The sequence below is a fragment of the Meles meles genome, chromosome 15 (genome assembly GCF_922984935.1).
Source record: "Meles meles chromosome 15, mMelMel3.1 paternal haplotype, whole genome shotgun sequence".
Taxonomy (NCBI): Eukaryota; Metazoa; Chordata; class Mammalia; order Carnivora; family Mustelidae; genus Meles; species Meles meles.
The window spans coordinates 10,922,276-11,498,991 of NC_060080.1; the positions used below are offsets into that span (position 1 = coordinate 10,922,276).

At 44.0% G+C, this 576,716-nt stretch overlaps 2 protein-coding genes across 3 annotated transcripts; one reads left to right on the forward strand and one right to left on the reverse strand.

Annotated features, from left to right (window-relative positions):
* Positions 1–109,021: 109,021 nt before the first annotated feature.
* On the reverse strand, positions 109,022–448,777 carry NBAS (NBAS subunit of NRZ tethering complex). 2 transcript variants are annotated; one of them, XM_045979111.1, is made up of 52 exons: positions 448,634–448,777; positions 446,229–446,283; positions 443,858–443,894; positions 441,024–441,101; positions 440,623–440,670; positions 434,540–434,583; positions 423,323–423,456; positions 419,294–419,427; positions 417,308–417,406; positions 393,918–394,056; positions 386,417–386,485; positions 373,958–374,086; positions 365,137–365,200; positions 364,022–364,215; positions 362,557–362,814; positions 361,659–361,784; positions 358,319–358,470; positions 356,448–356,588; positions 356,111–356,189; positions 350,150–350,254; positions 349,359–349,495; positions 321,433–321,516; positions 314,878–315,031; positions 310,028–310,213; positions 308,177–308,350; positions 299,242–299,375; positions 294,285–294,347; positions 292,074–292,196; positions 287,641–287,743; positions 283,101–283,330; positions 279,678–279,790; positions 273,479–273,592; positions 268,393–268,506; positions 265,932–266,089; positions 265,077–265,166; positions 246,609–246,773; positions 243,023–243,136; positions 242,349–242,472; positions 231,048–231,124; positions 230,534–230,671; positions 218,094–218,323; positions 213,051–213,161; positions 203,607–203,857; positions 202,001–202,335; positions 164,990–165,208; positions 161,697–161,899; positions 159,597–159,686; positions 148,970–149,165; positions 134,284–134,423; positions 128,111–128,255; positions 121,252–121,380; positions 109,022–109,446 (listed from the first exon to the last, which is right to left on the reverse strand). In XM_045979111.1, the coding sequence occupies exons 1-52, from the start codon at positions 448,748–448,750 to the stop codon at positions 109,171–109,173; spliced, it is 7,122 nt and encodes a 2,373-aa protein (XP_045835067.1). In that variant the 5' UTR covers positions 448,751–448,777; the 3' UTR covers positions 109,022–109,170. The 2 variants fall into 2 exon arrangements, with proteins under 2 accessions (XP_045835067.1, XP_045835068.1); XM_045979112.1 differs by lacking the exons at positions 373,958–374,086; positions 386,417–386,485; positions 393,918–394,056; ... (7 more) ...; positions 446,229–446,283; positions 448,634–448,777 and adding an exon at positions 370,346–370,421.
* A 22,838-nt stretch (positions 448,778–471,615) lies between these two features.
* Positions 471,616–512,201, forward strand: DDX1 (DEAD-box helicase 1). The gene is made up of 26 exons (XM_045979342.1): positions 471,616–471,706; positions 473,562–473,613; positions 473,906–473,969; positions 475,130–475,159; positions 475,760–475,856; positions 477,758–477,805; positions 480,216–480,299; positions 480,529–480,612; positions 480,986–481,062; positions 481,940–482,012; positions 483,648–483,724; positions 483,838–483,952; positions 484,678–484,816; positions 489,979–490,039; positions 492,909–493,007; positions 493,852–493,941; positions 494,752–494,940; positions 496,124–496,175; positions 504,372–504,518; positions 508,062–508,153; positions 509,541–509,613; positions 509,766–509,838; positions 509,913–509,955; positions 510,700–510,795; positions 511,083–511,203; positions 511,873–512,201. Exons 1-26 carry the CDS (start codon positions 471,691–471,693, stop codon positions 512,001–512,003), a joined length of 2,223 nt encoding a protein of 740 aa, XP_045835298.1. The 5' UTR covers positions 471,616–471,690; the 3' UTR covers positions 512,004–512,201.
* Positions 512,202–576,716: the final 64,515 nt, after the last annotated feature.

Consider the following 576,716-nt stretch of genomic DNA (forward strand, 5'->3'; position numbering starts at 1 on the left):
TTGACCTCCTGGCCTCTTTCTAGAAATACGCTCTTCCAACCCTCTCTGACTGTTGAAACCCTACCACTCTTTGAAGAGCCGGTTAAAATGAGACATTCCCTAGGAACACTTTCTTTCTTGTCCCCCGCTGTAAATATTCTCATCCCGCTGTGCCTCTATAAGACCCCATCACGGAATCACAGTGCACGTGGACTTCTCTTAGCTCCCTACTAGATTTTTTGAGAGAAGAGAGAGCATACGTGCACAAGCAGGGGTGTGGGGTGGGGGCCATGCAGAGGGAGAGAGAGAGAGGATCTTAAGCAGGCTCCATGCCCAGCTGAGAGCCTGATGCAGGACTCAATCTCACAACCCTGAGATCATGACCTGAGGCAGAAACAAGCATCAGCATCAGCCACTTAACCGACTGAGCTGCCCAGGTGCCCCTCTCATCCCCCTTCTTGACCTGGGGCATCTGGAGGGCGAAGGCCAGGTCTGACTCCTCTTTGTCCCTCTGCCACTCGACACCGAGATTGGCTCTGAAAATGCGCCCAGCAACTGAGCCACCCCATTTTATAAAGCTGTGAGAAGAAACAAGACTGCTAGATCCTGAGCTGGGAAAGCAAACACTAAACACGAAACACATCGTCTCTCTTTTCGGTGGGACACGTATGGACCGAGACTGCGCCCACGTGTTCACCTTGACTGTTGTACCTTCCGAGTGAGGTGCACGGCCTCTGCAGATGCTAGGAACTTCCCCCAAAACCCCTGGGCATGGAGAATGTTGACAGGGTCAACTTCTCAATCCCGGGCTTCTAAATATTCTTTTCTCCGATCCTACCCAAGAGCACAGCTGTGGTAGAGACTGGCCTCAGGGTGCCTCTCATCTCAGGTCCTGGTTCACAGGCACACTTCTCCTGCCATACAAGAGAAGGACACACGTCTACCCACCCCAAATCTTCCCATATTGTCCTGCCTCGGAGAACAGAACGAGGAGGCATGGCAACTATTAGTGTCCAGAGCCTCCTCGGAACATGGCATTAAAACCACTTGCTCTGGGGCGCCTGGGTGGCTCAGTGGGTTAAAGCCTCTGCCTTCGGCTCAGGTCATGATCCCAGGGTCCTGGGATCGAGCCCCATGTCTGGCTCTCTGCTCCGCAGGGAGCCTGCTTCCTCCTCTCTCTCTGCCTGCCTCTCTGCCTAGTTGTGATTTCTGTCAAATAAATAAAATATTAAAAAAAAAACCACTTGCTCCATCTCACGAAGACATAACATCCAAGAAAATTTACTTTTTACATTTACTTAATAAGTAGAAAAATTTGTAATACTTTTAAATTGCCAATTAAAATTATTGTAACAGTACTCCAATGCAGAAAAAAATGTTAACACGTAAGAGCCTTCATAATAAAAGAATTTGCAAATTATATTTCAAATGAGGTACATATTTTTGTTGCAGAGCTGTATGGTAGGTGATTGATAAAAGACCTTTAAGGGTAAAGATATATACGATGTTAATTTAAAACTCTGAAGGGGAAGAGGAATGGAAATACAATGTCAAGGAGAAAAAGGAAGAGTATAAATTTGCAATGGTTAAATAATAGTTTATTCATGGATGGTAGTCTTAAAAATGAATAATAGTGAGTATGGACTCTACTTTTTTTTAATTCCCTTAAATACATTAAAAGAAGAGAGGGACATTTTTATTATAGAATGTCAATAGTTTAGAGGAAACCAGAAATCACATCATTTAGTAGCTCTTTATAAGTATAATTAAAATGTTTAGACATGTACATTGATTTTAAAATTATTTTTAGGGGTATGCCAAGGTTCTCTCATCTGGATGTCTACAGTTTAATAAATAAATCTATTGAAATCTGATAATGGGAAGGCAAAGTAATGAAAATCCTGCTACAGACTATGTCCCCCTCTCCAAATTTCTATGTCAAAACCTAACCCCCGATGTGCTGGTATTTGGGAAGGGGGCCCTTTGGCAGGTGACCAGGTCATGAGGGTGGAGCCCCTATGAATGGGATTAGCACCTCCAGAGAAGAGACTCAGAAAGCTCCCTCACGCCTTCCACCTTCTGCCTCCCTCCGAACTCATCTCCTGCACTGTGGCCCTGAGGACACAGTGAGAAGGGAGCTGTCTGTCTGTGAGCCAGGAAGCAGATCCTTACCAGACACCGATCTGCTGGCACCTTGATCTTAAACTTCCAGCCTCCAGACTGTGAGAAATAAGTATCAGTTGTTCAAGCCCCTCATTCTATAAGATCCGTTTATAGGAGTCTGAGCAGACTCACACAGTCACTATGACACAGAAAGTCAAAGAAGTTCATATGGTGTGCGTAGAGGCATGCCCCAGGTTCTTGCCCTGGCTCTCTCTCCAAGTCACCACATGACCTTGAACAAAGCCTTCCTTTCTCTAAGCCTCGGTTCACCCACAACATGGGAGAAGTGGACAGGAAGTTCCACAAAGCTCTTTGTAGGTTTATAATACTTCATCACCCAATTTTCTGGAAAGCAGACCCAACTCAGAGAGGTAAAATAAATCCTCAGCAGACTTAGTCTGAATTCAACTCCCCAGAAATAACACTCCCCAGCCCAGGGTCCTCTGACAGAGACCTGGTGTCCTTCCTGCTGCATGCCCTGGGACCAGCTCAGGGTCTAATTACCAAGACGATGGAGCCTAAGGTGCACATGATGTCCTCCAAGTCTTCCCAGGCCACACATTTGTCTCAGGACCACCTCAAGAATGAAAGGGGGAGGAGCAGAGAGAGCAGACATCTCTTCTTTCTGAGTCCAACTTCCAACCCAAAGCAACAAATGAGGCTGATTTACTTGTCTCCTCACAATTAAAAAAAAAAAAAAAAAAAAAAAAAAGCCACTGCTGGATGTTGGAGACATTTTGGTGGGTGGGACAGTGAGGTCCCCAAACCAGTCAAGATAATCACAGGGCCATGGAGGTCAACCCCTTAGACGCCGGACTCTTTGGATCAATGCACAATTCCTTTGGAAGCATTCTGCTAGATGTCTGCTGGATTTACAGGTGTGTGGAGGCCTCTGCACTGAGCTCTTTGCATACCTTCTCTTCAGCAGAGCTTGAGGTAGGTATTATGACTCCATTCCACAGGTGAGGAAACGTTTGCTCAGAGAGGTTCTGTCAGATGCCCGAGGGCATCCACTGCTGGGACAGGCCATATTGAGGCCACATCAGCTGGTCTCTGAAACTTGAGCTCAAGTGCAGTTCCACAAATGGGGCACCGGGGTGTCTCAGTCGGTTAAGCATCTGCCTTTGGCTCTGGTCATGATCTCAGGGAGCCTGCTTCTCCCTCTGCCTCTGCCCCTCCCCCTCCGATCTCTCTCCCTCTTTCTGTCTCTTCTCTCTCACTTTCTCTCAAATAATAAAATAAATCTTTAAAAAAAAAAAAAAAGGCAGTTCCGTGATTGTCCAGTGGGGGACGCATGGACGCTCCCAGAGCCCGGTCTCCTGAGAAGGTAGGGAAGGCCGCCATACAGGCCAGCCCCTGAGGGTTGTTCCTACCTGTGAATGAGAGGCTAACACACAGAAAGAAGCTCTTGTCTCATGCCTGCCTTTAGAGTAGTAATTTGCTCCTGTGCATTTCCAGGTAAGGAAACGGAGGCTCAGGGCTCGGAAGTAATTCACACATACATAGCACGGGGTGTGACCTCGGATCCTGCACATCTGTGATGGTATGCGGGCGCCGTGTCTGTCTGAGGGAGCAGATGCCGAGAACCTTCACCATCCGCATTTCTGCATCACTCAGCGTGACAGACCCACACCTCCAACTCTTCTGAGAAGCCTCCAGATGGGTCCAGCTGAGTGTGACCTGCCGAGTGCCTCCTGGATACGCCTTCTGGGGCACCCCTTACACACTTTAAAGCAGCAATTTCCATGCTGTGCTCCACTGAGCCCCAATGTTTGTACAAAAACATGAAAAGAGACTCCAAAAGGAACAACAAAAGAAAACTGGGGGGAGGCCAACGAAATTTGGGACTGGGACTATCACCCGTGGAGATTCAGAGTGTCCATGAAGACGTTCAGGGGCCGGTAGCAGAAGGAGTTGTTTAACCAGATGCAGCTTCTGGCTCTGAGCTGTCACTCACTACATCTGGCCCCCGGTCAATGACACTGGTCCACGGCTGCTTATGTGATCTTGGGGCAAGATCACCAGGAGCACTGGAGCAGGAGAGAAGGAAACGAAGGATGGGTCACAAGCAAGCAGCAATATTCTAGGCGAGAGCAGAGCAAAAGACCCGTCCAAAATTTAAGAACCCACTGGAGGTATGATGGGAGAAATACCAAGAGAGGGGGTAGATGTAGAAGCCAAAAAAAGGAGACTTTCAGGAAAGATGCGTCAGCGGGTTATCTGGCCCTGAAGGATGGAGAGAGTTGGACGGATGGAGAACATTGACGGATGGAGAACACCGTGGCTGAGATGCAACCTCGAGAGCCCTTCCGCTGACTTCTCCTGTTCATCCTCCACTCCTCTCCTCCCCTCTCTGAACAATCCAGTCTTAAAGCCACTGGAGGGAGCTGAGCAAGGTGCTGGTGGGGTGGTGGAGAAGCCACAGTGCCCTGTGAGGGGCAGAGGAGCCAGAGAAGGAGGATGAAGCTTCCATGCACCTCGGACGGGGTGGGGATGGTGAGGGACGCCCTGGGCAGGAAGTCAGAGCCTGAACCTGGGGCTGCAGCACGGCCCAGGGAGCTGGAGCCCGAGCCGGCGGGGAGACAGCAGTGGTGGGAGGCTCCTTACACACGGGGCGGAGATGAAGGAAAGAAACACGCTACCAGGGTGGGAGGCAGATTTCTCACTTTTAGAGAAGGGAGTTACAAATATGGAAAGGAACAAACGGAGAATGAACTTTTTGTCTTCGATTGGAATTATACCCATTACATGAATTTATGGTTTTCAATACCCAGCATGTCCTGAAACGTAGGTACAGTTTTAAGCTTTAATAATGTCACAGTATAATACTGCAAACTCACAGGACACACCACTTGAAAGATTAATTATTTACATTTCTTTTGCATTCAGTGTGTGAATTTTGAACTACAAGGTTTTCATGTTCTCGGTCCTTCTGAAGATGGAAAACGCTGAACAAAAATTTTAAAATATATTCAAAAATTATCAAAATTAAATAAGCGTGATGGAGATTTAAAGAATCCAACTTCCAAGTGATGTTTTTTGTGTGTTTATAGTGTTTATGCTTCTGACATTATTAAATCTTAAAATGCTCCTAAAATCATGGCACCCTGTACGCAAACACCATTGGAGGGTCACCAAGCAAAGAAATGTACGCACGCACCTGCATTTGTGTTTGCATATATATCTGTATACAGGTAAGCATGTATATTACACACATTTGGGGGTTTTTTAAAGATAAATAAAGATATTTATTTATCTGAGACAGAGAAAGAGAGCATGAACAGGGGGTAGGGAGAGGCAGAGGAGAAGCAGGGAGATGGCTGTGGGACTCAGTCCCAGGACCCTGAGATCATGACCTGAACCAAAGGTAGATGCTTAACCAACTAGCCACCCAGGCGTCCCTCTCTCATTTATGGCTATATTTTTTATCTGTAGATATCAGTGTTCTACAGGGGAACAACGAGCCCTGCAAATGCCACCATCTTGGTTTGTAAATACCAGTCTCCAGCAAAAAGAACACTACGTATGCATAAGATGCTTGAAGACGTTGCCTTGGAAGAACACAGCTTCACCTCTGCCATATTCCTGCCAAAGATGAAAAGATTCCTGAACCCAATCACCAGAAAACATGAGACAAACCTCAACAGGGGGACAGTCAACAAGATAACTGACCTGAAATCTTCGAAAAGTGTCATAGTCAACAGTCAAGAAAAAGTGAGGAAGTGTCCCAGCCTGAAGGAGAGACTCAGGCGACAGGACAATAGCTATCAAGAAACTCTAAACAAAAGGCATTTGTTCTAGAAGACCTCCATGGAGCTCCTGGGATCAAAGGTCGGCGACGGGAAACATCCATCCATGTTAATTTCAAGGTTTTGTGGGTTTATTACATTAATGTGGAAGACTGTCCTGGTGTGTAGGAAACACACACTAAAGCAATTGGGTGTGACGGGGCACCTGGTGGGCAACATGCCCTCAGATGGTTCAGGAAAACCGAGGAGTTCTGCATAGCACTTCCAGCTTTTCCCTAAGTTCAAGACCGATCGAAGGACTTTCCCGTTAAAACGAAAAGGAGATGTTGACTCTGAAGAGGCTCCATGTCTTAATCTGCCAAACCAAGTGTTGGTGGCTGTCGAGGCTAATTGAGAGAACCGTGATGCACACACATCTTTCTTTGCTACCTCAGAGAACAGCTGTGGACAGGAGATACTAAGTACAGAATGGCTGGAGGGACAGAGGAGAAGAGCTCAGCCACTGGACAGGTTGGATGAGCCAAGAAGGAAGAAACAGCAACACTGTTCTGGGACAGGGAAGACCGAGTTTGAAGACAAGGGACTAAAGACCCCGCTCTCACTTTCCCTTTTGGCTGACACTTGCCAACATTTACAGCCCAGCAGAGGCTGGCTGGCCCTCGCTGTGAGTGGAAGGCCCCTTGGGCAGCCCCAGAGAAACCATTCACGTTTCTGCCTCTTTCGTTCCCATCAGGTTTCCACATGCAAGGTTTCTGAGTGCTCAGCAATGAGAAGTGTGGCTTTGTCATAAAAACCCAAAAAGTCCAAAAAAAAAAGTCGGGGGGGGGGCAGAGCTGAGTGGTTGGGCAGAAGAGGAAGAGAGATTGTTCTTATAGCCTTTGTTATCTTTTAAATGGAAAATCATGTGAGTAGATCAATGGTTCTCCATGGAGGGGGACGGAGGCCATGCTGCCCCCTATGGAACATTTGGCAAAGTCTGGATTCACTTGGACAGTCACGGCTGCGGAGCAGAAGTGGGGAAGGGAGGACACGGTTGTTACTAGAGTAGAGGTCAGCTGCCAAGCAGTCTGCAATGTAGAGGACAGACTCCCCCTCTCCCCGCCCAGTGAAAAATTATCTGGTCTAGAGTGACAATAGCATGAAGGTTGAGAAACCCCAGAAATAGGAGCGCCTGGGTGGCTCAGTGGGTTAAAGCCTCTGCCTTCGGCTCGGGTCATGATCCCGGGGTCCTGGGATCGAGCCCTGCATCGGGCTCTCTGCTCCGCAGGGAGCCTGCTTCCTCCTCTCTCTCTGCCTGCCTCTCTGCCTAGTTGTGATTTCTCTCTGTCAAATAAATAAAATATTTTTAAAAAAAAGAAACCCCAGAAATAAACACAAATTTTAAAAAATAATAATAAAATCTTTGGCTGTCTCTTTGAATAAAAATAAACAGACCGCAGATCGCTGGGCAGACAGCTGGTGAGATTTCAACGGGCTGAGCTGTGTACAGGACAGAGGGTGGAAGGTCCTAGTCTCAAGGCCACCATGACATGGTAGAGCATTTAGTATAGACTCAGCAGCTTATTCTAACCGAGGCCATGGTGGCTGGGACAGAAGATGAAGTCCCTGAGCCAGCAGTAGCCTGGGGTAAAAGAAAGCAGCTGGGGTTAAGGGGTCGGAATCCAAAACTTCATTTTGGTTCTGTTGATCTCTGTTTTCACTCTAAGCCAGGAACTTCCAACATTCCCCATCTGTGAAAGGTGGTTAATAGGCTCACATCGTCATCCAGGGAACCCTGGACTCTGGACCCACGTGCCCTGCACAGGGGACACATAAAAGCAGGCCCAGAAGGCCAGCGTCTGTGTTAAGCGGCCCCTCAGATCCCTTCGGATTCCTCCGGACCCCGTCACTCCTGCTCTTAACAACTCCCATTCCCAGAGTCCTGGCCTCAAACACCAGGCGACGCGTCTGTTGCCGGCCCGTGTGTGTGAGCCGTGTCCTGTCCTCCCCGCTGGCCCCTGGCCTGTGTCTCAAACGCTCTCTGTTTGGCCATGTTCTGGAGCCTCCCCCTCTCTTTCTGGTCCTTGGCCCTTGCCTGATCTGTCACCAGACGGGGCTGGTGCTGGTTTCACATACACCGTGCTGAGGTTCAAGTGTGACTTTCACATGACAGAGACGGAAATGAAGGTAGACTCGAATGCACCCCACAGCTGTGGGGAAGCCATTCCCATTAAGATGACACCCTACTACGCATCAAACCCTTGCAGCCCACCACCCAACTGGTGCCCCCCTGATGTTCAGCAAACGCGTCCTGTTGCTGAGCTCACGGGAGGAGGAGAGACCTTGAAACCCAAGGCCCATCTCCACAGGGCTTACACACAGTGAGGAAGGAAGACAGAAGCCTCTAGAACCAGCAGAGACCCCCAACTGGAAATGGACCCACATGGGATGGGTGGACATGTCCTCTTCAGAGACTGTCTCCGAGAAGGGGGAAGGGATGCAACACAACTAGCGAGTCCTCTCTGTGCACCAGCCTGCTTAGATCTGCCCTGGGGAACTGGATTTTCACTTCCCTTGATACACACGTTCAGAAGTCATCCAGAAAAGGCCAGCAAGGCTGAGACACACCTGGACTTCTTCCTGGAAGGACAGACTGAAGAAATCAGAGACAGTGGCTCTAGAGAAGAGAGAGATGGGCCGGAACCTTCCACGAAACCCCGGCGCCTGTATGAGGATGACAAGAGGATTTCAGCTCAATGTCAAGACCTTTCCAATAATTAGAGTCTGTGGACAGCAAGAAGGCTGAGCTGCGGGGAAGAGTGTCCTTTTAAACAGGAGTCACAATGACAGGGAAGGATGGTGGGGCAGCTCCACAAGTCTCGCGGAAGGCTGGCCACTTTTTTTTTTTTAAGAATTTATTTATTTATTTGACAGAGACAGAGAGAGAAAGACAGTGAGAGAGGGAACAAAGGCCAGAGGGAGAGAAATAGGGAGAAACAGGCTTCTTGCTCAGCAGGGAGCCCAACAGGGACTGGATCCCAGGCCCTTGGGATCATGGTAAAGACCCAGCCACCCAGGTGCCCCCGGGAGGCTGGTCACTTGACACATCAAAGGAACACCTCATCAAGAGTAAGTCCCCAGACAATGGAGTATTATGCCTCCATCAGAAAGGATGAATACCCAACTTTTGTAGCAACATGGACAGGACTGGAAGAGATTATGCTGAGTGAAATAAGTCAAGCAGAGAGAGTCAAGTATCATATGGTCTCACTTATTTGTGGAGCATAACAAATAACATGGAGGACATGGGGAGATGGAGAGGAGAGGGAGTTGAGGGAAACTGGAAGGGGAGATGAACCATGAGAGACTATGGAGTCTGAAAAACAACCAGAGCGTTTTGAAGGGGCGGGGGGGGGGGGGGGGTGGGAGGTTGAGGAACCAGGTGATAGGTAATAGGGAGGGCACGTACTGCATGGAGCACTGGGTGTGATGCCAAAACAATGAACATTGTTATGCTGTAAATAAATTTAAAAAAAAATTAAAAAAAAAAAAGAGTAAGTCCCCAGGACCCCAGGCTTGCTGCGTGATGCTGAATAAGTTACCTCATCTCCCTAGGGCTCTGTTCCATCATCCGTAAAGGAAGGATAATCATACCTGGGAGCATCAGAGAGAAGGAAGATGTGTAATCTCTCCTTGCAAAAGCGCTGAGTGCGGTGCAAAGGACATGGACGTAGGTTGCACGGCTCCCTCCCCCGTGAGACGTTCTAGGGCACACAGCTCTGCCCCACTGGCGCCCCTGGGTGTCTCGGGCCACCATCTGAGCAGAAGTGAAATTATCTGCCGGGGATATAGCACAGAGAATGCGCCAGATTTAACGAATGCAGTGGAATACTACATCAGGCTGTCCGTAGCAGGATCATATTTTGTTGAAAAAGGGGACAGAGCACAGGGCCACTGAGCCCCCCAGTCTGCTCTGAAGCTGGCATTCACAGGGCAGGCTGCTTCCTTCTGGCTCAGGAGGCCCCGTGGCATCCCAGGTTTCCAGGGCTGGCCAAAGGTGAGCGAGCACACCCAGCCAGATGGGGCAGCGAGAGGGACACACAACACTCCAAGTCAGTGGAGGGGGGTGGGGAGTAGGAGGGCAGGGCTGCTGCTTTCTCCATGGGTGATTTGAGACCAATGGGGGACCCTCTCTGAGCCTCAGTATTTCTTCAGCTGTCACCCTTGGGAGATCACCATAACTCTCTTCTCTGAGGATTCAGGAGGTTGTAAGAGCTAGCGCAGACAGGGAGGCATGTGCCCGCTCCCCCGACTGCCCAGAAAACGGAAAAAGTGTAATTCTGCAACATGGTACGGATGTCTCAAAAGTATAAGGCATGAGCTACATTGTTTATGTCATGTAAATCAGGTTCGATGAGTCATTCAGTTATTATACATGTGCAAAACAAAACAAAACAACAACAACAAAACATAATGTTTTCATCTATCCAGAAAATAAAAACAGAGTAAAACCATGAGTACGTGCTTCTGGGAGAGGCTGAAGTGGAGAGCTAGAGCTCAGGATATGGTGATAAAACTATCCTGGGGGATCTGGAACCAGAAACACAGAACTTGCTTCCCTGGTATAAAACTCCACTTACGAGGGGCATCTGGGTGGCTCAAGTTGCTTAAGCATCTGACTTAGGCTCAGGTTATGATCTTGGGGTCCTGGGATTCAGCCTCCCAGTCCTCCCCCCACCTCACTCCAAGCTCCACGCACAGCAGGGAGTCTGCTTCTGCTGCTCCCCCGGCTCCTTTAAGCCCACCTACAGCTTTCTCTTTCTCTCTTTCTCAAATAAATAAATAAAATCTTAAAAAATAAATAAATAGGTCAAGATGGCAGAGAAGTAGCAGCCTGAGACTCCATCAGGTAGCAGGAGATCAGCTCCATAGCTTATCAAACCATTGCAAACACCTACAAATCCAATGGGAGATTGAAGAGAAGAAGAACAGCAATTCTAGAAACAGAAAATCAACCACTTTCTGAAAGGTAGGACTGGCGGAGAAGTGAATCTAAAACGACAGATAGAAAGATAGACCGCAGGGGGAGGGGCCGGCTCCCGGCAAGCAAAGGAGCAACAGAGCACAATATCAGGACTTTTAAAAGTCTGTTCCACTGAGAGACATTGCTCCAGAGGCTAAACCGGGGTGAAGCCCACGCGGAGTCAGCGTGGCCGCAGGTCCCGCAGGGTCACAGAAGGATCGGGGGTGTCGGAGTGTCACAGAGCTCGCAGGTATTAGAACAGAGAAGCCGGCTACAGAGACAGAGCCAAAGACTGAACTCTCAGCTTGGGGTTACCTTGAACCGGTTGCAGGCTGGGTGAGCTCGGAGCGCGGCCGGAGGCCGGGGATACGGGAGTGATTGGGCTCTTTTTTCTCTGAGGACGAACTGAGGTGTGGGGCCCCGAGCTCTTGGCTCCTCCAAGCCGGAGACTGGGAGGCCGTCATTTTCATTCCAGTCCTCCGGAACTCTATGGAAAGCGTTCAGGGCACAAAAGCTCCCGAGAGCGAATCCGAGAGGATTACTTAGTCGGGCCCGGTAAGGGCGGCGCAATCCCGCCTCAGGCAAAGACACTTGAGAGTCACTACAACAGGCACCTCCCACAGAAGATCAATGAGAAATCAAGCCAAGACCAAGTTCACCTACCAAGGAGAGCAGCAGAATTCCAGAGGAGGAGAAAGCAAAGCACAGAACTCATGGCTTTCTCCCCATGATTTTTTAGTCTTGCGGTTAATTCAATTTTTTGTAATTTTATTTTGTTCTTCTGCTAATTTTTTTAAACTCTTACCATTTTCTTTTTTAACGTTTTTTAACTAGTTTATCTAACATATACATATTTTTTCTTTTTTATATTTTTTCTTTATTTGTTTTCTTTTTTGAATTTTATTTTCTGAACGTCTTTTTATCCCCTGTTTCCCCCCCAAGATTTGGGGTCTCTTCTGATTTGGTTAAAGGGCATTTTCCTGGGGTCTATGTCACCCTTTTAGTATTTTATTTGCTCCTTCAAATACTCTTATCTGGACAAAATGACAAGGCAGAAAAACTCACCACAAAAAAAAGAACAAGAGGCTGTACTGAAGGCTAAGGACCTAATCAATACAGACATTGGTATGTCAGATCTAGAGTTCAGAATGACAATTCTCAAGGTTCTAGCTGGGCTCAAAAAAGGCATGGAAGATATTAGAGAAACCCTCTCTGGAGAGATAAAAGCCCTTTCTGGAGAAATTAAAGAACTAAAATCTAACCAAGTTGAAATCAAAAAAGCTATTAATGAGGTGCAATCAAAAATGGAGGTTTTACTGCTAGGACAAATGAGGCAGAAGAAAGAAATAGTGATATAGAAGACCAAATGACAGAGAATAAAGAAGCTGAGCAAAAGAGGGACAAACAGCTACTGGACCACGAGGGGAGAATTCGAGAGATGACACCTTAAGACGAAACAACATTAGAATAACTGGGATTCCAGAAGAAGAAGAAAGAGAGAGGGAAGCAGAAGGTATATTGGAGAGAATTTCCCTAATATGGCAAAGGGAACAAGCATCAAAATCCAGGAGGTGTAGAGAACCCCCCTCAAAATCAACAAGAATAGGTCCACAATAGTAAAATTTAAAAGTCTTAGTGACAAAGAGAATATCCTGAAAGCAGCCCGGGAAAAGAAGTCTGTAACATACAATTGTAAAAATATTAGATTGGCAGCAGATTTATCCACAGAGACCTGGCAAGCCAGAAAGAACTGGCATGATATATTCAGAGCACTCAATGAGAAAAACATGCAACCAAGAATACTATATCCAGCTAGGCTATCATTGAAAATAGAAGGGGAGATAAAAAGCTTCCAGGACAAACAAAAACTGAAAGAATTTGCAAACACCAAACCAGCTCTACAGGAAATATTGAAAGGGATCCTCTAAGCAAAGAGAGAGCCTAAAAGTAGTAGATCAGAAAGGTACAGAGACAATATACAGTAACAGTCACCTTACAGGCAATACAATGGCACTAAATTCATGTCTCTCAATAGTTACCCTGAATGTTAATGGGCTAAGTGCCCCAGTCAAAAGACACAGGGTATCAGAATGGATAAAAAAACAAAACCCATCAATATGTTGCCTACAAGAAACTCATTTTAGACCCAAAGACACCTCCAGATTTAAAGTGAGGGGGTGGAAATCAATTTACCATGCTAATGGACATCAGAAGAAAGCTGGGGTGGCAATCCTTATATCAGATCAATTAGATTTTAAGCCAAAGACTATAATAAGAGATGAGGAAGGACACTATATCAAACTCAAAGGGTCTGTCCAACAAGAAGATCTAACAAATTAAATATCTATGCCCCTAACATGGGAGCAGCCAACTATATCAACCAATTAATAACAAAATCAAAGAAACACATCAACAATAATACAATAATAGTAGGGGACTTTAACACTCCCCTCACTAAAATGGACAGATCATTCAAGCAAAAGATCAACAAGGAAATAAAGGCCTTAAATGACACACTGGACCAGATGGACATCACAGATATATTCAGAACATTTCATCCCAAAGCAACAGAATACACATTCTTCTCTAGTGCACATGGAACCTTCTCCAGAATACATCACATTCTGGGTCATAAATCAAGTCTCAACTGGTATTAAAAGATTGGGATCATTCCCTGCATATTTTCAGACCACAATGCTCTGAAGCTAAAACTCAATCACAAGAGGAAATTTGGAAAGAACCTAAGTACATGGAGACTAAACAGCATCCTTCTAAAGAATGAATGGGTCAACCAGGAAATTAAAGAAGAATTGAAAAAATTCATGAAACAAATGATAATGAAAACACAACAGTTCAAAATCTCTGGGACACAGCAAAGGCAACCCTAAGAGGGAAATATATAGCAGTACAAGCCTTTCTCAAGAAACAAGAAAGGTCTCAAGTACACAATCTAACCCTACAACTAAAGGAGCTGGAGAAAGAACAAGAAAGAAACCCTAAACACAGTAAAAGAAGAGAAATAATAAAAATCAGAGCAGAAATCACTGAAATAGAAACCAAAACAATAACAACAACAACAACAACAACAAAACAATAGAACAAATCAATGAAACTAGGAGCTAGTTCTTTGAAAGAATTAAAAATATTGATAAACCCCTAGCCAGACTTATCAAAAAGAAAAGAGAAAGGACCCAAATAAATAAAATCATGAATGAAAGAGGAGAGATCACAACTAAAACCCAAGAAATACAGACAATTATAAGAACATACTATGAGCATCTCTACGCCAACAAATTTGACAATCTGGAAGAAATGGATGCATTCCTAGAGACATATAAACTACCACAACTGAACCAGGAAGAAATAGAAAACCTGAACAGGCCCATAACCAGTAAGGAGATTGAAACAGTCATCAAAAATCTCCAAACAAACAAAAGCCCAGGGCCTGACGGCTTCCCAGGGGAATTCTACCAAAATTTTAAAGAAGAAATAATTCCTATTCTCCTGAAACTGTTCCAAAAAATTGAAATGGAAGGAAAATTTCCAAACTCATTTTATGAGGCCAGCATCACCATGATCCCAAAACCAGACAAGGATCCCATCAAAAAAGAGAATTACAGACCAATATCCTTGATGAACACAGATGCAAAAATTCTCACCAAAATACTAGCCAATAGGATTCAACAGTACATTAAAAGGATTATTCACCATGACCAAGTGGGATTTATTCCAGGGCTGCAAGGTTGGTTCAACATCCGCAAATCAATCAATGTGATAGAACACATTAATAAAAGAAAGAACAAGAACCATATGATACTCTCAATAGATGCTGAAAAAGCATTTGACAAAGTACAGCATCCCTTCCTGATCAAAACTCTTCAAAGTGTAGGGATAGAGGGCACATACCTCAATATTATCAAAGCCATCTATGAAAAACCCACCGCAAATATTCTCAATGGAGAAAAACTGACAGCTTTTCCGTTAAGGTCAGAAACATGGCAGGGATGTCCATTATCACCACTGCTATTCAACATAGTACTAGAAGTCCTAGCCTCAGCAATCAGACAACAAAAAGAGATTAAAGGCATCCAAATCGGCAAAGAAGAAGTCAAACTATCACTCTTTGCAGATGATATGATACTATATGTGGAAAACCCAAAAGACTCCACTCCAAAACTGCTAGAACTTGTACAGGAATTCAGTAAAGTGTCAGGATATAAAATCAATGCACAGAAATCAGTAGCATTTCTGTATACCAACAACAAGACTGAAGAAAGAGAAATTAAGAAGTCAATCCCATTTACAGTTGCACCCAAAACTATAAGATACCTAGGAATAAACCTAACCAAAGAGGCTAAGAATCTGTACGCAGAAAACTATAAAGTACTCATGAAAGAAATGGAGGAAGACACAAAGAAATGGAAAAATGTTCCATGCTCCTGGATTGGAAGAATAAATATTGTGAAAATGTCTATGCTACCTAAAGCGATCTACACATTTAATGCAATCCCTATCAAAATCCCACCCATTTTTTCAAAGAAATGGAACAAATAATCCTAAAATTTATATGGAATCAGAAAAGACCTCGAATAGCCAAAGGAATATTGAAAAAGAAAGCTAAAGTGGGTAGCATCACAATTCCAGACTTCAAGCTCTATTACAAAGCTGTCATCATCAAGACAGCATGGTACTGGCACAAAAACAGACACATAGATCAATGGAACAGAATAGAGAGCCCAGAAATAGACCCTCAACTCTATGGTCAACTAATCTTTGACAAAGCAGGAAAGAATGTCCAATGGAAAAAAGACAGCCTCTTCAATAAATGGTGCTGGGAAAATTGGATGGCCACATGCAGAAAAATGAAATTGGACCATTTCCTTACACCACACACAAAAATAGACTCAAAATGGATGAAGGACCTCAATATGAGAAAGGAATCCATCAAAATCCATGAGGAGAACACAGGCAACAACCTCTTTGACCTCAGCCACAGCAACGTCTTACTAGGAACATCGGCAAAGGCAAGGGAATCAAGGGCAAAAATGAACTGCTGGGATTTCATCAAGATCAAAAGCTTTTGCACAGCAAAGGAAATAGTTAACAAAACCAAAAGACAACTGACAGAATGGGAGAAGGTATTTGCAAAAGACATATCAGATAAAGGGCTAGTGTCCAAAATCTATAAAAAACTTAGCAAACTCAACACCCAAAGAACAAATAATCCAATCAAGAAATGGGCAGAAGACATGAAGAGACATTTCTGCAAAGAAGACATCCAAATGGCCAACAGACACATGAAAACGTGCTCCACATCACTCGGCATCAGGGAAATACAAATCAAAACCACAATGAGATATCACCTCACACCAGTCAGAATGGCTAAAATTAACAAGTCAGGAAATGACAGATGCTGGCGAGGATGCAGAGAAAGGGGAACCCTCCTACATTGTTGGTGGGAATGCAAGTTGGTGCAACCACTCTGGAAAACAGCATGGAGGTTCCTCAAAAAGTTGAAAATAGAACTATCCTATGACCCAGCAATTGCACTACTGGGTATTTACCCCAAAGATACAAACGTAGTGATCCAAGGGGGCACATGCACCCGAATGTTTATAGCAGCAATGTCTACAATAGCCAAACTATGGAAAGAACCTAGATGTCCATCAACAGATGAATGGATAAAGAAGAGGTGGTATATATACACAATGGAATACTATGCAGCCATCAAAAGAAATGAAATCTTGCCATTTGCGACAATGTGGATGGAACTAGAGGGTTATCATGCTTAGTGAAATAAGTCAATTGGAGAAAGACAACTATCATATGATCTCCCTGATATGAGGACATGGAGATGCAACATGGGGGGCTTGGGGGTTAGGAGAAGAATAAATGAAACAAGATGGGATTGGGAGGGAGACAAACCATAAGTGACTCTTAATCTCACAAAACAAACTGAGGGTTGCTGGGGGGTTGGGGGGTCGGAAGAGGGGAGTGGGGTTATGGACATTGGGGAGGGTATGTGCTATGGTGAGTGCTGTGAAGTGTGTAAACCTGGCGATTCACATACCTGCACCCCCGGGGATAAAAACACATTATATGTTTATAAATAAATAAATAAAGCATGAACTTGCATACGCATGTGTGCGCACACACTGTCACATACTTGAACCCAGCTGAGTTGAAAATGTTCACTGAGCGACAACCTGGTACAGAGAAAAAGCATAAGCTTTGGAATCCAAACTCTTTGGGATTTTCTTATTATTGGTTTTATGACTTTGGGCAAGCTACTTCCCCAGTCTTCATAATCACTAATTTTCCAAGTTGTGGAGATTAAATTAAATCATATAGGTAGATTGCCCAGCTTACTGTGTGATTCATAAGTATTCTATAAATGGTAGCCCTGTCTTAGTGCATGTCATTGCATGAAAATGTATTATATGTTGACAGAGATGAGGTCCCACTTGGAATGACATCCCCAAGGTCACATGGGGACACAGTGAAGTAAAGACCCAGAGTTCCTTTCCACCATCAGTGTAAGAGGTTTCCCTTTTCTCCACATCATCTCCAACACTTGTTGTTTACTGTCTTGTTGATTATGGCCATTCTAACTGGTGTATGGTGGTATCTCAATGTGGTTTTGATTTGAATCTCCCTGATGGCTAGTGATGATGAACATTTTCTCATGTCTCTGTTAGCCATTTGTATGTCTTCTTTGGAGAAGTGTCTGTTCATGCCTTCTGCCCATTTTTTGACGTGATTATCTGTTTTGTGTGTGTTGAGTTTGAGGAGTTCTTTATCGATCTTGGATATCAGCCCTTTTTCTGTAGTGTCATTTGTGAGTATCTTCTCCCATTCCGTGGGTTGCCTCTTTGTTTTCTTGACTGTTTCCCTTGCTCTGCAGAAGCTTTTGATCTTGATGAAGTCCCCAAAGTTCATTTTCACTTTACTTTTCCCTTGCCTTTGGAGACGTGTCTTGAAAGAAGTTGCTGTGGCTGATATCGAAGAAGTTACTGCCTATGTTCTCCTCTAGGATTCTGAAGGATTCCTGCCTCACATTGAGGTCCTTCATCCATTTAGTTTATTTTTGTGTATGGTGTAAGAGAATGGTTAAGTTCCATTCTTCTGCATGTGGCTGTCCAATTTTCCCAGCACCATTTATTAAAGAGACTGTCTTTTATCCATTGGATATTTCGTCCTGCTTTGTCAAAGATTAGTTGACCATGGAGTTGAGGGCCTATATCTGGACTCTCTACTCTGTTCCACTGGTCTGTCTGTTTTTGTGCCAGTACCATGCTGTCTTGGTGATCACAGCTTTGTAATATAGCTTGAAATCAGGCAACATGATGCCCCCAGCTTTGTTTTTCTTTTTCACCATTTCCTCGACGATTTGGGTCTTTTCTGATTCCATACAAATTTTAGGATTATTTGTTCCAGCAATTTGAAAATTGCCATTGGTATTTTCATCAGGATGGCATTGAAAGTATAGATTGCTCTGGGCAGCATAGATATTTTAACAATGTTTATTCTTCTGATCCAAGAGCATGAAATGTTTTTCCATCTTTTTGTGTCTTCTTCAATTTCTTTCATACATTCTTTCTGTAGTTTCTAGAGTATATATCTTTCACCTTTTTGGTTAGGTTTATTCCAAGGTATCTTATGGTTTTTGGTGCTATTGTAAATGGATTCGATTCCCTAATTTCTCTTTCTACAGTTATGTTGTTAGTGTGTAAGAAAGCAACTGATTTCTGTGCATTGATTTTGTATCCTGCCACATTATGGAATTGCTGTATGAGTTCTAGTAATTTGGGAATGGAGTCTTTTGGGTTTTCTACATAAAGCATCATGTCACCTGTAAAGAGAAAGAGTTTGAATTCTTCTTTGCTGGTTTGAATACCTTGTATTCCTTTTTGTTGTCTGATTGCTGATGCCAGGACTTCTAGTACTATGTTGAATAATAGCGATGAGCGTGGGCATCCTCATGTTCCTGATCTTATGGAATGATATTCACTGTGGGCTTTTCATAGATGACTTTTATGAAATTGAAGAATGGTCCCTCTATCCCTGCACTCTGAAGAGTTTTAATCAGGAAAGGATGCTGTACAGCCACTTTGGACAACAGTATAGATGTTCCTCAAAAAGTTAAAAATAGAGCAACTGTATGACCCAACTACTGCACTACTAGGTATTTACCCCAAAGATATGGATATAGTGAAAAGAAGGGGCACATTCATCCCAATGTTCATAGCAGCAATGTCCACAATAGGCGGACTGTGGAAGGAGCCAAGATGCCCTTCAAAAGATGAATGGATAAAGAAGATGTGGTCCATATATACAATATAATATTACTCAGCCATCAGAAAGGATGAATGCCCAACTTTTACATCAACATGGATGGAACTGGAGATCATGGTGAGTGAAATAAGTCAAGCAGAGAAATTCAATTATCATATGGTTTCACCTATTTGTGGAACATAAGGGATAACATGGAGGACATTAGGAGAAGGAAGGAGAAAATGAAGGGGGAGTGGGAATCGGAGGAGGAGATGAGCCATGAGAGACTATGGACTCCTGGAAACAAACTGAGGGTTTTAGAGGAGAGGGGAGTGGGGGGATGGGTGAGCCCGGTGATGGGTATGAAGGAGGGCATGGATTGCATGGAGCACTGAGTGTTATACGCAAACAATGAATCGTGGAACACTGCATCAAAAACTAATGATGTGCTGTATGGTGACTAAGATGACACACAAAAAATAAATAAATAAATTTGTTACCCACACCTGAAAGAAAAAACAAAACAACAACAACAAAAAGCACATCCTGCTCCACATCCTACGGTCCATTCACCTGCTTGGTGAGTGTGCCGACGCCCACCCCCCACCAGGGAAATTCACCAGGAGAACCCAGCTCCAGCCAGGAGCTCAGTTAGAGTGCTCTGGAAGGCTGTGTTCCAAATCCTTCCCAGTTATGTGTGTGGTGAGGCTCCAGAAGGAAGCTGATCTCAATGTTTGTTTATGGAAACCATTTGTTTGCAAAATTCCTTTTTGTCAACATCACTGAAATTCTTCACTTGTAATTCTCCATCTGTGGCTTCTGACAAGCAAACCTTCAGGAACCTTTAAAGAAAACTGTCACATGATTAAACCTGCAAAAATATACATGGGTCTGGAAGGCCTGGCAGGGAAGAGGAAGAAATCCAGGGGCCCAGCAGGAAGGGAGACCGTGCCCATCAGCCTCCCTATGAGGGACAGTGGAGACCCCAAGAAGCACCCTCCAGACCTTTAGTGAGAGCAAAATGCACCATCTGTTGCTGGGCCCTCCACAATCCTGGTCAACACCACTGTCACCGGTATGGACAGAATGGGTCCTCCTGGGACTCGCTGTAGAATACACCTGGCCCCAGCTTTTGGCACCTTTAGCATTTCTCCAAGACCCAGGCTTCACAATCTCACCTGCCACAGCTTTGGATCAGAAAGGGTGTCTGAGCCATTGAGCCGGAAGCCTACCTCTAAAACCATCAACCATCATCCCATGTTATCACTACACAGAAAATGGGCCCAGTCAAACCACACAGAGCAGTGAGATGCCAGAGCTGCTGGTTGGGCTGTTTATACTGGAGGAAGGATATTTGAAAACCCATCTCAGAATCTAACCCAGCATGATCCTTTTCTATGCAATTATCCCCCAGTTTGGCATGAAATTCAAATAAATGTTTAGAAATGCTCGAACCTCTGGATGAAAGCTATAATTAATGTATCAATGATTTTTTTCTAAAGGGCACGCAATCAAAAAGAGGAGCCAGCATATTAGAGCAATTAATGGAAATTATACAGAGTTGGGAGGACAATGGGTTTGCATTCTGATTTGAAACATGTTCAGGATTTAGACACTGTCAAGTCAAAATTTGTCGTGGCTGGAACCCAAAACTCTGATTAACGTCTGTGGCTTACGGAAGACACAGCACCAGCAAGGTGAACGGTGCAAAGGATAAAATACAAAGGACAAGGTCTTGACACGTGGAACTCAAAATCCAAACAATATGTCAACTAAACAGCAGATGGAAACTCAGTATTCAATCAAAATGGTGTGGACAGGGAATGGAGACGAGGCCTAGGCTCCCTTTCCTGGGGAGCTTCAGGAAAGAGCCAAGGTTATCAGCACAAACAACACCCTGTTGCCAACATGGGTTTCCTGAGCCACACACCTCTATTGTGCCCCCCAGCCAACTTCAGATGGCCGAGCTGTGCTACAGACTTTCCTACCTGGTATATTACTGATGTTCAGATAGCTTGGAAATCACCCTTCTCCTGGCCTACGGCCAGCTCAAGAGCAAATGCCTGTCCTTATATTCCATCCTTCAGCTCAATGCCTGGCAGAGAACAGATGCCCAAGAAATGTTTATGAAGTCAATCAGGTTGAGTGCTCACCTCTTACATCTATTTAATTTTTAGGCAGGATATTCCCTTTGAGTTTCTAGAAATGCATATCCATCTCCGGGCCCCCTGGATATTGCCTCCTCCCAGAAGCTTCCTGAACCACTATAGCCCCCAGTAACCTGACCCTCCTCTGAGCCCCCACTTCACTCATCATCCCTTGATTTCTTTACAGAGCTCTATCCAACCTGTAAGCTCCTGGAGGTTGAAGAAAATGTCTGTTCATCTTTGCATCTTTCACAACTGATTTTTTAGAATATATTAGATGTTATGGACTGAATTTTGTCCCCCCATCCCCAATTCAAATGTGGAAGGGCTAACCCCTGTACATCTCAGAGTGTGTATTGAATGACAGAGTCTTTAAAGAGATAATTAAATGAGGATCTTGGAGTGAGGTCATAAGGGTGGAGCCCAATCTAACATAACTAGGTCCTTAGAAGATGAAGAAGAGAGACAGGAGCGTGTGCACAGAGGAGAGGCCACAGTAGAGATGGCTGTGTGCCAGCCAAGGAGAAGGGCCTCCAAAGAAACCAACCCTACTGACACCTTGATTTTGGACATCCAGCCTCTGAAAGTATGAGAAAATAAACTTTTGTTGCTTAAGGAAAGGAGGTAGGAGGAAGAGGGTAGATTGGCCTTCAAGTTCTGAATTTGATAAGCACATTGATAATTTCTGGAATACTCTTAGAATCAAAGATATGCATAAGTGAACCAATTTAGAATGAGGCAAAATGACCTCATGTTGAGGGACTTTGGAAGGAAGAGCCAGTGGGTTCAAGTGTAGCTCTGCCCTTGATGGACTGTATGTCAGTTCAACTATATGGACCTTTGTTTTCTGATATTTTTCCCTCAGATTTGAAACTTCCACTTGTCTAGTGTTGGCCCAGACTGCTGTGAGTATTACTGCATTAATGTGGAGAGAACGTCTACCATGACTGGCCCATTCCTAGAGACTGTATTAAATGGCATCCACAGTTAGGAGGGCACCCAAGGTGGGAAGGAAACCATAAATTCTGGAGACACAGAGGAAGATAAGTGCTCGATATATCCTTCCTTAGAAGGTTCTGGGCCTGCATCTCTACTGAGGGCCCTCATCCATGTTGGGATGAGAGGCAGAAGTGGGTATTCCTGACAAGGGTTCTCCTTGGCCAAACATTAGCCAGGCTCCCCTAGGCCCTTGAACTACTAAGTCCCATCCTGGGACCTTGTACTCAAGAGCAAGAATCCTGCTACCTCAGTGTAGTCAGACTCTCCTATTCTCATTATCTGGTCACCCTGGATATTTGGCCAAATTCCTTATCTCTCTTTATCCCCCCCAGGGATTTCAGATCACTCTGACCTGCCTTTAGCCAAAATCCTATGTGGTCAGTTTAGCAAGAATCCACCAATCCTCGGGGCACCTGGGTGTTTCAGTCAGTTAAGTGTCTGACTCTTGGTTTTGGCTCAGGTCATGCTCTCAGGGTCCTGGGATCAAGCCCTGTGTTGGGCTTCTTGCTCAGTGCAGAGTCTGCTTGTCCCTCTCCCTCCTCCTCTGCTGCTCCCTCTGCTCACACTCTCTCTTTCTCTTTCTCTCTCAAATAAATAAATAAAATCAATTTTTAAAAAGGGGGGGGTGATGCCTGAGTGGCTCGGTTAAGCAACAGACTCTTGATTTTAGCTCAGGTCATGATCTCAGGGTCATGGGATCAAGCCCTGCGTCAGTCCCCACACTCAGCATGGAGTCCGCTTGAAAGTCTCTCTTTCCCTCTCCCTCTGCCCCTCCCCTTGTTCACACTCTTTAAATTAATTAATTAATTAATTTTTTAAATCTTAAAAAACAAAAACAAAAAGAATCCCCCTGCCCTCTTGGTAATTTTCTATCCACTGAACCCCCAAATCTGCTCCTTGGCTATATAAATCCCTACTTTTCCTTGCATTCAGAGTGGAGTCCATTCTCTCTCCCCTACTGTGAAACCCCATGGCAGCTGCGCTTTATTCACAAATAAAGTCCTGCCTCACTGTCTTTAACAAGTGTCAGAATAATATTTTCCAGCTACCCAAAGCTCACCAAGTGGGCTTGAATAGAGTCTCCTTTTGGGGGCAGAAAGAATGTCCTGTTCATCTTCTGAACCCCAGTATCCATCACATGGCATTTCTGATAAACGATACTCATACCATCATAGCAGCTGGTAGAAGGAGGAAGAAGAGTAATTCCTACTGGGACTTGCTTTGCTAAACGATGTGCTGGATTGCTTTGGCAGCTCCGTCCAGAGACCACACCTGAGGAAGGGTGCCTGTCCCTGACTCCTGTCAATTCTGGACACGTCCCCACATCTCCAAATGAGAAGAGAGCATGAGGACACACATAGTTCACCTCTGTATGTCTGATTTGTCAAAACACTTGCAGCTGGATGCCCAGGCCTCCCTAAAATAGTTCCTGATTGCCGTGCCCAGCAGAGAAGCTGCTGTGGAAATTGTAGGGTTGCCCGGAGAAGAGATTCCATCCGTCACGACAAAAGCCTGTGTTGTCCTCAACACTCCGTCCTGAAATGATTACCTTCAGAGCCTCCTGCATCATGCTAACGAGTTCTCTTTCTGAAAGATCTCCATCTTGCAGACCGCTGAGCTCTGAAGTCATGCTCACTGTGGGGACTACAAATCTTAGCCTGGTTTCGGTCAGGCTCAGACAAAAAGCAGACAGGGAAGAGAGCTAGCCAAGGTGGCAAATGGAACCCTTAAAACTACTTTCCGAATTTCAAAGGATTCTAAAAGCCAGGAGGTTTTTCTCACCACATCCCTGTAAAATCTTCAGTCATGTTATGGGAGAAGAAACATAATCATTTTTCAACACTGTTTTTCCTCTGTGACAGCTCCTACGTGAAACAGGGATCAAAGCACGAAGAGGCTTGACCTTGCTTGTGACCATCCGTAAAAACTGAGAGTAGATAAGCATGATGATAGAGAAGCAGGGGTCCTGCATGGAGAGGGAGTTGGAGTTACTTGATTCTTGGCCCAGACATACTTGGGACCCCTTGTGTGACGTCAGTGATGAATGTCCCAGGTGGGACACCTTTGGTGAAGGTAAGTGGTACTTCACCATGAGGAGGTCAGAACTCTTTAAAAAAATTAACTCACTTTTTAAAGGGGAACCCAATGTGGGATACCTGGGTGGCTCAGTCGGCTAAGCATCCAACTTTTAGGTCATAGTCTCAGGGTCGTGAGATCGAGCCCCGCACCGGACTCCTTGTTCAGCACAGATTCTGCTTGAGAACCTTTCCCGTTCCCTGTCCCAACCCCTCTGCTTCTTCTCCTAGTGGATTCTATAGGTTTGCCATCCTAGGGAAACCAGAGGACGGGGAAGAACGGCTCTACAGCACACCTCACTAGTGCTCATTTCCGGCCCCCAACATGTCCCACTCTTCCCTCTGATGTCTCCTGCTGACGCCCCTAACGGGACCCTGGTTGGATCTTTCTGCGAACCTGGGCTCCATCCTGGCGCCTCTTGTAGCAAGAATAAAAGTCAAACATGCCCAGGTAGGCTGGCGGACTCCACAGCGCTGTCCCTGCTGCTGGCTCCTCACTGCTGTGCCAGGGAAAACCCAAGTAGCCCGGGCACTGTTGGCTCCAAGCCCGCTGCCTGCGTCAGGACGGCTCAGCAATGAAAGCAAACACACTCTATGGCTCCCCCGGGCCTCCCCGTCTTGGCCCATTAGTCTGGACCAGGCCAAAGGCCAATGACATCTCCTGCCCTAGACTAAGGGCTCTTCACTAGAACCACCCATTCCCGGCCGTGGAAGACACCCCCTTCACGGCAGGAAGCCCCTGTCTTCAGGGCCCACACAGTCGTCACAGAATAGGCACCTCAGAGCGCATCTCAATACACCAACTCATCACACCTGTGCTTGACGACACTGTGACAACCCTTCCTGGGAAGACCATAACGTAAGACCGATGAGGTAAGGCTCCTCTGGAGAAAGATGGAGGGTGTCTTCCCAGCCTGCGCCTTTATCTTGCGGCAGCCTATGGAGGGCCTCTGATGAGCACTCTAGAAGCCAACGATTCTAGCTCAAATTCTTCATTTTGGCAGAGGGAGAAAGTAAAACCCAGGAAAGAAAATGCCTGGTACGGGAAGACACAGGGGGTCAGGAGCCCAGTTTCCTGAAGTTGGCCGCTCGGATGGAAACGCCTCCTGCGTGTGCTTCTAATGATATGAGATCAACACTCCCCCGGTGAGAAGGGTTTGCGTTCCCAGCCCAGAGGAGCACGTGACATCCATCCCTAGTAAGACTGACTCTTTAAACCAGCAGACCTTAACCACAGGCAGTTTGCCCCTTCCCCGGGGACAAATGTCTAGAGACATTCTTGTCATGACTATTCTCCACTGGCATTTTGTGGGTAGAGACCTGGGATACTGCTTCCCACCCTGCGAGGGACAAGACAGCCGCCTGCGACAAAGAATCAGCCAACCCCAAAACGTTAACAGTGCTGGGCTTGAGAAGCCCTGCGGCAAACCATCACAGGAAAATGCCAGACAGAAGCAGGAAGGCACAAGGCTCACGCCTTCAAGTCCCGCTAGAGGGAAGACATGGATTCGTCCTGAGTGTCCGAGAGGACAGCACAAGGCTCCACATCTACAAAGTGCCTTTGTGGGCTGCAGGCGAGGAACAGAGCAATGAAGATCTAATGAAAATCTTATCAAGGAAAAAGTGAAAGGTATCGATTAAATCTGTCACCTCGGAGTGCACGGAATAAATAAACATGCAGATAAGGACGGATATCCACCCAAATGAATTTCTGAATTCTTGTGCCTCCTTTATCAGACGGATCTCTAGAAGGGAGCCCTGTTTCTAAGGCCCTGGCAATACCTTCCCATGACTTTCCGAAAGTTGTACCACACGAAAGCCCCACGCTCTGTGTATGAGAGTAGCCGCCTCACAGCCCTTGCCACTATTTTTTTGTCTTATCCTTAGTCTTTGTTTATTCAATAGGTTAAACAGTCCCCCTGTGGTTTTAATTAACTTTGGTAAGGCTAAGCTTGCTTTATTCGTTTATTAGCCATTTGCATTAATTTTCAGTGTATTTTCACTTCATTGTGTTCATTAGAGTTTTAGCATTTTCTTATTGATCAGTATAAATATTTCTATATATTTATATATATTTATATATTTCTATATAAATATATAAATATTTCTAATGGGTGAGTCCTTTACCGTATTACCAGAACTTTTAAAAATAGTTTTCATTTGCCTTTTGAATTGTTTGTGATGTTTTAGTAGTAATGAAGATTCTTAAAAATTTTTATCTGGTGGGGGCTAGATGGTACACTCAATTAAGCATCTGACTCTTGATTTTGGCTCAGGTCATGATCTTGGGGACAAGAAATCTAGCCCTGTGTGGGGCTCTGCATTGGGCACAGAGACTGCTTAAGATTTTCTCTCTCTCTCTCCCCTCTGCTCCCCACCACCCTGGCTGCCAACCAGTCTTTTTGTCTCTCTCAAAAAAAAAATTTTTTGTTGTCTCATCAAACCATTCAATTCTTTATGATCGAATGATCTTTATGATCTAGACAGAGGGAATTCCTCTCTTAACAATCAGGTAAATATTTTCCTATTTAAACCCTGGTGCTGTATTTATAGGTTGATAAACATATAATTATAAATATTTTAAAGTCTCTGTACAAAGCAGTAAGGGAAATGAAAACTTTATTGCCTGAGCAGAAACCACAGAGATCTGAAAATTCAATGTTAACACCTTCTCATCTAAACGGAGGATGTCTTCCCTTCCTATATATGACTTATTGTATGTACTCGGTAGACCTTTTTAATTAAAGAAGAATTATAAGCATCTAAGACATGCACAAATATATACAAAATAATACAACAAACTCTCTTGTATCTTAGGTTTAGGAAATAGAACCATCAGTAGAGAGGCAAAGGCACCTGAGTCTACCCCTTGGGCGGGTTCCCTCCCTGTCCCTACTTAAGAAACCACCATCCTGAACTTGAATTTATCATTTCCATGCATTTCTTTTCACTTTTACTGCATAAACATGTATTTTTAAAAAATATTTTATTTATTTATTTGACAGACAAGACAGTGGCAGAGAGGCAGGCGGGGGGAGGGGGGATGCAGGCTTCCTGCTGAGCAGAGAGCCCGATACAGGGCTCAATCCCAGGACCCTGAGATCATGACCTGAGCCGAAGACAGAGGCTTTAACCCACTGAGCCACCCAGGCGCCCCTGCATAACCGTGTATTGCTAGGCAACATCTACTTCTTTGTGTTATACACACCCATATATACACACAGAGGTAGACACATATATATATTGTTTAATATTGTTTTCCTCCCTGGCTTGCTCTTTTTTACTTAATATCATGCTTGGGTGAGTCATCCATACTGATGCAGATGACACCAGGACATTCTTTTTTATTGATGCATTTTATATGTTTTAATGCATCATCTTGTTCATGGGCGTTCAGGCTTCTAGTTTTTCACCCCTTACCACATTATGCTGCTATTAATATCCTTGCATCTATGTCTCTCAAATAATCTGCAAGCATTCATCAAGATTTCAATGGGATATTTTTAGAATTAGACACAATGATTTTATAGTTCATTGAACATATAACACTTGAAAAATTCAAGGAAATCAGAAAATCTGGAGGAAAATGGGGAAGATTAACATCCGACACTGAAATATTTTATGAAGCTACTGCCACCAAAACAACTTGGTGTTGGTTCAGGAATGGGCAGATCAACAGAACAGTTCAAACAGCTCAGAAATAAATCCAAGTTCCTATGAAAATTTATGCCATGTCAAAGGAGGTATCTTAAACCAGTAATTAAAAATGATGATTTAATCAACAGTGTTAGGACAACTTGCCAGCTATTTGATACATTTAGGCTGGATTCCTATCTCACTCCAATATTAAAATCAATTCCAATTGAATCAATAAGATAAGAAAGAAAGAAAGAAACAGGGGGAGGGAGGAAGGGGTGAATGGGAGGGAGGGATGGAGGGAAGGAAGGAAGAAAGAAAAGAAAGGAAAGAATGAAAATAAAGGAAACAAAGAGAAGAAAGGAAGAGAAAAAGGGAAAGGAAGGGGTGGGGAGAGGAAGGGAAGGAGAGGGAAGGAAAAAGGGAAGGTAAGAAAAAGGAGAGTGAAGGAAAGGAAAGGAAAAAAGAAAGGAAGGGAAAGGAAATGAAAGGGAAGGAAAAAGGAAAGGAAAGGAAAGAGAAAATATAGAGGAGAGAAAAGAATATGCTTATAATCTCAGAATGAAGAAAATCTTTCTAAGATTCATAAAAATCATAAAAAAATAAGAAATCATAAAAAAAACAAATACCAGCAAATTACATTTGGTAGAAATAAATAACTTTAAAATTTCCATGGGTGTGGGACAGCTATAAAGTCAAAGACAAAGATCTGTGGAGGGAAAGGTTTACAACTCCAGTGAGTTTACAACTCAAGTGACAGATACTGGGCAAATTTCCTTAATAAACAAAAAGCTCTTACAAACTAATATGGAACACCTTAAACCCACAACAAAAAACCAAGTAACAGATTTCAGGGAGTGTGCTCACACACATACACACATACACAATCAATGAATATATAAAGATGGTCAGCAGAACTCACAGTGAAAGAAATCCAATATATCTCTTTTTACCTATTACGACAATGGCAAGGATTTCAAGGATGGATGGTGCCCATTGTGAAAGAAGGTGTGCTACCTCTGTTAGACACGGGGGCCCTGGGAGCTTAAAGCCTATCACAGTCTCTCCCCCCCATTCCACACCAACAGCAAAAATTGAGGAGATGAGCATGTTTGCTTTAACTTTTTGTTTTTAAAGATTTTATTTATTATTTATTTGACAGAGAGAGAGAACACAAGCTGGGGGAGCAGCAGGCAGAGGGAGAAGCAGGCTCCCCGCTGAGCAGGAAGCCCAAGGCGGGACTTGATCCCAACACCCTGGGATATGACCCAAGCCAAAGGCAGACGGTTAACCAACTGAGCCACCCGGGCGCCCTTAACTTTTGAGGCTTAGCGTGGAATATGCAGAAGTCTGGTCATGGAACCTCTACAACCTCAAGAAGAGTCCGCTGAGCAAAATAGGGTCTAGATTTTCTTAGAATCAAAGGCGAAAAATACAGACCAACACGCCTTCTCTCTCCTGATGATATGCCATTTTAGCCATGCTCATTTGGAGGAGGCTGAACTTTAGAAAATATAAGAAAGATGAGCTTCTGTAAAATGTTTGTGAAAATGTGTCCCAATGTCAGACGCAGACTGGGACTTTGCAGGAACAAGGGAAAGAAGAGGGTGGGAGATGGGAGACAGTGACAGAGAGACACGTTGCTTTCCAGTAACATCCGAGGCCAATTCTTGGCTGTGCAGTAAGCCCGTCTGATGTCACCTTCACGCCTGAGATCATTTCCACTGCCGTGTGATATCAGGTTCTCAGACACCTCCGTCATTCATGGTCAAGTTCTCAGTTGAGTTGTCTCCAACGGATGCCTTCAAGAGCCGCTCCCCGTGAGGCAGGCTGGCAGAACGTTTCTGGCTGTCCATCAGTCCTGATTGACAGGACCCGTGATGGTGCACACAGTTGTCCATTCGGATGTCCCACGTGGGACTTCATTTCTTCTTAGTCCCCATTTCATGAAGAAACAGAACAAGAGTTCACAACAGCTCAGAGCAGTTTAAGAGGAACTGGTAGGACTATTCCATCATAGTACAACCAAGAGTGAAATCAAATTACAAATTACATGTAGAAATTTCTGTATTTTCCAGTCAAGATGTCTCTCTTTCCTCTGTGTTATTTCAAGGCTTGCACCACAAGGATCCTGATGCTTTTCCAGCACAGTCCAACCACTGAGTCCAACAAACTCCTTCCATGGGACTCCTCCATGCCATTCATTTGCTAGGCCCTGGGAGACAGTGGTGAACAGGACGCCACCCCTTCCCTCGAAGGACTCACAGCCCAGTTGGGACCATGTGCTTCATGCACTAGTGGGAGCATGGACGAGGTGCTGACATGGGACTGAAATGTGTGACACATTCGGGAGGGAAGAGACAGCCAGCTTCAGGGGGGAAGTCTCTGGATCATGACTTTGAAGGTTGTGTACAGGTTTGCAAGGGGTACAAAAAGAGAAGAGGCATTTTGGACAATGGCCAAGTATGTGCAAAGGTCCTGAGATATAGTTGGACCTGCAGAGGCCTAATGCACAGGGTAGAGTGTCAATAGATCATTCGACAGAAACGAATTTTATCCTACAAGCAACAGGGAGCCCTAATAAGTTTCCAGACAGGGGATTAAGAAGGCCAGATGGGCAGTTTCCCTATGGTGACTGCGATGGGAACTGGACTAGCTGGGGTGTCACAGTATTTCTACTATGAACAACAATGGGAATATCGATAATGCGAGCCTAACACGTTCTCTCTCAGGGCACCTTCTTTCTCTGCTAGAAAAAAATAACATTGTGTCCTATTATCGGTTCTTTCTTCTAGGAAGTTCAAAGGAACTTGTTGATTTTGCCTCTTTAATCCAACTTCTCCGAGAGATCGGGTGAAGAAAAGAACACTTCCGTTCAGCACTCCCCAAAGCTTTGGGAGTCCAGTGTGTGTGAAGTTACACACAAGAAGGGCTTGATCTCTGTCTATACCACCCACCCTCCTCTGGGGAAAAGGCCCCAATCTCTGGACTTTGGGGCTGGGGACAGAACTTGAAGACTCTAAGTCTGATTGTAGAGGGCCAGGCTGTACCGAAACTTTTCCAAACCACAGGCTTTTCCTTGTAAAACTCTGGGATCATGCAGAAAAAATAATGATAAACACAGATTGAATAACAATCCGTCATTATTCCATAACCCAGACATGATGACTTTTAACATTTGCATGTATTTCCTTCTGGTCTTCATGGCCACAGAACAAAATCAGAATCAGGGAGAATATATACTATTGTATCCCAATAAATTTCAATCCTATGGACGAGAGAGGGAGACAGGAGAAAATGTGCATCATACCAGCAGTAACAAGGTGAAGATGAGCCAGCTTGGCCAGATGAAAAAGCGCACAGAAGTGAAGGTCTATGTCCACAGTCTTTGCTAATCTTCTCTCAAGTGGGAAAAGCACAGTGAAGTTTTAAGTTACAGTTGGACTGACCAGGTGACCTCCAAAACCGTTCCAAATCCTGGATAATCTGACCAGGAAACCGTGAAATGACAAAGTACCAGATTAATCTCAGAGGCTTTCACCCTTACGAAGTCTGATTCTTTGGAAAAGAGGAACTGAGAAATTCTGACCCAGACTGGGATAAACTCGTCCAGATGCTAACCCATCATGTGGTCTTAATCAAAACACTGAACTTCTCTAAACCTCAGTTTCCTTGTCTGTAAACTGGGGATGCTATTTCCTTCCTCATACATGTTTGGGAATTTAAAAGAAGAGTTAGGCATGCAGTAGGCACTCAATAAAGACCCTCCTCCTCACCGTCACTGTCAGGTCTCAGAGAAATCAAGCAGAAGCCACCCCTGCTTCTGAGGTCTCTGCTAGGGTCTATCAGGATTTACGACCTTTTCCCTCATTTCTACACACATTCCCAAGGACGCAGAACCTTCTTGTGCGCACGGCCAACCTGGTTCTCTCAATGTCACCCCTGCCGCCACCTCTCCAGCAGCAGAGCCTGAATTATGACACGTTCGCTTCATCTGATGTGTCCGCTCCCTTCCTGAGAAGTTCTTGGCAGACGTCGCCATCCTCCCCTTGGCCCAGCCCCCCAGGGGGCCCGCACTGCCTCTGTTGCATTTGTCTTCCTGCTCAGCTCACAGATGACAGTGAGCACTCTGAGGGCAGGCATGAGTCTTGGTCATCTCCGTGGCGCCGTCCCCTGGCTCCACGGGCCAGGCACAGATGGCGTCGCCAATACGCGCTTACAGAAAGAACGACACTGACAATCGTCCCCTCTCTACGGCATGAGTCTCTATCCCTCCTCAGAGCAGCAACTGTATCCTCAGAGCAGCAAATCTCTTCTTTCCAGGTGTGACGTTGGGAGAGAATAGAGGACAGAAGGCCTCAAGCCTACCCTAAAGGCTCATAGAAGGCAAGGAACCAAGAAGTCCAAGCCCGATCCCCGCCCCAGAAGCCAGTCCTGTCACACTGCAGACACCCTGGCATTGCCCCAGGCAGGCAAGCAAACAGGTCTTTCCCGTCGGTACTAGAGGACAAGGGCTCTGAGTGGAGCGGGCTCTGAGTCGGAAGACGACAGCGCATCGCCCTCCAGAAGACCTGCGCCATCATCGTTACTGCCAACTTTTTGAAGCCCAAGGAGCTCACGTACACCTATAGGCATTTTTATTAGGTGTGAGCTGTTGGGAACAAAGATTCAACCTCACGGCCACGCCATCCCTAAGTGCTCTCGTGTCAAGTACACCTCTTACGCCGCCAACCAACACTGCTCTCGTGATTAACACTTGAAGCTCTCCCCAGTTTGGAGCAAAATAAGAGATCTAAAGGATGATTATTCCAGCTATCTATTACTGCATAATGAATTCCTCCAAAACTCGGTGCCTTAAAAAAAAAAAAAAAAAATGCAACGATCGATGACAGCTCATGATTTTATGGGTCAAGAACCTGAGCGCGGCTCAGCTGGGTAAGTCTTCTGCTCCATATGGCATCAGCAGAAACCACTCAGCGGCATCCGCTGGTGGATGGGCTAGTCTGGAGGAGCAGATGGCTTCCCTCCCCGTCGGGTGAGGATGGCTGGAGCGCGGGGCACAGCTGGGGCATCACGTGACCTTTCCAGCACAATGGTCTCAGGGTAGTCACACTTCTACACAGCGGCTCAGAGCTCTTAGAAAGACGATTCAAAGAGCCGGGAAGTATAAGCTTCCAGTTTCTTTAGGTGTGTCATAGCATCCCCTCTGTCCTGCTCTCTTGGTCACAAAGCCCAGTCGGATTCAAAGGGTTGAGGTATAAACCCCACCGGTTGGTGGGAAGGCTGCCAAAGAATTCACAGGCACCTTTAATCCTTCAGATAGAAAAGGACTGTCCTGCAGGGGTGGCTCACTTCTTCCCCCTGAATTGTCCCTGTCTCTCCATGACATTATCACATCTACACCCACAGTCAACTCTGCAGAGCTGGTCCCTAGCTCCGAAGACCAGGCACAAAGTGCACAGCCCATCCACACTTCGGCCCAGCAAGGCAAAATCCATTTTCCTTGTGACCCCAACATCCCCACAGCTCAGTGGCCTGTGAGTGGCCACGAGGTCATGTGAACTTTCATTTAGGATTTTGCCGCGCGTGCCCTCCCTACCTGTCTGGCTGTTCAGTCTTCACCATTCATTCTCCACGAGCTGCTTCTGGGAGTTCCAAGGGGCTTCTCCAAGGGAGGTGCATTCAAGATGGTTTACTCAGAAATAAGTCCTCTCAGGTCATTTGTGGGTCCCTCAATCGTCATGGAGCTCCTCAGCCTAGACAGAGAGAGAGAGAGAGACAGAGAGAGACCTCACATGCCATGTTCGCTTACCTCCTGCAATGTTACAGGGACCAGCCAGTGGACCCCAACAAGGCCACTAACACCACACAGTCAACAGTCACAACACATGAGACATGGAACCCTCAGAAATGTTTCTCTCCTCTCAGCCTTGGTTCCTGTATTGTCAGACAAAGACAGTCGGGATTGCAATCATCAAATAAAACAAGACAATGAAATACGTAATCTGGCTTTTGAAAGAGCTCATAAATGGCAGTGTGATTCTGGGCCACACTAATGCCCCACTCAGCTCCACACGCTCTCCCAGGGCTCTGTGCGCCAGCCTTCAGCCCTCTGCTACCTGTCTACTAACTCAATCACATGACACAGGGATGGGCTGAGAGCACCGTGCTCCGGGCCAGGGATACCGTGGTCACGGGGTCTGTGCCCTAAGAGGCCTCCTAACATCACCCACCTCATTGGTGTTCTGAGCCAGGTGATGGTTGGCCACCTCAAGTGAGAAATATGGCGGCTACCAGGTCACTTCCATACTCCCTGCGCCTCTCAGTCAGCCCCACTCTGATGCCGGCATCCCCAGCTCCTGCCCCAGCGTGGCTCCTGGCACCCCTCCTTGGCCATGCTCTCTCGCACTCGCTCCTCTACCAGCTTTCCTGAGCAGAGACACCACAAATCAAGCCCAGGACTCCAGGGGACTAGGCTTGCATCAGCCCACCCGGCTGGTACCCGGCACCCAACTGCTCCCTTCCCCAAACTTGGAAAGAACTCTAAAAACTCTAAAAACGCTGACAGCTCCTCTTTTTCAAGTTCCTCCTAAGCACTTGACATATGTTCTTTGGTTCACTCCTCCCAAGAGGTACAGTTGACCCTAGAACAACATGGGGGTCAGGGGTGCGGATCCCCCTCAAGTAGAAAATCCGCACGAAACTTTCGACTCCCCCAAACCTTACCAAGAGTCTCCCGTGGACCAGAAGCCTCACTGATGACATAAGCAGTCAATGAACACAAACGTCACGTGATTTGTGTTATACACTGTATTCTTACAACAAAACAAGTTCGAGAAAACCAGAGTTACTAAGAATGTCATAAGGAAGAGAAAGTACCTTAAAAATACCGTGTGCAGTGAAAAAATCCGCATCTCAGTAGACCTGCGTGGTTCACAGCCGCGTTGGAGCAACTGTATTCACCCACGTCAGAAGCCTTTGTCTCCACACTACAGCCACGGGGACAGGCTCGAGGGGTGACAGGCACTTGCCCCACTCAGTCAGGAAGTGGTGGAGGGGGGACTCCCAGCTCGGGCTGGGTTAGATTTCAGGATGCGCCCCTGCATCCTGACTGAAATTACACAGAAAGGTCACGGACAACATTCCCCCCACACTGGAGGAGCTCCTCATCCTCTGAAGTATTTCCGTCACACGCGTCTCCCTGTGGGCATGGCAACCGAGGAATAGGGAGCAGATCTGGGAAGCCTAAGCAGGTGTGAGCTGGGTAGAGTGGCAGGGGGGAGGGGAGGCCACCTGAGGTGCAGGGAACAGCAACTTCCCAGTGCCCACACCTCCCCATGAGCCCCAGGCGAACTGGCCTTGCTTCCCAGCATCCCCAATGTCCCAGAGTCTTGGAATTGGTTTCTGTTTCCTGCCATCCAGCTCCCGCAGGTCGTTGCCCACAAGGTCCGGGCCTGCCTCCTCTCCTCTCCATCTCCCCAGCGTGGGCCCTGGGAGGGCACAGTGTGGGCCCCCAAAGCCGATCCCTGAGTACACAGCAGCAGCCTTTTAACATTTTTTAAATAAAAGCTGCGTTTTTATTCTCGCCCGCCCCCGGTGTGTCTGGAAGGAACAAAATATCCTAGTCTCTTCCACATAAAATATGTACCTCCTTCAGCACCATTTGCAAAAGTGTTCTAAAATTGAAAATTGTTGTGGGCTAAGATTGTCTGCCCTCTCCTGCATTTTTTATTCTGCCTCAGAATAATGCTGTGATGAAGAAAGAACAGATGTCTGAAGCAGGTAGAGGCTGCTTTCCCCAACATAACACACGGAATAATCAAACCATTTTCAGCCATCACAACGAAACGGCGGTCTTTCCAGATTGGTACGGATGCATCCCAGGAGGGGAGCGGCTCCATTCGGGTACTCGAGAATGGCTGATCAGTTTGTAAAAAATCAGCCCGTTCTCACCAAGGTGAGACGACGAAGATGGGAAGATGGGGGCCTCGTCTCTGCACTTAGCAGCTCCGCGGCCCTAAACGAGCGGCCTGCTATGTCTGAGCTTCCTTCAGCGTCTCTAAGACAGGGACAAAGATGCAGACAGTAGGTTTGCTGGTCAGGTTGAACACGAAAACCTAGAACATATCTACCGTCATAAATAGTACCATGGAAAGCACTCACTGACTGCTTTTATTTTTATCCCAGAAGGAATGTTCAATAAATTACAACTATCATGACTTAATGAATCCATCATTCAAGAGGCTTATTCTGTGCAAAAGCAGAATTAGAAAGAGCCCAGTGCCTGACATGAACTCTTCGGTGCTGGCTCCAAATTATCTATCAGAAGTACCCACGTTTCTTTAGTTCTGGTTCCTTAGGGCAAGACAGATTCCAGTGCTCACGAAACTAAAGCAGGGTATCATCTGCCTTCCAACACTGGCCTCAGGAAAAGCTGACTCATTCTGTTTCACACACACACACACACACACACACACACACGGGAGGAATTTCTCATGGAGGGGTTTGTGCCCCTCACCCCCTCACCACTCAACCTTCCCTCCCTTCCTCTCCCCACTTTATAAAGGTCTGAGACATTGGCTCATTCGTGGTAAAGAGAAAATTGCGGAACCCTTAGACAATACAAAACAGAACAAATTGTGCTCAGGTACTACGGACCACTCTGAATTTGTTCACTATATAAAAATCTATTGATTGGTTTATTGGGGAGATTAGTTTTATATGCCAACTTGACTGGGCTACGGGGTGCCCGGATATGTAGTCACGTGTTATTCTGTTTCTGTGAGGGTATTTTTAGACGAGGTTAACATTTACATCAGAAGACTGAGTAAAGTACATCAGCCTCCCTAATGTGGGTGGGCCTCATCGAATCAGTTGAAGGGGGTTCGATAGAACAGCCTCATGGCTTTCAAACTGTGACTTTTTTTTTTCCTGTTGTTGTACTTGAACAGAACTAAAGCTTGGTTCCCCTTAGGTTTCAAGCCTACCAGTCCAGACGGAGATAAACAATTAGCTCTCCTGTTGGTTCTATTTCTCCAAAGAATCCTTCTTTTTTTTAGATTTTATTTATTTATTTGAGAGAGAGAGTGAATGATTGAGAGAATGAGTAAGGGGAAGGGCAGAGGGAGAAGTGGACATGAGGCTTGATCCCAGGACCCTGAGATCATGATCTGAACCGAAGAAAGACGCTTAACCAACTGAGCCACCCAGGAGACCTCTCCAGAGAATTCTAATACATCACTAGGTGTTGATCTTATCTATGCATTAAAAGAGGTATTTGAGTAACTCCTAAGCAATACTGGTCACATGCTAAGAGGTATTTAAAGAAGATAAACTGCAGGTTTTTTGAACATGATGTGTGTAGTCAGGCTTCCTTTTTCCTAAGTCTGCCCTTCATCCCTAACTGGTCAGACTAATGGTGTTTGGCTGAAGTTATTACAGATAAGGAAGACAAAGTGACCAGCTAGCTTTCCTTACAGCAGTGTACCTAGAAGAAGGAAAATAGTTCAAGAGTCCTCAAAGAACTCAGCAGCTGGCCATGAGGCACCCAAAAAAGACAACCTTAAAAATCAGATCCCGGGGCACCTGGGTGGCTAAGTCGGTTAAGCATCTGCCTTCTGCTTGGGTCATGATCCTGTGGTCCTGGGCTCCCTGCTCAGCAGGGAGTCTGCCTCTCCCTCCCTCTGCCCCTCCTCCTGCCCATGCTCTCTCTCAAATAAATTAAAAATCTTGAAGAAAAAAAAAGAAAAGAAAGAAAAGAAAAGAGAGCAGAGGAGAGGAGAGGGGAGGGGAGGGGAGGAAAATCATATCCTTTTCAGCCTGGAAAGGACACTGGCCAGTCCTGCATACCTTGGTCTAAGGACTGCCACCAGCAATGACGGCAAAGGAAAGGAAATGCCAGATGGTGTGACATTGACGAACGCAAGGACAGGAGGCTTATGTCACAGAGCTGGCGCGCACCATCCTGAGTGACCGTGCACCCAGGTTTCCTTCACCAGCTCCCCCCACTCATTCACTCCTTCATGTATCCACACAACAAGGGTTCACAAGGGAGGGGAAATCCTTAAGGACAGGAAGCAGCGTGGGTGAATCAAGCACAGGGTCCAGACAAGACAGAGGATGTGCTCAGGGAAGGCATTGGGAGGGAGGGCCACACCACCCAAGTGGGGTGCTGGGGGGGGTCCTGCATCTGAACTGAAGGAGACGTGGGGTAGGCGGGTCCATCAGGGATAGGATCTCCGGCAGGTGTGAGCAGCCGAAGGCAGCCAGACTCCGGTTCAGAGCCAAAGGGCCAGTCAAAGAATGTGAACTTGATGCATTTTTGAGTGTGTCCTAAGAGTTGTGTTTCTTTAAAAAAAAAAAAAAAAAAATTGACAAGGAACAAATTTTTACCCAACTTCCTATGTTTCCGGACTACTTTTTAAATTATTTCCTTCTGTTTCTTTACAAAGGCCCTGACGCTGAACATGAAAGACCTTTACAAGTGGAGAAAAAAGTGACACAAGGCAGGACTTTCCCCTCCTGGGGTCGTGTATTGGCTCATGTTTCATCTTCCCCACTAGGTGGAAGGTTTCTTGAGACCAGGGGCCAGGGCTGGCACGAGCCCCTGCAGAGCCGATGTGCCCCTCTCCACCCCCGCCCCTGCCAGGAGCTGCAAAGCCCTCGGCAGGGGAGCCTGGCACCTTCTGTGGGTTTTCCCTTGATGTATCCTATGTAAGCACAGGATGAACCCTAGGACCACAGGATGTTAGATCATGAAAACTTTTCCTCTAATCTTGCAGAGGTGGAAACCGAGCGTGGACATAAACAGCGCCCAGCAAAAAGTCCATGACGGGTCCAAGACAAGAAGCTAGACTCGCTAACTTCCCGGGCCAAGAACCTGATCGGGATGCGGGCCGACTGGCAGGCCTGTGAGGCAGACGAGGCTGTAGCGAGCTTTGCTGGGTCTACAACGCTAGCGTCGGACGAGCACAGAGCAAGGGCGTCCACCTCCCCAAACCCCGTCCCCACCACAAAACCACTCTCTTTGTTCTCCCCAGAACATTCTAAACCCTGGAAGGCTTGGTCGCACTACATCAAATTACAAATGGCTTTGCTGTGCTTTGTGAATGTTAGAATTCTTCAAGGTCAAGGAAATAAAATTGCCTTTTAGTATATAGCAAAAATAAGTATTTAAAAATTCCTGATCCCCTCCCTCTGCTTGCGCTTTGCCTACTTGTGCTCTCTCTCTGTCAAATAAATAAATAAACCAAAAAATAAAATAAAATTCCTGACTATCCCAGAGTCACAAAATATGGCGGTTGAGGGAGATTCTGTTCGCTCTCTAATCCAACTCCTTAGTGTACATTTGGGAAAACTAGGGCCTGGGGAGGACAGAAGACTCAAGACCTGCCCGGAGTGGTGGTCCGGGAACTGGCTGAGAGCCACAGCCACGGCTCAGAGACCCACAGACAGGCAGTGGTGGGGTGAGCAGGGGGGGGGTGCGCTACGGAGTGGGAAAGGCTGCAGGGTGCTCGGGGAGTCGCCCTCACTCAGCTCTGGAAACTGATGCTACGGATACCCGCAGGCTCAGTGTCGCTGGAATGCTTTCCCCAAAAAAGCTGAAAATCAGATTTTCCTATGAAATTACTACTATGTAAAAGGTTGTCAATCGAGCGGAACCTGGGTGGCTCAGTCACTTACACATCCGACTCTTGATTTTGGGTCAGGTCATGATCTCAGGGTCCTGGGATGGAACCAAGCAATGGGCTTTGCGCTCAGCTCGGGGTCTGCTTGAGATGCTCTCTCTCCCTTTCCTGCTACCCCTCCCCCAACTGCCCCCCTTTCCCTTTCTGTCTCTAAAAATAATAATAAAAATAAGTAAACAAATAAAATAAAAGATTGTCAATTGAGTCAAGATTTTTAAACAGTCCGCAGGCCAAAAGCATGTGTCTGTGGGCCACGGATGGCCGGCACGTCTGGTGGTCTCAGCTACCTGAGCACAGGTCTTTATAGGCCCAGTTGAGGGGTGATGTCTCATCTTTTCAGTCACTGGGAACGTAGAAGCTGTGAGTTTCTTTCTTTCTTTCTTTCTTTTTTAAAGGTTTTATTTATTTGACACAGAGAGAGCGCACACAAGCCGGGAGGAAGGGAGAAGCAGGCTCCCCGCAGAGCAGGGAGCCAGATGCAGGGCTCGATCCCAGGCCCCCGAGTGGAAGGCAGACACTCCCCTGACTGAGCCACCCAGGCACCCCGAGGCTGCGAGTTTCTAACGTCAACCTTCTCCTCTGAAGCTGATCCCCCACCCCGCAACAACACAGGCAACTCAGACCTCTGTGGGCCAGTCGCTTTGGCTTCAGAAAGTTCTCCCTAGGTCAGCCCGGCTTCCAGCCATGTAAAGTATGAAACGACCTTGACAGAAGACACTTGCCCAGGGACCATGGCAGGATGTGACGGGCTGGTCCCAGCACTGACACTCTGGCGTCGAGGTAGGAGCCAGGTGTTGTCAGGGGAACCGCTGCAGGACTGTCCCTGGGCTGCAGCCAACTCCAAAACCCCAAAGAGACACGGGGAGACCATCCCTGGACACAGACCCCCAAGCCCCACTGTTGAAAATTAACAAGACGGCTTTGAAATTGTGCTCCAAATAGAAAAGGAATTAACACAGGAAAACATGGTCTCCTCTCGTTCTGTTTCCCTCATTGGAGAGGAGCCACCTGAGGCCGTCAAGTCCCTCTCGGGGGGGTAGCAAGCTAACGGGCCTGGTGCCCAGAAGCTGATTCAGGTTGAGTTCATGCTGACAAAAGCCCCAGTCCTTATTTGGAAAAGCCGCGGCAAGCTAGATGGCTTTCCTCTGGGAGCTCTGTAACATGAATAAAAGGCATTTCAGAGGGTTTTCCCCCTGTAGCCCGTAGCCTATACTATACACAGCCTATACTGTGAGCCTATACCCTACCCTATACCCTCCGTAACCTATACTGCGGGGTGTCCTTCTTGACGGTCACATACCATGCAGAGTCCTCGGGCTGACACGGTGTCCAGATGAGTCCTTTAGAAACCCTGAGCTCTGAAAAGATTATGGAACCCTGCTTCCAATCTCTACCTCTACCTGTAATTCAAAACACACACTAAACCCTAACACAAACAAAACTGAAGCTATGATAAAGTCAAAATAGATATCTATAGTTGAAAATTTCTGGGTAAGTCCATGCAATTGGAACTTTCTTCAATTTTTTTTTTCCTGTGTGTGTGTGTATGTGTGTGTGTGTGCCCTGCTCTTTGGTGTCTGAAAAGGTCCGGGCTATCTGTTGAGCCTGTCAAGAAAATGCCCACCCAACCGGTGATTTAGAGACTGCCAGGTAAAGTCTGCTTTCGGTGCTTCCCATGCAGACTCCTGGAATCCACCCTTGAATTGCATAGCTGGTGGCGAGTCAATTTGCATATGTTTCAAAGAAAAAAAAACTTACCTGCTCTGGTTTCAGGAGCCCAGCTTGATAAATTATGTACCCTTGGCAAAGTAAGGAATTGCATGCTCCAATTAATTACGTATGCAAAACACGGTGAGTGTGGGACCTGAAACAAAGGAAGAGAAAGGGAGTTCAGGGGAAAGACTCATAAATATGCTTTGGAAGAGATGAATTCATTGCTTCTGCTTTTTACACCACCACCCCCCACTCCATTTTTGTTCTGCAAACATGTTACAAGTCTTTGTTTTCTTTTTGGCCTTTCATTCTTTGATGTTCCCTGTTCCTTCAGGGATGTACTCCCCTCCCCAGGTTCAGCGCTGCCCAGCTGTGGATGCTCTCGGAACTTCCTCCAGTGTGTCCAATTCATGGATAATTAGTCTGAACTAAACTAAACATAATCTGCTCAGGGTAATTGACTCTATATGAAGTCGGCGTTAAAAAAAAAAAGGAAAAATGTCTACTTTGGGCTTCAAGGATTTGCATATGGCATGATTATTGCCTAAGTCAAATTGAAATCATAGAAGGTCTCATCCCCTTTTAGATCTGCTGGGTCACCGCTGGTAATTCTGATGGAGGAGGAAGAAGCAAGATGCGCCCCATAAGCATGGGACTGTATCTTTACCCAAAGCTCAGAACTCAAGTGGAATTATTCTAAAATGTTCTTGGGGGCTGTAGTTACTCAGGAATGGCCAAGTGTTTATGCCTGGCACCAGACATGGGGAAGGCCCACCATGAGCTGGTCTAGCCCCCTCGACCACCTCAATGACTGAGAGTAATCAGAGAAACGAATTGAAATTAAGAAGGTACTCTTGTATTTCTGCCGAGCAAATGTCTGCAGACACGTTCAAGGGATACTCCGTACGTTCCTCCAGGAAATATAAATGGGTACAAACGTTCTGGAAAGCTAGTTAGCCATATGTTTCAATGCTCTGACCCCCAAGTTCACTTCCAGAGATAACTCTAGGAGAGTAATTGACAATACTGACCAATATTTTCTATAAAGAAGTTTATCACGGTGTTACTTACACATATGAAAACTTGAAAAAATGTAAGTGTCCAACATTAGAGAACTGGGTGAATAAATTATGTGACAATCAATGGTTAAATGTTATGAAGCCTTTTAAAATGGTGTTTACCAGGGGCCGGGAGGCTAAGGAAACGGGGAGGTGTTTGCTAAAGGTATAAAGTTCCAGTTACGCATGATGGGTAGGTCCTGGTGATCTAATGTACCACACAGTGGTGACCGTTAATGATAGTGTTTTGTATATCTGAAATCTGCTAGGAGGAAAGATCTTCAATCTTCTCAACACACACACAGATAGTAAGGATGTGAGGTGCTGGACACATCAATCATTTGTAGTAATCATTTCACTACATATACATATATCCAGATATCACGTTGGATACCTTCAATATATACGATTTTTACTTGTCTGTTATGCCTCCATAAAGCCAGAAAAAAATAAAAGCAAATAAAGTGGTGTTTAAAACAATCATTGAGGGGCACCTGGGTGGTTCAGGGGGTTAAAGCCTCTGCCTTCTGCTCAGGTCCCAGGGTCCTGCTTGGTGGGGAGCCTGCTTCACCCCTCTCTCTGCCTGCCTCTCTGCCTACTTGTGATCTCTCTCTGTCAAATAAATAAATAAAAATTTTTAAAAAATCATTGAAGACACGGAGGAAATGCTTTTCATATGAGTAGTTGAAACTGGCTTTTTTTTAATATAGGGAAAGGCTGTATTTTTCCAATTTATTACAGTGCAAGTGTATTGCTCTTAAAATACAAAATGGTTTTTAAAAATAAAAAAGGATTCCTTACAAACTTTATACTACTTTGTAAATGTAAACTGTCATTTAACTATAATAGATTTTATAAGCAAGCCAGTTTCTAGCTACTAAATTAAGAGACATTAAAAAGTGAGTTTTGTTCATTTTAATAATAGTTCTAGAAAGACAGATAACCTATGGAAACTTCATCCCTAGCCAGACTGGAAAATCAGCTTCACATTTGATGAATCTCATTTTAAAACCTACAAAAGGAAGCTGCTATAAAGTAAAGCCCGTAAAAAGTCATTTGCCTAGACCTCCCATTCCCGTCCAGTCCGGCCCTTGCTAGCTATTAAGGTAACTGTTTGGAAAGAACATATTCCCCTCTCTGGTAATCCAAATGCATCTTTCCCTCCATCTGCCTCATAATGAGAAGTCATAATCTTCTTTTTATGACATCACCATAAAAGACATCAACAGAACAAAAAAAAATACATGGCTCCTGGTAATAATAGTGTTTGTTATGGAAACTGTAAAATGTTCCCATATAGGTGCGATCCACTTTAATTAAGCCTTGTCAAAGAATACATTTCAAAACATCTAAATCAGTTATTACAGAGCCACGAACTTGCTGTCTTGGAAAAAAAAAATGCACCTCAGGGATTAAGCTTGGGGCTGAATCAATTTTCTTATTAAGAGCCTGCATGGCTCAGGACATTTTTAACGGAAGCCAAGCCAAGCCTCTCACTTTCTGCTCAGCCTGGCAGTCAAGAACTGAGAGTCCTTTGAGCTTCCAATCTGGGAACTGACTGTCCCCAAGACTGTGCCAAGCTCCCCTCAGGGGGCTGAAACCTGTGGTGTCCCCCCATCGGCTCCCTAGGCAGTTCACTCCAGAATGAACCCTGATGTAAGCAGAGAGAGGGCATGAGAGCTGAAGGACCCCCACTAGGGACTCCCAGTTTCAGGAAGTTTCCAGAAGAGTGGAATGAGGCAGCGGTGGACCTAGCCATACTCTAAAGAGAAACCATAATTTTCTTTTCATGCTATTTAACCTTTTTATTTCAATTCCTTCTCAAAAACTATAAAAGTGACATGTGTGCCCTATGATTTTAAAATATTACTGAGGCGTGCAGTAAAAACTAATCTTCCCTACAGACTTTGTAGCTCACCTCCTCCCTTCCCCTTAGGTAACCAACGGAGACAGCCCGGAGTGTGGCATTCTACACTCTCGTCCACGTTCATGAAACTTATACAGGAGGTGTTTGCTTTTTCAAATAAGGGCGTCTCATACACATTCTCCTGCAGCTTGTTTTTCTTGCTTAGTCCTCCAGGTCAATAGCTATAGATCTAGGAAAGCAGCATTTTCAACCATTCAGCTCTGATCTGAGCTCGAGCTAACAGGTGGGAAACTGCAGATAGGAACGTGTGTTCCTTCATAGGGGGACAAGCAGACCCATGACCCCAAGAATGACTCAGACGTCAGTGCCAAGGGGGATCCAAGCACCTCCGCCCCAAGAGAAGGGGTGAGGGAAACTCCCCAGACAAAGTAACAATGAGCAGGGTCCAGAAGGATGAACAATCTCATCCAGTGGACGAAGATAGAAAGAACATTCTAGGATGTAGGAACAGCACGTCCGGAATCAGAGCAGCATTAAAAGAAACAGTGAGAAGTCTGGTATGTCTAGGGCTGGAAGTATTGAGGACAGTGATAAGAAATTATAAGAGTGGACGCCTGGGTGGCTCAGTCAGTCGAGCGCTAAGGTCATGATCTCAGGATCATGAGACCGAGCCCTGCATCGGGCTCCACGCACCAGGGTGTCTGCTTCTCTCTCTCTCTCCCTCTGCCTCTACCCCACTCATAAGAGCACATGCACTCGCGCTCTCTCTCTCTAAATATTTAAATAGATTTAAAAAAAAAAAAAGAAATGACAGTGGATATTTAAGCTAGAGTCGGACTAGGAAGGGCTTTTTGTATCAGACCAAGGAATTCAGTTTTCATTCTATAGGTAACGGGGAGCCACTGAAGGTTTAGAGCAAGGAAGGGGCCATTGTCCAGATTAGGGAGTGAGAGACACCTGTGCGAGGGGAGAAGGCAAGAGGAGGGAGGATCCGGGTATCATCCTGCCTCATCTCTGCTTCCTGTCATATATCTGAGTGTGACTCATCGCTGGGTCTCAACGCCCACGTGGCTCTTCTGGACCTGCTCTAGCTCCCGTCCTCCAGTCCCCACTTCTAGATAACTGGTAACTGCCTCTCCCCCCACCCGGTTCACCCAGCCCTGGACCTGGAAGGCGATTCCTGCTGTTGCCAATCTCTGGGTCACCCCCTGGATCTTCTGCTTGGTTTTGGCTTCCCCCTTCTCCCTTCACCCGTGTAACCAATTCCCGGCTAAAAATTCCTTGCATTAAATACTTAGAGTAGTTTCTATTTTCTGCCAGACCCTGACGGATACACATTACTTCCTTTTTGTCAGGATATTATGAGGCCGTTAAATTTGTTTTACAAAGGGTTTTAGTAAAGTGAAAAGGCGTTTATGCTATAATATGAAAAAAAATTGTAAAAGGCAGAACTGTCTACAATATTACTTCAACTATGTTTTTTAAATGAGATTTTTTTTAAAGACCACAAAGGCAATGTTAAAGTGTTTCTAGTTATCTCTGTTTTAGAAAGTAGAGGTATTTTTTCTTCTTTTAACTTTTCCATATGTTCATAATTTTCAACAATGAACACATTTCAAAGATTTTTTTCCATCTCTGGAAAAGTATTTGAGTACTTTCACTCAAGATAAAAGTAGACAGGATATTTTTTTTTCTTTTGTAAACAAATGCCTTAAAGTTAAAACTAAAATTTGTTCCTTATGTTTCTCCAATCATTTTTAGATAGGTTTTTGGAAAAGTTGACCCGGAAACTATCAAATGGCACAAGACCTAGAGAAAGGGATTTAGAAGATTCAGCAAAGGTAAATGAATATTTGCCCTAAAATTTCTTTTTTTAAAAGCTCTCATCTCCTGGCCAGGGTCTGACTGGGTGCCAGGCATGCAGCCTCTGACCACTGGCTTCTCTGGCTATACATGAACAGACTGGAAGGAGCCACGCCCCTGTCCACTCTCTCCCACCGCCTCCCTCCCAACTGCCCCCATTCCCCACTCCATCCTCCACCCCCACCACCTGGAGGCATGGAGGCAGGAGGAACTTCCTTGTGCACATTAATACCCCTCCCTCTCCCCGATGATCATGCCCCAATGTTCAGTCCAAGGCTGTAGTCAACCCCCCAGGCCCCAACATGGAAGCATAAACTTCCCCCAAAAGATGGTACTGCATGCTTGGTGCTTCATCCCACCACCATCCAAGGGCAGAAAGATCACCGTGTCTGGCACTTTGAGACCCCTCAGCAGTCTGTCCTAGGAGAAGAGCGGGGGAGGACTGGCCAGGCTCCCCGGGCCCTGGAGTCATCCTGGCCAAGCACAGGCACATGACCCGTGAGACACGAGGGAGAGCAGCACACGTACCTCCTGCTAGGGGGATCTCTGGTCTGGACTTAAGGTACCTGGGCCAGTTGCCAAGAGGCTTATCAAGACCCAGAACGTGTGGCCGCTTCCGTACGCTTATCAGTTCTGTCCAACCGGCCTCTCCTGAGATGCCTCGTTCCGACACACAACAAGAGCTTGTCTCAGACGTACAATATGAACAGTTGCCCTCAACCCAAAGGATTTCCAAGCCCCACATTCACGACATTGCTTTTCCCAGATCAACAGGCCCTTTAACACAAGATGCAATATGGCTCCCCCATTCGCCAGCTGAGACAAAGACAAATTAGGTCATTATCAGCCCTTCCTGCCTTCCTGCCATGAGTCAAAGCCACAGCTGACATCCAGACCCAGCCTCTTGGGCTCCTGGTGTAATCAGGAGTGGCCCTCATGGAGGTCATTCTGTGGCCACAGAAAAATTCTCTGCAAAACAAATTTAAAAAGGGTGGGGGGGAAGAGGAAGACAGCAGAGGATTAGGAGACCTAAATATCAACGGGTCCCAGGAATTCCGCTAGATGGTTATCAAACCATTCTGAATACCTACAAACTCAAGAGGAGATCGAAGGGAAGAAGAGCAGAAATTCTACGAACAGAAAACTGACCACTTTCTGGAAGGCAGGACATGTGGACAAGTGAATCCGAGGTGGTATTTGGGAAGATAGACTATGGGGGGAGGGGCCAGCTCCCAGCAAGCGGTAGAGCAGTAGAACACAAAAACAGAACTTTTAGTCTTCTCCGCTGAGGGACGTTGCTCCAGAGGCTAAGCAGGACTGGAGCCCTCGAGGGGATGGTGTGGTCTCACAGAAGGACCAGGGGTGACTGAGTGTGACAGAGCTCCCAGGTATTGGAGCCAGGAAGCCAGCTGCAAAGATGGAGCCGAGGTGGGGGCTCTCAAATCAGGGTTACCTTAAACCATGATCCAAGGCACAGTCAGACCACTGCTCTTCCAGCAGGAACCCCACAAGTGGCAGATCCGGAGAGACCCGGGAGGACCAGCACAGGAGCACCCGGCAGGAATCTGTTGGGTTTGGAGACTCCAAAGCAGGCTCTGTGCCAGAGATAGAATTGCTCCGTTGGAGGCTGCATGAGCACAGAGTGCCACCAGAGACCAGGGAGATGGGAGGGATTGACTGCTTCTCTCTGAGGGCACACAGAGAAGGGGGGGGCCAGAGCTCTCAACTCCTTCTGGTGAGAGACTGGGCGGCTGCCATCTTCATTCTCGTCCTCCAAAGCTGATGGAAAGCATTCAGGGAACAAAAACTATGGAAACCAAACCCGTTACTTAGCCTGGTCCCTGGCAAGGGCAGTGTGATTCTGCCTCAGGCAAAGACACTTGAGAATCACTGCAACAGGCCCCTTCCCCAGAAGATCAGCAAGAACATCCACCCAAGACCAAGTTTACCAATCAATGAGAACTGCGGAACTCCAACCCAGTGCTAGGGGAATAGAGCATATAGAATTCATGGCTTTTCCCCATGATTCCTTAGTCTGTCAAAGTTAATTTTTTACATTTTCTTTTTCTATTTTTTTGTATATTTCTTCTTTCCTATTTTAACCAACATCTTATCAATTAATTTTTTAAAATCTTTTTAAATTTTCATTTTTACAGTCATATTCCATCCTTTCATTGTATTTAACTTTATTTTATGTATATATATGTAAGTTTTTCTTACTTTAAAATTTTGGGTTACAGTTTCAAAATATATACTATACACTAAATCTAGTGCATGGCTTTGTTCTAATCTCCCACCTGATCACATTATCTCTTTTTTTTTAATTTTTTTCTTTCTTTTTTAAATCAACTTATCTTTTTCAATTCCTTTTTTAAAACCTTTTTAATTTTCATCTTTACAGTCATAGTCCATCTCTTCATCATGTTTACCCTTATATTTGTATATATATGTTTTTCTTTCTTTATAATTTAGGGAGGCATGGGGCGCCTGGGTGGCTCAGTGGATTAAGCTGCTGCCTTCAGCTCAGGTCATGATCTCAGGGTCCTGAGATCAAGCCCCGCGTCGGGCTCTCTGCTCTGCAGGGAGCCTGCTTCCTCCTCTCTCTCTGCCTGCCTCTCTCCCTACTTGTGATCTCTCTCTCTCTGTCAAATAAATAAAATAAAATAAAAATCTTTAAAAAAATAAAATTTAGGGAGGCAGTTTCCTCTAACAGACCAAAATACACCCAAAATATAATGCATGGCTCTGTTCTATTCACCAGCCTGATCATTTTTTTTTTCTTCACTCTCCCCCAACCCCCATTGCAAGTCTCTTCCAATTTGTGTAATGTATACTTTTCTGGAGTCGTTGTTTCCCTTTTAGCATTTTGTTCTCTCGTTCATCTATTCTTCTCTGGACAAAATAACAAAGTGGAAAAACTCACCTCTAAAGAAAGAAGAGGCATACTGACTGCAAAGGACCTAATCAATACGGACATTAGTAAGATGTTGGAACTAGAGTTCAGAATGATGATTGTAAAGATACTCGCTGGGCTTGAAAAAGTATAGAAGATACTAGGGAATACCTTTCTAGAGAAATAAAAGAACAAAAATCTGACCAGTTTGAAATAAAAAAGGCGATTAATGAGGTGCAATTAAAAATGGAGGCTCTTACTAAGATAAATGAGTGAGAATAGAGAATCAGTGATATAGAAGACCAAATGGTGGAGAATAAAGAAGCTGAGAAAAAGAGAGATAAACAACTATAGGATCAGGAGGGGAGAATTCAAGATATAAGTGATACCATAAGATGAAACAGTATTAGAATAATTGGGATCCCAGAAGAAGAAAGAGGTAGGGGCAGAAGGTGTGTTAGAGCAAATTATAGTGGAGAACTTCACTAATGTGGGGAAGGAAACAGGCATCAAAATCTAGGAGGCATAGAGAATCCCCCTCAAAATCAATAAAAATAGGATAACACCCTGTCATCTAATAGCAAAACTTACAAGTCTCAGAGACAAAGAGAAAATCCTAAAGCAGCTTGGGACAAGAGGTCTGTAACCTACAACAGTAGAAACATTAGATTGGCAGCAGACCTATCTACAGAGACCTGACAGGCCAGAAAGGACTAGCATAATATACTCAGAGCATTATTAAACCAGAAAAGTATGCGGCCAAGAATACTGTATCCAACTAGGTTGTCATTGAAAATAGAAGGAGAAATAAAAAGCTTCCAGGACAAACAAAAACTAAAAGAATTTGCAAACACTAAAACCATCCCTACAGGAAATATTGAAAGGGGTCTTCTAAGCAAAAAGACAGCCTAAAAGTAACATAGACCAGAAAGGAACTGAGACAATATACAATAACGTCACCTTACAGGCAATACAATGGTATTAAATTCATATCTTTCAATAGTTACCTTGAAAGTAAATGGACTAAATGAACCAATCAAAAGACACAGGGTATCAGAATGGATTAAAAAAATTAAAAAACAAGACCCATTGAAATGCTGTCTGTAAGAAACTCATTTTAGACTCAAGTCACGTATGGACTTAAAGTGAGGGGCTGGAAAACCATTTACCATGCTAATGGACACCAAAAGAAGGCTGGGGTGGCAATCCTTATATCATACAAATTAGATTTTAAACCAAAGACTATAATAAGAGATGAGGATGGACACTATATAACACTTAAAGGGTCTGTCCAACAAGAAGATCTAACAATTTTAAATATCTATACCCCTAACATGGGAGCAGCCAACTATATAAGCCAGTTAAGAACAAAATCAAAGAAACACTTTGACAATTATATGATAATAGTAGGGGACTTGAACACTTCCCTCACTGAAATGGACAGATCGTCTAAGCAAAAGATCAACAAGGGAATAAAGGCTTTAAATGACACACTGGACCAGAAGGACATCCCAGATATATAGAGAACATTCTATCCCAAAGAACAGAATACACATACTTCTCTAGTGCACATGGGACATTCTCCAAAATAGATCACATCCTGGGTCACCAATCAGGTCTTAAAAGGTACCAAAAGACTGGGATCATTCCCTGCATATTTTCAGACCACAAGGCTCCAAAGCTAGAACTCAATCACAAGAGGAAATTTGGAAAGAACTCAAATACATGGAGGCTAAAGAGCATCCTACTAAAGAATGAATGGGTCAACCAGGAAATTAAAGAAGAATTGAAAAAATTCATGAAAACGAATGAAAATGAAAATGCAACTGTTCAAAAATCTTGGGATGTAGCAAAGGCTGTCCTGAGAGGAAAATATATAGAAATACGAGTCTTTTTCAAGAAACAAGAAAGGTCTCAAATACACAACCTAACCCTACACCTAAAGGATCTGGAGAAAGAACATCAAATAAAGCCTAAACCCAGCTGGAGAAGAGAAATAATAAAGATCAGAGCAGAAATCAATGAAATAGAAACCAAAAGAACAGTGGAACAGATCAATGAAAGGAACTTGTTCTTTGAAAGAATTAATAAGATCGATAAACCCCTAACCAAACTTATCAAAAATGAAACAGAAAGGACCCAAATAATAAAATCATGAATGAAAGAGGAGAGACCACAACTAACACGAAAGAAATACAATTATAAGAACATATTATGAGCAACTATATGCCAGCAAATTAGATAGTCTGGAAGAAATGGATGCATTCCTAGCAATGTATTAACTACCAAAACTAGGTAAAACCAAGAAGAAATAGAAAATCTGAGCAGACCCACCAGTAAGGAAATTGAAAGAGTCATCAAAAATCTTCCAATAAAGAGCCCAGGGCCAGATGGCTTCCCAGGGAAATTCTACCAAACATTTAAAGAAGAATAAATATCTATTCTCCTGAAACTATTTCAAAAAATAGAAATGGAAGGAAAACTTCCAAATTCATTTTATGAGGCCAGCATTACCTTGATCCCAAAATCAGACAAAGACTCCATCAAAAAAGAGAATTACAGACCAATATCCTTGATGAACATGGATGCAAAATTTCTCACCAAAATACTAGCCAACAGGATCCAACAATACATTAAAAAGATTTCTCACCACAACCAAGTGGAAATTATTCCTGGGCTACAAGGTCAGCTCAACATCTGCAAATTAATTGATGTGATACAATACATTAATAAAAGAAAGAACAAGAAGTATATGATACTCTCAATAGATTCAGAAAAAGCATTTGACAAAGTACATCTTTCTTGATCAAAACTCTTCACAGCGTAGGGATAGAGGGTCCATATATACATCAATATCATAAAAACCATCTATGAAAAACCCACAATGAATTTCATTCTCAATGGGGAAAACCTCTCAGGTTTTCCTGAGAAAACTGAGGAACATGGCAGGGATGTCCACTCACCACTGCTATTCAACACAGTACTAGAAGTCCTGACCTCGGCAATCAGACAACAAAAAGAAAAAAAGGTATCCAAATCAGTGAAGAAGAAGTCAAACTCTCACTCTTTGCAGATGATAGGATTCTTTATGTGGAAAACCCAAAAGACTCCACCCTAAAACTGCTAGAACTCATACAGGAATTCAATAAAATGGCAGGATATAAAACCAATGCACAGAAATCAGTTGCATTTCTATTCTCCAAGTACAAGAAAGAAGAAAGAGAAATTAAGGAGCCAATCTCATTTACAATTGCTCCCAAACTATAAGATACCTAGGCAAAAACCTAGCCAAAGAGGCAAAGACTCTGTACTCAGAAAACTACAGACTACTCATGAAAGAAATTGAGGAAGACACAAAGAAATGGAAAAACGTTCCATGCTCATGGATTAGAAGAACAAATATTGTGAAAATGTCTATGCTACCTAGAGCAATTTATACATTTAATGCAATCCCTATTAAAATACCATCAACTTTTTTCAAAGAAATGGAGCAAAGAATCCTAAAATTTGTGTGAAACCAGAAAAGACCCTGAAAATTCAGAGGAATGTTGAAAAAGAAAAGAAAAGCTGGTGGAATCACAATTCCAGACTTCAAGCTCTATTACAAAGCTGTAATCATCAAGACAGTATGGTATGGGCACAAAAACAGACACATAGATCAATGGAATAGAATAAAGAACCCAGAAGTGGACCCTTACTTTATGGTCAACTAATATTCAACAAAGCAGGAAAGAATGTCCAGTGGAAAAAAGACAGTCTCTTCAACAAATTGTATTGGGAAAATTGGACAGCCACATGCAGAAGAATGAAACTGGACCATTCCTTATACCACACACAAAAATAGACTCAAAATGGATGAAGGACCTCAATGTGAGAAAGGAATCCATCAAAATCCTTGAGGAGAACACAGCAGCAACCTCTTTGACCTCAGCCACAGCAACTTCTTCCTAGGAACTTCACCAAAGGCAAGGGAAGCAAGGGCAAAAGTGAATTATTGGGATTTCATCAAGATCAAAAGCTTTTATACAGCACAGGAAACAGTCAACAAAACCAAAAGACAACCTACAGAATAGGAGAAGATATTTGCAAATGACATACCAGATAAAGAGCTAGTATCCAAAATATATAAAGAATTTATCAAACTCAACACCCAAAGAACAAATAATCCAATCAAGAAATGGGCAGAAGACATGAACAGACATTTCTGCAAAGAAGACTTCCAAATGGCCAACAGAAACATGAAATAGTGCTCAACATCATTCGCCATCAGGAAAATACAAATCAAAACCATAATGAGATATCACCTCACACCAGTCAGAATGGCTAAAATTAACAAGTCAGGAAACGACAGGTTTTGGCGAGGATGCAGAGAAAGGGGAACCTTCCCACACTGTTGGTGGGAATGCAAGCTGGTGCAACCACTCTGGAAAATAGTATGGAGGTTCCTCAAAAAGTTGAAAATAGAGCTACTCTATGACCCAGCAATTGCATTACTGGGTATCCACCGCAAAGATACAAATGTAGTGATCTGAAGGTGCACGTGTACCTGAATGTTTATAGCAGAAAACTATGTAAAGAGCCTAGATATCCATCAACAGATGAATAAAAAAGATGTGGTGTGTGTGTATATATAATGGAATATTACGCAGCCATCAAAAAATGAAATCTTGCCATTTGCAATGAAGTGGATGGAATGAGAGGCTATTATGTTAGGCAAAATAAGTCAGTCAGAGAAAGACAATTATCATATTATCTCCCTGATATGAGTAATTTGAGAAATAAGACAGAAGATCATAGAGGAAGTGAGGGGAAAATGAAACAAGACAAAACAGAGAGGGAAACAGACCGTAAGAGACTCTGAATCTCAGGAAACAAACTGAGGGTTGCTAGAGTGGAGGGTGTAGAAGGGACAGGGTGACTGGTGGTAGATATTGGGGAGGGTACATGCTACGGTGAGTGCTGTGAATTGTGTAAGACTGATGAATCACAGACCTGAAGCCAACAATACATTATATGTTAATTTTTTAAAAAACATAAATGGTAGATGATGATAGATGATAGATAGATAGATGATAGAGATAGATAGATAGATAGATAGATAGATAGATAGATAGATAGATGATAGATAGATAGATAGCCCAGCAAGAGCTTTGGTGTTGCTGGATGGTCAGAAACAGTCCTTCCTCACAGGGACCCTTCCTTTGAGACATCTCCAATTCCCCCTTGTGTGACCCACAGTCTCCAAGACCCAGGACCACGTACTCCCCACAGACAGGAAGATGCCACGCCAGCAAGCACCTGCAACACTCAGGAGCAGTGAGCAGGGAAGGTGCAGAGAGGGGCTGTGTTTGCAGCAGTGGGTCTGTGGCTCAGGCTGAGGGTGTGTCCCCTGGCTTTCTGTCCTGCCTCATGTAGGTCATCAGCCACTTCACCCACCACAAAAACTTGCTGTTTATGACCTTCCTGGAATCTCTTTAGTACCAGGCCAACAATGAGCAAACCAAGAAAATTATCTTCATTGAGGGTGAGCCTGGGAGAATGACGTGGGAGGAAGGAAGGAGGAATGTACTGAAGTGGACCATGAAATGAGGATAAGGATGAGATGTGAATGTGTGGCCATTATTGTGAAGATTTGCCATATACTCTTAACGTACATACATTTGACTTTCAAAGTACAAAACATTCAGAATGTGGAATTTTAAAAAATCTTTCTGCCACAATAACATGGCCAAAATTACACATATGGCAATATGGTGGTAAATTAAATCACATTCTTTGTCAGAGATAGTTTTGGAAGGTAATGTAAATTTTTTTGTGTGTAGGAAAATTGGGGGGAAATGACATTAGAATACATTATGGAGTATCAGTGTCTTTCCAGGCAGTGGAATTAATGTGCAGATGTCCCCACCATGTCCTGTTTTATGGGTTTGGCTTTGAAGTGTTTTATTCCAGGGCCCCATACAGTTGTGCAGGTTGTGCACTGCACAGTCCAGAAGGCATCATGCACACTGTAGTCTCTGTGATGTGTGCCCCTGACATTATGCAGTGCCCATTCTGGGACCCTGATGTAGTGACACGGAATGACACATGTAAAGAACTGCTTTAAGCCATGAGCAGGAAGTCATACTGGAGAAGATAAAATCTCAACAATCAATTCTGTAATAGTAACTGTGTTTTACAGGAACACTCTAGGAATATAACCAGTAGAATTGAAAGAGAATTCCAGAGCGAGGTGACAGAGATAGCACCTCACATGGAATTCACCCACAGCATCATCTGTCAGCAGGCTACCGCAGCAAAGAAATATAAGGGCAAGAGGTACGCATAGTGTCACAGAACACCATTGATGTGATTATGTAAAATGGGGAAAGGATATTTGAATAGTTGAATTTTCACCAATCTTCCTAACGATGAAAGAGAGAACCATGAACTTCTCTGGGACACACCATGTACTTGAACTAGAAGATGGGTTATGCATTTTTCCTTCATCAAGAGACAGCGTTTCAAATTCGGTGACCTTTCCTGGGATGATTAAGTCGCTCTCAGCAGTGTACCACAGGTAGATATCTTTTTAAAAATAAATACATCTAATCTGACCCTTCGAGGTAAAGGGTGAGTGAAGAAGTAGCAGCTTTTCTAAGGAAAGTCAGATGTACAAGAGCATTTTTTTTTTTAAGATTTTATTTATATATTTGGCAGATAGAGATCACAAGTAGGGAGCGAGGCAGGCAGAGAGAGAGAGGAGGAAGCAGGCTCCCTGCCAAGCAGAGAGCCCGATGCGGGGCTCGATCCCAGGACCCTGGGATCATGACCCGAGCGAAAGGCAGAGGCTTTAACCAACTGAGCCACCCAGGCGCCCCGCCTGGGTGGCTCAGTCAGTTAAGTCTGAGTCTTTTTTTTTTTTTTTTTTAAGATACAAGAGCATTTTTTAAAACATTTCCAATCCCATGTAATTTTCTTGCCAATATACTTGATTATCAACTATAATAATATTCACATATGCACACTTAAACAGAAGTCTGTAGCCTGCTTAGAATCTTCCAAATGAAGTTTCAATGGGTTTTGGACACATTTGTTTAAAAATGTAAAAATGAAATATCTTCCAATTAGTTTGCAAGAATAACTGTCTGACATCAGGAAGATGGAAATTTACTAGCCCAATTTCAACAAAAACCTTTGCCTAATTGGGGGATGGCATTGAAAAATGAGAATCATGATTTAGTAAACACAGCCACCAATGCCCTCCTTCCATGTGGACAGATGCCTCTTTGTGAGGAATCTTTTTTGACTCTGACAGCCATTAAAGCCAAGCCTTTTTTTAAAAAAGTGAACTTAGAATTTGGCTCCTTTGCTATATAATCTCATGTTAAAATTTCAAAAATAATGAAGCATTTCCAATATTCATGCTTACTTTGAAATATTACCATTAATTCCAGTGCAGCAAAAGAAAAAAAAGATAGCAGGAAAAATAAGGATTTTGTAAGATGGAATCCTTGTATAGGAACTCACTTCCCCGCAAGATGAGAGGGTGTGGGAGAAGAACCAGGTTTGGGAAGGGGGGACCTCAATCGTCAGTGACTAATCCTAGTACAACATCCATCTCTGAGCGTAGAAATTGTTGGGGCTGCTCTCCTGTCTTCCCAGGGGATGTCTCTGCATGGCTTTGGGGGCCACATCTCACGCTCTTACAAGGTGAAGGGACCTGCTCTTCAAGACCCATCTCAAACATCCCTTCCAAGATGTTTTCTCTAAACCATGAGCTGGTGGTGAGTTCTGCTTCCTTCCACCACCTTGTTCAGCAGCACAAGTATGTCCTGTTAGTTAGAGCACTTCTGAGAGAAGATGATCCTAGGTGTCCTACGGGCAATTACCCATGATGACATGAAATAAAAACTCAAAATCATGAGAGAAGACACAAGTTCAAAATCAAGAAGGCCATGATGAGCATCAGGGTAGTGGGCTGGTCCAGGCAAGTGGTCCAGGACAGTATCCATGAACAAAAGACACTCTCCACACATGCCACTATGTTCCCATCCCTACTACTCAGCATGTGGGGGATGGGGAATCAAGTTGTATCCATACAGCCATTGAACAGTATTTAATGAGTGTTGGGTGCTGGGCCATCCTGGGCACTTTCACCTGAGGATACAGTTATTTCCGCTCTTACCTGAAATCCCCTACAGTGATGTCCCGTACCCAACAGTGAGCTCCTGTAGCCCAGCCCTCTTACTCAGATTTGCAACTCCATGGTGTCTACACTATGGGCTCTCAGAGACTTGATGAAGATGGAGAGGAGCAGTGAGCGCACCGTGAAGCCAAGAGACTTGAAATGGTCTCCCACTGCTCTTACCACAGCTCTCTCCACCAGTCGAGAACAAGTTGGCTTGGTTACGGGTTGCAGCTACCCTATGATAGCTCTCTGCTCCCTCCCTCCACCAAAGCTAATTTTTGTCTTCAACTCAGGCTAATCTGGGATAGCTGGAAAGAGCAAAAGAATAATGCAGTGATGTGCTCCAAAGTGTCTTCCTTGTCTCTACCCTTGTCTGGACCTCTGCTCTAGCCGGATAATCCATAGGTCTTGAACCAAAAGTTGATCAGGCTACTTGGGAAAAGGGTCCTTGTGGAGGGTTTATAATTCTTGGAGAGTTGCCTGTGGAGCACTGAGGAGGAAGGAGGGGGGAAGGAAGGAAGGAAAGAGGAAGGGGCAGGGAGGAGAGGGGAGGGAAATGGAAGGGGGAGGAGGGGGAGGGAAGAGGAGGGAAAAGGAAGGGAAGGCAAAGGAGGGAAGGGGAGGGGAGGGAAGCAGAGGGGAGGGAAAAGGAAGGGAAGGGGAGGGGAGGAAAGGGGAGGGAAGGGAAGGGGAGGTAAAAGGAAGGGAAAGCAAAGGAGGGAAGGAGAGGGGGAGGGGAGGGGGGAAGGGAGGGAAGGGATGAAGGGAAAGGAGGGGAAGGGATGAAGGGAAGGAAGGGGAGGGGAGGGAAAAAAGAGGGGAAGGGAAGGGAAGGGAAAGGGAAAGGGAGGGTAGGGAAGGGAAAGGGAAAGGGAGCAGAGGGGAAGGAAAAGGGAAGGGAGGGGAGAGGAGGGAAAGGAAGGGAAGGAGGGGAGGGAAGAGGAGGGCAGGGAAGGAAAGGAAGAAGGAATAAAGGAAGGAAGAAGGGAAGGAAAGAGAAGGGAAGGGAAAGAAGAGGGAAGGAAAGGAAGAAAGAAGGGAAGGGAGGAGGGAGGAACAGCCTGCCCCCCCCCAGCCCACCTAGCCCCCCAGCCAGCCACAACAGAATCACCCTGATCATGAGTAAGGAGGAAGAATCTCGGTCTCTCACAGCTCTGCTCCCAACAGGGCCGTGCTTTTAAACCTCCCTCTGAACCTCCAGTCCTGCTGTCAGTGTCCCCCCACCCCCTTTCACATGCTGTGATGGTTAATTTTATGTGTCAACCTGACTGGGCCACGGGGTGTCCAGATTAAACAGGATTCCTGGGTGTGTCTGTGAGGTGTTCGCAGATGAGACGAGCACTCGAGTCAGTGGGCTCAGGAAAGCGATGGCCTTCCCCAGTGTGCGTGAGCATCAGTCAGTCCACCGAGGGCCAGAATAGAAATAAAGGCAGAGGGAGGGAGGACGCCTTGCCTTCCCATTTGTTGGCTTGAGCTGGGCCGTTAGTCTTCTCCTGCCCCGGGACTGGGACTTACACCATCAGCTCCCCTGGTTCCCAGGCCTTTGGTCTAGAATTACACTATCGGCTTCCCGGGGTCTCCAGCTCGCTGACAGGAGGTGGTGAGACTTCTCAGCACCCCCCAATTTCATAAGCCAATTCCTAACAATAAACATACGTATGAATATCCTAACAGTTCTGCTTCTTGGGGAGCCCTGACTTACACACATGTCAAGCTTCTTTCTGAAAAACTTGACTGATGCTTCCCTCTTCAAGTAAGGTCTATGTTCAACATCATCATGAGCTCCTGAGGAACATCTTAAAATCCAGATTCCTGAACATACTGACTCCCTGGCAGGGGCTCCTTTATCTCACTCCGTGGTTCTATGACAAGCTCCTTGGGAAGAAGGACCATGTCTTTACATTCCTTGGTGTCACTGGATTGCCTAGCACAGAAAAGCTGCTAAATAAATGTTTTTAGATTAAATGATTCATCAAAATAATGTTTCTATATCTCCAGAGAAGCTGTAGGTTTTGAGAGTTTTCTTTCAAGAGTTTCATTCAGGAAGCCTGGCACGGGTCCCAGAACTGAACGAAGAGGGATCAGTCCCAGTCTGATCAGAGCAGAGCTGTCCCCGCCAGGGTCTACCCGACTTACATACATCACACGCTCAAAAGAAAAAGCAGCCATGTTGAGGACCGTATCAACTTATTATTATTGAACTGATTAGCAACTCGGGAACATAATGGTTTTCTTTCCTGCAGCAGCTATGTGACGCCTTCCTATCTCTCCCATTGTGTGCTTGTGAGAAACTACCTTTGGGATGGAATGTAGAACCTGTAATTACGCATTAAGTCCAAAATCATTTATTGTCCATCTCACCTGCATGCAGCCCTCTCCTACACTCTGACATACAGAAATAAAAGACAGTCTTCACTTTCCAGGAGCAAACGATGTTACAGGACCCTTTATCTGCGACACTTTTTAATTCCACTGAGGATGTGTCAGAATAGCAACATCTTTCTGATACTGTACTGACTCAGCCACTGAGTGTTTTTATGGTTCCTCCCCGCTTTCTATCATGAGAGGTCAGAGGTGTCCTGTATGGCTCCTTTAAAGACATCATCAAAAAACCCGGTCAACAGTTCAGGACCAAGGACAGAATTCTCTGGCCCCTGGAGACAAAAACTCAGACTGGTTTAATGCAAACATTTAATTAGTCTCTACCCAATATCAAAACTTTACAAGGTACTAGCGAGTCAGAGACTAATGAGGTACAACCACAACCGTATACAAAGTCCCCAAATCTGGCTGTGACAGGGACACAGCACATATCCAATGGGACGTGACAATGAGCATCAGCTAGTGCAGATGATATTTCTCCCCTTGTCCTCCCAGATCTTCAGAGATTTGTCTGTCAGGTCCAAGTCATGCACACAGAAAAGGCGAGGACTTGTTTGGAATAGAAGTTAGCAAAATATTTCACGGATTACGATTGCCTTTTGCCTTGGGCTACATCTGTCCAAATTGAATTTACGCGAACAACGGGATAGCTATTACAACGGCAGTCTTTCAGCACTGTAATCTAATGAGATGGCTTTGGATACTATTAAAAGTTAAATCAGTCGATAAATGAAATATTAAAATCACCAGAGAATTGGCCCAATGTACAAAATATTAACACTGCAAGCTCTAAATCAAGCACTGAACATGAATTTAGCCATAGCCATTAAAACAAGACTGTGGACTCTGTCCAGAATTTTGGAGCTGTGCCTGAGGAGAGCTTTTCAAAACCTCAGGTTCTCTTCTTGTTGGAGCCGGAGGGAGTTGGTGAGAGGGAGCACCCCACTGAGGGCTCTTTCAGGATACTTGACACTGGAAAGCTTCTGGAACCCACATCACTTGGGAAACAACACATCAAATCACAGGACAACGTCACAAATGCTTTCTCTATTAATCATCTCATTTCCCCACTAGACCACGATGTCCTTGAGAGTTAGAAGTGGGTCTCACTCACTTCTCTATACCTGGATCTTAGCAACAGGTGCTCAGCAAATGTTAAATGCAATCCCCTTCCTCTGATTCCTTCTCTCCCTTCCTCTCTTCCTCCCTCTCCCTCCTTCCCTTTTCTCTCTGGGTCCCGTGAGAATTCCCTGTGAAAGCTGTATGCACCTTTCAAATCCCAGTTCAAACCCCACGTCTTCCCTATGTGAGAATCACTCTCTCTTCCACAATCCATCCCTCCTCCCATGGCTTGATGTCTGAACATTTCTTGAACCATTTTTTTCTCCGTCTGCACTGAGTCACAGTCCCCTGTACAAACACGTACCACTCTCTGTTTTCAGACTGTCCCAGATTCAGGCCCTGAGATAAGGATTCAAGTATGAATGGTTTACTTGGCAGACAGAGGGAACATTGGGATGGGAGAAGCCCAGGACACAGGAAAGAAGTGTAGTCAGTAATCCAGCCAATTACCAGTAGGTGACTGGTGTGCTATCCCAGGAGAAAACGCAGAGAAATGGTATAAAACGCATGTCTCCAAATTATCCACCCAAGGGGCAAGATAGCTGTGGTATTTATACACCAACTTCCAGAAGTACTTACTTGAGGACTGCTCCCAGAGACTGCTCCCCAGCACATCTAACCTGCCACAATCAGGGAGAGCCTCCTCCTATAATTCCCAGGCACAGGGTAGGCTCTGTGTCCACCCCGCCCCCCACCTCCAAATTCATTGGTTAAAGCCTTAACCCCTGATGTGACTGTACATGGAGAGAATGTATTTAGGAGATAATTAAGGTTAAATGAGGTCATAAGGATGGGATCTTAATCCACTAGGGGTTGGTAACCTCAAAAGGAGAGGAAGAGAGAGCTCGCCAAGTGCATGCAGTAAGGAAAAGACATATGAGGACACAGCAAGAATGCAGCCAGGGGCACTCACCAGAAAATGAACTGGCAGGAACCTTCTAGCCTCCAGAACTGTGAGAAAATAAATCTCCATTGTTTAATGCCCCTAGCCTATGGCATTCTGTTACCATAACCCCAGTAGACTAAGAGTTGTGTACTGAAATGTCAGAGGACCATGGGATGGACGCTGAAAGTATCTCTTCTGTCCCACACAAGGACCGTGGGTCCAAGAGCATGGAGCACACTGTGCTGTCTTCCTTGAGTACAGACCAAAGAGACGAGGGAAGCAACGCTTCTTGACCACTTACTACGTGTCAGGCCTGGGGCTAGATGGTTTTAAAAATCTACTTTGTTAAGGTACCATTTACACACAATAAAATGCACACATTCTAAGTGTATAGTTTGGTGAATTTTAACGAAGGCGTATACCCACTTGACTCCTCCCACAATCAAGATATGGGACCATTTCTCTCACCCAAAGATGCTCTTGCGCTCCTTTCCAGTTCACTCTCACCCACCCCACTCCCCCAGCCCCAAGTTACTGTTGATCTGCTTTCTACCACTATCTATTGAATGTGTCTTCCCTAGAGTTTCATACAGAATCTCACAGAATGCATTCTTTTGTGTCTGGTGCCTTCTATCAGCATAATGGCTTTTGAGAATCACCCATAACATGTCTCAACAGTTCATTCATTTTATTGCTGAGTAGAATTTCACTGTATGAATATATCATAATTTGTTTATTTCTTTGCCCATTGATGGACTTTTGGGTTGCTTCCAGTTGACGCTATTATTAACAAAACTCTTACGATATTTGTGTGTAAGTCTTTGTGCAACACGTGCTTTTATTTCTCTTGAGTAGCTTCCAAGGAGTCAAATTGCTGGGTCATATGGTAAGTGCATGTTTAACTTTATAGGAAATTGTATGCTAGGAATTCCTAATTTATCTCATTTAATTTTTTGATGACTCAGTAGTGAGAGTATAATTATTCTCACTTTTTGAGGACACTGAGTCTCAAAGAAGGTACATGACTTATTTAAGCTCAGATAGTTTGTAAAGATAGATAAGGGATACGCACCCAAGTTTATCCCAAAATCCTGTGTTCTTTTCATGACATCATCCTGCTTTCCTTTATTGACTCAGCAAGGAGGACTTGAAGTTGATCCCAAGATAATGGATAAAGACTTACTTATGTGCTTCTAATCTCTCCAGCTGGTCCAGGAAATGTTGGGTGATCCCATTGGGGTGGGCAAGCTCAGGGAGAGAGAGGAAAAGTGAGACTTACAGAGGCAGGAACCTGGGTGGGCCTGACCTAGGACAAGCAGTAGGATATTACCAGCTTCCCCAGGAGCTACTGAAAGGCAGAAGTCGAGCTTATCCCTACCCGTGTGGAGTTCATAATTTTGAAAGCCATAACCAGTTGCCTGCACCATGTCAGGCTGCAAATACAACCAGTGAACAATGAGCATAAAGAAGGCGAGCACTGCTTTTCAGTCAGCATCTGAGAAAGAGTTTTTGAGTCAATGTCAAGGCAGCAACGTGATTGCTGACCAAAGCAATCTAATCAATTAAAACCTAGTAAACACCCCTCCACACAGGCTTCGGAACTCACTAAAGGGAGAATCCATTCATCGCAACGAGGAAATAAAGGAAACAGTCGGGGTCAAGTTCAGATCTCTAGAATTCTTAAGGGGGGAATTGAGCTGGACGGCAAATCCGTTACTGTTAAAGATGCAGACTTTGGCTAACGCCCAGAAATAGACTATTAAAAATGCATTAGAACAGTCGTGTTTTCATTGTCTGCTCATGTAAAATGGGGTCCCCTCTGTGTATCACAGTCTTTAGTACCAGTTAATACGTGATGACATGCTTGGGTTTCACAGAACGACAGTTGTTAGAGGAGTGCAGAATGTTCCCTGAGAGCATGGCCAGTATACGAGACTCAACATACACTTGACACCACGACAACTGGGGGTCACACGTGTCAGTGCGACCCGGTCCCCCAGCTGCATCCCAGAACTACTGGGGGCCTGAGGCTTGCACCTTGGAACTGAGGGTGACCATCTCTCCAGTACGTACCTCATGGCCTCCTCTAATGAAGAAGTAGGTCTGAAAGGACTTTGGAAATACGAGGTGCCTCGTATTTCAGGTTTTTAGACGCGTAAGCTCTTTAAATATGAAATGCTTCTCTGTTTATGGTCATCGGTGAGATGAATTTCTGGCAGGGGGGGCACAAGTGTTAATCCCTTTCCCCTCAAAGGGTCACTAGAATGACAGTGAAATGATTTTTAAAAGTGTGAATCCACAGAGACAAAGGGACTAGGACAGGAAATCACCGGAAATAAGAGAAGCCAGTTAATTCTGGAAGCTGAAAGAGAAGCTAAAGGAAGCTTCCCAAAAGGACTATCTCTACAGGGGGTCACCTGGGAGCCCAGGACATGGAGTCACCTTCCCCTTAAGGCAGGTGAGTGGCCTAAGGCACAGGACAAGGAAGGAAGTCTGGGAGTCCTACACGAGAGGGCAATTGCCATGCCTCACTCTGGTAATGCTTCCCTTCCAGACACTTATCCTTTGATCAGATGCCCAAGCCCCAGGGAGCGGAATGCAAGATCACTCACTGGGGTATGGGAAGAAAGTATCAGAACCGCTATTTCTAATCGTTCTTAAAGCAGAAATAAAATTAGGCTGTACTAACACTACTACCCCGATTGGGAGTCATGCACGTAAGGCATTCACACAGAAATGCACAAAGATAGGGCCGCCTGGGTGGCTCAGTCGGTTGGACATCTGCCTACAGCTCACGTCATGTTGTCAGGATCCTGGGATCGCTCCCCATGTCTGCTTCTCTCTCTCCTTCCGCTCCTTTCCCTGGTTCATGCTCTTTTTCTTGCTCACGCTCTCTCTCTTCCTCACTCACTCTCTCTCAAATGATTAAATAAAATCTTCAAAAAAAAAAATCAGTACATGCACAAAGATGGCCAGCAAGAACAAAGACCATGTTAGTTCAAGAGAAACCGAACCAGAGGCGTTACTGCCCATTTGTCAGAGAAAGGGAGACAGACCAGATACAGTACCATTTCGTGAGTCTACACACCAGACAGTGGGGCCGGCTGACCCCTCTCTCTGTCCAAGGAAATACTTCCCCTGCAGGAGACTGGAAGGTTCCTTTCTGGGAAATGTGGTCAGCTGGAGGGAAAACCAAATTTTACTGACAATCAGAATATCCCCATGAAAAGGTGAGCTTCCCACAACCCCATCTGTAGATAAACCCTCTCCCTGTCACAAATACACAGAGAAAACTCCATTTCCCTTTCCAGATTACCCTTAAATATGCACAGCCCGGAATAAACAGAAACTTGAGGAAAGCCCCACACATGAAAGACAAGGGCCACAAACAATCAAAAACAAAAAGAAACCACAAAAGAACTTGAAGGAAACGGAAACAAAAACACAATACAGTTCAGAATCCCAGAATCCAGAATAATTTCCGGGGGCAAACAAGCAAAACAAAAATATGCATAGGAAGAGAACTGTGAACATTATATATGACTGGAGCCTAGAAAGAGTAATCAACAGTGTTTGGATTGGGAAGTAATTACAGGGTGGCGGGGGGAGTGGGCACTGGGCTCCAGGAAGCCGAACTCCTACTGGCTGTCACCCAAGTCAACAGGGAATGCCTTAGAATGGCAAACCAGGGGATCTAGCCCAGGATGCTGGGAAGATCCGTGTTTTTCCAGTCTCCCTAAACTGCCCCTTGGGAGTCATCAAGGTTGCAAAAACTAATGCCCAGGTACGACCTCTACAATCTCCATCAACTAGGCGGCAAGAGGCTCCCATGACCTCCCGGGTGATGGGTGGGTGAGAACCGGGCACAGGCCACTGGGAAGCTCGCAGGCTGTCGGCACCTGAGCAGAAGGAAGCGGCGTGGCCCGTGGCAGATGCAACACCTAGACCGTGACCTGCAAAGACTCATGAGAGAGCACGCGCCCAAGCCAAACCACAAGGGGCTTGCACACCCCAGCGGCCAGTGAATTGGGGGGGGCCACTGGTAAGGGGATGGGGCCTGCCCCCCGTGAGTTCCCAGAACCCATCAGCCGGCTTCTTGCAGCGAACACAGCTCAGGGTGAGCAGGCAGTAAAGGGAAAGGTTTAAAAAAAACAAGGTCAGGGCGCCTGGGTGGCTCAGTGGGTAAGCCTCTGCCTTCAGCTCAGGTCATGATCCCAGAGTCCTGGGACAAAGCCCCACATCAGGCTCTCTGCTCAGCAGGGAGCTTGCTTCCCTCTCTTTCTCTGCCTACCTCTCTGCCTACTTGTGATCTCTGTCAAATAAATAAACTCTTAAAAAATTTTTTTCTTGGGGTGCCTGGGTGGCTCAGTGGGTTAAAGCCTCTGCCTTCAGCTCAGGTCATGATCCCAGGATCCTGGGTTCGAGCCCCGCATCGGGCTCTCAGCTTGGCAGGGAGCCTGCTTCCTCCTCTCTCTCTGTCTGCCTCTCTGCCTGCTTGTGATCTCTGTCTGTCAAATAAATAAATAAAATCTTAAAAAAAAAATTTTTTTTTCTTAAAAAAAAAACAAAAACAAAACAAGGTCTAGATAAAACTGGAGGAGTGGACCAGAGCCAGGAAGGCTTAGAAAGTTGTGAGTCTCCTTTCCCAGAAACAGAGGAGGGAACTCTGAAACCACAAAATCAGAAAAACACAAAGATGGAGCGTTGGTGTCTCTGCGGCCTGACTCCTTGGCTGGCAGGTGCCGGTCGATTCTGCCTGTATCTGCGTCCTCGTCTCTTGTAGAAGGACACTGGCTGTACTGGATCAGCACCGCCTCCCCCCGCCCTCCCCGCCATGACTTCATTTCCAGTGAACCCCGGCTTTAAAGAGCCCAGCTCTAAACGCAGCCACCTTCTGAAGCACTGGAGGTTAGGGCTCCCAACATGTGAATTTGAGGGCAGGGGTGGACATAATCCCAAGGCCTACGATTAAAAGAGACTTAAAAATATAGCACCTGTGGGGCACGCGGGGCAGCTCAGTTGCTTAAGCATCCGACTCTTGACTTCAGCTCAGGTCCTGATCCCAGGGTCGTGAGATCGAGCCCGCCTTGCGCTCTATGCTGGGCGTGCTGTCTGCTTACGATTCTCTCTCTCCCTCTGCCCCTCCCTTGCTCATATGTGTTCTCTCCCTCTCTCAAAAAAAAAAAAAAAAAAGAAAAAGAAATGTATATATGGCACCTTCATGAAGTAAACATTTGGGTGATGAAACTATTGAGAAAAATAAAGACGTGAACACCACAATAGTTAGGATAGCAACTAGTTTGGGTGGAAGGCTAGTGACTAGTCTGGCCATGGGCATATGGAGCGCATGGAGGGAGACTTCCTTATCCCCTGATAAGGGAGGTGGTTACAAAGGAGCTCCTCTTCTAGATTTTTCTTTCTTTTTTTTTTAAGTAACCTTCACACCCAGTGGAGGGCTCAACCTTATGACCCCAAGATCAAGAGTTGCATGGTATGCCGACCGAGCCAGCCAGGCGCCCCTGGGGTTCCTCTTCTTAGAGGTCATCATGCCGTATATTTGTACTCTGTAGTTTTCTGTATCTGTGTGATGCTCAACAAAAATAAATGAAAATAAATAAATTTTTAAAAAAAAACAAATATGTGGATCTTTAGAAACAGGATGATAAATACCAGAAGTAGTTGAAAGGGTTGGAGGTTGTTGCCTTTGGGAGAGAAGAGTCAGGAACGGCACGTGTATACTTTAAGGCCTAGAACGTAAGCACCGTCGATGCCAAAGGCTTTCCTCTATCCACAGTATACTGCTATGAGAAGTAAAAAATTATAAATTAAAAAGCGTAGGGGCGCCTGGGTGGCTCAGTGGGTTAATGCCTCTGCCTTCGGCTCAGGTCATGATCCCAGAGTCCTGGGATCGAGCCCCGCATCGGGCTCTCTGCTCAGCAGGGAGCCTGCTTCCTCCTCTCTCTCTGCTTGCCTCTCTGCCTACTTGTAATTTCTGTCTGTCAAATAAATAAATAAAATCTTTAAAAAAAATAAAAAGCGTAGATTCCCGTCTGGGTCTGTCTTGGCAAAGTGGATACTCCCGTGACCAGCCCACTGCCAGGAACTTCGTACACATACCCCATACGTAGGCTTCTCACCCATGGATGCTTGATTTCATTCCAGAATCAGAGGCAACCAGTATCTAAACCCAGTTCTGCCTTGTATACCTTGGAAACTGGTTTTAATCTGTGCCAGGAACAAGGGCACATCCACGTGGGAAGTTAGACACTCAAATATACAGTCGTTGGATCGTTAGATTTGATGATTTAGGCAAATTCACTTCATAAATGGTCTTGTGGGGGAAGATGTGATTGTACTTAGGATACCAAAGTGCCAACACTCTGTCCATCTCATAGCACACGTGCAAAAAGTTTTCAGTAATTATGAGCAGAGCTACCGACCTCGGGCCTCCACGAGCGACCCTAAACATGGCCAACGAACTTCGGCCAAACATATTCTCTCGCTAAGTCCCAATCCACATCTAGACACTTCCGGGCCAACTTCTAATCTTCACTCCTCTGTGATGTTTGAAAAGCAGGTCCACTGACATCTCCTCGCATGTAACATCACGCATCCGGGACACAAAACAAGCTTTCACGACCGGAGCTGAGAGGGTACTGGCCACACACAGTGGCACAGACGGGCTGGTGTGCGATCAGCTCAATTCTGTGGGTCTTTGAGTAAGTCCTAGTCAACCGCCTTTCGGTTTCCAGACCCCACTGGCACGACGGTTAGGCTCTTCATTGACAGGTGCTGCCGGCCCTAGCAAAGGCTCGCAAGGAAATTTTCTACTGAAAGGACGGCAGTCAGCTCAGGCTGCCTCAGCACGATACCACAGATTGCGTGACCACAACAGAAATTCTGTTCCACAGTTTTGGAGGCCAGGAAATCCAAGGTCAAGGTGCGGGCCGATTTGCCTGCTGGTGAGAGCTCTCTTCCTGGCTTGTAGACGGCCACTTTCTCACCACGTCCTCACGTGGCCTTGCTGTGTGTGTGCACGGGGAGAAGGTGATCTCTGGTGTTTCTTCTTCTTCTTATAAGGGCACCAGCCCTCTCAGATTGGGGCTCTTCCCTTACGACACCATTTAACCTTTATCACCTTATCATGGGCCCTGTCGACAAACACAGGCTCACTGGGGAGTGGGCTTCAACAGTGGATTTTGGGAGGACTCAAATTTCAGTCCCTGACAAAGGGCATCAGTGGTAACAAGAGTTTACTGATCACATTCATGTAGTAGCATTTGACAGTTCCAGAACCCTCACACATCTTATTTTCATCTGAACGTCTCAGCAGAAGGTAGGCAGGGAAAGGGTTATTAGATCACATTTGCAAGATAAAAAAAAGTCTTGGTATTTTTTTTTTAAAAGATGCAATTAAACCAGCTACCTTTCAAGAACTTCTTGATTTAATACATATATAGGTTAGGTGTTTTTATAAGAAAAAAATCACATTAAATATGTATGTTAAGCTCATTTTGCCATTCTAGCAGAGAGGACTGGGAAAAGTTGAATAATAATTTTTCCTCTCATGAATTCTCTTACTTTTTTTCCCCCCATCGGATGCTAACAAGACCCAATTTCCAGTGCAATGCACCATAAATTGGACACAATACAGGAAGTCCTGCCTCTCTGCTATATCGCTCAGCCTACACCTGGCAAGCGTGGCCATCGAGAGCCATGCAGGGCCACAATGTGGAGATCTGGGTCGAGATGATGCCCCTCTGCCCAGGATCACACTCACGGGGGCAGCGGAGCCTGTTCGAAATAGCTCTGCACTCCACACCCGGTTGGACACCCCAGCAGGCGGGAAATGAGGTTACGGGCTCTTCCAGCTCAATGTTTGGACCATGCCCCAGCTCCTCCCTGACCCATCCGCTCTAGGACCTGCATTGTACGGACCTTCCTCCTGTCCAGGACCCACTGCCTCCCTTTGCATCTGGTGGCTGCCTCTCCCTGGCTTCCCTGAGGAAGCCCTTGCAGCGTTCGCCCTCAGAAGGCTCCTCTCAAAACTGATCCAGAAGAAGAAAAGAAAGATTTATAAAGAAGTCTGGAAGTACCTGTCTGAGCAGAATTAGACATGCCCCCTCACCACTGGCCGTCCCAGAGCCTTTGCTGTGCCGATGCACTGATCTGCTGTAGGAAAAGCGTCAGAACCTAAGCTTCTCCTGCGTCCAACGTTGGAGATGGCTTTTCGGGGAGAGCGGCACTTCTGCGTGTGCTCGGGGCTGGAGTCACCTGGAGCGCTGTCTGGGGAACACCGTGGATGGGGGAGGCCTTGCCTCCTGGGCTCTTCTTCTCTGGAGCCCCCGCCCTTGGCCAGGCCCAGCTTCGTCCCTGCCCAGCCCATCCTCTCCAAAGACAGGCTGCTCCCGCCCACACAGGCCTCTCACTGGTGGCTGGGTGTCATAATTCTGCAGTGCCCCCAGGGAGCCTTCCAGAAGCCGGGCCTGGGCTGTGCAGGAGGGAGCAGGGGGCCTGAGCTCCGCTGGCACTCTCTTCTAGGTTTATTGGGAACGGGCTTGAGTAACAGGAAAAAAGAAACCGCTTGTTATTGACTGGCCTTCGTCACTTGCTGCCCCTGCCTCTCGCTCGGAGAAAGCCCATCTGGACGCTGACAGTGAGCAGGGGAGGCCTTCCAGGCCTGAGCAGACAAGGCCAGCCCTATCGATCATCCAGTCCTTCGCGACCGCTGGCTCTGGGCCCAGACAGGGTCATTAATCAGGAACTTCGGGACAGCTGGACTAGCACGACTTTATCAATGAAGTGCACGGGGGACTCTCAAGAAAGTTTCCCCGTAGACTGGACGTGGGAATGCGGGCGTGGGCTCAGCCACTGTCGTGTTTAAGGGACACTGAGAGCTGCGGGCCTGTCTCCAGAGGTGACCCAGGAGCCACGGCTCCCCGCGTGCACAGCCTGGTCGCCCCGTCGTGACGGGGATTGAAGGCAGTGGGACAGATGTTGGGCCGGTTCCAGGCTTAAATGTCAGGAAGGCCTGGCAGCTCTGCTCTGATGATGACGGGGGCTGGGGGCCCAGCACCACCACGGGGGAAATCTGCCTGCCTGCCCGAGGGACAGCACGGAGGGTCTGCACAGAGACCACGGAGAGTGACCCTGCGTCCTGCTGCGCCCGGCCACCCAGACTTCTCAGCCAAGGCACCAGATGATCAAAGAAGTGGCCACCAGCATTGTCCTGGCCCCAGCAGACAGCACAGGGGACAGAGCTGAGCCATCCCCATCCTGCCCTATCAAGCTCCTGCCCCACAGACTCCTGAGAAGTTATCAAGGTGATTTCGGCCACCCCACCTGGGCGCAGCTTGTAAAGCAGCAGTAAATGACAAAAACACAGAGGAAGGGGTGCACAGAGTTTGCAGGAGGGTTGCAGAAACAAAGGGACAGCCAGCCGGAGGGGTGGGGTCTGACAGAGAGGAAACCTGAAGACCCTACAGGCGGAGAAAATAACTCATCTCAGAGGGACCCAGACCCCGCCAAGACAAGTGCTCTGGTCTCTGGCCAAGCCTGGGGCCTGCAGCAGGCAGAGCCGGGCTCTGGGGGCTGTTTCCTAAGCTAGAAAATGGGGGATGGCCTTGCCTGCCACAAAGGATTGGGGTGAGGATCTGGGAGAGCCTGTGTGTCCCGGAGCTTTGTGCCGAGACACTGTGTTATGTCTCTGTGGATGGCAGGGACTTTATGCCCGGTGTCCCCGAATCCTTCCCTCAGCCCCCAGAGCAGGGACAACATGGGACATAGGAAAGTGCAGGAGCTGGCAGGAAACCAGCTCCCTGGGGAGCTGGAGTCCTGGGGGCAGGACCTGCGGCCTGTGCACTGTCCCTCCTAGGACAGGAGGTGTGGCCGCCAGGTGTCACTTCTTCCTCTGAACGTGGCAGTGAACCTGTTTCCACCGCGGGGCACTCGGGAGGAAGCGTAACCTTCCCCTTGTGCAAATAGTGGACACATGCAGGCCCCGTGGCTCTGAGTCCCAGCTCAGCCCTGACCCGCCTGGAACCTTGGCCCATGGCCCACTTACCCTGTCTTTCTGGCTCTTTGTTTCCTCCTGAGTCCTTGACGAAGACAATAGTGTTTACCTTATAAGGTGGTTTCAGCAATTAACTGGCTTAATACCTGTGAACTACTCAAGCCCTGGGGCAGAGCAACCTTTCTGTTGTGTATGGGTCACAGAGTCACAGTGGGGAGCTCTCTGGTGGCTGGGATTCTACTTGCCTCCCCTCCAAGTGTGCCCTCTTTTCTCCGGACCCTCCCCCCCCCCACACCTGGGAGCCTTTGCCCCTAACCGGCGAACCCCTACAGGCAGAATATGAAGCCTGCGGCGTGGACCCCTGGGGTGCAGGCTCTACCTGCACCGGGTGCGTGGTGCCCCAAACCCAAGGCAGGGGCTCAGGGGAGAAGGAGCCGCGGGGGGGGGGGGGTCGTGCCCCGTGAGTGAGGCTGTCTCTGGCCTGCTTACTCACAGGGGAGAGGAAGCGCGGGATTCATCGGCCATCCGGAGCAAGGACACAGTTGGCCTCAGTGGCCTGCCCCGTGAAGGAGCTTGGAGAGCCCAGGGCCAGCCTCCAGCCCCACTCTCCGTGGGAGGCGGGGGCAGCCGGAATATATTTTCATGCATTTCCACCACAAAAAGCATGGTGCGCGCTCCCGGATGATCAGCGCGACCGAGCTCACATGTGCTAAGCACTTCCTGTGAGAGCCTGTTTCTGTAGTTCACGTGCGTTATGGCCTTCCTTCTCCACTACAGTCCTGTGGGGTAGAGACGGTTATACCCCAAGTTTGCAGACGAGGGACCTAAACTTCAGCTAAGTAAGCGGCGGGAGCTCTTGAAGCCAGATCAGGGCTGTTACTCAAATCCCGTCTGAAGCTGGCACTCCCAGCCCCTCTGCTCCATTATTATCGGTAATCGGAATGACAATACCAACAGTAGAAACTACTGAGATTTTCGGAAGCCATTTCTACGCGGTTCAGCAGAACGGCTGGTCCTGCTGAACATAAGTGCCTTTGGCTCTGGAGAGGGCTGGGACCCAGGAAACAAAGGGACCTTGACTGAAGACATAGGCAGCCCTTACAAAGGCCCTGTGTGGGGCCGTTAGCTGCAGAACAGATTCCCTACAGCGTCCCGGGCGCTTTATCCCCGACACCATTCGTCCACACACCTCTGCACAGAGAGATCGCCGCCCCTTCCACAGAAGAAGAAAACTAACAACAAGGTCACCGGCAGGAAGTGGTGGGGGTGGGGCAGGAACGCGGGAGGTCTGCACCTCCCCCCACAGACGCCCCCAGCCCAGCCCACTGTCCTCTCTGCTCTGCTAGCTCCCCGTGGGGAGGGAGGCCAGGGCACAACCTTTCTAGGGGTTCTGATGACCAAAAATGTTCAGAACGAAATGTGGGGACAACTTCACGTGGGGAAGCAGAAAGGCAGGGGGTCAACCCACCGACCTCCAACCTGCGCCTTGGAAAATTGGAAAATCGGAAGGTACTGGGTGTCCCCGAGGAGACCAGAGGCGGTAACACAGGCTAACAGAGGACACGTTGCTTCTCTCATTTTAACCAGTGAGTGCCTGTTCCACGCTGGGGGCTGGCTATCATTCTTTGTCACATTTAATCCCCACGACACACCTACAGCGCGGATATTTTTATTCCATTTCACCAAGGAAACCGATGTTTGGAGATGCCAGTGACGCACGTATCCCTGCCCCGCTCCCAAGCCCGCGTTCTCTCTGCTCCAGGTGAGTCAGAGAGCCAGGAGGGGCTGGGCAAAGCGTGCCCACCTGTCTGAAGTAGACAGCTGCTGCGTTCGTACAGCGCAGGTAAGGAAACTGAGGCTCAGTGAGGTCTCGGGCTCGCTGAAAGCCCCTGGGTGTGAAGGGAAGGATTTAGGACCTGACTCTAAAATGGGTCCTTAGCATTCTCCTCCTCAAGGGCAGGGACCCGGGAAGGACCAGGAAGAAGGGGCCCTGGGCAGGAATGTGTGGGACACAGTGAACGAAGTGTGTGAGGCGTCTCACGCAGCCCACAGTCCCCCACCCTAGCACGCAGGGGGCCGCCAAGGCACCTCGAGCTTTGTCTTGCTTCCACAAAAGGTATCTCTGGGACAGAGCCTTTCTTTCCGTCTATAACCTTTCCCCTGATAAGATGCCTTGTGTCCCTCTCCGATGGCCTAGTCTGTGGAGGCCGAGAAAATTAAGGCCATCCCACCTCAAGTTTAGCTGATGTGGGAAACAGAGGCAGAAGAAAATCATTAAAGTTCCTCACCTACTGACAAGCCCTTGAAACAGACAGAGTGGATCTCCTCTGGGGACTTAACTGCCCTCACCTTGAGGTTTTGCTAAGGACAATCCTAGCCTGACCGACGCCCTACCCCAACAGGTCCAACCAGGATCCTTTAAGTCTACTTTAACAATTCCTTTATCTCTAAACCTCCAAGATAGTGTCGAGAATCATTCCCAAGCATATGGCCCACTGATACACATCTAAAGGGTCTCACGAGAAGATTTTTATTATTGGTAATAAATAACCTTTCTCCCAACAATAGCTAGCCCCTCAAGGTCCTGGAGACCTCGCTTCCAAAAGCCCTTGGAGACTAACATCATCCATAATCCCCTTTGTCCTCACCCACTGCCGAGTCCACCCCTACTCTGCCTTTAAAAACTCCGACTGTAATCTGGTTCGGGGTCCAAGTCCCTACTCTGCTGCGTCGGGTATACTTGGGCCCAAGCTTAAGCTTGTCCAATAAACCCTCGTGTGATTGCATCGGTGCTTGGGTCCTTGGTGGTCTCTCGGACGCGAAAACTCGGGCACAACAAGTCACAGCTTCCATCAACCTTTCTTATTCTTTTTTGGCTTCCAGAACATCTATGTTTCACTCGGCCAATAATTTTGCTCAGTATCTAATTCATCTTCTATCTTGATAGAAAGCCAAACGGGGACAAGATACAATTACGCGTCGATTTCCAGCCAGCCCATATGTCTACCGGGGTGAGGGCTGGGTTTTCCTCATGGGCAATCTTTGTTTTTAGCAGAATTGCATTCTGAGACAGTGGCCTGGTTTGACATCCTAAAGGACAGACAGAATCCCTCTCCTATCCCTTGGCGCACTTCAGCCACAACACTGAAATCCTCGCTGTCGCCAGAGTCCGAGCCCCCCGCCCCACCCCCATTGCTGCCGGGACCTCAAGGACAGTCGGGTGCACTTGGGCTCACACGTGAGCCATGGCTCTGCCGCAGAGGCAGAGAGGGGGCTCCTCTCATCACGGCTAGCAAAGCTGGCAGAGACGGGGGAACGTTCCAGGTGCGCTTGAACTCTAGTGCAAACATTTTTAACGGGGATTCGAGAACAGAATACAGACCTGCATGGGGCAGAGAGTAATCACATCTTCATTTTCATTCATCTTTCACTAAAATGGAGTATATCTTCCATCTAGGAAAGCGAGCAACAAATGGGAGTTGTCTAACCCGCGGTGCGACTTTGTCGGCAAGAGACACACACTTTTTTATCTAACTGTGGAGACTGCCCGCAGAGCAACGTCTGGCTTATGCACACAGCTGCCTCAGACTGGTGGAAGGTATCATACCTACCCCAGTCGCGTTACGAAGTTTGTTCATGGAAAGCACGAGTAGTGCTCGGAGCAGATCACAAGTCAAGGATTTAAAAGTGTTTTTTTCCTAATATAGCAGTATAATAAAACATTATTTATGGTTCACTCTTTGTAACCCCAGGTGTTTTATTTTGTGCATTAGGAAAGATTACGCTGAAAAGGGGTCCACAGGTTCATCAGAACACCAGCGGGGCCCATGCACGACAACGGTTGAGATCTGCTCGAAGGGAAGGCTGAGGCTCTTAGACCAACGGGAGGTGGAGGAGAAAAAAGGAGGAGAGAAAAGAGGAGGAGGAAGGGGAGGAGGAAGATGAGGAAGGGGAGGAGGAAGGACAGAAAGAGCAGGAGGAGGAGACAGAGGAGGACGGTTGGAAGGGGAAGAGGGCTGGAAATATTACCAAAGGAACCCAGAGGGCCAAGAAAGAAAGACTGAAAAAAAAAATGGAGTTTTCCAAAACTATTCCAAGAGTATAGCAAATAAGACTCAGTGAACAACGCAGAGTTTTAAAATAAAGAATCTGAAGGCCAATCTTGAAACTCTATGCTCAAATATCTCCTGCAAGGTAGATCCTGAAATGAAGAATGGCCTCTCGCCAAACACCCAGAGGGCCCCGCTCCTGATCCAGGCTCCTACAGAACACCTTCAGCCTGAGCCTGCTGAGGCCAAGGCCAGAAGGAGAGAGGGTCTGTGTTTGTCATGGGGTCCTGCTGTGGAATTACACCACCCAGATGCCCCCTCTCTGGCCGCAAGCAGTAGACAATGCAATCTGGCCAGTGAGACACCTGCTAACCCTGAGCTCAGGGCTCCAGGCAGAAGAGGAGTCCCCTGTGACTTCCCATGGGGATGGCCCAGAGCGGGCGCCCCACTGAGGCGGCTCGGGGTAGGGCAGGGCAGGCCGTAGTCCCAGCCCTGAGGGACCTGGTCAGAGTGACTGTTGGACCAGTACCATGTCCTCTCTGCCTCCCGTTCAGGTCGAGTGTCAGATCAAACACAGCCTGCAAACATGCATGTCACTGAGGGGGCGAGTGGGGCCACACCCCCATTCCTTGCTTTCCAGCATCTTCCCCCATCTTTTATTAAGGAAGGAGATGGTGTGGGACCTTGTCAGAGGCTGCGCTCCCCCAGACATGGACGCTGACATCAGGTGAAGGGTAGTGGGGGGAGAAAGACAACAGACAAGGGCGGTGGACAGACGACTATACCATCAGGCCAGCCCCCTCTGGGGGTGAGTGGTGCTTGATCCTACTGGGGGAATTCTGGGGACCCTTAAAAGACCCACAACTCAGTTGTGTCCCCAAGTAGCTAGGGAGCTGGGGCACCGATGCGCCCCAGTCTTCTGTGCCTGGCGGAGGGATGACAAAGGGTGGGGGGGCGGGAAGTGATTCATTCTCGGGCAGCGGCGTCCAAGTGTCCAAGGTCAACCAACCCGTAAAATACAAAACTGAGAACTGATCACAGGCTTGTCTGGCTGGAATTCAGCTCCTTGATATTTGCACGACTGTAACCCCTCCAAGCATCAGAAGGCCCTGGGGTCCGGCCCGCTTCCAGGATGTGCCAGCCTTGTTCACAGGGCTCTGGGCGCTGTGGGGGTCCCCCACTTGGTTCCCCGCTCTGCAATTTCACCATCTTTCAGACGCACCAACTTCTGAACCAGGGGCCCTGCGTTTTCCTTTTGCATCGACTACAAAAGACTCAGGGTCTTGCCCACCCAAGTTCCAATTTCCCTCAGAAACGCGTCTCCGATGCTCGGCCACTTAAAATCCAAAGGCCCCCACAGAACTAACTGAAAAACCCCCATCACTTGGATAATAATTTTCCTCCCCAAAGTCACACCAAGAATTAACAGGTGATAATGGCCTCACAGTACACTCCCAGCAACAAAGACAGACCAAATTATTTCTCAAAGGATCTGGCTGTTACTTTAGTCTTCTCACTTCTTTGCTGTGTCGGAGCACAGCAGTTAATGACCCGCGATAAATCCGAGAAGCTGTGACTTGCAAGCTAGGAGCTGAGGCCCAGCTGAAACACAGATCTATATTTTCTCAGAGGTGGTATCTAGGTTACCCAGGCCCAGCAAGGATTCCTCGATATTAAGGCTGTTCTTCTTTTTAAGCCCCACCTCAACACGTCTACGGTCTCAGCCAGGGACTTGCGTTTTTTTCTTTGAATCACCCGCTCCTCCCCTTCCCGCTAACCTTTCCAGCCGCCTCGCTCTTCAAAGCGTGGTGGCTGGATGATGGGGCACAGATGACCGTAAGTGTGGCATCAACGGGAACCGTCACAGAGCCTGGAGATGAGGTCCCCCGTGATCAGGTCACATTCTGGGGCGGCAGTGATCGTCCGTGGCACCTGGACACTGGCGTGCACAGTGCTGCGTGACTCCACAGGACTTGCCAAGGCCGAGAAGGCTTCGTGTCCACACTCGTGATTGCCATCCCGCAACCAGCGAAGCCGTCTGCACTTCGACACTGACCGTGTGAGACAAGCCAGGTCTGAATGTCTCCCTCCTGTCTCTTTTCCAGTATCGGAAAAGCTCAGAAAACTGAGTTTTTATCAATTTATTTGATCAAAACCTACGCTGAACGTAACTGAAGCTGATACTGCCTTTAAAGTTCTCTCTATAAGGAACAGCCCTGCTTTACAGCGGAAGTATTGATGGTCGGACTACGCAGGACTGCCCCAGACTCACAGGGCTCTTGCCAGTATAGAAATCAGGCACCATAGAGCTTTCCGAATCTGAGAATTCTAAATTGCACAGCACATTCCCTTCCTGGGGTTTTGGCTAGACCCTCAACGCAACAAGGATAGGGCACTCACAGCTCAGGCCTCCCGTCAGGCGCTCTCTCGTCTAAGGGTGGGGGAGACACATGGCTGGTGTGGAATTCCCTGGTGGAATCCGGGACTGGCCCCAGACTCGGAGGGCCGGAGAGCAGGGACCCCAAGAGCAGGGACTGCCGGGAGAAAGAGGCGGGCCACTCCCCCCCTCCCCATGGGTGGACCGCAGGTGTAACAAGCAAGGAAATTTACATCTGAGGCTTGTCTTGGGTACCAGGACTCTGCCCCCGGCCCCGCCCGCCTGAATCTGACACATGTATGTAGAGGCCTTAACTGGGGGCAGCCGTGTACCAGTCCAGATGGCCCCCGGCTTTCTCAAGGCTGCGTCCTTGAAACAGGTGTGCTGTTGGACTGGTGGACAGAATGTGCAGGGAAGGGAGCAGGAGCCTCCAATGGCCCTGGGGCCATCGTTCAGGTCAAGCCGTGGTCACGTCCTGTCCCCTCGATGACCTCCACCTGCACAGACGCATAAAGAATCATTATACAAAGTAGGACACCGTCATTTCTGGTTGGGAGGAGGACGGAGTAGTGGCCCGGCGCGTGCTGGCTGCTGGAGTCAGGAGGGGCATGCGCTGGAAAGACCACAGAAGGAAAGGGGCCTGGGACACGTGGGGAACCTTGCGAGCCGGACATGTGCGCAGGCGGGGGGGGCGGTCCAGAGCACCCACGGGTGCCCTCGACTCTTCTCGACTCCGACTCACAGCCTGGTGTGACTCTAGGGACAGGGCTCAGCACCATTAGCAAAGCTCTTCCTCACTTGTGTTTCTCTCCTAACTTACCCAGTGAGGCTTAATTATCTAAATCTCAATTAATCTCCGTAAGGGTGCTTGCAGGAGAAGTTCGTTTAATTTCCTCCTCCACATCCCTGCTGCACGTGGCCTTGTTCGACTTATTGGTCCCTCAGCCTCCACGCTTCTCCCGGAGCTGGCGGTGGAGCAGCTCAGAGGAAATCCGTCAGCAGCAAAGCCCAGGAGCGCTGGGCTCCTCCGGGGACTGCCCGGGCCGAACCCCAGTGGGGGATGGGGCTCGGGACAGTCCTCTTTTTTTTTTTTTTTTTTTTTAAGATTTTTATTTATTTACTTGAGAGAGAGCAAGCAAGACAGAGAGAGAGGGAGGGAAGGAGCACAGAAAGAGAGAGAAGCAGACTCACTGCGGAGCTCGATCCCAGGACCCCGAGATTGTGACCTGAGCCGAAGGCAGACACTTAACTGACTGAGCCACGCAGGCGCCCCTTGGGACAGTCATCTTAGGAAAGGAGGCTTTGGAGACAGGACAGGCTGATCTGCAAGCAGCTGGTTAGGAAACAGTATGGCTGTAACCATCCTGGTTTGGGGGGGAAGAAATAGTGCACGCATGCTGACTAAATTCTAAAAATCGGCACATGTAACTTTCACAACCAAGGGTGAAAAAATAAAGTTACTTCCCTTTTGAGGGGGTTTATGTTCCTGTTTGAATGATCGGGCTTTAAGAACACAGCGGACTGGTTGGAAGAGGGAGACCTTCAGACTCGCCCACAAGCTGTGTGTGTGATTTGAGCAAATCTCCCAGGGGATGGTGAGAAAACCACCTCCACACGCTCCCCCTCTACTCTCCTTCTCATGCACACAACATGCACACACTCCTCTCTCTCTCTCTCTCTCTCTCTCTCTCTCTGTGGATTGAATGGTTGAAATCTGAGCCCTCAAAGGCCAGGGTAGTAGGACGTGGGGCCTTTGGGAGGTGATTAGGCCACAAGCCCTCGGGAATGGGGTCAGGGTCCTTTAACACGGGACCCCAAAGAGCTCTTTTGCCTTCTTTCTGCCGCATGACGACGCCACGAAAGGTGGGCAGTCTGCAACCTGTGAGAGGGTTCTCACCGGAACCCAGCCGTGCCGGCACCCAGATCTCCGACTTCCAGCCCCCAGGACTGAGGGAAATAACTTTCTGCTGTTATCAGCGCCCCCGGAGAGGGCTTTATCAGAGCAGCCTGAATAGGAAGAGGACCCTCACTGCCCTCCTCACATGCACACACCACGCACACGTGCACAAATCTCTAAGGCCCAAGGAGAGAACCTTCTAGAAGGTCAATATTGGGACCACCTCAAAAACAAGCAGTGACAGAACGGAAGGATCCTCACGTCGGCCGGAGGCTGACCTCTCGGCGAAGCGGACAGATGGCGACAGCAACAACACGCTGCCTACCGGATTCCATCTGACCCGCGGCTCGGAACGGGGGGCTCTTTACTCTTCCGTTCAAGTTCTCCAGCCCCAAATCACACTGATGATGCTTCTTAAATCATTTGCTTCTTTATGGCTTTTATACCTACCCCTTTTTCTAATAGTCTATTTAAAGCTGGAAAATGAACCTCATTTTTTCTAAATGTAATTTGAGCGAATTTGCATGATACACACAGTAACAAGTGGGTCCTGAATTATGTATGATCCCTGCAATGGGCCAGAGCTTGTTTGGAATGTGTGATCTTATAAACTACTGGGTTTGCTTTTTATGGCAAATTGAACACTACTCCCCCTTCTTGCTTTACATATTCTCCTAATTAGGGAGATAAAATAGATTTTAGACCTGAAAAAGTGATTTCTTTCCAAGAGCCCACATTTGTATGGAAAATTAAGCTCATTTCAGTCAGCTGCACCCTCTAATTTAGAGCTGTTGTCAGCATAAAGGATAATCATAAAAGGTTTCCCCATGAGGAGCTCTTATGCACTCGAGATCCGAAGGTGACACTTTGAAGTTAGGGAGGGGACTGTGAGCTATGCTCCTTCAGGTGGCCTCAGAGAGTCTGGGATGGGACTTGGATTTCACTCAAGAAGGACGATTGATTTAAAGTTGGTCTACAGGGGGCGCCTGGGTGGCTCAGTGGTTTAAGCTGCTGCCTTTGGCTCCGGTCCTCGGATCCAGTCCTGCATCGGGCTCTCTGCTCCGCAGGGAGTCGGCTTCCCTCTCACTCTCTCTGCCTGCCTCTCTGCCTACTTGTGATCTCTCTCTGTCAAATAAATAAATAAAATCTTTAAAAAAAAAAAAATAAAGTTGGTCTACATTTTGCTTGCCGGCTCCTCGGGAAGCAGGGGACGTCTGAAGTTAGTGATAATTGTTCCCCCTTCTCAAACGCTGACGACACGCCAGGTAGACCAGCTAGCCGCCTTTGCGATGCTGTCTTGGGCATGAGGGGGTTCTCTGGTGGCGCATGGTCATTCAGCAGCGACGGAGCACCCATGCCAGGGGGCCCAGGACGGGGGCAGATTGCAGTGGCCTTCCCCACCCTTCTTTTTTTTTTTTAAAGATTTTATTTATTTATTTGACAGAGAGAGATCACAAGTAGGTAGAGAGGCAGGCAGAGAGAGAGGAGGAAGCAGGCTCCCTGCGGAGCAGAGAGCCCGATGCGGGGCTCGATCCCAGGACCCCGAGATCATGACCTGAGCCGAAGGCAGCGGCTTAATCCACTGAGACACCCAGGTGCCCCCCCCCACCCTTCTTTACAAGAGGAGAAGTAGGGCGGGTTAGGGTGGAGGGTGTGGAAAGGTGTGAGCACGGTGGGTGGAGAGAAGTCACTAAGTACCCAGAAAGTCCTGCAGCATCCTGATCCTGGGTAGTGGGGTCACTTCCTTCTCTCACCCCAAACAGGAAGATGCTCTTCTTTCAGAGACTTTGAAATTCCCTCCCCTTTGGGGTGCATGAGTGGGACAGTTGGTTAAGTACTTGACTCTGGTTTTTGGCTCTGGTCTGATCTCAGGGTTGTGAGATCGAGCCCCGCATTGGGCTCTGCACTCAGCTTCGAGTCTGTTTGGGTTTTTCTCTCTCCCTCTGCCTATTCCCTCCCCCTCACACTCACGCCCCTCCCCAATAAATAAATAAATCTTTAAAAAATAAAATTCCCTCCCTTGCTACAGACTATGGAAACACCCTGGAAAGAGACAGCACACATAGGCCGAGTGGGTTCGAGAGAGAAAGCGCCAGAACCAACTTCCGTTTTTAAGGTGAAAGACTAGCAAGTCTGTCCTTTCCAGGGCCTGAGATGGGGGCCCGAAGGGAGAAGCAGCCGGTCTGAAAGCAGTGGGTTAGGGCCCTGAGTGGAGAGGGGAAGAAGACGCCCCCTCTGCTAGCGGGACCTGCTTGTCCTGGCCTCGTTTGCGATCTGGGCCAGCCCTTTCGTTAGGGCAGCTGCCAGCGGGTTGTCTTCTCCTTCAGAAAGGACCCCATAGCCACCCCCAGACGTGATCCCCAACCAGACAGTCAGAGAACACAGTGGGTATTGGCCAGGGGGAGGCAAACTGTCTTCGGAAAGGGCCACAGAGTCAATATCTTTGGCTTTGTAGGCCTTATGGTCTCTGCTGTGTTGCTCAAGTACACCATTGCAGCACAAAGGCAGCCCTAGACCATACGTAAATGACTCGGTGTGGCTGTGTTCCAGTAAAACTTTATTTATAAACGGAGGTGGCCAGCCAGATTTGGTCTACAAAGTCATAATTTGCCAAGCCCTGGGCTCGCCATCCCGCACGTCTTAAGGTAAATAGCATCTACTGAGTACGTCATGATCTAGTCAAGCTGTTCTTGGCCTCTTCCCCAGCAGCAGACGGGGTAATGCCTGCCTGTCTCTCTGTGACCCTTAGTATCTCAGTCTTGATGGCCTGCCAAAAACTGCTGTGAATAAGAACATTCATGTCCCCCAGGTCAACCAAGTCTTGCACCAACATCCATCCCACAATCAAAGCCAAGGAACACCATGAGATATGATGTGAGAAAAATGCCCCAGCTTCTTAAACACAGCTCTAGCTGAAACACACCCTGCCATTTACGATTCCAAGCAGAAGAACTTTTCCAAAGAAAACATCTACATTCAGGTTAATGGCTCGTTCGGTTTTCGCCAAGAGCAAATGGGAGGAGGGTCTTAACTTTACGTTTCTGTAAGGAACAAGCCTCTTGAGCAATTTCTCGTCAGAATAAAAGCACCATCTTTGCCCAGGGCAATTCACTTCTCTAGCCCTGAGAGGGAGACGTGTTCTCACAGTTATTCACCAAGATTCCAAAGTCAGTCTGAACACTCTGTCCGCTGCCACCACCGACACACAACAGACGGGGTCACGAAGTTGTCTGACTGGTGCGGTTACAAGGGACAGACAAGACCCTAGGGCACCAGCCACAGACCCACCCAGATTTGGGGCTGGTGGAAATCACACACCTGAGATGAAGCGAAAGAGGAGGGAAGAAAAGCTTAAGGGACACAGCAGAGGCTGTTTCTCTCCTTAAAGAGAAAAAGGGCCCAGAACCTTCTAGAATTTGGAAGACGTTCACCGAGGCTTGAGGAAGGAACTCAAGGATGGTTCTGGAGAGGTAATTCAGGTTCCGGCGGTGCAGTGAAGGTCAAATTACAATGTTTGGAAGGGGGTCCGCGGAGCATTTTGAGCAGGAGGGTGACGTAATGGAATTTGTCTCTGGAAAGAATAGTGATTAGAATTCATGGCGCTATTCCACTCTGCACAAAGACCTGTGCTCTGCTTTCCGAACACTACCCTGTTTACCCTTGGGAATGGCCTGGCGTAATGACAAGGAACACAGGGTCTAGAAGCACCCGTGTCTGAGGCCACACACCTGCAAATGAACTCTAGGCTCCCGGTTCTCCCCTGAACTCAGACCTCAGAACTGAACCCATAGGACTTCTGTCTTCAAATCAATAATTAATAAATAAATAGGTCCTCCCTCCCCCACAAAAAACCCAAGAGACAACCACTGATAGTCAGACAATACTCATTTCATGGCTAATTTCTTCGGACTCAGAATGTATCGCTTTTGTGCATTTGCTGAAATGGACCCCATCAAATCATAAAGAGAATTTATTCTGCGTGGAAAAAAGACTAGGATAATTAAGGCACATTAGTTAGCTCAGTGTGAAACAAAGAAGTCACTCAAAGAATTCACCTTTCCCTGGAAGGGAAAAGAGAAAGAGAAGGTGATTTTTGTTTTCTCCCCTTTGCCTTTGAGACGTCAGACTCATTTTTCACATCTTAATTTTTCTGCCGATTTCCGGCTTGTTCTTGGAGGGTGGGAGGTGGGCAGTGTTTTTGCTCAAGTGCCCTGGCCTGGAGTCCGGGGTGGGGTGGGGGCAGTGTGAGCTGCGAGATAATGAGGAATGTTCTGCGTTTTTCGGAGCCTTCCACCACAGCAGGACAATGGCCCCAGCTGGGCCTCTCCGATTTACTTTCTTCCTCTGAAATGTCACGAACACAGGCCATGATCATCTTTATAAAAAGTAAGAAGTTTTTAAGACCACTGGAAAGCGGGGGTGGACAGCCGAGTGCAATGCTTGGAAAGACAAGAGGGGAGAGAGAACGGGGTTAGGGGCGGGGAGCCCCCTCCGATCTCACCGGCAGGCCTGGCCCTTCTGCCCTGACGTCCAGAGAGCTCAGAGCTTTTACCCAGTGTTCGAGAGCGGCAAGCATGAATTTAGGACAGTAAGTGTGATTTTAACGTGAGTTGCGGTATTTTATGTTCTGCATGTGTATTTGGTTTCTGATCTTCTGTGATGTGTGGGGGTACGCGTGCATGTGCTCTATGGAAAGCCACCTGCAGTCTTCCGTGGAATTCGCCAGAAAGGAGACATTTTAGCCCAGAAACTCCTGCTGCCTGCTGCAGTACCACTCAGTAGCCCAATTCAGGATGCGGAAGAGGAACCATGCCCTGGACACTGAGCAAGGGTCCTTGGCCCCGCAGGCAGTCCTTGCTCTAAGGATAGCAAGTGTGGGGAAGGCCCCCAGGACAGTGGCTGCCCTCCTCCTCCCAGGGAACTCTTCCAGAGCAGCACCCCCCACCCACCGACGGCAGCAAGTCCGCTGCCCTCAACAAGGGGTCTTAGAGCCTGTGGCCTCCCGTGTTTTATTTTTATTTTTATTTTTTTAAAGATTTAATTTATTTATTTGACAGACAGATCACAAGTAGGCAGAGAGGCAGGCAGAGAGAGAGGAGGAAGCAGGCTCCCTGCGGAGCAGAGAGCCCAATGCAGGGCTCCATCCCAGGACCCTGAGATCATGACCTGAGCCGAAGGCAGCAGCTTAATCCGCTGAGCCACCCAGGCGCCCCCACCCGTGTTTTATAAAGACAGCCTCGGTAACATCCCCCTGGGACTTGGACATGCTTCCCACGGATCGGAGAGCTCTTTCCCCTCCCTGAATCTGGGAGGACTGTGGCTACGGTGGACGGGATGGTTAGGGGACTCCCCGGTCGAGGTCATGACGATGGCAGGACTCAGCTCATGCTGGGACACCCGCCCTTGGAGCCCGGCCACCACGCTGTGCGGAAGCCCAGGGAGCCACATGCTGAGGCCACCTATAGGTGCCCTGACCAACAGCCCTTGCTGGCCTCCTCCATGAGACAAGTGATGAGCTTTCAGATAAATTGACCCACCTGCTGTCACATCACCCCAGCCCTCCAGTCTCCCCAGCTGGGGCCCCAGACAACATGGGACAGAAACAGTCCTTCCTGCTGTGACTTTCCACATTCTGGACCCACAGGATCCCTGGGCGTAACACCCGGGGCTTGTTTGACGACTCTGTTTGGGGTGGCTTGTGACGCAAGAGTAGTGACTGGAACACAGTGGAAGGGGGTGGGGCCCCAGCTTCCTCAGGATTGTGGACCGTTACCACTTGATGACTTTCAACAAGTCATTTAACCTCTGGGGGGCTCAGGGTCCTCATTTGCAAAGGGGAATAACTGTTCAAGGTTATATATACGAAACTTTTTACAGAAAAGCATTTGATAAATAGAAGGAAACCCTACTCGAATAGGAAGAATCATTATTTTCAAATTTCAGAAATGCCTTTGGTGAGTCAGTGGCAAGTTCAGCAGAAATCCCGTATGATTGTAGGGGACAATGCCAGATGGGGTCATCAGGACAGCTGTCCCTGTCCCTGAACTTTTAACTGTGACCTAAAAGACAGTCATGAGAATCCAGGAAAAAAGTGAGAATGTATATGGGAAGCATTTCGTTGTAGAGTCCTACTAACGAGGGTCGTTTTGAACATTGAGTGGTATAATGCATTGTGCTCAGGTTGAAAATAAAAGATTTCTCAGGGAAGCCCCCAAGTTTTCCCTTGCAGCCAGAAGTATAGCCACCCCAGGAAGAGACCGGGGAGTCTTCTCCAGGGCAAATGCACAGGGGCTGGCGTTTCGTAAGAGTTCAATAAATGTGGACCATTACTTCTGGTGCCATTTGAAGTGGTCTTATTTCTGTGCAAAATATTTCTTTTGGAGGAAATCTCTCTCTTGGGGTTTTTCTGGATCCGTTGCTCACTTTCTTTCCCTCTCTCTCTCTCCTTCTCTCTCTCTCTCACTCTCCTCTGTAACTCTCTGGAGCTTTGAGTTGGTACAACCCATCACTGCGAGCCTCTCTCTCTTCAAACTCAGCACCTGTCAGTAGAGTCTTCTCCGAGCTCGGCATATTCCCATGTGCCGGCGCACTGAACCCCGGTGACGAGCGACGTAGTGATGGCTGCTCCCATTTTACAGGTGAGAACGGTGAGGCTCGGAGAGACTCGTGGTCTCATCCAGGATTTGCCATCAGAGCGGCAGAGCTTGGATCGAACCTCAGGCTTCTGACTTCACCGGCTCCTTCCACTCCAGTCCAGGATGAGGGCATGGCCCCCTCCCTTGGCTTCTACCTTCATATTCTATTCTAGAGGCTTGAGATGAAGACATTCTGTTCTGGGTAATTTCAATTAACCCTTCAAACTCAAGTGGGGAAAGTGTCTGCAAGTTGGTTTCATGAAGGCTAGGCTCATTTTGATATAGAACCAAAATATTTTATGTACAATGTTGACTTACTGTTGATTATCAGCAAACCCTGTATTTTTTATTATTATTATTATCTGGGTACTCGGGCCCAGCAGAGAGGCAAAAATTCAAAACCAGCATTCTGTTTACTGCCTCACATTCTTCCCCCCAAAGAAAGGGGCAGTGGGTACAGCAGCAGCGTTCGGGTCCCGCGTGACTGAGCCGGGCATCCCAGAAAACCAGATGTTACTACATCTGTATGTTGTTGTCGTTCTTGTTGTTTTTATCTTCCCGGAAAGAGAAATAACGAGCTCTTGAAATTCCCGTTGACTCTGAAGTCATGAACATATTTAAAAGCAGCGTGAGACTGCGACATTTGCCATCGCTGCACTCACGTCCGAGGATAAACCCGGAATCACGCACAACTAAGGCGTACGGGGTACCCATTCGTCCCCAACCACGTGCTGGGCCGCGGACGCCGCCGCAAGGAGAAGGTTCAGAAAAGGGGCGAGGCACGCGATGCGGAGGCGTCCATCCTCGGCCGCTGCCTCTAGACCATTGCAAAGGGGCTAAAAGCCGGGGAACCCGGGACCAGCACCGCGCAGGGACACAGGTGTGTGGGCCAAGCATGGCAGCAGGAATGTGGCATCCGGGATGGGCACGTGCACTTCTCGGCCGGGAACATCATCCCCATTACACCCACGTGAGGCTCCTGCAGGCGACGGCAGCAGTGCTTAGCTGCCCCTGCCCCGGAGGGACGACTGGCTGAAGAGCTGGAGAGGCTCACACGGCCAGGCTGACAGGCAGACATTGGAGGGACGCTTTGCCAGCCACCTGCCCGTCAGAGAGACGTCTGCCCACTCTGCTGACTGGCATCCGTGTTCCGTCGAGAACTCTGAACACAGGTTCAGTCCTGCGGCTCTGACCCCATTGTCTGGGGGCTGGGAACGCTTCCCGTCCCTCTGCTGTCCAGCTCCGTCCCTCTGTGTCTGCAGAGGATGGGGTGGGAGGAAGAAAACCCCGTTCCCCAGAGCTCTCGAGAGCAAGAGCATCTTTGCTCAACATTTTTGAGCCTACGTCTGGCACTCGGAGGAAAACGAGAATTTGCAACTTTAGAAAGATCATGTCTCCATTTTTTCCAATCAGTTTGATGACTAGAGGCCGAGAAAAGGATACCCAGATACTCATCCTGCCATCCCTCAAAAAAGTAATTTGGGGGCACGAGTTTTGGGGAGGAAACCAGCTGATGGATAGCGTCTCTCTCCACGGCTTCATCGGCACGCGGAACCATGCCCGTGAGAGTTCTCTGCCTTCAGAGCGTGTCTTGTAACCCCAGATAGGTTGGAAGCTTCCGGAAGCCCGCTGTGGTCTACTCCTTTGTGCCCCCCCTGACAGGGCTTGGCCATCTGCTCGGCACCCTTCTGGAATTCCTCATTTTAGGCGACAGCAGCCCTGTGAAGTCAGTTACATAAGAGCCTCATTTTTACAAATAGGAACTCTGAGCTCGGGGAGCCAGTGGTCATGCAGCGAGCGGACCAGTGTGTGTGCGGCTCGGGACCCGGCCCGAGTCTGTGCCCAGACTGTGCACTGTGTTCGTATAGCAGGGCAAGGAGCACACAAGGCTGATTAATGGGGTACATCTTCATGCCAAGACCCTCCTCGCATCATGGGTGAGTCACCTGAACTTTGGGCGGAGGAGGAATATTGGGAGAAGCCCCAGCATGTGAAGACCGGGCATACGTAAGGCTGGGATGAGGCATTAGCTCCGCGCTGCCCCCGGGGCCACGAAGACGGCCTCTGCTCCTCTGTGGCCCTTCAGAGGTTGGCCAGGGCTGCATCTGCCCCTCCAGCCGCCCTCGGCCAGACTGTGTCTCTTTCACAGCCTGGTCCCAGGGCGCCCACGGTTACTTTCCCGCACACAGACACCTGCAATGTCCCCACATGCACTCTGCAAGCCAGGCAGCACAGCTCTGTCCCAGGAGGGCCCCACTGCCCTAGGGGCCCTGATAGAACTCCCTGAGCCCCCTGCACCAAGGAAGTTTCCAGAACTTCTCCCAGGAAAGTAAGCCTATCACAGGCCAAAGTGTCAAAAATGTCACCGCCAATACCCCTAGGCAGTCTCCCAATCTCATTAAAGAAAATGTAAGATTTGTTTACTAAAGGAATGACTTCTACCTTTGACTTGTTTTTGTTACTGACTTGAACAGGATTCCATTCATAAATATTGGACTGAGCAGTGCTCTGCATGGGCCACGACACAGGTGTTGCAGGCAGACGGGAGGCCGGACACAAGCCTGGCCCTCGAGAGCCCCCAGCGGCGCAGAGGATCACCGGGCGGGCCCGCTGTCAGCTACTTTGCACACAACACACCGGACCGGCCCATGGCTGCGGCTTCGCTCGTTGCATATTCATTGTCTGATAAAGGCGTCAAACAGGAGAAAGTAGGGGACGTTGCTGTCAGCCGGCTGTGAGTTCAAATCCAGATTTTGCCAACTCAGAACCAGTCCCATTTTACGACAGAGGAGGTCACGGTGGTTTGCGGGATTTGTTCTTAGCATGAGACTTTTGAAGTGACGCGGGCAAGAGTGTTCACAGAAGGCAATCCAGTCTACGCAGGGCTCCTGGTAATAGCTGACATGGGCAGACTGTAGCTCATAGGCTTCTAGAACAGCTATGCTTTCCATGGAGCTGTGAGTGAAGACCATCCCCTGCCCTAAAACAGCCGGCTAATGAAGAAGGTTACACTGCAAGCGGATTTTTAACTTGGATAAAAAAAAAATGGTCTCGGGAATCCAATCTTACCATTATGGTGGCAAAGAATGAATGGCGTGTGTGGCCTGAAGCCCAGGAAGTCACAGCTAAGTACTCGGCTGGTGTTTTCACCACTAACTCTATGGTTTTGCCAGATTTCTGATCAGTGTCGATTTTGAGTCTGCTTCTGACCCTATTTGCCTACAAGCCTTGTGATTTTTATGATGTAACTTTGAAGACCCCAAGGATTCTGAGAGTCTCATACAGGATGTCACAGCAAAATGCAAGTGTGAGTGTGGGTGTTGGTGGGCGTGCGCCTGTGCCTAGCGTACAGGAGGTGCTCTAGAAGGGGCAGCTTGTGTTACGAATTAATCTCCGCACCACATGCGGCGTTCCAGTGGAGGCAGGATACCGGAAGGAGCCGGGCCAGCTGGAGCCGCTGGTCACACTGTTGGGAGAGACACAGCTGGGGTCTGAGTCCCGGCAGCCGCACCAACTGTCCACCCGTCAGCCACCCTCCCTGCCCCTGCTGAGAAAGGACACGTGACTATACTCTAAGTCCACGCTCCTCAAAATGGGGCCCCGACCAGCAGTACCAGCAGCACCCGGCAATTTTGAGAAATGGCAATTCCCGGGCGCCTGGATGGCTCAGTGGGTTAAGCCTCTGCCTTCGGCTCAGGTCATGATCTCGGGGTCCTGGGATTGAGCCCCGCATCAAGCTCTCTGCTCAGCGGGGAGACTGCTTCCCTTCCTCTCTCTGCCCGCCTCTCTGCCTACTTGTGATCTCTGTCTGTCAAATAAATAAAATCTTAAAAAAGAAAGAAAGAAAGGAAGGAAGGAAGAAAGAAAGAAAAAAGAAATGGCAATTCCCAGTGTTGACCTGCTAAATTGGCAGTTCTGGGGCTGGGACCCTCCGACTCTGAAGCAGCTCCCATGGGGTTCTGACGCATCCTTCAGTTTGAGAACAGCTGATCTCTACACAAAGCGACCCCTTCCTTTGAGAGTCGCCAAGTCTCATTCAGTTGTTCATGACCTCTGCACTCATTCGGCACATTTTTATCCAGCGTCTGTAATGAACTAGATACTTCTGTAACTACTAGGAATGAATTAAACACAGAAACTAACCCGTCTTGGATTGGGAGGAAGCAATGGCTACGAGCCAAACTCAGGAACCAGACTGCCCGGTCTGCATCTCACTAGCCGTGGAAACTGAGCGAAGGACTTGGCACGATAACGGTGCCTGTTTCAGAGTTTGGATGGGGGTTAAATGTGTGTAAAGCCCAGCCTAGAACATAACGAACCAAGAGGTCAAGCTGAGTTAAGTCAGATCGCAGAATGAGATGGGATTCACATCTCCTCTTAGACCTACGTAAGAGAAGGAAGTACGAACGCCCCATCTCCTGTCCAAAGTGGACCGGCGGGAGCGAGCGCTCGGGGCCTGGGAAGCGGCAGTGGGGATGAGAGTTCACGGGGAGCGAGGACCTGCCCTCTCAGTGGGAACACGCTGCTGGGAGAAGGCGCCAGGAACCCATCCCCTGAGCCAGAGACCAGGGTGCGGCGAGAACCCAGGGCGTGGAGGCGAGGGGAGGTCGGGCACCGAGCTCAGAACCCTGTGGCCTGCAGGCTGGCTCTGCAGGCAGCCCCATGGTGTTGGAAGCCCACCGGATGGGGGGCGGGGGTGACACAGGAACACTGTGCCCAGGGTCACAACGGGGCTGTGCACCCAGGGCTGCAGGCCAGCTGTGGAGGGGACGCGGCTCAATGCCTCCTCCTGACCTGTAGTCTAGCTGCCTGTTCGGTCCAGCCAGTGCAGCTCCTCGGAGCCAGAGGGGACATGTCTGTCTCTCTAATCCTGGCTACCAAGGTTGTCAGTACTGTCTCCCGTGGTTGTGTGCATTCAGGAGCTACCTTTGAGCATCTGAAGACCAGGACTCTAATGAGGCCCTGGGTGGCTCAGTCGGTTCAGCGTCCAACTCTTGATCTCCGCTCAGGTCTTGATCTCAGTCGTGAGTTCAAGACCCACACTGGGCTCCATGCTGGGCACAGAGCCTACTTAGAAAATAAAATAAAATAAAGACCAGCACTCTGAGTATAAAGAAACCGGCTACTCTGTGTCACCCTGGAGGTCAGAATGGACAGAACGGAAGTCCCTGGGTGGCAGGTTTGCACTCACAAGAGGACGTGTCCCTGAATGGAGGCTTTGCACCTGCCCCGAGCACAGACACCGTCCTGGGGCTAACTGTGCTGTGTTCCAGAAACCCTCCTGGAAACGGAAGGAAGGCTGGACAGTGAGGAGCCTTCCCCACCCGTGAACACACTGACTGCCCAGTGAAGGCAGCTCTGAGTCCCGCCTCTACCCATCATATCCTGTTTCTGTCACCCCAAAAACACGCGGCGGTCACTGGGATGTTGAGAGACATAATTATCGCATCAAATCGTCAGTGAATTAGGAGCCAGCAATCCATATCCTGGGCCTCCTGTTGAGTTTAAATAGAGGACAGCAGGCTCATGCCAGGAGAAATTTGGCAAATCTTACGTGGGGCCTGAAGCTAGGCTAAACACCAACTTGGAGAGAAAGAAAAAGGCAGAAGGGAAGGTGTGCGACTCCACTCCTAGCGCTGAGGGCAGGAGGGACGGCAAGTCCCCTCAAACACGCTCACTGGGCTCCTGGGGGCCAGACCGAGGTGCAGAGATTAACGTGAGACAGCCAGAAAGCAACCAAACTTCCCCACGCACCCCTGTTCATGACAGTAGCCAGAGACCATGCACCAGGGACTCAGGGGGCACAGACAGCCTCAGGACCCTCAGGGGTCCCTGTGTAGTAGAGGACAGACAGCTGCCAGGGACCACCAGGTCCCTGCGACCAAACAGGCTGGGGGAAGGTGAGGGGCAGGACCCTAAGCCCAGTCTGGGGGTGTCCCAGACAAGCTCCCAGGAGAAGGCAAAGCCTACCTGAATTCTGGAGAGCAAGACAGAGACAAAGAGGAAGACGTTCTGGGTCTGGAGACGCACTCGGGGGAGTGTGGGCTGTAGGGGCTGCGGACATGGGGCCTCACCTGATCCTGGGAAGCTTGACGGGATTAGACCAGGCAGGACACCGCAGCACCAGTGGAAAGACGCCCCTACACCAAGTTGCCTGCTGGAGAGCCGAGCCAAGGCCTGCGGTCCCGTGCGAGGACAGAGGCCGGGGCCTCCTGCATGCCCACCTCCAGCCTCGACAGGACAGAAGGACGACTGAAAGGCTGACCTCATCCCAACTGGCGAGAAAGACACAGAAAGGAAGCAATGAAGAAGAACAGAGCCTAGAGACGGTATTTCCTCATCCAAGACCACGGCAAACAGACAAAACGACCGAGGAAGACTCCTCCGCTGCTCACTCTCCCATTTGAGGAGAGAAATCCGTCTCAGATCCCAGTCTCTGTGGCCCATCAGTGCACCTTCCTGAGTCTGGGTGATGAGCCTGGTTGGTAGCTGGGATTGTTTGCCTGGAGGGTCCCTGGCAAGCAAGTGACATCTAGCCTGCCCCAAACCTCACCTACTCCAGGAAGCCTTCCCAAGCTCCCAAACCGATTGTGCCTTCAGGGCAGACTGTAAGGTCAGACCCACAAACTTCAACCCTAAATTTCCAAGAGGACTCATCAGGCCCTGCTGGAGGCAGGACAGGGGCCCGCCTTTCTCTGAGCAAAGCCCCTGAATTCACTGCACACAACCTCGGGCAGGACTTGCCATAATTGTCCATAAGATGAAGAGGGAATTTACTTTCCTTCCTTCCTTCCTTCCTTCTTTCACCCAAGGGGTGAACTGGGGGGCAGGGGCGGGAAGAGCGGGAGCTCACAGGGCATGTGTGGGGTACACGGGAATGAATAAGAAAAGAAGAATCAGGGAGGTCTGGGTTCAAAGTCCAGCTCTCTAGCTTATAAGCTACTTACCTGGGGGAAGTCAGGTGACCTCTTGGAGCCTCTATTTCCTCTTCCATCAGCTTTCAAAGAACATCCAAACTCTTATCGGAAGATAAAAGCTTGGGGCGCTTGGGTGCCTCAGTCCATGAAGCCTCCGACTCTTGATCTCAGCTCAGGTCTTGATCTCAGGGTCGTGAGTTCAAGCCCCGGGTCGGGCTCCCTGCTGGGCATGGAGCCTACTTAAAACTTTTTTTTTTTTTTAAGTATAATAAAAATAAAAGCTTTGTATTACAGCAAGAAGAGAGTGTCCAAATCTGTCCCAGGATTCTAGAGCAGGACAGGCTCGTGCAGAACTTCATGGAATAAAGGCCCTGGGTGGGCTGGAAGGCTGTGAGCTGCGTTCACAGGACAGGGGACACTCTCAACCGAAGACCCACGCCGGAGAGGAGTCAGCACCGAGGCGCCCGAGACCCTGCTAAGAGAAGTTCCGGGGTACCCAGACAGAGCACGGGCTATAGAGGACACAGCTGACCAGAGTCTTGCTAGGAGAGTCTGAACGGGGAGACGCACCCCCCTTCCTCCCCCACGCTGAGTGAGTGTGTCACACACCACAGCAAGAGCATGCGGCCTGGCCCTGCTCTCCCGGGCTCCACCAGACCGGAGGTTTTGACAGGCCTCTTCCCAAGCAGCCCAGAGCGAGGGGCTGCTCCTTACCACGCCTCTACCCATACCTGGTCGTTATGTTTTGTTAAAAAAGAAAATTCAACTGAGTAACTCCGATGACCTGACTGGCTTTATTCAGTGATTCACGAAGCAGACGGCCTTCCCTCTAGCAAGTACGAATGGAAGGTTTCTATACGAAGGAAGAAGGTAGGGCAAGAAGTTATCAGCAAAAGAAAAGAAAGACTGATCCAGGCCAAGTCACCTTCCCTTAAGGAGGAGGGAAGAGGATCTTACTGGGGAATCACCTCACCTTCCTTTGAGGCTGGGAAAGCCCATGTGACCTCATTGGCGCCAACCAGAACATTCCAGACGGATTGGCTTGGAATTCCAGGCCTGGAGAGGATGACCCCGCAATGAGGTCTTGCTTGGCTGTCCTGGGAGCAAGCGACTCCACGTTGGGGCTGTAGCTTTCTTCCAAAAACCTGTAGCAAGAAGAGATTTCCTCTGGAGCCGGGGCACGTGGGCCACCGAGGGGACTCCCTCCAGCGCCTCCCTGCACATCCAGCCTCGCCCCCCTGAACCGTCTTTATGGCAGCAAAGGTCAGAGAAGAGGAGGTGGGGTTGGGATCCACAGCCGGTGGACAGAGAAAATGTGAAACGCCGTTCAAGGGAGTTTCTAGCACACACACAGGTTATGGACCAAGACCGTGAGGAACCTGTTGGGGTTCTCAGAGCCACTTTGGGCAAAAAATACAGAGAATGTTTTCCAAAGGCGTGGACAGACAGAAATCCAGATGTTTCAGCCCAGTTAGGTCGATGTCTGTTCTTGGCAGAAATCTGTCAACAGGGATCCGCCGGATGCAAGAGTTGGGCCGGGGAGACCGTTGCCCGTCCCACCTCAGAAATGTGCTGTGGGCAGAGTTAAGCTTGTTTCACCCAAACACTTGGTGAGCAAGAAGAGGAAGGAGGAGCTGCACAGTGTGCTTACCAGTAGCCATTCGCCATGTGGAGCCGTCCCTCTCGAAGCCAATTTGTAGGAGAGCAAACCCACGCTAGCTGCTCTCACAGGGAGAGCCACGAGTGGGTTTTACATGGCAGCAACTTTTGCCTCAATGGTCCAACAATCAGAGCTGTTCACCAACACACTGACATCCTCCGAGAGTGAGCTCCCCGTCACAAGGAGTATTCAACTCACACATTAACATCTGCCAGAATTGCTCGAGACATGAGCATAGTGTTGGGGTGTAGAGTGACAAGACCCAAACTCAAGGATTTACTCAGCCAAGTACCACCTGCGTGACCTTGGAAAACTGACCTGAGCTCGTCTAACTCTTGGCCAACTTCTATGTAAAATGAAGGTAATTTTTTTTATAGAGAGGATGCGAGGTGCAGGAGGTTGTAAGTCATAAATTAAATGAGACCATGTCCATAAAAGCATTTTATAAACTAAAAAATGCTGTACTAATGTGTGTTATCATTAAGATTTTAGGAGCTTGGAAATAAAGGACTCTCGAGGCTAGTAGCATTTCGGACAGATGGCAGCATTTGATGCCGGCACTCCCAAGCCCGGCTAGAAATAAAGCGCCGTGAAGCACGTCCCGCCAGCCCCGCACGCCGTGCACTGATGATTACTCACACTCCTCATTCGGTTGTAATGGTTATTTTAAAGCATCAGGGCTAGGCTTGGCTATCAGCTTGCAAGTTGGCATATTTTTATTTTGACCTATTCCAAGTTTGAAAAATGATACATTGGGTGCTCTCTAGGTCCAGACACAGTCCCTGAAATTCCCCCACCTAATTAAAGACGTTGACGGATGGAAATGAGTTTCATGACATTGGATCCCCAGCTCAGTGCCGGGCTTGGAGCAAGGTCGCCGGGCTGTTCCTGGGATCTCGGTGGGGAGAAGGACGCCGAGCTTTCCTCTTTCTTCGTCACTGGGGCTGCACAACTGGCCAGGGTCTGCTTCTTGGCTGTGCCTTTCGGCAACCCGCCTCAGTCCCATAGATAGCACCAGCTGGAAAAGTTGGTTTCTGGCATCTGGGGGTGTGAATTCATTATGGTGCACTTTCTCCTTTCTGGTGTGAGTTAATTCTGCGAGAATTTGTTGAGCAACTACTCTATCAGGGTCTCTAGGGAACAAGACTTGAGCCCAGCCCCGTCCCAACACAGCACACTCTAGCCCTAAAAGCCACCACCAGCCCATCACTGCCGTCCTTTCCTTCCGGTTCTAGCCCTTCATCCGGGCACGCCGTGTGGGAATCAGGCCTGGGAACACAAGTGAATTTTCCCCCAGTGACCCAGTCTGCTGCTCCCTCAAGCCTCAGGGACCCCCACCAAAAAAGGACAGCCGAGTTGAGCGCCTCCTAAGGACGCTGCCAGTGCTCCAAGATATTGCAGATTCGTTGCTGAAGAATTAATTCCTAAAATATCAGACTATATGGCAAAGAAGCTCCATTTGGGGTTCTGTCCCTTAACTCGCTGAATATCCTTGGGCAAGCACTTGGTCTCCCATTTTCCACTGAAAAACAGGGTGAAAATCTTTGCCTCCCAGAATGAATTTAAGTTCTAGAGAAAAATACGTATGTCAGGCCCTTAAAAGCCTGACTTGTGCCTACTAGGGCCTCGATAACCATTTGTTACCTTCTTCCCCCTACATCTCTCCGAAGAGATGGACAATATCTCTTTTTTTCTTTTCTTTAAGAATGGAAGGACTCCTTATCTGGAGGACTGACAGGTGCTGTGACAGGAACGAGGGGAGCCGGACACGAGGTGGCAGAGTGGGGGACACTGTGGCTCCGGGTGCCTCCGCCTGGCGGGGGAGATGCAAGGAGGGTCCCTCCTGCCCCATACTCCGTGTGAGTCCCCAGGGAGCCATTTCCAGTGGCTTCGAGGGGAACCAGAAGCCCCTCTTCTGAGCCCCGGGAGCAGGGGGTGCCCTGCCCGGGCTCCTGACAGTCCGGCCACCCACTCCCAAGCCGGGCTGTGTTCCGGACGCGGCATTTCATGGCGCGACATTCACAAGGCTCGGCGGCTCCGACGCAGTAAATCTTCCTCCGTCTACCCGCAGAAGCAATTGCCGTGCATGCATAAAACTGCCTGTTGGAGAAGTTTTAGCGCCGTTCTCTGCTCCCTTCCCACCGCGCAAGCGTTCCTCCAGATCCCGGCGTGGTTGCCCAGATGGTCTATGAGAAGAAAGCAACAACAACTCATCACCGGGCGTGTCTTGGTGCCAAGACACACAGAAGGTTTATGTTTCACAATGGAAAGGTAAGCATCTCGAACGAGGCAGAACCCAGGGTAATAAAAGCTCCTTTTATCCCATATTCTCTTTCACAGTGGTGGGTTTTATTCTGAATCTCACTAGACGCTTGATGAGCATAAAAAGCAACCATTTCCTGCCTAAAAAATGTTGCCTTCTGAGTTCTTTTTGTTCCCTCAAACAGAGCCAGCCTAGGTGAGAGAAGGCTGCTCCCTACGCTGGCGGGGCGGGGGGGGGGGGGGGGGAGGGGGGGTGTTGCAGGGCTGCCGGGAAGGAAAGACGTTGCCGTTTGAGTAGGGCCCAGACATCCCCAGGAGGTGGGGGGGGGACCTCTCCCCCAGGCAGGTGGCAGGTCCCCAGGCACAGGGTGTGGGCTGGTTTTGCAAAGCTTGTTTCTGTTTTTCTCTGGGCGTCTGCAGGCAAAGCTAGGTGGCCCAGGAGTTCAAGTGCACAGACCACTGCAGCCATCTGTCTCTGCACGGGCTCCACGCTGAGCACAAACTCTCCAGGGAATCCCAGGGGCACCCAGTCTTCAATCGGCCCCTTGTGTCTCCCTCAAAAATGTTCTTACTCAGAGTCTCTTCACCTTTCTGGATTTTTGAGAATCCAGAAAAAGCCATGGGCATCCTTCCTCCTCTCTCTCCCACACACGTGTGCACACACACTGTATAATGCACATGATTTCAGGGATTCCCAGGGCCCCCCTGAAGCCCCTCCATGCCACGCACGGGGTAGTGGATCTCCCGGTTAAGAGCTTGGCTCTGATTTGTGCCCTACCTGGGAAACGCTCAGCTCCGTGTCTCCCACCATCATTAACCCAAGACCAGAGTGATAACGGGAGATGCATTCTGAGTCCAGGTCAGCAGAGACACGAGGCCCCACCTGAAGACCTGCTTCACGCAAAGCTGAGAACAATACTGCCCCTGAGCAGAGGGTTGGACGACCGTGCAGCTTCCACAGAAGTCTCTTTCTCGACCCTGGGAAGCAGACAAGGCCTCACCCACAGATCCAGGGGCCGCACCCCCTGGCTCCAAGCATCTTCCCAGCGTGCCCCCGCCCATGGACCTCTGCTTGCTGGACTGCCTTGTCACCACCCAGAGTGCCCCTCCTCATCGTCTTAATATACCGACCAGGCACCCAGTTGAGCAGACCATGAAACGGGGTGTTTTTTCCATCGGAAGCGAAACATCTAAGTATTCCCCAGAAAGCTTCATCAAGCCCATTTTGTGACCCTAGAGATGACAGCTGGTCTGCAGGTGCCATTTGCAGAAGCTACGCCGGTCATGAGAAGGGCAGGCGGGGCGGGGCCGAGGACTGTATTGGAAACAGCAGGGATCGGGACAGAACTGGGCAGTTTCCTCCCCACCCTTAGGGCTTACGCACGGGGTGACCCTGTCCTCACCTCCGTTTTCTGATCGCGAAGTGAGGACAACAGTGTTTACCTTGCCCTGCTGTTCTGCCGGGCCGAGGCTGGGAATGGTCCTGGGACCTGCACAGGATGACAGGAGGGGCAGGAGTAATGCTTCCTGAGTCCAGAGCGCTGACCTCTCTGTACTCCGGGCAGTCGGACCCGCGCCCACAAACGGCCAAGGGACCTCAGGGACCCTACTGCTCCCCACCTTTGCCAGGTCATCCTGCAAGTTGACTCCGGGGACCCCAATCTCTGAGGACAGAACTAATCTCCAAGCCTCTTCCAGGACCAAGAGTGCTGACCTTCCCCAGCAATTACCCTCTCCTGGGCGGCTCTCCGGGCCCCGCCGATCGCAGCCTCACAGTTGACAGACAGCAGAAGCTAATAAGCCGGGGGGCAGAGAAGAGCAGGGCTGCGGATCCCGTTGCCATGGCAACTCCTGCAGGTGTTCCTGAAAGGAATGACAAGGCCAAGGGGTTCAGGTTGCTTTCCTCTCTCTTTCCAAAAGTCTAAAAGTAAGAAAGGTCACTGGGTGACAGGGGCCTCCTAGTGCTCGCAGCAGACACAAAGGCCCTCGCCTGGGGTTGCACAGCTAGGAAAGGGCACAGGGAGGACGGCTTCCCGAATCCGCTCTTCCCGCTCTGCCGGGCTGCAAACCTCTGGGCTTGGGAAAATCACGTCTCTGCTGCGCAGACCTCCTACCCTCCCTCTCCGGGCCCTCAGATGCCCACTCCCTGTCGCCATCCAAAGGGGATTTCAAATAGGGCCACCACCAGGCCCCAACCCCCAGCCCCCCCACTGCCTCGCTGCTGCTCTGACCCCGCCAGAAACCGTTCCCGGGATCTACCTGCTGGTGGAAGGGGGCACGGAAGTCTCCCCTTCCTCTGGGTGGCCCAGCCATTAAGATGAAGCCCACCCAGGGCTCCAGGTGGGCAGCGAGCCCTACAGTGTGGAAAAGGAGCAAATGGTCCAGCAGGCGGGGAAACTCACGATGGTCGGTAAAGAGTAAGAGGGACTCTTGTTGGTGTCTGAGCTCCTAGATCCAGTGTTCCCAGAGTTCCGCGGCCTCCTGCCCCTTCTGCGGTTGGTTATGGGAGTAAAGAATCGCTCCCAGCCCCACTGGTCTGAGTTGTGCTCTGTTAAGAGCATCCACGTTTCTCCCTCCCCCCATGCCCTCTACGGCAGTGGCGACCTCCAACTTGGAGAGCGGCTGTCACTGTACCCTTTGGCCAGGAGATCCTTTGTCTCCTGCTCTTGGGACCTGAAGGGCTCCCCTGCCCCCAGAAGAGGCTCAGAAGGGGCATCAGGCACAAGGAAGGAGGAAACCAGGCTGGGGGGTGACGTTCCACATCCCACAAACAACACCGGCGACATCACCACATCACAGCCTCTGGAGAAGGAGGAGTTAGATTTAGGCGTAGCAGGTGTACTCACGGCAGGGTGACTCAACCTCCCCGGGCCTCAGTTCCCTCACCTGTAACAACCCCTTCCTCCCAGAGCCGTAGGAACAGAAGATGACGCGTCGAATTCCAGCAAAGGGGAGCTCTGGCAGGCTGTGCGCACTTGCTACAATCAACAAGAGATAACTAATCGGGGAGGATCCTCTCCCCGGACTCAACCCAGGCAAGACCATCCACCTGTCGCAGACGTAGAGGAGCAGCAGCTAGATGCAGAGCAGATGGGACTGGATTGAGGGAACGTAGTAAACACTGACTCTCCATCCCTCATCCTTCAGGAAATCAGGGCGTTCTCCCAGGAGGTGGTGGCAGATGTTAGCAGAACCTCGCTGGCCCTTGAAAAGGGAGACAGGCGCCGAACGCTGGAGGTGAGGAAGCCACTCACAGAGATCGGGAGGCGCTCTCAGACAGTGGGGAAAATGCCAGAAACTAGAAGGGAAGGACAGATGTCTACGGAAGTCACAGACACAACTCCGAAACAACTTTAACGAAACCTGCTGTTACGGGATGTCGGAAATGAGTAGGAATGTGAACGTGATCATTAAAACTTGAAAGATGTGACCTTTCAACCACCCAAAACGCCCTCCCACACTTCAGTTTGCCCAAAGAAGAGGAGGAGGAAGTCCTAACACACGAAATTAGAAATGATCGTAAGCAATAAAAAATACAGGTATGAAGAGGAATTCATTTTATAACTTTATACTATGATCTTTAATCTCAAGAAATGGAGGATTTCTGAGAAAAATACTAATTACCCCCCAACTGAGTCAAGGAGCAGACGACCTGACCAGACAGATTACCAGAAGACAAACCTAAAAATGCCAGAATTAACTCCGTAAATGATACTAAGTCTAAATGGTTTTTCAAACTTTCAAGATATGGTTAATAATTGTGCAGGGTCAGTGATTTTAGAGCATTAAAAGTACTTCTCAGTTTGTTTTTTAAAAGGTTTTATTTTTATTTATTTGTCAGAGAGAGAGCGCACAGGCAGGCAGAGAGGCAGAGGGAGAAGCAGGCTCCCTGCTGTGCAGGGAGCCCGATGTGGGACTAGATCCCATGACACGGGGATCATGACCCGAGCCAAAGGCAGCCACTTAACCAACTGAGCCACCCAGGCGTCCCAGTACCTCTCAGTTTAAAAAGCTAGATTTAGTTCATTTAAAACCTCAGACCTTGACAAAGAGGGTACGTATGTGCACAAACATTACAAGCCAGTCTCATCCATTATGAAAACTAAAGTAAGACTTTCACCTCAAATACTGTGGTTGCACCCAGGCATAGAGCAAACAAATGATTCACAATCATCCCCTAGATCTTACGAGATTAAGGCAAAGAATTTGAAAAGAGGCAAGTAAAAGAAGCTTTTATATTAAGAGAATTATTAATTCAGCTCTTCAATTTGGATCAAAGAAGAGAATTATTAAGATCATTCCATGTTGAAATTGTATATTGTATAAATCCAGTATAAAACCATTTCTGATTTGAAAACAAGACCAAAACCCTTTCATGTTTTAAAAGGATTCTTCTAGGAGCGGTTCTTTCTTACCATGATAGAGGTAGACCCTGGAGTCTAGGTTCCTCGCCCTCCCTGGGAGCCCCCCGCCGCCATCCTCTGCCCCTGCCACTGGGCATGGGTCTGCAGGTCAGAGGCCGCCTTTTCAAGGGAGGCTTTAACCCACATCTGCAACCTGTACGCTTGTGCTCCTGGGATCCCTTTGCGGCGGGGACTCCCCCGCTGAGGCTCTGCCCATGCCCCAGTGAGCTCGCCTCTTGGGGTTTATCCGTGATCGCCTGGGGCGTATGCCAGCCAGAGCCCGGGATGCTTCCCCCTACAGACATGGGCCACAGACGGACCTTACGGTCTAGAATAGAAGAAGATTGTGAACAAGGTGTTAGGACACTGACCACTAACGGCTCAACTCCCCCGCCGCCGTCCCTCGGGCGGCCTCGCTGGGCTCACCGTCCGCACCGACACACAGCAGGAGAAGGCTCGGCCGGAACAAGGAGGGACGTTCTGAAATGTGCTACCACGTGGAGGAGCCTTGAGGATATCGTGCTGAGCGAAGGCAGCCGGTCGCTAAGAGGTAAATCGTGTATGAAGCTGCTCCCACGAAGTTCCTAGAAAATTCCGATCTATGAGACAGAAAAGGGAATGGTGGCTGTCAGCTGGGGACGGAGGAAAGGGGACTTGTTTAATGGAAACGGAATGTCAGTTTTGCAAGAGGAGAACATTCCGGAGATTGGTTGTACAATAACGTGACTAAATTTGACGTTACTGAACTGTACTTGGAGATGGTCAAGACGGTAAACTTTAGGGCACCTGGGTGACTCAGTGGGTTAAGCCTCTGCTTTCGGCTCAGGTCATGATCTCAGGGTCCTGGGATCGAGCCACACGTCGTGCCCTCTGCTCAGCAGGGAGCCTGCTTCCCCTCTCTCTCTGCCTGCCTCTCTGCCTACTTGTGATCTCTCTCTCCCTCTGTCAAATAATTAAATAATTTTTTTTAAAAAAGATGGTAAACTAAAAAAAAAAATGGTACACTTTAGCATATGTGTTTTATTTTTTGTTTTGTTTTTTACCAAAACTAGCCATGAACACTGCTTCTGCTACTCAGGACATGGGGATAAGCAGGAGTCTGCGCCTCACAGAACACCGGGTTCATCTCTGTTCCATCCCCCACCGGCTCTGTGATTTGGGGCTACTGTTTGGGTGTGAGGCTCACTACACGCTCTAGAATGCATTTCAGAATGATAATACCCAGCATCTTTGCTGTGAAGATGACTTGCAGGCACGTTACATAAAAAACAGTCACAATGCAAACACCGAGTAAAAGGCTTTGATGACTGTGCTAAGGAGTTTGGCTTGCGGAGCCTGGGGACTGGAGGCTGAAGACAAGACCCGCTCGCGGCTTTTAGAGAGCGGGCTCTGGTGGTTGTCAGGGGGGCCCTGGAGTAGAGGGAGGGGAGGGCAGGACACTGGGTAGGTTAGCCTGGGGCCCAGGTGGGCAGAGCCCCCGCACCTGCTGCAGCCAAGGGCCATGTAAGGGAGCCCCCAGGCACCTGACCCCCCAATGCGCAGACGAGGATGTGGGAGGCCAACAGGGCTCAGCGGCCCTCCCGCGAGCCTCACCACCAGGGCCCCCGGCCACAGAGATGCCCGGCATCCCTGGGGAACGCAGCAGCGGGCTCAGGAGGCACCCCTGCCCGGGACCAACAGTGGGACTTGCAAACGGCTGCCGCTGCCACTCCCGGGACAAGCTGCTATGTGAGACACCCCGTGGCGGAGCCCGACCACCTGTCAAGGGCCCTGAGCAAGGGGTCTGGGCAGGGGGGCGGCTGGGAGGCAGCACTAAAGGACCCTCCCCCAGGGATCCCTCCCCTCCACAAGGCTGATTTCCTGCTCCCCCACAAAGAAACCAGTCCTATCCCATCTACTCTGAGGTCCTTTCTACCAGCTGTGTGGGGTCCCCCGGAACGAGGCCTTTTCTCTAAATCCTTCTCTCGGGCAGGAGGAGAGAAGCTTCCACTTTGCTAAGAAGTGAACACGAGCGGGCTCAGAGAACTTGCCTGCTGCCCAACGGGTCAGGTCATCCCTTCCACACAAGGAGACCCCCTGGCTGCGGTCGCCTCCCGAATCAGAGCGCGTGGCTGCTGACGCGACCCGCAGGGCCCGGGAAGCCAGAATTCTCAGGCAGTGTGGACGCACACCAGCGCTGGGCTTCGGAATCAGACTGGGGAGAGGGGGGGGTTGCTCCCGAACCTCCCTGACAGGGCGACCCCTGCAAGGCCGTTAACCCCTCCCACCGCGCTTCTCGAACATCCCCGGGGGGCAGCACCTACTTGCTTGGCCGGAGCAGGTCAAGGCTGAGCGCGGAGGCATAGGAGGGACCCCGCACCCACACAGGTGCCCGCTTCATTGTTCCTTGTGCTATTTTATTGCTCGTAGTAGCAAAGAGCAACGCTCCTGTAGCGAGAACAAAGGAGCCCTAAAGAACGGGCTCCAGGCGAGTTCATCAAAGGACCGGAGAGGCCTCGTCCGGCTCGGGGGAAGAAGCCGTGAACCGCGGGGCTCACCCGAGGTGGGAGGCAGGGAAGTGGCACCAGAGGGCGAGCGCCAGGAGCCGCAGGCAGCGCCGCAGACACCGCACTGGACGCCTTCACGGCCCGAAGAGGCAGTCAATCTCTTTCCTAAGACAGAAAGGAGCGGTTTGTGCTGAGCTTCTGCCCCTGCCACAGGGCGGCCTCATCCCTGTGCCTGGGCCACTGGCTGCGGGAGCCTGAGGGGCGACAGATCTGTGTGGCTCAGCCCCAGTCCCGTGCCCCAGATGCCGGGACGCCCCGGTCACGGTCCTGCTTCGTAGACAAAGTGGCCGCCTCGCTCCCCCCAGAATGATAGCATCGCGAGCGTCCTGACAGCTCTGCCTTCAGCCAGCAGGCCTGGTGGGGGTCTGTGACCCTCGAGGTGCCCAAGAGCAGCACAGGAACAGGTCTCAGAGACCCCTCCCTGCCCCCGCCCATGCAGGTGGTCCACTCGGACCCCCAGCCTCCTCCCCCATACCCTACCCATCCTGACATCCCATGGGGAGCCCTCCCCCTGCTGAAGCCGGGCCTTACCACAGCGGGGTGGTGTCATCAGGACACAGAGAGAGCCACCAAAGTGACCTTGCCCAGAGTCACAGAGCAGCCGGGCTGGCCCTCCAACCCAGATTCAGGCCAGCCAGTGCTTCGTCCTCAGCCATGGCGGCTCCACGTGGCTGATGCCTGTGGCTCGTCAGGACCCGAATTCCATCAGGTGACAGAGCTGCCTCTGGCTCAGTGAAAAGGCCAATCCAGGCCCTTCCCGTTGGCAGGTGAGGCCTGCCGCTAGAACCCTTCCTTCCAGGGCCATCTCTGTCACACCTCCTAGCGCTTCCCTTGCTGCCCGACTGCTGTGGATGCCTTGGTCTCTGAGGTCGGCCCCTTGTGCCCTGAGGCGCCCTTCCAGAACTCCCACCGGCGAGGAGAGACTCACTCCAGGCCCTCAGCACCACCATCGGAACCGAGTGTGTGCTGTGCTCTGACCAGTCTGCTGTGCTCCCTGCGGCTCCCGGCCCGAGCGGGCTCCCCACGTCACAGCTCCGGGACTGGCACCGTCAGAGTCAGGCTCCAGCACCATCGGGACCACAGGACACCAATCCCTGCTTCTTGTGTCCTGCCTCAGTGGGGAGAGAGCCCCCAGCATGGCTGCTCATACAGGACGCTCCCTTTCCTTCTTTTCAAGCCCCTGACCCCCAGGAGTCTGTTTTCCTATTTTCTCATGTTCTAAGCCATTTCCAGTTGAAAACGACTTTAAAGTTACTAAGAAGAGAGACGGCGTCCCAGCTGTTGGCGCTCGCTGAGAGCACGGAGCTGCTGCGTTCATAGCGAACCCGAGCAAGGTGCAGCCTCTCCCCAGAGGACAGGGCAGAGCTGCGCTGGACGCTCTCCGGCTGCGTTTACTGTGCTGAGTTTTCTTTCCCAAAATACAACACCCGGTTTGCAAGGGGAAGCCTAGCGTTGCACCTGCAGGGCCCTTCAGACCCAGAGCCCGCTGACTTGGGAGCCACCACGCCAGATCTAAATTTAGCCACAGGTTAAGTAAGGGAGGGGACTTTTCGTTCCTTTGGTAAATCTCTCCCGTTTATAGGCGGCTCCTGCTCACCCGGGCACGTGAGGGCCTGCAGATGGGTAGGCCGTGGCCAGCCCTCCCAGACCAAGAGCTCCAAACCCTCCAGTCCCGGTCCACCCTTCCAGAGCGGGGCTGACAGACAGACAGGCCCGGGTTAGATCCCGTCACATTCCCTGCCTGAAATTTCCCTGAGTGAAAGGCAAGTGGCCAGAGACATGGCCACTGAGAGACAAGGAGCGAGTGACATCAGTCCGGTTCCCCGGCTGGCTGTGGTTTACCTTTACTTCAGCCGTCACCCCTAGATAATTCTCACTGGTCGGGGTTGAGGGATGGGGGGGCGCTCGGCATCAGTAGGTTTTAAATTTTCTTCCCGTGATTCTAATATGCAGCTATGATCATTAACCACAGGTCCTGACGACCTTCCAAATGGATATTAGCACTTCAGGTCCTTGACTCGTCCTCCCTTTAGCAAGCTCGGTATGCTAGCTAGATGCCGTAATCATCTAGAGAGCATTCACGGGGGGGTCAAAGCCATATGCACATTTTGGGAAATGTGGAATGCCAGGGAAGGTTTGAACGAAGGCTCCCAGCTACTGCGCAGGAAGCAGGGGCGTCTGGACATTTCAGTGTCTGAGCTCTTAAACAGGCTGGGACACCAGCGGGCGGCTGGAAAGACTCCAACATTTCAGAGCCCCTATGCCATATTATCGGCTCATGAATGGAAAAGAAAGATGGCAAATAGTGTAGTGCTATTCAGACGCCCGCTAGGGACTTCACCCGGGTCCCTTGGCCCCGGCAGGAGGTGCCACGAGGACAGAAATGCACAGAGCATGCGGCCGGGTTCGGAGTCAGACCGCTTCTCTCTGCCTCGCGGTCCCGTTACCTCCTGCTTTGAGTCGGACGAACTACACCGTCCCGCTGCTCCTCATTTCCTTAGAAGGTTATCAGTGAGGACATGAGTTAATGCATGAGTTAATGCGTGGGGTCTGTGTTTGGGGTGGGGAATTCTCTCCGCTGACGCAGCGCCTAGCACCAAGGAGGGAGAGGAGTCCCGGGGTGGACGGGGATCCGGCAGGACCCAGACGACGCGGGGCAGCAGCGACGCTGCAGCGTGACCTGGCTGAACCGCAAACATCTGGAAGGCGGTCTCGGCCCTCCCTGAGCGCAAGAACACGAGGCTCGAGAGAGAGGAGGTGAGCTGCCGTCAGATCTAAGAGGCGCACCGTGCCCAGCCTCGGGTCCGCTGTCCAGGCAAGCCAAGCTCTGAGGCTGGAGAGCGACGGCTAGGGCAGCCCTTTCTCATTCTGCTTTGTGTTCAAAGAGACAGGTTTGAGATCGTTTTTAGGAGCTTTTTCTGGTAAGAAAGACATCAGATTATCTCATTTCTTTAACATTTATGGTTGACATTCTAAATACCGACACAAAGACCAACTCGATCTCCTCAAGTATTTCTGCATTTCACATGAATCGAGTGTATTCCTTCATTTCCTTTTTTCCTCCACAGAAACTGCTCAAACTTTGCAAATTTGATTTCTGGTGAGGACATGAGTCTGATCAGAGCAATGTAGTTTATATGAAGGACTCTCTTCCATAGACGCATTGCACAGCGGAGACCCACAACCCACCGCTGGCCTTGAGCAAGTCACTTCGACCTTCTGGCCCTCGGTTTATTTACCTAGAGAGTCATGGTGTTATACTGGTGTCTAGGGCCTATAATTCTGCAATTTGGAGAAAACCATTTCTGGATGGGTCCCATCAAAACGGACTACGTTATCTCAGAAGACGCTCGCTCTATGTTTTCGGTCGCCTGAAATGATGGCAGGGAGCTGTAAGGTTAGAGAGGACCCAAGTGACCAGTACGCACGCTTCCTGGTTGGATCAGTGCTCTCTGGTACAGCTGGTGCCCACAGGGTCCCAGGAAGGCCTTTCTGGCCTTGTGGGTCTCTCCGCACAGGTGTTACCTGACTGGGGAGAAAAATATTGACCCCTTTCCTCATTTCCTAAAAACATTTCGGGGGCTTGTGTAAGCCGTTCCTAAATTCTAGGTGCTACCAAAGGTTTGGACAAGGAACTCAGTCCAGGGGTAGACAACTGGTCAGAAGGCAGAGTACCGGGCAATGAAGCCGATAAATCTTGTCCAAAGGCGACGAAAACTTGTTTTTGTTTTTGTGCGGGCACTCTGTACCCCCACAGGAGCAGAAAGGAGGCGAAGCCGGTGATGAAAACGATGGCATGGACCGTGAGGCAAAGCAATGTTATTCGTAGAGGGTGGGCCCGCCAGCTGCTGCCCAGACCGCTGCTGGGCTTGAATCTGGTGAGGCTCTCAGGAGAGCGAAGCCCAGAACTTCCATTCTGAGCCTCCACCTTCAAGCACCCACGTCCGCTGTGGGAGCAACTGCCAGTGAGTCACGCATCGCAGTCCTTCTGCCCCCACGCAGGGGACACTCCTGCCATGTGACACCCCGCCCCCCCCATAGCGTAAGTGCCCACAGCGGCGCCGTTAGCCCCCCCGCCCTGGTTATCCAGATTCCAGATGCGCAACTTTGCCAACCTGAGTATGCGGCGTTGGTAAGCGCGGGGACCCCAATTCAGTAGGCGCCTCAGGTGCTCCCAGGGACCTGGCTGTGGCCTCACAATCACGACTCACGGACTGCCACCCTGGTGAGCGGGGAGGACGTAACACTTCTCGGGCCCGCATGATGCAGCTCACAGAGCCTCACACACACAACCTCACATAACGACTGCGACACAAACAATACATTCTCCACTGACTGACGAAGGTTCAGAGAGCCGGAGTCCGGAGCCAAACTGCGTCCCTAACCCGACGCGGCCTTCCTCCGTCCGAGGACATCTCCGGCCACTGCCCGGTCCACACACTCTCTCCCCTTCAAAGGCAGCCCCGGCCACCGCCACATCCGAAATGTCCTGATTCCCTGGGTTCTACCAGCAAAGGCAGCTCAAAATAAAGAGGAAGGGTCAGGTCTCTCTGAGTCAGTGAGAAAGTAGGCGAGAAAGAACAAGCGAGAAGGCCGCTCGTCGCTTATGTACAGCTTTATTTGCGGTTTGTCGGAACCGCTGAGGACGGTCGCAGGTTCCCACGACGCCTGTGGAACGGCCGTCGGCTCGGGGGCTCCTTCCCCCGGGGCGGCTGAGGAGCCGCGGCCACGCAGGCCGGGGCCAGGCTCACAGCCAGTGCCGGCCCGCTCTCAGCGCCGCGCTGAAGGTCTGCAGGGCCCGGTGCGTCCCCCTCACGGCCAGAAGGAGCGACCCCGCTTCGGCCACGTGGCCGGCGTCCCGCAGGTGTCCGGCCAGCCCCTCCGCGTCCCAGGGCCCTCGCCGCGGGCTGGCCAAGAGGTGCTGGACCATGCGCGGGTAGAAGGGAGTGGAGACGCACTTCGCCAGCAGCCCGGCGTCCAGGAGCAGGGACAGGAGCTCTGGGTCACAGTTCGAGTCATTCACCTTTAGGAAAGGAGACAGGCACAACATGAGTGACGCCTTGCTTCGTCCTCACCAGCCGACTCGTCACGCACGCCCTCCCCCCCGGCTGCCCGCTCCACTCGGCCTGTCCGCCCGCCACCCTCACCCCCTCGGCCCGGGTCACCCGTGCCCGCGCCGCAGAGCGTCTGCCGTCCCCGGTGCAGGCTCACACGCATGGCTCCCCGCGGCCAGGAACCACCGAGAGTGCACCCGCCTCACTCCCCCAACTCCTCCCCACCCAGCCGAGCTGACCCAGGTGAGGGAGGTGAGGGGTGAGGACTGCATGTCCCGTCAGCCAGCACAGGAGCTGCGTGGGGGTCAGTCTTGACTTCAGAGGCTGGGCTCCCCACCGCGGCATGTCCCTGGAGCTTCACCACGGTCCTGGTCGTGGAACCCCAAACCTCCCCAGTCCGTAGATCCACGTGAAAAACCTTCCCTCCAGAACAGGAAAACCTTTCTTCTACTCCACTGAGAAAACACACCCTTCAACACCGCTGATGTAAAGAGGGTAACGGACAAGAGGACTATAGGCTATTCTTGCTTAAGCTTCTAGAAAGCTTGGTACCTAACTTACCTTTTTAAGACTTCTTTTATTTTTATTTATTTTTTTATTTTTTTATTTTTTAAAGATTTTATTTATTTGACAGAGAGAAGATCACAAGTAGGCAGAGAGGCAGGCAGAGAGAGAGGAGGAAGCAGGCTCCCCGCGGAGCAGAGAGCCCGATGCGGGGCTCGATCCCAGGATCCCGAGATCATGACCTGAGCCGAAGGCAGCGGCCCAATCCACTGAGCCACCCAGGCTTGGAGAGAGGCAGAGCGCTCGTGCGCGCAAGCCCACAAACGGGAAGAGGGAGAATCTGCAAGCAGACTCCCCGCTGAGCCTGGCGCCCAGTGTGGGGTTCGATCTCATGACCCCAAGATCACGACCTGAGCTGAAATCAAGAGTTGGAAGCTCAACTGACTGAGCCACCTGGCAGCCCTTTAAGACATTTTTATATCGCTTTGGAGACCAATGTCATGGGGCCTGTTTTCAGCTTGGCTATCCTGTGTTTGCTCCCTCGTTTTACTGCTTGGTCTCTGTATGGTTCTCCGTGACTGTGACACGTAGCTTAGGTGTTTCTATTTAGTATTATTGTCCATATTCTTTGTAAGAAATGAAGTCAACATGAGTCACACTCAAAACTCCGAGCCCCTCATTTACACCACGGTATCACAAAGCAGCTTCACGACGGTTCTCTTAATGTCACGGCAGGCTGTTAGTAGTTGTGGTTGCAGGAACCTCTAATGTGGCATTTCCAAAACAATGACCTAATGTGTACACCAGCTATGTTATACAGTTGAACACAGCGTGGTCTTCCCACGTGTTCCATGACGAGGAGGTCAACTGTGTCCATCGGCTTCAAGAATTAAAACAAAAGCCACTCTGGTTACAGGAATTACTACCAACTATCAGAGAGCATCCATCTTTCCTGAACCTAGTGATCCTTTAAAACCAACAGAAACATCGGCCCCAAGGCCCCCATCCCTTCGGGATGACATTTTCCCTAAGTCTCTCCCCAAACTTCTGACTCCTCCTTTCTCCACACTCCATGGCTCTTGTACCCTCCGTCATCATCCGTACACCTGTCTGCCCCACCAGACTGGGGGCTTCTGGAGGGCACGGAGGTTTGATCCTCCTTCCGGCCCAGCATCCAGTTTAATCAACACGCACTCAATGGCCAAACGAACCTGCATTCGTGAACATGGTCACATTTCTGTAAACTGCGCAAGAACGAGACAAGAACACGATCCCCGCAGAGAATCCGAGTCGAGCTGGATTCTGGAACTGCAGAGTCTCCACCAAGCCTGGGCCTCTCGTTCTGTCAGCCCGAGCTCGTTCTGTGAGCCCGAGCGTCTCAGCCACTTTGGCTCAGGAAGACGCTTCGGCTGAACTCAATTTAGGAGCTCTTATTTGTTTTTGTTTTCAGAAACTGGATGGTAGGAGGAAGGTGGTAGGAAGGACCAGCTTTTCCGCTGCAAGGGATACGGGTGCTTTCAACACTCCCCGCCGGAGGCTGCTGAGGGGTTCTGTGTATCTTCTCGCCTTCCCGCTTCCCTCCTCCTTCTGCTTCACAGCTAGGGGACAAGAATCTTGACCCCATGTGGGCGCTGCCCACACCATCCCCATGTCTACACTGACGGACGGCTGCCCGTGTGCCAGCAAGCACTCGGTCTCAATCTTAAAGCATCCCTTGGAGACATTACCACAGTTGAAGGATGAAAAAATCCATCCGGTGAGGTCAAAGTCATGTGCCGAGTGTCTCGGGGCTGCTAATTGGTGAGCTGGACTAGCAGCCCTCATCCCGGACTTGCCTACTGTTTGCTCGCCTCTGGAATACGGCCTCTTCCAGACCAAAGATCTTTCCTCTGTTTACCCCTGCAACCCCGATGGCCAGAATAGTGCTGGCCACATGCTAGGGGCTCGGCAAGACATGTGGGATGAATCCATGAGTGAATGAATCATTCTACCGTTCTCATCCTTTTCTTTGTTCGCTGTTGCCTCCCCGCACGCGCGCGCGCGCGCGCGCGCGCACGCACACACACGCACACACACACACACAGGGCACCTGAGTGTGCGTCTTATTGTTCAGTTCACCCTTAGCAAGAAAGAATCCCTCCACCTAGCCCTCTAGGAGGGAAGAGAACGCGGGCCAGGATGCTCCCGGCAAATGTTTGATAAAATGTACAGATAAAAGGCTCAGCATCCAAACACCGCAGGGCAGTACCTTCTTTGCCGCCCTGAACAAGTCTTCAAGGCTAGGACACCTTTATTATTCTGTTTACTCACAATCCCTCCCTTTGGGGGCCTGAAAGTCTCCTAGAAAGGGTGTGATGGATTTTTCCAGCTTGAGGAGGAGACAGGGGTCTTCAATGCCAGCTGCTGCGGGCCCTCCCACTCCCGTCTCTGTCCGCTTTCCTCCAATGCAACGGCTTCCTTGAAATCGGTTTCCAGCTGGATGTGCCCCCAGCCTTCCAGAGAGCTGCCGTGTGCTGGCAGGTGGGAGTCCGCCGCAGGGAGGACGTCCACCGTCTAAAAGTTCTCTAGGTACTCCCTTGCCTAACGAAGCCCAAGGCAGAAGTCATGGAAATCAAATACAGAATTGCCCCTTTGGCCTACCCAGAGGTTCCCTCAAGAAAGGTCGAGTCCGAGACTGCTGACCTGTGTGGCCAGGCCAATCCGAGACTGCTGACCTGCGTGGCCAGGCCAAAGTTGAGGGGGGTAGAAATTTTGGCTTAGTGTCTTGTCATCAGGTGCTGAGAAAATGGAAGTAGCTTACCTTATTTCCTTTCTCTGACTTTGTACTTGGTTTCCAGCTCTTTGCAAAAGAATGGCCAGAGTATATTTTGTAATTGTCACATACAAGGAAAACACTTATTCTGTGCATATTTGGGACAAAATAGGGAATGAGAGACTACAGAAAGAAAGATGGCTTTTGTGAAGACTCCTTCCAACAACTGCGTCTTAAAGAAAAGGAGCCTGAGGGTCAGAGAAGAGAAGGATGGCCTGAGGGCACCAAGAGCCAAAACTGCTTTGTGCCAGGCCTCCTGCCTTGGGGGGCCACGGCCAGCTGGGTCTTCAGCCGAGCAGAGTGCCTGGTGCTCCCCAAGCCTTCCTGGGCACTACTGTCCCACTGCGGAGTTGCCACAGTAATTTGTTAAGCCTCAACCTTTCTTCATTCTTGTGTGTGTGTTTTAAGATTTTATTTATTTATTTGACAGACAGAGATCACAAGTAGGCAGAGAGGCAGGCAGAGAGAGAGGAGGAAGCAGGATCCCCGCTGAGCAGAGAGCCCAATGCAGGGCTGGATCCCAGGACCTTGGGATCATGACCTTAGCCAAAGGCAGAGGCTTAACCCACTGAGACACCCAGGTGCCCTTCATTCTTGTTTTTGACCAAAATTTCAACTTAAGGCCCTAAAAGTCTGGTGCTGTCTTACCACCCAAAATTTCCTTTTTGAAATTTAAAAATAAAAAAGTAGAATTAGGGGGCACCTGGGTGGTTCAGTAGGTTAAGCCTCTGCCTTCAGCTCAGGTCATGATCCCGAGATCCTGGGATTGAGCCCCTCATCCGGCTCTGTGCTCAGCGTGGAGCCTGCTTCCTCTTCTCTTTCTTTCTGCCTGACTCTCTGCCTACTTGTGATTTCTGTCTGTCAAATAAATAAATAAAATCTTTTAAATTTTTAAAAAAAGTAGAAATAGTTTAAAAAAACAAATTGTCTATATCTGGACCACCAGAAAATTACTTTTTCCTCCTTTCTTCTCCAGTAATTCTCCATGTGCACAGAGATGTTTTCACAATCATACGATATTTGTAGTCTAGCTTATTAATGATGTTAAAAATTTTTTTATTGTTTTTACATAGTTTTCAGTATTAAAAATGGTAATGGCTACAAAATCGTCTACTGAGTAGAGATAACATTTATTTAACTTCTCCTGCTTGGAATATTTTAACTGGTTTTGAATGTTTGGTATTACTGAAGTACTATCAATGAAATTTTTTCTGTATGTGCTTTCTTGGAATCACTCCCATCGGATAAATTACCAGAGAGGAATAACCGGGGTGTTCCGGGACAAACTGTGCCCCTCCCCCATCGCCATGTTGGGTCCTAACCCCCAGGACCTGAGAACATGACTTCACTTGCAGAAAGAGCCTTTATAGAGGCAATTAGGTTTAATGAGTCATGTGGGCAGATCTAATCCAGTCTGACTGGTGTCCTCATCAAGAGGAAAGGACACACACACACACACCCCCACCTAGGGGCAACCCTGTGAGGACACAGGGAGAAGGTGGCCGTCTGTAAGCCAAGGAGAGAGGCCTCCAGAGAAACCAATCCTGCCGACATCCTGACCTTGGACTCTGGCCTCCACAACTGTGCGACAATAAACTTCTGTGACTTGAGTCGCCCAGTCTGTGGTGCTTTGTTACCGCAGCCCACGCACACTAATACACAGGAAAGAGGACCTGAAACCTTTTTGGCGGGGACATGAATGGGGATACAGCCAACCGTCAGGTTTACACGGGGAGCATCCAAGGAGGAGTGTGTGGGTCTCACTGTAAGCATCTCAGCTTTGGCAGTTATTATCTTGAAAACAAAATTATTTTGCTAATTTGGGAGATGCATAATGATACCTCAAGGATACTTAATTTGAATGTTTATTTGCAAGGACCATTTTCCCCCACACTCTTTCCTATCATTTTTATTTCTTCTTGTGGGAAGCATCAAATCCTTTGCTCCTTTACTAGAGTCGTGACATCTCTCTTTCCCACGTGGGAGGGTTCTTTGTATAATTTAAATATTAACCCTGATTTTAGCTACAATGAACATTCTAAAGTGTTTGCAATTCTGTATGGATTATTTGTTGTTTTATAGAAGTTTTACATTTTTACATTGTCAGGAAAAGAACTGTTCCTTTATGATTTTTTTTCTATTGTTTTAAAGCTTAGAAGTTACAATTCCTCAAAGGATCTGCTATATATACACATTTTTTCTGATTTTTAAAAATATGTAACTTTTTAATTGATCAAGACTTACTTCAGTATCTAGTCTGTGGAAAACCACTCGTCCCTGACATTTGGTTGACTGGTGCTTTCCCAGCTTGAGGAAAAAATATGTTCTGTCATTTCTGGACTCAGTTGGATGTTAGAAATAAATATGAAACAAGTCCAGGAGGATTAGTTGATTTAATTCCTCTGATCGAATAACTTTTGAATTCGAGTGACAGGCAGTCTGGTCTGGGGAAGAGTAGACAGACTTTGGGCTAGAGACCAATTTCCAGTCTTGGTTTCTTTGCTGAACAGCTGTGTGACCTTGTTAAGGACAATCTCTCAGATTCCACATCTGAAAAACAGACAGTGTCTAGGGGATGTGATAACCTATGCTTTTAAGTGCCCAGCACAATGCCTGGTGCAGAGTTCAAGTTCAGTAGAGGGTCGAAGTTACTACAGTCAAACAAACAAGGCATGAAGCATGTTCTAGAAGGGGAAGGCATACACATATCATAAAATGGGTAATGTTTGCCATTTCGGTCACTGATTATTTCTTCTGTAATTAATTTTTGAGAATAAATGAAACTTTGAAGATCTCGGGAAAGAAATCTATTAAAGCACAAAAACAAAGTGCTATCGGCTTCCAAGTCATGAAAATGTTATCTGCTTAATTTCGGTTTCCACAACAGGTAATGAACCTTCTCTGAATTAAAATCTTTCATTTTTATAGATCTATACCAGACACAGAGTAATTACAATAATGAGGTAAGCTGAAATTCCAATAGCATAATGTATGCAGGGCCTCATTCCAATTATTTTAAAGAAGATTATTTAATATTATTTCACTGTTTACTTGAGGACAGGATATTTGTCTCAGTTTTACATATACTGCTACTAATAAAAGTTATGAAACACCAACTACAAGGGCAGAGAAATAAAAGGGCAGCACAATGGTATACTTGGATAAGAAAAGTGCCCACAGGGTTTCTTCTGTCTCTCTGTTTGTCTGAATGATACTTGGACTCCACTTCCGCAGAAGCCCCAGTCCCCCTCCTGGCACGAATTTCCCAGTACACCTCTTCTGAAACCAAAAGGAGGACAAATCACCTAACTCATGCTCTAGCAACGGGAGAGAATCTTGAAATGCCGAGCTTGCTCACCTCTATGACCACAGCAAATGCTGCATGGAGGCTCCTGAATGTGGCCGGTTCCACCTCTGTGCCCACCTCCTTCCTACTTTCATTTCCTGTGCAATTAATTGTTTCACATGTGACTCTCCCCGTAATTCCTTTGAACATAAGATGTTATTTTACTTGATCTTCACAAAAATCCTCACCCCTACACCCAGTCCCCGGCTGTTCACTATCCGTGCAGCCTAGAGATCAAATAGACTCACCTACAGGGAGTGAGCTGCCCGTCCCCAGAGGTACCCAGCTAAGAACCGTGTGAGACGGCCGTTTTGAGGAAGGCCTCCAGAGCGGAAGAGACTCTCACTAAGAAGGAACTGGTTGGAAACCTGTAGAGTTAAAGAGGGGACAAAGAAAGGAGGGCTTCTTGATTCTTATAACACCTTTAATGTAAAGATGCGCTTCTGAGAATCTTGGAGGCTCTCCCTCCAACCCGGACACAGGTGCGCCGTCAGTAATGCTGGCAGGCTCCCGTGCCTTCCGGGCAAGATGAAAGGGGCTGAGACTCCCCCGTACTAAACACGTGAAGAACGGTCCCCGGAAGCAGCTAATTCGGAGCAGCTCCATCGGGCAGGGCTACCGCCAGCGTGTTCAAGACAAAGGTGCGGCTTTCAATGGGCAGGTGCTCTCGTACCACGAGGGTTATCAGAAACTGGTGGGGGCTCCCGACCCCCAGGAGCGCTTGACCTCGGCGTCTGAGTGGGTTTGAAAAAGGAAGCCCTGTGGTGGCCAGGCTGTTAGACCAGCTCCGCCCGAGTCTCTTTCAGAGCTAATATGATGCGAGATGCTTCCAGCAAGTTCATTTCTCTGCAGAGAGAACCCACATCCACCGTAAGACAGCCTGCCCCGTCGCGGCATGGCTGAGGACAGGCTCTGAATGTTGGGTCCAGGGTTTCAATTTCAACGCCGGCTCCTACTAGCCGGATGACCTCTGAGTCTCCGTGTTTTCATCTGCGAAACGAGAACGCGATCTTCTCACAACGTTATTAAGAAGAGAGAGTGAGGCTGTGCCTACTACAATGCCTGGCAAAGAGTTGGTACCAGGACGATGGTGGTTATTAGCTTCAGAGAGAAATGCTTAATTAGGTGTGATTAGGCCGTATACCCTCCCTCTGAAACCCCTGAATGATGCTCGCAGTAGGCATCGTAGTCCAGGACAGATGCCGGGAGGGAGGGTGCGGGCCGAGGCACTGAGCAGTACGAAGGAGAAGGAAGCCGTGAAGAGCGGAAGCCAGCACAAATCTGGAATCGTTTTTCAGTCTACAGAACTGTTACAGATCGACAGCTGCTCCCTCTGATGACACGAGTGATGAGTTTTGCCCTGCGGTAAATCCTCCAGAGCAGAGATCTGAACACGGCAGCAGGAATCTCCTTGGACAGAGTAAGGTTTTGAGGTGAGTTCACATCTCGCCGAGGCTGATGGACAGACAGCCGACTTAACTTCAACTTGTGATTTTTAGACTTTACCAAGGTGCACAAGCAACACACATTCAGAAGGCATCACTGCTTTGGATTTTGGCTCTTTTCCTGGACTAGCGACACGCAGTGCGATCTCTTAGGACGCTGGGCAAAGCCACAGCTGCCCACCAGCCGCGCAACCATGAGGGTGAACATCTGATACGCTGACCACCCTCTTCCGCACCCACACCGTTCTGTTTCTCACCTTCAGCACAGTAGTCAACAAACTACGTGAGACATTCGATACTTTATTATAAGATAGGCTTTTGCATTAGGTGATTTTGCCGTAGGTTAATGGAAACGTTTGGAGCATGCGTGGGGTAGGTGAGGCTAAGCTCCGATGTTCTGTAGGTTAAGTGAATTAAATGCATTTTTGACTTATGATACTCTCGACTTATGATAGATTTATTGGGACATAACCCCATCGTTAGCTGAAGAAGATCTCTAACACACCAGGGTGTTAATTATTCATCAACAACGTAATCTCTAAGACAGACTTTCTATTTCTTCAGGAAAGAGACTGCTAGCCGTTTGTAAGAGGTTACATGCTCAACACTAGAGATCTGCAAATTTCAGAAGAGCTTTGAGAAGGAAGTGAGCGCCGCTATTGGAGGTGAAGCGGGTACAATCTCGGGCACCAGCACTCACGCGTCATCCGTGTAGCTGTAAACACTCACAAAGCTGTCAGCGTCTCACAGCTTACATGTGATCAGCGAGTGGGGAGGGCGACTTTCCATCTCGGTCCCGCAAGTTTGCAGGAGCAATTGCCTATCAGGGTCCCTGTGCTGGACACTTTTTCTTATAATGTCAACAGGAACTAGCGTCCATAATCGTAAGGGGGAAACAGAAGTTACTGGTGAACTCACGCCCTCTCCTAACGGACGGAGTGAATAGCAAAATAAACACAAAAGAAGAAAGCCGAAAAAAAAAAAAAGAAAGCAAATGTATTATATCTTTCACTGCAATACCACATAGGATTTAAAAACAGTGAGGCAAAAAATTGTAATAAAATAACATAACAATGGTGGGTGAGGATTTCTGCCAAAAGGCCCACTGCATCTCTTCCCTTGGAGAAGTGTCACGGGACCTTTGAATGGTGCTGGGATAGAGTGACGAACGACAGCTAGCATTCTTGAGATGACAAAGTGACGGAGGTGGAGAACAGGTGAGTAGCTGCCACAGGCTGCCAGGGTGGGCGGGTGTCACGGGGAGGGGGTGGTGGGGGAAGGTGGCCGAGGCTCTGAAGGGTCGCACGAGGGATCCCTGGGATGGAACCATTCTGTATGTTGACTGGGGTGGGGGTGACACAAATCTCCGAGCAACGATGCCGCACACGGAACCCCGCCCCCCCCCCCCCCCCCCCCCCCGCCCCCGAATGAGGGCGTGTCAAACGACTGGAATCTAAGGCCGCGCTCCCGTCCTGGCTAGACCGCCACACTGCAGCTGCGCAAGACGTCACCGCTGTTGGCAACTGGACGAAGGGTGTCACGGATCTCGCCACAGTGTTTCCCACCGTTGAAGGCAAAGTTAAAATCATCTCGAAATAAAGTTAAAAATACATAAGAACTGGAAAACTCTGCCAAACTTCAGCACCAGGTCTGACGATACTAGGCATTCTTATGAACACGTTCCAGGGTCACAGACGGGTTCCCTGATGGGAACACCCAGCCCTAGCTGGAGAGGTTACCCTGAAGTCTCACGACGCAGTGCCTGCAGGTGAGGCTCCTGGGGGCGGGTAAGTGACTCAGCTCAGCAGCTGACTCCCCTGCTTCGGGCATCCAGAGGCCACAGAGGCGTCGCTGCTGTCATCACAGCCCCAGGCAAACCAGCCTCAGGCCGCGGGCCTGTTTCAAAACCACAGAGTTTTAGCACAAGGCGGCACGTCAGATCAAAGTGGCACAGAGGTAAATCAGCACTTCAGAATGACTTGGGTGCCGCAAGGTTCCCATCTGGTTTCTTATTCTGAAAGTGTATGTGTGCGTGTGTGTGTGTGTGTGTGTGTGTGTGTGTGTGTGTGTGTGTGTAGGGGTGGGGCAGGGTAGAGGGAGTCGGGGGAGGTCTGGAGGGGTGGTGGGAGCCGTTAGGGAGTCCCAGAGCTAGCCGCCGTTCTGTGAGGTGCAGTGGAGATGAACACTCTTTAAAATGAAAACTGATACACTTGCCTATGCAATTTCGAACTGCACTGCGAGCTCTGCGCACGACAAACACAGTAGTGTTTGGCAATGTAGAATCCATCACTGTTTTATTCTCCAAGAGGCCCATGGCAAATGGAGTGGGAAAACTTAAGCAGCGACACTAAGACAGGGTGCGGTGGTGAAGAGGAGGAAAAGCACTGAAAACCTGCAGTCTGTTTTTCCTCCGTTTCTCCCTTCTGCCTGACTTCTTGGATTTACAATTAAAAAAAAAAAACAAGTTAAAGAAAAAAAATCCACTGTAATTCTTAGCTTCTTGTAAATTCCCCATGTAATGCAATGTTTATGTCAGCACAGATGGACGGGTGGGCAACCAGCACACAGGTCCCCTGCTCTCCCTATTTCCGTCTAGTCTCCAGGGAAGCCCTGCCCTGAACAATCTTAAGTGATAATGAAGGCTAGTCGCAAAATCTTTACAGAATTCAGAAATACACCTCAATGAATAAAGGCATTAGGTTTTTCTCATTTTGTTCATTATGACCATTTCCAAATGTAATTATGGTCCATGTTCTGTAACCATATGCCTAACTTTCTGTATCTGTTGTTATTAAATCTCTTCACTGTCTCGTTTGGCAAGTCTGTATCTTCCGCTCTAGAATTCTCCTCCCCTCTCTGGTCCCTGGAAAACATCGCCTTACATTTTTGTGAAAAACTCACTTGCGTGAGCATACCCACACACCTAAAATTGTGTGTGGTGTGTGTACACACTCACAAAACTTCAAATGAAAGAATGGTCTCCCTACAGAAGGGTTTCAGTAAGGATCATACAATACAAATTCATTAAAACACAACCCTGAGCTATCTATTCCCAAAGTGTAAAATTTAAAAGGCAAGAACAAGTTTCTTCCTTAATCACGGTAACAAGACAACCAGCCTTTAGGGAGAAATCTCAGGCCTTGACTTTAGTATGTCATTCCTCAAGCCAAGACACCGCTTCAATGGCACTTTAGTTTGCCAGAGGAAATAAGAGCTTGAGACTTCAGATGGCTCCAATAAACGTAACTTGTAGCCACCGTCTCACCTTTAATTAGTACATAACCAAACACCTACGTCCAGGCACAGAAGCCTGCCCGTCGTGACAAATTCCCTCGATCCAGATTTCAAGTGGCGAGCACAAGTCCACTGGTCCTGGAATGCTTTGACATTTCCCTAAAAGGACTAATAGGCTGCTTCTCTAGAGAAACTGCTTCCTTATTCGGATTTATATTCTCAGCACATAAACATGGAGTCTGGTTCATGCGAGGAGTTCAGTACGTGTTTATAAAATACATATTTACTTCTTAGACAAAACAGAAAGAGCTACTGTGGTCAGAGGACAGTGCAGATAAAATGGTCTGAGATAAATCATGGATATTATTTATGAGAATGACAATGCAAATTCATTTCTTGGCAACACACACGAGAGTCAGTCCCCCTGGAATACCTGGCCGACGGCGGTGACGTGCTCCAGCGCCACGGCGTGAAGGCGCTCATCCCGGCTCTCCAGGAGAAGTTTCAGGGCTGGGAGCAGCAGGGACTGGCTAAGCAGCAATGAGCACAGCTCCTTCACGCCCTGAAACCACAAGTACAATCGGGTGAGCCAGGAGGCAGGAGGCACTCCGTATCCCAGGCAGTACTCTGGTGGGGCCTCTCTCCACACCTTTTCGTAGGAGTGTTGTGTGTCTGTGCGTGTATGGAGCACAGATGGGGCCACGCTGATTTAGCACTTGGTACCTGCTTCCTTCATTTCACAAGAGACAGTAAATATCTTCCTGAGCTCTCAGATATTCACCTGATACTCACCAGACACTGCATTTCACGGCTGCCCAGGGTCCCCCTGGATGGATAGAGGACTGCAGTCAATTTTCTAATCGCTCCAGAGCTCTAGTTTCCTCACCAGCAAAATGGAGGTAATTATATCTTGCATATATATATATATATAAAATATATATATTGCATATATATATGCAAATTATATTTGCAGTTTTGTGTGTGTGTGTGTGTGTGTGTGTGAGTAAGTGTTAATGAATAATAACACGCAATGCTCAGCATCTCCTAGACACTTAACAAATGATAAAAATTATTACCGGTTGTTATTATCAGCAACATCTAGTTGTCCTCTGCAACAAGAAAAGCCAGCAACTTAAACATTTAAAAACCTGTTTATAATTCTAATGTCAAGGTGAACTGAATGTTTCATGAAAACTATCTGTGGTCCAGAAAAATGAAAATGCATTTGGATCTCCACATATGCATTTGAATTTTATCCTCAGCGTTTTATTATCCTAGCTGAACCTGTCATCAGAGAGCAGACTTTTATATAAGATAACAAATGATAATCCTTCACAAAGAAACTATAAGAGAATAGACAATAAATTTGCAAGCTCTTCCTCCCTGCCGAGCTGTGTGCTCCCCGGTGTCCTAACTAGCTGTAACAGAAAGAACAGAACATCTGGACCAAGGACCAGACCATGAGTGCAACTTCATTATACAAAGCAAGGGCTGTTTCTGAAAGAGCCGAGAAATCACTACGCACCACAATGCCACGGGACCGATCTTTCTCTTGCACTCCTCCAAGAGTGGCATATCAGAGAAGAAAAACTCAAATTTATGACATTTTCATAATTTCTTTGCATTATTATAAAGTGTAGATAAAACAAGAAGCTCCTATTTAAAGCCCAGGATAAAGGCCTCTCTGGCATTCCACTCACTGTAGTGTTTTCACCTTTCCCCTTAGCGTGTCTACTGGAAATCAGCTAATTTCAGTTTCAGATTGGAAGGTCCTGCCACATGACCCTGTGTGAAACTGATCAACAGCAGCAGAGTAACAGGTTTGTAAGGTGTGTACTTCAATCGTCATGGATCCTAAGTCAGAAAAGTCCTCTGTGAGCCCTAAAATACACAGTCATACAGTCTCACCGAGTATCCGGGCCAAAGAGAAATGCAGATTTGTAATCTGAGGTGCCAAAACCTGCAGAGAATATTTGGGAGGATGAAACAGAAACTCCCATGCATGACAATTTCACATAGCTGTCACCCACCAACTTGCTTCAGTCTCCCTCCTTCTCTCGGAATGTCCCAGCAATGCTCCCCCAGCAATGCTCCCCCACCTGCACGGTCCTTGGTGCCCAGGAGACCTTCCGGCCACCACGGAATTTTCTGGATCTCTGCTGTCTCACATGGCAGCCAGGAGCCGCATGTTGGCTAGTGAGATCTGCCTAGTGTAATCGAGGCACCGTTTTTAAATTTTTATTCAACTGTCCTTCACTTAAATTCCAGTAACCACACATGGCCGTGGCTACTGTCCTGGAAGTGAAGCAGACACAATGAGCTCCCACATACCTCTGGTCTGTGCACAAGCCTTAACCTCTGCTGCTTCTCTGCCTGAGAGATCCCTACTGGTTCTTAGGGTCTCAGCTAAAAAGGGCACAGAAAAACCCCAAGTCTTACAAAGACACCTCTGATCTCCCAGACCCAGTACTGCTCTGTTCCCACCATACTTCATAAACATTTCCTCTGTTATTGTAATTATTCATCTGTTCATCTGCCTCACTTTCCCTCCTCCGTATTCCAGACTTGCTTGGTATATACTATACCTTAAAAAATCTGTATATAATTCCTTCTCATCTCGTATCTACTTGTTGACTAAGTTATCAGTACTAGGTAAAGAGGAATTTCTCAGCACTTTATGATAACTTAGACTAAGCACAGCACAACAGCTTTGAGGACAACTTTTATCAGAATAACCTGGATACCCTTCGGAGCAGAAAACCTGGACAGATGGTGAGGAACTGTGTTGGCCTAACTGTCTAGGACAGGGTGCTTAAAGGGACTTACCTTTTCCTTCATCCCCGTTTCTTGTCCGCTAAGTTCCCATATTTAGAGGATTTTTTTTTCCTTCATGACTCTTTGAATGCCTTTAGGTCATGCCTGCTGTTGCTCATGGTACTTGCTGAATTATGGTCTTTACGGTTTTGCAGATGGAAAATATTACCTGAAGGATACAATCAAGGACATCTAAGAACAGAGGAGTCCTTTTTGAGCTGTGAGTATTTTCAATCTCTTAGCTCACAGTGATTGGCTAAATACTCCCTATTTAACAACTATACTAGGTTCTCTGCATAGTTTCCCCTCTGTTGCAAGAAGACAGTGTATCGGGAGTTTTATAGAGGGATTTTGGGAGCTCTACGAAAGCTCAAAATAGCAAAGAGAACCAGAAAACACCCCACAGGTACCTTCCCAGCTCAAACCTGTCTAGCCATCAAGATACAGAATAAGAGACCTTGGATGCAGAGGGACAGGTATGTCTGGGTCCAAAGCCAGGCCAGAACGCAGGGGACTGTCATCTATGGTGAGGCCCCGGGGCACGGCTCCTGTGGCTGTTGGGTGTCAGAGAAGCAGGACCAGTCCTCCTGCTCATCCTGGGGTATCCTGCGCCTGAAGACATCGCAGGGCCTGTGGCAGGAGCGTGGGGCAAGGTGTACAAGGATGGGTGTCATCTGATCGGAAAATCGAACTCCAGACATTATCAAGAGTAACTCGACTGCGAGAAGGAACAACCACGTTGAGACTTAGCGGCTGGAGATTAGCTAGGCTCACTCACCAGCTGGCGTCTAACTCCCACCCACCTGACCCAACGCCCCTGTGACTCTTGCTGCTTCTGGCTGTACCTCCATGAAACCGGGGACCTTTGGGGTCGGTCACAAATAGCTGGAACTTGGAATTTTAAATCTGTAAATGCCAAGAGTCTGTTTTGTGCCAATTTCTCATTCTGAATATCTCCCGTTCCTGAGAATGTTTCACATATTGCCATGGATACAAGCTAAGAAGAAGAGTACAGAACTTTCCAGACTGTAGGACACATGACCTATGAGCAACATTGATTTTATCCTTCTGGTAATATTTTCCACTAGCAAAACCAGCATGACCGGAATAAAACAGGTACCAGGAACAACAGCAGGGATCACATAAAGGCGTTCTCAAGAGTCATGAAGAACGAAAAAAATCTCTAAATATGGGAACTTAGTGGGGGGATGGAAAATGCGGACGAAGCAAAAGGTTAAGTCCTTTTAAGTACCCTGTCCCAGACAGGCACATGTACTTTGTAAACCATAGAGTAAGGCAACCAAAGGTACTGGGTTACAAAAAAGTGAGTCATGGATAATTTTCCCACCACGGTGATATTCAACATTATGCAGTTCTGAAATTAGACTGTGCAATTTCCAAATGCTGTAAAATAAACTTAACAAGACATTTCCATTTCTTAATTACAGTGTTCCTTCCTTTGTAACAATTTTAACTCACATTTGAGCACAGTTAACAATCAATAAAAATAGTACATAACCTTGGCAAGATTCCTTTAATCATGGCATCCTACGACAAAAATCTGTACATGTACCCAGTTAAAAGATAGCACCGAGGCTGCATAAGGAAAAACAAACAGAAGAAACCGTGGCAACACAACTCATTTGATGATAATTACCCCTCGTCTCATCAAACTGGAACAGACACGTGATAAGGACCTACGTCAAAATGGGGCTCAATCTGGTACCTTTCTGCCACCCGCAAGAAAACTGCGGACCCATGGAAAAGTCGTGAGTCCTAACAGATAGCCTCAGGTCCGCCTCGAAGGCCTGGAGACCTTGAAGAACACTCAGAACTAGAGTCGCCTCAGAGATGACACAATCTAACCTTATTTCAGAGGCCAGAAAGGGTAGGTCTGGAGCGTCAGGTGTTTTCCTCATGAACACAGGTCATCTCTGGCCCCATGTGGAACAGGACGGCACAATTTCATGCCTCGCCAGGCCTCCGGCTGCTGTAGTGCATCTCCTGTCCCTGGCCTCCAGGTGCTCCCAGAAGAGGAGAGGCACGGAGATCCCTCTCTGTGACGTGTGGGGAGGACTCTAACAGACGCGGGCTTACGGCACTGCGCTATCCATTCTGATTCCCCTAAAACACTCAGGAATCACTGGTCCAGAGATTCTTAGATCAAGCAGGACCACAGCAAATAAAATATTACTCCATTTGTCAAAGTGCCTCAAGCTGGCCATAGGAGCGTGCCGGGGAGGCTGAGTCTTCACAGCTATTTAGTTTCTCATTTAATCACTGACTCCTTTTTTAAAAATAGGAAATACAAAGCATCACTTATGATTCATTAGTCAATAAAAAAGAAAAACGTGGGCGCCTGGGTGGCTCAGTGGGTTAAGCCTCTGCCTTCGGATCAGGTCATGATCTCAGGGTCCTGGGATTGAGCCCCGCATTGGGCTCTCTGCTCAGCAGGGAACCTGCTTCCTCCTCTCTCTCTCTCTGCCTACTGCTCTGCCTACTTGTGATCTGTCTGTCAAATAAATAAATAAAATATTTAAAAAAAAAAAAAGAACAGGCTTTTTCCTCCATGTCCTAGAAGGTCGCCCCCTAAACTTCAAGTACAACGCTAACAGTACTCATTACTGCTTTGGACATTCGGATGTGTTAGTCATCCATCACCAGATGGCTGAACGCTAACACACATAACTGTTGCTAACCTTGATTATGAAGCTAACAGTATGTGGTCAAGGTCAGAGATGCTACGGCCGTGTTCTCAGCTACCAACTGTAGCAAAACCAAACCGAGGAGGGTATTTAAGTAAGCTAACAAGCTTCTCCAGGTAATGATGGAGATCTAAACACCCTTCCACCTAAAATACCAGTAATCCAGGCCTTATAGACTACAGGCCATTCTTGAAGAAGCACCCTAGGAAAGGGGGGAAATAACAGTCAAACTTACAGAACTATATAGAACACATTCAATACGTGAACACCCCAATTGGGGTAAGTGCGGCTCCCGTGGAAGTATTTCTCTCCTCCGCGTTCAAGCAGGGCCTCCATTTGGGGACCAGGTCCGCCATCCGTTGCCCGAGTGACCTGAAACACGACCTTTGCTCTCAGAGCCTCTGTTTCATCTGCTGAAAAATGAAGGTCAAGGAACCTCCTTCCGGTGGTGGCGAAGGTTAAACCAGATGGTGGGAGCAGGAGGCCGAGCGTGCCAGTGGGTGCCAGGCATCACCGTTACCCAGCTTGCGACCCTAAATCCTGTTTCCCCAATCAAGGTTCCGCAGAACTGGCGGGGCCCTTCCGGCATTTGGTCCTGATCTAACAAAGCCTGATCTCAACTGATGTTAAGGTCAAGATGAGCCCTCGTTGTTTACATACTACTCACTCTGGCGGGACGATAAACTGCATGGAGTCCCCAGCTCCACGCAGCAGGCTGAATCCCGCCGCGGGTGAGAGAGGGGTGACGCAGCCGTGGCCGCAACCCTCAGGGGCTCATAAAATAGCCCAACGCAGCACAGGTAAGGAAGTAGCTGATGCAAGCAAACCACATGGCGGGGTATAAAGGGTTCAGTATCTCACAGAAGAATTTTGTCGTTCTGGTCGTTGGAAGACTTCTTTCAAGGGATAAAAGATTTTAAAATTCAATCAGAAAACACTTACCCAGACCCTCATTCAGAAAACAGTTCATTAAATGTACATTCCTAATGAGAATATTTTCCTTGAGTGATTACAGTGAGGATTCAAAGAATCATATTTACAATTTTATTTTATCTCCTATGTGGCAGAAACTTGAAAACCAATTAATCCATTTAGTGCCATTATCCAAATGCTTACATTTAAGACATGTAAAAATTGCTCAAACAATACACTGCTGAGGTCGGGCTCACAGCAGGGAGCCGTAATTAATATGTGCTTATTTGAGAATACACAAATTTCTATATATATTAGGCAAACACCTCAGTGACAGCCAAATTGTGGGATCAAAGAGAATGATGGTCAAAGTGGAGGCGGCTGTGTTTCGCCCACGTTTACAGAGAATACGTATCGTGGTCATGCAATCTCACGACGAGGATGGCAGAAGGCACGTCCCAAGGAGGGTAACTGGCCACCTGCCGAGAGGGGCGCCAGGGCTACCGCTCTGTTACCAGCTGGCCCAGTTCGGGCAGAGAGAGGACACGGGCTAGATCCCAAGACCCCGGGGCACGGGAGCCTAAGTTCGACATAAGAGGGCCTCCAACAGGAACTGAAGGCTGAGTTACACTCTGGGGCTTGTAAAGGGAATAGGCTTCAGAGCCTCCAACAGAGAGCAAACCTCCTCGAAGCACCCTCTCGGCACGGCTGTCATTCGTTTGTCTGTTCCAAATTATGGGCCTTTGCCTCCTGAAAACTTACGCTCAGTGTTCGTCAAGCCCAGTCGCTGACACTGCTTCTACTAAGGACTGGATCAGGGAAGGGCTGCCCCCAGGAAAACCACTGGAATTCTCCACTCACCTCTGCAGGGAGCATCTGCTTGGTGTTGTATAAAGAGCGGCAGATTTTCAAGATCTCATTCCCTAGTCCGTCCTTGTTCTCCACCACGCACCTGGTCAGCATCCCGGTCATCAGCCTCACCCACGGATTGCTGGTTATGCTGGTTCTGAGGGAGAAAAACGCGAGGCATTGGGAATGAATGATCAATGTTGTAACAACTGGGATGCGAAATGTTAAGAAAGTAAAGAACTGCCACCTCGTGAAGTAAAATGCCTTTTGGCAAATGGCAGTCACAATCTAGAGGATGTGTTCCTTCAAGTCCCTCTTGCAGAAAAGAGAAATCTCCCAGAGAGAAAAGAGCTTATTGGGGCATCACCAAGTGCCCAGCAGTGTGGGGGCTGCGGGCAGACCTTCATAGCACAGCGGCCCAGAGGCCGGAGCTCCCGCCGGGCTCACGGGCCAGCTCCCTGGCTTCCCACCTGGGTATCTCAGGGGAGTCACTTCAACACTCTCAGCCCAGACGGTCAGTGCTGGGGAAGCCACTCAGCCTTTCTGAGCCTCAGGTTTCCTCACTCTGAGAAAGCAATTTAATATTTTCCTAAGAAAATCGCTTTATTCAGTGAATGATGTCTACAACTGTGCCTTCTCGACAGCAGGCACATCTGAGTCTTTACTACCTAAATACTGGCTTCCGCTGATCCTAGGATTAGGATGAGGACTTCAGGGCCAGGGCAGGGGTGAGGGACAGTGAGAGGTCAGACTGGGAGCACAGGCAAGCGGAACAGAGATCACACTGTGTCCTTCATGCAGTTTCCTTCTTTCTTTCTTCTCTCTTTCTTTCTTTCTTTTTAAGATTTTATTTATTTGTCAGAGAGAGAGAGAGTGAGCATGAGCAGGGAGGGGGCAGAGGGACAAACAGGCTCCCCACTGAGCGAGGAGCCGGATGCGGGGCTTGATCCCAGGACCCTGAGATCATGACCTCAGCCGAAGGCATTTACTTAATGGACTGAGCCACCCAGGAGTCCCCAGTTTCTTTGTTTCTAAACCATACAAGCATACAAGTTTGTTTTTTGTTTCCCTTCTCTGGATGTCAGTACCCCGTGTTTCATACGAACTTCACAATTTACATTTCCAGAAACATGCTAAAGGTACATTCATTCCATGGCCCCAGGAACAGGTTACCAATTTTGCTAATAGTGTTATTTAAAAGTTTTACTATTTGTAAGTCTGTTGTCTTAGCACAGCTCTAGATTATAGACACTGAACACCTAAGGTGGTTCTTCCCTTCAAAGGACTTCATTCCTTGTCCCCTAAGAAAAATGTCAGGTGTAACAATGACAAAGGGATTCACAATACTAGCCCTTGGCAAAGCCTTTGTATCTCGGCTCAAATGAACACTGTGTGAGGACAAAGAATACCGCTTATTTCAAGGGACGAACAAAGCTCTGAGAGGGTCTGGAGGACTGGGGAGTCTTCTCACACTCAAGGACTTACCCTCTGCTTTTCTCTTGCACAGGCTGAATTCCACTCTCCTGGGTTTTCTCTAACGGGCCGCCTCGCGGCAGCAGAACCAGTAGCTGGCAAAACAGCGCACCCCAATGGGCCATGCGGCGTGGACATGAATTATCAAAATGTATTTTTCACCAGCCCGTTTTGATACAGTGGATGAGAATTATAAATCTCCCACAAGGATGGATCCATTATGCTTTTCATGTATTTTCTCCAGGGGAATACAACCAAAAACCCACTGGCACAAAAACAGACACACGGGTCAATGGAACAGAACACGGAACCCAGAAATGGACACTCAACTCTATGGTAATCTTCAACGAAGCACAAAAGAACGCCCAACGGAAAAAAGACAGTCTCTTCAACAAACGGTGTTGGGAAAATTGGACAGCCATGTGCAGAATGAAACTAGACCATTTCCTTACACCACACACAAAAACTGGCTGAAAGTGGAGGGAAGACCTAAATGTGAGACAGGAATCCATCCAGATCCTTGAGGAGAACACAGGCGGCAACCTCTTCAACCTCAGCCGCAGCAACCTGTTGCTAGATATGTCTCCAAACGCAAGGGAAACAAAGACACAAATGAACTATTGGGACTTCATCAAGATCAGAAGCTTTGGCACAGCAAAGGAAACAGTTGACAAAACTAAAAGACAACTGACAGAATGGGAGAAGACATTTGAGATGTCTTATCAGATAAATGGTTAGTACCCAAAATCTATAAAGAACTCATCAAACTCGATGCCCAAGAACAAATAATCCAATCAATAAATTGGGAGAAGAAATGAAGAGACATTTCTCCAAAGAAGACATACATAATGGCCAACAAAACGAGGCATCAGGGAAATACAAATCAAAACCCCAGTGAGATACCACCTCACACCAGTCAGAATGGCTAAAATTAACAAGTCAGGAAATGACAGATATTGGCGAGGATGTGGAGAAAGGGGAACCCTCCTACATTGCTGGTGGGAATGCAAGCTGGTGTAGCCACTCTGGAAAACAGCATGGAGGTTCCTCATAAAGTTGAAAATAGAACTACCCTATGACCCAGCAATCACATCACTGGGTATTTACCCTAATAAAGAAGATGTGGTGTATATATACAATGGAATATACTTGGCCAGCCAAAAAAAAATTTTTTTTTTTTGCCATTTGAAGTGAAATAAGTCACTCAGAGAAAGAAAATGATCAAATGATCTCAACTCATATGTGGAATTTAAGAAACAAAACGGAGGCTCACGGGGGAAGAGAGGAAAAAATAAAACAAGAAGAAATCAGACAGTGAGACAAAACACAAGAGTTAATCAGAGGAAACAAAGGGTTGCTGGAGGGAGAAGGTGGGGGGATGGGGTAAACGGGTGATGGACATTGAGGGCACGTGATATAAAGAGCACGGGGTGTTATATAAGACGGATGAATCACTGACCTCTACCTCTGCAACTAACAATGCAGTATATGTTAATTAATTGAATTGAAATAAAAAATTTTTAAAAATTGAAACAGAAAATTTTTAAATATTACTTCATTAACAATAAAATGTATGACAGTCACATAACTCACAGGATTAAAATACCTATATTTTACAAAACAAAGCACAAAAAACTAGAACACCCAAGTTGGTTCAGTCAATTAGCAGTCACGTGGATCAAGCAAATTTCGTAGTTTTTAACTTGACTATGTTAACTGGCAACATTCAATCGTTGTCACACTCCACTTCCCTTCTTCCTGCCTTTCCCACTCTTTCTCCCCTCCTCCCTTTATGGGGGTGTTATTCCGAAGTGCTGAAGTCATACACTGGGTTATCCACCAACCAAAAAAAGGTACTCAAAAGTACTCTTAAGGGGGCACCTGGGTGGCTCAGTGGGTTAAGCCTCTGCCTTCGGCTCAGGTCATGGTCCCAGGGTCCTGGGATCGAGCCCCGCATCGGGCTCTCTGCTCGGCGGGGAGCCTGCTTCCCCTTCCCCCTCTGCCTGCCTCTCTGCCTACTTGTGATCTCTCCCCCTCTCTGTCAAATACATTAAAAAAAAAAAAAAGTACTCTTAAGAACAGATTTTGGTGCGCCTGGTGGCTTAGTCGGTTGGGCGTCTGCCTTCAACCAGGGTCGTGATTCCAGGGTGCTGGGATCAAGGACCTTGACCTCCCTCTCCCTCCACTGCTCCCACTGTTTGTTCTCTCTCTCACTGTCAAATGAATAAATACAATCTTTAAAAACAAAAATTTTTTTTGAAAGTGTCCCATCATAGAGTCTCTTGTGATAAAACACCAATTTGGCCCAGGATAAAAGCCAAAACGGATGTTGTTTGACCTACCCTCGGTTCCCCTCTTGGATGGAGATAAGGCTGGTGGAGGGGTAAGAGGACCAGTAATGATTTGATTCTAATAAGTTCATCAAGGAGGTTTTTATTTATTTATTTTTAAAGATTTTCTTTATTTGTCAGAGAGAGAGAGACAGCACAAGCAGGGGGAGTGGCAGGGAGAGGGAGAAGCAGGCTCCCCGCTGAGTAAGGAACCTGAAGTGGGACTCGATCCCAGGACCCTGGGACCATGACTTTAGCCAAAGGCAGACACTTAAATGACTGAGCCACCCACATGTCCCTTAAAGGAGGTTTTTAAAACACAGGTTAGCAATTTACAAATTTCACTTTATACTGGCTATCAAAGAATGTACCTCTAAAAACTAAGATTTTTTAAATCTATAAATGTATTAAATGTTTAAAATGCAATAAATGTCTTAAGTGAAGCTGACTTTACTTCTTGTGGGTAAGTGATTTGAAATGGTCACTGTTCTAAAAGTACAAGAAACCGTAAAACCACAGTAAACAAATAGACTGGGGGAGTGTACTTTGATACTGAGAAGTTCTCTTTAGACCAAGAGATCCATTCTGAGGGCATGAGGAAACCTACACTGCAACCCTAATCATCTGCTAAAAAAGCAAAGCATTACTGACAATCTAATTAGCGGCTCCATATCTACCGCACATGACCGTCACAGAGGAGCTGGTTAGAAACGGATTCCCAGGGGAGAGCTGGACTCAGCAAGCCAAGTGTGGGTGATTTTTTTTTTTTAAGATTTTTTTTATTTATTTGTCAGAGAAAGATGGGGAGAGAGAGAGAGAATGAGATCGAGAGCGTGCACATGCAGGGAAAGCTACAGACAGAAGGAGAAGCAGGCTTCCCGCTGAGCAAGGAGCCCGATGTGGGACTCGATCCCAGGACTGCGGGATCATGATCTTAGCTCAAGGCAGCTGCTTAGCCAACCAAGCCACGCAGGCGTTGCTGGGAAACCACTTTTAACAAGCCCCTGGTGTCCCGGGGCAGCTCTGCCAAGACAGCCAGGACCAAGCAGCAACGCTGCTTCGGTGCAGCCCCCCGTGGGAAACCGAAGGTTTTATGATGGAGAGCCTGTACTGCAGGGTTTCCAGCAGTGAAGGTAAGAACGGCACGTCGAAAGCTGCATATCCGGGTGGCACGCACGCCACAAATGACAGGTCTCAGAAACGTTCTTCCCCCTCTCTACAGACACGTGGCTGGACACAAAACAAAGACGCCACTCTCCCTGGTTTGCTTCGGGTAATCCTAACAGTCTCATCCTAGGGAGAAGGGGAAGAGTCCTTGCCACATGTTCCTGAGGAGTCCTTTAGAAACTGCTCGCAGGTGGATTTATCTCCAGGAATGTCTCTTCCCAGGCCCGGAGCCGTGCTCTGGCGCAGGCAGTGTGGGCTTGCAGAGCACGGGAGGAAAGGACCAGGCGGGGGGCGAGCAGGCGTCTGAAACAGAGCCATGGGGGCTTCTAGTTCTGGCCAGCGAGGAGCCGCAGATCATGACAGAAGCATATGGGCTCAGAGAAAAGCCGGTGCCTCTTCCGAAGGAAGCCTCGGCCGGCAGCTCGGGGCCTGCAGGACCGCTGAGCGCAGCCACCAGCGGCAGCTGTGAGCCCAGCAGGACAGGGAGGGTGGCGGGCCGTGAAGGGGGCCGGGCGTCAGGTAGAGCGCCGCCTCCTCCGCTTACCAGCCACGGGGTGCCCGAAGTCATTTCCCTTCTGCGTCTCCACTGCCTCCTTCTTCTGCCTTGCAGGGAGGCCCACACAGTGAACTGGTAATATATGTAAGTTGCACATAACATTGTGTGTCCTCAATAAATGCGGATTATCAATTTATTCCGTATGGATTCTCAAGTTAGCAGGGCAAGCTGTGTTAAAAGGGACTCAAAACATTTCCTGGTGAAAATACTAGAACACAATTATTTTGTCGCTATATACATCAGATTTTTTTTTTTTTTTTGAAGATTTTTACCAGGAGAGAGAACAAGTGAGGGGGGGGGGGGGAGGTAAGGTAGAGGGAGAGAGAGAGAGAGAGAAAGGCAGACTCCTGGCTGAGCAGGAAGCCCAAGGCAGGGCTTGGTCCCAGGACCTTGAGATCATGACCTGAGCCGAAGTCAGACGCTTAACTGACTGAGCCACCCAGGCGCCCCTAAGTCAGATGTTATTACTAAGCACGGTCTGATATTTTTGAGTAAAATATTTGCATGTAGGGGCAAGAGGAAATGGAAAGAAAGTGCAATATTTCAAATAAACAATTCTCCTTTCTGCTAAAGGCTGATTTTATGTATTTCTTTTGAAGGTACTGAATTTTTAAAACTAAGAGCAGACAAAAGAGATGTAACTTTATGTTACCACTTACTCGGAGTCCTGGCTCATAGGTGGCCAAGCTTGCAAGAGCAAAACCAAGTGCTGAAACTCCGCCTCCTGGTGGCTGGACTCCAGGAGTTCCGTGAAGAGAGCGCGGCGGTTCTCTTCGTTCTCAATGTCAGCTGTGTATACCTGGACGTGGAAATACACACTTGACGTTGGTGGCAGAGGCTACTTCACTGGGTTACAGAGGAATTCACACTTGATGATTCTGATTAAACACTCTTGAAAATGTTCACAATGCGTTGAGAGGTGAGATTCACCCCACCACCCTAACCACCCCTCACCCCCCAAAATCTTCAAAAGCTCTAAACCTTACTCTTACTTTAAACAATTGTTTAGAACAAATTATAGGAAGGTTCTGAACGTTCATTACAAAAATAAATTCAAACAAGTAGAGGACTGGCTTATTGGTATTTAATAAGCGTTATGTTAAAAGACAGAATTATTGTATATGAAATTATAATAGTTCATCATACTTAACATTAGTCAAACTTTTTTCATTTAAATTATCATAAATGCATTTCTATTTCTCATTTCAGCATGATTATTGCTAAGTTTTCTATTTCTCATTTCAGCATGATTATTGCTGAGTTTTCACGTTGTCTAGACAATTTCTCTAATTTGAAATTTAAAGATTTGACTAAAGTGCATTCGTCATAGGATTTTCGTGACACATCAAAATCAAACAAAATATCCTTTTATTCCCATCTCCATTTCTAATGCAGAAGGAGTTCTGACCAAGTCAAGAACACGAATTCGTGTTCCAGTTGCATAACTGAATGATACGACCTTCACATCGAGGCAGTCCTGAAACCAATCGCACCTCCAGCATCTGCCGCTGATGGTTTTGCTATGCTAAGTGAGAAAGCAGTTTTAAATACAAAAGTAAGCCAACAGCTGCTTTTCCTGTTCCTGAGCCTCTCTGAACACAGACTCTCTACATTTGGGTACCTGAGACTCAGATGATGACAGATCCCTTGAAAGGATAACGAGAACGGATGGTTACCTGTACATTTGTTAGGTTGTCTGTACAAATGCATGTTTCCAAAGCACTTAATTTAGTGGTCAAATTTTGGCTCTAATCCAAAATAGCCACCTGAACAGGGCATAGCATGAATTCTGCATTTCCACAAGAGCTGATATGTACTATGAAATGATTGGTAATTACTATGGCAACCGGAGCTCACACGGCAACCCAACAGATCCTTCAAAACCTGCCTGAAGCCTCGCGTCACTCCTCCACGGACTAACCCCAGAGCATTTTATACTTTTTGAAATAATTTCAGAATCCAGGAAGAGTTCACCCTTAAAATGGCTTTGGGTGGAGAAGAGCACAGGTGTTATTAACCTCCCCTTACAGATGAGAAAACCGCCTTCTCTTTCCCGGTAACGTGGCTGGCAAGCGGTAGAGCTGATACGTTAATTATCATCAGATCAGGATGTTCCGGAACTAGAGGACTCAACAAGCCAGACGAGCTCTGAAGTATTTAAATGGGTGGTCTAATTGGGAGTTTGGCAGTATATTCTTGCCTATTTATAAAGAAACGTTTAAAACAAACAAACAAAAAAATCTCAAACTCAAGACGTCTACCTGTTTGGACTCGACCTCCCACCGTCAACTCCTCTCCAGGCTCCGGAGCCCCGTGGCCACCACACATGCTTCCACCTCGGGAACGCTGGTCTGTTTTCTCTGCCTGACACATTCTCTCTGCAGACATCTGTAGGGCTCATTTGCTTATTTCCTTCAAATCTCTCAAACGTCACCTCATCGGAGAAGGTGCTGTGTAACTGCCCCCCTCAGGCTGCATTCCCCTCCACCGTCGGTCTCTCGCACCTCAGTTTATGTCCCTTCTTAGCAGGCACAAGTATGTGACGTGTGACGTATTACGTATCTTTTTGCTTATTGCCTTTCTCCTTCCATCACAGTGGACGCTCCTTGAAATGAGAGACTTTCATTTGTTCACTGGTTTTTCCCTCCTCCTTAACATAATGCCTGACGGACCGTAGATGCCCAGTGTTTACTGAGTGTTTGAACACATGGATAAACCAATGAATAAATGAAGACATTCCATCATTTATAAAATATCCTAGCCCAGAATGGCGATATTAAATATTCACGGAGTGGCCATAACTTCATGAATTTCTGAGCCAAATTCTTGACTCTTTTGTTACTGAAGATGGACGTGAGGCTTATAAAGAAGATGCCACTGAGAAGGAAATCATTAAAAGAGACCCAAGGCAGGGCGGCGGGGGGCAGCGTTTATTGACATTATGTCTTTACCAATAATGCTTTACGGGTAGTTGCGTGATCTCAGCACAGTCCTGCTCTCGGTCTCTTTTCCCTCATCCACTCAACGGACTCCAAGTACCCCCGCAAAGTCTCAGGATTTCTGAGAAGGTGCCTGACGGTCAGCAGCGGGGGAAAGGGCGTGGTAAATGGCTGCTCTTTTCTGAGTTAAAATCCAAGTTTTTACAGTTTATTTGAAGACAAGGTTTGTGTTTTGGAAGTATTTAAAAACAACTGAATGGTATGCCTGTAATGTTGCAAGCAGAGTCGATACTCCACTTGCTACAATGAACTCCTGCAGAATGAAAAATAAGGGGTTTCTCCTTTACACGGACCATGGAGTCTACCACGGGTTGCTCGATGCCCACCAGGAAGCAGAAGAGATCAGAAAAAAGTGATTCTTGTTTTCAGTATCATTTGGGTTTCTTTCTTTTCAAAAACTAACAGCTTGTCGATTTTTAGGACACGAAAGTGTATCCTAAGGGAGAGAAAGATCTTTAAAAAAAAACTATCAATTAAACCTTTATGTGCTTGTTTTTATATCAGCGTGCCAATAATCGTTTCTATTTTTAAAATGTGTTTGGCTAGGAGTTTCTTTGTATAACACCCTCTTCATGTGTACACAGACTTTTGAAAAGTGCGTTTTTGTCAAGAAAAATTTCTTCTGAAAATTCATTAACCGTTTCAATTATTAGTAACTTACTTTTCAGAGCATTGACCTCATGTTTAAAATAGAAATGTGAAAAATATAGCAGTTTACACAATTACCCATTTTGGGTAGGCACACTCGTACACCCCCTCTCACATCATAAAGGGTTTCAAAGGATTATGCTGTTCAGCTCTTAAGAAAGCGATTTTAAATTCTCTACCACTGTAGCTACAAAAGCCTCACCCTCCATGAGAGAAGAAAATGGGCCTGAAAACGGACTTGAGTACGTGTTTTTTAAAGCCTAAGAAAGAATATGCTTTGCTGGATTATCATTACATACTTTGATACACAAGTGCTAATCTAGAATTTGTGTCTATATATTAAAATACCTAAATTTATCTAAATTCACCAAGATAATATGTTTGTCCTGTTCATCATATCCTATAAGGTTTTAAAAATAATTTCAGGTAACCAAAACTGGAAGTGAATTTCGGCATAAAGAAAGACAAACATGGGATGCCTGGGTGGCTCAGGCCATGGGTCCTGGGATTGAGTCCTGCATTGGGCACCTTGCTCAGTGGGGAGGCTGCTTCTCCCTCTGCCTCTGCCTGCTTGTGCTCTCTGACAAATAAATAAAATCTAAAAAAAAAAAAAAAAATCGGTCCAATTTCTTTAAAACAAACAAAAAAGATAAACATAAATAGAGAAACAAAATGGCTCTGACCCTATTTTCATTTATTTATTTATTTATTTATTTATTTTCAACGTAGCAGTATTCATTGTTTTTGCACCACACCCAGTGCTCCATGCAATACGTGCCCTCCTTAGTACCCACCACCTGGCTCCCCGAACCTCCAACCCCCCACCCCTTCAAGACCCTCAGGTTCTTTTTCAGAGTCCATAGTCTCTCATGGTTCACCTGCCCTTCCAATTTCCCTCAACTCCCTTCTCCTCTCCATCTCCCCATGTCCTCCATGTTATTTGTTATGCTCCACAAATAAGTGAGACCATATGATACTTGACTCTCTCTGCTTGACTTATTTCACTCAGCATAATCTCTTCCAGTCCCGTCCATGTTGCTACAAAAGTTGGGTATTCGTCCTTCCTGATGGAGGCATAATAGTCCATAGTGTATATGGACCACATTTTCCTTATCCATTCGTCCGTTGAAGGGCATCTTGGTTCTTTCCACAGTTTGGCGACCACGGCCATTGCTGCAATAAACATTGGGGTACAGATGGCCCTTCTTTTCACTACATCTGTATCTTTGGGGTAAATACCCAGCAGTGCAATGGTAGGGTCATAGGGAAGCTCTATTTTTAATTTCTTGAGGAATCTCCACACTGTTCTCCAAAGTGGCTGCACTAACTTGCATTCCCACCAACAGTGTAAGAGGGTTCCCCTCTCTCCACAACCTCTCCAACACATGTTTCCTGCCTTGCTAATTTTGGCCATTCTAACTGGTGTGAGGTGGTATCTCAATGTGGTTTTAATTTGAATCTCCCTGATGGCTAGTGATGATGAACATTTTTTCATGTGTCTGATAGCCATTTGTATGTCTTCATTGGAGAAGTGTCTGTTCATATCTTCTGCCCATTTTTTGATATGATTATCTGTATTCTGTGTGTTGAGTTTGAGAAGTTCTTTATAGATCCTGGATATCAACCTTTTGTCTGTACTGTCATTTGCAAATATCTTCTCCCATTTCGTGGGTTGCCTCTTTGTTTTGTTGATTGTTTCCTTTGCTGGCAGAAGCTTTTGATCTTGATGAAGTCCCAAGTTCATTTTCGCTTTTGTTTCCTTTGCCTTTGGAGACATATCTTGAAAGAAGTTGCTGTGGCTGATATCGAAGAGGTTACTGCCTATGTTCTCCTATTGGATTCTGATGGATTCCTGTCTCACGTTGAGGTCTTTTATCCATTTCAAGTTTATCTTTGTGTATGGTGTAAGAGAATGGTCGAGTTTCATTCTTCTACATATCGCTGTCCAGTTTTCCCAGCACCATTTATTGAAGAGACTGTCTTTTTTCCACTGTTTATTTTTTCCTGCTTTATCGAAGATTATTTGACCATAGAGTTGAGGGTCCATATCTGGGCTCTCTACTCTGTTCCACTGGTCTATGTGTCTGTTTTTGTGCCAGTACCATGCCGTCTTGGTGATCACAGCTTTGTAGTAAAGCTTAAAATCGGGTAACGTGATGCCGCCAGTTTTATTTTTGTTTTTCAACATTTCCTTTGCAATTTGGAGGGGTCTGACCCTAATTCTCCCTATTCTTCCCCGCTAAGCACAATTATAAACTTTGGAAATAACGAAAAAGACAACCAGAGGACTCCTAAAAGCTAACTAGCCTGGAACCCCAGGACTGGAGGCACAACACAGGCACAGCGTCTGATATCCCCTCATCCAGGGGAAGGAGGATACTTAGACTCGGTATTTTCTGACCCCCAACCAAAAAATATAAGATAGTCCAGGTAAGATCATTTCTCATAAGAGTTTTAGAGAAGAGAGAAAGAAGGTAGAGTTTAAAGTGTGTTTCAAGAAATAACATTTTAAAGCTTCCCAAATTTGGTGGATGATAGTAACATACAGACTCAAGAGCTGAGAAATAAACCCAAAGAAATCTGCACCCAGACACATCATAATTAAACACCTGAAAACTCAAGACAAAGAAAAAAATCTTGAAAGAGGCCAGAAAGAAAACAATACATGCCTATAGAGAGAAGAGTGATTTTAGTAACAGGTTATTGTTTATCTGGAAGTACAGAGGCCAGAAAAAAAGTGGCAGAACATTTTTCACATCTTAAAAGAACTGTCAACTATAAATTTTATATACGGTAAGACTAACTTTTAGGATAAAAAGGGGTAACGAAAGCATTCTCAGGTAAGGAAAACTAAAAGATAATCTGTCACGAACAGCCTTCATCTTAAAGACTGGCTAAAGAAACTTCTTCAAACAGAAAGGACATGGGTTTTGGCCCAATATATTTTCGTATCACAACTAGTAATGTTACTCATTCACAGCTACAAAAATTAATTCTAAATTGAAGAAAATCGGGATGTTATAAATCTGGCAAATTACCTGCAAAGAAATTAAAGAGGGAAGTATTGTTTTGAGTCAATAAAAGTGAAAGCCACGGGTCTCAAAGGCTTACAGAAGATACAGAAGCATCAGATCAATATTAACACCATGGGAATTTAAATTCCTCAAAACATCTGAAAACTAGGAGAAGGCTAAACGCAAACATAGACCGAGGCAAGAATCAGATTTTCTCTTTTCCAGAAAGTATCACAGTTCTTATTAAAATACAGACTGCTAGGACACTCCAAGGCAAGTGTGAGGCGTACAGAGACCCGAGCCATGGGCCTTCACAGCTACAAGAGGAAGTGACCACAGACATAGTTTAGCATCGAGGATAACTGAACGGCAGGTGGCTAGCAAGTGCTTCAACATACCTCCCCAAGGAGACTGTCAAATAATGATAAAGGGCACTTTGATCAAATACGCAGCTTTCAAAACAGTGCTGATAAAGTCAGAGTAACAGGGAAAGACATTATACTATGGAGACATTGCTGGACCTTTCTGAGGCTTAACTGCCTCTTCTGTAAGACGAAGATAACACACATCATACGATGGTTGTGATTATGAAATAAGAGAATGTGGCCCAGGGAACGAGTCTAGTGAGTGGCAGACAGGAGGACGTAAGAAGTGACAGGGATTCTTCATGTGCAGCTACATATAAAAAAAGCAGAGAGCTGGATGTGTGCTGTGGGTTCTTCTAATAAGAATCGGGTTTGTAGATTAGACAGGACAGAAAAAGCATACGAAGAAAGTGGCTGTTTTAGGATAATGAGATCATGGGTTAATGTGCTCTCTTGTGAAAATCTCATTTATTTGTACAAGACGGGATTTGGAATGGCTCCACAGTATGCCTGCTAGAGATGAGTGAAAATAATCAGCCACTTCGCACAAGTTCCTCTTCAAGTTTTGTGATTCTACCCTTTTCTCCCGTGAAAGAGAAATAATCTATGCCGCTGTCTCCCTCCCAGTCCGTGGGGGCGGTGGTGGGAGGGGATCGGTTAGTGATGATCCCATACAGACACTTCTAACTAAACACCATAGGATTTTAAAGGGCAAAATTCAAATGTGACTCAAACATGAAGATATCTCTTTCCCTTCTGTCTCTGGAAGCGATGCTTCTGTCCTCACTGAATTAGGTGACTTTAGCCCTTGCTGTAAGTCCATTTGTCAAGTAGACGCAGCCTCCTCCTTATCGGAGAGTCGCTGTCCTTGAGAAAGTGGACGGAGTCACCTATTCTCCAATGAAAACAGCTTTGCCCTGAAATGTCTCTGTGGCCGCTGAGCGTGAACGTGGCGGCCTTGCTAAACCGAGGCCTCGTCCTGAAATCTGCATCTTCCCAGAGCACCGACACTGTGGCTTGTTTTCCTTCAGGTATTTGTGAATATGAAATAGATATTAATGCACATCAGCACACTCCATGAATGGAAAATAATTACCATCAGGTAGAGGATCATTCTCGATGTAGTAATATTAATCACCATATTCCTACGTTCACGGGAATTGATGAGCGGTTACACTGCCTCTATGATTTATGCAATTTGGGGGGTAAACCTGAAATTCTTTCCAAACAAAAAGTCAAAAGTAAAAAACAGAAGGCATCCCCAGCTGCTTCAGAGCCTCACCACCCTCCAGCGTCCAAACGCTGAAATGTTTCCCGCCTCTTCTCCTGTCATCCTTCGACTTTTCTCGCTGATCCTTAAAAGGAACGCAGAGACGGCGCTGCTCAGGGAGAGGTCAGCACGACTGGCGCAGCTGCTGAGGTTTGCAAGGCCCTGGATGTGATTCTCTTGCTACAGAGAGCCCACGTGGGTCGTGAGCTGACCTGATCCTGGGAGGAGAGCCCTGGGATGGAGCAGTCACCCAGTGACACATACTAAACCCAAGTGTGCGTCCCAGAAAGGGGTCACTGTGGCCTAGGATGTTTATAAGGCTGTGAAGGAAGTCTGCCCAGTGAAGGGGATAAGCAGAGCCTCCTATCTCAGCACACAGACCCTGAGCCCCAGAAGTGTTGTTTAGGTGTAAAACACAGCCCTGAACTTAGTGTCCTTCGCAACAGAACGAGTTTGTCCTCTGCTTTTTCCTAGTACCACTTTGTCCTTAGCAACTTCGGCAAACATCAGAGGGGCCCCAAATGTGTTTCTTGTCCCCGCCACGTCTAAGCAGTCCCCCAGGCCCCTGGCAGTAACCCCTTTAGCTTTCTTTACCCTCTTCTATCTTCACGGCTGGTACCAAGTTCAAGGCCAAATTCAGGCCACTTGACCACTGCCACTGACCGGCACCCCTCCCGCCCACTGTTCATGCAGAGGTCAGAGAGCTTCTCCTAAAGCATATCTGATCACATTGCTTCTCAGGCATCCCTCTCCCGGGGGTGGGGGGGCTTAGCACTGTCAAGGTGAAACCCGTGCAGGACACCGGAAGTAGTCTGGCCTGCTTCTTCCTAGTCTCATCTCTTGCCTTCACGCAAGGCTCACCTCCTGGGAGCAGGCTTTCCTCAGTGCCTCCAGACACAGATGGCTGCGTGCCCTCCCTTGAACCCTATGCACTGTGTAGCCATCTCTGCAGTATCTACAGTCTTCGGAGAATTTGCTTCTTTGCTTCTGTATCTATGTGCTCCACTGGATCGGAGTCCCCACACCAGCAGGGCCCATTTACCTGGACTGAAGCTAGAGATTTACATGCACTATCCCATAGTGACGTCTCCAAGGTCAAGGAGCGAGCAAGTGGTAAGTAACAGTGGGATCTGAATGCCGTTCTGTGGGACGAGCCCAAACACTTCACTGCTAACGGCCTGGTCTCTTTGTCTGGCCCCAGAGTACAGCACGGAGACGGTGCATAATCTATGCTTGGAGACTCCTCCGTGAACAGTTCCCCTACAGCTCTTTCTAGGCATGCCATTCTTCAGAACGTTCTGGGCAGCAGTGAACACACACCGTGCTCTATATGGAGACAGTGAAAAAAGCGAAGAGATGAAGCAGTGCTTTCTGTTTTCTGATTCAAACTCCTCATTTCTCATGCCCAGTCAGAGTCGATCTAGGCAACAGCACAGCAGAGAGAGCAGAAGGTGAGCAGAGCACGCTCTACGTGGTTCAAGGCTACGCAAATGTTAGTGCTGAGTAGCTTTCCCTGGCAGGTGGGAAGGCGTGCGGTATGAGGCCAAGAACATCGTCTTTGGGATCAGATAGGATTTGAACTCCAGTTCTATCGCTCACGGGCTGGGCGACCTCAACAGGTTATGTGACCTCATCTCAACCAGAGAATGGTAATGACTTAGAAAGGCTATTCTAAAGATTACATGTGGTAAACGTGTACTTCATACCCAATCCACGGTCCCCTCTTGCCCCCATGATAACTAGGACAAGAGCGAATATCTTTAAAGGGAAAAAACCCTTATTCCTAAAAGAGGGGCCTTCCAAGCTTTCCGAATATTTGCAGAACCCAGTAACACAGATGCTCTCTCAATTTTAATATATTTTAGGAGAAAAGCATATCAAGCTCTATTAGAACATTTCAGACCTCTTGCTTATGTCTGGACAAACATGCTTGCTTGTGACTCATTTGCTTCCATTTGAGAAGCAACTGGCTGGTCAGAAATCACTGTCAGCAGAGTACAGCAAATTAGTACAAAACAGCAACAACAACCTAAAAGCACCAGGCCACTCTGCAAGGAAAGCTCTTCATTATTCCAAGCAAATCATTTTTGCTTGCATATAAGGAGGAAGCAGCGTGGTCTAATCCTTCCCCACCGTGGCAAGAACAGCAAATTGAAACTCAGGGGTCCTGGCCTTGCCATTTGAAAGGTGACCTTAGATAAATTTTTAAAAAATTTAATATTCATTTATTCAACAACTATTTACTGAGAGTATCTGTATGCTCCCTGTTCTCATGTTATTTACATTCTAATGGAAGAAGAAAGACATCATATAATGGACAGAAGGACAGGCAGGGAGAATTTAGCAGACAGTGACAGTTATAAGAAAGTTAAAGACAGGGGCACCTGGGTGGCTCAGTGGGTTAAGCCACTGCCTTCAGCTCAGGTCATGGTCTCAGGGTCCTGGGATCGAGCCCCGCATCGGGCTCTCTGCTTGGCGGGGAGCCTGCTTCCCCCCCTCTCTCTCTGCCTGCTTCTCTGCCTACTTGTGATCTTTGTCTGTCAAATAAATAAATAAAATCTTAGAAAAAAAAAAAGAAAGAAAGTTAAAGACATTATGATACAGATCGTGACTAGGGACCTACTTTAGGAGACAGCCACTTTAGAAATAGTGACATTTAAGCTAAAATCAGAAGAAGTAACTTCTTTCTGGACATCGTGTCCTCTTCTATAAAATGTGACTATAGAACTGTCAGGCTTTCGAAAGTCTCCTCTGGTTCTAGGAATCAGTTTCAAAGGTTATTAAAGATACATTATGCGTATGGATAATTTCTATGTGTGGGATATACGTGCGTAGGCATATGTATTTTTAACATCAACTATTACCCTCTGCTTGATTAAGCAAATCATTTAGAGCAATGAGTCTTAGCTTTGAAGACATTTAAGGTAACAGTAAATTCTTTGTAAGAAACGAAGTCTAGCTTTGCGTATTGAACCTGTCCTACAGTTCATTTTCTGAGCTCTGATAAAGAAGTGTGTATTTTGTTAATGTTTTGGCAAAGGAAACCAAACTGGCCTCTAATCAGAAGAGTTAAATATGTCCTTGCATGTTTCAAAGTATGCAAAATGCAGGGATTTGTAATAAGATTAGAAGTCTTCTTAAACTAGGGCACCTGTGGTTCAGTCGGTTACTAGTCTGACTCTTGATGTCAGCTCAGGTCTTGATCTCAGGGCTGTGAGTTCAAGCCCTCCTCGTTGGGCACCATGCCCAATGCTTATTTCCATGCTTAAAAATAATGATAGTAAGTCTTCTTAAACTAATTTTTTCTGGTGATCACTTGTAACCACAAATCCAGACGGATTGAAATTTAAAGGGTGCAACTCTAAGCCACACGTCCTATTTTATACAAAAACAGAAAAAAACAATAAGGTGAAAGGGTATGGAATTTTTTGAGGAAACATCAGTATTTTGGCCCATATTTTTCATGCACCAGTTAACTAGAAAATTACAAAACCTGAAAAACTCAGATAAATTGTACCAAGGGAATGAACACCATACGTTCATCCCTTCCCCAACACACATTCTCTCCCTCCCTTCACCCCTGCCCTCCACGCCAGGGCACTTTTCTGGAATGGGGAGGAAGGCCTTTCAAGCAGTTGAAAAATGAGGGCCTCTGAATTTTTAATTCTGTTAACTAATCATTAGAAAACTAGAAAATTGCTGTCTCTCTGCGAACCAGTGAGGGAGCAGGCTCCACAGACTCGGTGTGGAATTTTGCAGGAGCTGGCTGGTTTCCCAGCAACACATTGATTTGTGGGGCTACTACTTTGGGCACCTTGAGGATAATTAAATATTAAGTCCCTCTTTGATGTATGCAAAGTCTGCCTAAGAGGATTACCAGCCACAGCAAAGGTAGCAGTCCTACATTTTCTGGTAATTGAACATTGCAATATCATTATCTATTCTTATCTTTGCTCGGTAAGAATCTGCCTCTACCCTGAATATTACCTTTGAGAATGAAGAAAGGGATAGGGAACAGAAAATATGGGAGCCTGTGCAGTCAACATTTTGGGGTCTCCTAGGTGTCTGGGATAGAGAGGCGAGGAAGAGTGTAGTGTGTGTGTGGACGCAATGACAGCGAGCAAACCATGCTCTCTCTCCTCCAGCCCAAGGTTCCACTTTGCACACCAAGTCGACAAGGCTCACAGTTCTGGAATCTTCTCTAAGACAGTAAGGCAAAAGATGAGGGAGGGTGGCCAAGACCTATACTTACAAAGGATTTGTCCACCAGGCCCTGATCTTTCTACTGCTCTAGTGAAAGGTAAAAACAATAATGGAGATGACCTCCAACGTAAACTCTGGCCACAGTTCTGTAACATTCTAGAAGCTATTTCCACTGGGAAGCCACAAGTTTTCTGCGTTCATTTTCCATGTGGCGAATGGTTATTTACAGCTATAGGCAGAGTTTCCTGACCAAATTCACGTGCCTTCCGAAACAGATTAGGATTGGCCATGCCAGGCTGACACAGAGTACTTCGTTTTTACAGGAGGAGGAGGAGACCCTCATTGACTTCGTGTACTTGGGGAGGAAGACTACAGATGAACGGCGTAATTCAGCCACAAGGGGCGTTTCTGTATTCCCATTACTAAGTACCTGAAGAAACTCAGCTCGTTAGCTTCTGAGAACAGACAAACTGCTCTTCTACAAGGACAAAGGAAAAGGGGGAAACGTAAGAAGAGTAAGGGGGCACGAGGTGAATTTTACTTGAGTCAGAGACGTTGGGAGAGCTGTTTTCTAGGGCCCGAAAAAGCAGTAACACAAGGATCTACACACAGACAGGCAAGGGGAGAAGCCAGGCTGTGCTCAAACAGTCCAGTCAGTTCGGAAAAATGTACGGAAAAGGAATCCTAACAAAGGCTAAGCTCCCTCAGATCCTGTTTTTGGAAAAAGTGTCTCTATAAAGAAATTGAAATCTCAGAAGTCACTGGAATCCTACAAACATTGGAACTTGTTCTTTGGGTAACTGGAAATTGAAGGAAAGCTTAAAGAAGAAATAGTGGTTATGCTCATACTATTTCTGAAGCATTTTGCCCCAAATATCAAAGTGTCTGTTCTACTGTTTCAACATGACAGAGAAGATGGGTGTTTTCCCCTTTCCCTGGCCTCTGCGTTGTTTTGTAATATGGTTGGAATAGAGACTGGTCGTAACATGCAGCGAGGCTCCAACCAGAAAAAACGGCCTCATTTTCCCACCCCCGCTCCAGCCTTCAAGGAAGAGGAAACTGAGCACGGCTGAGAACTTGCAAACTGGCGTTTCTGTCAGAAAAGCACCTGAGGGGTGCCTGGGTGGCTCAGTGGGTTAAAGCCTCTGCCTTTGACTCAGGTCATGATCCCAGGGTCCTGGGATCAAGCCCCGCGTTGGGCTCTGCTCAGCAGGGAGCCTGCTTCCTCCTCTCTCTGCCTACTTGTGATCTCTGTCTGTCAAATAAATAAATAAAATCTTAAAAAAAAAAAAAAAAAAGCACCTGAGAGTAGGAGAGTTCATTTGTTTCAGAAGGAGTCATAATCCAAGGTCCCATGTGGCAAAAATAATATGACCTAATTCTGAGCTTGCTTACTTCAGAGACACTACGTGAACCAGCAAACCTCTAACATTGACCATGCCAGAGACCTGGACTATAGTTCATCGTCTTCCGCATTTGTGTCCCCAGACTGCTCTTTGAGAAGACTGTTAGTGATCTCTTCACGTAATTCAAGGCAAAATGTTGAGACTAAATACACCGGTAAGGTCACGGGGCTTCAGAAAGAGTGTTATTCGGAGACCAGTGACTTCTGTAGGAAGCAATCCATTTCAGCATTTGGCAAGATTACAGAACTTCTGTTAAGTCCATCTTTTCCACATACCCAATTATCTAACTCTAACGACAGAGAATATAGTATTTACCTCTTTCTCTCACATAGGGAAATAAGAATAGATAAGAATAATAATGAGGAAGATGTTCTGAGATGAGTCTCAAGATATTCTCAATATCTGATTCATTGTTAAAAGAAGAAATTCATTGTTCTTTCAATGCAGTAATAAGGACATAAATATTAATTAAAGAGCAAAGCTTTAGAATTAGAAGGTAAATCGAGTTGCAGTCAGACTTCCAGGAAATTCTCACAGAGTAGATTATATGGGAAGTTTTATCGTACTGGTATATGATTTACCCTTCAGGCTAATGCACTCGGCTGAGGTGACTGACTCTTACATCCTATGTCTTTTAGGACGCATCCATTTAGAGTTTGAGCCGAACATCAATGGCCACCCTATTTCTTTGATTTAGGAATCAGCATTCCCATTTCCTCAATCAACAAGTATCTGAGCTCAGTGTATGCGCACAGCATACTTAGGGGAATTCAAAAGACAATAATACAACCTCCAGGGCTTCTGAGTTTCCACAGCAGTGGGGAGAAAAGACTTTAATAGTAATGATAATGACAGTAACAATAATAATACACGATACGTAATTAAAGCTCAAATGTGTGGAATTCAAAGCTAAGTGTGAAGTGGTCAGGGAAGGTTCCGGAGAGAAGATGGACGGAGTGAAGCGTCTTGAAGGATGGGATGGAGAAACTGAGATCTTGTGTGTGTGCGACATTACCACTCGAGATACAGAAGAGAGAGGAGGCCACCTGCCTGCCTGCGCAGAGTATGAAAAAAATGAATGAGCTCAACTGCACACTGCGTTTCCATTTCCATCCGCGTTTCTCCAGGGACAGGGAGAGCTGCGGTAATTAACTCGTCCTGTGAAGAATCCTGACTACATCCTATGAAGAGAAAAATGATCCACACACGGGAGGTGAACGAGACACCACCTCCAGTGTGTACGCCTTTTCAAACCGACGGAAACTCCAAACCAGCTCTGTTGTGCATATTCCACTCCTCAACAGCCGGACTGAGAACACAGGGGACGGGTGGCATCCCGAGCTGATTATTCACTGGCGCATCGTCCAAAGTAATCAAGAAATAACCTCCAATGATTTTTAACAGAGAAAACATCTGATAACCAATCGGACGCTCCCTTACCTGTCTCTGGGGCCAAGTGGCTTTGAGAATAGCTTCCGTTCTAAAGAACACAAGGAGCTTGCCATCCTCCTCCGTCAGGTTAAAGGACTGTCCCAAAATCTGCAGCACCTGAATGCGGGGTCTCACAGGCCAGGCATCATCAGCACAGAAGGGCCGCAGCCACTCCAGCAGGTCCTCGGAGGAAACCAAGTCTTCTCTGAAGGGCAAAATCAAGGGTTAGATAGAAACTCGTTAAGTCTTAAAAAAAAAAAAAAATCCCAGTAACCAAATGCAGCGATTGACCCAAAGCCTTGTTTGTTGGGTGACAGTTTTTTTTTTTCCTATTATTAGGTTTTAAATGGCACAAGGCAACCATATGAGGTATTTTTAAAACTATGTAAGATGAATATAATTTTTATGCAGTAGCATAGTGAGTTACATGAAGCAGATGGAAAATAATCAATATATTCTTAGCGACTCTGTGTCTTAGACAAAGTGTAATAAAAAGTATGGTTTATTTCTGTTACTGATATGCGGAGAGCCAGGCATCATTCTGAGTTTTATATAAACTATTACTAGTTGACAGTAACTATGCAAAGTAGATATTTTAAGTTCTATTTTATTTAAAATTTTTTTCTAGTTGTAGAGATAACTAACACATAACATTGTGTAAGTTTAAGATACATAACTTAATGATCCGATATACTTATATGTTGTGGAATGGTTACTAATAAGTTTAGTTAACATCCATTGCCTGACATCGTTACTTTTTTTCCCTTGAGATTAGAATTTTTAAGCTCTCTTTGTAACCTTCAAATAGATAATATTATTAATATTGTTAGCCCTTATGCTGTACATGTAAATTTCTTTTTATAGATGAGGAAACAGGCTTCAAAGAAGGAATATGGTGGGTCCAGAGATATCTAGAACAGTGCAATACAAGGTCCAAGCCCATGTTCCTTCTACCACTATACTCTGTGATAGGATTTTCATATGCGGTTAGAGCATCAGGCTTCATACTACCCTAAAGATAAAATATGAATGCATGGTTATTAAAAGTACTGTGAAGTCTAAAAGCCTGCAAAGAAAGAAATATTTGTGCAACTTCCTATCCAGCTCTAGAATCTCTTCCCTTGTAATCCCAAATGGGCCATCTCAGGAGAGCAACTGGTTTGATGATGATGTCAATGAATTACTACTGATTACTATTAAGAGGTCTCATATAGATACCTCGCTTGCACAAGGCCCTGGGGAGCAGTGATAAAGCCCTGAATCACATGGGTTTTGCTGTAACCACATCCTTATGAGGCTTCAGGCAATAAATCACCTGCACCAAGTCCCAAATTCCATGCCCGAACACCACCACAGGAAATTCTGAAAGATTCTATAATTACCACTGAGTGTTCCTGTTAGTACGCACATTCTATAATATACTTGTCCATACAGCTTCATGGAAATTCCAATTAAAAAGATAATTCATTATTTGTATTTCAGAATAAAAGAAACGGTTAAACACCATGGCTAACTGGCTCAAGCATTTTCTCAATCCACGATGTCATTTGTTAGCTTTACCTAGTGTCCTTGCTATGGGTCAAAACTGGCAAACGTGGGGTACAAGAAAAGGAGACCAGCACCAGGATTTCCTGGAAATCTATGCGGAAAGTAGGGAGACAATGTCAGGCAGAGGAAAAGCGTTTTGGGGGAATGTGCTGGAACTGTGAACCCTGGCCCCATATAAAAATCATGGACGTCACCATCCCCATTTTATAGGAAAGTAGACAGAGGTCCTGTAAGGGGTCTCTTGGGAGTCTGTGAAACAAAGATAACGTACATGAAGTACTTCACCACAGTGCACAGCGCAGGGGAAGTTCTTAATAAACAGTCACCATCATCTGCACAGGGATTATGATGATTATTATTGGTGTTATCCAAGCACCAGTTTGTGCTTGATATAGGGATGAAAATCATACCATTCCTGCCTTCGAAGAACTGATAACGGGCAGAAAGATTCCTAAAGTGACTAATTACTAATTACTAATTCAAATTACTAATTACGTAAATATGAATGATCATTTTGGAGAAGCAGTGAGTCGAAGAAGGGAAGGCTTCACAGAGGCTGTGGCATTTGCACAGACAGGACCACAACGGACAAGACGGCATGTATGCACATGGAAAGGTGGGGAAAACCATCCCGACAAAGAGGAGAGCAAGAAAAGAACCCCAAGACTTGAAAGGACAGCGTATGTCCAGGGGGGGCGCTTAGAGCACTGTCGTCCAGGTGGTAAACGAGGGACGGGCTGAGGTAGGTAGCAGAGGTCTCCTCGCGTGGGTGGCCCAGAGCACGCGCCAAAGGCTGTGAAAGCAGCTTCACGCTTGGAAAGCTCAGGCTCGGCAGCTGTCAGGCCCAGACTCAGCTCCCAGACTGACCTCTCCCTGACGTTGGTTCTGAGCCCCAGTTCCTCATTTGTAAATTGGAGATGGATACCATTCCCTTACCCATGAAGCTTTTGAGAACGAAACAGACACATAAGTGATCAATTTAAAGCACATAATACATCAAGAGATAACTAAGTGCTTCAATTAGGGGCAACCATTATCATCGAGGACCTTTGGTCTTAACTTTGTCTGGAATGAGAACAATGGGGGATTTCTGAGTACTGAAAAGTCATAATCATGTTAAGTGATCAGAGAAGTGTATAGGCTGGGGCAGGCTCAGGCCCTTTTGGGTGAAGCCTGCAGGAGTCCAATTAGGTATAATTCAGGAGAAGAGGAGCTTAAAGCACATTTTTGGCCTGTAGTCCGAAGCAATTTCACATAATACGAAGCTGATTTTTTTGACCCTGCCACCCTCGTGCCTAATGGGGAGCAGGTAGGATGAGCCACAAGAAGAAGCTGGAGTCACGAAGATTGCAGCTGGAAGTCTGACAATTACCCAAGACCTGACTATGGTGAACAAGAATGAAAACAATGACTATGGAGTTGCAAGGAGCTATGAATTCTACACTTCATCATTACTCTCTTTCAGGCATTCTGTTATCATCTCCAATCTGCGGATGAGGAAACAACCACAGAGAGGTTTAATGTCCAAGGTCACCAAGTAAGGAGTGAGCCAGTATTTGAACTTGAACGATCTTAATGCCTCATCAATTATTACACAGTACTACCAAACCAAACGGGAGCACGTTCCAGAACATGGGGCAGAAGATGACAATTATTCATATACTGACGAGATATAGAAAGATTATTATTATGTTTTCTAAGTCATGATACTGAGTTAGATTTCATTTACATTAGAATTTATTGTGCGGTTGATAATACTTGACATTTTGGGGAAATCTGCTCTAACTTTGGGTTGATCGTTTAAACACATAATAAAATTAGGAAAACTCATTCCTAGAACAGAAGTGCTGTGTTCTGGAAGCACCATGTTCTAGGCAAGCCTCACTGATAGCCGCGTGAATACTGGCGTTCAGTAAAATGACACAGAACTGAAAGGTAGGTCTGTGGGAAAAGTCACCCAAGGACATTACCTAGATACCATCTCCTAAAGATTTTGACTGCAAAATGGCTAAAATTTTCATTTCAGTATGAGTTTTTAAAATCCATAGTCATGGGGCGCCTGGGTGGCTCAGTGGGTTAAAGCCTCTGCCTTCGGCTCAGGTCATGACCCCAGGGTCCTGGGATCGAGCCCCGCATTGGGCTCTCTGCTCAGCGGGAAGCCTGCTTCCCCCCTCTCTCTGCCTGCCTCTCTGCCTCCTTGTGATCTCTGTCTGTCAAATAAATAAATAAAATCTTTTAAAAATAAATAAATAAATAAAATCCATAGTCACTTTCATGACTCATCAAATATACCTGCACACACATATACGGAGACAGAGAAAGAGCAGAAATTTGATAAAATGGCAACAAACTGACAAATCAAGGGGAAGCGTATACAGGTATTCTTTTTTCTATGCTTGCAACTTTCCTGTGGGTTTGCAATTTTTGAAGTAAATAGGTGAGAGATAACCAATTATAACTTTCATAATGTGAAAAAACAGAACAGGAAGAGGGAAAATGATTCCATTTACATAGTATTTTATGAAGGCAAGGAGAAGATTTCATGAGCTTAGGAATAAAAAGAGAACATTATTACTTTATTATAAAAGTTATATAAATGTTTTTAAACAGATAAAGTTACAGAACAGATAAAAGAAAAAAAATCACTCATAGTTTCACTGGAAATAGCCATTTTCCACCTTTTTCTCTATAATGAGGATTTTCTGGGGAGGAAGTTATTATACTGCACAGAGTAATTTAGTACACTGTTTTAAAAGAAATTAACGTCTAAAGGAAACACACATTCACACAATCGGTTTTGGCCCAAAAGATAAGGAGTCCTCTGAAATAGCTCTATTAACAGAAGACCCGCAGCAGCAATAACAACAAAAATACGCTCACTGAATGATTAATTTGAGAAAAGTGGTGTTCTATAGAACAAGAGGATATTCACAAAAGGAATAGAAGAGAAATGTCAGCCAAACAAAAGCACTTACTGAATCAAAGTAAAAAGACAGATTGTGAGAATATTAATAAGCTAATCCTTGGTAAAAGAATTTTCAGATTCTGTGTGGCATATTCCTACAAAGATAACACAACCTTGAACTTACATTGTTAAGGTTCACTAAAAAAGATGGTCAATACAAAAGCACTTTATATAATCATGACACACTACACAAATAAAATTATTATTCTTATTTGGGAATGGGGGAAGGAAAAGACTGCATTCCAACAAAAAAAACACAGACTACTGTGATTTCGTATAAACATAAATGGCATAGAATTTGAATGCCTGAAGGGAACAGAAGGTCACTTAGTCATATCTTCTATATGGAAGTTACAAACTGGCAGGCGAAGTTTTGTGTTGGTTTGTATGGTGCATGCCAATGTTTCAAAATTTAAAATTTTTACAGGAAATCAAGATTTTTCCAGCTCCTCTATTTCCTCCCCCAGTTTTACTGAGATGGAACTGACATATGGCACTGTATAAACTGACAGGGTAGAGCATGATGATTTGACTTACACATACGGTGAAAGGATTCCACAGTAACTTTAGTTAACATCCGTCAGCTCATTTAGATTAAAAAAGAAATGTTTTTCCTTGTGATGAAATCTCTTTGCATCTACTCCCTTCCTTAACCACCAGGTGCCCCTGGAAAGCTGGATGAAAAGGACACACTAGCCACTGACCGCTATTTCCTACGGACAAGGCCCATGTGAACCCTCGTTCCGCTCACCCTCCACCCCCACCTTCTTCTCGGTGTAAGCTCTGCCCACCTCGCTCATTCCCTCCCGTCACCTGCCTGGCCTCCGTGGGAAATACGTGTGCAAATCCTGATGTGTAAAAGGCAAGGCGAGATGAAGAAGGGAGCGAGGAGGGGAAGCAAGTAAACCTAAGTGAGTGAACAGTGAATGACCCCAATATTCGTGTTCTACATAGATCCCACAACTCGGGTCATTGATCCACATGCCACACGCACTTGCCTCACTGCATACGGAGCTGCGTGGAGGAGACCCTCCCCAGTGTAATAGCTTCTATTATTGGCACTCGGCCAGGAATTAGAGAACTGCAAATAAACAAACTCATAACATGCTAATAGCCTTGCGGTAGCGGAAAAAGTGTGACTTCCTACAAATAATTAACATAATCAAATTCTATCAAAAGAAAAATTCCTACAAAGGAAATAATTTTGATATACACACAATTCCAATCTCAAATCTGAACTTTTTGGCAAACACGAATAACCCCCCTTTCGTGGCTATTCCCAAACGTATGCCAACCCAGAATCTCTTTCTGAGGTTCGTTTATCAGTAAGAGCCTGGGCACATCTTGCTAAAATGAGGCAAAAATGAAGTCCTCAGTATGGCCTGAGGTGGCCCTGAGAAATATCGCAGGACAGTGGACCCGCCAACCGCAATGGTGACCGTGGCTGTCAGCGGGGCTCAGGACGCCAGCACACAATGCGCGGCACTGTGGGTACCTAGGCGACGGCTGATGATTTATTTTGCCCCACAGAGCATGAAGACTAAGAAGAAATCAGATTCAATTTGCTTTGGTGGGCTTTCCTTTTTTTTTTTTTTTTTTCCTTTTATTTTCTGAGCTCTAAAAATACTGTGAAATCCCCAGGTAATACCAAAGAACTCAATGAAGTCTGAAAGATCTGACACTGTTCAATATCCAGGAAGCCCTCTGACAGCTGAAGCCGGACTGTGATTAAGTAGCAATTTACACAAACAAACAACAACTTCTAAAATACTCAATAGTTTTGAAGGAAATCTTTCTTCCTTTTTGAATAGTGCACAGAGGAATTCCACATTAATTATCTGTTCTCTGGGTGGATTTCTTTCTGCACATCCTTTTGAGAATCACTAACGTCCTGGTTCACACGGGTTGCTCATGCTTGTTAAAAGCTGCCTAAAGGTAGAGGAGGGCGGGGGGGAGGGGAGGTGGGTGGGTGTAGAAGCGGAAAAGCGGCCCAGGCAGAGGGAAGGAGATGCAAAAGGCGGGAAAAGGGGGGAAGTGATGCCAAGACCTTGCTCCTTCAAGTTCAGTCCGAGGACGAAGCAGCACTTGGGAGCGGGTTACACAGGCAGAATTTCAGGCCCTACCCAGACCTACTGGAGTAAAATCTGTATCTTAAGAAGACCCCTAGGCAATTCCTGTGCACAGTGGTGTCTGAGAAGTCCTGTCCGTTGTGGGCTCTTTAATGTCGGAAGCAGGTGAGATCTGGTGAGAGGAACTTCTGGGCATATCCTTACCTGGGTGAGCCCGGACACACGACTAAACCTGTCTGAGCATCATGTCCTAATCTGAAATGGGGGTAATACCAACACTATAACGGGATTGTTGTGAGGATTAAGTGGGTTCCCAAAAAGCCACTTTGAAGATCTCAGCACTGAGTCATCGACGTTCATTACTTTTTTGTTTTTAAATGTATGATGATCTTTTCTTAGTTCTAGGTTTAACAAATATATTGTTCTAGAAAATCGTTTTAGCTATTCTATGCTTTTAAGCCCCTTTTTCTTAAGCAATCTAACCGACTAATTCTTAACCCAACCAGGAAATTTATATTCTTAAAATATGTTACAGACATACATAAAACATGAGCGAAAGTACACTTATAAAATTCAATGTATGTGCCTGAGCTTCTCAATAATTAATTACCTTAATCTCATCTTTAATTGTAGATGCTACAAAAGATTTTTGACACTATTTCAAATCCTTACAATACTTAGCCCTGATGTCTGGAGGCAAGAATTGGTTCAGCTGGAAAGGAAGTCTGTCTGTCCAGACATGCCCCTGGTGACCTGTCTGGGTGCCACGGCTGCGTGAGGCCGACATTTAGCACAGGCGCAAGAGGAGGGCCACGGGGCTTTGTGAATGAAGCAGAAGCTGTAGTTCAAAGGCGAATCAGACTTGTACGAGTACAGAAGTCAAAGGAGGACATGCTGCCGATGATATAAATTGTCTAAAAATTAGCCACAAAACCAAACACGTGGTGATAGCCATGAACACACACATGCAAATTCTGACTTTTCCGCGCAGTCTACCTGCCAGGAGCGCTGTGGGTTGGTGTGGGCCTGGCCTCGAGCACGTGACTGTGAGAGTGGAGAGCGTACATGAAGAGAGGGGATTCACTCTGCAAACAGATGCCAGGGAGGGCAGTGCATGGTCAAGTTTCAGGGCGAGGACTGAGGGATCCAGGGTATGGCCTGAGGGCGAGGGGGACACACAGGCCTGGCCTGGCCTCCTGGGCATGAGGCAGCCGTAGCAGGCCACGTAATGAGTGCCTGAGAAGGTTACCCTTGGTAACCCTAACTCTCCCTGAGAGGGAGCTACCCGGAAAGGAAAGTGGCTCCCCTATGAGATCTGCCAAGCAGAGTTTTGGGCAGAGAAATCGAAGCCAAGGATTTAGGCTTAACTGTGTGGATTCAAAAAACAGTTGCCAGAAATTAAAGTTATGACTTCACTTTTCTTCCTTCATTTTTTTTTTAAGCCAAAAAAAAAAAAAAAAATGTTCACTGAAGTTTCCTGTTGCGCTGCGTCTCTGGAATGAAAGGTAAGATCTTGCTCTGCTTCTCCATTTCCCCATGGCTTCCTCTTTGGAAATCGAAGCTTAAAAAAAATCAAGGAGTCTGTATGCAAGAAAACCAAGTGGGATTCCCCTATGTTTTCTGGCTGGAAATTCACTAGGAAGAATACTGCCTTCTGATCTTTTAGCCACGTCCCCACTGGAGGGGGCTTACTGCCAGTTCAGATCGTGTCATCCCGCAGCTGGACAGCAGTCACCGGGCGAGGCAGAGGCTGGACCAGAACGGAGATGCCGGACGCGCTGCCGGAGCAGGGCTGAGGGTTTCCCGTGCAATATCTCCGCCTGCTCCCTCCCTGCTGCACGCATAAGGGCACAGGCCACCTCCTCCGCCTGGGGTCCCATTCCCCGGCTCCTGCTCCTCACTGACTCCCATTTCATGGACCAGGACCAATGTCACCGCTTGGGGATCCTACCCTGACTTCCCCAGACGGAATAAACCGCCCCATCCACCTTGCTCCCTGTACAGCACTCAGCCGCGGTCCTATGGCAACTAGAGCTCCAGGAAGGCTCATCTCCCCTTCGAGCCTCTGAGCATCTCAGGGGCGACGCCGTTTCCTCCCCATATCTAACTCCTCGTGACGCAGCACCGGGGTATGACACACAGTGAACACAGAGATCATTTCAAGTAAGAGGTGTAAAACAGCTTCGTTATACTTCGAGACCCCAAAGCCAGGGGGTTTAGAACAACAGAGAAGGCTGAGTGCGTAGAAGGCTGACTGCAATGCTTTCCCAGATTCGCCTGTGCGGCTTATTCTCTTTTCCTCCACTCAAGCCTCAGGCACGAAGCAAAACATGGAAATGCCCTGTACAGGCATCCGAGTGCTAAATTAGGACTCAGAGCCTGGCCAGGATCCTGGTTCCATTCCTCGGGCCTATGACCCGGGGCAAGGCCTCCTGGAAAATGGCAACAACACACGCAACTATCAGAAATAGTCACGAGGAGGGATGCCTGGGTGGCTCAGTGGGTTAGGCCACAGCCGGTGATCTCTCTCTGTCAAATAAATAAATAAAATCTTTAAAAAAAAAAAAAAGAAAGAAAAAGAAATAGTCACGAGGAAATCTACAAAGACAAGTGGGAAGAATTACAGTAGTAAGTAAACAAAAGAAGAATATGAATTTTGGTTGAAACTGTATAAAAACATGTGTACCTGCACCATAACTAAAGGTAATATGCAAATGAAAACAAGTACATTACTTAATGAACTATGAAGTGTTTCCGCAAATATTTCTTCATTATTATTGTATCATATTTCCTATTAAAAAAAGAAAACAGGGGTGCCTGGCGGGCTCAGTTCGTAGAGCAGGTGACTCTTCATCTTGGGTTTATGAGTTCAAGTTCTACATTGGGTGTGGAGATTATTTGAAAAAAATACAGTAAAATAAGAAAATTGGGGTGAGGTCTTACAGGGACGACATGGATATCAGACACATGAAAGATGTCATGAACTCTGGCAAATACGTAACCACAACTTGTGGTTGCTGTTCTTCCTGTCACTATTACTGCACCTGAATGAAAAATTCTTTCTAAAAATGGCCTTAGACCACAACAGCCAAACTATGGAAAGAATCCAGATGTCCATCGACAGATGAATGGATAAAGAAGATGCGGTATAATACATACAATGGAATACTATGCAGCCGTCAAAAACGAACTCTTGCCATTTGCAAAACTGTGGATGGAACTAGAGGGCATCATGTGAAGTGAAATGAGCCAATCAGAGAAAGACAATTATCATATGATCTCAGTGATCTGCAGAATTTAAGAAACTAGGCAGAGGATTATAGGGGAGGAGAGGAAGAAATGAAACAAGACAAAACCAGAGGGAGACAATCCATAAGAGACTCTTAATCTAAGGAAACAAACTGAGGGTTGCTGGGGGGGGGGGGGGTGGTATAGGGTGGCTGGGTGATGGACACTGGGAGGGTATGTGTTGTGGTGAGCACTGGGTATTGTGTTTAAGACTGATGAATCACAGACCTGCACCACTGAAACAAATATGTTATATGTTAATTGAATTTAAGCTTTTCAAAATGGCATTAGAGACACACACCTTTCTAGACTTATAAAGCCTATATAGTCATACTTCTGGGGCAAGGCAGACCTAAGGGATATAAATTTTTCAAAAAAATATAATACACATAGTCCAGAAAGTTTCCTTCATCGGTCCAGCTAACCTCCTAGAGATGTGAATCCCTTCTCTTCCAAGAGGCTCAAAGCAACTCCCCCTCCCAACTGCATGCGGAACGAGGTGGGCGGAGACCATGCTCTCCCCAGCAAACAAGGCTTTGGGGAGAAGGGGATGTCCCGCTGGAGCTGACGGGGTAAGAGGACAGCTGGAGAAACCATGACTCCAGACGCAGACTCCTCAGTTAGGCAGAAAGTCCTCAGCTCTTCCTTCAAAACCACCTAGAAAGGTTGCTTGGTCTTGTCGGTGTCATGAACAGTGGTATTCAAAGCAGTCCTGAGAGTCTGAGGGGTGCCACGAGGTGAGATACACACGAGGAGCTAGGCTTACCCCTTGTCCACACTGGCATGGACGGCTGCCACAACACCTTCCAGGACCTGGAGGGGGTCCCCCGAGCCACCGAAGTCAGCACTGTGTCCACTGTGAAGGGAGAGAGACAGAACCAATTCAGAAAAGGGCTCAGCCTCAGGGAGCAGCGTGGCGCTCACACCCAGAGGCTCCCAGCTGGATTGCGGCAGAGGACGCTGCCGGCTCCTAGCCACGCCGGGTGTATGCGGTCTGCGAGTACTAAAGATGCAGAAATGAAACGTGTTCTGCCCTTGAGGAGCTCCTGGTCTAATACATGCTCCCTTTCCTAGCAAGAAAATAAAATCTACTTGCCTCCCGTCATTTAAAAAACACTCAATGGACATTCAAAGCTATTTTAAAACATTAAATATATCATCATCTAAATTCTCCAGATGGACTTAAGAAAAAAAAAATCCTAGTATTTACGTGGTACTTACCAGGTGCAAGTGCTTTCTATACCTTCTACCAATTAGTGTCCAGCAGGCTACGAGAGAGGTACTATTACCATGCCCAGTTTACAAATGTGGATGTCTAGGACGTCACTGAATTTTGAAAAAGCAATCGAAGAAAAGTTTTGAGTGAATAATTTAAGTGACAGGATTTAAATCAACTGCTGGATTCAGTTTGTTACGTGCCTTTGTTGCTCTAGGCTTACTCAACTGTACCAACTTTCTAGAAGGTAAATGTTACGGATGCCATCAATAGCAATTTCTTTTCCTTTGAAAAGGAGGTGGCTGAAGTCCTGAAGCTCCCTTGGCTCCCACCGCAGAAAGACCTAATTCACATTTATTGAACGTCTTCCGTGTGCTCAGCGTAACATTTATAAGAGAAGCGCTGTCTTTACAAATGGAACTGGGTGCAGGGAAAGAGGGAGAAGTATAATTTATGTCAGGATTTTATGACTGTAAAAATATCATATGATATTTTAATTATTCATGACAATGTAATTTTTTAGGAAATAAACTAAATTCGTCAAAGTACGAAGCTTTCAAAATGTTTGTTTTGGGGAGGCTCATCTCAATCTTGATTTAAGAAACAATCAGAAGATAGCTATGGATCAAAAGATGCAAAATACGGCCGCCCAGTGCTTGTCGTAGCCCCAGGGAGGCGAGCAGGGACCTCTCACAGTCGCCACCACCACCAAAACACAATAAGCTAATAATAGAACAAAGCTTTATTAATTGGACATTTTTTATTTCTTAAAAAATGTTATGATATTTTATTTCTCTGTCTCTCTCTCTTTCTCAAATGACCAGATAGCGCAGATCATTAAGGTGAAAACTGTATGAGGCGAGGGTAATTAAACTGATAAAGGCTCATTTGATTTCAGTTCGGCTGTGGAAAACTGACATGCATTTAATCAAAAAGTTCCTCAAGAGCAATGCAGAATTACAAAGAAGGCTTAAAAGGAGAATACATTAAACACAACCGAATCTTTCAGCCTAATTGCATTATTCACAGAAAGCACTTCATGCCTCATTCTCTTCGGAGTTTAACTTTCCCCTCTTCCCCAGCCCTCCCGGATGCGCTCCCAGGAAGTCACGGGCACACCGACACAGCCAGAGCTCGCAACTGCTGCTCTCATGCCATTAACTGCAGGTAAATAAAACTCGGAGACACTTAGCAGATGTCTAACTCCTTCAGTCTGTGGTGAGCCTTGCCTTGTGTATGTCAAGGGGAGCTTCTGGGAACCATTTTGCAGCCTCTACAGAGCAGGGGAAGTAGAAAAGGCAAGAGGCCAACATCCACCTGGGTTCCCAAGATGGCTTGACATTCAGTACCGCCTGCACAGGCTATGTTGGCCTTTCCCTGTTCCAAGAATTAGCTGGGGCCGGAGGAGAAGTGGGATGAGCTAGAAGTTTGTTTCAGGATGCGTTACACGCAACGCCGGTGGTGAAGCATTTTCATTCTTCTCCATTCTCAAGATCTCTTAAGACCCAAGAGTCTGAGAGATCTCCCGATCATCTCTCACTTTTATAAAGTACTTCATTGTTTATAAAATGCTTCTACACACGTGCAATTCCTTCTTCGTTACCGTGAAACGAGCGCTACCCCTGGCAAACCATCACCTCTGTAGCTTACCTCAACGCGGACACGATCTTCCCTACTGCACTCTGCACCACGTCCTTGGGCGAGATGTCCAGAGGGCCCACGGCCACCTGCAGCAGCTGCTCAATCATTCTGAGGGGCAGACCGTCGAGACACATGGCCACAGCTTGGTCATGAACTTTCCCTCTCTCTGACCGGGACAGGTCATAGAGGTCGCCATACCTGCGCAGTACTTCCTGCAAAGACACGGCATGCGACGCCTGAGAATCAAACAGGAACCCAGTGCGTCTACATCACACAGTAAAAGCACGTTTAGAAGATTCTCCAACCCGCACTGAAGAACAGGCAGTGGCTGGTAAGAGCCTGGGCTCCAGGGACACCAGGCTTGAGGACAGATCCTTGCTTCACCCTGAAGCGTAGTCTGTAGTCTGTGGGCCTTCCGTGGCTGCAGAATGAGGGTGTGGACAGAAATTCTTGTGACTAGGGGTGTCGTGAACATGAAATGAGAGAATACAGAAGTCAGGCCTCCAGCACAACGTCAAGCCCAAAGTAAAGCTCGTGAAGTGTAAGTTTCTCTGTCATTGTGACTGGGCTACAACCACATGACAGCTCAGACCGGCGAGTGTCTGCTCGCAAACCCAGGTGGTACACGGGTGTCACCTGGTTGAACGCTCCTAATAACCCTGTGGGGAATTTTAATTAGCTCCATTTTACTGAAAAGTAAACTGGAAACCTAAGATGTACGGTAACATGCCCAAAGTCACATAGCCAGCGGTTTGGGGAATGGGGATCAGAATCCGAAAGACTCCATCTCCCCGCCCCTGGGCCACACCGCCCCCTCCTCTGATAATGTCTGTAAGAACGAATGTGACAACAAATAATGGGCGAAAACAGGCCACGAGCTACTGGTTTTCATCACACCGAACACCGTCACTCAGTGTTAAGAATGCTTTCCAGGGTGCGTGTAGTTTCTCAAGTTATCCTGAAGACCCTCTCTAGTCTTTCAGACCCACCGTGTAAAAGCTGGATAGCTGGTGGCATTAAAGAATTGCTGTTGGGGCGCCTGGGTGGCTCAGTCGTGAGGCATCTGCCTTCAGCTCAGATCCTGATCCCAGGATCCTGGGATCGAGCCCCGCATTGGGGGGGGGGCGGGGTCCCAGCTCAGCGGGAGGCCTGCTTCTCCCTCTCCCACTTCCCCTGCTTGTGTTCCCTCTCTTGCTGTGTCTCTCTCTGTCAGATAAATAAATAAAATCTTTAAAAAAAAAAAAAAGAATTGCCGTTAATTTTTTTCATCGTGATCATGTTGTCGTGATGTGTTTCCACGTATCCTCTAGAAAGAGATATGCAAGTATTTATGGATAAAGTAAAACAACAAGCGGGATTTTCTTTAGAATAATCTGCGGGGGCGGGGTGAGGTTAGGTGGGAGTATGCAGGAAGAGAGGTCGTGTTCTGATCCCTGGTGAAGCTGGGAGTTGGGCACAGGACATTTCGTTTTACTCTTCTCTCTGCTGTGAAACTTCTAACAGAAGAAGGTGCCCGTGTGTGCAACAGAGCAGCTGCTCGTGTCCATCCTGAGCAGGAGGGACCTGAGCCTGCACGGGATAAAGGCCTCTAGTTAAGACTGCGCTAAACCTAGGGTCCAGGGGAATCTTCTTTCACTGGCGTATAACGAAAGAGGTGAAAATTAAGGCCTGAACGTAAAAGGGACAAATGTATGAGGCCGAAAGTGATCTCCAGTGTTTGCTATGAAAAGCACCTGAATAAAATCACAACAGGTCCACAGGAGTCTGCTGTCTGGGACTATCCGTGGTCTGACTGAACGGCATTTGCAAGCAGCCACTGGTAGCTTTAAATCACAGCCTAGTTGAAACCAACAGCTGTTTCTGTTAATGATCCCCTTGGCCTCGTATCCATTATTCTAGTCACTCAAAGATAATACTTGTTCCAAGAGAGGAATGACAATTCTCCAGATTTGAGCACAGTATATTTAATTAAAAAAATAAGACAAGTATTTGATTTTTTTATACTAATAAGTATAATCACTTTTACTTGAAGAATTCCAATTTTACCACAGTTCTCATAATTACAGATTATAGCACCGTACATGTCAGTAGGATAAAATCCGGGTTGGTAAAGCCAATCTGTTCCCTGCAAAGCCTTTTCTATTGCCTGTACGTCATTTAATGTGATTAGACAGGCTAATAGCACTGAAAAACACAAAATGAAATAAAACTGCTATCAAACTTCTGAATTCTTCCCATCATCTTTTCCATGAGGGCTTTGCATTTATGAGTCTCATACAAATTTTGAAGTCTCCCATTTGTTCATTATCTGAACTGCTCTCCACTGACCCATCGTTCTATCAGGAATAGTTCTTTACATGCCAAGAATACAATTCAATCAACATGTACGGTTTGAGAAGAAGAAAAGGGGAGATTAGTGGCCACTTATGGTTTCATTTACCATCCACATTAAAGGGGCAAATGCAAAATTACTTAGACATCTAAACATTGTTTTCACCTATATGAAACCGCTTACGAATGGATCTGTCAAATTCTCAGTTATGGGAAAGAAGAGCTAAAACTCCCTTGGCTGCGACGGCACAGAGGAAAAGCTACAAAAGCTACAGAGGGTTTCCCTGAGCTGTCCTAACACACTGGGCCTCCCGTCCGCTCCTGGGCAGTGGCTCCCCACTCCCCTGAGAGCATTTTCGGAGACACCATGAGGGTCGCGACTGGAAACCAAGCACCAAGCAGGAAAAACTTCACTAGCCAAAAAAATTCTTATCAATAATAAAATGACATTGAAAGCAAGAAATTAAGAAAAAAAAAGACGAGTGCATATAAACTAAAAGAAACCTGTTGAAGCAGGCATGGATGGCTCTTTCTGAATTTTTCTGAAAATAAGGGAGAAAAAAAAACCTATCATTTTTAGTTGAGAGAGCAAAATGCCTATCAGCTTGTTGGGCTTGCAAACAACTGTCCTGATGGTTTCTCAGCTTTAGTGACTGCTCCCTCCCCCAGGCACCCAACCTGGGTTCAACTCCAAGGACTCCCTCCCCCACCCCTCCCGCCTCACCCCTGCCAGGGACTAATCCCCATAAGTGGTCTCAAATCCTTTCCAAAGAACTGAAAACTGACAGAACAAGACAAAACAAGACAGACCGAAGAAGCTAAAAGACAAAGCCTTGAGGACCATCTTCAAAGACAGCTGCAAGACTGCAAACCCTAGTAAACCCACTAACATGGCCTGCAAGGAGAGATGAAAGCGTGTGCTTGTGTTCTCTGAGCGAGCGAGCACGGGGACCAAGTCTTCACTTCATTACCTGCTCACTAGTCTTCAGAGAAACAAGGAAGCTGTGGGTGAGGGTTTGCAGGTGGGCGAGCGATTTCTCCAGATGATTCAGGGCATCTGTATAGGTCAGTTTAGAGTCACTGGCTTCCTGTGTGTCGTCTTCTGAATTTCTTTTCCGCGGTTTCTCAATAAAATGTCTGACTGTCTGAAGAGCCTTCTCGGTCATCTCCTTCCGTGCTTCCACGGAAAGCTGCGACACAAAAAGGGATTGGACCAGTGAGACAAGCCAGTCCCATGCTATCAGAGACGGCGTATTTCATGAGACAGTAGAGAGAGAACCAAAGTGGAAGGTTAGCAGACGACTTGAACGAACGAACAGGCTTATGTGATATTAGCTTTCCTTCGGTGAGGAAAACAACAACATGAGGGACCATAGGTGCTATTAAATTAGTAAATATAGATTTTGTTTTTAATGCTAAGCTAATATGCAAATGTAGGTGGTGATATGAGGAAACTAGCATTCAGACAGAGAGTACTGGTTACAGTGAAAAAAGGAGCAGTCATTTCTACAACCACAATGACCAGTGCTGATCATTTATTGTGAGGAAATAATTAAAAAGAGGAAAATAGTATAGGCATGAAGATTTTAACTGGAAGACTATAAAATAAAAGCTCAAAAGCAATCTAACTGCCTGATAATAAAAGAAATGGTAACTAACTTATGATAAATTACTAGATACAACACAATGCCATCATTAAAATTAGAACTATGAAACCAGGACAGCAATTTGGAAAGTGCTTATCATAAAATGTTAAAATTAAGGAATCAGAAATCATAAAATGGTGTATGCCATGCTTTATTAAAGTCCAAGCTAACCCTGTGTGTACAGTTGAACACACACACACACACACACACACACACACACACACACCCATTATTGACTTAATGTTAACGTGTTGGGATTATGAGCAATTCTGTTCTCAACTTTCCAAATTTTCTAAAATAATGTCGTACTCATTTCTTTACCTACCAAGTATTTATTGAATTCTGATATGTGACAGTCATTTTGTTATGGGTGCAGGAGTCAAAGGATGTCATGTTAATTCATATAAATAAAATAAAAACAGATAGAGTCCCGGGACAAAATCTTCACTATTATTTCTTAAAAATCAGTTACTGTGTGTCTCTGGCTATTCTGAAAAGTGCCACGGGCATCACAACACGGCGTCAGTGACCGTGCTAGGAGGCCAGCCACTCCTAACCTCGCATTTCCCAGCAGCTCCAAGTCACTCTATCAGCATTCATGTTGTGTAACGCACATGGCTGACATCTTCTTCACCCCATATTCATATGGGTAAAAAGCGACTTGAGGAAAGTACGATTTCCGCTGAACTGTAACTCAGTGTGTGCCCTGCACATACAGCTTCCAGGGAGCCCTGTAGCCAGATCGCTACCTCCAAGCACTCGTGACGTACGACAAAATCAGAAGCCCCCACTGACGGGCAAGCATCCCTCACGTTTTTCTCTTCCCTCGCATACACTGTGAACTCTTTTCTGTGGTGGAGAAATAGAAGATAATAGAACTTGCAGAGTTGGATAGCCCTCCTGACTTTGCCCATCACATGGATGGAAAGACTGAGCCCCAGGGGGGGTTCTGTGATATGCTGGGGTTCCTCGAGTGAGTGACAAGAGTAAAAGCCAGCCCCGGTGCCCTGGTTGCCCCCTCCCCGCACATCACACAGCTCCAACTTCTCCGTGTCCACCTCCTCACAGGCTCTCACAGAGATGATGGGTGCGCGCTGGCTGGACGCTCCACAGGAGCAAAGACAAATGAGACTATGGTGGAATGAACCCTTCCTTTCTAGTCACTCATATATGTCTCCTCAAGAAAGTCGGGTTTGGGGACGATTTGGCTATACCAGCTGCCCAAATGGCTCTTCTCTCCTAGCCAACTGAGGGGTGTGGAAGACTTTCAGCCACGGACAGGCAAGAGAGCAGGGACAGGGCGGGCAATTCACACGTCCAGGGAGCAGCGTCCTGGGAGAAACGGGTGGTCTCTGTGCCCTGGGACAGGTCCAGATGCGATCGTGGCTGTCCAAGGTTTAACGTGCCACTGTCGGCCACCCTGGAGCTGCCGGTAAGGAGGAAGAGCACTCGCCCCTGCTTCCCGTTCACTGCTGGGGGACGAGGCAAGCTGACCGCATGTGTGAAATGTGAAAAATGTCTACCATACAATGTCATTTCCAGAATTTAAATGAGATCATGTGTAGAACAATCAGCAAATGCCTTACCCGCCATAAGCGTCAACAAATTGAAGCTGACTTGTAATGTGACCAACTGATGAGTACACAGGCCACCTTCTACCGGTCAGTCTTGTTTCTATTCCTAATCAATTTGCCATGTAATCCCTTCTGGAAAAAAACCTTTTCATAAGCTTGGAAAATCCCTTGGTATGGTACTTTAGGACTTCCACGAGCTGGCTCCCAGCTACCCCTCTAGTCTCAAATATAATTGTAGCCCCACTCTAAGCTCCATACGCCCCAACTTTTCATCATTTCCTGGTGTCACTAGGTATCTTTCCTCAGCAAAATGCTCTCTCCTCTCTTCTGGGCAAGGCACGTTCCAACTCCTTTTTCAACACTGAGACACATCCAAGTCATCCTGGACTCATCTGTTTCTTCGGACGGGCTCGTCCACCAGCGGGCCATCTGCCCCAACCGCCGAGTGCATCAGCGCCTGCTTCTGTGCACGGAGCCTCCAGCTGCCCAGCAATATTGAGTCTAGGCCTCGCACCGACATCTGTGTTTTCCTGGAACCTGCTACGGGACGGCCAAAGAATGGCCACTAGAGGCAAGTGAATTTCCTGGGAGTTTAAATAATTGGACCTTATCACCAATGTTATCAGAAAAGGTCTCCCCACCCCTTATTTTTAATAATCTTCCAAAGTAACTAAATAACCCAACAGTTACTAAGAATATAGAGTGTAAACAAATGCAACCCTAAATTAATTTTCCTGAGGGAGCTGGGACCTGTACAAGAGGCAGAGTGATGTTATGACAAGGATAGAAGGACTAGGCATTTTGATTCACTGGACACTTAAGCTTTTCGCTCTTTATAAAAACAGGTTTGTCACTGAAAGACTATAGGGTGAGACTAAGAAATATAAGTTCTGGGGCACCTGGATGGCTCAGTTGGTTAGGAAACCAACTCTTGATCTCAGCTCAGGTCTTGATCTCAGGGTCATGAGTTCAAGCCCCGTACTGGCCTCCAGCTGGGTACAGAGCCCACTTAAAAAGAAAAAAAAAAATACAAGTTTCGCAGGGAATAAACCTAATAGACTTATTTTCCTTAAACTCTTCCATGATAGAGAAAACAAGTAGTAAAAGACAAAAAGACTGACAAAATGTACCACCAGGGTGAAAAACCACAATTTCTTCACTGACCCTAGCAGCCACAAAGTACTCTTATTTTTAACCTTCTACTTTGAAGCCCATGGCATTAACATATCATTCATACACATATTTATATAATGAGAAATCAAAGATTTTGTAAAACTATTCCCTGATAGCAACTGGTAACTATTTTTTTAAAAATGTAGATTTTGGGGGCACCTGGGTGGCTCAGCGGGTTGAGCCTCTGCCTTCGGCTCAGGTCATGATCTCAGGGTCCTGGGATCGAGTCCCGCATAGGGCTCTCTGCTCAACAGGGAGCCTGCTTCCTCCTCTCTCTGCCTGCCTCTCTGCCTACTTGTGATCTCGATCTCTCTCTCTCTCTGTCAAATAAATAAATAAAATCTTAAAAAAAATGTAGATTTTGTAAAATAAACTTAAGTGGCTAGATTGTTCTGGTACCCAGTAAGTATGTATTCAGCACCTGTTTTGTAGGCCCTGTGGAAAAATCAGAGAAACCATGAGCCAGGCTCAAAGAAATCCTATTTAGTGTAAGAAATAAGATGGTGGGAAGGGGAGAAATCGAGGAGTTGTCCCTGATCGCTGCAAATCTTACTGGGTCCACCTTGGAAAGACATTCCAACTCTACCCAGTTTCCCCCACGTCCAAGGCCACCCCTCAGGGCTAAGCCACAGCGCCTCTCCTGTTCTGTGCTGGTTCTAACTGGTCTCCCAATAGGGCAGAGAGCACAGTGCTCACCCAGCAGAAGCATCCCACGGGCCCCACCACCGCTGTCAATCCCCTTGCAGCTACCATGAGCCACGTTCCAGCCAAGGAAGTCAAAGCCGAGGAGACACATTTCTCTTCTGAGCCAAGGCAAGATAATAACTCCCACGTGTCATTACCCAGCCTCCGTTCTCTCCCAGCCAGGGCAGTCCGCACGGTGCAGGTCCCAGATGGCACCAACACGAGACGGGAGAGCTTCCATCAGCCTGGACGCTAGCGGCTTTGCGGTAGAGCCCTTTACGGCCTCTCCCTGGGTCAGAAGCAGGAAGGAACACGAACCGTCATTGTGTTAAGCCACTGTGATCCTGGGGCAAACTGCGTATTCCAGCATTACCCAGAAGCAAAGTGATATTTTAAAAAACATTAATCTGACTATGGTATTCCTCTGCTCAAATCTATTTAACAGTTTCCCAATTCACGAAGAGTAAAAACTCAGCCTTCAATGCCCTATGAAGCCCGCTAGGATTTGTTCTTCCGCTCATCCTCCCTGTCTAATCCTTCTTCCTCCCTTTTCTTTGACACTCTTGCTCCACACCAGACAGACAGGCTTCCGTGCAGTCCCTCTGTGCTTGTCCACCCATCGGTCCCTCTGCTTGAGATGCTCCCCAGGTATCCTCACGGTTGTTCCTCAGGACTTCGCTCGAATGCCACCTCACCAGAGAGGCCTCCCCGACCACTCTAGAAAAGCTGGCCCTCCCCGCACCCTTAACCGGTGCCCCTCTCTCTCCCCTTGCCCTGTGTTAGTTTTTCCTCAGAACTGACATGTTATGTTTCCATGTGCTGTCTCTCACTGTTATACTCCGGAACCCCAAAGTCAGAATGGTAGCTCATTCATAACAACTGCCCAATCTGTTGAATGTGGAAGTGAATGAACAGATGAATGACCCCATTTTCAAAAGGAAGAAGAGCAGCAGCAGAGTTGGGGGTGATGAGGGGGGAAGCCCGTGGTATACGATACATGGATAACCACTAGGGGACACTGCAGTTAGAAAGAGTAGAAAATACACTAGCTTGACAGGCCAAATGGTCTGTTACAGTCTTTGGTTGGCTGGTTGGTTGGTTGGTGGGTGGGTTGGTTTTATAATCCTTAAAAAGATAATCCTTGGGAGGAAGAGTCAAGATGGCGGAGAAGTAGCAGCCTGAGACTACATCAGGTAGCAGGAGATCAGCTCGATAGCTTATCTAAACATTGCAAACACCTACAAATCCAACGGGAGAGCGAAGAGAAGAACAGCAACTCTAGAAACAGAAAATCAACCACTTTCTGAAAGGTAGGACTGGCGGAGAAGTGAATCTAAAACGACGGGAAGATAGACCGCGGGGGGAGGGGCCGGCTCCTGGCAAGCGGCGGAGGAACGGAGCACAAAATCAGGACTTTTAAAAGTCTGTTCCACTGAGGGACATTGCTCCAGGGGCTAAACCGGGGTGAAGCCCATGCGGGGCCAGCGTGGCCCCAGGCCCCGCAAGGTCACAGAAGGATCGGGGGTGTCGGAGTGTCGGAGAGCTCGCAGGTATTAGAACGGAGAAGCCGGCTGCAGAGACAGAGCCGAGGACTGAACTCTCAGCTCAGGGTTACCTTGAACTGGTCGCGGGCTGGGTGAGCTCGGAGTGCGGCTAGAGGCTGGGGATACGGGAGTGATTGGGTGCTGTCCTCTGGGGGCGCACTGAGGAGTGGGGCCCCAGGCTCTCGGCTCCTCCGGGCCGGAGACTGGGAGGCCGCCATTTTCATTCCCGTCCTCCGGAACTCTACGGAAAGCGTTCAGGGAACAGAAGCTCCCAAAAGCGAACCCGAGCCGATTACTTAGTCCGGCCGCCGGTAAGGGCGGTGCAATCCCGCCTCGGGCAAAGACACTTGAGAGTCACTACAACAGGCCCCTCCCCCAGAAGATCAACAAAATATCCAGCCAGGACGAAGTTCATCTATCAAGGAGAAAGCAGATTCAATTCCTAAGACAGCAGAGCAATTCCAGAGGAGGAGAAAGCAAAGCATGGAACTCATGGCTTTCTCCCCATGATTCTTTAGTCTTGCGGCTACTTCAATTTTTTTTTTCTTTTTTCAATTTTTTTTTCTTTTTTCAATTTTTTTTTTCTTTTTTCTTCTTCTGCTAAATTTTTTAAAACTTTTACCCTTTTCTTTTTTAACATTTTTTGACTAGTTCATCTAAATATATATATTTTTTCTTTCTTTTTTATATTTTTTTATTTGTTTTATTTTTTAAATTTTTTTCTCTTTTTTTTTTTTTTTTTCAGAACCTGTTTTTATCCCCTTTCTATCCCCCACAATTTGGGGTCTCTTCTGATTTGGTTACAGCGCATTTTTCCGGGGTCTTTGCCACCCTTTTAGTAGTTTATTTGCTCCTTCATATCCTCTTATCTGGACAAAATGACAAGGCGGAAAAAATCACCACAAACAAAAGAACAAGAGACAGTACCGAAGGCTAGGGACCTAATCAACACAGACATGGGTAATATGTCAGATCAAGAGTTCAGAATGACGATTCTGAACATTCTAGCCGGGCTCGAAAAAGGCATGGAAGATATTAGAGAAACCCTCTCTGGAGATATTAAAGCCCTTTCTGGAGAAATTAAAGAACTAAAATCTAACCAAGTTGAAATCAAAAAAGCTATTAATGAGGTGCAATCAAAAATGGAGGCTCTCACTGCTAGGATAAATGAGGCAGAAGAAAGAATTAGTGATATAGAAGACCAAATGACAGAGAATAAGGAAGCCGAGCAAAAGAGGGACAAACAGCTACTGGACCATGAGGGGAGAATTCGAGAGATAAGTGACACCATAAGACGAAACAACATTAGAATAATTGGGATTCCAGAAGAAGAAGAGACAGAGAGGGGAGCAGAAGGTCTATTGGAGAGAATCATTGGAGAGAATTTCCCTAATATGGCAAAGGGAACAAGCATCAAAATCCAGGAGATGCAGAGAACCCCCCTCAAAGTCAACAAGAATAGGTCCACACCCCGTCACCTAATAGTAAAATTTACAAGTCTTAGTGACAAAGAGAAAATCCTGAAAGCAGCCCGAGAAAAGAAGTCTGTAACATACAATGGTAAAAATATTAGATTGGCGGCAGACTTATCCACAGAAACCTGGCAGGCCAGAAAGAGCTGGCATGATATATTCAGAGCACTCAACGAGAAAAACATGCAGCCAAGAATACTCTATCCAGCTAGGCTATCATTGAAAATAGAAGGAGAGATCAAAAGCTTCCAGGACAAACAAAAACTGAAAGAATTTGCAAACACCAAACCAGCTCTACAGGAAATATTGAAAGGGGTTCTCTAAGCAAAGAGAGAGCCTAAAAGTAATAGATCAGAAAGGTACAGAGACAATATACAGTAACAGTCACGTTACAGGCTAATAATGGCACTAAATTCATATCTCTCAATAGTTACCCTGAATGTTAATGGGCTAAATGCCCCAATCAAAAGACACAGGGTATCAGAATGGATAAAAAAACAAAACCCATCAGTATGTTGCCTACAAGAAACTCATTTTAGACGCGAAGACACCTCCAGATTTAAAGTGAGGGGGTGGAAAACAATTTACCATGCTAATGGGCATCAGAAGAAAGCTGGGGTGGCAATCCTTATATCAGATCAATTAGATTTTAAGCCAAAGACTATAATAAGAGATGAGGAAGGACACTATATCCTACTCAAAGGGTCTGTCCAACAAGAAGATCTAACAATTTTAAATATCTATGCCCCTAACGTGGGAGCAGCCAACTATATCAACCAATTAATAACAAAATCAAAGAAACACATCAATAATAATACAATAATAGTAGGGGACTTGAACACTCCCCTCACTGAAATGGACAGATCATCCAAGCCAAAGATCAACAAGGAAATAAAGGCCTTAAATGACACACTGGACCAGATGGACATCACAGATATATTCAGAACATTTCATCCCAAAGCAACAGAATACACATTCTTCTCTAGTGCACATGGAACCTTCTCCAGAATAGATCACATCCTGGGTCACAAATCAGGTCTCAACCGGTATCAAAAGATTAGGATTATTCCCTGCATATTTTCAGACCACAATGCTCTGAAGCTAGAACTCAATCCCAAGAGGAAAGCTGGAAAGAACCCAAATACATGGAGACTAAACAGCATCCTTCTAAAGAATGAATGGGTTAACCAGGAAATTAAAGAAGAATTGAAAAAATTCATGGAAACAAATGATAATGAAAACACAACAGTTCAAAATCTGTGGGACACAGCAAAGGCAGTCCTGAGAGGAAAATATATAGCGGTACAAGCCTTTCTTAAGAAACAAGAAAGGTCTCAAGTACACAACCTAACCCTACGCGTAAAAGAGCTGGAGAAAGAACAAGAAAGAAACCCTAAACCCAGCAGGAGAAGAGAAATCATAAAGATCAGAGCAGAAATCAATGAAATAGAAACCAAAAAAACAATAGAAAAAAATCAATGAAACTAGGAGCTGGTTCTTTGAAAGAATCAATAAGATTGATAAACCCCTGGCCAGACTCATCAAAAAGAAAAGAGAAAGGACCCAAATAAATAAAATCATGAATGAAAGAGGAGAGATCATAACTAACACCAAAGAAATACAGACAATTATAAGAACATATTATGAGCAACTCTACGCCAACAAATTGGACAATCTGGAAGAAATGGATGCATTCCTAGAGACATATAAACTACCACAACTGAACCAGGAAGAAATAGAAAACCTGAACAGGCCCATAACCAGTAAGGAGATTGAAACAGTCATCAAAAATCTCCAAACAAACAAAAGCCCAGGGCCAGATGGCTTCCCAGGGGAATTCTACCAAACATTTAAAGAAGAACTTATTCCTATACCCCTGAAACTGTTCCAAAAAATAGAAATGGAAGGAAAACTTCCAAACTCATTTTATGAGGCCAGCATCACCATGATCCCAAAACCAGACAAGGATCCCACCAAAAAAGAGAACTACAGACCAATATCCTTGATGAACACAGACGCAAAAATTCTCGCCAAAATACTAGCCAATAGGATTCAACAGTACATTAAAAGGATTATTCACCACGATCAAGTGGGATTTATTCCAGGGCTGCAGGGTTGGTTCAACATCCGCAAATCAATGTGATAGAACACATTAATAAAAGAAAGAACAAGAACCATATGATACTCTCAATAGATGCTGAAAAAGCATTTGACAAAGTACAGCATCCCTTCCTGATCAAAACTCTTCAAAGTGTGGGGATAGAGGGCACATACCTCAATATTATCAAAGCCATCTATGAAAAACCCACCGCAAATATCATTCTCAATGGAGAAAAACTGAAAGCTTTTCCGTTAAGGTCAGGAACACGGCAGGGATGTCCATTATCACCACTGCTATTCAACATAGTACTAGAAGTCCTAGCCTCAGCAATCAGACAACAAAAAGAAATTAAAGGCATCCAAATTGGTAAAGAAGAAGTCAAACTATCACTCTTCGCAGATGATATGATACTATATGTGGAAAACCCAAAAGACTCCACTCCAAAACTGCTAGAACTTGTACAGGAATTCAGTAAAGTGTCAGGATATAAAATCAATGCACAGAAATCAGTTGCATTTCTGTACACCAACAACAAGACTGAAGAAAGAGAAATTAAGGAGTCAATCCCATTTACAATTGTACCCAAAACTATAAGATACCTAGGAATAAACCTAACCAAAGAGACTAAGAATCTATACACAGAAAATTATAAAGTACTCATGAAAGAAATTGAGGAAGACACAAAAAAATGGAAAAATGTTCCATGCTCCTGGATTGGAAGAATAAATATTGTGAAAATGTCTATGCTACCTAAAGCAATCTACACATTTAATGCAATCCCTATCAAAATACCATCCATTTTTTGCAAAGAAATGGAACAAATAATCCTAAAATTTATATGGAACCAGAAAAGACCTCGAATAGCCAAAGGAATATTGAAGAACAAAGCCAAAGTTGGTGGCATCACAATTCCGGACTTCAAGCTCTATTACAAAGCTGTCATCATCAAGACAGCATGGTACTGGCACAAAAACAGACACATAGATCAGTGGAACAGAATAGAGAGCCCAGAAATCGACCCTCAACTCTATGGTCAACTAATCTTCGACAAAGCAGGAAAGAATGTCCAATGGAAAAAAAGACAGCCTCTTCAATAAATGGTGCTGGGAAAATTGGACAGCCACATGCAGAAAAATGAAATTGGACCACTTCCTTACACCACACACGAAAATAGACTCCAAATGGATGAAGGACCTCAATGTGAGAAAGGAATCCATCAAAATCCTTGAGGAGAATGCAGGCAGCAACCTCTTCGACCTCAGCCGTAGCAACATCTTCCTAGGAACAACGGCAAAGGCAAGGGAAGCAAGGGCAAAAATGAACTCTTGGGATTTCATCAAGATCAAAAGCTTTTACACAGCAAAGGAAACAGTTAACAAAACCAAAAGACAACTGACAGAATGGGAGAAGATATTTGCAAACAACATATCAGATAAAGGGCTAGTATCCAAAATCTATAAGGAACTTAGCAAACTCAACACCCAAAGAACAAACAATCCAACCAAGAAATGGGCAGAGGACATGAACAGACATTTCTGCAAAGAAGACATCCAGATGGCCAACAGACACATGAAAAAGTGCTCCACGTCACTCGGCATCAGGGAAATACAAATCAAAACCACAATGAGATATCACCTCACACCAGTCAGAATGGCTAAAATTAACAAGTCAGGAAATGACAGATGCTGGAGAGGATGTGGAGAAAGGGGAACCCTCCTCCACTGTTGGTGGGAATGCAAGCTGGTGCAACCACTCTGGAAAACAGCATGGAGGTTCCTCAAAATGTTGAAAATAGAACTACCCTATGACCCAGCAATTGCACTACTGGGTATTTACCCTAAAGATACAAACATAGTGATCCGAAGGGGCACGTGCACCCGAATGTTTATAGCAGCAATGTCTACAATAGCCAAACTATGGAAAGAACCTAGATGTCCATCAACAGATGAATGGATAAAGAAGAGGTGGTATATATACACAATGGAATACTATGCAGCCATCAAAAGAAATGAAATCTTGCCATTTGCGACGACGTGGATGGAACTAGAGCGTATCATGCTTAGTGAAATAAGTCAATCGGAGAAAGACAACTATCATATGATCTCCCTGATATGAGGACATGGAGAAGCAACATGGGGGGGTAGGGGGATAGGAGAAGAATAAATGAAACCAGATGGGATTGGGAGGGAGACAAACCATAAATGACTCTTAATCTCACAAAACAAACTGGGGGTTGCTGGGGGGAGGTGGGATTGGGAGAGGGGGAGCGGGCTATGGACATTGGGGAGGGGAGGCGAACCATAAGAGACTATGGACTCTGAAAAACAACCTGAGGGTTTTGAAGGGTCAGGGGTGGGAGGTTGGGGCAACCTGAGGGTTTTGAAGGGTCAGGGGTGGGAGGTTGGGGGAACAGGTGGTGGGTAATGGGGAGGGCACGTTTTGCTTGGAGCACTGGGTGTTGTGCAAAAAGAATGAATACTGTTACACTGAAAAAATAAATAAAATGGAAAAAAAAAAAAGATAATCCTTGGGGCGCCTGGGTGGCTCAGTGGGTTAAAGCCTCTGCCTTTCGCTCAGGTCATGATCCCAGGGTCCTGGGATTGAGCCCCGCATCGGGCTCTCTGCTCTGCGGGGAGCCTGCTTCCTCCTCTCTCTCTGCCTGCCTCTCTCCCTACTTGTGATTTCTGTCTATCAAATAAATAAATAAAATCTTTAAAAAAAAAAAAGAAAAAGATAATCCTTATAATCCTTAAAAAGATGTAAAAACAGTCCATGAGCATGGAACATTTTTCCATTTCTTTGTATCTTCCTCAATTTCTTTCATGAGTACTTTATAGTTTTCTGAGTACAGATTCTTTGCTTCTTTGGTTAGGTTTATTCCTAGGTATCAGATGCTGGTGAGGATGCGGAGAAAGGGGAACCCTCCTACACTGTTGGTGGGAATGCAAGCTGGTGCAGCCACTCGAAAACAGCATGGAAGTTCCTCAAAATGTTGAAAATAGAACTACCCTATGACCCAGCAATAGCACTACTGGGTATTTACCCCAAAGATACAAACGTAGTGATCCGAAGGGGCACGTGCACCCGGATGTGTATAGCAGCAATGTCTACAATAGCCAAACTATGGAAAGAACCTAGATGTCCATCAACAGATGAATGGATAAAGAAGATGTGGTATATATACACAATGGAATACTATGCAGCCATCAAAAGAAATGAAATCTGGCCATTTGCGACGACGTGGATGGAACTAGAGGGTATCATGCTTAGTGAAATAAGTCAATCGGAGAAAGACAACTATCGTATGATCTCCCTGATATGAGGAAGTTGAGATGGAACATGGGGGTTGAGGGGGGTAGGAGAAGAATAAATGAAACACGATGGGATCGGGAGGGAGACAAACCATAAGTGACTCTTAATCTCACAAAACAAACTGAGGGTTACTGGGGGGAGGGTGGGAGGGAGAGTGGGGGGGGTTATGGACATTGGGGAGGGTATGTGCTATGGTGAGTGCTGTGAAGTGTGTGAACCTGGCAATTCACAGACCTGTACCCCTGGGGCTAATAATACATTATATGTTTATAAAAAAATAAATAAATAAGATGTAAAACAAATCAGAGCTAAGGGCTGTAACAAGAACAGCCAGGGGGCTGAATCTGACCTGTGGGCCAAGGCTGGTTGACCCCCTGATCTACAATATTAAACAGCTCTAGTTGGAAAGGAGAATTGAGAATAAGCCGTAAGTGGCCTTGAGTGCCAGGCTGGTTACGGAATCTGAGGTACAGGAATTAGAAGCCACAGAAGGCAACCCGTATACCGAGGATTGCAATTCTGTAACATTGCCTTATTCAGTTCCTGCTTAAAAACACACTGTCGAAGAATCTTATTTTGAAGAAAAATATGAACCTGTAGGTATCGGAGTAAAAATGTCATTCTTTTTCAAGTCTCCCTTCATCTGTGCCTTCAGAGTCAGTTCTGAGCTCACACGTCTGGACACATCCCTGACATGATCTCTTCCCCAAGGTCATAAACACTCAAGGCGTTCCTAAAGCGCTCTGTGCCTACCTCTATCAAAGAAGAATTACACCACATTCAAATCATCCAGGTACTTGTACGTCTCCCTGACTAAACAAGGAGGTCCTCCAGGCTAGAAACTGTGTGCTTTTTCTCTCTTTTTTTTAAAGATTTTACTTATTTGTCAGACAGAGCATGAAGCAGGAGGAGCAGCAGGCACAGGGAGAAGCAGGCTCCCCGCAGAGCAGGGGGCCCGATGCGGGATGCCATTTGAGGAGTCTGGGATCATGACCTGAGCCAAAGGCAGATGGTAAACCTACTGAGCTACCCAGGCACCCCAGAAACTGTGTTTTTTAAAATCTCTGTTTTCCTGGCACTAAACAATGTCCAGCAATGGCAGACAAACAGAAAATAACTCTTAAATCCCTCAACTCTGATCAACAGAGGAGGGGAACGAGAACCTTGAGAAGCGCCATGAAGTGACATGCTCTCCGGGCATCCCTAGAAACCTGTGGTCCAGACTGGGCCCAGAGACTCCAGTTCGCCACAGGCCTGGCAATGACCTGTTCCTGTGAGAAGGCCTCTGGAGACTAAGATTGCAAGAGGATATTTTAAAGGACCTGAAACAAATGAATGAACAAACTGAGACCCAATATATGCCATCAGCACAGTGCGGCCGCCCAGGAGAGACACAAGGATATTGAACTGGCGATCCCGTGGCACGTACTGCTCTGATTCACACTGGGTGAACGCATGCAGCCTTGGGCTCAGTGCTGGCGACACAGAGTTAGACCAGGTCCCTGCCCCCGGGAAAGGGAAAGGCTAGGCTGAAAGAGAGAGAGGGAAAAGACATGACAAAGCAGCGTGATCCTTACGAAACAGCAACAGGGTGAGGAGGAGGCACGGTAGAGGCCTCAGAAGGGGAGCCTAGGGGCGCCTGGGTGGCTCAGTGGATTAAGCCGCTGCCTTCGGCTCGGGTCAAGATCTCAGGGTCCTGGGATCGAGCCCCGGATCGGGCTCTCTGCTCCGCGGGGAGCATGCTTCCTCCTCTCTCTGCCTGCCTCTCTGCCTACTTGTGATCTCTCTCTCCCTCTCTGTCAAATAAATAAATAAATAAAATCTAAAAAAAAAGAAAAAAGGGGAGCCTGGTCCTGCCTGGAAGTGAGCTGCTGGGAGGCGGGGAGGCGGGGAGATACCTGCCAACAGCGGCCCCTCCTGAGGGGAATGCTCAGCTGTGAGGAGGCATGAGGACGGGAGAAGCATTCTAAGAGCCGTGGGTCGGAGGAGCAAGAGGGGAAGCTGGGAGTCGGCTGGCTGGTTAGAACAGAGTGTGCATGTGAAGGGCTGTCAGGGGATGAGGAGGAACCCAGCAGCAGTGACTACACGGTGCGCCTGTCCGTCAGGCTGATGGGACAAGGCTGCACCACCAGGGCTGGGAAGGCGCCAGCGGAAGGAGCTCAAGCAGAAGTTGACAGGATCAGTACTATCGTTTTCAGGTGACGGCTTGACCCCAAATTCACCGAGACAACTTTCCTCATCTACAGCTTCCTTCAGCTGATCAATTTTGCTCAGCAGATTTTTTTTTAAGAATTTATTTGAGACAGAGAGAGAGAGAGAGAGAGAGAGAACACACTCGCAAGCAGAGGGAAGGGCAGAGGGGGAGGAAGACAGAGAATCTTCCATCTCCCCCTCCTCCTTTTCAAGCAGGGACACTCCCCCACTTACCATATGCTAGCCCTGGCCTTGGTACAGGACATACAAAGGTAATGAAGACCCGACCTCCACTTGGGAAGAACATCCATCATCCTGGGAACGCCAAACCCAAAGATAAGCGCTTATAAAATGCAACAAGTACAAACAAAGGACGTGGGTGCATCAAGAAAAAGAAGTTTGTCTTAGAAAGGCAAGGGAGTCTTTAGAAGGGAGGGAAAAGCTGAACCAGGACTTGAAGACTGAGCATAATTCCTGTGGATGAAGCAGGTGGGGTTGATTTCAGGCAGAGACAGCAGCCCGAGAAGTTTAAAAAGGCTTTTATAAAAGAGAATGTTCTGGGGCACCTGGGTGGCTCAGTGAGTTAAGCCTCTGCCTTCGGCTCATGTCATGATCCCAGGGTCCTGGGATCAAGCCCCATGTTGGGTTCTCTGCTCTGCAGGGAGCCTGCTTCTCCTCTCTCTGCCTGCCTCTCTGCCTACTTGTGATCTCTGTCTGTCAAATAAATAAATAAAATCTTAAAAAAAGGAGAGAAAACGTTCTGTGCCTGTGACTCTACAACAGCTGAGGCACAGAATCCCCTCCCCCAGAGCCAGCAGCTCACTGCCCCAAAGAAAGGGGAGCAGAGGGGTAGGGGCACAGCAGCGGCTAACAGTGTATTCGCGGGGGAAAAGGAAGAAGCGTTTTTGGAAAAACAGCGAACAATCCCAGGAGTTTGATGCCCCGCGGCTCCCCCCCCCCCCCCCCCCCCCCCCCGGCTAAACCACTTGCCACGAAAGGCTAGACGCCTCCTTCTCCAGTCTAACTCCCATGCCAGACCCAGACAGTCACTGTTCTAGGAGCAAGGAGAAGCCTGTGGTGGCAGGAACGGAAACTGCGTGTGCTTGGGCAGAAGATGGTCCTTCGGGGAAGAGACGCAGAAGCAGGCTGGGGCTGGGGTGCCCAGGGTGCCACGGTGAGGAACTTACACGGTCTCCCTTGGGCCAGTGGTCTTCAGCTGGGGTACGTGTGCCAGCAGTACAACACGAAGCTTTCCTGAAGGGTATAGCAGTGCAGATGGCTCTAAGGGAATCCATTTCTAAATCTTCACCTTACCAAATCCTCTGTCCTAAAACTGATCTTGAGAACATTCTGGAGGTCAAGGTGTCAAACCTATTCTCTTTCTCAGCTCGCCTTTCACATAGGTCTCGCTCCCCTTAAATAAGACAGACATGCATCACACTCTTCCTGAATCTGAGTGCCACATCGTCCTGGAGTCTAGAAAGTTCCAGAGCACAAAACAAGGGACAACCGAAAATACTGGTGTGTGACAGGACTCCAGCAACTAGATAATGAATTTCTTATTTCATGTCACAAGGTTTCCAGTTCTTGTACTTTCAACAAAATTTATGAAAGATCTAATAGAATTGTCAGTGGATAAATCATTAAAAATAATTTTTAACCATCGATCATGATGTGATTTTTTGGCTGATAACGGAAGGCAGACACCTGAGTGGCCCTCCTAGGACAAACTCTTTCCCCAACCACTGTGAACAAGGTTTTAAATATTCATACCCATAAAAATATGAAGTGGAAAGAACCGATGTGGAATGCAATTTCAATCTAGCAATAAGTAACTCATCGAAGGGCACAAAAGTTAATTTAAAAAGCAATGTTTAAAGCTCTATGCATCTCATTAAGAGGTATATTTTAAACATAATTTTAATTTTAGGATTCTTGTTTATCAAAAGTTAACATATCTGTGTTGTTCTGATCAAATGCATGACTGAAACAGTAACTCAATACAGAATAAGATCTTACTTTTTCTTACATTCTTATCACCTGGAAGTATCTCTTTGAAATGCAAACATTCAGAGAACTTGCCCTTGCTCTGGATCCTGTGGGAGGGTCGAGCACCCAGCTCCAATGCCCAACACTATCTTCTGTCATAAAGATGCCAGAAGCCGGTTTCTCTTCCAGGTCAGAGTCAATCAGCAAACGTGGATGTCCCAGTCCTACGCACCAACCCCACCCCGCGCAGTCTGGGCCCGTCCTTTGGCACACCCCAGCCCTGAAAGTCTCTTGCCTTTTGTTTGGAGAAGCTGAGCTCCAGGAGCGAGCCCTGTCCTCCCTGCTGCAGTAGTTATCACTAAATAAAATCTGTCTTTATTGCCTTTAACTAGTGCCCAGCTATATTTCTATTTGACAACAGGAAAAGTACAAATCGTTGGAGAGAAAGGAAAGATGCAACTTTTCTAACTGCTGAAGATGTGCTTGTTCTTATACTTTTTAAAGGTTCTTATACTTTTTAAACGGTGGTCGTTATCGAATCGCTGTTATTGTGGATTACCCTGGATACAAAGCTATGTAACAGTTTTGCTTTACTGTCAATGTTTAAAATACAGAGAACTACATTATCCTTTGTACCCATTTAAGATTATGATTTAAAAAAAAATCTTAGATATCAAGGGCCACAATCTGAATGTTTGCATCCCCTCAAAATTCATATGCTGAATCCTACCCCCCCCCCAAGTGATGGCATTAGTAGGCGGGCCCTTTGGGAGTTGGTTCAGTCATGAAGGTAGAGCCCTTGTGAAAGGATTAGTGCCTTCTAAAAGAGACACCAGAGTTCCTTGTCCTTTCACTCTGTGAGGACACAGGGAGCAGGTGCCAAGCATGGACCAGGGAAAGGGCTCTCACCAGAACTCAGCTATGCTGGTGCCTTTATCTTGGACACTGTGGTCGGAAGTGTGATTTTCAGACCACCCGCACTGAAATAACTGAGCACTACTGCAAAAATGAAAATCCCGGAGCCCTTGTTAGACGTAAGACTCTGCATGTGGGGTTAAGGAAGGCACTGGCATCGGCGGGAAACAACCTATCTTTTGCAAAAGCTTCTCTTAGTTAATTCTAAGGGCAATGGAAGCGTGTGACCCGGGACCGCAAGCTCTGGGGACTTGATGCTGCCGAAGGACCCAATCAACTGGCTGACGGTGACCGTGGGCTACGGCTGCAAGTGGCTCCCGGGCCAGCCACTGAGGGGCAGTAAGGAGGTCACTGCAAGAGTCCAGAGAGGTTGGGGGCGGGGAAGGGGGAGATGAAAGAAGGCAGCAGTGCTGAATTTAGATGATACATGTAACACAACTGAAAGACATCGACGTGCTGTCCTGGGCTAGCTGCCCCAGTATGCACTCCCCCCTCCCCAATATATGAAGCCAGATGACCATCGGCAGGCCCAGCAGCTTCCAAACCTTTTTGTCCAAGACCCAGAGTAAGAAGCTCACTGCATGGCAAAACTCAGTATCCGTATCTATATATGAATATAGTAAAAACAAAAGTTTCCTAAACAATACAACCCCCACTGCGGTGAGAGGCCTACCGACAGTTTCTGATGTGAATCTACAGTCTAGTCTTCTTGTTCGTTTGTTGTTTTTTTTTTTTTTTAAATATTTTATTTATTTATTTGACAGAGAGAGATCACAAGCAGGCAGAGAGAGAGGAGGAAGCAGGCTCCCTGCCGAGCAGAGAGCCCGATGTGGCACTCGATCCCAGGACCCTGAGATCACGACCCGAGCTGAAGGCAGCGGCTTAACCCACTGAGCCATCCAGGCGCACAGCACTTAACTACAGGACTCACTCGTGGGTGTGACTCTCTCTGTCAAACACCTGCAAAGCGGCTCCAACAGTAACAGGATGACTTGCGGGGCCAGCAAACATCGAGGCCACAAACGGGTATCAAATTGCCCAAGTTACATTGAATTAACTCCATTAAAGAAGAAATTTTATTATTTTTTTTATTTTTTACCAAAAGCATACTATTAATTTCTACACGGATACTGACTGCCGCATATATGTTTTATTTCTCTGTCTGCTTTCCTTACTAGATTATGGAATCCTTCAGAACAGGACCCATGTCATTCATTTTTTATTCTCACTACTTCGATAACATTTAAGTACTGTTTTTATTTTTTTTTATTAAGATGTATTTATCTGAGAGAGAGAGAGAGAGAGAGAGAAGGGAGGAGGAGAAGGAAAGGGAGAGAGAATCTCAAGCAGACTCCTTGCTAAGCGTAGAGGCCCATGGGTCTTGATCTCCCGGCCCTGAGATCACGACCTGAGCTGAAACCGAGAGTCAGATGCTTAACCAATGGCACCACCCAGGCACGCCTTTAAGCACCGTTTTTAAATTACAAATATAAAATATTACAAAATAGTATCTTAAATATTATGCAACAGAAAATGAAGGTTGAGAAGTCTTGGGGATTCAGCTTCAATACAGTCAACGCGGTATTCAATCACAAAATAAGAATGCATGCTTTGTCGCCTCCAGTTACATACTTAACGGAAAATCAGTGTTATGACTGGGCTTTTTTGCTTTCGCTATCAATTGCTTTTATAATAAAAATGAATGCCACAGGACAGAGACCACTTTATCTCTGCCTTTTGCCTCCTAGAATAACCACGGAAATATTATTATTTTTCATCAAGTGTGAATAGCCCCATCATTTTTACTATTCACTTTTGGCAACGACATCAGCTAATACATTCCTAAGTTTTTCAATAGCTTGAAGGTCACCTTTATCTTAATAGAGAAAGGCATGAAGAATGTTCGAAAAGAGATGAAATATTACTGTGATCGGTAATGAATACTACCATCATTGCTGTTGTGCATATACAGGTTTTAACAAGATCTAAAAGCACTCGTTCACATTTTCCATTTAAAATTCTTTTCCTACCCTATGCATGCATGGGCTACACAATACAAATTGTACTTAAGATCATTTTAAGTAGAGCCACTCAATTTATATCAAAGCCAAATGTGAATCTGAAAATCCAGATCCTAACCCAACAGTGAAAACTACAGAAGGTCATTCAAAACCAAAACCATCTGCTAGAGCTTTGAAGTCGGACTAAAAAAATTTCCAACATTTTTTTGTACCTTGTAAGTAAGAATAAAATAGAAAGAGCAACAAGAAGCAGAAGGGAACTGACCAATCCTGGTGCATCTACCTGCCCTGAGATCTTTATACATGCTACTTTATTTAATCCTCACCACAGTTACTCAGGGTCCAGGTTCCAGATATCACGGGCATCCTCCCGATAGCCACTCAGTACCACGTGGACCAAGAGCTGGCCGTGTATCCGCAGACGACCCACTCAGGGCTGCTCTGGGACCCAGCGGATCTCACTCCTCTCCCCACAGTGATTATTAATCCGGGCAAATTCCGATCAATGCCAATCAGCACCTGGCATACCAGAGCCCCCGGGATGGGTTCAGGGGTGATTTATCAGCAGGAAACTTGGAATTTCTGTCTGGTTCCCGTGGGGGAGCTTTCTCACTCTCTCTGGCTGGATGTCAATTAGAAAGCCCCAATTACTTCCAGCCATCACACTGAAGCAAAGAGCCCTATGATGACATTAACACCGTAAGACGGCAATGAACAGAGATGGAGAGAAACTGGCTCCTTGATGACCACACGCTGCTGGGTCAGCCAACCCTGAAGTCAGCCCCACCTCTCGACCTGTCAGTTCATTAGCCAGTAAGTTTTCTGGTCAATTAAGCCAATTTAATTGGATTTTTTATCTGTGTCTAAAAACATTCTAAAATTAATCTATATTTATATAGTGGTGATGATTGTTCCCCATTATACAGTGAGGAAAACTCAGAAGATAGAGTAATTTTCCCCAGGTCCAGTCAAAAGATCCGACTACATAAACCTGTCTCTTTCTCCATCACCATGCCACCGTTAAAAGAACTTAAGCTGTGTCTAAGATCCATCAATTTATTTCAATTCAACATGCTGAGAAGCTACAAAACTAATGTATGAAACTTCTCATATTTCCCTGGGACAGCAGTGATTTAAAATTGTTTTTCTCTATTATCCTCATGAGAATTTTTTTTAAGATTTATGTATTTATTTATTTGACAGAGAGAGAGAGAGAGAGAGAGAGATCTCAAGTAAGCAGAGAGGAAGGCAGAGGGTGGGGGGGAAGTAGGCTCCCTGCTGAGCAGAGAGCCCGAAGCAGGGCTCCATCCCAGGACCCTGAGACCATGAACTGAGATGAAGGCAGAGGCTTAACCGACTTAGCCACCAAGTGCCCTCCTCATGAGAATTTTTTTTTTAAATATTTTATTTATTTATTTGACAGACAGAGATCACAAGCAGGCAGAGGGGCAGGCAGAGAGAGAGAGGAGGAAGCAGGCTCCCTGCAGAGCAGAGAGCCCAACACGGGGCTCGATCCCAAGACCCTGGGATCATGACCTGAGCCGAAGACAGAGGCTTTAACCCGCTGAGCCACCCAGGCGCCCCCTCATGAGAATTTTTAACATCTGATCATCGTTGGCATCAATGTCTCATAGTCTTTACACATACAGGTAGCATTAAAAATCCCTCATCCGACCAGGTATACTGGACAAAAACTGGTTATACTCTAAGGAACTTTGCTAGGTGATTGGGGGGGGGGGTGATTAAATAGTATGTGGATTTTCCTCAAAAGAGGTTTATAAAAATGCACTATAAAAACAAAAACATACAGAGCACCTGGGTGGCCCAGTCAGTTAAGTGTCTGACTCTGGCTCAGGTCACAATCCCAGAGCCTTGGGATCGAGTCCTGCCTCGGGCTCCCTGCTCAGCAGGGAGTATGCTTGAGATTCTCTCTCTCCCCCAACCTCTGCCCTTCTCCTTATTCATGCTCATGCTCTCTCTCTCTCCCTCTAATAAATAAAATCTTAAAAAAAAAGAAAAAGAAAACAAATACATACAGTACATATGCCTATACTATAATAATTATCACAAATCGAATGACTTTGGTGTTGATGCCATACCCTGGTTCATCATCATCTCCCTGAAGACACTGCAATGACTATCGACAAAGCAAAAGGCAACCTGCTGAATGGGGTAAGATAATGGTATATGATTTATCTGACAAGGGGTTCTTAACCAAAGTATATAAAGAACTCAGTACAATCCAATACCAAAAAACAAATTTAAAAACAGGCAGTGTACCTGAATAGACATTTTTCCAAAGAAGATATATAGATGACCAACAGATACAGGGAAAGACATTTATCACTAATCCTCAGGAAAATGAAAATCAAAACCATAGTGAGATCCCACCACCTTATACCTGTCAGAATGGCTGGTATCAATGACATAAAAAATAACAAGTGTTAAAGAAAATGTGCAGAAAAGGTAACCCTCCTGCACAGTTGGTGGGAATGTAAAGTTGTACAACCACTATGGAAAACAGCATGGAGGTTGCCCAAAAAACTAAAAATAGAAATGCCATATGATCCCACAATTCCATTTACCCAAGAGAAACAAAAACTTTGAAAAGATATATGCACTCCTATGTTTGCGGCAGCATTATTTACAATAGCCAAGATACGGAAGCAACCCAAGTGTCCACTGATGGGTGAACGGACAAAGAGACTGTGGTAGAGACACCCAATGGACTATTACTCTTCCAGAAAAAAAGAATGAGATCTTGCCATTAGCAACAACATGGATGGACCTAGAGGGTATTTTGCTAAGTGTAAAAAAATTAGAGAAAAATAAATACCAAATGGAATCTAAAAAATAAAACAACCGAATAGATGCATGAATACAGAGAGAACTGGTGGTTGCCAGAGGGGGAAGGATGGGGGGATGGGCAAAACAGGTGAAAGGGTTCAAGAGCGTCAAACTTCCAGCTATGAAATAAACAAGTCACGGGGCTGAAACGTACAGCATAGGAAATACAGTCCGTAACAAGACAGGAACTGTACAGTGGCGGGTTGTAACTACACTCAGGGCGGTGAACACCCCGTAATGTACAGAACTGCTGAACCATTATGTTACCTCCTGAAACTAACACAACATGGCATGTTGATTACACTTTAATTTCAAAAAAAAAAGAATAAAAGATGTTGCAATGGTCTTCACATTGGAGTTTCCCCGTCCCCAGACTGGTACCTTCTGCTCCTTCTCCTGTCATCGCCAAAGTGATCTTTCAAAAGTGAAAATCTGACAATGTCAGTACCTGACATTATAAAAATTTATGCCTGGTCCATGCCCTGGATGAAGTCTAGACTCTTCAGCCAGGACACGACAGTTTTCTTACCCGGCCCTGCCTTATCTCCAGAGCCTCCTTCCCATGCTTTCATTATACCATATTTCTTATAGTTCACTGAAGGTACTAGGCTTTTTTTAAATGCTTTTATTAAAACTGTTAAATCTATCTGAAGTGTTCCTCCCCTTCTAAGCTTTCCCTCCACGCTACTCATGACAAATTGTAGGACTCAGCTCAAATATCTCTTCTACTCTGGGGCCTTTCCTGGCTATACCCCAGCCCCACTGACCCAACTATTCACCATGTCTACCTCGCTTTTTCCACATCACCAATCATAGATCAAATCATCAGTTATGAATCCTTCACTAACATATCTGTCGGTCAGCTTCCTCTCTGAAGAGTAACCCCCTGCTGGTAAGTCGGCAAACACAACCAGCATTCTGGGGTGGGGGGGGGGGAGGAGGGCAGTTAGACCGGGGTCTTCCCGCGGGTACCAATGCTCACAAAAGCAGAGGCACCAGCCAAGAGGAGAGGGCACGCCTCTTTCTTCCAAGTTCCTTTGCTGCACAGGCTAGAGAAAGTATTTATAGACTAGCAATTCAGAGGCAGAAGTTAAAAAGGCCCTCAAATGAGATGGAGTGGACGGGATGAACGAAGAATGGAGAAGTAAAGGGAGCCCACATCACTGAACAGTTACAGCTGAACAGTAAGCTCGGAGCTGAGAAATCTGCCAGAGGAGAGCATTTCAGGAGGGTGGTTATTTTCAGACTTCTCTTCCCCGCTGCTTTTTTTCATGTTAAAATACACTTTGGTATTTATTGCACATTATTCTGAGATTGTTTATTTATTCCTCTGTGTTCCTCACGATTTCCACCCGCTGTGGATTTGGAGCCTGCATGCTTCACGGGAAGGCGTGTGCTCTCCTTCTCACACTGATTAAGCAGAAGGCCTGCAAGAGCTGCAGAAGCACACGTGGGCTGGGTGTCCCGGCAGTCCCCTCCTCGGGAGCAGGGGCATCCCCCTTTAGGATCAGACTGGCCAGTATTCAATCTCTGTTACTAATTATTACTTTAGCCAATTTGAAATCATTTTCCAAGCACCCACAGAGAATGAGCTTTCAGTTTGCTGTCAGGCCAATAATCATGATCGCCCCAGAAGGGATTTTGCAGCCAAATTTTTCAGACAGGGTTGCTAACAGAAAGCAAGATCTTGGGAGCAGGCCTCTATGTAAATCCTGACTGCTATCTTTAGCTCACAAGACACTGAAGCTGTTCTTCAACTTCCTGAAGCCTTAATTTTCTTTTCTGTTAATATGGTGATAAAGTATTTACTTCTCAGGGCTACCTGGACGATTAACAGAGCAGCGTTACACCATCATTCTCTCTTGGCCTCTGTTTGGAAGGCTGGATGTGAACAGGTCCATGAAGGCAACTGGTTCACCTCTACTAGTACTCGGGTATGGCCTGGAGGTCAATGGTAGATTCTGGAAGGAAAGATTAGCTCCCCTTATCTTTATGGGGGGACACTGACAGACAGTTAACAGCCAACTCTTAGATTTCTGCATATCCCAATATTCACAATGGATGTCCACAATCTTCCTTTGAGGAAGCAGCCAAAACAGGTCTGTCAAAGATAGGGTATCTGCTTGGCAACAAACTTCTTCATAATCTGACTTCAGCTGTGGGACCACGGATCAGCCCTGCAACCACGGGCAGCCACAGAGTCTGGACGATAACCCGCTGGGTGTCTGAGAGTTCTGTCCCATAAGGCTGCTCGACACTGGATAGTGACACAATCAGAAAGGACCCTGTCTGGGGCAATTTTTTTTTTTTTAGATTAAGAATCTTTTTTTTAAATTGACATATATTATTTGTCCCAGGGGTACAGGTCCATGAACAGGCTTACACATTTTATGGCACTCACCATAGCACATACCCTTCCAATGTCCATCACCCAACCACCCCATCCCTCCTCCCCACCCCCCAGCAACCCGCAGTTTTTTTCGTGAGATTAAGAGTCTTATGTTTGTCTCCCTCCCGATCCCATCTTGTTTCATTTTTTCCCTTCCCTCTCCCCACGACCCCCTCCCTGCCTCTCAAATTCCTCATATCAGAGAGATCATATGATAATTGTCTTTCTCTGGTTGACCTATTTCGCTCAGCATTAACACCCTCTAGTCCCATCCATGTCATTGCAAATGGCAAGAGTTCATTACTTTTGATGGCTGCATAGTATTCCGTTATATATATAGACCACATCTTCTTTATCCATTCACCTGTTAATGGACTCTAGGTTCTTTCCACAGTTTGGCTATTGCGGACATTGCTGCTCTAAACATTCGGGTGCACATGTGGGGCAACTGTAATATGCACGGTGTGTGTCTGTGGGGGGGACGAGTGAGTGGGAGAGTGCAGGGAGGAGGGCGGGAAGTACAAGTGAGCAGGTTCGCACCTCCAGGTCCTGACTTGTGAGTTGTAGACTGAGACAGCTTCCCTTCACTCAATTCTCCGTGCACACAGTATTCTTGTTATTATGCCCCACTAATGGCAGTAATTGGAATGGGGCAGTAGCGGGGTGCCGGCGGTGGGGAGAGCAGGGGTTGCTTCTTACAGCCTGAAAGAAACGAATGATCACAGAATCCTAAAGCACGGAGCACTCTGCACATTGGCCCGAGGAAGGAATTTCCACACGACTGTCCTCCCCGCAGCGTCTGAGCCGGCGGCACCCACCCCAAGCCCAGGCGCCACACACAGCTTCCTTCTGAGCCACGTGCGGGTTTACAGGTGAGATGGATGGGGCGTGAGGAAATCTGAGGCTGATTCCCTCATACCAATTTTTGTTATCAAATGCTTTACACACGGAGCCATTTCTAGGTTGCTGCCCCACAGAGGCACTCCGGGTCTCTAACGACCATCCTCCAGCTGCCCCGCTAGCCTGCAGACATAACGTTATCAGTTTTATGGCAGATTACTGAAAGCAGAGTAACAAGTGAAAATAAATTTGTAAAACAGAGCTAAATTTGTGTATAAACATCATGTTCAGCACAGGGTTTCAGAACACAACAGACTTCAGTTCAGATCCTGGTTCTGTCACCTGAATGCTAGCAGTCGGGGGGGCTTACTATAAAGCCCCCGACTTCTTTGAGCCTGTCTGATCTCTGTGGAACAGGGCAGGCGGCATCAACCCCCCGTGGCGGGTATGGAGCGCTTAGGAGATAGTGTTCGCAGCAGCTCCTGGCACAGCCCAGGCACTCGAATGCTACTTCTCTCTCCTCTCCCCAGACTGTCCTCCAGCCCACGAGCCGTGCACAAGTGTCCACAGGTTTCTTGCTTCTTCTCCACATCACAACCACAAACATTTGTGTACCTTTTGGAGACTCTTCATAACAAAGGCCCACTTAGACCAAACTCTCCAACTTCTTAAAGGTTAAGACAGACCTTTCATGGGCTCATGAACCTACAAAAATACTTAATTATGTCCTGGACTTACTTCTGCTACGGTGACCGAGAGTAGAACTGGTCATGCAATCAACGCCAAATTTGAAACCAGGAGACCTGGGTGTGAAAATAGTTCCTTATTAAAACTTGGGACAATTATCCTTCAGGAATCTGACCTTTGTGCTGGAGAGGATAATGCCTGAACTATTTGGGGGAAACTATGGCACTCAAACTCCGTGATCACTTTCATGCTACCTTGAATTTTAGCTCTGTTTTTATGCACGTTCGCCTTGTGTTCCTAGATTGTAACCTGAGTGAAGGCAGGGATCGAATCTCACAGTTCCTTTGGGTTTCCTCCATAGGACCGGCATAGGGCTCAGTATCAGCAGCGGCAAATCATTAGCAATGACAGCCAACATCAGTTTTAATATGTACTACTGCCCAAGCATGGTTCAAATCACTACACTGGTACTTGGTCATTAGGTAAGAAACCCTAATATTTGTACTTCATCATATAGAAATGGCTGAACTAGAAAAGAGAGAATTCTAATAAGCTTTATGAACATATAAATCTTATTAAGGATAAAAACAGGCATCTGGCAAGTAGAGGGCAAACAGCAGGATCAAGTATAGAGAAAGCCAAGGCACTGGAGAGAAGGCAGGTAGGTTTGTCCAAAACATGCAGATTCTAGGGATGAGAGACTTAACATTTTGAGAGCTCATAAGTGAACACTGGAGACGGACTCAAAATGCTGGAGGTCAGCAGCATCGTGACTATATTTCCCTATTCTCCTCCCTCTCTTAAACGAGTCCTGCTTTGTATCTTCTCCTCACACTCAGCTTTATTTCTTTGTCTCTTTGCTGCTGAGAAAACAGAAACAGGAGAAGCCAATGGCCTCCAACTCCTGCCACCACATCTGCGCCCCTTCAGCTCTGCCTCCCTCCTGCTGCCATTGTGGGAGGCTGACAGGGATCTCCTCCAAGGTCAATCACTCCTCTGGGCTCCAGGGCCCATCCACTCTCACCAGCTACAGCAGAAATTCTCCCCTCTCCTTCCAAAAGCATGTTTTCCATTCATCACTAGGCCTTTGCCATTAATGGATAAAAATACTATTCTATTAAACAGAAATTTTAGAAGTCTGTCAGTCTTTGTTGGCTCTTCCTTAGCCTCAAGTCTTAATGTCGGAGTGCCCTGCGGCTTCATGCTCTGCTTTTCTTCTCCACCTACCTGCTCCCTTGGGAATATTACCCAGCCACCCGGCTTTGACTCCTCTCTGTACACTGACAATTCTGAAACGTGTTTCCGCAGTCCAGACTTCTCTGCTGACCTCCAGATTCATCTACACAACTGCCTGTCAAACAGCCACTTGGATATTTAAAAGTCATATCGATATTTAAAAAAACAAAAATAATTCTTGACTTTGAGATAATTACGGGCGCACAAGACATAGTGCAAAATAGTACAGAGAGATCCCAAGTACCCATGACCCAGCTTCTTCCCCTGGTGATGACATCTTAAAAAGTCACATCAATGCTAATATCACAACAAACTCCTGACTACCCCTCCCAAAAGCTGTTCCTTCCCAATCTTAGAAAATGGCTCCTCCATCTCTGCAGTTGGTCACAACAATCTTGAGATCATCCTGGATTAACTTTTTCTCACATCGAACCTCAAACACATCTGCAAATCACTTTGGTTCTATCTTCTGAGTCAATCTAGAATTTGACCGCTTCTCACCGTTTTTACTGCTACCACCTGGATCCAAACTACTCTCATCTTTTATTTGGAAACTACAACTGCCTTCTAAGCGATATCCTTTCTTTCTACCATTGCACCTACAATAACTTGCTGCCTCCAGCATGCCCCCTGTCAAGACTTTTCACTTCCCCATCCATGTTACCTTTAATAACCAAAGAGCTCATTGCCACCTTACTTCCTTACGGTCTTTGCTTGAATGTTACTTTCTCAGTAAGGTCTTCTTCGACCATTTTATTTTAAATTGTAGCCATCCTGCAACTTGAGTCTTTTCTAGGTTTATTTTTCACTTGTACTGATTGCCATTTCACATGTCTGAACTTACTCATTCTTATTTATTGTCTAGTTTCCACCTATCCCTAATGCATGGCTCCCTATGGTCACAGGAGTCTGTCTATTCTGTTCAGTGCCATATGGCCAGCACTGAGAACAATTCCTGATACGTAGTAGGTACCGACAAAGATTTGTCCATCATTGTATAACAAATGACCCAATTTTAGAAGCTTGAAAGTGTGTTATCTAACAGTCTCTGTAAATCATGAATCTGGTGTGGCTCTGGATCAAGGTCTCTCCTGAGGTTAGAATCCAACGACTGGCCAGGACTGTGGGTGCACATGACGGCCTGGTTGGGTGGCAGGAGGAGATCCACGTCCATGTTGACTCACATGGTTATCAGCAGCCTTGGTCTCTTGCCATATGGAGCTCTTTACCACAGGGCAGCTACACTTCCCAGGAGTAAATCACGCAAGAGAAAGTGAGAAAGAGTACCTAAGAAGGAAGCCACAATCGTTCCGTAACTTAATTTTCTAACTGGCAACCCATCATTTTTGCTGTATTCTGTTCATTAGAGGAAAATCAATAAACCCAGCCCACACTCGAGGAGAGGGGATTACACAGGGGATTAAATACTGGGAGGTAGGGATCATTAAGGGCATCTTACAAGCTGTCTTCCCAGCACTCAATAAATATTTGTTCAGTGAATGAACAAATTAACCAATGATGTATACTTGAAAAAAAAGAATCTCCCAAGCCAAATGGGAAAATCAGATTGACTTCTCTAGGAACTTACGGATTTTTTTACTCTTAATAAATGGAAAAAGGACAGGAAGGACAAATAATCAACTTTGGAAGTAAAAACACCATGTAAAATGTAAACGTTTTACAAAAGGAAAGGAAAACCTTTCCTTTCTTTAGAATCTTGTAAGAGGAGGTCATTTTTCTCAGGATTATCTATATTTTATTTATATACGAGTAAATCATGTTATATTACATCAAGCTTCAAAAACTGTATTCTCTATACTTTAAGTATTCTCTGTTCCCATTTACTCTGTGCCTTTGACAGTCAAAATGGAAAAAAAAATTCCCTTTTTAGGTTTTCTCTTCTACATTTATCTTCTAAGCTCCTAATTTTTTTGCATTTTTGTCAAGATAGGATATGCTTTTCGGACTAAACTTTCACCCTGCGAAACAGAAGAAAATAGTTCCTTAAAAGCAAAAGCATTCAAGAGCAGGAATGGAAGGATAACGTTTATGACTATGATAATATGCACAGGCTAGCTGAAAGTCAGATGAGAGTAGTGTACACTGCACATCCGAAATCCTGAAGTAATCACTGTTGGGTACCGGTATTAACAAATACACAAAACAGAAAGCCTTCAGTCAATGTTGCGTCTTCCTTCCTACACACAGCGCTTACTAAACCCGTAAACAGTAATTTTCATATTAACTTATAATTCATCTGTTACACATGCACACATCTGCGCCAATCAGCCACGAGCTTCTCAAAGGCAAACTTGTCATCTTTTGTTTACAGCACCTAGAACAACGGCTACGAGAAAGTGCTCACATCAATATTTCCTGAGTGTATCTGGCAGGGATAAAACTCATTCGGCTCAGAATCAAAGAAGTCAAATGATGACTAAACTAAAACCAGATTATCAAGGGGAAAAACACCCATAAGATTAAAAAAAGAAGAAGAAGAAGAAGGAAGAGGAGGAGGAAGAGGGGAGGAGAAAGTTAACATTTAGTTATCTTGTAACACTGAGGAAACATTTTATAATACTTTCGTGGTTGAAGCCAGTATGACTAAAACGTAGCATAAACCCCACAAAAATACAGTTAACTGATCTCTGACAAAGGAGTAAAGGAAATACAATGGGGTGACGACAGTCTTTGTGACAAATGGTGCTGGACCAACTGGACGGCCACATGCAAAAAAATGAATCTGGAACCAGACCTTAGACCCTACGCAAAAATTAACTCAAAATGGACCACAGAACCAAATGTAAAACATAGAACTCTAAAACTCCTAAAAGATGACACAAGAAAAAAATCGAGATGACCTTGGATATGGCTGTGAGTTTTTAGATATGGCACCAAAGGCAAAAATCCGTGCGAAAATGGCTTAAATTAAAATTGAAAACTTCTACTTTGCAAAGTTACACAAAATACACAAAGAACCCTTAAAACAATTTTTGTAAAACAGCTGAGCAAAAAGCCCACTGCCCATTCCGCATCTTCCCATGACAGGGAGAAAAGTTCACTCCAACGACAGGCAGGAAACCACAGGAGGAACACCTGTGGCTTCTCTCTCCCTCTCTCCATGGCTAAAGAAGCCACGGGCAGTGTGGCTGCTCCCTGCCTGCAGCCTGCCTGTCCACAGTACGTGCTTATTCTTGACCTCTTCAGAGAATGACCTCGGGGCAGCTCTAATGGGTCAAGTTCCATGTAAACCGGCCCCGCAGACCCAGGCCACACTCTCCAATGCCAGCTGTTCCAACAATAGTTATTAACACGTACTTACTGATATTTTTGCTTTCACCTTTCCGAATTCTAAAAGTGGGTGTTAGTGAAGGAGGAGAGGAACATGACCAAGCATCACCCTCAAACACTATGACAATGAGACCCCAGAAAAATCACCTTTTCTCTGAATCTGATATCCTGGCCTACGAACAGAGTTGAGGGTCCCTTAGGAGATGCCCCCTTACTCCAAGCCCCTTCTCCTTTCTGATACGTCTCTCAGACATCTCCCAGAGAACTCCCTGCTAAGCTTGATTAACAATATAATTAACAATATAACTTTGCTAGCTAAAAAAATTATAAAAACTAAAATTTGAAGAAAGGAAAAAAAATACAGTGCACAGTTCACAAATTCAAAGGGTAGTGTAATGGCATTACCAGGCACACATTCCATCTTGCATTTTCAAATTATTTATAATATTTCCATATCTGGAAAGTTGATGAGAAATTAATCTGCTTTGAGGCACCTGGGTAGCTCAGTCGGTTAAGCATCTAATGCGATTTCTGCTCAGGTCATGACCGCAGGGTTGAGAATGGAGCCTACTGCAAATTCATGCCTACTGCGTTGAGCACGGAGCCTACTGCAAATTCTCTCCCACTCTGTCCCTCTCCCCAACTCTAAGGAAAAAAAGAGAGAGACATTAATCTTTTTTAAGGAACTGAAAATTTAAGGCGATCCTTTATGCACTTATCAGAACATATCTTCATTATTCTTATTTATATTATAAATACTTAGGGAACTCAAATGATCTCTCACATAGGCATCAAAGGTGGTTCTCAGAGCGTGGGCCATAAACCACAAGAGTCCAAGACTCTTTCAAACAGTCTGCTAAGTCAAAATGATTTTGAGGACGCTAAGACTTTGTTTATCTTTTTTCACTACATTGACATTTATAGGTTGGTAAAAAAGCAATGGTGGATAAAACCGTGAGCACTTCGCACAGATCGCCAGACTGGACTAGGAGCCACTGTGTTCTCCCCTGGCAAATTTTCACTTAAGGATATTCCTCATGGAAGAGTAAAAATGATTAACTTTATTAAATCTCAACCACTGAGTGTACTTTTTTTTTTTTTCCAGTTTCTGGGATACACACACAAAGCACTTCACCGTACACCAAAGCGTAATAAGGAGAAAGCATCTGTGTGATGGCTCCAATTATGAGCTGCAGTAGCTTCTTTTTGCATGCATCACCATTTCTGCTTAAAAGAACAACTAATAGGAAACTCTGCTTGTTTAGACTTGGATACTCGGCAGACATTTTCTCCAAAGTGAACAAAATGAGCCTGTCACTTCAAGGAAAACAATTCATAGTATTTACTGCCACTGATAAAATTTGAGCTGTCAAGCAAAAAATTAGAATTTTGGAAAACTTGTATCTACCACTGTGAGACTGACAGCTTCCCAATACTTAAAGACTCATCTGCTGAGATGAGCGCTCATTTTAATGCACGTGACTTTGCTGATATTGTAGAATGCAATTTACCAACATTCGGATGATCTGCATAATTCAGTGGATCACTACTTTCCAAAGCTCTAATGCGTTACATTACAAACCACACATGGGTAAAAGAGCCATTCAAAGTACAATATGGGCCAGTGATTTCAATGGGACAGAGGACCAGGGTTCAATGATGTACTTTTAGATTCCATGTTGCAACTGGCCTCTAAGAATCTACCACTTGGTGAATTTCAGTGCGAACATCCCAAGTTATAGGCAATTAAAGCACCTCTCCCTTTTCTGACCTCACAACTGAGTAAGGCTGGATTTTCTTCATTGACTTCAACCCAAACAAGAAAAATCGAATGCAGAAACAAACACAAGAATCCAGCTGTATTCTATTAAGCAAGACATGTAAATATAAAATAATGTCAGTCTTCTATTAATCTTTTTTCTTTGGAAATAGTTATTTTCCATTCAAATAGGCTATTCATGGCAGCTTGTAGCAGGTCTATCATTAAAGTTTTAAGTGAATTAAATAAATATTTCCAAAATATCTTGGTTTTAACTTCTAATATGATAAATGTCAATAGATAAAACCTTAATAAACCAAAGTTCTTTTGGGTCTTCAATAATTTTTAAGAATGTTAAGGCACCCAGAGATCAAAAGGTTTTACAATCACCAATTTTCATAATAACTGTTTAAACAACACTTGCAGAGTTCCTACTTCATGCCGTGCTAGAAACTGGAGAATTAGATAAAAGGCACCATCCCTTGCCTCAAGGAATTTCTAATTTCATGAAGATTGTAGTTCTCAGTTATAATAATTTTACTGTAAAGAAGAAAAAGCATTTTGTGCACCTGGCTGGTTCAGTTGGTGGAGCATGGGATTCTTGGCCTTGGGGTGGTGAGTCCAAGCCTCGTGTTGGGTGTAGAGCTTAAAAATAAAATCTTTAAAAAAGATTTTTTAAGTTTCTTAGGAATGTCTTTTACATCTGAATGTTGTCAGTGGCAACTAATATCGTATATGGCACACAGCTGATGCCTAAATACTTTGTGATTCAGGCTGAATCTACACAATGCGCACTGGGTTTGTGCATCAGAAAGTCATACATCATGCCATGCAATTAGGTAATATGCATTATCTACACATTTTTACAGTGCCTTCAGACACTGATTGCTCATTATGGTGAAAAATGTGCTTCCATCCTTCATTAAGAGAGAATATTAGCACTATGAAGGCCCTGAAGTTACCGCAATCATGTAGCCTTTGATTGAGACAAACTTAGGAAAACATTTGATTTTTAGGTCTTTTTTTTTTTTAAAGACAAATTTACTCTTCCAGATTTTTATATCAAATATTCTGGATAATAGGATAAGGAAGAAACAGTAGCTTATTTCAACAACAGTAATAATATGAAAAAGCAATTCCCTTATGCTGTTTCCATAGCTCTAGAAACCAGAACCAAAAAGTGGAAACTATAAAAAGCCCAAAGAAAAATCCTTTATAGACACACACACACACACACACACACACACACACACACACACACACACACGGGGTAGTAGCTGGATTATCAATAGATATGATGCTTCAGGGTCCGAGGTCAGACTAGATTAAGAGGTTCCAAATATTCTCCCCACTGTAACCCAACAGAGATAGCATGTTCCCATCAGAAACAATCTGATATCCTGGTGGGATGTGATGGGAGCTGGAACAAAGGGCTCATGTAGGGCGGGCTGAGGACCCATCCAGTTCCAGGTTGAGAAGCACCAGGCAGGAGGCCAGAAGGCCTCTTTTAGTTCTAGGACTCTCTGGAGATTCTGAAGAAGGATCCTAAGCAAACTCCCAGGGAGCATCTCATAGGTGAGAGGAGTGTTTCCCGTGGCCCTGGGTACGGACGCAGCTCTCCCAGCAATCCCAAGCGCGTGGGGACCATAAAAGACTGGGATTAAGATGAAGGCTGGGATCGCCCAGAAGCCCCCCCTTATCGAACCCCATCACATCTGAACCAAGAACAGCGTGTTTCGACCTCAATTTTGCCTTCTTTGACCATTTTCCTGGATTTCTAACCCCCTACGTTGCTGTCTGAGCCTTCTAAAAACTTTCTACGTCCTGAACTGGAAAAGCAATAGAAAAGCAACTCTTACCTGCCTCCACAAAAACGAAACAATTGAGATTTGGACCAAACGCTCCGAACTTTAGACATTCGCATATTCATCACCGCAAGTCTCATGCCAATTCGACCTCTGCCTACACGACATCATATCATGGCGTGAACATCCTCCTCAGAATCTCCACAAATTCTGCTCCACAATGGCAACTGAATGACAATTATCTTGAAGGTAAACGGCCTTCTCTGCTTTATTCTGTCGAGGGAGGGGTACTAAGTGCAGGCTTTGCAGACACTCCGGCCTGAATTCTAGCATCGGAACAAGTGCTGCTCTTGATGCGCACTCTAGAATTAGCTCGCTGGCTCTTTGCGTTAAGTCCGGTTTTGAATTAAATGTGGGTATACATTTGAAAACTGCACACGATACATGAGTAGTATACACTTATTTTACATTTTGAACATCACGTCTGAGCTGTGGGAACATCTGGTGTTTTGCAAATTTGGCCAAATCCAGCTGCACTTCCTTTTCCAACTGTGCCCTCTGCCACGTAAAGGTTGTATTTCAGTTTGAGTTCCTCTCGCTCCCGCTTGCTCTAGCCCCGTACTGTGTGATTCCAAACAAGCCACGGAGCTAAACTTTTTTATTTTTCCTCTCTCAATGGAAAATTAAAAGCTTGCCAATTAATAACATAAGGGAAAACATAAAGCACAAATAAAATGAGGGGAGACATAAAATGAACTTTAAATGCCTCTGCCCCACTTTCCTACAGCTTGCGGGACTCAGCCGCAGACCGCCTCTTGAGACGGTTTACTAGACAAGAGCACCTTGCTAAGCATTCCAGCACCTGAACTAGGAGAAAGCAACGCCGTAATGGCCTCACTCTTTACTGGGCCAGCCGGGCATCTTTTCCTTGGGAAAAATGCACCTTTCCGCACAGACTGTGTCGCACGGTCGCAGGGGTGGGAGCTGGCTGGAGGTCAGAAGTAAGAAACTAAGGCGATGGGAATGTGCTGTAAGTGCCAGCATCGGAGCGAAAACACCATCAATAAAAACCGACACCCTGAGTGGATTCTACAGCCACCTCTTCGGTTGAATCATGAGTCACTGAATGCTGCTAGAAAATCTAGAACCATCTGTCCATTTCCATATTCAGGCTCACAATTAGCATATGGCCTTGCTGGGGAGAGAGTCTTTGTTGCTACCCTCACACAAACTATTGAAAAACTGCTTCAGTTTTAAGGGGAAGGAAAGGGCCTTGGAGTGAAGGCTCCTCTGTCTTCCTGGCTTCCCACTGTGTCTGTTTGCTGGTTCACGGTCCCACTTGCGGAGACTTTTCCCTGGATTTCAGCGCCATAGTTGGTTCATTCCTTTCTCTCAGAACATTCTTCCAGCATTGCTAATACATACCCCATCAGAACTGTGACCCTCCTCTCCTTCTTGGGAGATTCAAAACCCGTGTTTGCTGGACGCCTGTCTTTTCCCACATTTGCCAGTGTTTTCCAGCGCGCCTGGGTGGCTCTGTCAGTTGAGCATCTGCCTTTGGCTCAGGTCATGATCCCAGGGTCCTGGGATCAAGTCCTGCATCGGGCTCCCAGCTCAGTGGGGAATCTGCTTCTCCCTCCTCTCCCTGCTTGTGCTCTCTTTCTCAAATAAAGTCTTAAAAAAAAATTTTAAAAGAACTAGGGATCCCCACAGATGTTTGAACCTCTACCTGTGCCAATCTCTAAATGAATGACTTGAATTCTTTACGGTAAAATTTCAAGATAATATTAGCCACAGTAAATATTCTTGTGATAAGATACTGGGCGGACCTGCCAATCAATTTGCAGAAGGAGAGAGCAGCAGCAAAGACGGGCACCAGCAGATGACAAGGAAGTTCCAAAGGCAACAGAGCCCAGCAGGTGAGAGCAGAGGTACCCACATTATTTACTCTGTGTGAAACGATACATTGTTGGAAGGATCCAGAGCTAGATCTGGAGTCCAGCTAAAGGGGCTCAGACCTAAGCATGAAGCAGACGTTAGAAAATGTCTACATAGACTTCCATGGATAATTCTATCACCAAGCCATATACTATCACGTGGCATTCATGCAAAATTGTTTAAGTGCTCAGTTTAACCCTAGGTAAGTTGTCCGCCTGCCTCTGAATGCAGGCACCGTGGGCCGGGCACTGGAGATGTTTTCCACTTATGAACTGGAAAGAACAGGACGGAATATTTACTATCAAATGACACAGGAGAACTGTAACATGTATAAAATGTACATGTAAGTGAGAACAGTTGGAGTCTAATTTAGACGACTGCGCATTTGTGATAGAGGGAAATGATTTCCCAATTAGAACACCTCATGCTTAGTAAAAAAACTAAAACGTCAAACACGGAAGTATTCTCCATCTCGAGAAAGTAAATAAAAATAAACTACCGCACCTAAGAGCAATTTTCGTTTCTTCTAAAGCAGCCAATGCACTGCAAGCTATCCTTTGGGTTACCTTGGTCACAGCTTTTGGAGAAAACGTGATTGCGTCCACCACAGTGATGAGGTCGCCCGGGTGGAGGCGATCAAAGTACTTCGTGCAGACATCATAGGCGCGGAGCCACTCCGGGGAGGACTCTGGGACTTGTTTAATGAGGTGAGGGTCTCCAGTCCAGAACAACTTCTGTAACCAGATGGTGTACAGAGCACTCGGGGAAAGCATCCGTCCATCCTGGGCAGGGATTTTGGGAACAAGTTTGGAAATAGATAAGATATTTTGACTTGAAAGAACTGGCTCCAGAGCTTCTAGAGGATTCATGTTTTCATCTGTCAGCTTTTTGTAATTAAGACCTAATGGAGAGGAAAGAAAAAAAAGTAGGTTTATTCCAAGAACTTTCGCACACATCTGCAGTCCTCTGTGTGGCTGGCGGGAAAAGCCCACCGGCCGGTTTACAGCAGACAGTGTGTCTGTTACATGAGTCCAAAGACCTGAGCTCCAGTCCCGGCCCACAGGGTTATCAGCCGCGCAGTCCTCCGCGAACCACCTCGACGGGGCACGCCAGACAACCGCGGTCCCCAGGCTGCCGGCCTGCAGGGCACCCACATTTTCTTCCAACAGCGCACTCGGCACTCACCGCACTGCATTCTTTTTTTTCTTTTTTTCTTTTTTTAAGATTTTATTTATTTATTTGACAGAGAGAGAGAACACAAGTAGGCAGAGGCAGGTGGGGGGGTGGGGGGGAAGCAGACTCCCTGCTGAGCAGAGAGCCTGATGCAGGGCTTGATCCCAGGACCCTGAGATCATGACCTGAGCCGAAGGCAGAGGCTTAACCCACTGAGACACCTAGGTGCCCCTCTAGTCACCTGCTGTTCATCTGGCCTCCCGTCCACTGCCCAAGGGCCCAAGGGCCCGAAATGTCTACCAGAGGCCCGAGGGCCCAAGGCCGAAGCCAGGGTTTGGAGCTTACTCCTTTTCCTCTGTGTCTGGTCCAAATTACTAATTTGGTTACTCAGTAAACCGCTGATAAACTGAAGTAAATTCTCACAGCCGCTACAGGTGTCAAAAGCATACACATTTCAAAGTGCCCTGTGAGTTCTAAAGCACAGAGATGGGAGGCGGATTAATGTGCTTGGATTCTTAGTGATGAGCGTAAGGAGGCACAGATGGCATTCTAAAGATTTCCACGAGGTCTCAGAGGGTCAAAGGCACTTATTTTAAGGGTTCCACACACACTTTAAACTGAGAAGCTCCAGTGAAGTGAAATTATGCCAAACTGCCAATTGTAAAGATTCTCGGTCTTGTCCTCCATATAAGGTAAAATATAACCCCGGGGGATAGGGAATAACCCTCTGCAGGATTAGTCAAAAACTCTGGATTTTAGTACCAGGCCTCCTCTAAATTACTGGGCTGCTTCCAACAGATTTCTTATCGTTTCTTTGCTGTTTAATTCCTGCAACAGCGAGTAAAGGAGCTGGAAGGGTAATAACAAAAGTTCATCAGCATCGAATCCTGTGGTTTCAGATCTACGTCGGCCACACGCACAAACATGACTGTGTACCAAAAAATCAATCCCTAGATTGAATTTAAAGAATAAGTTCAAGCAGGGAAATGATCGTCTTACCTGAAGCAACTACCTTAAATTTCTTCAGCAGTCGAATGTGGGTTTCTGGTTTAATGGCATATTTCCCAAAATCCGCACAGTGGCAGCTTTCCAGGAGAGAGAAATAATACAGCAACCTTTCGTGATCAAAGCCACCAATCGTGGGGTAAATATACTTGACCATGTGCTTGTGAAAGCCTTCTGGATCAGTCTTCAAAGTCTCAAAGAGATGAAGAGCTTGGGCTCGATTTTCAATGTCTACTGTAGACAAGCTGAAATTAGGGACAAAGAAATTACGTTAAGATTTGTGCCCTTATTACATGATGTCCTCTTTTTTTTTTTTTCTAATACCTAAGGAGAAAGGTTGCTTCTTACAAAGACACTTCTTCCTGCAAATCAAATTCAGTAAAACACCAGGATGCAGGCGGTTTCCTTAAGGAGAGAGGGGTGTTGTTAGATGCCTACTATTATATAATTCTCATATTATCTCATGTGGGTCACAGCAACCCTGTGAAGTAGGCATGACGCCACGTTCCTTCAGATGGGAAAGTCCCCAGTGCACACCAGCCGGGACAGGAACCCACACTTGTCCACCTCCACGATGCGCTGTTTATCCATGTCACGAGAAGTATTTAAAATCTGAACTTCATTACAGAAACGTAAACCACCTTATCATTTCAGGAATTTAGGAAATGGTGAGGGAAGAAACAGCTCCAACTGTGAGGCATAGAAGTTTTACATCCAAGAGCCTTGAATTGCTGTTCCATAGACCCAAATGTGACACTGTGTCAAACACAATTAAAACCGGAAAGAACGGATACATGTGCTTTCACTTGAATTAATGAGTGTCGTTCGAATAAAATACGTATCTTGTTCTTTTCATCCTGACTTAGATATCTTTATGCTGTAATAAAATATTAAATAAATACATACATACATAGGTCACTTAGGTTTAAACTATTGAAAAAAAATTTTAAGGAGTTTTATTTGGTTGATCAGTGTTTATTTGGGGGGGGGGGGACTTAATTTCAGTCTTGGCTTCACCCTGGACAGAACATAATGCCTCCAGTCCAGTGTAACCCCAATGGCCCATGCAGAGTAAGTTTCAAGCTCTAATTTTCAGAGTCCTTCAGGCAGTCCTCAGCACTCCCAGAAATGCCCCGTCTCCAGAGCTCTGGCGAACAGGATATGTGGGGGCAGCTAGCGAGACTGCTGGCAGATCAAAGTTAGATTACTTACAGTTGAAAAGCAGCTTGTCTGGAATATGGCACCCTATTTACTGGAACTCCCATTTTTAGAAAATGCCAGGACATGATTTTGGTTTATGGAGATAAAGTTAACACAAATTGTTTTTAGGTTTTTATAAGTGTGTGATAATACTGGGGATAACAGCAGCAATCCACAAACTGAAAATACCAAGTCAGTTTTTCCAAAAATGCTCTTTTAACCTGTCACTTCAAGAGAAATCCTGTTCTTCTGCTAAGACGATTTGAACATCTACAAAAATATCCCTATCTATAAAAATGTCCCTGCTCTATAAAAATGTCCGTGGCTGCCTCCTCTAGGCATCCTTCTACTCTGGTACTCATAACATGCTTTAGCTTTTCATATCCTTGTATGTCTCCCCTACTGGACTAGAGATCACTTGATGGCAAAGATGACAGCATCTTCCTTATCTTTAGTTTCTCAGTTCCGAGCACTCGTGTGGGTAAAAAGGAAACATTCAACATGTGTCTTATCAATGCCAAGTAGATGGATGGATGAGCAAAAATTTAAGTGTCCTCTATGGACCAGGCACTGCACTCAGCACTGGGGAGGGCATGAAGGTTCACAACACAGAGCTCTCATCCAGCGGTCTGAAAGTCTAGTTGCGCTATAATACCTAGAGTTTAACAACAATGCAAAATTATGCTATGGGTAGACAGAGACACAAGGGTATCCCCATTAAGAGGAGGATCGCTAACACTGTTAACTTCAGAGGAGGTGGCTGTCAATGGTAACAAAAGGCTTAATGAAGGAAGTACCTGAGCTTGTCACTGTAAAAAGGAATGAAGCGAAAACAGCACCATAGAGGTACGGAGACAAGAAAGCGCGAGTTCTGTGCGACAAACACAGAGTATCAATGAATGGCTCGTAGGAACGTATTCTCGACACTATCACTGTTCAAAGTATGCGCTGTCATCCCTGAAAGATACTGTGCACACAGCGGTATGTGAAAGTGATCCACAGAACTTGTTCTGTCTCTGCATCATCTGCAAAATGAAGTCTGAAAAAGTGATTAAGAAACCACGTAACCCCATTAAGACGGTCTGTACTGACAAAGATTTACAGGCAGAACGGCAGGCCCAATGGAAGGGGGGAGAACGACGTGTGCACTTACGATGCTGATTACTATGCAAGGCAAGCTAAACCTAAGTGATTAGCAACCTACAGAAGAGAAACTGCCATCAGAGAGGTGAAGCAGCTCGCCTAAGACCAAGGGACCACGTCTCTTTGGACCCAGTGTGTGTTCTGCTTACCTTACCACAAAGCGACCATCGACTGACAAAGGTCAAGAGCCTGCCTTACCAAGCATCTAAAAACAGGACTTTCTTCTGTAACACAGACAGCAGTTCTCTCTCCCAGCAGCATTACTCTAAAAGAGTTCTCCTGTCATACTTCATTCCTAACACCCCGATAAAACAGAACACTCAAGACAGTGACTAAACCATCCAAGTTTGAGTTCACGGTGTTTGGCTTCATTTGGAATATAGCATCTCTCAATCGGCATGACCTCTCCTCTTGCCCACCCACTTATTCTTCTATGCCTAAATTCAGTTTGCCCGATGTACAATTTTACCTAATTATCTTGTCAAGACAGACACTCGAACACCTTTACTGACACATGATAAATACCAAAACCTCCCTCTAAAGCAAATTGCAATGTGCTAAGATCTTTTACAGATGCCAGTAATCAATAACCCATTGTAATCGTTTCCATTGAAAAAAGCCGTTATCTTCCCTTTGGAACAAGAAATGACACCTCTGCTTAGAAAACAATTCCAAAGGCTCCATATTCGAGGAGAGTAGGAAGAAATATCATGAAACCACTATGGACTTTTCACTAATCAAATTAATGATTACCCTTAAAAAAGGGTTAAGTGCTTCTTCTGGAGCCAAGTTTAAGCTATAAAGCAGCTTATACAATATAGTGCACATTTAACTTTCAGAGATTAACTACAGGAAGAAACGAGCATTAGTTGTACCCAATGCACAAGGAATAAATTATGAGCACTAATCCCTTGATTAGTGTTCTATAATGGCTTCAAGTTGTCAATCACCCAAAAATGTGATTCAAGTACAGCATGTATTGAAAGAACTTATATTTGTATGGGAAAACAAATTTATTTAAACACCTTTTTCTTTACTCAGTCTGAAAGTGATTGGTAACAGTTCCAGTGCCTGAATGAGAAATACTGAGGAGAGGGAGAGGAGGAAGGACGGACAGTGGGGTAGAAGGAGGGACAGGGAAAGAGAGAGAGAAAGGGATGGGGACAGGGCTGCACAAATCCATACGCACCAACTAACAGGCATCTCTGCCAAAGACATTTGGGTCCAAATTAATCACTACAATCCTGGGTGAACAAGGCTCCCCCAGAGATGCCTGTGGAAAGAGACAATTCTACCCTCTAAGTTTCCCGCCGACCTGAGGGAAACCATCCAAGGTATTCACCACCCAAACACCTCAGAATGAACTCAGTGTAGCTGACCTGATCTGCAGTGCTGCCTGACAGCTGAACAGGGCGATGGAAGAAAGATGAGATCAAAATCATCACGGCGTTTTTCAGCTTTGCCACCATTTTGGCCAAGTGTCTTTGCAAACTGAAAAATGGAATTTAACTTTCCCAGCTCATCTACAGAGTTGATGGCATGACCAATGGTATCTCTGTCTATTTCTTGTCAGACAATTACTTGGTGACATCCTCTGCAGAATATTTTTTTATTTAAGTTTTTTTTTTGTTTTGTATTGTTTTGTTTTAGAGAGGTAGACAGACAGACAGACAGACAAAGAGAGGAGGGGCAGAGAGAGAGGGAGAGCCTCTTCAGCAGGCTCCAGGCCCAGCACTGAGCCTGACACGAGGCTCAATCTCACCACGGAGAGCATGACCTGAGCTGAAGCCAAGAGTCAGACGCTGGACCGACAGAGGCACCCCTCTTTGTGGGATATTTTATATGAGCTGAGTATGGTGGGGCAAGCCATGAGGACAGCCTTCATCTCCGCTAGAGTGACAATCCCAACCCGTCCAGTTCTGACTAGTTTATGTAGTCTCATATTATCACCTAGCAAAAAACTTTTAAAAACACCATGGCACAGAAATAGTCATAGGTACCATGTATGGAGCCCTTGGGCATTAAGGGCTCACAAGCAGCTGCCTTATAATTAATGTCAATGTTGACTTGAGAAACAACCGTTCAACAATCAGATGTGCAAAGTCAGGCTAGCAGTGGTCACAATGGCTTCAGCACATATGGTCTGCTTCCGGAAGTGACAATAGTCGCTAAGTTTTTTTGAGCATCTACTACATGCCAGGTATTTTGTACAAATCTCTTAAATCCCACAGCCGTCTTGCCAAATGGAATGGGAACAGCCATTCTGAAGATGAGGAAACCTAGGCCTGCATACTGCGTACAGGGATGCCTAGCGATGACATGTAAGCAGGAAGTCAAAGGCCAGTGTTTGAAGACAGACGTGCAGGATTCGAAGCCTGAGCACTTTCCACAAGATGGAAACAAGCCAAAATGCATTTTCTGCTTACATTTTATGCCAGCATCGGGAGCTTTTGACTCTGTGGGGGAGAAGTGGCCTTAACGATCTAACTTGGAAGGGGGGTTACAGATGTAAGGAAGGCGTTGCTTCCAATTTGGTAATAGCAGTAATTAGTACTTCCACTTTTAGAAATGGTAGGTTTCTTCTTATGCACAATGCAAATCACAGTCTTGGTCGTGATCTCTTCCCCACCTTAGGCCGAAAGAGAGATCAAAACCAAATTGAACAACTGTATAAAACCCAGGACCTGAATATCTATATTCAACCCTCCTTCTCTAAAACAGATTTTTCCTGGTCCTGAGTTTTTATTTTGTCTTAATTTTCAACATTATGACCTACTTTTAACAAGCTGAGCTGCCTTAAATCCCCACTCCAGACTAAATATTCTCACACTACTCCAGGCTTGCTTAAGGGAGGAGAAGGCCAGAATTCAGCATCCTTTACCATGTGGCTCTCTGGACACATCCCCACTCTCAGCAGCAGCAACCCTGGGACATATGTCCTGCGCATCTTCTGTTTCAATTCATAAAAAAGGCAAACACCTTACAATGTATTCATCTTCCCACAGCTGTAGCTTACCCTTGCTCATCAGGTCTCATCCTGAGACCAAAAGGTACTGTGAAAAACAGCAGTGCACAGATTCCCTGTGACCAGGGGACCCAGCCACGGGCCTTAAGGAGACAGTACTAAACCAACTGACAGAGAAGATAAGATGGTATCATGATCTCCAACACCCAAGAAAATCCCTTGGGAAATTACCTGGGTGACGAGAAGGTGGCTGGCTAGCAGAATGAACTGAACGTGTAGGCTGCATGGCCTTCAGATCTGTTGTTTAATTAGAAGGGGGAAAAGGGGGTGCCTTGGTGGCTCGGTTGGTTGAGCAGCGACTGCCTTTGGCTCAGGTCGTGATCCTGGAATCCCAGGATCGAGTCCCTGCTCAACAGGGAGTCTGCTTCTCCCTCTGACCCTCCCCTTTCTCATGCTCCCTCTCTCTCTCTCTCTCTCTCAAATAAATAAAATATTTAAAGAGAGAGAGAGAGAGAGAGAAGGGGGGAAATGGAGGGTGTTACCAGGGATGATAGAGGAGGTAGTTCTCACCCCCATCTACTTCTCCTGTGCTCAGAGGCACCATATGCTCCAGCCTCAATGGTTTTCCGTAGCTACTGAAAATACCAAGACCTTCCTGGCCCCAGAACCCTCTGCCTAGACTGCTATCTGCTCCTTGTGTATTCCCTTTCTGGTACTTACCATGACTAGCAATTTATGTTTGGGCTATTTTTAAGTGTGTGTGTGGGGGGGGGTTTGGGGTAGTGGGGGTTGGGGTTTGGGGGAGTCTCCCCTATTAGAACATAGGCTCTGTGAGGGTAATGACGTGTCCTACCCAGCACTTAAACCTAAACTTAGACTAGGAAGACACTATAAAAGTAGTAATATTTAAGGAATGAACAAATGCGGTGCTACTCGATCACCCAGCAGTAGCCTCTGGTGTTCCAAAAATGATCTGTGTCCAAAACTGAAAGACGCTCATGGAGTCAGCAGCACGGACAAGAACGGTACCGGAATATTGCCACAGTAGTACAGAGCGGCCCAGCTGCAAACCTGCCACAGACTTCTCTCACCTCTATACCCTTACAAGGTAAGCATGAGGGTCGGGTAACTGAGAAAACAGTGACTCAAGAGGACGAGGAGACTTGCTCACGGCTGCACAGCTGTGATCATGGGCAGTGGACCTGGACCCCGAAGTGTGGCCTGGCCCGAGAAGCCACCGTACACTGGATGTTAGTGATGGTAAAACCCACCGGCGGGTGCCTAACAGCCCAGAAGGGAGGCTGGCTGCTCCGGCTGCGGTAAGGGGTGCAGCAGCCCTGAATGAGGCCCAGGAGAAGAGGAGGCTGAGCGGGCCAGCGGGGCCAGCCGGAGCGGATGCCAGGCACACAGGTCCGCTCGAAGCCATCACAGGCAGTCAGCACCCCCGAGAAGGAAAACACCGGAGGAACAATAAGAGGGCGAAGGAGACCGGACTTCAAGTGTGGGTGTTCACAACCATTATCTCCTTCGTCGGGGAGTGAAATCACAGCAATAACCACCACTCGTGAAGCACCGACTGTGAAAGGAACGCAGGTTTGCTACTTTACCGTGAAGTCGTTTAATTTTTATGACACCTTAGAGTTAAGGAAAATGAGTTTCGGAGAATCGAATGATTTCGCGCAGGGACAACAGCTAGAGCGAGGGGGTGGGCTCTGAGCTAGCTACCTGATTCGGAGGGTCACGCTCTGTCACACAGGGGGCCTCACTCAGCCCCGTCGGGGCGCCTTCCCGGACTGGAGCTGAGCCGGGAACATCTCCAAGTTCAAGCAGCAGGAAAGAGCATGGAAAATACAGGGAAATCCACTTTGCAAAGAGAATGGCTTTTTAAAGGGATAGGAAAACAAAATCTTAAGGAAAAGACCATTATCTTTCTTCTGACTCTGATCCATTACCTTCCCACAGGCACTGACTCAATGAGTGAATGCCGGGCTATTCCTACTGTATTAACCAGGCTCCTTTCAAACCCCTATGTTACCGAGTCTGATTAAATGGTCAGGCAAACCACATCTTTTAAGTGAAGAACGCGAGCACTAAACACCACTTCTGAATCAATATTAGGTGTTTTGTCACTCACAAGTAGTGACGCCAGGAGGTAATGATTTCCTGCTTTTGTAATCGCTGTGCCAGCATAATCACACTGCGATCAGGTGGAACGATATGCTGTGAACAGTCTTGCACGTTCCCAGATTGCCTGATAATTCATAATTATCAGAGACCAACGGAGCATCCTGCTTGTACAGATACGACAGCCTTTTATGTAACATTCAATGAAAGGAAAAAGATATTCAATAAAATGCCAAGGTATTTTTTTAAATGCCAATATGCATAAGAAACATTGACTTGAACATATTATTGCGGTTCAAAAATGGTGAGGTCATGCAATATTTCTCACAGATAACACTATCACCCGTGTAGCGATTTCATAAATACTATTTTCATAAATGTTAGCGTCGATGCTAACATTTTAAAGATTTAATAAAAATTAAAAATGCTGAATTATAAGCAATTCTTGACTGTTCCGCAGGATTTGGCCCCACTCAATACTCCCTCCCTTAAACCCTCTCTTCCCACAGCTTCCCTGGCACAAAGAGGCCCCATCTCTTTCATCCCACCTCTCGCCTGCGCTCTCCTGTCCCTTTTGCTGGGAGCCCTTCATGCGCCATTAAAGGGAGAAGGTCCTCAAGGTGTGTCTCATGTCTCTCTCCTTTCTCATTCCATATTCTTTCCCAACGCATACCCACAACATAACTTATTCATCATCTATGTGCACATGACTCCCAAATTAGTATTTCCGGCTCTTCCTTCTCTTTTGAATTCCAGAGCAGTAAGATCCACTGTCTGCATGATCTTTCCTCTTAGGCATTTCAAGGTGTGTAACTTCCCCCAATTCCTTATCTTTTCTTTACCTCCCCTCAAAATGTCTTGTCAGTAACTATGGCTACCTACCCAGCTCACCAAAGGACGTCACCACCCAGCAGGCAGACCCAGTAAGGTCCTAGAGCTGATCTTGACCCTTCCCCTCTCACTGAATTCGTTCATTGGTCCTCATCAATCAATGCATTTGGTATTAACCGTTTCACCTTCTAGATAACTCTGAAAGCCATTCTCATCTCTCCCTCTAGACTTTCAAAACCCTACTCCAAGTTATGGTCACCTGTCTCAGTGGCTCCCTAACTCGTTTTTATATGCCTGTACCGGTCTTCCTAAAATTTTTTTCTCAACATGGGAGCCAAAGTGATCTTATCAAAATGTAGACCTGATCCTATTACCTCTCTCTTTTACAAAATCCTTCAACAGTTTCCTATGACTCAAGTGATAGGCCTGCAGTCTTGCCCATGGCCTGGCTTCCGGGCTTCTCCACAGGCCCTTTCACACTGTGCTCCTGACTCTCTGGACCTCAGCCACGCTGTCCACCTGTCAGGCCCTCACACGCACCATGCTACTTCCCGTCAAAAGGCTTTAGCACTTAACTGTTTTGTCTCCCTAGAAAAGGGTTTCCATCTCGTTGTAGTGTACACAATTGTGATGCAATATTTAGATCTCAGCTCCGGCATTATTGCTTCACGAAAGTTTTCCTTAACTTCGCCAAATCCCCTGTTTTGGGCTCTCTTCTCTGGCACTTGTCACAGTTGTAATTTCACATTCGTCTGTCATTATTCAATGACAGTCTGTCTCCCGCACTAGACTACAGCTTCCAAGACAGCTGGGACGCCTGCTTTGCTCACTCTTATAACCCAAGTGTCTAACACTGTTCCTCATAGGCAACAGATTCTCAGTAAAAAAAAGCAAAAAAAAACAAAAAAAAACAAAAACAAAACAGAAAACCTACCTCTGCATAAATGCATGGATATTAATGTAACTCGGGACTATTATTACCGAAAGGCAAAAAGTGACAGACTATTTTGGAATACCGAAATGTGCACAGGAAATGTATAAAGACAGAATGTCCAGATATTGGGCTACTATAGCTCAAAAGGAAACGTGACACTGTACTTGACGACTTCAAGATCCTTCTAAAATGGAATCCTAGAAAACAGGGGAATAAACGCACATAGGAATCGCGTGCTTACCCACTGTCAGTGAACAGGAACTCCAAATGGGTCATAAGAACTTCCCAACGGGAGACGCTGTAACGCTGCGCCAGAGAAAGAGCGATGCTGTAGACGTTTTCCTCAAGTGTTCTTCGAGAATGTCCATCAGCCACGGGGAAGGGAGAGAAGAGAAATACATTACCTTAATCAGCCAAGAAAACGTTCATTAGGACTCTCTCCAGCTGCGAGGGGTACAGTCGACACAGTCCTTAATAAGACGTTTCAGAGTAATTCAGGAAAAGTACTTCCAAGGAATTCCAGTGCCCCGTTTTCACCGTGGTGCACCGCCACTGAGGAAGGAACAGCCTAGACCAGTGGTTCACAGCCGAGGATTCTGCGCCCCCAGGACATCTGACAGTGTCTGATTATCACGGCGGGAGCGGAGGGGGCGAGGGCTACCAGCGTCTAGTGGGTGGGGGACAGGGATGCAGCGGATGGCCGAGCCTCCTGCAGTGCCCAGAACGGCTCTCCCCCAAGGCGCTATCCAGTCCAAAGAGTACCGAGCGTGAAAATTTTTGATCTAGACACCGGAGCCTGTAGCCAAAAAACAGTACAAAGGAAACACCTCTCTCCACTGCACTACATTCTGAGAAAGCAGAGGCGGGCACTCCACAAATGTTTATGTTTTCTAGTGCCGGGCACTGTGCTAGCCGCTTAGGACAGAAAGTTGAACCAGGTATTTCTTGAGGAACTCACAGCGTAGCCCTAGTGGACAATGTGAGATGTGAACCAACAAATAAAACAGAGGGGATGTCACCAGCGAGGACTTCAAATCCGGACAGCAGAGATGAGCCAGTGACTGCCAACCTGAGCTCAAGTCTGGAGGACACGCAATCGGAACAGCAGCGAGGCAGTTCCCAGAGAGGAGGCAGAGGGGAGGTCAGCCAAGGGGCCTGCGCCTTATCCTCTAGCAGTGGGGAGCCCATGGAAGGTTTAAACTAGGGGATGGGGCCCTTCAGGTGTATCAGGAATTCTGGGGGCGCCTGGGTGGCTCAGCTGGTTAAGTGAATGCCGTCGGCTCAGGTCATGACCCTGAAGCCTCTGGATCGAATCCCACATCAGGTTCCCTGCTTGGCAGGGAATCTGCTTCTCCCTCTGACTTCTCCCCTCTCACTCTCTCTCTCGAACACAAATAAATAAAATCTTTAAAAAAAAAAAAAAAGGAAGAAGAAGAAGAATTCTGGGCCAGGGTGCCCACATTAAAGCCATTCTAGGAAGACTATTATGGCCCTATATCCCCAAGCAGATAAATTATTGGTTGGAGGATTGGTGGACAAAACCACAGGCAGAGAAATGAAATCTCTGTTCTTTTTAAATGATACTGCTAAGACTGCATACAGCCTAGCAAAGAAAACCAGGACATTTACTTATATGTTTGATTAGCCAGGAGTCGGGAAACATTTTCTGTAAACAGCAAGTTAATAAATCTTTCAGACTTCGCTGCCATACATACGGTCTCTGCAGCAAATGCTTATTATTTTTTTATTCTTGTTTTTCCACAAACCTTTAAAAATGTAAAAACCGTTCTTCGCTCATGGACTACAAAAAGGAGGCCCAGGGATGGAATAAGTCTGTCATGGCAAGAATTACCAGGGCATTGTCAATTAAAAATTTCTTAAAGTACCACGCTGTCTTGGAGAGCCCAGATATGGACCCTCAACTCTATGGTGAAATAATCTTCGACAAAACAGGAAAAAATATTCAATAGACAAAAGACAGTCTCTTCAATAAATGGTGCTGGGAAAAGTGGACAGCGATATGTAGAAGAATGAAACTCGACCATTCTCTTACACCGTACACAAAGATAAACTCGAAATGGATAAAAGACCTCAACGTGAGACAGGAATCTATCAGAATCCTAGAGGAGAACATAGGCAGTAACCTCTTCGATATCAGCCACGGCAACCTCTTCCAAGATATGTCTCCAAAGGCCAAGGAAACAAAAGCAAAAATGAACTTTTGGGACTTCATCAAGATCAAAAGCTTCTGCACAGCAAAGGAAACAGTCAACAAAACAAAAAGGCAACCCACGGAATGGGAGAAGATATTTGCAAATGACAGTACAGACAAAAGGTTGATATCCAGGATCTATAAAGAACTTCTCAAACTCAACACACACAAAACAGATAATCATATCAAAAAATGGGCAGAAGATATGAACAGACACTTCTCCAACGAAGACATACAAATGGCTATCAGACACATGAAAAAAATATTCATCATCACTAGCCATCAGGGAGATTCAAATTAAAACCACATTGCACCTGACACCAGTTAGAATGGCCAAAATTAGCAAGACAGGAAACAACGTGTGTTGGAGAGGATGTGGAGAAAGGGGAACCCTCTTACACTGTTGGTGGGAATGCAAGTTAGTGCAGCCACTTTGGAGAATAGTGTGGAGATTCCTGAAGAAATTAAGAATAGAGCTTCCCTATGACCCTGCAATTGCACTGCTGGGTATTCACCCCAAAGATACAGATGTAGTGAAAAGAAGGGCCATCTGTACCCCAATGTTTATTGCAGCAATGGCTACGGTCGCCAAACTGTGGAAAGAACCAAGATGCCCTTCAACGGATGAATGGATAAGGAAGATGTGGTCCATATACACAATGGAGTATTATGCCTCCATCAGAAAGGATGAATACCCAACTTTTGTAGCAACATGGACGGGACTGGAAGAAATTATGCTGAGCGAAATAAGTCAAGCAGAGAGAGTCAAGTATCATATGGTCTCACTTATTTGTGGAGCATAACAAGTAACATGGAGGACATGGGGAGATGGAGAGGAGAGGGAGTTGAGGGAAACTGGAAGTGGAGATGAACCATGAGAGACTATGGACTCTGAAAAACAACCAGAGGGTTTTGAAGGGGCGGGGGAGGGTGGGAGGTTGAGGAACCAGGTGGTGGGTAATAGGGAGGGCACATACTGCATGGAGCACTGGGTGTGATGCCAAAACAATGAACACTGTTATGCTGTAAATAAACAAATAAAAAAATTTAAAAAAATTAATTAAAAAAAATTGCTTCTCCCTAAAAAAAAAAAATTTCTTAAAGTATTTATTGAGTACCTACACCTCTCCCCACGATGGAATGAGAAATCCTTAAGGATAGCAACCATTAGCAATTCATCCTTTCTGTTAGGGGAGTCCGAATCATTGCCTGACAACACGAACGTTGTACTCACAGTCAACGTTCTCACAGTCAAGTACTCACAGTCTTATCACCTGAGAAGGGGGTAAGCAACCAAGCGATGTTGTGCCCTCTTCAAGGTTACTCTGACGAACCACTACCAAGCGATCATGTAAGAGACACAGGCAATGAAGGACACATACACCGCAGAATGTAGATGCCATGGAAATGGATACGCAATTAGTAAGAATATGAAGAATGGTCACCTTGCGTACAACTAAAGGTAGAGAAGGTAGAACTTCAGAACACGAGGAAGCAGGTGCTTCTTGTATGTGAGATGCCAAACTCCCACCTCTAAATCAGAATTGCTAGCATCAGAATTGCTAAATCAGAATTGCCACGGATGCTCAGACATTTTAAACAAGCCATTCAAACGCTGTTGTGTATTTTCCTAAGGAACAAACTGTGTAGAAGATATTACATGTTTGTCAAAAGCAGGTCTTTGTCCTTTAGGACACTTCAAATAGCATACACTAGCTGGATATTTAAAAAAGAAAATCAAGGACAATAACCCTAGCAAAATGTAATAGACGATGTTAAGATGTGCCTTACCTTATAATCTTTATTCTACATAATCATCCTCTTCTAAGAAACCAAGAGTATGGCACCAAGGACTCTCAAACGCCTGGAGGAAAAGCCCACTGGACTTGGCAATGGGAAGCCAAGGCTCACCACCCTGGCTGTGTGACCCTGAAAAACTCTGTAAAGTTGGTTCTCAGATTCCTCTTCCAAAAGTGAGGAGGTTGGATTAAATGACCTCCTTGGTCACTTTCCAATTAGACATTAAACGACTCTAATGAAATGATTAATCTCCAGGAGAACAGAGGGGCAAAGGAAAAGTGATTCCGTACTTCTCTTAATTACTAAATCCTGGACAGATTGTTCTACCTTTTCTTTGATCACTCTATTCCCTGCCTAGTCTAAAGAGAATTTGGGGTGTCGTCTGGTAGGAAAGAAGCTCAGGCTAAAACAAACTCACTACAGAGTGCCAAGTCTACTTTGCCACTTTCTTAAGGGCCATCTTTGTTATTTTAAAGTACTGTACCAAGAGGGAAGAAAAACCATTAAATATAGGCACAATTTAACCTTAGTTTCAAAAGCTGGAAGGCTCGACTGAACCACATGTAGGTGCCTTCCTGGGAACACAATCAGGCAGTATGGGGAGGCCAGGAGGCACCACGAAGATGGGGATGGCTTTGTTACGTGAGAAGTCAAGGTCAACGTCCCAGTGATGATCTTACCACCCCTGTAAACTTGGGCCAAGTACTCAACACTCTGAAGCCTCATGTTCTTCAGCTATAAAATGCGGATGACATCTAATGTCATAGGGTTACCATGAGAATTGAATAACATTTCAATATAGTTTACAGAGCACCTACCACAGCTCCTTGCAGATGGTAAGCACTCCACAAACTGTGGTTTAAAAACAAAACAAATCTACTTAATAACCACCATTGTGGGCGAACACACTTTCCCACCTTTTTTTTTTTTTTTTAATTTGTGTTTTCTTTTTTTCCCCCCTGCTTTCTCTACCTCCTAACAGGTAAGTAATTCTCACTTGATCTAAACTAAAAAATGGAGACCAGTATTAAAACAAGGGGGCATTCCATAACCACAAAGAAAAATGAGAGACAGAGAGGGAGGTCGGGGAAGGGGAAAGGGAGGGGGAGAGAATCTCAAGCGGACTCCCTGCTGAGTGTGGGAGCCTGTAGCGGGGTTCGATCTCATGACCTGAGCCGAAATTGAGTCAGATGCTTAACCAACTAAGCCACCCAGGCACCCCCCTTTCACATTTTAAATCCATCCCTTCGTTGAGACAAAGGTGTTGCTTACTCTGCTAAACCAAGGATAGTTTCCCTTTTGTACTGGTCGTCTGCGGTAAACCGCTGCACATCCACCCCCTTCCGAAGGCCCTGAAGGACTTGAGCCTGAGTGAAATCCAGGAGACGTTCGTTGTAGTAGTGCAACTGCTTGGTCAGCGAGACCAGGTCCTCCGGCCAGGCTTCATGTCCGTATCGGGTCACATGCCTGGTAACCATCTTGATTAGCTCTTTGGGATCAGCCTGTAACAAAAATAGTGACAACAAAAACAGGACAAAGTAGCAGTAAGAGACCATGTCTACTGGACAGTGTTTGGCTCTTCCCCTGTTGCTGATTCATCAAGGCATTGAGCAATCAATGGCAGACGTGTTACACTTTCAGACCACAAAGTCAAGACACAGAGCTGAGTCTGGAAGGTTTCTGGACTCCTGCTCTGTTCTTCCTTAAAAATCTCCAACTGGTTAAAAAATAATGTCCACTTGCTTTTTTCAACTACCATAATCCTACATTAGACTGATTATTTATAATTTACCCTGGAAGTAATATCTGTCATCACTGCACCTGGATAAAGTTTCTTTGGACCATCTAAGTATGCTCGTAACAAAACAGCAGTTCCACTACCACCATTATAAATGCCTAGAAAACTAAGTAGAAGAGTGTTTTCTGCAGGGATAAGTTAAGGAAAAAATCCACCCCTGCTCCTGAAATCATAAAAACTTTTAGTTGTATAAGGGAGCACCCAACCAATTTTTACTCTGCTCAGTTTGGGGCTCAATGGAATATTGTTCTATAATTCTTAATAGCTTCTCTAACAATAAAATTATTCAAATAGAACAAAACCCAGAATCTAACAGCTGACAGGAAAGAAAAATAAGTGATCAATTGGCCACATTTATTTACACTAAAGTTGGTCTGGGTGTCAACGAAGCAACAGCAGCTCAACCATGAAAAATTTGGGGATATTTAACAGGGAGCCTGATACTCCAAAACAGTATCTCCATCACTCCCAACTCTTGGGAAGACATGGTTTATATTTTAATATAAGCAAATAAGGAAAAAACTCCAGAATCTACCTTTGGTTCTCAGAAACACCTCTAATTATAGTAAGCTGTCAGCATTTCTGATGTGTAAGCCATTATTCTGAGCTACACAGGAGATTTGTCAGTGTCGAGTCTACATTATCAAACCCAGCCTGATATTTCTCTCTTGATCCTATTAGGGAACAGTCTGGGAGTGCCAATAAAAACCAATTAAAGAAATCTTCTTGGGTTCCAGGAGGTGGAGTTGAGGAAAATGTCCATGTTTTTTCCCTACTGCTATGCATACACTCATTTCTATTGGAAAAACCACAGATTAAGGGCATCTCAAGTCAAAAGACTTGGGATTGAAAACCACCTCTCCAAAGTAAGGTATGAGACCATCTTTCATTCGTTCAAATATTTTGTGCCAAGTGATGCACTAAGAAGATGTGACCCTTTCCTCCGAGAATGCAGTCTATCTGGAGACACAGTCAAGCAGTTGGAAAATGGTGTAACACCAGTGAGCACGGGGTGCTGTGGGAATACAGACAAGCTGGGCGTGGCCACGTTTCTGGGACATCTTGGAAGAGTTAATGCTCAGACTAACTGCTCAGGTATCAGCAGTTAAAAAGGCCAACAAAGGGATGCCTGGGTGGCTCAGTTGGTTAAGCGGCTGCCTTCGGCTCGGGTCATGATTCCAGCGTCCTGGGATCGAGTCCCACATCAGGCTCCTTGCTCTGCAAGGAGCCTGCTTCTCCCTCTGCCACTCTGTCTGCCTGTGCTCTCTCTCTCTCTGAAAAATAAATAAATAAAATCTTTAAAAAAAAAAAAAAGGCCAGCAAAAACCAGTGAGACCAATTCCAGTAAAGGGTACAACAGGTGCTAAGGCCTTCATAGCTAAGACCTGACAGAAAAAAGGCATGAAAGAAGCAAATCTATCTGCCATTAGAAGAGATGTGGAAATCCACCGCATATGGATGGTATTTCTGGCCATGGCTTCAGGCAAAGGGGATCCCACGCCTCAGCTCCCAGGGCCACCTCAACTCCCAGGGCCACCTCTACAGCTGACATTCACCCCCACCCCCTTTCTGCTCACTGACTGACCTTGGGCAGCACCCAGAGTCACACACCAAGGGCTCAGCCAGGCCGGAAGTGATGTGGTACAGGGCCACACCACTCCAGGGCTGGCCAGCCCGTCTCCGGGTGCACACCACTGCTGCCTGTTTCCTCATACCTCATCTGGTTAGTACGGTTCTGCCTAGAGGTAGAGAGAGCGAGAGCACATCTGCCATGAGCAGGGCTTCAGGCTGGCAGGAGAGCTCGTCCACAGCCGTCCTTTCACAGAGCACCCTGCGGCCCGGTTCTGCACTCCAGCTGCAAACCCACAGTCACCACCACAAGGACAGCTTTCTCCCATAATCACTCCCACCCTGTGCTTTCAGACCGAAGCCCTCAGTCTACAGTCGCCCCAAGCACTGGGAAGGAGAGGCCAGACCCATGCAGCCTATCTCTGGGTGGGACTCCGAGCCCCTCTCTGCCAGGCTGTTGCTTTCCACCCGTTCATGAAGCTCACCACCTCCATTGTTTCAAGGGTTTCCCACAGGTTTTCCTCACATTCAGGTTTTACCTTTTGTTTTCTGGCATCTCAGGGATTTAGTACCTGTTTGGGGAGAATGACCTACACTCTCTTCACTTGACCTCGATTGTGTAATGCCTTCTCATTTCTATTCTCTTTGCATTCTGATACAATTTATGGAAAAATCCCAAGACCCAGTTGAGGGGAGAGCTCCAAAATGGTAGCACAAAGCAATAATGAGCATAATTACTAACATTTATGTGGGCTTTTCTTCATCCCACAGAAAGTTTCCAGTCTTCACGTACAACCTTCATCTTCATGTACTTGCCAATGAAGAAAATGACACGGCCTAGTGAAATCAGCATGGACCCGCAGAAGGTCCTAGCTGGATGACCTTGTGCTGACTTACTTACCAACCACGAACTCAGCTGTGTCATCTACAAAATGGCAGTAAAACGCAGCCTGCATGGTTGTGTGAAGCCTGAGAGACAATATATATAAAACACACAAACCAAGGCCTGGCATGAAGCAGGTATTCTGAAAATGAATGGGACTGTGGGATTTACTCAAAGCCACTCACTTTAATTGTACCTCCACTACACAATTTATTTTACATTGCTTTTTCTCAGAAATATTAAATTACAGCTTATTAAATTATGGCAGAGACCATGTATACTTCATGAGCTTGTCTCTTCCAGAGCACAGTAGATTCTCTCGCACAAATCAGGTGAGCTAAGAGGGGAGCACAGGGACAGCAGTGGTGGCTTTCAGGTCAGGGGTACTGCACACTCCAGGTCCCTCACTCAGTAGATGCAGTTCGGGGCAATAATTTCCTATCTGTTTCCTACCCATAGGAGTCAATAAGCACAGCCTCCTCATGCTTTGTTATGGGGCACAAGTAAAACAAAGTATTTTAAAGTACTCTTGTGTCCCTCATTCTAAGAAAGCAAATTGGGCCTAGAGCTTGCGCTCAAGGAATTAAAAAGCAGCGACAGACAAACACATACACAGAAACAACCCACAGAAGGCTTCTGATTATAAGCACCATTGCAGGGTCTCAGACCAAGAGTGATGGGAAGTCCACGGAGGGAGCCAAGAGAGGGATCCTTTCTCATGGCTCTCCAGGGGCTCAGTTTCTTCGGATGTAAAACAAAGGAACATCACCGGACGATCCCCCTTTGAAGGCTAAAATGCTATGAATGTATAGGAATTCAACCATGGAAATAAAATAAATCCTTGGAAATTCCTCCAGGTGTGGAATTTTTCTCGTGTGTCCCGCCACTAAATCTTCAGAGCAGATCTCTGCTCCAAGTACAACCACAGACTAATGAATTAAAGCCAGTATATTCTGACACAGCTTAAACAACTTCAATGTCTTTCCCTTTACTAAGTCGAAATTACCCAGCCCCTCTGTATTTTTTATTTCAGATTCTTTATACATCAAATGCATTCACCATACTAAGAACTATTTAAGAACAAACACCTAATAGTCTTCAGTGTGGAGACAGGCATAGTACCAAACACACATGTAGTGAATCTCATCTAATACTAACAATTCTGTGGGACCAGATTCTACTAGTATCATATGTTTTACAGACGCAAAAGGAGACACTTGACCGAGGCCACTGGGTTAAGTAGCAGGGTGGCCTGTGACTCCCAAGCACAATGCCTCCCCGCAAAACCACCCTTTTCTACTTGGTCAACAAGGAAGGTGTAGCTCTTGAGATTATAAGGATCCTTTTAAAAACATTTTTTTTTTAATTTGAGAAAGAAAGACAGTGAGAGAGAGTGAGAGAGAGAGAGAACGAGCGCGCGCACAAGCAGAGGGAGAGACAGATGGAGAGGGAGAAGCAGACACCCCACGGACTCGGGAGCCCACGTGAGGCTTGATCCCAGGACCCTGAGATCATGACCTGAGCCAAAGGCAGATACTTTAGCAACTGAGCCACCCAGGCACCCCCTGAAATTACAAGGATCCTGGAAAGCCCAGTATATGCAGACCTCCCACCAAATGTAATTAAGGTTTGGTATCAGAGTCCTTCTACAAATGATCAACTTTCACTGATGGATTTAATGTTGTCATTGCATATTACATCTAGATTTGCTTTTTAAACACACATGTGCATTCTCCCTCTCATCCCCTTTACACACACATATGCAATACAAACGACCCTAGAGGACACACAATAGTAGGTACCCAACTAAATATTTGATTCAAGATACATCTGCAAGTCTTTCATTTTTTGCTTCTCTAATGACAACAGAGAGAGTTTAGAATACCCTTTTCTGTTCAACCCCTTGACATAAACATGCCTGGTTTTAAAATTCTGTCCTAATAATGGTGGTGACTAGGAGCAGGTAATTAATTCTTTGGTGATAGGTTCCCAAGTGTCTTCAAATTTATGGATCATCGAATACTTGTTAAATGTACAGGAAGGTTTTCAAAACTTCAATTTATTGTGTAAAACACAATACTAATGAGAAGGGACAACTCGCAAAGGCTTCTAAGAAAAAGGAAAATCAGTTACGGGTAAAAACCACAGGAACGGGCATCAGATACCCTGACTACTGGCTCTTCTCACTGAGCTTCGTGTTTTCCATTACTAAAATTGAAGCCATTTTTTTCTTTATAGAATCTTCATAAAGATTAAATGAGGCTAGATGGATTAGCATGTTGTAAGTTCTAGCCCTCTACGCAAATTATCCTCTTACCATTACCATTACCACCTCCAGCTCTTCCTCAAGGAACTTTACTGGTTGTGATTACTTCCAATATTCAAGTTTTAATAAGTTCTTCCCCTGAGCTTATACTTTCTCTCAAAATACTCCAAAGCATCCCCCTACTTACCCCAAAGCTTCATTTCATTCATTCACTCAAGCCCCAAGTGTATGGCACTCAAGTGTCTAAGCACTTTGACGTGAATGTCATTTGTCCCTCATACAACCCAGTGATGTACATTCGAGACTATGGCTCTGGATTCGAGACGCCAGTCTGCCCTCCACGCAGCCTCAGCTACGGTCTGCTAGCGAAGAAGCGAGGCAAACCTCCTGCCTCTCATCTACCGCCCTGTCCACAACATCAGGCCCTTTTTCCCTACGCTCCCAACAGGTTTCCTCAGTGTTCTCCATCCAAACTGACATCTGAAATCGCTGCTTTTGTGTATGTAGGGTATAGTCAAAGCTCTGTCCCTTTTCCCAACGAAGCTCAATGCCATGATACAAGGGTATGAAAGCTTTTGGCTTCTAGGAAGCTTTTGTAGGACTTTACAGGTAGCTTCAAAATCTGCCTTATTCAGTATTCAAAGTGACATTGCAAAACATCACAGGCTGCAAAAACTAACAACATAAAAAGGCATCAAAAACTTGAACAGAAAGTGTGGAGAATTAAATTATTCTAATTCCCCCCCCCAAATTTGGCAATGCAGTTCTTCAGGGGGTGAATAAAATATAATTTCTTCAAAGAATATGGTCAAGTCCCTGTTAAAAAAAAAAAAATTACGCCTAAATATTCATGACTACGGAATGCCCCATGACTTAATCTACTGCTTACTAGTAGAGGTAATAAATCCATTTGGGTTTAATAGTCTCCATTTCTTGGTAATATTGGTTGGGAAGTTTTAAACAGGTGGTGTGTTTCCCCTCTAGGGCTGTTATTTGCTTGAAATAATTTTCTACTTAGTATTTTCAATTAGTGGCTTAAAAAAACCACATTTTAGAAATAGTCTACCATAAAGTTTTGAATTCGATCCCCTGCTGGGTTTGCTTCTCTAGCATATAAAACTAAAGGACATGTTTCCATTTTTAACCGATTTTATCTTCTGAAACTTTTTAAAAAGAATGCTAGGAAAGATCACACTTTGAGATGCATTTACAATAATTATAAAGGTAAGGTATAATTGAAAACAAAATCAGGGTAACAATGTGCCTATTCGCATTTGCATATAAAACTGACATACATATGCATGTTCATAAACTATTTCTGGAAGGAACCAAAAGGGAAACACTGACTTTTTGCTGTCTACCATTCTCATCAACTGGGTTTTATGGCCATGTGTGTATTATTTCTTAAATATAAAAACAAGTCAATCAGGACAAATATGAGGAGAGAAGACTCTTTCCAGCTGACCATCTGCCAATCATTGTCCTCTGTCACTAAGAAAAGTAGAGGCAAGATGGCCTCCTCCAGAGATAAGCTAGGGAAGCTCCAGGGCCTGTGCTGGTTGGCCGGCTGGCTGGCTCCAGGCAGGGTTTCCCATCGGGATGTACAGGTCCTTTGTCAGAAATAACCCCACAGATTCTATCAGTACTTTCATTCAAACCTAGAAATCTACCTAAGTTATCCTCCCGCAGCTCAGAACTCCAGGGGGTGGAAGCAGAGAATGGGAGGGCTGAAAACAGAAACAAGGTAAAGTGACAATTGAGTGAAAGCTAGCTCCGCTGAGTGCTATTATGCGTGGGCAACAAATGGAAACTACTTTTATTTCAATTTCTACGGTGATTCATCGGGAGTTTGTTATATTTAATTCCAAACTCAGCAGAGCTCTTTTATGCAAAGGAAGATGCTGAAAAGACTGGAATCATGAGCCATTAGGTGGTCCATGGACAGCTCCTGTGCACTTACGACATCTGGTTCTGGTGGCCTGTCTAAGTCCCGCCAACCTAAGCAAGCCGGAGGTCCCCAAACCCAAGTGTGAAGCTGCCCCGACCCACAGCAGCTAATGGTTCCAGAAGCTATGCACATGCCAATCAGCAGCCATTGAGGAGCCACAGCGGGTGAGGTCCTGGGGATTCAGAGAAAGATGGGGTCCCTGTCCCCAAATAAGATCGCCACACGGAGAGGAGACAGCCGTGCATCGCTGACAACAGCACAAAGAAGCGCTCACAGGGCGTCCGCACAAGAGCAGTAAGACACGGGAGAGGCCCGGGTCTGCTCAGGAGCAGAGAAGGTTCCACACAGGAGGCTCTCTCGAGCTCAGACTTAGATGCTGAGAGTGGGAAGAAGACGGAGGCACTTAAGCGGGGAAATTACACCTGCAGAGGCACAGCGGTGTGAGAAGGGATGTTAACTTCAGAGAGAAATTCTGAGGAGCTCAAACATAAACTTCGAAAGATCTGGTGTCGGGCTCATGGCCGCTGGGGTGAGGAGGAGCCAGCCCGATCACTGAGGGGTTCCCCTGGTCCACGAGGGAGCGGCGACTTTACCGGCAGCCGCAGTGGAACGTCCGGCTGGACATGACTCATGGGGCCTCCAAGCCAGAGACGCTCGGGTCCAAGCCAAAGCAGGCAGAGCTGGGAAGCAGAAGCGCGAAGTGACAGGCGTCCCTTCCTACCACAGCAACCTGGGGCGAGCCACTGGATTTATCAGAGTCTTACCTTCCGCCAAATGGGGATGCTCAAAGGGTCAAGGGGCAGAACAAATGCGAGGGCCATTGTAAGAGAAACGATGGCTTTTCGGGGTTAGTCTGATCTTCCTCCTGCCCATGGACAATTCCCATAGGCAAGCCCCTAAGTTCACCCTTGCTGTTATCCAACCCCTCCACACACATACACACACACACACACACACACACACACACACACACACTCTTTTCGACACTTCTTAGCCAAACAGAGGAAACCTTACTGGTCACAGTGAAGAGTCTGCTCACAGATGGCATTTCTGTCCTTTTCATCTGGAGTCAGGCAACTCTTCAACACTTTGAGTTTTATAAAGTAAAATTTCAATACCGTCTCAAATACATTGTGAGAAAATCCCACAGTACGTATATGGGCACAGGGACGCTTCGATACTGCCGTAACTGCTGGTCTCTCTGTGTGGAACGCTCTTCCCCTTCCGTCTTCGTGGTGCTGTGCTCATCTCTTTGTCTTTCCTCAAAAGTCACTTTCGCAATTTGAGATCTTCTCTGAATCTGTTTAAATCATACTCTACACACACATACTTCTCATTCTTCTTCTTTGCTTTGTGTTTTCATAGCTCTTATCACCATCTAACAGAGTATATATTTTATTTCCTTATTTTGCTTATGACGTCCTTTCCTCAATGGAATGTAAGTCCAGGAAGAGCAAGGGTTTTCACTACTTTGTTCACTCGTGTTTCCCCAGGATCTAGAACATTGCCTGGCATAAAGTAATCACTTGATAAATACTTTAACAAATACACGCACACTTCAATCATTTCACATGCGCTACAGATTTACTCATTAGTTTTCAATAATCTATCCAGTGAACACTAATTTACTCCCTTTTATTATCCAGGTCCTGCTCTAAGCATTAGGAAAACCAACAAATACAACACAGACACCCTCAAACAGCTCATCATCTCGTGAGACGAGAAGTACTTAAATTCCAAACAAGGGAGTGTTTCAGAGCTATGACTGAGGTAAGTGGAGGGCAGGGCAAAGCCCACGGAAGAGCACCAGACATGGCCTGGGAGCACGGCGGGATAGCGGCAGGCGGCAGGATAGAGGCAGGCGGCGCGAAGCCTGCCCGGTGAGGTAATGCCTGAACCAAGGAGTTAAATAAGCAAAGAAATGTTGCAGGCAGAGTACAGGTTTGAAGACAAGGAAAGAGAATACACAGGACACCTGAGAGATTTAAGTGGTCTGGCATAGCAGGAACAAAGGAAGATGAAGTTGGAGAAACAGGCAGAGGTCAGACTGTGGGGGACGTGCAGACCTTGCCAGGACGACAGGAAATCATGGAGGGATTGGAGGCAGAAGGCAGGATGGCCGGGTCTCCACCTCAGAAAGGCCATTCTGACAGACGTTTGGGAAAAGATACAAACTAACAAAAATGAAGACAGGGTGAGGTTTACCAGGCTGTTACAGTGGTTCGGGTGAAGGAAGCAAGGGGACTGAATTAACTTGAGGACATGGGACAGGTGCTCACACATCTGTTATTCACACATCTGCTAGCTCCCTGTAAACACGTCTGCCTGGAAGAATTTCAGAACGACTTTGTATCTTGATGTTAAATAAAAAGAAAAATAAAAAAATCACGGATACTTTCTAACTCTTCAGATCTCCTTTGAGACTACCAACCAACACAATGCTTTCTAGAGAGTTGCCAAGAAGTCCCTGGAGAAGGAGCTGGTTCCTGAGCCGGTGCTGCCTTAACACTACTGGAGGGCACACCTGTTTCTGTCTGGAGCAGCCAAGAAGTTAGAAATCATGTTGGGAGGCATCACCACTGGGCCACATGGACTTTCCTGGCTTCTGTTCCCACAAGGACCTAATGCTGCTCCAGAAGCAATGACCCCGAACAGCACCTGCCTTCTGCTATGCAGCCCAAAAGGAGAAGGGGAGCAGATGTTAGGAACCATGCCATGGGCTGGCAGGGGGAGGGTAGGTATGAGCTGTCTTAACAACCAAGAATCAGAAGCCCAGGGCTGGGGCAAGACAGGAGAGCTCCAAGGAACATCTTCCAAGGAAAAGATAGTTTGATAGGAAAATGGTGACAAGAACAAGGCCAAGAGTTGAATAGTGGGGTGCCACAAGCTGGAAGGAAGAAACAGAAACTGGAGTTAAGGGTAAAAAGAGGCAGGAACAAGTCTTACTATTCTTACCACGATGCCAAGCTCTAGGTCCTTCACATAAGGCACTCGATATACAAAATACAAGAACTGGAAATAAAATGCTCCCACTTCTACTAAGTGAAAAGAGCTGCTGGGAACACAGAAGAAACCAAGCTGAAAGCACCTTCACTTCTAGCCCTTAGCTTTCAGTGTTCTACTTTGTCTCCTCCCATGCTGCAGGTGTGGACATTTCGAATGGGGTGCCTTATGGAGCGATGGCGGCATCTGAGGAAGGAAATGAGTTTTCAGATATAAAAGTGGGGTGCAACTTAATGGTCTTCTCCTAAGTTACCTCTCTCAGAAACAGTACGTGATTTGGGACTTTTAACTTTTGGGACAAAATAATTTAGAACGGGAAAAATTATGTTGTACTCGAATATTTCTTCAAGGGGACTACTTTAACTAAGGTTGCCAAGAAACTGAAGTGGGGCCACAATGTGGTTCTGCAGAAAGTTCTTTGGCGCTTTAAGGATGGACATGTGGTCTGGGCCGCGTGGGTCTGCAGTGCTCCTTCGGGGAGACCCTCCCACCCCCACATACGCAACTGTCTTCTACGCATTTATAGTAAGTGCTGGGCTTAGGAACCCACAACCGTCTTTTCATGTTAACGCTCAGAGCCCAGGGCACACACAAGGTACCCAGCTGACTGGCCTTTCGATCCTCTGTATCCACGGAAAGTGGAGCACAGTGCTGGGCACACTGCGATCGCAACACAGACGACGGACACAGGAACCAAAGAGATGAATCCCATTGCCACGGTACCCACTCGGAAATCTCAGCCAAGTACATTCTGAAGACGTGACTGACTTATATTTGTAACAAGGCACAATGCTTTTGGTCAAAGTAAAGCTTCGCTGTGTTTCAAACACACTTGGGAGCTTTAGAGAAAATGGTTACTTGGGTCCATGCTCAGCACTAATGAAAGATAGGGTACTTAGAAGCAGACTCCAGCAAACACGCCGTGAACATTCTTTGCCAGCCATCTGATTGAATGTAAGAAAGCCATTAAGTACGCTGTTCCGGAAGGAAACCTGCCACATTTCCACCTATATAATCACTTCTTTCCCTCAATTGATAGCACAGTAGGTCAATTTCTTATTTCACATAAAAACATACCTGAGATATAAAAACAGAACAAAGGAAAGTTACTAGAGCATGGAAGAAAGTAACTGTACAAAGCGGCAGTAGCTATCAAAAACAAAACAAAATAAATCCAGAATCTCCAAAATAAGGAGTATCTTTTATTAACTGGAAAAAGAAGAAAACATTCCTTTCTTGGCCAAATGTCATCGTGCTCAAACTATGCCAGAGGACAGTCCATGTCTAATAACAGCAAGCCTGTGGGAGGTTATCCCCAAGCCTCCCCACTGCCCTTACTCTCTTTAAAGAAAAACTGATGAAGGAAAGCCACAGATTTTTGCCACAAATGGAATGTTTTCATGTGCTTAGCCATGTTTTGGGTGGCTGAGACAGCTAGAACTCTCATTCGCTCTTGGGTTGTGAAATTCCTTCTTGACAGTGTGCTATGAAGTCAGGGGAGAAAGAATCCCGCCTCAGCACAATCGGAACCTTTCACTGGCACACAGACTGGATTTGAAAGTCTGATCTATTTGCTTATATACTCTTAAAGGTGGCAGTTCTCTTAAAATACTCCAGTACAAGAAACAGACAATTTCCCGAGGCTGATATTTAAATCTGGTATACACAGCTAGACCTCGTGGCATCTGTCACACCTCTGTGTCCACAAAAGGTGGCACATGTAATCCGAGGCCACGCTTAGACTCTCTGGCTCAGAAATCAACAATAAAGTTATATCAAAATTGTCTGGAGCTTGGCAGCAGGTTTCAACATTTCATCTGTCCAGCTAGTACTCCCCTATTTCTGGCTTTAAAATAAATCCAAGTATAGCGTTGCTCAAAGAACTACAGTGTCTCCAGTCCTAAGTTGGAGCCATCTTCCTTTCGGGGAGTGGGCTGAAAAGTCAATTCTCCATTTCTCCTCTCCTACTACTTTAACCTGCCCTAAGCACTTTGCAAAATAACATAAACGACAGCAAAGTTGCGGGAAGAATCGGCATTCACAATACACACTGGAAACTGCCTCTTCGTGATGCCTGGAAAAACAACTCTGTCCCACAGAGCAAAGGCAAGGGGTGTCACCCATCGGGGAGAATGTTCTGGATACAAAGCACACCAGTCCCTTCAAAGAGGTAAATGCATGTTTAAACGATTTTAGAGAAGCTTTAACTCTGCTTGTTAATCGAGTGGAAACCACAAGGACTCACCCTGTAGAGGGGATGGCACCTGTCCTTGAAACACGGAGCCAGGCGGGCGTAGATCTGCAGGCTACAGTAATAGGCTGCCAACTGGAGAGACAGAGCAGAGTGGGCCTGCTTTTCAAAGCACTTGTTAGCATCTAACACCTAGAAAGGAACACGACAGAACAAACTCTGCTGAAAGGAAGTTAAGGAAATCATAAACTATTACATTTCTAGTCATCACTGGAGAATTTCGGCTCAAAGTTTCCACCGCATCCTCTCAAGCTCAACTTTAAGAGGACTACGTTCAAATGCAGAAGATACTGTAAAGGCAGGTCCTATGCATGTAAAAGAAGATTTGAAATTACGACGTCAGCTAAAGTGGAGGCATCTGCTCTCAGAATACCGATACCACAGTCCCTTCAGCACATAAGAACAATGAAAAGGAACTGAAACCTCTAATGACCAATTTACTGGGAAAAATCTCCAGCATCGGTTTTTGTTTACTCATGAAGTCCTCTCTTGGTAAGGGGAAACTTACCTGTGGCAAGGCAAGGAGATAAGCAAGACCCAATGTCATGTCATTTGGTAAAGCATCACTTGCCAGCTGCAAGAGAACTGAAGGTAGGGGAAAAAAAAAAAGCATCATTTTACTTGAGGATCTACATGACCTTCATAGTTACTTACTAAGTGCCATGTTTTTAGTCCTGTATGATTTCAACAGATAATTAGCTTCAGAGGACTCTTTAAGACCTTTTACAAATGTCTGTTAACACTACCCAAATACAGATCACAGGAAATTATGTTATTAAATAGTAACCTTGCCTTACTCAAATTGTGCTGTTAATGTTTTTAAACAAGAGAAAGTTCCGTTAATGCAGGTACAAAGTCTAAGTGCAAACAGATCAGTGACAATGGTTTCTTACAGCTGATCTTTTGGTTTTAAAGACCCAGGCCATGCTATAAAATTATGGATATCAAGGACAGCTTAATATGGAAAATAAGCATACGAGCACAGAAGATCAAAGCAACAAAACAGCTGTGAGTGCAAATTTTGGATCAGTCTTTTGATTACTACAATGAAGATGGTTTTGTTCCTTCCAAGAACATCCCTCTTCATTTCACGCCACAAAAAACCCTAGCCTTGATTATATAATATCTTCAAATAGATCCCAATGAGTAACAACTTTCCCACATTTTTTATATAAGCAACAACCTATCAATGTCATGGCTCTAATTCAGGCGAGCACAGTGCTAACAAAATCTGTGTTTATATACAGCTTGCATTAATAAGGAAATATTCCATTCATTTAGGGTCTTAGTGACAAATACCAGGTAGTTGTATATAATCACAATGTAAATCCTTTATTTTTAAAGAACACAGACTCTCATGATCTGCACTAATGAAGGAGAACAATATGTGAATAATCCAAAGTAAATGATATTCGACTTTGGAAATACACCACATAATTTTTTTTCCAGAAAATTTACCTTCCTAATTGTGTCTTACTTGAACTGAAATTTAAGTCATTTATATAATCTGGGCTTAGCTGGCAGTCTGGGCAATGAGATGGTGGTGGGCTAAGCAACCACCAGCAAGTGTCCAAAGTTGACTTAGAACTCAAAATCTCCTGTGGATGACTCCTGGGGGAACAAACTGAGCTTTCTCCACTGTGCCTTACAGAGAGAATGTTGCCTCTTTAAATACTCATATCCTCTGATTTCTCCAACCTTATGAACCAAGTTGGACCACCGGTCAGCCTCAGGACTTCCAAGGAATCATACGATATCAGAGGGTTTCCTACTCAAAAACTACTCGTTTCAAGGCCCATCGGCAAATTCATTCCTTCATTCCGTATCAGTGAGAACCTTCTCTGAACCAGACATTTCACTAATAAGAATCAGATTCCGCCCTTTGGGATAAACACACTGGAACAAAAGAAAGTCTCCAAATAAATAAATACTACAATGCAAAGGGCCTAAACCAAATTTTGTACAAATAGGAGAGCAAAGAAGCGAGTGTGTTCTAGGACACTATCAAAACTAAAGGATGAAGGGGTTAGCTATATATTCTGGACACCAGAAGATAAAGTAAGAAGAAACTTGTAAGTTTAATTTACAGAACACTCTGGAAGGTATGAGAAAGATTTACTTAGTGTGCAGAAATTGCATACTGGGGGCGCCTGGGTGGCTCAGTTGATTAAGCATCTGCCTTACTCAGGTCATGATCTCAGGGTCCTGGGATCAAGTCCGAAATTGGGCTCCCTGCTCAGCGGGGAGTCTGCTTCTCCCTCAGTCCCCTGCTTGTGCATGCTTTCTCTCTCTCTCAAATAAATAAATAAAATCTTAAAAAAAAAAAAGAAAGAAATTGCATACTATACAAACACACACACACACACACAAAATCCCAGGGCTGCCACTTGACTTCTATCTACCATTTGATACCTGCCTCACAGTCCTTCAGGACCCATATTTCGGACGGGAGGAAAAAATTCCAATAGTATCACATACTAATAATTCTTTCCTGTTAATTTCCTTTCTTACGTAGTTTCTTACAAAGTGAGCTACGACTGTAATCTCACCTAGTTTTTTTCCGACCCCCATTTTGTTTTCAGATACTTCCCTTCTTTATGCACAATGGAAGCCAATTTTCAAATAAGTGTATGTGAACCCACTCATCAATATTAGCTCTTTCTCCTCGAGATTCAGAAGCCGTATATTTCAGGTGTGTGGCTTTGCCCTAGTTACCGAAGGTCCACACCTCTTAGAGTTGTGCTTGGGGCCATTCTGAGGCCCACTGTGAACATCAGTCCCATTACTGATTCTCTTCCAGTCAGATCGAGTTTTTTAAAATCATGTAATTGACTTAATCTTTCACGCCATTTAACATGCATTTGTCTGTATCCGAAAACCAAAGCACCCTCAATAGATGAAAATACTCCAGAGGCCATGCCAGTGAATATGCTACAGACTCTGAAGGAAATTCCAAAACAAAAACAACCTAACAACAGACGAAACAAGGAAAAAGAACAGTGATGGCATCATTGAAATAAATGCATAGTCCCCAGGAAATATCTTTCAAGGGGAGGATCTTCATCTGAAATACCTAAATTTCAGTAGGTTTGTTTTTTAAATAGTTATATTATTTCTTAGAAACAACTGACAAGATGATCTCTAGCATTTCTTGAACATATATAATTGCATACAAAGCTTAATGCAGCAGGAAAGATAAAATAGCTAATTTTCAAGATCTCAAAGTATGACAAAAATCACCGTCAGATGTTAGTCGAAAGAATCATCGTTACTTGTACCAAGCAACAAATGTTTGCTCTGAGCGAATAAAATCCACATAGATTTTATTTCATAATTAAAGTGTGTTTATTTATTTATGTATTTAATATAATGCTTTGACATTTTGGGGGGTCTTCATAAACCTGTAAGGACTGCCCTTTGCAAACAAGTTGCTGAGAGCACACCTTTGATATGCAAAGCAACCAATTCAGAGCCAATACTCTGAACCACCTTTTCTCACTGGCTTTTATATTCTTTTACACTTTTCTGCCCTAATCAGCCCAGGGCTAGGTACTGGACAAATTGAGACAGCTCTCTAGCCTGGAGTCTTAACAAAATTATTCACACCATCTATTTTAGGCTTTCTCAAGCTTATCTATGGAAAACAGAATAAAGGTTTTTGTCCCTGCTTTCCCCTCAACCCTCTGCCTGTGACCTGGGCTGACCCAAGTGCTTTCCCCGGGGCCCTGGGGCCTGCCCTGCCTCCTGTTTCTAGTCTGTGAATATAAACTTCTCCCTTCATGACAAACATTTCTACTTCTGGATGTCTGGCCATACCTAAATAAACCCAAAATTCCAGGTACATTTTAGAACAACTTAAACAACATCTATAAACTAATGAGCCAGAATGATATGGCGAGAAGAAAACCATCCTCAGAAAGTTTTGGGATCAAAACAGAGACCCACCATTTCCTGCATGATTTTGTGTCCCAGAATTCAGAATGTTTTGGACTTTCAGGAAGTTATACTGTAAGTATACCACATATTATATGATACCTTCAGCCGGTCTGGAAGCACCCAATGATCAAAGACATTAATATTTCTGCTGTAAAACATTCGAATGCTCATACTAAACGAGATAAAGCAAAGACTTAAATAACCTCGTGTCAGCTTAGTTCAGGTTTTGAAGCCAAGCAAGTTACAAAAAGTCCTTTTGGTTTTCAAAGCGTTTTGGATTTTAGATCAGAGCCTTAATTTTCCTCACATGTAAACTAGGATTCAATGAAGCAAGTGCAGCTCATCTCTTTAGCATATAGAAAGCACCTAGAAAGCTCCTTCCCCCACCCATATGAACTACAGACTTGCGGAAACAAATAATTTTCCTCCTTTCTTCGTTTAGGACACTTTTGACTCCCCCCCCCCCCCAAAATGAGAGATAATCGGTTCTTCCATTAGGAACTGCCATGGCGGTAACAGGGGTGATTACTTCCATTTTACAGAAATCATAGCTATCAACGACTAGCTGCTGCATTTAGGTGTGTAGACTAATTGCACCGGGAGGACAACAGCAGACTCTCACAGTCACTCCCGATCAGCTGCCGCACCTCTGGGACCACCCTTGTCCTTACTCAGCTTCTTCGCAGGGAGCACTCGACACTTATTTCCACTAGTTATTCCTCACAACCTCTCTGTGGAGGAAGGTAGCTGTTTTCCTCAATCAACAAAGGGGATTTAGAATCAGAGAAAGTCCTTTTCAACACGTAAGTAAATCAGACCATTCTCGGGGGGAGAAAATGTTCCCTCGAGAGCTCGCCATTCTAACAAACTCGACAGTCCTCTCCTTTCCACGTTCACTCAGGGCTCACCAAAGTATGAGGCACTGTCACGGGGTTCTTCCTTGGCTTCAGGGTCCCAGGGTTCCCCAGTAGCAATCCTCAAATGACCCTCTTCCGTGTCTGTGTCACGAGACCCTCCCCTCCTCAACCGCTGAATGTGGGAATTCGGTTATTAGATGATTTCACGACTCTCTGCCAATCCTACTTCACAAGATCTTCCCAGCAGAACTCAGCCAATACCTCAGTATATTTCCCCAACCTTTATCTCCAGAGTCCTGACCCACGGGCCACTTCGTAAGACCTACATTACCAAGTGCTTGTTGGGACTCAAACATTCCCCCACATTACTAATTCTTTACCCAGTACCATTCAGATTTCTGACGACGGTGCACTGTTCTCCCCACTAGCAAAACAGAAAATCCCAGAATCATCTTGGACTTTACCCTCTTCTCAGCTCCCAACCATCAGCCGTCCAAGCAAGCTGATTCGTTTCCAAAAAACTCTTTCTCACACTTTATATTTTCAGAACCACACACTCTAGTTTAAAAACTGGACTCTTTAACAACCTTCCAATCTTACTTGATGCCTTCATTTGCCTCCTCCCAATCCATTCTAAAACAGCACTTTCATACTACTTTTCTGTTAATTGTAATCAAGCACTAGTGTAATGTCTCAACTTAAAACACACACATGCACACACACACACACAAACACACTCCCCTCTTCAATGGTTTCCCATTTCATAATACAAATTAAATTGTTTGGTATTTAAGGTCTCTGTAAATATGAACCAACATTAATTTATGGTTTTAACTGATATTTCCATATTCTATACACCAGCCAAATTAGCCTGACACTCAAATGACTTAAGTGGAAACTCTGCACTGGGCTCCTGCCATTGCTTTAGGCAACAACAATAATTATTATAAAGCAAAAATACCTATCATTTTAAAAATATCTGCTCTAGCAAGCCAGATAGGAGAAAAATGTTTTGCAAGAATTAGCTCTAAAGGTCACAAAAACCTATGGCCCTGCAATTGCACTACTGGGTATTTACCCCAAAGACACAGATGTAGTGAAAAAGAAGGGCATCTGTACCCCAATGTTCACAGCAGCAATGGCCATGGTCGCCAAACTGTGGAAAGAACCAAGATGCCCTTCAACAGGTGAATGAGAAGATGTGGTCCATATACACAATGGAGTATTATGCCTCCATCAGAAAGGATGAATACCCAACTTTTGTATCAAAATGGACAGGACTGGAAGAGATTATGCTAAGTGAAATAAGTCAAGCAGAGAGAGCCAAGTATCATATGGTTTCACTTATTTGTGGAGCATAAGGAATAACACGGAGGACATGGGGAGATGGAAAGGAGAAGGGAGTTGAGGGAAATTGGAAGGCAAGATGAACCATGAGAGACTATGGACTCTGAAAAACAATCTGAAGGTTTTGAAGGGGCGGGGCGGGGGCGGTGGGAAGGTGGGTAAGCCTGGTGGTGGGTATTATGGAGAGCACAAATTGCATGGAGCACTGGGTAGTGGTGCATAAACAATGAATTCTGGTACACTGAAAAGAAATTTAAAAAATTTAAAAATTAAAAAAAAAAAAACCCACAAAGGAGGTAGTATTACCTCGTTGCTTTTACACGGCTCGGAAAGCTAATGTAAATCACCAAAGCCAGGAGAGGTGATTCATCTGTCCAGACGGTGTTATGAACTAAATGTCTGTGCTCCCCCAAAATTTATTTGTTGAAGCCCTGATTCCCAGCGTGGTGGATGTGGAGACAGGGCCTCTGGCAGATAATCAGAGTTACATGAGATCATGTCCCCGGGCACCAAAACCTTCTAGGCAGCACAGAGACTTAAGGATTCTTACAAAGTGGAAATCAAGGGGCATCTGGGTGGCTCAGTGGATTAAGCCGCTGCCTTCGGCTCAGGTCATGATCTCAGGGTCCTGGGATCGAGCCCCGCATCGGGCTCTCTGCTCTGCAAGGAGGCTGCTTCCTCCTCTCTCTCTCTGCCTGCCCCTCTGCCTACTTGTGATCTCTCTCTCTGTCAAATAAATAAATAAAATCTTAAAAAAAAAAAAAGTGGAAATCAAACCCCACACATAGGAAGTTTCTCAGTCTTTGAATCTGCAAGCCACTGAGTCAACAGCTGACAAAACTCTCAGGGAGAACGTGAAGTAGACTGATCTCACAGGGTCCCACTGGGATTCACCATATGTCACACTTGCCACAGATGGGAGTCACAGTGATTTTAAATTAACATAAAGGTATATGGGGGGAAAAAAAAGCCTACCCTGCATTCACTTATCAGTGTGTATGAATTTAATTTGCAAAGCTAGTTCTAAAATCTTGAATATAATGCATTTTCTAAACAAGGTATACAGCCAAAATCAGATGAAATCTATGCCCAAGCCTCCGAGCACTAATTCTGTGCAAACTCACCGCCTCTGGAAAGCACTCTATGGTAAATTTAATTCCAGAACTAAATTCACGTAGGAAAGCTGCCCACATTATTGATTTGGAAATCATTAGCCATTAAATCATTCATTTAGCTAAATAAATAATGATCAATTTTCTTCAGCCAGTCTCCATAAAAACCTTTTCATCAACTTTATTAAAAAATTCTGAAAAGTCACATCATGTTGGAAGTTTAATTTGTATCATGACCTACTTGTGAACCAAAGTCAGAAGTCATATTTTTACAATTTTTAATTTGGGTCATTTAACCTGTATCACTCTTTAATTCTGCTGAGTTCCTGACAAATATTGATATTATAAAGTAGCCAAAGATATCTATTTCAGATATATTAGTGCTATCAAGAGATACCTAATATGACAGTATTTACGAACATGCATCATAAATTTTAACCCCAAATGTAAATTAAAGGAAAATTACTAAAATCACTTCTACAATTTAAACAAAAATTCCATTTTTAATATACACAAGGGTTCTGAAAGCTTTTCCCACTAAATTCAACAAAATCGGAAAAAAATTTTTGATGCTTTAATCGAGTTGGATTCTTTCTCTTGGTGGAGTATTAAAATCTGAGGGTCAGAAAAGATACTGTGAAGAAACACCAGGACGGAAAGGAAACACCTGCAGTCCCATAAAATCTCACAGACACACCAAGAAGAGCACACACGCCCCTGGGCCTCGCATCCAGCTTCACCCAGCGCACAGCCTCCCAGGGACTTCGGCCCCGGTGACTGTGATGCGCGCACCACGCCCACTCTCCGTCAGCCGAGGAGGGACACTGCACCCACCCCTCAGAAAACCCGAGCAGCCCTAGAAACATGTTAGAAATAGACAGAACACTCGGGGTCTGCCCTCAAGTGGGAGAGCCCAGACCCAGACATCAAAGGCACAGATGGCTTTTTCCAGACAGTCGGGGGAGAGGCTCAGGAAGCAAGTGTGTCAGTTCGAAGAAAAGACATGATGAGGGGGTTGGGAGGTGGGGAGATGCTGGAAATGTTAAGCGTAAGTTCCAAAGCATCTGAACCACAGCTTAACAACCGAACTGCTTTCAGAACTCTGAAACTCATGGGCCGCACTTCAGAGGTTCTGAAATACAGGGTCCATACCGGATCCCAGGCTTCAGTACTTCTTAAAAATTTCCTGAGGGGTTCTAGTGTGAAACAAGGATGGAGAATGATAGCCGCCGGCCTTGGAAACCAGAGGAATGATAACTGGATCGGCTACCACGAGCGAGGACTCCGAGAACGCTAATGCAGTCTGGGGACCCGTCTACAAAACGGTGCCCACAAGGGCCCATCGTCACCACTGGTGAGCAACAGTCCAGGGACAGAACCTACAAGCTACTGTGCCCATTTTACAGATAATGAGGTAAAGAAAAACTCAATAATACTCTTCTGCTGGAAACCCCTACAGCTTTCCGTGGAGGGTTCATTTAAAACGTTCAACCTAGCACATGAGGCCTTACCTCGCTTCCCAGCCTCATGTTGCCTTGTTTCTTCCCTGGTGGCCCACATTTACTCTCCTTTCCAGGTATCAGAATGACCTTCGAATCCCGGGAAAACTGTGATGTTTCCCATCTTTGCTTCTGTGAATTTTATCTCCTCTTCCACAATACGCCCCTTGTCCCTCTCCCAACCCACCTCTCTCTCAATTCCCGGCCACCCTGCTCTTTTCATCTGCAGTGCCCTGTTCATCCTTCAACTCCCAGGTTGAGGACCACCAGCTCCCGGAAGCCTCTTCAAACCCCCTTTCCACTCTGCTGTCACACGTCTGTAGTCGCAGCGCCTCCTGTGGGGCCGTTACAGCCCTAATCGTACACAAATTAGTCTGTCTCCTCACTCAACAGTAAGCCCTCTCAAGACCGGACCGTGTCTTCCTTAACTTCACATTCCAAGTACGGGGACACTGAAGGACCATTCCTTCCGTGAATACTGAACACGTGGTGAGAAAAGGAACTGGACGGGGATGCCCTGGTTCCTCCTCTCGTATGCTTCCCCTACTCCAAGAGTTCCTGGAAAACACCTATTGGCTCCATGTTTCACGATCCCTCGGGTGCCTCATCACCGAGTTACCAACTGTAGAGAGATGGCCAAGTACCTAAAGACCCTGTGAGAAGGGGAGGCCTAACAACCCAGAAATCTGTGCCTCACAAGGGCCTTTCACTCTCTCTAGGCGAACAGCTCTGGAAAATAGCAGAAGCCTTCATAAGCAATTTGAGAGGGTCTGCGCGGAGAAGGCTTCCTTCTCTTGGACCTTTATAATCTGATGCCTTTATCTTGCCTTTTTGCAAAGCAGGCCTTTGCGTGAGAGGGGCTCACACTCACACATCTGTATGCTGCAGGCTAACTAACAGAAAAACTGTGTGTTGGGGCGCCTGGGTGGCTCAGTGGGTTAAAGCCTCTGCCTTCGGCTCAGGTCATGATCTCAGGGTCCTGGGATCGAGCCCTGCATTGGGCTCTCTGCTCAGCGGGGAGCCTTCTTCTCCTTCTCCCTCTGCCTGCCTGTCTGCCTACTTGTGATCTCTCTCTCTGTCAAATAAATAAATAAAATCTTTAAAAAAACAAAAACAAAACCAAAAACTGTGTGAATCAATATTTCCGAACTTCCTGGCTAGATTTCAGTCGTTGTGATGCCAATCAGTGGGTGACGCCCTTCCACACCCGACGCACTCTTTTCGTAAGGCCTTAGCGTCTATGCCTGCAAACCCTCTCAAGAATCCGACTTTGACCCATAAGCAAATAATTAAAGATCACTTAGCCAGAAGCACGTTTGAGGAACACATGGGTGAAACAGAGGACACCGCCTATTTCTCTGCTACCTGCAGAACTTCCCTGTGAGTATGGAAATGTCACGTGTGGTCAAACGAAAGGGAAGTAAACCATAATTCCACTGTGAGGTATTTTTAACTCTTCGGGACAATTTTATCTCCTCAGCACAAACTCCACTTTGCAAAAATGCTATTGTCAACAGGTTGGCAAGTTTGGAATGGAATATACCAAAAGAACTACACCAGACTAAATAACACCACGGGCATGTTTTTGTTTGTCCCTGTTACTCCCTTTTTTGATTCAGGGTCTAGCACAGGGCCTTGCAGAGACGGCTGAAACGTGGGCAGGACTCCCCACCGCAGTGCTCAGACAGAGCTGGATCTGGATGTTCAACCAACCACTGGCTTTGTAACTCAAACAGCAACAACAAAAACCACAATGGTTTCACGTCTCTGAGACATGGTTCTTTATCTCTAAAATACGACTAATGGTAAGTATCCGGTGGTCTGTTACTAGGTAACATACTGTACTAACAGCATTCGATACTAGAGCTTCTCTTACTGTAAACAAAGTAAATGTTGGCTACAAATGTCTATGGATTTGAAAAAATGCTTAAAAGATAATTAAAGCAAGAAAAGCAAGAAGTAATAAAGAATGATTAAAAGGGTAAACAGCAGTGCAACTCTACTCCTCACGTATATTCAGCATTATTTGTAAGGTGTGCCGTGAATGTAATAATAGCTTTTTGGGTAAGAAAAAAAAAATGTCCTCATCAACTGCGAGATACCCTGATTTCAGAAACAAAGGTAAAAAGCAGGCATCTCAGAATTGAAGGGACATGGTATACTCAGTAAAAACCTCTGGTATTCAAGAGGCCTCCATAGGGGACAGAACAATGGTATTTGCTTCCCCTCTTTCCAACTACATATAAATACTGATTGAAAGAAGGATTATCCAAAAATGAGTGACAGGATCTGGTTTTCCATGAAAACAGCAGTTCTATTCCCCATATACATTTCCCCCCCATTTTATTCCACGCAGCAATGTGCTCAGTTAAGACCACATCACCCAAGTTTACTGGCAGCGAGAGACAGCCAGAAATACCTAAGAGGAAGGTGTGTATAGGGCTATCAAGGAGACTGCTTTGCCCTCCTTCCTCTTTTCTCCTTATTGATGCCTGGGATATAGAGAGATAGCTGGAGCTCCAGCAGCCTTTTTATCATGAGGTATTCACTAAAGATGGCAGAGCAGAGAGAGTGGGAAACTGAAAAAAATAGTCAAGGAAACTATCCTAGAGCCTTAAGGAGGGAGACTAATGAGAAATAAAGATACAAATGGAAAGGTTATCTTTGGTGAACTTACATACATTTAATTCTTTCCAAAATATTCTACACAGAAAGATACGAAGGCATGCAGAAACTTCTTAAGATGAAATATACATCTACATTCTGTGAAGCAAATACATAAGGGTCCTTAATTAACACACAAAATGAGAAAGACCTATAAGAAGCACTTCAATTATATCATACTTATCCTTTTAAATCCTCAATATTAGTAAGTATCCAGAAAACAGAAGGTTCTCAAATAAATGTTTTAAATAAATGCATGTTGGTGTCAAGTTAAACTATTCACAATTAGAAAATTTTATTATTATTTTTCCCCACTCCCATTCACTCGTTTTTCATTTATGGTTTCCCTAATAGGAGTTACACATTTTCAGGGAACTAGAACCTTCTTCCATACCTTCTGTTGTTGGAAATACCTCCTCCCCTTCAGTTTTAGTCTCAGCCAGTTTTCCAGTTCTTAGCAATACCTCTGCAAAGCTTTCCACTGGAACATGCTGGTGGGGGTCATAGGTCACTGTAGACTAGACAGAAGCAGTTATACCTTTTAGTAGGTGACGCTTTTTTTGAAGATATTTTTAGAAGAGAGTCATAGGATTTTATGTCTTTTGATGATTCAAATGATAACTTCTCACTAAAACGTATCATTTTATGTAAAGCTTGAAACAGATTTTAATCTCATAATATGTTATAACATATACAAGTCACATAAAACCAGGTCGCCTAGATGGCTCAGTCAGTTGAGCATCCGACTCCTGATTTCAGCTCAGGTCATGATACCCAGGTTACGAGATCAGGCCCAGTATTCAGCTCTGCACGCAGCAGGAAGTCTGCTTGAGCTTCTCTCTCTCCCTCTCCCCCTCCCCCAACTTGCTCCCTCTCTCTAAAATAAGTAAATAATCTTTTAAAAATATACACATTTAAAAAAAAAAAGTCACATAAAACCAATGAACAACATGAGTAAGAACAAAGCTAAAAAAGTACATTTTCAGGAACATTTTAATTTTTGTGTATACTAAAATGCCCAAAACAGCATGAGAGTTGGCTCTGTGTTCTTAGGCGCACTGTCCTTACCTCTGTGACAAAGGGATCGGAGAGGACAGATTCATAAAAAGGATGACAGCCTTGTTTTTCTAGATCTTCATTGGCTATGGTTCCCATCTGATAAGCACCCCCGAATTCCTGCCCCTAAACAGAACAAAGACAAGAACAGTGGATAAAAGGAAAGAGCGCTGGGGGCAGATGGGAGGGGTGAAGGCAGGTTTATGTGGGGAGAGACGGAGCCACGTCCGCGGTGGGATCCACGGAGAGTGTGTCAGCGTGACACGGCCGCCCAGTGGAGCGGTAAGAACAGCACCCACCGTCTAAACGCAGCACTTCAACCTCAGCCTGCAGTGATTTCCCTGGTCACTCTGACATCAATGCATCAAAAACAGAGAAGCAATCAGCGTTAAACACACGGCAAGTTTTCTAATCTACAGTCAGAGTAACCCGCCCAAAACGTCATTCCGTGCGTATCGCGCCCGTGCTCCACATGCCGTCAGCAGCTCTGAATGAGACCAGCAGGCCACGGTAGCAAGTCTGAACTATGTAGAATAGCATTTAAAGTTCTTCAACGTCAATCAACATTAAGGGACACTTCTTCAACCACGATCTACTGCACGTGTCCTACCAACTTCTAAGCCTTTCTTCCACTCCAAGGGGCTAAGCAAGCTGACTGCCTCGGCAGATGCCACCCTGCTTCCAGGCCCAGCTGGGACCTCACCCGCTGAAACCCCAGCCCCCACCCGCTGGAGGCAAGATGGAAGTGTGCCCCTTGCCTCATCGCCTGCTGTCCTACAACTCCCTTCAAGACCTGTCAGCGGCCGTCCTCACTGGCAAGCGCATTCGGATCCCTAGTAGTTAACTGTCTTCAGGTCGACCTTCCTCAGTTATAAAGCTCCTCACTGGAACGGCCAAGTTAAACACAGTCACCCATTCCTCTGAGTTAGGGTTAGGGTGGGGGTTAGGGTTAGGGTTAGGGCTAGGAGTTCTCACTGGATGCCAACCACAGCCTCGGGAAGTCACGAAGGCACTGCTGGAAATGATGACAAGAACGACAACTGACACTTTACAAAAACGATCTGGTATCAGGCACGGGGTCACACACTTCATCTGAGGCACATACACTCAAAAAGTCCAAGACGCAAGTCATTTAAAAGTAACCACAGTTACCACAATCATACCCAATGTGATACACACAATGAGAAGAGATGTGCGGACCTGCCCCCAAGTCAAGCGTACACCACCTCAGTCTGTGGGAACGACATCTTGGCTATGTCACTCTTGTTTCCCCTCTTCCCTGCGTTTCCCACATCCAGACCATCCGCAGGTCCGCAAGATACATCTCCCACTTCCTTCACGGCTGCCCTGGTCCACACCCCCCACCCCTCACTGAACAACAGACCAGGGACCTCTTTGCCCCTGCTCTGACTCACACCACAGCTCTCCACACGGCACTTCGATGATCTTAGGGAAAGTGACGCTGGATCACACAACCGCATCGCCTACCGTCTCCGGCAGCTTTCCATCTACTCAGAACAAAATCTGTGGTCCTCACCGGTCTACAAGGCTTTAGACATTGGCCTGTTTGCCACTTCCTTGATCTCATCTCCTATCATCTTCCTGCTGTTCTCCCTGTTCATACTATGCAAGCCTCCTTTCTGCTCTACAAAGATGTCAAGCACCTTCCTTCAAGAAGGGCTCTGGGGGCACCTGGGTGGCTCAGTGGATTAAGCCGCTGCCTTCAGCTCAGGTCATGATCTCAGGGTCCTGGGATCGAGCCCCGCATCGGGCTCTCTGCTCCGCAGGGAGCCTGCTTCTCTCCCTCTCTGCCTACCTCTCTACTTGTGATCTCTCTCTCTGTCAAATGAATAAATAAAATCTTTAAAAAAAAAAAAAAAAAAAGAAGGGCTCTGTACTTGTTCTACTTGGCTCAGCCAGGTTTCTGCCCAGGTATCTCCTGAGATACCGACCTTCCGATCTAAATCAGACCATCACTCACCCAGTCAACTCCCCTGACCCTGAAGTTATCCTCACAGCCCTCACTGCCACCTACCATGACAGTATTGCACAAATATTTTATTGCTGGGCTTCTTCGTCTCCCCTACTGAAATATAGGCTCTGCACGTGAAGGGTTTCCCAACTTTGCTCCCAATCACTAGCACAAAGGAAACTCCTGAGGAATATTTGGAGTGTGAGTGGAATGAATGATACACCCAGTGAGTGTCTGGGGTGAATTTACAAACAAGCATGTTTCTTTTTCCTCTAAGCCTTCCAGTAAGACCAAGGACTGCAGTGTGAGAGCGCAGGGAAGACAGCCCGGGAGCAAAAGGTTCACTGGTGACAGAAAGTACACTCGTTCTACTGCTGTCCTGACCTCTGCTTCCAGAATGAGTGAAAGAATCTGGTTACACTGTTCTCTTAACCCAAAAAACCTACTAAAAACTGAATGTTTGCGTCATCTCCTAAAATTCACATGCTGGCATTCTAAGCGCCCAAAACATGATGGTATTAAGAGGTGGGACCTTTGGGTGTATATACAGAGTGGAATATTACTCTGCCATAAAAAGAATGAGATCCTGTCATCTGCGACGACATGGATGGATTTACAGGGTGTTATACTAAATGAAGTAAGTCAAAGACAAACATCATACAATTTCACTTATACGTAGAATCTAAAAAACAAATGAGCAAACAAACAAAAAAGCATAAACAGATGCATAAACAAGAGAACTGATGATTGCCAGAGGGAAAAGGGTAGGGGATGAGCAAAATGAGTGAAGGGGAATGGAAGGTCCAGGCTTCCAGCTAGGGATGAGTAAGTCCGGGGAACATAGTCACAGGTACTGTAACATTGTTATGTCATGACAGATGGTACCTACACCGTCATGAGTACAACATAATGGATACAGTTGTCAAATCACTACATTGTGCACTTGAAACTAACAACATTCCGCGTTGACTACATTTCAATTAAAAGTAAATACTTTTTTTAAAAAAAAATAAGAGTTGGGGCCTTTGGGAGGTGATAGGCTCATGAGGTTGGAGCCCTCAGGAATGGGACTAGTGCCCTTATATAAGAGACTGCCAAGAGCTCCCTCACCCCTCCACCATGTGAGAACACAGCAAGCTGACCCTACCAGGCGCTAAATCTGCCAGAGCGTTCCTCTTGGTCTTCCAGCCCTTAGAACCGTGAGGAAGAAATTGTTTAAGCCCCACAGTAAGTGGTATTATCGTTCCAGCAGCCCCAGTAACCTTAGCCCCCATGCCCTCCTCTGGGGCATTTCCTCTACTACTGGCCCGTAGAAATACAGCAAAATCAAGTAAGCACCAATGAAATCATTTTCCTTTTCATCCCACTAAGTTTTCATTCTGACATCAAACCCAACCCCACCTCAATCTCTATCAGTGTCTTTCGCAAGCACCCTACGGGAGTAGGTTCCATTCTATAAAATAAGTGACTCTTCCCCTATCTGATGGGAGGCCTCGATTTTTTAAGAGATTATTCAATAACCCAGAGAAGAGAAACCTGTTTACAACAGGAAAACAACTGAGAAGCGGTACCAATGCGTTGACAGAAGCCCAGGATGGATTTTAAAAAGACAGAGGCCTTGCTTACATGAAGCGCTCGAAGGTAAGTCAAGGACTTCTTCCACCACTGCTGGTCACTGACCGCCTGCAGCACGGCCTTGGTGGTGGTCGTGGTGCTGGACAGGACCTTCATGGTGGCCGCTGCGCTCCAGTGGAAGAGGTCAGAGTTGCTGCCAGGAACACCGGCCTCGCCCTGGTTAAAATGGAAAATGGCAAAAATGGTTAAAAAGCAAAAAACGCACATTGTTAGCAGAACAGAGAGTGATAATGAGACGACTTGTACTTCTCAGACGTGAAGAGAAATTTAAAACTCCATCTTTGCCAGCAACAAAAAAAAACGTGAAACAAAGCATTACTGGCATATCGTACCTCCTTGGATCATTCACAAAAGAAATTTGGGAAAGGAAAAACCATCATTGTGTATTAGTCCAATAATCCCCTTCAGGAACATTTATGAAGCAAATAGGCTCTTTTTTACCAATCTAATATCCCACCAATGAGAAACTCAGGTTAATTTCTTAGACATTTGAAAATATTTACTATTTAATTATGAAATAAATTATTCATTCGAACAGTGCTACAGTGACCCCTCTGCAAAGGTAGAGGGTGTGGAGGACCCACCTACTAATGTTGGAATGGTTTGATTTTCGGGCACCTGAGTGGCTCAGGGGGTTAAGCCTCTATCTTCAGCTCAGGTCATGGTCTCAGGGTCCGGGGATCGAGCCCTGCATCAGGCTCTCTGCTCAGTGGGGAGGAGCTTCCCTCTCTCTCTGCCTGCCTCTCTGCCTACTTGTAATCTCTCTCTGTGTCAAATAAATAAATAAAATCTTAAAAAAAAAAAAAGGAATGTTTTGTTTTTCATCTAAACAAGTGGATGATTAATAGTGTTTAAAAGGTTTATAACATGAAACCTCCTGCCAATCTTGAAGCAATCAGCTAAAATTCTGACTCTCCATTTACTCATCTGAGAGATTCCATGTGGAGAAAAATGCTAATACATTAACATTATTTTAAACAGAAATGACAACAACCACATCTGCTTTTTTTTTTTTATATTTTATTTATTTATTTGACAGAGAGAGAGATCACAAGCAGACAGAGAGGCAGAGCAGAGAGAGAGGGGAAGCAGGCCCCCTGCTGAGCAGAGAGCCCGATGCAGGACTCGATCCCAGGATCCCGGGATCATGACCTGGGCTGAAGGCAGAGGCTTAACCCACTGAGCCACCCAGGCACCCCCACATCTGCTTTTGATCAAAGAAAAACACTGCTTACTCTACAAAAACAAAGTTCTCGGTTTAGTGTTTATCTACTTCCACTTATTTTTTCTTAACATTCCTGTTGAAATGAAAGCAAAGTTAAGGCCGAGTCCCTCCATTTCAACAGCCTTCCTGATACTGACAGGAGGGATTAGTTTGGCTACTTAGGTCCACATCATATCACTTATTCATTATATTTTATTATGTTATAAAAAACGTGAATCACGTAACCACTCAGTAATTGCCAGGACATCACACATCACAAATACTCAGGATACAAATGAACTGTTGTAGACCCAAATGACAGCTCCCTTATATGGTAAGTAGAATGATGGGCCCCCGAAGATGTCCACGTCCTAATTCCTGGAACCTGGGAATACACCGCATTCCACGGCAAAGGGACTTTGCAGATATGATTAAGGACACACACCTTGAGGTGAAGAGATTATCTAAATTACTGAAGTGGGACTAACTTAGTCACACAAGACTTTAAGTAGAGAACCTTTCCCAGCTAGGGAGAGAGGGTGTCTGGGACATGCCATGGGGCAGAGGTAAGAGAAACCTGGGGCATGAGAGGACTCAACCCATCACTGCCAGCTTTGAAGATGGAGGAAGGAGCCACAAGCCAGGAGATGTGAGTGGCATCTAGAAGCTGAGAACAGCCTCAAGGCAACAGGGACCTCAGTCCTATAACCAAAAGAAATTGAACTTTGTCAATATCACGAATGAGCATGGAAATAGATCCTCCTTTAGAGGCTCCCGAAAAGAGCACAGCCCTGTTGGCACCATGATTTTGTCCATCCGTGACTAAGGAGAGACCCATCCACACCTGCCAGATTTTTATCCCATGGGAATTAAAAGATAATCAATTTGCATTGTTTAAGTGGCTAAATTTGTAGTAATATGTTACAGCAGCAATAGAAAACAAGTATCAACTATGGACTCTGAAAAACAACCTGAGGGTTTTGAAGGGTCGGGGGTGGGAGGTTGGGGGAACCAGGTGGTGGGTAATAGGGAGGGCACATATTGCATGGAGCGATGGATGTTGTGCAAAAACAATGAATACTGTTACGCTGAAAAAAATAAATTAATTTTTAAAAAAAGAAAACAAATATCATCATGTTAGGATATTTAACTTCTAGGAAACTATTGCGAGTTATACTCTTACTTGCAAAAGGAAATGGATTTAAGCTATACTAACCAATGCTTATAATGTGTCATTTGTTTCTCCTAAGATTTTCTAAACTCTGCTTTTAACACACACCAAAAAAATGTATCTCAACAGAAGAAATGATAATTATGTGACATAATAATGGTGTTACCTAAGCTACAATGGCAACCATATTGCAATATAAATATATCAAATCAGGGGCCTCTGGGTGGCTCAGGCAGTTGAGTGTCCCACTCTTGATATCAAGGTCATGAGTTCAAGCCCCGGAGGCTCCCCAAGGGATGTGGAGCCTTCTTTAAAAAAAAAAAAAAAAAAGTATCAACTTGATAAGCTGTATATCTTAAGCTAACACGTTTTATGTCAAATATACCTCAATGAAAAAAAAAGTTTTAAAAAATCATGATTTCTATGGGCTTTTTGGCCATTGGAAAAAGTATAAACTACCCGCCCAATGCAATCATTATAATTTGATTATGAAAACAACATAAAAAATATGGATGTTAATAAGGAAAGAATCACTTTAAGTTGCTCGTATATTGATAAGGGCAACCATGCCAAAAACAGCTGACTGGGGTTTGGCTCATTATCCAATGCTTCTCAAAGGACAGGGTAGGAAGTTCTACGTAGGAAAAAACAGAATTCTCCCTCCACGTGTAATAATGACAACAGCCCGCCATGGGCCAGGACTGCACGAAGTGCTTCACCTGTATCCTGGGCATCAAAACTGGAAGGGAACACCAAAAAACACAAAGAGTTCTCATGGTAGCATTACTACAATTCTTTTCCTTCCTTAATTTCTTCACTGTGTGAGGAGAGAGCAGTGGAGGCTGATTTATTCTCCGCTCTGGTACCACAGACAGCTGGTTCATCAAGTCGGACTTAAGTCAACAGAGAAAAACAAGCTGATACCAGCTCCTGCACTCCAGAGGCCCCTTTTCTCTAAGAAGGCTACAACCCCAGCCAACGTGCTTCTGATGGTACACAGCAGCAACGTTACCCCAGTTCCCATCCTGTGTTTATGGAGGGGGGCCTGCTTCCGCTGGACAACCAGCTCACTGGTCATTGTGCACGTGACCCACCACGTCCAGCCTGAGCTCTCCTCTCTGGGCTACCGAAGGGTCTGGAGATCATGTATACTCGGCTTCCCTCAGCTTCTGAGTTCTCCCCCTAATAACTGTGCACAGAATGGAAACAGCTCCATACGTCCCTCTGTGAATAACACTGCCAAAAATAGTTCTTGGCCAGAAATAAAGCTCAGAAGGAATCTGAAGTATACATTCTCTCTTTTTATAAGATATAGATACATAGATACAGCTCTGTCTGTGTATGTGCGTGTGTGTATATACACACATATATATGAATATGTATAAAATATATAGTAAGCATCTCAATTTATTGGCTATATTTTTGAATTACTTAAAAACCCAGAAACAAATGAGAATTCATTCACTTACTCAGCAGTTGCTGAGTGACTCTTAATTCAGTATCATGCTCGATACCAGGCACTGAGGTGATAAGAACAAGTAAGACACAGTCTGTGCTCTCAAGTTGCTCTGAAACGAGGGAGGGAGGCAGAGAGGCAGACCGGTCACTGCAGGGGAATATCGCCTTCTCCAGCAGAGGTGCACGTGAAGCACTATGGGAACACGAAGAGAGGCTACTCCTCCCCTGCCTGGAGGCACGATCACAGAAGACTGCACCGAGAAGGTAGTATTCCAGCAGGAAAGAAGACAGGGCCTCCAAAGGAGGAATGGCAGAGATCGTTTCGGGCAGGCTTATGCAAACACAAGAGCATGAAATGAAACAACACGGCCAACAGGAGGAATCCTGAGTGAGTCAGAGAAGGTGCGGACGCTGACACACAAGGGCAAGGGGCAGAACACCAGGATGGAAGGAAGGACAGGGGACTGGGGCAAGAGCCCCGCTGAGCAGCCCAGAGCACCTCCGCTGTTGCCCTGAGAGGTGGGAAGCCACTGAAGGACTCGCAACAAAGGAAGTCGCATAATCAGATTTGTGTTTTAAAACTATTACAACCGGCACAAGAATCCAGTTAGGAGGCTGGTGTGTTAGTCCAAGTTTCAACGCATCAGGGACTGAATTAAGATCATAATGCCACGAACATGTGAGGTCACCATGGGGTATTTGCCTACCTGAATGAATACATTAAGTGTCAGTGTTTTTATTTCTAATCCTTCTCAAAGGGAAAAGGGCCTGAGGTAAATCAGATAAGCAGAGAAATCCAACTTTCTAAGAAATAAAGTCCATGGTCACCAGGTGGGTCTTAGTGAAGAGCTGAGAGAAAGAAGACAGGAACAGAAGAAAAGTCGGGAACATAAGCAAATGTTCATGGTCCGCTGAGCAAGGTTAGATGCGGGGTGTGGTGGGGGTAAAAGGAGCAACACAAGTTACTGAGGAAGAATGAACAGAGGACCAGGTCCACAAAGGGGACTAAGAAAGATGTAGACACCTTTTCTCCCAAGAGCAATGTCTAACAGAAGTCCCGGTTACAATATCTAAGAAACATAACGGCTATCATTTACTAAATGCATACTGTGTGTCAGGTACCAGGAAGGGGCTTCCTAGGGTCATTCCTCAGTTTTACAGTAACACTGCAGACTAGGTAAGAGGACACTCTATGATGGGAAAGTAAACTGTAGATCCAGTAAGCGGAATACGCTGCCCACAGGCAACTGGCCTAGGGGTGTCTCTTCTTGACCAGGTCTGGCTATCAAAATGTGTGGTCCATTTGTTCTTCATAGGGTTCTGACATATTATACACACACACACACACACACACACACACACACACACAGGCACACATTTAAGGTCATTTACTCTTCTGTCTTATAAAACTAAAATCTCATTAAAGAAGGCCTGAAAAATTCCAAAGATTAGGAGAAAAAAAGATAGTACTTATTCATAGTTCCATGATACAAAGACAATACTGCCAGTAAACATTCTCCCTTCCTGTCTTTAATCCAGGCTTGGCGACCTTTCAAGGATAAGATATATTTAAAAAATGTGTTCAGTTTGATAAACCATAACACATCAGCACTTAGTAACAGACCACCATCCCAGCATCCATCCCAGAGGCTGCTACTGTGGTCATTTTCAGCCACTCCCAGGGCCACGATAAATGCTATTCACACTTCTGGCAGCATAAATTAGTTTTGTCTATTTTTATACTTTATATGAATGGAATTATGTCCTCTTTGGGGTCTGATCTCTAGCACTCAACATAAATTCATTCATATTCTTGCAAGTAGTCAAAAATTATCCAATTCACTGTTAGTGCAGTGCTATAGAACTTATCCTTTTTTCTGCTGAACATTTGGAATATTCTGCAGTTTGGAGCTAATACCAACAGTGCCACCCTGAACATGCTAATAATTATCTTTTGGTGAACATGTGCACTTTGGGAAATAAGGAATACTTACACATAGAGTACACATCTGTCCAGACTTGGTAAATAATGCCAAACATTTTTCTAAAATGGCTACACCAACTGGTACTCTAACAAGCAATTGCAACAGTTCTGGTCACCCCACATCCATGCCAACACTTGGCATTACATTTCTTTTTTCCTTTTAGCTTTACCAGTGAGTATATAAATAGTTATCTCTCTGTGGTTTTAATTTGTATCTCCTTGGTGACTAATGAAGTTGAGTTATTTCTTTATGTATATATTGGCCGTTTGAGCATCTTCTTTTGTGAAGTGTCTGTTCAAGTGTTTCGCCCGTCCTTCTGTCGATTACTTATATTTCTTATTCAGTTGTACTTCTTTATATATTCTGGATACACATCCCTTATTAGATGTATGAATTGCAAATAATAAAAAGATTATCTTTTTATTGTTTTAATATTATCTTTTGATTAATAGAAGTACTTACATTTTAAATTACTCCAATTCATCAGGTTTTTTTACTTTATGATTAGCATTTTTGGTATATTTAAGAAATCACTGCCTACCACAAGAGCACATGCTCTTTCATATTTTCCTTGACATGTGATATTTCTGCTGTAAGTAAAATCCTGTTACAACAGTGCACTACTCCCTCTCCTATGCACTTGTACCACTAGAAGCAACCTTCTAATGCATTTACCATAATATACTGATACTCTGATTTTGTTGTTATTGTTGTTGTCTGTCTTTCTAATCAGAGAGCAGCTTTTCAAGGTTAGGGACTGTGTTTATTCATCCTCAAAGTATGTGTATCCTCAAAGTATGTGAACCTAACCTGTAGTTTGTATGCATAGATATGTATGAGAAGTCTGGTTTTACTGTCTATCTGTTGGAGGGTACACTTTCTAAAGCCTAATATATTGCACCGATAGTAGCTAAATGTTATTCAAATAAGACTTCATGTCACATTTTCAAATCTTGTTCATCTTCTTAATCAAGAGGGTATACTGAAGGATTTGAATGCCATCAACTAATCAAGTATAGAATTAAAAATACAAACAAGGTAAGAAATATGGCACTTAAACACAATGCCACTTCACTCAGAGGAAAATCAAGTCAGTTGAAAAATATCAAAAAATGCAGACCATACAACAATTATTCCATTTCATAAGATGAACCTCAACTGTACTTCTAGTTCATATGGACAGGCGACCTCAAGACAGGAAATTTCAGATATACAAAACTTAAAAGTTTGTTTCACAAGATCAATGAAATTCACATGCTCAGAAATGTATAAGATAAAAGGATTGTAAGCGAGTCCCCTAATGAGAATTACAAAAGGTAAAGTAAAATCAAAGGCTCATTTGGACCACAGAAGAAGCATCAACCTTGAGGAGAGTTTACCAAGATTATACAGTAACTAGAATAATGAATGAAGAAAAGAGTTTTTTTTCAACTACATGTAATGGGGAGAGAAGAAAGAGGTTAGGCAAAATTTACCCCTCAAATGATTACTGCTGGCACTTTTTATATTCATAGTTGCACACTGCTAATTAATTTAGAATGTGTAACAGCAGAAATAGATTAATCCCCCAAACCAAATCAACAACTCCCAGCATAAAATTTAACATGAAATCTCATTAATGTCAAGTGTGTTACATAGCTCAAAGGTTAACTTACTAAGCATTAATAGTATCTTTCAGATTCTCCAATAGACACTACTACGGCTCAGGTTCATAAGAACAGGAGTAGCTCCCCATGTCAAGCTTGGCTTACAGAAACGATACTTGCTGAACCATTACTGTACTGAATAATCCATTTTGGAGTTGCTTTCTCTGGTGTCGGGTAACACGTGTTAATTTAATGAGAAAAATCTGTTTGCCCACCATAAACTGAGTTGGTGTACACATAAAGCTAGGTAAAGATTAGAAAGAGCTCTCAAACTGAACTCATCCACTATCCCCTCTCCTCCAACAGATCTTTAGATGATCCAAAGCTCGTCCCTGTACCTAACACAGTAAATTTCACCCTGAACTCAAAATATTAAAAATGCAATCTTCATTACTAGCGCTGCTACTTTTAGAAGGATCTGTCAAAAGAAGCAGGAGAAAAATCCCCATGAAATAAATCACTCATTATAAAGTCTGACTCTGCTTTAGTTCATCTGCTAATTAACAGGCCAGGTTACAATTTAGATGTTTTTCACCTTTGCAAGTCATGAATCCCCTATACAATTCTGATGAAAGCTGTAAGTCCTTTCTCCAGAAAAAATGCGCACATGTGTACACATACATGAACAAAGTCACAGCAGACACACACACACACACACACCAAATTTGACACATGATGTCAGAGGTTTTGAGAATCAAACCTTCTTGAATCTCCTAGCATTCCTGGACCAAGACTAAGAGGCATGTAGTTAGGAAAAATAGAGGCATATGAAGTATATTTTTATTTTCTTTCACCATACCCAATTTTTAAATCACTTTTGATAAATGATTTGCAGTACTAAATGTATCCACAAAATAAATCTACTGAACACATACTTCTGGCATGCCTATTATATTTAAGACCCAGTGCTAGGCAACAGAGTTACCATGATGATTAAGACATTGTCCCTGCTCTCAAAGAATTCACAGTACATTAGGAAAGAAAGGCAAATAGGAAATTTGCTTTATTTCACCAATGAACTGAGAACTTATCAAACTGGACCCCATTCAAATATTCCTCTCCTTATAATAACAGAATTTACCCCAACCCGTCATATCTATGTCTTAAACTTCTTCATTTATTTTATTCACACATTCAACAAATATTTTTGACATTAAGTATAACAAGAACAGACACCGTTCTAGATGCTGAAAATAGCAGTGAACAAAACATTGCTCCTGTCACAAAGATCTCCCCTTACATTCCAAGAAGAGATAAACAAAAAATAAATAGCACGCCAGAGAAGTCTATCAGATCAATGATAGGGGAAGAGCTAGGGAGAAAAATACAGTGTGTGGAAGTGTGTATGCAGAAACCAGAGAAGCTCTCACTGAGGAGACTGGAGACATGTGAGCAGAGACCTGGAAGAAGCGAGGACAAGTCATCTGGATATGTGGGAGGAGAACATGGCAGGGCGAACGCAGCAAGTACAAGTACCCAGAGGGAGAACTTGATGGGAATGTTTCAAGAATGGCAAGAAGGTCAAGACCGGAGTATGCTGAGCAAAGCCAAATTTGGGGGAAAGACGGCAGGGGGCAGGAGAGAAGAGATCAAGTCAAACACCCAGTAGGGAAGACAGATTGTGGGTGTTCTTGTAGAAGGGAGATCATAAAAACTTAACTTGTACTCTGAGGAATGTGGCACGATCTGATGTATTTTTGAAGAATCACTCAGGCTGCGTTGTTGAGTACAGACCGCAGCAAGGAAAAGAACTCGAGCAGACGGACAAAGAGACACCACCAACAAACTCTAGGGGAGACACCGGGAGAATTTAGACCAGGGCGGTAGCCGTGGTAAGAGTAAAATATAGCCCAATTCCAAGTCCACTGGGAAAGTGGAGCCGACAGGATTTCCTGACAGACCGCATGTGTTATGTAGGACAGAGAAGGACTGAGGATGACAACAAGGTTTATGACCTAAACAACGAGACAGATGGAGCCGCCATGTCCTGACGCAGGACGCAGCCCAGAAGGAGCACCACGTTGGCCTGGTGGGGCGCACGGGGAGTGAAAATCAGCGGCTCCCGCTGAACACACTGACATGGAAGTCCGCGAGAAAGGTGAGTACAGATGCTGGGTTGGCGGCCACACGTACATGCCTGGAACTCAGAAGACCAGGGCTCGAGCTATACGCAGGGACTCAGCTGCACAAAGTTGATATTTAAAGTGACGATAATGGGTGCGATCATTCCGGAATGAGCATAGCAGAGATTGAAAAGACTGAGACCCAGGGTATGTACCACTTAAGCTGGGCAAATGAGGAAGGAGCAGCAAACACGATGAGACTAAGCGGACAAGGAGGCATAACGAAGACAAACAGGTTGTCCCTGAAACAAGTGAGTATCCAAGGTCAAATAAGATAAAGGCAGAGGTGACCCGTGAATTTAGCGACAAGTGGTCACTGGTGATCCAAACACAAGCTGTTGTGATAAAACAGGGAGGAGGAAAGCTTCGTGGTGAGGAGGGCAAAGTAACAGGAGAAAAAGGAGATGAGGCCACTGCTAGTGTAAAACAGCAGCAGAGGAAAAGTCCCCCAGAAGAGTGCGCATGAGCCCCTGCAGGGCCAAGTGGTCCTGTCCACCAGGCCTCCTCATAAAAGGAAAGGGGGACGCCTGGGTGGCTCAGTTGGTTAGGCAGCTGCCTTCGGCTAAGGTCATGATCCCAGAGCCCTGGAACAAGTCCCACATCAGGCTCCTCGTTCAGCCGGGAGCCTGCTTCTCTTCCTCCCTCTGCCCGCGCTCTCTCTCTCTCTGTCAGATAAATAAATAAAATCTTAAAAAAAAAAAAAAAAAAGGAAAGGAAACTGTTGAATCCCCCGGAATTCACTGAAACTAAAAAAATATTATTTACAGAAAGTTATCTTTTCAAGTGGATTTAAAGGGCAAGATTAAAAAGTAAAAACCGTATTTTCTTTGTTATGAAAAGAGTCAAAGAAACTTAAACAAAACAAATGTGTTAGAAACGCATGAGCCCTATGAGGAAAGGGCGGGACGAAAGAACAAAGCCGGAATGCCATCCGAGGCGTAAAAGGAGGCAGCTGCCCTAAGCCTTTGTGAGGAGCAGAAATCTGTGACAGAGGTTCTCCGAGCCAATCAGAATGACAGGCTGCACACTCCTGACCACCAAGCTAGCGACCGAGCAAACACATAATGCCATGAGCACGACAATGGGCAGTGCACATCCTCCTCTGGTCACCTGTGACCAATACTGACTGACTGACTGACATGCCCAGGTGTTCTGAATCAGGCTGGTGCCGTGTTATCAGCCAGCACGCGGACATCACAGACTACCATAAACTCGGGCTCCCATAGAAAACATTCCTCGGGGGGCGCCTGGGTGGCTCAGTGGGTTAAAGCCTCTGCCTTCAGCTCAGGTCATGACCCCAGGGTCCTGGATCGAGCCCCACAACTGGGAGTCTGCTTCCTCCTCTCTCTGTCTGCCTTTCTGCCTACTTGTGATCTCTACCTGTCAAATAAATAAATAAAATCTTAAAAAAAAAAAAAAAGAAAGAAAAGAAAATATTCCTTGGGCAACATTATCCCCCCCCCAAAAAAAAAAAAAAAATGTAATGAAGACCTAGCTAGTCTGTTCCCGGTGATGTGCTGGCATCACAACACCGGAGAAAGCAGACTCAGCACTTACACAAACTTACTGAGGGCACGCCCCAAGAAAACAGGAAATTCTCTACCTCGAGTCCATTTCTACCACTTTATTCCAGAGCAATGCTAGTGTAACTATGCAAAATGTGTACATAAAAGGCTCAGGGCAGCTCAGTCTAAAATAGAGGAAAATCAAACACAATCTAAATGTTCAAAAACAAAGTAAAAGGTAAATAAATCATTGTCCGTGCATCAAAGGAACACTAACCCACCCTTATAGAAATGGTCTGTATATAATGAGAAAAGCGTATATCCATGACAAATAAGATCACATGAAAAAAATTAGCTTCAAGTTATTATATGCAGTATGACTCCATTTTAGTTTATAAGATAAAATAATAATTCTTCAGGAGACAGACAATAGCTGCACATCTCTTTATACTCAAAAAAAAATCTGGAACTTTTTTTAATAAACTTAAATATGTTTTACCTCTAAGCAGTGAGATTCATGGTATAGGTAGAAAGAACGAAGAAAGAATTTATCATACTAATTTATTTTTGTTTATTATTTCACATTTTTTTATTTTATTAATAAATAAAATAATAATTTTATAAAAAATTTATAAATTTTTATAAATTTTATAATTTTTTATTTTTATATTTATATTTTATTTATATTTATATTTATATTTATATATTATTATATTTATATATTTATATATTATATATATTATATTATATTTATATTATATATAATATATATTATTATATATATATAATATAATATATATATAAATATATTTATATTTATAAATAAAAATTTATTAAAAAATAAATAAAAGTTTATTAATTCACATGTAATTTATTTCACATTTTTTAAAAAGTAGAAAAACCAAAGTTACCACAAATTTCCAATACTTATCAAAAGTTAACAAATGTTAATATTTTATCACAGATGTTTCACATTTCATTTTTTTTTTGCTGTTAGGAATAAAATACACCAAATAATGTCAATTGCCTGAACCATGTCTCCTCTTAAAGGGATTCCTAAAATAAGAGCATATATTAATTTTTGCTATTTAAAAAAACATTATAAATTCCAGTTAAGATGGAGAAATGAACTCATTGAAACATGAGTGTGCTCACTGTGCTCCAAAATACTGAGGATAATTGATGAAAAGGGTGGAAAAGCACTCAAGTTCAATGGAATTCAACATTTGGGGGCTCAGAATTCCAACGCTGGCAGTGGTTGCCAGATGCTCCTTTCTAGAGAATTGTGAACTGAAAGGATCCTCAGTAAGAAGCTCAGACTCACTGCCTGGGACTATGTATTTATGTAAAACTGTAAGTCTAGACAGACAGAGAACTAAGATAGGGCCCAAACCCTTCACTGGCTCCATGCTTTTATTTCTCATAGATCCTCAACATTACAAGAGGGAGTCCCATGTCAAAAGCTACTATAGGACATGGTTCTAGACTGAAGCCACCAAGGGTTTAGATTAAGGAAAACCACAAAACTACAGAATCCTTAGACAGGGTCTAGGGAGCTAAAAAGTAAACTGAACAGGATGTCTCCACAAAGAGCTTAAAAACCAAAATTCTAAAACACCAAGGGAAAAGAGACAGTAAAGTGATAATTGTAACAAAAATCCATTCCAGATGAAACTGTTTCCTTTAAAACTTCAAAATATTAATTTGTCTTTGTGCATACCAAACATGAGACTTAAAATCCTTCAAGAAGGAATAAACTATCATAAAACATAAAACAAAACAAAACAAAAACCATCCCACTGAACTTTTATGTATGGTAAGAAATTCTTTTTTTTTTCCATTTTATTTATTTTTTCAACGTAACAGTATCCATTGTTTTTGCACCACACCCAGTGCTCCATGCAAAACGTGCCCTCCCTATTACCTACCACCTGTTCCCCCAACCTCCCACCCCTGACCCTTCAAAACCCTCAGGTTGTTTTCAGAGTCCATAGTCTCTTATGGTTCACCTCCCCTTCCAATTTTTTTTTTTTTAATAAACATATAATGTATTTTTATCCCCAGGGGTACAGGTCTGTGAATCGCCAGGTTTACTCACTTCACAGCACTCACGATAGCACATACCCTCCCCAATGTCCATAGTCCCTCCCCTATGTATGGTAAGAAATTCTAAATTCATCTTTTTAAATGTAGATATTCCTCAAACGTATGGTTATTTCACACAAAAACTGGTTTATTTTTACTTACTTTTCAATAAATGTAAGAGCTAAAACTATAAAACTCTTAGAAAAAAACACAGGGATAAATTTCTGTAACCTTGAGTTAGGCACCAATTACTTAGCTAAAACACCAAAAGCAGAAGCAATAAAAGAATACTGATAAGCTGGACCTCAGCAACATTAAAAGGTCTTGCACTTCTAAAGCTACCATTAAGAAAATTTTAAAAAATCAAGTCATACATGGAGAGAAAAATATTTTCAAATCATATACCTGAGAAAGGACTTATATCCAGAATTTAAAAAACAAAACACTACAACAAAACTCTTACAGCTCCATAAGCAGCAGCATATAAAAAGATGTTCATTATCTTTAGTTACTTGGGAAAAGCATGCCAGAATGATAATGGGATATCACATACATCTCCGAGAACAGCTTCCGAGAAAAAGCCAGGTAATAAGTGTTCATGAGAATGTGGAGACACAGGAATCTTTTTTTTTTTTTTTAAGATTTTTTATTTATTCACTTGACAGCAGAGATCACAAGTAGGCAAGGGGCAGAGAGAGAGAGAGAGGAGGAAGCAGGTTCCCTGCCGAGCAGAGAGCCCGACGTGGGGCTCAATCCCAGGACTCTGGGATCATGACTTGAGCCGAAGGCAGAGGCTTTAACCCACTGAGTCACCCAGGTGCCCCAGGAATCTTAACTCCTCCTGGTGGGAAAAGAAAATGGTGCAGCCCCTTTGGGAAACAATTTGGCCATTTCTTCAAGTGTTAAACACATATACACACACAATCAGCAGTTCCATGCCTAGCTACGTGCACAAGAAATCAAAGCACATTTCCCTAAAGAGATGTGTGCACCAATGTTCAAAGCAACATTATTCACGATAACCTAAAAGTAGGAACAACCCAAATGTCCATGAACAGGAGAATGGAAAAAGAAAGCGTTGTCTCTGATCCTGAAGGACAGCTGCCATTTTGCTCACTTCTAGATATTTCTAAACAATCCTTTTATAAATCCAAAATCACTATGCTTAGCCTATGCCCCAGTTCTAAACATTAATTAGTCCAATTGTATAAATCTATATAGCCACTTAAAATGTTCATAACAAGTTTCCCCACAGTGAAAATGATTTTTTAATGGGAACCTTATACATAATCCATTTCCAAATCTAATTAGATTTATCTGGGGGAAAACACCATTGGCTAAGTGATATAACAAATACTAGCTAAACAAACGTTAATACACTCTAAATGGTGGAATATTGCTACATCTAAAAAACATAATAACCAACATTAATAAGAAACTGGAAAACTGTAATTTTGGTATGCATTCTGTTCTATGTATAAAGTAATATCTTGTTCACGCGGACAATAGCCAATATCTTCACACTTGTAGGCTCCACTTGAACTAATGCAAATGCTACTGTGGGGCAATTACACCTCTACTTTGCCCGGATACGTAAATAAAAATTAGTATATTCACAACTGAGTAATGAAAGTCTTGAGCATTAAGCAGTTTACACATATCGTCAGCTCTCATTTATGGTTATAATTTAATGCGGTTATTATATCTACTATTAATGTGTAACACGCAGCATCTTACAGCTAAGCACTGCATTTCAATCTAATAATAGTAGCTATAATATTCCAAAATGTGCTTTAAGAATCAAAGCTGTAATATGTTCATTGAGGGTTTGAATTTGCATTTCAGAAGATCTAAATTTCTTACAATTTGCTAAAAAGGACAAACAAAGACAAAAAAAGCTTTTAAGGAGTTACCAAAAAAAAAAAAAAAGGAGAAGGAGAAGGAAAAAAAAAAGAATATTTTGGAAGAATTCTTTTTCTTGCTAAGTCGAATGCGTTAAGGCCGACTGTGGTCTCCTTCATTTACTAAAGAGACTAATGGACAAATACACGTCCACTTGCAGTGACACAGCAGGTCCCTTTCCAAAGAAGCCATTAAAGGGCCAGGTTGACACTTTCTAATTCATTGTAGAAGGAGAAAACAGGAAACCCAAAAGTCACAAAGGCTTTTCCTGGATTTTATAAAGAAGGATGGGGATTCAGAATAAACTTACAGAGCTGAACTCAGCAGAAATACTTTGCAATTCTAAGCTGAAGAGAGAAATGATACAACCCTTACATGGGCCAAAACACAATAGGATCTCAGTAGCTACCACAGCACACATATGTGAATCAATTGGGAAATCCCCTTTATCTTCATGCTAAAATCTATTTTCTAATTAATTTTTACCACAGACTAATCTTCATGCAGTGAAGCTTCCAAGTGAGCATTAGCAAACATTTCCTAGGTGTTCACTATGTAACAACCACTCTACAGAGAGAGTGCAGACATAAACAGCGTCCTGCCAGTTACCACACAAGAGCTGACACAATGACGTGAGAGTACGTGGGAGATAAAGAAGGATGAATAGTTAGAGGACTCAAGGAAAACTTTCCAAAGGAAATGATACTTCAGACAGGATTGGGGGGTAAGAAAGATGACCAGAGCACAAGGCAAGAAGGGCAGCAGAGGGAGAAGAAAACTTGCATTAAATGACACCAAAGGTGTGACGGAGCCAGAGAATGGTGGTGAGTTCGGTAGGACTGGAACCCAGAGCATGTTTGGGAGGCATGAAAGAAGATGAGGCTAAAAAGAGACAGACAGAAGGATGAGAGATGTGGCTGAACCAGTGAAGAGGGACGAAAGGCTCAAAAGACACAAAACTTGGAGGGGCGCCTGGGTGGCTCAGTGGGTTAAAATCCTCCGCCTTCGGCTCAGGTCATGATCCCAGGGTCCTGGTGATCGAGCCCCGCATCGGGCTCTCTGCTCAGCAGGGAGCCTGCTTCCTCCTCTCTCTCTGCCTGCCTCTCTGCCTACTTGTGATCTCTGTCTGTCGAATAAATAAAGAAAATCTTAAAAAAAAAAAAAGACACAAAACTTGGGATAAAGAAGGTGCCATTGAAAATGGGTCTTCAATTGGGCCTTGAAAGGTAGTAAAATTGGCCAACTTTCTTCCTCCAAATATAGCAAACATTTTGGGACTGCTGGCCAATATAAGAACTGCTTTGGATCCCACAGAGAAAACATCAGAGAACTTAATGTGCTTTCATATCCAGTGAAGAAAACAAACCAAGAGTAATCAGTGTGACTACAAGTCACGACATGCCAAAGACAAAACATGTCCACAACACTCCAGGCTCCTAGAAAAATGCTAGGGCTTCCATCCAGAGGGAATGCAACAACACAGCCCACTGTCTGCAGCTGATGGCAGGAGGCAAGGCTCCATTCCGTGTCTGAGCTTCTGCAACTGTGGTAGCCAGCTGGTAGCCAGGAGCCTCACGTGGCTATGTCCATTTCACTTAATTAAGATTAAGTTTAAAAACTGATTCTTGAGGTGCCCTAGCCATATTTCCAGTACTCAACAGCACATGTGACTAGTGGCTGCGATACTGAATAGTGGGGATACAGAAGGTCTCCCTCACTGTGGGAAAACATACTGGTCGGTGCTACCCCGAAGTCACCATCACAGAAGAACAGGAGAAAATTCCTCCCAGACAGAAAAGTCCCATTATAAACCACTCTGAGATCCTCAGATCACTAAGCACTGAAGCAGGGTTTCAGGGGTATGTTCAATACATCTGTTAAAGTGAATTTTAATATAAAAGAAAGAATTGCAGCGTAGTCCACTCTGCACAAAAACTAAGTCACTCCATCAACTAATTCCACAGCTGCTTTGTGTCAGGTTTCCAGAAGTAACTACGTAGTACGCAACCACAAATTAGTTTGGGAAAATGGATACAGCCAATTAAAAAAAAAGATGAGGCACAGCTCACTCATCACAATAGACATCTTCCATTATGAATTACATTTCACATTTTGAAAGCGAAGCTAACCATTTAAAGGAATCCTGTGGAAAACCAATCTATAAAGAGGGTTATCATCTCTTAATTGACCTTATTAGAATATCAAACACTGGGCTACTTTCTTCAACCTAAAAAAGAAAATGCTAATTTTATGTTGTTAGAAATAGTCATGGAGAGGGAAATGTCACAGAGCCAACAATGACCAAAAGGTGTCAAGGGGTGTGTACACCCCCCTTTGTCTCCCAGGATGAACTATCCTGAGACAGGTACATACTTCAGTGGTTCAGACAGACTATTATTCATGAGAATCTCAATGAGGTGAGGGAAAAGGAGAAAAATCGTGTAGAAAATGAGCAAGAGAATATAACAGGTACCTCAAAAAAGAGGATCTCTCCTGAGCTAATTCCATCTCGATAGCAATGGGAAAAATGCAAGTCAAGATCATAAATAAGTACCACTAAATACTTAAGAGAACAGGTAGCATTTTAAAAAAACTAACAATGCCAAAGTGCTAAGTTGGAATAAACGGCAATCCCCAGCGCTGTTGTCGAAAATGCAATCGGTAAAACCACTCTGGAAAATCATCTGGCGTTGCTGAGCGAGGCTGCAACTACGGACAACTGCTAGCCTCCACCTCCAGCATGGGGAAGCAGATGCCGGAGACAAGGCACGACCTGAGCAACAGCGACGTGAAGCGTGTGAGGACGCAGCTGTAGTTTTAGCCGAAACTGAACAGACCCCAGCGCCAGTCCTCAATGGAACGCGCTGGGAGATGCACACACGGCAGTCCTCCACCGCAGCAAGGATAAATGTGTAAGAGTGTGGACGAGTCTCCCGAAGGATATGGGGGGCGGCTACTTCCATCCCGTATAGAAACGGGTGAACGTAAACCACCACATGGGGAGAAGTGTGAAGGGGCATTAAAATTCTTTAGAACAAGACAAAGGCCACAAAGACCTGGTGTCAGGACAGCCGTGATCTCTGGAAGGAGAAAGAAGGGCCAGAAATGAAAATGGGAGACGGTGTGTGGGGACTTGCAGAAGGCTGCTCATACACTGTTTCTCTGGTGGCTTCATGGATGCTGTCTTTGTGCTAATGTATTGAGTTGAACACTTTCGTGTACTTTTTTTTTTTTTAATGTATGAATGCTGCATTTGACAAAACACACAAAAAAGTTTGGAAGATAAATGGTCTCTCCACCCCATCCGCAGGGCCAGGCGATGCCCAGCTCACTCCACTCCCGGCCGGCTTCAATCTCCTCCCCCAGGCACACTAACTCACCTCCTGCTGCACTCTACCAGTGAACGGTGACACAATGATACTCTCCCCGCCTTCTGGATGGATCTGGAAATTCACTTTTTGACAAAGAATCTGGAACGAGAACATGACCGACTATGAAGGAATTGTGTTTTTAAATTCATGGCACTTCACAATGTAGACTGGAAATTTTAAAAGGACTCTTTTGAGGAAAAATCTGCTATTTCATAATGAACAGTTTTTTGGGAACAGGCTTACTTCAGGACTTTCTGAATACCTTCCCAGTTTCAGAACTGGGAACCAGTGGTGGAAAAGCTGGTATACAACGTAGAGAATGACAAGGACATGAAAATGAGAATTCCAGAAACCCTTCCTATAGTCTTATATCCTGTATTGATCTCTTCCTATATTGTTGCAACAAGAGCATTAATCCACCCTCAGGCAGATCTAGTCTGTGAATTTGAGGAAATTTAGCATCTCCCCAACCAAAACTCTTTCCCCTGCCATTCCCAACAGGCCTCTAGAGAATGCTGTCACCACTGTTTTAAGTCCTATGATTTCAAATACATTTTACATGACCATTTCTTATGTTTTGTTCTCAACATTAACTTCCCCCTTTACATTCAATAATTTACTTCTTAATATTACTTCCTGCTTTTCTCATACCTGCCTTGGACCCTTTCTTCCTTACTATAATAAGCCAAAAACACTATTTTATTTCCTAATATCTTCAAATCCCTTTTCACATAAGTGACGAGCTCTTTTTCTTCCATAAATTGAAATTCTACTATTTTAAAAAATGGTCACAAATCTCAGATCCACACACCCAGCAAAATACATTTCATACAGTTCGAGATTTGCTTTATTGGGAACACTTACCTCTCTCTGGAGAGAGCTGCTAGCTGCCAAAAGAGGTTCAATGCTGCTAGGAGGGCAATGAGTCAAAGCAAACGCCATGAGCTCCTGACGAGTGGCCAAGTCCTGGTAACTTTCGGATTGTCCTAACTGGCTACAAACATCCCAACTCTTAGAATAACCTGCAAAATTGGCAAGCAAAAAAAAAACAAACAAACAAAAAAAAACAACTGATTTCCACAAGAGAAGTCTCCAAGCGAGAAATCCAATGGCTTTCTGCTCAGGTCTTGTGTCACCAAAGCACAACTGTGGTCATTAGTGATACGTAACATTTTCATAACCAGAAATACATAAGGAACTAAAATAGGAAAGAAATATTAGACTTGTTTGTTATCCAGAAAGTTCAGCAATATCCCAGACATGTTTTTCTGATAAACTCTGCTTCATTTTAGAATACCTAGCAATGACTATAAATAGTCGACTTAGCTCTGACGCTGAGTAAAAAGCTGGATATCTGACTTCGGAAGACCCGAGCGTATGGCCCAACACTGCTACTTAGCACTTGTGTGAGCTGGAGAGAGTTCCACGTGTCACACTTCTTCTACTGCTACAAAGGGACAATAACAGTGCTTTCCTCCTTGAGTTGTTGAAGGATTAAATAACATTTCTATTTAAAAGCACTCCGTAAACTATGAAGTGTGAGAAAAGAAAAATTACGATAGGCAGCCACACAGAATCATTCACTTTACAGAAGAGAGAGATCCAAGGACAGAACAAAGCATACAGTCAGCCCTGGCTCCCAGCAGAGATCTTTGTCCTACACATTTATACTCCAGATTCGTAAAATATGTTTTTATTTGTAGTTGAAGGAGTTCTAGTTTGAAAGAGTTTTGTTTGTTTTTTTTTAAGTACCAAGTTCTAGTTTGAAAGGGTTTGTTTTTTCTAAGTTCAAAGCCCTTGGTCCAGAATAATTTCTCTAAATATATTAAGTAAAAATCCGGGTATTACACTGATGGGAATAAAATTCTTAGAAAACTCTCTAAATAATTTTAAAGCAATACACTATTTTCTCAAAAACACCATAATTACTCTGAACTTAATGTTACAAACCCAATATTGGTTAATAGTAATACTGGCTTATTAGTTAATATTAAATAACTATAATTTGCTAATATTAATACTAACTAGTTACTATTAACATAGTATTACAGAATGTAGCTCTTTTATGAAACTGATTTTCTAATGCTGAGGTGATAAAGCACTGAGTTTTTCCCCCAGAGTTTTAAACATTTTCACAGATGTACTGACAAAGATTCTCTCCTTGACCAAACATTGGTCAGGCTCCTTTGAAACCTCTTCACAACTAGGCCCACACCTTGGCCCACGCTGACTGAGCCTGCATAGTCCAGCACTGGCGATAATCCTACACCCTTGATAACTATTGCTATCTGATCAAATTCCTCCTCTCTCATCCTTGAATTTGATCATCCAGGCCTGCCTTCCCCAAGAATCCTGTTAGGTCAGATCAGCAAGAATCCTACTGAACTTGATGTCTCATGGAGTTTTACATCCACTGACCCTTCCCTATGCTTCTTGGCTTTAAGTCCCCAGCTGTCTTTTCTGTATTTGGAGTTAAGTCGACCTCTCTCACCTACTGCAATACTTTTAACATCTACTGCAAAAGTCCTAAATAAAGTCTTCTTTACCGTTCTTAAGAAATGTCAGAAGAGTATTTTTCTTTAACAGTACACATATAAAAAGTGCAATGCTCCTAAACGCACAGCTCCGTGACTTATCATGAGGTGAAGCACGACATTTTCAACCGCTCACCATGAAAGCTCATAGACAGTAGGTAAAAAGATTGCTTGGGTTTTCATATACTCAGACACAGCCACAGCCACAGAAAGCAGATCATTTAGTAGAGAGTCTATGATAAGGCACCATCACTTTCAACCCCACTGGGGAATACCTTCTTTCTTAGTGAGATTATGCCACAAAAAAATCTGATCTTCCAGAGAACAGACTTTGAATTTCCATATAGAAAATTTTAGGATCGCATACTACTTCCTATTTTCTCAACATCAGTTTGAAAAGCACTATGCTATCCCTTTAAAAACAAAGGCTAGAGATATTAACTACTCATGAATTATAGATACTTCAGAACATTTAAATTTTCTTTTATAAAACAAATACATGAAAAGGCATTAAAATATTTTACATAAAAGCGTTCTTAAAATTATGAGCATATTTTTATTAGGCAACAGAAAGCAACCAAGATCTCAGCTAAAATGTAACTCCAAGCCCATTAAAGTACTTATATTAATATATAAGCACATGGTATACATACTGATCAGGGCTCATAAAATGTTTCTCATGTCTTTTGAAGAAAATGTAGCTGGCTTCCCAATCAGGCCAATTGATTTCAGAAGAGACCTTTTCCATTATTTGGACCTGAGCCAAGTGTTAAGTAATTTGTCTATTTCACCTGTGGCCATCAGCTCCTGACAATGCACACTGGCTGCTTTGTAGTCATGGAAACGAAGTGCTTGCTCTACTAGAAGGATCAGAACCTGTCCACGCCTTTCTTCTGGGTCTTCACCTATAAACACACACAAATCACTTAAAGATTGTGGCGGCATCAATTGATAAAAGAGCTCATTAACATTGTGTTTCTAATTAATTAAAAAATAAACGGTAGAGCTTAGACTGATTTTTTAAAAGATTATAGGACAAATGTCACAGCAACTTTGACCTTCCAATCTATTTATTAATCCTGGAATTAGCTTTCAGTCTCCTCAGAGATCAATGACAAGTATCAGCCCCAGACCAACCATTCCAACCTAAGTGCGTAGAGAAAAGTTTTCCTCCCAATAAGAACTTGAAGGTTTTTGTTATTTCCTCCTTTATATTATGCCCTTTGAATGTTCTGTTTCTAATTATAATTAATCAATAACAATAACAAGGTGGGGAGACTTACACAGTAAACTGGAGAGAATTTTAGAGTTTTTCTAACAGTACTACCTTTTATTTATCCTCGTAAGCATCTAGGCTCTAAGAACACATAGCAAAATTCAGTTTACGTTAATCCAAATATCTTAATTTTCTCAAGACTCTTGGATGTCAACTTAGATGTTATGTCCTTCTCTGACATCTCTATGTCAGATTTCTTCACAGGAAACGTGTGGTTTAAGTGTCCCTCTTAAATGTTCCTTTACTTTTCACTCTGTGAATACCAATTTATTGAGATTATCATCTTAAAAATCTACATCTTCTATAAGAATTTAAGGTCTCTGAAGACAGAGATTGTATCCTTGTTAAACTCTCAGTAGCTGGCATCAAGTCACACACATAACTGGGGCTCAAAAAAAATATATCCTCAGTGAAACGAGTAGAGATTCTATCCAGAATGTGATTTTCAACTATAAGACAAATAATTCAAAGTTACAACATAAACACAATTTGTATACTTGAGACTAAAAAAAAAGTAAAACATGTTTTATATTTTAATGAGGTAAAGAAACCTTAAAATTATTTTCAATAGTTCCAAAAAAAAAAAAAAAAAGAAAGAAAATACCCAATGGCTCCTGCATTTTTAGGCTACAATGTGGTTTGGAAGAAAAAATATATCACAGAAAGGGCTGAAATCAGTTTAAAAATATGTCACCATTAATCTCCAACCTGTACTGCATAGGTTTAAATGAAATCCACATATTGGCCACAACTAATCGAAAAAGATTTTTTTTTAAATGAAAAAACACTATGATTCATAATACTATTATTAGAATAACAAACCCATGTTCTGTAACACTGGAAATGGAATACGTAAAATGTTTCTCAATAATAAATGCACATATCACACTTAATATAAAACCTATTTCCTAGATAATACTCTTGAAATGTTTTCATATATTCAGAATATCTAAATCAAAAATGAAAAGGGCCAGGGGCGATTCTTTTTTTCATGAGACAACTTGACTAGGTTGCAAAGGTATTTTTGCAGATATAATTAAATCTCCTAATCAGCTAACTCTAAGTAATGGGTCCATTGATTACCACCATCCAACAACCAAAAAACAAACAAACAAACAAAAGAGGAAACAAAGAATAAAAGATTCGGGGCGCCTGGGTGGCTCAGTGGGTTAAGCCTCTGCCTTCGGCTCAGGTCATGGTCTCAGGGTCCTGGGATCAAGCCCTGCATCGGGCTCTCTGCTCAGCAAGGAGCCTGCTTTCTCCTCTCCCTCTGCCTACTTGTGATCTCTCTCTATCAAATAAGTAATTTAAATCTTTAAAAAAAAAATAATAAAAGATTCAAAGTGAGAAAACTCTTAACTATGAAATCTTCAATAAATTAGCTTATTTATTCCTATTTCCTCACATTCTAAATAAGTGTCATAACTCTGCTATAAGGGACATAGTAAGAAGTAACTCAGATAAGTATAAAAGCATAAAACAAGATTATTGTTGTCAATATAAACTTTTATATGAAACTTAGGTATGTATAAAAGCATAAAATGAGAATTACTATTGTTGTTAATATAAACTTTTATAGGAAGATGGGTTAGTCACCCTGAACTCCGAAGTTCAAATATTTAACTGCTTTTAATTCTAGAAAGTTCCAAACCAAACAGGTGAGTAAATGGGAAAACATAACAAAAAAATAATCTAGAAAATGATCTAGAAAAATATTACAAGTGAAACAAAGCAAAACAAATTCTTAACGGTCAAGAATATGGCCTGACAAGACATCTATTAAAGAAAATGATTCAGATATTTAGTCTGAAAAACAGAAGATTAATGGTGGCATAACAAGGCTTTGAGTATATAAAAGATAATTTAAGCTATGTCCATAAATTCTCTGCCACTCCTTTCTAAAGATGGAGCTCGTTGCCCCTCCCCTTGATGGGGGCTTATTAGTGATTTCCTTCTAAGAGAATAAGGTGGACATGATGATGTGTGACTTCCAAGACTGATCATACAGGACATTGCAGCTTCCTCCTCGCTGTCTCATGGATCAACTGTTTAAGGGGCAATTAGGTGTCAGGTCGACAGAACAGTTAAGAAACCCTGTGGAGAGGTCCATGTGGCAAGGAACTGATGCCTCTTCCCACCAGCCAGGAAAAGACACCGAGTCTCCTCCAACCACCCAATGAGTAAGCCAGCTCAGAAGCAGACCATCCAGACCCAGTCAAGTCTTCAGGTAGAGCCCATGCATACTTCCCTTAAACTTGAAAGGGCCCATATGATTGCCTCATGAATAAAACATGATGGCAAAGAAACCACCCAAATTCCAAAGCTGGACCAGAAAACCCCAAGAAGCTTTTGCTGGTTTCTCTCAGAACACGGACTCTGGGAGCCGTCAGTCACCACTTAAGAACCATGGTACTCTGCAGCCACCATATGGAAAGACCACAAGGAGAAACCACACAAAGAGATTCAGCCCTGGCTATTGGATTCCCAGCTATTTTAGTGTTCCCAGACCAGGTGCCAGTCATGGATAAAGCAACTTTGAGATGAGCCAATCCATCCCTAGACACTACCTAGGTACAATTTCATAAAAGATCCTGAATTGCCTGGCTGAGCCCAGTCAACCTCCAAGAACTGAGAGAGGTAAAAATTAAATGATTTTGTTTTAAAGTTATGAAATCTTAGGAGTGGTTTATAAAGCAGCAGTCGATCATCAGAATGCCCTACAAGCCTCAGATAAGTGTCACGAGCACTGGGATCCCCTTCTTAATTACCCTCCTCGCTAGGCAAAATACTAGCATTGCCTTTCTTCCAAGCTCTATGAAATCTGTATGCAGAAGCCAAGCACACACCCCATCCTGTGCTGCAGCGTAATTATCTGCTTTCTCAGCCCTCAAAGATTCTGAATTCCCAGAGGACAGAAGCTGGGTGTACCAGACCCTTATATCCCAACTACTCAGCACAGTGATACTACCTCGCCTGTCTCTGCTTCCATTTCTTCATCAGTAAAATGTAGCTAACAAGAGGCCACTGTACATCATGAAAGAGCCAATATGTAAAAAGAGCAGAGAAGGGGACTGAAAGGTTGTTAATCCCATTAAAAATTCCTACAATTTACCAAGATCACAGATATTCCTGTTTCCATGTCAACATGGCAGAGGATAAAAATGGAAATTGGTCTTTGTAGGTGCATAAAAAATGCTGACAGCATCCCTGAGCTGCTTCCTTAGTTTCGGAGAAATTTCCTTATGAAAGTCTTCTGTGATGATCAGACTGCTTCGAAGTTTACAAGATGCTTTTCTAGCATTGGCTCATTCAGGGGGACTTGGAAACATGGAGGGTGAAGCCAGGGAGTATCACTCCTATTTTCCCAAGACAGAAACTGGAGCTAAAGTCACTCTGCAAGTGTATGGGGCAGTCAGGACCGAAGCAGCCTTCTGACCAAATCCAACCTCTCCTCTGCCATCCCCGATGCTTCACGATGGGTGACGGGGTCCAAAGCTGCCAACAGACCCACGGGTAAAGGTGCTGATTCTCTGCTTCTGGACGAGTGACTCAGGAAAATCGACTACAATGACAGACCTTCAGAATGAGTCCTCTATATTAAGATTTTAAAAACTAATAAATATATGTCCCCTACTACACTAAATATATGTTTCCTTACAGTTCAGAATACAAACAGAAATCCTGTTTGAGCCTACAATATATGGTTTGGATGAGCCCAACTTCAAACCACAGCTTATAAAATATTTGCCCAGCAACTATTTGTTGTTGCTCTCTTTTTTTTTTTTTAAGTTTTATTTATTTGAGACAGAGAGAGAGAGAAGCACCAGCGGGGTGGGCAGAGGGAGAAGCAGACTCCCCACTGAGCAGGAAGCCCAAAACAGGGTTCAATCCCAGGACCCGGAGGTCATGACCTAAGCTGAAGGCAGATGATTAACCGACTGAGCCACCCAGGCGCCCCTGGCCAGCAACTGTTCTTGTAGAGATAACTGTAAGTCAAAAATACAAAAGAAATGATTAAGAGACTCTGCTCAGCAGAACAGTGTGGTTACAGAAGCATGAAAGGCAGAGTCAGACTTTCTTTGGGAGCCGGGGTCTGCTATTTAACCCTGCCGAGCAAGGCTTCTCTGGTCCTGAATTCCCCTTATAAGATGAGAAAAAATACCATCATCCTTACCATTTAATAGATGATGAAGCACGATCACCTATGTGCAAACCCCACCAAATAGTAAATGCACAAGTTCTTCTAAGAAATTGCACAAACTCAAAAATATCATACCAAATTTGGACACTGAAGGTGAGTGGTAGGGCTGGCTTTTCTATATTTAAGCTTTCTGATTACAAATATTAATCCCAGCTTCTACGCCTGACCTCACAACCACCTCCTAGCACCCTGAATAAGCCTGTCCTCGTTTAAAGGACAGAGGGACCAGCAGCTCGGTATGGGGACACATTCCTCTAATACGTCGATCTTTGCAGAAAAGAGAAATCCTTAGTCAAGAGTGGCATTCCGACACCGGCAAGCACATATTCTGGCCTTTGCCCAGGATGATGTCAAGGATGGCATGGAAACCTTCCTCTGCAATTCAGCATTCAAAACTTACCTGCTACCCTCAGCAACTCGGCAAGGCCCAGAAGCTTGGCAGACTGTTTGTAGCACGTGGGGGACTGGCAGATACACTCCTTGATGAGGCTGATCCGATCCGAGCGCAATCGCACTGCAAGAGAAATACTAAAGACTCGTGACCAGGGACATCACTGAGGAGTGTCATGACGGTCCCAGTGTAGGTAAGCAAACACGATGTAAACTCTGAGCCTCCAGCTCAAAAAGAATGAAGAAAGATACAATAATTTTTAAAACATTAAAGTTACTGTTGCTTCTGAATAGATAATGCACAGCTAGGCTCTTTGTCGCCCACCTTCTGAAACAGCAAAGGCACCAGTATCTGGAAGCTAAGAAAACTGTCACCTTTTCAAGTGCAGGTAGGGTCTTAGGGAAAATTTTAAGGAACTCAGTGTGTGTCTTTGAAAACTTCATATACTTGTTCTTATTACCCCAGAGCCCTCATTCACTCTGCGCCCCCAACCCCAAAACCCATTCCATGTTCCAAACATGCCTCTTCCACCTCTCTTCATCACCCCCACATAAAGGGTAAGAATCTTCAAACTGCTCACTGTTCCAATGCACTACCCTTTCCCAAACAGGTTTGATCTTCTCGCTTAAGCCAGATATTAGGAAAATAAAACATGTCTGATCATACCGGTTCAAACTATGAGGTAATTAAGGACACTTAAAGGGAGGGAGGAGAAACTTCAGTAAAGATTATTCTACATATGCTAGGAAGGAATGGTTATGTAAGGGAGAGTTGTCAACATTTAAGAAGCCTGGCACTACCTGGGCAGCTGGACCCCCAGAAATCCAACAGCAGCAACTCTAAGGATAGCGGCTGACATTACACAGTACGACCCACATCCCAGGCACTGTTGTAGGTAATGCACATGTATTAATCCTACAAGACAGAACTTGACAAGGCAGGTGCTATCATCTTCAGGAAAAAAAGTGTGGAAAGGTCACTGAACAAAATGACGGAACCAGAATTCAACCCACGCCCTTAAGTGTTTTTTAAGCCTTCGTTCCGTTGTCCATTCCCAAATCCATGGCTAGCTCCCATACATTCTGCATTCTTCCCAAAATTTCTTAGAGGCAGCAGAGGGCCCAGGGGTTGGGGAGATACAGGAGAGAGGTGGTGGTTTTTCTCCGGAATGGGCTCTTTTAAGTTTTCATTATGATTGAATTTCAAACTTACAGAATGGTTGCCAGATGGTACAAAGAACTCTTTGCCAAGAATAATCAGCTGTTAATAATTTATTCCATTGTATACGTGCACATGTACCACCATACACAGGAGCCCCCCCCATACATATATACAAACACACGTACACATGTACACACATACGCACAGTCTGTTTTTTTCTGAACTATTCAAGAATAAGTTGCATATATCCTATCCTTTAATTCCTCAATACTTCAGTGTGCACTGGGTTCCTTTACGATGGCTATTTCTACATCTGCTAGTACAGTCTGCTTTGTGACCTTTACCATAAAACATAAAGTAGATACAGACCTCAGTTACTTACTTCACCATCACGACAGCCAACGTGTACATCTGAGTCTAACTTCGGTAGATTGTATTATTATTCCCATTATCCACTGTAATTATTTGTACCCAAATACCCACTTGACTAATGTTACGCTTGGCTGTGTGATTTCTTGGGCAATGAAATGTGAGTGGAAGTGACATACGCCGCCTCTGAGCCAATGTTTCCTAAGAGTCACCACGGGATCCCACTACTGATGTTCACCCCTCCCATAAGAATTCCATCTCCCAGGAAATGGTGCAGAAATGCCTGTAAGCAAGAAATCAACTTGCTCTCACGTGTTATTGAGGCTCGTGAGAGTCCTACGAGAGCACAATCTAGCAAAAATTAACTGATACCATACACTTCAAACTTTTCCATTAATTTCCTCAATCAAAAAATTGGGTTTTTACTTTCCCTTCAACATCCGCTACTGTTTGGGGTCTTCTCCTTATATGTAGTTTAAAGAAATGTGTATTACTACTTCAATATTCCAGATTCAATTACTATGAGAAAGGTACTTTCTACATGTTTCTAATTTGGTTTCAAAACAACAGCCATCACAGATCTCACTGTTACTCCACATATGTAAAAAATCTGGGGTTTTCATAGATGCTTTTACAGCTGCATTTGATGAATGCTGGTACTCTTAGAGAAACTGTAGTTTTAATAAATCTAGTAAGTGGATTTCCTTACTGTCACCATTCTTTTTCTAGCTCCATAAAATCAAAGTAGAAAACTAAAACCACACGTAGCAGCAGATCCTCATTTTCTCTGAAGTTCCAAGTTTGGTTCTTTGTCTGATTCTTGCATAACTACTAATACTTCAAATACATTAAGTAAATTTGGAGAGTGGGACTCTAAGAGAATGCAGTTGTCAGTTTCAAATGTCATTTTACTTTATTTATTTATTTACTATTTTTTGAGCCTCTGGACAATCACTATACCAATTCTTTTTACTGCTTATCATAGGACATGCTAAATTATATTTCAAAATGTAAATGTAGGTAAATTCAAGCCTTAGATATTATTATATTTCTATGAAGGAAAGGAGTGTTTGACACCTAACATTCCTTTTCAAATGGATTTAATAATAGGGATAAACACGTATGCATCTTTTGATAGTTGAAGGTCTCTCATTTTCCTGTGGATCTCACAAGTACATATCTAGTGTTTAAAAAAAAAAAACCTACAACTCACAGAGACATATGCACACACATAAATGCATAAAGGAGAATCTACAGATGAGCTACACACATGCCAAACACTCTGATCACCACCTTCTGTGAGACGCAGACAGAGAACCATGCCTAGTAAACCACAGACGCAAAACACCAACTTCATCACTCATGAGTGGCATCAAAGGCACATAGGCAGTTCTGTGTGCCACAGCTGAAGTACAAGTCTGAGCTGTGCAGGTGCAGAAAGTGACGCTACCCAGCAGTCACTTAGATGATGAGTGGGAACACCTGAGTTTCCTTCTCGATTCTTAGTTTCACAACCACTTCGTCAGTAGAGAATGGTCTACTGTTTACAAATACAGGTTTGAATTCTAGCTCCATGTCTGTGTGACCCTAAGCAAGCTATCTAACCCCCGAACTTTGATTTCATCATCTAGAAGCTGAAAACAATAAGAGTCACTACTTCATAAGGTATTTTTGAGAATCAATAAAAACGTATAAATGTATTTAGAACATAAAATCACTCAATCAATGTTAGTTATTACTATTACTACTGCTACTGACCTAGTCACAGAAATGCTTATGAAGTATGGAATCCTCTCAGGCAAAAATGGTCAGTGTTTCAGATACAACTTTCAGGTCCGTCTAGAGAATCTTTTATGATTACCTCCATCTGAGAAAGGCGAAGCTCAAAAACATGACGATGGCCACAGGTCACACAGCTCAAAGTGGCTGAATCAGAATTCAAACTCGTACATGACACCAGTGTGACTCTGTCCTGCCATCAGGGTCAGTCCTTCCAAGTCAAGAATGTACCTTATTCCCTTCATCATTTCGATTTCTGGAATAGGGAAGAAGCTAACTCAGAATGGAAGGAAAGCAAGTGGAAAGAGGAGAACAGAGGAAGAATGAGAAAGCAAGTAAGAGACTCTAATTCTACCACCAGTTAGAAATGAGGACCTCCATGAGAAGTAACAAAAATGACAGTTGATGACTAGAGCTCTTACGAAGTCCCAGGCACTGTGCACATGTGGCCTTAACCCTTCTGAGAAATTCTAGAAGGTGTTTCTTAGTATCCCCATTTTGTAAATGAGGAAACTTACACAGAAAGCAAGGTCAGATACCTGTCCAGTTACGCAGCAGTAAGTGGTTCCAGGCTGGCATTACCCGCAATGCTTGGCGACTAAAAATCGATTGACCCTACTACAGAAAGAGCATGAGCGACAACTGAAATATCTCTAATCTGCTCATGGGAACAGTAAGAATAATTTACACAAAACATAACATCCAAATTATGGGGGAAAACACACACATGCGCACACACACAAATACTTCGTAGGAGACTCAAACGTAAGGACCCATTTTTACATATTTCTGTCCCGGTTTTCTACTAACTCCTCAATTATAATAGAGCCGGTACCACGAGCCCTCCCCTGGTGACAGTAGCAACTCCGGGAGTGTAAGCAAAGGCGGCCTGAAAACAAAGCAAAGTGACAAAAGGAACAACACGTGCTACAAAAATACCCGGACCAGGAATGTTCAAGAATGAAGTTACTTTGTCCAGTATTCCCGAGGAGTACAGAAGCAGCTGACACCTAAAGTATATCTGCGGCATAAACACAGACAGGATACAAAGGCAATATCCCATCTTCCATCTAGAAGGTCTTCTGACATTCATTTTAATAGGAAATCAACAGATCAAGCTGGAAAGCTGTCAAGACACGAGAGCAAATGTCTTTCTTAACACACACTTCAGTCAGGAAATTTCCCAGAAGTAGGCGCATGGAAGCAGGTTGGTTGCAGATTTTCAAACCCACAGATGACGTACGAATACTGCCGGCAAAAATACTGCTAACTGGGCACCCCAGAAAATTAAAGCTCTACTCATGATTTCAAGTCAATTGAACTAAATCTTCAGCATTTGGGGGACTGCAAGAAGAGGCTTTTTTTGTATTACATTAATCCACCTGGAATAAGTAAGTAGCTAACTACACACATATACACAGAGTCAAAGCTATAAGGACTTGGCCTTAGAAGAGATACAAGAAGGGCAAGCTTCATTGTGTTCTGGACTCCCCCGCCACTGAACTCTTGACTGAACATGTGTTTCAGGGGAGACAGTTCATGATGTAACACATTCGAGAACAAAATGAAAATACTTTTAGTAACTCTGATTTATTTCCACAATTTTAAAAGCTTTGGGCTCAAAAGTTACAGGAATGATACTACGAAATAGAATTTTCCAGTAATTTAACAATCTCCATACTTACTTAAGATGCTACAGGATATGTATAATCATGTGGAAATTATTTCTAATGCTATTCAAGGTAACAGAAATACTACCTCGTACAAGTCTAATAAATTTATCTGACAAGCAGAGCTTTAATTTTTAGTAAAACTATAATGGAAACCCACAAGAAAATGTGAGAATGTGTCTAATGACTTATATCTCCTAAGATCCATCTGACTCAGAACCCTCAAAAACACATGACAAAGACACCGAGGAACCTGTAACAGGACCCTATTGTCCAAAGCTACCAGGAGTTAAAAAAAAAAAAAAAAGAAGAAGAAGAAGAAGAAAAGGAAGAAAAAGAGGAGGAGGAAGAAGAGAAGGAGGAGGAGGAGGAAGAGGAAGAAGAGAGACAATTCTCACGAAACTTTATCAAAAACCAGAAACAGAACTTTGCTACACCTCCCCCACTCCCAAGCCCAAACGTTTCCAGGGTTAAGAGTGAAGAAAAGAGATTACATGGAAGGCACCAAGCATACTGCTGATAACCAAGCTACCCGCTTCATTTAGGGCACTGAGGTCCGAAGTTCAAGGCAATAGGAAGTCTACCACCCACTTGTCAGGTAAGGTTCAGGACACTGGGAGACACACACTGTCCTCATAGCACAAAGGAGATAATGACACACGACTGCATATGAGTATGCTTTCTGGGTGGTACTACACACGCATGTGCACTCAGGTAGAAGATGTTGAGCAACGTTAAGATATCGCTAGTAATTAAACTCTAGACAAGAACTTCCTGTCATTCCTTTGAATAAAATAGTATCAACACAATTAAAGAATATTCTGTAAGCATAAAAAATCATCTATGATCATGTAAAGCTACTTCCAAATCTATGCAACTGAAACAAAATACAGAAATAAACTGTACATCAAAACTGATGGAGATCCGAAACTCTAACCCACAACACCCATTTGGTTTTACCCAATAAAATTGACCAGCATTATTGCTTTTAATGATATAACTGAGAACTTACAAAATAAATCTATGATAAAATGTTGGCTTTATTTTTTCTTTGGGTTTCCACTTAAGGTTTCCTTTGAAAAATGGGGCAGAGGGTCAGATCTATTACTAATGGATTAAATGACCAAAAGTACTCCTTAATTCAAACGCTACAAAGGAACTATGCCAGTGAGTCAACGCTAAGTAAGTTAATACTAAGTTAATAATGCAACATTAAATAGAAAACTCACCTTGCAAAGGCAGGATCTTTACCCCAAACTCTTCAAGACACCCGAGGGCTTGGATAAGATCTAACTCCTCCTGAATGGCAGCTGGTCTGTCAGTTACCAGCTGCAAGCAGCACCTAGAGGAAATAAGATCAGATTTAGAAGAAAAAAAAAAGAAGTAACAGATGCTTGGCTAAGTTGCCTTTCTGTATTCAACAATATGAGCTCCAACACATATTTATCAAAAACTTCCTACATTCCAGGTATCCTGCTAGATGCTTGCTGTTATCTTACTTAATCCTCATAGCAAGCCTGTGTGATAGGCAAATAGCATCACCCGCTTCCTAAGGACGCCAAAACCAAAGCTCAGGGAGGAGAAGTGATCTGTGCAGGGCTGTACCGAGGGCAGGGAACGGTATCACGTTACAAAGCAAAATACATTAACTGCCTTCAATGCTCTTTTTACTGCTGACTCCGAAGGTAATAATCATACAGGAAGGGTTTAAAAAGGGAGATAGAACTCAGATAATTTCCAGTTATTCTTCTACGAAAAACAAACATCTTGTTTGGTGACAACTTCAACTCCCTTCAAAGAGTAAGCTGAGACACTGCACAAAGGACATTTTTCTGATCACAAGGAGAGTCCATTTGTAATGCAGTGCTGAGATGAATACAGGAGAAAGGGACTTTGCTAAACCAGGAATCTGTGATACCTGTGGGGTATTTTAAGCACTTTTCTTTAAAAATCCAGACAAAGTGCACTTAAGAAATCTTTTCATTAACAAATGAACTTACTTTCTGAAAGGTGCCTGTGGCGAAGGCTGGGACGCAGGACTAGAAAGAGGCAGAGATCGGCCAGGAAGGCTAATGGGGCTAACGTCATGAATTGTCTGATGAAGATCCCTGGACCCCGGGGTGCATCTGCAGGATCGAGCGATGGATGGAGGCCTACCTTGCTTTGAGAAATTGTAAAACTGAGCCGAGATGAGCACTAACGCATACTGCTGATTCAAGTGGACAAGGGATAAGCCTACGTGCAGCAGCTACGGAAACACTATCGCGCTACCTTCAAACCCACAAATTCCCAGTTCCGGCAATTTCTACCACACACAGGCTCGCACGTGCCCACATGCCCACACATAATTAGGAATGTTCAGTACCAGTGTTTTTACAATACAACAGAATGAATTTTTATCATGAATTAAGTAAACTGTAGAAAAGTCAAACAATGGAATATTCTACAGCCATCAAAAGAACAGATCAAGCTAACATGCCCTCTTGGAAAAAACCGTCAGTATAGATTGTAAGTGAAAATAAGGAGATCCAGAAAGGTACGCACAAGTCATAAGCACTCATTTGTGATTTAAGAAAAAGGAAGGTAACATTGAAGAAAGTATTTTGGAAGGATAGATGGGAAAATGATTTAAAAAGATAGCTGAGGGAGTTAGGGGAACGGGAATGAAAAGAACTATTGTAAATACATACCCTTTTTTGTATTGCTGAATATTTTTATCCTATGGATGTATTATTTCCTCAATTAAAAAAAAACTAGTTCATAATAATTTAATCAGTAGGAATGTATTGGTATTAAATATAACTGTGAACATTTAAATATATCTAGCTCACAGATCATCATCAGCGTGGTGTCACCTTGTATACACATACAACATGTTTTCCAAATTAAGACGTGTTCTTGTGGGAGAAAAAGGGAAATATTGGAAGTGTAGATTTAAAAACGATCCGTGAGAACATCGGCCAAAAAGGTTTAGGTCAAACACAACTCCCAGTTTCAAAAGCTATTCTATTTGATATTTTCATCATCTGAAATAGAAATATAATCCCTTAGGAGAGAAGAAAAAAAATTTACTATTTTTAACAACTCTGTCAAGTTCAATAACATGGTTTGAGAAAACACAGTTCTCTCTGTGCTAAGATATCACTGGGGAAAAAAGTTTCCTTTAAGCTTTTAGCTGCTAGTCATTTGATGGGAAAAAATAAATCTAAGTAGCTAACAATCACTACATCAAAATAAATTCCAAATGGGCTCAAAATTTCAATGTGAAAATATAACTATAACTATCAAAGTAGTAAAAAAAAAAGAAAAATTATTATAATGGTCTTGGAAATTAAAGGTCTCTCAAAGGATAACACACAAGATAGAAACTATAAAAGAAAACATAAAAATCTTTAAAGATTTTGAATAGCAATTTGAAAGATAAATCATATATATAAAAACTTGGGGGTGCCTGGGTGGCTCAGTGGGTTAAGCGTCTGCCTTCAGCTCGGGTCATGATCCCAGGGTTCTGGGATCAAGCCCCACATCGGGCTCTCTGCCCAGCGGGGAGCCTGCTTCCTTTCCTCTCTCTCTGCCTGCCTCTCTGCCTACTTGTGATCTCTATCTGTCAAATAAATAAATAAAATCTTTAAAAAAAAAAAAAAAAAAACTTGACAACATGGTTCAAACATGTGAGAGAGGAAAAGGGCAAATGTCCTCATAAGAATCAACAGTAAAAAGGGGTGCCAGGGTGACTCAGTCAATTGAGCGTCCAACTCTTGGTTTCAGCTCAGGTCACGATCTCAGGGTCATGGAATCAAGCCCCACATCAGGCTCTGTGCTCAGCAGGGAGTCTGCCTGAGGATTCTCTCTCTCTCTTTCTCTCTCTCTCTCCCTTTGCCCATCCCCCCACATGTCCACACCCTCTCTCTCAAATAATAAGTCTTAAGAAAAAAAAAAAAAAGAAGCAATAATAAAAAGATCAACCCTAAATTTCCAGTACAACAGGCCAAAAAGAAACTGAAAACACAGTCCAGAAATTTCCACCAGGAAGGGATTTCAGAGCTTTATCATCCAATCAGGTCCTTCATCCCTAAACAGAGCACAAGTCAGGTAAAGCAGACAGTTACTGCCTCGATGTGCTACAAATTCCCAGAACTTGAATTTGCAGGCTAGCGTATGAATCCTTTCTTTCCTTTTTTTTTTTTCTTAAAAAGATTTTATCTATTTATTTGATAGACAGAGATTACAAGTAGAGAGGCAGGCAGAGAGAGAGGAGGAAGCAGTCTCCCTGCTGAGCAGAGAGCCCAATTCGGGGCTTGATCCCAGGACCCTGAGACTATGACCTGAGCCGAAGGCAGAGGCTTTAACCCACTGAGCCACGCAGGCGCCCCTGAATCCTTTCTAACAGAAGCAAAGTACAATCTTACAGATAATCGGCAAGAAAGACTGGGAAGGCATGCTGGAGAAAAGTGGTCTCGAGAAAGTTGATGAATATTCATAAGGTAATTATCTTTCTGTATGCAAGCAATAAATAACTATGCCTCATACAGTATAGTCAATCTGTACTTGTGGCAATATGTTTTGTAAAGGAAAGAATAAAAACCAACAGTGGAGTTTGGGTATTCTGACTTGTCCCCTCCCTCCCATGGAAGAATACAGAATTACTCCACCTGGCCAGATCCATGCAGCTATCCGTGAGGCTGGTAGAAGAATTAAAGTACTCTCTGCTGGCAGCCAAGACCAAGTCAATACTCCTTTCATAACCGACCCTGTACTGGGTTTTCCCTTTATGGGCTACGCTAGCGGGTGGATTTATGGAACAGGCGCTGCAGTGCATCATCTGCCCAGCTAAGTGGATATTTTCAAGGCGACTGGAACACAAAAGGCTTTCTGTAAATATCTGGGGGAAAGAAGAAACTTTAATTAGTTAAAGAGGGCAGATTCAGTTCTCAACGAAATGAAGGGTCTGACATCCAATGAAATCAATTAAAAATACAACCATCCTAAAAGTAGCAGTTGCACAATACTGTGAATGCACTAAATGACAGTGAAGCACACGCTAAGTGGTTAATTTTATGTTATGTGAATTTCACCTCAGTAACACAAAATCGTCTTTTAGGAAGAAGAAATAACTTAATGGAACAAGCCAACTGGAAGCCTAACACAGTCGATCCTTGAAAGCATGGGCATTAGGGTGCTGAACTCCCATGCAGTCAGAAATCCCCCTATAACTTTTGACTCCCCCAAAACTTAGCTACTAATAGCCCACTGTTGACCAGGAGCCTCACTGATAATATGGACAGCCAATTAACACATTATTTTGTATCTGCTGTATTCTATAGCTGTATTCTTACAATAAGGTAAGCTGGAGAAAATATTAAAATCATAAAGAAGAGAAAATACACTTAATACTGTACTTATCAAAAAAAAACAAACAAACCCACATATAAGTAGACCCATGTGCTTCACACCCATGTTGTTCAAGGATCAATTGTATCTTGATGCATTACAAGGAATGTTTAAATAAAATATCTGGAATTCATAGTCATTAAAAACAGGATTCCTTACTATGCAGGCATCAAAAGAAATGAAAATCTTGCCATTTGCAATGATGTGGATGGAACTAGAGGGTATTATGCTGAGGGAAATAAGTCAATCGGAGAAAGACAATTATCATATGATCTCCCTGATATGAGGAAGTTGAGAGGCAACATGGGGGGTTTGGGGGGTAGGAAAGGAATAAATGAAACAGGATGGGATCAGGAGGGAGACAAACCATAAGAGACTCTTAATCTCACAAAACAAACAGGGTTGGGGGTGGGAGGAGGGGAAGAGGGAAAGGGTGGTTGGGTTATGAACATTGGGGAGGGTATGTGCTATGGTGAGTGCTGTGAAGTGTGTAAACTTGGCGATTCACAGACCTGTACCCCTGAGGATAAAAATACATTATATGTTAATAAAAAATAAAAAATTATTAAAAAAATAGGATTCCTTAGACATATGGTCCTATATTCAATAGGGCCCACTCCACTTAAACTGTAAGAGTTTAATTTTTTTAAAGAAAATCTTTGAATACGACACATATAATTTATAACTGCTTAAAGCATCTGAATTCAGTCTTACAAACTAAACCCTCATGCTATAAATACAACATTGACTTTTTTCCAATCTGCAGACTAAAAACTATTTAAATAAAACAAGAGCCACTGAGGCGCCTGGGTGGCTCAGTGGGTTAAAGTGGGTTAAAGCTTTCAACACAGGTCATGATCCCAGGGTCCTGGGATCAAGCCCAGCATCGGGCTCTCTGCTCAGCAGGGAGCCTGCTTCCCTTCCTCTCTCTCTGCCCACCTCTCTGCCTACTTGTGATCTCTGTCTGTCAAATAAATAAATAAAATTTAAAACAACAACAACAACAACAAGAGCCACTGATGGAAGGTATTCGTGCAAATATCATTGTATTCTACTAGGCAACTAATAGCATCAATTAACATAGAATTTATTGTGTAACTGAGAATATTTACTCATTACCTAGTCCAGAAAAGTCTTAAACAAAGAGATCTACATTAATAATGTCAATATGTAATTAGTATAAGAATTTCTCCAAGAATGTTCACCCCATCATCTGCTAGATGAGGATAGCACAGAAATGGAAGCAAAAGATGAAAAGCAGATTTCATGGAGAATCAAGAATCTTCTTACAATTAAGACTACCCAATTTTCATAGGATCCCCTTATTTTCACTTATTTCTAGGCATCTAGAGAAGGTAGTATTTTTAGACAGGACTTTATTAAAATGACTATCGTAAGGATAAAATTACTAACATCTACAAGGGATCTGCTACAAAATACCTATTGTGACAAAAAGCAAATTACTAATGAGCAGCCCTAATCATTTATATCTGACAGGTGAAAATGGCTTACTCCAAGTGACCCAAATGACTTAGATATAACAATTTCTCTATTCCTTTGGTTGATTCAAGGAAGCCATAAAGAGTTAATGCCTAAGATTGAGAAATGCAATTCACTCACTCTAAAATTTAAGTTTTTGCTAAAATGAACAATATAGATTTCTGCTCTACATGCTGTAATGGAACCTTTAACTTTCTCAAAATTGTGCCATTGAGCTTTCAAATTATTTTCCAAGAAAGCAACCTCTAATATAATAGCCGAAAGTCAGTAAAACAACATAGCATAATTTAAAAGCTACTAAAATAATATTTAAAATGTAATATTTAAAATGTAAGTTCAAAAAAAAATGTAATTTGCCAAGTCCATATTACCTTCCTCTATAACCGTTTCAAGCTGTTATAATGCGCTTCCAAATGCTCTCTCAAAGGAGAGAGGCTAACCACCAGAAATCATTAAAATATCAAAGCCTAATAAAAAGGTGTTAAAATATAACAAAATATAACAAAAACAGGGGCGCCTGAGTGGCTCAGTCAGCTGAGCGTCTGCCTTGGGCTCAGGTCATAATCCCCAAGTCCTGGGATGGAGCCCCCTATCAGGCTCCCTGCTCGGCAGGGAGTCTGTTTCTCCCTCTGCCTGCTGCTCTTGGTGCTTGTGCTCTCTCATTCTATCTCAAGTAAATAAATAAAATCTTAAAAAAATGTATAACAAAAACAATAACAAGTTGTTATGAGCTAGTTCAAGTGTGATATATTTATTGCCAATTTCCAATCAGAATCAGAAACAGGAAAATAGCAAAATAATGCTGTTCCAACTTAAAAACACTACTGCAGACGTATAAATGATGGTTAGGCTCTGGAGCCCAGGTGAATACAGATTTTCTCCTGGAATGGGAATTCAAGTTTCACTTTAGACACCAAAGGGGAAGCTACTGGCAGTTTTATGTACATGGTCTGAGAGTATAATCATCGATGTAAACTTCATACTCATTCAAGAATTTAAAAACCTGATGTTCAAATATAAAACCATTTCTCAACAGTCTATATTAGTACTCTTTTGTTAAAATCACCATGAATAAAAATACCAACCAATTTCACAAAATAGAGACCTATTTGTGTAACTCATTTTATCAAGGGGCCACACTTTATGATGTTAGAGCAGAGCAACACAAGAAAGATCCTAAACGATTTCATGTTTGGCTTATTGAGAAAAACTCAAAAACCTGCTTTTAAATTATATCTCATTAAAAGGGTTAGTTGGATCATTTTTCCACATTTTCCACAAGAACTAGGAGTAATTTGGTGGTAAGATACATACCCTCCAAAAACATTAATTAAAGCCCCCTGGGTTACACTCCTACGTCAATTAGCAGCCATTTCTTAAGCAGCCTTTGTGTTCCAGACAGGACAACAGACCCTGGGGGGATAGGAGGCTGAACATGAATATGATAACGCCTACCTAGGGGCTCCTGACCAAAGGGAAAAAAAACACATGGAAACCAGTTACTGCATTTGAAAGAAAGGCTATAATAGAGAAAAGTTACATGAAAGGACAAAGGCAGGCATCCTGGAGGGCATAATTAGTGAAGTGAGTCCTGAAAATTACCAGCAATTTTCAGATAAAGGAAAGGGGAATAGATCCAGGCTCAGGGGAACAAGGCAGGTAGAGTCATGGGAGGTGAAGCCTCAAGATGGCTGGAGAGTCAGGGCAGGTCTGGGGGCGCAGTGGAGCAGGGGGAACATGGTGTCCCGTCCATGTAGAATGACACGCAGGGAGAGCGGCGTAGGGGAGAGCGGGCACAGAAGCTCAATCTGCCATGGCCTTCTATGCCACACTAGGAAGTATGGCTACTTTCTGATGCGGACATGGAATAAGCAGCCAGTTTTAAGAAGGGGAGTGTCATGAAAAGGTGTTTTAGAAGAATGCCCCGAATCCGTGTAGATTAGGAATATGGAAGCAGGGAGGCAAGTGAGGAGGAACTGCAACTTAGCAGAGATAGGACAGACTGGAAAGGCTTTTCCCAGCTACATCAAACAGGCATTAGTGACCAAGACCATGGACGTGAAAGGGGTCCAGGAGTCCGTTTCCTAGTTGAGGATTAACTCGCCGGATAACCACTGTTGCAGTGATCGCAGACGGAGGGACGAGAGGTAAGATACGTGAGTGCTCAACCGAGAAAGCACGGCTCGATTCACGGCTATGACTCAATGGTATTACTTAGAGTGAGGGTCATGGTCACCACCTCTGTGTCCAGGAAACACACTGTAACAGCCAAACTTCCCAAATTAAAAACAAGGAACTTACCTCATAGCAAGCATTAGAATCCAGGCGGGTATAAACATTCTGCTGCATAGTTAACATGTCTTGCAGCAACATTCTCCAATGAGACTCACTGACAGGAGGCTGCCTGGTTGGGGGCGGGAGGGGGACGGGGAGAAAGAAAAAATAAGATTTCATGAAATCTCTCTTCAATTGACCAAAGGTTTAAAAAAAAAATTGGTTATCACCATTCTATATGCCACACAGCTCCCAAATGACCAATAGGAAAAATCTCATTTGAATTTTCAGGAAAAAACGTCAATCAGAAGGAAAAGTTGGACAGGGCGCCTGGGTGGCTCAGTGGGTTGGGCCGCTGCCTTCAGCTCCGGTCATGGTCTCAGGGTCCTGGGATCGAGTCCCGCATCGGGCTCTCTGCTCAGCGGAGAGCCTGCTTCCCTTCCTCTCTCTCTGCCTGCCTCTCTTGTGATTTCTCTCTGTCAAATAAATAAATAAAATCTTTAAAAAAAAAAAAAAAAAAGAAGGAAAAGTTGGACAGCCCTGTGTCAATGCTAGAGACACTGCCCGAGCCACCTTGGGTCTTCGGCTGCCTAGACACAGAACTAGAACGGCATTAAGTGATAATAGCAAAGGTAAACAAGCTGTGAGTTTCCAAGACAAAATAAAGCACAACAAGGTAGGGCAGCTGAGATCTAGCAGAGAAAGCACTGGGAGACAGGAGAATTGGTTTCAATTCCATCGCTATCAGACTGCAACGCCCACGGGGGATCTCCGTAACTTCAACTATATGTGCAGACCTGGAAGGCCACCAGAGGCCACCCCTGGCATCAGTCAAGAGGCTGGGGACCCCAGTTCATCGGCAGCGCAGCACTAGTGGCTGTCCCAGTGGGAGCCCTTGCAATGATCCACAGGGCGACTGACCAAGCTTATGTACATCCCAGGGGACAGCCCTGGTACAGGAGAATCTTATAATATAGTGGCAAGAGCTGCCCCATCTAACTCAGGAAGCAGTTTCATGGCCCCCAAGAACCCATCTTTCGTAATAATTCCACAGGCACAGTTCTCAGGGTCTCCTCAAGAACAAGCCAGTGACCACACTTAGGAAAGCCCAAAGGACAAAGCCCCTATCAGGTTTTCCAGTCCATTTCCAGTTCCTCGAGGTCAGATGCAATTTACCAACCAAGGATCAGGTTTATACAACCAATGAGGCACACACAGTCTAGCTGATCAGAGAGCATTTTACGTGGGTACCAGGCTCACAGAGTTAGAGAATTCATGGTTCAGATTCTCCTGCAGCAGGGAAAGGGTTTATTAACAAATTCACTAACAGACACATAGTAGCTGCATGATCATGAACACTTAGGGTTCCTGGCTTCCGGTTTCCTCACTTAAAGCCCATCTTGGAGAGTGATAAGAAATGGAGGATATTAATTCTGATAGAGCACAGGCATTGAAGCAAGATGTTCCTAAGTATAAAGACAAGATCCATTATCTGTACGGTTCTGAATATGTCTCTTAATTTCTCTGAGCTAGGTTCCCTTTTTGTACACTGTGAAGATTAACTAAAACTAGAATGTATGAAAAGATACTCCCCCCATTTTTTCTGGTATAAAATAGTATTCAATAAATGTTAATGAATGAATCTGAAAGTTACAAACACATTTCTTTGGTTTCTATGGTTACATACATGATTACTAACATTGTTTAGCAAGAGGGAGAAAGTGTTGTAATTTTCTCTGCTTCCCCCAAAAGCTCACCTTTGTTGACTATATATGAATTTGGAATCATTTTTATTTACCTGCTAATCTTGATGTTCTACATAATCCTGAATATCATTGTTTGAAAGGGCAGATTTTATTTTGTTTTGTGCTTGTCAAATATCATTTGGATGTTTCTTTCCCAAGTCTCTTGCCTTTTTTATTCATTAAAAACAGGGCAAACAGACTATATGCATATAGTAGTATTGCTATGGGAAAAGCATGTATTTGAGATCATTCCTATGAAATTTCTGGTCTTCGTGAAATTTTTCACCAAAACTTTTTAATAAGCATATGCTCCACTTGCTTATAGTATTTTGTATTTATTACACAAAATGAGCACTTACTTCTATAGCCTATGCAAAAAGCATAAGAGAATATTTTTTTTATCTCAGCATACAAACGGAAAAAACAAACTGACATATTTTCACGTCTTCCAGGACAATCCCTGAAGTGTGTCCATTAGTTAGACCTTGATATGTGAACTCTTTGGGGAACTTCGAAGAACTGGAGGGCTCCTTCAGATCTGGCTTGCAGGTAAGTAAGTTGCAAAACGTTTGATGAAGAGACTGTCCATCTTGCACCAGCTGGATAAAATCAAACCTAGGCATTGTCTAGCTGAATTCAAATTCTCATAGCCCAGCTGTTCTTCTGGAAGCCATCAAGACTGGGACAGATGGTATTAATGTTTCCTCACACATGGCTAGCTGTAAGTACAGGTTCTAATTAAAATAAATTATAAGACATTATTTACAATGGCCTTTTCAGAATACATTCAGTAAATAGGAACCAAGAGTAGAACCTGAAGGCACTATCCCAGAAGTTGCAAATTATCAGAGAGATCCCTAAGTATAAATATGATGTATTAGTTACCGCCTTGGAACTGAGGGATATTTTCCAGGGAGAAACAGCGTTGCACTCAAGATGGTAAAACTTGATTTGTGCAGATTCAGTGAAATCTGCTACTGTTTAGAATATGCCTAAGAATATTCCCATAGATGCTGAAGGCCCAGCCATGGTGGCATGTATTAAATAATTAAGATTTCCTTCAAATTAATTAGTTAGAAAAAAGAGGCCATATTCTCCTACATATTGGAGTAGAACAGCATGAGTAGAGATTAACTTCAAAGGTTTCAGAAGTGTTTGAGGAACTCACAGGAAAACACAGGAAGTGAGTGTTCTAGCTGTAACAATGAGGCTTTCTTGAAGAGTGGGTACTAGAGTAGAATCAGCATGATCAGAAATACTGACCATTTGTTTCTAGCTGTAAAAAAAAATCTTAAGACTTGAGTTGCCAAAACCTTTTAAATTATTCATTTAAGAATTTTTGAGAGAGGGCCATTGATACAGATGGTCCCATATTAGATGTATGGGACCTATAACACTTGCCCTTGCCCTAGAGAAGGATCTCCAAAGGAACATAAGGCACATACATCAGTAACTACAGTTCACTGTTGAAAAGGACAGATAGGGAGAGAGACAGATACAAAATGCCAGGGGGTTTCTTAGGAAGGAGAGTTCCCTGAGCAGGCCACTACTGGCTGCATTCCATAAGCAGTTTACTGCTGTTGGCTGAGCTCTGGATTCCTGGAGCCATCTAGGTGGTGCATGTGCAGCTCTCGTAGGGCTTGGGTAGAAGCAGAGCAGTCTCTACTTGCATAGGACATGATACTGTATACAGAAAATCCTACAGAATATCAAAAAAAAAAAAACAAAAACAAACAAAAAAAACCACCACAACCCTACTGGAACTAATACAGATGCCCCACAAGGTTGGGAGACACAAGTTCAATATATCAAAATCAAAAAAAAAAAAAAAAAAAAATGTCAACATTTCTATACACTGGGAGTGAACAATCCAAAAATGAAATTAAGAAAATTCTACTTATAATTAAAAAATTAGGAATATTTTATAGTACACAAATGTCCATAGCTTTAGCTGTAAAAACCAAAACTCAAACCAAAACAACCCAAGAAGTCCATAAACAGGGGCGCCTGGGTGGCTCAGTGGTTAAAAGCCTCTGCCTTTGGCTCAGGTCATGATCCCAGGGTCTTGGGATCGAGCCCTGCCTCGGGCTCTCTGCTCAGCAGGGAGCCTGCTTCCCTTCCCCTCTCTCTGCCTGCCTCTCTGCCTACTTGTGATCTCTGTCAAATAAATAAATAAAATCTTTAAAGAAAAAAAAAGAAGAAGAAGTCCATAAACAGGTGAACAAACAGTTCAACAACGTGTGATAAATCCATAAAATGGAATACTACTCGATAAATAAAATGGAATTATTATTATTGATTCATGATACAACAAGGATGAATGATAAAATGAGTACACTGAGTGGGAGAAGCCAAACAAAAGTGTATACTAGATTCCATTTACATAAAGTTACAGAAAATACAAAATAATATATAGGAATAGACTATACATCAGTAGTAGTCTAGAGAGGGGATAAAGGGGTGATCAAGACAAGCAAAAGGGAGGGGAATACAAAAGGGCAAGAAGAAGCTTCTAAGGGTGACATAGTTATTACCGCAATTGCAAGATGGTTTCACAAGTATCTACATATATCAAAACTTACCAAATTCTACACTTGATACATGGAATTTAGTGTTCATCAATTATAACTCAATGAAGTAAGTTAAAAAAAAAAAAAAGAACAGTATTTATTCTTAATCATATACAAGTGTCAATTAATTTTGTTAATTACTTACTTCCGACCAGTGTGCCTGGTCAGCCTAACCATCAACTTGCGGGCCTCTTCTGAGCTAGACTGAGTGTTCTTAACAAACGAAACCGGTCTCTCAAGTCCATGTTTCTCCAAGAGCTCCGACACGCTAAAAGGGAGAGAGGAATTTTTTAAAGTCTTGCTACCAAACGAAAAAAGTCTGAGAGTCTTGAACATACAAGCAGCAACGTAGGTGTTTAGTACTATAAACAAAAAGTAGTATAGAATGACCCAATTTTACATACTGCATTAATTTTCAGAAAAAAAAAAGCTAACAATCATATATAAAATCTTATTTTCCGTACTTTTACTACAATGTATTTGGAATTAGTAGCCCATTTTTTTAAAAATATGACATATCTTTATCTAAATTTTTTTTATTATTTTCTTCTACTCTAAAAGCATCAAATCAGTAACAAGCAAATCTATCATTTCAATACTCAGTTTTTCCTCTGAACAATCCTGTGAGTAATTTGTTAGAGGCAAGGTCATTAGAAAAGGAATAAACAATTTTAGAGTTGGAGCCAAAGAAACATCACAATGCTCAATCTCCCTCCAGCATCTATTCTATAAAAATAAAAAATGTCATAGATTTTGTCCCAGATGAACCTTCTTGAGATATCTCATTCCCGAATCATCATCATACATATATGATGGTTGACCTCACCAAATCTCACATTTTTAAATTAACTACTACTGGGTTTATAGTGCGTGACTGGCTAGAATTCAGTAGCTCATCGTAAAGAGAGGTTTCATGGGTCATGTCACCTGACATCACATATGCTAAAACATTTTTCACTGATTAGTACCTATGAGGTGGAAGAGGAAAAAATTTCTTATTTTAAAAGGTCAGTAGCTTAAACTAAACAGGGAAAGACATGGGTATCATCCAGAAACTGATCACGTATAACTGTTTCCTTGGGGTAGTAAGAGCATAATGTGATCTCAAGACCACTCATGGTTACACCCAGGAACATACCATGAAATTCCGTGAAATACTGTGAAATACCTGTTTATTTCACCATATCTTTTTGAGATCACTCTTCTCAGTTTCATTACGGAAAAAAAGGTAATCATGCGAATTTGTAAGGAATGAATCTATATTGACTTAATCCACTAAACTTTACTCAAACTATGTTCAACTTCTCAAGGACACCAGAGAAAGGAGAAACACAGCCAAACTAAAATAAGCTAAGGTTGGAAAGAAAGAACGAACTTGATTTATTAAGAATTTCTCAAGAAAAAAAAAAAACTGTATAACTTTCGGGACACAAAGTAACAAGCAGCAAGGTAATAATAAATACAAAAACAGAGGTCCTGAGGAAACTGAATGATTCTTCATTCAACTCCCATACACATATGGCACAAAAACACTGTTTCCGTAAATTCAACTTGAAATATTTGTATACTCAAGTTCCTTAAATTCAATGAATAAAACTTCTAATTAGTAGATTCCAAATTATTATAGTTTTCTATTCATATCACCACTATAAAGTGACAGTATTACCTTATAATTCTATAATTATGTGTTGGAAAAAATTTTGTTAGCCCTAAAATTTGTAATACAGATATTTAAAATTACTCAAGCATCTTCCTATACACATCGAAATGTTAGTAAAATATATTTGACTTCCTAAATGCCAAATTAGGAATTCTAGGCTCCAACATAGAAAGTTTAATGCTTCATTCTGACAGTGAAGAATATTACTGTAGAGTTACTTGAAGGCTCTAGTGCAGTTTGATCTAATCCAGATGTCCTATCAGAGGTAATATGCCCAAAAAACGGAAGTCAAGAGTATAATAAATACTGTTTGCTGACAGACATTAATAACTGTTGCAGGAACTTACATTTCTTGCGTACCTCATGGGTAGGAAGCACTTTAAGTGGTTACTCTAACATGAATCCCATTAGCTCATGGGTTAGATACTATAAGTAAGAAAACCCAGGGTTCAAAGGTCACACAGGTTCTGAGTCACCAGGCCCACATCTGAACACAGGTCCACCAGTCTCCAAAATCCAGGCTTTTAATTACCTTGCCACAGCTAGCGGTACCTTTGTATTAAGAAAATTCACTCCCAAGAGAGTCAAACAAATAGGAAGTTAACTGCAAACGACTACTGAACGTATGAAAAGTGACGTTTCTTAGGCAGACCTCCTGCATCAGCCCAGAGCAGACTGGGCTAACATTTCTCTCACCTGAGAATTTGTTCCAGTTGGTCTGCCATGTCATGAAGCGCATTTGTTACCTCTGTTTTATGACTGAAATATTAAGAGAAAAAAATTAAATTTTAGTAGTAGCTTTTTACATAGAATATAATACTCAAGTGAAAAAAGATACGATGTTTCCCTTATAGTTAATATACAACAATATTACACTGCTGGGCAAAATGTTGGTCTTATTTCTGGACATCTTCAGCTCTGCCTACTTGTGCTCTATGTCTCAAATAAATAAATAAAATCTTAAAAAAAAAAAGAATACAGGGTTTTTCCTTTGTGAATTGACATCCATAAACATAATTACTATAGATTTTTTTTCAGCCAGTGGAATATGTTGCCTACATAAGATGCACAAAAATTAATTAGGTTAAATAAGTGTTCATTTCCTAAGTGATGAAAACAAAAAACAGTTTGCCATTTGGTAAATAACCATGTAACTACTACAAATGAACAACTAACCACAGGCAGAATAAAACTGATGAACTTGGCATGAAGAGAATCACAGAAAATATTTGGAAGCTCTATATTTTAATAATAGGCTAATTTAAAAATGTTACTTAGAAAACGGTAAATATGAAACATAATCATTAAGAAATACATGGAAAACAAGAGAGTATCAATCTATTTTTGTATTTACAAAAAAGTCTGTTAGATCAAAAGAAATCATTAATCTGAAGCCAAGAAAAAGAGGCATTTCTTAGCCTACACACTCTTCAAAAACACATTAATTCTGTAATTACAGTGTCTACATAAAATATGTTCTTTTAATATCATCATTCATTGATACTTCATGGTAGGCAAATTACTGTTTAAAAATTAATATTTATGCTAATGTGATCTTGCTGAAAAACAAGGTCTAATACACTTATTCCTAAAAATTATACGTGTCACTTGGGAGTCAATGAGCTTGACGAGTTGATTCAAGGACAACAAAGGAGAAACAAGGACAACAAAGCTGAAAGACAGACTATCAAGTTTCCCAGCAAGGCCATTCAAGGAAGAGACTCCCCACCACTACTGGCCTCTGTCACAGACATTAAGAGAAGACTGCATCTCTTGTTACCCTCTAGGGAGAGCAACTTTACTACCAACACCCTGATAGACACTGGGTTGAGGTTTCTAAATGATGGGTAATGACACTGTGCTACAAAATCTGTCCATACAATCCCTTTACCAGCCTTTTGCTGCCTACTGACAGCCCATAGTTCTGAGAGAGAGACCTACAGTTCCCAGAGGCCCACCTGCTATTCCTGCCAGTCTTTACTAAGGACGTGAGATAACCTATGGTCATATCTCTGTAAGTCTGGGTGATAAACACGTGCTGAGACACCCTACAGGAAGATTCCCCAACCCTAGATGGAGGAAGGCAAGGACATATTAAGCGCTACCACAATCTCCATTCAGCTTTACCACTGACAAGTCTAACTGCCTGGATTCCTTCTGAGACCCATGATAAGGCAATGAATGATCAGGATGTATAAACTACCCAACATTCCTGTAACATAGGAGAATCTAAGATGAACCTACACAAAAAAAATCAAAGCTTAAACAAGAGGACAAGCTAGGTGCTCACAGACGAGGCGACTTCCCAAGCACTCCTACAATGAAAAGACTTTATCTTGTCACAAGGCTTCCAATCAGTTTCTTAGTGTCTTAGATATAAATTAATGATCAAGAATCACTCAACATGGAGGACAGTCCCTAACAGTAAAGGCAGCTATACAAACAACCAGGTAAGAAAAATGAGAGACCGTGGTGAGAAAGTGTGCCGTGCAGGGAGCAGAGGAAGAGTCTCCTACTCTGAAACAACAGTAGGACACGAGCTTATTTTAAAAGTTCTTAGAATTAAATAAGAAAGTCAAAATGAATCTTAAAATTGAAAAGATGGATGAAAAGATAAAACTGAAGAAACTCCCAGATCATTTAACAAAAGATCAAAAAGTGGGAAAACAAATTAAAAAGTTAAATAAAGAAGTATTAAAAAATAGAGAAAGAAAAAGGAAGGGAGTATAAATAAAATTACCAAGGAAACTTATCAAGGAAAGAATATAAGAAAATTTCCCAAAGCTCTAAAGGGCAGGAGTTTCCAGATTGGAACAGGCTGTCTAAATGAACAACATAACAAATTCAGAGTCACAATAAAACACATCCTTATGATATTTCAGAACATTAGAGATGAAGAGAAGGCAACGAAATATCCAAAAAGGAAGAAAAGCCATCTATAAAGCAGTGATTTACAATGGTATAGGACTAACTGACAATCCTGGGAGGAGAGGACAAGACTGATGCCTTCAAAACTTACAAGGAAAAGATTATAAACCTAGAACTGTATACACAGCCAAGGTTCTACCAAGTTCAGGGGGCAATTCTGGTAACTTTCTGACATGGAACAGTCTCAAAATAAAAATGCCTCCATGTAATCTTTGACAGGAAACTATTAAGATTGTGTTCCATCAAAATGAGAGTAAGTAAAGAAAGGAGAAAAGAAATTTCAGAAATGCAGTATGTAACACGAGAGAGAGGCAAACCCAAGCCTCAGGATGGCAGCTGTACAGAATATGGGACAATTAACCCACATCGAAGCAAGAGAAAAGACAATTCCAAGAAGGATGTTCCAAAAGGTACAGACGGAGAGAAAATGGGGAAAAAGGGAAGGAACTGAGATATGTCTGACCACAGAAAAGAGCTCTCTATTTCCGTCAGAAGAGGGAAGGAGATACATGGAAACAAACAAAACAACAAAAAAGGAAAAGGAAATTTCTAAAAACGAAGGGGGCGGAAGAAAAAAAAAAAACCAGGAAAAACAAAAAGTTGCATACAAAGGAAATATAATCATACCTAGCTCTGTAGAAACAATATTTACATAATATAATGATGAAAACACTACCCTAACTATACTGAAAAAATGGTAGAAGTAGGTATGGGGGATGGGTAGACTTCCATAAAAGGACGTCAATAATCACGTAAAACTGCAGCCACAACATGGTTGTCTTAGAGGAGGCAGGCAAAGACCAGAAGAAACACATTCTTTAAGCTGGTGTTTCCTGTGAGGAGACACGGGGCAGCAAACAGCTGTTGATCAATTACAAGTTTTTCAATTTCTTCACTTTCATTATGTGCATATGTTATTTTATAGTTAAAAATTAGGAGAGGATTATGTCTCTCTGGATTCCTTCATCTTTTTTTTTTTAATTTTTGTTTATTTAAGTCATCTCTACACTCAATGTGGGCTCGAACTCATGACCCTGAGATTAAGAGTCACATGCTCTCCTGATTGAGCCAGCCAGGCACCCTTCAGACTCCTTGATCCTGGATCAGCACCTCCATGACACAAGACTTTTCACAAAAGTGGAAAGACCAGCTGACTTGGAGAGTGTCTCACACTTTGCATTTACTTGACCATTTCCTTCATGGTGTCGTTTAACTTGTTCCCCCTTCTCTGCATCCGCTTGTAATCCTGAAGCTCGGCCCGGAGGACTGACTAGAGTAAGGATGAACACCTTTCTTCAGATTGGCACCTCACAGGAGGCCTGTAACACCAGGCTGATCGTGACAGCACGTCTGGTTAGCTTAATTAAAGGTGACGGCAGTCGGCTTCTATTTTCAAAAGCTAAATTTCCCCTTTGAAATGACAAAAAAAATGAACTTGCTGAGGTCATACTTCGGTCCCACGCAAATATCCTTTACCCATCAAACTCACACCTGATTGCAGTACCGTTGGTGACTGCATGAAACTATCTCACAATGGGGTGCAAACTTGGTGATCTCTATCATTCAGTTCACAGAAAACTAAAATTTCCTTAGAAGGAAAAGAGAGAGGGAGCAGCATTAGTCACAGTAGCCGAGATTGATAAGAAACAACCTAAGGGTCCATCAAAAGATGTATGAATCACAAAAATGTGCCATTTTCATATACACAATGGAATATGAAAGCCATTAAAAAAAAAAAAAGGAAATCCTGCCCTTTCTGACAACATGGATGGAGGGCATTAAGCTAAGGGAAAAAAGTCAGACAAAGAAAGACAAATACTGTATGATGATCTCACTTATATGTGGAATCTTAAAAAAAAAAAAACAAACAAACCGAAACAACAAAAATAACAAACTCACAGAAAAAGATCAGATTTGTGGCTACCAGAGGTGGGACTGGAGGCATGGGAAATGGGTAAAGGCGGTCAAAAGGTATGAACCTCCAGGTCTAAGATAAGTATGTAGGGGGACAATGACATACAATGTACATGTTCCACTCAAGGAACAATTTAGGAAACCAACTGGAAACAACAAAAACACTGTTATATGTTATATTTGAAAGTTGTTATGAAAGTAAAAGATCTCATCACGAGGTAAAAAACTTTTTGTTCCTTTTTTTGTATCTGCGCGCGATGACAGATGTTAACGAAACTGTGGTTGCTTCGCGATGTGTGTCGAGTCATTACGACGAACGCCTCAAACTTATGCAGTGCTCTGTGTTAATTATATTTCAGTAAAACAAAGAAAAACAAAGTAAAATAAAATTATGTATATTCATGCATTACTACTTGAACACAATTATTATAGGCAAGGGCCAAGAACAAATAATTCGCAGAATACCAGGAGCTCATAAATACGAAAAATGCTTAATTAGAAACACAACTTAAAACAGAGATATCAGTGTCTATGCGCTAGATGCAAAGTACTTTTTGTTGTGGTGGTGGTGATATTTTTGTTCTTTGATGGATAATTGATCAAGGCTGGCAAAATTACAGTGATTGCTCAAACACTGCTGGAAAAACAGAAGTTTATCTCTAGGCAACAGGTTTGCAGATGATTCCATTTTCTCCTCTGTATATTTTTTAGATGCCCAAAATTCTGCCTAATGAACCCTCTGGGAAGCAACATTTTCATTTTAGCTGGTAGGATGAAAAGACAATAAGCCTGGCACACTGTAGGTACTTACCCATATCCTCTTTGTGGAAGACATTCTAATATGTCATAGCAAAGAGCCAGCTGGTCATTTCGTTCACAGCTGTAGATGCACTCCAGAGCTACTTCCATCAGTTGGTCCTGATCGGGAATAATTTTTTGCTGCAGCTAGAGAAAATAAAGCATGCTGTACTAAACGTCGGTAGATTTACAGTCAGTTTTTCCATAGCCCACTGCAACTGTCAATAGAATATTAAACAGTGCAATTCATCAGCTGCAAAAACAAATCTTTATTTTTCTTTAGCTTACAGACTTTTGGGGTCTTTAATAATTCTAAATGAAATCACATTTTAATTACAGAATCAGCGAGAAAAGATAATTTGTACCCATAAGCTTCGCATCTGCTAAAAACAGATTCTTCAATTCATGACCCATTCAGGATAAAGTAGATAGAAGAAACATAGTGAATTAAAAAGGCAATTCATTAAAAGCATTTCTAACCCTAAAGCCAAATTTTATGTGTTTCAATTACAAAAATATATAAAATTCCTTAACTAATATTCAGAGATGCTTGAACCTACTATTTTTCAGGATGCATTATATATTTGTCATGTAACCAAACAGCACTGATATTATTCGAAAGAAGTCACATTGCAATGCAGCAATATTCAAATCACAGAACATATTCTGATGCAGAAAGCCAGCCACTGTGGGTCACTCTCTACAGGATACACACTTCCCAGTGCAAACCAGACTTTCTTTCTTATTTTCTGGAATACAAACATACTGTATTTGTGCCTTGTTTTTCTCATCTCTACTTCTCAGCTTACTGGATATTAACATCTTCCTAATATCATTGTTGTGAGAATGAAATTAAGACATGAAGAATGCTTCCATTATTACTGAAGACAGCAAAATGGAAAGTTGAACCTATACTCTTAGAGCCCTATTCAATGACAAAATAAGTTTAAAGCAATTTCCATAATAAAGATCTGGTGGTTTTCAACATTTTGGTAGAAACTCAAGAAAGTGAAAGAGAGAAGCTGCCAAACAAGACATCTTCTCAGCAGAAAAATCACATCAATGGATGCGAAGAAGAAACATTCAGTAACAGGGAAGTGAAGTTTTCCAAAGCAGCAGAGTTAACGGAGTTCTATGCCTTTCTTCAAGGGGTTAAGAAAAAAACATGACGTTAATGTGACATCAACATGTACAGAGTTATCCAAGGTTGCAAAGTGACAGACTGACAGACTGGTGAAACAGAGACAGAACACAATAAAAATAATTACTATTAAAAATTAATTAAAATCACAAACTTTTCCTGATTTCTTATTGTGTGCCAGGTGCTATTTCTCTGTGCTTCCCGAGCATTCATTCTTAATTCCTCAAACCATTTCCCTAAGGGGAGGCTGGGGCACTGACGGGACATGTCACTTGCTCAAGGCGCAAGGCTGGTCATGGCCAGGCTGGGATCCTAATGCAGGCAGCCGGCCCCAGGGCCCACACTAAGAGACACGGTCTCACACTCCTGCAAACTTCACATATAGAAAGAACAGGAGGGAGGGAGGAAAACTACAGTCATAAACAACTCATATAGGAAAAGGAAAAAACTGAAAGCAGTTTCAGTGAAAGGAATATATTGGAAAACCAACTGAAATAGAAGCCTTTGTTTCTCTGTTTCTGTGATGGTTCCCTTGATTTCCCTGCTTTCTATCTTTCCCTCCCTGCAATATTCAAGTATCACTTGGAAGTTAAATGTTCTAGAATCCACAGTTGATCACGTGTGTTCAAAACCTTGTTGGTAATCCTTAGCTGCCCTACAGTGTGAAAGGTAAAGAATAAGCCTTCCATCCAAGTTCCTTCATGGCCTGGTGCCAACTTACCTTTCCTGTCCTATGAACCACTAGGCAAATTTTAATTCATGCAAATTAAATTACTTGCCTTATGTAAACATGATATTAGTCTTTTGTCTCTTTGTCTTATTCTACTCCTGCATGGAACTTCTTCTCAAAAACATTATTTTGTCCTATCTAAAGCCACCCTGAGAATCCCACTTTATCTCTATTTGCCCTGACTTCAGTTGGGCTTTCCCAGATTTCTAGTCTTGTCCATAAGCTCCATAAATGCTCGTCTAATGAACGCATCCTCATACTACTCTCAAATATAGATCCTCCTCCTCTCTGTATTTCTATGGCTTCTTTTTGTTCTCTTCCCAGGCCATTTAGCATATCTTTCTTAAAACAATCTATTGTGCACATGAATCATAATGCTCAAAGTTTTAAGACACTTTCTACTCTTCTTGCTCTGTTCAACTCTACAAGATGTCTAACTTCATAAAGTGTAAGACACACTTCTTCGTATTTCCATCATTCCTGCCCTAATATCTCAGTGATAACTATGAAACCATCATCTGCCTCAGCTCAAGCGGATAGAAGAGAGCTCCTCTCAAACTTTCTAGGAAATCAGTTAAGTTTTCCCCACCATGGGCAGCAGATTATTTTCCATACTGCAGAGCAAGGTAAAATTTAAGAAAACTGTAATTTGGTTTTTAAAAATGGTCTTAAAAGTATGTACTACAGATAAGTAGATAAAGAACAGAGGATAAAATCTGATACCTGAAAAACCCCAGAGAACAAAGCAATACAAAAAATAAGCGAAGTGGCAGAATGCAAACCTAGCATACAAAATTAACAGCTTTCATATACAGAAACAACAAAGAGAGGAGTGAAGGTAAGGAAAAGTCGCTTTAAAATAGAAACAGAAAATTAAATGCTTAGGAATAAATTTAACAAGAAACGTGCATGACCTACATGAGGAACATTTTCAAACACTCCCGAAAGACAGTAAAAAAAAGACATGAACAAGCAGAATGATACCCCCTCTTCTTGAATAGGATGACTTAACATTATAAAGATATTGGTCTTGCCAGTTTATAAATTTAATGTAATCACAGTAAATATACCAACGAGCTATTTTATGGAATTAGCCAAGTTGTTCAAAAGTTCAGATGGAGAAACAAACATGTAAGAATATCTTTTAAAAAGATCAAAAAACAAACAAACAAAAAAAACCTAGGGGAAAAAAACTACAGTGGAATACTACCCTTACCAGATTTTTAAGACCCATTATAAAATCTCTATAATTAAAACAGTGCACTCTAGGGGCACCTGGGTGGCTCGGTTGGTTAAGCATCTTGATTTCAGCTCAGGTCATGATTTCAGGGTCCTGAGATCAAGCCCAACATGGAGGTCTGCACTCAGCACAGAGTCTGCTTGTCCCTCTCCCTCCCCCTCTGTGTCTGGCCCTGCTTGCTTTCTTTCTCTCTTAAATAAATAAATAGATAGATAAATAAATAAAATAAGATACAAAATAAAACAGTGTGTGCCTAGTATACAGACCAACCAATAACAATATAAAAACTCTAGAATGAGACGATTAAACAAATGGAAATTTGGTATATGACAAAGGCGACATCTTAAATCACTCAAGAAAAGACAAAACTTTTTTTTTTTTTAAAGATTTTATTTATTTGACAGATCACAAGCACGCAGAGAGGCAGGCAGAGAGAGAGGAGGAAGCAGGCTCCCTGCTGAGCAGAGAGCCCAATGTGGGACTCGATCCCAGGACCCTGATATCATGACCTGAGCCAAAGGCAGAGGCTTTAACCCACTGAGCCACACAGGCGTCCCAAGAAAAGACAAAACTTTTAATGAATGTGCTGGGACAACTAGGTAGCCATCTGGGGGGAAAAATTAGATCCACATCTCACATACAAAAGAATGAACTCCAAGTAGTTTACTGATCTAAACATAAAAATAAAACCATAAAAGTACTGAATGAAAATGAATGAATTTTTCTTCAACCCTGGAGTAGGAAAAGGCTTTCTCACCATGACTCAAAATACAGAGGCAATAAAAGATTGTTCAATTTGACTACACATAAATAAAAAGATTAAAATTCTGGCCTGACACGAATCACCATAAACAAAGTCCAAAGACACCCTACCAACTGGGAGAAATATACACAATACATACCACAAAAAAAAAGGGCTAATTACACCAATAAATCTGAATTTCTACAAAAGTAAATCACAAAGGAACAAAAGTCCAAGTGAAAAATGGGGGAAAGACACAATGGACAATTCACTAAAAAAGAAATAGCTCCCTCAAATGTGTGAGGAAATGTTCTAATTCACTCATAATTAAAGAAAGGCAAATTAAAACAACACTGAAATATCACTTTTCACCTACCACACTGGCAAAAATTTTAAAATACAGCAACATACTCTGTCCACAATGCTGTAGAGAATAGGGATGCTCCTACATGACTGGTGGGAAAGTCAAGTGGACCAAGCCCTTTGGAGAGAAATCTGGCAATGGCAACATGACCCTGCCTTTAGGCTCAGGAGCCCTCTTCAAGGAATATACCTTGAAGCTATACCAAAGACACAAAAATACGTATGAACAAGGTTATTCACTGTAGCATTGTTTGAAACTACAAAATACTAGAAACAGGTGAGACTGAAGAAATGAGTTTTTTTATTTTGTTATTTAATTTATACAGCCACCCATACTAGAGGCTATCATACTGAATAGCACAGTTCTAGAGGCACTTTTCCATTCCCTAAAGAGTGTGGACCCAAAGCAGGCAAGCAGGAAATCGCAGGCAAGACTTGAAAGTGTTAAGTAGACTCTCCCACTGCCGGCATACAGGCCTAGGGCAGCACCCAAGGCTTCCAAACTCAGGACCCTGGACTACTGCACTGCAGGACGCGGGAGAACTGGGAGCAGGAGAGTCTTTTTGGAACTTGACACAGTTCCATTCCTGATCAGATGAAAGTGACCTTCACCACTATGAGAACTGGAGGAACAGCAAACCAACAGTGGGAATTATTTGTAACACAGATCAAGAGGCTTTCTATCAGAATCACTGGATAAATTGTCAAATGCATATTCCAGGTCCATATCCCCCAAATTCTAATCCATTGTATCTGGGTTGGGCCCAGAAAACTGTATTTTTTTTTTTTTTTAAGCCCATAGTTCCCATACACAAGGCATTAAAAGAAGAAGAAGAAAAAAAAAGAAATGCTAGTACAGAAGACCGAGAACAATATGAGAAGGCAGAATATTTTATTCCCAAATCACCTCCATCCAGACTTGCCTATGTTCCTTTGTAAGTTCCACTTTCCAAAGGGCCACGCAAATAAAGAGCAACAGCTTAACATCACAGGTGAGCCAGATGAGTGCTTAAAATCAGGATGTTATAAAGGAGAGGAAGAGTTTGAAGCACATGTCACAGTTAAAAGGATAAATATGTGTTTGTATTATTGGTCCGAGTGCTCACTCCCTTCTTTTCAAGATAGGATTATGCTTCCCTCCTCGTTAACAACAGGCTTGGCTCAGACTTCCTCTGGTCTGTGAAAGGTGAGAGGATGTAACTTGATGCACTCGGAGCTAAGCTTTAAGAGCCACTGTGTGGTTCTGCTTTGCTCCTCCCATCCTGGGCCACAGCTTAGAAAGGGGCCTGCTCTTTCAGCCAAGTCATAACGAGACATGGAAAAGCAGAAGCCCAACCACAGCCTATACTGTGCCTGTGGGAAATGAATGTCTGCCATTCTAAACTACTCGGATTTGGTGATCATTTGTTAATGCAGCATAATTTAGCCTGAGCTGTCTGATACAGAAATCATTGCTCTTGTTTCCTGCTATGTTCTATAAACACTGTGCTTGACTCATGGCAGATCCAAGGTACATTCTTTCCGTGAAGAGTCAAGTAAAATAAAATAAAAACAGTGCTCCAAGCACAATCCTAATAAAGCAAACAGACATCAGCAAGTGGTCTAGAGCATCATAATGAAACCCAGTTTCAATCCTTCACCCATCATTTGCTTGACTAAATTTACTAAGCACCTACTCTCTGCAAAGCGTTGACTTCCTGGTAATACACAGAAGCCTGAGACATAGAGAACATATGTAGGAAAAAAAGGGAGGGAAAGAGAAACACGTGAACATGAATTACGACACACTGTGATGTGGGTTATTATAGAGGCAAGGACAAGACCTGTCATCGCACAGAGAAGTCACAGGTCTCCTAGCAGAGAAAATCTTGAAGGACAGGCAGGTGTCTGCAAAGGGAAGGAAAGGGAAGCTGACCATCCCAAAGGAAATAGTCTATAAAAGCAAAAAGAGGCATGAAAGGCCAGGCAGACAACATGAAGACGGGTTGAGAAGGCCAGTGTGAGTGGACTAGCACAGTCACTCTCAGAGGGAAATGAGGCTAAAGAGACAGATTGGAAAGAGAAAGTTTGGAAAGAGACCACAAAGAACCTTCTAAGCCACTCCGGAGAGCCCAACATTTACCTTGTAGACACTGGTTTCCCACAGATCATGACATGATCAAATTTCCGCTGGGGAAAGATAATATTGATAAAGATAAAGAGGACAGATCGGAAAGGAGGAGCCCAGCAACCCCACAGTTTTCTGCTTTGATGTTTACATATTTCAACAAAAGCAAATGGCTGCATGTTTTATTCAAAAGGCACATACTTAAATTGCCAACTAAAAACAACGAAAAGCTGACGACACACAAAGGATTTCCAAGGCTCTGTAAGGAAGAAAAATCACAAACAAGATTACTGGAAGGAATTTAAAGTCACTTCTTTCTTGCTCATAAAACATTCATATTCAATCCATCCTCCGCTCGCACAGTACTCCGCTGGCAGAAGCAACCCACCCTCGGCTCACGGCAAACCACCCCAAATTCAAAATCAGAATACTAAGTGGGAACTGCCTATGAGAAGATGGAAAATTTTAAACAGCCAAAGAACAGAGATACCTTTGACAAACAACCCTTTTTCAGAAATGAAGAAAATGTGTGAGGTTAACTAAGCAAGGCTTTCTTTTTTTGATCCTGGTTATATGGTCTGTGGCCATATACGTCAGAGGACTTCAGACTGCTGCACAGGCTAGCTGAAGGAAGTGCACTCACTTAGAATTTAGGATCGGAAGGGGCCTTACACGGCTTCTGCCTGAAACCCAGTCCAAGGCTTTGAATCGGACCACAAAGTCAGGGCCTTACAGTGACGGTGCTATCCTACTTCCTGCTTGAGCCCCTCCAACAGAAAGGGAGCCACTGTCTCTTAAACAACATATTTGATTTACAGCTAAATTAAGAGGTTATTTACTTCGCAAAAATATGCTGCACTTAATAAAATGACTTACGGCCACTGAATCTGAACAACCATTTGAATCCGCAGAAGTACAGACCTATAAATACAGCTGACCCCGACACTGCGAGGGTCCGCTTACTCATAAACAGAATCCAGTACTGGAAATGCATTTTGTCTCCCGTATGACTTTAATAATGCTTTCCTCTTTCTAGCTTACTGTTTTCTAAAACTAATCAACTGTTTATGTTATTGGTAAGGTCGACAGTAGGCTACTGATAAGTTTTCGGCGGGGGAGTCAAAAATTATACGTAGATTTTCGTCTGCATAGGGGGTGGGGGACTAGTGCCCCTAAACACTGCGTTGTTTGAGAGTCAACCATATAGTTCTCTCAAGCAAATATAAAAATTATTAAGAATAATTACAGATCTCCTTATGAGATCCTAACGATTTTCATAAATATTTTGAAGGTCCTAAGGGGCAAGAATCTTTTCCTCTTCTGTTGGTGTTAGGGTAAAGCTTAATAATGAAGAACACAGCTGTGAAATTAGAAGACCCATGTGTGAATCCAGACTCTACTCCTTACTGTGTGACCCTGAGCAACTGCCTGACTGCTCTGTATCACAATTTTTCTCTCCTTCCGATGACTAATAAAAATACCCACCTCATAGGATTGTTATAAGGATTAAATGAGTTAACACTTGTACAGAGCCTGTCTATAATAAGAATTCAGTTATCTATCAAGTATTAGTTTTTCTCGTCTTGATATATATCAATACATATAATCAACAGAAACAGAAAGTCAACAAAACTTTGGAATAAAGAAACATGAACTTCTAAAAAATGGACTGAATTGAAACATGTTTAAAGAATACATGAGAACCTATGATTTTACTCATATGTGGAATTTTTTTTATAATTTTTTTATTTTATTTTATTTTATTTTTTATTTTTTAAAGATTTTATTTATTTATTTGACAGACAGAGATCACAAGCAGGCAGAGAGGCAGGCAGAGAGAGAGAGGAGGAAGCAGGCTCCCTGCTGAGCAGAGAGCCCGATGCGGGGCTCAATCCCAGAACCCTGGGATTGTGACCTGAGCCGAAGGCAGAGGCTTTAACCCACTGAGCCACCCAGGTGCCCCTCATATGTGGAATTTAAGAAATAAAACAGATGAACAAAGGGGAAGGGAAGGGGAAAAAATGTCAGAATGAGAGGGAAGCAAACCATAAAAGACACTGAACTCTAGGGGCGCCTGGGTGGCTCAGATGGCTGGGCATCTGTCTTCAGCTCAGGTTATCAGGTCATGTTCCCAGGGTCCTGGAATCGAGCCCTGCATCGGGCTCTCTGCTCAGCTGGGAGTCTGCTCCTCCCTCCCTCTGCCTGCTGCTCTGCCTACTCATGCTCCACGCGCACTCTCTATCAAATAAATAAATAAAATACTTAAAAGAAAAAGACACTGAGCTCTAGGAAACAAACTGAGGGTTGCTGGAGGTGATGTGGGTAGGGGTATAGCTTAACTGGGGGAAAGGCCATTAAGGAGGGCACATAATAGAATGAGAACTGGGTGTTGTATGCAAATGATGCATCCCTAAACTCCACCTCTGAAACTAATAATAGACTATATGTTAATCAATGTTACATAAAATTTAAATAATAATAAAAGAAAATAATAACATGACAACCATTTCCTTTTGTTTAAAGGGAAATTACTTATAAATCCTATTATAACAAATTGATAAATAAAACCTAATTCTGCAGAGAAAGAAGCACAGAGGTTCTTAAGAAGTTAGAGTTTCTACTTACATCTGGTTTGGAATGCTGAAATATCTTCAGGGGAAATTTTAAGTCCCCTTTAGCTAACGTTACTAAATATTCCTTTAACAGCTCGTTAGCCACACCAGGAGACTGTTTCTCACAACGATGAAGGAAGGGAACCATCCACTGGTACACACTCGTCACGTATTTGTCCTCAGAACACTGAAAACACAATTAACCAAACAAAGACATTCAGTACCTGATGATTCCAGACAACAAGGTCCAAACCTCACATGGGATCAGACTAATGTGAAAGAACAGAAGCCCAGCACTTACTAAAACAGATCCCCCAGCTCACCTCAGAGGTGAGTTGTGAGGGACCCAGCGTGACCGTGGTCCCTCACAGCCTACGCTCCGCTCGGGAAGACCAACATGCTACTACGACAACTCCAACATGAGGTCTCCCAGAGCAGAGAGAGATTCTACCCCAAAAATGTGAGTGTGTGTGTGGGCGGGGGAAGAGAGAGAGAGAGAGAGTGACCATGGACAGGAAGAGTGAAACAGAAAAAAAGCAGAGAGACAGAGACAGGAGCACTGAAGAGCTCTAGAAGGGAACCACTTGAGGACCGTCTTCTGTATAAAATCCCAGAATCTCTCCCTTTTCCTTTCCTGTTTTGTTTTGCTCCTTTACATCCTTCACAAAACTCCAGATGACGCACATGATTTTACTCACTCTCCCTGACGTGACACAATTCCCTCTTTTATTTATTCCAGAAGATACACCTAAATCCTGTAAGAGGAGTCTTACCTATAATACAAACCAATTTTCACTGGGTGGGTTTACTGGGGGTAAAAATTACTTAGCGAAAGGGAAGGGAGGGCCTGAGGGAGGAAGATGACCAGAAGGAAAAGGAAGGAAGATGAAAAAGAAAGTATAGGAGGAAAAAAGAAAAGAAAGGAGAAGAGAAGAGAAGAGAACGGAGGGAGGAAGATACTTAGTCAGGGAGCAAAAAGAGAGCACATAAGGCAGCCATGGCTCCTCCACTCCACTGGCCCACTGGAACCAGGTTGCCCAAAAGCAAAAACCACACGAGGTATCCCTTGACAGATGGCACCCGACAGCGCCATCATCATCGTCTCAGGAGTGTCTCTCTATTCAGTGGGCTCGGCAGAAACCAGGTCCTAATGTGTGGGAGTGCACTTTCTCCCCAGGATGACCCAGGAAGAATCTAAAAGTGCTGGGCAAATTCTCCTAAGCTCATGAGCCCTAAGCCATGACATGACGTCGTCTTCTCACAAGCACCCAGCCCTGTAAAATCCAGTTATGTCTGTGTAAGTGAAATATATAAGTAATTGGGAATTTTAACATAGTGAAGGACTAGAAACATGATTATTAGAATAGCCAGCTAGTTTAGAAATATGCCTAGCTTAAAGAAAAAAAGTTTTATACAGAGGAGTATGAATAAAGGGCAAGCAAGGTACAAAAAACCGCCAAAATAATTTGGGGACACTTTCAGTAATTTATTCAAAAATTAGATTTTTTAAAATTTATTTTTAAGTTTTTTAATTTATTTTTTATTTTTTAATTTTTTAAGATTTTATTTATTTGACAGACCGAGATCACAAGTAGACAGAGAGGCAGGCAGAGAGAGAGGGGTAAGCAGGCTCTCCGCTGAGCAGAGAGCCGATGCAGGGCTTGATCCCAGGACCCTGAGATCATGACCTGAGCCAAAGGCAGAGGCTTAAACCACTGAGCCACCCAGACGACCCTATTTTTATTTATTTTTTAAGACAAGAAACCTTCCTTTATTTACTAAGTGCTTGGGTCTTCAGCTTTGAGACCCACATTAATCAAAGTACATAGGGAATGCTTAAGAAGAAAGTTAAAATAAAACCTACACTATTCATCAGTAGTCTTAGCTTTTCAATGTCTTTCATCTGCTGGAGTTCTTTCAAGGTCAGGGTTAAATCACACCCGGCTTCGTAAACCAAAGCTTCCAGAGTAACCAAATTATCACACAGAGCCAGCAAACCGGGAATGTTCCGCTCCATTCCAAGTCGAACGAGTGACAACGCGCAGTCAACCTGAAACAGAAAAGCGACAGTAAATCTGAGTGTTCTGTGTCTCCCACTTCTTCTCAAGTAAAGGCCTCCAGCACAGAATCTAACTCTGCTAATCACCTTATATAAAATTATATTATCAGCAACGTATATTTGCTTAGTGTAAAAACAGTAGAGTTCTTCATCAAATACATTGTCAAGCTGTTTCGAAACAATTAGCAAGAAATACTAAAGATAATAAAAGAAAGACAACTATCTTAAATTCATAAAGCATGACAGTTTAAGAGCAGTTTTACATATATTTGTCAATTTAATTCCCACAACATTAACAAGCGGGGGGGGGGGGGGGGGCTGGTTAGTGGTAATGCCAAATCAATCCTACTTTCACTCTATCACTCGGCTCCGGAAACAAACATTTTTGCTTTTACATCCCCGTTCAGAACCTACCTATCCTTCCACGGCGCCCCCCAGAGAAAAGGCATTCAAATTTTTTTTTTATTTATTTGTCAGAGAGAAGGAGAGAGAGAGAGAGCACACAGGCAGGCAGAGGTGGAGAGAGAAGCAGGCTCCCTGCCGAGCAAGGAGACCATGCGGGACTCGATCCCAGGACCCTGGGATCATGACCCGAGCCGAAGGCAGCGGCTTAACCCACTGAGCCACCCAGGCGTCCCGAGAAAAGGCATTCAGTAAACACTCGCTGAATGGTGAACTCTGGGAGATACCTTCTCTGTCTCAATGCAAATATTTACGCTTCATTTAGACCACAGCGAGGACTGATCTTCATAGACACGCTCAGGACACAGTAATCTGAGTCCCTAACCCTTGACTGGGTTGATGAAAGGACGTACCTCTGTCTGATGGCAAAAATCAATGACCATAACCTTCACTCCCGGCACCTCGCACTCCTCACTTACTCCTTTCCTCCTAGATGACCGGTTATGTACTGGGGACCTCCTCTGAACCGAGCACGATTCTCAGGGTCAGGAATATGAAACTGAGGAAGAAGAGGTCTCCTCCTGCAGTGATCTCTCCACCTCGTCGGAAAACTGACCTGTCAGTGAAAGGCTGAAGTACAGCGAGGCGACTGGGACCTCAAGGAAGGGCGCGCAGCCCAACCCATCACCAAGCCTCCCGGGGGAGGAAGACTTGAAGTGCATGTCCACAAATCCGTGGACACAGGCAGGTCAAGAAGGAAGGAGAGGAAGGCGGGCAAGAGCACAGCGTGCAAGACAGAGACGCAGGATGTGCTGTGAGAGTGTGGTTAGTTCCCTAAGGCGGAGAAGATGGTCTGAAGCGAAGCCACCAGAAACATGGCTAAGGCAGCTGGGAGGGGCCGCAGAACAGAGAATGCTATTCCCTGAGCTAAGGAAGTTGCCGTTTATCCTGAAATGCAAATATTACCAAAGGATTTTCCACGGGGGCATGTCATAAGTCGGTTTACACACTTGAGAAGGAATATTCAGTATTCACTGAACGACGAACTGGAAAGGAACTGACCAGAAAACAAACAAGCAGTCACTAATACAGTGAGTAGTATTATTAGAAGACCCTGGACTAGTGACAACAGCAGCCCCCTGGGGGACAGCAAAATTCAAGGGACCAGCCAAAGGATGTGAGCCACCCAGACATGAAACGAATGGCTGAGACTAGGACAAGGGGGAAAGCACCAAGACCCCTTAGAAGCCGCGCAGAGGAGACTGCGGGAGAGGAAGCAGTGGTTTCTGAGGATGATGTGTGAAGTAACACAGAAAGGGAATCGGACGTGAAGAAGCAGTTTCCCTGGAGTGGCAGCGGTGGCCAGACCCCAGACAAATGAGGAGGAAAGAATCACTGAGAAATGACAACCGAGAGCACAGGGGACTATTTCGGAGCTCAGCTGTGACAGAGGGAAGACAGCTGCAACCAAAGCCAGGGACATTAGGACTCTCAGTTTTTGCTGTTGTGTTTATAAAACAGGGGCGGTCTGAACTTTATGGCCAAAAAAAAAAAAGGAACAAAGTAGAGAAGGAGGGGTTGAAGACACTGGGGAGAGAGCCAAGAGCCGCAGAACAGCCCTGAGCAGGCCAGGATGTGGAATCCAGAGCACAGGTAAGGAAAGCAGTACCCTGGATGCAAGAGGAGATGTCTTTCTCTGGGAAAAGCTGGAAAGAGTAAGGACTAAGGGAACGGAGTTCTCAGGTTCCCCAGTAAAACATAAAGCAAAAACATCTGCAAATGAGGAGGTGGTGGGCTGGAGGAGCAGAGAAGGGGGGAGGCAGCACATGGAGGGCGAGGAAGGACACGGAGCAATATTAAAGGACTGCCCTTAAAGCCCTTCAAAGCCCCAGGGACTGCCGGTACAGATAAAATGAAAAGAGAAGAAATGCATTTTCATTTAGAAAGAACAGTGCCAGGAAACACAAGGCGGGGAAACTATAGATAGGAAAGGCTTGTGGCAAAACAGGAATGATTTGGTAACACTTCAACAGGTAAGTATTTTTTACCTAATTTCTAGTAATAAAAATACAGTTCACATCTGAAAAAACACATCTACCTGCATACCAATTTAAAAAAATAAAAACTATCACAGGTGAATTTTCAGAAAGCATGAAGAAAGCCTAATGCATGCAACCCAACTTTGTGTTAATAATGGTTTAACACATACAGACATTTGCCATTTATAACACTCTCCAATTTTGGGATCCAGATTTGTTTTCCTCGTATCAACTTTGAAGTTGTTGCTTTCCCAGATACTTACAGAGGTAAAAATGTTTTAAAACCAAATTACTGACACCTTAAATGAAAGCAGGCTCTAATGCAACTTGAATTATGCCACGTACCCCCAGCCCTGACTGGATAAATTTCACTACTCTGCACACTTCCTAATCCAACAAACAGGTTTTGCTAAAAGGCATTTGTAGGCACCAAGGAAAAAGAAGTCCCACATCAATTAAGTCTCTAAAAATGAAAAAGATAAAAACTATGTTAGATATCACTTTGTAGCATAAGCCACATGAAGCATCAATAAATAAAATGAAGCTGGAGAATAATGCTTCTATTAGGAGTGTTTTTATATAAAGGGAAGAGATGAAAGAAAGAAAGGACAGCTAACCAAAGCATCCCCAAATCACTTCTCTTTATAGTTACTCCTAATTCCACACAATGAATTTCAAGATGTCTAGGAATTATTACTAGACTATTAACAAACTTAAATTTCAGAAAGCTCTATAGTTTCCCTCCTGTTTATTCTTCATAGACTTCCCATTTTAGGACAGCGTTGACAGCAAAAATGAAGAAGTCCAGCCACTTCCCCCAGAGCCTCTACCCTCACTTACCCACGACCTCCCACATCATCTACAGCCCACCCCGGAGTGGATCGCTCGTTACAGTCGATAAACCTACACCGACACATCATTATCACTCAAGGTACAAAGCACACTGGGAGTTGGGCCAGAGACCTCCAGAGGTTCTTCTCATCCCAGTATCAGGATTCTAAACATTTTCAAATGTGCTATGGTCCTCGGCCATCTTCAAAGACCTGGAAAGTCAATAAAATACTCTTGGCCCGCCCTCACCAAAAGTCTGCTCATAATATCACCATCAGCTCCAACAAATAACTCCTCTTCAATTCTATGAACAGTAAAAGTGGGAGTCAGATTAAGCAGAAATTCAAGGAGACTATCAAATGGAGACACAGGGCCGCACCAACCACTTAGTAGAAATGTAAACAAAAGGTGCAAATTCCGTCCCACAGTACTGCTGCTCATCAGACCCTTTACAATCACCCTTCCCGTCAAATGAAAAACTGATGGTAGCATAGAAAGCCCAAGGCCAAGACCACAAGTAGAAAGAAAAAGGCGTCCAATGACCAGACCCTGAATGAGATTTCAATGTACCATTCTGCCATTCTTCCCTCTGAACTGCCAACTTCTGTTCTCTAAGATGAAGACAACTATTGCACTCAATTAGCAGAATTTTTAATATTCTCTCCTATGTATTTTCTTTGTTCTCACTGCCCTTGGAATAGGAACCAAGCCCATGAAAAAAATCCACGTGCAAAAACGGTAAGTGGCAGATCCAGAGTCGCAAGGTGCGTTAGCGGAAGAGTTGAGATTAGCACTCAGACCTCCTAAGGTTGAGTACATCCTCATCCCTCTCTTCCATTGTCCCATGTGGTTCTCCTGCAGCTCCATAAAGGCACAGGGAGACCGAGGGGAATTAGGCTTAGACTTGAGGAAAACTAATTAGAGAGAGAGCCTCAAACAAGGATCCTAAAAAGCAAAATGAAAACCAACTGCATTACTGCACTAGGACGGGGAGCTGGTCAAGTATTTCTGGGCTGATACAGTCATTTCCACTAAGATGGTATTAAGCCTATTAAAAATAAATGGAAAATAAAAAATAATAATAAATAAAAAATAAAATAAATAAATGGAAAATCATGGATTGGATGTATCATATTTTGCAACTTACATTTTAGAGAAAGATTTTGAGCAATTTTTCTTCTATATATTTGCTTTTAAAGAATCCCCAGAAAAGCCACAAAAGCTTGTGAGGCAAAGAATGAAAGAACAAAAGTAGTAAGACATATTCACTTCATCTGTGCAAACTAAACCCACGATCTCTGGCTCCCCGGCCAGCTGCCAGGACCCACACGGAGTCCGAAGGCCCCAGTGCGGTACTAGGATCTGCTGTCATCCTCCCCTCACCTGTCGGGCATAATGCTCTATTTCCTCTGCTCTGGTCTGATACCAGTCCACAACCTTGTCCACTGTAAGCTCCGGCGTCCTGTACCTCAGTAACTCGGGCTGGGCGGCATATAAGAATTCGCTCTCATCTTGGAGACTCGGCTCAACCACCATTCTGGAAAACACAAAAGGAACAATTAGTAACTGACTGGAATGCGGGGGAAAATTAGAATTTTGTGAAAGAGAGAGAGAGAGAGAGAGCCAGAACAGAGATGCAGAGGGAGTGGTGACAGAGGCGGGGAGTATGCACGTATGTATGTTGGGGGGTTGTGTGTGTTTTCCCGTATCTGTGGGCACACTTACAAGATAAATGGGACATCTGGGGGATGCTTAATTTATTTTCCTATTAGACTTCCCAATTTAAAAAAATCAGAATGGACAATAAATCAAAAAAGCCATGCCACAAATCAATCAAGTAAGTATTAACAAAATCAAAATCACCCTGGGAGGCTTTTACCAAACGCACACGGCTGGGAGCCTGCCACGGGCGCACTAAATCAAGCCCCCTGCGATGGCCAGCCAGGCCTCGTGTGGGAAAAACACCTCCAGGTAGGTCTAACTCAAATATAAATTCAGAAACCTTGTTTTCCATGTTCATCAAAATCAGAGGAAATACGCCTTATTTGCACCGATAATATACCATTAGTCAGTGTCACAATGTGGCCCCTTGCTGACATTTGCGAAGTACGGGACCGCTCTGTGCTACCCCCCGAGGTAAAGAAGAACCCCGAGAGGAAAGGACCCAAGGACAACAGCCCAGGGGTCACAAATTATGAGGAGTTTTTAAGAGGAGGATCCTGGCCAACTGCCCTCCATAATCAAGGACTAAAAAAAGGACTTGAACCAAGATAGTTCAGAGCGACCTATGGAACACTGCTGTGCGCCGCTAGGGACACCATTCATCCGAGCCAGCCCACGGGAAGGGACAGGTGCTCTCACGGTGACCATTACCAGGCAGCGGCCTCTAGAGTCAGAACCAAAGCACATTCCGCTGCTGAAAGCTCTGAAACTCTGCATTAATTACTGAACTAAGCATAATCTCAGACTCTTTTTTAGTCATATAAAATGGGTAGAATACAATGCCAGAGTATTCAAAATAATATAAATTATATACACAGAGAAGATCGTGTGGCCCGGAGCAGGTGCTTCATTTTTCATTTACAGGTAGGATTCTTTTTTTTTTTTTTTAAGATTTTATTTATTTGACACAGAGAGATCGCAAGTAGGCAGAGAGGCAGGCGGAGAGAGAGGAGGAAGCAGGCTGCCCGCTGAGCAGAGAGCCCAATGCCGGACGATCCCAGCACCCGGGATCATGACCTGAGCTGAAGGCAGAGGTTTTAACCCACTGAGCCACCCAGGCGCCCCTACAGGTAGGATTCTTATTGGAATTATCAGCAGCTGGAATATACGAGCAGACAAAGCCTGTAAAGACTTGGGCATTGTAGTCCCAGGCCTCAGACAACCCGCTGGGCTTGTAACTGGTACCCCTTCGCTCAGCAGGTGTCACAACTCCATTAACAGTCTCACCGGTGGTTTTCCCCCCTCACTGTCATGGGGAAAAAAAAAAGTCACATTTCCCCCTGAAATCTTTAAAGCTGCCCATTTTACCAGAGAAAAAATACCCATGAGCAACTCTGAGGTCCTTTGATACTTTTTTCAGTCCTTAATATTTCCCTCTCACCACGGACAGAATTTCGCTGCTTTCTCCTGCCAGAAACTGGCTTCCCTCACTCTGGTACGTGGGGCTGTCTGCCTTCTCTCATCTTCCTGGCGGCTCCTTCTGGGTTGCCTCCATCGGACTAGCCTCCTCCAACCGACCCCTGCATCCTGGCCCCTCGCCACACCCAGTGCAGCTCTCTCCCAGCTGCACACGCCGGACTCTCCCTTGATCTCGCCTTTGACTACGGCATGAGCTATCGCACACAAAATAACGACACTTTTGACCCCCAAGCCACACTCCACTCAGAAGCCCCCAAATCTCCCTATTTGCTCCTCCATGTTTCACAGTCACTTCCAATGCGACAAGATCAAAACTGAATTCAGGATCTCCTTGGGTAATATAGTTATCTTTATAAGAACAGAAACCTGATTTTATCATCCCCGTGCCTACTTTTACACCCTGTAAATCTGCTGTAAAATATTCTAGCCTCATCTTGGTGCCAATCTCACTTCTGTTCTGGCTCCTTCAACAAGGTAGGTCTTTATTTTTAGTCCTCGAAGGGGACATCGCCTTGAGCGTTCTTCCAACATGCTCTTCTCTCTGCTTGGGACACACACCCCCCTCTCTTTTGCCAAACTTGTCCTCCACGAGGCTAAATGAAATCCTGTTCATTCTTCAAATCTCAGATTTCACAAGATTTTTGCCAGGACGACCTTCCTTGCTCGCCTCCAAGTAGTGATCGCCCTGTGACATGCTCCCCACACCCCCCGGCCTGGGCTTTCCGAGCACCCATCACGTCGGTCATGTACAGCAGGACCATTTTTCCCACCAGAGTATAAACTTCACGAGAGCAGGACCTGCATCTGCTTTGCAGAGGATAGACACCAATTAAGTGAAACAGCAACACGATACGTCCTGTAATCCTGAAAATCTGTACCATCTTCAAAAGCATCTTTTCCTCTGTCAAACTTCTCCTGACTTTTCATTTTCTGTTTTGGGAGTTCTGGCACAGCAAGCTTGCTTACATTTCAGCCTGCTGTAGCTGGTCAGAAAAGAAATGCCCTCATGCCTTTCATCTACTTAGAATCACACAAAAGCGCGGCTGCAGGGAACCAAAAAGCACGGGATGGATGGGTCGCTTCTCTGCCCGCGCTACTCTCTCAAAAGCCCGTCTGGAAATGAGAGAATTCACCTGTCAACAGTCTCTCCACGCCTCTGCCTATCACCCTGCCTGCCGGCACTGACCTCACACCATCATCAGTTTCTCTACCTCTTCAACCTCTCCTTACAGCTGCTAAGTGATGACTTCTAATTCAATACGGCTGCTGAAGACCCCACGTTTAAGTTCCACTGTCCCCCGCAACTCCCCTGAAATGACAGCACAAGATCGTTAAAGGGAGCGGGGAGAAGGATGTCACACGCACGCTCAGGAGGAGCAGGGTACGTGCTCACCATTACCTTCCGTTTTAGGAAGCCCACAGTTAACGGCCAGGACTAAGGAATCAAGTACCAACACAATTGTTATTCCGAGATACGGAGTTAATAGCAAAACTATCATCTGAAAGAATTAAAAGTAATTGCTTCAGGTTTGGGCTTTGCCTTTTTTTTTTTAAACAACAAGCTTTGTAGAAATTTTAGCTCTTTAATCTACTTGCAAATATATACAACTTTGATTAAAAAATGAAAACTAAATTAAAAACTTTGAAGATCTACTTATTTTGGAGAGCGAGCATAAGCAGGAGGGGCAGAGGCAGAGGCATAGTCTCCAGCAGACTCCCTGCTCAGCACAGAGCCCGACAGGGAGTTGTGATCTCCCGACCCCAAGGTCAAAACCTGAGCCGAAACCAAGAGCCAGACTCCCAACTGACTGCGTCTCCCGGGTACCCTTAAAAATAACTTTTAAAAAGCAAACGGCAAAAACACAGCAGGACATTCAACTGCCACTACACTAAAACTTACTGGAGTAAAAAAGGTAAGTAAGAATTACTTACTCCATGATCTCAGGTATCCAAATCACAATAAAATGAAAGGAAACAGCTAACGTTACCAGGAACATTAAGAGAGCTTCCAAATGATTACACTACTGCTTAGGGCTTTTATCATTTATCAGACAGTATAAGAGTTTCAAAAATCCAAAAGCACAAAAAGACCCCTATCAAATGAAAAGCCAGCAGCTCCATGCACAGTCCACACGACCACCATCCTTGCCGCGGGCTATGCCACGTTCATGTCTGTCAGCCATCTGCCTGGATTTTCCTCTACGCATCTGAACGGTACGTACTTGCGCCTGTTTCTGATTGATCTACCCTCTGTGCTATTCAGCTGTCTTAAACCACAACCATCCACTTCCCCTTTTCTTTTCTTCCACTCTTTTCACAATTTCGATTAAACCACTAATTATTTGCATTATTATGACTATGTGATTATGATCCTCGTCTCCTGAGCCAAGCAGTACATTATCACAACGACTGTTCTTTTCTGGAGTTAATAAATGCCAAGTGTCTATGCATCTATTGCTATGTTTCCCAAACTCTCTAAAAGATGTATTAACAGCAAAATATGAAAGAATATAAAGATTCTTCCCAATAGTCAAATATAACAGGTAATATTCCTGTCCCATTTTTAAAATTTTTCCAAGAGAGCAGACTCTTGAAGCCATCCACACCCTTCCAGTCTGTGATGGCTGCTCGCTCACCCGACAAGAACGCAGCTGTCATCCTGGGCCCTCCCGTTGCCACAGCCTATGTTAGAGCCCAGTTCTGAATCTAATGGCTTTCTTTTTTTCCACTGACTCCTTCATTTTAATAAAACACATTTTCTATGGCTTCCTGAAATGAGATGTACACGGGTGGTAAATTTTACAAGACCTTACATGATTAACCTCATACCTGATTGATGATTTTAGCTAGATCTAAGAATACTGATCAAAAAAGATTTTCCACCAGAAGTTTCTCTTCTAACTTCTATTGCTGTTCTGGAGATATCTCAGGTCATTCTAATTCAAACTTCCTTTTATGTAATATGTTTTTCTCTCGGGTAGACTGCAGCCCGGATATTCTGGAAGGTCGTGATGGTATGCTTTGGTGCAGTGGGCACTGCAATCTGAAAACTCCTGGCCTTCGATTCTAAATAATAGGCTTGAAATGTTTCTTATAAATTTCTTCACTTCTATTATGTCATCTCTTTCTAGAATGCCTATAATTTGAAGATTAGGTTTGTTTTTTATCTTTGCTCTCTTATCTAGCTCTATAATATTTTTATTCTACTTTCTGAGGAAGTACTTTGCTTTTATTTTTCAACCCTTCCAGTTTTTAGACACCAACTATCGTATTTTTTCTTTCCTAAAGTTCTCATAGTTCCTTGTTCCTATTTTATAAAATCCTTTTGTTACTTCACAACTGTACTATCTTCTCTTATCTCCTGGGCAGTATTAATTTTTGAAGTTTTCTTTTTCTGTGGTCTCTGACTTTCAGTTCCATTTTCTACATGAGCCACCTGCCGGCGCCTGTCCTCAGACATCTAGGAAGCTCCAGGGCTGTGGCAGGACTTGTCCGTTTGCTGACTTGACAGCAACCTCGTAATGCACAGAGCTTTCGGAACAATATGTAAGTATCTAGAGGCCTTTTCTTTTTTTTTTTTTTTTAAGGTTTTATTTATTTATTTGACAGACAGAGATCACAAGTAGGCAGAGAGGCAGACAGAGAGGTGGAAGCAGGCTCCCTGCTGAGCAGAGAGCCCAGACATCTAGCCGGATTCGAGACTCGATCCCAGGACCCTGGGTTCATAACGTGAGCCTAAGGCAGAGGCCTTAACCCACTGAGCCACCCAGGCGCCCCTAGAGGCCTTTTCTCAGAGGCTACTCCATTTCTCCAGAAAAGAAATCTCCAAACTTCTGCTTGGGGAATATGTCTACACTCCAGAGCTAGGAGGTGGCAGGAAACCAAAGCTTCAACGTTCAGAACATAGGTTCTCACTAAATGCTCCGATGTTCAACTCTAGCACTCCGACCCCATCCTATGCTGTGCCTGGTGCCAGGAATCTGGAGGATTTCTGGATCAATCTGAAGGTTCTTAGCCTCAGTTCATGAATCTGAAAAATTAACCTCTGATTTCATGCAGAGGAAACGTGGAAGGAGAGATGGCAAAGGACCATTTACCTGACTTTTGAGGAATGAGAAAAAAGGAATTCGAACGCTTTCAGCCCCACACCTCATCTCCCGCCCCCTTGTCGGTAGTGGATGACTCCACGTTCTGAGGTTTTCCAAGGTTAAGTCTCACAAAAATAAAAATTCAAACTGAATCAGAAACAAAATTGTGTGCATACCATAAAAACAACCATGAAAATTTTATTTCTATGTGTCAAAGACTGAAAGGGAATACTTTAACAAGAAAAGAGTTGGTATATCAAGATCATTTTTTAGAATACTTTGTATTCTTCCATTAAAAAAACTGCAATGTAGGCACCTAGGTGACTCAGTCAGTTAAGCATCTGCCTCTGGCTCAGGTCATGATCCCAGGGTCCAGGGATCGAGCCCCACACCTGGCTCCCTGCTCAGCCTGCTTCTCCCTTTCCTTGCGGCTCTTGCTCTCTCTCAATATCTCTGTCTCCCTCTGAAATAAATAATAAATAAAATATTTTTTAAAAAGTCATTAAAAAAAAAGAACTGTAATGTAACTGAGTAAAAGTAAGTCAATGTTTAAAACAACTCCACTCAAACTCTGCAAACCAGGGACTATCAAGTGTATGGTCACCTACCGTACACCACCTCGACAGGTGCATCCCGGAGAAATGAGGGTCCCTCACATGCATCATGCATCCCGGAGAAATGAGGGTCCCTCACACAGGATCATCCTTACCTGCACTCCAGCTCCTCGCACCAATCTTTATCTCGGTGTTTGTGTTCATGCCAAGGAATAAGCACCAAGGAGTCACCATTGTAACTTTAAAAAAAAAAAGCATTTAAAATACTACATTAGCTCAATGATTGGTTGCACAAGGAACATGATGCAAAAAGTATTTCTATAACCTTAAATCTCCACTCCTGCTTGTGGTATATTAAGTGGGCCAAGCAACATACTATAGATACCATGTAAATGGAAAATACCAAATTGTTGAATTCTCTCCAATCAGAAAATGGTCCAATTAAAGGATATTATTTCAAAACTAAAAATGTGGCAAGGAACTAAAGGACAGCATGGGTGTGCATTCATTCACACATTCTAAAACATCAAGAGCCTAAGTTTTATGTTCTTATTATCAACATACATGGCCCTTTGCCCTCAAAAATCTTATAGTCTAACTTCCTAGGATCATAGAAATGTTCTATAACTACTCTATCCACTAATAATAACCAGGGGTTATGTGCGTACGTATTAAGCACTTGAAATATGGCTAAGAGAACTTTATTTAATTTTAATTAGTGTTAATCAAAATTTAAATAGCCACATAAAAGTTTAATTTAAATTTAAATAGTGGCTACCACATACGACAGCACAGACCTGGAGGTCAGGTCATTTTTAAGAGGGGAGAAATGATTTTGCAGGTTGAAAATAACACTCAATGATCAAAAGGTACAGATTTCTAGTTAGAAGCAGTACTAGGAATGTAATGTACATGATGACGAGAGCTGACCCTGCCGCACGATACAGGGAAAACTGTTAGGTCAGCAAATCCTGAGAGTCCACATCACAAAGCGGACTTTTTTTTTCTTTTTCTCTTTCTTCCCTTTATATTTTATCTATAGGAGATGACGGGATGTTAGCTGAACATATGCTGCAGTAATCATTTCATGCTGTATGGAAATCAAACCATCATGCTGTGTGCCTTTGGTTACTCAGGGATGTACGTCATTTATTTCTCAGTAAAACTGGAAAGAAAGTGCATCACTAAAAAATGAAGAGGAAAACTAAGAAAGGGGGAAAAAATAAGGCCTGGCAGGATGGAATTAAGAATAAGTTCAGAAAGAACAGTGAGATATGGACAGTGGAGTGTGGTAACAGCGGAGCACCATGCCACACGCATCGGGAGGCACGGAGAACAGAAACCTGGCAGCCTCGCACCTAGCCCTGTAGTCTCCGGCACAGGATTTTCTAGAGCGAAACACTTCCAACATTACCTTGAAGGCCCCTTTCAGCTATCATATTCTATAAGCCCATGACATTTGAAACCTTCTGAATTAAGAAGACAAAAATTTTAAGAACAAATTTCAATTGCCCTACTTTCTAGTTCAATGAAACATTTTCCCTCCTGTTTCTCAGTATTAATAATAGTTGCAATTTTCTAAAATTTAACATAGCCCAGGGAAAGGATTGCACTTTTTTATAAGTTGTATTTCACATTTTCTTCTCTGACAAGGTAACACAACATGCCTTGCCCAAGAAACACTTTGTAAACATTTGAATATAATGTCAGTGAAGCGATTAGTCCCCACGTAGGAGGTAACAGGAGCCCACTGGGTGGTTTCAGGTAGAAGACGGAAGCTGAAAGGTCTGAGAACGGGCAGTGCCGTCCATCAATCAACAGCATCCCTGTCCAATGATTATTATTGGTGCAAATTCTCCAAAGTCAAAGCTCCCCATTAGATACAGACAAGAAGAAATGTGTTACTCCCTATTTTTTTTTTTAAGATTTTATTTATTTGTTTGACAGAGAGAGATCACAAGTAGACAGAGAGGCAGGCAGAAAGAGAGAGAAGGAAGCAGGCTCGCTGCTGAGCAGAAAGCCCGATGCGGGGCTCGAGATCGGGTCATGAGATCATGACCTGAGCCGAAGGCAGCGGCTTAACCCACTGAGCCACCCAGGCACCCCTGTTACTCCCTATTTTATAAACACAGTGTTTTACCCACTTGGCAGCCAGCATGTAATGTCCTCGCAAACTATATCAGAGATACATTTGTGAAGGCAGCTAAGTTTCTGCGTCACATGGATGATTACTCAGCAGAGATGCCAAAATCACATTATTTCAGTTGTCACCAAATAAAAAACTATTTTATTTCCCTCTACGTCAATAACTAATACTTTATCACAGGCTACTGAAATGGAAAGTAAAGAACACAGGATACAATGATGATGATAATGCTTACTCTTCCAACAGAAGAATAAATTAGAGCAGTGAATTGAAGAACAAGGAAGGAAAAAAAAAAGAAATGAACAAACGATTACTGCCTTTTCTAATTAAGGCAGACACGGTTCCATAGCTACACAAAATGCTTTCAAAAAGAATTTTAGAAAAATGTATCCACAAGTCGAGATTTGTACTTTCTATACAAAGTACATATTAGATACAAGGGTTATTACTGAAATGATTAATGGTGGCATGGGATGCTCAGCAAAATAATATTCATTTGGTATTTAAAGACTAGAAAGCTATAAAACTTTGTTAAGCTTCACTGAACAGAAATGGGTACGAAAACATACTTATTTTTATCAAAACATGTAGTAATGACAAGTTCTGCTCAGAAATACACTCTAAAAGGTAGGCCTGAAGAAACCTGAGTTAATAAAAGATTTCTGGAATCGATTCTCTAATTTCCCTTTCTGTATTTTCATTGTTGGTGTATAAGAAAGCCACTGATTTCTGTACATTGACTTTGTATCCTGCCACGTTACTGAATTGCTGTATGAGTTCTAGTAGTTTGGGGGTGGAGTCTTTGGGGTTTTCCATATAAAGAATCATGTCATCTGCGAAGAGAGAGAGTTTGACTTCTTCCTTTTATTTCTCTTTGTTGTTTGATTGCCGTTGCTAGAACTTCTAATATTATGTTGAACAAGAGTGGTAAGAGTGGGCATCCTTGTCGTGTTCCTGATCTCAACGGGAAAGCTGCAAGCTTTTTCCCATTGAAGATGGTATTTGCTGTGGGTCTTTCATAGATAGATTTTATGAAGTTCAGGAATGTTCCCTCTATCCCTATACTTTGAAGCGTTTTCATCAGGCACGGATGCTGGATTTTGTCAAATGCTTTTTCTGCATCAATTGAGAGGACCATGTGGTTCTTCTCTCTTCTCTTATTGATGTGTTCTATCACACTGATTGATTTGCGAATGTTGAACCAACCTTGCAACCCAGGGATGAATCCCACCTGGTCATGGTGGATAATCTTTTTAATGTGCTGCTGGATCCTGTTTGCTAGGATCTTGTTGAGAATCTTTGCATCCATATTCATCAGTGATATTGGTCTGAAATTCTCCTTTTTGGTAGGGTCTTTGCCTGGTTTGGGGATCAGGGTAATGCTGGCTTCATCAAAAGAGTCTGGAAGTTTTCCTTCTGCTTCAATTTTTTGGAACAGCTTCAGGAGAATTGGTGTTATTTCTTCTTTGAAAGTTTGGTAGAATTCCCCAGGGAATCCGTCAGGTCCTGGGCTCTTGTTTTTTGGGAGGTTTTTGATCACTGCTTCAATCTCATTACTAGATATCGGTATCGGTCTATTTAGGTTGTCAATTTCTTCCTGGTTCAATTTTGGGAGTTTGTAGCTTTCCAGGAATGCATCCATTTCATCTAGGTTGCTTAGCTTATTGGCATATAACTGTTGGTAATAATTTCTGACGATTGTTTCTATTTCCTTGGTGTTAGTTGTGATCTCTCCCTTTTCATTCATAATTTTATTAATTTGGGCTTTCTCTCTTTTCTTTTGGATTAGTGTGGCCAATGGTTTATCCATCTTATTGATTCTTTCAAAAAACCAGCTTCTAGTTTCATTGATACGTTCTACTGTATCTCTCGTTTCTACCTCATTGATCTCTGCTCTAATCTTGATTATTTCCCTTCTTGCATGTGGAGTTGGTTTGATTTGTTGTTGATTCTCCAGTTCTTTAAGGTGTAGAGACAGCTGGTGTATTCTGGATTTTTCAATGTTTTTGAGGGAGGCTTGGATGGCTATGTATTTCCCCCTTAGAACAGCCTTTGCTGTATCCCATAGGTTTTGGACCGAGGTGTCTTCATTCTCATTGGTTTCCATGAATTGTTTAAGTTCGTCTTTGATCTCCTGGTTGATCCAAGCATTCTTAAGCAAGGTGGTCTTTAGCTTCCAGGTGTTTGAGTTCCTTCTGAACTTTTCCTTGTGATTGAGCTCCAGTTTCAAAGCATTGTGATCGGAGAATATGCAGGGAATAATGTCAGTCTTTTGGTATCGGTTGAGTCCTGCTTTGTGACCCAGTATGTGGTCTATTCTGGAGAAGGTTCCATGTGCACTTGAGAAGAATGAATATTTTGTTGTTTTAGGGTGGAATGTTCTGTATACATCGATGAGGTCCATCTGGTCCAATGTTTCATTCAATGCTCTTATTTCTTTATTAATTTTCTGCTTCGATGATCTGTCTATTTCTGAGAGAGGCGTATTAAGATCTCCTACTATTATTGTATTCGTATCAATATGACTCTTTATCTTGATTAATAGTTTTCTTATGTAATTAGGTGCTCCCATATTGGGGGCATAGATATTCACAATTGTTAGATCGTCTTGGCACCAAGAACCATAAGATACCTGGGCATAAACCTAACCAAAGAAGTAAAGGACCTGTACTCGAGGAACTACAGAACACTCATGAAAGAAATTGAAGAAGACACAAAAAGATGGAAGACTGTTCCATGCTCTTGGATTGGAAGAATAAACATTGTTAAAATGTCTATACTGCCTAGAGCAATCTATACTTTTAATGCCATTCCGATCAAAATTCCACCGATATTTTTCAAAGAGCTGGAGCAAATAATCCTAAAATTTGTATGGAGCCAGAAGAGACCCCGAATTGCTAAGGAAATGTTGAAAAACAAAAACAAAACTGGCGGCATCACGTTACCCGATTTCAAGCTTTACTACAAAGCTGTGATCACCAAGACAGCGTGGTACTGGCATAAAAACAGACACATAGACCAGTGGAACAGAGTGGAGAGCCCAGATATGGACCCTCAACTCTATGGTCAAATAATCTTCGACAAAACAGGAAAAAATATTCAATGGAAAAAAGACAGTCTCTTCAATAAATGGTGCTGGGAAAACTGGACAGCGATATGTAGAAGAATGAAACTCGACCATTCTCTTACACCGTACACAAAGATAAACTCGAAATGGATAAAAGACCTCAACGTGAGACAGGAATCTATCAGAATCCTAGAGGAGAACATAGGCAGTAACCTCTTCGATATCAGCCACAGCAACTTCTTTCAAGATATGTCTCCAAAGGCCAAGAAACAAAAGCAAAAATGAACTTTTGGGACTTCATCAAGATCAAAAGCTTCTGCACAGCAAAGGAAACAGTCAACAAAACAAAGAGGCAACCCACGGAATGGGAGAAGATATTTGCAAATGACAGTACAGACAAAAGGTTGATATCCAGGATCTATAAAGAACTTCTCAAACTCAACACCCACAAAACAGATAATCATATCAAAAAATGGGCAGAAATATGAACAGACACTTCTCCAATGAAGACATACAAATGGCTATCAGACACATGAAAAAATGTTCATCATCACTAGCCATCAGGGAGATTCAAATTAAAACAACATTGAGATACCACCTGACACCAGTTAGAATGGCCAAAATTAGCAAGACAGGAAACAACGTGTGTTGGAGAGGATGTGGAGAAAGGGGAACCCTCTTACACTGTTGGTGGGAATGCAAGTTAGTGCAGCCACTTTGGAGAATAGTGTGGAGATTCCTGAAGAAATTAAAAATAGAGCTTCCCTATGACCCTGCAATTGCACTGCTGGGTATTTACCCCAAAGATACAGATGTAGTGAAAAGAAGGGCCATTTGTACCCCAATGTTTATTGCAGCAATGGCTACGGTCGCCAAACTGTGGAAAGAACCAAGATGCCCTTCAATGGATGAATGGATAAGGAAGATGTGGTCCATATACACAATGGAGTATTATGCCTCCATCAGAAAGGACGAATACCCAACTTTTGTAGCAACATGGACGGGACTGGAAGAAATTATGCTGAGCGAAATAAGTCAAGCAGAGAGAGTCAAGTATCATATGGTCTCACTTATTTGTGGAGCATAACAAGTAACATGGAGGACATGGGGAGATGGAGAGGAGAGGGAGTTGAGGGAAACTGGAAAGGGAGATGAACCATGAGAGACTATGGACTCTGAAAAACAACCAGAGGGTTATGAAGGGGCGGCAGGGGGGTGGGGGGGGGGGGGTGGGAGGTTGAGGAACCAGGTGGTGGGTAATAGGGAGGGCACGTACTGCATGGAGCACTGGGTGTGATGCCAAAACAATGAACACTGTTATGCTGTAAATAAACAAATAAAAATAAATATAAAAAAATAAAAATAAAAAAAAATAAAAGATTTCTGCTGCATTTTCAAGGCAAAGCATAACTAAATGTTTCTAAATGTGCTGAGCACCACTGACGTAATAATAGTACTACTTGTACTACTATTAGTGTATCTGTGATGATCAGTGACAGTTATCTTTAACATTTACTGATCTCTTACTATGGACCAGACAGGATGAAATGCATTGAACCTACAATACCTCATTTAGTCCTACCAATCTAATGTAGCTGGTGACAGTCTCTTCCTCATATTATAATGGGCAAACTGAGGCCCAAGTAAATGTGCCCATCCTCGTAAAACTATTACATGACAGCGCCAAGATTTCAACACAAGTTAGAATCCACAATTTAGACTTCTAGCTAGTACACCCCTCCAGAAAGGGCACCGGGGCTACAAAATAGCCCCCAACAGCAAATCCATCCATTCTCATTTCTACCATCCCCTTGCTTCATACCTAAGAGCCACAAGGCAAGACGCAGAGGTGGCTGGTAGAGGGTCATTTGAGCCTTCCTGAAATTTAACTCAGACAACCCAATAAAGACCACTTACATGCATATTTAAAGTACAATATAAAAACCAAACTCAATATCATATAGTTTACTAATATGACGAAACTAACCTCTACCAAATATGGTGGAACCTTAGGTCTGATCACCAACACTTACATAAAAGCAAAGGAACAAAAACTTTCTTTCTGCTCTTTTCTTAAAGGATGTTTCTGCAAAGCACACTCTTTTAAAACAAATTTTAGGAGTTTAAAATACTTGCTATAAAAATACGGTAGATTTTTTATCATGCTTCAAATAACTGCATTTCAAAAACACGATCTTCTCCCTACCCAGAATATAAATTCTTTGAGCGTAGAACTTTTGTTTTGTCTGTTGCCCATATCCTCAATACCTAAAATAGTGCCTGGCATTTAGCAGACTCGAAAATAATGTGTTACCTGAATTACTAAATCAAAGCACAAAGATTTTTTTTTAAGTGAATACTGTCAACTATATTTAATTTTTTTTCAAAAAGTGCTCTCAAAAGTATCACAGAAATTCAAAATTGGCATAAAGCAATAAAAGGGGATAATCTGTTCCTAAAAACAGATGTGCCAAGGAAGTACATATATCTATATGGAATCCGCAGATCTGACAGCGAGAGCACTTTTCTAATACAGACCACGCCGCTGCTGAAAGAGTACGCCACACCAGCAGTGTGCACGGTCCATCCAGGCAGTGGGACAGGTCTTGTTCTAGTTCAGGTGGGGAAAATATTTCAGAATACGTATTTCCCTAAATCTCACCATTCTTTACACTTGAAAATAACCAACTGGTTCTATCATTACCTTTTTACAAATGCCCAAATGGTAGCCACTGAATTCTCTCATAAGGTAAGCCGAGTGATAGCACATATAATAAAATTCAGAGAAAACCTTGTTCATTAATTCTGTTCACAATAAACATACTAGTCATGTAGATCAGTCACTGGGCTAGGTGAAACTGTGATTCAAAAAAAAAAAAAAAAGCTAGAAGAAAACATACCTCTTCCTTCTAAAGAAATGTAGGAAATTTGGGGAGTTGCAGAAGTTACACTCTGAATGTAACTTCCACAAACACAAAACATGTACATTCACTTTAGTTCATCTTTGTCTTTTACTGTTTCTACTTGACTTGAGAAGTCTTAAAACTTAATTTTAAGTGCATCATCCCCCACTAAAAAATGGGAAGTACAGAATTAAACTTAAATGATCTCTTTACAGAATAATGGCTACTTAATTTTAAGATTCTATTAGAACCCTGTTCTTTGTTTTATTCCAAACAATAAACTTTGCCGGTTTCATCTGAAGGTAACATTTATGTGTCAGCAGGAAAGGAAAGAATATTACGAGTTCTATTATGTTCGACTATTCTCTCGCCAATTATTTCTCACACTAAATTTAAATGTTTTATTTCAAAGAAATTTTTTCAAGAATAAACTTACAGAAAGTTCTTTTGTTCGTGTTCTATGCTGTGGGAACAAAAGGCAAAACAGACCGAGCGTTACTACTAATTGCCACCTTTTATGCGTTGGTATTAAGATGTGGAGTTCTATTTATTTCTATTATTTAGCATAGAAGAAAATGTTCTGGTAAATAAAGGACCAGAAATAACCCTAAGCTGAGCCCACACGTCGAGCTACACTGTGGTGACGGCTACTGAGCAGATCACACTGGTCTGAAACTCCGCGGGGACCGTCAAAACGCTGTTGTCATTCAGAAGGCCAGGCTGGAAAAGAGCTGTCCAAAGGCGTCACTCGGGAGTTCTCCTCTGGACCAATGGCATTCACTGTCACTAATATAGGACTTAGAGAATACAGTAGATTAAGGAGTTATTTGGAAACTTCATTTGTATCCTCGATGTTAGCGACGTATACGAGAGACCAGAGCGAAAATACCACCTCCGGGACCTGGACTCTCCTCCCGCCTCCACCAGCCACTTCACCTGCTCCCTGGGCCCCAGCTGCTTCGTCTAGGTAGCAAATACTGTAATATCATCTGCCCCAAATGAAGACAAGACTAGACAAATATCTTCTTGAGTTCTAACCCACTGCAATTAAGACAATGCTCTTAGAAGTCTAACCTCTGTGACGGGCACCACCCTACACAGCTGTGTAACCTTGATGGGAGTTATTCAGTCGGCCTGTGCCTCAGTTTCCCCATCAGTAAAACAGAAAGAATAACAGTATTAATCTCATCTGGATTTGTGGTGAATCAAGTTAGCACGTCTAAAGACTTTAGAGCATTACTGATACATGGTAAGTGTTCAGCCGTCATAAAATCATCATTATTCCTAACACCAGCAAGACAGTTTTCATGGGGAGTAAAATACAAGATATATGTAAACTGGGTGACATCCAAGATCTACCTTATGATAAATAGTAACACTGTACAAATAATGCCAATGATTGTGTTTACAAATACCTAACAACTGCAATAAAGTCTGCTGACACCAGCAGGTTGAGTATATCCTGATCAACACGGTAAGCAGTAATGAGAAGTGATGAGCCAATTTATAAGGTAGAAATAAGCAACAATATCTACAAGGCATCATCCCTATCCCAAATGCTTAAAACAGAGTTTGAAAATAAATTTGTTACCACAAGCAAAGGATGATGTGATTATTTCTGAGAACCAGTCGGTGAAATCATTTAAGTTTAAGGGAAAGCCACAAACTTTAAAGGAAAATTCTTCCAGAAAACCTAAGTGAGAAAGGCTACTCTTCACCAAAGTGTTTGCTGTCAACAGAACAAAGGGTAACAGATGACTAGAGAGGTCAGTGATTGAAAGATTGACCAGTAAGCACTTCACCCATTCCTTGGAGAGAGGACCCTAATTCTGAAGACGAGGCATTCAAAGTCCTCAGAACAATGAGGAATACTTGGGTTTGCTGCAGGAAGGTTACTAGAGGGAAAAAAGGCATCCCCAAACCCAACTTCAATGGCATACACTTTAATAAGAATAAGCTAAAATAGACAACATTTTTTTAATCCCCAAAACTTTTATGAAGCAATTTTTACATTTGGCATGTGGTGCTACACACAAATATTTATAAATGTTTCTTATTAAATTTATTTTTGTCATGATTTCCATATTTATAATACTGCACCTATGGGAAATGGGGGTGAATCAAAACTGGTGAATATTAATTTTCATTTATACCATAAACTCAACTATAGTTTCAAAGTTGCCAGTATTTCATTCAGGAAGGGCAAACACATATTTGATGTGACAGTACTGAAAGATTTGAGGTCTGAGAGTCAACTAAGCATCTATGGGGACTATTCCACACGCGGGGGGAGCTCAAAACTACGGTGTGCCAACCACCACCAGGGAAGCAGAGAAATCGAGTTAATTTCACTCCTTGTTCTGTTACTTAGACCGAATAGCAGCAAAACTCTTATTTAATATTACTTAAAGATAACAAGACCCTGACAAATCTTTGCTCTATTAATTAAACCAGTGAAGCCTTCCAGGACAAAGATAAAGGTATTTGACATCTGAATTTATCAACTACAAAACTAATGAAATGTACCAAACTGTTTATGAATTGTATCAATGTACTTTAACAAACCCTGACCCTATGTGAGGTTATCATGCTAAGAGAGTTTGAACCAAAGGATTAGGAGGAAAACAAGAATGTTTTAATCTTCCTTTTACTCATATAACTAAAGGAAACAACAAAATATGCCTATGCAGATCTCAAGACACAGCCAGTGTGACTTCCCCATCATAACCCTTCAAGATCCCGTATATTCCCAACTCTAGACCTGCACTGAATGGGCATTTCACACATAGCACTTCTATGTCTGAGCACAAATACAAAGTTCTAAGCAACATATATCTACATATATAAAGTCAGCACCCTGACAGATAGACATTCTCTTTCTCATTTTACTGGATAGAAGACAGTAGCAGAGGAATGTTTACTAACAATGCAAAGTCACACAACTAAAAAGCTGCACCTGGGATCTGAACCCAGACAGCCTGGTTCCAGAACGTGACTTACTGAGTGAATGAATAAATGATCAGTAGAAACATATCCCCTGATATTCTCTTCATTCTAATATCAGAGCTCTCAAAAACAAATAGTAACAACAACAACATCAAAATACCTTTTAAGAACTGTAAAGATTTAATCAAGATATAAAACTTAGTGAACCGCAGGAGAAATTGTTCAACATCACTAATCATCAAGGAAATGCAAATCAAAACCACAATGAGATATCACCTGACACCTGTCAGAATGGCTAGAAATCAAAAAGACAAGAAATAACAAGTGTTGGCAAGAATGTAGAGAAAAAAGAACCATCGTGTACTGTTGGTGGGAATGTAAATGGGGGCAGTCAATGTGGAAAATAATATGGAGGTTCCTCAAAACCATACAATCCAGTAATTCTGCTACTGGGTATTTACCCAAAGAAAATGTAAACTATGTTTACTGTAGCATTATTCACAATAACCAAGATATGGAAGGAGCCCAAGTGTCCATCAATGGAAGAAAGGATGAAGATGATACAGTGTGCATATATATGATGGAATATTACTCAGCCATAAAAAAGGTTGAGATGTTGCCCTTTGTGACAACATGGATGGACCTAGAAGTTATTATGCTGAGTGAAATAAGTCAGACAGAGAAAGACAAATACCACAGGACTTCACTTACATGTGGAATCGAAAAAATAAATGAGTGAACAAGCAAAAAAGCAGAAACAGAGCTCTTCGTGTTATATGCAACTGATGCATTATTGAACTCTACATCTGAAACTAATGATGGACTGAATGTCGGCTAATTGAAATTAAAAAAAAAAAACCATAAACACAGAGAACTGATGGTGACCAGAGGGCAGGTGAGTGGGGGGATGAGCAAAATGGGTAAAGGGTAGTGGGAGATAGTTATGGAATGAGTAAGTTCCAGGAATAAAAGGCACCGTGTAAGGAATGCAGTCAATGGTGTAATAACGTTGGAAGATGACACATGACAGCTACCCTTGTGGTGAACATGGCATAAGGTATAGACTTGTCGAATCGTTGTGCTGTGAAACTAATTTGATGTTGAAACCAATCTGAAGCGAATGTAACATCGTGTGTTGACTATATTTCAACTTTAAAAAAGAAAAGTATAATCTGAACAATGAGAATATATATGAGAAATATAAAATGTAATGAGAAAATGAGAAACATATGATGAGAAATATAAATGAGAAATATAAAATATATATAAATGAGAAATATAAAAGTCAACTAAGACTACAGAGCTGAGGCTGTGATAGTCTCGCAGCATTTACCTCACTGCTACTGTGGTGTCTGCGTGCAAGTCATTCCGAGCGGGGCCTCTTTACACCTTCAGGAGCTAACTTACAGAAGAGGCCCAGCAAAATGATTCAGTCAAGTAATTCAGCACGCTCCTTTCAAAAACGAAGCTTTGTATGACTCTAACTTTAAAAAAAAAAAACTCTTCAAAAAGAAAAAAAAAGAAAAATTTACACTTCAGAAACTAAGTTGTATATTGGCAATAGGAAGAAAAAAGTGGATTGAGATTATTTAAAAAAATTTTTTAAAAATTATAAATTCAGCATTTAACCTCATCCAAATGGATAGAAAAGAAGTTTGATTCATGGCAGGCATACTTACAATGTTGTCTTTAATTGACTCAGTCAATGTGGTGATTCTTAGAGGAAAAACAACTGAAACCTTCTATCATATTCCCAGATAAAGCTTACCTGACTTTCTTCCACATTACTAAGCTTTGTATGTACTCCCATCACTGCTATCACTGCACAGAATTATGGATGGTTCCCAACTTAGAATGGTTCAGTTTACAATTTTTTTTACTTTACAACAGCATGAAAGGGATATGCATTCAGTAGAAACTGCACTTTCAATTTTGAAGTCGGGTCTTTGCCTGGACTAGTGTTACACAGTATGATATGGTCTCACGATGCTGGACAGCGGCAATGAGCCACGGCTTCTAGTCAACCACGTGACTGAACACTAAGGACAACACCCGGTTTACTTACAACCCTTCTGTCATCATACAACCATTCTATTTTCCACTTTCAGTACAGTATTCAATAAATTACCTAAGATCCTCACCACTTTATCATAAATGGGTTTTGTGCTAAATGATTTTGCCTAATTGTAGGTTAGTATTATGAACAGGTTTAAGGTAGGCTAAGCTAAGCTATGATATTCAGTAGGATAGGTGGATTAAATGAACTTTCAACTTAGTATTTTCAATGATGGATTTATCAAGATATAATCCCATCAAAGTCACGTAAGATAAGTATAATTATTTATTTGTGTCTTGCTCCTTTATTAAACTAGACACTCCTTCAAAGTCTGAGTCATTTTTATATTCTTAGAGCAATACCTGGCATTCATTTAAACCCTGCTAAATACTTACTGGATGGACAGATGGATGGATAGATGGATGAACTGAAGGACTGAAGAAGAAAAAACAAATTAATAAACAAAAACAACCACTAAACCACAGGGTATGTACAGCTCAAGATCAATATGCTTTTTCTATAGCTAAAGATTTAGACAATGTGCTTTAGGGTTTGTCTAAATTTTTCTGATTTAAAGTTTCTGAAATGGACTGTACAATCTCCTACTGTGAACCCGTGCCATCAGCAACACCGCAGATGCCGTATACTGCAGGTGGCTCCGTGCCCGTGTGTGAACACGCATAAGCACAGAGAAATGTGAAAGGTCTGGAGCTTTAGATAAACAAAGAAGCACAAAAGGTGGTTTGCCCTAAGATGCTGCGGTACAAGTCTTTTAACCACCATGAGTTCTTTGGATCTAGGCCAAATTACACTGCAGACAATAGACAATCACAACTAAAGAAACGAAAATCCCAGAAATGAAGACAGAGAGACTCTGATGTCAGTTCCACAGGCTGTGGCTGGGAAGACAATGAATGGTCTAAGTATCTGTGGTGCAAGTAATTCTAACACATCTCTACGGCTCATGAAGTTCAAAGTTAAATTAGAGATTGCAGGAAGAGAAAACAAAGCATTAGAGAATTCGAAGGAAATGGGTCTAATCATGTTGAAGTATAGATTCCTACTACCTAACCAACACTCAGTCACACAATCAGAAACAAGAAGGACAGGAAGGACACAGAAAGAGGAGAAGGATTTGACCCTGGAATAAAAAAACAGGCTCTAGATTGTTCATAAACAAGACACATTCAAATCATTAGCCCTATAACTGCATTGCTGGATCACTTGCTATAGTTTTCGAATCAAGGAAACTCATTACAAATTAATTTTACTCATTATAAATTAAGAAATTCACATAGATCAACTTCACAGAGAAGCCAACCTTATAGGACACACACACACACACACACACACACACACACAATGTGATGAAATAATGCATTATGGGAAAGGACAAAGTAGGTTCCATAACAACAGTGATAGGAGCTCAGCTAGTGAGATGAACAAACCTGCATGCTGGCTTCCAATAAAAAATACAGGTATACAAAAAAGCAGGAAATTATGGCCCATAACCGGGAGAATTATCAATTTCTTAAACCAAACCAAGAAACAACAATAACATGATATAGAAATAGAAAATATTTTAAAAGTCCAAACCTCACTCCTAGGAATGAAAACTCAGCCACTCAGATGAAAACACACCGATGACATTAAGGGCAGAAATGGCAGAAGCAAAGAGTAGTCAAGTTTACAAAGACATAGTAATAGAAACTATCCAAAATGAAAAGCAGAAAATGACTGAAAAAAAATGAATTGCAGTTAGTCAAGAGCAAGTAGCTAGCACACACATAAGTGATGGTCCAGGAAAAAGTGTGTGTATTAAGGTGGGGAGGTGGAGGAGATAAAAAAATATTGGAAGAAATAATTGGCATGAATTTCCGAAATCTGGTGTAGATCCAAAGAAGTCAATAAGCAGCAATGAGAATAAACACGAAGAAAACCACATCAAGGTGCATCGCAATCCAAGAGTTCAAAACTAGTTAAAGAAAATCTTAAAAACAAAGAAAATAAGAGACACGATGTAAAGAGAAACGGTAAGAATGACAACCAGCCTCATGGAGGACAATGGAAGAGGACAGCGGAGTGACACCTCTGAAGAACTGAAAGGATAAAAATGCCAGCTTAGAATCCTATACTCAGCAAAAGTATTTTCCAAAACAAAGGCAAAACAAAGACTTCTTCAGGCATACAAAAGCAGAGAATGCATTGCCAGCAGACTAGTCCTAAAAGAGATGCCAAGAAAGCCTTTCAGACAGAACAAAATTGATACCAGATAAAATCTGGACCTACAAAAGGCAATGAACAGCAGTGGAAATGTGCAAGTACAAAGGACATTTTTAATTTTTTAAAAAGTTACTGATTAAAGCAGAAATGATAAAAATGTATGGTGGAGTTCATAACATACGTAAAAGTTAAGTAGAGACCAAAAATCATTCAAAAACCAGCAGAGAGAAAAAATGGAAAAACACTGGGGTAAGGTTGTTACATTATACATGAAGTTCTACTACATTATTTGAAGGTAGACTATTGTAAGTTAAAGACCTAGGCTGTAAACACTAGGGTAAGCACCAAAAGAAAAAAAAGGGGGGGATAGCTAATAATCCAATAAAGGAGATTAAATGGAATTATAAGAATAACCAATTCAAAAGAAGGCAGCAAAAGAGAAAAAGGCAAACCATGAATAAATTGAACAAATGATAAACAAATACCAAGATGGTCATCTTTGAACGGAACCATACTAAACTATGCACTATATGTAAATCGCCAAAGCATGACAACATAGAGGCAGAGATTACCAGATTAAGTAGCAAGATTCAATTACAGTTAACCCCTGAACAACACTGGGTTGAACTATGTGGGTCCACTTATACACAGATTTCTTTTTCCTATAAATACAATTCAGTACTGCAATTGTTTTCTCTTCCTTATGATCTTTTAATAACATTTTTATTTCCCTAGCCTACTTTACTGTAAGAATATAGTATATAATACATACAACATATGTGTTAATTGATTGTTTATGTTATTGGTAAGTTCCAGTCAATGGTAGGCTATTAGTAGTTAAGCTCTTGGGGAATCAAAAGTTACACGTGGATTTTCGACTGCACAGGGGGTCGGTGCCTGTAACATCCACATTGTTCAAGGACCTATTGTATATTATCTATAAGAAACACACTTTAAATATAAAAAGACAAAATGCCAATGTACATCCAGCATTAGAAAAGTATTTAATTTGAAAGACAACATAAATCCGAGCTCTGCTGAGAGGTAAGAATAGTTAATTAGGCTTTTCCAGAGTTTAGGCAAAATAGCCCACATAGGCCACTCCAATTCTTTCACAGACGAAACCAAGCTGTGGCGTCAGAAGACAGGGTAGTGGTCCTCTTGGAAGAGGTAACTATGACAGGGTATACAGGTCAGAGTATAAGGGACGCTGATAATGTCATTCTCCTTCAACTCCTTCACAAATTCACCAAATTGTACATTCACAGTTTATTCACTTTCCTGTATACAGAATTCAATACGAAGCGAAAATAAAACCTTTAAAATTGCATTTGAAATAAAGTTCACTAAGCAACCCCCTGACTGATCATCCGGAACCACAGGCGCCTGATCCCAGGAAAGGGGTGCTGTCCCAGATGAGCATCACCGCTCTGTCGTCGGGAGGGCTACTCCCTATTCTAATTTTACATTTTGTTCCTTTGTCAGTCTCTTGTAAGTCTCCTTCATGTGCTTGAACTAGAAGACATCTGTGACATGACGCCACGGACACTGGGGCTGCTGCCACGCCCTGCCATACCCTCAGCTACTCTAACCGCTGGCGGACACCGGACGCCACGTCCATGCTCCGAACAGTGGCAGGGGACATCGCTCACGTTACTCGAGCGTCGCGACACTTCCTCAATGTCCCCATCCCACACATGAAGAAACTCAAGTTTAGAGAAGCTAAATGACTTCCCAAATGTAACACATCTGGGAAGGTGTCAGTTAGCTAGCAAAGTATCAGGACCAAGACACACACCCTTGTTTTTGATGAAAAGCCTTTGCTTTCCTAGAGTACCACTGTCCACTTCTCTGCCTCAAATAGATGGCAATACCATGTCACGTGATCCCAACATTTACATAAGTCATGGAGTTTTTTTCCTACAGTTATTACATATAGTATCAAAACTTCTGGGATTAAAATTGGGTACATATGGAAGTCAAAACATTCCTTAAAATAATGCATGGAGGGGCGCCTGGATGGCTCAGTGGTTTAGGCTGCTGCCTTCAGCTCGGGTCATGATCTCAGGGTCCTGGGATCGAGTCCCGCATCGGGCTCTCTGCTCAGCGGGGAGCCTGCTTCCTCCTCTCTCTCTGCCTGCCTCTCTGCCTACTTGTGATCTCTCTCTGTCAAATAAATAAATAAAAATAAAATCTTTAAAAAAAAAAAAAAAATAATGCATGGATTTTGTATATGAAATATGAATTTGATTCTTAATAGAATTTTTCTTATTACAAATACAATATTTAAACAGGCTTGTCTATATCAGAAATTGGGAAAGTGTCTCACAGGGTTATTTATATGTTAATTAAATATAGTGTGATAAAGCGATTCACTGCTGTTACAGACAAGTATTTACATATTAATGAAATCTTGACTAGAAAAGACATTGTGTGATCAAGAAGAATTATAGGGACTATTTCCCTAAGGTAATTCAACAATTCCGAAGATGTTATAATCTACTTAAGGATCACATGTTCAGAATTATTGGGCAGGGTACTTAAAGTTTGGAGGAAAATGAATAAGGAAAGAAAAATCTCATCTCCATGAAAAGAGTATCATTTGTACCACGAGGTAATGCTGAATCTAGTAACAGATTTTTTGGAGAGTTCATTAGTTTAAAAAACAAGTACCCTCTCAAATAGATCTTAATTTCAAGTAAAATCAGAAACTTTGAATCGCATTAAGCCATATTAAAAACATTTGACAGTGTTACATATACACTAAAATGACAGTGCAATTAAAAATTTTTTTTAAGATTTTATTTATTTATTTGACAGACAGAGATCACAAGTAGGCAGAGAGGCAGGCAGAGAGAGTGAGAGGGAAGCAGGCTCCCTGCTGAGCAGAGAGCCCCGATGCGGGACTCAATCCCAGGACCCTGAGATCATGACCTGAGCTGAAGGCAGAGGGCTTAACCCACTGAGCCACCCACGTGTCCTAAAATTATTTTTTAAAATAACTCCCTATTTCAACACATTATTTCTACTAATGCCTCTCAAATTTTTTGCCCTGAAAGCAGGATAACAATCCTTTTCCTATTTATCCCTTAACTATGCTGTGAGAATTACATGTGAAACATAAAATAAAGTTCCAAACTCAAAAGAGGAAATCAACAAATCAGAACATCTTCATTTCTTTAGTACTTCTCAGATACTAAATACATAACAAATATCAGTATCAACATACTTTCCAAAGCCATAAAAAATCCTCGAAATAAAATTCATTTCCACCTTCTTAATCAAAGAAATTACCCTAAATGCATTTTGTTGCTTTATGTAAATAGAAAGACAAGAACTAATTGAGTCAAGATCTAACAGGCCCATAAATGCCAGGAGACAAGCAAACCAATTATCCCAGTGCCGGCTACAGACCCTGCTCCCAGACAGTTGAGGCAATTAGCTTTTCCTTTCTGATCCAAACACCAGGTTAGTCTTGGATTCGGAAACCACCAACATAGCCCGTTTTGGAAAGTACTCTCTATACTCCTCTCCCCACAGAAAGCCAAATACTTATTCCAAGCCTAAAATACAAACCAATTTATTGCTCTTTGTTCACAGCAGTTCAGAAATAAACTGCACATATGGGAATTGAATTTTGATTAGATAACTAATCAACTTTTCAATTTTAAAGGGAAAAGAAACACTTTTATTTTTCTCTTGAGAATCAAACAAGTGAATGCAATGCCCCAATTTTTTCCATAATTACTTCACTATCCAGACTACAGTTTAGGCGATATTTCCATTACAACAACAAAATTACAATGGGAATGACCAATAGAGGCTGCTTTTTAACAATTTCAGAGAAGAAAAAGAAATCTTTATGAACAGGAGTGGGCTACGTAAAAACATAAGGAAAACCAGATTCCTGATTGTTTACTGGAAATCCTGTGCATTAATTCACTGCATTTCAACTAACAAATTCACTGAGAACATCTTTTGTCCAGGTGAAGACTGAGTGGGTAAAACAACTTCATGTTAAATATTCAGACGAGGGCACCTGGGTGGCTCAGTTGTTAGGCATCTACGTTCAGCCCAGGTCATGATCCCAAGTCCTGGGATCCAGCCCCGCATTGGGCTCTCTGCTCAACGGGAAGCCTGCTTCTCCCTCTCCCACTTCCCCTGCTTGTGTTCCCTCTCTCACTGTGTCTCTATCAAAAAAACAAATAAAATCTAAATAAGTAAGTAAGTAGATGACTCTTTCCTCCTCAAACTTCCCAATATCAAAAATCACACTCAACTTTTAACACCTAAAGCAAACTTTCCCTCTTCCAAGAAGGCTTTCCTGATTTATCTCCTTTGTAACAGAAAGTAACCTCTCCCATCTCCAAATCTACCTGTATTCGTCCTATAACATGTATTTTAAAGATAGTTTTATCTAGCCTAACCTGCCTGGTATCTTCCCTACTACATTCTAATTTATCTGATGACAGGAACCACATCTGACTCACATCACACAATCTCAAATGACTCCTCCATCATCTTCAAACTGTTCTTTCTGTGAAAATGAAATAAGATAAAGCAATATAGAAAGGCTTTAATCTTTAAATCAGTTCCAAAGGTACTCATGATTTGTTATAAATTTCACTTAAAAAAGATTAAAATTCAAAAATCAGCATCTGCTTTCAAAGAAAACATTAATATGTTTCTTATGGGGAAGAAACTTCCAGAATATCCTTAGAACTATGAAACTTAGCCACCATGAATTGATTCTGATACGGTCTTCTGTTGCCCTTCAAGGAAAATAAACAATACTTTACAGCTTGGATTTAAAAGCCACTTAGGGTCAACTCTGACTTCAACGAAAACGTAGTTCAAATTATTTCTTAAAAAAAAAAAAAAAGATTACCAACTAATGTAAAATTTCAAGGCATCAACAATTTGAAACTGCAGTGTAGTAAAAAGTAAACCTCTACCTAATCTTTCCATTATGAAGAATAGGAACAGTCTCATCTGATTATCAAAGGATAAATTATTTATTACTGATTAAAGTTACAAGAGATGGGGCACCTGGGTGGCTCAGTGGGTTAAGCCTCTGCCTTCAGCTCAGGTCATGATCTCAGGATCCTGGGATCTCAGCCTCTGCTCAGCAGGGAGCCTGCTTCCCCCTCTCTCTCTGCTGGCTTCTCTACCTACTAGTGATCTCTCTCTCTGTGTCAAATAAATAAATAAAATCTTTAAAAAAAAATAAAATAAAATAAAGTTGTAAGAGAAAATCAATTTGACTGAAATCAAATTCGTCCCACTGGGAATTTTAATAAAATACATATTGATGCTTTGTTATTTTAGGACATAAATTTGACGTTGTTGTAATTATAGAAAAAGTCTCTATATTTGGCTCTCAAATGCAAGATTTAGAAAACAAAGTGTTAGAGGAGATACCAGAAGTTCCATTCAGTTTGTACGCTCTCTTTACCACCAAGAGATGAAGAAAAGGTTTTCCATAGGAAGTTAGGCAATAATGGTAACCTTGCATCTCAAACTAGAATTCATCTTCATCCTTTACTTTATTTGGGAAGTATTTTTGCAGCATCAACAGAAAAATGACCCACAGATGGCAAGCCACTCTAAATTGTATTTAATCATAATATTAATTTCACTGAAAGTGTGTTATACCTTGAGGATATTAGGCTAAGTGAAATAAGAGAGCCACAAAAAGACAAACGCTGCACGATTCCACTTCTCGGAGGCCCCTAGAGTAGACGGCTTCATCCAGACCTGAAGCAGAATGGTGCTGGTCAGGGGCTGGGTGAGGTGGAGAATAGGGAGTTGTTCAATGGGCACAGAGTTTCAGCTTCACAAGATAAAGAGTTCTGGAAATTGGCTGAACAAGGTGAAAGGTTAAAATACCCTTTTACTATTGAACTATATGCTGAAAAATGGTTAAAAATGGTAAATTTAATGTTATGCATTTTTTACAATTAAAATGTTTTCTAAAAACATAAAAAGCTTATAATGGCTACATGGTCTTAACCATCCCTACACTTAACAGAGCCAAAAAAATGCAAAGCCAAAAATAGTACCTACAGATGCACAAAAGACATATTCCTTCTGAATCAAACTGCTAAAGAACACAGTTAGTTTAAACCTTGCTGCATTATCAAGTGGGGCAGAGAGCACCACAAAGGGATTACGGCCTAGGAAACGCAGGAATGATTCGGGGTTAGCAAGGGAATAAAATGTCAGGGACAAACATGCGTTACAGTCTGCGTGGCGCAAAGAGGACCTGGGTCTGCAGGTCATGGGGAGAAATGATTCTGCCTGTCATACAATTTATTGTACTGTTTTGCAGTGTTGTTCTCCATGAACGCAGGTGAAAGAAAGTGCTTTCTGTTTCTGTGCCCTAGAGAAACGGCAGTTCCTAAATAGGCCGGTATGTAGGCTGACATCCCACACGATCTAAACAGTGAATGACTTAACGTCTTTTACCCACCCCTTATGATTTTTAGCCTTAATGGGATGTCACATAAATTACTGTGGAGCTGAAAGCAGAGAATGATTAGAAGTCAACAAATAATTCTCGCAATCCCAAATTCAGAAAAGAAACAAACATCTGCAACACGCTTTTATGGTTCACACAAGTATAATCCATCTGCATGTTATAGCACGCTTCTCAAACTTTCAATCACCAAATAATCTAACTGAACTCCGATATTTACAAGCAAACAAACTGCCAAGTTACTACAGTAACAGCTTGTCTAGGACAAGGGCAAATATCTCCTGGATATTTGACTTCCATCGATCAAGTTTTATCACTTACAACATAAAATATTTTAAATATTGCAATATCCCCAAATACACTAAATAATGCAATCTTTCCTTACTGGTGTGGAAATAATCCAGGAATATAAATATGAGTGTCAATTTTCATTATCTAGCAAATATAGGTGTCAAAGAATTTCCTGACTCACATTTATGTATGGCAGAGGTTATTTCCACATATTAAAAATAAATGAAATCCAAATGCAATGTGGTATCCTAGTCTGGATTCGGAAACAGAAAAAGGGTATTAGCAGAAAAACTAATTATATCCAAATAAATCTGTCATTTAGTTAACAGTATTGTGCAGTCTGTTCCACTATATTATTTTGAGGGTGCAAATTTGTTCAAATGATATATACGAGGGAACAATCTGACCATAACACTAATTTCACATTTGCTGACACCCAATTTCATCCATAACAAATGTTGTGCACACAGAAAACTGAACCCAGCCACGTCGGGTTACGCGTGCAGGGACACCCAAACATCTACCAGCAAGCTGTTTCCAGAATGTGTTAGGAAGCCCCCCCGCCCATCCACATCTGGTGGCACAACTTTTCTCCGAATTTCTTACCACCCCCCCTTCCTCCATTCCCCAAGGACGCACGGGTGCAACTCTTCCCCAACACCCATTTCCACATACAAAGTCTAAGGGCTTTAAGGTAAGGGCCATATTTTAGTATTTGGATGTCTGTTACCCATGTAACACATGTTAAAATATGTGAGGACTTTCATTTAGGTTCCTAACTTTGTTTCACTGAACAAAGCTTTTGAGTGCTGGACCATTAATCCCGCTTTTCCCATCAGTGCCATGGTTTGCACTGCACGGGTCTGCAGAGCCCGTCATCGTTAGGAGTGCCTATGGCTATAGCAGAACTGACGACTCCAGTGACAGTGTCTCAGTTTTGACAAATGTGCTATGATTCTATGGGAAGAAAGGGGAAGCCCAGTGAAGGGTATCCAGAAACACCCTGTATTCTCCACTCCGCTTTTCTACAGTTATAAGATTATTCCAATAAGAAGTTTTAAAACAGCAAGCATAGGAAGTAGAGAAAGCCAAGGCTCAACTACAGGGTTCTGCATTAACGACGACTGCTAACACTTACGTAACATTTACTTGATGCCACGCACTGTTCTCAGTGTTGTATACACACCAACTCATTAGGCATTCTCACAATGCGAAGAGGTAGGTGTTACAATCGTGCCCATCTGACAAGTGAGAGGACTGAGGTACATCTAAGAAAAGGTATCAAAAAACACAAACTAGACACCTTGGTTCTAGAATCAAAGCTCTTACTTTGATTCTGATCCTACTTCAACAGCCAACTATACAAAATACAACTTTTTAAACTAGGTTACTTCCACCATTCTAGAAAGATTCTACAATAGGAAAAGAGGCATAAAATAAAAAAATTAAATAATCTTTCTAAAACATGCCATAAATACCAAAAATCCCAAAAGTTAAAAAAAAAATCCCTTTATAAAAACCTATGAGCAAAAATTGTGGAAGCTAATATAGTAAGAAATGACAATAAGAGTGACAATATCACACACAAAACTGACACATGCCACAGAAGTTTCCCAGCAATCACAATCATCAAATTTGGTTCAAACAAAACTGGTTCATCAAACTTCGGGTAAATGCCAAAGAGAAAGTTCTGCCTACAGGATCTCAACACGGGGCAAAGTAAAAGGCCACTTTGTTGACGTAACTTACTATTACTTCTCAAGATATTACATGGCTTGGACTCTAAAATGCAAAACCCTACCTACCCTTCCATGTACACTCTACACAGTGAACAAGACACAAGTTCCTTTCCTTATGGATCTGCTACTCATTCATTCATTTATTCACTCAACAAGTAGTTACTGAGAACCTACAACGTGCGGGGCGATCTTCTAAATGCGTCAGGGGCTAAGAAAGGGAAGAAAACACAAGTGGGAAGTAAGTAACAAGGTAAGTAAACAGAACTCAAACTACGGTAGGGGTGATAAAATCTAGGAAGAAAATAAGGCGGGAAAAGAGGATTTAAAGGGAGGGTAAAATCATAAATAGGGTGGCCAAGGGAGATGAGACAGAGTGGAGAAGACAAACAACCGTAGGATATGTTAGGTGTGCGTACGGGGAAGAAACACCTGCTCAGGGCGCAAGCAGCGGGAGGGAGCGAGGCTACGAACGAGAGTGGTCAGAGAAGGAGACTGACCTGTGGCAGGAGATGCAGAAGAAGTAAGAGGCCCAGTCACCCGAAGATATGGGAGAAGGGCGCACCAGGCAGGAGGCACAGCCGCCACGAGGCGCCAGGGTAGCAGCGGGCATAGCATGGTCCTGGGCGGAGGGGAGGAAACGCGGGACTGGACATACCATCCTAAGGGCAAGCTGAAGACCGTGCAGAGTTCACAGCCACTCTGCCTCTGGCGGCCATACACTTAGAGGTGGGTACCTGGTTTCAAACCCTCTAACCATCTCACAGATTCCTGAAAAGTCATTTCCTGCAAAATACAAGCGGAGGGGGTGACAGGCCGATAAAGCGGGATGACATGGGCTCAGCCTCTGCGCCGTAGTGCGCTCTGAGAAGATCGATCATGTGTACAGAAAGTTCTACCATCCTTGAAGGCACTAAATGAGGAAGAGAAACTAGTTTTCAAACAATGCAGCTGAAGAGGCTTTAAAAAAAAAAAAAGGCAGAAAAGGCTGCAAATGTATTTAGAGTCTTTTCAATTCTTATTTCTTCTCAGTTTGAAAGCATGATGCTGTACGCAGGAAATTCTCTTGATGCCTCAAACATACCTGATTAATTCCTGCTAAAGAGAAAGTGTGTTTTCCTCACTTCAGAATCCCTCCCACAGCGCCAGGCACTCACAGAGCGCCCAGCTCCCCGTGGGTGGGGATGAGAGCACTGCTGTTCCAACAGAGCAGACGCTTTGTGCTGCTCTGACTTCAAAGTGATTGGAAAATAAATACCAAGTATCCAAAGAAGAATAAATTTCCTCAAAAAGCAAATGATTTCTATAAATAGGTCTTATTGATCCACGCATCCATTAGAATGAAACTTCAAGCTGGGGAAGAGTCAGGCTTTAACTCTCAAACAGCACTGGACTCAGGAATTAAGGCCATCGGAGCCTCAGTGAGACACGTACCAGGGCGCCTCCATTGTTAGAGGTAAGAAGTCTATTCTGTTGTCCTTCCTTTGGGACAGCCTTTGACCTCTCTTATAAAGGGACACAAGAGAGCCCTAATTGACCCAGTGAGCAAACATTTTCAGAGACTCAAATACACAAGAACCACCCTAGGCCATAAGAATCCAAAAATTTGGAGGAGATGGTCTCCACCTTAAAGAGTTATTAGTTTTGGGTTAAGGTTGGATGCTCATTAAAAAAGGAAACAAGGGGGCCTGCATGGCTTAGTGGGTTAAGCCGCTGCCTTCGGCTCGGGTTGTGGCCTCGGGGTCCTGGGATCGAGTCCCACGTCAGGCTCTCTGCTCGGCTGGGGGGCCTGCTTCCCTCTCTCTCTCTCTCTCTCTGCCTGCCTCTCTGCCTACTTGTGATCTGTCAAATAAATAAATAAAATCTTTTTAAAAAACGGAAACAAGAGGGAGAAAAGCTGAACTAAAAATGACTAAAAACACACTGTAAAAGGGTTATAGTACAAGAACAAAGAATGATGAAAATATAGGAAAAGGAATAAGTATACGGAAGACCTCACAGAAGAAGCTACGCCTGAAACGTAACCAGGTTTGCTTAGCAGCCACATAAAATCATAAGGAGGCAGACATTACCGTTATAACCTAGTGTTGTTCCTCATTCTTTCTAATTAGAGCAAAACTATACTCCATGAGACTTTCTTGAGAAACAAAAATCTTTATTTCCTTAATATGTTAAAATGAATATAAAGACTCCTAAAAAACCAGTCTTTTCAAAATTTGGCTAAGCAACATATCCCATCACAACGATTCTGAATAACCTTATCTTCTATTGCCCTCTGCTATAATATGGTATAGTGCAAGTATCTGTCACAATTTAAGTTGGTTACAGCAGCCCCAGTAAAGGAAGCATAGGGCATTCAGAGATAACCCAGCACCCGGCATTGTAAAACTATTTTGCATACCAATTGTGAAATCTCAGAAAATCCTATGCTTATCTAAGCAGTCATCAGGAGACAATAACCACAAATGAACTCAAATCTAAAGACAGATTACCTTTAAAAAAAAAAAAAAAAAAAAAAACTCCAAGAGATGATAGCTCTCCCCTGTGTTTTTTAAGAGAAAGCCCTTCTCTGTACTAACAATTTATAGTGGAAAAAAGTCATTTATATTCAGATTAGATCTATTTTGCAGAGAGCAAGAAAACAATAAAATTATATTCAAAAATACCTATAAATATACATTCACAAAATACATTTTACATATCACTATAAGGATATAAAAGAAATCATATGAAAATGAAAAGAGCGCCTCAAGCTTCTTTTTGTTCACTTTTATCATGACAAAGACTTTTTTTTTTTAGTACCAAGAGTAGTACAAAATGAGGAATGTAGAACTTATTTTTTGAGCTCCCTGATCTACAACTACAAACAGATATAAGTTGCAAATCTTGGCCGTACTTTATACAGAGTTATACTACTAAACCTCTGTAAATCTCAGTTTTCGGTAGTAAGAGGGATAATACCAAAAGTGGAAACCACATATACCTATGTAGGAAATACCTACTGATTACTCTATAAATGTTCATCTTCACCATCAATACGCAAGCCTACAAACAGGATAGTGGGTAGGCGTGACAGGGGAGAAAGAAGGAAACTGAATGATCCCCTAAATTCCAGTAACATCCCTTAAAAGAGTTAAGTTGCCAGTACCTAAAATTTGTAACAGTGATTTCACCTGGAATGGTCCTAATCTCTTAGAGCGTTTTCAGATCACGGGCGGACGTCATAGATCAAGTCACACGTGACTCAACATATGCAACATGAATAAGTAGCACAGGGACTGGCAACTCAAGGTAAAGAGAGGCAAACTCAAAAAAATCCCAAAAGGATATAAATCTTGCAAATCAGTGACTGAGCCACATTTACTAGTAGACGTAGAAGTCTCACATTTACTGACCTAGTTCACTCGTTGGATGCAAAAGGTCACGGTGAATAGTCTTGCCTTTGACCTCAGTGCAGTAACCGACAAGCAGAGTATCCTTCACACCCTGGGCCTCAGGCCTGGAGCTAATGGGCTACCCACCCAGTCTGAGCTAGGCACGGAGGCAAATTCATTCTCTTTTCTTCATTCTCATGAGGAAACATTCTGGCCTCCACAAGCCTACTGGGTGATACAATGAGGCCCATTGAACTTAGAGTCTATGTCCCACATTGTGACCCAATTCTCAAATAGCCTTGAACTGAGATAAAGAGGATCGGTACAATTAATAATTAAAGGGAACTTTGATTTCCCATTTGTCTTTCTCCCACTGGAATTCCAGAGGGAGAAACAGTTATTAAGAGTCCAGATTCAGACATTTCTGAGTCCCCTGGACCTGCCACCTGATATTGTCAGAACTACTTCATTTCTGAAAGATCTAATTCAAAGAGAGTTAGCCTAAAAACTGTTCTTAACCAAAAAAAAAAAAAAAAAAGAAAGAAAAGATACACAAAAAACAAAAACAACTGCTCTTAACCATAAAAACATATGGCGCACACACCAGGAAAATCAGGAGGCCTTCATCAAAAAGATAGAAAGTAAGGCTCATGTTCATTAAGTTAAGGTGGTCCTCCTATGCTAGACACATTTTGGCTTTGAGATCATTTAAAAATAAGTCAGAAATAATTTTATAATCAGAAAAAAAGCTTAAATAGATTAATTTAAAATTAATTTTATTTAATTCAAATTATTTAGCATGAAACAAAAAACTGTTATGATTTAGAAGGAAGGTAAAATTCAGTAAACCCAGTCACATACCAAGCTTCAGGCAGCAAAACAGAATATTCATGTGGAGAAGTGGTCTCTGGGAAGTTAGAGAGAATGGCAAGGCGATGAGGAAGCAGGTCTGATCCATGATAAGTGAACAGAATTTCTAGGGCTTGTACATTACTTTCCTGCACAAAGAGCAAGGGGTAAGTAAGTTTCCATTGTAAAACTTAGAAATAAAGGAATGACTTTGTAGGACAACGTTCAAAAATCTAAAATTAACTTTTTATGCGGTTCTGATTTAAGGTACTTTGAAATATTTCTAATTCTTTGTAGTCTGCATCACATTTTTCAATCTACTGTCATAAAAATCACTTACTTTTAAAATTCAGAATGATGAATAAACACTTTTTAAAATTTTATTTATTTGAGAGAGAGAGAAAAAGAGTATGAGCAAGGCAAGGGGCAGACAGAGAGAGAGAAACAGACTTCCTGAGGACGCAGGGCTCCATCCCAGGACCCTGAGATATGACCTGAGCCAAAGTCAGAATCTGAACCAACGAAGCCACCAGGTGCCCCCGCCTTTTTTTTTTTTTTAAGATTTATTTATTTGCGAGAGAGAGAGAGAGAGAAAGAGAGAGAGAGCGAGCGAGCATGAACGGGGGAGGGGCAGAGGGACAATGAATAAACATTTTTAAAAATATAATTCCATTTTCTCTACATTAATATTAAAACAAAAAAATGAAATGATGGTAAATGCATGCAATAACATTAATTGTGCGGCTCAGAGATTTAGAAAGTGTTAATAACCATAATTATTTTATTTACAAAAAAGAAATTACCCGAGCATAAGTTCTTGCTGAGAGAACAATATTCTGATTTCTGAACTTCTTAAAGAATTCAGCATCATATCTCTGTTCAGATGCATGAGGCACTCCTAGGATTTCCTGAGGGGAAACAGCGACTTAATAATGAAAAGGCTTTTAAATATGGGTGACAAGAAAATATTAAAAACCTTTACAACTCTGCCTCCCTAAATAAATAAGCCTTGAATTAATTAAACTATCAACTGTTAACTGAAGTAGTACATCTGCATTCCTGCCTTCATTTTGAAAATAGCTGTATTTATAAATACTGTTAATTAAAAAAAATTAAGAAGTAAATGAAATGGGCAGTAAAAAATTAATTACAGTAAGACAACCAAAACCCACCACCTGCAGAAAACAAGTAAGCGACCATTATACATGGCAGCGCAGTATGAGCACCCGCATGAACTTCAGGGCTGCTGGTGATCGATGTAAAATGCAGCCCGAACCATGCATTCGTTCAACAAATATTTACTGAGTGTCTACTATGTGCTAGGGGCACTGGGATAGGCAGTAGTGATGTCATGAGCAGGACACGTTTCCTGCCCTCCAAACTGCTTAAAATCTAGTGGGAACAAACAAGCACACAGGAACAGGCGAAGGGAAACGCACAGGAGAGTACTATAAAACTTGTCCTGGGAAGGTGGGGAAGGCTTCCCGGGGGTGCCCCGAAGCTGGGACATAAAACACAAACAAGTTGGCCATGGCAACTGCAAGTAAGGATCTGCCCGCTGCAATGTCTGACATAGGGCTTGTCACATTAAATGCTGAACCCCAGATCCCCAGCAGTCTGCTTTTCACATAAGTAACCAATAACTACTTACTGACTGAATTAATTTACTGAGGTAGGAGAGAGACAAGGAGGAGGTGTGGAGGAGGTGAGAGGGGGAGGGTTGAGAAGGTCACTCGCAAATATGTTGGGCTTGGAACTCTAGCACATCTAGAAGGAGCCACCCAGAAGGCAGGTGGATAGGTCAGAGTTCTGGAGCGAGGTGAGTCACATACATGCCACACTTACTAACACAGAAGTGAGTATGATTTCAAGGGAAATCAAATTGAATGAAAACAGCCTTAAGGAGCAACATCATTTAAAGGTTCAACCAAAAAAAAAAAAAAAACAAACAAACAAAAAAAACGGGGTGTTGGGATGTGCTAGAGGACAAGGGAAGGTCAGGAATAGGCATCTGAAAAGCAAAGCAAATGAAGGAAGAGTTGGAGAAGTAGAGAAGTAAGGGCAGGAGGGGGGTGAGGGGGAAGCTGTTTAAGACATATTCATGGAAACTAAGAAAGAAAACATTTCAAAAATGTTCTCAGTTCCCGGACTCCCCATCTACAACAACCGTTCCCTTTGTTCCATCCCAGTTACGCATCCTATCAGCTCCCTAGATCTTTATCATCGCCCGAAGGACGTCTCAGGGACATCTCCATGTCCAACAATGGATTCTTGAGCAACTGATCTTTCCTCCACCCCCCCAACTCAACCCAACACATGGCATTCCAGCAATTCTTCAACGTCATTGAGACACCCAGCCCAATGACCCAACATTTTTCTCCTGCTCTCTCTCCTCCAAGTCTCTGATCCCTTCCAACCAGCTTAGTCCCTGGTCGATCATTACAGAGATTTCTTTAATCCCTTGTTTCTTTCCCTTCATCATACTCACCTGGCAAAACCTCACCCTTAGTCCAAGGCAACTAAGAACCTTGATTACAAGCTACCAGGAGTCTGAAAAACTATCACAAAATCAAGCTGACAATTCTCATCTCAAGATCTCAGCACGGTTGGGATCCTGATGCAAACGAGCCAGCTGTGAATCCATTTATGAGGTGACTAGGAAACTCTGAACATGAAGTGGATAGGAGATGACATTAAGGAACTGCTACTCATTTTCTTAGAAATAATAATGTTATTGTGGTTATTTTTTAAGACTTTTTTTTTTTATATTTTATTTATCTGACAGAGAGAAATCACAACTAGGCAGGCAGAGAGAGAGGAGGAAGCAGGCTCCCCGCGGAGCAGAGAGCCCGATGTGGGGCTCGATCCCAGGACCCTGGGATCATGACCTGAGCCGAAGGCAGAGGCTTTAACCCACTGAGCCACCCAGGCGCCCCTATTTTTTAAGTCTTTACCAGTTACAGAAACCTAAATATTTATGGGTGAAATGGTAAGACGTCTAGGATTTGCTTTAAAACAACTCGCTGAAAGAAAAGGCAGGAGCGGAGAGTAAAAGATACAAGATTCACAAAATGGATGGACTTGGCAATGAGTACATCCGGGTTCATTATACTCTTCTCTATAAGGAAGTTTGGACATTTTATAAATTCAATTCAAATCTGCCGTCCCTCAATCGTACTATACTTCCCTAACAAGTTTTCTCCTCTGTTCTGTTAGAAACTTTTCCACAGTTCTTTCATTCTTTCCAGACCTCCAACACTTCTCAACTGAAAACCTGCTTCATACACTTTAACTGACACCGTTAGACGGGATATTCGTTTTCCCACCCACTGAAACTGCACAGCTACCTGCATCTCTACCAACAGGATTTCCTTCCTTCAGTTACAACAGAAAAATTATAACCATCTGCTCCCCAAACCCTGCTCATGCTCCAAATCCCATTTCTATAATCATGCCATTATCACTTCTTTCTCCTGTTGGATAAATGCCTCCTCACCCTCTGCTGCTTCCTTCCCACTAGCATACAAACAATACTTCTTCCTTCTATCAAAAAAAAACTCTTAATTTCACATACATTATCTTCTTGGCGCCTTGAAACAAGACTTGCAGAAGGAGCCGCCTACAATCACTGTCTCCACTTACCCACTTCCTCCTCTTCCCTAAACTCACTCCACCTCCGGCAGTTCAAGTCCACTCCTCACATGGCAGGAGAGACCTTTCAAATGTGGCCAGAAACTGTTCTAACCCCCGCTTTTCCCTTCGGTCTGTGCTGTGCTCCCTGGCAGCCCAGCTCCCCCCTCAGGAGCACCCCACCCCCTTTCTTCATACAGCGTGTGTGGATTATCAGCGCAGGCTAATGAATCCAGGAGACCTCGCTGTGAGTTCCTGCTTTCTCCTTAAGCAAATTACTTTCCTTCTCCAAGCCTCAGTTTTCATATCCATAACACTGGAAGGAAAACACTACCTGCCTGAAAGACTGCTGGGAAATAATCCGGATTCAGTACCCAACGGATTCAGTACCCAACGCAGCGGCCAACAATCAACTCAACAAACGTGCTGGTATTTGAGGTAGGCTCTTACTGATCAGTTGCTTCGACAAATATTTGCTGAGCTCCTCAAGAAGCCAGGTACCCGTGTGAGCCTGGGGATACAGCAGTCACCAAGATGAAACCCCTACACCTTTTCGGAGCTTCTGCTCCCATGTCTGCCTTAGAGCACTCCCCGACCCCCTCAATCTGCCTGCCCTTTTTTTTTTTTTTAAGGACTAGTTGGGATGGCACTTCCTATATAGTGTCTTCTCCGACATCCCCAGGAAAAACGGAATGTCCTTCTCCACCACGTTCTTTCCTCAGTTCTGCACACGCCATTGTCACCGTTTAGTGCCTACATAATGTGGCCTCCAGGACACTTCCTTGTTCTCATCTCCACCTCCAGCACCGCCGTGACAGCTGGTCCCTACCAGGTACTTGTGTCACATAGAAATCAATCCACTTTCCTCTAATTTGTCACAGGATTCATAAAATAAGCTTGCCTCAGGATTAAAATGCGATGCCTATCTCTACTACTATCTAGCTGGTGAGCTACCGTGTCTGAACATCTTCATGTTTAAGTTTTAACAGCCAAATTCATCAACTTCACCTACTTTTCAAAAGCCTAATTATTACCCTAATTCTCTAAGAAAGTGGCCTCAACAAATACTTTAAACCAGGCACTAGTGAACGTACTTCCAACTGTCAAATAGGGAAACAGCAATTCGATAACTAAAGGGGAATGAAAGAAAATTAACTGGATAGTCAAACTCTGCATTTCATGGAACTCTTCAAGATCTCAAAATCAATAAAATTTAGTAAAACAAAGGCCAAGACAACATAATAAATCCTATCTGTACTGCCTTCTGCAGCTCATAACATGCTTTTATGTATTACCTCAAAATACAACTCCAATACAATAAAACAATAGGCTTTAAAATAACATGACCATCCAACAATCAAACTAGTTGTACCCATAGATAAAAGTATTAGGAATTTTTGCAACTTGTTTGTATAACTACCATGTTTTCTAGTAACCATAAATAGCCCTTTTATCAGTGGTATTTTGTTTATCAGCAGGTAGGAAATCAAATGCTTTTAGATTTGCCTATAGGCATTAGAAGAACTAAATATCTCCATTATTCTGGGGATAAGCATCATAATATTAGAGGTCACATTTATTGAGCCCCTGCTATGTGCCAGTACCAAGAGCCAAGGGAGGTGTTCCCACAGAAAGGAGGACTAACACAGATGGAGAGAGTAATCTGCAAGTGGAGTCAAACTTTATATGTTAGAAATTTCTATCAATTTCTGACCCTCAGCTGTGAGGGTCATGTGAAAAAGCAGCCTAAACTATGTTTATTCGCTGAAATATCTTTAACAACATTTGAATGTTGGAAACATTCAGTGTTTGTGTTCCTAAAGAAATAAAAATAAAGTATACCTTTTTTAAAGTTCAAGTGTCTCCATGAAAAAATGTTCATCATCATTAGCCATCAGGGAGATTCAAATCAAAACCAAACTGAGGTACCACCTTACACCAGTTAGAATGGCCAAAATCAACAAGACAGTAGACAAGTGTTGGAGAGGATGTGGAGAAAGGGGAACCCTCTTACACTGTTGGTGGGAATGCAAGTTGGTGCAGCCACTTTGGAAAACAGTGTGGAGATTCCTTAAGAAATTAAAAATAGAGCTGCCCTATGACCCGGCAATTGCACTACTGGGTATTTACCCCAAACATACAGATGTAGTGAAAAGAAGGTCCATCTGCACCCGAATGCTCATAGCAGCAATGGCCACAATCACCAAGCTATGGAAAGAACCAAGATGCCCTTCAACAGACGAGTAGATAAGGAAGATGTGGTCCATATATACAATAGAATATTATGCCTCCATCAGAAAGGATGAATACCCAACTTTTGGGTCAACATGGACGAGATTATGGAGGAGATTATGCTGAGTGAAATAAGTCAAGCAGAGAGAGCCAATTATCATATGGTTTTGCTTATTTGTGGAGCATAAGGAGTAACACAGAGGACGTGGGCGAGATGGGGAGGAGAAGGAAGTTGGGGGAAATTGGAGGGGAGACAAACCATGAGAGACTGTGGGCTCTGAGGAACTAACTGAGAGGAGAGGGGTGGGAGGTTGGGTGAGCCTGGTGTTGGGTATTGTGGAGGGCACGTACTGCATGGAGCACTGGCTGTGATGCAAAAACAATGAATTCTGGAACACTGAAAAGAAATTTAAGAAATAAATAAAAATAAAAAATAAAAACAAACAAACAAAAAATAAAGTTCAAGTGTCTCATTTTGGCCATAATTAGGACCAAAGTTCAACCAACTAAATTCAATGCACTAGCAAATCACTAAAATAAAATGAGTCAGAAATATTCCTATTAGGATTATTAAAACCCAGTGTATACCGAAATTCAGTACTGGAGACAGCTATATGCCATAACCTTAAAATCAAATGTAAAATAAAAGTAAACAAAAAGGATCAAATATCTAGAAAACACAGATACACTGAAATGGCTAAAGCATTTCTGCTCCCTAGACTAACACGACTTCCGCCTTCCACAGTCTCTTAATTTTTACCAAAGCAGTTATATGAGAAACTGCTTCTGCACAAAATGAATTTTTCCCAAAACATACATAGTTAGAAAGACCAAGAATGTCAGATATTAGGGCAGCAATATCATTTATAATGATAAATGGTTTGATTAAAACTACTCCTTACCTCATATGTTGCAAGCCGATCTAAGTAGGTTAGTAATTTCCGTCTACAGCGGCAAAGTTCCTTTTGTTCCAGTGTTAACCTGTTGGGAATAGCTGCATTAGGCCACTTATATTAACACAGAAGAGCACTTCTCTATGAGTTAAAATAGAATAAAAATAACAATGTTTCACTGAGCCCCAAACGGACAGAACAGGACACAAAAGCACAAGGGTAAAACAACACCAACTGCGTTTGGTTTGTGTTGCTGGAATAATTCAGAGCAATTAATCCTCGCGAAGAGCACATTTAAGTGACCAGCTACTTTAAAGAAAGTACCAAATTGTCATAAATCATTTACTTTGCAAAGTTCACTAATTTAAGTAGTTCTCGTCTCTTGTTGATCTTTTTCTCCTTTTTATTCCTGGCAGGCTCTTCACTGGGTGGTGACAGCTCCTCATAGGGGATGTTGTCAATGTCCACTTCACCAGGCAATGTAAATCTGGAAGGAAAAAAAACAAACCCAAAGCTATTAGTGAAAGCTGCTTTCCCCCACTCGGGCTGATTTTATCACTAAGCTGCTTTCCACAGAAACAGAAAGAACCACTTATTTGAAAGAAAGATTTTGTATTGCAAGGAAAGTGATTCACTCATTGTATCGGCAGGATGGGCAAAAAGTCATCACTAATCGTCACATACAAAAATTTTAAAATCATGGCAATGAGAACTACTTAGGAAACCATGTGAGGTTTATACTTATCCAATATGAAACAGCCCATCGAGAACATGCTGCCCAGAGTTTACAGTCGGAATCACTTCTATTTAAGGTTTCAAAATGGTTTACTTAAAAGATAAATAAAAAGGGGCTCCTGGATGACTCAGTGGGTTAAACGTCTGTCTTCGGCTCAGGTCATGGTCCCAGGGTCCTGGGATCGAGCCCAGCTCTATGCTCACCAGTGAGTCTGCTTCTCCCTCTCCCTCTGCCCCTCCCCCTCCTCCCTCTTGTGCAAGCTCACTCTCTCTCAAATAAATACAAATCTTAAAAATAAATAAAATAAATGAATAAATAAATAAAAGTAAAATAAATTTGAGGGGTGCCTGGCTAGCTTGGTCCATAGAACATGGGACTCTTGATCTTGGGGTCATGAGTTGAAGCCCCACATTGGGCATGGAGATTACTTAAAATTAACTAATTAAAGTACAAGAAAACAAGGTTTGAAAATGACAATGAACGTCAGTCTCGTTTACAGTACTGATTTGTTAAATATATCATCACACTTATATCTTTAAAAAATTCCAAATGTCGGGCGCCTGGGTGGCTCAGTGGGTTAGGCCGCTGCCTTCAGCTCAGGTCATGATCTCAGGGTCCTGGGATCGAGTCCCGCATCGGGCTCTCTGCTCAGCAGGGAGCCTGCTTCCCTTCCTCTCTCTCTGCCTGCCTCTCTATCTACTTGTGATCTCTGTCAAATAAATAAATAAAATCTTTAAAAAATAAAATAAAATAAAATAAAAAAAAATTCCAAATGTCGGGGCGCCTGGGTGGCTCGGTGGGTTAAGCCTCTGCCTTCGGCTCAGGTCATGATCCCAGCGTCCTGGGGTCCTGGGCTCGAGCCCCGCATCAGGCTCTCTGCTCAGCGGGGAGCCTGCTGCCCCCTCTCTCTCTGCCTGCCTCTCTGCCTACTTGTGATCTCTCTCTCTATGTCAAATAAATAAATAAAATCTTTAAAAAAATTAAAAAAAAAAAATTCCAAATGTCTAACAAGCAATGACTCCTGTCAAATAACTTTACTATTATTATTGACAGACATTTGTGTGGTACTTAAAAGTTTACAAAGTGCTTTCCTAAGACACAGGATTTAATCACTCGAATTCTCTAAAGGAGGTAGGAAGCCAAGACAAACAAAATGAATGAAGCTCGCGCTTGCCAAGTGGGTGCTCCTGACTGGGAAGCACTCCCAGGTAAGTGCCTTTAGCCCACAGCTAGAAACTGCCAGGATCCGATAAAGGTCTGTAGAATCTGCTCTTTTCTTAGCAACAAGCTATCATAGATACACACATTTAACTCAAAGGAAAGAAAGCTGTGACCTCAGATAAGAGAAGCATTGATCGAAGGCAACTATCTCATTATAGGATAACCTAAAATAAAGAAAAGTTTACCCTCTGCCATGTCTCAGCTTTAATATTTTCACAAAGTCACCTTTACACTTGGATCCCGATCTTTCTATGACCCACCTGCCGTCGTCGGCTCCTCTCCCTATGGCCACCAGAGCCTCCAGGTCTGTGCCTTTCAGTCCGTACTGAAGCAGCTCCTTCGCAGCATCCACATTTTCAGGAACTCTTTCCAAACACTCATGAAGAACCCAGGATCGTTTCTTTATTTTGCTCTGCATACATATAAAAGACAGCCGCATTAAAGAACCCACGACATCTGATAGCATAGGACAACTGCCTTCTAGAACCATAAAGCGAGACCTAAGGAAGTAGAGCTACCCAACCCCTTAGCCACAGGTAGCTGCTAGACAAGCTCGACAGGAAAAAGCTAATTCCCTAATGGTGACTGGAATGGGATATAGACAATGAGATTCCTATAGTTTTCTTTTTTTCTTCTACTGAAACACAAAGTTCAGGACTCCTTCAGAAACATAAAAAAAGATCTACCCAAATTTTTATAGCTGCTCATTAGTTTGCATTTGGGCTATCTAATAGAGTAGAAAAGCAAGCAGAAAAGCAAGATAAGATATGGCCTATTGTAACGAGCATTCTGCACTTTGAAACAAAACTGATGAGGCATAGCACATCAAAGTTCTAGATTTACTTGACCATGATATGTAACACAAAGTGTAGATGATAATTTCATCATAAAAGCCATGATATGCTATTCTTTGGAAAGACCAAGGGCTGATTCCTCCCTCCCAACTGCTTCCTCTGACTCCATCCAAAATCCCTGACTTAGCCTCTTCCAAGAAAGGGTCATTGTGGTTATAAGTTTAAAGTAAGATTTGATGCCTACCCTGCATTCCTTTATACATTCCATTCCATCAGTTCTTTCCTCATATGTCTCTTAAGTCATTTTCCCTTCTCCAGGTCTGTGGCCTCCATACCAGTCCATGTCATCACCACATGACACCTATGACATCTCTGCCTTAGTAGGGTTTCCCACCAACCCTCTCCCTCCACGCCAGTTCATCTTCGACACCATCTACTTCTGCACCTTCAGGGTCAAAAATCCACAGCACTTTCCCATTACCCTAAGGATAAAAAGCCTAAGTCATCACAAGCCTTCCACATCCTTCAGAACCCAAGTCACTGTATCTTCTAATCATATTTCCCAAAGTTCACTGCTATTGAGTATCTGATGCGGCAGATGGGTTGACTTACAGAGCTCATAAGGGGGCCGGGTACTAATGTAGACATGAAATGATGATTATGACAAATTCAATCGATGTCACAAGTCATGCTCATACCGTGTGTCCCAGAAGAACAGCCTCCTCTCTTTGAACTCCAGGATGCCTGTTCTGAAGTCTCTCAAATCTACTCAAAGTGTCTTCACTTTAAAGCCTTCCAGAACCACTGGGTCTAAAATGATTGCTACTTTCACTGGGTTCCCACAGCCTTTATCTGCAATCTTCTTTATGGTTATTTATATTTTAGACATGGATCTTATCAGAAAGATTATAAGCTCCCTAAAAGGAAAGGCCAATTTATGCTTCTCCTTTGCTCCTTTCGCCTTCTCTCGCCTAGTACTTTTACTCTTAATTGCCTACTTACGTAGCTGAATTAGGTATTTCTCCCAATAAAAAATGTACTTGCTCTGTCTCTCTTAAAACCTGTCAGCTAAAAAAAAAAAAACAAACAAACAAACAAAAAAACCTGTCAGCTCCTTCAGGGACCAATATTGCCCTTTACTGTGTTCCAGAAAAATCCCTGAATGGGTACACATAAACTCACAACTCACTGTCCTGAGTCACAAAAGAAAGATAATACAGTTTTGGTGTTCTGATCTTCTAAAGAAGTACAAGCATCTTCTTCCTTTATTTCATTACTTCTCATGCTCTCTCTTCTCTGGTGTCTTACTTAATAACAGTTTGTCTTCCGATTTGGTAGAAGCATTAACTTCTTACTTAAAACTTTCTCACATTAAGTTATTTTTAATTACTCACGTACATTAATTTTATGTACAATTTTGTACATAAATGTATATACGATTATGTATAATTTTACAATTATCACGAAATTTTCGCAACATTTCTTAGATCTTCCTAAATGCAAAGGCATTCTTCCTTTTTAAAGGAAAATTTTCCTTTTTAAAACATGCCATAAATCCAACCGTGTCCTCACAAAGGTGCCAAGGGTTCCAATACACAATAACAAATTTAACTCAGGCAGCGGGCAGAAGGAAGAGTCCAGCTGCACGATTTAAACAAAGAAAGAGAATTTGGCAAGCCTGATATGTCAAATATCTAATGCCTCTCAGCTTCAAGAGCTCTCCTCACGGCCAGTCATGGGATGGACAGCATTTCCATTTTGCAACTGACAGAACATCAAGCTTCATCAAGAGAGGGCGCTGGAGGGCCACTGCAGAGGATAGGCTCCGGTTTCTAGCCCTAAGGTGCTCAGGTTCTCAACTTGTCCCTGTGGCTTAGCAGCCAGCAGTGCATGTAGGAGACCCCTGGAATGGGCTGCTTCCGCCCTTATTCCCGCTGAACACAACGTCCAACTGAATGTCAGCTGTTACCCCCACGGGCAGATTCCTCCCCAGTGAATCTCCAAGACGCAGGGGGTTGGGAGTCTTCCTTGATTATGCCCATCTGCAAACTAGAAGCTTTTTTTTTTTTTTTTCAGTCCTGGCCATGGTTCCTTCTCTGAGGTTTTCCAACTCCCCAGCCTCAGCTTACCGGGGCACCCTAGCTATAGGCATCCGCTTGCCAGTCCCACCTCTTCCTACCTGCCAATCTTGACAACCAAGAACCAGCCCTGGCCCGAGGGATCCCAAAGAAGTCTTCTATCCAGTGGGCGCCAGCCATTCCTTCAAAGTCAGTGAGGTCTGAATCCCATTTCAAGGGAGCCGGCCTCCTCTCCAAGTCTGCTTCCTCCCTGGGGATGCTCCTTCAGCCCGAATGTACTCCCTAGGTTTCTCTTTACCCTTTATAGTAAATCTCACTAGAAAATAAGGCTCCATATTAAAACTTTCCCTGTTCAAATTACTAGGTGGCTTCTGGCTCCTGAGGGGACCCTGAATGATGTAGGCAAAGAAATGTAACTGAGGTAGAGGGAAAGAAAGGATTAGGCAGGTAGTTAACTGGTACTTAACTACCAGTAAAACCAGGCAGTTAACTTGTTTATCAGTGACTATCTGTTCACCCATCTTCAGCACAAAGTCCAGCTGCAAGGCCAACACAACGAGATAAAAGATAACTTCTCCACACTGAATAAAACACACTTCAGCTACAGAAATGCCAGCAATACAAAATGCTCCAATATGAAGCCCTAGCATGCCAAAAAAAAAAAAAAAAAAAAAAAAAAAAAGCCATGCATTTGAATTATACCATGTTACCAAAATATTTAAACATACCAAGTAATTCTGGATCGAAGCGATGTTGACCGCGGACTTCCTCCACTGCCTCTGATAGACTAGATCCGTATCCAGGCCGTAGGTCTGAGCCAGACACAAAGCTTCCTCGTACTCTTCACTTTCAATCTTGGGACAAGGAAATGGGAACAGGAAGGTCACATCACTGACTGGTCCACAGTGTCGCCATGATGAGGTCACGGATGAGGATAATCCCCTCACCTCTGCAGCATGTGACCCATCGCTAACTATTCTCATGAGCATGGGGGACACCAGAAGCCCACCGACCTGCTGAGCAGCAGACAGAGCACGAATTTCTCTCCACACTCAACAGAAAGCTGAGAGACAGCTGAAGTGCCCACATGTATAGAGTAAAACGACGGCAGAACCAGGAAAGGAGAGCCAACAGCCTGACTCCTAGTCCAGGGCCCACCCAGGACACTGCAGGAACAACACAGATAACTGGAATGCTGAGCGTTGATTCAGTCTGCTTCCCAAGCAAACCCCTGACTGGAGAGCAAGCCTGCGTTTCTTCCCCCACCAACTGCAGTCGGAGCAGACAGCGGCACTTACCAAGGGTTAGGGTTAGGGTTAGGGTTAGGGTTAGGGTTAGACACCCGGCTAAGCCACAAGTGGACAGTCTAAGTGTATTCAGCCATTCCATGAAAACATGGAAACATCCAGTTTTCATTTCGATTCCTCAGGCACAAAAGCCAGCACTATTTTCAAAGCTCTACCCTACTGATATTTCTAACGCATCAATGTTAGGGCAATCCCTCTTGGAATTTCTGTTTTTAAAAATTGGATTTTTCTCAAAAAAAGAAAAAAAATTAGGTTTTTCTCACTGAAATAAAATCTGGAGGCCTGTGAGAACTTTGATAGTGACAGGATGCTCCCTCACCTTTCTCTGATAGAGCTCCTCTGGGGTCGTGGAGCGCAAACTCACGAGGCGGTAGTTTTTGGTGATGGTTCGCGGGCGTTTCCGCGGAGGTGCGAATCGCTCCATTTCCGTCACCAGATACAGGCCCTGTTTGATGTAGCCAAAGTAGCGAGCCTTGGCAGAAACTTCCTGATCAGAATCAGAGTCCTCTTCCCCTTCATCTTCGTCTCCAGCCCTGGTCTCCAAACGAGATCGTTTGGGGGCAAGTTTAATCTCACACTAAATTGAAAAAGGAAATGTGAAATCAGTAGTGAGGAACTCAAGACAAGCTCTAGAGTCCATGAGAAAAATATTTTTAATTCTACTCCGGTTCGATGAGCCACATGATGAAGACAAAGAACAGACTTCAGAGGAACCCCACAACAAACAGTATACCCATCAACAGTTCCAGAAATATCCATTGCCTTATTGGCTCCACATCTCCAAAACTAAACCCTGTTTTCATAACGGCTCATTAAATATAATCTCCCAAATATAAGTCTGGCAATTATTTTAGGAAAATAAAAAGAATGCTAATTCCTTCACTTTTGATATTTTTGTACCTGCTGCAGAGAAATGGGATTTTTTCACCTATTTAGAAAACGAACATTAAAGTATTTATTTGCTTTACTGAGAATGGCTCTCCTGCCCTCCTTCCCTTTTTAAAAAAAAATGTCTAACAGCTTCACAAACTTCTGAGTCTGAAAGCCTGACTGTTAAAGGTAACTTTCATTCCCAGACTTTAATAGAGCTGCCTTCAATTTTAAGCCATGGTTCTCTTTAAATAACATCTGTAGACTCAGTAACAAACTTTGAGGTAAAAAATACTTGTGAATCTGCACTGATGTGAAAACTGTTAAAGGTCCTTAACCTTGAAAGGCTTAGAATCAGAATCTTTAATGACCAAAACGTAACTTTAAATTAATAGCCTCTACTTTCAAGTCTTTTGACATGAGACAAACAAGCTTACTTGACTAAAAAGAACCAGAATTTTTAAGTTCCCAAACTTCGTGGAAAGAGTTTGTTAAAGACCATATTTAAATAGAAATACCTTTTACATTTTAAGATGTCTAATCTAAGAAAAAGGGGGGAAAAAAAAAAAACACCTATCATGCCAGTGACGAAAAAATGCTTTACAAAGAACAAAATGACTCCATTTTTTTCAGTCTTCTACAATGCAAGATTTTTAATCGATTAAACAATACATCTTTCTTATACTGCACTCAATCTCTGATTCCAAGCACAGGTTTTTGTTTTTAAGGACAAGATTAGATAATGGGATTGCTAAAATTTAAAAATTAAACCTTTAGCCATACTTTAATAAAGATAAATGGACAGCCATCACTAAAAAAAAATTAAATTTACATTATAATCAGGTGTTTAGATTTTTGCTTAAGTGCATGCTTATTTTCCAACACACCAGCTGCTCTAAAAGGGAAAGCATTACCTCCAAACTTAAAAATCCTCCATCATGGGTAGCAGTGACTTGAGGTGATGGTTCGAACCACTCACAGGATTTTCCCAGTAAATTCTTCAAAGTTTTCACTGATGAAACAGTCAAAGCACCAGAGCAACGAGCCAGAGTCACTGCATTGGCTGCCCACCAATTTACATCTACCAGCGGGTAAAAGGACTCTTTATCTAATGGAAGGGGGGAAAAAATCCATACAAGTCCGTCTGTCAATGTGGCTTAAATACAACACATTTAGTCTAAAGATCAATTTAAAAACTGTATTTGGGCCCTAAACATGTTAAGTAAGAAAAAATAAATTGTTAAGTCATCACTCAAATTTTCACAAAATGGTAATTTATTTAATAAACATCTAAGTGCCAACAATTTCCCAAAGTCCAAAATTCTAAGGATGCAAGAGTAAGTGTTCTTAGGTCTTTCCACTTAAAAAATGAAGAATGTAGGGATAATATCAGCATTTTCAACAGAGTAAGCTGAAAGGTTGGTACAAAGTATACATATCATAAGGTATATCAAAGTATACATATCATAAGGTTGATACAAAGTATACATAAGGGTTAAAAATGTTTTAGAAAATGTTCATATATCCTTTTTCAGTCAAACAATATGAGAGAATTACATTCTTAATAAAATTTAAGAAAGACATAATAGTTTTCAAAGCTGATTTCCTCTTAAACTTGTGAAGGAGCTCAGAATCACCACCTCAAAAATATGCCATTTTGACATAAATATTTTAAGAAATTTGAGAAACCCAAAGTTCTTTTTCTTTGCTTTGTCACTTCTCTTAAAAATTTTATTGTTCCTTTGCCAAGATTCTCTATAAATAAGACCAATTTCCAAAGAACCCTTGGAGTTAATTCATTTCTGGGTATTCCCACGTGTAAGCTCAAGGTACATGGTAGAAACATCTGTTTGTTTTTCTCCTGTTAATCTGTCTTGTGTCAATCTAATTTTACAGGGCCTCAGCCAGAGAACCTTGGAGAGTAAAAAGAAAAAGATTTTTTCGTCCCCTACATAAATCATCCGAAGAGTACTTTTACTATACAATTGTAGTCTCTTAAGGTTTTAATTATCATACTTCATCAACTCACCTTTGATTTTTTTTCTCTTCTCAACAGAGAGTCTCCAATCAGGATTAAGGTCATCATACCCTGGCTAAATATGAAAAATATGCATAGGACTTCTTGAGTCAACAATGTAAGAAAATCAAGAGAACATCGAGAACTGTGGATTTTCTGAAGTAACAAAATATGGAAATGGTGCTTTCCTTCAATCTGTTAATGACACCTAGCTGAAATCTATTCCTCTCGATAATCTTGTTCTTAAACTTCAAATGAGCACATGCAACTACTGTGACTCAATTTAATAAAGAAAATAGCATGCACAAGAACAGTAAGATAGCAAGTATGCAATTAATATAAATAAGAGCAAGACACACTAACAGTTCTGCGCTCGCTCTCTCTCTCTCTCTCTCACACACACGCGCGCGCGCATACACGCACACACATTTACATTCTGGGAGGAGAATAATTCTGCTGTCGTAAACAATGTCGGCCTGGATGCAAGTCCTACTCCCACAACTTGTAAGCTGAGCAACCTCTCCAGGCTTCAGGCTCCCCAGCTCTGAGACAGGACTCTGCAACCCCCCATTACCTCCTGTTCTGACTTCCCCGGACTAAAAATTTACTAAGTAAAAAAATATAACCATGCATTCCTCAAACCTGATCTATTCATATTCTAATTTCATGGAACATAATGTCATGCCCACCTTCTAGAATCTCAAATATCATAAAACAATTGAAATTAAGACACTGCTGTACACCCTCTTGGCTCATTCATTATTTCATTTTCAGAATTTTAACAATATGGGAAAAGGCCAGCAAAAAATCATTTTTTTAGGCTTAATATTTTAGATAAATCTTAAGCCTAAACAAAATGCTATATTTCATCAAAATGTGCTTTTTCATCTTATGTAACAGAACAAGCATATATGTCTTATTAATAATTTCTCAGCAGCTAACCCTTTAGAGTATGAAAATTAATACTTCCTTCCACGGCCTAAAAGAACTTCCTAATCTCCACCACTATGATAAATCACTCAGAGCAGCCTGAGAACAGAAGACATAATTCTTTAAGCTTTATCCAAAAAGTTACCATAAAAGCCAAGAAGTAGATTGTCCTGGTTTACTTTATCATAAAAAAGGTAATTAACTTTCCAAGACTTGGAATACCAGAAGGTATATATTAGTGAAAATAACAAACTAACTGAACTCTTATTTGATCATTTATAGTGCACTTCAGCCATTTTTGGTCCCCCTGAAACCCAGATGGCTCCATGCAGATGGCTTAAATAATGGGCGTCTCTCATGCTTTCATTTCTAACCACAGGTAAGATTTGTTTTTCCGCATGCACAGCTTTGTCAGTCGTTCCTCGTATTCCCAGACCCATCATGGTCCTCACCTGTCAGAGTAGCTAAATGCGGAATAAGGGAATGAATTAATCTCTTAAATCCCTACACTGCAATTAGAATGCCTAAGGTACAGGAAAATGAGTTGACGTAGTACTAGTATTCCTACACCCTCCAAGAAGTGTGGTTTCTTTGGCTCCTTAGTCAAAGCAGACGGTGCACTTACACTGTGAGAGAGGGAAAAGAAACCAGGTAGCGTAGGCCCCACAACTCAGGCAGGCAGAGAGCTAAGAAACAGATAAAATTTACTACAACCCAAGTTCAAATTTGATAACTACCCAAAAAGAGGTATAGATGAAAGCACCAAGAGTATCAAAGGATGAAGAGACCATTTTGAATACAGGCCTAAGAGGGAGGGGGTTAAAGAGGTACAAAGAAAGTGCACACTTGGTGCTCTAAGACTGGATAAAATCTGGACACGGAACATGGGTGGAGGAAGACATTCCAGTCAGAGAATACAAGAACAAAAGTACAAAAAAGGTTAAAAACGTACTAAATTTATTCAGGAAAAAGAAAGTAGGTCAGAAGGCGCCTGGGTGTCTCAGTCGGTTAAGCATCTGGTTATTGGTAAGTTCACCGTGTTGTCACTTCCTTTCAGTTTCCAAGCATTTCCATCTACCCAAGATAAAACCACTCACCCAGCACACAGTTATTTCCCACTCCCTCTCCCCTCAGCCACTCCCAATCTGCTTTCTGCCTCAGCTGAATTTACCTTTTCTGGATGTTTCATAGAAATGAATTCATAGACCATGTAACCTCTTGTGTCTGGATTCCTTCAAGTAGCGTAACATTCTCAAGGCACATCCACATTATACCATGTATCAGTACTTCATTCATTTTTATGGTTGAATAACATTAATACTCTGTCATAGGTGTTTACCACAATTGATTTATCCAGCCGTCCGTTCATGGACATTTGGGTTTTTCCCACTTGTGGCTATTGTGAACAGTGCTGCTCAAACACGTATGTCAATGTACTTGTTTGAGCACCTGTTTTAAATTCTGCTGGATATACACCCAACTATCTACATGCCATCATCTTTGCAGTACACCTAGAATTTACTCTAGATATGTGAACTGAATGTTTAACCTCACAGTATGTGCGAGTCTGATGAAATTATCTGCACAGTTTATTTAAGAAAGAAGCTCAAACAAAATTCCAAACTTCACTCTGCTTCAGGCTATGAAAGCCTGAAAGAAAATGAAAGAAAGCAAAGAAAAAAAAGAAAAATACTAATTTGAAGGGATATATAAACCTTAGGTTCACCGAAACATTATTTATAATAGCCAAGATAAGGAAGCCACCCAGTGTCCATTGATAAAGGAAATAAAAAAGACGCGGTATATACATGTAACGGGATATTACTCAGCCATACGAGAGAGTGAGATGTTGCCATTTGTGTGGCTCCATGCATGGACCTTGAGGATAGTATGCTACGTGGAGTCAGTCAGACAGAGAAAGACAAATATTATACGGTTTCATTTATACATGGGATCTAAAACACAAAACAAAAGAAGAAAATATAAACCGACTCGTAAGTACAGAGACTAAATCAGTAGTTGTGGGAGTGAGGGGAGATGGGCAAAAATAGGTAAAGGGGATTAAGAGGTACCTCACTGCCCCCCAAAAAAGCTGATGTGCCCACTGCTTCCCCCATACTATCCAAACTGCACCAGACTTAGCAGCCTTCATCCCTAAAAACTCTGTCTATGAGGGGACCCGGGATCTGGCCGTGCGTTAGGACATCTGATGAACACTCCGTAGGCTGGTGCTTTGAAAGCACAGTCACCAAGAACCCAGGACTTCCGTGAAAGCACGCCAGGGGAACTCACCCCTGGGACCATGTTGACATATGTGGAGAAGTAACCTTCATGTCACTCTGCTTAGTAGGACGTGCCACCTCGTGTCTGAAAACAGCCCGAGGTGCCCCCACTTCCGATACAGCAGCAGCCTAGGGGAGAACGGCCTAAGAGTACACTTACAGATTTTGTACAGAAAGGCTCTCATGGCTACAGCAACATTTTCTTCAGATTTAGGAATTTTATTTGCTGATTCTTTTTAATGGCTGGAAGCTAAACATAACGAAGGCCCTGCCTCCAGGAGCATAAAAGCAACCTGTCAAATGTTTTGGGGGTTTTTATTTCATTTCACAAACACTGATTAGTAATTAATATGGCAAGTTCTATGCTGTTGTTGTTGTTGCTGCTGTTGTTGTTGTTGTTGTTGTTTTCATTCCACAAACACTTATTAGTACTTAATATGCCAAGCTCTGTGCTGGACCCCATGGAAGAAATGTATACTCTGCGTCTATCCTCCAGAAGCTCACAGCTGACTGAAGCTGTGAAAACAGCTGTGGCTTAAATCAAGATTAATCACATTAACTGTCATCTTTCCACTTATTCTTCATTGATTGATCCATCGAACAAAGTTGCTCAATACCGACTAGTGTGTCAAAGAGCAAATAAAATTGTCGGAGAAATGAAACTTATCTCTTCTATTTCATCTAAGAAATACAAATAGAAAAATAATAAAACTTCAGACAAAAATTAAGGCCAAAAATGAGATGGAAATATATAAACATAACACATGGGAAATGTTTGAAATGAAAATCACTTTGGCAATTTTACGATATTCCAGACATGAACAAAACTTAATACTCACAGATTTCTAGCCAGATGGATTTTCATATTGACAATGAAAGCTGAAGTATTTAATCAACTCAAAACTGGATACAAGTAAATCAGAATAGGCACTTCCACAACTATCTTTAATCATTAGATTTTTAAAAGAAAATACTCCAGCACACAAAGCATATTACGAAAAACTAATAAAGTGACAAATTACACGAACCAGCCCCAGATGAGCTGCATTCACAATTCGGTAGAAGAGGCTAAGGCTGTCGAGGCAATATAACTCCAGTTTCTTCTCTGGCGATTTTTAGCCAAAATGATAAGCTGACTACACACTCTATATTACCGTGTAATCGATGTCAAACTCATCGGCTCGGCTATTCATTTCCTAGAAGAGCCACGTGGAGAGGCAGAGCCCTGTCCTACCTGGCTGACCCAAGGTCCCTTGACTATTGCTGGACTGAGAAAGAAGCACTGCTGAAGTCTCTCAGCCAGTGCTGAGTACACAAAATGACCCCAATATATTTGGTAAATGACTTATTTACAGTTTCATGTTTCCGAGGTCTCAGCACAAATGAACGACCCAACTCTGGTGGTGTCATTCACATAAACTGCAAGGACTCGCTCTCTTGTTTTCCATTAATATCATCGCTAGTGTCTAACTGGCCCAGATGAAAGTCGGCCCCGCTCAACATAAGGGCTACAAAAAAGATCTTCTGAAAGAAAGTCGTAACCTCTGAGGTCAGAGAACCCCAGTCCAACCGGAATCTTGATTCTAACGTGCAGTGATACAAGTTTACTTCCTTTAGCACTAGTTCCATCCATTAAAATATGAAAACGCTGGTCACTTAACTAGGACTGTAGTGAAGCACCTGAAACAGGTGACAGTCGCTCAGGGTGGACAGCCAAGCCTTACTATACTGGTCCTTCGCCCCACCCCCGACTCTACCAACTGGATTGCATGTCCTTCCTCTGAGCTTATCTTTTCATAATATTAACATGTTCCTTTATTGATTTGCTTATAATTTCCCTTGCAAGACTGAACTCCTTAAGGGCAAGCACTGGGACTCAACGCATTTTCTACTCTGAAACTTGATAAGGAGTAACTAGTTGAACTCTATTATTTTATGATGATTATTATGAATAAAGTTAAGAGCTCACTCTTTACAGAACTGCTACACACAAGCTTTATAGCACTTACCATAGTACACTAGATTTCAATGACTCCCTTCATATAGCAAAATCCAAATCCAAAACGGTCAATCCAAGGAAGGGCATGAACTCCCAGGATACAGTTGAAAGACTCAAGCAAAGTAGAACGAAGAGTTACCACCCTCACATAACCTCCCAGCACATCCTAAGTACTGTATGTATCTCTTGTGAACTTAAGGGTTTACCAGTAAGAAACTATGTCAGTTATTTACTCTAGCTCTTGGTGGTACACCCCAACCAGGACTCAACAGTTCGACACATAGGAGAAGACTGAAGAAATCTGTGTTACATTCACTGAGAAAAATGATTCATCTCTATTCTTTTAAAGAGCAAATAAATAAAGCCTAATAAAAAAAAAACCTAATAAATATGTTTTTTCTACCTTTTTAAAAATGTATTTACTTCCCCACAGGGTCATGGAAAGAGCATGTGCATCAGAGTCAGAGAGAGATGAATCCAAATCTCAACTCTACTGCTTACTTGCTAAGTAACCCTGGGACAAAATAAGTGCTCGATAAATAATAATTGAGGTTATTATTACAGCAAATTTTGCAACAGCTATAAGAATACTGTCTATATAAACCGCAATCTTATTGAGCTACATAAGCCTGAAATGAGTGTATCAAAAGAAACCAGAGTGTTCTTTCTGTGAAAATGATGAAGCCTCATAGGAGTTTATCACAGAATAAAGGTTCAGAAAGAATAGTAGAAAGGATCGGACAACAGCAGGGAGTAGGGAGAGGAAAGTTCAGGGAGCAAGTGTGAAAGAGCATGATGACCAGATGAGAAGAGATGACAGGTTAAAAAATCAGTCTGCATTTTGACCACAATCTTAGAATTTTAAAGAAAAGATTAGATGAAATTAAGTTTTTGTGTTTTCAATTTTGGACAAAATTTCTTTTCAGACTAAAATGAGCAGGGATCTTGGAGCACAAAATCTATTCTATTCCGCGACAGTCTTTCCATGTGCTGAACTACAGCAAGAAAACAGAGGGGTTGGCAGCCACCAGCCCAGGATGGGATGAAATGTGGAATGAGGTCGTGTGCTTAGCCCCAGTAGAAATAGCAATAAAGGTAGGATTAGGTTCAGGAATTCTCACTAAGCCACTGTTCCCTCAGCAAAGGAATCTACACCTGCAAAATGTCCATGGTAATGGCAACCGGGTCCCTGGTTTTCAGTTTTGTGAGCCCTTAAACCTGTTTTTTTCTCTAGTTTTCTTAGGCATTCAAGGAAATTTATAGTAACCCAATCCGAAAAGACAGATCTATCACCCTAAACACTGGTCAGGTTATAATTACAGATATAATTAGCTTGAGAACCAAATTGCATCAAGAGATGGTCTCTGCAGAATGTTTGGGGGTGCTAAACCAGAGCTAGAAGGGGCAAGACGGAAGCTCACTGCAGGACAACAGAAAGTCCCCTCCACAGCAATTCCTGACAAATCGCCCTTCTAAACTCTCAAGGCAGAGTTCAAAAGAGTCTCCCTGGGACACAGGAGACCAACTTCTGGCACGAACTCATCTCTTCCCACCATAAACCTCTTTCTCCCTTCTTTCCTCTCTTTTTCTCTCTCGCACTCTCTCTCTCATTTAATTGCTTATTTTAGCATGGTCAGGGGGAGCTGAGAGAGAGGGAGAAAGAGTCACAGGCAGACTCTACACTGGCAGAGCCAGATTTGGGGTTCAATCTTATGACCCTGAGATCATGACCTGAGTCGAAATCAAGACTTAGAAGCTTAACTGACTATGCCATCCAGGTGCCCCTCTTGCCCCATTACTTTTCTGGTGGCATTTTCCAAACTACTGAGATATTTACATTTAGTTATTCAAGATTTTTAAACAATTTTTAACTCTTTTAATAGAATCATTATAAAAATCTAATGAATAACATTAATGAACTAAAGAGTAATTAATTATGCTGATATGATTGGCAACTAATGTCAAAATTATGTCTAACCAGTTAAAAAGTTGAATATATGCCAATAAGGACTATAATAAATACACTTTGTCCTTTCAGGTAAGGAAGGATATCCAGAATTTCAGTAAACGAAAGAGGATACTAATGAATTTTGCCTAAACAGACTTTGCACTACACACATAGGCCATTTTGGAATACTAACAAAATGAAATACTAAGTGTGCCTTGAACTTCACCAGTATTTCTATTAAGTAAATGAAATAATTCAAGAAAATTAGTGAATTCAAAAAAAAATTGCCCAGATGTAAAATTTCACACATATAATAGAACAGGGTATTCCCAAATGACAAATCTGTCACCATACATCAGTAACCATGACAAACACAAGGTACTTTTTGGATCAATAATACAGTGTGAGTAGCTGTATTTGTTATACAAATGGTTTTAGAGTTGATCCACGCTACTTCTAGGAGGAAGATATAAATCAAGCTAGCTATTTATTCTGCGTAGAGAGAGAGAATGTTCCTTGAATTGAGCTACTGAGACTGAGGAGCGCCTCTTCTGTTTAGGACAAATCTAGATCCAGTGAGAGAGTGCTGTAGACATGTAGAGACCAAATTAAATTCAAGGTGAGTGGGAACTAGAGGGAAAAAAATCTCCCCAAACTTGAGTATAAAAACAAAAAAAAACTGAAGAAGAGTGAAAACAAATATACGTCTATGAAAAGTGTAAGAAAATGTAGAGACAAGTTTCTCCTTCCCTCTGCTATTCTGGGAATACCAAAACACCCTTTGCTTTTGAAAATTCTTTTAATAGCTCAGTTTAACTGATGAAATGACGTTAAAAAGAACTCTGAAAAAGACATCAATCCATTCAGACCATTTGGGGCATAGGCTCCAGTCCTGGAATCATGAAAACAGCCACCGAAGCTGGTGACAAGATATTCTTACAGAAAAGGGGTATGGGGAAGTATAACCCTTAAGTGCTGAAATGCGAAACAGTCATCAGACGAGTAAAAGATGTAGAACACAAGTTGCACCTGACTGGGAAAGATTTTTTCTTTAAAGCTTCACTCTAACACAATGCGTAGCATTTATGGGCAATCCTTATTCGCCCATCAGGATTTTAGATTATAACAGATATCGAATCTGTTGCGAAATAACTGAACCTGTTCATTCTTAAAATCTGTCACTTCAAGCCACTAAAAAATTAACAGACTATGTCTTCACTATTGACCTTTTGAGTGAAGAGCCAAGCCTTAAGCCTTACATAAGCCCAATATTACAGGAGCATTGCAACATGTGGGAAGAATTGGAACCCTTTTAGAATACTGACCCTCTGAAGCCTTCATATTAGTTGACTATAGCTAAAAAATTAGTATCTCCATTCTGTATTTTTATAATGAGAAAAAGAGAAAAAAAGGAAAGGTTGGTGGACAGATTACACTCCATCTATAAAGTGTATTTCACTACAAATTAAAGTCAGTGCTTTACACACAGCCGCTACTCTATTCTTAATTTATCCTACTGTATTGGTAATATTCTATATAACTAAAGCTTTGGCATGATGAGAATAAATAATAGCTACGTGCTACAGTAAAATGTCAACCAAATGAAATTACCGCTGTCAGTACTCACCCTTAAGCAAGAATCATTCTTAGGATAATAATAATCAGGAGACATACCTGCTCATTTTGATTCCATTCCCCTTGCTGCTTCAGAGACGGGATGGCCCAGATGCTTAGTTTCCCTGAGAAGTGAATGGCAGCAAGGAGAGTCCCATCTGGAGAAAGGCTCATCTTAAAGATCCCATCCTATACAGTAATTATAGGACATTAATGTCAGATCAAGGCACTTGTAGCTGAACAGAAGTAACTTCCAGAATTTAATAACACTCTTCAGGGGGTGCCATGTCATAAATGATCTCTTATAATTAAGGGTTCGAACAACTTCATAACACTATAATGTGCACCAGCATAAAGAAACTCCTTCAGGAGTTTTTCTGTAATCTCTTTTACAATGTTATAATTTACATATAGCTGAAAGCCCAAATATGTGCACAATATACAAATACTCTCTTATATCACACATCAATTACCATGAGTTCTCATTAACTTTTTATGGGTTGATGTTGGCCAGATTGTGAGTTTCCTGAATTGGGGGTCCACATTTTCAAAAGTTTCTGTATGTACACAATGTCTGGACTATTCTATCGCAGAGAGGCACAAATTCATGCTGTGTGGACAAAAGGAAAGGGAAAGGAGGAAGAGAGAGTTGGCAGAAAAGAGGGTCCAATGGTGATGGGAACAGAAGGCAAGGGGAAAATGCATTCCTGAATTTGAGGAACACTAGGAGTGTTTATTTTCCAGATTTCCTGGTAAATCTGAGGAATGTAACTGTTGCTACAGAAAAGAACAACTTTGTAGCGCACAGATTTCACAAGGCTAACCTCAGTGTGCACAGGGTCCTACTCGTGTCCAACAATCTCTAGTCCTTTCCCAATCAGAATACTAGGTTGCTCAGTCACAAGAGAAACCACACAAGCAGAAAGGTCTCCTGCCTATTGCCTAGGCAGAATGAGAAGAACTGAACACTAATTGGACATCTAGTACCCTTCAAGCATTTATTAAAACCAGGGTTTAAGGGAGTTGACCCACAAATAATAAAACAGACCTACAGGGCGCCTGGGTGGCTCAGTGGGTTAAGCCGCTGCCTTTGGCTCAGGTCATGATCTCAGGGTCCTGAGATCGAGTCCCACATCGGGCTCTTTGCTCAGCAGGGAGCCTGCTTCCCCCTCTCTCTCTGCCTGCCTCTCTATCTACTTGTGATCTCTCTCTGTCAAATAAATAAATAAAATCAAAAAAAAAAACAAAAACAGACCTACAACTGTATTTGTCCTTAACATTTTGAAAATCTGACAAAATAAGGCCCACCACCATCAAATGGCAATAATCAGGTAGCTTATGTACACTTAAAGGTCATCAGCTTTCTTTTTTTTAAGATTTTATTTATTTATTTTAGAGAGAGAGAGACATCACAAGCAGGCAGAGAGGCAGGCAGAGAGCAAGAGGAGGAAGCAGGCTCCCCACTGAGCAGAGAGCCTGATGTGGGGCTCTATCCTGGACCCTAGGATCATAACCTGAGCCGAAGGCAGAGGCTTTAACCCACTGAGCCACCCAGGTGTCCCGGTCATAAGCTTTCTAGTTGGCCAAAGCCCCCACCATTCTTGGTTATGGTCCCAAGATTAAGGCCAAGTATCAGCTATAGAAGCAAAAATTATATATGACTATACTAAAAAAAGAGAAAGTATGCCTGGCTCAATTCATTACATTATCTACCTGGTCTCTACAGAGACAAGAGTTTAAGTCCTCAGGTCTACAATGGCTAAGATATATAAAAAACAAATAGAACGACTTCAGAAAGCGAGAAAGTGCGGGATGAGTAGATAGATGAAAAGATTAGCATCCTCTAATCTCCTCACTAAGGACTAAGATCACTTTAACTGGGTGTAAGGGGCGAGTCCAGAATGCCAGAATTAAATAGAAGAAAGACTAAAACACAAAAGCCTGAGAAAGAGAAGGAATAAAAGCTCAAGCACAGACAGCACCATGTTAAACAGACCTCATCCCTGCCTCCGTGATGGAAAGGAGGTCAGGAGCAGAAGGTGAAGGGCCCGGCATTTTCATTCACAACTCTGGTCCACGAACCCCGCGATTTGGTGTGAGGTGAGCCTCACAAGCATTGATTCTCATTAGCTAGAAGAAGTCTCCCTCCATCACTGAGAGTTTATAGAGAAAGAAACTGAAGACCTTAAGGGTTAAGACTTGCTGAAGATCATTCAAGTATAGACCGCAGACCCTGAGCTGAAGCATCTTCAATCCCAACCCGGATCATTTCCACTGCACCATGATCACTGCCCTCCCCTGGGCCGTAGCCCTTCCAGGAGCCACAGGCAGGCTCCTTGGGAGAAGTCATGGTCAAGTACACTTTGCTGTTCTCCTCACCTACATAATCAGTCATGAGTGAGCTGTATGGTCACTCCCAGTGTTATAAATGCTTCATTAACCAACTCCCTAAAAGGGCTCTGAAAGAGGAAGTTTATGAATCTCTTTAACAACAACAACAAATACTGAATAATGTGAAGGATTTAACAATAGCATTGTGACCTAGAAAACACCAAATGAATATGCTAAATTATCCTTTGTTGTACTCATTCTCCCCCGCCCCCTTCCTTCCTTCTTTTCTTTCTTAGACATTAAGTAGTAAATATATTAACTAAAATATTACCACTAGCTTTTAACCTGGTGAGTTCTCAAATCCCCTTAGTTTTATTTGAAACTATGATAGCCACACTGCAAACTTAGCGTTGCTTTTTCTAAGCATTTTGTTGTAGAAATGTGCACTTACACAGACACAGAAGTAGAAATTATAGTATGATGATTACCCATGGGCCCAACAACCAGCTTATAAATAATTATCAACATTCCATACTTGTTTCACGAATTCTTCTTGAATCACTACAATAATCTTGGGAATTTTTTCCCCTAAAGTGTTTTCTTTTTTTTTTTTTTTAAATATTTTGTTTATTTATTTGACACAGAGAGATCACAAGTAGGCAGAGAGGCAGGCAGAGAGAGAGGGAGAAGCAGGCTCCCCGTTAAGAAGGGAGCCCAATGCAGGGCTCAATCCCAGGACCCTGGGACCATGACCTGAGCCGAAGGCAGAAGCTTTAACCCACTGAGCCACCCAGTAGCCCCTCTAAAGTGTTTTCAAGCAGATCCCAGACATGAGATGTATACACATTAAGCACACACCTCTTTTAGTTTTTTTTTTTTTTTAATATTTTATTTATTTGACAGAGAGAAATCACAACTAGGCAGAGAGGCAGGCAGAGAGAGAGGAGGAGGCAGGCTCCCTGTGGAGCAGAGAGCCCGATGTGGGCCTCGATCCCAGGACTCTAGGATCATGACCTGAGCCGAAGGCAGAGGCTTTAACCCACTGAGCCACCCAGGCACCCCGAGCACACACCTCTTTAAAGCCCCAAATCATCTAAGTTTCATACACACGCACAGCGAGAAGAGACGGTTCTCAGTGGCAGCTGAACTACAGTCAGTCAGCAATAGACAAGTCACCTATGTCACTGGAGACACACAGCGTTTTCCTTGTGAAATAAAAACTCCTCTTACATTTGTAGAAACATTTCTGAGTGTCTATAGCATAGAGTATTTCTGGCTCAGGGAATAATTTATTATCCTGACGGTAACCGTTATACAAGATCCAAAGCCACAGCTAGAAAATCCAGGCTAAATTCTGTGAACAGAGTCTGCAGATTTAGAAGTCTGAATGCTCCCTGGTTGGCCAGGGAGAGAATTTCAGAGTGCATGCTCTGGAAATAAGAAGAAATGGCTTTTCAATCAACTGCACATCACAATAAAAATAAACCTCAAACCTTCAAACCATAATTCCTCATATTATATTAAGATTTCTCAGCATAAGTGAATAATAATCTTGGTCTCATCTTCTCTATCTGAATTAGGTAGCTCCAAAAGCAATAAAATTGAGCTGTAATTTTCACTTCACTTAAAATGTGTCTGAATTTCTTTTACATTCCTCAAATATGAATGTCATGTTTATTTTAATCATTACCACAGCTGGAATGTTGGTCAAGAATATGTAACTTGGCAGTGAAAAGCAGAAAGCTTTTTCTCTGAAAGCAGGAACAAGACAAGAACGCTCACGCTTTCTCCACATCCTCCCCAACATTTGTTGTTTCCTTTCTTGAACCCTCTTACACTGTTGGTGGGAATGCAAGTTGGTGCAGCCACTTTGGAAAACAGTGTGGAGATGCCTCAAAAAATTAAAAATAGAGCTACCCTATGACCCTGCAATTGCACTACTGGGTATTTACCCCAAAGATACAGATGTAGTGAAAAGAAGGACCATATGTGCCCCAATGTTCACAGCAGCAATGGCCACAATCGCCGAACTGTGGAAAGAGCCAAGATACCCTTCAACGGACGAATGGATAAAAAAGATGTGGTCCATATATACAATGGAGTATTACTCAGCCATCAAAAAGGATGAATACCCAACATTTGTATCAACATGGATGGGAGATTATGCTGAGTGAAATAAGTCGAGCAGGGAGAGTCAATTATCATATGGTTCCACTTACTTGTGGAGAATAAGGAATAACATGGGGGACATTAGGAGAAGGAAAGGAAAAGTGAATTGGGGGAATTCGAGGGTGGCGATGAACCATGAGAGACTGTGGACTCTGAGAAACAAGCTGAAGGTTTTAGAGGGGAGGGAGGTGGAGGGATGGGTGAGCCTGGTGGTGGAGAGCACATATTGCGTGGAGAACTCAGTGTGATGCATAAACAATGAATCTTGGAACACTGAAAAAATAAAATGAAATTATTTAAAAAAAAAAAAAAGCCCACTCTTGCTAGTTTTATTCAACATAGCACTGAAAATCCTAACCAGAGCAATTAGGCAAGAAAATAAAAAGCACACAAACTGGAAAGGAAGAAGTAAAAGTGTCTCTTTACAAATGACATCGTGTTATATACAGAAAACCCTAAAGACTCCACCAGAAAGCTGTCAGAATAAACAAATTCAGTAAAGCTGCAGGATACAAAAATCAACACACAAAAACCACTTGCATTCCTATACACTAACAGTGAACTATTAGAAAGCAAAATTAAGAAAACAATCCCAGTTATACTAGCATCAAAAAGAATAAAATACTTAGGAATAAATGTAACCAAGGAGGTGAGAGCTCTGTATAAGAAAAGCCATACAGTATTGATCAAAGAAACTGAATACAAATAAATGGAAAGATATTCCATGTTCATGGATTGAAAAAATACTGTTAAAATGTCCATAGTGTCCAAAGTGATCTATAGGTCCAATGCTATCCTTACCAAAATTCAAATGTCATTTTCCACAGAAACATAAAAAATAATCCTAAAATTTGTGTGGTATCATATAAGATCCTAAGTCCCCAAGCAGCCAAAGCAATCTTGAGAAAGAAGAAAAGCTGGGATGCCAGGGTGACTCAGCTGGTTAAGCAGCTACCCTTGGCTCAGGTCCTGATCCCTGGGATGGAATCCCCCATCAAGCTCCCTGCTCAGCAGGGAGTCTGCTTCCCTCCTCAGCCTGCCTCTCCCCCTGCTTGTGCTCTCTGTCTCTGACAAATAAATAAGTAAAATCTTAAAAAAGAAAAAAAAAAAAAAGAAAGCTGTAGGCATCACACCTTCTGATTTCAAACTACTGTTACAAATCTATATTAATCAAAATAATACCGTACTGACATAAAAACAGACACGAAGATCAATGGAACAGAACAGAGAGCCCAGAAATAAGCCCATGCATAGACAGTCAACTAATTTATAATGAAGGAGCCAACAATATAATACACAGTGGGGAAAGGATACTCTTTCAATAAATGGTATTGGAAAAACTGGATAGCCACTGTACCCCTAATGTACATCATATAGTAAAATCTCCTCTAACTGGATGAGTCTTGAGCATAAGACCTAAAACCCTAAAACTCCTAAAGAAAACAGGGGATAAGTTCCTTGACTGGTCTTAGCAATGATTTCTTTGGATTCGACACCAAGAGCAAAGTCAAAAAAACCAAAGATAAACAAACAGGACTACATCAAGTTAAAAACATCTACACAGCAAAGGAAACCATTAATAAAATGAAATGACAACTTCAGCAATAGGAGAAAATATTTATAAACCAAATATCTGATATTACAAACCAAAATACACAAGGCACTCCAACAACTCTAGCAAAAACCCCAAATAACCTAATTTAAAAATGGAAGAAAACATCTGAATAGACATTTTTTCAAAAAGGACACATAAGTGGCCAACAAGTACATGAAAAGGTGTTCAACTAATCATCAGAGAAAGGCAAATCAAAACCACAACAAGATATCACTTCACACATGTTAGGATGGCTATCATCAAAAAGAAATGCTAGGAGAGGGATGCCTGGGTGGCTCAGTTGGTTAAGCCACTGCTTTCAGCTCAGGTCATGATCCCAGGGTCCTGGGATCGAGTCCCACATCGGGCTCCTTGCTCGGCGAGGAGCCTGCTTCTTTCATTGCCTCTGCCTGCCACTCTGCCTGCTTGTGAGTACTCTCTCTCTCATTGACAAATAAATGAATAAATAAAATCTTAAAAAAAAAGAAAGAAAGGCTGGGGAGAATGTGGACCACACACACACACAGTATCATTTGGCCTTCAACAAAGAAGGAAATCCTGTCATTTGTGACAACATGGATGAACGTGGAGGGCATTGTGCTCAGTGAAATACATCAAACACAGAAAGACAAACATTGCATGGCATCACTTATGTATAATCTTAAAAACAAACAAACAAAACCTCCTAGAAACAGACTAGTAGGAAAAAAAAAAAAAACCTCCTAGAAACAGACTAGTAGGAAACTAGTAGGGAACTAGTTGCCTACCAAAGACGGGGGAAGGGAGGAAATATAGAGAGGTTGGGTAAAAGGGTAGAAACTTCAGTTATAAGAAGAAGTTCTGAAAATCTACTGTATAACATGATGGTTACATTTGATAACACTGCATTCTGTAACTGAAACTTGCTGAGAGAGTAGGACTTAAACATCCTTACACACAGAAGAGAAAAGTAAATATGTGAGGTAATGAATGTGTGAATTCGACGGGGGACAATCCATTCATATTGTACACATACACCAAATCATCATGCTGTACAGTTTAAATCTCTTACAATTATACCTCAATAAAGGTGAGGCAAACAAAATGAGAAAGAAAATGACGACTATCACTTACTACCTGCTTCAGTCTACTCTATTCTGTGAGTAGCCACTGGTAGGCAGTCTCACTAAATAATGACTTGGTAAGTTGTTATCAACTTGGGTAGGCAACATGGGACAAAGTAAGCCGGTTGACAAAGACCACTTACACAATAGATGGTCTTCTTCCACCAGAAATTAATCTATGGCCCTTTTATTGACCGTATCATCAATTCTATTTACCTCCCTGTCTCAAGTCTCTTCTCAAAACTTATCAAAAGGTACTTTCCTCTTACCTCATTGACTCTCTTACGTGATAATGGGATACTAATACTACTGAAACTAATACTATGAACAGGATTTTAACTTCCACCTCTATTTCTCATTTATTAAACCACTGGCTCAAATGTCCATTTGATCTTTTGTTAATTAAAAACACTAATTAAAGCCTTCTACTACTGGCAGCAATATTTGGAGTGGAATTGTGCCTGCTCTCAAACACTGCAATAAAACTTTTAACTGTCCTTTCTGAAACAGTAATTCTTTTAAATGTTAAATATCAGATCTTCATACTGAGATCAGTTTAAATTGCCTAACTTTCTTCTACTGCATTTCATCTACTTAGAACAATTAAAAATGAGTGATTTCCTATTTCATTACACCTTTTAAATATACAAGCTATATTAAAATTAAAGTACTGAACTGTAGTGCATACACTGAAAGTGTTCTAAATTACTACGGACCCTTAAAGGTGAATTCATAAGCCCTGCCCTTCCAACATTCAACAATTATTTATTGAATAAACTCAATAATACAATATCCTGTGTCAGGCATCATTTTATACTCTGGGGAGCCAGCAACCAGCAAAACATAAACCTCTGCCCTCAAGAAGTTCAGCAGATATTCTTATAAAGATTTTATTTATTTATTTGACAGACAGAGATCACAAGTAGGCAGAGAGGCAGGCAGAGAGAGAGGAGGAAGCAGGCTCTCTGCCGAGTAGAGAGCTCGATGTGGGCTTGATCCCAGGACCCTGGGACCTTGACTGGAGCCGAAGGCAGAGGCTTTAACCCACTGAGCCATCGGGTGCCCCTCAGCAGATATTCTTGCCCACTGTGGTTTATAAGTCTGACTCCCCCCCCCCAAATCAATCAATCAATCATTCTCAAAACCATGGCTAACAAATCTGGGAGCAGCAGAGGCGGGGGGAACACTGCAAAAGTCCATAGGAAAGAGAAAGTCCTTGGGAAAAAAATTTTCCAAGCCAATATTCTTTATAGAAGAACATATATAGCTTTTATTAATACATTCTTTAAAAGATAATATTATATGCCAGACAACCAGCATCTGGTTATTTGGAAACATATGAAGGCCATCTACAAAAAGCCCACAACTAACATCATAGCCAAAGATGAAAACCTTTTCCTCTAAGACCAGGAACAAGACCAGGATGTCTACCTCGCCACTTATATCCAACACAGTACCGAAAGTCCTAGCCACAGCAATCAGATAAGAAATAAAAGGCATCTAAATTGGTAAGGAAGAAGTAAAAAATTTTTACTATTTGCACGACATGATATTATATATAGAAAATTCAAAAGACTCCACAAAAACTACCAGAACTGATCAATGAATTCAGTAAAGTCACAGGATACAAAATATACAGAAATCTGTTGCATTTCTATACACTAATAATGAAGTAGCAGAAAGAGAAGTTAAGAAAGCAATCCTGAGGCATCTGGGTGGCTCAGATGGTTAAGTTTCTGCCTTCGGGCTCAGGTCATGATCCTAGGGTCAATTCCCATGTTGGGTTCCCAGCTCATTGGGGAGTCTGCTTCTCCCTCTCCCTCTGCCTCTGCCTCTCCTTCTGCCTGTGCTCTCTCTCAAATGAATAAATAAAATCTTAAAAAAGAAAAAGAAAACAATCTAATTTACAACTGCACCAAAACAACAACAATAAAAAAACACCTAGGAATAAACTTAACCAAGGAGGTAAAAGACCTGTACCCTGAAAACTATAAAACACTGGTGAAAAAAATAGGCAATGACACAAACAGATGAAAAGATACCCCATGCTCATGGGTTGGGAAAACCAGTATTATTAAAATGTCCACACTACCCAACCCAAAGCAATCTACAGATTTAATGTAATCCCTATCAAAAAACTAATAGCATTTTTCACAGAACTAGAACAAATAATCCTACAATTTATATGGAACCACAAAAGACCCCAAATAATTAAAGTAACCTGAAAAAGGAAAAAACTGGATGTATCACAATCCCAGAGTTCAAGATATAACACAAAGCTATAGGAATCAAAATAGTATGGTACCGACACGCACACGCACACGCGTGTGCGCGCACGCACACACACACACACACACACAAAACCACATAGATCAATGGAGGAGAATACAGAGCCCAGAAACAAACCCAAGTACAGAAGTTCCTCAAAAAATTAAAAATAGAATTACCATGTGACCCAGTAATTCCACCACTGGGTATTTACCCAAAGAAAATGAAAATACTAATTCAAAGAGATATCCACCCCTATGTCTACTGCAGCATTATTTAAAATAGCCAAGCTAGGGACCCAACCCAAGTGTCCATCCATACATAAATGGATAAAGAAGATGCGGTATATTATAAACGTTGGAATATTGCTCAGCCACAAAAAGAATGAAATCTTGCCATTTGCAACAACATGGATGCATCTAGAGGATATAATGCTGAGTGAAATAAGTCAGAGAAAGGCAAAATACTCTATGATTTCACTTTATGAGATTTAAAAAATAAAACAAAGAAAAAAGAGACAAAAAGAAAAGACTTAAATACAGAGCAAACTGGTGGTTGCCAGAGGGGAGGTGGGGAGGCAGGAAATGTGTGAGACTGGTGAAGAGGATTACTGTGTCCACTGGTGATGAGCACAGAGCACAGAGTAATGGATAACACTGCTGAGTCATTACACTGTACACCTGAAATAACACAACACTGTTAACTATATTTGAATTAAAATAAAACAGGCATCATAATGCCAATAATGCAAGCTTCCTGTGAGATCATGTGAAAGTACATATAAGCTAGAAAGCTTTCACAATAATAGGAAATTATTAGATGCACCATATGAGGCCTTTCAGCTCTACAATTACAGCACAAAAAAAAAAAAAAAAAAAAATCTATCCCCCATTATTATTTCCAGGCTAGGAACCATCAGGTACAAATAAGGTAGCATGTAACATTCAGATATTAACTAAAGGCATTGATTTAAGAATACTATTTCATAACATCTTTTTAAGGATCCTGGTACAATGTGCCATTAAGACAGATCAAAATATAAGGAAATGAGTTGGTTGCGTCTCCTTTGTGCTCAATCACAGAGGGTACTCTGATTAAGGAGAAAGAGCCATGTTCCACACAAGAGAACTCTAGGGTCAAGGCAACGTACAACTGAAGTTCCCAAGTGAAAAGAAGGTTTTTTTTCTTTTTAAATGGTCTTTCTATACTGGTTGAACAGTTACATTTGCTTATTAATATCCCAAATCAACTAATAAACACAGTAACAATTACACAGGATATAATACAAAGGAGAAGCATGAATAGCAATTCCCAAATAATTCCTGTTCTAAACATACTAGAGCTACACTCGTCCAAGTGAAAGAAACACCAAATACAAACAGCGAGCGTCTGTGGGTCCCGCAGCCCAGCCAACCAGAGTCCCAGCGCTGCTCTCTGACCCTTCCAGAACTTGGCACGTGATACTGCCAGCCTGGAAATACCCCGGAGTTCCTCCCTCTGCATGAGGAACTCTTACTTCCCAATCAAGTATCCCCTCCCTCTTCCGCACCTCAGTGGTACTGCATATGATACGACAGAAGGGGTCAGAAAACCTGTGATATTGTGCTGTTTCACCGCTTCTCTAACTGTCTCCCCCACTACACGGAGGGATCTTTGAGGAAATACAATGCCTTTTATTCGCCTATTTACTCTCAGCTCTAACATTATGCCCAGGCTCAAAGGAAGTGTTTGCTGATTGAAAAAAAAAATGAATAAACACTGAAATGACATGTTATTGTTTTATTATAGTCAACAAAATAAAATTAAAACAAAACAAAAACACAGTGAGCCCCTTCAAATTTGTTAAAGATAGTAACTTAGGAGTAGATTCTACTCCTGAAACCAACATTGCACTGCATGTTAACTAACTAGAAGTTAAACTGAAAATACGGGGGAAAAAATATAGTAATTTAAATAGTATTAAGGAGAACGGGAAAGGATGCAGGGAGAAAAAGCAAAGTAACACTCTTGTGCACTAAAATGGTAACAGACCAACAGAGGCAACATAGTAAATTAGAAAGAACCAAGTACAAGGTAGAGGCCAAGTCACTTGATCTTCCATATGTTTCTTCATCTACAAAATGAAAACAAACCCCACGAACTGACAGAATAGTACAAACATACGGCACTCAACAAGAAAGTGACTTTCCAGACATAAACAGTAGTGGTACTGCTTGCTTCTACAGACAGCACACGCCAAACCGATCCAGAATACAGGATTTAGCTGAAGTCAAGAGCAGAGAAATAATTAGAACTCAAAATTTTAAATATATTAAATACAAACAGAGCAACAGAATGCTCATCCTATTTCTTGTGATTTCTGTATTTTCTTATGATTTCCTTTGCGTTAGTAAAAAAATTGAAGAAACAGAAAAATGAGGTTGTCCGGTTCTCCCCAAAACAGGAAGGGAATGATCTGATGCCTCCATATGGGCCAAGACTCTTGCAAGAGCCAGATACGGAGTGAACAGAACCATCCCGCAGAGGCCACTCCTGAGCGTCTCACTCACATCAGGATGAAACTGACAAACATCCTTCCCCCAGAGCCCCGCATCTCTTACTGAGGAAGAAACAATATAACAATGGTACCTGAAGCCCAGAATCAACAGGGCTTGTTTCTTCTGGGAGCTTCAATAATCTCAGATTTTTTTTTTAAATTAATAAAACACACTGAAAAGGATATGTTGTGGACAAGGATACAAAATTCACAAGTATTTGTAAAACAAAAAACTTCTGATAATGTAATGATTCCAGGAGATTTCTTTGGCTTACAGACCCAGATTTAAAAGGACTAGGTTCATTCTTTTTTTTTTTTTTTCTTATTGAGATAATGATATATAGTAAAACCCAGAAATTCCAGCAAACGGTTCCATGAATTTTTACTTATGTATATGCCCACATAGTGTGCAATTAAGAGCACATCCAGATGAAGTATATTCAAGGTCCATTCAATTGTCCTTTAAAGGTACTCTGGGTGAAAATATCTGAGAAGCACAGGTTAAGTTTATGAGTTACCTGTTCTTGTCCTGGGCGACTATAAAACTTGACACTTAACATCCTTAATAATCCCAATGTCTTTGGTACCTACAAAATAAATGCACATCAGACAAAGAAGAATTAATGGAATGTTTTCTTACTGTAAAAATTCCTTTATCATGAAATGTAAACTATAGCAAACCTAGTATTTTAAGAAATAGTTGAGAAAATAGGGGTGCCTGGATGGCTCAGTCGGTTAAGCCTCTGCCTTCAGTTCAGGTCATGATCCCAGGGTCCTGGGATCCTGAGCAGTCTGCTTCCCCCTCTCCCTCTACCCCCCGCCTCCGACAAATAAATAAATAAAATCTAAAAATAAAAAAAGAAATAGCTGAGAAAATCATCAGTACGTGTTCAAGATCTTGGTGAGACTCTATTTTTATTTGGGAAGAAAGAAATCCAAATGGTAAATCTGTCAACATACACCCATACTCAAATGTTTTGTTTTTTTAAACGCACACATAACAAGTCTACTACAATCTATGCAAATTAGAAGCCACTCAAGCTCTTCTCAAATGAGACTCCCCAGGTTATCATTTTTATCCCATTATCATTATGGAAAAGTCAAAATTTCTAGTAGAAATTTCATTCATTAAGGAATTGATTCTATGCTTGAAAAATACCCCCCCAAAAAATCAACACTTAGAAACCAGTATTTGAAATAATATAACACAAGACTAGTTATCTTTAGATTTAAGAGATATACTTATAAAAGCAAGAGGGGGAGAAGGCAATAATTTAAGAAACGGAAAACAAGTTTTGTTGGAGCTGCAGAGAATTTAGTACACTACTGAGGGAACATAAAACAGTACGGCTGCTGGGGAAAAGTTTGATTGTTCCTCAAAAACTTAAACATGAAATTACCATTTGACCCAGTCATTTCATCCTAAGTATATACCCAAAGGAATGAGAAACGGGTATTTAAACAAAAACACTCTACCAAACAAATGTTCACAGCAATACTATTAAGTGGAAACAACTCAAATGACCATTAAAGAAGGAATGAACAAAATGGAGTATATCCCCACAACGGAATACTGTGCAGTCATCGAAAGGAGATGAAGCACTGATGCATGTTCCAAGTTAGATGAACCTCCAAAAGATTACACTAAATGAAAGAAACCAGGAACAAAAGGTCACATATTTCATGATTCCATTTATAAGAAACAGAACAGGTAAATCCACAAAAAGAGACTAGTGGCTGCCGAGAGCTGGAGGGAAAAACAACAGAGATTTTATACCTTAATTATACCTTAATAGGTATAAGGTTTCCTTTTGGGGTGATGAAAATATCCTGGTGATGGTTGCACAACACTGTCAACGTACTCAATGCAAGTGAATTGTATCCTTTAAGATGGTTAAGTGTTGATTTTATTTTATATGAATTTTCCCTTAAGAGAAAAGGGCAAAAAAAGAGTACCGTTTTGTTGAGGTTAAAAATTTTCCTACCAGAACTTCGAAGTAGCTAATGCCATTAGTGATGGCCTAGCTCCGTATCTTCCAATATTTCCTCCAACAAAAAAGAGTAAGAAGAGAAAATATGAAGTGCCTGGCTGACTCAGTCAGTAGAGTGTGCAACTCTTGGTCCCAGGGTCATGAGTTCAAGCCCCATGTTGGGTGCAGAGATTACTTGGATGGATGAATGGATTGATGGATCAAAGGAAGGGAGGGAGGGGAAGAAAGACTTGTTGATCTACAAGAAAACCATGGCCTCAGGGGTGCCTGGGAGGCTCAGTCAGTTGGATATCTGCCTTCGGCTCAGGTTGTAATTCCAGGGTCCTAGGATCAAGCCCCAAATCAGGGAGCCCGCTTCTCCCTCTCTATCTCTCCAATTACTCATGTGCTCTCTTTCTCAAATAAATGGGGGGGAGGGGAATAAAACTTAAAAAAAAGTACCCTCAACTTAACTTGAAGACTGAAGATAACCCAAACTTCAAAATAATTTTAAGTCAAAAAACAAAAATCACCAAGTCCCAGATGTCATCTCTACTGCTCCTACCAACTCCCATGTCCCCATGACACCTACCACAAGGCCTGGAGGTGAGCAAAAGCAGACTGTAAAAATACTGCAGGGCCTGGGAAGGACAGACAAGGGAAAGTAGCCAAGGGATATAACATCTTTCTAAAAACATTGTCAAACTTATCATCTAAGAAAGCTCACCAGAAATAGAAAAGGATACGAATTTATACACTGAAAGAGCCAGCAGGGGTACCTGAGAAAATCAGCCCCCCTCCCAAAAAAAATCAACTCCAAGAAATATCCCAGGAAAGCTATTAAATTTCACACAGAGAAAACGAAAATCCTCAAGGCAATCTAAGCAAAATGGTCAAATAACATTTGTATGTTATTTCTATGTTTCCCTTTGTAGGGAAAATAATTTAATGTAAGTGAGAATTTTCAAATTCCACAAACAAAGTAAAGCAATAATAGAGTAGTGGCTATTTTTAAGTTCAATGAAAGAAATGGTAAGCTAAGGATTTTATATCCAGACATGTTTTCCTTCAAATATTCAGGCTATTAGAAAACAATTTTGAACATCCAAGAACTTAAGGAACCCTTTACCTATGAGACCTTCTTAGAACGTCTACTAAAAGAGAAGCACCTGACTGGCTCAGCCAATAGAGCATGCAGCTCCTGATCTCGGGGTAGTGAGTTCAACCCCCAGGTTGGGTGCAGAGATTATTTAAAAATAAAATCTTAAAAAACAAACCACATCTACTAGAAAATAGTTTCATCCAACCAAGAGATGACTGGGAACATTGCAACAAAAGAAGTAACGGCATTCTGAAAAAGACATGGACATCGAAGACTAAAGAAAGGTGAGGATGAGGGTAGAAACGAATGTGCAAAAATTACAAGTTTTGTCAACGTAGCAATAACACAATTTAAAAAAGCAAGAGAACAGAAAGGGAAAAAGGAAAATAAACTGATTTTTGTAAAAGGAATTAGCAAGGATTAAAGCATACCAACAGGAGTCTCTAGGTGGCTGAGCTGGTTAAGCATCTGCCTTTGGCTCAGCTCATGATCCCAGGGTCCTGGGACGGAGTCCCGCATTGGGCTCCCTGCTCAGCAGAGAGTCTTGCTTCTCTCTCTCCCTAAGTCATGTTTTCTCGAGCTCTCTCTCAAATATATAAATAAAAATCTTTTTTAAAAGGAAGGAAGGAGAGGAGGGAGGGAAGGAGAGGGAGAGGAAAGGAGAGGAAGGGAGAGAATGAGGGAGAGAAGGAGGGAGAGAGAAAGAGAAAGACAAAAGAAGGAGGCCAATAAAACTGATAAACGTAAAATACTGGAGGGCACTGATAACATCACCAAGATAGTTTCTGTGAAATGATGGAGGTAAATTCCCACATAAGTGAATTCAAATTCAAGAGAAAAAAGAAAGAGGAAGTATAAACAAATACAGGCAGCTCTTGAACATGTTGAAGAAAGGGAAATAAATGGGGGTGGTAACAGGATTTAGCGGGGTCTAAATCCCCCAAAACCAAATGAAACAAATGGTTTTTATGATGGAAAAATAAAAGCATGTTGTATGCTAATAAATCCAATCGACAGCAAAATTCATGATGCAGGAAAAATATCAATAAGCAAGAGTGTGAGATCTGGAGGACAAACAGATGGGTTGGCCTTAGTTGGTACAAGGACAGTTTGTCTGTAAAAATGAGAGAAAAGGTACCGTGTACAGACAGAGATGCAGGAAGAGGGTGGGAGCCTGTGAAAATATTTCTATTTTCTGAGGGAAATGGGATTTCTCAGGGAAACAGAATTCCAAAAGGCCTGTATTCTTTCCACAAAAACATCCTTCACCCAAAAAGCAGCAACGGCAGTAACATAAAAATCAGTTCTGTTCATTTTTATATATTTTCTAAAATTCTGGTCTTAAAAATACAAACAGATAATAATAATGAACACTATAGATCATTTTATGGCTTAACAAGGGCCTTCACATATATTAGCCTGTTTGTGTCAAAAGCCTTACTACACACGTGTAAGTGATGAACTAGAATTCCAATCCCAGACTTCTGACTCCCAAGTCTGGGTTCTCTCCTCTCTCCCAGTTACTGAAGCAGAGCAGGCAACTATTACAATGTACTGGCCCTATTTGTGGGTATGGCTACATCCTCCGGTACAGTAAAACCCCTTGAGGGATGCTACCTATTACCAGGGCAGTGATTCAATGTTGAACAAATGAATAAATAAAACTATCTCACATTAATTTGGAAACTTTAGTCAGTGCACATATTGAATCTTACAAAGTCCCTTTTTACAACCTAGCAGCCTTGTGAGAGACTAGAATGTCTATGTCAGCAGCATTTTTTTCATCAATATCCACCCAACACAATAGCAACCTTAAACAAATGAGTTTGATGAGGGCAGTATCTGCCACTGGACAAAAGGAACTAATCCTATAATTCAAATTACTTCAAGGCAGGGGCAGGCTATGCAGAATGACTGTAAGTTTAGCGGCAGGACACATTTAATAGCCACTAACGTAATTAAAATACACTTGCGGCATTTGAAGAAATTAATCATACAGCTGAGCATTCAGTTTGCAATTTAATGCTTTTCCCCACTTATTCTGTCACCGCACAGGCAATTTTCTTCTAAGAGACTGCAATCCCGGAGCTTCAGCTGAAGAGGGAAAGACCATAGCAAAGCAGATTCTAATACTTCAGTAAGAAGCACAGTGAAAACACAAGAGAATCAAGCCAAGGTGAAGGAAGGTTTTCCGGTATGCGACCATACTCCGGGACTCTTCCTTTCCGAGGTCATTCTGTCACAAAAACGCCCCATTATCCTGTACTGAAACAGACTTTCACCATTTGCCTACTTCAGCTCTCCTTGTATTCTCCACACTTACCTACTTTTTTCTTTCTTTTTTTCCCCTCAACCTTTAATTTTGACAAATTTTATAGCTATGGAGAGGCTGAAGCAAATGCACAACAAAACACCAGTTTTGCCTTCCGCTTGGGCTCACCAGTTATGAATGCGTTGCCACACTTGCTTTATCTCTGTGTGCGTACACACATCTTTTAAATTATGGGTCTGACTGGGGTGCCTGGCTGGCTCAGTCACAGAGCGTGCAACTCTTCATTTTGGGGTTATGCATTCGATCCCTGTGTGTTGGGTGTAGAGATTACTTAAATAAAACTTAAAAATTACATTTTTGACTAAACCATTTAAAAAAAAGTTGCAGATATCACACTTTGATTCAAGAGCCAAAACGGTTTCAAACTCCAAGATCTGCCCTGGTGGATATCACAGAAAAAACTACAAGCTGGGTATGGGTTAAAGCAGAGAGAGAAACAGGACTAACCCTGCAAAAGCGAAATAGTATATTTAATATGTATAAACAACTCCTACCTCTTTATGAATTATGGGATAATCATCAGAGATAAATCTGACAGGACCACTGATCTGTATATAATTTCACATGGGGAGTGGGGAAAGGTACTCAACAGCAACTAGAAGATCTGTTCCATCTGTGTTCCCCTATTTTTAGTTCTGGGGTCTTAGGCTCCTTTTCTGTGAAGTGTGGCTACTAACACTCAATCTGGACTCCTCCCTGCACCCTGCAGGAGAAGAGGCAGGATCTAGAATGGTAGAGTGGTAAAGCATTGAAGGAAAAGCACAAAGCACAGTCCTCGATTATAAATTCATGCAGAAATACAAACTGTTATAAGATCTAGTGGTATAGAAACCAGTAAGGTGAGCGAATTAAAAAAAAAAAAAAAAAACTACTTTGTTGCGTTACATTTATAATCACGTACTTCAAAATATGTCAAAAGCTAAAGAAAAAAAAATGAATGAAGCTTTCAATCATTGCTTAAGATTTCTTTTTAAAAGTACTTCTTCAGGGGTGCTTGGGTGGCTCAGTTAGTTAAGCGACTGCCTTCGGCTCAGGTCATGATCCTGGAGTCCCGGGATCAAGTCCCGCATCGAGTGCCGCATCAGGCTCCCTGCTCAGCCGAGTCTGCTTCTCCTGCTGACCCCTCTCCTCTCATGCTCTCTCTCTCTCTCTCAAATAAATAAATAAAATCTTTAAAAAGTACTTCTTCGGGGGTGCCTGGGTGGCTCAGTGGGTTAAAGCCTCTGCCTTCGGCTCAGGTCATGATCCCAGGGTCCTGAGATCGAGCCCCGCATCAGGCTCTCTGCTCAGCAGGGAGCCTGCTTCCTCCTCTCTCTCTCTCTCTGCCTACCTCTCTGCCTACTTGTGATGTCTGTCAAATAAATAAATAAAATCTTTAAAAAAAAAAAAAGTACTTCTTCATTATTTCCTTTTTTATAGCAAACTTTTAAACATTTGTGCTTTTAGAGGATTAATTTAAAATCAGTGCATTTTAAACAAAAATAATAGGACAAGTACATTCAATGCAGGAAAAAACAACATGACACATTCGCTTATGTCATGTTTTCCTTAAGTTCTTGGTTTCTTCCCTCATTTGAGAAGTATCTGAGTGTCCACTACACGTAAGGCAATGTGCTAAGCACAGGATGCCTAATCGTGATTGAGTGCTTGACTTCCAGCAGTTTGCATAGGGAAACAGTATTTTATCTTGCCTTTCTGGACACACAGAAGTACTACTTCCCAGGGCCCTTGAAGGTAGAAAGGACCACGTGAATAGTTAGAACACATGAACTGTAAGCACAGGTAATGTTAGTTCTAGTTTGAAAAGCTCCACCTTTAAACCCTCTCTTTCCCCTCCTATAAACTGAAATACTTGAACCTCAAGAGGTCGCCAGCCTACGTGGATTCTCTAGTCATCACTTGGAACAAACTGTCCAGGGGAGTCATGGCACCAAGGGCAGACTTTGCCACAAATAAGGAATGAATGGTTATATGGTAACCCACAGAAATGCCAGGAGTTTTCATCTGTTCATGGGACGGTTTGATTATCACAGCAGAACCTAGCCTGTACTGACTATTACAGCATACCAGAGTGCTCTGCTACAGAACAAAGGGATGAAAGGCTGGGTGTCACCCAGATGAACGCAGACTGAAGTATTAAGCAAGTGCGCCATGGCGGTAAAGAACCCGGACAGGGGAACTTGTGCCGGAGTTTGTACTCTGACTCTGCCACTTACTAGCTCAGTGACCCAGGGAAGTTACTAAACTACACTCTACTTCCCTCATCAATAGACAGGCTAGTAACAATACCTACCCCAAGAAGTCATGAGAGTTAAGGGAGCTAATACACACTGCAGGAGTCAAGACAGTTGTCAGCCCATAAAAAATGCTAAATAAACATTAATGTCTAAATAAGCCAATGCAAGTAACAGCATTCTTGTTAGGTTCTTTTTCTAATATCTGCCAATGCTATTAATAAAAATGAGAACAAGTGAAACCAAAAACACTTTAAATAACTCTGATACTAGAAAGTAGTACTAAAATTTCACGTGAAGTTACTTTCCTCACTTAAGACAAAGTACTTCGTCCTGTTTCTGCCTGAGGCCTAGTCGCAGAGTGAAACACCCAATACTTACTGCAGTGACCCTGTCTCCACCATTGGTAACCTGCTTATAATACGGCGATCCCGAAAGAACTCTCCAGGCAGACAGGCCATAGCTAGAAGCTTTGGATATGCCCACTTCAGCAGTTTCGCATCCACCAACCAACAGAAGTCTAAAAAAAAAAAATAAAATAAATAAGAAGAACTGATAAATTGTGGTCTGAATAAGGGGACATCAAAACAAGGAGAGCGGAAATATTCACCTTCCCAAAGAAAACTAGAGCAAAAGTACTATATCCTAAAATTACTATATACTATATATATAGAAGTTCAATATTTTAGAAGAAAAAAAAAAAAAGCAAATGGTTTTTCAATTAGAATTTTCACCTTCGCTTATACAGAGGAAGGCTTAAGCATTCAAGTACCTGAAATCCAGACGGGAATTTTACAAAGAGTAAAAATGTTTTGAGGTTAAACACTGAACACTGAAAAAACTGTATCGACACCAGTGAACTTTAACACACAGACCTGTCACCACACCCAGGTATGTATGTTATTTGTTACAGCAGCAGGTTGTATACAGTTACAGGTGTTAGCGAAGGCAGCTGGGAGTGCCTGGCATGGGAGCAACTCTGTGTCTAACTATACTGAAACAAGGCTATTTAACAGTTCAGATATACATTATGATCTATTTACTGTTTATTCTACTTCCTTAGCAGTTAGAGAGGAGGTACCAACAGGGCAAACAGTCTGACATACTAAAAGTTCAAAGGCTCTGTGACACTACACAAACTGATTAATAATAATAAAACAATAATAATGAAACCCATGATTTTTTTTAACTGAGGTGCAGATGATATATAACATTATATTAGTTCAGGTGTACGACACCCTGATTCAAAATTTGTATATATTGTGAAATGATCCCCACCATAAGTCTAGTTAATATCCACCCCATATACAGTTTAAAAACGTTTTTTTTCCTTGTGATGAAAGCTTTTAAGATCCACTCTCTTAGAATGCAACACAGTACTTTTAACCAGTCACCAAAAACAGTCACGATTTTTAAAGTCATGTTAACTAAATCTGGCAGGGAACTATGTTACAGATATTATAATCATCCGCCTAAGAAAAGGAAAAGTTGGGAAGTAAAGTTCTAATCTAATAAAGGAAACACTACAGTTACCAGTGGATTATTTTTGTTCCCAATGACAATGAGGCGATACAGTAAGGGAAGAGACAGGACACAGGTTTCACTGGTCTTGTGCATCTGATGCTCCCCCAACATGAACTACAACTGTTCCAAATGACAGAAAACAACTATCAAGCTCCTTTTAAAGCAAAACACACATAGTACTGTTATCACCATGCTCCAGTTTTATAAGAGGATGCACTCCATCACACAAGTCAGTCTTTCCCTTTTTCTAGACCATGCTCATAGTAAAACCAAACCTTAAAAAAACGTCACGTTCTGTATAGAAGTTGGAAGGTGAAAGAAAACAACACTCCTTCCGGCTCTTCAGTGTTGGCATATCAAAAGGATTTACTCAGAAGTAATCCAGAACAGGTGGGTGGGGGGTGGCTCTCTATCTCATAGATATCTGTGAAACAAGATTGGCCACGAAATGTTTGCTGAAACTGAATGACTGGCACAAAGGAGTCAATATACAATTGTCTGTAAGAACAGACTTCAAATATTCTACAAAGAAATTTTTTTAAGTCAATTTGTTTATACAATAACAACAACAACCCTGGACACATGGTTGGGGCTCAGTTGGTGGTGCAGGCTTGGGACTCTTGATCTCAGAGTCATGAGTTCAAGCCACTGGGCATAGAGATTACTTAAAACACACACACACACACACACACACACACACACACACAAAACAGTCCTCTGAATACATAAAAACGCAACAGGTAATTTTGACTATCTATATTTCTGAATTTAATCTCAATGTTTTTTCAAACAGGAAATATGTGATTCATAAAACATATCTTTAAAAATTAGTAACCTATAATTATAATAAAAATAAAAACACTGTTTGAGAATTCAACAAATCCCCAAAAGGCCAGGATAAAGCAGATCCTGAAAACTAATTTTCCTCGGCTCAAAGTACAATGTATATATTTATATTGAGAATATAATTCTTTTCTCAAGGGACTGGACATCATGATTGAACCTGCACTACGATGTCAGGGAGGGGACCTATCTAATTTTCAGATTTAAAAAGGAGCCGTAGCTTCTGGCCTTTGCGTTGGCAGAAGCAAGGGTGCAGCTGTCTCCAGTCATCCAGAGTCCGGACGCAGCCCCCACCCTGCCACCCGAGTTTGAGCCCAATGAGATCAAAGATAGACCTGAGGTGCACCCGGTAGCAAAGTCAGCACCACGCCCTGGCCCCCCAAATTGGCCCCAGGGTTTATCTCCAACAAAGTTTGGTGATGACAGTACCAAGGCCACTGTTGGTTAGAGGGTCTGAGGATGACAGGGAAACGGACCGTTCAGAACAGACAGGCCCAGACTGAAATGGTACCTTCTGCCTCTGCCCTGATTATCGAAGCCCTCGAGGAACTACCAAGAGAAATAAAGAAGTAGGAAAACGTTAGCAGGGTGGAAGTGCCACTTTTGGGGTTTTTTTTAAGATTTTATTTATTTATTTGACAGAGATCACAAGTAGGCAGAGAGGCAGGCAGAGAGAGAAAGGAGGAAGCAGGCTCCTTACTGAGCAGAGAGCCCGATGCAGGGCTCGATCCTCAGACCCTGAGATCATGACCTGAGTCAAAGGCAAAAGCTTTAACCCACTGAGCCACCCAGGCGCCCCGTGGAAGTGTCATTTTGATGAGAATGTCAACCCTGCCCGACTGATGCAGTACCATTCCTTAGCCAGAGAACTCTCTGGAACCATTAGAGAGATTCTAGAAACTGCCCAATCTGTGGGCTGCAATGTTAATGGTCACCATCCTCGTGACATCACAGAGAACATCAAGAGCGACCACTTCATGACATCACAGATGACATCAGCAGTGAAGCAGTGAACGTCCCACTAGTTAAGAACTACAAAAGAAAATGTGTCAATAAAGGATTATTTGATAACCAAAATATATATATATGATATGTGACAAATATCATATATATATTTATTATATATGTTCATACATATATACATATGTATAGAACTAAGTTGTCTGACTACTGAAGGAGATACAAAGCTAGCTAAAATTTCAGGTTTTTTATCTCTTGGTCTTAACGCTAGAAGACACTTCCTCTCTCTGATTTCTGATAAACACCATAGCCATGCACACATCAAACTGGCTACATGACAAACTCCATTAAGAACAAAAGAGATTCAATATCTGCTTCCAAACAACCTTTTCTCCATTAATGCCCAATGAAGGAGTTAAGTGGAAAAAGCAGCAGAACGATGGCACTAGTCATGTACTGTCCTCACTAGAGGGTAAAATGATGTCATTTGAATGAAAACAGTCAATCAAAAAGAGGGGAGAGAAGTCCAAGAACCAGCACAGCACACAGAACAAACGGTTCCTGAGTGACCAAATTTAAAACTCCGACTTTCTCCTTAAGTAGCGCAGGGAAAGGTGCTATAGCAAATCCACTTCCCCCACCTGTCCCCACGCTTGCTAGGTTTCAGCAGTAAGTATCAGAAGATGAGGCTGGGATAAGGGGAAAGCTTATGGCCACGGGGATGGGGAGAAATGGGGGAAGAGGGTGATTCACTGATAAAGACAGCACTAGATAATGTTAAACTGATAATCTGGTAAAGCAAAGTATTAGAAAAAAAATTTCAAGATAGTGAAAGACAAAGCCATGAATAAAGAGAGAAAATTACCATGCTCTTCGACAAACTCTCAAAACCTTAAAGATGTCAATTCTCCTTAACCTATAAATTGAATGCAATTTCAAATAAAATCCCAACAGAATCTTTCATGGAACTGAAACTGATGAGACAGAACTAAACAAGTCTAAAATTTACAAGGGCGTGTACAGGTCTAAGAAAAGCCCACTCCATTCACACCCATAATCTTTCCCTTTATGACCTGTGCTTTGTGCATCTTGGCCTGCAAATACTTTCCTACCTAGTGTCATTAAGACATTCTCCGTCCAATTTTATCATATTGAAATCTAAAACTTCTATCCATACAAAGATAAATCACACACCAGGAAAGTACATAAGAGTAACAGTATTAGCAAGCAATTTACATACCACAATCAGTCCAAAAGAAAAACAGACAAAGAGTAAATCAAGTCACGAAAGGTGAAATCCAAAAGTCAATAATGTGGATTAAAACAGCAGAGATTTAGGATTTAGGGGAATCTGGCTGGCTCGGTTGGTAAAGCATGTGACTCTTGATCTTGGTGTTGTGAGTTTGAGCCCCATGCTGGGCATGTAGTTTATGTTCACCAAAAAAAAAGAAAAAAAAAATCAGTAAAGCAATACAGAGTATGTTTAAGGACACAGTATCTCTTATAAAGTACTGATGAAATTGTAAACTGGAGCAATCATTTTGGAGAATGATATGACAATACCAAACAAACACTACACCTAACAATCCCACAAACTGTTCTAAGGAAACGCTAGAGAAACTCCTATACAGGTATATTTATCTCAGAATATTTCATGGAGCACTATTTAAATAAAGGAAAATCAGAAGTATTTTAAATGTTTACAAGGCATGGATAAATTCAGTAAGTTGTTCAGGGAAACATGCAATATAACTATAGAAGACAGACGGATGGATAGATAGATAGATAGAGAAGGCTACACAACAAAATCATGAGTAGTGATCTCTAGAAAGGGATAGTGAGACAAAGCAATTAAAGTAGGAAGTTTTGTTAGTATTGCCTTTTATTCACATATGTGTATGTACACATACCCACACACCTTAAGTAAAAAAGAAAATCTTAAATTTGTTAATTTTCAGTAGGTACTTAGGTGTTCATCATATCACTCTCTCTCTTTAGCCTAAGAAGAACATCAAGATAGAGTATCCCCAATTATGTACATAAATTTTTCCAGTTAATGAAGTCCAGGAGAGAAAATTCAGTAAATTGGCTCTAACACAGAACACCAAGCCACAAGTCTAGCCAAATACTGAAAATAAAATTAGCATATCATTTACTCTGTGACATTTTGAGGTTGTTTATATATTAATGGCTACAGCTTAAGCATTCTGTGATTTACTCCTGAAGGGACTGTTAGATTTTCACAGAAAGTAAGTGCTCAAAAAGACAATACTGTAGAAAATAACTTTTTTTTACTTTATTTTTTCAGTGTTCCAAGATTCATTGTTTATGCACCACACCCAGTGCTCCATGCAATATATGCCCTCCTTAGTACCCACCACCGGGCTTGTATCATTAATGTTCTGTTGCAGTAATTTCCTCCATCCAGAATGCTTACATGCAGTGGTAACCATTACCTCCTTAAATATACAAAATAAATATACTGGGCTCTTAGGTGCTTACTTTAAGAATCACATCTTGAAGTAACTGTTTTAAAATTTTTCTATAAAAACATAAACCGGAATGCCTGGGTGGCTCAGTGGGCTAGAGCCTCTGCCTTAGGCTCAGGTCATGATCTCAGGGTCCTAGGATCGAGCCCCACATCGGGCTCTCTGCTCAGCAGGGAGCCTGCTTCCTCCTCTCTCTCTACCTGTCTCTCTGCCTACTTGTGATCTCTGTCAAATAAATAAATAAAATCTTAAAAAAAAAAAAACCAAAATAGATTTTCCAGAGTACAAATTAAGTTCTCTAGACTAAAGCACATGATGTGTGTGAATTAAAACTATACTTATTGAAAAAGAGGGGGGCGCCTGGGTGGCTCAGTGGGTTAAAGCCTCTGCCTTCGGCTCAGGTCATGATCCCAGGGTCCAGGGATCGAGCCCCACATCAGGCTCTCTGCTCCGCGGGGAGCCTGCTTGCTCCTCTCTCTGCCTGCCTGTCTGCCTAGATGTGATTTCTCTCCGTCAAATAAATAAAATATTAAAAAAAAAAAGAAAGAAAGAAAAAGAGGGAAGGAAGGAGGCAGACAGAGAGAGAGAGAGATTAACTTGCCCAATAATCTTTGACCTCAAAATTTTGTGGAAAATAGGAAAATCTTGGGTCTTAGATTCTAATACTTCGGCAACAAAGGTAATCTTAAGACATTAGGACGCCTGGGTGGCTCAGTGGGTTAAAGCCTCTGTCTTTGGCTCAGGTCATGATCCCAGAGTCCTGGGATCGAGCCCTGCATCAGGCTCTCTGCTCAGCAGGGAGCCTGCCTCCCTCTCTCTCTCTGCCTGCTTCTCTGCCTGCTTGTGATCTGTCTGTCAAATAAATAAATAAAATCTTAAAAAAAAAAAAAAGACATACTCTCCATCCCACCAATATTTGCCACATGCAAATTGGGTGCTAAGCAATGAGGACTATGCTAATAAGCAACTGAATAAACCGTTTATAATTCTTCTTGGCTTCCATTTGTGGTGTCTCATTTAGCTTTCCCAGTTGGTCAGGATCATCACAGTGTGGTGCTTAGCGCGTGCTTCCTGTCCCTACCTTCCGTTCCTCCGATGGCCTTGGAGATATACTGACACACAGGAATGCAAACGAGCACAGTCACTCCAGGGGATAGGACAAGTCAACACAAGCCACTATTGCATAGGACCCCATCAATGACCTTGGAGTTCCGTATAAAGACAGTCCAAAGGACAGATAAGTAAGCCGCATGGAGGAAAAGGCCAAGGAAGGCTTCACAGGCTTAACATCAGCAAAAAGTTTCCTCTTCAAACAATTTCCCAGACAGATAAAGGGATCAGGTAAAGAGCATGCTAAGCCAAGGGAACTCGATGTCAAAGAACAGAGTCTAGTTTGTAAAACGGCATGATTGGAGAAAACTGAACGTGGTGCACGCTTCTAGCCTATAAAAGGAAGCAGGGGGATCAAGAGACAAAGTTCCGGGGCGCCTGGGTGGCTCAGTGGGTTAAAGCCTCTGCCTTCGGCTCAGGTCATGATCCCAGGGTCCTGGGATCGGGCCCCACATCGGGCTCTCTGCTCCACGGGGAGCCTGCTTCCTCCTCTCTCTCTGCTTGCCTCTCTGCCTAGTTGTGATTTCTCTCTGTCAAATAAATAAAAAAAAATAAAATAAAATAAAAAAAAAAGAGAGACAAAGTTCCAAGGGGTCCTTAACATTACAAAATAGTCTGTCTTGTTCCCTCCTTGGGCACTTATCACCTTCTCCCTGAATACTGGAACAGTCATTTAAGTCATGCCTCCATTTGTAAACCTGGAGCCACCTGGGCACAGAGATTGTATCTGTATTCTCCACAGCGTTTACCACAATTGCTCCACTCAAGAAACCTCTATCTGCACGCTACGTGCAAAGCACTACAGGGCACAAAGATAAATAAGACACAGTCCTTGTCCTTGGCTTAACCTCCCCAGGCTTCAGCTCTCCCACCTGAGAAATGAAGGGGCTGAGCCAAATGATGGATGAACCTCTCTTCCAGCTCTGACAGGCTGAGAGTCTAAAACTCAGAGCAGGAACACAAGGATCAGACAACAAAAATAAACTGTGACTGATGAAGCCAAAAACACCAGAAGGGGTGAATTCAATGAGCGGGCGTAAAGGCAGAGGCTGGTGCAGAACAAGGGGCAGTGACAAGGGGTGGTCAAGGCCATCCGAAGAAAGGGAGGTAGGGACAGAATGTGTGTCCCTCAGCACCACACCACACGTGATCCTGATGAACTGGGAAAGCTAAATGAGACACTGCAAATTATTTCCAAGAAGGATCACAAATGGTTTATTAAGAAGGGTCTTTAATAATTGTTGGGAAACTCTGCCATCTAGTGGCTCAAAACTTCTTAAAGCCGATGGAAGTCTGACACACAAGCAGACACCTGCACCCGCTCCTCCAGTGACCCCTGGGCTTGCAGCATACAACCCGCAGAAGGGGAAGAAAGAAAAGAAACTGCAGGTCTCAAGCTTAAGAAGTGCCTAAGATCTGTGCCTGTCAAAACAAGGGCTCAAAAATTGTTACCTACTATTTCACAGCTAGAAGTTAGTCCTCTCCTGGGATAATGGAAACTGTTTCCCCATTTTAACTCATTTTTGGTATAGCTTGCACATTCTTTATTTCAAAAATCTTGCCACTTCAAAATTTAGAATTCTGCTTATGTCTATTTATTAGATAAAGGGCTTATAGGAAGAAAACATTCATAATCGTGACTCCTTACATCAGAGGTTCTCAGACACCTGTATGCATCAAAATCAATCACAGTGCTTGTAAAAGCGGAAAGCTGGGCCACTTCCCCAGAGGTCTACATTCAGTAGGCCTAGGATGGAGTCCAAGAGTCCACATGTCTAACAATCTCTCCCAGTGATTCTGATGCTGCCGATACAGAGACCACATGAGAGCACAGCTTTACATCATGCTTGAATCTATAATCTGAGCTCTGGAGGGCACAGTTCACTAGAAAACAAATTATGAAACATGACACTATTCATTCTATCCAACTTAGAAATGATCACAGAAAACTAATTTTCATGAATGGTTAGTTGTTGAAGGCAAAACAATGAGGATTTTTCTTGGATGGGAAAAGAGTGCTTAGTTTAGTAATAAAAGTCATCACATTTTTCTAGCAATTTAATAAATATATATTTAATGTATTTAAAGCTGAGTGGTACCTGGTTAGAAACTCCTTAAAATACAACTTAGAATTTAGAACTGAGGGGTATAATTCCTTATATTTCCATCTATATATGAAGCTCAATACTCCTTATTTTACATCTTCTAAGCAGAACTGAACCCATACCCAGATAGAAGGTTGGCTGGCACAGAGTAGACATCAGCAAACATTTTCTATTAAAAAAAAAAAAAACAGAGAATGGGGCGCCTGGGTGGCTCAGTCAGTTAAGCGTCTGCCTTCAGCTCAGGTCATGATCCCAGAGTCCTGAGATAGAGCCTCACATCAGGCTCCCTGCTCAGCGGAGGCCTGCTTCTCCCTCACCCTCTGTCACTCCCCCCACTCCCCCTGCTTGTGTTCGCTCACTCTCTCTGTCAAATAAATAAAGTCTTTAAAAAAAAAAAAGAAAGAAAGAGACAACACATATTTTAAGATCTGTGGGCCATAATGGTCTCTTTCACAACTATTCTGTCCTAGTACAAAAAGGCATAGATAAAAAATATATATTTTTTAAGTATGACAAGTTGTAATAAAATTATATTTGTGGACACTGAAATTTGAATTTCATATAGTTTTCATGGGCTATAAGATACTCTTCCCCCCCCCCCCAAACATTTAAAAAAAAATGTTAAAATCCAGTTTTGGCTCCCAGACTACACAGAAACACGTCAGATTTGGCCACAGGCCATAATTTTCCAATCCTGGGTACAGAGGAAAGCCTACAGAGCGTGATTATCAGAAGACACGAGCTTACCACGTAACAGTCGCATCATCTTACAGAGTCTCAACCTCTCAGAGCTCGGTTTCATCTACAAGCGCAGTTAGGATACCGTCTTACTGAATGGTGAAGACTGAGAGTAAGTATCTGATAATCAGTAAACGATTCTAAAATGTCTCAGTTATAACCTTAAGAACTTCAGGTTAAGTCGATTCCATGTCCATCTGAGAAGTACCCAAATTTTGCGAGGGACTGTGCAGGCAGGGTAAGAAATGCTGCGTAAGGAAACCAAATTTTCCCTGCCCTGAAGGTACTTAGAGTCCCAGAGGTTAACGAGACTGTAATTTCATCTAAGACAGGTTTGAAGAATAAAACAACCAACCAACCTGGTTCAGGCCTTCCATCAATACAACTCTTCAGCCAATTATAAGAGAATATTATGAGCAATTATACGCCAACAAATTTGGCAATCTGGAAGAAATGGATACATCTCTAGAAACATATGAACTGCCAAAACTGAAAGATGAAGAAAGAAAAAGCCTGAACAGACCCATAAGAGCAAAGAAACTGAAGCAGTAACCAATAATCTTCCAACAAACAAGAGTCCAGGACCAGATGGCTTCCCAGAGGAATTTTACCAAATATTTAAAGAAGAATTATTACCGGGGCACCTGGGTGGCTGTTGTTTAGCGTCTGCCTTCAGCTCAGGTCATGATCTCAGCGTCCTAGGATGGAGCCCCACATCGGGCTCCCTGCTCAGCAGGAAGCCTGCTTTCCCTCTCCTAGTCCCCCTGCTTGTGGCCCCTCTCTCGCTGTGTCCCTCTCTGTCAAATAAATAAATAAAATCTTAGGGGAAAAAAGGGGGGGTATTTTGAGAAATATAAGAACTTATATAGGTCTAGAGTAATCCAGAACGGGGTCGGTAAACTACAGACCTGGGCTCACAGAGCTTCTCGATCCAGTATCCTAGGCAGCCATGAGCTATGGAAAGGCGGTAACACCTCAAATAAAATTTATTCCTATCCTTCATTAAGGCAACTTCAATAGCAAGGATAGGAAAGAGTTTTATTCATTTTACTTCATTTTTCAAAGTCTTAGTAAAAGTGGTGGGGGAATCAGAATCCCCTATAACAAACAGATGCGGGCCACCTGGGTGGCTCAGTGGGTTAAGCCTCTGCCTTCGGCTCAGGTCATGATCTCAGGGTCCTGGGATCGAGCCCCACATCAGGGTCTCTGCTCAGCAGGGAGCCTGCTTCCTCCTCTCTCTCTGCCTGCTTCTCTGCCTACCTGTGATCTCTCTCTCTGTCAAATAAATAAATAAAATGTTTAAAAAATAATAATAACAACATGCTACCAGCCCGTCCTACACCTTACCTGACCAAGCCTCTAACAGCACAGCTCGGTATATGCATATTTAAAACTTGTTTTCCAATAGCTGATTCTGTTGTCCAGACCTTGTTAAGAACTGCTACCCCGGTAAACAGAATGTCCACAGAAATACTAATTAACAAGTTAATAGAGATTTCCCAGAGGTGTTTGACCCTGTGTCCTTCCCTCAACCCACAGCTGATGTCAGTGATCCTCTGAAGACTTCATTCCCTCCCAATCCTCGGGACGGATTTAAGCAACGTGGCTGCAAAAGCCCAGTCTGTTCAGCATCCGCCCATCTGGTCCATTCCATGTCTGCCTTGGATCCTGATTCCAGAACTACCCAGGTTCTGAAACCAAATTCCCCTTCTACTCCAGTATGGGAGCAGTTCAATTACTAAACTCTTTCTCAAACTTTTCTCCCAGGAAAAGAAGTTTGATCTTTTTTTTTTTTTTTTTTTAAATCACAAGAGAGGCAGGCAGAGAGAGAGGAAGGGAAACAGGCTCTCCGCTGAGCAGAGAGCCCGATGTGGGACTCGATCCCAGGACCCTGAGATCATGACCTGAGCTGAAGGCAGCAGCTTAACCCACTGAGCTACCCAGGCGCCCAGAAGTTTGGTCTTTGAACCCTTACTGGGGCCTCCAAGTATCCCTGACAATGAGTCTGTCTCGCATTCGTTCTACTAAACCCCCCACCACAATCTTCCTCTGTTAAATGCTGCCTGTAGTCTGCACCAGACCTCGTAAGTATCCGAGCAGCTTACTAAAACCATGTACTGTCTGTGCCCAGCGCAATGCCAGCACCCGGTTCAGAAAGAACGACTTACCTTGAAATTTCACAGCTAACAAGTAGAATCAAGAACAGAATTCAGATCGCCTGTCCCCTAACCCAGTACACATTCTATTAGGTCAGAAACATAGTGTTTTAATTTTCTATTTGTCCATAAAACATAATTAAACGACACTCCCTCATTCCTATAAAATAAGCTACACATAACTCAGGAGTCTTCTTTCAGCTCTCTACTCCCAAAGCAAATGCGCAACAGCTAGCATCGCTCCAGGAAGAAGGAAAAATTCAATCTGGCCCAAGTTACTTCCTAAAATTGCATTGTCATAAAGCTTTGCAGAGGAACTGTAAAGTAGTCTTTATAACTGGAAGGTGGGGGGTATAAACAAGGTACAAAATATCTTGCCTAAAAAGTTATATCTGCTGGGTAATAGGTAGATTCATTATACCAGTCACTGAATTTCTGTGTATGCTTGAACATTTCCATAATAAAAATTTGTTAAAAGAAAAAATAAAGTTATATCAAATTAAACTATAACCAAAACACTCCAAAAGAAAAATATGAGGCAGGGGAGCGGGAACCAGATGATAGATTTACCAGGTGAAGAGAGTAAAAAATTTATAAAGGTCTTCAAAGTCTATTTCTAAGTAACTGTAACATAAAGGGAATGAGCTCCTCCCATCAAAGACTCTTCAAACATGAAATCTTCGACTTAAAAGCCAGCCAGGTAGAAGCTGCTAAGGCCCAGGACACTTCGGAGTCACACATGACTACCTCTCTGTAACACCTTCTGGATGAAAACAGATCACGGGCTACGGCCAAGACTCCCCACTACCCTGTCTCCCCAAAAGAAATGCCTGTAAAACCAAAAAATTTAGTCTGTGAAGCTCAGATACCCAAGAGCTTTCACCTCCACGAGACCATGCGGCTCTCACCACAGACTACAGCACCCTTCACCTCTCCTCAAAAAACTGACCTGCACTTAGAAAAAGAATTTTCTCATGCTGGAGAAATGAGAAATTGAGAGGCCAAATGAAAAACTCCTTAACAGAAGGTCAACTCAATTACTGACATTCACACTTCTCAGGTACAAGGCTACACATTCATCTCTCAAATGCCAATAGCACCCACATTATCAAAGGCCAAATGCACTCTCTCACTGAGGTGGGAGATAATCGGCAATGATCACAACTACAGGACTCTCTTCCCTTTTCTAGAAGTGATCCTTCATAAAATTATTAATCTTATCTAGTTAGGGTTTATGAAAAATATCTTAACGCCATTTATCCTTAACTGGTCCTCCAGCTGTCAATAGAGCACATCTTTTCACTTAGCAATGCCGTGATTCTCACAGAATACGTACGACCTTAGGAACCAGAAAGATGGGCAATGTTACAGCAATGTAATAGCTGTGAAAAATCCACTGATTGACTTCCAAGTGCATCTCGCAGATCTTAATAGAAGTTCTACCTCATAGTAGGAGAATAAAATACGTTAAGCCTTTGGGTAAACCTTTAAGTTAGGTTTACCCTCTTCACAAGATCAAATTTAAACATCTGAGGCACCCATGTACAACTTCCCTACACGAAAGTGATGTATTAAGAAGAGACTGTGGTCCTTCAGCACCCTTTCTATCTCCAAGACTGTTTTCCTTCCGTTCTGTTGCAGTGGAAGTTATCATCCTGTCACTTGAGAGCTCATTCACACAACAAACATTTTTGATTTCCCACCAAGCGCTAGCTGTTTTATTGGGGCTGCTGCCTCTACCCCGTGAGTAGAAAGGGCACATGTATTTAAAATGGCTACGATTTTGTGTAGGGGAAATCAGAAACCCACAGGAGAGGACCAAGTCAACGTACATAAGGCCCAGCCCATTAACACTGCAGCTGCTAGTGCCTCCTGGTATTCCTCTGTTTCCCCTGAAAATGAAGAGCCTTCTGGAGACCACATCCCAGTCCACCCTGAGCCTCCCTGAGATCAGCAGCGCCTCCAACTGGTGCGTCAACTCCTAACTACTCTTCAACCGGAGACCTTTGTAATCTGATTGTAACCTACTTTAAGGCAACCATAGCTTATTTTTTTTTTAAGATTTTATTTATTTATTCAACAGAGAGAGATCACCAGTAGGCAGAGAGGCAGGCAGAGAGAGAGAGAGAGGGGAAAGCAGGCTCCCTGCTGAGCAGACAGCCTGATGTGGGGCTCGATCCCAGGACCCTGAGACCATGACCTGAGAACCCACCGAGCCACCAAGGCACCCCAACCATAGCTTATTATTCCCTAAAAATGTTGTCTCGAGTTCTTTCTGAATAAACTGTATTTTCCCTGAAACAGTTGATTGAGAGAAAAAAATTTTTTTGCCACCATCCAAATGTTTGGATTCTCCCTTTGCACAACTGTGAAACACATTATTAGTCACAGTTCTTCCCCACACACAGCAGGAGTATCTTTCTTAACATAAAGCTGAGTATTTTTCTTAACATCAAAAATGTTCAAATGAAGGCCTGTGTAGGGTTTTTTTTCTTATTCATTCCTTATTTACTACAGTTACTGATAGAGAGTTTACATCCCATAAAACTCACTGGTGTGAGAGAAAGTTGGGGGTGATGGAAGTACCTGAGGCGAATGGCAGTGCTCAATTGCACAATTATGAACACTTACAGAAACAAATTACTGACTCACACACTTACAATCAGTACCAAAAAGTCATCAAGGGTTCTGGGCATGGGTGGCTTCTCAAAGGGTCAGAGAAAGAAGACATATTCTCTATTGTTTGTCACTGCTGAGATGTAAATCAGCGTCTAAAAGAAGTTACCTTCAAACACTCTTTGTGTAGTTATCAGGGAACTGTTGGACATTTAAAGTTGGGTACAATTTTGCTTGTAGAAATTCACAATGAAATTAAAACCCAAAAAGCTACATTCTGTTGGAAGCAATGTCATTTAAAAATACAGACAAGATAAAGTCTTCTACTTGAACTCAGCTCACACTGTGTGTCCTTCTCTGTGACTAGGAGCCCCAAAATCGCCTGCAGACAGCCAGAGGAAGGCACTACCTGGGAATCCCCACGAGCACACAGTTCTACAGGCTGACTATAGTCCCCTCTAAGAACACCGAGGAGATAAGAAATTCCTTAGTTGTAATCAAGGTGTAATCTAAACCACTATTAACAGAGAATCCGAAGAACAGAAAAGAGAATACCAAGAACAAAAAAGATAAGGCAGGGAGGTTCTGGGGTGAGTCTCAAAGGGGAGCAGGCAGAGGACGGAGTCTGAGGGAGGGGAATAAAATACATTCATTAGGCAGTGAGGGCATGTAAAGAAGGAAATGGTCGAAATCCAGCAAATCCACAGAGTTAACCTGAAGCTGCTCAATTAATTTTTGTTTCCTATTCCCCAATTTACCACCTCGATTTTTCTTCTTCAACAGTGCTTGCAGCATCAGGCAAAACAATGAAATTCATAAAACCTTGAGTTTATACAATACCAATTTATTCCAACCCCACTCTGGCTGATTTATTTCACATTTATAAGATCCTTGTAGATGATATATATCACGGGCTCACATTACTAGAGTAACCAAAAACAAATAAAAATGTGATGAATATTTCAGCTTCTTTCATTTAAAAAAGACTGCATAATGGAAAAAACAAACAACCTAGCAATATTTTTGTCAGGCACAACAGGGCATTTACACATACCCCGTGCTTTATAACAATTTTCATTCCGAAACCTTAATCCAGTCATCCATCTCCAAGTTGACTGCTATCAAAAAGTGTACGTGATTGTAGAACCCAGAACAGGCCTTCTTTCTGTGGTTTGATACACAGTTAAAATTCCAAAATTCTACAGAGACCCCCCTCCAATAAAAACACCTACAATTTGCATAGCTCCTCAGCCATAAAGTGAAAGTTTTAAGAGTAAGAAAGAGAATCTGACTTATGATAAATTGATATCATGTAATAAGCATTTAGTGAATAATAATTTCAAACCTATGGTGCCAGTGAGCCCCACTTACCCTCCTAAAATCCTGCCAGGAAGAAAGAAATCAAATATTGACCTTTGTAATAAATCAAGGCAGGGGAGCAGTCTGTATGAAATAAACTAGGCAAAACAAACAAAACAGGGAAAGATTAAGATATAAAACAGACTTCTTTTAAAAGGGACAAGAAAAATAAAACAGAAATGCGAGGAATGAGGGCACCTGGGTGGCTCAGTTGGTTAAGTGACTGCCTTCAACTCAGGTCATGATCCCAGGGTCCTGAGATAGAGTGCCACATGGGGCTCCCCATGCTCTGCGGGGAGCCTGCTTCTCCTTCTCCCTCTGCCTGCCGTTCCCCCTGTTTATGCTCGCTCCCTCTCTCTCTCTCTGTCAAATAAAATCTTTTTAAAAAAAAGAAAGAAGTGGGAGAAATGAATAAGAATACAAAATAGAAGAAAAAGGGAAGAGAAAAAAATCAAAAGAAACTTAATCTTTCTTTTCCACTCAGGAGATTAAAATTACTTATCCAAGAAACCCACAAAGGGAGAGTTATCAATCAGCAAAACAGAACCTTATACCAGAGGCAAGGGCTTCTAGAAAAATGTGCATTACACATTCTCTGCCTTCAAATATTCAACATTCTACCTGGAGATACAGGATTCAGTTCATCAAAATAGAAAAAAAAAAAAAAAAAGTGTGATCTATACTTAAGTCGTGCCCAAAATGTTTGACACAAACTGACAAGAGCAAATCTATGTAAGAAAACAAATAGGCTCTTGTTGGCTGTGGCCTAAGACGTTATCAGCTAAGAGTCACCCAGCCTCTAGTCTCTCCCAGCTGAATCAACATTCCTTTAAGTATAGACAATCCTATTTTCTCCTCTCAAAAATCTGAATTTCCTAAAGAAGAAGCTGCCACTCAAGGTCCCAATTATCTGACCTCAACTTGCCTTTCCAAGACCCCACCTCCTACCACAACCTCTCTGCCCCGCCACACACCCCCTACAGCGTCAGCCAAACTACACCACCTGCCATTTCCCCATGTAGCTCCCTTCCTCTTGACACTGTTCACACTGTCACCTTGCCTGGAATAGTCATCATGCCATTGTCTGAAGCAATGGCCTGCCATACTTCTCTGATCTTTCAAGGAAGGAAGATCTCCTTCTTCTGGATCCCCATCACCGTACCTGCACCCTCTTAAGATCCTTACATATTTCTAGCCTGCATTCCAGTACACACACACACACAATATAAATACACATACATATTTGTATAAACTTTCATTAGAGAAAATGTATGTCAGACATTAGAAATATATATATATTACACATACATGTGTATGTGTGTGTGTGTGTGTGTGTGTGTGTGTGTGTGTGTATGTATTATTTCTCATTCAAGAATATAAGGCCTTGAGGTGCCTGGGTGGCTCAGTGGGCTAAGCATCTGAATTCAGCTCAGGTCATGGGCCCAGGGTCCTGGGATCAAGCCCCTGGGCCCCCTGCTCAGTGGAGAGCCTGCTTCTCCCTCTGCCCCTTCCCCAGCTCATGCTCTCTCTCTCCCTCTTACTCTCAAAAACAAATAAATAAAATCTTGGGGTGGGGGGAGAATATAAGGCCTTGAGGTCAGGACTTCCAATCCCTCTAACAGAATGAATGCACTTTTTAATGGACAATAGATTAAATTTTTATAAATGTATATATGTGCTAAGAAAGTAAAGTAAAATATAAATTTTTAAAAAGTATCGGGGCGCCTGGGTGGCTCGGTGGGTTAAAGCCTCTGCCTTCTGCTCAGGTCATGATCTCAGGGTCCTGGGATCGAGCCCCGCATCGGGCTCTCTGCTCAGCCGGGAGCCTGCTTCCTCCTCTCTCTCTCTGTCTGCCTCTCTGCCTACTTGTGATCTCTCTCTGTCAAATAAATAAATAAAATCTTTAAAAAAAAAAAAAGTATCTATGTACCAAGAAAGGTATTAATTAATACCTAGGCTTTAAAACAACAAAATCAAGTTGAATAAAACAAACAAAAGGCCTTAAAAGAACAAAGAGCAAAACTGGCTTGAACATAATAAAACACAGTATCAAAGAAGATGCAAACAAAGAAACAAGCCCACCTCACAAATCAAAGCAGCAAGCAGAATGTCATGGGAACAATACATGCACTGTCTGGGCTTGACAAAATTCGCCCCAGAAAACTGAGCAGGGCAAAGCAAAACACACACTACCCCTTTCTAACAGCAAAATTTAAGTTCAAGACTTAATGTGAATCTATACCAGGAAATACGGTATCTGAGCTATAAAAACAAATATTAAGAGACCACACTTCATTTAAGAAGTTGAAAGAATAAAATAAAAACAACACAATTTTCTTATACTTGTAACATGTTTATTTTATAATGAAAAGAAATGTTTAAAGAAAATGGCAGTAATTTGTAGCAAATACAATTAGATTCAATTTTATGAAATCTAAAGACCTCTAACTGTGCATGTGATCACTCAACTGTATCCAAAATAAAACAAAGGTCTATTATTTCAGATTGGAAAACAATATGCAAAATAAAATAAACAATTTTTTTAATTTTTTTTAAAGATTTTCTAAAATTTTTATTTATTTGACAGAGAGAGCTTACAAGTAGAGAGGCAGGCAGAGAGAGAGAGGAGGGAAGCAGGCTCTCTGCTGAGCAGAGAGCCCGACGTGGGGCTCGATCCCAGGACCCTGGGATCATGACCTGAGCCGAGAGCAGAGGCTTTAACCCACTGAGCCACCCAGGCGCCCCTTCAATTTTTTTAATTTTTTAATTAACTAGACTTGCAACTGATTTTCAAATTTCTTTTTTTTAAGATTTTATTTATTTATTTGAGAGAGAGACAATAAGCAGTGGGGAGGGGCAGAAAGAGAGAGAGCGAGAAAGCAGACTCCCCGACGAGCAGGAAACCCCATGCAGGACTCGACCCCAGGACCTGGAGATCATGACCTGAGCCAAAGGCAGATGCTTAACCAACTAAGCCACCCAAGCACCCCGATTTCCAGATTTCTTAAGGATGATACACCAAACTGACTCTTCAAGGCAGGAGTGCAAACAAATCAAAAGGAAAAAATTAATAATTTTACATTTATTCACTACTATCATATCCCAAGTACGTACTGTGTACCTCAAAACAGAGATGCCTGGGTGGCTCAGTCAGTTAAGTGGCTGCTTTCGGCTCAGGTGATGATCCTAGTGTCCTGGGATCAAGTCCCACATTGGGCTCCTTGCTTAGTGGGAAGCCTGCTTCTCCCTCTGCCTGCTCTGCCTGCCACTCCCGGCTTGTTCTCTCTCCTTGACAAATAAATAAATTAAATCTTTAAAAAAAAAAAAAACTAGTAGCTCACTGAATACTCATTTCAATTCTTTCCTTCCCTTAAGAGAGACTCATAAAATAACTACAGAGAACATCTAGAAATGAGAAATAGAATAACTGAAACAAAAAATCACAATGTGGGGCACCTGGGTGGCTCAGGGGGTTAAGCCTCTGCCTTCAGCCCAGGTCATGATTTCAGGGTCCTGGGATCGAGCCCTGCATCGGGCTCTCTGCTTAACAGGGAACCTGCTTCCCTCTCTCTCTCTGCCTGCCTCTCTGCCTACTTGTGATCTCTCTCTCTCTCTGTCAAATAAATAAAATCTTTTTAAAAAATCACAATGCCTAGTTCAAAAAAAGAGCGACGGAAAATTTTTTAAAAAAAGATATATCAGAAAAAAATTAACCAGAATATAGATTTTTCTTTCTAAATTGTATATCTTACATATCACTAATTCATTATATTTATAATGAATCTCAAAAGTGCTTCAAACTACTTTCTTCATTAAGTATATACATTTATATAGTAAGAATAAAAATAATCTTTTACTTCTCTTTTTAAACAAAAATAAAGGGGGGAAAAGAGAATAAGAATAAAGGTAAGTTTAATAAAACTAACATCTAGAGAATAGAAATTCCAGAGAGAAAAAAGAAAACAGAGGGGAAGAAACAATCACAGAAATAATTCAGTAAATTTTCCCAAAAGTGAGTATTCAAGCCGAAGGGCCAACAGTATAGAAATAAACAACTCCAAGACATAACACGACCAAGTTTCAGAACACTGTGGGGAAATGAAAAAGAATCTGAGTTTCCAGAAAAAAGGAGGACAAAAAATAGAGAGAAAAATACGTGCATGAGGGTTCTCAGGGGCAGCACTAGAAGCCAGACCACAATGGAGCAACATCCTCAAAATTCTAAAAGGAAAACCATTTCCAGCCTACAATTCTATCCATGCTAAATTATCATTTAAGCATGAAGATGGAAAAAATGCCATTTTCAGGCAGACAAGGCCTCAAAAACTGTATACTTCCGTGTACTCTTCCTCAGGGAATTACAGAAGTTCACCAAAACAGCAAAATAAACCAAAGAAACACAGGTCCCAGGAAACAGGTGATGCAACAAAAAATATGAAAGCAACCCTCAGGATGGTAAAGTGAATTCTTACAGGAGTTCTTAAGGAAATAGCTATGCGGCAGAGGCAAACCCACATCACAGCAGGTCAGGAAGTTCTGAGAAAGACTCCAAGAAGACGAAACTTAGAGAATATCTAACATATACGGTGTAGGATATACACTCACGGAGTGAGTTCACCATTAAATCTACAATAAGCAGGGCGCCTGGGTGGCTCAGTGGGTTAAGCTGCTGCCTTCGGCTCAGGTCATGATCTCAGGGTCCTGGGATCGAGTCCCGCATCGGGCTCTCTGCTCGGCAGCGAGTCTGCTTCCCTCCCTCTCTCTCTGCCTGCCTCTCTGTCTACTTGTGATCTCTCTGTCAAATAAATAAATAAAATCTTTAAAAAAAAAATCTACAATAAGCATATATAAAAACTTTGCAAACTAAGAAAGGAAGGAAGGAAGGGAGGGAGGGAGGAAGGAAGGAGAGAGAAGGAATTTAACTACAAGAATATATACAGGCAAGAAGTTACCAGATAGACCTTACTCTGGCCAACAAAGCCCCTCCAAGATTTCGCCTGGTTGTATCTCTGTGACATCTATATATTACTCTACTCAGTCAGCTTCAGCCAAAATGGCTTCCTTGCGGTTTCTAGAAAATGGCAGGTCTGCTCCCAACTCATTTTGCTTTCACTATTCTTTCTGCACAGAACACTCTTCCCCCAGATATCCAAGTAACAAATACCCTCACCTCTTGCAAGCCTTTGCACAAATGTTACTCTCCCAGTGAGGGTAACCTGTCTACCCTAGTTAAAATTACAACCCATAGGACGCCTGGGTGGCTCAGTGGGTTTTAACCTCTGCCTTCAGCTCAGGTCATGACCCCGGAGTCCTGGGATCGAGCCCCGCATCGGGCTCTCTGCTCAGCAGGGAGCCTGCTTCCCCCTCTTTTTCTGCCTGCCTCTCTGCCTACTTGTGATCTCTGTCAGATAAATAAATAAAATCTTAAAAAAAAAAAAAATTTACTACTTACTCACCACCCTGCCACTGTCTTCCATCCTCTGTTCATTTTTTCCCCACAGCACTTATCAGTTTCTCACTCTACGTTCTGTGTTTGTTTTCTATCACCCCCTCTAGAAGTTTAGTTCCTTAACGCATCTACCAAGCATCTGGAAGAGCACGTGGCACAGAGCAGGAAATGAATAAATGCTTATTGAATGAATGAATGAATGACTAAGAATGAAGAGGCAATCACGCAATACTACAGAAGGTTCTTGTCTCATCTGTGAAAAGCATCTACATGACCATAATATTTACCCTACAAAATCACAACTGAACAGGAGAACAAGAGAAGGCGAGGTTTGTGTATGTGAGGACAGAGGAAGAAAACAGAACATCTTCCATGAAGAGACATTAAGAAGTAATGTGTAAAACAGAGAAATCAAGAAGTAACAACATAAGCATTTTATTTTTATGTATGAAAACAACAGACGGTATCAAATAAAACAGCCAAACAAAGTAGCTCAAAGTAGTCATCTCTGGAAAGAAATTAGGTGAAAAGTTCAGTTTTTAAGATTATCTAACAGCTGAAACTAAAAACAGATCTAACTCAAAAAGGTAAATTTTTTTAAAAAGTCACATGTTGGAAGAAAATAATACACACAAAATCCAGAATTAACATCCAGATCACATAAAGAATGTCAAGACCATATACCCAGTAAAAATTAAGAAATTATATTTTTTAAAAAAACTCATTTCCTAGATGACAAAACACGAATGGCCAATAATATAAAAAGTTATCCCACCTCAACAGTAATCAGGGAAATGAAAATTAAAACTATGATGAGATCTTCTTTTACATCTAACCAGATCAGCAAATATTTAAAGGTCTGGTATCAAGAGCACTAATAAGAAACCACAGAAACTTCCATGGCTGATGGAACCGCGCACTGACAGAACCACTCTGAAAAACACGTGTGCTACCTCGTAAAGTTGAAGCTGTACTTACTCAATAATTCACCAATTCCACTTCTGCTTCTATATCCTGCAGAAACTCTTACACACGTGTCAGAGGAATGCATAATCATTTTGGCCGCAGAACTATTTCTATAACCAAAAAAAACTGGAAACAAACCAAATTTTCATCTACAGGAGAATGAATAAATACGCTGCAGTATATTTATAAAATGAAATATCCTAATGGTAGTTAAAACTGAATGAAGTAGAAAAACATGCATCAAAAAGCAAGCCTCAAGGCAAGACTTGTGTGTCTTCCGTTTGATTCTATTTATATAAAGTCAAACAGCACAACCACATATGAGTAAGTGGTAAAACTAAAAAGAAAGCAAAAGAATGATAAAAACAAAATTCGGGACAGTGGTTACCTCTAGTAGGGAAGGATCAGGGAAGAGTCAAAGAGGACTCTGGTGGGTGTCAGTTCCTTTGCAATATAAAAATTTCATAATCATAAAATTCTGAACAAAAAGGACAGACCTATGACTGAATAGAACACAAAAATTAAGTGCAAGTACATAGAGGGTCAGAGAGCTTAAGGACTTACAAACAACACAGAGTAAGTCTCAAGATTCAGAATTTAAGTTACATTTGTCTGATTTACAACTTGATAGTCTCCCCATTTAGAGAACCAAGAAGTTAGCTTGATAACTTATAAAATACATGTAAATTTCACCCTCAAAATAACAAAATGAAAGGAGAGAAATCACGAGAGGTAGGAGATGCCCGATTTTCGACTAACCCTCAATGCAGGTGGCAGATACGCAGAGAAGGGGCGTCTATGAAGAGTGGGCCACAGGTGCAGGTATCAGCTGTGCCACGAGGGAAGCAGCCCTAACATGTAGAGAAGGAGAGGAGGAGGGGAGGAGGGAAGCGGGGAGGGATGCGGACGGAGCCCTCCTACGCAAGGGCACTTCAGACACAGCCCTTCGTGAGTTCTCTCAACACGCTAGAACACTAGAAGTTAGGTACATACTCATTTCGCAGATGAGAAAAATAAGACTAAGAAAGTGAAGAGAAGGGGTGCCTAGGTGGCTCAGTGGGTTAAAGCCTCTGCCTTTGGCTCAGGTCATGATCCCAGAGTCCTGGGATCGAGCCCCGATCGTCTCTCTCTCTCTCTGCCTGCCTCTCTGCTTACCTGTGATCTCTCTCTGTCAAATAAATAAATAAAATCTTTAAAAAAAAAAAAAAGAAAGTGAAGAGAAAAACTTCCTCAGTGAATACTCCCACTGCCCATGTGGCTCTGAGCTCAGTCAGCCCGACGATCAGAAATGCTCAGAAGACAACTAGCACCATATCACAGATACTTAAGATAACTATGCACTAGAGGAACAAACAAAGCCAAACTAAGCAGAGTGGACACCGTCTTCTCTCTGACACTGTGCCAAGACATCTCCATCCACCTCACATTCCGCCAAGGAGAAGACACGGTTGCTCACCTGTGACCAGGATGATAAACAGCTGTGTTGATTCCACGAGGATAATAACCACTGAAGCTGAAACAGTGACTCTCTTGATAGCTCTGATTTGTCCCAACACTAAATTTAAGAAGAAAAAACACCAGTAAGACACCGTGAGAGGCCTAAAAATACCCACTACCGTGTCTGTAATTTAGAAGACACCACCAGGGTCGCCTGGGTGGCTCAGTTGGTTGGACGACTGCCTTCGGCTCAGGTCATGATCCCGGAGTCCCGGGATCGAGTCCCGCATCGGGCTCCCAGTTCCATGGGGAGTCTGTTTCTCCCTATGACCTTCTCCTCGCTCATGCTCTCTCTCACTGTCTCTCTCTCTCAAATAAGTAAATAAAATCCTTAAAAAAAAAAAAAGACACCACCAAACACTGCTGAGAATACAAAACAACCAGAACTCTGCCATGTAATTAGTGGGAATATGAATGATATAAAAACTCTGGGAAAAGGTCTGGAAGTTCCTTTTACAAATAAACTGTATCTACCCTATGATTCAGCAGTTCCACTCAAAGACAGTGATGCAAGAAAAATGAAAATACATATCCACAAATACTTGTAAAGCATGGTCCTAACACCTTTATTCACAGTGGCCCCAAACCGGAAATCACAAGTCCATCAAAAGAAGAACGACTCAACAAATCATGAATGTTATGGTCTGAATGTTTGTGACCCCACTATGGATTGAAGGTCTGTGTCCCCACAAAATTCATATGTTAAAACCCTAATGCCAGTGTGATGGTATTTGGAGATGGGGTCTTTGGGAAGTAATTAGGTCATGAGGATGAAGGCCTCATGAAAGAAAATACTGCCCTCAGAAAGGGGGCCAGAGAGCTAGCTAGCTCTCTTTCTACCACGTGAGGGTACAAAGACAAGTCAGCAGTCCACAAAGAACCCAAAGAGGGTTCTCACCAGAACCCAGCCACCCTGGCACCCAGAACACAGACTTCCACCCTCGGGAAGTGTCAGCAGTAAACTTCCGTTGTTGATAAGCGACCCTGTTTTCAGTACTTCATTGTAACACCTCAAACTAAGATACATGAAATATTCATACAGCGAAATACATTATATTATAATAAAATGGAATAAACTACTGATACATGAAAAAATACAAATAAATCTCAAAATATGCTAAGTGAAAGAAGACTCAGACAGGAGAGTACATTCTATGAGTCCATTTATGTGAATTACCAGACCAGGCACAACTTATCTAGGATGGTTAAGCTGGGGCCGGGGGGGGGGGTGGGTAGGTATACATAGATTTACTGGGTTGGGGCATGAGAGAACTTTCTAGCATGACGGTAACGTGCTGTATCTTGATACGGGTTTGAATTGCACAGTATTTGCATTTGCCATAACTCACTGGCTGGCACACTTAAGATTTGTACATTTCGGGGCGCCTGGGTGGCTCAGTGGGTTAAGCCGCTGCCTTCGGCTCAAGTCATGATCTCAGGGTCCTGGGATCGAGTCCCGCATCAGGCTCTCTGCTCAGCAGGGAGCCTGCTTCCCCCTCTCTCTGACTGCCTCTCTGCCTACTTGTGATCTCTCTCTCTCTGGCAAATAAATAAATAAAATCTTTAAAAAAAAAAAAAAAGATTTGTACATTTCACTGCATGCAAATTTTATTTCAAAAGAGAAAACTATAAATAAACCTTAAACTTTAATTAATGACACGCATGCTTAAGTATATAAGGACTAACTCTGAAATTCATTAAAAAATAACATTGACTAATGGCTAGACAGGGGGGTGGGCAGAAATGTGAACAGCAAGTATAGTAAAACGCTAATTATGGAATTTAAGGGAAGGTATAGGAGCATTTGCTATAAAATGGTTTCACCTTCCTGCTATATTTGCAATTTTTCCACACTAAAATGCTGAAGGAACAAAATAAAATCTGATACTAAGCCAGAGAAAAACGTTATTTCACATAGGAGTTCCCAAATAAAATGTATTTTTACCTTACAAGGTAACTTTTAAGTTCTCCTCGGTAATTGATGACCAGAAGTTCTGCAGACCACTGTGCACTGGCTTTATATTCTAAAAATATCAACCCAGCAATGGCATAGCTCAGATCACCTGATAAACTTGATGCCTATAAAAGAGGGTAAATTAAGTTACTAAAAAGACACCAGACAGAAGTTAACACATGCATAGTTGGAAGTCATCCCAGACACTGGCCTTGCCAGGTACACATTGAGACAGTCCCAGAACTGCTAGGTATACTGAAGAATCATGCAAATCAGAGTGCCTAGAACCAGACATCCAACTTTAGACCTGCCCTCCCAACAAAGGTTATAGCCACACAACCTTCTAGATGACAGATTTGCCTAGATACGAGAATTTCTGTTAAGACTGTACTTCTGTTAGGGCAGGGGTGGGGAGGGGTAATGCCACCATTCAGCCTCAAAGAATTCTAAGATACTGAGTTTAGATATAAGCTCCCAAATGTTAACTTTCATTGCCAGCAGTAACCAATGCTTTAAAAAAAAAAAAGCCTTGGGGCACCTGGGAGGCACAGTTGGTTGAGTATCTGACTCTTGATTGCAGCTCAGGTCTGATCCCAGGGTCATGAGATCTAGCCCCAAGTCGGGCTCTGCACTGAGCGTGGAGTCTGCTTGTGTTTCTCTCTCCCTCTGCTCCCCCCACACCCCCTTTCCCTGGGAAGCATGCATCCACGTGCTCTCTGTCAAATAAATAAACCTTACTTTTTTTTTTTAAAGCATCAAGTAGTTCCCATTTGCCCATCAGCAACTAAAAGGAAAAGACACTTAAAACATTCACTCAATGGCAACCTTTTTCCATGAACTAAGTATCAGGCTATATTGCTAAGCACATGAAGGCATGTGCACCTTGGGAAGCACACATACTACAGTTTATCACACCGAATGCCTAGACCTCACTGTCTAGAACCACAAAATAAATACTGTGGCCACATGCGGCTATGGAACACTTGATATAGGACTAGTCCTAATTGAGACAGACTATAACCATAAAAAGAAACAGGACATTTCAAAGACTTGGTACCAAAGAAATATCTCATTAATAATCCTTATATTGCATATTGAAATAATATTTATGATATACTGGATTATTCTTTTTATATATATATTTTTTTTTTATTCGTTTATTTGTTTATTTACAGCATAACAGTGTTCATTGTTTTGGCATCACACCCAGTGCTCCATGCAGTACGTGTCCTCCCTATTACCCACCACCTGGTTCCTCAACCTCCCACCACCCCCCCCACGCCCCTTCAAAACCCTCTGGTTGTTTTTCAGAGTCCATAGTCTCTCATGGTTCATCTCCCTTTCCAGTTACCCTCAACTCCCTCTCCTCTCCATCTCCCCATGTCCTCCATGTTACTTGTTATGCTCCACAAATAAGTGAGACCATATGATACTTGACTCTCTCTGCTTGACTTATTTCGTTCAGCATAATTTCTTCCAGTCCCGTCCATGTTGCTACAAAAGTTGGGTATTCATCCTTTCTGATGGAGGCATAATACTCCATCGTGTATATGGACCACATCTTCCTTAACCATTCATCCGTTGAAGGGCATCTTGGTTCTTTCCACAGTTTGGCGACCGTAGCCATTGCTGCAATAAACATTGGGGTACAGATGGCCCTTCTTTTCACTACATCTGTATCTTTGGGGTAAATACCCAGCAGTGCAATTGCAGGGTCATAGGGAAGCTCTATTCTTAATTTCTTCAGGAGTCTCCACACTGTTCTCCAAAGTGGCTGCACTAACTTGCATTCCCACCAACAGTGGAAGAGGGTTCCCCTTTCTCCACATCCTCTCCAACACACGTTGTTTCCTGTCTTGCTAATTTTGGCCATTCTAACTGGTGTTAGGTGGTATCTCAATGTTGTTTTAATTTGAATCTCCCTGATGGCTAGTGATGATGAACATTTTTTCATGTGTCTGATAGCCATTCGTATGTCTTCGTTGGAGAAGTGTCTGTTCATATCTTCTGCCCATTTTTCAATATGATTATCTGTTTTGTGTGTGTTGAGTTTGAGAAGTTCTGTATAGATCCTGGATATCAACCTTTTGTCTGTACTGTCATTTGCAAATATCTTCTCCCATTCCGTGGGTTGCCTTTTTGTTTTATTGACTGTTTCCTTTGCTGTGCAGAAACTTTTGATCTTGATGAAGTCCCAAAAGTTCATTTTTGCTTTTGTTTCCTTGGCCTTTGGAGACATATCTTGAAAGAAGTTGCTGTGGCTGATATCGAAGAGGTTACTGCCTATGTTCTCCTCTAGGATTCTGATAGATTCCTATCTCACGTTGAGGTCTTTTATCCATTTCGAGTTTATCTTTGTGTACGGTGTAAGAGAACGGTCAAGTTTCATTCTTCTACATATCGCTGTCCAGTTTTCCCAGCACCATTTATTGAAGAGACTGTCTTTTTTCCATTGAATATTTTTTCCTGTTTTGTCGAAGATTATTTCACCATAGAGTTGAGGGTCCATATCTGGGCTCTCCACTCTGTTCCACTGGTCTATGTGTCTGTTTTTATGCCAGTACCACACTGTCTTGGTGATCACAGCTTTGTAGTAAAGCTTGAAATCGGGTAACGTGATGCCGCCAGTTTTGTTTTTGTTTTTCAACATTTCCTTAGCAATTCGGGGTCTCTTCTGATTCCATACAAATTTTAGGATTATTTGCTCCAGCTCTTTGAAAAATACTGGTGGAATTTTGATCGGAATGGCATTAAAAGTATAGATTGCTCTAGGCAGTATAGACATTTTAACAATGTTTATTCTTCCAATCCAAGAGCATGGAACAGTCTTCCATCTTTTTGTGTCTTCTTCATTTTCTTTCATGAGTGTTCTGTAGTTCCTCAAGTACAGGTCCTTTACCTCTTTGGTTATCACCTGTTTAACTCTTAACGGAACTTCTAGAAAATTTAACATTACAACGTGATCATATATATTATTCACATTACTTTTATATGAGACAATGCTAGTCTAGAAAACAGTGATGCAAACTTGTTAGTTTGGTTCCCCTGGACTTCCGTAATATGAGCCTAACACATTTTTTTCAAGTTTTTCCAGTCATTATTTCTGAACAAAAATCATTCTCTATATCACAGGTTCTTATCCCTAGCTTCTCACTAAAAATCAGCTGAAAAATTTGTAAACAATACTAATGCCCAGAGCCCACTCCAATCAATTAAATCAGAATTTCCGTGGGTTGAGCCTAGACAATCAAGTAATTTTTCTGTTGCTTCTCTTTACAAAGCTTCCCAGCTGATCCTAACATGCAGCCAGAGCTACCCCTGTGGTTCTACCTGCTTCTGTACCTTGGTCATTCAAGGAAGAAAGATACAAAGTAAAAAGCACTGGATTCCTGAAAGAAACACTTATTAACTGGATTGCCATGGGAAAAGTCATTCAACTGCCTCTCGATTTCAGTTTTCTAAACTGTAAAACCTGGATAATATCTGGTCAATCTATTCAAAGGGTTGCTATGAATATTAACTAATATTAACTAAGAATATGAATATATATATACATATATATACTTATGTGATAAGTATATATATATACTTATTAATAAAGTATAAAACATTATACAAATACAAGTTATTACCACCATTAATTTTTTCTCCACTCTCCCTTTCAATTCCTATCCCCTTGAGGGTAACAGATCCTAACTCCTCAGAAAGCTTTTCCTATTGTGACAGCCCACTGAACTACTTTCCCTCACTGGAACTTCCTAATATTTTTCTGTACCTCTGTTTGGTATTTACTTACCACCATGCTTCCATACTGATGGATTACCGCTGATTACTGCATTACAAAATACAGAGAAAAAAATGTTTCACGTACAGATATCTACTAGATTCTTAGTATCTTAAGTTCGCAACTTATTCAGATTTACAGGTCAATTTCCCCTCTCCTCACATTTGGTCACTCAAGTACCTTCACATACTTTTTTGAATGTCTTTTATGTAATCGGTCTAAGGTTATGCACATACCGGGGCGATAACGAAGAGTTCACTTCCCATGAGATCAAACACCCTCACTGTTCCTGTGCTTTCAGCATAGGCCAGCAGGGTACAATCATAACTCCATGCCACACGTCTCCACTGGGGTTTCGGGTCTTTTGGAACTAGAATGAAAAGGAAAGAAGTACTTTTAACAATGTGTTATACAGATAGTTTAGTTGCAGTAACTGTAGAAGTTAACCAACTATTCAACTATGTTACATCCTTTCCAAAGGATTTCTAATGTTTCAGTTCAATAGAAAAGAACTCTTTCCAGAAAGCCACTCCAAGTAAGACTGGTAAACATAAACCACAGCAAACTCTGCCCCACTTACTTAAGAAGCAAAGACGACTGACACCAGCGGTCAAATGAACACTGGGCAGGCCCTAGTTGGCAAAAGCTCAGAAGAGCACACCTCAAAATACTTAACGAAATTAATACAGATCAAGAGCATAGAGAGTGTGGGCAGAAAATAATTGCAATTAAATGAGTTCAGCTCCTCTAATAGTAAAAAATGAACATTTCAACCGTTATCTTTCAAATCCATCAAATACAGGTAACTAAGACATACGGCGCAGGGTTATACAAACACAGCACTGGAGAAGTATTTAGCTATACACACATATCATATGTCAACATATGGATTGGGTGAACCAAGTACTATCCCTAATCAGCCCCACAAGTCTAATATTTTAATAATCAACCTTAATAATCCAACACCTTTTTTCTGCTCTGAATTTTTCAGTACAATAATGAAGAGAAAGGCTGTCAGCAGTTAAAGAAAAAAAAGGGGGACTGTGAAACTCTAAACTCTGTTAAATTTGTTAGAGGTTTTTGAGGATTTGCTCGCTTCGGTGTCCCCTCGTTAGAATCCCAGAACTGAGGAGACCAGTAGAACCAGTGCCCTCCTTTTACCAGCAGGGATTCCAGATGATCAGGGGACTGACAAGGGGACTTCCAGAGCTGAGAGTTGAGAGCAAAGAAAGCCCAGAACCCACGGGTCCCGCCTTCCCAAACAGTAAGCATCTCACTACCACATGTTGCCTCTCAGTCTGAGCTTGGACTGAGCCTCAGGCCTGCCCCAGAAGGTTCCTGAGATCCAGTTAATAAGCCACCAACAACACAGCCACCTGGCAAATAAGCAAACCATAATTCTAGGGTCTGTCATTCACCCACATGCTGCCTCTGCCTAGAATGCTCTTCCTCAGTGCTCCGCAAAGCATTCACTTTTGTTACAACCACCTGTGGTAACAAATGGTTCCCTCCTCCTTCCTTGGCTCTCCTCGAAACTGACTGCTCTCCTCTGTGTGCCCAAACAGGCTGTACAAAATTCTTTATCACACCACGTTCTGTTGTTTACCGGACTATTTCCCCTATGAGCCTCTGAGCTCTGTGAAATCCACCGACAGAGTCCTATTCCACACTGCCATGCTAGAACCTGGAACGGAAAGTGACTGGTGTTTGACTAGTGAGTGAAGACTAACACTTTCAGGAAAATCTATGCTAACAGGGCAAGGTAATGGTAAGAGGTTACCATCTCCCAGGGACTACCAATTAAACATGAATTACATAACTGGTCTTCTCCCCACCTAGAAGAGGTACTTTAGAATTCAGACTTCTCTCTTATATCTGTAATACACATAATAAACTTTTTTGTATAGGAGGAAAATATGCCAGACATCAAGGAGTTTCTTTATACCAAATAAATCCAAGTAAATACCAAATCCAAGTGAATACCAAATCCAAGTAAATACCCAAAAAATTCCAAGAGGGGCCCTTGGACACAGTAAGGTCTAGTGGATATATTAAAGACTAACAAAATACTACACGCATTCTAGAAAAACAATGTTTTTAATGGGAATAAAATGAGGGAAAAGATCAGTTCTCCATCTTTATAACGCTTCAAAAAAAAGTCAAACTTGGAAGTAAACGAAGGCACAAAATGATAAACAATACAGGAAAAGAAGAACTGCCTGCCCATAGATGCTACACAAACACCGAGGGGATAATTTAATGCCCTGAAATATATTCATCTGCTAAAGAAACACAGAAACATTTTTCCATTATTACTGTTTTACCTGAGATAACAGGTTTTTTCCCCTTATCTCATTTTGATAGGATAAACAGATTTATGTACCACATTCTTTATCTAAAATAAGTTTCATCTGAAAGGGATTTCTTTGTACTATCACTTCTAGTTATAACCAGGAGCTCCAGAAAAATCAGCATGTGTTTTGACCCAGATAAAGACAGGTTTTTCATTACAAAGTAAGATTTCACATAACAATGTAAAAACACGGTTTTGGAGAGGAATGAACGGTCCAGATTTGTACAAAGCCAGTGTCAATGGGGTCGACTGAAGAGTATTCAGAAAGGCTACTGGCAAACTGAGTCCACATCTGACACCTGCCACGTTCACAGTGAAACCTCTTCTTCTCACTCACGTCTGGCACCGGCTGCGGCCCCTTCAACCCACCCAGACACCAAGTTCTCTCTCACCTTGTGCTTTTATCTGTGCTGTTTTCTCAGCCCGGAGCCCCTTTCCCTTGAGCCCTTTCCTGGCTCCTTTCCATCTCTCAGGTCTCAACTTTTTCAAGATTTTTTCAATTTCTCAAATCTCTCAGTGATACATACCGCTTCCACGGGAGGCATTCTCTGACCATGCCGCCTAAGCAGCCTCAAGACCCCATTATTCTCCACTATCCAATGAGGTCACGTCCTTCACATCTCTTAGCCCACTTACGCATATGTGTGTGTCTACTTTTTATCGTCTATTCATTGAACTATAAATTCCAAAATGCCAGGTGCTGGGCCCATTCCGTTCACACCTGCATCCCCAGTGCCCAGCACTCTAGTGGGAGTCACAGGCACACAAGTGCTAACGGAAGACATTCTACTCCGGTGCTCACCCACCCAGATTGGAAAGGGACATGGAGAAAGATTAAGAAGCAAGGAACACTGGGTTCCATTCTTAGCATGCCATAAAATGAAGGGGTACAACCTTGGGGAAATCACAGAGGTGCAGCCCCTCATTTGCAAAATGAAGGGCTGAGTGAACAATCTGGTCCGGTGAGCGAGAGCCAACGAGCGGAGCCATAAAAGCTTGCTGAGAGGGGCGCCTGGGTGGCTCAGTGGGTTAAAACCTCTGCCTTTGGCTCAGGTCATGATCCCAGCATCCTGGGATCAAGCCCTGCATAGGGCTCTCTGCTCAGCGGGGAGCCTGCTTTCTCCTCTCTCTCTGCCTGCCTCTCTGCCTACTTGTGATCTCTGTCTGTCAAATAAATAAATAAAAATCTTAAAAAAAAAAAAAAAGCTTGCTGAGAGGCTAAATATTTGAACGTTTGAAATAAAAGTTTCAGTAAAGACATGAGAAAAATGGTTACAATCCTGGAATGAGAAAGGTTTAACCACGAAGAGAAACCCTGAAATTATATGGGGGGAAAAAAAGCGACCAATACAGTTAAAAAAACAAACAAAAAAAAATCTATAACAAATTTAAAAGAAAATCAATTGGCTGAAAATATCTGCAACACATATGATACAGAGCTAACATTCATACCGTCACACCAATAAGAAAAAGTCAAGTAATCCAAGAGAAATATAGGCAAAAGGATATGCTCTAACAATTCACTCACAAAAAAAAAAAAAAACATAAAAATAGCCACTTAACAGATGCTCTACCTAATAACTAAAAATATGCAAATTGAAAATGAGATCTTTTCTTCCTTTGCCTGTGAACATAATATTTTTTAAACAGGTAACATATGGTTATGGTGCCGACGGTGGAGAAAAGAAATGGCTTCCATCATTACCTTTTTCATAGCTGTACAAATAGGTGTAACTTTCTGGAAAGAAATGCAGCAGTAGCTATTTTGAATACTATACCTGGAGACAAACAGGATGTCTTTTCCAGTGTTAGGGGAGGAGGATAGGGGCAAAGATGGGTAAGAGAAAGAGGAAGAAGAGAGCCACTTTATAAACAACCTAAACTTCTACCAAGAAGGGAATAAAAAACATGTGGTTCACGTTCTTACAGTGGAATCCTGTGGCTACATTTGAAAGACTGAAATGCCCTTGCACGTACAGACTGGGAAAGACATCAGTACAGTCGGAGGGAGAGCAAGCTGGAGAACGACCTCTACAAGATGATCTTCTTTTGCTAAAGAAAAAAGTAAATCCACATATATATAGGTTTATATAAGTATAGAAAATGTTATATTAAGTTATTAAGTTCCTATGAAAAATTCAAATTGAAAAGAAACTTTATTTTTACTTTTTCTACTTCTGTATTGCTTGAGTTTGTTACACAAATGTACTGCTTTGTCATTTAAAGAAACAACAGCAGGGTAAGTAGTTTCAGATTAGATCTTCCACCATAAAAGAAAAACAGGTCAAAATAACTATTTTCTTGTTATACAACAGGCAGTGCAAGACTGTGATCACTGCAAGAAGCTACTCTCAGCTAGTAGGCACCTTCTGGACCATGGTGCATGAAAAGGGACCTCCAACAGTACGTGCAAATCTCAGTGAACACAGCAGATAAAGGATGGAGTTTAGAGCTACTAAACTAAATACAATCTGCAAGGCAGCATTCCAGAGGGGAGTGAGGCAGAGAAGGAGCTATAAAATCTGCAGAGATGAACCCTGGGTCTTCAGACAAGCACGTGCGCATGCGCACACACACACATACACAGTTTACCCTGGGTCTTCAGACGAGCGAACACACGAGCGAACACACACACACACACACGAGCGAACACACACACACACACACACAGAGCCGGGCCAAGAATAGGAAGACTATTGGGAAAAACAACTGCCCGAGCTTGGAGAGGATTTGGAAATGCTGGAAATCCACCCCATCAGAATGGAGAGATGTCAACAAACACTCAGAGTTCTCATAAGAGATCCCAGAACTTCATCAAGATCAAAAGCTTCTGCACAGCAAAGGAAACAGTCAACAAAACAAAAAGGCAACCCATGGAATGGGAGAAGATATTTGCAAATGACAGTACAGACAAAAGGTTGATATCCAGGATCTATAAAGAACTCCTCAAACTCAACACACAGAATACAGATAATCATATCAAAAAATGGGCAGAAGATATGAACAGACACTTCTCCAATGAGGACATACAAATGGCTATCAGACACATGAAAAAATGTTCATCATCACTAGCCATCAGGGAGATTCAAATTAAAACCACATTGAGATACCACCTCACAACAGTTAGAATGGCCAAAATTAGCAAGATAGGCAACAACGTGTGTTGGAGAGGATGTGGAGAAAGGGGAACCCTCTTACACTGTTGGTGGGAATGCAAGTTGGTGCAGCCACTTTGGAGAACAGTGTGGAGATTCCTCAAGAAACTAAAAATAGAGCTTCCCTATGACCCTGCAATTGCACTGCTGGGTATTTACCCCAAAGATACAGATGTAGTGAAAAGAAGAGTCATCTGGGGGCGCCTGGGTGACTCAGTGGATTAAGCCGCTGCCTTCGGCTCAGGTCATGATCTCAGGGTCCTGGGATTGAGCCCCACATCGGGTTCTCTGCTCCGCAGCGAGCCTGCTTCCTCCTCTCTCTCTGCCTGCCTCTCTGCCTACTTGTGATCTCTCTCTCTCTGTCAAATAAATAAATAAAATCTTTAAAAAAAAAAAAGAGAGTCATCTGTACCCCAATGTTTATTGCAGCAATGGCCACGGTCGCCAAACTGTGGAAAGAACCAAGATGCCCTTCAACGGACGAATGGATAAGGGAGATGTGGTCCATATACACGATGGAGTATTATGCCTCCATTAGAAAGGATGAATACCCAAATTTTGTAGCAACATGGACAGGACTGGAAGAGATCATGCTAAGCGAAATAAGTCAAGCAGAGAGAGTCAAGTATCATATGGTCTCACTTATTTGTGGAGCATGACAAAGAACATGGAGGACATGGGGAGATGGAGAGGAGAGGGAGTTGAGGGAAACTGGAAAGGGAGATGAACCATGAGAGACTATGGACTCTGAAAAACAACCAGAGGGTTTTTAAGGGGCAGGGGGTGGGAGGTTGAGGAACCAGGTGGTGAGTAATAGGGAGGGCACGTACTGCATGGAGCACTGGGTGTGGTGCAAAAACAATGAATACTGTTACACTGAAAATAAAAAAAATAAATAAAAATAAAAGTATTTAAACAGAAAAAATAATTAATTAATTATTAAAAAAAAAAAAAAGAGATCCCAGAAAGACCCCACCTTAAAGGAGGACTAATCTAACCCCAAAGTAAAAGCTATTAACCATACCCACTAACACTTAAAAAGAAGCCTTAAAAGACTAATCTGACCCACAAAAAAAAAAAAAAAAAAAAAGAACCACACCCCAGAACAAAACTCAATACTCTATTATGGAAGATAACAAAACTTAGTAATTCAGCTTCATAATGTTAAGCATATAATTTAAAGTGCTAGAAAAAAAATAAAATAGTAAAAAAAATAAAAAAGGGGTGCCTGGGTGGCTCAGCCAGTTAGGCATCTAAGCCTTGATGTCAGCTCAGATGTTGAACTCAGGGTCATGAGTTCAAGCCCCGTGTTGGTTTCCAGGTATGTATGTATGTAGGTAGGCATGTAGCCTACCTAAAAAAAAAAAAATTTTTTTTTAAATAAAAAATAAGTTAAGAGCACTGAGTGTTATATGCAACTGATGAGTCACTAAATTCTACCCCGGGAACTAATAATATGCTATATGTAAACTAAACTAAATTTAAATAAAGCATTTTTTAAAATATAATAAATTTATCACAAATAAAAATATATAATTAAAAATAAATTAAAAAATAAAGTGTTAGCTATAGGAGGCAGGAAAATATCCATGAACATGGGAAAACTCAACCAACAGAAACATGCCCAGAAATGATACAAATTAATGAATAAGCAGGCAAGGGCTTCAAAACAGCTATGAAAGTACTTGGGAATTCTAAGGAAAACATAAACATAAGGAACATACAGAGAATCTCAACAAAAATACGATGAAAACTACAAAATATCAAGCCAATTTTAGAAATACAAAAATATACAAGATGGTATCTGAGCGTGGGCTGTGATGGGGCCCACCAGGCCACCAGTGGGCTGACGGGATCTCAGCATACTTACAACAGGCAAGCTGCTCCTTAGCACTGGAAGCTCTGGTTTATGGGATCTCAAAATCAGAAATATGGGGAAAATCTCTAAACACAATACAGCTCAAAAAAAAAAAAAAAAAAAAAAACAACTAACTTCTAATTCCATATGCTATTACTTAGGTCCCTATTCAAGGCAGAAAGAGAAGGCTAATATTTATGGCCTGGCAAACAGAGCCAAAACAAGTTGCAACTCCATTTAAAACATTCTCAAATGGCATTAATTTTATAAAGCAATAATTGAAAAATATCAAAGTGGAACTAAATAGTTCCTATTTTGGTTTGCAGACTCTGCAATCCGTAGTTTCAAAAAATGCATTAGCAACAATCTGGCTCCTTCTCTCCAAGCATACACAGGAAACATCATTTGGCATATGAGAGTTATTCCCATAAAGATGAGTCAGATAATAAGCAAATGATCATTACCTCAAATTATATGAAATGGAAAGAAGCCATTAATGCGGCATTAAGGTCATAAATTCACACATTTGGAAGCCAACAAAATAAAACATTAGTTCTCTAAGCATTATCATCCCATCCATGCTGCCACATTAACTGTACACCCTAAAACCTCTAACAAATATATTATAATTTGTGTGAAATACAGAGGGTTAAGTTTCCCATTTTCGTGTTAACTTGCAGATCTCTCAGTTTACACACTGGCTAAGGGTGAGTGTCTAAAGTCACAACTTAAAAGCGCCCTGCACATCTGAATCACTCCAACATTCTCAACATGCTTCTCAACAGCTCACCACAGGCTCCCTGAGCCCTTACCCAACAAAAGCACGGCACTGGGAAAAAGGTAATTAAATACCTATTCCTAAATTATTCTTCTGGGAATTTCTTGATCCTTACACATTATGTAAACTGGGTCTGGTCTACTTTCATAAGCATCGGTGAGGAGGTAATTGAAAGCAAATTCAGAAGATGCTAGAGCTTGTACAGATACTGCTCCCCTAGTATTCTCAACAGAATACTAAGCAAACAGAACCCCTTCTCTATTCTTTGTGGTATGTATACATGTTTGTGTACATAAGGAATAAAAACCTTGAATATCATGACAATTATCCATTTTATATACATATATACAAATTTTTATAAATATATGTACAGTCATAAATTTCTAGAATTAACACACAGGAGTAGGCAAATATACTTTGCTCATACATAAACTCATAAAAATCATTGTAATAGTTCCCAAGTACCATTACCCACTTGACAGCATCAGGAATTGGGTGACTACTCTGTAAGACAGCACACTGGGCATCGAGAACAAAAAAAGTTGAGTAAGATGGGAGCCCTGCCTTCAGAGAATTTTCAGTCTAATGGGCAATCAGACAAGAAAATCAACAATTAAGAGGAAAAAAAAGATTAGCTTGAGTGTGGCGATACATGCACAGACCCGTCCTAGGATAACATTAAGAAGGATGTCCAAATGATGAGGAAGGCAGCAGGAAGGAAAGGTTTCCCAGGAGAGTAGATGCCTGAACTAAAATACGCAAGACTCATTAATTAAATAGAAAAGCAGAGCTTCTAGGCAAAAGGAACCATCTGTACCAAGGCATGAAAAGCACGATGCGGCTAGGAAAGCACGAGCTGCTTTGTACTAGAACACGGGCTGTACGGCAGCAGGATCTGAAGGGACAGACTGGCTGAAAGGTCAGAAAAAATGAGCAGTATTCTACAGTCAGTGGGGAACAACAGAAGATTCTAGGCAGAAGAGGACTAGCAGCGGCAGCGGTAAAGAAAGCTTAAAGTCTCCTACGTACTTAGTACGTGTCAGACATTATCCGAAGAGCTTTACATATATTAGCTCATGTTATTTTTGTCCACAACTCAGTCTGTAACATTGTGCCATTCGTGACAGGTAAATGAGGCTCAGAGAGTAAGGCAGCTTGTCCAGGGTCACATTTCTAGAAAGTAGGAAGCCAGATCCGAAGGGTAACTGGATGGAATTCCCATTTAACAGCAATCAGTTTGGCAAGCGGTGTGAAGTATGGATCAGTGAGAGGCAAACAGAAGAAAACCTGGTCTGGAGACTGCGGGGGGGGGGGGGGGGCAACTTTGTAAAAATGTTAAAAGCCTGAGCTAGGGCTGTGATGGCAGCAGAGGCCGGAGACATCTTCACAGGTTCCGGCGGCCTGAAGTTCTGCCAAGGCGATGCTTCCCCACCGTGTCAGTACAGCCGCAGTGAAGTATTTCTGTCTTCCCTGACAGACTGCAAACCCTTAAGTCAAGGGCGCCTGTAGCTTACTTCTCATTTTATACACAGCACCTAGGAGTGCCTGGCACATGGCAGGAGCTTAATATTTGTCAAAGAAAGAAAAAGGGATAGGAAAAAGAATGAGAAAATGTGTTGACTTTGGCTTGGTAGGGACAATGGTATCACTGACAATCCAGGGCACAGAGCCAAGGAACAGAGTACAAGAGGTCAATTTATATAAATAAATAGGCTGTTTTATGTTTGCTTTTAAGTTGCAATACATACTGTGCGTACAGACAATTCCATAAGAACTATTAGTACCTTATCAAATAGCAGATGCGGAATTACAGAAGCATGGCGATTCTGACATACTAACAGAAGATCACCACTCACAAGAAAACCAAAAACATCTTTCACACGTCTGATCTTTCATTTTCTGAACACATGTGGATGAACAAAAATGAGAAAAATGAGAGGGAAACTTGCCCTGAGCCACTCACTAATGGCATATCCGACAAGGAGCTTAAGACCAGCGTTGCCACAGAGACACTGGGGGAAATCCTCTGTATTACGATCATTTTGTGGATTTCAGAACTATCGATGTCTTCCCTCTCCTTGCTCTTTCACTGACAAGGATTTATCATCTTACCCTTACGCTACCTTGGAGATAAAATACGCATACTACGTTCTTCCAGTTAAGTGACAAAATGCATATAAAGCACAGGGTCTGGCACACAGTAAGGACACTCCAGGTGTTTGTCATCATCACAACAACCACAATTACCAGTATTAGGATTCCTGCAACTAGGACACTGCCAAACTGACCCCAAGTGTTTGTCATCATCACAACAACCACAATTAGGTATTAGGATTCCTGCAACTAGGACACTGCCAAACTGACCCAAGGTCAGACAGATGGAACTGCAGGTCCCTAAGTAAAACACAGAGAATAGTTGCATTTACCTAACAGCACCCTCCTAATTATTTTCTTCCCTTCCTCTGCCTTTTCATACCTGCTCCCGCAGACAGAAACACGCCACCGGCTTCTCCTAACTTCTACTCATCCCTTTCCAAAAGTCACTTGCCAAAGTCACTTTTTCTCAACAATCTCATCTCACAGCCCTGGTTAAGCGCTCACTCTGCTCTGTATTTTTCCTTCATCAGATTTATCAAAGTTAGTAATTATATTCTGAGTGTCTCTATACCTCAAGAGGGAGGGGACCGTGCCTTTTTGCTCACAGTCATATCCCTACAACCTTGCAAAATGGTTCAGATACATAAATGATAGTAATTCGTGCTGAATACATCAGAAGAAAAGAGCAAATCCCAGATTTTTTTTTTACTGGTCTGTACCTAATCAATTCTTAACTTATACATATATATAGATAGATATATGCATATCTATCTATCTATATATATATATATATATATATATTTTTTTTTTTTTTTTGCATTGAATTCAAAATAAAAGTGTAGAGGCACCAGGCTGGCTCAGTCAATAGAGCACGTGACTCTATCTCAGGCTCAGGAGTTTAAGCCCCATACTGGGTGGAGAGATTACATTAAAAAAAAAAAAAAAAAGACTACAGACACAAATAATTTATCCCAAAACTGATGTAGACTTTTATCTTAAAACAGTTTCAATTTCAAATCTCTTCAAAATGTCCAAATGAACAAAGCAAAACATTTAAGGCAGTAAGAGAAATCATAAGAAGTTTTAAAATTATTTTAGTAGAGTGGCAACAATCCTTATCAATATTTAATATCTACTCTGCCTTTTAAGGAATACTGTTAACTGTTGTAAATTTAAATTTTTCATTTTTCCCAATATTCTGGAAACTCTTACCTTGACATTTCCCAATAATAGATGTAAAATCATCTTTTGCAGACCTGTAAAATATGTGCAAAATTAAGCCAACAGTTTCACTCCAACACTATTTTGTCATACTAGGAAACCCCACAAAAATGTCAGACAACTTGTCTGCCCAACACTAAACCAGTCCTTCTCTTAGACATGGATTTGTGCTCGAATAAGACTCTTCCATTGGTGACAACATTTTCTTCCACCCTTGTTTCACCAGAAACAGAGCTACACCTGGAATAATGTATATACGTATATAGTGTATGTACGCATGTACATAAGCATAAGTTAGACAAAGCACGGTCTTTTAATACAATACAGATGCATGACCCACCCACAAAGGCTCTGATTCAGCAAATATGGAATGGGGCCCATGCAACTTTCTTTTTTTTTTTTTTTAGAAAACACCATTTATAGATTAAATTAAAATCTGGGATTTTAATTTAATTTTTATTTAAAATTATTTTAAATTTATTTATAAATTTTTAAATTTATTTATTTGACAGACAGAGATCACAAGTAGGCAGAGACAGAGGGGGAAGTGGGCTCCCTGCTGAGCAGAGAAAGGGATGTGGGGCTCGATCCCAGGACCCTGGGATCATGACCTCAGCTGAAGGCAGAGGCTTTAACCCACTGAGCCACCCAGGCGCCCCAATATTTTTTAAAGCTCCACAGATTGATCTTGGCCAAGAACCATGGTCTGTATCATATTACAAAGTTTAAATCACTTAGGGAAAAAAGTCTTGTTTTAATAATCAAATAGCTTTAACAGGTGACCATAGTTGTTACCAGTGACCCATTTAAAATCTGTGATCTTGAAATACTTGTCAAAGTAATATAATTATTATATGCTTAAAAATAAAAATTGGTAAACCTTCTAGAATATAATTAAGTAACAATTATCAAAAAACCTTAATGCCCACAGTAATTTGATCTAGCAGTTCAACTGCTTTAATACAGTTATCCCTGGGAAATAATTACAGATACACACAAATCTCATGGAAATTCATGCAACCTAATTTATGAAAGAGAAAAATACAGCCAGTAGAAGATTAGATTTTGTTAATGCTCTCAATGAAATATTATGCAATTACTGTACATGATTTGAAAATATAACATCTTCCCATAAGTTATCAAGAAAATAAGTATCAAATAGAATGTACAGAATGTATCGTTGGACTGAAGATCACACCCACACACAGAAAAGGTGAAGGGGCACCTGAGTGGCTCAGTGGGTTAAAGCCTCTGCCTTTGGCTCAGGTCATGATCCCGGGGTCCTGGGATCAAGCCCCACATCAGGTTCTCTGCTCAGCAGGGAGCCTGCTTCCCTCTCTCTCTCTCTACCTGCCTCTCTGCCTACTTGTGATCTCTGTCAAATAAATAAATAAAATCTTTAAAAAAAAAAAAAGGTGCAAAAAACCTACAGCATTTTGGCTGACCTGTAGGTAATTTGTAGTTCTTCTTTCTTAAATACTTAACTCTTTTCTAATATTGGTAAAATGATAAGCATCAGTTTTAAAACAAATTGTAAAAAGTAGTATTTATTAAAATACGACAGACAAAAGCTAATTATAAATACAGTAATAAATTTCTTCAAGAAATTGACTATTCAGCCTCTGAGTAGAATACAGCAGAAAGAACACGGGCTTTTGGGGTGCCTGGGTGGCTCAGATGGTTGAGTGTCTGCCTTTGGCTCAGGTCATGGTCCTGGGGTTTCGGGATCTGGGGATGGAGCCCCATATCAGGCTCCCTACTCGGCAGGAAGCCTGCTTCTCCCTCTCCCACTCCCCCTGCTTGTGTTCCTTCTCTCACTGTCTGTCCAATAAATAAATAAAATCTTTAAAAAAGAAAAGAAAAGAACATGGTCTTTGAAGCGAGGCTGACCTGATTTCAGCTCATCCAGGTAACCTGGACAAAATATTCAAATAGGAGTTTTATTTCCTCTCAATAACATAGAATGGGTAAGAGCAACTTCATAGCTTAGGAAGGATTTAAAAAGACATTACGTATAAATTAGCACAAACTAGACCTACGTCCGTGTTTATTACTTTCATCCTTAATATCATCACAAATAATAGCTGCTCTTCTGCTGAGGAAATGGAAAGAGGGAGACAAATTCGGTTCTGTCAAAGCTTCACAAATATATTCACTTAAGCAAATTTGGGGGAAGGTCCCTTTTTTTTTTTGAGTCCTTATTTAAATGCTTTTTGTTGTGTTCTGAGATGGCTCCTAATTAGTTCCTGTATTTGTAGCAGCCCATAATCGTTAAGAAATTATTACTTCAGGGGCGCCTGGGTGGCTCAGTGGATTAAGCCGCTGCCTTAGGCTCGGGTCATGATCTCAGGGTCCTGGGATCGAGCCCCACATCAGGCTCTCTGCTCCACAGGGAGCCTGTTTCCTCCTCTCTCTCTGCCTGCCTCTCTGCCTACTTGTGATCTCTCTGTCAAATAAATAAAATCTTTAAAAAAAAAAAAAGAAAAGAAATTATTACTTCACTCTTTAGGAAAAGAAGAAACATGTATTATACTTATAATATGTCATTACTGCCAAATTACAAATTAAAGTAGCAATTCACAAGAAGTCAGCTTTTTATCCGCGTGAGCCACACACACAAGCAGGTTAGGTGTGCCGTAACAGTGCGAATGACGGGAGTCATCGGCCACTCACTACAAACATGCTGGGGAACAGCAGCCCTAGTACAGTGTTGCAAAAGGCAGGGCTCTCTCTCAACTAAAACTAATATGTGTTTCAGCTTTTCATTGTTTTCTCCTCAAAAAACACGGCCTATTTATGACTGCTTCCAAGTATGAAATAATGACCTCAGACACTAGAGTGGTCCTTCATATTCGAATACAATCAACAAACCTCCCTGGTTGTCTAGTGGTTAGGATTCGGCGCTCTCTCGAATACAATCAACAAATAGTGACCGAATCCCACATGCCTACTACTAGCTCTACTGAAGCCAATCTAACCTTCTATGTGTCTTCACTGCAGCACAAAAAACAAACGTACAATAGTGAGAACAAAGGTCTTAAACTCAGGCATAGCTATTGTGCATAAGGTTTTACTTTGAGGATCTACCCCACGCTTTTTCTTTCCTAACCATTCCGCATCTTTGCTCAAACACTCTTCCTTTCAGGTTACTACAAAGTGTGTATCAATTCAGCGAGAGGAACTGCCTGCCAGCTCTGAGCAAGTCGGTGGACTAGGCCCTGTAATAATGTCCTTCCAGCATCTGCTTCTTCTACCCCACTCACAAACACCTTACTTGTTCACCAAACATCAACTAGGCGCCTATTACGTCTAAGGAGATAAAAAATACTAGGGAGGGTTGCCTGGCTGGCTGTCCATTAAGCATCTGACTCTTGATTTTGGCTTGGGTCATGACCTCAGGGTTCTGGGATCAAGCCCTGCATTGGGCTCCACGCTCAGCAGGGAGTCTGCTGGAGATTCTCTCTCCCTCTCTCTCTCTCTCTGCCCCGCCCCCTGCTCGTGCACGTTCTTGCACGCATGCGTACACGCGCATGCTCTTTCTCTCTCTCTCCAGCACTATAGGGGAAAAGGGTAGGGGTTGCTTCCAAGGAACAGTGTCACTGGACTTGGAGCCACCAGATCCCACTCACACAGAATTTTTAAAAAATTACAACCTTAGAGTTGCGCAAAGCAGAGGCCCTACTGTACCAGCGGAAACCCAAAAGTAAGCATGCACGCATATACAGCTCAACAACAAGTAGAGATGAGTGGTTCAGAGCAGAAACACTGAAGCTAGAATGGTAGATTTCAAATCCTCAAGCAAGTAATTTAGCCCTATTGTGCCAGCTTCCTCATTTCTAAAATGGAGAAAAATAGCAATACCTACCTCACAGGGCTTCTGCAAAGATTAAATGAATTAGCACATACAACGCACTTATAAGAGTGCCCAACACCATTAGCATTAGCCCACCATTACGTATAACAGAGTCAATTTCAGGAGCTCAGCAGATTAGTACTTAAGCAGTGAGGGGGAGGGATGGATCCATAGGGAGTATGTTCCTGAAAAGCTTCCTGGTGGAATCCATGCCTCACCATGTAAGACTCCTTAGATACACTAATGTTATCAAAACCTTTTGCAAATCATGCATCAGATGAATAAGATCTTGATGAGCATACTTCCATTGCCTAGAAATCCTCCCTCACCACATAGTCTCAAATACATGAGTGAATTCCTAGAGTTGGATATGTTTACAAGTTTTATAAATATTTTACACTCTAACAATCCAGTAGCAAATCCTTTTATAAAAGCATTTTTTTTTCTTCTCATCAAAAATTGTATTAACAAGTTCCATAAATCCTTGGTCAAACTCTTCTTCACTGGCCTATCAATCCCATCCCCATGCACATTCTGATCATAACACCTAAGATCATTCCACTGATGTTCTCATTTCATGGGAGGAAGACGGAAATTTTGAGGATTAACTGCTATATATAAAGTCACACCATAAGCATATTTCTCAAAAAGATAGATTTCACATTCCTGCAACAAACGCAATAGCAAGTACTCGCCCATTCCTACAAACGGAAGTCCAAAAATTGTGCCAACTTGATGCTTACTGAGGCTATAGGAAAAAAAGAGGGACTTGCCTATCAAAGCTATTCCAAATTAAGAAATGTAGTTTTGAAAGGCTGTCATTATTGCCCAACATCTCCCTCCTGATGACTGTAAGAGGGATCAGGAAATAAAGCCTCCACATCTGAAGCTAAGGCCCCAATGGGGGCAAACCTCTGTCTACTCCCCCACAAGTGGAGGGGTCCCGTTCTGTTTGGATAACTGGAAAAAGAAATGACACAAACGGAAAGCTAAAACCAGTGGTAACAAGTGAGTATTCATTATACTATGTTTAGTCAAGAATAATGAAGTATTAGGAAAAAGTCTGGACTGGTATCGAAATTTTGGTCTCATTGGTTTTTGTTTTTTTAAAGATTATTTATTTATTTGATAGAGATCACAAGTAGGCAGAAAGGCAGGCAGAGAGAGAGGGAGAGGCAGACTCCCTGCTAAGGCTGATGAGCAGAGAGCCCAATGCGGGGCTCCATCCCAGGGTCCTGGGATCATGACCTGAGCTGAAGGCAGAGGCCTTAATCCACTGGGCCACCCAGGCACGCCTCTCATTGTTTATTTTTAAATACCAGGAGTTACACTTTGCCTGAAGGAGTAGCCTCTAATTTTGGAAATGCAACATGTTTAGTCTGTGCTATTTGTAATTTCAAAAAAAATTAACTAGTTTTCCCAAATTAGTTGCTATTGTTATTTCTTTCACAATTGATACATGACTTAAAAATAAAGTACGGGGGGGGGGGGGGGGGGGGGGTATGGATGCCTGGGTGGCTCAGTCGGTTGATCATCTGACTTCAGTTCAGTTCAGGTTGCCATCTCAGGGTCCTGGAATCCAGCCTTGCTTAAGGCCCCCTGCTCAGTGGGGAGCCTGCTTCTCCCTTCCCTCTCCTCTCCTCTTAGCTCTCCCTCATCCTGCTCTTGCTCTCTAATTAAAAAAATAAATAAATAAATAATTTAAAAATAAAATTTAAGAAAGAAAGTACACGGAAAGCCCAGCTTAGAGAAGCCTTCTAGATGTGAATATAATAACCATTGAATGTCTCAAGATGACAGACTATCACTGGCCTCAAGTAATACATAGTCTTTGTCTTTTGCAGACTCATATTCCATCCAGAGCTTTATGCCAACAGCACAAAGTGGTCCCTACTTTAATACTTTCTTGATCATCTGCTTTAGCTGACTTAGCAGTAACTAGTCAAACAAGAAAGACTTCTAGAGTTCTGAAGATATGACTGGTCTACTGAAAAAGTAACATTTCTCAGGTAACAGCAGACTGATTTGGGGAGTAGACTCTGCTATTCTGACAAAGTATCTCTCACCCTGTAATTGACATAAGTGATGTTTGAGGCCTCAAAAATTATGTGCGCTAATGGTAAAATCCCTTTAAATTCACCCCTCCAAAACTCTTAGTTCCCATAAATCAAGTAAAATTTTCTCAAGGGAAATTTTAAATAAGAATAACATTAACAATTACCTGATCTCTACACACTGATCTTGAACAGCAGCCAGTAGTTTTCCATTGCTTTCATGGGAGAGAAAGAGAAAAAAAAATCTATATGATTATTTGTAGCAGTCTTCAACAAAGATAGAATAACTTCAAGAAGTTAAAATTAATTTTTAAATGCTTTCACATCTTCCATTACCCAACTTTTAATCTTAAAAGAGTATAAAGGTACCAAAGTGTACACAAAAATGATCCAGTATACTTGAGTTAATACATTTAAAAGATACCAATCATATGTGACAAAGTGAATTCACATACAATAAGAAAATAAATAAAATCAAGACTGCAAGCTAAAAGACCCCAAAATTAATATCCATAATGAAATTTAAGTGCTAATTCCGGTAGAGGAACACAAATTTTTAACACCTTACCTTGCAAGTACCAAATGCCAGTTTATCTGTTTGTTAACCAAACGAACCAGTCCATCAGGGAGCAAAAAAGGCACAGGACTGAAACGACACATTAGCCAACTTAAAATCTAATCATGAAAGACACATATAAATAAATAAATATCATAAACAGCATATAGAGCTATAGGAAGATAAGATTTTTTTCCATTAGAAGATTTGAATATTGGTAAACCCAAAAGAGTTATTAATTAGTTATCTAAAAGTTGACCACATACATATCTCTTTTTCCAGAAAAACATGGTAGTATGTTCAAATACATAAATTTTCTGTCCTTTCCAAGGAAAAGACATCAAAGATACCAGTAACATAGCAGAGTGAGCCTGTAAGGAACCCTTCCTGTTATACACACCTAGAAATCCTGACTCACCTCTAGCAAATTCTAGTATCCAGCTAAACTCATAAGAACAAAAGGAGTCCTCAAGTGTTAGAAATGAAAGGGGAACTTAAAGTTAGAATTGGGTAGAGGTACAAGAACTCAGAAGAGAAAGCAACACCTGGGACAGGAAAGGAGCTGTGAGAGCACAGAAAGAACAGGAGCTGGAAGGGAGGAGCTGGGAGGGCCAGCACCACCCTTGACACAGGACTGCACTCTCAGTGAAAAGAAGACTAGACAAACCCTGACATGGGAGGGGCGGGGAGGGGGGTCACTGTCATGCAGGAATGCCATCTCTGTCTGGAATTTGATCTGTGGGAGGATGGGAATGAAATCCCTAAGAAAAAGAAAAACCCCAGCCTTTACTACATGCAAGATCAGACCCCAATTCCAACTCACTCAAGGGGTGTGAGAATCGCCAAGCATAAGCTCACAATAACATCACTCACAAAAGACAGGAGGAAAGGATTCACTGTCAATGCGTGGGCAGATACAACAAATCCAGAGTAACACAGGAGGAAATCAAGAAAATAGATGGAGGGGCGCCTGGGTGGCTCAGTGCGTTAAAGCCTCTGCCTTCGGCTCCGGTCATGGTCTCAGGGGATCTAGCCCCACATCAGGCTCTCTGCTCCACGGGGAGCCTGCTTCCTCCTCTCTCTCTGCCTGCCTCTCTGCCTACTTGTGATCTCTCTGTCAAATAAATAAATAAATAAATAAAAATCTTTAAAATTTTTTTTAAAAATCTTAAAAAAAAAGAAAATAGATGGAAAAGAAGAATAAAGAAAACAAGCAGGTGAAAAAAAGAGAGAAAAACACTATGGAAATTAGGAAACAAAAAAGTAGGATAAAAGTATCAGTAATAGACATTCAGCATATTTACACTCATGTCTGAAACACAAATATTTTATACCACGGTAGTTACAGAACTGTTATAACAAAGATATAAAACATGCATGGGAATGATACCATCAACTTGAGGATGATAATTTCCTCTGGAGAGGAGGGGGGGGGCAAAGAGTTGTAACATTTTGCATAACAAGAGGGAGAAGGCTATCTGAACCCAACAGCGACAACTGCCTAATTCCCATGCAGATAACACTATAATAAACTTGTTTAGACTTACAGCATCTATAATTCTCAGTCTATTTATAATAATTCACAATTAAAAGAAAAAAAACTTTAAAAGAAAAAAACCACTTGAAGCAAATATTGTCCCCAAAACCTTTAGGTTTCTTTACTATAAACTCAAGAGCAAAAGCTGAACTTTTCTCAGTTAACTTTAGGTTACTTATAAAAGTAACATATCACATAGAAGATTAAATAATCACTTCATGGTGCATTGGGGTATACTGACATTATTTTCTGCCCGCACTTCCCCTTATAAGATGTTCAGGACTAGCAAGCTAGACCACCCAGTGAGCTCAGGAAAAATAGCCCACCTCTCAAATATTCCTCCCCATCCCTGCCCCTCCAGCACCTCTTAACTCTTTACCCTATCATACTGGACACACACCTCCAAAAAAAGATAAAATTCAGTAAGAAATTTAATTTATACACACACACACACACACAGAGCAGAAAAAAAAAAAAAATACATCAGAGCTAATCTAGAAAACCAAAGGTTGCTTTTATAAAACTTTATTATCTCTGGAGCTTTTAAGATTAGATATTCTTAAACAATATGTGTGAAAAAGAACTATGAAACAATTCCTATACACCTGTCTAAAAGCACAACTATATCATTTGTCAAAATGATCATTTCTTCCCTCCTTTGAAGGCTGAACACTTACACCATGCCTAAAAAGACTTAACACTCAAAAGAATGAAAAAGTACCCAAGAACGGAAACACAAAAGACCTTCCCTGATACGCGGTGACTGAATACTGACCACAAGAACTGTTATTACAATAAGAACAAAATTGTTTTTAAAAAGATCCCCAATGGGGCACCTGTGTGGCTCAGTGGGTTAAGCCACTGCCCTCTGCTCAGGTCATGATCTCAAGGTCCTGGGATGGAGCCCAGATCAGGCTCTTTGATCAGCGGGCAGCCTGCTTCTCTCTCTCTCTTTCTGCCTGCCTCTCTGCCTACTTGTGATCTTTCTCTGTCAAATAAATAAATAAAATCTTTTTAAAAAATAAAATAAAAAGATCCCCAAGCTCCAGACCCATCATGTGGGCATTCAAGATAAGGCTGACAACACTCACCAGAGAAACCAGAAGTCCTCCAGAGATATTCTGACTAATCGCTAAACAAAAATTACCCGAAGTCGACTGAGCTATCTTGTCAGTGTATCAACTGTTTGAAAAGGTCTACTTCATTCACCTGAATGTCAGCATCTGTATCACAATCTGGGATTCAATTCTGAAAACTTAAGTCATCAGTAGGATAACACTTGTATTTGACATTCGGAAGAGACACTTACCTGTACCAGATGTATTGGCGTAAAAATAATAGACGATCTGTAATAAAAATAACAAAACCAAATATGAATCAGCTATTGTTTAGGAATCGCTTTCAAATTAGCTTCAATGATAAGTCTAAAATTACTGCAGACTGAGTCATTACAAAATATGGAGAACAAAATTCTTAAAATAAAGGAATATAATCTAATATACACTGTAACTTTTATAAGATCAGACATTTTTGTATATTAAGTCCCAAGTTTGTGTTACTCGAAACTTCCTAACAGTACAAAAAGGAAATGTGGGAAATGTGGTTTGAGATGTTAAATGTCACCAAAGAGGCTTTAATAAAACCAAGGAGTAGAAGTCATAGTAATCACCCTTTAAAACCAAAATATTTGTATAAAAATTAAGGTATTATTTTGCACCTTACAGCAAAGATTAAAAAAAAATAATAATAATAACACTTAAAATGCAAAGTTCAGGGGAAACAAAATCTCTAATACACTGAAAATAAGGGGACACCTCACTTGAGTGGAGTCAGGAGGCTAGAAGGGGGAGCAATACCTCTCAACATTGATTATAGGAAGAAGTGTCAGGCCTCAACAGGAGAATCAAGAGGAAAGTATCATCAGTTACAGGCCCAGGAAGGAAGAGATGTACCTGTACCAATGTACTGTCACACCGCCTGCAAGAAACAGACTCCCCCTGCAACTCGGGCAATAAGAAACCATCATCACCCTGAAAGCTTTTTTCCACTCGACCTTCATTCAAAACAACCCCTCCCAACTTTCTCCTCTTCCAGAAAATAATGTTCTTCTCCTGTTTGTTGGACTTAGCTATAGTTTTACTATAACTTGGTTGTCCTGAATTGCAATTCTGTTATTCCTGAATAAACAGGAATTTTGCTGATAACTGACAGTTAGCTTTTAAGATTAACTACACTATTGACAAATAATGTTTTATATGATTTCATTTAAAATATGTATGGGAATGTGAATATGTAGGTGTTGATCAATGAAAAAAAGAATGAAGGGTAAGAGATTCCCTCCAGGTGGTAAAATGACAAATTATTTATCTGAATTTGTGGTTATCCATAGCCTCTGAATTTCTCTATATGAATTTTATTACTTATGTACATTTTCTTAATTATCAAAATTTTAAAACATTCATCACAATGAAAACTGAATACGCTAGTGCTTATAATAGAAGATAAAATTATAGTGAATTTCAAGTACTTAGCTCCTTTGAAACTGAATCTGCTCTGTGTAAGTAGTTCAAATTCATCAGTTATTACAAGGATGAGCTTTGGAGCCAGAAAGACAATGCAGTCAAATTCCAAACGAGTGACCTTGGACAAGTTTCCTCATCTAAAAACATGAAGTCATAATAGCACCTACCTTGCTGATCTAATAAAGGATTAGATCAATAAATATAAATAAAGTTCTCTTGGCACCAACTTAATGCAGCCAGTGCTCCAGTCTTTCTCAGATACCCTGAGCTCATATGCAAAGTCTGTCAGGAGTTACAGGAATGCTCTGGTTAATCAAAAATTGTTTTAAAATATTTTATTTATTTATTTGACAGAGAGAGAGATCACAAGTAGGCAGAGAGGCAGGCAGAGAGAGAGGGAGAAACAGGCTCCTCACTGAGCAGAGAGCCCGATGCGGGGCTCAATCCCAGGACCCTGAGATCATGACCTGAGCTGAAGGCAGAAGCTTAAACCACTGAGCCATCCAGGCGCCCCTGGTTAATCAAATTTTTAATCTGAATAACTCTAATCAGATGTTGCTGGAACATCATGTAAACCACTTAAAACAGCTTGTCACTTTCAGTGTCCAGACTCTGAGACACATACTGAGTTTGATTTTCTTCAGTTCTTCTAGAACACATCCATAATAGTTAACCTTAAGCCATACTTTAGCTCTAAGCTGGATTAAAAATGTGTGCGTATACATATACATATATACACATATACATCCACACATCATATATAGTCACAATATACACTTGTATATGTATATATATATAATTAAACTCAGGTAACAAGTATGCTATTCACTTTTATCTGGCTTTATAAGTCTAAAAGAACGCTTTAAAATTCCTAAAGTTTTTGGGATACCTGTGTGGCTCAGTTAAGTGTTTGCCTTTGGCTGAGGTCATGATCCCAAGGTCCTGGATATTGTCCCACATCAGGCTCCTTGCTCAGCGAGAAGCCCGTTTCTCCCTCCACCTGCTGCTACCCCCTGCTTGTGTTCTGACAAATAAATAAAAATCTTTTTAAAAGTAAGTTAATAAATAAATAAATTTCCTAAAGTTTCAAAAACAGTAAAGTTATAAATGAAATGAAAAAATTATCTATCATTATATAGAGAAAAAAGCTCTATTTACCTCTAATCGCTTTTGTGATGATAAAGGATGCACCATGTTTCCGGTTGCCTCTAGACTGCAATGGGAAAAAAGAATTTGCATTTGAGAATTTTCTAGGAATACTTACACAATACGTAAAGATACGTTTCTTTGCTAATATTCAGTGCAGGGTACAAGTTACCAATATTTAAAAACTACTATTTAGAAACAAAAGAAGTAAAAGCAGGACTGAAAACCGTGAGAGCAAAAGTAAGCATGGTAGAGTTACAGGCATTTGTCCCAACAAATTTTGAGGGGAGGACAAGGATTGAAGGTGGAAACTCAAACACCAAATATCAAAACACTAGTCCAGAGACAGAAGTGATCAAGGGCAAAGACCATGTTGGTTGTCAGTTCAGCAGTCTCCTTGGGTGGGTTAGAGAAGCCTAAAATAATCTTTGCTTGCAGGAGAAGTGCTCATGTGGATTAATAAACTCGTACCTGCAGGCAAATTTGAGTATTTGTTTTATATCCACAGTGAAAATGCTACCAACACGCACACTGATACACAAGTGGTATACTAAATAGTTCCCAAGTACAGACTAAACACTAAGGTAAATAATAGCAGGCATTACAAATAACGAATACAATGTACTAATGTGCTGTTAAGAGAGGAACATGGACACACAGGAAGTGCAGACAGATATAACTGAAAAGCACAGAAAAGGTATTTCACTCCACTAACATGAATTGATTATCCAGTGATCAGTAATACACAGTTTGGTCCTGGGGAGGGTTATAAAGATGAAACAGATGTAATCGTCCTCCAAGAACTTGAAGTGGGATAGGTGAAATCAATAGAACCAGAACAAAAACAAAACCAAAAAAAAGTGCTATGACATTTCAGTGTAAGTTGATGCTGTGCTTTTTTAAATCGATTTATAATGTGAAGCGTTCTTCAACGTTCCAGTCATGAACCAGTGGGTGCTAAGGAGTGAATATGCAAACTTTTCCCACCAGTAGCAGCAGCAACATATTACATACAACATCCTAAATGCATACACTACAATATTCGCATTGTTCAAGACAAACAGAAACTAAGTAAATACTTGAAAAACAATAGGTACTGCCTCAAAAAACACATTATTCAAGACAAGCAGAAGGGACGCCTGGGTGGCTCAGCTGGTTGAGCGACTGCCTTGGGTTCAGGTCATGATCCCAGACTTCCAGGATCGAGTCCTGCATCGGGCTCCCAGCTCCTTGGGGAGTCTGCTTCTCCCTCTGACCTTCTCCTCTCTTATGCTCTCTCTCACTCATTCTCTCTCAAATAAATAAATGAAATCTTAAAAAAAAAAAGACAAGCAGAAAACTGCAATGAAAAGGAGGTTAAGGAAAAATTACAAATTTTACAGATCAGAGAATGAGCAGTTTCTCCAGTAAAGAAACAGGAAAAGTGTTGTAATAAAGAGTCCATAGGTCAGGACTCCTTGATCTTTAGTAAGTCCTTCTGAATCTTGTTGCACCCTCAGAGTCTAAAACAATGACAGGCACTCAGTAAATACGTTCAATAAATGTGTATTCCTGGTTCCTATTGTTCACCTTATGCTGGGAGTCCCCTCTCTGTGCAACAACTGAAAACCCCAAGGTCCAGTTAAGGTTACCAAGCCCTTGAACCCCTTCTTCAGGTCGGAACCCCACCCCAGGTCAGCAGCTCCTCACTCTTCTCTGTCGCTTTGTTCAAACCACTATCACAGCGCAACACACTAAGTAGCGAAAAGGGCTCACTGGATGGTCTCCCACCCAGACTGTAGACGCTACAAAAGTTATTCACCTTTCCATGCCCACCGCCCGAACAGTATCCGGGACGTGGACGGACACGCACGTAAATTATCTGGGACACGGACGGACACACGAGCACTTGAAATGCCTGTTTACTGAAATGCACAGGAATGGGTGCAATTCAGCACCAAGGAGGCGTAAAGGTTTGACGCCGCACTCCGCGGCGGCCCTCCAGATGCTGAGAGGACTGTAGGGTCACGGAAAGTTCTCCCGCTGCAGAGAGGCTCAGCCCCGGTCAGCTCTTGCCTCGCCACTCGGAAAGGACCCCCCGAGAATCCAGGCAACAGGGGGACCCTGGAGTCCGACGTTGTGCCTCCAAACTCAGGGGGAGCGAAACTGAGATCCCGAATGGGAAGGTTCGTGCCCCAGAGCCCGCGGTTTTGCCCCGACGACCAAATTCGGAACCCAGGGGGGCTCTCGGGTACCTTCCGCTTTAGGGGACCCAGACCCTGACAGCCCGCGGCGCCGTTGCCACGGCGACAGCACAGGCGGCGGAGCCCTGCTCCCCCTCCCACCCGGCTCCACTACCCTACGTGGCTCGGCTACGTGGCTCTCCCCGGACAGCGCCCGCGCCAAGCTGGCCGCGGCTCTGGAGGGGCCTGGTTCACCTGCACTTCTGTCTCCGAGGGCCACTCGGTGTTGACCAACAAGTCATAGAGAATCGTCTCCTCCTCTCCCTCCGCAGCGGCCGGATTCACAGCCGGCGCCGTCTCGGAGGCCGCCATGTTCGCACGGGAGCCGAGCACCCGAAGCGGGGCCACTACGGCATCTCGCAAAGGACAAACCTCCCAGGCCGCTGTCGCTTTTGATTCACGGGAAGGAGGTGTGGTTAACTGGGCTTGGAAAGGAAATACTGGATTAACCCTTTTAAGAGCAGGAAATAGTGACTATTGCTTGTCAGGGATACGACTTAGGTCCGGGTCCCGGGGCACCCCTTGTTTATGAATCTGCGTGAGATGAACATGTCTGATCCCCTCCTATCCAGACAGCTTCTCCAAAACAGAAATGGTACAAGTATCTAAGATGCTAGCATTCATTTGCCTATCTGTGGCCAAATACAAAGAGTGCTAACAGTGGTTTGTTTGTTTTTTTTTTAAGATTTTATTTATTTGACAGACAGAGATCACAAGTAGGCAGAGAGGCAGGCAGAGAGAGAGAAGAGTGGAGGAAGCAGGCTCCCTGCTGAGCAGAGTGATGTGGGGCTCGATCCCAGGACTCTGGGATCATGACCTGAGCTGAAGGCAGAGGCTTTAACCCACTGAGCCACCCAGGTGCCCCGCTAACAGTGGTTTTTTAAATAAGCAGCAAAAATGATGCAACTCAACAGATTAAACCAATGAAAAGTGTCAGAGGAACGATGCTATAGGAGCTCAGAAAAGGCAACAAAGGTCACAGAGTCTGGGCCAGCTTTCTGGAGGAATGGAACTTGTCTTTGGTCTGTAAGTAGAATTTGAATCAAGCTGAGAAGGTTCGGGAGAGCATCTCAAGTAAGGGGAAATTGGGTGAACAAAGACAGGCAGAAAAATGCATAGTTGAGAGAGCAGGCAGCTGAATATAACCCAGATGGGAAAAGGGTATGGTAGCAATAAACTTGAAATAACACAATGAGGACCTACTTGGAGCTAAACTGCCAGCCTCATTTGTTCACTTATTCATTTAACAAGTGCCTCTGTGTAACCCTAATGAATATACAGTGTACAAGAAATTAGCACTGTGTCACATTCAAAAGAAACACAAATACTGAAGATTTCTTGCAGGAATTACATTGCATAATATCCCTTAAGATGCATTCGGCAGTAATGCAATTAAAAACCTCAGCTGGGAAGCCTAGGGATCCTGTTTCTTACAAAGTTAAATGACCTCAAAGCCTGCCCTATATCCCCTGCCCACTTCCCTTACTCTCTCACCTCACTCCTGCTCCTCACCCCTCAACCCACCACCTTCAGCCACACTGACCTTGCTGTTTGGGAACACAGCAAACACACTTCTTTTCAGGGACTTTGCAAGGGTTGGTCCCTCTGTTTGGAAGGTTTTCTGCCAGATATTTGTCTCTCTCTCTCTCATTTCCAAGTTTTTTTTTTCTTTTTTTTTTTAATAAACATATAATGTATTTTTATCCCCAGGGGTATAGGTCTGTGAATCACCATCATTTCCAAGTTTTTGTTCAAATGTCATCTTCTCTCTGGAAGCCTACCCTGACTGCTTGTTTCTAAATTTGTAACCACCTTCCCTGAACTCCAGTTCCCCAACCCTTACCTTCTGGTTTTTTTTTCCCATAACATTTATCACCCAAACACTATATAATGCATGTTTCATTCTATTTTTGTATTGTCTGTCCCCATTCACTAAAATGCAGGCTCCACCAGGACAGAGTGCACTACCGTATACATACCGCTGCTAAAATGGAAAAAAATTAGCTTTTTCCCTGTGTAGGGAAAATCCAGTTCTTCCCTACTACATGTTTTTTTCCTATGAACCTCCTACCTACACCAAACACTTCTTTTTTTTTTTTTTAATATTTTATTTAACAGAGAGAGAGGTCACAAGTAGGCAGAGAGGCAGGCAGCGAGAGAGGGAGAAACAGGCTCCTCACTGAGCAGAGAGCCTGATGTGGGGCTCGATCCTAGGACCCTGAGATCATGACCTGAGCCGAAGGCAGAGGCTTAAACCACTGAGCCACCCAGGCGCCCCCAAACACTTCTTTTTTATTATTATTATTAACATATAGTGTATTATTTGCTTCGGGGCATCAGTCTTACACAATTCACAGCACTCACCATAGCACATACCCTCCCTAGTGTCCATCACCCAGCCACCCCATCCCTCCCGCCTTCCTCCACTCCAGCAACCCTCAGTTTGTTTCCTGAGATTAAGAGTCTCTTATGGTTTGTCTCCCTCCCTGGTCCCATCTTGTTTCATTTTTTTCCCTCCCTTCCCCCACGACCCCCTGCCCTGCCTCTCAAATTCCTCATATCAGAGAGATCATATGATAATTGTCTTTCTCTGGTTGACTTATTTTGCTTAGCATAACACCCTCTAGTTCTATTCACATTCTTGTAAATGGCAAGATTTCAGGGGTTTTTGATGGCTGCCTAGTATTCCGTGGTATGTATATGTGTGTGTGTGTGTGTGTGTGTGTGTGTGTGTGTGTGTGTATATACACCACATCTTCTTTATCCATTCATCTGTTGATGGACATTTAGGTTCTTTCCATAGTTTGGCTATTGTGGGCATTGCTGCTATAAACATTCAGGTGTACATGCCCCTTCCGAATGCAAGCTCGTGCAGCCACTCTGGAAAACAGTATGGAGGTTCCTCAAAAAGTTGAAAATAGAGCTACACTATGACCCAGCAATCACACTACTGGGAATTTGCCCTAAATATACAAATGCAGTGATACACCAAACACTTCTGACAGTTCTGGATACCAAATGTGTGGAGGTTTTCCCCCACACCATCAAGAAATTCTCAGACACCAGCGGAATGTCCCAAGAGTTCGACACTCTCTTCCAGACATGGGATCAGATACCACAGGTTCGGGCTCAGTCTCACAAGACTGCCCCCCCAACACACGCACACTCGCATACACTTCGGATGCCAGTGGAAAGCCCAGGTGCTTGCGTGTAAGTAGTGCGTGCTAACAACGCGTGCCACGGGAGCACCTTATCACCTGTGCCTCTGACCACCAGCTACAGGTCAGATTCCAAAGACCCCTCTTCTCGGGTTCGATTAATTTGCTACAGCAGCTCACAGAACTCAGGAAAACACAGGTTTACCAGGTTATTAAGGAATATGGTAAAGGATACAGATGAACAGCCAGATGAAGAGGTACGTAGGGCAAGGTCTGGGAGGGTTCCAAGTGCAAGAACTTCTGGTCCTGCGCAGCTGGGGAGTGTCACCCCCTAGTGTGGTTGTATTCACCAGCCTGGGACCTCCCCAACCCCTCCCCCCACCCCGACTGTTGAAAACTCTATACAGGCTTCCTCACTCAAGCATGATCAATGATTAATTCCATTTCCAGCTCCTCTCCTCCCTCCAGAGAATGGGGCTGAAAAGTCCAAGCTTCTAATCATGGCTTGGCCTGTCTGGTGACCGGCTGCCATTAAAGAGTCATCTAGAAGCCCACTCAGAGTCACTTTGCTAAAACAAGACGCTCCTAGTGCTCTTATCACTTAGGAGTTTAGGAAGGTTTTAGAAGCCCTGGGTCAGGCATGCGGTCAAAGACAAATATTGGAACAAGAGATACACCTGGTATTATCCCTTAAGGAATACAAGGATGTTAGGGGCTCTGTGCCGGGAACCAGGGGAAAGGACCGATAGCTGTACTTTCCTCCTATCTCACAAATGCCATATACCTCGCAGCTATATCCCCAGAATATATACCAGTATTTGGCACAGAGCACAGGACAAAATATATACGTATTTGTTGACTCAATGAAAAACTTCCCCCAGAACCCTTTTCAAACATTGTTTCCCCCAAAATACTCCTCTTCAGAGCAGTGGTGTCTTTTGTCAGATTCTCAACCGCGGACCCCAGGCGTTTGCACGCAGATGTGGCATGCGGTAGAGCATTAAGAGGTAGGAATGCCATTCAGTGGGAATACACTGGGACGGTGGCCCCTGGAGCTGCAGGTCCTCCTTGGTCCTGCCTTCACCCCGTCCTGAACACCAAGTCTCCTTGGCTCTCCTCTCCTCCCCGGCTCATCCAAGAGTCTGGGACAGAGACTGAGATCGCTCTCGGCTTCCTCCATGCCCTTCACCGCCGTTAGAGGATCAGCGCCCAAACAGCCAGGAGGTAATCCGCCAAGCTGACACAGCTTGGTATGTGAAGGGGACAGGTGCAAACATATCACCAAGAAAATGTTTTTCTTTTAGCATCATCACACTGTAAATTGCTTTATTTGTCCTTACGCAGCCCCACTTGCCATACTCTATACAGCAGAACAGGAGACCTAAGGCCAGGCCTGACTGATCCGTGGGAGCTCCTGGTCTAAAGAAACAGCAAGCATGGGCTGAAACCACACTACGTGACTGCACGTTTAAATTGGAGCAATTTCCGGAAGGAAAATTCTACTCCCAGACATGCTCTGAGCAGGTGGATAAGCAGGTTAGGAAGCCCTCTTCGCCACTCCTTAAACTCTGGAAGAGTTCTTGGAAAAAGAAGAAGGTGAGGACCCCACTAAGAGGGAAGAAGGTGGAAAGAATAGGTAGGTCCTGAGAAGAGCCCAAATCTACAGCAACAGACCTTCCGCAGAGGAGATCTACAGAGAAGAGATCAATTTCAAATCAAAGTTCAGCTGAGTTTCAGGGTCAGGATGATTTAAGACAGATGGGGGTGGGGGGCTCTCGCCAAATTGCTAACTGATCTTATTTTCAGTAACTATATTGTCCAAACTGATTAACTGTCCAAACTGAGACACTTTGAGAATGAAAAGGAATGATTTTAATAATTCAACTAGGAAAACAGGCATGAAACAGGACTATCTTGGGCAAGCTGGCATGATGGGCACGCTAATCTAGAACAGGAGAGTGGTGACACTGTGAAGAAGGCATGGGTACTTTATAAATACAGCAAGACTCTTTTCCTGATTCTGTAAGGGTGACTGACAGAGTGACAGCGACCATCCTTGCCTGCCCAAGCCATTAGCTTTTGGAGAAACTGTTTTCCCTCGCTCTCCCTTCAAACTCTGCCTCCTTGATGCAAACCTCCCCACTCAAGAGAGCCCCACTCCCCTGACCTCTAGCACTGGGCTGAGAATTCTTCCCAGGCATGGACTGATTGACTTTACAATGGAAGTGGAGGAAAAGCATTGTTCCTTTTCAGATCACAGGGTTTAAAAAAGACAAATTGGGAGTTTTAGCAGCCTCTTACTCACTGTGTAAGGAACCTTCTCTGCAGGGAAAGAGTATGAAGCCTGAGAGAATGACAACAAAACAAACAAAAAAGAGGAGAGATAAAGACCTCATTTGGTATTAACAGGCCTGAGATAAGTGACCTCCGTGTCCTTCCTTCCTGACACAGGGAGTTCACCTGGGGCTAATTTGAGTTGAATGTCAATGCATTCAAACCACTCCTCTGTCAACATTCCTACAATAGACTTTGCAAATTTCCCTCATTTAGAATCGTATTTAGGGTGTGGATCTCTGCAATGTTGCTTCTGACATATTAGAATTAGTATTAATAAAACATAAATGGTATTATTACATCAATACATTGATAGTATCCATGGCTTACAAAACTCTTACGTCCTCACGGAAGACTGAAGCTTGGGGCAATGCCAGATCACAACAGAGCCAAAATTCAAACACATTTCCTCAAGTCTTGATCCCTTGATCTTTTCTTCACATCATAGCATGTCAACTGAGAATACAGATGGAGCGCTTAGATGGGTGAAAGTGGAAATGAACTGTTCTGGATACAAGTACCAACACGTGGAGTGGGAGAATTGTCAACGTGTTCTGTCGGGGGTGTGGGGGGGGTAGATATTAAGGATATTATATATGAGAGTTTGGTTGCCACATATTACCGTGGTCATCCAACATATTCTTAATGTAGCTGAGAGTCCGGGCCTGGTTTAAAAATAGTTTAAGTCTGGGCACTTCGGTTAAGCATCTGTCTTCAGCTCAGGTCAAGAACACAAGGGTCCTGGGATCCAGCCCCGCATCTGGCTCCCTGCTCGGAGGGGAGTCTGCTTCTCCCTCACTCTCCGCCTGCAACTCCCCACTTGCTTGTGCTCTCTCTCGCTCTGTCAAATAAATAAAATCTTTTAAAATATATCTATATAATTTAAGTCATGAATAAGTTATTTCTCAAAAGAAAAATTTGTTTTCCACATTACCAACACAAATAGTAACTCTGTGAGTGGCTTAAAGAAATAAGACTGAAATAAAAATTGAGACAATTCCAAAATAGGCATTTTAAAGAGAAGTAATTTGATGTTTTTATAAGCCTTGGATGAGGGGAAGGAAAAAGATAGAAAAAAAAATGTTTCATTTCTTCCTATCCTCACATCATATCATTAAATCTCAAATGAATTAAAATGTAATTCTCCTTCACTTTGCTGATGGCCATAGACGTTTCTACCTTAGAACCAAACAAAATTTACTTAACACTATCTTACATAAAGGAATCATTTTTTCCCTATTAATTCTTCCATGTACAGTCACCATTAACTGATAGGTTCATTCTGTAGGAGCTGTGTGTTTTAGCTTCTATCAGCTGAAAAGCCTATTAATCCTAAAGCCATTAATGATTCAGGATTTAACCCATTATGCTTCTGCATATTAAAGACTTAAAGAGATTAATGCATCATATGAAGTTGCTTCCATTTGTAGTTTGAAATTGCATAATAAAATTGAATTTGGACATTTTTAAAAAAGATTTTATAAATTTATTTGAGAGAGAAAGAAAGCATGCACACACATGGGGGGTGATGGTAGGACAGAGGAAGAGGTAGATTTCCCACGGAGCAGGGAGCCCAATCCCAGGAGGGACTCCATTCCAGGACCCCCGAGATCATGACCTGAGCCAAAGGCAGACACTTAAATAACTGAGCCACCAGGAGCCCCGAATTTGGGCATTTAAATGCTACCTGTTACAAGTGTCATACATTTGTACTTGATTGAATGGTAAACTAGCTCTTTATGAAGAGAATGTTAGTCGTAATGATAAAATAATATTCAGAGCAACTTTCAACATTCTGTTTCCTCCAGAAAGCCTGGAGAACCCAGTAAATTCTATAAATCTCTTGACAGCCAAATAGTCATCATAAAGCTCATGCATGGTATTACCTAAGAAAAAACCTCCAGCCCCTTACTTAAAGCTCCTTTCCTCTAATTTGCTGCACAATTCATACAGCCCACCCCCCCAACCCCCCCCCCAAGTTTCCTCACTCACAAATCATATGGAACAACCAGCTGGGGAATAGGCCTTACCAGACCCACATGCAGCACAGACAGCAAGCGTGAGAGCAAGCAAATAAACTGGTTAAAAAAAAAAGAGAGAGAGAGAGAAAGAAAGAAAAGGAAAAAAAAAGGAAAGGAAAAGCGAATGTATTTAATTTAGATAAATTCATTTACCTTGGTAAATTAGTCAGTATTGACTTACAAGTAACTGGCCATTCTGTTTCATTTGGTTTAAAAACAAAGGTAGATGACTGCAATATGCTTGAAAACCTCAAAAATAAGATGAATTAATGGATGGATTGAGGATGAATACATGGAAAGATGTGATAAAACAAGACTAGAAAATACTAATGACAGAATCTGAGGGCTGGGTGCACGAGTGTTCAGTGTAAAATCCTTTCAGCTGTGCTACCTATGAACACTCTTACCATAAAAGATTGAGAAGCGGCTACATCCGCCACTGTACATAGGGCAAACGAGGGATATGGGGAAAGGGAATCCAATAACTAGTGTGATAAAGTCCTTTGGGAGCAGAATTTGATACTAAATAATGCCAGATTTTGGTAAGAAAACATACTGTTATTATATATTTGGGAGCAGGATTTGATATTAAATAACTCCAGATTTCAATAGGAAAACCTACTGTTATTATATATTTCCTTTGAAAGAAAGAAATAAGACATACATCTTTCAAACCAGAAGATGGAATGGAATAGAGGAAATTTTTAAACTATCAGTTTGAGGCAGGGAAAGAATAAATGCGCAAATACAGACCAACGTAAAGACAAAATCCTGCCACTGGGGTAAGGTGGTACAATAATCATGAAGCAATGGGGCGCCTGGGTGGCTCAGTGGGTTAAAGCCTCTGCCTTCGGCTCGGGTCATGATCCCAGTGTCCTGGGATCGAGCCCCGCATCGAGCCCCGCATGGGGCTCTCTGCTTGGCAGGGAGCCTGCTTCCTCCTCTCTCTCTGCCTGCCTCTCTGCCTACTTCTGATCTCTGTCTGTCAAGTAAAAAAAAAAAAAAAAAATCATGAAGCGAACATCACTCACACACACGCACATACACACATGTGTGTCCTCACATACACAAAGCACATTCAACATACTCCCTGCCTGTCTCACCTTGGTTTATTAAGAGTGGTTTCAGAAGTTTGGGATTTCTTCCCTGCTCCTTTCAATTGTTTGAACCACTTATTGGAAATTCTCAGTCATTACATCTTCAAACGTTGGCTGTGCACCACTGTCCTTAGAGCCAAGAGGGACGTCATAGCCCCTTTTGCCAGAGCCTCCCTCCCACACCCTGCATCTCTTTTTGTTTCTGCTCTACATTCAGGATAATTTCTTCAGTTCTCTCTTCCAGTTCCCTCTGGTTCACTTTTCAGGCTAATCTATGCGTAATTTTCCCATCAGGTTTTTAATATCAATTATTATAGATATTTTACTTCTGGAAGTACCCCCCCTTTTTTTTTAAATCAAGTATGCTGGTCATTTTGTTAGTTTGTTGCTTCTTATGTTCCCATTCCTACTTTTAGAAATACATCAAACATAATTTGTATCCTCTACCTGATATTTCTGATATAAAGTCTTCAAGGGCCTTTCTTAAATTTTGCTGACTCTTGCTCATGGTGACTTGTTTCTTTGTGCTCTCTGTGTGCGCGTGTGCGTACCTGTGAGTTGGAATCCATTCTGGGAGTTTAGAGGCCTGCCTTGGATGGTGCCTTCCCCTGGGAAGACTTGCCTTCACTTTTGCAAGGCACCCCGTGAGACTTGGATCCCCTTTATTTATTTATTTATTAAAGACTTTACCTATTTATTTGACAGACAGAGATCACAAGTCGGCAGAGAGGCAGGCAGAGAGAGAAAGCAGGTCCCCACTGAGCAGAGAGCCAGATGCGGGGCCCGATCTCAGGACCCCGAGATCATGACCTGAGCTGAAGGCAGAGGCCCCAACCTACTGAGCCACCCAGTCGTCCTTTGGATCCCCTTTAAATTAAGACTCTAAATTATTTCAGATGTTACAAATACTGTAAATTCAGGCAGGCCGTGGCCACAAGTTTTCAAAGGAGATTTTTGTAGCCACTCAGATTCCAGGCTGAGCAGACAAGTTTACTTGCTGTCTGGTTCTGTTTTAGGAGATTTTATGTTAATAGGGTCGCTCATCAGGGATCCTAATTTTTTGTAGGTTGATCAGTGCTCCAACTCCCCTCCCCTCGCAAGTCTGAGGCCTTGACCCAGCCTCTCCATCTCACCACACCTCCATCACTGGCCCAGAAGCCCAAACTCATCCCTGAGGCTGCTGGTGACGTCACTGCTTCTTCTGGGAATTCTCCTGGCTGTTGTCAGGACTCAGAGGTTCTTTTCCTTCTCACAAACTCATCCACTTATTTTAAAACTGTGCTTCTGCCTTTATATTCTAGTTAGCACTCTCAGTGTTTGCAAGAGTCTCTCAGGATGTCTTGTCTGACCAATTATCTGAAATGAACCTCCTGAACTTTGCAGAGGAAAACACGGTGGGGGAAGGCATTCTCCCCAGCTTTGCCACAAACAGCCATGCAGCTGGGATGCACAGAGCGCAGACAGCAATGCAACAGTGGCTCCAAAGGGAGGCAACTGGCAGCATCCAAAAGAAACGGTCTTGTTTGCCAACATGTAGAGGACACCTCTGGGGCTGCCCAGAAATATTTGGGAGGGGAGTTTACAAATGGCTTAGGGGCCTTTGTCACTAGCTAGAAGCAAGACCAGTGACATGACAGTGTTTCATGTTACGATGATGACTACCGTTCCTGTCCACAGGCTGGAGACACCTAGGGAGTCTCAAAAAACACCAATAATTCAAGAATTCAAATGGCAACTACAGAACCAAAATACCATAATTTTTTGGTGGACAGGAACAATGGCTTTTTAATCTCCAGAAACCCAGCTTGAAGGTTGGCCCTAAATACATTTTTCTTGACTGCATGAATTATTCATGGTTAGGTTCCCACTGTTGTAGATTAACCCTTTTCTGGTTAAAGGAGAAACTGCAACTTCTAAAAGTCTTCTATTTTCTCCAACAAAATAGTAATTTTCTCAAGAAAAATTTCTCTGGATAGCCCATTTATGAGCTATATTTTTTCCTACAGTTGCATTGAAATTATGATCAAGTCCAGTTTATCCTTGAGTTACTGCTAATGAGAACCTACAGTGGGAATATTAACCAACAGAACAAGGATTCAATGAAGCTGATTAGGAATTAGTAATGTGTTTGGTAGAGCAAAGTACTAACTTTTTAGAAGCTATTACATAGGATCAGACACACTCTCCAAAGCTAAATTAAACACCAAGGATTAAGAACCATGTGAGGCAGAATTATTAAATGTCTTCCAATTTAAATGATGTTACCTCTTCAGTGGAATCTCATGCAGCGAACCATTTCCTGGTGAAGTCCTTATCATTTTAGGTTTCTCTTTAGATAAAAATGTATACTCCGTGTTAAACTCTCAAACTTTTTTAAGTTTAAGTGGTTATATCCTGATACAGACAAGAGATTAATGATTTTAAAAGAAGCTTTCCAACTTAATTAAGTCCTAAAGGGATTAACCAAAAGAAAAATTAGAGGTATTTGAGGCGAGACACAAATCTTTACCAAAGTTAGTTCACTGAGGAAGAAAACAGTATGTTAAAGTCAAATATACTGATATGCTAGCAATTGATCTGGAATTGACATGGAACCTAGGAGATGAAACTCAATAGCTTTGCAGTGATTCCACATGTGTAGAACGGCATCTCTTCTACCCCAGGGGATCTTGACTTGTACAACCTTCCAGTGTCTTCTCTGCCTCTGGCATAGACTCTAGATTCTTTTTCTTTTTTTTAAGGTTTTATTTACTTATTTGAGAGAGAGAGTGAGAGAGAGAATGAGAGGGGAGAAGGTCAGAGGGAGAAGCAGATTCCCCAAGGAGCTGGGAGCCCGATGCGGGACTTGATCCTGGGACTCTGGGATCATGACCTGAGCCAAAGGCAGTTGCTTAACCAACTGAGCCACGCAGGTGGCTCCTAGACTCTAGATTCTGAAAAACTTCCTTTTGAATCACAGCTGTTACTGACTAGTTCTACTATTGGTTTGCACAGATTAATTAATCTATCTGTGTCTTGGTTTCCTCACTAAGTAGGAAGACCTAGAGTAAGGCATTGTTCTGACAAAAACTCTCCTTGACCAAACTCTGGATGTTCTCCCGAGTCTCACTCTCTTCAGACTGAGCCAACCAGGTGCCTCCTCTGAGTCTTCTTCTTGGTCCATTAAGACATGTAGATTCTCAGCACAAATGATTTTGTCCACCCCCCCCCCAACCATTTAAAGGCTTAAACACTAAAAAAATTTTCTAACAGCTCAAGATACCTCCCAGGATGGTCCCAGTGTCCCCCCTTCCCCAAAGTGCCTGTTCAAAAAAGCTACCACTGTTTGTTCTAGCCAACACCTGGCATAGGTCCCTGACCACCCATTCTCATTCCCTAAAATGGCTTTACAATTGTGAATCCTTCCTCTGTCCCTTTGAGATGTATAGGTTATCTCCTGTAACTCAAGAGTGTCTTTTTCAAGGACCTGAAAGCTTCCTTTTGAAATGTAATTCTCAGGAAGGTCAGGGCCTCTGTCTCAGAAGTGTCTGTGTGAGGACAGAGTCCTAACATCCGTGAAGCCAACTAAGTGACACAGACGGCCTGATATGCATTTACACGGACCAGCCCTTTGTAATTTCACTTCCCTGACTTTGCTCAACCTTCCACTGGTTCCCTTCCCCAGCCTCTGATTTTCCTTTTAAAATGGTCAGCCACGTCTGTATAAATCAAAGTTGAGCCTAGTTCGTTCTAGACCTCCTTCTCTAATGCAACAATGTATTACTGATTAAAACCTGGCCTCACCACTTTAACCAGTGTCTGGCTTGTTCTATCTTTGACAATTCAAGAAGTGAGAAAAGGAATTTTTTAAAAATAGAATAAGATATAAAATAAATAAAATAATACAGTAGACATCTAAGAATAAAACCATAAACTCGACATGACCAAGTAGATAAGCTCGAATAAAAAAATCAGTTCTAGAATCATCTACGTATATGGTCCGTGGATGCCCACATACATCAAAATGTGTTTAAATGCACATTTCTGAACTCCACTTCAGATGGCAGCATTCAAAATTCCTCACGTCGAGACAGAGGAATCTGCAGTTGAAAGAGCTCCCCACAGTAATTCTGATCTACTTGGGTTTAAAGATCAGCGAACTCATCGATTAAGTATAAATGTGCACTTGCTTCTAAACAAGCAGTGAGGGTATAGTACGCATTCTTTTAGCCTTAGCATTTATTACGTAAGATTTCTCAAATAAAAATTGGGGGGTGGGGTGGGGAGGGAAAGAAACAAGTATGGAATTCTGCCCATTTTCCATCAGAGCCTATATAAATAGGAGAGGTCGAGGCCAAAGGCCCACAAGTCTTCCAGTCCTTCCGTGGGGGGATATAGTCCCCTGAATGAATGCAGGAAGCCTGTACGTCCTCTGTTTTTTTTTTTTTTTTAAAGATTTTTATTTATTTATTTGTCAGAGAGAGAGAGAGAGAGCGCAAGAGCGAGTACAGGCAGACAGAGTGGCAGGCAGAGACAGAGAGAGAAGCAGGCTCCCTGCAGAGCACGATGTGGGACTCCATCCCAGGATGCTGGGATCATGACCTGAGCCGAAGGCAGCCGCTTAACCAATTGAGCCACCCAGGCGTCCCACGTCCTCTGTTCTTGTATCTGGACTGGGTCTGTACGTGACTGCTCTTACATCCGAGCCTAGACTTTAAGGCTTGGCAGCTTCTGTTTTCTCCCTCTTAAATTCCTGAGCTGCCAAGAAGCCTGGGCTATGCTGCTAGAGAGAGAGAGAGAGATCCAGTGGAAAGGCTCCAAAGGGGGGCAACTGGCAGCATCCCAAAGAATTAGACTTGTTTGCCAACCTGCTGCCCCACCTTTACTCTTTTTTCTCAATTGAAACTAACACCATTCACCCAGTTATCCCCTCCAGAAAGTTGGGAGTAGTACCAATGCCTTTCTTCCTCTCATGTACCCCACTTCCTCTCCCTGCCACCCTGCCCCCAGGCAAACGCTGCCAGTTTAATGATGTTGCCCTTACCTCTCCCTTCCTGTCCGACATTCTTTCATGGTCCTGTGGTTCAAGTCTCAGTTACTTCTTTTGTGTGCTATTGGGATCCCCTGTGCATCTACAAATGCATTCTTCACAAGACCACCAGAAAGAGTTATAGAAAAGGAAAATCTGATCATGTCCCCGCCTTCAATGCTTTAAATCTGCTTCACCCAAAACAGTGGTTCTCAAACTGTGGTCCCCAGACCACCACAACCAGCAGCAGCAGCAGCCGCCGCCGCCCCGGGAACTTGTGAGAGATGCCAATGAGAGATCTACTAACCTCAGACCTACAGAACCTGAAACTCTGGGGAGGAGAGCCCCATGTCTGCATTTTAGCAACCCGGCCAGGTGATTCTGATGCACACTGAGGGTTGGGAACCACTGACTTACCAGATTAAACCAATCTTCTTCATTTGACAGACATAGTCCTCCCTAATCTAGTCCAGATCCAACAGCTGTGGCCTTATTTGTATCCATTTGAGGATTTGACCTTGACAGCTGAAGAATGGAGAAATATTTATGTAGGAGCTCATCTCCAAAAATGCCCTCCAACAATTCCAGCCTCCTTTTATCCAACGCCCTTGTGTAGCTCCCCCACAGAGAAAAGGGCTTGTCCATGTAACCAGTAGGATATTGCCTCAATGATGGCATGAGGTACAGGCAGGGAAATGTGGAGTGGGTAGGGGAAGAAGGTGGTTGTAAATAACAACTATGACTATGTGACCAGCTTTAGAAGTGTGACTGCAATTGTCATGAGCATTTGTTCCCCATTTTGTGATGAATGTGTGTGTGTTTTATACACTCTAAGCAAATATCTTTATTTCCTCCCCTCTATTATCCCTTCATCATGTAACATAAGATGGATTTATTTTATGTCCCAGTATTTAAGTTTTGTTAACTTAACATCATGGTATTCAAATTACAAGATACTAAAAAGAGTGCAAGGACTTTGCATCCTCATCTGGGGAAAGGGTTAGTGAATTTTCAGTTGTGCACAGAATAGTTGTATCATAGTAACTGGGAGTGTAACCTTGTCATGGTCTTTGTTTGGAGATTACATGCAGTTTAAGAAGATACCTATGGGGGCTGAGTTGACAAGGAGTGGATTCATGGTGCTTAATTTTATCATCAAATTGTCTGGGTAAAGTTGGACCTCATTCAGTCAGTGGAAGGCCTTGACAGAACAGAAGGCTGACCTCTGGCAAGGAAGAGGAAGTTTTGCCAGCAGACAGCACTCAGACCTGAACTGCATTATCAGCCGTTCCTGGTTCTCCATTGTGATAACCCATCGTGTAGATTATGAACTTACCAGCTTCTATAATTGCATGAGCTCATTCCTTTTCTTTTTTTTTTAAGATTTTATTTATTTATTTGACAGACAGAGACCACAAGTAGGCAGAGAGAGAGGAGGAAGCAGGCTCCCCACCGAGCAGAGAGCCCAATGTGGGGCTCGATCCCAGGATCCTGGATCATGACCTGAGCAGAAGGCAGAGGCTTTAACCCACTGAGCCACCCAGGCGCCCCTCTTTTTTTTTTTTTTTTTTAAGATTTTATTTATTTATTTATTTGACAGACAGAGAGAGAGATCACAAGTAGGCAGAGAGTCAGGCAGAGAGAGAAGGGGAAGCAGGCTCTCTGCTCAGCAGGGATGCTGAGACAGATGCGGGGCTCGATCCCATGACCCTGAGATCATGACCTGAGCCAAAGGCAGTGGCTTTAATCCACTGAGCTACCCAGGTGCCCCGCATGAGCTCATTTCTTAAGTCTCTCTCTATATAGCTATCTCTATCTATCTGTAGATCTATATCCTTTTGGTTCTGTTCTCTGGAGAACTCTAATACATAGCCACACAAATTTACACCCTGTCCCACGTGCTTTTCTTGTAATGAAATGTTGCCACTATCATTTCAAGGGATAGTATCTAGAATCCCCTTGAACCTGGAGAGATCTTTGTAAATACCTCAATTCATAGACCAGAGAGGAGGGGAGAGGGGATACTACTTGACTTCAGAAGCTTTGTCATTAAAGATCACCTGGTCCTTGTGATGCTGCCTTTGGAATATAACCATTACGTTGTGAGGGAGTCCAAGTCATATGGAGAGGCCACAGTTGGTCAACAGCCCCCGCCAGGGTGTTAAAGACACGAGAGCATCAATTATGTCACGTGAGTGAAGGGACCTTCAAATGATTTCAGTGCCTAGTCCTCGAGTCTTTCGGTTGAAGTGAGAGGTACTGAGGAACGGAGGTAAGTCATTCCTGCTATGCTCTGCACAGGTTTCTCACCCACAAAATCTATGAGCATAATAAATGGGTATTTTATGCCCCCACATTTTGGGGTAATTTGTTATGCAGCCGAAGTACCTGGAACAACACGATTCAGAGCTCTACTTAAGGCAGCCTCCATGAATTCCCAGCCTTATTATAGCAATATCATAGGAACCTATGACCAGGTAGTATAAATTTCCGTATTCGTGATTATTTTCTCCAGGCATTTTGAAGAATTCTTGGCCATCTTTCTTATTGGTCTTAAAAAAAAATAAATAAATACGGCACGTTGTCTTGTTTCAGCCAGCTTTAAATAAAAACCACAGACCTTGTTAATAAGAAAACCTGTGATCGGTTTCACGGACAGGAAGGAGGGGCAGGGAAGCAAGGACACTGGGAGGGAGGCTGAGAAAGCAAGCCTGAAGCCTGTGTGCAGATGTAAAATGGCTCTCTTCCGTGGGTAATGGAATTCAGGGGTCCTGGCGGATCGTGGGCAGCTGGATTCAGAGCATTTTTCTGGTGCACAGTTTGTCCTTAAACACCCACAACCTCCAGGCCATGTTCTCTTGCTCAGGCTCCAAGTGCGGCACCATCTCCCCCAGAGCCATCAGCATCGCTCACAGGGGCTGATGAGCACTCAAGATGGCGGGCATGGGAGAGAGTGGCATTCATGCCTGCCGGCCAGTCAGCACCCAACCATAAATCATGTCCCTGCCTGCCTTGCTTATAATGAGACCGACACAGTTAGTGAGATCCCTTTTTCTGTTTTACAGTCCCTCTGAAACTCATCCGGGTTGTCCTTTGTCTCCCTCTCCCCATATATCTGGAGTGATGGACTTTATGGCTACTTCTTCAGGGGATAGAGAATTATAGATCTTTGGATTTATGTGTGATTGCCAGGCCCCCTCTGGTCCCTGCACCATAAGGTGAATGCTGGGGCAGCGAGAATGATGTTGCATTCTAATAGATCTGGACCAGTTTCTGACAGCTTATTTTGACAAAAGCATAAAATTCAATGATTGTTGCTCAGCTTAGGAGCTGGAGGAAATTCAGAGGGAAAAAAAGAGGATGTTTAAATGTGAGCCTCCCTCTCTCCAAACTCTTTCTGAGTCAGGCAAATGGAGAAAAACAGGATAAGCTAACATCAACAAATTTAATGACAACAATGCCTGGTCTGGAAGGAACCCAATTTGTCCCAGACGATGCCTTATGGATATATTGTTTCCTGATTTTGAGGGGTTACCACCTGCTACTTGAATAGATCGGGGGTCTGTTAGGAAAGCAAGGGGGTGTGGTGGCCAGGCTCTAAGACGGCTGGCCCCCAAATGATCCTTATCTACTGACACTCACACCTGTTTGTGTTTCCACACTGAATACGCCTTTGTGACCAATAAGATACTGCAGAAGCGACGGTGTGATTTTGATGGCTAGCGCATGAAAGATATCCTCACCCTACCTTGTTCTCTAAGACCACTTGCTCCGGAGGCAAGGGAGTGGGTTTCGGCAGGGGACACCAGCAGCCATACCACAAGAACACTGCAAGCAGCCAAGGAAGAGGTCTATGTGGAGAACAGAAGCCTCCTGTTAATGGCCACATGGTCATGAGAGCAAAGCCACCGTTACAAACTGAGCCTCTCTCCCCAGCCTCAGATGATTGCAATTCCCACCAGCAGACTGACAAGAGCAAGAATGACTCCCAGCGGAAGTGCCCAGTCACGCGGCTCCTGAATTTCGGTGCCACAGAAACCGTGAGTAAGAATAAACGGTTACTGTTTTAAGTCACTAGATTGTGGGGCACCTTGTTTTGTAGCAAGAGATACCTAATGGTGCTCCTTATTAGGGACTCAAGCTACTACTCTCTTTGTGTTCTGCCATCCTAAATATATGGCTCTCTTCTCATAGGTCAGAATGGCTGCTCCAGCTCCAGACATCATACCCACAGTCCGGCCAACAAAAAGGAAGAAGAGTAAGAAGAATCTATCACTTCCCTTAAGTTCCCTTTTGTGTATATGCCATTGACCAGAACACAGGCATATGGCCATATATAAGTCCCACAGAGGCTGGGGAGTCCTTATTCTGGGAAGCCATACATCCAGCTAAGAGTCAGAAATATAAGGAAAAAGAGAAATAAATATCAGGGGAAACTAGCTGGAGACTGGCATCAAAAAGGATTTGCCGCTGGGTACTAGCTTAGCTGAATCTCAGTAACAACCAGGAGTTTGCCCTGAAGACAGGTGTGGTTATCCTTTGTATGTCTGCAAACTCTCTACCAAGTGCTGCCTCAAAAGACAGAGCCTATTTCCCCTTTTTATGAATCTGGGCTGGCCACGTGATTTGTATTGATCAACAGAATGTGACCAAAGTGACAGTTACTACTTGCCAGGCTGAGTTAAGAAATATGCAGGGTCTGTTTTCTATCTTTAGAACACATCCTCTCAGAACCGAGCTACCATGTAGGAAGTCTGTCTTCCCAGGACAAATTTTGCTGCGAGAAGGTCCTAGCTGGCCTGCAGAGAGAGGAGACCATGTATGGGGGCGCCGTGGTACCACACACGGCAGTGAAGTCTTCTCAGACCACCCAGCCCAGCCAGAGGCCAGCTGAAGGCAGCTCACAGAATCATGAGCAAAGACATTGGCTGTTGGATTTGTTTTGGAGAGGGTATGACGCAGCAATCGGTAACCGATGCTAAAAAAGAAAGGCTATGCTCACTAGGGGGAGGAGGCAGCAGAAGCGAATACACAGCGGCAGGAGGCAATCTTGTGCAGGTAAGGAATCCTACAGCTTTTAATACGCTGGAGGGTAAAATGACTCCAGGAAGTCAGCTGGCGGTAAGCAGGCAGCTGGACATGGAGGTTCTGGTGTGTGCCATCCTAAGGAGGGCGGATTCAGGAGCCTTACCAACTCTGAGCTATACAAAGGGAAGGGGGTTTCCTAATGGAAGGTTGACCACATCAGGTATACTGAAAGCAGGATTCAGGATCCAGAACCAAGTCCTCTAGAGCCCTCTCTTCTCCTAACCTGTGGGCGGGAGGGCCCCATTTGAGGAGGCAGAAGATTATGGTTTCGTGGCTGGAATGATGGGTAGGTTTGTATCATACGGGGAAGGACTTGGGCTTCATCATGAAGACATCACATTTTCTGAGCAACTTCTTTTACATTAAGACAAATTTTTCTCCCTACTGCTTCCATCTTCTCGGGGGCTGGATCCTTAGGAATTAGGCAGTTTGCTTTATCTTTATCAGGAACCAGATTGAGGTCTGGGGAGGGGGTTGGGTGTCAATCAAAAGGACAAAGTAAACAACCTGATTGGATGTCTATTTCCCGGGCTGGATTCAAGGTCACTTCCTCCACTGTACAGGACACATTTCATTCTTATTTTCGGTTGTGAGGGGATGACCATGTATTCAAGGAGTGTTTTTTTTTTTTTCCATTTTATTTATTTTTTCAGCGTAACAGTATTCATTCTTTTTGCACAACACCCAGTGCTCCATGCAAAACGTGCCCTCCCCATTACCCACCACCTGTTCCCCCCTCAAGGAGTGTTTTTGATGCGCCTTCATGCCCTAGGCCAAATGTCTCCTCCTCCTTAGAGCCACAATTGGTAGCTTATTGCTCTATTCCAGATCACTTGAAAAAGTTTTCTGAATGACGCATCACACCAAATCCATACCGTGAATTTTGCATCTCTGTACTTCTCTGTACCTATTAGCAATGGTTTGGGTTACAAGGAAGAGAGAATTATCAGTGGCTTAAATACATAAGGCATTATCAAACCACAAGAGGTCTAGAAGTAGACAGAGCTGGGCTGGCAACTTGGATTATCATTGTCATCAAGGATCCCATCTCCTCCTATTTTGTTTCAATAGTCATAGCATGAAGCTTTCATCTCCATGTCGCATTGCTACCGTTCCAGGCACCACGTCTCTGTCCCAGAAGCAAGAAGAGCCATGCCAGTTAGGTCTTTCTCTTTCAAGGAGTCCCTACATGGAACTTCCATTTACACCTCTCCAGGCAGAACCGGGGCTCATGGCTATCTCTCTCTACAAGAGGAGTTCTGCAAAAGTGATTGTTTTTTTGTTTTTCTTTTCTTTTTCCCAGTCTGTGTAATAGAGAACAGCAAGGGGGAAGGGGACTGTGTGTGGCTTTTGGGTGGCCAGTCTACAGAGTCCTTCATTAGACTCCTTCTCTTTCCACTGTCCTGGTGTCTGAAGGGCACGTTTCCTAGGCCTGTGTCAGTAGTTGCAAAATCAACCATATGTTCTGCAAGGACTATAACACAGCTTACTTGAAAATATACAGCTTACTTGAAAATATTTCTGGGTACATGGATATGCAGTAAAATTCCACCACAACATGATTAGTGGGGTTCAAAAGACCCAAGTGTATAAGATGTGGGGTTCTATGTGAGGTTCTAGAAATAAATGTCCAGAAGTCCCAGGTGGTAGTTTTAAAACCAGGGCAAACTTCACCAGGCTCAACTGCAGTTTGGCGCCACCTGGTGGTGGTTGTCGTCCCACCCACCAATCTAGGGAGTGGTTGGATTTCTGGGCTTCTAGGACTTTCCCTGATAGGAGGCCTCCATGTTATCAGCTTGTTCTGGGAAGAGTAGATCAGGAGCATACTGGTCTGAAGGCACTCATCCTCCGCCTCTTGGTTTAGCGAAGGAGTTGTCAGCCCCTTCTTTTCTTGGCCTTGTCCTTACTTGCCAAAGTGGGTAGTCAATCACATTTTATCCCAATGCACATTATTTAGGGTATTACCACACCCACACACTGATATTTAGAGCTAAACTTGATAGGGCATAAGCTGAAAACATCATTCATTCCCTTCAAACCTTCTCTATGGGCTATTTCTTTTCCTGACCTAGATAGAGCTACTGGCATCTTCTGAAGCTTTTCTGGTTACTCTCAGATATGAAACTTGTCTGCTTTCTTCCATCCCAATGACAGCCTCATTTCTGTAATGAAATTATCGGGTCCAGTGTCACGATCAAAATTCACAACTTGAACCTTCCGGGGCGCCTGGGTGGCTCAGCGGGTTAAGCCTCTGCCTTCAGCTCAGGTCATGATCTCAGGGTCCTGGGATTGAGCCCCGCATCAGGCTCTCTGCTCAGCAGGAAGCCTGCTTCCCCACTCTCTCTCTGCCTACTTGTGATTTCTCTCTCTGTCAAATAAATAAATAAAATCTTAAAAAAAAAAAAATTGTAGCTTCCTCTCACCCCGGGTTGGCAGTAGGGTGGGGTGTGGGGTCAGGCTCTGCTCTCCCCTCTCCCATTAGCTGTTTTTTCTGGGGTCTGGGGAGAGATAAAGTCATGTGGGGTGGGGGAGATACCTGCCTTCATCTGTCTGCTGCCGTGTGATCTGATTCCGGGGCTCTCTGGTTCAGTCATGTGCAAGGTTGAGTCTCTAAGGGTGTACTTTCTGTGGTTATCTTGCAGATTCTTTTGCTGGTATCCTCCAGGTACAACTCACAGGAGGCAGGTAGGTGATATCTCTCCTCTGCTTAGAAGGTACGAATTCAACTGGGCTCCTTGGGAGCCTGCCTGCCGGGTCACCTAGCTTCTCCAGGCAGCGTTCTGCCACACATTTCCTTTGAAGACTGCTTCAAGTCCGTTCCCACAGGTCCAGTGAGCCCTTGGGAGAAAGGTCACACGGGTTCGCCTACAGGTGTTGGAAATGTGACCTGCTCTGTCAGCAACCTTGTTGTTCCCTTTGTCTCAGCCTGCCACAGCTTCTCACAGCACGTCTAATGCTTCCCAAAGCCCAGAGAGCAAAAATTCTGAGTAGTCCCCTGGAAAACGCTTTCTGTCTTGGGAGAGGAACAATGCCATAGGATGTCAGCAACTCTCTTCAGAGAAATCTGTTTCTTATACCTTCAATCCTTTCCCATGTTTAAGGTGGGAATTGGCTAAAGGCAAATCCTGGGTTATAGGTGATCTGTCTGTCTTTAGAATGTGACATCTAGGGGCACCTGGGTGGCTCAGTGGGTTAAAGCCTCTGCCTTCGGCTCAGGCCATGATTCCAGCAGGGAGCCTGCTTCTTCCTCTCTCTGCCTGCCTCTCTGCCTACTTGTGGTCTCCCTCTGTCAAATAAATAAATAAAATCTTAAAAAAAAAAAAAAAGAAAGAATGTGACATCTACTCAGAATTGCTACATTGCATAACTCTAGGGGATATCTTTTGCAGAGTATATATAAAACGTGTGAGGATATAGAATATAATGTAAATGGTGCCCCCTGGAGGTGTGAAGCTTGGGGCCGAATGTATTGTCCTTGGTTTTTGGAGCTTCAGGCAAATCCTGAACATGTACCATGTATCACTGCGCATGTAACAGTAACACTAACACTTGCCCATCCTTACCATGCACTGAGCTTTACCTGTTCTATGGAATCCTCCCAACAACCCTGTAAGGCAGGCGCTACTCTTCCCGGCTGTTTTACAGGCGAGTGCCCCGAAGCCCAGACGCGCGCAGGTTACACAGGTTGCTCAGGAAGTGGGGGTCCTGCAGGAGCACCTCTAACTCCACCCGCGCGTCCTGCCCGAGGGGTTCACTTTCCTCCGCGCCGTCCCGGGGCAGCCGAACGGTGGTACAGCAGGCACCTCACCCGCCCTTGAGTTCCTGAACCTTCCTGACTCTTCCTGTCCTCCTCTAAAAGCACTAACACGACCCGAGGGAGGTGTGGGGAGCATTAAACCCTCACGCATTCTTCTCGCCCTGCAAAGAGGAAGGAGCCCAAGCCGCAGGGCGGCCAGATAACCCGGGATGCTCGGGCCCACGTGGGTCGCCGGGGCAGGGAGCGTGGGGACCTCCATCGAGGGCACCGAGGGGATGTCTCGGGTGCAGGCACTCCGTAGAGCAGGGTTTCTGGGCAATGAGCTCAGTGCATCCCCTCCATCCTTCACACACCACAAGGCCCCGCTGGTCTTCAGAGGCTGGGGGTGGTGCACCGGGCAGCAGCGAGGGCAGCGCTTTACTATCAGACCACCCTGGGCCACCGGGTGCCCCTCCTCATGTAACGTCTGCTTCCTCACGTGTGTTAAAGTGGTCCTGATGACGCACGGCACGCTCTAAGTAAACGGTAACCATTAGCACGGCTAAGGACGACCACCGGTCCTGGCTACCGGTGGAAGGCGAGGAGGTCCGGCGGAGCTTGGGCCACGCGCTGCGCGCTCCCGGGCGGCCCTTTTCTTCGGCCGGAACCGTTCTCCCGGGACTGGGGTCCTGCCCGGACTCGGAAAGCCGCAGACCGCAGGCCGGAAGCGCGCGCTGCCGCTGCGAAGCGTGTCTGTGCGGAGGGAGGGAGGGAGGGAGAGCGAGCGGAGCCGCGCGCGACCCGGCGAAGATGGCGGCCTTTTCTGGTGCGTCTTGCGAGCGGGGAGGGGCTGGGGCGAGCGGCTCCATCCGCGCTGTGGCGCGGGGGCAGCCGGCCGGGAGCCGTGGGGGCGGACAGGTGCGGCGCGGGCCGGGAGGGAGCTCTCCGCGGCGGTGTCCGCGGTGCGGGGCGACCCGCGGCGGCTCGGGGAGGCCGGGCCGGGGCGCCTCGGGGTTGGCGAGTGCCTCTCTCCGCGGGGCCCGGCCGCGCGTGCCCCGGCTCCCCGTCGCCTTTCTCCGGTGTCGTCGGCCGGCCGGCAGGCCCGGGGACCCGCGGCCGCCGAAACGGGGCGGCGCCGCGCCAGGCCTCCTGCCGGTCTGACGTGGCAGCGGGGCTCGGGGCTCGGCCCGGCCGACCGGCGGCCGCGCGTGGGCAGGCGCCGCGGGCCGGGCCGCCCTGCCTCTGCCCCCGTGGTTCCGGGCACACGTCTGGCATGTTAAAGGCCGAGCCGGCCGCGGTAACGGTCCAGGCCGAAGCAGGTTCGCCCGCAAACGCACTCGCGCCGCGGACGTTTTGCACGTTCACGTGTTGTTTATTGGCTCCGTGACCCCCTCCTTTACGCCCCAGCGTCCTTCACCCCGGAGTGTGACTTCCCCGCTTCTTTGTCATCCTTTTTACATCCGCAGCTTTACGGAGCTGCCACCGGCGTTCTGCGCCGTCCAGGCGGGGAGGTGATGGGCGGTGAACGTATCCAGTGGGGCCTGTGATCTCCAGTGGTCTCCGCCTGTTAGGGCACTTCAGATAGGACACAGGACTGTGCTTTCTCCCCTTTACTCCTGTAAAAACGGGAGGAATTCCACATCTTTAAGTCACTAGAGAGGGTTTCTGGTTTGTGTGTGTTGGGTCTTATGAGAGGAGGCAAAGCGGCATCCACCCAGGGTGGCAGCTGGCTTTCTTCCCCCAGCTCCCCGGGAGCGAGATTTTAGAGCCCGGGTGTGTAGAGCAGTTCCAGGTTGTCATTTTGTAGGTTTGCTTCTTCCGGAGGCATGCACAGATTTCAGGAATGTTAGGGTAAAGGACTAGAAGAGTCTGTGATAGGAAATAAAAACAATCACAGAACATGAGCATTCCTGTTTTCCCCTTAAATATCAAAGTCTTTTTTTTTTAAGATTTTATTTATTTATTTGACAGAGATCACAAGTAGGCAGAGAGGGAGGCAGAGAGAGAGGAGAAAGCAGGCTCCCTGCTGAGCAGAGAGCCCGATCCCAGGACCCTGAGATCATGACCTGAGCCAAAGGCAGAGGCTTAACCCACTGAGCCACCCACGTGCCCCAGTGTTCTATTTTTTTTTTTTAAGATTTTATTTATTTATTTGAGAGAGAGATTATGAGCAGGAGGCAGAAGGAGAGGGGTAAGCAGACTCCCCCTTGAGCAGGGAGCCCAATGTGGGATTCGATCCCAGGACTCTGGGATCATGACCTGAGCTGAAGGCAGAGAAACCTCTCTCCGGCTCTCTCCAGTCATAGGAAGGAAGCTCTCGCTGGCGGCTACTGTGTATCAAGTGACAACTATGTGTCAGATGCATTGCATATCACTATCCATAATCTTCCTGTGGCTCTACAACGTAGATCACATCAGTGTGATTTTGTCCGAAGAAAACAGGTTTACAGCTTCGCAAGCTCTAGAGCTTGCTCAAGGTCACGTTGCTAGAGTGAGTTTGTATTTGAACGCAAGTCTTTCTCCATTAAGTATATACGGTTTTCAGCGGTGCCATACTCTGGAGGTACTAAATAACAGCTATGCTCCAAAGCCTTTTCCCTTTTCTTTGGACAGTAATTTTAAAAGCAATATTATTTACGCTTAGTATGTTCAGTTTTTTTAAAGTGAGTTTTTATTTTCAGAGATGGGTGTTATGCCCGAGATTGCTCAAGCCGTAGAAGAGATGGATTGGCTGTAAGTACATAAAGCTTAAATGCACCTGTGACAACAGTGTTCAGTAATTTAAGCAGTTGTTAGTGATCTTATCAAATATTTTTGAATCTAGTTGAGTAAAATTCAGTTTTTCTTAAGATTCTCTAATAAATTATAGAAAGCTTCCTTTTTTAACTTTGATGTATTTTTAGCTGGAAAAGATTGGTGCTATTTACCAAGTAAAATTCTCTTTTAAGTTTATCGTTTAACCTAACTTATTTAGCATAGGTGATTCTCTTTTTACTAACTAAAATTCTTCAAAATATTCTTTTAGTCTCCCAACTGATATCCAAGCTGAGTCTATCCCATTGATCCTTGGCGGCGGTGATGTACTTATGGTACGTTTGCTTTTGGGGAGGTATTTGGGAGCTGAGGACACACAATCCTGTGGCAGTTTGTGACCCACTTGAAGAGCTCCATAGGCTTAGAAATGGTATTTTCACCAAATTACTTTTATTCACATTGAGAATACATACACTGTATTCAGAGTAATGAGGCAGAAATTGTGGGGAACACAGAGATGAATAAGATGCAGTCTGTACCCTTGAGAAGCTTAAATCCAGTAGCATATTAAGACAGGTACACAGAGAAGTGTCTGTCATACAAGTGGCTCTATTGGGGGGAGGTATGTTTTAGACAAAGGAAAGATGTAAGAGAAAAGCTCCGTAGTAGAGACTATATCAGTAAAAACTGTGAGTAGGAGAATGCAAGATACGATCCCAGAGTAATTCAATCAGGTGTAGCAAAGAATGTGGTGGGAGGGAGGCGTATACCTCGAGATAAGATGGGAAGTATGTAGTGGGTCAGATTATTTGGCTTCTTTCTCAAGTGTCATGTTAAAGAATGGGTATTTGTTGGCGGGGGGGGGGGGGGGGGGGGGGGGATCGTTAGAAATTAAAAAAAAAATAATTTATTCTAGAGAGGGAGAATGCCTGCATGAGCTGTGGGTGGGGGAGGAGCAGAGGGAGAGGAAGAGAGAATCTCAAGCAGACTCCAGCAAGACTGGAGTCCCATGCAGGGCTCCATCCCACAACCCTGAGATCATGATCCGAGCTAAAACAAGGAGTCCAGTGCTTAGCCCGCTTAACCAACTGAGCCCCCCAGGTATCCCGGGGTCACTGGAAATTTTTAAGTGGGGCTGTGTTACATCGTTAGAACTGTGTATTTATGAAGACTGATTTGGTAGCAGTTTATAGTACAGCTCAGAGATTAGATTCTGCTGGGATACTTTTGTAATAATCTAGATTAGAATGATGAGACTTGCATTTGAATGGTAGCACTGGGAAAGAAGAGGGGAGAGCAGATTGTTGAGGGATGGGGGAGAAGTGACAAGATTGGCAGTAGTCACAGTTGACTGAAGAAACCTGAGGAATCTAGAGGCACTGTGAAAATTATAGTAGCCAGTCAAGTCTTTAAGATTTCTCCATACTGTCATGTTAATTTGACTTTTTTAATTGACAGTCTAATTTGTAAACTCAATTATTTTTTTCCCACTTAGGCTGCGGAAACAGGAAGTGGAAAAACTGGTGTAAGTAATAAACTTAAGTTGACTTACTTTGTAAGAGTTGATTTTTAAAGCAAGTTTGAACAGTAGTTTTTACTTTGAATACTTAATAAAACAACCATTTCCAAAATGTGAGGAATTGATTGCTTGCCACTGAGAATGATATTTTAGTTGGCAGCTTCTGAAATAAGATCTGCAGGAGTATAGGCTTAAGACTAGTACAGATGTAAACTGATCTTGGATAAAGAGTTGCAGTATCTTTAGTATTTTTATTTATTTCTGAGTTTTAATGTGATGGCTCTAGTAATAAAGAGGCTGCAAATAGAGGTGGCTCTCTTATTGGCCTGGACCAGGGTTGGTAGACTGGACAGTATTTTTCCTCTTTAGGTTTGTTCTGAAAGTCCCCATTATTTATAGTTTTGGGGTGTCAACTGCCTCCTGTTTCCTTCACTTAATCAACTCTTTTTGTTATCTTGCTGGTATTTTGGACTTGGGCAAATGAAATTAGAGTAGCAGTCTGGAATATGTAATTATTTAATGTGCATGTGTAACTTTTGTAACATTGATTGTTAAATTGTCATTAATATTGAATACTAATGTAGGGAACTATTGCTTCTTTGATAGGCTTTCAGCATTCCTGTTATCCAGATAGTATATGAAACTCTGAAAGACCAACAGGAAGGCAAAAAAGGAAAAACAACAATTAAAACTGGTGCTTCAGGTAAGTTTTGCATATTAATATTTCCCTTCTATTTAAAAATAGTAATTCTCATTCCTGGCATTGACAGATGGGAGGTGCGAATGTGCATTTTTATTGTCAGTGTTTGGGGGATAGGACTGTTGGCATTTGGTGCCCTGGAAATCAGGGATGCTAAATGCCATTTACAGCATAAATTGTGAAAGATTGTCTCTCCTAAAATACTAACAGTGCTTTCTTTGAGAAAACTTTGGCATTTTGGAAATTTAAATTTAGTTATTAGTTATTTTAATTTTTTTTAATGCCTTTTATGTCTAATGTTAAGGATAAATTGGTACAGTATTTTACAAAAGTATTGAGGATTTTATAAAAAATTGATGGAATTAGAGTCCATGATGGTGGGACATATTTCTTCCACAGGGGAAGGAGGCATGCATTGTTTTTCCTTTAAGGAAGGAGTCCAGGAAGTTAAAATGTAAAGTGTAAATTTGAAAGTGCATTATGTTTAGTCCAATTTACATGGAGATCGATCCTTTTACTAGGATTTTCAGTCCCGTCTATGCCCTGGATAATGTTACATCAGTTTCCTCATCTGTAAATTGTGTTGCTTTCATTAAATGGTTCTATTTTGTTATATTTTGACAACATTTTTTCTGTATTTTAAGTCACATTTGTTTCATGGTACAGAACACAATTGTGACAAAATAGCAAGCTTAAGTGGAATGAACTTGCCAGATCAACATTTCTCAGCAATTTGAAAGTAACAGTGTTGCATAGTTCGTAGAATGAACTCATAAATAAATTGTGATCTAATGGATAGTTAGGAGCTAATGGAATAGTTCATTTAGGAAAGGTGGTGGTAAAAGAGAATGCTTCCAGAGGATAGTAGTACCATCCAGAGGAGGTAGGAGTATCAAAAATCATGGCCTGTGAGGAGTAAAGACACTAGAGGTCTAAACATAGAGAAACAGGTACAGAAGAGATAAGATAACTGTAAAATCATTGAAGGGATCTGGAGAGAAAATAGCTGTTTCAGAAAGGACCAGGACTAATTAGAAATAATCAAATGAAGATTTTTGTTTAAGAACTTACTAGTAATTAGAAGGAGCAATGAGAGAGAGAACCTCAAGAGTAAGTTACTTCTCCATCAGAGTGTTTAAGCAGGTGTAGATATTGTTGGGCCACAAGTAATCAAGAAAAGATTTCTGCCTTGGGCAGGAAGTTAGGCCTGAAGTATATATAGAGTTCTCTAGCTAATACAATTCTTCGGTTATGCGTAGACTATTAAGATGTTTTAAAAAAGGAAAATGCTGATTCCATGAAAGTGAGGAGGGAAAAAAATTGTGACTTTCGAATGTGATACTGATTTAAAGGACTTGCTTTCCTTTTAAAAATGACACAGTGATACTTAACTAGATCCTGATAGGTTCGTCGTTTATTTTTTTTTTTTAATTTTTTAAAAGATTTTATTTATTTATTTGACAGAGAGACCACAAGTAGGCAGAGAGGCAGGCAGAGAGCCTGATGTGGGGCTTGATCCCAGGACCCTGAGATGAAGGCAGAGGGTTAACGCAGTGAACCACCAAGGGGCCCAACTTGGTCGTTTCTTTCAACGTATTTAGTTGCCAAAGCTTCATTTTATCCGTGCCTTCATAGTTACGACAGAGATCAGTGCCATCTGCTACCAAGTGCTGTGAAGCAAGTGAGGAGAAAAGGCTTTAGCCCAAGGGCGATAATTACTGCCTTTCACTTTCAATTTTGCCTTTACTAAAAAGAGTAAAATGTTTACTTGTATATTCCAAATAATTTTTAAAATCATATTAAATCTAGATATAAATCAGAATTAAGGTATCACATAAAATATATTTTATTTTTTAAAGAGTTTTTAGTTTCGTATGATTGTGTGTGACTTATTTTAATTGTAGTGCTCAACAAATGGCAGATGAACCCATATGACAGAGGGTCTGCTTTTGGTAAGTAGATGGATTTTAGCAGCTTATTTCTAAGAAATTTGTTTTTATTAATATCTGAGAATACCAAGAAAATTATGAAAAAGAATAGTATTAAATGAAGATATATGATGAAAATGAAAATGAAAAATAGTATTAAATGAAGATTTAATTTACCAGATATTAGAATATAGTTGCTGTGTTTGAGTAGTTGAGTAGTGACGTAGGAATAGTCAAATAAGTCACTGGAATGTAATGGAAATATGTTCTAGTATATGTGATAAGTTGACACGCGGGAAACATATTTCAGTGGGAAAAAGAACGATTGATTCAGTAAGGGTGCTGGCATAATTGATGCTCCGTCTGGAGCAATGTAAAAGTAATTTGTAGTTGGAGACAAATTCTGTATGTACTTGGGATTTAAATAGACATACATGTATTATTTATTTTTAACAAGATTTTATTTATTTGAGAGAGAGAGAATGCAAGAGTGAGAGAGCACAGCAGGGGGAGGGATGAGGGAGAGGGAGAAACAGACTCTCTGCTGAGCAGGGAGCCCACATGGGGCTGGATCCCAGGAGCCTGGGATCATGACCTGAACCAAAGGCAGATGCTTAACTGACTGAGCCGCTCAGGTGCCCATATGTATATAATTTAAATATAGAAAACTACGTGTACAATTTTGAGGTGAGGGAATTTTCCTAATCCAAAGAGGAAACTTGGAAATTGTAAAAGATAAGGTTTATTTCTATACAATTAAAAAAAAAAATGTATGTGGAAAAGAGAGCACAGAAAAAAATACAGAGAGAATACTTGCAATGTTGATGAACCATAAAGAACCTTATGAGCTGGTGAGGGGTTCTTGCATAGGTAGCAGATCAAGGTACTTACTTTGGTAAGGAAGACCAATAGTGAAAGTGGGCAAAGGGTACAAATAGGCTGCTCGCCAAAGAGCAAATCCAAATGGCAATAAACATCCGAAAATAATGTTTACAGATAGTAGGGAAATGGGAATTAACGTTTCAGTGCGATTTTGTTTTATACCCATTTGATTGGTAAGAATTGAATAGAGTGATAACCAACCTAACAAATTACTGCCTTTCTGTAAAGTAATTTGGCATTACCAATTAAAATAAAAATTATGTATTTATTTCTGGAAGGTCTGGCCCATTGGAGTAAACGTGCCAGGATATAAGGCTATACATACAAAGTCGTTTGGTGCAGCATTATTTGTAATGGTAAAAAACGGACAACAAAATGTTGTAAAAAAAAAAAAAAAGTTCTTGCTAAAAGATTGGTTAACACAGATTAGGTTGTATCCGAGGACTACTGTGTAGCCATTACAGAGAATGAGCCAGAACTACAGTGTTGACTTGGAGAAATTTCCACCAGGTATTGGTGAGTAAGAAAAGCAGAATGCAAAGAAATAGAGAGTGGGCAAGAGGAATCATGCCCAAAACAGACAAAAACATCCAAATTGCTGCTCTCTACCATATGATCTCAATTTATTTGACGTGTATATCTGTATACATGTATAAGAATTTTAAATAAAAGAATTTTAAGGATTTGCCATTGCTTGGAGAACTTTTTAAAAAGTTCAGAGTTATAGAATGTAGTACTCATATGAATAAGGATTTATACTTTGAATAAATTAATTTCTGGTGATGTGTGATGAGATGCTTTTCTTGAAAGTTTGCTTTACATTCAGGTGCTGATTATGGGTTACAAGCCTGAATCAGGACAGAAGTTAGAGTTTCTTTCCAGTACAGACAAAAGCCATGTGCTTTCTTTAGAGTCAGTAAGCTCTAATAAGTGTGGTGACTGACCACATTGCCATATTGGACATAAATTTTTAGGGTCCTAATATTAGCAAATAACAACAAAGGTTTATTTATTTGTCTTTGTCCTGTTTTCTCTTAATGGATCTGGATCGATGGATTGGGGAGCAAGCCAGAGATACTTTTTTCCTTTTAGTGTAGTATTCGCTTAAGCTCTAATTTAAGCCTAAAATCAAAGCCACAGGTATTGATGAGTGAGTGCTGCATCCCCTCTGAGGATCCGTTTCTTTAAGACTCTAGAGAATGGTTGTCTAGACACATTTGTGTTGGTAATACAGCTACACTGTCAGTGGGAGTGAGATTAGGTGCTGTGTTGATTCCTTTCCAGACTTGATGCGGTAAAATCTTGTCCTAGTTAGCAGATAATGGTACAGGAACTAGTCTGCTACATGGCCGGCCCTCCAGGAGGTTAATAAGGACAATTACTTTTGGGGAAGCTCTTTTTACTCAGGAATCAGTAAGTCTCAGTGTCTGGAACATGGCAACAAGTCAAGTGAAGCAATTATTTTATTGGTGAGACTGAATGATATTCGTTTCAGGATGCTTAATTTATATACTCTGTGCTGACATGGTTTTTGTGTTTTTCGCAAATCCAGCAATTGGGTCCGATGGTCTTTGTTGTCAGAGCAGAGAAGTGAAGGAGTGGCATGGATGCAGAGCGACTAAGGGGTTGACGAAAGGTATTTTAAATAGCATTTGCACTTGTATCGACTTGTGAAGTAATGTATTAATACATGAACTTCTCCAAGTAGCTTTAAATCAAGGATCTGAAAAGATTTCTAATGTTACAGAAAGATCTATAGTTCTTCATTTGGAACATAACAAATTGTAATTCAAACAGTGGGGAAGGGGCTTAATGGTAAGTGATTCATAGGTGTGTATAAATCTCACAGTATTTTGCCCTTCTAGGGAAGCACTACTATGAAGTGTCCTGTCATGACCAAGGATTATGCAGAGTTGGGTGGTCCTCCATGCAGGCTTCCTTAGACCTAGGTGAGCATTTCTAAAATAAACTGAATTTCCTGGTTTATATTTGTGGATTGTTGACATTTTATGATAGTGGGGAGCAAAATAATCTTAACCACACAAGTTTCTATTTTCAAGACTTGGAAATAATAAATCTTTGTATACCTCACTGTGTTCCAAAAAGATTTGAAGTACTAAAAAATACATACTATTACAGTGTAAAACAGGAGGAAGAAGGTTAAAAATATAAGGGAAGTCAGAGTACAGTTAGTATGCAACAATATGTACCACACAAAACTGCATAGATGCTTCGAGTTTTTGTAGATTTTTAGATTTGTACGGAGCTTTAAGTTTTATCTTTACTCTTAACCACATAAATAAAATACATTTTAAAATCTAGGTACCGACAAGTTTGGATTTGGCTTTGGTGGAACAGGAAAGAAATCCCATAATAAACAGTTTGATAATTATGGAGAGGTAAGTTGTATTATCGATCTAATTGTAGCATTAGTAAGTTTTCTTGTGTACTTATTTGATCACTGTGACGTGTCTAGGAGTATAAAAGGGACTCTGAAATTCAGGTGGATTTTCTGAATATTTTCCACAGAAAGTTCAGATTTGGATTTCAGTGAAGAAATGTTACAAAATGAGCTGCATGTTTTTTTCTTATGCCATTTATTAGTCTCTCCAAAATATATTACTTTGTCTCTGTTTTCACCCATTTTGATTTTGGCTTTGACTTGAATGCATATGTTCTTCTCTTTTCTTATTTTTAATCGTGGTGAATCTAAATACTGTTTTTTGTTAAGTCTTAATCTGAAGTAAGGAGGATGAGCCTGAATATGTGGATTCTAAAACGCCTGTCAAGATGCCTCTGCTGTGATATGCTGTAATAGACAATTTGTTTCGTTTTTATAGACTTTATTTTAAATAATCTCTGCACCCAGTGTGGGGCTTGAACTCAGAACCCTGAGATCAAGAGTTAAGTGCTGCACCAACTGAGTCAGCCAGGTTCCCCAATAGGCTCTTTTTAGCACCTCCATTAGGGCTTCAAGGAACTGTTTTGAAGCACTGACTACTTTTGATGTAGCTGTACTGAACTTTTAGCTTTTTTTTTTTTTTTTTTTTAAGATTTCATTTATTTATTTGACAGACAGAGATCACAAGTAGGCAGAGAGGCAGGCTCCCTGCTAGCAAAGAACCCGATGCAGGGCTCCATCCCAGGATCCTGAGATCATGACCTGAGCTGAAGGCAGAGGCTTGACCCACTGAGCCACCCGAGTGCCCCTGAACTTTTACCTTTATTTTACGATTTTTCTTTCTATTAATAGCACTGCACTTTCTGCTTTTCTAGGAATTCACTATGCATGATACCATTGGATGTTACCTCGATATAGATAAGGGGCATGTCAAATTCTCTAAAAATGGTAAGCTTTCAATGGGTTGTCTTGTTAGGGAAGGTAAGGTACCCAATATTTGTGATTTATAATTCTCTTACCCTCTTCTTCAGTCCTCCCTCCCTCCTGCCCTTCCTTTTGAACCAGTATGTGTTGAGCATTTACTCAATGCCAGGCACACCAGGAGGTGCTCTGTCTAGAACAGAGGATGGAGTAGACAAACATTTCATCTCATGACTTACCTACTGGTGGGGAAAGAGAGATGCAAGGTATGGTAGGTTGCAACAAGGAATATAAGGAGTGTAATCAGGGTAAGGGGATGGAGGGTGCTAACAGTCTAGGGGTATGCTACTTCATACTGGGTGGTCAGAGAAGCCTTCTCTGATAAGGTGCCATTTGAGTAGCAATCTGAATGAGTTGGGTGGTGGGCTGTACAAAAATCTTCAAAGAGTATTTCAAGCAGCGGGAACAGTAAATGCAAGGGCCTTGAGATAAAAGTGTGCTTGAGGTGTCTGAGTGACATTGAGGAGGCCAGTGGGTCTGGAACACACTGAGCATGGAGCAGGGTGGTGGAATGTTAGGTCAGTTGAGGCAGTGAGGCCAGGCCATATAGGGCCTCCTTAGGTCATGGTACAAACTTTCTGAGTGAGATTGGAAGCCATCAGGGTTTTGAGTGGAGAGAATTGATATCCTCTCTCTTCACTTCCACTGTTTCATGGCTTCTGTGTTAAAAACAGAGTGGCATGTGTGGTAGCGGTAGATGGGGGCCAGTGGGATGCTGGGAATTGTATTTGGGGCATATTAAATTTGAGATATTTACTACACATCTAAGTGGTGAAGTCAAGTTAAGTGGTCAGATGTGTAAGGCAGGAGGTCAGGGTTGGTGGTACAGCTTTGGGAGACAGTGGCTTATAGATGATACTTAAAGCTAGAAGGCTGGATTCCATACCTAGGGAATGAGAGTAGATAAAGAATAGGAACGATCTGAGTCCTGGGGTTCTTTTGGTTAGAAGTCAGCAAAGTGAGGAGAATCTTGGCAGAGGTGAAGGAGGAGGAGAATCGAGAGATTGAAGTCCTGTAGTCCACGTAAAGAAAGTATTTGAAGGAGGGAAGAATCATATTGTATCCAGTGCTTCTGATGGCCTAGAAAGGAGGATGAAGATTAACCACTGGGTTTGGCAAGTGCACGTCACTCATGATCTCTGTTTTGGTGAGCTTGATGGGTGAGTTGGGGGAGTGTGACTGGGAGTCACTTCAGTGATGAGAATGGGATGAAATGAAATGACGCAGTGACAATGGAAATCAGGGAGTTTCACTATACATGGGAGAAGAAAATAGAAGATAGAGGAAGATGTGGATTCAAGGAGGTTGTCTGTATTTTAATGTTACAGTATGGTTGTGTGCCATGGGCTGTCTCATCGAAGTGTCTAATGGAAGTGATCCATTATGAAGGGGAAAATGTAGAGTGGGAGAAGGGGCACTTGTAGGAGTAAAGTAAAAAGTGAAGAGTTTGACATTAGGCAGCCCAGTTTAGCCATGGGAGCAGGATGGGAACGCATGAATGTGCGCAGGTTCGTAGATTTGATGATGTGAGCATATGGATGTTTTTTTCTGATCATTTTGTTTTCCTCAGTCTCTTTCTCTCCCTCTCTTTTTTTTTTTAAGGAAAAGACCTTGGTCTGGCCTTTGAAATACCACCACATATGAAGAACCAAGCCCTCTTTCCTGCTTGTGTTTTGAAGGTAATCAGAAAAATGTTGCTATGATTATAAGCTACTTTGATCTGCTTTATTTTGTACTGGTTCATTTGCTGTTAGGTTAAGAATTTTCGTTTTCTCCCTTTCTTCCATGGTAGAATGCTGAACTAAAGTTTAACTTCGGTGAAGAAGAATTTAAGTTTCCACCAAAAGATGGTTTCGTTGCTCTTTCCAAGGCGTCGGATAGTTGTGTTGTCAAATCACAGCACACAGGTATTGCTTCTGAGTGGGTAAGAATTGCAAGAATGGGGTACTGGCAAACACTCCGGTAAGGAGGCTTCTCCTAGTGAGTGAGTTAGACATGCTCCCTGTGCTGGTTTAGTCACACATCTTTACTTAACACGTCAGTAAAATTCAGTTTTAAAACCTGATTCATAAACTCTTAAGTATTTGGTTTTGTTTAGGCATTTTGGGGAGCCTGATCATGGTGATGATATCTAGTATTTATAAAATTGTGCTTACTAAGTGCCACGGCACTGTGTTAAGTTCTTTACGTAGATTATTTAACCTTCACAACCCTATAAGGTAGTACTCTTCCCATTTTACAGACAAAGACCTCGAGGAATAGGGACTTGACGTAACTTGCCCAAGGTCACACAGCAAGTAAGTGGTAGAACTGAATTTACACCCAAGCAGTTGGACTTGAAAGCTCATACTCTTACCATTGTGTTGGCTAATCTATTTCAGTTACTTAAAGTAAATACATTTCATAGCTTGTTTACTTTATCACATATGATCAGTTGCAGTCACTGCAAGTAAATTTTAAAAAGCTGTAGTTGATTTTAGGAATCTTAGCTTTATTTTGTTTTATGACCATGTCCTATAGTTTTTTGACAGTTACTGAAATTTTTGATACTGGAATATTTGTGCTCATCCTTCACGAGTAAAGGTATTGAGATGTGATTTGAACATGTTCCCATCGTTTTCATTTTCTTCAGGTAGTGCGCAGGTGGCACAAACGAAGTTTCTCCCCAACGCTCCAAAAGCGCTCATTGTCGAGCCCTCCCGGGAGTTAGCTGAGCAAACTTTGAACAACGTCAAGCAGTTTAAGAAATATATCGATAATCCTAAATTAAGGTAAGCTTCCTTTAGTGCTCAAATGCCTTATTGTTTTTAGGTTTGAGGTGTTTTGGAAGAAGAGTAAGAAAAAAAAATGAGGTAGAAATTCAGTATGCGGTACATATGCACAGGTGTGAGTGTGTAACTTTAACTCTGATATGTAGTAGCAAGTAGTTTTTATAAAAACTGTTAAGTTTTTGTTTTTTTTAATTTTTGTTTTAGTTTTGTTTTGAAGGAGAGAGAGAGAGCTTGTGTGCTCTCGCACTGGGGTCGGGGGTAGCGGGGGAGGTGGGGTGGGGGAAGGGCAGAGAGACTCTTGGGCTCTCCTCCCAGCCCAGAGCCTGACAGGAGGCTGGATATCACAGCCCTGAGATCATGACCTTAGCTGAGTCAGATGCCTTCCGGGTACCCCTAAAACTCTTGTTTGATAAGTTTCTTCAAAGATAAGTAAATTGAGATTTTTCTCTTACATGAAATGTCATGGTTTGCAAAACAGTATCAGTAATTGTAATTTTTAATTTTGTATTTTTTTTTAAATTTTATTTATTTGACAGAGATCACAAGTAGGCAGAGCAGCACACAGAGGGGGGTAGGGGAAGGAGGCTTCCTGCTGAGCAGAGAGCCCGATGTGGGACTCGATCCCAGGACCCTGAGATCATGACCTGAGCCGAAGGCAGAGGCTTAACTCACTGAGCCACCCAGGCGCCCCCAGAAATTAATTTTTTCAAGAGAACATTTCATTCAGTGTTAGATCCATCACTTCATCTGTGTAGAAAATATCACTGTTTCCCACATGTTGGTAAACAGTTTGGGGAAGCTGAGTCTAGCCTGTCTCACAGGAATGAGAACTTTCCATTCAGGCTTTCCCTGGTCACTGCCTAGTCGGAGGGTTCCTGGTACCCCTGGAGGGAGACCATAAGTGAAGTGATCTTGTGGAGCTCCTTGCTCAGTAGCAATCCCTTTTGTTTTGAGGAAGGCCATGCCTTATAAACTACTGTGTGAGTTGATTGGTTACTTGATTTTTGTTAATTACCTTTTTTATTGAGACATAATTCTCACACCATAAAATCCACCATTTTAAAGTGTACAATTCAGTGGTTTTTGGCACAGTCAAGTTGTGCCAGCATCACCATTGTCTGCTTTCAGAAATTTGGAATTATTGGCATTTTTTTTTTAAAGATTTTATTTATTTGTCTGTCAGATAAAGGGAGAGAGCATGAGAGAGAGCAAGCAGCAGGCAGAAGGAGAAGCAGGCTCCCTGCCTGGCAAGGAGCCAGATGCGGGACTAGATCCCAGGACCCTGGGATCATGACCTGAGCTGAAGGCAGATGCTAAATGACTGAGCCACACAGGCGCCCCAGGACCATCTTTTTAATACTGATCTCTCTTAAAAGTTAAACTTACTCAGGGATAAATTATACTTGATACAGTTTTTTAGGTAAAATAATTCTTAGTTTTGTTTTGAGGATTGGTGCATATGTCACTCATTGGGGAATTACTTGAATATCCTACTATGTGTGGAGTCTTAGGCTCAGGATCAGGGGCATAACAGTGAGACAGTCTTTGCTTTCACAGGATTAAGTGTGGGAGTGTGGGGATTGTGTGAAAGGGAGAGAAACAATGGAATAAATGGGGTAAAATGCCTTGGAGATATGATAGGGAAAGTCACTGTAGGAAAACACAACCAGGGAATCTGCTTCATGTCAGGGACTTGGAATTCTTCATAAGAGAGTGTGTTTTGAAAGAATGTAAAATGCTAATATGAATGGATTTTTGTGCTGTAATTATCTGTAAAGGTTAACATACCTATAGATAGGGACTTGAAGGGAAGATGAATAATCTATTTATTAAGAAGGATGGGGCGCCTGGGTGGCTCAGTGGGTTAAGGCCTCTGCCTTCGACTCAGGTCATGATCCCAGAGTCCTGGGATCGAGCCCCGCATCGGGCTCTCTGCTCAGTAGGGAGCCTGCTTCCCTTCCTCTCTCTGCCTGCCTCTCTGCCTACTTGTGATCTCTGTCTGTCAAATAAATAAATAAAATCTTAAAAAAAAATTAAAAAAAAAAAAGAAGGTAAAATTGTAGGGGTGCCTGGGTGGCTCAGTGGGTTAAAGCCTCTGCCTTCGGCTCAGGTCATGATCTCAGGGTCCTTGGATCGAGTTCTGCATCGGGCTCTCTGCTCAGCAGGGAGCCTGCTTCCCTCTCTCTCTCTGCCTGCCCTCTGCCTACTTGTGATTTCTCTCTCTGTCAAATAAGTAAAATCTTAAAAAAAAAAGGTAAAATTATGTTTTACTTATTTTGGTGTTCTGTATAAATGAGCCTTCCTTGAAAACCCAGCTCAAGTCCTAGTCTGCAAGGCTAGCCTGGCTATACCAGCCCAGTCCTTTCTCCCTCCTTGGATACCACTGACTGTGTGTGCTTCACCTTAATCCTTATACACTGTCGCATGTTAGTGTTCTTGTTTTAAATATGCATAGCGTTGCTCATCCCAACTTAGCTTTATAATCCTTAAGTCAAGGGCTGTTCTTTTATATTCCTCAAGCCTACAGTGCTTTGTACACAAGGATAGATTGGGCTGTGTGAGTATCTTCTAAATTTATAGGGATAGATATAACTGATAAGGAAAGTGGGAAAGAATATTATAGCAGAAGAAATGATAGATTGAAGGATCAGAGTTTCCAAACCTGGGAACTTAGGGACTTTATTTAAAGATACAAATTATTTATTCTTCTCTTAGATATTTAATATTAGATATTCTTCTCTTAGATATTTTGAATCAGAATTTCCAGGGAATAGGGATTAGAATTTTTTTGTTTTCTTTAGGAAGAATGGCAGCTCTTCCAGGGATTCCTACACAGATAACTGGCATCTAATATTACCATATTTAGGAAATGTAATAGCTCTAGAATGGTACGTGGTTAGGGAATATGCCAAGGTAATAGACGTTCATAGGTGAGAAAGCACTTGTATTTTGTATTTCTTCTTTCTAAATTGTTTAAGATGAGGATAGGAAGCCATAAAGCCAACTTTTAAATCAGTTGTAGTGTTACAAGACTCAGTGTTAAGGTCATCTACTTTCTTAGTATGTTCCAGGATTTTTTAAAAGACTGTGGTCATTAAGAATAAAATTAATAAAGGAAGATACATGGTAGATATTTCTGATTGGAAGTTACTGGCTGTATCAGGAGGTAATTTTGCTTGCTTTATAAGGAGGAGACAATCTTTTTGTGAATAGCTTTAGTGGCATCTAATTCACATACCTTACAACCCACTCTTTAAAGTGTTCCAGTTGCTTTTAGTTTTTCTGTTGTATTCACAGAGTTGTACAGCTGTCACCAAAACCGTTTTTAGACTTTCTCCTCCCTCTCAAAGGAAACACTGTACCCGATAACAGCCATTCGGTTTCCTCCTGACCTCACCATGCCGAGGCAGCCACTGATTTATTTTCTGTCTGTAGATTTGCCTGTTTTGGACGTTTTACATAAATGGGATTGTGTGATACGTGTCCTTTTGTGACTGGGCACTTGCACTGAGTATGATGTCAGGGTTCATTCATGACACTGTGGATCAGTGCTTATTTCTTTTTTGTTGGGATGCCAAAAAGCATCCCATTTATATGCACATACCGTGTGTTTGCTTATGCGTCCATTAATTGAGGGTGTTTGGGCTGTTGCCACTTTTTGGCTACTGTGTTAGGAACATTATTAGTGTGCAAGTTTGTGTGTGGACAGCATTTTCATCTCTTCTGGCTGTATACCTAGGAGTGGAATTGCTGGATCATATAGTAGCTTCATGTTCAGTGTTTTCAGGAACCACCCAGCTCTGTTCTAAAGTGACAACACTGTATTACATTCCTACTAGTAATGTGTGAAGGTTCCAGTTTCTCCAAATTCTCAACACTTACCTCTCATTTGATTGTAGCCATCCTAATGGGTGTGAAATCTTATCTTATTATGGTTTTGATTTGTATTTCCCTAGTAGCTAATGATGTTTCTTACGCTTATTGGTCACTTGTAATGTCCAGTTTTTTTGCCCATTTTTCATTTGGGTTGTTGTTTTGTTGAGTTATCAGAGTTCTTTATATATTCTGATACCCATGTGATATTATTTATTAATAGGATTTGTGGATATTTTCACTCTCTTGATAGTGTCTTTGAATTACAAATTTTTTTTTTTTTTAAAGATTTGATTTATTTATTTGACAGACAGAGATCACAGGTAGGCAGAGAGGCAGCTAGAGAGAAAGGAAGGGAAGCAGGCTCCCTGCTGAGCAGAGAGCCCGACGCGGGGCTCGATCCCAGGACCCTGGGATCATGACCTGAGTCAAAGGCAGAGAAGCTTTAACCCACTGAGCCACCCAGGTGCCCCAAAGTACAAAGGTTTTTAATATTGTTGAGGTCCAATTTCTTTTTTTCATTTGTTGCTTTTGTTTTTGGTGTTGTTTATGATGAGACTTTGCCTAGCCCGAAGTCATGAAAATTTACCCCCATGTTTTCGTCTAAGAGTTTTACAGTTCTGTGTCTTGTAATTGTACCTGTAATTTATTTTGAATTAATTTTTGTGTATAGTATAAAGAAGAGGTTTAACCTCATTCTTTCGCGTGTGCATATCCATTTGTCCCAGCACCATTTGTTGAAAAGGCTGTTCTTTCCCTCACATAGAATTGCCTTAGCATAACGTGATCTTTTTTAACCTAAGCATTAAAAAAAAATTTGGAATGAGAAAAATTCACACAATGCGAAAGAATATCCTGTGAAAAATAAGGATTTCACCTAGTCCCCCCGTTTTTAGTTATCCCATCTGGAGGCAACTTTTAACAATTGATACTTATATATTTCAGAGATATTATTTATACACATACAACCACAAGTGTTCAAGAAGGTAGATTGGAAGTGGATTTTGGAGCCCTGGGAAATAGCCTGGTACAGGAGGACACGGAAACGAATGAGAACTGGTGTCTTCTGGGTCTCGAGTGTTCACGTGCTCGTCTGCACGGCCCGTTCTAGCATTTATGCGGCTGCTGCAAGTGAAGCGCTTAAACTCCACCCTTCTCCAGCCTCTGGTTGTAGATTCTTTCTCAGTTACTTAACTCACCCAATTTCCACTGAAAAGAAATGGATACAAGTCAGACAATACAGCCAGCTTGAATGGTTTTCTATGTTATCATTATGGTATTTATTTCAGGGAGCTTCTCATAATTGGAGGTGTTGCGGCACGGGATCAGCTCTCTGTTTTGGATAATGGGGTAAGTTGTACTTTTCATTTTTAAGAGGTTACATTATGAGCTGTCATTTTGACAGTTGTAGTTCTGTTATGTTTCAAGAAGAATCAAGTGAGTCTGAAATTAGAACAAGATCAAAACAAAATTTGTTCAAAAACATGTTGCAAGTCTGTCTTTCTTTTCCCAAGAGTATACAGCACGGTAGTTTCTTCCAAACCCTTCATGCAAAATTCAGCACACTTTTTTTTTTTGGTTTACCTTTTGAGCACTTGAGGATTTTCTTCTTGCTTTCTCATGAATTAAGAATCCTTTCTTTTGGAGATAATGGGAAAAGAAACTGTAGTTAAGAATAGAAATGGAGATCAAGTGGATTGCAGAGAATGTGGACATTTTGGCAGTGACCCAAGGGAAGGATGAAAAGTGATAAACTGGCTTCAGGAGGAGAGAGATGAGTTCAGGTATGGGTCAGGGGAGTCTACAAAGGGTGCGTAGGCATGCAGTTACAAAACACAAAGCTAGGACTGGGATCCTTATTATTAGGTAATATTCTTTTTTTTAAAGATTTTATTTATTTATTTGACAGACAGAAATTACAAGTAGGCAGAGAGGCAGGCAGAGAGAGAGAGGAGGAAGTAGGCTCCCCGCCGAGCAGAGAGCCCGATGCGGGGCTCGATCCCAGGACCCTGGGATCATGACCTGAGCCGAAGGCAGAGGCTTTAACCCACTGAGCCACCCAGGCGCCCCATTAGGTAATATTCTTAACTGGGCTCATCAATCCTGTGGAGCCAGATATAGATAGGACTTCATAAAATATTTTGTAGATATGAAGTAACTTGTCCCTTTTAAATTTCTCTTCCATTTCCTTCCCTAAATATTTTATTATTTAATCTAACCCACCTGATACTGAGTCATGGCAAGGAAATATGTCCACTTCTTTCAGTTCCATTGGTGCCCCTGTCAAGTGAAATTTTATGCTGTATGGTTTAGATTGACCTGGTATGACATATTAAAAGCAAGGAATCCTATTACTGTACTTGTTAATACTATTTTAAGATAGTAATATTGCTTTGATATGTTCTTATTTGCTGTACTATATTTTTTAGTGGTTGTAAGAGATTTAATGTTCATTTCCATTCTTGGCTCCTCAAACCCAAATCCGTTTTCCTCAGAAGTTATTAAGTTTCTTAACTCCTGTTTTCCAGCTGTGGAGCTTTTAGGGAATTCTGTATGCTTCTGTCAGTCATATCTAAAATTTGGTACAGGCTAAATCCAATGGTAGTTTTATTCTGTGGCCTTCTTGACATCTTCAGGTCCATTTTGCTTAGGGAATCTAATACATTCTCTTTCCATTCTTTCCATCTGTAATCAATCTGTCCTCCTGTGATCTCCCATCATCCTCTGGCTCAGCTATAGTCCTGTGTTGTGTCTTGTGCTGAGCTAAAGTCAGCTTTGGAGTGAGAGAGTAGAACTGTGTAATTTTTACAATTTTAAAAAGTTGCACAGTTACGCAGCATGTGCAGTTGAGGCCCAGAGGAGTAATTGGTGCTATTATACAGGTTTTTCCAGCTTACGTTTTTTAAACCTGAGAGACCTGGTATACATATTTCACCTAAATGAGTTTGCATGCTGACTTTAGCTGCTGAAATTGAGGAGAGTGGAAACTCACGTGTGGGTTGAAATCCTATGGTAAAGAGATGTTACAGTAAAGAGTAATGAACCAGAAGGATATTTTGTTCATGGCTACGTATAGGACCTGTCACCGTGCTTGGCACGTAGCTGGTTCTTAATACGCTAAATAGGCCTTATCTTCATATTTTCAGGCAATATTCTCTACATTGAACTGAGACTTGCTTATAGTTACCAGTAGAAATGAAATAGTACTCTCCCTATTTTACAGATTAGGAAGAGGACTTATACTAAATATTAAGTCACTTGCCCAACATCTTACAGTCCCTAGATAGAGCCTACTTTAAAACCCATGTTCCTGATCACTGAACTTGATAAAAGATGCATGGGTGAATGTAAAATATTGTTCATTGTTTGTACTGGTGTGGGGGTTCATTATTCTCTTCCCTTTGAGTATGTTTGAGAATTTTTATAATAAAAAGTTAAAATAAACCTTGTTCCTGAGTTAGACCTTTTCTCATGTTTGTACCAAGTTTGAAATCCCAGTTTGGATACTTATAAGCTGTATCCTTTAAGTTCTTGTGATTTTAGTATTCTAAACTTCAGTTTCCTCATGTAAAAATAGAATATTTAGGGCATCTGGATGGCTTAGTGAAGCATCCGATTCTTGACCTTAGCTCAGGGTTGAACTCAGGGTCATGAGCTGAAGCCCCATTTTGGGCTTCCCACTGGGCATGGAGCCTACTTAAAAAAAAAAAAGAAAAGAAAAAAAGGGAATAATAATAGTAGTGTTTCCTTTAGTGGTCATGAGATGATAACAGTAGTTTTAAAACATTAGCACAGTGTTGCATCAGTTGTCACAGCCGTCTTGCATCGCCAAAGGTGTTGCCCGTTTTTCAAAAAAAGAGAAAGTTGAAAGCAGAAGAGATGAGGTTACACAGCTGGGTGCTGGAGCTGGCACTTGAATCCGGGTTGGATTTCAGAGTTCCCATAAATCAGTCACTCACATAATGCAAATTTTATGTATTAGACTGTACGTAACAGTTAAGGATGTCAAAATTGGTTATCAGAATCTTCACATTAATTCCAAACCAAATACAGGTTTGGTAATAGGGCATTATCTACAGTTTCTGTTCTGAGAATTTCGAGCTGATGATGGCTGCTTCAGTGTGCATGTTTTCACCATAAGTAAACCAGTGCTCGATGCTGTTTTACAGTGATCAGAGTAATGGTGTGGTTTTCATTAGGTGCTTTTGATGTTTTTCAGGTAGATATAGTCGTTGGCACTCCAGGAAGACTAGATGATTTGGTGTCAACTGGAAAGCTGAACTTATCCCAAGTTAGATTCCTGGTCCTGGATGAAGCTGTATGTTGACATATAGTCGTACTTTGAGGAAAACTTTTTGCTTGTGTTTCGGGAGATAAAAATACATAAAATGATGGAAAAAAACAACTATTCAGTCATGCTTCCAATACCTAGAAATAATCATTACTAGTACTTTGGTATATTTTCATTCACTCTTTGTATTTATATAAATACTATTTTACATGGTAAATCAAGTTATGTGAATCTAGGAAAACTTTTTTTTTTCTTAATAAAGTCACATAAGTATTTCATGTCCTTATTTTTAAACAGTTTTTAAAGGCTGTCTAGTGGTCTGTTATATGGATACTTCATGGTTTATGTAACCACTCTTGTGACTAGATATGTAGATTTGTTTTTTACTCCAAATAGCTATCTTTGTTGATACATAGATTATTTTACACATTACAGTTACTTTTTCATGTCATAGTTGCACAATGTGAAGTTTCAAGAACATTAATGTCTTGGAAGCTCTTGAGACATATTTCCAAAGTATTTTCAGTGTAAGTTGAGGTGGTTTTTTAGTACTGAGGATTTTTGTTTTCATTTTTTCATATTAAAACCATATGTTTAAGGATATGTGGTAGAAACCGTTATCTCTAGTATTCATTCTAGAATACTGGAGTATAGTTTTTGATTGTTTATGGCCAGCTTTTTCATATTCTAGTCACATGGAATTAAAGTTGAATTTATAACTTGTCTTTATCTGGTGGGAAATAATCATTTTGAGAATATGGGGATATGTATGCTGATGAATCCATTCCCATTATCTTTCTACATTTGATTTACAAAGGAAAGATTCAGGTATTGATTAAAAAATTTATGCTTTTCTTTGCTTCTCATTCAGGATGGGCTTCTTTCTCAAGGTTACTCTGATTTTATAAATAGGATTCATAACCAGATTCCTCAGATTACCTCTGATGGGAAAAGACTTCAGGTATGAAACGACAGCATGTCTTAAAATACATGTGGACAATTGTTAAGTGTTAATGCTTATTTTGTTTTGTTCTACATTTTGTTTTAGTGTCTTCTGATTAAGTTAACTGCTTTATAAAACATTTTCTTTATTACCTCAGTAAACAGTACACACAAAGAAATGGTCTTGAAAGCTGCTCGTAGAAATGAAGGAGAAGGGAACTTGAGGAAATTAGGGGTCACAGAAGATAAGTAAAAAAATCTTAGTGGTTTTTTTCTACAGAGCATTTAGAGTTTATATTTCCAGACTGAGGACTGCTTCCTGTTTGAGGGGGCAATATCGTGAGCTGTTGAAAACAGCTGTTGTAATTATTTCTTAAAATATTACTCTTATTTTTCTCACCCTTAATTCCTAGGAAGAATTTGAGAGGTAGAAGAGACTTTAAGGGGGAGAGAAGGGAATAAATAGTAACCTCTTCATCTTAGTCTTCATAGGACCTCGTGGAATTGATGGCATGCTTTCTGTAGCAGTGAGGGGACTCACTGTGAGCGAGGGGACGGACTGTGAGCTAGGGGACTCGCTGTGAGCGAGGGGACGGACTGTGAGCGAGGGGACTCGCTGTGAGCGAGGGGACGGACTGTGAGCAAGGGGATTGTAGTTCAGAGAGATTAACCGGCCCAGAGTTATGTCACCAGTTGCTGCTGCAGGGTTTGGTATTAAACTCATCTGTAGATTCCAGGTTAACATACTTTGGGCTGCACATCAGTATTCATATGATAGAATTATTACTGTAAAATACAAGTTGATCTAAACTTTTTTTTCCCCTCTTAGGTGATTGTTTGCTCTGCTACTTTGCATTCTTTTGATGTGAAGAAGCTGTCTGAAAAGATAATGCATTTTCCCACCTGGGTTGATTTAAAAGGAGAAGACTCCGTTCCGGACACTGTACACCATGTGGTTGTCCCGGTGAATCCCAAAACTGACAGACTCTGGGAAAGGCTTGGGAAAAACCACATTAGAGTGAGTACTTTTTACCTGTTAACATTTGTGGGGAATAAAACTTACATAAACTAGCTTAACCTTGGGCTCTTAGTGATGCTTATAGCCAGATATTGTACCTGAGAACCAGTGACCGCAAAAGGTTAGGCCTTGAGAGCACAGAATAAGTGATGGGCTTTTATTTTTTTCTCTGTAAGACTTACTTTTTTTTTTAATTAAGATTTTATTTATTTATTTGACAGAGAGAGATCACAAGTAGGCAGAGAGGCAGGCAGAGAGAGAGGAGAAGCAGGCTCCCTGCTGAGCAGAGAGCCCGATGCTTGACTTGATCCCAGGACCCTGAGATCATGACCTGAGCCGAGGCAGAGGCTTAACCCACTGAGCCACCCAGGCAACCCCTCTATAGGAGTTACTTTTTTTTGGATACTAAAACTTTTATGTTCTTTTATTTTTTTGTAATTGCAAAATAATTGAAATCACATTAAGTACTTCACAATTTTCTTTAGTGATTTCAGTTTTTTAAAATTATTTTTTACATTTGTTATTTCTTTTTTTTTAAATAATTTATTTATTTTTTCAGCATAACAGTATTCATTGTTTTTGCACAACACCCAGTGCTCCATTCAATATGTGCCCTCCCTATTACCCACCACCTGGTTCCCCCAACCTCCCACCCCCGCCCCTTCAAAACCCCCAGGTTGTTTCTCAGAGTCCATAGTCTCTCATGGTTCGCCTGTAGGAGTTACTTTTAATGATCATCTTCCTTGATGTAATTTTGATAAATGAGTAGGATAATGTATATACCTAGATCTAATTTCATATACAGTGATTGGTGTTTTTAATAATATTTTAGTGTCCTCTTGAGGTTCCTTATTTTCCTAAAAATAAATTACATATGTCCACCTATTGTTTTTTTCCTCCACTGTTCTTAGATTTACTTTTATAAAATAAGGATGTGTTGTATAAGTATATAATATTCTAAAAGCCACCTTTGCATTTTTATTACATTTAAAATTGCTTAGTCTTAGATTTGCAGTTAATAAAGGGTTTTCTAAATCTGAAGAATGCTTTTGCTTACATACATACTACGTACCTCTGAAATGCAGTCTAAAGTTAGATACATTTTTCCCTTTAAAAAAACGATACCTGTTTGGAATCCTTACTTAGCCACTTGCTACCCTTTGTTATCCTTTTCTTTTAATAGACTGATGATGTACATGCAAAAGATAACACAAGGCCTGGTGCTAATAGTCCAGGTAAGTTGAATGAGTGATTAAGTGAGTGAGTGAATGAATGGGTGAATGAATTAATGAATGGTTTTGAAAACAAATTGGTTTGTCTTAATTGAACTTATGCCCTGTCTATTCTCATGAAGGATTTGAGGTGACCTATAAAATTAGAACAGGAAATCTGAAGATAAAAGCACCAAAAATAATAAGGAAATGAGGGAAGTGTTGATACCAGTCAGCTAAGAGCAGCATTAATCACTGAATTTCACATGTTAGTCTCCTGACAGCTAGGTCCCACATACTTTGGATTTTGGAATTCTTCTTTATCATAGGATATTGGCAAAATTTTCTGGCAACAGATTTTATATTAGTCCTGATTCCAGGAGAAATGTCACATAGATTCTTCATTGAGGGAATTAAGTAACAAAGGGAAATGTCTTTAGCTCACAGCTTTGTGAAAGATACACAAATTATCTTGAAATAGTTTATCTATTCTTTTTGTAAATGGTAAGGTATATCTAACACAAAATTTCCGTTTTAACCATTCTCAAGTGCATCAAGTTCAGTGGCATGAAGTACATTCCTACTTTGCATCCATGGCCACCATCCATCTCTAGGACGTGTTCAGCCTCCTAAACTGAATATCATTAAATCATTAAATATGTATTGGTTTTTAAAAAGGTGAACAGTTAATTCGGTGAAGATTTTTCTTTGCAGAGCAGAGACCGTTGGTTTCAGGTTCATAATATTTTCAAGATCTATGAGTGTACATTCTTTTTTTTTTTTTTTCCATTTTATTTATTTTTTCAGCGTAACAGTATTCATTCTTTTTGCACAACACCCAGTGCTCCATGCAAAACGTGCCCTCCCCATTACCCACCACCTGTTCCCCCAACCTCCCACCTCTGACCCTTCAAAACCCTCAGGTTGTTTTTCAGAGTCCATAGTCTCTTATGGTTCGCCTCCCCTCCCCAATGTCCATAGCCCGCTCCCCCTCTCCCAATCCCACCTCCCCCCAGCAACCCCCAGTTTGTTTTGTGAGATTAAGAGTCATTTATGGTTTGTCTCCCTCCCAATCCCATCTGGTTTCATTTATTCTTCTCCTATCCCCCTACCCCCCCATGTTGCTTCTCCATGTCCTCATATCAGGGAGATCATATGATAGTTGTCTTTCTCCGATTGACTTATTTCACTAAGCATGATACGCTCTAGTTCCATCCACGTCGTCGCAAATGGCAAGATTTCATTTCTTTTGATGGCTGCATAGTATTCCATTGTGTATATATACCACATCTTCTTTATCCATTCATCTGTTGATGGACATCTAGGTTCTTTCCATAGTCTGGCTATTGTAGACATTGCTGCTATAAACATTCGGGTGCACGTGCCCCTTCGGATCACTATGTTTGTATCTTTAGGGTAAATACCCAGTAGTGCAATTGCTGGGTCATAGGGTAGTTCTATTTTCAACATTTTGAGGAACCTCCATGCTGTTTTCCAGAGTGGTTGGACCAGCTTGCATTCCCACCAACAGTGGAGGAGGGTTCCCCTTTCTCCACATCCTCTCCAGCATCTGTCATTTCCTGACTTGTTAATTTTAGCCATTCTGACTGGTGTGAGGTGATATCATTGTGGTTTTGATTTGTATTTCCCTGATGCCGAGTGACGTGGAGCACTTTTTCATGTGTCTGTTGGCCATCTTGATGTCTTCTTTGCAGAAATGTCTGTTCATGTCCTCTGCCCATTTCTTGATTGGATTGTTTGTTCTTTGGGTGTTGAGTTTGCTAAGTTCCTTATAGATTTTGGATACTAGCCCTTTATCTGATATGTCGTTTGCAAATATCTTCTCCCATTCTGTCAGCTGTCTTTTGGTTTTGTTAACTGTTTCCTTTGCTGTGCAAAAGCTTTTGATCTTGATGAAATCCCAATAGTTCATTTTTGCCCTTGCTTCCCTTGCCTTTGCCGTTGTTCCTAGGAAGATGTTGCTGCGGCTGAGGTCGAAGAGGTTGCTGCCTGCATTCTCCTCAAGGATTTTGATGGATTCCTTTCTCACATTGAGGTCCTTCATCCATTTGGAGTCTATTTTCGTGTGTGGTGTAAGGAAGTGGTCCAATTTCATTTTTCTGCATGTGGCTGTCCAATTTTCCCAGCACCATTTATTGAAGAGGCTGTCTTTTTTCCATTGGACATTCTTTCCTGCTTTGTCGAAGATGAGTTGGCCATAGAGTTGAGGGTCGATTTCTGGGCTCTCTATTCTGTTCCACTGATCTATGTGTCTGTTTTTGTGCCAGTACCATGCTGTCTTGATGATGACAGCTTTGTAATAGAGCTTGAAGTCCGGAATTGTGATGCCACCAACTTTGGCTTTGTTCTTCAATATTCCTTTGGCTATTCGAGGTCTTTTCTGGTTCCATATAAATTTTAGGATTATTTGTTCCATTTCTTTGAAAAAAATGGATGGTATTTTGATAGGGATTGCATTAAATGTGTAGATTGCTTTAGGTAGCATAGACATTTTCACAATATTTATTCTTCCAATCCAGGAGCATGGAACATTTTTCCATTTTTTTGTGTCTTCCTCAATTTCTTTCATGAGTACTTTATAATTTTCTGTGTATAGATTCTTAGTCTCTTTGGTTAGGTTTATTCCTAGGTATCTTATAGTTTTGGGTACAATTGTGAATGGGATTGACTCCTTAATTTCTCTTTCTTCAGTCTTGTTGGTGTACAGAAATGCAACTGATTTCTGTGCATTGATTTTATATCCTGACACTTTACTGAATTCCTGTACAAGTTCTAGCAGTTTTGGAGTGGAGTCTTTTGGGTTTTCCACATATAGTATCATATCATCTGCGAAGAGTGATAGTTTGACTTCTTCTTTACCAATTTGGATGCCTTTAATTTCTTTTTGTTGTCTGATTGCTGAGGCTAGGACTTCTAATACTATGTTGAATAGCAGTGGTGATAATGGACATCCCTGCCGTGTTCCTGACCTTAATGGAAAAGCTTTCAGTTTTTCTCCATTGAGAATGATATTTGCGGTGGGTTTTTCATAGATGGCTTTGATAATATTGAGGTATGTGCCCTCTATCCCTACACTTTGAAGAGTTTTGATCAGGAAGGGATGCTGTACTTTGTCAAATGCTTTTTCAGCATCTATTGAGAGTATCATATGGTTCTTGTTCTTTCTTTTATTAATGTGTTCTATCACATTGATTGATTTGCGGATGTTGAACCAACCCTGCAGCCCTGGAATAAATCCCACTTGATCGTGGTGAATAATCCTTTTAATGTACTGTTGAATCCTATTGGCTAGTATTTTGGCGAGAATTTTTGCGTCTGTGTTCATCAAGGATATTGGTCTGTAGTTCTCTTTTTTGGTGGGATCCTTGTCTGGTTTTGGGATCAAGGTGATGCTGGCCTCATAAAATGAGTTTGGAAGTTTTCCTTCCATTTCTATTTTTTGGAACAGTTTCAGGAGAATAAGAATGAGTTCTTCTTTAAATGTTTGGTAGAATTCCCCTGGGAAGCCATCTGGCCCTGGGCTTTTGTTTGTTTGGAGATTTTTGATGACTGTTTCAATCTCCTTACTGGTTATGGGCCTGTTCAGGTTTTCTATTTCTTCCTGGTTCAGTTGTGGTAGTTTATATGTCTCTAGGAATGCATCCATTTCTTCCAGATTGTCCAATTTGTTGGCGTAGAGTTGCTCATAGTATGTTCTTATAATTGTCTGTATTTCTTTGGTGTTAGTTGTGATCTCTCCTCTTTCATTCATGATTTTATTGATTTGGGTCCTTTCTCTTTTCTTTTTGATGAGTCTGGCCAGGGGTTTATCAATCCTATTGATTCTTTCAAAGAACCAGCTCCTAGTTTCATTGATTTTTTCTATTGTTTTTTTGGTTTCTATTTCATTGATTTCTGCTCTGATCTTTATGATTTCTCTTCTCCTGCTGGGTTTAGGGTTTCTTTCTTGTTCTTTCTCCAGCTCCTTTACGCGTAGGGTTAGGTTGTGTACTTGAGACCTTTCTTGTTTCTTGAGAAAGGCTTGTACCGCTATATATTTTCCTCTCAGGACTGCCTTTGCTGTGTCCCACAGATTTTGAACTGTTGTGTTTTCATTATCATTTGTTTCCATGAATTTTTTCAATTCTTCTTTAATTTCCTGGTTAGCCCATTCATTCTTTAGAAGGATGCTGTTTAGTCTCCATGTATTTGGGTTCTTTCCAGCTTTCCTCTTGTGATTGAGTTCTAGCATCAGAGCATTGTGGTCTGAAAATATGCAGGGAATAATCCTAATCTTTTGATACCGGTTGAGACCTGATTTGTGACCCAGGATGTGATCTATTCTGGAGAAGGTTCCATGTGCACTAGAGAAGAATGTGTATTCTGTTGCTTTGGGATGAAATGTTCTGAATATATCTGTGATGTCCATCTGGTCCAGTGTGTCATTTAAGGCCTTTATTTCCTTGTTGATCTTTTGCTTGGATGATCTGTCCATTTCAGTGAGGGGAGTGTTAAAGTCCCCTACTATTATTGTATTATTATTGATGTGTTTCTTTGATTTTGTTATTAATTGGTTGATATAGTTGGCTGCTCCCACGTTAGGGGCATAGATATTTAAAATGGTTAGATCTTCTTGTTGGACAGACCCTTTGAGTAGGATATAGTGTCCTTCCTCATCTCTTATTATAGTCTTTGGCTTAAAATCTAATTGATCTGATATAAGGATTGCCACCCCAGCTTTCTTCTGATGCCCATTAGCATGGTAAATTGTTTTCCACCCCCTCACTTTAAATCTGGAGGTGTCTTCGCGTCTAAAATGAGTTTCTTGTAGGCAACATACTGATGGGTTTTGTTTTTTTATCCATTCTGATACCCTGTGTCTTTTGATTGGGGCATTTAGCCCATTAACATTCAGGGTAACTATTGAGAGATATGAATTTAGTGCCATTAGTAGCCTGTAAGGTGACTGTTACTGTATATTGTGTCTGTACCTTTCTGATCTACTACTTTTAGGCTCTCTCTTTGCTTAGAGGACCCCTTTCAATATTTCCTGGAGACCTGGTTTGGTGTTTGCAAATTCTTTCAGTTTTTGTTTGTCCTGGAAGCTTTTGATCTCTCCTTCTATTTTCAATGATAGCCTAGCTGGATAGAGTATTCTTGGCTGCATGTTTTTCTCGTTGAGTGCTCTGAATATATCATGCCAGCTCTTCCTGGCCTGCCAGGTCTCTGTGGATAAGTCTGCTGCCAATCTAATATTTTTACCATTGTATGTTACAGACTTCTTTTCTCGGGCTGCTTTCAGGATTTTCTCTTTGTCACTAAGACTTGTAAATTTTACTATTAGGTGACGGGGTGTGGACCTATTCTTGTTGACTTTGAGGGGGGTTCTCTGCATCTCCTGGATTTTGATGCTTGTTCCCTTTGCCATAGTAGGGAAATTCTCTCCAATGATTCTCTCCAATAGACCTTCTGCTCCCCTCTCTGTCTCTTCTTCTTCTGGAATCCCAATTATTCTAATGTTGTTTCGTCTTATGGTGTCACTTATCTCTCGAATTCTCCCCTCATGGTCCAGTAGCTGTTTGTCCCTCTTTTGCTCGGCTTCCTTATTCTCTGTCATTTGGTCTTCTATATCACTAATTCTTTCTTCTGCCTCATTGATCCTAGCAGTGAGAGCCTCCATTTTTGATTGCACCTCATTAATAGCTTTTTTGATTTCAACTTGGTTAGATTTTAGTTCTTTAATTTCTCCAGAAAGGGCTTTAATATCTCCAGAGAGGGTTTCTCTAATATCTTCCATGCCTTTTTCGAGCCCGGCTAGAATGTTCAGAATCGTCATTCTGAACTCTTGATCTGACATAGTACCCATGTCTGTGTTGATTAGGTCCCTAGCCTTCGGTACTGTCTCTTGTTCTTTTGTTTGTGGTGATTTTTTCCGCCTTGTCATTTTGTCCAGATAAGAGGATATGAAGGAGCAAATAAACTACTAATAGGGTGGCAAAGACCCCGGAAAAATGCGCTGTAACCAAATCAGAAGAGACCCCAAATTGTGGGGGGGAGAAAGGGGATAAAAAACAGGTTCTGAAAAAAAAAGAAAAAAAAAAAAAAGAAAAGAAAAAAATTTAAAAAATAAAACAAATAAAAAAATATAAAAAAAGAAAAAATATATATATTTAGATGAACTAGTCAAAAAACGTTAAAAAAGAAAAGGGTAAAAGTTTTAAAAAAATTTAGCAGAAGAAGAAAAAAGAAAAAAGAAAAAAGAAAAAAAAATTGAAAAAAGAAAAAAAAATTGAAGTAGCCGCAAGACTAAAGAATCATGGGGAGAAAGCCATGAGTTCCGTGCTTTGCTTTCTCCTCCTCTGGAATTGCTCTGCTGTCTTAGGAATTGAATCTGCTTTCTCCTTGATAGATGAACTTCGTCCTGGCTGGATATTTTGTTGATCTTCTGGGGGAGGGGCCTGTTGTAGTGATTCTCAAGTGTCTTTGCCCGAGGCGGGATTGCACCGCCCTTACCGGCGGCCGGACTAAGTAATCGGCTCGGGTTCGCTTTTGGGAGCTTCTGTTCCCTGAACGCTTTCCGTAGAGTTCCAGAGGACGGGAATGAAAATGGCGGCCTCCCAGTCTCCGGCCCGGAGGAGCCGAGAGCCTGGGGCCCCACTCCTCAGTGCGCCCCCAGAGGACAGCACCCAATCACTCCCGTATCCCCAGCCTCTAGCCGCGCTCCGAGCTCACCCAGCCCGCGACCAGTTCAAGGTAACCCCGAGCTGAGAGTTCAGTCCTCGGCTCTGTCTTTGCAGCCGGCTTCTCCGTTCTAATACCTGCGAGCTCTCCGACACTCCGACACCCCCGATCCTTCTGTGACCTTGCGGGGCCTGGGGCCACGCTGGCCCCGCGTGGGCTTCACCCCGGTTTAGCCCCTGGAGCAATGTCCCTCAGTGGAACAGACTTTTAAAAGTCCTGATTTTGTGCTCCGTTCCTCCGCCGCTTGCCGGGAGCCGGCCCCTCCCCCCGCGGTCTATCTTCCCGTCGTTTTAGATTCACTTCTCCGCCAGTCCTACCTTTCAGAAAGTGGTTGATTTTCTGTTTCTAGAGTTGCTGTTCTTCTTCTCTTCGCTCTCCCGTTGGATTTGTAGGTGTTTGCAATGTTTAGATAAGCTATCGAGCTGATCTCCTGTTACCTGATGTAGTCTCAGGCTGCTACTTCTCCGCCATCTTGACTCCCACCCTATGAGTGTACATTCTTTTGCAAGGATAGTGCTTGTCAAACGTAGAGTAGATCTCAGACCCATTAGGCTGCATGTTTGATGTCTGATGTCTGATGTGGGTCATTGGAACGGTGAGACCGCATTTGCTTCGCGGTTGGATTCACGGGTAGGTTTATGACAAGTGTCTGAAAGGTGAATTTTCTGAAATCTTGATTAAATAGAGTCCCTTTGAATTGAGTTTTATGTGCAGTTACAAATTTATAAAGTGCATGCTCAAGTAGCCTTATTGTTGGAGAAGAGCAAAGACACTGATGATTCTAAATAATGTATCTTCCCACTGTTTGAGAATACATTTTATAAAATAAAAATTGTTACTTCATATATTTTTTCTTATAAATGTTTTGCTTAGTTTATATAATAGTTAGATATGCCTAGAGAGACTTTAGAAATACGGTGGGTTACAGAATTAAAATTTCGCATTAGATAGTTGGTCACTGTAGCATTAGCTTCCCACTGAAACAGAGATGGGGGGTGATGGCTAAGAAATGACTTAGTTTGACAAGTTTTTATTCCTTAGAAGTATGAACTTTTTGGTGTTAAATTTAAAAAGTACATTGATTATTTTTAAAAGGGGTTAAAATAATTGAGTAAACATTGAGCAGTTAGGGATGTTAATGCAAGGCAGAATATGATTAGTTGTCTATGAGAGATAGGAACAGTTTTGTTGTAGGTATGAAGCTCTGTTTGCTTGTGTTTATATGTCTATTTCTCTCATAAGAGGTATGATTATAGGTGTTGTGGTGCCCGTAAGGGGCACAAACGCACATTAACAGAAGTAGGAATAAATGAGTGAATGGATATTCTCACCATTTCATCCTATCTTAATCTCACTTATTTTTTATTAAAGCAAAGTGTTGTGAGTTAAGCAGTAAGTCTATGACCGTAATTACGTGTGTTTATAACAATTTTAGATTGAAATTCTTTTTCCGTTTTTGTTGTTGTTATGGTATTCAAGAGATGTGGTCTGAAGCTATTAAAATCCTGAAGGGGGAGTATGCTGTCCGGGCGATCAAGGAACACAAGATGGATCAAGCAATTATTTTCTGTAGAACCAAAATTGACTGTGATAACTTGGAGCAATATTTTATGCAACAAGGAGGAGGTAATGTTTCCTCACTTGAAATAAATTGTGTTTATTTCCTCATTTAATAGATTATTAGTCTCACGTTGATGCAGTCTCGAATGCATGCCCAGAATTTAAAGTAGCGATGGTGCATGTAAGTATCTGTGCTTGTCTAGTACTTTTTCATAGGATAGGCCCCAGGCAGACAGTGAGGGCTTTCTGCACATGTGCAGGTTCATTACAGTGTTCTGAGGCCCTGCTGACATTTGAAAGAAGGGTAATGTTATCGATTAATGTTAAAATTTCAAGTATAATCATTAAATAATAGAATGTATATCTTCTAAGCCAATAAATGGAGAAAAAACCATCTTAAAAAGGCTAAGAAAGCAAGAGGAAAAATAATAAGAAATAGCAGAATGGTTAAAAATTACAGAGTAAGATGGCTAGTGGAAAAATCTGAGTAAACACTACATAGGTCTTTGGTTAAAAGGTGTAGATGGTTAGACTGGATAGCATCTAGCTGTGTGCTATTTATAAGAGATATACTTAAAACCTGAGGACATGGAGAGATCGAAAGGGGCTGAAGGAATATATGTATCATCTAAACTACTAGTGAAAAGAAAGTTGGTCTAGCCATATTAACAAGAGATGCAGTAGAATTTAAGACAAAAATATTAACTAGAAATAAAGTCACGATGTAATCAAATATTTAATCTACAATGCATATAGGATGATTCTAGTGTTATGCTCCTTATAACATATAAACCAACATGAAGAGATGCTCAACATCTCAGTCATTAGGGACACGCAAAATCACAGCGTAGTAGCACTGTACGCTCATTATAATGGCTAGGTTAGAAATCCAAGGCCGCTTTCTGGCGGGTTGTGGAGCAGCTAGAGTCTCACACTGTCGCTGTACAGCCATGTCGGTAAAAGGGCTTCCATTTGTATTTGTATTTTTTTATTTTTATTTTTTTTTAAAGATTTTGTTTATTTATTTATTTGCCAGAGACACAGCGAGAGAGGGAACATAAGCAGAGGGAGAGGAAGAGAGAGAAGCAGGTTTCCCGCCAAGTCGGGAGCTGGATGCGGGGCCTGGGATCATGACCTGAGTTAAAGGCACACGCTTAACTGACTGAGCCACCCAGGCGCCCTTGGCCTTACATTTTTAAATAAAATTAACATTGCTATCTTATGGCTTAGTAATTCAACTCCTAAATAGTTACTCAAGATAAATAAAGTTTATCCAAGATTTATTGACAAAAGCTATGAACAAGAATGGTCATAGCAGCTTTATCTATAATAGCCCCAAACTGAAGATACACCAGGTGGCTGTCAGTAAGGAAATGGCCTAAACCAGGTATGAAATATTTAGTCACTGGAATACCGCTCAGGGATACAAAGGAATGGACTGTTGGTGGACTCAGCAGCTGTGGGTGAATCTCAGACATCTTGCAGAATGAAAGTTTCTTTATACAAGCCTGTATTCTGTAAGATTCCATTTGTGTGAAGTTCTGGAAGAGTCAGAATTAATCTGTAAGGGTAAGAAACCCACAGCAGTGGTTTTTCCCCAGCGTAATGGGAATGGGGTACTTTGTGGAGTGACATTCATATTCTCTATCTTGATAGGACTTTGGGCTTGCATAGGTGCATGCATTTGTCAAAATTCAGCAGACATACACTTAAGATTTGTACATTTCCTTGTAAGAAACTTTCACCTTGAAGGAAAATCATAAAACCTAAACAAATAACTGCATGCTAGTTAATGAGATGCATGCTGAACTGTACGGATATTTGCAGTTTACATTGAAATGCATCAGAAATACAAAAATGAATTGATAGGAAAAAGAGCTAGACAGGCAGTGAAGTAAATACAGTAAATGTTAGTGGTACAATCTAGGAGGTGAAAATACATCTATTTACTTTGAGAATCTTTTCATTGTTGCTGTGTTTGAAAATTAATGTTGAAAAATATATAAAGCAAAAATTGACAGATGTACAAGGTAACAGATGAATCCTGCTTTCATAATGGGGAGAACTCGAACACATCTCTTTTTATAATTGAGGTACATCAGGGAGCCAGAAAACTCAAACAGTTTAAAAAGTTTGAACTGATGGTCATATGAGGAACAGGTTATATTGTTCATTACAGTGAATTAGTACCATCCCCTCCCCCCCACCCCCAAGTCATAGCAAACAGCCTTGCTTGGTTGTTTTAGTTATAGTGACTGTTTTGTAATACTTCTTCCTGTCCATGTTGGTTTTGAATGGAGAATTTGATTATTTGGTTAGAAATGCCATTGCTCGGAGTGCCTGGGTGACTCAGTGGGTTAAAGCCTCTGCCTTCGGCCCAGGTCATGATCCTAGGGTCCTGGGATTGAGCCCTGCGTCTGGCTCTCTGCTCAGCAGGGAGCCTGCTTCCCCTTCTCTCTGTCTGCCTCTCTGCCCACTTGTGATTTCTCTGTCAAATAAACAAAATCTTAAAAAAAAAGAAAGGAAGAAAGAAAGAAATGCCATTGCTTAAGGAGTTAAGATTCCTTGCTCTTTTTACCTTTCTTTCCTAAGTATTCTGGGTACCTTTGTCTAAAAACCAAGTTTCCCAAACCATTACTAAAACCAAAGTAACACAATATATACCAGAACTTCCGAGGTTTAACGGAGGAAAATAAAGGATCCCTCCTTTCTCTATATATGGCTCCACTGGGGAGTAGGAGTGTGTTTGTGATACTTCCCTAAACCACTTGAATTCAGAATGCAGTAAGGCCTAAGCTGTTCTGATTAGCTCTTATTTATTCTCTGCATAATTAGTTCTTGTATTCATTTTGGGTGGGTAGCTTTCATGATATGTTTTTCTTGAATTCTGAAGTAATTTTACTGAACTTAAAATTTACTATGGTGAGTAGTTAGTTACAGCCTAATTGTTATTCTGCACTCCTGCTGGAGCCTACAGGTTCTTTTGAGCTCTAGAAGGCTGTTTACCCTTACTCTGATCAGGACTGGATGGCTTCTCTTACTCTATCTACTTGAGTTTCTTTTTTAGAATTGGTTTCCAGTGTATATGCCTCTCCATCCTACCAGTTTGCTGCTCCTAATCTGCTTTGGCCAGGGCACCAGATAACAAAGCTGTTAGGACATCCTGAGGAGGGTAGGCTTGTGGGCGTGGCCTTTAGTAAGGGCCTGAACTTCATCATGCCTATTTTGGTTCTCCCAAGATTGATCTCTCTTGTCTACTTTTTTGGTTCTTAGCTTTCTTTATATAGGATAGAAGAGGTTCCTGGTAACCTCTCCAAACACATAGGTTTTCCTTTTCGTAACACATCTGGTATACTGTCTGTCTACTACACATCAGAAGAGTGACTTAAAAATGTCCTTCAAAGTAAATCAATTATAATGCTCCTGGAGTTTATTTTAATAGCATTTCACTTATGACAGAAATTGTGTTAACTGTGGTTTGTAGCAAATTGGGGTAAAGATTTCTGTGGAGTTATATGGTACCATTGTTGTCGGAATGCTGTTGGCTTTTTGATACAGTCTTTGGTGTATTGTTTTCCAAGGTTAACTGTTTAATGTGCTTTTCACCAGGACCTGATAAAAAAGGACATCAGTTCTCATGTGTTTGTCTTCATGGGGACAGAAAGCCTCATGAAAGGAAGCAAAATTTGGAAAGATTTAAGGTACTGCTATTTAGTTGACTGCATTTCCTTAATAGTTAAGGGGGGAATCGTAGCCAATTTTAACCAGTTCCAGTTAGTATTATTAAAGCCATTCTTGTTCTAGAAATTTCAAAAGATTTTTTGCCCTGTTGGTATATCCTTGATGACAGGGCTTAGTCATCTTTAGCACGCAAAGGTCAATTATACATTCTCCGCGCAATACTGCTCTGGTAAGAATTTTCAATTTAAGTTTTAGTTGAATTCTTTCAGGTAGGTATTTTTAAAAGAAGTGTCATGGGATAGTTAAACCGTGGCTGTGAGTCTTATTATTTTTTTTTTTTAACAGTTCGTAGTAATACCCATAGCGAAGTTAATTTGTAGATTAAGAGAGGTAGCAAGAGTAGGGTTGTGTGGGATTAAAAACACTTGTAACTGTTTGGGCGCGCTGTCCCACTTTCATCCTGGCAGCCCGCGGACAGGTGGGTTAGCTCTCCGTGGAGGTGGGGAGGGTTTAGCCGTCTCGAACACAAGGGCAGGAGCTTCCACCCACAGCATTCTCATTGTTTACCGTGTGTTCACCCCAGTGCAGAGTACAAATAGCATTTTCTCGCAGACCCATCGTATGAATAGAAGGTGGAAAGTACTGAGTTTAGGAACTTTGGATTATGCTTCCAACGTGAGCAGAGTGTGGATATGGGAGCATGTTGTGTGGTCGCATTTCAGTGTGTATGTCTGCCCTTCTCCCCCCGGGCTCTTACGCTGGACCCCAGGTCAGCATTCCTTCCCCACTCTGTCTGTAACTTTGCTGTGCCTTGAGGCACAAATGATGTCCAAAGGCTATCTTGTATTTCCTTGGTGAGAGCACTGGGGCCCACTCTCTGTTCCCTTAGGATTTTGTCTGTTGTCACAAAAAGTGTAACCTCAAGGTGAAATGCCTGGTATTCTGAATTTATTGTAATACAAGGTAAAGATAATGTTTATACTTTAACATTTTTTTCCTATTTTCTCTTTCCATTTTTTAAAAAAAATTAATTAAAAAATTTTTTTTTTAATTTTATAAACTTTATTTTTTTTTTTAATTTTATAAACTTTGTTTGGCATTACCAGTCAGGATTTCTAAAGATAAATCCAAATTATAAGCAGTTTATCTTTGGTGTGAGAAAAAAGAAAATAAAAAATGAATCCAATTATTGATTTATTCACCTTAAATGTCTTGTTTTAGTAGGTCATAACTTAAAAATTTAAGACAGTTTAAGAATTTAAAAATTTAAGACAGTGAATTATGAGTACCTGGACCTCTAATCTGATATAACACATTAGTTAACGGTCTCAGTGGGATGGAGTATTTGTATTTATTTTTTAGCGTATGTCCTGATAAATTCCTTTCTCCCTTCTCTGTTCTCTTTAGAAAGGAGATGTAAGATTCTTGATTTGCACAGATGTAGCCGCCAGAGGAATTGATATTCATGGTGTTCCTTATGGTAAAAAGAAAGTTTTTATAACTGCAGTTTAAATTTTATGAAATTCGAAGTAAACCCTCTAATGTTTTGAAATATTTAGAACATCAAACATCTAATATGGTTGAAAATTTTAGAAAGTAATGGCAATTGGTAATAATTATTTTTGTTTGCAGTCATAAACGTCACCTTGCCTGATGAGAAGCAAAACTACGTACATCGAATTGGCAGAGTAGGAAGAGCTGAAAGGTACTGCTGGTTGGTTTTTTAATGCTTTTATGCTTCGGGGATAAAGTCTAATAAAGACTTCTAAAACTTTTCAGGATGGGTCTGGCCATTTCCCTGGTGGCAACAGAGAAAGAAAAGGTAATCTTCTCAGTGCTGTATTATATTCATTGTTTGTGTTGTCGTTTTAGATGTTGGAAGTAAGAGCAGTTTGATTTTTCCATTTACGTTGAATTCAGTTGCATATGGATATAAGTGAACTTTTTAATGGCCTCTTTTTTCTCTATAGTCATATATGGACCAGCAGTAGAATGTAGTTTAGAAAGGAAAAATGCAAAATATCATTTTCACTAATAGCCTTAGTGTTCTTGATTTCACCAAAAACTATTTAAACCCTTCCTGACATCATGCCACAGAGAACTTTTGTGGTAGAGGGTGGTAACTTATGATTTTGCAATATAATTTGATGCAACTTTACCGAACAGTTGCAAGAATAAGGAGCTCCCATAAGCTCATTGTCCAAAATAGTTGTTCATTTTGCTTTTTGGTATTTATTATAGAAAGCATTTGGATTTTACTTTTTGATATAATTTTGATAGAGTATTCTCCAGTATTTACTTTTTCATCCTTGTTTTTATCTGAGAATTCCTTTCTGTAATTGGCATGTATTTTAGGAAAACTTCAGAATTATTCTCAAAAAGAAGTCTTTTAGAAGACCTAGTTAATGAGCTCCTGAATGGTGGAAGTCATTGGATGACAGACAATACTGCAGTCTGTTTTTCTTGTCCTTGGGGATAGAAAATATTTAAAAAACTAATTGAGCATAAAAATATCTAGCAGGTTGCAGTCTCCATATATGTTAATATTTTTCCGTCTTTCGTGTAGGTTTGGTACCATGTATGTAGCAGCCGTGGAAAAGGGTGTTACAACACAAGACTCAAGGAAGACGGTGGCTGTACTATATGGTACAATGAGATGCAGGTAAGACTCCTAAGAAATGTACTGAAATTGCCAACGATAGACCATAGTTAATTATAAAAGTAATACCTTAGCTTTATCCATTTGTTAGATGTGAGGAAAAGTAGTAATTGATTATAATGTTGGTTATAGTTTGTAAATGGTAACTTGTGAGTTTATCTCTTCAGAAATCTAACTTCCATTTATACTATTATAGTCTTCCTAGTTTTATTGGACATTGTTAAAGTGCAACTCTGTTCAAATGAGATTTTTATCTGAAAATGATTTTTATATTTCCTTTCCCATCTTAGTTGCTGTCTGAGATAGAAGAGCATTTGAATTGCACCATTTCTCAGGTTGAACCAGATATAAAGGTACCAGTGGATGAATTTGACGGGAAAGTCACCTATGGTCAGAAAAGGGCTGCTGGTGGTGAGTTTTGAGTTACTTTTATTTCTATTCTAAATGTGAACGTGTCCTTCTTGGGCATCTGTATGTAGAAGAGAGTAATTTCATCTCATCATGGTTAGTGTCTATTTTTCGTTTATTAATTATTTCCTCCTTATTATTCTCATAGCACTTTATCCATACGTGTCTTGTAGCATTTTTGGGTTGTGTGATTTGTATGGAAGGACAGAAGCATAGCTGTTTCTCTTGAGGTATTAATGTCACAAAGAATAGTTGAACGTTTATAGAGTTATTAGAAAACAAGTATAATGGCGATTTTGAACAAAGAATCGAAAACATTTGATTTAGTTTCAAGTGGTAACCCAGCACACTGTTTCCTTTGCCTGGAATGCCCTTAGCTCATGTCTGAAAATTGTTTTTAAGATTCAGGCTACTGAGCTAGTGGTTTCCAAACCAAAAAAAAGGAGAGGGGGAGGGGTTGCTAGGGGCCTTTGGACACTGTTAGTGAGGCCTGATCCTTCATTTCTATGGATTTAACGTCTTTAGAACTCACCTGTGGAGATGACTGGCCCAGTAGTACATTTTTACTGCTAGAAGCAATGTATGAGCGGATGTAATTGAGCCAAAGTATTGCTGACAAGTCATTTCAAGCATGTCATTTACATTACTTTATAATTTGTGTGTGTGATGCAGGTGGAAACTATAAAGGCCATGTGGATATTTTGGCACCTACGGTTCAAGAGTTGGCTGCCCTTGAAAAGGAGGCGCAGACATCTTTCCTGCATCTTGGCTACCTTCCTAACCAGCTGTTCCGAACCTTCTGATTTTAACATACACTGAATAAGATTTGAATAATAAAAGTCTGTAGTCTTCAAACTCTAGAACAGTTGTACTGCTTCCAAGCAGCAGTATTTATAGTAACAGGAGCTATTAATGCTGACTCTTGCATGTCAAGAAACATTAATCTTAGGAATTCTTCATAAAATGGCAACCTAATGAGAATAATAAATTTGATGACTATATTTTTATGAAGGTTTGTGTCTTATTTTTAAAGTTATTTGATGGTTTTCTTTTTCAAGAAAACTATGGGCTGACGAAGGAAAGTTTCTGGGTATGTGAATTTGGTAGAGGATGTGTGTGGAACCACCAGTGGTTATCTTGGGTAGAATTTATCATAGGAAGCCATCCCAAATGCAGATGTTCTTGAGATGGTTATAGTTGCCTAGGTGTACGCTGAAGCTGGAGGAGACGCGTGACAGGAAAGAAAATTGGATGGTCCTAAGGCAGAAGGACCGCTTGGTTAGTTTTAGGGGGCCTGGAGTTTTTTAGAGAGGTAGGAAAGGTTCCGTGTCTAAGGACTGAGGAGGAGTAGTGTGTGATAGTTACAGCAAGGATGTGTTCTGGAAGGTTTGTCTTCTTTCTAAGAACCTTTCTTTCCAGAGAATAGTTACTATAAAGATAAAACTATTCTGCTGTTCCTCTATGTTTTTTTTTATTTTTTTATTTTTTTAAAGATTTTATTTATTTATTTGACAGAGATCACAAGTAGGCAGAGAGGGGGAAAGCAGGCTCCCCACTGAGCAGAGAGCCCGATGTGGGGCTTGATCCCAGGACCCTGGGATCATGACCTGAGCCGAAGGCAGAGGCTTTAACCTACTGAGCCACCCAGGCGCCCCATTCCTCTATGCTGTAAAATTAAACATAGTCCTTGGAATATGTTTCTTCAGTCCCCTTTGCCTACAATGCCAAAAGGAAAAGAAGAATTAAAACAGATAAAATTGAATTGTTATTTTGTGCCTTTTGACTCTTAGTTAATAAAGTCTTATTCCTGTGCTAGGATTCTTCAGGAACACAGGCGATTATAAATTCTTGTGTGATGGTTTCTAAACCTTTTAGCATGGAAATATTTTCTTTAAACAAAATCTTGAGTGAAACTCAGGGTAGACAGTAACAGTGGGAGAACCATTGCGTTGATTTTGAGTCAGTTTGTGTGAAATGATGAGAATAGCATCCTCTCACATTTAGACACGTTCTTTGGAGATGTCCTAGAGCCGCCCCAGCTGATCTTGGAGCTATGCGATGACAGCGCTCCACAGCGTCCACGCATATTAATCACGGCTTTAGAAAGGGGTTATTTTAACCAATATAACAGCAAGGAAAAGACTGAGATCTGGACCATTTAAATACTGGAGCTGGGGGAGGTCCCTTTATAGAGGCAGAAGCACGGTTTAGGGGAATACATGCCCACGTGGCCTGGTTTGGAGAAGTGGAGCTGGAACTTGGGTTCCCCTGTCTCAGCTTTTACTCTGGTATCCTGTTAGAAGATGATCCTCAGGTCCAAATGGGTAGACCAGGGAGGCATGGAGACTGGAAGTGGGTATTTGGCTTTTCCGATGCAAATTACTGTCCAACTGCAGTGACCTGCATGACGGAGTTTCTAAGGGAAACTGTGTGCCCAGACCAGCAGAGGGGTTGTCGGGAGACTTGGCCGGCCCTTTCTACTCACATCACCAGTAACCCTTCCCTTTACTCTTAGTCCCTGCCTCCGGATACCCATTCCTTCAGGCCTCAGGATTCATGCCAAGAATGTAAAGAACTGTTGAAAGTCTCCTTAAAGAAGTGGTCACTGAGCCCTGAGGGTTCTAGTTGCCCCCCTTCTTCCTTTTAGAAACAGAACCTCCTGTTTTCATCGGTACGATTGCCTAGCTAGGGACTGCCTTCCCCAGGTTCTAGTCAGTGGGGTACGAGTCGAAGTGATGCGACAACTTGGTCATCCTCTGCCTTCCCTTTCCTTGCTCAAGCTGCACCTCGGAGGTGGTGGTAATGAGCCAGTGTCCACGTTAGAAAAGTGTCCTACTTTGGGAATGGCAGAGGGACAAGGAACCTGGAGGACCTTGTAGGGGAGCTGGTACCTTCTCTGGCTGGCCCGCCTGTTCGTATAATGTTATTGTCTCCGAGCCACCGTATGGTTAGACCTCTACCCCGCTAATACAGAACACAAGGGGTGCACGAAAGCCCGGGGTGTATTAAATATTAACCATCACCTGTTCGTCTTTCTGACTCACAGCTTCAGCCTTTACCATGTAAGAGCTTGTAAGCATACTCACATACCTTGTGCCTGGAATTCTCAGTCTCCCCGCTACACAGAAGTACAAAGACTTGCCCCACCTTCCACGTATCCTGCACGGCCTGGGGCCTAGGAGTCTTGCCACATTCCTCCTCATTATCTAGTCTTTCATTCTGTTCTCTTCGAAGCTAGCTTCAGGCCTTGATTTATGGTAGAGTTATACTTTCATAGTGACTGGTTTTGTGTTTGGGGCTTTTTTTTTTCAATTTCAGATATTAATAAACTTAAGTGAGCTGGTCTGTATGGATCCGCGGTGTTAAAGAGAACTGAGTCTCAAGGACTCTCGCCAGTGGCATTAGCTATAGAATTGCCAAAACCTCGCTTACCTCATGAGCACATATTTTCCTATTATAAACAGAAGTGGAAATTTCTGGTTAGAAAAGTGCCCACCCCTCCATCCTTTTGACTTCTGTTCCCACTCTCAGAGGAGATTACTAACATGTTAGTTCATTTTTTGTGCGTGAAATTTTTGGTATACTGTTTAGGTCCTACTGTATACACAATTTTGTATTTTCATTTGACATAGTATTTTCCTTGTAAATACTTTATGGCTCCGTAATCTGTGGAATGTGCTGTTATTTACATGACTGCTGCGTTCTTATTGCTCACGAGCCCCAAGGGGATTGAGGCGGGTGTGAACCCGAGGGGGTGATTCTGGCCCTAACCCATATGAGCCAGATGACAGAAGGCCGGTTCCTTAGCCTCTCTGAGATTTAGTTTTTTTCTTTATAGAAATGGTGAAAGGAATTCTCATCATTCAAGGTTGTGTTAAGCATTCGGTGAGGTCCAGCACATAAGAGGTGCTCGTCCCATATTTTATAGTATTTATACCGTTCACTGCTGTGAACATGTTTGATCTCTTGTGGATTGCTTGCCACTGGATTCGAGAAACGATTGTTGCATTAAAATGCGTGATGCTTATGACCATTTTCCAGGTTCATTAGCAGATCACTTCCTGCAAGGGTTGTACTGGTTGACACGGACACTAACAAGACAGGAAGAATATTCTGCACACTGTGTTTTACAAATGGTACTTGTTGCATTGGAAGTTTGTTTTCATACTTGTTCTTGGTGTGGTGTGTGAGTTGGTGCCAGCGGGCAGAGGTCACCCAAATCTTACATGTGGCTTCCCTGCACGTGACTCCTTGCTCTCACCACATTCGTTCACCACCACTGTCGTTGTTGTACAATGATCCAGCTTGTAAATAAGGTGCAAAACTGCTTTTTTTTTCAAGGTAGAAGTGTTTTTTTTCAAGGTAGATAATAGCCTGGATTAAAAAAAAGGGTTTCCAGCCAGTTCTAAATGGGTAGAACCATTTAGTAACATTTTTTACCTTATTCTTCGGACTTAGGAGGGAACTATGCACATCACTGTAGTCTGCATGAGATAGGTAAGATAGGAGAACTGCGGTAGATAAATATAAAATGCGATCTGGGGTAGGTTCGCTTACCTAGACATTTTATTATTTTCCTATAGATGCTGACACCGACCAGGGATTTTTCCAAGTGACCTTATTTGGGGGAAAAGGAATATTCGTTAGGAGGGAAAGAATGCGGTGGAACAGGAAGGAAAGGGAGGGATATTATTTGGCTCCTCTAAAGTAATTGATAGAGGATTCCTTTGGAGGGAGGAGTGGAAGGGGAATTTTTGCTGTTGTTTTCCGTTCTGTTGCTTCAAATAATTACCTTTCATTTAAAGTCATCTAAAGTTCTGGTTTTCCTGACAGAGATCCCACTCTTACTGGTCAACAGTTTGAGGGGAATTTGAAAGAAGCTGGAGTCGGACAGGCCTGGATCTGACCCTGGCAACAGTCCTCGACTTGTTGTTAGCTAATCACATGCACAGGTCAGTGGGTCTCAGGTGGCACCCGGGAATCGGCATTTTAACGCATTCCTCTGCAGATCGCGGCACAGATGGACCTTGAACCGCAGATCAAGTAGCACCGTTCCAGAAAAATGGCTCTTAGAGCTATAATTCTCACTACAGTCCTTTACCCTAAGATCCAGGCTAGGTAATTCAGAAGGACAGCGGAGAGAGAGGCTTGCTGTACTAGAATCATCTGTGGTTCAGTGCTGGTGGGCTGCCTTTATACTAAAAATGATACCTTGTTTCTTTCTGTAGGCCGGTGGTTCTCAGCCCTGGCTGCACAGTGGGAGCACCTGGGGAGTTCCGGAAGACAATGCAGTGTCTGCACTTCACCCCCAGCAACTCTGATTTTGTTGTTCTGGAGTGGGGCCTGGGTGCCCCAGGTGAGGGTGAGCCGCTGCGAGGCTTAAATGGAACCTGACTCTGGATAGTTCTTGATTCCTTTGCAGATCGGTGTGCCCTCTGCACACACTCAAGCTGAAACATGTTCTAAGATTAAATAGAGTTTAGGTTCAAGCTGGAACCCTGCATATTGTGTTATGCAGTGGAGGTTATTGTAGAGAAAAAAAATACACAAAAATGGTGTCCTATCATTTTTGAGAAACAGATTATTTTAAAAATAAATTTTGTAGCCAGATGTTTCCTTCAAAATAGTGATGTTGACGATTCAGACAAATTTTTTAAGGATGCTTTAATCTTTTCCTTCTGTTTTTGGCATTGCCACTTTGCTTTTACTAAAAACGGAGCTACCTTATAGACTTATTGAAATCTTTGGTTCAACCCATTATTGTACCTCTAATCTTGTTCCCCTGCTTGGTAACTCATCCTGTTCACCAGAAAAGGCTCTGGTTGGCTGTTAGCTGTGTTTCCTTAAATCCCAATCAGAGCATAAATACTAGCTACCGCCAAAGCGGGACTTTGAAGAGGCAGGCAGAGTTTGTCTTTTTGCAGCCGACAGATTGGGTGTTGAGGGCTTCCCAGTTTTTTGTGGTGTGTCAGGGTCTCTGGGAAGAGGGTCCGGCACGGGATATCCTGATCAGAATAGGAATTGCCTGGTTGGAGGTTGGAGTCAGAGAGTGATTGCCGGGAGGAATGGGGTCAGTTCAGTGTGGGAGCAATGGGGTCTGATAATGAGTTTGGGGTTTCCTTTTCTACATGGGGATCCCCTTGAAATCCTCAAAAATTTGCTATCGTTAGCAAGTAGGTACGTCAGTATGAATTGGGTATTAAAGAGAGGGCTCTGTGTTTTGACAAAATGGTGTTGGAGGCTGTGGGATTTGGTTAGGACCCCTAATTGCAGCGGTTAGGGTGGGGGACCAGAAAACCCCTGAGCAGTTGTCTAAACCAAAGCTTAGAAAGAATGGCAGTCCGGCTTGGTGGCAGTCAGGTTTAGCAGGCACTCCCAAGAATTTTTGGACATATTTGGGGCAGAACTGGCTAACCTGTAGTCATATAAGCTGGAAGCTTTGAGGTATTCTGTTTGGCCCTTGAAGGCTAGCAATTTGGAGACACTGGGTTATACTCAACAGCATTAAATTCTGTTCACTTAAAACGTTAGTTCTGTTGGTTGTAGTAACAAACCCCATCATATCCTTCTGTCCATAAACTGTTGTTTACTCTCCCACTGCCAGCTCGCCACCCCGCACCTAAGTAATACTTCTCTACAAAATGATTGTAGGCAGCAGGACCCACTTCTGGAAGCTCTTGTGGTTCTATGGTTTGTCATTTCCCCTGTACGTGCACCAGGTGGCGCTAACGTCACACCGTGAATACCCACAAAGCCCTAAACTCTTGGGCTGGTATATTTTTACCACTTGGGGTCAGTTAAGGATTACCTGACTTCCCTCCCCCCCACCTTCTGCTAGGCAAATCGTAGATTCAAAAGAATTATTTCCCATTACATCTGTCACAGTCTGTGGTCTTTTCTTCTGGATCCTGAAGGCCAGGAAATGTGCATTAGGATTTTCCCCAGGAGTTGGCTGCGCACAGTTTGTGCTCCAGTGGTTTCTTCTGTTACAAAGCACTTATAAGATCACAGCACCCACTTTCTCCCCAACCCAGCATTTGGAGTTCTCTGTACAAAGAACTTCCACTCACGTCAAAATTGCATTAATGCTAATTGCCATTCTCATTACCATCTCTAGAATGCAGAATGCACTTCCTCAGTCACTTGCTTTGATTCTGCCTGTCTCTAAAGGCCCAGATCTGAATGGAGTGAGGTGGGGTAGCGTGTTAGCGCCCACTCATCTTCCTGCCACTTACCCGCTGATCCTAGGAATTACAGCATTGCCCTTTGAGAGCATGGTGGAGATTTGCAGAATGATCCCAGTTGACTTAGCCTGCCCGTGGGTGGGGATGGGTGGGGGTGCAGGCAGGATGTGTGGGCTTAGACAGGCAGCCCAAACAATGAGCCTAGTCACTTCAGAAAGTAGCTCATCGCTGCTTAATTTGAGAAGTCAGGATGATGATCGGACACCCCGAGTGCCAGTCTCCCTGCGGACCAAGTGATGTCTTGGGGTTGCAAATGAGAGACCAGGAAAATGAGCAGACACGTGATCTGTCGTTTGTCTTCTGCTTTTTTCCCCCCCTCCAAAGAATGCCATCTTGGAGGGGTAGAGGCAGGAGGAGACTTGAGTCACTCTTCAAGAATAGTCTTTTCTGGTGTCATGTAAAGCTATGACAGGAACTCGTTTGAGTCTATCATTTTCAGCTTATAATGAATCCATGACAGCCTCCATTCCGGAACCTGCCATGGGCCATTATTGCCTTAATTAAGTCCAGACTACCTTGGGCACTGAGGGTTCTCTAAAATTTGGTACCAGCCTTCCTGATGTCGTCTCTCCATATCCGCCATTCCTCCCAAATCGGGCCTCCCTCCTCACGCCCCTCTGTACGTAGGAAAAATAGCCGACCTTGGTTGACCCTTCACTATGTGCTAGCTATTGTTGTGTGTTTTCTCCTGTTGAAGAATTCTCCTAACCACCCCAGGAGACAGGTTCTGTTAGCGCTTCCATTTTACAGATGAGAACACCGAGGCACGCAGTGCTTAGTGGTTGCCTAGGATTCCCTGGCAAGTGAGCGGCAGGGCCCAAGTTTGCATGCAGGCACTTACCCCTTAGTCCCCTGCGTTCTCAGCTGGGACTGCAGGGCTGCTGTTGCCTGCGGGCAGACCTTCCCACCTCCCCCCTGCCTGTCAGGATGCCACCCATCCTTACGGGGCTGAGTCACTTCTACCTCCTTGGTGGGGGCAAGAGAACACCACGTTTTTGAATGCCTGCCATGAGCCCGATAGTTTATATTCAGCTTCATGTAAGAGCCAACGTTCTTTTTAATTTTTTTGAATTTTTAAATTTTTTTGTGTGTGCAGATAAGAAACCCAAAGCCCAGAGAGGTGAGTCCAAGTCCATTAAGCTGTCTGTCAGGCCCGGCGCCTGTGCCTTTCCCTCCTAAGCTCTGCCCCTAGGAAGCCTTCGGGTCGTCCTTACACTTTAGGTGGCTCTTAATTTTTAAAAACTGTCTTATGACTCTTTTTCTCCCCTGTGTTCAGGTGGCTCAGCAGTTCTTCCAGGGAGGGGTGGGTTTCTGGGCTCCCTTCTCTCTCCCTGCCATGTACCGAGTGGGCATACAACAAGTGTTACTGATTAGCTAAGTTTTAGGCTATGACAAGTGTCCAGCGACTTAGCTGGTGGCAGCCGTTCTTCTGTAGGGGTTGAGACCCTGAACAGACAGGGACCTGAAACCTCCTGCCCTTCAACCCTGAGCAGGAACTGTTCCTCTGTGGTCCCCGTCAGGCCAGGATGGAACACCAGCACCGCTCTCAACAGGAAAATAGAGCTTTTAGCTTCTTCAAGAAAATCTTGACCAAAATATGAGCATGATTTTGAACATATGGGGCCAAAAGCTCCAATTTCCTATGGCTAAGATTTCAGTGTTATGGCGGACCGATACTCGCACAGAAATATGTGAATTCATCATGGTTATTTTTGCAGCATTGATGTTGGCAAACTTCCAAGTCAAGAACTTTCTGCCTTTGCAGCTCTTGGTTATTTGAGGTTGATGACTCACTTTGTGTAACATCCTCTTGTTTTCCTCCTTTTCCTCCCAGGGGCCCTCCTACCTGAGAGGACCGGCGGGGTAGGGAGGGTTATGGGACTCCCGCCGCTGGTGATCTGGTCAGTTTCGTTAGTGTTTGTTGTTTGCTGTCTTGATCTCAACCTCTCTTTCCCACACCAGGCGGGTCGCTTCCCTCTTCTGGGCCCTGCAAACCTTTTGCTCCTTCATGAGGGCAATTTATATGCCTACATTTTATTCACCTGCTTACATATCAGTGTCTTTCCCCAGGTAGGGCAGGCCCTTTACAGCAGGTCTGGTTTCAGTATCCTCCGTCCTCAGGCAGAGTCTGGCCCAGACAAAGTTCACAAACATGTGTTGAGAAGGAAGGATGGATGGATGGATGAATTATCACAAGAAACTCCTATGAAGGAATTTTAGACATTAGCTAATGATGCAAGGTTGGGAAGTTAAGATTGTTTGCTACTCAGTTTTTGTGTTTTGGACAGGAGATCTGCGTATCTTGACTAGAAGGCCACAGAAAAAGGCTGTGAGCCTCATCTTTCTCTTTAAGAGAGCTTATGTTTTTTGGACTGAAGCTGTGCTGGCTTAACCTAGAACCACCTTTGGAGGACATCCTCAGCACCACCGTGCTATACCCTGTCCAGTCGTTCCGTGACACAGCAGCGAGAGCCACTGTGTGGCAGGCTGTGCCACCATGCTTTGCATTCTTGGTCTCTACAGCTCTGCAAGGCAGGAATCATTATTCCTTCAAAGACGAGATATGACAAGTTGACGGTAGTGCTTGGGCACTTCAATACCCCACTTTTAACAATGGATGGAACAACTAGACAAATGATGAATAAGGAAATAGAAGACTTGAACAACACTATAAGCTGACTGGGCCTAACAGACATCTCCAGAACATTCCACCCAACAACAGCGAAACACACATTCTGCTAAAGTGCACGCGGAACACTCCAAGACAGACCATATGCTATGCTAAGCCATAAAGCAAGCCTCAAGCACATTTGAAAAGATCGAAATTACATAAAATATGTTCTTCAATCACATTGGAATGCAACTAGAAATCAGTCACAGGAAGAACTTCGGGAAATTCATGAATATGTGGAAATTAACACACTACTAAACAACCAATGAATCAAAGAAGAAATCAAAGGGGAAGAGGGAAAGTACTTTGAGATGAATGAAAACAAACACAACATAGGAAATCTTATGGGGATGTAGGTAAAGCAGTGCTTGGAGGGAAATTTATAGCTGTGAGTGGCTATATTAAAAAGGAAGAGAGTTTCAAATCAACCTAACCTACTTTAAGGCACTGGGGGAAAAATAACCCAAAGCAAGCAGAAGAAAGGAAATAATAAAGATTAGAAATGAAATTAGTGAAATAGAGAATAAAAAAATCAACAAAACCAAAGTTGGTTTTGAAAAGATCAACAAAGTTGACCAACCTTGGTTAGAAAGAGGTGAGGTAATTTCCCAGTGTGACCCCGATAGTAAATGGTAGAGCCAGGATTCCCAGCCAGGGTTATCTGATGCCAAAGCTGGGGTTGGTCGGGGCAGGGTTGGGGGGACACTGTCTCCTCTTAACTAGACTATGTTTCAAGGCCCAGGAGCTTGCCTGGTCTATGAGCCCCACTGTCTTGCCCTGTGCCTGGCACACGCAGGGGCTCAGGAAATGTTTGCTGAACTAAAATGGAAAGTAAACCTCCTCCTCACCCTTAGTCAACCATCTGTGTGAGATGATAAATTATGCTTCCCATGCAGATCGGGCTGAATTGCACTATTTCTGATGAGAAACGCTGAAAACAGCAAACTGCTTGTCCTTAAAAATAAACCCTCAGCTTCAGGGATTTGGCCCAGAAATGAACCGTGTTACAGCTCAAGCCCCAAGATTGAGTTTATGACCCTGGAGCCAGGGGTGATGGGGCTTCTGACTGGAGCGAGAAACTCGATCACCTTGACCTGGCCCCTGGGTGCGGACTGGCTGCGTGGCGGCCCTCTTCCCTGCCCCGGTTACCAGCCCTGCTGAGGGCTGGCTGGCTCAGAGGGGGCAGCCAGTCCCACAGCACCGGGAGCTGAATCCTGCCCTGTGCTGATGGGTTAGGAACAAGGGTTCAGCAGTCGCACCCCTGCTGAGCCAGACCAGCCTCCACGTGGAGTCTAGCTTTCTGACATTTTATAAGGGGTGAAATGTAAAGAATGTTGACTTTAATTAACCCAAGTGCATGTTGATATGTCCTGAACGGCGGAGGGGGGACTGTGATCCCAGGTAGATTATATGGCAGAACGCTACCACATGTTCAGGCTGGAGTGACAGGGCCACCTGTCCTGGGGGCAGGGGACGAAGCGGGTGCCTTCACTAACAGCACATCTTCTTGGCTGGACAACTGCTACATGATGAAGGCAGGAGGCGGGCAGTTGGCCCATTTTTGAGGACTAGACGAGGCCCCTAGAAGTCGCCCAAGGACTCGCAGTGGGGAGGGCAATGAATCCACCCTGGGGACTCCCGGGTCCCGTGATTCCTGGCACACCCCCGCCTCCTGGGAGCCCGCTCGGGGAGTGCCATTTGTGAGTTTCCCATGAAGAGCGTGTGTGTGGTGCGGAGCGGGAGGGCGGGTGCTGTGCACATTCATGTGTGTGATTCCCCTGGCTAACGTGCAACAGCCCCCTTTTCTCTTTTTTTAATTTAAAGGTGACTCTCCTGGAAGCCCCAAATGTGGAATTGACCCTAAATTGAAAAGAAGATCTTTTTAGGGCAAGAGCTTTGTTCTTGTGAATTTTCTGCCTCACCAACCGTGGGGAATGTGAGCCGGAGGGATAGTGTGATAAAGAAGCTGCTCATTCATTTCAAGCGGCCGAGGAGCTGTTCTCAAGGAGAAAAGTCTCCTCATTCTCTTGGCCTTTTGATCCACCCAGGCTCCGTGGCAGGAAGACGTGGAGGAATTACTCTGATCGCCCAGAGCCCTCCCACCTGCTGTTGATGGGGCGGAAGGGACCAGAATTAAGCATAAGGAAATATAAGCCTTAATTCTGACTTGAGAATTAACAACCTCTCATTTCCATACCATAAAATCAGTAAAATAATACCCTCCCTCTTCCCCCTCTTTTCTCTTTTAGAGAAAGTGATATAATTGTAAAATGTCTCCCTCTCCTCATTCTATGTCCGTGTCTCCCACTGTTTTGCCACCAGAATATTCGGCACACACGCACTATCCAGAATGCTGGACATAGATTTAAAATTTCATTTTATAACTAGAATAAAGTAAATACCCTATGATCAGAATGTTAATGTACAAATTCGGTGACACATCCGGATTAGGTTCATTTACATACAGCGGTATGCTCACAACGGGGTCTTGACCACAGAGGAGGTGTCGCTGTTTGTTTTGGAGGCAGGCAGTCTGAAGCTGACGTAGTTGGTCCTTTATCTTCAAGAGACCCAGCTTCCTTCTGCTCTGCCATACTGAGCTCACAGTTTTCGTCCTCAAAGATGCCTCATGGTCTAAGCTTGCTGCTGGGACTCCAGCCATCGTATGTGCACTAAAAACAGCAGGAAGGGGGGAAATAATGGAGGGGGGCAAAAGGGAACTCCCTGCCTGTCATCCTTTTGAAGAGTCTTCTCCAAGTCTGACCTGACAACTTCTGTTTACATCTCGTCAGCCAGAACTTGAGGCCACATCTCTGCAAGGGAGGCTAGAATATGTAAGTTTTCTCCTTTTTCCACTTCTTTCCTTTCCTCCCACCCCTCCTTTCTTCCTTTCTTAATATCTGGGCGTATTGGGGTCAGGGCCCCCCTGTAAATGAATGGGATGAAGAAAGAAGAAGGTCCCCCAAGAGAAGTTGCTAGAACTGGAAGGAGGAGCCTGGGGCCTGGGTGACATAGACCCCAGACCTACTCCGGATGGGCCCTGGGGGTGTGGACATTCACTGATGAAAATGATTAGGTCCACAGAGGTTAGATAACGTATCCACAGTCCATGGCTGGTGAGTAGCAAGTTGGGATTTGAGCCCTGGAAATCAGGGAAGACATCAGAAGGTGAAACGGGGTTTGTGTCCTGAGGCACCCGTAGCTGTTGGTCCGTTTTCCTTCCACACAACATGGCGGGGAGATGTCCATCCGGGCATGTCCGCCTCTATCTGAACCTTCGAGGTGAAGAGGCAGCTCCCTCAGCAGCTGCTGAGGAAAGTAGTGCCCAGCTGCCCCCGGTCGAGTGTGGCCACCCTCGGGACCTGAGGCGCAGAGTCAGCCTCAGGGAGGGGGTGGTTGGCCAGGACACGGGATTCTTGGGGGATTAGCACGTCGGTTAGGAATAGGCGAAGGCCGTCCCTCTACCCTGAAAACATTACGTGGCAAATGCAGGACCCAGAGGCAATCACACCCCAGCCTGGGGACCGGTCCCGGGCGCTAGTGCTGGTGGGCAGTCAAGAAGGACAGCCCCGCTGCCCTCAGGAGCTGGACGGTACCTCACGGAAGGGTGACTGCTTGTCCTGGCGGGACGGGAATGGCTGAGACCGCAGAGACCTGCGGCCTGGTGGCTTTGCTCTGGGACGCTACTGAGATGGGTCTTAGAACCTAGAGGAAGAAGAAGCTGGCCTGACCAGTGCCTCAGTTTCCCCATTGGCACATTGGACACAGTCCTTTGAATGGTCTGCCCCACTTCCTTAGTGCACTTTTTGTCTTTTATGATCTTGGTCACTTCATGACCTGTGACCAGTGAAGCCACACCCCATATATTCAGGCTCTAAATTCCCTAAACTTAGAGTCAAGAGACCACTGAGTCCTCCCTTAGGAAGGGGCTCCAAAGTGGACAGGCTCCTTGAGGCTGTGCTCAGGCCCCTGTCTGTTCCTCCTGGAGGACAGACACCCCTTTCCCCGCTGGATGTGGAGCCGCCTCCACACAGACCTCTTCAGGGACAGACCCCCAGGCCTCTGAGTTTCCGAGACCGCCTCTGTCCTCGCCTGCTCTGTGGTGACCTTCCCGCTTGTCACGCGGCCTGGCACGTGGCCTGGCACGTGGCAGGAGCCGGGCTGTGTTCAGGGGCAGCATCCAACACACTGGGAAAGGGGTTTTACTAGAGAGTTAGCGCAGGAGACCGAGGGCAGTGCCAGGAAGGCAGATTCTCTGGGGCGGCACTTCCTCCCGCCGTGGGGCGGCCGCTCCCCAGCTTGTTCTCGGGGGCCAGCTCCTGCCCAGTTTCCCAGCCGCTCCAAGCACTGGGATGTCTCTGGTCAGCACCGAGGGCTCTGCCAGGCCTGCACCCCTGAGAGGCTCCAGCGGCCCCAGTGACCATCACAGGATGCCCTGCCAGACGAGAAACAGGATACCAGGCCGGGGAGCCCTGAGAGGGACCAGAGCCAGGAAGTGCTTCGGCCTGCTGCAGGGACAGCTCCGTGACCTGGAAAGGTGTGGGCCGGAATGTTCGTGTTTCCACAGTGACATCACCTCTGCTGTGGACCCGAGGCTTGGCACCTTGGACCTCATGAGCATGTACAGCCCACATGGTTGGAAAGGAGATGGGCAGCTGATGTTTCTGCATCCGGACGGCCACATTTTGCATTGCAACCTGGGGAAGAATTTGTATTTATTTTTATTTTTATTTTTAAAGATTTTATTTATTTATTTGACAGAGAGAGACCACAAGTAGGCAGAGAGGCAGGCAGAGAGAGAGAGAGAGGGAAGCAGGCTCCCTGCTGAGCAGAGAGCCCGAAGCAGGATTCGATCCCAGGACCCTGAGATCATGACCTGAGCCGAAGGCAGCGGCTTAACCCACTGAGACACCCAGGTGCCCCAAGAATTTGTATTTAACCACAGAATCTTATCTCAAAGATGCAGAGAAAGACACAGGGACTCACCCCTACAACCATGCATTTGGTATTTGCACATCCCAGTTGCATGCTCCCAGGGATGGGGAGCTCACTCAGTGCGAGGTCATGAGTTTACTGCTGGACAGTAAACTGTGTTGAAATACGGATTCCTATAATTCCCTCCATTGCTCTTCACTCTTCCACCCCCAAACCAGATAACTCTCTACCCCTTGAGGTCCTTCAGAAATACCTCCCACTGGGCTGCTTTTTTTCCAGACCAAAGAGCCAGCACCCTTTAATTGTGTCTCTTTAATATCACTTCAAGGTCCTCTTTGTCCCGGTCACTTTGCTCTGAATTTTAAAATGACAAGGGATGGGCCCCAGCACTGACACAAAGCTCTAAGTTGGGTCTGGCTAGTGTGGAAAGAAGCAGGGTCCTCACCTCCTCGGAACCGGACATTTGCCCTCTATTCATGTGGCCTACTTGGCCTCCAGTGTTGGCAGCTGTCAACTCTTCCGAGCAGCTCAGCTGTCTTGCCTCCCCGCCCCCTACCCCTCCCAGCCAGTAGACCGTCCTCTTCAAATTGCATCTTGAGCCCAAATCTGTGGCTTGTCCTGGTCCTGGCAGAGATTACCTTGCTGGTCCCAGCACATCAGGGTTCCACGGCTTTGAGTCTGTCATTCCCCGCAAGGTGTTTCGCTTTTTACCTCATACGGGACAATGGTTCCTTCTCCCGGTTTCTGACCATGGAGTCTTTGGTCCCATTTAATCTTGGATGCATCTTTCCGTGCAGCAGCTAACTGACTGAGCCATGGGCCAACTTTGGTGCTGGGCGGTCACTGGCAGCCCCCAGCAGGGAGAGGGGAGACCAGGGCTGCCTGAGGCACTGGGGGCCCCCAACCTCCTTCTTTCCTTCCTGCTCCCCAGCACCCAATGATACCTTCTCGTTGCTTTCCAGGATGTGAAAGGGTTCTCTAATATTCCCTCTTATCGCATGTTAGCTCTGTCTCTCCTAGCTCAGTCCCACAGTTATCCCGTGCCCCATCTCACTCATCAAGCATAGCACCCCGCCAGGGCTCAAAGGCAGGGCTGGGCCTTTCTCTTCCTTTATCGCTTCTAAGGACTGACCACACGGAGGGGACATAGAGACATTAGTGACACGGGAGAGCGCAGGAACCTGAGACAGTCAACGTGGTCAGCAGGGAGTTGGGTCTTGACACAAAGCTGGGCCATGCATGACCCCACAGGGACTGTGGATTGAGGACCCATGTGCACTCGTGTGTTGGGACCCGTGCAGGTGTGCCTGGCCCTGGAGGTGGCAGTGGTGGGGGGCAAGTTCCTCCGGCACTAAGGGGGGCCTTCTTCACTCCGTGGCCTGCAAGTGCCCCACGTGCCCCTCACCCAGTGTGGCGGCCCTGATCTGACCAGTTGCGGTGGCGTCACAGCACCTGCTTTGCCGCTGCTGGTAAGCCTTTGTTTTTCCTCCCTTTTAAAAAAGATGATTCCTTCCAGCTCTCCAGCCTCTTCAAGCTGCCCTGCACATTGCTTAGGTGATGAGCAAGCCCTGAGATGGTTGAGAACTCTCACGGGGCAAGGCCCATGCTGCTGACCGACGAGGTGGGCCTGCCTTCATCTGAAGTCGGAGAAGCATCAGCTAAGGCTGGGCCCCTGCCTGCCCTGGGGCTAGGCTCAGAGGCCCCAGGGGCACCCCAGGCCCAACCAAGGCAGAGGTGGAATCACAAGCCAGCTCTCCAGTCCCAGCTTGGGGTGCCGGGGTGCTCATGAATCTCCCTTTCATTTAACCAGTGCAAACTTGAACTCAGGGCCCACGATCAGGAATCGGGCTGTTGTCCCAGAGCCAGTTTTCTGATTCAATGAGAGCAGTGATGACAGGTACGTTTTATTGAGTGCTTTCCCTAAAGCAGGGGTTCTGGGCTCATTATCTATTTTTACTGCCCCCAGATTTCTTCAGAGGAGGCCATACTGTGCCTCCACTTTACAGATGAGGAAAGGGAAGCTTAAGGAAGTTCTGAGAAATGTCCCCAGAGTGTCACCTGGTGAGTCTGAGCCTGGGGTTGGAACTTCCGTATCTTTGTCTCGGAGCTCCTGTCCCTTCAGTTACCCTGCTCTGCGTCCCCGGAAATAACCCCGAAGAACATCCTTCCCCCTCCCAGCCCTGCCCTGACTGTGGGCCCACCGGGCCTATAAGCCCAGCCCCATCCCTTTGTCTCGCCCTGAGGGGCCAAGGTAGGCCCAGGCTGGTAACGGGAGTCTCTCGGGGTCAGGGCGCCGATGGCCGCACCAATGCACTAAAGCCTCAGGCCAGAGATCAAACAGGCCAGCCTCCAGACAGAGCTCCCGTAAATCAGCCCTCGAAGAGACCCAGTTCCAAACGACCGCGGACTCGACAATTCCCACAGACACCCAACACCGCCATCCCATCCTCCCTGCTGCCCCTCGGGGTGAGCCGTGCCCCTCGCACACCCTGGGAACCCAGACACCGAGCCCTCACAGGCTTCAGCCCCCAGTCTGGGCCTTTTCTGAGGCCGAGCTTCGGATCGGGGTCCCTGTAGGAGCCGGGGCTCGCCCACCGTCAGGAACGGGATAGAGTGACCGAGCCCAGTTTCAAAGCTCGCGGCCCCTTCCTGGCTGCTCGATGGGAGGCGAGTTAAACACTACCTCTTGTAACACAGGCACGCCAAGAAGCAGGGATTGAACGCCCGAAAGCCCGGATGGATGGCTGACACCTAAGTGAGGCTAGTGCCCTTGCCCACGCCAGCCCTGCCCAAGAGGATGTCACCAGCATCAGCTCGAGTCACCTTCACCAGGCCCAGCAGAGCGGGCCTGGCTGTCCCTGCCACCCAAGGAACTAGAGAGGTTCCGTGATTTCACCAAGGTCACTCAGATGCAAAGTGTCAGCCTTGGGACTTGAATTTGGCTCTACCTGACAATTCCCTCTTCTCTTCCTGCTTCTTGGGTTAGCTTGGCTCGAAGAGACTTGTGCTTCAAATTACTCATAAGCTTCTGAATAATCTCCCCGCTAGAGTCATCACACCAGTCGTGGTCCCTAACACTTGAATCCCCGCGTTGTGTTGAGAGACCACAGATGGAAGGGTTTTGCAAACACGCTCCGCAGGGTGTCCTCCAAGGGAACCCGGCTGCATCCCCCACGACCGGCGACCCACTGTGTGTCTCGAAGAGTTCAGGTGCCATTAGGAGACCTTCTCCTGGCCGTTTGGTGACACACCGGGGCTAAGATGTGGCGGCCGGGAGTCGCAGGCTTCCCTGGGTCCCCACGTGGTGGTGACCGCGCAGACGGACCCATTCCATGGCCCTCGCACCTCCGGTCCGGCCCAGGCAGCTCTGAAGCTGCGGCCCCAGGGAAGCCGGGGGTCCCGGCAGACCCCCTTTCACCCCTGGGGCCTGCTTCTCATCTCCCAGCGCCACGGGCAGTAACCCTTTGTCTTGTGAAAGCCGAAGAGGGAGGAATGTCACATGAAAGGTGCCTGGGGAGGCCTGGCCAGCGTCAGGCCACCCAGTGGCAGGTGCCAGGTGGTTAGCATTAATGGAGTCCGAGAGGGTGGGGGCTGGAGTCCGGAGGGTTTCTGGGGAGGGAGCCGGCGCTGTCCCCGACTGCCCCCGTGGCCGTGGTCACCGGCAAAGGCCTGCAGAGTTCCTCGCCTTACCTCTGGCACCCACGTCCTTGCCTGTCCTCTGCCACAATGCTCCCTTCGGTGACCTTCTCATGGACATGGTCCTAAAGGCTCCCTAACTGGGCTCCAGGCCCCGGGCTTGGGGCCTCCACGCTGCCCCCTGCTCTTCCTGAGAAACAGTCTGAGCCTGTTACTCTCTTCCCTGGGGGCCCTGTGTGTCTGCCCGAGGCCTCCAGGCTCGTGGTAAGGCACCAGGGGCTCTGAGTGCCCAGCCCGCCCCCCTCCCTGCCTCGTTCCAGCCCACCGCGGTGCCCACCGCATGCGCACGCCCAGCACCCGTCTCCTCTCGCACTGCACACCTCGCGTGACCAGACAGAAGGACAGTGAGCTCCCGTCCACTACGCTCCCGTCCACTGTGCTGGGCAACCCGTGAGCCCATGCTACTGTGAGGGGTGCTGTTCCCCTCTCTCTTTCTGGGCAGTGATTTCCCAAATTCGGCCGAAGCCCAGAAGACGGTGTGAGTCAGGAGCACGGGGGCCTGTTGGGCAGGTGTGGGGGGTGGGGGGCTGGGCACCGGTGGTTATTACTGAACTATGTCAGTTTGAAACTCCCCTTGTTCCCCCTTGATTGGATAGAACGTTCCAGATTCAGTTAGTCTCCAGATACTTAAGAGGTTTCATTATTCTATTTTCCCTATTTTTGAAACATTTTAGATATTTCCTAAAATACAAGGTAAAACACAAATGGAAAAATAACAACCCCGCATCCCTGCCTCCCCACTGTCTGTGCCCCTCCCTTGAGGTGAAGCAGCTCTTACCCAGACATCTTCCCTAGTCCTACAGAATAAAAGCCAACCTCGACTCCTGGTGTTAATGTCCTTCTTGACTCACGCTGCCTTTACATCCCCACTCACGTCCCACCGTGACCTTGACGTGCCCGACGCTCTGGCCACGTGGACCGTTTGCTTCTGTCAGTCTCCAGTCCCACTGCCCCTTCTCTCCATCTGGGCCCTGGCCGGGGCGGGCAGACGGGTGACAAGAGCCGGCAGGATCTGCAAAGTCTTCACGGAGGTGGTGTGTGGGGGGTGAGCCTTGGAGGGGAAGTAGTAACATCCATGCCTCAAAGGTGGGATGCAGAGGAGAGGCGGCGAGGAGGGCAGGCTGGGGGGCTCTGGGGGCCCCTGGGGGCTGCAGGTGCCTCTGTTCTCCGGCAGCGGGAGCCACGAGGTGGTGCGACCGAGAGAGACGCCTTCAGTTTTGTATTCTGAAGAGCTCCTGCGGACAGTTCCGTGGAGAATGACTTTAGAGAGGGGAGAATCAAGGCTTGAGGAAGGCAAGGTACTTGCCCTAGTCCGGCGTGAGGTGACAAACGAGGGACACTCAGCAGGACTTAGTGATGGGGTGACGGAGAGCGGACAGGGCCCGGGGCAGCCCCTCCGTTCCCGCTGGAGTGAAGGAAGTGATGAGAAAGAGGTACGGATGGAGAGAGGATAACGTTCACTTCGAGAACATTCTTGAATTGACTTTAATAAGAGCCTTCTAAGGGTGCAGTATGAAAACACATACTCTCAGGGCCTGCCACTGACCTATGGCCTCAGGATATTTGAAGAGAAGGGCCCGAAAATCCATGTTTCAAAATGCACCTCGGGTAATTCTTAGGATCCAGTGAGTTTGGGAAACAACGCTCACAGGGGTCAGCACGCTGCCTGGCTTAGGCCGGGCCTCCTCCCTGGGGGGTAAACCCCCACCCAGCCTGTGGTTCTGCCCACAGAGCCCTGCTCAGTGCCTGGCGGGGCCCACGGTCAGTGTCTGTGGGAGGAATGAACCCATCTCCAGCCCAAGACGAATTATTTCCTCTCATAAACTGCAGTGAGTATCAGCCATGTCTTTGACCCCTGGGGTTGGCTGGCCGGTCCTATGGCGTGATTTGTCTGAATTTTAATCAGACTTTCTTATTGGATCCCAGCACCTGCCTGTTGGCTTCGAGGGCTTCCTGTGGGCACAGCAAGTCCTGTATGCTCCATATCTTCCAACCTGAACCACCAGAGACTTCTACCTTTCTGTTAAGTTGAACAATAGTGAAAAATAATTGCTTTTTTTTTTTTTTTTTTTAATAAGAGAGGAAATGTTACCAATGGCAAGGTCTTCAAAAGGCCACTTCGCAAACTCAAAATTTACTTGAAAGCGCACAATCTTTTGCTGGAGGCCAGGCTTGGTATGTTTCTGATTACACCGGTGACCCTCACCCTGAAAAGCCTTTGTAGATGGGCCTTTTTTTCTAGACAACCTACCGATGAGCAAATGATCTAACAGATTTCACACCACATAAATTTCAGCCTAATAAACGGCTTCCAATTCAGAGCTCCTCATTCTGGGTTCAGAGAGGTAGTAGTCTTTTTACAAAAGCAATCATGGAGACAATTAATAAACCCACACACACAGCACCGGGAAAGAGTGAATTCTGTCCCCATCCCCTGATCCCCTGTCCCCAAACTCCAAATGACTAGCTTCCGGAAATGCAGATTTGCCTCGAGCTTCGCGTGGGGGCGGAAAACACGTCTGTGGTAAGGTCCACTTGGCAGCAAACATCTTCTGCCCTGACTAGAACCGTAGCCACGAGCCACATGTGGCTATTTCAATTAACATGTGTATTAATTAAAATTAAAAATCGTGTTCTTCTGTTGCACCGGCCACATTTCAAGTGCTTGAGGTTGAACCATTTTCTTTCCACCAACCACGTGGTTGAACCAACCCCATGTTGCCAGTAGCTACTGAATTATAGCACAGAAGAGAAGATTCCCGGCACCCCAGAAAGTTCTACTGGACCACGCTGGACTGTTCTCCAGGAAAACTGCTCAGGTCCCAAAGTGCTTCTGTTTTGTCTCAATTATAAGTAACTCTTACCCCCGGGCGTGTTTTATTACATTAGCCTAGGTAAGAAAAATGAGAAGAAGTTCATATGAAGAAAAATGTAGATTAAAAAAAAAATCTATTGTTAATCAGAAAGAAGGGAACTTTGTTTCCAATCTGCTGATGAGCTCATTTTCTTTCCATTCTTTACTATTTTGGGTGGCGTATTTACAGCTTTGGGGATGAACAATCTTGATTATTCAGGGCCAGGAAAATAAAATCTGCTTTCTCATCCCAGTAAGATAATTCTTCTGTCTGAATTAACTAGGTAATTGCTCTGGCTGGTTGTCCTTTGGCCGCTGAAGGCAAGCACACGTAGAGCCTGCGAGGGATGGTAAGGGCCTTGGAGAGCCCTGAGGTTCCCAGCCCCATGCAGGGCTGGCCAAGGCAAGAATGGGGGGAACTTATCCAAGGCCACATGGCTAGCTCGTGGCAGAGGGGGTCCTCCTGACTCCTGTTCCCAGCCCAATCTCCCTAGCAAACAACATACAACCTCTCGTTTGACCCTTGCACCTTGGTCTAAGTCGCTATAAATGGAGAAAGACTTGTTCTTACAAGGTAGGAGGAGCTGATTCAAAGCCAAGTCCGATCACGAGCTGGTGGGACCGCAGAGGTCCTGGGAGATGTGGGCCTGGATCTAAACTGTTGTAGGTCAGCCCGAAGCTGGTTTTCTCAGCTTCTACAGGGGCAGGTGGGTTTTGTCTCATAAGACGAGGGATTCCCCAAACATGAGAAGGGGATTCGGTGAGGGACAGACAGCCAAAGGAATGACAAATGTCCCCTAACCTTTATCCTTAGGTGATGATGTCTGCTTACACAATTCTGTCCCAGGCCTCCCTTGTAAACTCCAGACCTCTGTATTTTGCTTCCTGGACTGTTGGGGACTCCCTAAACACCTTTTGGGGAGGAATTTTAAAGACACCTCAACTTTAACATACCCCAAACTGTTGAAAACGCTTCGCAAATTAGAATCTTCCTATGCACCTGGTTAATGAAGAACTCCACCATCATTTGAATTAAACCAGCTGGAGTCCCGGCATCATCCACAAGCCCTTCCTCCTTCCCCTTTCCAGAGCTGATCCATCACCAGACTCCGCACATTTGACTTCCCAAACATCTCATGGGACTGTGTGTGTCTCTCCATATCCTTGGTCATTGCCATGCTGGGCTATTGCTATAGGCCCTCACTGGTAAACCAGTTCCAATGTCCCGCATTGAAGCCGGAGTGTTATCTTTGAAGTGAAATCTAACATGTCATCTCCCTGTTTGCAATCCTTTAAAGACTTCCATTGACCTTAGGAGAAGTCAAAGCTCCTGGGTTAACTTCAAAACCTTATATGACCTGCCCCTTCCTCTCCTCAGATTCACCTTTCCACCCTTCCCTGCTTTTCCCCATTTCAGATACATCCTTTGGCAGGTGCAAGTTCTCACAATCTTGTGCTTCTTTCTCCCATAGAAATGTAGCAGTTCCGTCTTCCTGAAACACTCCTCTCCACCCCCGGGGTCTTGGCCATCGACTCCACTCACATCCTATTTCCATTCAGGCATTACTTCCCTAAGACCATCTTCCATCACCTCCCTGTCAAGGTCAAATCCCTAGTATAGTTCTTTTTTAAAAAACAATATTTTGGGGCGCCTGGGTGGCTCAGTGGGTTAAAGCCTCTGCCTTCGGCTCAGGTCATGATCTCAGGGTCCTGGGATCGAGCCCCGCATCGGGCTCTCTGCTCAGCGGGAAGCCTGCTTCCTCCTCTCTCTCTGCCTGCCTCTCTGCCTGCTTGTGATTTCTGTCTGTCAAATCAATAAAATATTAAAAAAAAAAACAACAACAATATTTTATTTATTTATTTGACAGACAGAGAGAGCATAAGCAGGGGAAGCGGCAGGCAGAGGGAGAGGGAGAAGCAAGCTCCCCGCTGAGCAGACAGCTGGATTCGGGGCTCAATCCCAGGATTGAGATCATGATCTGGGATCATGACCTGAGCCAAAGGCACAGAGATTCTCAATTGACTGAGATTGAGTCACTCTCAATTGACTGAGCCACCCAGGCATCCCTAGGACAGGTTCTCAGAGCACCACAGACCTCTCCTCCAGAGCTCACATTACTGCCACCGTGTCATTTTTAGTTGTGCGGTAACTGGACATTTAGGTTGTAAGCTTCATGCTGGCAGGGATCCTGTCTACGTGCTCACCAAAGAAGCCCTGGTCTGGCCCAGAGCGAGCACTGTGCGATGCGGGATGGATGAGTGCAGGCCGGCATGAAGGAGACACGCCACTAAGTCAGACTTGAGTTTGAGTCTTGATTCCCCTACTTTCTTAGTTGTGATCGTGAACAATCACTTACTCCCTCTGAGACTCAGATACCTAATACACAGAAGATCCTAACATTTGCTTTGTAGGAACTCATGAGGACAAAGGACACGAGTGTGAGAGGGCCCTAAAGTAGTTACTGTGTATGGTACAAGGTAGGCACCCAAGGGATGTTTGTAGACATCATGCAGATGGCCTTCCCCGTGGAAGACTAGGTATCCCAGTCAACAGCCTTGAAAGTCTACGTTTTGGTTCGTACTGGTTTGTGTCTATTTGCAACCAGAAATCTACGTGGGATAAAGCTCTAGTCCAGACTCACAAAGTAAAAGCATTGCCTTCCAAGTTCAAGACACCGCTGCTTCTAACACTAGCTCATTCCATTCCATAAGCATGTCAACCCTGTGGGCTTGTCTTAACAAGGATAATAATGAGGAAATAAGGAGGAAAATGAGACCCAGTCAAGCTAAGTAATTTGTTGAAGATCACACAGCTAACAGGTGTCTGAGCCGGGACTCAAACCCAAGCCGTCCTTGCTCTACACCCTCGCATTCTGCTATTTTATCTATATTTTGGAGAAGTAACTCCAAAGCAATTAAAGGATGAGCTAACAAAATGCTGGAAATACGTTCATAAACCACCCCATCCACCGTCACCACCAAGATCCAAATTACGTAAAAGAAAGAAATGTACACGTGCTCATCCCATGCACTGAAAAAAAGACTGCAAAGGAATATACCAGAACAGCACAGATTTCTGAGCGATAGCATTTTGGATAGTTCACTTTTTTTTTCTTTTGCTTTTCATCAATTTCCTACATTTTCAACACTATAAAAATGTATTATAATTAACATCTAAAAAACCAAACCTTATGTTTCTGAAAAGTGACTTTCCTCTTGGTAAAATAAGAAAAAGAAGGAGAAAGAAAGCAAAAAGCACCACTCCATCCAAATCCAAACAGGAAAGGAAGAGAAGGGAGCTTGACATCATCGGGGTACCTAGAGCTTTGCTGACGAGGCCTGTGACTGCGGACCCGTGCTCTGGGCCTGAGCAACGGCTGAAATTCTCATTTTCCTGCAAAGCTCTGGGAGTTTTCAGTAATAAATAACCTTGGACCACAATTAGCTCACTCAATATCGAGCAATAACAGTAGAGGCTGATCATGAATTCGATGTCTGCAAAAAGCCTTGAGGGGACATCCTGGGCTCTAGCCTGAGCTCGGCTGTCCCTCTCACCACGTGGCTTAGAGAATCGCTAGCCTCTTCTGCCAAATGGGAAACCTGCCAGAAATGGAGCTGTATCTGTTTGGAAATCTGCTGTGGGTGGCAAGACCATCCGTAAGTCCTTGCTGTTGTTTAAGTGTTTGACACGGGTCCATTCCTGTAAACTCCTGGGCCAGCCTGTGGAATTAGGTATTAATACCACCCACTCCTTGTACCAGGAGGGAAAGGAGGCGCAGTGTACTTAAAGGGCCTGTCCAGGATCCCATCATTGGTAAGTACAGAGCTAGACGCAAGCCTAGAGAGTCAGGACTTAGCATGACGGGTCATGGAGAGCTAGGACACAAGAGCAGTCTGGCTGTCTAGTGAATTCCATATGGTTGCGAGCACCGCCTGCGCCAGGGGACATCTTTCAGCCTGCGATACAGAAAAGTGCTTGGAACAGCTCAAAAACATGAACAAAATGCAAGCTGTGAGTTTGGGGCATTTTCAAGGAAACGGCTTCTTGGTTTGGGGCAAGGTTTTTGAATGCTTGGTGATTAGGAAATAGGTATAAACCTAGGAAAAGCTGCCCATAAATAAAACATTTCCACCTCTCGTTGGGAAAGAAAAAGTTTCCACCAAGAGCACAGGAGAGTCCCCAAACAGGAAGAGACACTCCTTACCCAACAAAGTAGTGATTTTGCATTTCTATGTTCTGCCTCGGCCATGAGCCACTCAGACAGCAGATACGTTGCGCAGCCGGGTTTATGAAGACAGCCTGGGCAAAACAAGCATGTGGTTCTCTCCCCTGTCCACACATCTGTCTATCCGTCCACCTGTCTAGCGAGCAGAAATGTGGGTAAATCCATACTCCAGAGGGGAGTTAGTCACCTCTGATAGGAATCAGACAGTGTCCCCCAAGGCGTCTTGGGGGAAAAGACCTACAATGGTCACCTGGTTGCCCCCTTTCCCCTCTTCCCCTCTTCCACCGAAACGACCGCCGATGGACGAGGTGAGGCTCTGTTTGCAAGGACCTCCCGGAAAAAGGACGATCTGGCCTCCCCCTGGGAAGCCCTCATCAGTCCTTAATCAAAATGTGTCGGGCCCGTGGGAGAGCTGCAACAGAGGCCAGCTTATCAAGGTGGGATTTATTTACTTACTGTCCAAATCATTTCACATCAGATTGGCTTGTTGCTCTCTCCACTCACCGGCTGGAGAACAGAGGTGACAGATGACTCCATTGCTTACTTAACCAACCATAAACAGGACTTGAAAGAAGGGGGTTCGCTGCTCATCGCTCATCTTTGGGGAATCTGACGAGCATCAAATTGCGGGCAAACCTCTGCTCATTATCGCAAACGCCTTTTCTGCTTTCGCCTTTTTTCTGTTCCCACAGGCAGGCGTTTACCGTGGCAGCAAACTCAGTAGTTTCACGGTGAAGAGAGTGGGATAGTGTGGATTTAAGCTGGAAAGTTGTGTCCAGACTAAATGGCCTGGGGTTGATGAAAGTTTTCTTTCCTGGTAGCTGACAGAATTTTGTGGAAACTTCAGCTTATTTAGTTTTCCCCAAACCCCTGAAATTCGGATTATCTGTAATTTAGATTACTGTAAGATTGAGTTATAATGAAGTTATAGTATCTGAATAATAGTGGGGATCTCAACGACATACACGCAGAGTAACACGTTCCACAGTCCATGCAATAATTTCAATGGATGCGGTTCCTTTCCTCATCACCCTTCCCCCAACACCGCTTCGCTTCCTGCGCCAGAACAAGAGAGAAGATGGGATGCTGACTACATGGGCTAAACCAAGCGCTGTGCCAGCTGTTGGGCTTCTAGAAATGTGACTTAATGAAATTAGCCGAACAAGCCGGCATGAGTTACGTCATCACCACAGGTGAGACAGTGGAGGCAAAGACCGGTGATGTGTGTTGCTTAACCTCACTCGTGTGGTTTGTGTCACAGTTGGGCTTCACGCCTGAGACTCATGAAACCAAAACCCAGGCTCCTCCTCTTGCCTCTGTCATATCTGCCGGAATGTGGGGACTGAGGAGTGGTCGGAGAGGTCAAGGACGGTCATCAGAGGCGCACGCAGGCCTAGCTGTCTGTGCGTGTGTCTGTGTGCGTGTGCGTGTGTCTGGGTGTGTACATGCACATATGTGCCTGTGTGTATGTGTGTCTATGTCAGTGTGTGCGTGTGTGTATGCGTGGGCACATGCGTGTGTGTCTGAATGTGGACGTGCGTGCATGTGCTTGTGTGTATGTGTCTCTGTGTGCATGCGTGTATATGCGTGTGCGTGCGCACGTGCGTGTGTGCGTGTGTGAAGTGGCTGATGTACAAGAAGCTAAAGGATTAAAGAATAAACGAAGACTAGGATAAAATACGCTGAGAGAAATTACTCGGGGTGTGACAATAAAATCTAGATGAGAAAGTAAAATAAAGAACACAGCCAGGGGAGAGATGGGCATGATACCGTAGACTCCTTTCGCACGGAAAGGGTCGAAAAGTGAGGTTCTACGCATACAACAGCTCACATCGAAGAACACACCTGTGCGGTACTTACCCCACTTCTGGAATCAACGAGTGCTCTTTTAATGGGCTAACATTCCCTTTTGGAGGAAAATAAGCCCTTTTGGCTAGTTAGCGTGGTGTCGGTGGGTGTGCGATGTGAAAAGCCCTGTTCCTCCCTGACTGGCTGGAGCCGGGCGGACACTTCTGGCGCCCCCTCTCCCATGGGATCTGTGGGCTGCCAAGCCGGGCAGGTGTGGCCCAGGCCATCGGCTCCCCGGCTGTGTGGCATTAGTTAGAATGACATTTAACAATGTGTTGAGACCTTCTTGGGGCCATCAGACCTCATGCCATTCCCTCTACGTTCTCAAGTCATTGGGGGTGCTGGAAAGAGTAAGTTAGTCCACGGTCTGAAGGACCAGGGTTTAAAACCGTGACATACAGATTCGGTGTGACCATAAATCCCTCGGCTTCTTGGTCTGTACTACGTGGATTGTCCCTTTAGTGATGGAGAACTTCTGTGGGAGGGGGCAGTGGGAACTAGGTGCCTGGACCTACCACTCGCCAATTGTACTCCTAGGTCTGCGCCCAAAGAATTGAAAACAGGCGTTCAGACGAAAGCTTGCACAAGGTCACGGCCGCCCCATACACCATAGCCAAAAGGTAGCAGCAACGCAAATGTCCTGTCCACCACCAGGCCGCATGTCCAGAGAGCGGTGCGATCTTCAGCCGTGAAACCAGATGGAGTGTTGAGCACGCGCTGCGGCACGGATGGACCGCAAGGACATGCCGGGTGAAGAGGGAGGGACACAAAGGTCACAGACAGTGTGGTTCCATCCACGCGAGATGCGCCAGCACAGCCGAATCTCTAGAGACAGAAAGCAGATTAGCCCTTGTTGGGGGCTGGCGGGGAGGAGGGAAACTGGGACAGAGGAGTACACGGTCTCCTTTTGGGGTGATGAAAATATTCTGGACGCAGAGGGTCCAGGTGGGTGCACGACATGGCGAAATGTACTAAGTGCCTCTTTAAGAGGGTTACCACGGTGGATTTTATGTTAGGTGCATTTCACCACGGTATTAAAAAAAAGAAAAAAGAGGATGGAGCCGTGAAGGTACTCTACAGCACTCCACCGTCCTGCTGGTGGACCCTGGTTTTTAATTTTTTTTTTAAAGATTTTATTTATTCATTTGACAGAGAGAGAGAGATCACAAGTGGGCAGAGAGGCAGGCAGAGAGAGAAGGGAAAGCGGGCTCCCTGCTGAGTAGAGAGCCCCATGCAGGGCTCGATCCCAGCACCCTGAGATCATGACCTGAGCTGAAGGCAGAGGCTTAACCTACTGAGCCACCCAGGCGCCCCGGACCCTGGTTTTTAAATCCGAAGGGAGGCTTCTCGGAGGACATGTCCCCGTGTGCGGAGGTCTTTCCTCACGGCCGGGCCTCGAACCCGCCCTGGGCAGGGATCCGTCTGCCTGGGGCCGGCGGCTCACACAGCCTGTGTGTCTCGGCCTGCCCACCCGTAGGGTCTCCACGCTGCTAGACAAAGACCCTTTCTTTCCCCGTGGTCAGGAGGAGCCGAGGGGGCACCGTGGAGGCATAAACACGGGCAGGAAGGCAGGCCGCCTGAAAGCTTCCAAAAGCCCCTTTCTGACAAATGAAAAATGTTGGTGACTTTAAGTCACAGGCCAGGCTTTTAACAACCCTCGGCGTATTTATTTAACCCAGTAAATATGTTTATTAGCGAGCCGCCGCCTTTGTAGAGCAGGTAATGGATTCCCCATATGTTTCTGCTTTGCAGAGCGGGGCACGTCGGCCGACACCTAGCCTCCCCAGCCTCCGAGGTGGAGGCCCGCGCCTGCCTCTTTACGGCCCGGCCCCTCTGCGCGTAATTACCGCCCTTCCCGGAGAGAAGGCGCGCCCCGGGCCGCGGCCCTAACGGGTCCCGCCGTTCCACTACCAAAGGGCATGTCGCAGAGGGGGGAAGAGAGGGGTAATAAAGCCTTCACGTTATTAACTTTTTCTTTCTGAAAAGCAGCCTGAAAAATACCGCCGCACCGCATTAAAGGCCTTCCGTGAGAGCGGCCTCTGCCTAATGAGGGGCTGGGACGCCCCCCTGCGAGCGCCCCGAGGGCCCCCGGAGTGGAACCTTGATGCTACGCCTGGGGCCATGGGCGTGAGGCCGCGCGGGGGTCGGGCTGAGGTTTGCACCTGACTCGCTGCCCCCCCCCCCCCCCCCCCCCGGCCCCCACCGGCAGGGTGCCACCCAGAGGCCGCACCCTCCCCTCCCTGCAAGGGCTCCTTCCCTCCAGCGCTTTGGAAAGCCATGCAGGAGGTGACCAGGAAGAGGGCTGATGCCATCAGAACGGAGGGCGTCGGAGCAGGTGTGGAAGATCCTGAGCAGCGAGCCCCAGGGTGTGAGGGGAGAGCCTCTGGGCCAAGCTCCCCACCCCTAGAAAGCTCTGCCTCGGCGTGGGAGGCGCCGGGGGAACTGGGGTGTGGCCCAAGATGCCCCCCAGGCTCCTCTCCCCAGGTCCCACTTGTAGATTCCCAACCAGCAGAAGGATCTTGAACTTTTGATACATTTGGCAGTGGGTGAAATTGCCTCCCTGGGCATTCTGGCCTAGTGCAGAGCTGGTCTAGATGCTGGTGGGCGTGGGAGGCGCCGGGGGAACTGGGGTGTGGCCCAAGATGCCCCCCAGGCTCCTCTCCCCAGGTCCCACTTGTAGATTCCCAACCAGCAGAAGGATCTTGAACTTTTGATACATTTGGCAGTGGGTGAAATTGCCTCCCTGGGCATTCTGGCCTAGTGCAGAGCTGGTCTAGATGCTGGTGGGCTGTGGGAATAAAGGGGTCAGGAACAACCGACAACCGGGTTTGGGCCTCAGAGCTCGTTTCGCTGGTCTCATGACCTTGAGTGGGTTTCTGCCCTCAGGCTCTTAGGGCCTCAGGAGTTGACTCTGAGCTTCCTCATCCACACTGCAAGGCCATGTGCTGAGGAGGGTGTGGGGACCAGCAGAGGTCAACAACCCCGGGAGAGGGGAGGCTCTCCTCCCCCTGGGCCACCCCCTCAAACTGGCCTAAGGACTCACCTATCACTGGATGAGAAGAAAGACAGGCATAGCCTTGGGTTTGGAGAAAGCGGAAGAGCCCATCTAGATTCTAGAATTCTGCTGGAGGTAGCCTGCTGGTCCAGGGTGACTTCACCAGCCCTGCTCTCTGGAAATATTGCCTCCTCTCCTGGAACTCCTAGTGGTAGGGAACTACTTTCTTATTATCTCCCCCATCCTAGTACTGACTTCACAAATAGGCCCTGATCTGCAACTACTGGGTCCAGTTGTGCAGGCTGTGCACTGACCATTCCTTGGGGGAGTGCAGGGGGTTCAATAGACTCTGCTATAGACTCTGCAATAGACTCTGCCAGTCTATGTGATGGACTCCCGTAGACGCGTGTAGTGTGAAAGCCCTGCCAATCAACGGAACTCCTGATGGGATAGCCGGCAGTGCCCACTGCGCGTTCTGCATGGATGAGGGAGGGAGGGCCGGGGAGCCTTGGCTCAACTGGAATTTAATTTCCCTTTGTGATTAATAAAGCAGTATTGCCTGCCTTATCTCATCTGATTCTCTCCGTGGGAGCAGATGGGCATTAACAATTCCATTTTACATATGGGTAAAGAGAGGACCACCCAGGGTGGTCGCAGAGCCAGGACCTGGGTCAGCCAAGATCTCACCCAGTGCTCTGGCCACAGCACAGCAGGCAGCCTGCAGGCTGACCCCTCCTCCTCTCTCCTTTGCTGGGGAAGAGTCTTCAGGCCTCTCTGCCTCATCTGCATCTGTGTATCCCTGGGAGGGAGCTGCTTGCAGGAACCTCAGCTCTGGCTTCACATCCCAACTCTCCTCGCTTGTCCGCAAGTTCGTTCGTTCCTTCCTTCCTTCACTCACTCATTCAACAAGTATTTATTGGGCGCCTGCTGTGTACCAGGCATGCATCTAGGCCCCAGGGATGTCCAAGTAAGCAGCACGCGCGCGCGCGCACACACACACACACACAAAACCCTGCAGCCAGGGCTCCATCACCATTAGCCACACCCTCCAGGCTTGACCTCCACCTGCCCATTTCCCCAGAGCCTTGTAGCCATGCGGTGACCTCTCCCCAGGGATCAGAGGAGGAGGTCAAGCTCTCTCTCCAGGCCGCCTCAGCCCTTGGGAGTAGGCAAGGGAGGCATGGGAAAACCATCCGTTCATCCCCGTGCTTACACTTCCTGGCCTGGGGTGGCTGAGCGTTTCACGCTTGAGCTGGTGATAATGTGTCCCACCACCCAGTGCTCGTGACATTAACATCCGTGCTTGTCTTGGTGAATGATTTTCCCCGATACACAGAACATTTCCTGTACCAGGCACCGTGCGCTGTTTATTTATGGGGTCACTAAAGGAAGGGAGATGCCAGTTTCCTCGTATATGAAATGGGGGTGGGGTGGGCAGCTTGGAACAGTTCTCGGTCCATAGGAGAGATTGCAATCGTTCAATTAAAAGGTTGATGTGAATGACCTCAAACGGTGCTCGTGCGTAGCAGGCCATCAGAAAAAATGCTACCTATGTTTGTGTTTATTGCTATCGGAGACATCAAATTCCATACGAGGAAGGAACAGGTCTTTGCTTGCAAAAGATAAAATGCCTGCCGGCCTCTGCTCCATCATTATTTCAGAGGAGGCCTATCAGGTATGGGCAAGAAGAGAGAGATTTGGTGGTCTCAGTATGAACCTCCTGGCCCCTCTGCGTGGCAGAGTCCCAGCACGTTCCAGCCCTCGCCGGGCTGCAGCAGCCCCTGTCTCCTCCAGAACCTTCCCTGATGTTTGAAAGGGGGAAACCAGAATAGGCACGCTGAGCGTCTGGGCAGGAATTCTGAGAGGCAGCAGCTCCTTGCGTGTTTGCCCATCAAAGGCTGCATGTTGGGACAGCGGAGGGTGGGAGAGGAGAAGAATTTGTGGGTAGCAGGGAACTGGAACAGCTTCTCAGACACGCTCGGGAAGAGAATGGTAAAGACAAGAGCAAAGTCTGCTCGTGCTTGGGCTGGATATGAATCACTGTAGGAGTGGGAGAAGGTGATGCTTCTAGAAACATTAAAGGGACTTTCGTTTTCAATCTCAAGGGCACTCGGGGAGTGATACAGCTTCATGCCATGTCAAAACGATGTTGAGCGTTTAGTGATTGTTATGCTCATCTCATAGATGAGGAGTTGAGGCTCAGAATGGTTCGAGGGGAGGATCACGGAGTCAAACGATGTGGGTTCAAATCCCAGCTCTGCCACTTGTTAGCTCCAGATCCCTCTGGGGAAGTTATCGCTTCTCTATACATCACTTTTCTCCATCTGGAAATTGGGGATGATAAAATAGTACAGGCTTGCTGTAAAATGCTTAGAACAGTGCCTGCCACCCAAACCAGCACTGGCTAACTGCGGGCAAGGATGGAGGTGAACTCACGGCGTCCTCACTAGAGAAAAGTGGACTCAGGCTCTGGGCCCGAGTCGGCCAGGACTGTGGTCTTTCCACGAACCCGATGCTGCCTTAAACTTTAGCAAAAGGTACTGAAGAATATTAAGCAAATATATTAAATTAAAACCAAAGTATGAAGAGACAGTTTGTTCTATCCCTTGTGTTTGGGGATGCACCATCAGCCAATCAGGAGAAAATTTGGTAGAGCCGCCCTTGATCAAGGCCTTAAGCTCATTAGAAATGAAAACCACCAATCAAGGCTTTAAGCTCATTAGAAATGAAAACCACCACGAGGACAAAAACCGTACATTATCCGAAAACCCCCCCATAGCTTCTCAGCTCACAGAACTGTTTACTAAGATGATTTTTTTTTTTTTTTTTTTTTTTTAGGGGCAGTTTCCTGAACTCACTTTCCTGTGTCTCTACTGTGCTCACTCTGATTCTGTTCCCCGTGCCTGGAAAACCTCTTTATCTCTGAGTCCTGCCTATTCTTCAAGATCCTGCCAAGTTCTACCTTCTCCAGGAAGACTTCCCAGACCACCTAGCCCACAGGGATGGCCTCCTCCCTTGCGTCTGGGCACCCGCTTAGCCAGGAGCACACAGACTTGTGAAATGTAAATCTTTCACGTGCATACAGAAGTACTTTTCTGGAAAGGAGATGGTCAGTTCCCTGGAACTGGAGCCCTGCCCTGTGTCCCTTTGTATTTTTTCTTATCACTTTTGACTATGGATTATTGAATTTTCCTGAGCTTACACACCCCTATGCTCCTAGAGGTCCGGAACCCCGGAATGGCATTCTCTTGTTACTTCTGTGGGTTACAGGATCCTGTCCCAGCACCCACCTCCTGCAGACGTGTATTCAGTCAGTTTTTCAACAAAACGTGTTCAAGACCCACCAGGTGCAGACTCTGGGAGACTAGCGATGACAGAGGCGGGTTCCTGGGATGGGAGTGCACGGCAGGGAAAACCAGACAGGAACACAGAATTCCAGCCTGCTAGGGGGTGGGACAGAGGTAGGTGATCGGGAAGACTGCGGTCTGCCTGGAAGATGTGAATTGCCCTGAAAGTCAGTGTAAATCCGTTATCAGGAAAGTTCCTGTGAATTCAGAAGGATGCGTGGGCATGGGGCACAGCAGGGTGCCCATAGGTTTCCTGGCTTGGAGGAGCTTCACAGGATTAGGGGATGATCAGAGAAGGAACTGGCAGGAGATAGTCAAGTGAGGAAGAAGAACGGTGTTGGGCCAGTTTTCAGGATTTCAGGCAGGGTGTGTAATCAACTGATCTGAGGTGACAGATGGGGAATTCTGCCTCTGTTGACGACGGTGACCTAAATGTTAGTGAGTCGGGGGCTGATGAAATATTCCCCAGGCGAGGACAAAAATATGTAATATGGTCAGTCTGAAACGGTCTTGACTGGTAAAGGCGACTTCTGTCCTGTCCAGGAGGGAGGCTGCCTCTCTGGGCTACGTCGCTCCTCCTGGGAAGCTGTCTGTCCCGGGAGCCGCCAAGTCCCATGTTTTTGTGTCCGAAAACCCAGCTCTGGTCCACCACAGGCGGCTCATAGCTTTCAGCAGAGGATTACTTAGAATAACAAGTTAATGACTGTCCTTAGATCAGGCGAGGCTTGCTGGAAGAAGCAGGCATGCCCAGAGTTCATTTCACTCAAGTCTGGTGGGGGTGGGTTGAGAAAACACGTTGCAAATTCCATTCTAGGGAAAAAAAGAAAAGAATTCTTTGCCTGGTCAAGGCGGCAATTTAGAAGGAGCGTGTGGGACCAGGGTGTCATTTAAAAATATAAGAGTAACCGTCGCCATCTTCCGAGGGTGGCGGGGGGGCGGGATGGCAGACCAGCCTGGGATGATGAAGAGTGGGCTGGCGGCTGTGCTCTTCTTGGGATCCACCGATCTGGGCCCCCTGCTCCCCAGGAAACAGCTGGGGGCTTACGTGGGATGTGGCGTGGGGAGACAGGGGGAGGGAAGGGCGAGGGGAGGGGGGCAGAGGAAGGGCAGAGGTGAGGCTCTGCTGACTTTCCTCCATCAACACCGGAGACCACCAACAGGCCAGAGCTTCTGCTCTGCTCCCCACCACTAGCCCTGGGCCGGCCCATCTGATGCTCTTCTCAAAGTGTGGAAGGTGTCTGTGCTCGCTCCTTCATTCGCTCGATAAACTTTTCATGTCCTGAGTCTGTGAGGAGAGCCAAGTGACACGAAACCTCTTGGTAAATGTTAATTCTGAAATCTGTAAAGTCTGCTAAGGTGCCAATGGCTGTGAACACATATGCAGGAAGAGACCCAACGTGTGTGTGTGTGTGTGTGTCTGTGTCTGTGTGTCTGTGTGGTGGGGGGTACCTGTGTTCCTGACTTACAGTGCGTCCCCATCTTAGAAAAGCTCCAGGGCCTGGCGGGCTGGTGCTCTAGAAACTGGAAGCGACGCCCAGTTAAAAGGACAGGCAGCTGTGGAAGGCGGAAGGAGGACGGCCCAGGAAGACAACGAGAGCTTCCCATGAGCAGGCCCGTAACACGCGTGGCTTCTAGTCTTTAAACCCACGTAGGCAGTTAGTCCTCAAGGGAGGAGGTGGGCCCAGGTATCAGACCCTTTCCCGAGTGTGGAGGTCACCGTTGCCCATGGCAGGGTACTTTTACCCCAAATGGTTCACTTTTTTTTTTTGTAGTTTTATGATTTATTAACACAAATACGATGTGCACATAGGCCGTCTGTCTACTCGTTGTCTTCGCTGGGCAGCCTGGCGTCAGGACTGGAGACTCTGAGGGCCGGCTGGGCTGTTGGTTCCATGATGGCCCTGTGGTTCTCAGAGGAGACCCGGGAGCCATCTCTGTCCAGGGCCATCTGCGGTCCTGGACCTTGTGGACGAGGAACTTCCAGAAGCCCTTGGGCGACATGTGCTTGGTCTTCCTGTAGTTCCCGTAACCTCTGTTGGGCATCAAGATCTGGCCCTTGAGTCTTCTGTGCATAGCCACGCCTCTGGGTTTCTCTAGCTGTGCTTAGTTTTGACCTATCGGCCTCATTGAGGAGCTTCTCGGTCCCCTTTTCTGCCATCTTGGGCTTCACCAGGGGGCTGAGGGTGGCCACGATGCCGAGCGAGAAATGCAGCCATCTCTCCAGGCAGCACCACGGGAGACAGGAGAAGCCCTCTCTGTTTAAACAGAACAGCTCCGAGACTCACAGAGAGTTGACCTTGACTAAACTGTAGCTGGCAAGTGGCCGAGCTAAGACTTGACCTTGTTGGTCTGACTGTGGCCTGGGCGTCTCTCCGCTGCTCCATGAAGAAAGGGCCTCCCAGACTGGGCTGGGGACCCGGAGGGGGTTGCAGCTGGGGGCCCAGCCGGCGCCGCTGGAAGGTCTGCCCAGGAGCTTGCCGGGGACGCGGTAGGAAATGGGGATTTCCAGACCCCACTGGAAAGGAAGGTTTCACCAAAGCGTGGGCTCCGGCTCCCTGAGTCCCCTGAGGTCCTCATCCTTCCTCCTTGGCCCGGCTGGAGACTCCGGCTCAGAAACTGGAAGTTCCTGAGGGATGAGAGTCCCAACAGTCTGCTGGGACTTGTACGCAGGAAGAGGAAAACGGTAGGACTGGAAGCGGTATAAACACATGACTCAATGCCTTCTCTGGTCCTCTAGAGGCTCACTTGGCCTGACTGCCTGGGGGCAAGCCTCAGCCCTCAGGGGCCTCAGCTCTGGAGAGGAGCCCTGAGAGGCTCTCTCCTGCCAGAGATCCAGGTCTGAGGTCCATGCAGCGTGGCCGGCTGGAAGCATCCTCCTTACCGACCGAGGGTGTCTGTTACGGGGGCCAGTGGAACAGCAAGTACGCCGGCTTAGAAGTCAGGGATTCCTGGCCTTGAATCACAGCTCATTCCTTTACTGGCTGTGTGACCTCGGGCAAGTTGCCTAACAGTTCCGGGCCTCTCAGTTGTCCCACTGATTACAAACAGAGGGGACTGGAAGGTGGAGGGTATGGGTGATAAAATCTGAAAGGACTGGTCACTTATACGGCTTTTTTATTGAGTTATTATGCGGCACGAGCAAAATGCCAGTGCTGGGTGCAGATTTTAAAGGAGTAAAGAGATAGCAATAACAGATTTTTACCCACAGTGGTCACCTTTCACAGCATACAGCAGAGGCCTAATAAGTGCATGTTGTGGTAGCTAGCCTTCAAGGTGGCCCCAGTGATCCTTGCTTCTTGCTATTCATGTCCCTGTGTAGTCAGTCCCCTCTTACACCGACTCAGGACTGGCCCCTTCTGGCCAATAGGATAGAGCGGAAGTGATGGTGAGTGACCTTTGTGCTGAGGTCACGCAAGCATTGCAGGTCCTGCCCTGGTCTCTGGAATCACTTGCTTGAGGAAGGCCATGCCATGCCATGAGGACACTCAGGCACTCAGACTGGCTGAGACTTACGACAGACTCACCAGGCATGTGCATAAGCGGCCCTCGAAGGTCAGCTGACATCTGACCATGACCTCATGAGGGGGCTCCCCAGTCCGACTGCTCTAAAATCCAAAGTCCTGGAAACGGGGACATATAATTAAAGACTGCAGCCACAGAGCTTTGAGGTGATTTATTACATAGCAATGGACACTCAAGCAAGTTACTCTCTCCTCTTTCCCCAAGGCTCCCCCTTGGTTCTTTGACTAGTTTACCTGCCAGTGTGTTTTGAGAAGCCCCTCTGCCCTCATCCCACGCTCTTTGTCTCTGTTGGCTTCCTGGGTTGCTGAGAACTACCCTGGGGCAGGCCCACAGCCCAATGGACGGGTCCCTTGTGGTTCCCCAGAAAAAAGCAGAAAGAAAAGCTAGGAAATGCTCCTGTAGTGGTAGTCGCCTCCGTCAAAGATTTTGGAAGCGGAGGAGGAGCACAGAGATGAATAAGGAGGATATCAATGTTTTATTTCATTGACGGTTGTAACAAAGTGATGGGAACACAGATCTTTAAATACTTCTCTCTGAATCTCTACTAACTAGCGAAGCCACTTCTGTGGCCTCTTCCTTGCAGAGGTCAGGAAGAACTTAGCTTGGACCTTCTGTGAGCAACCACGGATGTGCACAGCAAAGACGGTTCCGGCAGTTCCCCGTGAGTCTGGTCGCCTCTAAGACTTCGGGAGAGTCGGTCACAGATTTTGGTCCCCCGGGAGGCAGAATAATCGAGACAGATAAGGGTCCAGCCCTGACTCTGCCATCTCCGGGGGTGGTCTTGAGAAATCCCAGGGTGTCTCTGAGCCTCGGTGCCCTTGGTTATGAAATGGGGATGATGACGCCTGGCCCGTGGAGCGTACCTGACGTGCTGTGTATAAAGCAACCGGAATACGGCGAGAGCCAGTAAGTGCTACTTACCATCAATCCCCATACCAGAGTGACAGCTGGAGGCAGGGAAAGAACCCATACAAACATCCAAAGAAAAAAAAAAATTCCTTTCATGGGGCGGGGTGGGGGCGGGTGGAGAGAGAGGGAGAGAGAGAGAAGAGACAGGAGCATTGGAGAGGAAGAAAGGAATTAGTGCTGTCAACAGCAGGCCAGTTTGTCTTTAAAACCTTTCAAATTGTGGAAAGAACTGAGCAATGTCCTTCCTGGGGCAGGAGGCACGAGGCCGAGGCTCGCGGGGCTGCGCGCCCCTCCTCCCCCAGGTGGCCTGCACGGCATTCCGGAAGGAGGGGTGCCTGGGCTTTGGGAAGCCTTCTCGAAGAGGGGACCAAGACTGACGCCCCACCCAGACCAGGCAGGGGAACCCGGGGAGCAGGGGGAAGAAGGGGGAGGGACACAGCAGGATGAGCTGCCCTGTCGGTGGACTTTGAACTCTATGTGAAGGAAAAGAAAGCAGACACGAAAAACCATATAGGAAATGTCTGGAATAGGCGAATCCACAGAGACAGAAAGTAGATGAGTGGTTGCCTAGGCTGGGAGGGGAGGGTCCTGGGGGGCAACGAGGAGTGAGCGCTAGTGGCTATGGCTTCTTCTTAGGGTGATGAAAACAGTCAGTGTGAGATTGCAGTCCTGGCCACGCAAGTCTGTGACCCCTAAACCCACGGGGTTGTGTGCTGTCGTACAGGACGCGGATCTGAGCTCCATAAAGCCATATCGAGAAGTGACCGTCATGTGAGGATGAGAAGGGCCCATGTCTGTGAAATCTGCGCAGTGCTCTACGCTGACTGTGTCATCTGGCCTGTGCGGGTCGCCCCGCTAGCCGCAGAGACATGCTTCCTGGCACCGTGAAGGTCTTCATGCCACCTGGAGCAGAGGCCCCCGTGAGAAGCCCATGTCCTCACAGGGAAGGGAGAGCATCTCCCGGAATGGACCAGCGTCCGGTCTTCCGTGCACGACGGTGACCTGCTTGTCCTGAGAGCGTGGCCCCTTCAGGCCCCTAGAGGGGTCAGGAACGGGCCCAGCAAGGAAGAGGGAAGACAGCCAACCTTCTATGTCTTTCGGTGTTCACGATCTCCATGACCACCGTAAGACCCGTTCTAAATTCCAGATGTGCAGGGTCCCGAAATTAGAATGCCCCCGTCAGAAAGGGTTAGTAGCGCGCTCAAGGTCACTCAGCTGGCAGAGAGGGGCAGGTGTGAAAGCCCAGCTCTATCCAAGCCTAGAAGCCCCCTGTCCCTCTGAGCGGCCCCGAGCTGGGGTGCTGGACGCGCTGTTTGCCCACAGTCTGATTTGGTTCCGAGCTGGCTCTGAGCCAGGCCTCTGAGTTGACTGAAATGTTCTGAGAGTTGCTGAGGGAAATGGAGCTTTGAACTTGCCTAATATAACACGGGCTGGTTCTCAGGATCATAAACATGTTTCTGAACCTAATTAAAGAGTCTCGTGAAAAGAGGGAGAGCAGAGCTGAGACATGACGGTCCGTCTCAAATCTCCCCGTGGGCCAGAACGGGAGCTTTGCTTTTCCCAGACTCGGGGAGAACCAGCCCTCTCTGGGGGCAGAGAGTTAAGAGGCTTTAGAAAGAAGAAAAGGCTCATTTACAGCCCTGGCTGGGGACCTGGGCTGTACTGGGGAGGGAATGTAGGAGGCATAATTGGGGCTTGTAAAACATTTCCAGACAAAATCACTTAATGTGTTTTGGAGAGTAAAAGGCAACAGTCCACATAATCCATAAATTTGGGTAGTTTTCTACCGCGTCGGTGGAGCCCGAGCAAAGGACCTGAAGGACGGCCAGACCCGGGATCCCTGCCCCGTGCTGGCGGCAGGTGGACTTGCTCTGAGCGTGGGACCCCAGAGCAGCGAGAGGCGTGGGCTTGGATTCTGGCTTCCCTCCTGGGGCAGGTTAGTTATCCCACCGGGCCTCAGTTTCCTCTTTTGGAAAGTGGAGATAAAATAGTCCCACCTTCTGGGTTTGTTGGGAGGGTTCCTTGTGTGACTATGTCGCTTTGAGAATGAATGCCTGTTTCTAGTCTCTGCCTTGGAAATGGGCTACCACCTGGTGAGGGCAGAACTGTGGGTTCCTTGAGAACAGTCCAGGCCTGGGGCAGCTTCTGGAGCTGGGCCATGTCACGCTTCTCTTGAGCGCTTCCCCCATTTCTTCCCCGGCTTCCTTTCTGCCAGTGTCGGTCACTTATCAACTTCCCAGCAGCCTCTGGTGCTGATAAGCATCATGGACCTCCCCCTTTTCTCAGCGAAAATCTCTGATAATTCCTCATCCACTCAGTGTGACATTCAATCCTCTGGGTCCTGTAGACTCTGTTCCACTTTATGCTGTGTCCAGCCATGTCCCCTGTGGTTGTCACCGGATGCCCAGGGTTTCCAGGCTCCTCTTTTTCTGGGAAAATGGTAAATATCATACTTCCTGACTCCCATATGGTTGGCTGGGGCCAAACAACTAGTTTTGGCTGTGCGCTGTGAACAGCGCTAAGCAGCTGGTCCCTTCCCCCTCTTTACCGCGACAACTGGGGCAGTGGTCTGAAGCAGGTGTCAACACGTTGTCTGCAAACATGTTCAATCTTGAGGGCTACGTGGTCTCTCTCATAGCTTCTCAGCTCTACCACGGTCGTGTGAAAGCAATCATAGATAAAACACAAATGAATGAGCATGGTTGGGTGCCAATAAAACTTTATTTATAGAAACAAGAGCAGATTTGATTTGGCCAATCAGCCATAGTTTGCAGACCCCTGTTCTGAGACCAAGCCGTGCAGTAGAACTTTCTGCAATGACGGAAATATTTTGTAATATCTATGCTGCCTGATATGGTAGCCACTAGCCACATGTGTCTGTTGAAAATTTAAACAGCCTCTTGCGGCTAAGTAGTCCTAGACAGTGGCTGTTTTATCAGCCAAGGTCCTGGAGAGAAGGTGACCTGGAGGGCCATCACAGACCATGGTGGATATGTAGTCTGTCTAATCCTTGACGTTATAAGCAACTGAGATTTGGGGATGTTTGTTACTGCAGCAAAGTGTAACCCTTTTTAACTTACATACGTCTCAACTTTATCCCCACACACATCACACAGATTTCATGGGCTCTCACCTAAATATTCCACACCAGTCTAGTCTTGCAGGCCTTGTCTGGAATGCCTCTACTATCCCTTATGTCACTGGCATGTGCTGCCTCATTGTTCAAAATTGGGTCAAGTATTACCTCGCCTCAGCGAGGTAATTATTTTCTGATAATGCTCCATCCCACCTCCATACAATTAAGAATCTGCAGTTTCCCTGGGACTCCTTGCTGCTCTAAAGCAAATATAACACAGTCATGCAGTAGTTTATTTTCTTGCGTTTTCCACCGGACTATGAGTTCTTGGCTCAACTTTGGACCATTTCTCTCCATCTTCTTCCCACTTTCCTGGCCATGGTGTACTTCTCCTTCTCCATAATTCAGCGGCTGTGGTGGTTGGAGATGAGGAGAAAGGGAGAACAAGAGGCATCTATCATTCTTCCGAGGTAGGAGTATAAAAATACATGTTTGATTCTTTCCTAAAAGTGGACTCTACAGTAAAGAAAAATTGTGACCACAAACCTGGCTGGAAACTTGCGTGCTGCTCCCAGGGCTGACCGTAGGACCTCAGAGCTACTGACCCACCAGGTTGGACCGTGCTGGGGAGATATGTCATTCAGGACCTTTGTCTTAAAATTTATTTTCAGTGGAAGGTTTGTCAAAAATCCTACTTTACCCTTTTAATTATTTTCATTCTACATGATTAAAGACATTCGTGTTTTGGTTTTCACCATCACCTTCCCTAACCCATGCATTTCTTTGTAGCTAAAACACATTCCACCCATGTCCCCTTGAGCCGCCCAGTAGCGTGGAGAAGAAGACAGGGCAGTATTTACTGGCCACATATCATGCATGGAGAAACTATAGCCCAGTGCAGGGAGGTCATTCACCCCCAATCTCAATGAGCTGGAGCCCGAGTGTGAACTTGAACTTGGACTCCAAGATCGTAGTTCAGTGCCCTCAGCCCTCAGACATATTCTAGCCTGAGGGCCACTGTGACCATGTCCCATCCATTATCCCTGCCATTATCCCTGTGCTGGAAAGTTGGGTCAGAGTTCTGAGATCCTTGCCTAACTCTGAAGTCAAGGAATTCCAGAGCCTATCACTGCGGGAGACTCTTAGAGAAATTTAGAGCAGGTAAGAATTTTCCTTCTTGTGCTTGGCAAACCAGCGCTCAGATCATTAGCAATCTGACCCCTCCAAGTGTGCGAATTATTTAAAATGAGTTTTAGAATTTTGGGATGGGTTTTTCAAGGGGGGCGATAGGCCTAAACTCCTTCCAGTACCAGGAAGACATGTTTTATAATGTTCTGCCTATCAGAGGGGTCATTCTTCGTCTTCCTTGGGTTTCAGTCTACCTGAAGAACAAAACAAAGGTACTGCGGATTTCCTCCAAGTCAAATTATGCTCTTGCCAGGGGGCCTCACCTGGTGGTGATGGGGAAGATCTGAGTGGCTTCCTCCCTCCCAGCTTGCTGTCCTCCCCATCACTCTATACCTTCACCTTTGTTCCCTACCTTTAGCTTTCCCCGCTGTTTCCCACACTGCCATGATCAAGAAGAACCCTGCACCATCATGGGGTATAATAACATTTCATTTTGGAGTCTTAAAGAATCCAGGGTGGTAGAAATAGCAAAGTACTGACTCTTTTTTTCAGCGTTAGTGTACAGATTATGAAATCCTTTTGCTCACTTATGGGTACCTGATCTCCCGAAATGTCTGTTGGAAGCATAAATCTTCTAAACATGAAAGGTCCAGCTAGGTCTGCTAAAGACAGAAGAAATCCCTAGGCCAGCAATAAATGTATGCAAGTATCCAATAAAGGCAGAACGAGGGAAAACATACACTTGTACACTATAAATTGTTATAATATCAACTGGGGAGAGTGATTGCATACACTTCATATGGTATATGAAGAGACAGTTTCCAACATAAATAGAAAATTGTATTCATAAAGACATTTATGAAAGTGGGCCAGAAGAGCCCAAAGCTGGCCACGATCGAAGGGAGCTATAATAGGAGAAGTGCTTAATAAGTTATAGTGCACTGTAGCTATTAAGAGGAATAATTATGAGGATTATTCAGACCACAGTCTTCGGACCAAAAACATTAATGACAGAGGTATGTCGTGCAAGTAGTAGAATTCACATCATGATGGAATTTATGAGAAATGTTGTCTCCATGAGAACCAGGACCAGAGGCAAAAATGTGAAAAATAACACAGCATGTAGAATGGGGCAGAGAGAGACTGCAATGGTATATCTAAACCTCATGTAGATATTATTGTTTATATTCTGATTTCCTGAGATTACTTGTCAGTGTGCCCAGAACAAAGAAACCACCTTTGTTATCTGTACGATGATCTCTGAATTAAATCAACTGAACATGAAATATATTAGGCCTGACTCCTGAGGGTTTATTAAATTGTCTTATCAAAAAATACAATGAAAGCATTTATACACACCGAAAAGGACACAGAATAACAAATATTTATTCACTCCCTGACTCTCAGATCCCAATACTGTGGCAGCCTCGCTTCATGTAGCCCATTATAGACAGAGCTGAAGTCCGCTGAGAACCTGGGACAGGAGCCTTTTGTTGGTTTTGTATTTTTGTTATTTTTGCTGCATCGTCTTTTCATACTAATAATTTTCAAAAGAATGGAGGCTGCAAGTGTTAAAGAGGTTTTGTGTTTTCCATTTAGATTATGGCTCTATTTCTACGCTGCATGTCTCAGTGTTGACGATCGGCAAATCCCTTAAACAGTTTGATCCTTGGTCTCCTCACCTGAATGGTACCTATGTCAGAGGATAAAGACCAAATGAAATCAGGGAAGGTGGGGAAAAGCTTTCCAGGTAGAAGGAAGAGCTTCAACAAAAGCCCAGAAACACAGCCTGGAGGGAACTGGCAGTAGTCTTGAGGGCCGAGGTCTCAGCTCAGAGTATCGGAGATGGAGGAGCTCATCACCGAGATCCCAACTCCCCCGGTTCATCTACAGTGGCTTCTCAAGGCCCTGCCCACATATCGATCTCCAGGGCCCAGGCCCTCCTCACCCCCTTCTTGGGTCTCTCCCAGCCCCATATGTGACTCACGGAGACCCCAAAGATCTTCTTGTGGTTGTCCATGTCCCTGCCGGCTTCCTCCACTGGACAGATGGCTCCCTGAGGCTGGGAAATGCATCTGATTTATACGCATCCCTGTCCCTGGCGTGGCGGAGGCCCACGTCAGTCGCTGCTCAATCACAGACTGGGGGTTGGGGGGAGAGGGTAAAGGCTACCACAGTACCACACCTCACACCTCTCCCAGGAGCAGTCTTGTTCCCTTGTCTAGCAGGAAGGAGGAGGATGCTAAGCCTTTCTCCAAAGAGAATTCCCAGATGCCCCATTGGAATCTGCTCAAAGGAAGAAAGAGGAAAGGAGGAAGAAGTTCCCAGGAGGGAACACCCAGCTGCCTCTTCAGGTCAAGGCATTTCCTGCCTTGGTCCCATCCCAGCTTCCTCTGTGGCCCTCCTGCCACACACTTCCTTAGGCTGGGTCCCCGGAGGCCAATCATGCCCCTACTCAATGCACTGTATCTCTCTAGCATAAGTTTGGGCTGCTGGATTCAGAAAAGCCACAGAATGAGAGGAGACTTTGCTGTTTTCCAGATCCAAGCAGAGCTGGTCCCTAGGAGATCCTGGGGGGCCCAAGACAGGACTCTGAGCTCTTGCTGTGGGGGCAGAGTTCACTGCGGCGACGGAACTGGCAGAGACGGGGGCCCAGGGCTTTGTGCCTGTCCTGTTCATCTCTTGAGGCATAATCGCCCATTTCAAAACTCAGTGGCCTAAAACAACACAGTCATCATTTGGGAGGGTTCAGTGGGGACGTGTCCTCTCTGTGCCATGTGGTATCAACTAGAACAGCTTGACCTGGACAAACCCTTGAGATCTTCAGAGGACCTTTTGTCTGTCTGAGAGTTTCTACGAGGCCCTACTGGACATCTTCCTGAGGTCTTAGCCGAAGATCTGATAGTCCTACCTGGATTGATGCGTGGCCTGAGCCCCTTTCTTAACTGAGAATTCTTTGCCATCTGGAAAGACGTGAGAATGAAAAACAGTTTGATATTTGGACCCAACCAGCCCTGGCTCCTTCCGCTTGGGCCTCTCCTCTCACATTGTATCATTACTAGAGGGAGGAAGCCAGGCGGCATTCTTAGCTAGCCCACTGAGGTCATTAGGTGCCTCCCTATTTTCCGTGTTGCTGCAGGCTGCAACGTTGCCAAACCTTCCATAACATTCTATAACAATGATCTGCGTTATTTCAGGATTCCCGTAACATTTTCATGACTTTCCCCACAGCCTTCATTGACAGGCTTCTTAAGTCCCTTTCGTCTTTCAATAATGTTCTCCTTGAGGTCCTCTAACCTTGTATTTGCTGCCTGGTCTGAAAGCCACTGTCATACAATTCATGATTTCATTATGGTAACATCCTACTTCCAGGTACAATTTCTGTTCTAGTCATCTGTCACTGCCTAATTGCCCTGAGGCTCCGTGGCTTAAAACCACCAAGAATCACTGAGTGTACCCACATGTCTGTATTCTGGACCGGTCTCAGCAAAGACAGGTCATCTCTGCGCCACGTGGCATCAAGAGGAGTCATTTGACTGGTCCGGAAATTCTACCCCAAGAGTGCTCGATCACAAGCTGGTGCTGATGGTGGCTGACTTTCTACCTGGGGCCTCTCTGCGGGCACGTGGGCTTCCTCACGGCATGGTGGCTGGGTTTCCGGAACAAGCATCCCAAGGAACGACAATCGGAGGCTACCAGCTCCTGTGGGTCAAGTGGTCTGAGAGTGGGACTGAAGAGTGGGATCTGGATCCCTGAGTCACTCTGTAGGAAGAACGTGGGGGATGGGCTGTGTTGTCGTGACCGTCTTTAGAAAACGCAGTGCGCCACAACATTCCTATTCTCAGAGGTTCCGACCGTTGTTTAAAGCCACTAGGGAACTATAATGATACCAAATCCCAGCATAAATTTTATGTTCATGGTGCCTGAATGTTTCTGTGCCCCAGAGATGAAACTGACTTAACCCAGGATTGGTTTCAGAGGCTATATATGGCCACAGAACTGACTAGTGGTAGTTAAAAAAATAACTTCATTCCAGACAGGCTGTAACAGCTTTCCTTCAAACCTGCACAGGTAGGCATTTCTGCGTAGGTGAGGTTGAACCCTTCAACTGGAATGGTCCCCACTTCCTGCTACTCTCATTTACCCCCTTGTCCTCTTAATGCCCCGACACTCGGTTCCCTGTCCGCCCAGCAGATATGCCTCACGCCACCCATGCCTCAGTGGCCCCCCTCAGCCAGAGACAGGTGCAGGGGACCAGCTAAGATCACACACACCCTTTGGAGCTAAACCCTCTGGGGCTAACTCGTGGTTTTGCCGCTTATTAGGTGTGTGTGTTGCTTTGGGCAAGTTATTTAATCTCCTTGCACTCATTTTTCGTTTCACTTATAAAATGGATTTTATACTAATAGCCCCTCACGAGGATTGTCAGGAGGAATGAGTTGATACATTTAGACCAGTACCTGGTATTGACTTTTGTCCTCGTTTTAGTGCATCTCCGTTGTCTCTTTGGGACGCTGAGCGAGGCCTTCCTTCCAACCGTTCTCTCATGTCTCTTCCAGACCACAAAGCCCATGTCCTATCAATGTTCTTTTTCTTCTTCAAAATAAGTGTGGATTTTTTAAGCGGTACCAATCTTCCGTGTGTTCAGTGCCGTTATTTAGAAGACGATTCCACAACCATTATCACATTTCATCTTGATACCTATCTTAGTAGGCAGAATTCCAAGCCCCCTGAATGCCTGTCCCCGGGGCACCCAGCATAATCCCCAGGACTATGAAGAGGATGGGAATTGGTAGGACTGGGTTATGTTATGGCGCCTAATGGCATAGTCAGCTTTAAGAAACAATGATGATTCCAGGTGGGGCACTTCCAGTCATGGAATTCTGCCCACAATCAGGGGAAAAGAGGACTCCGGGCTCCAGCTGAGAGGGCAACCAGCGGACACCTTGATTCTGGCCTCACCTTCTGAGGAGAAGACAAGCCAGTCGGGCTGTGTCTGGGCTTCTGATCTATAAGACTACAACATAATAAATGGGTGTCATTTTAAGCTGCTCAGTTTGTGGGAATTCATTACAGTGCAGTAGGTAATTGTGTTGGTTTCCTAAGGCTGATGGAAAACATTACCACGAATTTGGTGACTTCAAGCAGCAGAAACGTATTCTCCTGCGGTTCTAGACGCCAGCAGCCCGAAACAAGGTGTCAGCACGGTCGTGCTTCCCGAAGACTCTTAAGAGAACCTTCCCTTTTCTTCTCCAGCCTCTGGTGGCTCCGGGCGCTCTTTGACTTCCGATCTCTGCCTCCTGTTCTCAGGACCTCTGTCCTCTCGCATCTCTGTTATCTGTGTCTTTTCCCCTTCTGTCTCTTAAGGACATTTGTCGCCAAAGTTAGGGTCCACCCAATAATCCAGGGTGATTTCCTCATATCAAGATCCTTAATTCAATGACCTCTGCACAGACCTTATTTCCAAATAAGGTTGCATTCACAGGGTGTGTGTATTAGGATGCGGACATGTCTTTTTGGAGCCACCAGAAATCCACTGCAATAACTATACAGAAGTAGGTCTCCCTCTGACTCTCCATGGAGAGCCAACGGCAGAGGAAGTAGACATGCGTCTACCTCATCTACCTTCCAAGTTCAAGCCCAGCTCCCACTATACCGCCCGTGCCTATTTCTCCCATGGCATGTAGTGCCACACTGGACAGACAACAGAGCTGAAGGAGTGCATGTAGATGAACTGAAATTCCAAATCAGTCACGAGTGAAGTTGTACTGTGTTCCGAAAAGGATTCAGGATTGAAGGGAAAATGATCTCTTCCGCAAGATCTTTGAGTCTGTGTAAAGAAGCCTGGGTAAGTGAACATTTCTACTCTTGATGAAGTGATGAAGAGTCCTTAATGGAACAAAAGGCTTGGCAGCTTTCCAAAGAGAAACCTTCCCATAAGGATTAGAGTTAAGAGATGGAAGGGGGTACCTTCCCTTGCCTAGAGCAGTATGGAAGCAAACAGCCCTAGGATCGAACCCCGGTTCTGTCACTTCCCATCCAAGTGACCCTGGGTAAGTCACTGAGCCTTGCCGCATTTCCCTTCCCTGAACAATGACTACAACAATATACCTATCTCAGCATGGGTTTTTAAGGACCACGTGATGGGCGTAAGTGTTCTCTGAGGTGGTAAATACTGGGTAGCTTACACATAATCAATTATGTAAACCTCACAACCACCTTACGAGGTAGACAACTCACTGCCATTTTACAGATGAAGAAACTGAGGCTCACTGTGGTAAGATCAAAGGTCAACAGCTGGCAGGTGACACGGCACAATCAGGATTTGAACTCAGGATGTATGGTTCCAGAAACCACTTTCTTAACCATTGTACTATACCAACTATATCCGTTAGGAGTTCCCTAAAAGAGCAGAACCATAGTAAGTGATATAAAGTAAGGATTTTTAAAAAGTGGCAATTCGATGTTCTGCAACCGTGGGAGCAGGTCAAGCAGTTCATGCAAGACTGTGTACGACTGTGGGCTTGACCCAGCAGGGCCAGGAGGCCTGGGCATGAAGTAGGAGAAAGAGCAAGGTCAGACTGGGGCCGGCAGGGAAAGCGGAGTCTGCATCTGATCCTCACTGGTCTGTCCTCAGTGATGCGGGTTGCCTGGGGGGTGAGTTGGCCTCCTTCACTGCACAGCTGTGCGTAACACCGGGCCAGGATTTGGAGACCCTGCTACAGCACGAGCTGTCCTGGCTGCTGCCACCCCAGGCCAGCAGGGTGAGTGCACCCATCAGTGACAAAACATGGGGACAACAACAGCGTCTGGCCCCAGGCCCCACTGCCTGCGGAGCCTAACCCCCACCATCCACATCTCCCCAAAATGTCCTGTACGCAACCCTGAATCTGAAGAGTGTGTGGCAGGGAATTCTGGGAAATGTAGTTCCAGTTCAGCTAGGCTGAGACAAGGCGAAAGCCTTTAGATACTCAAATATGGAAGTGCCCAGAGGAGCGCCCATAGGTTCTTTCCTTAGGACGTGGTGAGTATTAGTTGTCTTTTTTCCTACAGTTCTTGATGGAGGAACCATGGATGCGTCCGCCGATTTGGAAGGGCAGCTGTGAATAAGGATTCTAAAGATCAGGGCAGAAGGGTCAACAGTGGCAGAAAGGATGAAGGGGGTATCCAGCCTCCTCGTAATCTCTCCATCATTCTCCAAACCCACCAGCACACCTACAGTAAATACATAGATGACCCCATAAAGAAGTGTTTCAGTCGTACCTCCCTCCCCCGCAGCAAACTGCACGAGAAATTCATAATGGCCCATTATGCTCATTCTACTGCAAGAGGCTGGGATAGGCCAAGGGGTCCTCCTTGAAGCAAGCGGGAGAAAAAAAGTGGGCCAAGCTGAACTCGAGGGCAGCCCGGGTCCTAACGCAAGGTCCCTGCAATGGCAGGGAGCAGGGGTGCAGGGCTTCAAGGCTGGGAGCGAGTGCAGGCTAACCTCTGGGGGAAGCAGGTGTGTGGTGTGGGGTGTACTGATGTGCTCAGGCAGGTATAAGGCCTCCCAGGGTGGGCGGGACATTAACAACCATAATCCTGGTGGATTGGAGAGAGGACAAAGCCTGGCTTGGATGAACGTCACTTCCTGCTCATTCCCCCAAAGCCAGTTGCTGAACAAGTTGGGAACTTCTCGGTCTCTTGTCACCAATGATCTGGCCATGATTCTTCCCACGAAAAACACCCAGACCCTCTTCTAAAGGTATGCATCCACTGTACTGGGCAATCCTCATCCTAACTCTGCACAGTAGAAATTATCATCAGCATTTTGTAGAGAAGTGTTTACAGAGCTTTGGAGCAGTGCATGGCTTGCTTGAGGCTGAGCCCAGCCAGTGGTAAAGCTGGGATTTGAACCCAGGCCCCTCTGAATCCAAAGCCACTGTTCTTCTCACTAAAGAATTGGCTGGAGTTTTGGACTCTGAGGCTTTTCCAGCTTTGAAAATCTGACAGATGCTCAAGAGTCTGAAACCGGGTCTTTAAAAAAAAATTTTTTTTTTCAAATATTCAACTGGGTTTCTTAGGATCTGAGAAAAGAGGACAGAGTTGTTTCTTTAAAAATGACAGAATCCGCTAAAAGCTGTATTCATTATAGTTTTTCCTCTTGAAGCTTTTCAATCTCAAATTCAAAGCAAAATTATAACAATAAACACAGACTTTTTAAGAAATCAATTGCAATCGCCTTTTTTACTTTAATTGAGCCCTTTGCGATTATTGGAGGTTTTATTATTATTATTTTTTTAAATGAGCACATTTTACTTCTTTCACCTGACAATTCCGATTCTTCCTTTGAGAAGAAAGGCAGATCCTCAACAGGTATTTTTGGCCAAAATCACAATGAAGCAAGAAGGGAACGGATGATGAATGGAGCTCCTGCTGCAAATGTGCAGGGGACATCTGTCCTCGTGCTGGGAGCCATCCCTGGGGAGCCAGCAGGGAGCAGCACAAACTGATATTCAAGGGGCCCACTGTGACCGGGCTTTGTCTCTTTTGGCTTTTATTTCTTATTTCCCATTTGTGTTCTCTTCGCTTGAGCAATTCAGCATTCAGAAATGGGCACGTCAGATTATTTCTCATCTTTGCAAAAAAATTTCCCCTTTTATAATAAGAATCTTTGCCTTTGGGGATCTGGCTCGAGGACCCAGAGTGAGAGTGTCACTTTGCTGGGCACTGAAAGGACATTCATTCATTCCACCCGGGAACAGACCCAATGAGCTCCCTGCCCTCGAGGAGGAGCACACGCTCAGATCGGTCAAATAAAGCAATCAGGCTCCATCACCGCTCGGCGCCGTTCAGTGCCATCAGCCCCCGCGCGATTCGCACCGCTCATGGCTGCAGCCCCCCCGAGGCACAGAGCTCCTGCAGGGGCGCACACCGGCATGGACGGGCACCGGCACTGACGGAGGGCATCCTCTGGGCGGCACAGATCTCGAGAGCTCCCAGCAATACCAGGTAGAAACTGTCAGTGCCATTTGGAAGATGAGCAAGTCTAGGCTCAGATCCGTGGAAGCCCTGGGTCAAGATCACAGAGCAAGTTTGTGGCGCGGCTCCTCCCCCTGGGGCAGGCACGCCGCCTGAGAACCGTGCCGCCTCTCCTGCGCTCCAGGCTCCCCTGCATCCTGGAAGAAGGCACAGGTGGGCACGCTCCAGGCTCCCTCTCCTCCTCCAAGGCCGATTCTTCATGGTCCTGGTCCCTTTTGCATCAAGGTTTTACTTTCTTCTTGAGGAAGGAGAGCACTGCCGAACGGGGCCGGGTGGGCTAAAGCCCCAGTGGCAGAATGAAATTCTCCCTCTTACTCTTCCCCAAGCTGGGGCCTTGTCCCCTTGCTCAGCTCTGATGGCAGGGTGGGCCACTGGCAACACAGGGAGAGAAGACAGGGGCCCCTTCAGCGCAGTAGTGCCCTGGGCTGCTGCTAAGAGATGGCTCATCTCCGCAGAAGCAAAATGGGTGTTTGTAGGTACTTCACCCTGAGCACTGGTATTCCTCATCTTCCCACCTGTCACATGGAGGACTTGATGCCCTCAAGGTAAAGCCATGGTGCCCAGGGACAGACAGGCTGGCTGGAAGCCCAGGGCAAAGAAGACAGTCTAGGGAGGAAGGACAGAAGGTTTAGGAGACAGAATCTCTTTGGTGGGGGGCGGGGAGGAGGGACAAACAGGGCACCAGGTAGAGACTGGGGACAGTCTGGGTCTGGCAAGATCGTGGTTAGCCCATGCTTCCAGGAGCATCTGCCTCTCCCACCCCCATCACCCTCTGACTGAAAGGCAAGGGGCTCAGAATCAGGCTCCGACAAAAAAGCCTTGATTGTTGGCAAGAGAGGTTTTCTAGAACAGCTTCCATGGCAACCGAAGAGACCTGAGAGAAACAGCCCAGGAGCTCCTGGTCGCTTAGCAAATGCTGTCTGCTCGGCACCTGCCTAGAGGGAGGGGAGGAGGCTGGGGAGGAGGGCAGTTTGGGAGAGCTCTGCAAATAATCTCTCCTCTTGTGCTGGATAAGCTTGAGGTCAGAGGAGGACTGAGATTTCTAGGCCTGCAGCCTGCCTCCCTTCTCTTCCCACAACTCTGGCTCTTTCTCACCTGGGAGGGGAGCTCATTGAACATTCCAGATCCCAGATCCAAGCCATGTCCACCCTGACCGCCCTGACCCCAGACACCCTCAGACTAGAAGCAAGCACCCCAGTGGCCCGGTCAGCCCTTAGAGGAATGGGCTCTGGACGCAGGCTCGGACATGGAGTTCCAGTGGCTTGGTACTTGGAGCACAGTCTAGGAAGCAGGTTTGGGGCATAGATCCAGGGTGAGCATGTTGCCTGGCTCCAGACAATTCCATGCCTGATGGGGGAGTGGGGAGGGGAGCCCTCTAGAGCCTGGGCCCAGGGCACCAACCTGCTCCCCTGGGTCTCGGGGGGGGGGCACTATTTATGGTCTGGCTCCCACACGGTTGCTGAACAGTAGCATCGGCTGATGCTTGGAATCCGGGAGCCTCGCTCCTATGCCACTGTACGCGAGCATGCCGTCTAGAGGGGGACGGCTGCAGTGACCTTCAAGGGTGGGGGCCTGGAGGGGTCCAGCTGATGGCCTGCCAAGTAGTCTCCTGGAGACGGCACCTATGTCCGGGGCGGGAGGGGGCCTCACCCTTCTCATTCTGGTCCCAAGTGTTCCATTTCCTTCAGGAGGGGTGCCCTCAGATGGGCACAAAATCTCTCCCTGCCTCAGTTTTCCAAATTGCCAGAGTCTGCCCTAAGGCTGGCTTCCCTCTCCCTTCATTCTTCTCACCTAGCACAATCTCTGTAACCTTCATGCCGGGAAGGCAGCAGGGGTGCGGAGAGAAGCTGGACAGACAGATCGTTTCATTCATGAGACAGCCACCGGCCCTTGACGTTGGCCTCCTTTGAGGTGGGAACCATGTCTGAGTCACCTCTGGGTCCTTAGTACTGCAAACAGGGAAAGCTCAGTGAGTTTTGTTGAGTGGGAGTAAAAGGGAGGATGGTCCTGGCTGGAGGCTGACACGAGCCTTGGTCTCTAGGTCGAAGCAGGTGGCTGGGTTAGACATGGGGCTGTGGTGCCGTGGAGCCAAGGTTGGCAAGCTGAGCCCTTAGCAGCATCGATCCTTCGGTCTAGGCGGGGAAAGGCACAGACCTGCAATCGTCTTCTCCTTTTTCACTCTACCAAAAGAAGCCCTAAGGTTTGTAGGACGGCCGGCCCAGAAGACAATAGCCACAAGCTGGCCTTCTGGCTCAGGCCACTCCAGGCCTGGACCAGCATTGCTCCCTCTGAACCACGTGGCTGGTGTTTTGTTAGCCCCTGGACCCTGGGCCACTGTGCAGTGCCAGGCGGGTTGGACGGCTGACATTTCCCAGGAAAGTCATTCATGCAAATGGCCGGGAGTGCCCTGAGCAGGTGGTTCCCGGACACTGAGTCTATGTGCAGGAAGGTGGGTTTCCGTGTGGGATGGAAATGAGGAAAAGCCCACAGATGACCTGGTGAGAGCAAGAGTGATGGGGTCTGCCAGAAAGCCTGGTTTCAAATGTTGGCTCCGCCCCTGGCTCCTGCTGGTCAGTTTCCTCATAGGTAAAAGAGCGATCTTCGTCCTGACTCAGGCTGGGGGCGGGGTGGTTACTGTGAGGCTTAGACAATATAACCCAACATTGAGCCTTTGGCAAAGAGCCTGGAAGCTATCATACTCAGCTTCACGAAGCCCATGAAGTTGTATAAAGATGGAGCCTCCTTATGGGAGGCACATGGGACCCACCTGCTCTCCTGGATTCCACCTGCATTACAGAGGCCAGGAGCAGCCAAGCAGCTTAATTTCAGCAGATGGTCCTTCTGTCCTCCAGAATTCTGCATCCCTGAGCCTAGAGTTCACAGACCCCAGGACCCTCCCTTCCAGGATCTCATTTCATCTCTACACCCTGCCCGTGAGCACTCGGAGGGCCTCCCCATGGCATTGGCCCATCCCTGGCCACCCGGGCAGCAGAGATGGAGCCGGACCCCAGTGTCAGACCCCAGGGCTCTTCTTAGGCATCGAGCCTCCCACCCAGGTGGGTGTTTCGCACCTTCCAGTTAACCCAGGCCTTCTGGGTTCCTGATGTCCTGCCCGTCCCTATCCTGTTCCACGGTCTTTCACATCAGGTCCACTGTGGACTGGGTGCTGTGCTTGGTAGCGGGGTAAATAAAACCAAATAGAGGAAAAAGCCTCACCCCAACCCCCCAGGAACTCAGAGGAGAAGCCAGCATGTGGTCCTGGGGCCCAGAGGGGTAAATCGGGACAGTTGGAATTTAAACCCACACTGTCTGGTCCCTAGTGGAGTGCCCTTTAGAACCTGTCAACTACTAAAGGACTCGCCTTTAATCATGGCGAGAATTTCCCCTTAACTCCAGCTCAGCTGATCCGGCTAAGGGACCAGGTTTCCCTGGAGAGGCTGCCTTGGGCTTCCATGGGTCCCCTGGCCCCAGGGGACTCACCAGCCAGCTGCACGGGGAGGTCTCTGCTGCTGATCCCCACACTGCTTTCGATCGCTATAAAAAAAAGTGCTGGGTGTGGATTTAGCAGTTGTGAAATTTAAAAAGGCAAGTGCAGAGCTGGGAGGCATTTCCTTCAGCACAAAGTAATGAAGTGGCTGGCCCGTCCACCCAACGTGCTACACACGGTCAGCATTACCGGCAGGTGCAAAGCCCCGACCGGGGGGCCTTCCCCAGGGGAGAAGAGCCCTGCTCCTCTCTTTGTTACAGACAAGTTTTTTTTAGAGGACTTTCAGGTTCATGGTGAAGTAGAGAGGTAGGTACGGGGATTTCCCACACGCCCCCCGTCCCACATGTGCCTCCCGCCTCCCGATCCCCACCAGGGCAGCACCTGTGTTCTAGGTGGTGAGCCCGTGCTCATGCATCATTACCCCGCCAAGTCCAGAGTTTACACTGGGCTTCCCTGTCGGTGCGGCACGTCATGTGGGTTTGGACAAATATGTAATGGCGTGATCACGGCTGAAGAACACTCTGTCCTGCCTACTCATTCATCCCTCTGTTCCCCCATCAAGCCCGGGCAGCCGTGGATCTTTCCACAGCTCCATCATCTTGCTCTTTCCAGAATGTCTTAGAGTTAGAATCAGCCCTCATGGATTGGCTTCTGTCACGCACTGACAGGCATTTACATTTCCTTTTGTGGCTTTCATGTCTTGCAGCTTTTCGTTTGAGGTGGGTAATCCCCCATTGTCTGGATGGACCACACTTGTGTATCCATTCAGCAACGGCATGACATCTAGTTGCTTCCAAGTTGTGGCAATCTGGGGCAAGTTCTCTCCCCGCCCCCCGACCCAATAGGCATAGCCTCCCGTATTTTCAGCATCTGTCCCCCCTCCCCCCGGCCGGTGGGGCATCGACACATCACGATCACCCAAACTTTTGGCTGCTAGAAACATCCCTCCGAATGTTTTTGTGTGCACATTAAGTTTTCAGCTCCTTCAGGAGCTGAGTGGGGTCCAGCAGAAGGCCCAGTAGAAAAGAAGATCACAGTTGGCTCCAAGGAGGACATGACCTTGAGGAATGGGTAAGTCTGGTTATAAGACTGGACCTGGGAGGAACAAATTGCTCAGTGTAGTTGAGATGTAGGAGAAAAGGCAGAGGAGTAAGTAGGAAGTCGCTGGCCTATACAAAAGTCAAAGTTAAAAAATTTTTATAAGGCTAAGGAGCGAATCATAGACACCCCTGGGTGCCATGTTTAGAGGTTTGTATTTTGCCTCGTAGGAAACTGGAGCCAAGGAAAATTTTCACTTTTACTCTTTCCAGGCCAGACATGAGCAGCTGTGCTGACCATTTCAATGAGTTTTGGCCCTCCTTGTGAGCTGCCCCTCGCATAGGAAATCTCCCAGAGTCTAACAAGACTCTGGAGTCTGAGGTTCCTTCACAAAGACCTTGGTGAGGTTCCTTCTGGAGGCTTCCGGCTGGCAGCTGACCGTGGTGCCCAGACCCTCACCTGGATTCTCCAGCACCTTCAGATGGCCACTCCCAAGCAGCTCCACACTTTTAGGACTCCATCTGGGAACTGGCCCCCAGGCTTAAGGGCCCCTTCTGCAGAAGGGTGTGGATGGAAACATCTGCTCAGGCCAGAGAGCCAGACCTCTTGTTGCCACTTGTCCTTCTCTCTTTGTTTCTCTTAAAAACAGTAATTACTGTTGCTGTTTCTTAGGAAAGACACTGGGGCCCACAGGGCTGTGGGGTCCTTGGGCACGCATGAGTCATCAGGGCTGGGCCTTGATCCCCCCGTGTCCCAGGAGGTCCTGGCATGCTGGTTACAGGTGATGACAGACAGCCTTGGTTTCCCAACTTCTGGGCCTAGAGGAGCATGTCTGAGGGTGGGGGTGCACTGGTGTGTGTGTGTGTGTGTGTGTGTGTGTGTATGTGTGTGTGAGAGCTTTCTGGGCTTTTGTTATTAGGGAGAGGGGCCCATATTTGGCTTTCTCCTTTGTTGCCACGTATTTCTGGGACCCTCCTCAGATCAGAGCCAGTCAAGTTCAAGGTCTGGGGCCGAGGGGTGAGGTGGGCTGTGCGTGGAAAGAATGCATTCTTTCCTTGTTGAATAGCCCTCTGGGCCAGAGTTGCTTGACCATTAACCTCTCTAAGTGCAGGGTCCAGGTTCTATTAGCTTTCTAAGGACCTTCGAAAATGTTTGAGGCCTGAAAAATTTATTTGTTCCAAAATATGTAAAGCAAACAGCCAAACTAAATTTAATAAGTATTTAATTGGGCATCCATAAAACATTTAGTCTGCTGGAACCCAACTCTTAGAAATATATACTTCATCTGAGAAGCCTGATTGCTATGGAGGGAATGTGTCTCTCTCACTCTCTGCCCCCAAATTCGTATGTTGAAATCCCCCCCCCACAAGGTGATACTAAGAAGTGGGGTCTTTGGGAGGTAAGGAGGTCATGAGGGTGGAGCTCTTCTGAAAATCAATATGAGGAAACCCTTTTAAAAAGGAGTCAGAAGGCCAGAAGGGGGACGGGCCCTACCACTGGTCGCCAATTGGAGACCCAGCAAGACGAGACGTACTGCGCAAGTTGACCCCCCTTTAGCTACAATTTTATCATCCTAGCAGGATGAGGAAGAGAGGTTTCCTTCTCCCCCAGCAACAGCCCAGCCAATGAGAGACAGTTACAGCTCAGCCAATGAGAAGCCAGTGTACTTTGAGCTCCCAGTTTAGTCCATTGAATTTTTTATTTACAACTGCCCTCCCAACTCCTCCCTTTCCTCTGAAAAAGCACGCTCTTCTCTTTTGTTCTGCTGGCTTGCCTATGGTTTTGCTGGAGTTTGTAGATCCTGGGCTACAATTGTCTGTTATTCCCAAATAAACTCATTTTTGGTGGTAAAATAACTGTAGCTTTATTTGTAAAGTCAACAAATGGATGGGATTATTATTATATATTATATTATTATTAGGGATTACTCCCTCATGAATGGGATTAGGTCCCCTATAAGAGAGTCCTCCCGGGAGCTCCCTTGCTCCTTTTGCCATCTGAGGATCACACAACAGGGGGCTGGCCATCTGCATCCCGGAAGAAGGCTCTCGCCTGAACCCAGCCTTGCTGGTGCCCTGATTGTGGATTTCCAGACTCCAGAACTATGAGAAATTAATTTCTAATGTTTCTAAGCCACCTAGTCTGGGGTCTTTTGTTATAGAGGCTCAGATGAACTAGGGCATTGATGATCTATAGATGTCTCTTTATTGTGAATTAAATCAAGCAGTCTCTTTTGAAAGGGGGCAGAGTTTCCAAAGGTCAGACTGGCCAGACCGGTGCATGATTAAAATAATTGTCCGGAGCGTAGGATGAGAGAAACAGGGACAGCTCTGGGCAGGACCCAGGCATTGCCATGTTGGCTTTCCGCTCACTGCTCAGGAAGCAAGCAGCCTTTGTACTGCCGCGACTGTTCTCACCGCTCTTCCTATTATCATTACTGTACAGATTTTAGCTTATTTCTAAAAACTCACGGCCATTGCTGCTATGACCATGAGACCACTGCCCTGCAGTCACGCCCGTGGTTCTCCCTCCAACCTCTGCCTCAGCTGCTCTCACCCCGTAACTGCAGCCCCTCCCACCACCTTCGCTGGTACCATTGTAACTAATACTATTATTGCCTTCAATTCTACTATTTGCTCACATGTATATAATCCTTCCTAGTTTACAGAGCTCTTCATACTGGTTAACTAATTTGACCCTGCTCACAAGCTGGCAAAGCGTCAGATGACACAGTGATGTGGTCACCTTGTCCCCCTGCCGTTTCGGACCTGGGGCCCCCCAGGGAGCTGTTGAGAGAGGGCTGTTCGGAATGCTGTTAAGGTGAAGCCACATGTCACTGGCCAGGGCCCACTCAACATTTCCCAACCCAACTGTGGGGGCTATTGGAGATCTAGAGGTGCACTTGGCTCTTCCTTGAGCACCAGACATCTCTGTAGCAATCAGACGGGAGTGGAACGCTGTGCTCTAGAAAAGCCAAAGGTCCGGGTGCCTTCCATCGTGTGGGGCCAATGAAAGAGCACTCAAGTGAAGGCAAACCAGAGACTGTTGGGTGGGTTTCCTGCTTGGACTTGGCCTTGGCTGTATTCTCTGTGCTTCCGTACCTCCTGGCTCATTTAAGCAAAGCTCTCAGCCATATATTGGAGTCCCTATTTTAGGCAGAGAAAACTGCTCAGAAAGGGGACGTGGTTGCCTAGCATCACACCATGAGGGCCAGACCCAGGTGACCTCTCTTCTAAGTAAGGCCTTACAGCAGTAGCCATGGCCTACCAGTGTCCCCTGTACAGAACACCAGTTTGTTTAGGTATTAGGGGCCATGTACATAAGGAGAAGTAGGGTCCTTCCACAGGCCCTAGGGAAGAAGTGTGAGTAGCCTAAGAACCAACAGTGCTAATTCCATTTCCTGGACCAATAATTTTTTTTTTTAAATCATGGAATGGGCATATGATGCAATTCTAGCCAACGAGGAGTCTGCTGGGGACCTTCTGGAGAAGGTTTGCACACTGGAAAAGGGAGCATAAGAAAAGGATGTGCTTCCTTCTGGTGTTTTGATGTCGTTATATGATGCTGTGATGTTTGGACCTACTGTAGCCATATTGTTACCATGAGGGGACAAGCCTGAGAATAAAAGTCTATCATTGAGGATGGCAGGAGAGAAAGATAGAAGGAATCTGGGTCTGTGGTGATGCCAGTAAACTGCTGAATTAACCAAACTTGGAACTTCCCTCCCTCTGGATTACTTATTATGGGACATAAATTTAGCTTAATGTTTTATTTTTGCATACATATTTGTTTTGTTTAAGTCACCTTTAATGGAATTTTTTTACTTGCAGTTGAGAGCAATAAAAAATGATTCATTGAAAAATATTCCATTTGGAGAAGATATTTGCAAACGACATATCAGATAAAGGGCTAGTATCCAAAATCTATAAGGAACTTAGCAAACTCAACACCCAAAGAACAAACAATCCAATCAAGAAATGGGCAGAGGACATGAACAGACATTTCTGCAAAGAAGACATCCAGATGGCCAACAGACACATGAAAAAGTGCTCCACGTCACTCGGCATCAGGGAAATACAAATCAAAACCACAATGAGATATCACCTCACACCAGTCAGAATGGCTAAAATTAACAAGTCAGGAAATGACAGATGCTGGAGAGGATGTGGAGAAAGGGGAACCCTCCTCCACTGTTGGTGGGAATGCAAGCTGGTCCAACCACTCTGGAAAACAGCATGGAGGTTCCTCAAAATGTTGAAAATAGAACTACCCTATGACCCAGCAATTGCACTACTGGGTATTTACCCTAAAGATACAAACATAGTGATCCGAAGGGGCACGTGTACCCGAATGTTTATAGCAGCAATGTCTACAATAGCCAGACTATGGAAAGAACCTAGATGTCCATCAACAGATGAATGGATAAAGAAGATGTGGTATATATACACAATGGAATACTATGCAGCCATCAAAAGAAATGAAATCTTGCCATTTGCGACGACGTGGATGGAACTAGAGCGTATCATGCTTAGTGAAATAAGTCAATCGGAGAAAGACAACTATCATATGATCTCCCTGATATGAGGACATGGAGAAGCAACATGGGGGGGTAGGGGGATAGGAGAAGAATAAATGAAACCAGATGGGATTGGGAGGGAGACAAACCATAAATGACTCTTAATCTCACAAAACAAACTGGGGGTTGCTGGGGGGAGGTGGGATTGGGAGAGGGGGAGCGGGCTATGGACATTGGGGAGGGGAGGCGAACCATAAGAGACTATGGACTCTGAAAAACAACCTGAGGGTTTTGAAGGATCAGGGGTGGGAGGTTGGGGGAACAGGTGGTGGGTAATGGGGAGGGCACGTTTTGCATGGAGCACTGGGTGTTGTGCAAAAAGAATGAATACTGTTACGCTGAAAAAAATAAATAAAATGGAAAAAAAGAAAAATATTCCATTTACTCTGGGTCTTTGCACATGTTATTCCCATTGACAGAATTGAGAATATTTTCTTATCCATCTGATGAATGCTTAAAGAAGTCCCTAAAAGTCAACTTGGATGTCCCTCCTGCAGGAATATTATTGCCCAAAGAGTTTATCATTCCTTCTTTGTGTGTTCACTATACCCAGTCCACACTCGTAGTTTTTTTTTTTTTTTTTTAAGATTTTATTTATTTGAGAGAGAGAGAAAGAGAGAGCGAGCATAAGCAGGGGGCAGGAGCAGAGGCAAAGGGAGAAGCAGATGACTCCCAGTTGAGCAGGGAGCCCGATGCGGGACTCCATCCCAGGACCCTGGGATCATGAGCTGAGCCAAAGGCAGATGCTTAACCGACTGAGCCACCCAGGCACCCCTACACTGGTATTTATTGCAGACATACTGTAACGTGGCGTCATCCCTCCCTTGACACCACTGTATCTTGAGGGCAGATGTAGGGTTTTACTTTCTCTGTTTCTCCAGCTCTTAGGACAGAGCTCGGCACAGAAGGAACCGCACTAAGTAAGTGTTTAATCGAACCGAGTTGAGGGGCACGAAGCATGAGAAGCTGAATTAACTACAAGGCAGGAAACAAGAGAGAGGATCCGGTTGACAGATAAAGTCACTCAAGTGTTCATTGTCTTTTCATGACCGTCATTCCATTCAACAGACACTCATTTGGCTATTGATGTAGCTATCTGTGTAGCCAATGGCGAACAGATGTTTTCTGACAATCTCTCTCTCTGCCCTTCCAAAGACAGTCTTAAGGACAGGATCACCGTCCAGCCTCCCCACTGCCTGGTTATTCCTCTTCTCCCAGAAAGGCCGGGAGATGTACTTGAAACAGGACTCTGTGAACATCGCCAAGGGTGCCCGCAATTAAGCCCGGATCTACCCTTGCTGGGCACGACCCTGGGAAAGTCACATCATTCACTATGCTTTTAATCACCTATAAATGCGGATTATTCATTCTGCCCCAACTACCTACCGAAACTGCCCTGAGACTCCCAGGAGGCCGAGGCTACCCAAACCTCCTTGGTCGCTGTCAGATGCTCCACACCCTTTGCGTGGAGATCGCTGGCATCCACCACCAAGGCTGTTCTCGGTCCTGTGAGCCCTTGTATTAAGCACATCTTTTTTTTTTTTAAGGTTTTATTTATTTATTTGACAGAGAGAGATCACAAGTAGGCAGAGAGGCAGGCAGAGAGAGAGGAGGAAGTAGGCTCCCTGCTGAGCAGAGAGCCCAACATGGGACTCGATCCCAGGACCCTGGGATCATGACCTGAGCCGAAGGCAGAGGCTTCAACACACTGAGCCACCCAGGCACCCCAAGCACATCTTTTTATTCTGATGCTCTGATGTCTGGGCCTGGCTGACCCTGGAAGGACGCCCTTCTGAGGGTCAGCTAATTCCTAGAGATAGTAAATGACTCACTGAGTGTGTCTGTCCTACATAAACCACCAACCCAGAGCTGACACCCAACGGCTCCTTTATTAGCCTCTCAGGGCTGCATACCAGACAACCAGGGACAGCCCCCATGCCCCAGAGCCTGCTGAAACGATCCGACCTAGCCAATTCTAGGCCAATTTACCTGCCTCTCCCCTTCCTTCCCATGAAAACCATGATAAGAGCTTTGGCCCACATTTTCCCATCACTCCATCTGCCTCCTGAACAGATGGTTCAGGAATGGTGCTTCCTCATGTGGTTCTCTGTGGTGTGGTGGCCTCCTCCTCTTAGGCTGTGTGGGCAACAAACTATGACTTCAGCGGCCTCATTGCACCTGACTCATAATAAAACCCATGTTTGAGAACAGCCGGAGCAACCAGGAAGCTGGGCGAGGGAGGCAGGAGCAGGTGAGAAGTGAGGAGTCACTCACTTCTCTGTTTTGGAATTTCATCTCTGAGCCTTCTCTGTGAGAGTACTGAAGAAACTCAGTGGGAGGGTGCACACTCTTTCGGCTCCTGTGGCATCCCAGCCCAGATGAGGGGCAAAGACAGGAGCCACTGTGTCCCTTGCAGCCTGGGCCTCATGGACCATCTGAAAATCTTAGACTATTGAGAAGGAAGGGCGTGCTGGTTGTGACTTTGGTCCTTTCAAATGCATGATACCCAACCCCAGCTGTGCTATGGAGAGCTGAATAGAATCCCCTCAACACTGGACCAGGGAGGGGCCTTGGGAGCCTGAGGGAAGTGGGCAATGGAATTTCCAACCTTGGTCTTCATCCTTGGAGCTAAAGGCTGTGCCCGGGATTCCTACGCTTGCCTGGGAGGTTTGCCTGTGAAGCACCAATGAAAACGTCTAGGAAAGGAGAGGACTTGGGAGTCTGATCACAGCCGTCATAGAAGGCCAACAGCCCCTGATCCCCCAGACAGAATGGGGGGGGGGGGCTCTGTGCTGGGGCAGCTGCGGGATATCCTCAGAACTGAGGCTCTGGGACCCTCACCGGGGGCCCCTGAGGAGCAGTGCATGGCGGGCAGGAGCGGAGGCCTGGCGGGCTTCACCAGGGCAGCTGGGGTTGGAGGGGGGCAGTGGTGATGACATTGTGGAATTTGGTTTTGTGGTTCGAATCCTGTCCTGACCATGGGCATGGCCTTCCTGGTGCCTAGAAGTTCAGGTGGAGTTGATTTGGGAAGAGCTCAAGCAGGAGATTTCTAAACAAAGGACTGAGGTGGATTCACCTCCTCCTAGAGCTTTGTTGAAAGTAAATACCAAGCCAAAGGGTGATTGGAACAGTGGTGCAGGAACTGAGCTCCTCTGGGCCCCAGGAGTCCCAGGCCGAAGTAAAAGGCATCTGGTGCCTCTTGAAATGGCTTATCCTGGTTCCCCGTGGATGCCTCTCCAGACACCAGCCTGGCGGTACTCCCTGAATGCAGCCTGCAGCCCTCTGGCCCCTTGGCCTGCCTCTGGAGGCAGCTGATGCCCTTCTCGAGCCTGTGTTAGGCACAACCACCAGGCTCAGCCCCAGCACCAAAACGCACCCTTGGAGGGAAATAAACACATCCTAATCAAAACAAAACACTTCCAAATGGGAGTTTCCTGTTGGAATTTCCTGGCAGCTCCCAAGGCAGTCGTGATTATGGAAACACTGATTTTTTTTTTTTTCCTCCTGCGGGGGTGTGGAGGGCACATGACAGTGATAGTGTTAGCTTCCCTTTTCTGGACAGGGACAGCGGTGGTTATCAGAGGAGGCAGCCTGGATCGGATGGTGAGATGCTATCACGGTAACCCAGCGGAGCTGCTGCTCCTGGCAACGGGGGAAACAAGCTCCTCTTGACGGATGGGCTGTGTTTCCCTCCTTTAGAAATAAAGACACTTAGAAAAACCTGTATGCAGAAAGCTGAGCATCATCTTAAACACCGCCTATCTCACACGCCACTGGTGACCAAGCCCTATGCATTTACCAGCTGAAATCCTTCCACGTGCCTCCAGCACCTTGCAGATACAGACTCTCACGTCCTGGATTCAGCAGGTGTGGCCCTTCGTCGTCCAGCCCTGGCCTGCCTCTGCATCTCAGTTTCTGCTTCCCCATTCATGCCTCGTGCCCCAAGCTCACCAGCCTGGTTTATGCCATGGTGTTGCCCTCAAATAGGTTTCCCTGGGTCTGCTGACTATATTCATTTCATAGGGCCCCTGTGATACAGTTGCACAAGATGAATAGCGTAAACCACAAAAATTTATTGGCCTACAATTCTGGATGCTTCTAGTCCGAGGTCTAGGTGTTAGCATGCTCCCTCTGAAGGCATTAGGGAAGGATCTCTGCCCCACTCCCTCCTAGCTGGCTTGCTGACAGTCATTAGCGCTCCTAGAAGCACCACTCTATTCTTGGTCTTCATGTTCACGTGGCATTCTTCCCATGCGTCTGTGTCCAGACTTGCTCTCTTTAGAGCTCACCTTAATGATCTCATTTGAACTTGATTCCCTCTATAAACACCCTCTCTCCAAGTAAGGCCCCATTCTGGGATAGTGGGGGCTAGGACTTCAACATATGATTGGGGAGGGGCACAATTTAACCCATAACACCTTTGTTTTTAAGACTTTCCTTTTCTCATCTCCCCTCTGCCCTCTTTCTGCTCCCTGGAAGAATTGGCCATGCCCTCTTTTGTGTCCTCACTGGATTTTGTACAAAGACCATCAGAGGACCTAGAACTTGGCTTTTGGGCTCTGCACAGGTTTCTCTTATTTATTACACTGTGAGTTTCTCAGGGAGAGTGCATGACCTCTGTGTGTTCTCGGGGCCCAGAATAATGACAAGTGCCCAATAGGTGCTCAGTGTTTGCTGGATAAATGGGTCACTGAAAGCTTGTAGCTCTTAGTGACGACATGAGTTGACACACTTCTCCCACCTGAATTACCTGCAGGGCCCTCCAACTGGTTCCTGTTGATGCTGCTGGTTTCCCTTCTGTTGACCATTCCCACTTCTGATTGAGTAATGTTTATAAATACAAAACTGATCAGGTTATTCCCCAGTGTCAGTGGCTTGTCCTCCCTACTGAGCCAATCAATACTTCCTACACTGTGGCTATTTGTTAGCATAATTATTAAATA

Excerpts from the sequence above, each read along its gene's own strand:
- NBAS (XM_045979111.1), bottom strand. The coding sequence starts at position 448,750 with ATGGCGGCCTCCGAGACGGCGCCGGCTGTGAATCCGGCCGCTGCGGAG. Across the intron at positions 443,895-446,228 it reads CATCACAAAAGCGATTAGAG|ATCGTCTATTATTTTTACGC; the intron begins GTAAATAGAGCT and ends TTTTTATTACAG. Across the intron at positions 279,791-283,100 it reads AGCTGCATGGATCTGGCCAG|GTGCTGCTTGCAGCTGGTAA; the intron begins GTGGAGTAATTC and ends TATTTCCTCTAG.
- DDX1 (XM_045979342.1), top strand. Across the intron at positions 473,614-473,905 it reads GTAGAAGAGATGGATTGGCT|TCTCCCAACTGATATCCAAG; the intron begins GTAAGTACATAA and ends ATATTCTTTTAG. Across the intron at positions 494,941-496,123 it reads TTGGGAAAAACCACATTAGA|ACTGATGATGTACATGCAAA; the intron begins GTGAGTACTTTT and ends TTCTTTTAATAG.